Here is a 544,502-nt window from a genome sequence, read left to right on the forward strand (position 1 = left end):
ACTTCAAACACAAAACCTGCCGTCTAAAATATCAGAAGGTAACGCAGCAAGCAGGGAACCGTGTTTTAAACCGCCCCTGGAATCAGTCACGCCTGAGAACCTGGGCCTCCTCCAAGTGTCCCCAAGTGTGTGGGGGACAAAGGTGTTCCCAGTCCAGCCTCGAAGAGACCAACTGTCCCCTTGCCGATCCCGCACAGAGCTCGGGATCCCTACAGTCGGCAGAGCCATCGCTGGGAGGAAAATGCCGACGCGCGGGGATGCGGGGCCACTTACATAATTATCGAAATTTATTACAGTAAACAGCCTGCAAATCTGAAGGGGCCGAACTTCCCGTCGGACTGCGACACCTTCCAGCGCGGCGAGGCTGCCACGCGAGGAGGGAGACCGAGCGCCGCGGCGCCTGGAAACGAAATATTTTATGCTCCATCGCGAGTCTCATTTCAATATATTTCTCTGAATAATGTTAAATCTCTTACGGTGGAAATACGGTGTCACGTTGCTATTTGCTATAAACCTAGGAGGCCTGTTTCTTTCTGATCCATCACCTGAGGTTCAAGGACAAATAATAATAATAATTAATAATAGTAATAAATAGACACAGTCTGGTTGGCGTGGGACCAAGGAGCACTTTTTACGTTAGTGCATCTAGGCTGTAGACCCACTGCGCTTTTATTAACGTGCCCGCGCGCGGGTTGTTAGCGTGAGAGTGGGCCGAGCGCACAGTAAACTCCCCCACGCACGGCCGGGCTCCCTTGTTTCACGAAACCGCCGACGCTCGGCAGGAGCCCAGCCAACAGGGTGCCTGCGTGGCTCTGAGTGGCTTTTCTGTCGGAAACTTCCAGAAAGAGCTGCCTCGTTCTGAATAAGCTTTTGGGAGCAAGGTGAAAGCCCCCATTGTGCTGAACCGAGGGGAGACGCCAGCTTCGGGAGGGGCGGCTCGGTGTTGCCAAGTGGTGGAAGGGAAAAGGCTCGGGGCGATTTTACAGCCCAGCTGCATCTTTCTCATCTCAGTATGCAGATAGATGGAGAAAGGTTCCCGTTTCAGCTTCAAGTAAAATCACACCTCCACTAAGGGAACAAGCAGGCTTTTTAAGACTTTAAAAAACACGCCGTCATCTGGGTCAGACACCATCACCCCGGCCACCCTTCTGCCAAAATTTAAAATGGGACAAGCCTTTCAACAGGTAGAACCAGGACCTTTGTGACGATCCCCTGATGAGACCCAGCAACGGCTCCCATTGTCTGCTCATCCCCATTTGCCCCCTGTTCTCTCACCCAGTTTTGCTCCGACTGCACCCCAAACCCCGACCTCTGCCTCCGTGGGGAGAGCCCTGGGCCGTCCGTGGACATGTCACACTCAGCCTTGGGGGGAAGCTCAGGCAGACGTGACCCGGTTAGAATACCCCCTCCAGCGGCTCCGCTCCTCCCACCCCGCACCCCCCTGCGGGTTCAGGCGCAGACTCACTTTACAAGGCCCTTGTTTCCAGCCACCTGAGAGCACAGCCCCTCGGCCGCACCTTGCTGAGTCCCGCGGCTGGGTCTTCCCATGTGCTGCTTTGGACGTGGCTCTCAGGGCCTCCGTGTTGTGCAATTCTTGGGGGGGTGGGTATCATTCACATGGCACTCAAGCCCCTACTCTGCCGTTTACTGGTGAGTGCATCTCGGAAACTCAGCTTCTCAGTGCCTGTAAGGAGGAGCTCACAGAACTTCATTTAAACCGCCTTGTAAGAGTTTATGAGCCTCTTATGTGGTTGGAGTTATTTGTAAACTATCAAATTCTATACCCTGTGACTTATGGTAATTAAAACTGCCTTATGTGTGTTTGGTTTGTCTCTTCCACTAATTAAAACTCACTGATGAGGAGAAACCACACTTCGTACTTCATCGACTAAATAGAAGTTTGCTGGACACACAGAGCACTGCAGATCGTGGGCGCTCAACAGATATCGTCCAATTGGTTGCCGGTTCCAACATTACCAACTGATGAAGCCCTCGTTCAGTCAACCAGATCTTCCTCAACCACACACTGTGGGAAGAACTAACTAATCCTGTTGCCTGGATACCTGGGACATAACTAGTCACTTCCGGAAAATCCTGACCCCTTCCCTGGCTCCAGCCACAGGCCCTGTCCCCAAGAAGCACATAAAGGCCTTGAGGAGGCAGCCTCCCCTGATTCGGACGGTTGTAGAGACGTACAGGGAGCTCCGTGCAAGGTTAAATCCACCATCAACGTGATCGCACTGGTTGTTCACATCTTTTATTAAGACGTCTTGCAGTGAGAACACACACAGATGAGGCACAGGAACGGAGGCAGCCCGGTGAGCGAGGGTGAAGGCCCCGTGCTGTAAGCCTTCAGGATGGAAGGGTGACCCTGCTAGAATAAACGCTCACAGACGCTGCACAGAGGCTGGGTGCAGGGTGCAGTTGGAACTGCTCTTAAATATATTTTAAAGTAAACAAACCAGCCCCATGAATAATGCAGGACCGCTTGGCTGAATGCCTGGTGGCTGCAGATGTCCTCTGGGGACAGTAGGCTGAGAGTCTGCATTTATTAAAACATGCAACAATAATAACAATAATAACAATAATGAATCCTAAGGCTTGTTTTTCCGTCTTATCTTTCCTTTAGAGATGCAGAATCCTCAGAGCCTCTAATTACATAAAACAAAGTAATAACAATCTCCCCGAACTGCACCGAAGAGCTGAGGGTTTGAAACTCCCTTCCTGGTGCGCGAGGGGCTCTCTGGCTCGGCCCTTCGGGAAGCACCCGCCTCCCTCCCTCCTCCTGGAGACGGGAATGGGCCCGAGACCCAGACCCAGGCGCTTCCGATGCTCCCGGAGGCTTCCCTGGCTCTCCCAGGCCGGCTGCAGGAGCGCAGGCCTTTCCCCCTCCCGCCTCCCCGCCTTGTCTTTTATCATCATTATGATGACCTGTACCTTGGTATTTTTATGACACTTGGCAGCTTTTAAAGACACTTGGTAGCTGTTGTTTCTTAAGGGCCTGCAGCCACCCTGCAAGGCGGGCTCGGTAAGTAACGGTGAGCCTTGCCTGGCAGCCCCGGCCCTTTTCTGTGACGTGGGCTTTCCGGCTTCTGAGGGTTACCTTATGCTTCTGTGCCAGCCCTCTGCCCTCACCCTCTGCCAGCAGGGCTCCCTGCCCTCGCTCCCTTTACCCAGATGCTCGGGAGACGCGTCTGATCTCCAGCCAGGCAGCCGGCGGGGCCTTCTCCGCTTCTCGGGCGCCTCCTTCTCGCGGACGGAGGGCCCCCCGCCCGTCCCACCGCTCAAAATTGCACCTATTTTTTGTTTTGTTTGTCAGACTGGCAAAAAATATATTTTTGTGTGTGCCACGGGGTTTTAGCAATTAGTTTCTGTGCCACGAGATGAAAAAGGGTGAACACCGCTGCTCTAAAGACAGTTTATACTTTCAGGAGGCTGATATCGGTAAAGCAGTCTTTCCCCCCTTTTGACACATTTTACAATGTCTGCTATTAATTACTGTGAGTGTTTCAGAATCATTTATTAACAAACATGGCATTTCTCTGGCACGAAAATTCACATTAGTGCCTGGCTGTAAAAGCCCCACAAGTGCAGCTCTAAGTACTTCATCAGCTTCCTGTCCTCGCCTTGAACGACAGCCTGGATCATTAAGAACAGTCAGCGCTAAGATGATTTATTTCCACCTAAATAGAGATTACTTAATGTAATTAATTATGCTTTCTGCGTCGCGATCGCCACAAAGTGGTTCCTGCAAGCGTCCAGCTCACTGCTCAGTGCAGCCCTGGCCTCGGCGGAGCACTGAGAGGACACAGGCTGTAGTCCTTTTAGTTGTACTTTGTAAACATCTTTAAAAATTCAAGAACTCTCCGGAAATTCTGTGTTGGCCCATAAAACTCACAGAGCTCCTGATCCTTTTTAGCTAAGGTTCTTATACTTTTTTCTGTACTTCTGTGATTCTGATTTGCTTTTTCTGCCTATATTTACAACCTGAAGGCTGGGGATGACCCCCCCAGCCAAGCATTAAGAATTGCACTACATTTTTTATGGCTTGACTTAATTCACCCTAATTTTTTTCATCTCTATACAGAGGGACAATTTTCCTCTGCCAGAGCTTCATTTTCCAAGTTGGAAATTTTAAAATGAATCAGTTTTACAATTTAAAATAAAATTTGCTGTTTTCAAACTATGATTATACCGCATCTCGTCGAATTCTCATTACCCTGGCTGTTGTTTCTCCTGGGGGTAAACATAAGTTCCCCTCACGTTTTTCTCACTGGCTTAGATGGCAGCGATTGGAGGCCAAGGTGGGCATGGTTGGTAGAGGTCCGGGGGGCGCCACCACCAAGCGCTGTGAGTAGTTCTCAAGGATTCCGAAGTCAGAGGGACCGACTGACTTTGAAAACCAATTTTCTACCCCTGACTGTGTTGATACAGAGAGGTCACATTTTCTCTCTTAATTTCAATTCCTTTATTTTGTAAAATGACAATTATAATAGTACCCATGGGAGTGGGTTATTGTGAGAAATAAATGCATTAATATACATAAATTATTTAGCACAGTATGTGCCGGGTGAGAAGCACTCAATAAATGACACCTTTTATCAGCTACCTTTTATTTAGCCCAGTTTTCACGCTGGATTTCTCTACTTTATGTGCCTCAGTCTTTACCTTTACATTATCTCTGCAGGGTAAATTCCGTGTAACCATTTTATAGGCAAAGAACTTGACGATTACTGACGTGCCCCAGGCCGTAGAAGAGAGGACTGCTGGAGCAGATGTCACCCAGGTCTAGGCCACACAGCATCAGCTTCTCTACGCAATGTCGTCCCTCCAGAATAGGGACATCGAGAAACAAACCAAGACACAACAATAAAAATCTTGCTCTGGACGCTCCAAATAGAAGACGCCTCCCCGCACTACTCCTTGTATTTGCCTGAAGGTAGGACACAGAGCCGCACACCTGTGTCCGGATTGGATTAGACCCTCCCGGGCAGGGTCCCATAGACACCGGTGAGGTTGGGGTCTGTAAGTCACGCATGTCACAACCTCACAGCTGCCTCCAGCCGGCCATCGGGAGCTGCCAGCGTGACAACCGGAGCCTCAGCCTCCGCCTCGCGAGCACACACAGCGTGAGGGAGGAAGAGCCTTCTACCTACCTCAGGGTCAAGGGCACATGGCCTGCGCTTCAATTTCTGAACCTCAGTGCGCCACGTGGAGATGTAACTGCACAGAGAAAATCTTGATTTTCCACTTTGCGGCCTTTCCCCGCACTCCCGGTCTCGGCGGATGGTGGGGGTTCCTATTTCTCCGAGAAACAGGAGCTCTCGGAAGAGACTTCCCCCAATCTGTGCCCACCACCTCCACCCACCTGAACAGAGTGCCCCTCACAGGCCTGCTTCCCAGACGGGGTGCAAAGATGCCCTCCAGGAGCCACGGCTGCCCGGACACAACCCCCAGGGCTCCCTGACCCCGGGCTCTCCACGGGCGACCAGCCCTTCCAGCTCCCTGGGCTACGGGACAGCCTCTGACGACCCCTTAGCCACAGGGCCCCGGGACGTGCCTGGTTTATTTTAGGACAGGGGTTTCCACGTGGGGACTCGTGATGATCTGAGCAGAGCCAAGCTCCCCCCGCTCCCCAGTTGCTAACGCGTGGCCTCCGTTGCTGACCCTCAGGAGGGCCTTTCCGACATTCACACATATTTCTGCACAAAAACTAATGATCCAGTGAGCCAGGAGCTCGCCTGTGACAGTGGCTCGTGCCAGCTGTTCGGGGGAAAGCAGAGGGCCCCCGAGACGACGCTAACCGGGAAACTGACGCCAGCGAGGACCCCCGTCTGGCCAAGGTGGGCCGCCGTCACGGGGCCCCAGGCGAGGTGTCACTGCTGGCGACGTCTCATCGCAAGTGCTGCCTCACAGGCCATTGTTTATACAAATTACACCGCGCGCGTTATGAACAGTTGGTAACTATTAACAGTTACCGCACTTTTCAGCAGCCGCTGACAATTTCCTTCAACTCGTACGATGTTAATAGATGTGTTAATCACGGCATTAAACAAGGCATTTAACGAGATAACTTCATTGCCACTATCTGTGGATGGAGAAAAGGGAATGTGGAAGGTGACTTGATGAAACAGCGCACGCTGAGGTGTTTTCTTAGATATCGCAGTGATGACAACCCTAGGTGGCTCGGGGGGAGTTTTAATAGTAAATTTAGAATATAAGAGAAATATATGGGGCATGCGCCTCTGTTCCCTCCAGTTACTTATGTTAGATGGGGAAAGGGAGATGCGTAAGCTAAATAAAAGAGGTTATACTCACAGGGTTAACCTCTGGCCAGCCATTGAAATTGATTTTATAAAATATATTCATGAAGTAACGGTCACAGAAATGTGCACTACATGACTCATATGTTACCAGTCTACTCACCTGTTTACATAAATGAGTACCCACAGGATTTGGGGAGAAAATATACATATATGTCACAATATTAAAAATGGTTTTTCTGATTGGAAGGATTATATATATAACCTTTATCAATTTTTTTTTTTGTTTGCAAAAAAACATGCATTACATTGTAGTATAGAAAATGAGTTCTTTTAAAAAGAAAATTCAATGCTACAGTTGCTCAAAACAAAAAAGATCCTCCCTAGATACAGGCAGACACCCTCTCTCACAGTTCCCTCTAGAATAGTTGAGACAGGTTAGAACTTTCCGGAAGGTCTTTAGTAAACTGCAAGACACAGAATAAAGGCAAATCAGCAAAGAAAAGAGAAAACAAAAGCAGCCAAGCTCCTAAGCCTGGGTTTCGATGCCGTCTCACTGCTTCCCGCTCGCAGGCCGGGCTCCTGCCCCGTCACGCCCGGTCCCGGCGCCTGAGGATCAGGGCCCGGCTCGGACCCGCGCCGCGCACCCGCCCTCTCAGCTCCCGCAGAGCCTTAGCAACCCCGCGGGGCTAATAGCTCGGTCCTGAACGTCAAAAACTGGTAATAATCACTCCTTTCCAGGTGCAACACTAAATAGTCCAGCATCATATGGATGTATCATGTAGGAAGGGAAAATAAAGTAAAAGTAAAGCGATTTTATTCTATTTTTGGCTGTTACTGCAATAGGATTATATAAACTCCTGGAGGCAGGAAATGTTTTACAACCTTTCTCTATCCCTCTGTGGACACCCCTGCTGTGCGTCTGCACCGTCAGGCTGGCTGGCTGTCATCACTTCCTTGGGGACATCCTAAGACACCCAAGGGTGACAGGACCTGGTGGGAGCCAGCAGAGTTACAGGGGAGTTGGTCCCTGACCCCAGCAGCCTGACCATCTCTCCGCCCCTAGGTGTCCATTTGTCTCATTCCCATCACGAGGACAGATGCCTGGTCAGAAGGAAGGGGTTTTAAATTTAAGCAAACTCTGACTTGTCTATCTTCCCAGATTCTGAGCTTCTTGAAACAGTCAATCACGTTTCCTACTCATGCAAAATTTCTGAGGCCTTTCCCACCACCGCTCACTCAAGGGGTGGACTGTTCACAATTAATGTGAAGAAGAAAATTCTGTTATAAATACAACATCACTGACACCTTTTAAAGCAATGCTTTCTGCCCCTGATATCAACTAATAAATATCAAGGGCAGCTTATTAAAAAAAAACCATCACATTTAGTTAATTCCCTCCACCGTAGAGTACTTATATATATTATTTATTACTAGTAAATATATTACATATTTTATATATAGCATTAAGTATTTATACTATTATATCATAATATAAATATTATTATTATTATTAGATAGCCACACATTTATTTATATGTACACACACACCTAGAAAATGTAGACCAATCTACCTATATCTATATGAATACTGTTACATTCTTTTTAATAAGTCATAATCAGTTTTATATGTAACTAAATGATCTTTGAAAATATAATTTTGGATATTAATAATATTCATCATTGGATACTTTTGTTATGAAGTAAACATTTGATCATTTGATAACTTGACTGTCCAGGGGTATTTTACTGTTTCTAAACTCTAAGTATTATACGTAATGTTCGATGACTATCCTTAATAAAAACCTTTGCCTGCATCAAATTTTCCTTGGATTACTTTGTAGGAGTATGAATAGTTTATGAATGAGAGAGAGCTAAGTTACCATCTCTCAAAATGTCCAATTCTTAAAAAGTATATGAGAAAGCTCATTTTTTCCCAACTTTTCTACAATTGGATATTACCATTCAAAGAATTTCACTCATCTCTCAAGCAAAAGTGTTATATTTTTGTGTTAATTTGACTTTCTTTGATTATAAAGCTCAACAATTTTAAAAGTTTTATTAATCGCCTAATTCTTCTCTAATAGTCCTGTTTATCTTTCCATTAAATTTAAGCATTTTTATTACCTATCTTTATAGACTTTTTCTACAATAATTTATTGTTTCTTCTCAGTTATATTTGTTGTAATTATTTTTATTATTTACATTTAAAAAATTAAGTTTGTGAATATTTTAACATCTTCAAATTCAAATTCATATTAACTATATTTTCTTCTTTTGTATTTCTTACTGATTGGGGTTTGGGAAGTGACTGGTTTCAAAATCAGATATAAGTTCTATAATTTTGTTTTTATTCTCTGTTTTTTTATTTTTAATGTAAATAATGTATTAGAATTTTAGTGTTTCTTATGAAGTGAATCTCTAAGGATCATTTTTTATTTCCACAATATCAAAATTTAAAAAATTATACTTACAATCCTTGCATGACTTTCTTTAAACACAGCTCCACTCTTCCTATTTTTTTTTAAGTAGGCGATCTTTTAAATAATAGCGTCATTTTGAAAATGGAAGGAATGCGTGAAAAAGATAAAATTCACCTGGAGAAACAAGACGAAAGATAAACTGCGACTCAGCGTTGCTGGTAAGCACCCTCCGTGTGCATCAGGTGAGCGAGGAGGTCAGAGAGCGCATCCGGTTACACTGATCAAAAAGACGGGGACAGTGAAGGAGCCTGAGTGAGGGACAGTGGGGGAGACTAACCCCTGCCGGCCCCGCTCGGCCCTCCGCGGTCACGCCGCTCCCGTGAGGCGGCCGCCCTGACGCAGAGTTGGCGACAGTGACAGACGGGCCACGCTGATGACGGGAACCACCGAGGCCCTTCCCTGTGTGCGTTTCTGAATATCCCGGCTCTGCCTTTTCCCTGCTGTCTCCTTAGATGACGACAGCGGGAGCCTGGAGACAGGTGCAGAAGGCAGCTGAGAGCCACGCGGGCCTGAAACCCGGGAGAGGCTCCGTCCGCAGCCCCGGCCCCCGAGGGTGCAGCACAGGACAGGGAAGTTACTGTCCCTTGCCCGGTGTCCCGAGGCTGGAAATGCCCACTTTTCTAAAGGAAATATTCGGGGGAGCTTTTTGAGATAAAGAGAATTAGCGAGTCAGGGCTCCCCTGACGTGAACATGGCCTGGGGTCTCTTTGTATCCACACTTCCCTGGGCCAGGCCCCGGGGGACACAGAACGGAGCCTGGGGTCCCCAACCCGGCCCTGGGCTCCCCCGGATTTGCATCAGGGAGACAAACGGCTGATTCACTGGAGCCGAACGGTGCCCGTTTCATGATTAACGGGAAGCCTCTCTGGACCGGGCTTCATTTATTTCCCCGGCCGTGAAATATGGGTGGATTTATATTTTTTCATTACTACACAAATACGAGCAGTTTACAAAGCGCTGGAGGAATTGTCCAAGTTCGATCTCCGGTTCCGAGGCTGCGGGGGGGTGTCCCCGCTGTTCCCTTCTTCGCGAAGGCACAAGCCCAGTGGAAGGATTTAAAGAAGAAAATCTATTTAATTACATTGTTTAAAAGGGGGAATAAATAGATTCCGATACTCCCGCTCGTTAATCCAGCTGGAGTCAAACCTTTGGTTTCTGGAAATGAAAGGCCGCTGCGGAGACGTGGACCACTGACCTTCCCAAGGTATCGACTATGAATAACGACGGCATTTGAATCACAGTGTCGAGGCTGTTGTTTTAGTAACGTAATTATACCGTCAGTTCCGGGGTGTCAGAGCCTTGGGTGTTCAGCCACCCCAGGGACGCGTCAGTGTCCGCCCTGTGCCGGGGGCCGTCTGGGAGCTGGGAGCCAGGAGGAGCCGAGAGGAGGGATTAGCCGCAGGGAGCCGGCTGTGATGCGGGCTCTAAGGTGTCCCGGCGGCACCTGCCCACGGTGCCAGTCCTGTGTTTCTCCTCCTTGGGTGTACCTTAGACCATTGATGCTGATCGACAAAGAGAAGCTGGGGAAAGTGATGGGATTTTGCTTCCAAGACGGTTCGAGGAGACCGGGTGCCCTTCTGACTCTTGCTCTCACCTGCTCTGCGAGGAGACGCCAGCCTCGCTGCAGGCTGCCAGGGGAAAGCCCACGGGACGAGGGCCTGAGGTCCCTGCGAGGCGTCACCGAGGACAGGAGCCAGTGAGTGGCTGTGGGGCAGGACGCCCCCCCCCCACGCACGAGGCGGCCGCAGGCTTTGCTGTCCCCTGTGAGAGACCCGGGGACAGGCCTCCAGCTCAGCGGCTCCCAGGGGCCTGACCCTCAGTAACTGCGAGATGACAAAGGCTTCGCTCAAGGCCGCAGCTCTGGGCAGCGACATAACTCACAGGCGCACGTGCTGGTGGCAGCGGCAGGTAATAAGTGAAAAATGACGCCTAAGCTGAGGCCAGGTTGCCCTGGCTGGTGCTGAGCCGCCAGGCCGCGATGTTCGCAGGGTGCTTCTCTGTGTTTCTTGTGTTTAAGGAAAAAAAAATTTTTTTTTTAGCTTCTTGGAATTGTGGGTGTATAAGTTTTATTAAATTTGGAAACAAAGTAGTCAAAAAATTAAATTAAGAAAAATTGATTTTGAAAATTTAAACCTGGAAAGTTTTTCCAGTATTTTTTCTGCCCCCTGACGCCTCCGGAAGCCTGGTCCGTTTACTGGGCTGTTGGGAGTTGCCCCACAGCTCAGACCTGCCTGGTGCATTTTTTTAAATTTGGTTTTCTCTCTGTGTCATTTTGTGTGGCGTCCGTCCTTAGTGTTCATCTTCACCGGTCTCTGTGTTGTTGTTGTTAAGGCGAATCAACTTTTAATTCTCTTCAGGGAACTTGGCGTCCCATCCACTGAAACTTTCTCCTCTAGATTGAGGTCTTCTATGTCTTCCACGTCTTCTCTTAACTTTTTGAACATATAGGATTACAGTTCCAACAACTGTTTTAATGTATTTTCTACTAATTCTCACATCTATATCAGTGTTGGGCCAGTTTTCGTCGAATGATGGATTGATTTGTCGATGGATTGATAGATCTGACTCCTTATTAGGAGTCATTTTCTTAGAGGTTTTTTTTTTGCATGTACAATAGTTTTTTAATGAATATCAGAGTTTGTGAATTTTAACTTGTGTGTGTAATTTTTTATTGCTATAAATATTCTTGTGCTTCATCCTAGGATGGGGTTCGGCTGCTTGGAAACAGTCTGATTTTGGGGGTCCTTTAAGGCTTCGTCGGGCACAGCCCAGCGGCGCTCGGCCCCGCATCGGGCTCCCCAGGCCGCGCCGGGCCCCTGCTCAGCGCGGGACGCGCGGCGATGCGGTCTCCAGCCTGGCCCCCGAGCGCAGGCGGCACCCTCAGGTGCGTGACGCTGATCCTTCTAGGGGGGGCTTTCCCGGGCCCGGCAGCTGCCTCGAAGGCGCACGCCGGGGGCTCCGCGGGCGCCCGGGCCCTGGGAGACGGCCCTGCCGCCGTTCCTTCTCTTGGGCTCTCCGTGTCCTCGACGGTGTCTCAGCATCGACGGGGACTTGCTTCCTGCTCAGCAGAATCCCGAGGAGCTTCTCCCACGCGGCTGCGGGCACCAGGGGCTCTGGGTTCCTTCCCGAGGGGCAGCCGTGGGACGACTCTGTCGGTCTGATCGACACCCACCTGAAGGGCACCTGGCTCCTTCCAGCTCTGGGCCGCTGTGAGGAAAACGTCCTTTCCTTGTAACACGGACAAGGAAAGAAAGACTGACCCCAGCCAGGGCCGCGGTCTGGGCAGAGACTGAAAGCTCCCCCGGTCCCCGTGGACTTTCTCTGGGTTCCCCAGTTTCGTCCACCCCAACGTGCACACGAGGTGCACCGTGTGTATACTGTCCTGGGCGAGTGGGGGGTGAGTGTGCCCTGCGACGAACGCCGTCCTGTCCTGGTGGGTCCCGCCACGTGCCCCGAGCTGCAGGGAGAGGCTCCGGCACCCCAGACCCCGAAATGGAATAAGTGGGTTGGAAATTCTTTTTTTTTTTTTATTCATCTTTCTCAAAGTACCTATAGCTCACATTTATTTCACTGTTAATAACAGAAGTGTTTGGGGTCTTCACTTAGAACTTTGTTGATAGTTTTGTGCCATAAGAAATATTCCATAGAAACTTAACTCTTGTTTGTGTCAATTCACCTGGGGTAAAAAATGGGTTTTTTATGTGTCATTTTGCTTAGAGCTGTATTTTCCAAGAACCTCTCACCGACATTAAGTGAGGAATTCCTGTGCAGATTTCTGCGCGAACGTGTCTTCAGGGCGCCCAGGGGTGCCGTGCTGGGGTGCGTGGTGCACAGCTGTGCCGCCTGGATGCACCGTTTTACGCCCACCAGCAAGGTACGGGACCCGCTGCCTCACGTCCAGGCCAGCACCCGGTGGCGTCACTGTGCTTTATGTCAGTCGCTCCAAGAGCCGGCAGTGCTATCCCTGTGGTTTTCACTTGTGCTTCCTCGGTGGAAAATGGCATCGAACATTTTTATGTGTGTGTTTGCCTCTGTACGTCCTCTTAGCTAAAACGACTGCTGGCCTTGGCCACTCTCCCATTGGACTGTTGCATTGAGGTTTACAATCTATTTTTTTTTTTGGTGTTTTTATTAATTTCAGAGAGAGACAGGGAGAGGGAGAGAGAAACATGCACCAGCCGCCTCCTGCGTGCCCCTTGGTGGGGATCAAGCCCACACCCAGGCCTGTGCCCTCACCCGGAATAGACGCCGTGGCCTCCTGGTGCGTGGACAGCACTCAACCGGCTGAACCACGCCGGCCGGGCTTCGCGATCTACGTGTGTTTGAGTTAAAATTTTGTATGTTCTTCGGCTTCGTGTCTGTTTTGTTTTTTCTGTCCCACTCATAGGTGTCTGTCATCGTCTACTGAAGGTTTACTTCCCTCCATTGAAATGGTTTTGCACTTTGTGAAAAGTCAGGGGAGCCTATTTATGTGGTTCTAGTTTCAAGTCCTTTATTTGGTGACGGGTCTCTAAGGAAGTGATTCAGGTTACATGAGGCCATATGGGTGGGGCCTGATCCAAAGGGATTAGTGTCCTTATAAGAAGTGATAGGGACAGTTCTCTCTCCCTCCCTCTCCCTCTCCCCGTCTCCCCCGCCCCTGAGCTTAGTCACCGTGACAGGCCCTGCGGGAACTTAGGAGGAAGCAGCTGTGTGCAAGGCAGGTGGAGGCGCCTCAGCAGACACTAAGTCACCTTAAATCTGGATTTGGGGCTCCTGACCTCCGGAGCAGTGAGAAGCAAGTCTGCGTTACGTCGGCTGCCGGGGCTGAGGTCTTGTTCGGAGGCAGCGGGAGCAGACGGACTCCCCCACGCCGCCGCTGAGGCTTACCGAGCGGCTTGTCTTAGCTGCGGGCACTGGCCTGGCTTCGCTGCAGAGCCAGCGCCCGCCGAGGTGGCACAGCAAGACCGGCTCACAGGCGGTGCAGGCCCAAGGTGGGGCGGCAACGGGCGGCGCAGTCACGGGACAAGCCCAGGGCGCAGGTGCTTGCGTCTGGGGGTGTTTGAAAGCCGTGTGCCCGTTAACGGCTGGGGTGCAACTGTGATGTATTAGCCCGCCTTCCGTCTGAAGAGCCATCCTTGTTATTCATCATTATTTGCTTTTCTTTCAACAACTGACTGGATTATCTGCATGTAGCCAATCAATAAATATTTGCGTGTCTCTCGTTTGCCCAGCACTACTGGTAGGATAAAGGTTGCAGGCCAGTCAGTGTGGCGCAGCGGCTGAGCGTCGACCCAGGAACCAGGCCGCGGTTTGATTCCCGGTCAGGGCACGTGCCCGGGTTGTGACCAGTGACTCTCTTTCGTCATTAATGTTTCTCTCTCTCTCTCTTTCCTGCTCTCTTAAATCAATGAAAGCATTAAAATATTTTTTTTAATTTAAAAAAAGATTACAGAAAAACATATAGCGCACTTAGCCCCCTTTTTGACGAAGTTGCCTTTTTAGCCTTATAATAACCGTTCCTGCGTTACGCCCAGGGAGAGAGAAGTCCTCTGTATTTAGGGCAGGTGCTGTGGGCACTGGCCTGTTGCCTGATTTTCTTTAACAGCCCTCTTCTCCACTCCCGGCAGGAGCTGACGGAGGAGGGAAGAAAGAGCGTTAAGTGAATGCAGGAGGAAGCTCCTCTTTATCTCCAGCTCTGCATCGAATTTATCCCGAAAAACGACAGACTCAGAGGGCTTCCCGCTCCCCACGGCTGGGCTGAAGCTTCAGGGGAGCAGCTGGTAAGACCCGCCCACCGCTGTGGGGCAGCAGGGGACCCGCGGGAAAGAGCCAGTTAAGAGGACTTATTTTCTGTGTCTTCCCCCCTTAAATCAGCCAAAAAACCCTGTAATACTTAGACTGAGAAGCAGAAAAAGGGAAATGGCAGGCTTAAATTATTGCCTCATAAAGTAAGGCGGCTGGCAATTCCGCTTTATCACATGGCAAGGACCGGGGGTAGTGTGGCAGGGGTGGCGGGCTGTGCAGGGGGATCCTGCCGCCAAAGGAAAGGACAGTGCTTGGGGGCCACTGCTCCCACCGGAGTTATTTCGAAGCCGTTCTCTGCTCTCTTCACGGACGATCCCTAAGCAGAGTGCAGCACCAGCTCCGCCCTTTCGTTGCACAAGCTTGTTTTTTTTTTCTGTAGACAAATATATTGAAGCAAAAGTTTAAAGGAGAGGGTTACTCTGTTCTCTGCATTTATGGGTTTGTAGCAACACCGGGAAATCAGGCCTGTTGGTAGTTTAATATCCAACTGAAATGCATTATGGTTTGGTAAAGAAATGAACCCAAGAAGTGGTTAACGTACTGTGAAACCCCTGAATCTCTAAGGCCCTCTAAATTTTGACAAAATGTATATAAATGCATTGTAATAGGAATACAGGAAAACTGGCCGCGGGGGCTCTGGCCACATCCTGCGCCTCCGAGGCAGGCTGACTTCAGCACCCGCCCAAGCCGGAGCCTGTTCTGCGAGGTCACTTACTGATTTATTTTTATTGACAACTTACAGTGCGTCAGGGACTGTTTCGGCGCTGGGATTTTAGGGCTAAATCCGCAGTAACTGGTAATTAAAAACATTGCCCCCGAGGAACAACGGAAATACGAGAGACCGGTGAGCGGGAGGCCCGGGCCCTGGGCCCGGCCCACTGAGCCCTGCCCTCCGCCTTCCCGCGCTGCTCTGCGGCCACGTGCCAGCATTCACTCCGGTGGGTGTCCTAAAGCTTGCGATGTCGCCAGGCCAGGCCAACACGCTCTTTCTCCAGCTGAGGGTTGTGAGGAAGGGTGTTCGTAAGAGGCAACCGATGGGGTTGTCAGCGGCTCACGGGGGAGTGTGGAGTGTAAAGGGGTCAAAGGAAACATGGCCAGAGAGGAGACAAGCGACACGTGGCCGGCCAGGCAGCCCCGGCGCCCGCGTCTCCCGCTGCGTGAAACTCCGCCCGACCTGACTGGCTCAGAACGAGGACCCCCGGCCGGCCTTGCTGGAGCCACCCCTCCGGCTGCACCAGCTGGCGGTTCGGGCGGGGACAGGCCCTGAGGCGGTCGGGACGGCTCAGGTACGTGCTTCTGGAGTTGCTCGGGGGCTGACTATGCTGCCGGGGTTATTGCAGGCGATCCCAGGTTATTAGTGCTTTTAAGTCGAAGGTAATTGGCTGTGGTGGTGGCTGAATACAACTGTTGGAGTTGAGTAGGAGAAAGCACCCCTCTTGGTACATGGAGCGTCTCCCTTGGGGCACCTGACGGGGGCCCAGGGCCATCACCACTCACTCTCCTGCCTCTCCGGCCCCGCTGACGTCACCACAGGACCCTCGCACGTCACAGGTAAACTGCCTACACGACAGGGAGGCAGAAGCAGCAGCGGATGGAAAACCGGCGCTAAGTCCCAGCACTTGATGTGCAAAGGGTGACAGGAAACTAACGGCTGCAGGCCCGGGAGCAGGCGGGGTGGATCGGATGCCCGTTGGCAGTGCCCGTGGTGCCGTCACCTTGTTGGCGCATTTTCCTCCCTTCCCCACTGATGCTGACACACAGGCTGACACAGTCTCAGGGAGCCAGTGAGTATTTAGGAACAGACGCCAGAACCGACGCCGCGAGGGCTGGTGCTGGGCCCGGATGGGCGCCCCAAAGTGAAGGCCGCGCCGGGCTCTGTCCAGGACGGGTCTCCCCGGGCTCCTGGCCTGTTAGCCAACGGGCCCGATTTATCAGGCATCTCGTCTCCATGTTACTTGGTGAGTCTCTGAAAACCGGAAACCGAGGGTCCGGCCCCCCCAGACCCCCGAGCAGGGAGTGCCGTGGTGGGCAGAGCAGACAGGCACAGAGCAGAACAGCTTTTCTTTGGCTTTATCTTCGTTTTTGTTTGTTTATTTTATTTTATCTTTTACTCCCACAGTTCCTTAGCCCTGTTGCCTTGCTCTCCCAAGCCATATGATTTAAATTTCACAACACTGTGTTTTATCGCCTGTATTTACAGAAGCTGTAGCAGGCCCTCGTGAAGCAGGTTGTGGTATCAGTGATTTTAATTCATTTAGAAATCAGGAAATAGTATTGTAATGACAGCGCAAAAGTGGAATAAAAATTACACACACTACGCACGTCTGCAAATGTGCCAACGCACACTTCTTCAGCTCTGTATCTATACCAGTATTTGTCTATTTTCAGTCTATGATCTCTATCTAAAACGTGTGTGTGCCATTTAAGAATTTGTAAATTAAATCATTGCTAAAATCATAAAACCATCAATACATAAATTTTACCCAACTTAGGTAAGTACCAGGATTTTCCAGTTCAAAATCTAACACAATATCTTATCAGACACCCTGAAAAAAATTCTACCTTAATGGAGCATATATTGGGGCGGATATGAACAATGTGGCCCCTGAATTATAACAAAAGCACCCTCCTGATTGTCCAGGCAAGCATGCGGGTGAGTAAAGGCTTATTTCCTTCATTTTTTCCTTCCCATGGAGACAGGGAGAAATCCTAATGAGATGGAAAGAAGCAGTGCTCAGAGAAATAAGACTTGGTTTAATTTAGCACGTGGAATATCTATGGCAATTTAATTAAAGCTTCTGCCTGTTTCCTCATGTGCAAAAGTTCTTGTCCAAAGTTCTTCCCAGGACTGCTAAGAAGTTCAAAGCAGGGAGGTAAATTGTCATAACCTGTAAGTACTACACTAACATAACCCACCAAATTAATAAGAATATATTTAAATTATTTATTGGGACCCTCTTTCCAGAACACATTCATATTCTCTCTCTCTCTCTCTCTCTCCATCTCTCCATTGCTCTCTCTCCTTTTTTAAAATTTTTACCATGGATGATTGTCTATATTTTAGGTCTGTCATTTTTTCAGGATGTTTCCTATACAAACTACCTTTAACGATACTATTGAGTCAACCTGTTTCAAAGAATATTACACAGAGCATATCAAAGGAATCCCAATTCCAGCTCAATTTTGATAACATGTTTGCTTTATTATAATTATAATTATAAAATAAGTTCAAAGTCAGTTTTAAAACTAAGTGAAACATTGTATACGGCATCTCAGAAGCCATTAAAAACTAACCCTGACTGAGTAGGTGAGGTTACGAAAGCTAAGATGTCAAAAGAGTTTTGTTAAAAAAATATGTATATAGGATGTCCCCCCAAAAATGTATACACACTTTAACAGCTGACAGCTCAGTTATTTTGAACAGAGATTTTGATCAGCGTTTTCCAAAAACAGCTAAAAGGAATCCCGCCAGGCCTGCCGATGGCCTTTTGCAAATAGGCCTTACTGAGTCCCCCGGACCTGTAATTCTTACCAAACCCACTGTCAGCTCTTTCCCTCGGTATAACCTGACGACATAAACGACCCTCCAACGCGAAGGACGTCCTCACCGAGTTCTGAGTCCTATTAGAGCCGTGGGGTTTTAAATTAGTGAAATCTCACTGCATCAAGTGGCTAACGACTGAAAACAGCAGGAACGGCCTCTTCTGCCTTCCACGCATCTCCACGCAAAAGACAAACAGGAGTGTCCCGTAAACCGACCCAGAATATAGCCACTGTCTACCAAGAGCAGCCACCGGGCCCAGCTCAGGGGCTGTGACGGTGAGTGCGCGTGCGGGGCAGGTTAAGGGAACAGCGCCTCTGCGCTCCAGGAGGAACCCCACTAAGACGAGCCCGCAGCGACCCGCAGCGAGCCCGCTGCTCGCATCTGCCCGCAGAGCCGGTCGGCTCCGTCCACTGCGGGCGCTGTCCCCCCCCCGCCCGGCGCCCCACAGCAAATCGGGCCCATTACAGACCCTGGCGGCGGGTCTGCGGAGCCGGAGTCCTCAGAACCCAAGTCCTTTCTGCACCGAGCTGCTAACCGCCAGCACTTTCCTTCTGGGGGGACGCGGGAGGGGGTGCTCTGCACGTCCTGCGTCCTGCGGTGGCACTTCCCAGGAGTCGCCCTCAGCTTGCGGTGCCCGTCTCGGCTTTCAGTCCATTTCAGGGGGTGTTTCAACGTCTCAGAAGGCAAACAGCTCTGTCAATGACTGAGATCTTTATTTTTCCAATATTAGGGTATTTTCTGGAAATTAAGAATGAAAACATCAGTGAGTTGTCAACTGCTCTTCATGCCATTTGACTACATATAATATCTAGACAATCCTGAGGTTACTTTTCCTTAAATATTTGAAATTACTTCTGGAATAAATTGCCATCTCTGAGTAATATTTATTGTAACTCTGGAGGGAGGCATGAGAACTGTATTAATAACTCAAATCATGATTCATGAGGAGGAGTCATTATTCTATCTTTAGGAACCAAAAAATATAAATCAGGGATATTTATAATTAATGTTTCAGTCCCCTAGGGCCAGATAGAAAAATGAGAAATGAAATATAGAACATTCTGGCTGAAAGGGTTTTACCCATCAATACTTCTGTTCCTCAACTTTCTCCAGGACCAGAAGCAAATAAATAGGTTCCCAACCACCCTCGTGAGGCAGGTAAGGGCAAACTACAATGAGCGATCATTTATTTATACTTTCCCCGGGTATTATGAGAGGATTCTCAGCACAGTTCCAGAATAACAGATAAGTCTGCAACGTAATTAATAGATTTCTGTGGCAACTCTTCCACTTACTGTATGAACTGGGTTTAGGCCATTAATCTAAGCCTCAGTTTACTGGACCAAATAACACAATCCTAATAGAGTTTCCACAAGAAGTGTGTGTGTGTGTGTGTGTGTGTGTGTAAAACACAGAGCCCAAAATATAACAGGTACATAATTATATAGGCAATCATATGGATGTATCTGTGCATTTTGGTCAGGATCCTATTACAAACTTTAATTTCTATGAGCACTTTATAATCACCCAAGTGTAAAGTCATGTTGGATTTAACAGCATTGTCCTTGACCTATTTTACATTCTTATGTGATGGAAATATTGTTTAAAGGTTATTATCAATTCATTATTTATTATGATCACACTTATAGAAAATTCATTTATATTAAATTTATACAATTTTCTCTTTTATGCATTCTTTCTGTCCCTCACATACATACCACTTATCTAATTTAATGCATTAGATTGATAATTAGCATTTGCGTTTACTACGATATTTATTAAATTTTACATTTCAGTCTTGTTGACCACACACATACATTCTGTTAATATTTAAATAAACAAAACACAGCACGTTTGCTATGTAAGGACGCTGCTCTGCCTTGTGTAGAAATTCTATGGGACACAAAGAAAGCAACAAATTCAAGTCCAGGTGAAGGAACTCATCATTCCTGTGGGATTTTTTTCCCAGCATATCAATAGCTACCAAGGGAGTAAAAGCTAAAAGCATTAAAAGTGTGTAATATTTTGAGTAGTTACATTTGTAACTTTGAGAAAATATTCAACATTAAATAGTGTTGGATAGTATACAAGACTCCTCCATGGAGAAAATCTCATTTTTTCCCCAAACACTTGCCCAAATTAAGCTAAGTTTATGAAGAAAAATGTTCAACCTTTATTTTAAATATTACTGTTACTATTGTTATTAGCTACATTTCATTGTATAAATTATTCTTGGAAGTTGCTTTACACATAATACCTAATTAGTAAGAATGGCTTTGAGGACGTATTAAATTTCACTAAAATTCTAAGATCATTAGAATATTTAATAACTTAATAATTTTACAAATAATAAAAGCCCATTGCAGAGAGCTTGGAAATACTTTTTTCCTATAGGTGCATATTATTAATATTTCCTATATCATATTTTTCTGTAACATTTTTAGTAGCTTTCTAATATTTTCAAAAATATTATGATTGAACATATACATTGTTTTTATTTCTTCACTATTTTAAATAATGCTGCAGTAAGCGTCCCTGGTCTGGGCATCTTTGCACACATCACTTATATTTTCCTAAGGAAATATTTTTTGAAGGGTAGAATTTATTTGGTGCATCCCCACACTATGCAAGCTCTTTACACGTCTCTGTCGTAAAGTCTCTCCCAATACTAACATACGAATAATCTCATTATTTGTAGATGACACATCTCTGATTATCCTGGTGATGGAGAATCCCTCTACTCTCATTGGCCAGCTATATTTCTTCTTTTATTAGCTACCTGTTCAAGTTTCCTTGTGGTTTTCTTTATTAATTACTTTACAAGCAACCTTTATAAATAAGGACTACCAATATTTATCACATATATTACACACATATTCCCCAGTAAATAATACTATGTGACCACTTGTTACATTCTCAAAATAAAAAGGGAGCAGTACTTGAAATTATCTTGCCTATATTTGAAATGTTATTTAGCTAAAACCTCCCTAAAATATCTAAATTTTGAGAATTAAGAAAAACCCTATATTGCATATGTTGTTTAATTGTAGCTATCACGTTGTCTAGCGTAATTTTTATATGCTTTGTGCATATATTTTCAATGCTGACACTTGTCCTAATATTGACATGTATCATTTTATACTCTACTTAGAAATAGTATTTTAAGCTGTAATAAATATTCATGTGTTTGTTATTGTCATTGTACAGTGTATCAAGCATGTTCCATCATTGTCGCCATGTCCTCAACAATGTAACGAGTGACTAAAGCACTGTTACATAGTTTCTATGGGCAGGAAATTGGCCTCAGCTGCTACTGTAGCATCGCTGTTCTCACCTGTGTGGTGAGGGGACCCCCTCTTGGGGAGCAGCAGCCCCAGAGAACGGGGAGGAGGGAGCGATGGAAAAAGGCGGAGAGGAACAGGAGCAGGGGAGAAAACTGGCCGGGGGAAAGGAGACCTCGGGGGGCGGCAGGCAAGGACGCTGGAAAGGGGGGGTCCACAGGCCCCGCGGCAGAGAGCTAAGGACCAGAAAATGCTTGAAACTGGCAGGAAGAAGTTCATAAACCAAGGGGGTGAATCACAGGGGAAAAGCTAAAGATCCGGGAGAGGCCGTACTCCGGAGCATCATCCCAGCGGAAAGGAGGCGGTGCAGGGTCCCGGAGCCCCGGGGGAGGCCAGGAGGGTCCTGCCCGGGGCGGAGGGGGAGTGACGCGGGCGATGCCCTGTGAGTTTTAGGCCCTGGGCCCTGGGCACTGAAGCGTTCACGAGGGGCGGCCGTGACTTTCTCAACAAGGCAGCTCAGCGGCTGCAGGTGGCTTCAGAGGAAGGGGCCGGCTTCCTGCCGCTGAAGGCAGGCGGAGGCCCTTCGGCAGGCGGGATAAGGGGCAGGGTGGACACCGAGCCGCGAGCGGGGCCCATCCCCGTGCCCGTGGGGTTTTACCCAGCATTCCTGCCTGCCCGACACGGGGACAGACTATCAGTGGCACTGCGGCCGCTAGGCCGGACGGATTAGGGTAGTCGCTGCAGCGACACAAGACAGCAGAGGTTCGGTGAGTGGTCCTCCGGATGGCTCACTGCAGCGTCGGGACGGATGGGCTGTACAAGGCCGAGGAAACAGGGCCTGGGGGACAGTGAGGGCGGCCAGGGAGCAGCGTTCTGACGACAGTGTGGGTACCGAGCACCTGGCACAACCGTGGATCAAATGCTGTGATTAGGGCGCTGGGCTCTGGGCTCTGATGATGAAGTTCAGGGCCTTTGGCAGGGGTAACAAGAGAAGCAGAGCTGCTGTCGGGAAACCCTGGGCAGGCACCGACGGGACCAATGGCAACGCATCAGCAGCTACGGCAGAGGGCTCTAGGCCGAGTGCACTAACCCTCCCCAAAGCCCTCGGGCCTCCGCCGGCAGCTATTGGCTGGCTTTACCTCTCACGTCCTCGACGTTTGTCTCAGCATCTACCTGGTCAGTCCCGTGTTCTCAAATGTCTATTGGCCTAAAGCATTGAAGAATCTTAATACAGGAGCAGGATGAAAGTTCACAGAATACTAAATGGATGCCTCAGTCTCTTTGGCTGCTGTAACAAAATCATTAGGGACTGAGCGCTGTGTAACAACAGAATTTTATTTCTCACAGTCCTAGGGGTGAAGATTCTGCGTCTGGTGAGAGCCCCTTTCTGGTTCTCACACGGCCTCCTTTGCTCCGCGTCCTCAGGCGGCAGAAGGGGAGACGGAGGCCTCTGGGATCTCCTGTAAGAGCACGAATCCCCTTCGTGAGGCCTCCCCAGGGTCCCGCCTCCTGATATGGCCGCGTCGCGGATCAGGGTTTCAAACTATGAGTTTGGGGGAGCACCGACATTCGGTCCCTAGTATCCAAGGACATTGAAAGGAAAACAATCTAGAGGAAGCTGCAAATTGCACCGGGGAGCTGGCAGAGAGTATGTGAAATCTTAAGCAACGTCACTGTAAAACTATAACAACTCAAAATTTCTCTCCGCAATGGCCAGTCCTCTTAAGGCAATCTTGGTCAGACCGTCCAGATATTGGGTGGATTGTGTCTGGGCCCAGCAGCCAGGACCTGCGCGTTAAGAATCTCCCCTGAAACCTGCATGGTGAGCCCCTGGCCCACCATGGCCCCCACCCTCTCGGCTTAGCTGTCCATCCCTGACCCCCAACTGGAAGTGCCTGTATCCGCACGATCGTCCTGGTCAAAGAAGCCCGGAGAGGTGACAACGGGCCACGCTCTCCGGGCACTAGCCGGTCTGTGAGTACACACGGCCTCCCCTTTCCTCCCGCCGCCCAGTCCTCTTTGACACAGACCGAGGGCCATTTTCCCTCAGTGTGGAGGCTGCAGGAAAGCAGGACATGAGCTGGAGCCTGGAAAACGGTATTTTCTTAAGATCTATACGTCGGGAGGGCACTCAAGCCGCGTCTGATTGAGCTGGTAACGCGGCCCCTCGCGGGTGAAGCCCCAGCCCAGCAGCAGCGAGGGCCCAACTCATTGTCCATCAAGTCGCCTCCGAGGCCTGTTCCGCTAGCCGGGGGCAGCCCATGCTGCTTCTTTTTTTAAAAAAATATATCTTTATTGATTTCAGAGAGAGGAAAGGAGAAGAAGAGAGAGAAACATCCATGATGAGAGAGTCACTGATCGGCTGCCTCCTGCACGCCCCCGACTGGGGATGGAGCCCACAACCCGGGCCTGTGCCCTGACTGGGAATCGAACCCCGATCGCCTGGATCCTAGGTCGACCCTCAACCGCTGAGCCACGCCGGCCGGGCCAGCCCATGCTTCTTAGGGCACAGGGGCTGAGCTTGCCACGCACGACACCCTCCCTCTCGCTCAGAGGCCGCACGTGGACTGTCAGCACCGGGAGACGTGGCCGGGAAACCGTCAGGAACCCGGCCCGCGCCAGGGCCTCTCCAAGGGCCCTTTTGTCCCCCATGTCCCCATCTCTGTCTCGTCTGCGCTGCCTCCTGTCGGGGCTGTTGAACGTTCACTCCGCTGCGCCGACCCGCGGACGGGAGACGGGCCATTCCGTCCGCTCCGTGTGCTTTTCCTCTTCGCCGACACTAGAAATGGACAGAAATTTGGGACCTGGCCCGAGGCTGGCGGGACAGAGCGGGACTCACCGTATTTCGTTGTTATTTGTGCTTAATATTTCGTTGGCAGCCTTGCCCGTTTCGCTGCTTGGCGTCTCTCCTCCCTCGGCACCGGTCCCTCGCTTTTGCGCGCCCAGGTGAGTGTGCGTGGAGGGCTCTTGGATCGTCCGATTTTAGACCAGCGGCTGGAAACATCACCAGCTGACCCTGTCCCATCCGCAGCCAAGAAAGGCTGTCGTCGGAATCAATACTCACCGGCTGCAGACAGATTTTGAGTCTGGGTCTGTAATGCCCGTGACACACCAGTGAAAACCTCCAGAAGGTATTCGGTGGGTGTTAGAATCTCACTGTGCGAGAACTCCTGAGAGCCCCGGAACAAAAACTCGCTAAGAGAATGCAAAATGCGTTGAAATGCAGATCTTAGCGACCCACCGCAACGACAGTGAACCCTATTAGCGTTAGCTCGGGCATAGCTCTGGAAAAGGGCCGGAAGAGGCTGCTCCCTGGTGACCAGTGGCCGGCTGCTTCCCGGGACCGTGTGACGTCCATTCCGGCTGACACAGCACAGTCTGCGGCGTCCCGCCCCGGGGAGGTTCAGTTAACCAGGGCTGTTGCTTTGCATAAAGAGAGATTCCCCTGGACACTGGTATCTGCTCAGTCGTTTGTCTTGGCCACCTCTCATTTTTTTAAAAAAGATTTTTTATCAATTTTTAGAGAGAGAGGAAAGGAGAGGGAGAGAGAGAGAAACATGGATGTGAGAGGGGAACATCGACCGGCCGCCCCCTGCACGGCCCCTACTGGGGATCAAGCCTGCAACCCGGGCATGTGCCCCGACCAGGAATCGAACCAGCGACCTTTCAGTGCACAGGACGACGCCCGACCAACTGAGCCACGCCGAGCAGGGCTTGGCCACCTCTCGTGAAAGTAACAGAAGTTTAGAGAACAAATAAAAACATGAAAAGAAGTCCATTAAAATAGGAAGTCAATCGCCAGTGTATTTTACCGCATATTTTTTATTTTTATTTTTTATTTTTATTTTATTTTTTTAATATCTTTTTATTGATTTCAGAGAGAGGAAAGGAGAGGGAGAGAGAGAGACAGAAACATCAATGATGAGAGAGTCATCGATCGAGCCCACAGCCCGGGCATGTGCCCTGACCGGGAATCGAACCCCGATCGCCTGGATCCTAGGTCGACGCTCAACTGCTGAGCCACGCCCGGCTGGGCTAAAACATATTTTTTATAAAAAAAAAAGATTAAGTGCCGTATTGTATCTGGTGTGTCAGTACTTGCTTTTGCAGAGTAATTTTCCAGCACAGTGTGCCGCCTGCGCTGAGTCCGCAGCTCAGAATTCATATTGACAGATGCCAGCTTCCTTCCTGTCCTGACGAGTGGGACGCCTGTCAAGGTGCTGTCCTCTGAAACCGATTCTGCGAGAAGGAAAGAGCCAGCGGAGGGAACGTCGATGATCCGGGCCTTTCAGTTCTTGGTAAGCAGAGATCGATACCGTTTATTTAAATGACCATGCATTACACCTGCTGTAATTCTTTCCACATTCATGTCAACTTGTCATTTCCCTAGAAAACTTTCTACCAAAAGCAGCAGCAACAATGACGTGAGCTTTTTGGGTTTTCTTTCCATCCTGTGAATCTATATGAATGATTTTTCTATAGAAAGGCTCCAATGGCCAGTGATAAAAATTAAATTTTGAATAAAAGAGAAAGTACTTGCTAGTGAATGGTCTCGGGTCATTTCAATGTCTCACACGGGATATAATAAACAATTTTTTTTTTTTTTCTGTTCAGTTGAAAGTATAATTACCTGGCAGAGGCTGTAGAGTTCTTGGTAAGAAATGCTGGGTGATTCTTTGTATTATTTAGATATATTTCATCAATCCTAAAACCAAATCTATGCATTAAATTTCCTTTCAATACATTTATCCGTGGTTCTTACTAAACTCACCACTTGGCAGGCCTGGCCCTGTCACCAGCACCGTCTCAGAGCTGCCCTGGCATTTAGCCTTGGGGACAGCACAGCTGTGTTTCTGGGTGCAATGAGGTGCCCAACCTCCTGTAATAACTGCCACGATTTCTTCACGTTTTGCGTTTTACCACAATGTGAATTATGCTTCATGGCCTTTCTAAGGCTCTTCCACTGCTCCTTCCTTCATTCTACCCGCTTCAGATCCTGAAAAGCAGGCTGTTCCTTCCCATGTGTCCTCTGCAGCGTTACAGGCTCCAAGGACGTCCTATAGCACATGTGCTGGGGTCACCCCTCACCGTCCTGAAGCTTCCACAAAACTGCCTCACCCTCAGCTTTAAGACAACCAGAAGGGCCAGGAGAAAAGAGATTTATTTAGATGGTGGCCCAGGAGCACGTCCTTTAGAGAAACAGCTCTTCTGGGGACACGGGGACACGGAGCTGCTGGGCGGCCTGATGGGAGTGAGCTGGGTGAGGTCAGGGGGTCCTTGCAGACAACACGTACCTCCTGGGGTTTCCTCCCTTGGACAAACACTGGATGACAGCGAGGCTGAGGAAGGGACTTGGAAACTACCTGCAGACACGGCTGAGAACGCATCACCCTCCATATGTGACCGTCATGGGTTCCATCACATCCCCCAAAGCCAAAAGCCAGCTGGCAAGTGGGGATGAGCCTTCAGTGCCCCAGAGGTTGTGGCCAGACACCAGGCCCCTGACTGTCTCTCAGGCCCTGTGTGCCACGGTCACAGCCAGTGGGGGGGGTGGTAGGGCCTTCCAGGGGCCCACGAACAAACAAATGAACAAACAAACAATCACGCCATCTCGGGAGGCTGAGCAGCTACTAGCTGCAGAGAGGGAGGCCTGGTGGGCACAGGACACGGGCCAGCCCGAGGGCCCAGATGAGTCCTGCAAAACTGGGAGAAGAGAGAGGGAACTTTAGTGGTTTGAAATGTGACACACACACAATTCTTTCTGGGGTGAAAAGGAAACACATGGTTTTCTTATTACAACATGTAACAGGCACACTGAAGATACGCATGGTCACTACTGAGACTGGTCGGCAAAACCAAGTTCAAGAAACGTCAAAGCTTAGCCCAGCTGGCGTGGCTCAGCGGTTGAGCGTTGACCTAGGATCCAGGAGATCGGGGTTCGAGTCCCGGTCAGGGCACATGCCCGGGTTGCGGGCTCGATCCCCAGTGGGGGGTGTGCAGGAGGCAGCCGATCAATGACTCTCATCATTGATGTTTCTCTCTCTCTCCCTTCCTCTCTCTGAGATCAATAAAGGCATATTTAAAAGAAAAGAAAAGAAAAGAAAAGTCAAAGTTTAATGCAAAATATGTGAAAGTGGCACCCCGAGGGAAATATGAGAAAATCAGAGAGTGGATTTCTCGCAGGAGCTTCAGAAGGAAAATATAGACACACTGAGAACGTTTTCTCAATAATCATTAACTGACTCTTAGTGATAACTATAAAGATGAGAAGAAGGGGAAACGTCATAGGAAGAGCAACCCCAGGCTGCAGGTGGCGCGGCTCGCCCGGCCCCGAGAAGGCTGATGGGGGACATCAGGGCACCGGAAAAGCCTTGGTTCTGGGGACGCAGGGCAAAGCTTAAAGGTTTTTAAGTGAGGGCCCAGTTTTCTACAAAATAAAAAAAACGTTCCCTTTGTAACACTGGGAGCAAAGAGAGAAAAGCACACGTGACTCATATGCAACTGTCAGCTTGAAAAAGAAAAAACTTGACGGTGTGGACGCGAAGGTTTAGAGCCCACGGCCCGCAGGCTGCCCGGGGGGGGGGGCGGAGGACACGGCAAACATCGGGGCGGAATGAACCCGAGGACGGCTGACCACGGAAGACGACGCCCTGGGGGGACGGTAGTTATACACACACACACACACACACACACACACACACGTGTGCACACACACATGCACACACATGTGCACACGTGCACACACATGTGCGCACACACACTGATAGGGTTTCCTACGGCGCTGAAAGAGTCCGTGGGCTGCTGTTGCGTCGGCCGCCACGGGAACGTGAATTAGGGTAACGTGCTTCATTGTATCTGCTCTGTTCTGGATTGTTTTTATTTAATTGCCCCCTAAGTGGACGGAGGACACTGTCGTGCAGAAGTATGCAGTGACTTTACTGTTGCATGTAGTGTTTTGCATTTAATTTTGTTTTCAAAGTTTTCATAATTAGAAGCAATGTGGTACATTCTTGTAGCTAATCTGGGCACATATCCCGTGTTATTTCCTGGATTTAAATTTCTGCGCATGAGATTGGTGGGGCAAAGGGCAGGCTTATTTTAAGTATTTTCAGATACTTTGCCAGATTGAGGTTTATAACCGATTTTCCCTTCTATTGGCTTCACATGAGACAATTTTGAGCTCTGCCAACGTTGTGTATTAACATTTACTGCTGCCAGTTCGAAAGATGAAAAATGGCTTCTCGTTTTATTTATATTTGCATTTCTTAGATAATTAACAAGTTTGGATGTTATCATCGTAATTTATGAATTACTTTTCCACATCTTTTGCCATTTGTAATGGAGTCCTCTTTTTCTTCCTGAGTTTTGGGGGGGGTTTCAAATAATAAAATCATTCATCATTTGCCTGTCACATTATAAATATCCTTCCCAGTTTGTAATCTGGCTTTTATTCACACTAATAATTTTCTAATAATATTCAAACTTAGTTTTTTTCATTTCTAGCACCCCGGTTATCAGATCATGCCAAGAAATCTCAAGTAAGTTTTTTTTTTTTTTAAATTCCTTTTATTACCTAATTATTTGGTGTGTTTCTCCCATTTTCTTTTGAATTTACTTTTTTCTGTAAATGCATTTAAATTCTGTGGATTTGAAAAAAATCACTCATGACACATAATTGTGAACGTGACAGAGAGGTGTCGGCTGAACGCTGCGGTTAGGTAGCACCACAGTTTAAAGACACGTGACAAGTGTTGACGTATCGCTCGTGCCAACCGGGAAGCAGGTGCCCACCCACCTATCGGGTGGACTGCGTTTCTGATCATGACCTTTCCTTCCAACGGTTAATTAAAGTGTTAATGACACAGGAGGAGATCTGCACATAAAATCTAAGGGTGGCACCAGGCGGAAGGGGGTATTAATTTTACGTGGACAGCCAGGTTTTAAAAAGATCCCCGTAGACGGTGACAAAATGAGACCAGGACGCCTCTGTGGCTCAGCCCCAGGGCACAGTCTCCTCCCCTGCGGCCCCAGCAGGGCGCCCATCCCGCCGGCGGGTACGCGGGAGGTGGTCCGGGGAGGCGCCGGAGGCTGCCGGGCGGCCGCGGGTGCTGACTCCTCCTGAGGGGGGAGGGAGAGCTCCAGGGGGTCCGCCAGCTCTGGAGATGGAGCTGGTGGGTGTCCCCAAGCCTAGTGGGGTGATGAATGCGTCCTGTTCACACGAATGAGCTGATGAGAGGGACATTTCCTGGGATTAACCTTAGGCCTTGCCCAGTTCATGCTCCGAGTAGGATGACCTCAGCCGGTGGGTGGGCCACAAAGGCCGAGGGACACAGCCAGAGACACAAGTGGGTTGGTCAAGAAGGGCCCAGGTGAGAGTTTTGTAGCCGAAAGTCCCTGAAAAACTCAAACGTTCCTGCGTCAGGGGTAGACAGAGGCACCTTTGAATGGCAGCCAGTGCTGGGGGGTCTCGGGGCAGCGCCAGTAACAGTCAGTGTTTCCAGCCTGTTTCCCCCTGTGCTTCACGGCCCACCCCTGACCGTAGGGACGTCAGGAACCATCTTCCACGAGGCGGACAGGACCCCCCCCCGCTCCCCGCAGGAGCGCCTCCCAGCCAGTCCCGAGAGCAGATTCAGTCTCCAATTCATTTGGAAGGTTTTTTTCTTTTTCTTACTAGATTTAGATATTTTAATGGAGATTATGGAACTGAGACCATTTGCAGAAGGGAGAAGTTTTCTGGAAAGCTTCCACCACCGAGCGGGAACTGAGAAAGCGCTGCCACCTGGCCCACCTGCTCCTCGCGGGCCGGAGGAAACTTGTCCCACAGCGCGGGCTCCAGTGCTCGGCGTGGGGAAAAGAACGATTGTTTCCGACCCCGTGGAGGCCCTGTTTCTTCAACACGATGGATGGAATTCAGTAAAAACACAAGGAGCTGGAATGATGACCGAGACCCACCCACGATGCAAACGCGCAGCTGGGAACGCCTCCCTCTCACCAGCAAGTCACCGCTGCTCAGTGGGCCCCCCAGCCTGCTATGCAAACGCTCGAAGTCACCAGCAGCGACGCGACCCTGTATTATTTATCTGCTGTCAAAAATGATCACAAACATATTAGCTTGTAAAAACATCGTGCTATTTACACGCAGTTCTAGAGGTCAGATGTCCAAAATGGCCTCGCTGGGCTAAAATCAAGGCCTCGGCCGGGCTGCGTGCCGCTCTGGAGGCCGGAGGCTGGAGGCCGGAGGCTGGCGGCTGGCCGAGTGAGTCCATTCTCTTACTTTCCAGCTCCACAGGCGTCAGCGTCCTGTGGCCAGTGGCCGGCTTCCGCCTTCGCAGCCACGGGTGCTGGTGGGTCTTTCTCAGGCTCCGTCACTCCCACGGGCCTCTGGCTCCTCCTCACGGACGAGGCCCCGCGAGGTTGTGACCAGCCCTCCTGGTGACCCAGCACCGTCTCCATCTCCAAATTAGCCGCTTAGCAAATTCCATCTGCAAATGTAACTCCCAGTTGTGGAAGGACATGGCATTCTCACGGGTTCTAGGGGTTCAGATGTGGACACGGGGGCCCTATTTTGCCCACCACCCCCCACCCCTGCTGTGAGAGCCTGTCCGGGTGCCCCTGGTGCATACATTCCCACCGGCCCCACCGCCAGGCTGTGGAAAAGCCAAGAACACAGGAGTCCTTAGTGTTTGCCTAACAGGAGGGAGCGTCTAATCAGAGTTTAAAATTGTGTTTTTATCCCAGAACGGTCTGCTACGAAAGGCAGGATGGGTTTGCAAACGCCTGCAGGGCTCCCCCAGGCTGACTCACGCTCCCCCCTCCCAGGGGAGCTGCGGAGAAGTTGCTCGCCGGTCCCCTGGCTGGAGCCTTGGCGTTGCAACTGGGTCCCCGCACGAGGGTGCTTCGGGTGGTCCCCCTCGGTCCCCAGAGAATCTTCCATCTCCACAGGGTCCTCCCGGGGCTCCCGGGCTGTCAGCTGCTCCCGGTCCTCGGCACCCCACGGCTGCTCTGTTCGTGTGTCCCCAGGGCTGCTCCCGGGACGAATGCGTCAGCGCCCTAACAGGTGGCCGCCTTCAACGCGGAGCACAGCCCCCGATACATCCCCCAGGCTCCCAGGAAGGCGGGCTGGGGACACGGCGACGCCCACGGGAGTCACAGCCAGCGCCACGGGAGAGGCGTGGGAGCCAGGCCACTGCCCCACTGAACTCGGCCCGGGGAGGGCACACGGAGCGACCGCTGGAGATGGCCCCTCCGCAAGGGCTCGGCCGCTCTAATGGCGGGGTAGGCCCCCTCCTCCCACCCTGCTGCTCCACCCGGAGCCCGTCGCTGCCCTTTTTAAGCTAAATTCGCCTGGAGAGTGGAGACGGCCGCCTTTCGGTGTTTGAGGGGGTTACAGAGAAGGCGTTTTGAGCGTGGAGGAGCGACGCGCAGACGCAGCCGGAGCAACTGTCCCGCGGTCGTTTCTGGGAGATGCAGCGTCAGGCGCAGTTAAATTAATGGAGAGTCGGCACGAATGGCCAGTGGCTCTCAACAAGGCCCTCAGGGTTTGGGAATGTGTCCGTGATTTTGCATCGTCAGAAAGCGTAGCAGTGCTCTGAGTTTTGGGGGGCGGGCCCGTGTGAGTTAGATGGAAATCCACAGGGCAGCCCCCCAACACAAAGCTGCTCTAGGTCCCCCCACTTGACCACCAGTCGTCCCGTAATGTTCCTGTAGGTGGGTGACTAGCTGCGTCTAGAACTTAATACTCTTTGAAACATAAGTAATTTTTTCCTGGGCTTTAATATCCATGGAATTACCCAGAAACACAATTACTGGGCGAGCTGAGCGAGTGTAGACTTTGTTTTGCTCAGACATTTCCCAAGAGGTGTTCCCAGTGTCAGAAAATCAAAATCCCCGTTGCCACGCCGCTCTCGTATGAATCACCAACCCAAGGCGCGTTTCAGCGTTTGTAACTGTACTGGGCACAATGACATTTATATGTAAGAATATCCTCAATTGCCCCTCATTTCAAAAATTCAAAACTGCAGAACAAGTGTGAATTCTAACTAATTGAGGTGTCGCCTCTTGAATATATACTTCAGCGGACGCAGGCATCCGATTACGTCGCCATCCAGTACGTTTGTTCCCGGTCCTTTACGTGTTAAAATGCATGTAACTTTATTACGAGTTCCTTTCCTTTCGTATTTTTGTTCATTTGAAGACGGAATGTTTGATTTGGGGTTTACTTCTGCGTGACTGTGGGTTCTACTATCCACGCACTTTTCTCAAATCGGGGGTTGATGACATTATTGTTTAACGTATCATTTTAGGGAAAGAACAGAGAATCACCCAGAATGCAGCCATTTGAATCTGGCAGGCGGGAGGTGAAATTTCAGGGACGGTGTGGTGTCAGCTGGCGCTGGCCTCTTGACACTGTTCCTGAGAACTACTGTGGCAGCTGCCGCAACGAAATAAAAACGATAATGTACAGAGATCCCTGCTTTTAAGGCGCTGGGATCTATTAATACATTTATTTACGGTTTGCATGTATTATCTTATTTAAGAAAGTCCTTCTTACCTCAAAGAGTTAAAAATATCCTGATCTATTGTTTTCAAAAAGATTAAGCTTTCGTCTCCACATTTAAATTCACGATTCATAAGAGATCCAGTGTTTTTGGCCACGTATTAGTTGCATTGCCTTTTTAAAAAACATGCTCTGGAAGAACCGAGTTCTTCCAGAACAGCGACAAAAACTAGGGAAAACCCACCCCGTTCCCCGGCTCCCTGGACGCCGGCGTCCGGCGCGTCTGCAGCCCAGGGGCGGGCCATCGACGCCACCAACCCCAACAACTCGAGTAGCTGCTGAGCGCAAACGTCACTAGTCAGATGGAATGAGTTTTAGTTTATTACTGAAGATAAATACCTGTTTCTTTTTTCTCACTTGAATAACAGATTATTTGGTGGTGATTTTCCCCACTATGGAAAAACAGCTGTGACGTATTTCAGGATCTATGTAGCGTGGGCCCATTTATTGACCCCTAAACACGTACCACCGTTAGATTTAATATAGCTTTACAGCAAGTATCTAGAATACGCCTACTTGTGTTTACACACACGCGCGGTGTTTTTATTCACCGGTAATGACCCTCGGAGAGAAGCAGAGGGAGACGCGCCCGTGGCGCCCGGCTCAGGAAGGGGGGGCCCAGGGAGGCTGCGCCCTGCACAGTGACACGCAAGGGAAGTCTCCGCAGACATAATGAAGGAGAGAACCGTGACGCCAAAAACAGTCTAAACGAGGCCCGTTTCTATGGACAGTGACTCCCACAGCCCCGCCCGTGTGTCCGGCAGCTCACGTCGGCCAGAGCCGGGGCAGGGTTTGGGTAAACTTAGTTTCTGCGGGAGGCGATGCCCCAGGAGCGAGAAGACGACAGAGGCGGCGCAGGGCCGGCGCGGGCTGTCACAGCGAGAGCCGCCGCCCCAGGCGACACTCCGCGTACCCGCCGAGGCCGCTGGAATCGCGCAGGGCCCCAGAGTCGCCACGCCGAAGAACTGCCCAGCCCCTCACTCGGACCGGACACACGGGAGAGTCTACAAAGCGAGGGGAGAAACACCCCTTCCAGCTGTGCTACATGCGCGGCTTTATCGCATGTGTTTTGCTCACCCACGTATGTTTGTCCCAATGGCTCTGCCAGCACCAGATGTGGGAATGTTTAAATAGGACAGAAGCATGTCCTCCTGGGGCAGCAACTTCCAATGCCCTGGGTCCACGGCGCAGGTGGGACGTCGTGCCAGTCACTCGCGGGGACGCGGCCTTCCCGGGAATCACCATCCCGAGTGCGTCCCCAGTGCCCCTGGATCCTGGGCACAGCTACAGCCTCCGGCTCCCCGAGGCCTCCGCAGCGTCGGCCGTGTCTGCTGGACCTACAGTCAGGAGACGCGAGGGGACAGGCCCGTCTGTCAGGCGGCTCCGGTGACATCAAATGTCCCTCCTATGGGTGCAGCGTTGTCGATGGCGTCACTCTAGATTAGAGTCCAAAGCTTGCGCTTCTCAAGCCAAATGAAACAGGATGAAAACAGAGAGCCACGCCGTGAACCGGCCCCAGCAGCTGACGGGCGGGTGTTTGAGGTTTCAGCTGTAACAGGACTACACTTGCAGATCACCAACGGATTAGGGGCGACGCGGACACGGGCGCCGTAAACCTCAGGCGACAAGACGTATCAGAGCTCAGGTCCTGTCCCATCCATCGGGAATCATAAATCAAGTAGACAATGGGAGGCTTGTGTATTTACGGCAATGCTGCTGCTGTTGCTACGCGGATTTTAAATGTTCTTCAGAAAGCATTTTAGCAGACGCTGAAGACATCATCCCTGTGCCCACGTCGCTCCGCCGTGTTGGGACACTAAATTCTACGAGGACCTTTTACCTTATTCCATTGTCAAGACTGACGTTTGGATAAGTTACAAATGTTTTCAAAAATCATAGACATCGCAGCCCCGCCGGGCCTGGCTCAGCGGTTGAGCGTCAACCTAGGATCCAGGCGATCGGGGTTCGGTTCCCGGTCGGGGCACATGCCCAGGTTGCGGGCTCGATCAATGGCTCTCTCATCATTGATGTTTCTATCTGTCTCTCCCTCTCCTTTCCTCTCTCTGAAATCAATAAAGATATATTAAAAAAAAAAAAAGTTTAAAAAAAAACAAAAAAAATAAAATCATAGACACCACTTGTTATGGGTTCAAGTGTGACTCCCCCAAATATCCTGGGACGCAAGAAGGAAACCAAATTATTTGGAAAGAGGGTCTTCGAAGATGTTACTGTCACAGGATGAGGTCATTAGGGTGGGCACTGATCTAACGGGACTGGTGACCTTATAAGAAAAAGAATCAAGACAGTCGTGTGACAGCAGAAGCCGAGGTTAGAGTGAAGCACCTGCAAGTCAGGGGAGGCCTGGGGCCACTCGACATGGGGAAAGGGAAGAGAGGACCCTCCCTGCTGGGCACACGGCTTGTCGACACATCGATTTTGGGTTTCCGGGATCCAGAATGATGAAAAAATGACTTTCTGTTGTTTAAGCACCCCAGTTTGCATTAGGGCACCCCTGTGACATTAACTCTCCACCAAGGAGGCCATCGTCAAACAGAGCACACGAGTGTCTGCAAAATTTGGGAAATTAAATTGTAGCACAAACACATGATCAAAGACAGCCACCACGGGCCCACTGACTGTCCACCCCCGGGCTCCGGCTGCTTCCCAGAAATTAAATTGATAAAAATAATAGAAGATTAAGAGAGAAAATCAGTCCGGCGCTGAAAACTCGGAATACACATGCCATCATCTCTGACCAATTGTTTTTGCTGAATGACATGACAAATGACACTGAGTGATGTCATGTCGAAAAAAAGGGATCATGAAAGGGTCCCACTAACTTCCCTGCAGGGGCCAAGGCTGTGAGGACAGTAGAGAGCATTGCTTTCGGAGTTCACTCTGTCAGATAAACCGCTTTCATAATCACGTCTCAGGAGGCCTGAGGGTGTCACCCAGAAACCCTCGAGGCGGAAGTGTCCCCATGGGCACCCTCCCTGACCCTGGTCTGGGGAGAAGAGCACATCTGGCCACATCTTTAACGCAAAGTCTGTGCAACGTATCTGCTCCATTCCGGACTCTGTACACGCGTGAGAACGTCGATGCGCCTGTTTCGAAGCCCCAGCGAGGGAGGCTGTGGGTATTATCAAGAACACAAAACAGAGTCCCGGTTTCCACTGGGTGTGAGGCTCTGGCCAGGAAGCACGTCCCTGAAGCCCTGACACTTAAGTGGAGGGAGACCCGCTGGTTGCGGAGTCGCTCAGTGGGCTCAGGGAGTAAGTCACCCCGCAAATGGACCGGAAGGCTCCAGCGCCATGCTGGGAACGTGCAGAAGCCGAGGCATGGCGGGGGCCCGACCCTAGAGAGGACAGAGCGAGTGACATGAAGGGGCTTCAGGAACAGGGTCCGGGGTGAGACACATCGTGTGGCAATGCTTTGAATTTTGTATTTTAAAGAGAGTCGCGTATACATGCCTTGGAATACTTTAAGGGAAGGGCTGCGTAAGTAAATCCGGGCTGAGAAATGACCTGGGTATAGGCCAGTGCTCCAGAGAGGGGCAGGAATCAAGGTCAGGAGATCGGCTCGTTCTGTCGTCTTGTAGACACCGTGGCGACTTTAACAAGAGTATTGGCAAGGAAGAAGCAGCGGGATGGACATTTCTTGCAAATATCCTTAAAGTTGCATGACCGGGGTTTTCAGCGGTCAAGGAGGAGTTGATGTCTTCCCAGATTTGACTTGAGAAATTGGTTGGACGTAGATGCTGCTCCTTGAGATGAGTAAGACTAAGCGCTGGACAGTGAGGTGAGGGAAGCGGCTCTCGGACCAGAGCCTGTACCGACGAAGAGAAGACTCGCGGCTCAGACACGCCACCAAAATACAGCTCCCTCAACTCATCACTCATTTCACCTCCCAAGTTAATATTCAAGAAAATAATGCAATAGCCTCAAATGAACCATGAGAGGATATATCATCTCACTCGAATCCAGCAACATTACGGGCAAAGTTAGCAGGATTTTTTATAGAACCTAACAAAATGGTCCTAAAATGTACACACTACAGCACATGCGCGAGAAAATCCAAGGCCACTGTGGAAAATAACAAAAGAAAACCTTTATCTTCAATATATGAAAATATATTTTACATGCCAAGTTAATAAAAAAAAATGTAGGATTTGTATTAACTGAGTAAAATGGAAAATAACTGAAGGCATAGAAATGACGATATATGTTCATTCATGGGGTTGGATGGTAAAGTTTAAAATTTTATACCCAGTTGGCACGTGGGAGGGAGCACACACGCTTGCGCACGCGTGGTTGACTCTCACGTCATCTAGTCCTTCCTCGAAAGAAAGAAAGAAAGAAAGAAAGAAAGAAAGAAAGAAAGAAAGAAAGAAAGAAAGAAAGAAAGAAAGAAAGAAAGAAAGAAAGAAAGAAAGAAAGAAAGAAAGAAAAAGAAAGAAAGAACCTGTCGATGTAGAATCTGCACCCTGAGCCTTTGTTAAGCTCATGAGGTCTCCTCAGATGTGCTACCAAAAAAATGTAAAAGGTAAGAACTGAAAAATCTTAGAGTGTTAGCACAGATTATATTCGGTGCAATTTATTTGAATTATCTAAACACAAGTTGAAAGTATCCAATTCAAGTTGAAGTTAATTCTTTTTGGCCTTAAGTGCGCTGAGTTGCCATGGGAACTGTTTTCCTAAGAAAGCCTTTGGAAGCACACCTGCGGGGGGCGCCTCTGCCGCGAGGAGCCCCAACCAGGCGCGGTCATTCCCGCCCTGCTGGCCCCTCCGGTCCGCCCAAGGAACAAACATGAGTAACTCACCTCCTCGCTGTATCGCTTCGGGCCAAAACGTTTCCAATTCACGCAACGAAACTTTTAATCATTTCTTGGGAAAGCAAAACGAAACTTCAGTGCAAATGCTTTTCGGAACGATCGTTTTTTCCCTCTGAGTAGAAGGAAGGAAAAGGCAGGAGGCCGTAGGCTCCTGAGGGGGAGGGAGACGGGACCGGGACCCTGGTCGGTGAAACATCGTGAAGAAGCTCCCCCTCCGCCCAGCACCCGGGCAAGAGGCGATGGGGCCGGGCGGGGCGCTGACGTCTCCTGGGCGCCGAGGCGGGAACGACTTCGTCGCCGCCCGGCCGGTCTCCCGTCCCCGCACAGGGCGCCATCAAGGTTGAAACACATGGAAGAGAAAACGCAAGGCCGGCGCCAGCCTCACTGCCCTGTCTCAGTGACATAAGCCCCAGTGCGCCCGCCAGAAACCCAGGGCGTCTAATGATGGGGGCTCTAGGGAGAATCTATGTAGACATGACACTGGGGGTCTCCCTCATGCCCCCGACAGCGTGCAAACTGCCCCGCACGGGCTTTAACGGGACACCAAGGGTGCTGAGCAGCCGGGCAGGGAAACACACCCATGATTGGCAGAGGAAGGGGCTTTAAGGGAGAGAATAAAAATGTGTGCGGAGACAGGAGCCGTCTCTTCCATCCAGTTTTCTACTAACAGTGGTTGTGTGTGTGTTAAATGAAAGCGTGGGCAGGTCCTGGATTGAGCCTTCATAGAAGAGCAGCGGGATTAAATAGGAAATGATCATAAAACAGTATTCGTGTGCCCTTTAAGGTGAATTTTTCGCATCTGAAAAGTTATCAGGCTGGAAGTCAAGATTTACCCTGAGGGCTGGAGTAGACGGAGGCTCGTGGGCAGTAAATTCCTAATTCCGTCATGTGTTCATAATACTCTATTTCCTGTGGAAGGGATGGTGTGTCGCGTGCATGTGTGTGTTCATGTATGTGTTTGTATGTTCATCCGTGTGCATGTGTGTTCATGCGTGTGCATGTGTGCGCGTGTGTGCACATACACGAGCATATGCACCAACAGGGAAAGCACAGAGAAACAAGGAATAAAATCCCACATTCTGCATTTAACACACTGCTCATGCGTGTGGCCTGTGCTTCTCCGTAAAGGGAACCTGGGGAGCAGGTCCTACTGGTAGAACTTTCCTGGAAGCCGCGTATCACGTTGCTCCTCAGACTGTGTGTTTCCTTAGGGTGTCTGGGAGTCAGCTGGGACATCGAGGGAGCCGAAGCTTCCCTTTGCCTCCTCTCTGCTGCTGCTGTTCTGGACTCCTCGGGACTCAATCCCAATGTGATGTAAATGACCCCGAGGTCATGCTGACCATGGCCTCACGATTCTCATCTTTTCATTTCAGAATCTCACATCCCTAGATTTTCCCACCCCGGAGAGAAAACAGCGAGCCTGACAGCCAGCCTCAGGGGCGCCGCGCGCTTGGGTGCAAGGGCTCAACCAGAAAGGTGACCGCGGCCAGATCACCTGGCACGAAGGAGTCAGGAGGGGGAAACGCTACTTTCTTTGCAGGATTTTGTGAGTTTTGATTTTCTCCAGAAAGGTACCTAGTAAGTGTTATGCGCTGTGTAAACACTGTGCCAAGAATGGACAACAGTCACCGGTTCCACTACGGGCCGCTTTCAGGCTCCCAGACAATGTTTAGCATCATTGCACCTCCATTTTCCCATCTGTAAGTCAAGACACTAGTCAGATCTTTTCTGTAGGATTATTATAAACATTAATTGGGAGTATAAAGATCATGTATGTAAACAGTACCTGATAAAAATAGAAGCACTCAGTAAATGCCAGCTATTGTTATTATTATTACAGGACCATGGCTTAAACATTTGCTGAGGTTACGCATACAAATGGCCATGCTGGTTGCTCAGGCAACACCCGGAGGCCACAAGCGAATCCGGGGGGATGCTTTCCCGCATTCCTAGGAGACGTCGCTAAAGCACTTTGAATCCATCATCTTGAGCAGCTTTCAAAACCTACACAGTTTGATTTGAACATTTGAATTACTCCAACTCAGAGACATCAGTTCTGATTTCATTTCTATGCCCCCAAACCGCCAGACGGAGCATACTCAGAAGCAGAAGCAGCGGGGGTGCTTGTGGATGAGAAATCCCCAGCCTGCCCTCATGGAGATTGTAATGGAAAGTCCAAACTGATGCACACAACAGTTAACTATGCATCCATTTTCTGATCAAAATTAAAGGGATAATTACTTGCATTATGACCCACGTAAAGCCAGTAATGCACCTCTAAAGAAGGGTTTTAAAAGCTTGTTAATTCTGAAAATATAGTCAATTAGAAGAATGAAATCTGTTGTCTATTATTAAAATTGAATAATCATGGATTTACACAAACGTCATTTATTGCTAAGTGAACTTGGCAACCAGAATGTTCCGGTCGCTGTGTTACCTGCTTCTGTTTGTGCAGAGTGGGGTCCACAGCCTCCCAGAAGCCCTCATGTGAATTTGTTTTTGTTTCTTTGATGGAAGCAGCTTCCTGTGACTCTTGAAGAGTCCTTTTGTCATCCATCAGTGCCTGTCGCTCTCTCCCATAACCACTCTGCCTCGGTGAGTCTATGATCCTACTTCATTGTCTCTCACCCTTTAGAGCAAGGACGGTGTCCTGCTGGCTATTATTGACACAAACTCAGCAAAGTATTGGAGGGAAAGGCATACAGAGCTTGTCAGTCAACAGCTTAGAGGAGTGCACGCCCGGAACCAAAATGCCAGGGAGATGGGGTTGCAGTAGAATCAGGTGAAGGTGATGCTGGTATCATGTGAGATGGGAGGTGCCGTAGACAGGATTGGTCTTCAGTTGGATCTATCAGGAAAGGAAAGGGGCAAGCCCCAGGTCACACCCAGTTTTCTGACTTGGGTGCCTGGGGGTTTCCCCACCACCTTTTAAGGGAAGAAGTGGATTTATAGGAGAAAAGGCTGAGATGTATTCATCTTATACCATGGATCCAGTAGGAAACACAACCCTTGGCACACAGAAAGCAAAGAACTGACTATAACTAGGACACTTAAACAAACCTGAAAGTAAGGCTAGAAGAGAATTCGAGAATGGATGGAGAAAGAAGAACTGGAGAGCTGGCTTCAAGGGAGACTAGAAACCCAATGACCAAATAAATGTGCTGAAATATCCTTCCCAAAAGCCTTCTCATCATAGAGATTCACAGAGGCCAGGTAAGGACGTGGAAGAAAATTCAGCTATCTAGACATTCTGTTACAATAAAATAAAATAAAAAAGGTGTTTTCTTTACATTTAGGTTTTGAGGTATAATTTACATAGAGTAAATTTTACACTTTCCAGGTATATATTTCATGAAAATTGACACATAGACACAATTATGTAACCTCCACCACATTCAAGACTCAAAACAATTCTATATCCACAAAATATTCTCTTGTGCCCCTATGTTATCAATCCCCTTCTCCAACCACAATCCCTGGCAACCACTAATATTTCTGTTCTTGAGAACTGAATATTCTAGAGCATCATTTATAAGTGGAATTATCCAGTCTGTAGCCTTTTGAGTCTGGCCTATTTCCTTTACCTTCATGCATTTTTGTCATCAATGGTATTTCATGCATTGGTAGCCCACTCTTGCTCTCTGACTTTTTAAAATTAAACATTTGAAAAGACTGTGGATTCCCAACCTGAGAAGACCTTCAGTTTACACCTCAGGGTAACCCCTTGCACAGACAGTGTACAACAATCAAAAAGTAAAAGTGAAAACAGCAAAGAGCAACCATACTAAGGGGTAGAATCTGATTTCCAGAGTTACCACGTTACAAGATTCAAATGTCCAATTTTCAACAGCAATACAAAAATTAAAAGAAAAACAAAGACGCCAAAGAGCATGGCTCACTAAAAGGGAGAAAAATAAGAAATCAGCAGAAATGTTTCCTAAGACTAGGCAGACTTACTAGACAAAGACTTTAAAACAACTATCTTAAAAATATTCAAAGAATTAAAGAAAGGCAAAATAATCAAGAAAACAATGTATTAAAATGGAAAATTAAATAAAGAGACAGAAAACATAAAAGAAATTCTGGAACTAAGAAGTATAATAACCACATTAAAAATTTACTAGAGTTTTTCCAAAACAATATGACCAGGCAGAAGAAAGAACTAGCAACCTTGAAGATAGGATATTGGAAATTATAGAATCTGAAGAATAGCAAGGAAAAAGACTTAAGAACAGTTAACAGAACCTAAGAGACCTGCAGGGTATCATCAAATGAACCAACATATGCATTGTGGGCATCCCTTACTGTGAAGACAGAAAGGGGCAGAGAGATTATTTGAAGAAATAATGGCACAAAGTTTCTCAAATGCGATGCAATACAGGAATATAAACATCAAAGAAGCTCAATAACTTCCAAGTAGGATGAATTTAAAGAGACCCACACCATGCCACATTTTAATCAAACTGTCAAAAGACAAAGAAAGAATCTTGAAAGCAACAAGAGAGAAGCAACTCATCACATACAAGGGATTTTTCAATGAAGATAATTAATAGATATCTCATCAGAAACCATGAACGCCAGAAAACAATGGGCTGATTTTTTCAACTGTTAAAAGAAAACCAAAAGTCAAACAAGAATACCATATTTGGCAAAACTCTCTCTAAAAGTGAGGAAGAAATGAAGACATTTCCAGATGAACAGAAGCTACTGAGCCTGACCTGGAAGAAATGCTAAAGGAAGTTCTAGAGGTTGAAATGAAAGAACACTGAACAGTAAATCGAATCTATATGAAGAAACAAAGATCTTATTTAAGGTAAATACACGGGCATTTATAACATCTAGTATTATAACTTTGGTTTGGAATTTCACACTTTGTTTTACATATGATTTAAAAACTAATGCAGAAAAATTATTAGTCTATGTTTCCTGACGCAAAATGTATAAAGATGTAATTCTGTGATGTCAACAACCAAAAAGGCTCAGACAGAGCTATTTATTTAAGGAGCAGAGCTTTGGCATGTTATTGAAGTTAAGCTGGCATAAGTTTCCCATCTTCTTATGCCTGCTGGCCACCTTTTCTCTCAAACCCACCCACATATCAATTATAGCTATTTAAAAACCCGTGTAGGGAGGTGGTAGTGGTGGTGGTGGGAAGTAGTCTACCTTCATTCTCTTATTTGGTGTTGGTCTCAGGCCCTTTGTGCCTGGGCTTTTGATGTGGGTCTTTCTCGGCATTCCTGCTTTTACTATTTATGCATCTCTGTGTGTCATAGGTTTATGAGCTGCCTTGGCGATATTGTTGTCTCGGCCAATGATGTAGCAATGAAAAACAGGGGTGAACTGACCAGCAAAGGTAATGCAACAACAACAACAACAAATATGTTGGAAATGAATTATTTTCAGCAAAAACTGCACCAAAGTTCCTATATTGTCAGACTCTTTAAGGTAGGATCTTGTCATTTGCCTTTAGAGATTTCTCAATGCTTCGTGTTGCGTATTGTGAGGTAGTCGATTTGTTTAAGTCTTGCAAAGATATGGCATCCCTTATAGACCAGGAGGGTGAGTGTTTGCTGTGTAGAGTAAGTAAGGACAGATCCAAGAGTTTGTGTTTTCAGACACAGTGGGGCCAGAGCGGTGTTTCTACCTCACTCCGCGTGGGGCTCCTTTAACCACAGCAGCAACATCAACAACAGAACAGCATCCCCTACCTCCCCTCCAGAACTAATTTGAAGGGAGAGATCTTCCCAAAATATCTTTGAGAAATTAAGAATTAAGAACCAAGTTCCCAATATATTGCTGTATCTTCCTATTGCGTACTCTGCTGGGATTTATCTGTCACTTCTAATAATTTTAGGTATTCAGATTGGGTTGGTCAAAGCCAAAAAACCATGAGTGATAAAATCAAATTGATTCCCTTTCCTAGTAAGTCCCGTTTCCCTTGACAGTCCTCTAATAACCTGTGGCCGCTGTGAAAGCGCAGACGGGTGATGGGGGGTAATGAACCCCACAGTAACAGGACCGTCCCGCCTTGTGCCTAATGAGGCTTATGCTGAAGTCCCCCAGGTTCTGCGGAGGCTAACGCTGGCGGAGTCGTTCAATCAGGACGCTGATGCCTAACTGCTGTTTCCCCCTGGTAACTGCCAGCCACGGGTTTACCTTGATGGACGTCGATGCCTCTAAACAAGGAATGAGAGGCACCAGGCGCCGGGTAAGTGGCGCCCTGAGTGTTCTCTACGGGCTGGTTTGCTGTCGTTACCAGGATGCGTCGATGCTGAATCGCAGCCGCCCGCCGCCCTGCGGTGTTTCATCTTTCCGGGCCGTTCTCTCTGCTGCCGGGGGCTGCTCTTCACTGAGGGCTCGAAATCATTTTCATCCGTCTCACTGAAGAGTGATTCAGAACAAGTCGTTTGTTTTGCTGGTTTTTATTTTCTCCCCCGAGACGAGTGTGGTCAGGACACTTATTTAATGCACATGCGTTGCTTGCACGCAGTTTGTTAAAAACGTTTGCCATCGCATCGTCGCACGGATACCCTCGAACCCAAGAGTCGTGAGTGCTCATGTGCGCAGAGCCTGGAAGGTCTCCTGTCCACAGGAGCTGGTTCTTCGTGCCTCACGCAATGCGAAATAAAAGAGCCCGAATGACGCAACTCAGCTCCAAGCTCATCTCCTAACCCCACCGATAAGACTTGCTCTCTGCACGTTCTTTCTAATCTTGCACTTTACACACTTTTAATTGAATTAAAAGTCACCCTCCATGTCCGATGCCTTCTTCCAAACCTATCAGCATCAGTTACACGGCGAATAAATAAAGTAAAATCAACACCATTTCTGCTTTTCCTGTGTTTTCCTGGCTCTTTCCGTGCGAAATCTTCCCAATCTGCTCATATTGTTCAGGAGAGAACGTCTCCCATACATCACACCTGTTGGTATTTTCTATTTTAGTATCAAGTGGGGGTGTTGGTGGGACGAAAGCCAGGATACTAACCAGGATGAAGTTTATACTTTTCCAGAAGTTTTAGAACAAAATAATACTGGCATGTAAAGCTCGCTTTTAAGGCCTCCTCGTCACGCGTGTCCGCGGGCTGGGGCGGGTGGACACGAGCACGCACGGTCCCACCTGCACGCCCACTGCATTAGGGTCTCCATGTAAATCAGACATTTCATGGTATCAGATTCTGGGTCTTGTTTACATATATGGAGAAAATCGATATTTTTGTGAGTTCAGCATTACCACCGAGGGGCTGAAAAATCATCCCTGGGGGACAAAAATCGTATTATTTTCATGCCTAAAGCATAAAAGCGTATGCGCAGGGGTGGGCAAAAGTGGGTGAAATCGCCAACCAGTGTCACCTAAACGATCAATCACAAGTAAGGATATGAAATAACAACAGCAATAATAAAAAGACAAATAACATAAACAATACAACAACTAATAAATAAGTAATAATACAATAATAAACTGTTTCGCCGGCACACAACAGTAAACCTACTTTTGCCCGCCCTCGTATCCTGCGTTCCACCGGCAGATACAATGTATACGTTGTGTTAAAATAATAGAAACAGCTGGAAGGTTTCTTAACTAAAGGGCCGAGAAACTGCTCACAGGGGCATGAAGACGCTCCTTCCTTGGTAACGGGAGTGAAAGCGGAGGCTCGGCGCAGGCACGCGGGGGGTGCGGGGGGTGCGGGAGAGGGCCCCAGGGGGCGCAGCCTGCTCGCCTCTGTGTCCCTCGGGGGGAAGGAAAGGGTCTCCCCTTCTGGGGGGGCTGGCCTGGAGGGGATGCTGGGTGGGGCCTAGGAGGAGGTGGCGTCGGAATCATCCCACAGCAGCAACTTGCTGGCGGGACGGGGCCCCCAGGCTGCCCGAGGTCGTGGCCCCCGAGGCCCTTCTCCCACCACTGTCCCTTCCACGGGACGCAGACTGTGAGCAACCCGCGCGTTTCCTGGAGCGCTCATTCCTCTAAGAGCGCTTGCCGAGCTCGGTCCCCTACGAGGAAATTGCCCCAAATGAGTAAACTCGGTTGCCAGGTGTGAGCACCCGAGTTCTCGCGGACGGCAGGTAATGGCTCTAATGAAAGGCGCCTCCTCTTAGCAGCACATGCCTTCGTCGAGACGGAGTTAAAGGAACCCCAGGCCGCGATTTCATTTTTGTGATCTGGCACATAGGCCTCTCTGTGTATAGTACGTGTTAACATAGAGACGCACGTGTCAAACGAAATGCAGTGAAAAATACCAGGTGATTTTTTTCCGTTGCACATGGTTGTGCACAAACACATGCTTTGAAAAGTGTGTCTTTTTTATGTTAAATTGTATTTATATACATATTTCTCATCATATCGTTGTACGGAGATGAAGCTGCATGTAAATCCCCGCTTTATTTTTTTAAATTTGTAATTGAAGTTATTGGGGTGAGTTGGTTAATAACATTGTGCAGGTTCCGAGCGCACAGCGCCGGACCGTGTCCTCTGTGCACTGCGTAGCACGTTCGCAGCCCAGCCTCGTCTCCCCCCATCCCCGTGACCCCCCCCTTTGCTCTCTTCTGCAGTCTTCTGACCCCTCCGGCAACTGTCAGTCTGCTCTCCGTCTCTATGAGCCTGTTTCTACTTTGTCAGCTTATTTCGTTCCTTAGATTCCACGTGTAAGCGAGATCATATGGTGTCTGTCTTTCTCTGACTGGCTCATCTCACTCAGCATCACCCTCTCGGGTCCATCTGTGCTGTCAGGAAAGGTGAGATTCCCCTTTTTATGGCCGAGTAGTAGTCCCCTGTGTGACGGTCCCACAGCTGTTTCACCCCCTCACCTACCGACGGGCACTGGGCTGCTTCCAGATCTTAGCTGTTGTAAATAATGCCGCTATGAGCACAGGGGGGCATATATTCCTGATTAGTGTTTCAGGCTCTTTAGGATATATTCCTAAGAGTGGCATCCCTGGGTCAAACGGCGGTCAATTTTTAATTTTTTGAGGACCCTCCACGCTGCCTCCCACAGTGGCTGCCCCAGTCTGCACTCCCGCCAGAGGGCACAGGCCCCCCTTTCCCCACCCTCGCCAGCACCTGTCGTTTGTTGACGTGTTGATGGAGCCATTCTGACAGTGTGAGGCGACAGCTCATTGGGGTTTTAATTTGCATCTCTGATGATTAACAACGCTGAGCATCTTTTCATATGAGCCTTGGCATCTATCTGTCCACTTTGGAGAAGTTTCTATTCAGGCCCTTGGCCCATTCTTCAATTGGATTGTTTGTCTTCTTGGTGTGGAGTTGTATGAGTTCTTTATAAATTTTGGATATTAACCCTTTGTCAGAAGTTTATTTATTTATTGGTTGGTTTGTTTATTTGAAGTTTATTGTCCTAGCGCCTGTACATTGTGAACAAATATCCCTGAAAATAGCCACGTGTATTTGAAAAGTTGCCTCACGTATGGTCTCTGTCTGCCACGGACAAATGGGCTGACCATCTAATTTGTGCCTGTGTTACATAGATATATTTTTAAATTTTTCCTTTTAGGAGAACAAAGTTTTGAGAATTTTTTCTTTTACTCTCATGAAAAAGCAGGATGTAAAACAAACAAAAAGTAAAGTTCCAAAATCAATTACAAAAGAAGAGCTTTGCAAGGATTTAAAGCGGACGCATGTTCTCTTATTTCAGAACTAAACTTTAAAGCAAAACTCTTAATAAGCTCAATGTAATAGTTAAACATTCCAATGTCTAGAAACCCACACAAATAAGCATATTACCTTTTTTTCCTGCAACTAATTGAAGATAGAGCTGTAACCACTCGGAGAGGCGACTTGCTGACTCTCCTTTCCCCGGGATTCATGCATCAGTGGCCCCATCTCAGCAAATTTGTCTTTACTGCTGGGCCTCGGGAACCTCGCGCTAGGTGAAATAATTCGGTCAGAAAGAGCTAAGAACCGTATGATTTCACTCGTGTCTTGGATATAAAATGGAAACTCACAGACACAGACCGCAGGATGGTGGTGACAGGGGCAGGGGGCAGGGGGAGTAAACGGCGGCGGGGGCCAAACCCGTGGTGGCCGAAGGTGGTCTGACTGGGAGCTGGGCGCTCAGTGAGCATACGGGCCGCGTGCCATAGCCTTGTACTCTTGAAACCTATAAAATCCCAGTAACCAATGTTGCCCCGATAGGTTTAATTTAAAAAAGATATTAAAAGAGAGAAAGCACTATTATTATTGGCAGTAAAACTTTGCTTTTCTAAAATAAAATTTTGTTTCATAAAGAAAAAAGACACATTGAACCAAACTCTAAGACACCTCACAGCCGACAGCACTTAGAATGGGGACGAGCGCGGAGCCTTCCCGCAGAGAAGCCGCTCGTTGCCAGCGACGGGAGCCTGGTGGGGGCGTCACCGAGCTGCCCCGGCTCCCTCCTGGGTGCCGGCGGAGAGCATGGCCACAGTCACTGCCCGGTCCTCCCCGGCCAGGGCCGGACCCAGCGGTCAAGCCTGACGGAACGTTTCCCCTCCTCTGATGAAAGGTATGGAGCTGGATTTGTACCCGAGGCCCCGTTATAAATACCCCGGTTGCCATGGTGCTGGCTGAAGCCGGAGGAATCAGACGCTGGAACGGGCGTCGGAAGGGCAACCACAGGCCGGGCGAGTGGCGGCCCTCGGTGGGCGGCGCAGGGCAGAGGTGCCGGGAGACCCGCGGGCGGGCACCCCGGCGGGAGCGGCGGGACCGGCGGGACCCTCCCTCGCGCCGCACTCACCTTCCTGAGAACGAAGCACTTGGGAGCCTGTCGCGACTTCCCAAACTGTGGTTCAGGTGAGAACTGCGGGTGATACCCACAGAGGGCGGGGCATTGTCCTCCTGCAAAGGGGTATGTGCTGTCTTCCAGGAGGCCCCCGAATTCCAGGGTGACTGCACCTGCGGGTAGAGCGGGGGGCCCGGAGCACAGCGGAGCCCCCCCCGCCTCTTCCAGACGCTCCCCCCACTCACCTCCTTCCGGGGTTCAGCGTGCTCGTCTGATGTTTTCAGTGGTATATAAACCATTTGAATGAGAGCCTTGAACACCCCGCCCCAAACGTTAGGGCGACGCCTGGTTAATTTTCAGCATCGGGGCCCGGAGGTGTCAAAGCGCCAGACCAGGGTCGGGGCACGCAGGTCTCAGGTCCCTTCGTCACTGGTAGTTATACGAAGGCTTTGGGGGAATAAGGGCTCTTCTGTGTCAGGTTGTGTTAAAAAGGAGAGAAATGGAAAAGCAGTGGCTCTGAATACAAAGTGGCCGCAGGACAAAGCCACCACCAACGAAGCCCTGGGACCCGGGGCGTCCTCCGGCTCAGGACACGCTGTCCATAGGCATTTGCTCCATCGGACCCCAGGGCCTCATTGAAGCAGGTGTCTAATCCCAAGGAGCAAAAGCAAACGGAGCCACTAAACCCCAGCCCTGGAAAATCAGGCCGGATGCAGAGCCCTGCTGATGATTCCCGCCACACAGGTGCCCTCAGGCGTGGCCACAGTGCCCGTCTGACGGGGCGGGTGTGGGGAGCCCGGGGCCTAGGCCTCTGCATTTCTAACCGTCCTCCCGGGGATGCCGGGGATGCCGGGCATGGGCCACACTGAGCGGCGAGGCTGTGGAGGGCTGGAAGCCGCCTCAGAACCGAAGCCACTCTGGTTGGCAGCTCTATGGGGTAAATTGATTTTTTAAAGAAAAACCTTCAGGCTGATCATTAAATCTAGAGGCAAATGGCTCTTTTCAACAATCTATTTAATGACAATCCAATGGCAATGCTGAAGCGCCTCTTTCAGGCTCCTAGAAATCCCCGATTTCAGGGCCACCACCCTTTGCATCTTTGAACACAAAGGCAGATACACACGTAAGGCATCCAGGATGCTAATGTCCAGTTTGAGTGCAATTCAGTTTCAAGGGAAAGGAGCACCACTTGGTGAGAACGTCATTCCTGCAGGAGAGCGTCGAGAGACCGACCCCTAGAGATGCAGGAACAGCTAATGCTGGTGGGTCGGTTCTACGTGCAGACGTTGAGGGAAACAACCCTCTTGCTGGTGGCATTCAGAAAAGTAAGGGAAAGATCCCCCCAATCCGAAACTCAGACGCAAAAAGGTGTTTGTGATGAATTACAGGTGACAAAGTCGCCCGTAACAGGGGCGGAAGGCCAAGCTTTCTCTAGAAAGGTGCTGGGCTTGATTTGAGATGAGTTATGCTGAGCTCACGCCCTTAAGAAGTTTGTAACCAAAGACCAAAAAGGGCAGAGCCGCTGACTTTCTTGTCCGAAGAAATGAGGTGAGAGGCTCTGTCACAGGGAACACCTGCGACGCGCCTAAGGGGGTCACAGGAAGCAAAGCAAGGTCTCACCACTGTAGAGATCACCGAGGACAAATGTATTCATGGCCCTTTTAACTTCATCACCGCTTCTAACCAGCAAAACTGCGACACCCCGAAGGCCAGTGCTCTGTGCCCGCTGAGGAAACCGGAGGTGCTTTTGGAGTCGTGGGGGGTCCTTACGGAGCACATCTGGGCCCCATCGCCTCCGATCGTTTTAAAGATGACCTTGGGTGCAAACGCCAGGCAGCCTGCACAGGTTCCGGACCGCGGTTCAGATGACGATAAATCCGCCCCGTGCACCTGCGGCTCTGCAGGGGGTGGGGGCCCGGTCCCCGGGTGCAAAGCGCTCATGCCGCGGGCGAAACAGAGCTAGTTCGCTGAGGAGGCTGAGGCCGGAGGGCCTCACAAGAGCAATGGTTTAAACACTGTCCGTGAGGTTCTGCTACGGAGGGAAAAAATTATTCCCAACCTCAAGACATTTTAAACCATATTTAATAGAAACAAATTTATAGTACAAGAGAAAACACATTTTATTTTGCTTAATATGTAGGTTTTAAGCCCATGTATACTTCATTGACTCTATTTTTACGGAGAGAAACGTGATGGTCACGTGTCTTTATGAAAGAGTGTTTGTGCCCCTGGAAACTGTCGGCTGTAACAAGTGGGCAAGTTATTCACTGAAAAATGTAAAAGGAAATCTCTTAAGGAAATAAAGTGAATGGATTGCATCTGTCTGCGGACATTTCTCTCTCCCTGCCCGTCCTGTGCAGGTGTTATTACCCAATTACATCTCCTGGATTTCTCCCCCGACTCTCATAGAAGAATTTTAGTTTAGATGAAGACAACTTAATTCTATATGTGTCTATGTATTTATCTCATATCCTAAGATAATTTAGGTTTATGTTACAAATAATGCTTATAGAAGACCTTACATGCAAGTGTCTAATAACCTTTACACGCCAAGTAAATAGGAACCAGAAAACCATTCGTGTGAACAACGGTCCCCACCCTCTCCCCAAACCCACGACTGTCATCATCACTTGTCCTGGACCCGGATGGAAAGACGCTGGACCGAACTCCTGCTGCAGCTTGACTTTTAATCTCCCCTTTAAGCAAACGAAACTAGAGTAGGATGACATAGGATACGACGGGGGTAATCTTTCGTTCACTAACCTCACCATGTATCTGACCACCTTGAAATGATATAACTTGCCTGGACTTTATTAAATTTCCTGCTTTGTGTCGTCTCAGGTTCCTTCACCTTCGGACCCAATTTAATGCTCAGGTGGCTCATTTCTTCCCTGAGTAACCACCGGTTTTGATGACTCTTATTTTCTGGGTTTTGGCCCCATTGCTTGAGCTACGTTTCACTGAGCCTTGTCGGTCTGCCTTCCTCTGCCTCATTGCTTTCCTTGACCTTGACTTCCGAGCTCAAGGACTCCCAGATCCCCAGGCCCGGACTGGACCCTCAGTTCTGCCCCGTTGTCTCCACCGTGAGCTCTGTCCCCAGGTCAAGCGCCCCGTCTTCCTAACCCACCTTTACCCGTGGCACCGACGCACGGAGGGCCTCGGACGCCTCTCAGCGAGGAGGCCCCGTCTCGAAGGCCTTGTAACTCAGGACCCTGGCGGGCGATGTGCGCACTGCGTTGGAGCCGCCAAGAGCGGGAGCAGCAAGGTCGCTGCTCACGTCATTTCTACTCCTAAGAACCCAGTTCGCCTGCTTCTAAAATCCGCCTCTTCTGCTCACTCGGATGACAAATAACTTGCTCCTCCCGCCGTGAAAACAGCGATGCTGGAAACGCGGGCCTCAGGCTGGTTCAGAACCCGATCCCACCAGGTTGAGACAGTGGATTTCTGATTATTAAACCCGCCGAGTGAGCGTGAGTATAACTTGCTGGGCCTTTGGATAAAGCCCAGCAGGTCCGCGGGATTGTCTCCCGCGCAGGGGACAGCAGGACTGGCGCGTCTCTCTGCCGCGGGAACATGTTCCTCCCGCCGCAAATGACTCCCCTTCTGCAGGGACCGAACCCCTGGGGCAGCTCGGGAAGCCTTTCCAGTCCTACGCGCACTAAATTTTTATTATAGAAAAGATAAGGGGAGTTTTTTATCTTCCTTCAGAAAAGTCTATCACAGCACTCGGTGCAGTGATTAGAGAGCTGGCGACTCCGTCTTTTGAATATAAAAGGAGAGGAAGGCAGCCTGGGGCCATAATCGCTGCTCAGCCGCTTTGGTTAAACAGAGGCTCAGAGAGAGTCCCCCTCACTTTAGCTCTTGGCTTAGGAAAGAAAAAAAGTCTTTGATCTTTCAGACCTGCATCGGCTCTGGGGCCCTTACGGACATTTTCGCCTCGGTGTGTCACCCAGAGAGGAGGCCTGCCGAGGCGCGGGAAGATAACAGGGAATCTTATATTTATATTTCACGTCCAGGAAGCAGAGTGGAAATTTAATTCCGTGTTTCCACCAATGCGTCACGCACGCCCTGCCTCCCGCGTCTTACCCAGGCCGTGAATTCTGTCTCCTGAGACCCGCTTGTAAATAACGTGACCGCTTCCACTTGAAAAGCACAGCCTCAAGATCATGCCTTCAATAGCAATTATTTTTGTTATTCTATAATTTTTGAAAATGTGCTCTGGCTCCACCATTTATTTATAAATAAGCCTCGGAAATGTGAAGCCCGTTGAACGCAGCAGAGGGAACCATTCAGGCCGTGGAGGAGCCCTGCGGGTTCCCTCTTCACGGGGTAGGAAGACCTGTAAGAGCTTAATTATCGTGGGTGCCGTTCATCAATGGCCTTTTAGAAGATGCTCGCTAAAGATATTTTATCCACGGTGAGGCAGGGTACACTGGATGCAGTAATGCAGCTAATTATTAGGACTCTTTGGAGGTTAACCTGCTAACTTAGTCTCACTTTAAAACATCATTGTACTAGTCAGTCCCGATGTGCGCAGACGACCTGCCGTGACAGCCACACGCCGGGCGCTCGGAGGGCGGGCGGGCGGCCAGGCACGTGGGTCCCATGTGCCCCAATGCCTACCCCAGCCTCAGAATCCCAGGGGGTCCTAGTTACACGCCGACGGATGAGCTAGTTAATTAGTAATTATTTACGTTCGGATTGAGATGGGCGACCTATTCCCCGGAACCGGGACCGCTCGCGCGGTTACCCAAGCTCGACGGCGCCGAGCTCAGCCGTCCCAGTGGAGCCGCCGAGTCCCGAAAGCCCTCTGGCTTTCAGCCCGTGTGGTCCGGACGCCGCAGCCCCCGATGGCAGTGCTGCCCTTTCGGTGGGAGGGGAAACCACGGTCACAGAAAAATGCTCTATTTGGGTCCCGTGTTTGCTTATCGGTCTTTACTTGTGATCCTTTCATGAATGCAAAATTAATCCATTTGCACTGTACAAATGAGGACCTACGGAAAAGCAAGAGTAAGAAAATAAAAATCACCCACAAACCCGTCAGCGAGACCCTCTCTTTGCAATTTATTATTCTATCCAAGCCCTTTCTCTATTTATTACCATTTGATTTTTTCAGAAAGAGATCATGTAGTGCACAGTTTTCTTAAATGTGCCTTTTATATAGCAAATGGCCATGTTATGAACTATGGCTCTACAGCATAATCTTAATTCACTGTATAATAGTCCAGGGGTAAGTGGGCCGTTATTTTTAAAAATTCCTTTTGATAGACACTAAGATTATATCGGTTTTCAGATTTAATAAATAAAGTTGAAAATCTGCAAGTAGCCCTGTTTCTTTGGCTGTCTTTACACAGAGCTGTTAGTTGGCGAAAGCCCGTGTCCCGTGAGGGCTCAGCTTGCGTCAGGCCCCACCCACTAGCCGGGGTCAGGAACCTCCAGCCCTCAGGCCACATAGGTCTGGCCCTGCCACGGCAGCCTCAGGCGGGACTGGAAATTCAATGACTCTAGGAGCTTTTTCCATAGCTAATTTTTAACTTGATAATTTCGTATGGCCCTCAGAAGGTGTTATAAATAGCCAAATGGCCCTTGGCAGAAAGAAGGTTCCCCACCGCTGACAGGGGAAGGAGAATCCTCCACAGAGTGAGGGCCCTGCCTCTGTGTTATTTATTGTTTTCACATATTGTAATGACGGCCATCGTGGCGGGTCCCACTCTCCGTGAAATCCCAAAACACCTTCCACCGACAGGCTTTCACAGTGTGGCCTGGGCGCCTACCACCAGGAGTTTGCTCAGTTTACATCTGAGTAGGCTTGTGGCCCCGAGAAGGTGACCCTACGTGGCATTCGGGGGCATGCAACAGGTCGCCTGCAGGGCCCCCTGGAGAGGCTCGTTCCTGAGTTCGCCACGTGCTGAGGAGCAGAGAGGCCCCTCGGGCGGTTGTGTCCGACACTCTGCCCCCGCCCCAGTGAAGCCGATGATAGCCAGCGTCGACCAGCAGGCATGTGAGTGACCCTCAGAGTGACCTGGGTCTTCCTGCTGTTGGCCACTGCGCCAGATGCACCAGCGACACCACCTACCGGAGCCCAGGCAGGGTCCAGAACCACCGGTGCCAGGGATGAAGCGACGGGGGCTTTTCAGAGCCACTGATTTTGAAAACAGTTCTGACGCAGACGTAGATGGAGCCCCACAGAAGACTAAGCGCAGGCATCTCAGGATGAAATTCCTCGCTCCCTTTCCAGCTCCAGCAGGCAGGCTCTGCAGCCCACCGAGAAATTAAAGAAGATACGTTTCCCTAGTCACCAGCGGCTGCGTTCTGACGGGAGTTAGGAGATTCCAAAGGAAATGTATGTCCAACAGTCGTATCAACTGTTAGAATCAATGCATGTTGATAAAAACAAACAAACAAACAAAAAAACACCAATGGAAGGGATGCAAGATCTTCCATAATTTTCAAATAAATCAAGGTAACACATTCTACGTGATTGTAGAGTTTGAAATTTAACTCTAACAGCCCTTTTCTTCCCTGACCAAGATGGACTCGCAGGGACGAGATGGCGCCTCCCACCTGACACATCCAGAAAGGAAATAAGGAACAAAATACACGAAACATTGATTCGAAGACGTGGTTTCAGGCCACAAGAGAGCAAAAGGCCCCCGGAATGTCTGCAGGAAGACACTCTGTCAAGGGAGTGGATTCGGGTAACGGAGCCGCCGTCTTTCTTCCCTCCTCCCCCCAAAAAGTGTTTCTTTTTTCCAGTTTTGACCATCAAGCTAATCTACTGGAATTTCACGTGTTCTATGTTTCAACTATAGAAAAATGACCTTTTCCAGTTGTTCCCAGCTGCAGCTGTGAGAAGCTGAAATTAATATCGCTGCTAAATGTGGCCGGAGCTGGAGAAATGCCAGGGCGTCCACTTGGGCGCACGCGTCCTGCCCAGGACCCGAAAGGGCAGCTGCTCAGGCCGTTCGCTAGAGGGACAAGTGCGTCGGGGAGCTGCCCCCCAAAGTCTGAGCCCCTGCATCCTCCACTGGGTTTTCATTCCTGTCAGTATCTGTCTGTTCACCTTTCCCGTCCTCACTGTGTTTCCTGAGCGTTGACTTGTCGGCCAAGACTCCGCCTGAGTGAGAAGCTGTGCAACGGGGAACCTGCACGCACCCCGTGGCAAACCCGGGGTGCTGACACCACCCACGCCTGGAACCTGCACACACAGCGCATCTGGAACCTGCACACACGGCACACCGGGGGCCTGGACACTATAGCGCGCCCGGGAACCTGCGGCCACAGCACGTGTGATGCTCTAGGCCCTGGTCTCTTTCCAGACTATGCCATCTGCTTTGGCAGAACGCAGACAAGACTCAGCGCAACAGATGCCTTACCTATGACACCGTCCTCGTTCTACACTAAAAAACAGAAAATGGCATAGGTCCCGCCTGGCCGGGCGTGGCTCAGCGGTTGAGCATCGACCTAGGATCCAGGAGATCGCAGTTCGATTCCTGGTCAGGGCGCAGGCCCGGGTTGCGGGCTGGATCCCCAGTGGGGGGCGTGCAGGAGGCAGCCGATCAATGACTCTCATCACTGATGTTTCTCTCTCTCTCCCTCTCTCTTCCTCTCTCTGAAATCAATAAAGACATTTTTTTTTTTTAAATGCCATAGGTCCCAGAGATGTCCACTGGGGGAGCTGTGAGACTTTTCTGTTTACCTGTCTATCCCCCCACTAGATGGTGACTTTTTCAGTGAAGGGCCAGGTGATCCACCTTTATCCACAGCCCAGGCCTGTGATTGTCTGTGCCCTGCCTCTGTGTGTGTGTGTGTGTGTGTGTGTGTGTGTATCATGCCTGTGTGTGTGTGTATGTATGTACCATGTCTGTGTGTGTGTGTGTGAGAGAGAGAGCGAGCGAGCTCCGGGAGGTGTGGGCTGAGGAGTGGAAAAGAGCGCAGCGTGATTTTCTTTGATTTGGAAGCATCTAGAGAGAATGTGTGTGTGCGTAGGGTACGGAAGGAGGGTAATTAAATGTCTGATGCAATCTAGCGCCATCCCCTTCCTGCTCCTTTTCCGTGTTTGCTCTGAATCACAGCCTGCGTTCGGCCTGCACCCTGTGCTAAGCATTTCTGATGGTTTTGGCAGGTTTTCTGATGAAGTACCAGGTGTGCAGGAACCAGAATAAGGCCTGCCAGGTCCTATCCACTCACACCTTTACACTGACAAAAATTGGCATTTATTCCTTATGGGAGAGCCCTCACTGCCTGTGTGCTTTTCTATTCACAAGGGGACAGCAAAGAACAGAACAGCCCACGTGTGGAACAATTAATGAGCGGTTGCCACATACTGATACATAGTATCTCCGACTGGCTACAGACTCAGTTTGTAACTGTATCAACGCCACGTACGCCACGTCCTCCTCACGCATGCATTTTTTAACACACACCCCTCCCATCACAAACACAGATACTGCTGCCCAGCGAACAGTCAGCGTAACATGTACACGAAGCAGGGGGCCCCCATCTCCACCGCCCCCGCTCCCCTAAGCACCCTGGGCCTCTCTCCTGGATGGCTCTCTCAGGAATTCTGATTGTAGGAGAGGAGAGCAGCAGCAGGAAGGACATACTTTATTTTCGTGCCCACTGCCTGTAGATCGCTACTCACGTTGCTCTAGGAAAGAAGTGTTTACAAACGCATCACGATCCAGCAGGCCTTCAATTGCAGGACTATTAGCCGTTCTTATTGGCGGTTGTCAGCCAGGCCCCTGCCTGGCAAAGGTCAGGGCTTTGCATTTGTAGTTTCTCACATGATGAATAATAACAAATAACGGACTGTGGGATTTACAGGGCTGCCGAGATTTCTTTCTCGTATCTGCAGACTGGTTGCCGGTTTTATACTTTCTTTGCTGGCACCTGACAAATCAGTTCATATTTATTTCACTTTTTTTTTTTTTAATCCCAGAAAGGAAATCTGATTGGGGAAATCACTGTGCAGAAGAACAACTCCAAGCAAATTGTATTCCGTGTAGAAGTCGCCACGTGATATTTCGTGCCCTTAGCCACAAGCTGGAAGACACTGGGCTCTGCTCACAGGAGTCAGGAGATCAATGGGCCCGAGGTGTCCAATGGTCCCTCCTCCGTTTCCACACGAGCCTGTGGATCTGAGTCCGAAAGCAGAGAGGCTGGGCTTTCTCTGCTTAGCAGTCCACTGACTGAAGCAGTCACCTTACCCAGAGAAGAGACAGAGCCATCTCCACGCCCTGCCATGGACTCTGCCCCTCCCAGGAAGCATCCGGACCCCGCGGCAGGTCCCATTGGAAACATCCCAGGCAGGTGACCACCTAGTCACTGGGCAAGTGCATGGGAGTCATACCGACCACTTCTGGGAGCTGCCCCAGAAGACACTGGGCTCTTATGGGCCCTGCTCTCTAGCTCATGGATTTGGGGTGTGTAGGTGACAGGCTCTGAAGCTCCCCACGGGCAAGGGCTTCCAGACGTAACAAAACACACCACCCTAGGGTTTAGCAGAGAAGATGTCTGAAAAGGGAAACATAGATGAATGTAAAAAGGTCTTGGGGTCGTTGCAAGAATTAAGCACAAAAGCCTTGCATGCTACATGCTCAGCGCTTTCCTTGCTGTCATTACTGTCAGGAAGAGCATGATGTGTGAGGAGTAGGACTCAGCACACGTGTTCCCGTCTGCTCCGCAGCCAGCCCCCCACTCACCGCACACAGCCGGACACCGCTACAGGACCGGGCTGTAGGAGACAATTTGCAAAATGGGTTTACTCAGTCCTCAGAACCAGCCTATGAGACCCATGATCACCCTCACATGTAGGCACAGAGACACCCCACATGTCACCAAGAATCCCAGGGCCCCCGAGACAGGGTCTGGGACCCCCCAGCGTGGCTGCCTTCTGAGCAAACCCCGCCCAACTGCTCCCCAAACTCTGCCTACAAAGCAGGACGAGAGCCATAGAGAGGTCAAGGGGGCATGTAGAGAACACAGCATAAAATAGCAGAATCAATCTAAACTAACCACTAATCACCACAAAAGAGGGACTCGAGTTAGGAAACAACGTATGTGATTGAAGTGTACAATTCCGAAATCCTCAGCTATTTATAAGATATAGAAATGAAACACAAGAAAACACTATGAAAGTAAAAGATAAAACAATACTAATCAGACAAGATCTTTACATAAAATTAATAAAAACTTCAGGGAATAACGTCCAACTCTACAAGAAAGGAAAATTATATAATGATAAAAATACTTAATTCAATAGGAACAGCAAGAAATTCTAAACATGGATGCACTCATTAACATGCCTCAAATTATATAATGAAAAAAGAAACAGAGCTCCAAGGAGAAAGTGAGTCTTCCATTACATAAGAGAATTTAGCATTTATCTCTAAAATAGGTAGATAAAGGTTAAAAAGAAGACTAAAATAATAATAAAAAAAAAGCTTGAACTAAAAGCAGCAGGAGCTATATTTTTAAATAGCCACACACTGAGAATTTTAGAAAATTAACATATAAAGATCTGAAATAAGTGACATTTCAAAGAATGACAGACTGAAAATCAGGTCTCGGACCTGAGTACAATTAATTAAATTAGATCATGATCCAGAAAGGAAGCAAATATCTAATAATTATGGAATAAGCAATTTTCATAACTCAGGGATGAAAGATGTCCATTAGGTTAAAATACATACATATTTACAGACATGCATATTTAAGGCTATAAATTTACCCCAAATCGCTTCCATAGCTGCACTGATGGCTGAAAATCAATCTGCTTAAGAAGTAGAGATGGGAAGTAACCAAAAAATAAACTAATTAAAAACAAAAGGAAGAAAATAATATTCAAAACAGAAATCTTCAACAGGAAATTAAGTAGTGAGTAGGAGTAATTAACAAAGATAAAAAAATGCAATTTTGATCAATATGTCCCTAAAATATGCAAACTGCTCTTTGACTGTTAAGAATATTTAAAAAGAGCAAGACAACGAGAGCTGTTGTAGATATTAAAATGATGGTAAAGAATATTATTAATAATGCTACATCAATGAATTTATTTTTTATTATTTTATTTTAAAAATCTTTATTGTTGAGAGTATTATAGATGTCCCCCCATTTTCCTCCCCTTTGCCTCCCTCCACCCGGCTCCTGCCCCTCCCCAGGCCTTCCCCACACCGTGTCCGTGTCCGTGGGCTGTGCGTACATGCACGTGAGCTCTCTGGTTGATCTCTGCCTGCCCCCTTCCCTCTGAGATCCCCCTTCCCTCATGAAGCAAGGCTGCTCCATGCTTCCAGGCCTCTGACCCTATTTTGTTCATAATTTATGGCAAGAACCTTCTCTGCCTGGACGTCTCTGCACGGCGTCTCCTGTACGCAGCGTGCCTTCCTGTCCCTGGGTTGCACGGCTTTCCTTTCCCTCGCCTCGCACTACCGGACAGAAGGAAGGTGTTTGAAAAACCGTTTCGTCTGTTAAAGGCAACAGCTTGCTTTTAGAACAGTGCGCGAGGCCCTGCGTGTCTGCAGACACCGGTGCGGGGGGCGTAGGCGTGGACGTGTGCGCCTGGGCTGGAGCCCGCAGGCGGCACGGGCGCAAGGAGCCGCTTCCTGGCTAGAAGGGGCCGAATCCACCTGACACACAACCCACACGGCCCCTGCGCAGAAAGGGAACCCAGGGGGAAGGCGCGTGGCTCTGGAGGGGCCCCGTTTCCACCCTGCAGTTGCTTTTGGGGACACTGATTTTAAGCTGGTTATTCAGAAACGAGACTCAGGGAGAACCTCTGCCCTCCCGTCTCTCCTGCCCGAGAGTCAGATGGAGAAACCTGCCTGGGGAAGGGAACCTCAGGAGCAGCCTCCGCCTCCCGAGTCAGTGCGGGAGACAGTGGGCTGCGGACAGGGACCTGCTGGCTGGGTCCCCCGTGTCCCATGGTTTCTGAGCGGCCCAGGCTTTCCCTGCCCTGTGTGCTCAGCTCTTCCTGAGCTACCTGGAGGTCGCCCCCCTCACTTCTGAAACCTAAGACCCTGTCCCCCCTTTTCTCCTGTGTCCAAATGTCTCCCAGTGTCCAGATATGTACCCCAGTGTTGCCTCGCTGTCATTGCAATTTTCGTGCTTCTGTGAATCCCCCACGTATTAAAATTTTATTTTCTCCTGTGAATCTGTCTCTTAATTTGATTATTAGACCAGCTAGAAGAACTTGGAAGGTGGGAAAAGGAATATTAATTCTTTTAGCCCCCACAGCACTTGCTTCATGACAAATTATGCCTCCTTTTATTTGCTAGTAAGTTTCATAAAAATCTCATTTCAATTTAGCATAACTCATTAAGGCTGCAGCGTAATACCATTAAGTACTTCTAGAACATTCTGGCTGGTACTCAGTCGAAAATTATCCTAAATATGGGGACTAAAATTAAGCCCACGGATGCACACCCAGCTGGCCACGCTCAGGCACTGGGGAGTTCCCATTGACGACATTGCCTTTTTTACTTTAGATCTGCTCTTTTCAGTGTCGGAAGCACCACAGACGGCCTGGTCGGTGGGGAAAGAGGCTTGTAAGAAACGCGGGTGCGGAAAACACCGGCGACTCCGCGGTACCACCTAGAGCCTCAGAGGATGGTTACAATCATCCCAATAGACAAACACTCCTTTACTCTCCCGGGAGTTCAGAGGGCTTGGCGGAGGGGAAATGTCTTCTCTTCTCCTTACATCTCATCAGTATAACCCTGGATTCATTAAACCTGCGCTGTGCCCAGGGCCCGCGCCTTTACCCCGGCACATTTCCCAGAAACGCCCCTGCCTTCCAATTGCGGGACCACTAAGACCGCACTGGGAGAGCTGGAGGATGACAGTCCTGCTGTTGACACTGTGGAACTCAGCCCTAGGCCTGTCAATATCTTTTTTTTTTAATTAAAAAAAATATTTTGTATTGATTTTTAGAGAGAGAGGAAGGGAGAGGGAGAGAGAGAGAAATATCAATGATGAGAGTCACTGATCGGCTGCCTCCTGCACGCCCCCGACTGGGGATTGAGCTCAAAACCCCGGCCTGTGCCCTGACCAGGAATCGAACCGTGATCGCCTGGATCCTAGGTCGATGCTCAACAGCTGAGCCACGCTGGCCGGGTAGCCATCAATTTCTGATTACACATCCTGGGGAAAGGTATTTAAATACATTACATCAGATAAGATTTTATTAAATATAGGGAAATATTCAACTGGACATTTAAGCAAATGCATCTTAAATACAAATTTTAAAAAATCTATGTTTTCAATGCCAAGTAAAACGCACTAAGGATGAGCAAAGGAAGAAACACAAAGCACCCGTTATTTTCCCCCTGGGGTTCCTTTCCCTGAAAACCCGCTTCTCCACCTCAGGCAGGCTGGCCGTCCCTGGGGGTCTGCCTTTTAAGAAAATCTCCCTTTCGCCTGGGGTTGCCCAGAGCTATCAGTGGTCCCTGTCTGCTCTGAATTAATGCCATTGATAAGCAGTAAAAGGGAGAGATGTTGGCAATATATGATTATGGATTAAATGATGCAGTTTCAGGGTCAGTTCTACAGAAAGCACTTAGGCGGAATCTGACACGTGAAGACGAATGGAAATGAGCCCGAGCCGGCGTCCTCACAGCCCCGCCGGCCGATCCCAAGGCTCTGCTGCCCCCTGCTGGCGGCGCGGAGACGGAGCCCGGGCGCCGCTCCTGGTCCGCCGGGGCTCGCTCCCTAAGAGGACACCTCCCGTTCTGGTCACGGGTGCGAGAGCCTCGCAGGCCTGCCAGGTAGGCCTCTTTGGTGCCCGCTCCCCTCCAGCAGCAGACACGCAGAAACGCGGGGAAGCGTATCCCGGACTCGAGTGGTGTGTTGTGTGTCGCAGGCACACGGGTGCTTGGTTTAAACTAATGGATACGGTTCAACAGCACGCCCGCGGGAGCCGGGCGCCGGGAGAGGCAACCGGCCGCATGCGAGGCTGTTCTTTACCTTGTGCCTTTGTGGCTTAGCCTCTGCCTCCCCTGCAGTGAGTAAGCGCTCACTTTGCATTTGACACCTGCCTGCGGTTAAAATCCGAGGGGTTCACACGCGTGGCCGGGCCGAGGCTGCTCTTCCAGCTCCCCCTTTCCAGTCTCGGAGGCGCTGAAAATACATTTGAGCAGGGTTTCTAACCACCCCACCCCCAGCTGACTTGGAGGGTGATTCCTCCCTAGAGGCTGGCTGCTACCTTTAGGTCCAGGTGAAATTTCTGTTGTGCCTTCAGCTAATTTGGGCTGTGAAAAGTACACGGTTCTGACACCAGAGCCCCGAGAGGTGAGTGCGGCGAAGGGGGGGAGACCCCCTGGAGACAGAGCCTCAGATCAGAGCTCTGGGCGCTGCGCCCTGGGCACTGTGGTCTCGGCCCCTCTTGGGGTGTCCCTCCCTGCCCCTTTTGGGGTGTGTGGCTTGCTCTCACCGCATCAGACAGAAGGCGCGCCTCCGGGCAGAGCTTGGGCTCCTGGGGTGGAGCGCAGTGGACTCGTGACGGCGTGGGGGCTGCCGTCCCAGGGCCCCCAGCTGCATCCCAGCCGCAGGGGGAGGAGAGGAGGGATCAGGGGTCTTTCCCTGGCCACAGAGACTCATTCGGATGTTGTGATAACACCCAGCGGGTGAGCAGAGAGAACCACCCCGAGGGGCTCACAGAGACAACACTGTTTTCTCCATGGAAAAGAGGAGCTGGAGGCAAGGGCTCCTCTGGGAAATAAGCTTTAAGAGTTTATAAATATCTGGAGGTTACACCGTCCTCGATTGCAGCGCTGCTCTGCCTCTCCCTCGGTGCACTCGGAGAGCTCAGCTTCTTTATTTGGGTCTGTAATTCCCTGGGTCCTTGGCCAATGAATATGTATATTAGAAGGTAATAAATATATTCTTTCCCTGCTATCCTAATAAAATGAATTAGATGAAGCATAGCCCCCCAAGATCAGATATTTCTGAAACAAATGTCATAGAGAGAAGGGATGAACGTCCCACTGGTCTGAGCTGACGAGGCGCAGGGACACCCTGAGCAAAGGGAAAAGCAGTGTATCCGATGTACCAGGGAGCGTGGGGCCCGGTGAGAGCCTCGCAGGTGAACCGCCGGCCCGGAGAGTACCGGGCGCCGTGGGCCCGCGCCCAGGAGCTCGGCGAGGGGGTCTCATGGTCCCTGTTGCGGCCCAGGGCCCAGTTTTCCCTTTCCCACCGGAGGCGAAGCCTGGACGGTTACTCCTCTGTGTGATATACGGGTTACACCCAATCACCACTGAAACAAAACATCCTGCGCGTCCCGGGGCCCCTGCCGGCCCTTTCCATCTGACCTGGGCGAGGTGGGGTTTCAGAAGCTCGGGGGGGAAACGACAGCCGGCCACACCCTCGGTTCCAGGCGTCACGTAACCAGTGAGGGCTTTTCCCTTCGGTTCTTTTTTCCTCGTGAGTATGTGTGTTTATTACGAGACACTAATGCAGATAGATTGTGTTCACTATTTTTTACTTAATACTATGGAGCTGGGGTTTCCTACGTTATAAATGTATGTGAAACCCAATAACTGGACCTATGGATTCTTTCCATTTTCTCTCAGAGGCCTAACAAATAAAAGTTTACGTTAGCATTTGTCCATATTTCTGGTTATTTTCCTGGGCTACATTCCCGACAGTAGAGATCCCGGCGTAAACGGTAAGATGGTGCAAATGACTTTGACATGCAGCCAAAATCCTTCCATAAATGAGCGTGGACCCTTGAAAACGTATATAAAAGTACTAACTCGTTTATCATCTTTCGTTGTATTTTTAATCTTTGTACTTTAATTTGGCTAAAACTGGTTAGCGGGTAAGGCGAGCTATTGGGTTTGGTTTCCCTGGTCTCCCCAGTAGAGAAGATCCCCGGGGAGTTGGGGTACAGTCCAGGGCCCGGGAGCAGGCTCCGTGCAGGGGAAGCTGGCCTTCGGGGCCCGGGGAGCGCGGTGCCGGAGCCGGGGCGGCTGGGCGGGTCCATTGTCGCCGTCGGCTCCCTTGAAGCTGGACAGGAAGCGACAGAAAATATCTAGAAGCCCAAAAACCATGTAACCGGTCTGACCAGGATGCCACGGCCCCGGCATCGACGCTCTGATTTGACATCGTTTTTCACTGTAATTTTTCACCAAGCGACCAAACTAAGCGAATCATAACCTGGAACGATCCACCAGCCCCGCAGAACTAGGGTCTCTGTTCAGCATTTGCAAAGACCCAAGGTAACAACGGTCACCAGCTGAAAGCGCCGTGGTCCCTGGGCTCTGCTTTCTAGAGGCCTCGCGTGTGGGAAGACGGCCTGTGATCGCGGGCACACGCGTCCGTAGGGGGCGACCGCGTCTCCCCAGAGCGGCGCCGGGAGGGCGGAAACGGCAGCTCCCGCGGAATCGGGCAGGTGGCGAGCTGGCCCCGGGAGGCCGACGCCCGTTCCCAACGCCCCTTCCCTTTAGGGGCAGAACCCGAAGCTACTTACTTATTAAATTTTATTTTTGACTAGACAGGCTTTCCCTAAGATTGTTTAGGAAACCTTTTTTTTCAGATTAAAGTTACGTCACCGATTTAAAGGCGAACAATTCGGATGTAACGTGATTATCGGGAACTCGGCCTCTCGGTCAATCAGCAGGTCTTTCCTGGGAGGGTGTTTGCCGCAGTGAAGACGGGACGATCCGTCCCCGCGCCGCGGGGGGCTGCGGGCTGGGAGAGCGGGGGTCCGTGGGCTCTGCCGGCACCCGCGTTCCCTGCAAACCCTCGGGAAACGGGGTTCCGACGCCGTGCCCTGTGACCCCGGCCGGGGAAGCTGTTCTGTGCGCCGGGCTCCCTGCTGAGCACACGGAGACCCGATGACAAATTGCCAGGATTACGTTCCTTTAACGTACCCTGCAAGGACCGGCGACGGCGACAGCGATTATCCTGCAAGGATGGAAACGGAAGGTCGTTTGGATCTAAAAGACCAGGCGTCGTCCGGCGTGTCCTCCGGGTGAGTTGATTTTTGGCGGCGGGGGGCCGACAGGGAGAAGGGCCGAGGGAGGCGCTGGCCTGCTGTCCCCGGGGACGCAGACGGGACCGTGGCCGTCCCTGCTCCCTGCAGACAGCGGGCCGTGGGCTCTGCCTGAGGCTTCTCTCAGGTGTCGAAACCGAGGAGGGAAGCTCTGCGTCGGCCGCCGGCTTCCAGGGTTCCCGGCCACCTGGCGACTTTGGGCAAATGGACCCCGCAGACCAGCCTCGTGGACCCAGGACTCCCCTTCTGACGAATCTCAGGCTTGGTTATTAAAAACTATGATTTGTGGGTCAGCAGCAAAATTATCAGCGATGGTGACGTCTTCCCACGAGGGAGTGTCGGCGTGAGGAGGACGGTCGGCCACGTCACCGCCAGGCGCCAGCCCCGGGGGAAACGCTGCCCTTGGGAACAGGGGGCAGCCCTGGCCGCGTGGCTCTGTTGGCTGGAGCGTCACCCCGTCACCCCGTCACCCCGTCATCCCGTCACCCCGTCACCCCGTCACCCCATCACCCCGTCACCCCGTCACCCCATAATCCCGTCATCCCGTCACCCCGTCATCCCGTCACCCCGTCACCCCATCACCCCGTCACCCTGTCACCCTGTGACCCCATCACCCCGTCACCCCATCAACCTGTCACCCCATCACCCCGTCACCCCGTCATCCCGTCACCCTGTCACCCCATCACCCCGTCACCCCATCACCCCGTCACCCTGTCACCCCATCATCCCGTCACCCCATCACCCCGTCACCCCGTCACCCCATCATCCCGTCACCCCATCACCCTGTGACCCCATCGCCCCGTCCACCAAAGGGCTGCGGGCTCTGTCCCTTGCCGGGGCACATGCGGGGGCAGCCGACCGATGTCTCCCTCTCTCTCGAATCAATAATAAAAAATAACAAGCGGAGGACTGAAGAGCGGCCCCGCTGTGCCCGTCACTGCCGCGGGGGCCCCTTCTCCTCTCACTCCTGGGTCGGCCCCGCCAGGCGGCTCCTGACGGAGTCGCTGTTGGTACCGAGAGGATGGGGGAGGACCCGGCCCCACAGCGGGACAGGGACGTGCCCCTGCCCGGCCCCCCGCAGGCCCTCGGTGAGCCCTGGGTGCGAGATGAAGACTCAGGGCCGACGGTCCAAGGGAGGCTGTTCCCAGGGCCCTTCTCTCTTTTCCAAGAAGCTCCGGGAGGAGCGGCCTCCGAGCATCCGACGCCCCCCACGGGACCTGCCTCGGGACCCCCCCCCCACACCGGCCCTGCGGCTCCCGTCGTCCTGGGGGGGCCTGCGGCCTCTGCGATGATTAACCCGGGGGCGGAGCAGGTGCAGACATCTCTCCGCGTCTGTCCTGCGCCTTCGGCGACGCCGCGTAGACGGGCAGGAACCAAGAACCCGAGACAGCGCGTCCTGGAAACTCGCGGCGGCGACGCCGGGGAGCCGGGGCTGGCATTGGGCGGCAGAGAGGACGGCTTGGGGCTAGTTCCCAGCCCTGTTAGGAGGCCTTCAGCGCGATTTCCCCCGAGCCCGGAGTGAAGGGGCCGGGGCTGCGACGGCAGGGACGCGTCACACAGAAAGCGCTGGCGTCCGCGGGCCACTCGCCTGCCCGTGAGCGCGTCGCTTCGCTCTCCGAAAGGCCGGCGATTCCGTCCACAAGGCAGAGAATGGCGTCTCCCTAAGAACTTCTGGAGGGATTCGGTAGGACACTTACACAAAGAGCATTTAATAAATACCGGTTCCCACTCGAACCACAAGTTACGTTCCTCCTTGGAAACCCCTTCAACTGGCCGGTGAACCCCGATCGTCCCCGGGCCACGCGAGCCTGACGAGTGACCCGGCCCGGGGGACTCGGGGGGAGAAACCTGAAGAGGCTCTGCCCGGCCCCACGGGCAAAACCGAAACATCGAGGCGCGTAAACCACGGTGGATTTAACACAGCAAACGCTGGCGTGATGTCTCCTCATTCCAAAAACACTAAAATAAATGAATAAATGAGCTTTCTGTTCACCTTGTCAGGAAACTACAAAAGCGACTCATTAGTTTGAAAACTAGTAAAAAACAAACAAGCAAAAATGCTAAAGAAAATCAGTCCTTTATCTCGCCTTTCCTCTACGAGCCCGGTCACAGCATAACCCAACGTGACGCGTTCTCTTGCCAGAAGTGCTCCAGCTAATTAAAGAAGGATGCATAAATGAATAATAATGAGATTGTCACCATCTTGTGAAACTGTGGTCCGAGGTTACAAACACCCTCATGAACACTTCTCATCACAAAGGGAGGACAGCCCCTCGCCTTCCCGGCGCAGCGACGCTCCCTGGGAAGCCATCCTCCCGAAGTCTGGCTTCAAATTAAGCCGTTAGGTCTCGCTGCCGACTCCCGGGAGAGTCAGGGCGAGATGACATCTGAAAGGGCACCGCAGGGACGCAATTAACAGCTTCCCCACGACAGTCCCCACGGAAGGACAGGGGACCCAGATCCATCAGCAAGCAAAACCGCAAGGAAAAGAAACGAGCCGGGCGTTCGCGTGGATTCAGAGAGACTTACGGGCCGGGCCCACTAACGGCGATGCCTGAGTGTTACTGGGATACGGACGCCAAGCCTAAAATTCAAAATTATGGGACCATTGAACACGGGCCAGCTGGTTGTTAATGTTGAAATTTATTTTTATTTTTTAGGTAGATAGTGGTATTCTTACATTGCTTCAGGATCCTTACCTTCTAGAGGGATGTGCCGAGAGAGTTACGGAGGAAAGAACATGATGCTTTGCCTTGGCTTCAAAGTAAACCCGGATGGAGGGACCGTGCGCGAGAGGGGGCGTGTGCCGCTCTGCGCAGATAAAACAAGATTAATCATGAGTTGGTAACTTTTGAAGTTCGGGGATAAGCATGCAGTACCTTCCTCTCCTCTTTTATGTGTTTGAAATTTCCATCATTAAAACACCACAGACGGATGTGAAGACCTTTGAAAAATGAGAGACTCCTCGGCACACTACCTCCCCTTTGTAACTTGGCTCTAAGCTGCAAAAGCCGCTTTTCCCGGGTGGCTCTCACGTTTCTTTGTACTCACCTGAGGATTTGTTTATTGGTTTTAGAGAGAGAGGCGGGGGGGGGGGAGAGACATCGATCAGCGGCCCCCATACTCGCCTGGGCTGGGGATCTAACCCGCAGCCAGACACCTACCATGCGCCCGACTGGGAATCGAACCTTCAGCCTCTCAGCGCGCAGGGCGAGGCCCCAACCAACCGAGCCCCTGGCCAGGGCGCCCGCACATTGACCTCGTCTTACAGCCGCGTCTTTGCCTGGCTGTCCCCAAAAGAGACTGTCCTTCTGTCCGTGTCCACTCCTGTGTGGAGCTCACATCCAATAGCATTTCTTCTTCCAAGGTCTCTCCCCAGACCCAGCAAGTACGAACTGTGACGCCTTTCATCTGTCCATGTCGTCCGTCCACGGCCCCCGGTTACGGCATTGGCCTCCCGCTCCCTGTTTGCGTGGCCATCGGCGCGCCCGCCCCACCCTGAGCCCCCGACAGCAGGCCCCAGGGGCCACGGATTTTACATTTCAGGTCCCGAGGGGACAGAGCTGCTGGGGGGGGGGTCTCCGAACCCAGCATCAGCGTCTCCCCGCACTAAGGTCCTCGCGGCCTCCCGAGAACGCCGGGCTATCCCGCTCGGCCACCGGCGGCGTGTCTGGGGCTGGTCTGAAAATACTGGGACTCGGAAACCTCTCTGCCTGAAACTTTGTTTCCCTCTTTACCTGCAACTTTGTTTCCCCTCTTTACCTGCAACTTTGTTTCCCTCTTTACCTGAGGAAAGTATCCTTGAAGCTTTTCATGACAGAAACACAGCCTTCTCCCATTTGATACATTAGCACTTAGCTAATGGATGTGTTTTTCACATTTAACTGCTCAAGTAGCGAAAACAAATTGTATACAACAGTAATAACTTTCCTCTTCTCCGTTTTTACCTATCCTCAAAACATTAAACAGTGTCTGGAATAAAGTATGTAAATAACATGAAAGGCCAAAAAAAATGAACTCGATGACATTACAAAACGACAAATGCACTTTTCTATTTTATATGCAGCAGAGTACATATTTCAAAATCTTAGAGGAAAATGAAATAATTTCATTTATACAAAGAACGTAATGCTGATTAGGTTTAAGTGTCTTTCATACATTATTATTACAAATATGAAGAAAATGATGTATATCTGAAGCATTCAATGTAATTTCACTCTATAACACAAGTACGAACGCTGCAAAAACTGGCCCAGCGGCCCCCGAAAGCTTCCCCTTGCTTCACTGGCCGGCAAGGCCACCTTTCCTCTTTTATCTCTACGATTCCTTCCTCTGCAGCCCCTCAGCGCAACTTCATGAGACGCTGGGTCGAATAGTTTCGTAAAATAAGAAATTAGGAAGTAAGTGGCATCACATCACTTTCCAACGGAAAGAGAAATAGTCACCAGCCCAGCGATTTTCCTAAGACGGCATATGCTCCGGGAATCAAGCTGAATGTACAGTATGGAAAAACTAATGGACACTTATCATCACTTATATGGTGATGGATTCTCCAAGTATCAACCTATATTCTACCATCAGGTGGAAAGGCAAGAAAACGTTGATTACTGGAGAAATAAAGGCTCAAAAGGGTGAAAGCTTTAGGATGAATACATGAGAATATAAGGATATCCTGTGGATTTCAACTAACTTAACAATAATGAAAAAATTAGACTATTTAAATCACAAATCCTGCTGAGAAAATATCTAGACATTGAACTGTGCTTAAGTAGGTAAGTAGAGTTTTCCTGATATTAATAATAATAATAATGCAGAGGAGGCTGCCCCTTATCTGTAGATTTTCTACAGGGCATGGTAATGAGAGGAAATCATAGAATTTAATACAAATATGAATTTGAATCTGCATATTTCTTTACTGCTTCTAATAAAACTAGTTTTTAAAGTAACTTTTTCGTACCAACTTTCATATGTAAATTCCTATATTGGTTGCTGTGCTGTAATGGGGAAAAATTCTTTAGCAATATAAGCCAAAGAACTTGGCTTCAAGTGCGCTGATTTGTAAGCGCTTTGGCGGTTCTTCCTAAGCCAGTATCCGTTCCTGTTATTAAGTTCCTAGCGATCTTGCTTTGAGGGAACAGGTGAGTGTCCTGCACCAACCTGGGCCTGGGGGCGGGGCCCCAATGCCCCCTGGGGGTGGAGACTGTGGCGCAGGTTTAGCTGAGGACACGTTGCACTTGCCTCACCCAGGTGACTTGGTGATAGATCCGTGGCCTGGGATCTGTCAAATAGTGTGTTTCCACCCCCTGGGTCCAATTTGACCCAGCAGGAGTGGGTCTCGGGAGTTTTCTGAAGTAGCCAGGTAGAGGCAAACTCCTGCGGTCAGACTTGAACTTCTGATTGTGGGACTTAAAAAGAGCCAGAGACCAAAGTCGATATAGTTGAAGGCAGGCCAGGAGAGGTGGAGTCCAGAGCAGCTGAATTTCAGTCCCTGGGCCCAGCCATGCCGGGAGCCAGCCCTTGGGTCATTTGATCAAACAGATTGTTTTCACTCAGCCGACCCGAACTGAAGCTCTGCCGTGTACACCTGCACTTACGTGTACATTGTACAAGGCGATGCACTTGCTGTAATGAAGCTCCACTGTTCAACTTGCAAATCGACTTAGGGAACAGGGTATAAGACCAGACGAAATAAATGCCATTGTTTTGTTAGCACATCTCATTTCTGATCCCAAATATTATTATACGGGTTGACCTCCAAGCACATTTTCTCTGGGCAGTAACAGAGTCAACACACACGCGCACACACACACGCACATACACACACACACACGCACACATGCACACACATGCACATACACACACACACATGCACACACACAAGATAAAAGTTTTCCACCAGGCAGAATATTCAGACAAATGCGTCCCAGGCTCCAAAGGTAATTTTGGGGGTGATCTACATGTGCCCCGAATGTCTGCAGCAGGTGGGCGGTGCACACGGCATCCTCACATGGCCGTTTTGCATGTGCAGGGTAACAATTATCTGAATAAATAATTCCTCCTGTTTATTTAATTTTTTTTTCACTAAGCTGAGGAAACAGACTATCAGTTCACCTGGGAATTCATTAGTTCTTTCTGGATTAGGAAATGTGGCCTTTTAAAGAAATGTTCAGGTTTTCCTAACTTATTATGAAAAATTGGCTGCAAATAAAGGTCAGAAGTCAGATTCTTATGAGGAGAAATGTAGGTAAAGACCAGATAAAAATGTTGCTGTCGCATAGTCCATAGCTGGCAAATACAATTATCCTTTATTGTTTTATTTGCTCAATATTTATGGAGAATCACTGGGAAACAAAATAAGTAGCTCCTCATGGCTAAAAACCAGCTCACAGAAGGTAGCCGTGATACAATTGGCGTTACGTAATTGTCACTGTTACAACTCAATTAAAAATATCCCAAAAATGTAACAGAGAAATAATGAGAGAAAATAAAATAATCTCAGGATTAACACATATGCGAGGTTTGCAGTTATTCACAGGAATGAATTTTCCACGGACATGGTTAAAATTAATGACATTTTCAGAAAATTTCATTCCAAATGTGAAACATTTTTTCCCTTCAAATCACCACATCCACTAATGAAACAGAGACTTTCCCGCATCCACGGGTGGTGGCATCAGTGACCACGCTCAACTCCTGGATCCTTCGGTTACTGGGCTCCTGCTTCCTACGGTGCCCCCTTTATTTGAATTTTAAAATATGTTTAATGCCACATTTAGTATTATGTATATTTTAGCAATTTATAATTTCGTGTTTGTTAAATGTCTAATGTAAAAAGGGGGTGAATCTCTATTCGCACAGGTTACAAACACCAGCTGTGGAGCCCCCGCTGTTCCGCAGGGCGGGAGGTTCCGCAGGGCGGGAGCCAGCCCGAGGCGGGAGGAGCCGCGCGAAGGGCCAGGCCTGGGAGGAAGGGCCGCCCGCAGTCCCTCCTCCGCACAGAGCCCCTGTCGCCTCCGAGATTCAACAGGACACCGGCGCCAGGGAGCATGACCACGTGCAATGCGTGAACATAGCCTCCGGTTCCGCAAATCTAACCCAGAGCGAAGGCCCATAAAATTGAAAGCAAGTCCTAATCCTTTAAGAATAAAAGTAAAAATTGGACCTGAACGCAGCAGTAAATTAGGTGGAGGGTTTGAGCAAAAGAGAAAAGAAAGAGAGAAAGAGGGAGAGAGAGAGAGAGAGAGAGAGAACTCAGGGACACGGACCACAGCCTGGCGACTGCGGGGCGAGGGGGTGGGTGCAGCTGGAAGAGGGCAGAGGGATAAATGGCGATGGAAAAAAGAAAATAAAATGAAATTTTGAAAAAGCCTTGCCTTCTGTCCACACTTAACTATTTACAAATGAAAACGGGCATTATTACCTCAACGCTAACTATACTCATTTCTATAAAAACACACACAACCCCACGAGTTTCATACATCACCAGGAACCTCCAACGGTAGCCCGGGCGTGACATTACCAGGCAGGCGGCTGGGAAACAGGCCGCCGTCGAGAGCGGCCACCGCATGATGCTCGGAAACGCTCCCCGGAGCGGGCGAGGCCTGAAGCAACGCAGCAGCCCTGGCGAGGCTCCGCGGGGGTCCGCCCCCCAAGGTGCTCTGGGTTTCCGTGAAGTTACGTGAAGAACTGAAGTCTCGCCTGCCGGTGTGGCCGGTGGTTGGGCATGTTCCGCGCACCAAGCGGCCGCTGGTTCGATTCCCGTCGGGGCACAGGCCCGGGTTTCGGGCTCGATCCCCAGGAGAGGGCGTGCAGGAGGCAGCCGACCGATGTTTCTCATCGGTGTTTCCCTCTCTCCCTCCCTTCCTCTCTCTCTAAAAAACCAGGCCGGCGGGGGGTGATGGCCGGGAGCAGGCGGTGGGGACGCGGGGGCCGCCTCAGCGCAGCCTGTGGTTTCCCGAACAGGTTCCCTGCTCAGCCTCGCTCCCTGTTCATTGACATTCACAGATGAGCTACCCAGCGAAACACAAGCTATTTAGGAAACTTTAATTACCTAACCAAGGTAGTAAAATATTTATGAGAATAGAAAGAACATCCAGCAAGTCCATAAAGCAAACTAGCTGACAAATTAATTAGTGCTCAATTTTGAGAGATTTCTATCAATTGCCGAAAGCACCACAAATTACTCACGGAATAAGCGGACCTTTTTTAATTTTTCATTTCTGCTGTGACTCTCGGGTACTGATTTTGGGGGCATTCCTCATCATTTTTCCTTTGGAGTTTATTGCGTGATGAGTAGCACATAATATTAATAACTTTGGCCGTGGATTTCAGAACCTCAAAGTCCACTTTCAACATAGGCCGAGCAACCTGTGCTATGGAGAACGATTGGCTCAGTACCTCCACCGATCTCTTCTTCTTCCAAAATGTTAAATTTAATGGACAAGAATCTAATACTGAAAACAAACAAACCAGGCCGTGCTTATTTTAAAAGGCCAGGACGACACACATTCTGGGGGGTTGAGCTATTGCTTCTTGTGTGCCCAGCCTACTGGGTCAGTAACACTGGGATTACTCCGGGGAAGCCCAGAATCAGTTCTCCAAATGCTACTGCTAATGTTCTAATTCTGCAGGACCTAGTTATCATCACAAAGGACATTTTAAAATAGTTGTGTGTATTTTATAGAAATTAATTTGAAATTCATATGAAATGAATAATTGATGGGAAATATTTTATCAAAACTGCTCCAAGAGATACTAGAAATCCAAAGCAAAACAAAAATACTGTAAGGCATTAAAAAAGTGTTCAGTTATCCATCTCCCTCCCACGTATAAGATCCAAGTGGTTTCACACAGAAACATTTTCAAAGGTCCACCAGGAAAGTCACTTCAGTACTGACCTGACTATTTCATAACAGAGAAAAAAGGAACATTCTGGGTTGTTCTTTAAAAGAAGCCAGCTACCCCTGATCCCCAAAAGCTGCGGATCAATAGGATACTGCAACCAATCCCATCTAGAATTACTTAGGAAAAAATACAAATAAGCTGACGAAATTTAGCATTATTTCAAAATTCATTTACCATGAACAAACGAGCTAGACTGTTGAAATTAAAGGATGCTCTATTTTTTAGAAAATTGATTGATATGATACTATTCTCATTACATCAAAAAGACATGCACTATGATAAAAATAAATTTTGTAAAGGTATTTGTGAAAATTTTCACACATCAATGACAGTAAGAGAAAAAACAATCAAGATTAAAATAGATTGAAGGTTTCATAATCTTTCTGTCTCACACATTTGCACACACATTCAGATATATTTATATTTACCAATATATAAAATTTAATAATATATTTTAATAAATATGTTAATAGTACATATAAACTGCTAGGATAGATAGATAGATAGATAGATAGATAGATAGATAGATAGATAGATAGATAGATAGATGATAGATAGATAGATAGATAGATATGATAGATAGATAGATGATAGATAGATATAGATAGATGATAGATAGATATAGATAGATGATAGATGATAGAGAGAGAGAGAGAGAGAGATGGATGATAGATAGGTAGATGATAGATATAGATAGATAGATTAGATAGATAGATGATAGATAGATAGATAGATAGATAGATAGATAGATAGATAGATAGATGATAGATAGATAGATGATATAGATAGATAGACGATAGATAGATGATGATGATAGATAGATAGATAGATAGATAGATAGATAGATAGATGATAGATAGATAGATGATAGATAGATAGATAGATAGATAGATAGATAGATAGATATAGATGATAGATAGATAGATAGATATAGATAGATAGATGATAGATATAGATAGATAGATAGATGATAGATAGATAGATAGATAGATAGATAGATAGATAGATAGATAGATGATAGATAGATAGATAGATATAGATGATAGATAGATAGATAGATAGATAGATAGATAGATAGATAGATAGATAGATATAGATAGATAGATGATAGATATAGATAGATAGATGATAGATAGATAGATATAGATAGATAGATAGATAGATAGATAGATAGATAGATAGATAGATGATAGATATAGATAGATAGATGATAGATATAGATAGATAGATAGATGATAGATAGATAGATAGATAGATAGATAGATAGATAGATAGATAGATGATAGATAGATAGATAGATAGATGATAGATAGATGATATAGATAGATAGACGATAGATAGATGATGATAGATAGATGATAGATAGATAGATAGATAGATAGATAGATAGATAGATAGATAGATAGATAGATAGATAGATAGATGATATAGATAGATAGATAGATGATAGATAGATAGATGATAGAGATATAGATAGATAGATGATAGATAGATAGATAGATAGATAGATGATAGATAGATAGATAGATAGATAGATAGATAGATAGATAGATAGATAGATAGATAGATGATAGATAGATATAGATAGATAGATAGATAGATAGATAGATAGATAGATAGATAGATAGATAGATAGATAGATAGATAGATAGATAGATATAGATGATAGATAGATAGATATACATGATAGATAGATAGATATAGATAGATAGATGATAGATATAGATAGATAGATAGATAGATAGATAGATAGATAGATAGATAGATAGATAGATAGATAGATAGATAGATGATAGATAGATAGATGATAGATAGATATAGATAGATAGATAGATGACAGAGATCGACCAGGAGCAGTGTGTGGCAGGAACCGTGGATTTGCGGTTGTGGGTCCCTGTCGGAGTCGCGTTAGTTCTGTAACAGAGAGGGACGGACGCCCTTTTCCTGGCCGACTGTTGTCATTTCCTGTGTCTTCGGCTGTTTGTGCTCATGTTGTGCATTAATCAATAAGCTACTTTAGTGGAAAGGCAACTGCCTCTTCTTTTCTGGAGAAACCGGGGCTCAGAAACCCACTTCTGTATATAATAAACAACTTCTTTTTCTAAGAAACATATTTTATGAACAAACTCTAAAATTATAAAACTTAAAATTTAACAGGATGAAACATTTTACAATTTTAGGTGTTCTTTGGCTCATTTGTAGGAAAAGGGCAAATTGTCTAAATGTATTAAACAGTTTAAGTTAGGAATTATTAACCTAAGGAAAAGACTGTATTTCTGTTCATTTAAGAATCACCAAATTAAAAGTAATATCTAATCAATAACACTAAGTCCAAGTCCAAAGGCAGAATGTAATATTCAACAAAAGTGGGAGGAGGCGTCAACGCAAGTCCATGATAAATGGATGGTATATTAAAATCATTTTTGAGCCAATTACTCAACTAAAAATGTATAAAATTTTAGGTTATCCTGTTAATTTCAATAAGATAATGTTATGTGTTTAAAGAATAAATTGTATACAAAAAACAACAGTGTAGATTAGAGAACTGTGGAGCTGCTTACTACCCTGCAACGGAGGTACATTTTTATATAATAAAGAAATGATTAAAGTTTAATTGTGTATAAAATCTTGAACTATAGAACAAAAGTGGAGGAATCAGAGTCCCTGGGAGTCTCGGGCCCCCGGAAATCCAGCCGAGCATTTGGTGAACTCGCCAGTTTGGGAAGATCCGAGCTCTCAGGTCACGAGTGGGTTTCAATGAGCTTCCCCAACATGTGGTTGGCAAGCGAAGGGGAAAAATAGACTCTCGGTTTTTTGTGTTTTTTTTAAATATATATACATATCTGTATTGATTTCAGAGAGAGGAAGGGAGAGGGAGAGAGAGAGAAACATCAATGATGAGAGAGTCATTGATCAGCTGCAGACCGCAACCCGGGCCTGTGTCCTGACCGGGAATCGAACCCCGATCTCCTTGATCCTAGGATGAGGCTCAACCGCTGAGCCACGCCCGGCCGGGCTAGCCTCTCAGTTTTTAATGTTTCTTTCTAGTAATCCTTCCAAAGTTAAATATCTCTCCAGTTATCTTTAAAAAAATTTTTTTTAATTACAGTTGATATTCAATGTTATTTTGCATTAGTTTCAGGTGCACAGCACAGCGCTTGGACAATCATACACTTAACAGTGCGGTCCCCCGGTGTTCCCAGTGCCCGCCCGGCGCCTTACACAGTGATCGCAGTGTCACTGACTGTGCCCCTGTGCTGGACTGTCCATCCCGGGGCTACTTTGTAACCAGCAGTCTGTACTTGGTAACCCCTCACCTTTTTCCCCTGCCCCCAACCCACTGCCCTCTGGCAGCCCCCAGTCTGTTCTCCGTGCCTAGGAGTCCGTTTCTGTTTCGTTTGCTCGTTTATATCGCGGGTGATGGACTTGCCGGGGAACCCGCCGGCCGGCTCAGGGCCCGGAGGAAACCACGGGCCCCCGAGGTGACTCGCGGCCGGGCCGCACGGCCTCGAGGGGTCCAGCCGCTGCGGCTCATGAAAGATAGAGCGGCTTTGGAACTGTCTGTTCCCCTCAACTTTCAGGGCAGAAAAGAACACGTTCCCCGCTCAGACACCCACAGCTGTCTCGGCCACAAGCCCCAAACAGGCAGGACGCCACCGCCGAGGCCCAGGACTGAGGGAGGGGCTGAGCGCGCCGAGTGCGCTCGGCCGTGAAGGAACAGTGGCTTGATCTGCGTGGCGCTTTCGGGCTTGTGGATCATTTTCCGCAGACCTGTGAGGCTGATGTCACCACCCCTGTCTACACACAAAGTCCCCAGTCAGCCAGTCAGGACACAAGGGAGATTTAAACTCAGCCCCGGTCCCTCCACTGCAGCCTCTGTGTCTCTCCCCCCCTTTCCCCCCCCGGCTGGAAGCACGCGGCAGGCAGGCTCCGGCCTCGGAGGGCGTGAGGCAGGCGGGGGAGGCGGGCGCTTGAACTAAGGCTCCCTCCCTTCCTCCCTCCTCCTGCCGTTTGAAGCAGCCGACCCTGTTTTAGAAACCAGCTGACCGTGTTAATATCGACAAGGAAACAAACTGATGTGAGGTCAAGTCGCTGAATTAATTATAAAGTGGATCCCACTAGATAGGACCGAGCGGGGCTCCTACGCTGTGAATTAGGTTGGAACGGAAAGGTCGGTAAGTTAGGATTTCAGAATAAATAATTCTGCATCTCTCCCGGAGTCGCTGTGCCCAGGAGCCCCGCTCAGGCTTCTCTCGAACAAATTAACTAAAACGGGCGCTTCCCATCCTCACGCCTCGTGCTGAAAACCGGCCGTCGGTGAGGCCGACGCGAGCGCCACCCCAGCGGCCGGCGGGAAACAGTGGCCGTGACCGTGTGAATGTACAACCGAGTGGGAGGCACCAGATGAGGTTAGAAACACCTAAGAATGAAGGCCTCCCCTTAGTAAACGACGCCATCGCGTGCTCCAACCCGGCAACGCCAACTGAAAGACAGCGAAGAGGGCGGAACTTCAGAGCTGTATTTCCAGAGTGTTTTTAAATAAAATTTATATTTAAGAAGAGCTTTAGATTCACATAAAATCGAGGAAATACACGGACATCTTCCAAACGCCCCGCGCCCAGCTTCCACTATTTGTAGCGTCTCCCACTAATGCGGCGCATTCGTCACGAGTGATGAACCGACGCTGACGCGTTACTACTGACTAACTTTCAGGCTGTATTCTTAGTGTCATCGAATGCTCTCGCCCCCCTCGGGGACCCCGCCCGGGGAGCACGGTGCACTCAGTCATCGCGCCTCCTTGGCTAGTCTTGCTTGTGCCAGTCTCTCAGATTGCCCTTGTTTTTGAGGATCTTGACAGTTTTGAGGAATACCGGTTGAATATTTTATAGAAGGTCCCTCAGATGGCATTTCCGTGATGTTTTTCTCACCCTTCGACTGGGGTTACGGGTTTGGAGGGGCCAGACCACAGAGACGAAGGCCATTCTCACACATTGCATCAAGCGTGCGTCCCGTCAGCGTGGCCTGGCGCTGCTGGCGTTGGCCTTGACGCCCGGCGGGGCTGCTGGGCAGCTTCCCCAGGTCAGGTCGTGCTCGTTTCCCCTCTGGAAGGAGACGACCGCGCACAGCGCGTTTAAGGGCGCACCCACCTCGGGCGGCTGTGTTCCCAGAGGCTTAGCTCGAGACCATCGCAGTTTTTAGTGAGATGATTCTCTGAGCTCTCTAATGGGTGTTATTTTCTACTGCTGACGTTAAAGTGCCTCATCTCGTTGGTAAAATGAACCCGGTCCTCGCGTCCTATTACCTTTTCAAGAAGCGATACATGATCCATTGATTTTTAAAGGAGAAATGAGAGCTGTGTGCATAGGGAATTTTATGGCCAGTTAAGAGGCTCTGTGAGAGGGGGAACCTGAAATTTTAGTCCAGCCGGAGGAGCTGAGTGTGTGGTCTGCTAATGATGATAAAGACAGAGTCCATTTCGATCTCCAAAAGTGAAATGACTCCTCGGAGTCATTCCCAAAGCTGTTTCGATGGGCTTTCTGACCACAGTGACCATTCGTGTTCCGAAATGAAAGCACAGTGTCTGGTCAGGACCGCTCGCGACAGCCTGGCCTGGGCCCGGCCGCGCCCCAGCAAACGGAACTCCTTCCCCGTGTTCTCAGATTGTGATCCGGGCGTTTGATATAAGCTAAGGCACGTACACTCAGCTTATAGACCTTGGGGCCTTATAGTAACGTCAGGAACAAAATGAATCCACATTAACATCTGAGACAAAAAAAGACACATCCCACAGGGAACGGGTCTGGAAAGACCAAACCCCCGTGCATGCAGCTACGTGTTCTCGGGTCGACCTGTTCCCCGGGAGGTGCATTAATTCAGAGCACAGTTGAAACTTCTCATATGTGGCGTTTCATTCTTGAATCACTACCTCCTTTCCTCGTGTCTCAAATGCTATAAATTATAAATATCACTGATTTGATTACAGCTTTATGGGGAAGCCAGGAATTAGCACATTAAAGTAAATATCTAGATGTCCCCACTGTCTAGGGCATGAGCTGCCAGTCTGCGGTCCCCTCAGGAACAGTCCACATTTGCAGATAGTGGGACTAACGGGTGGACACTAGTGCTGGACGCAGGATGCTGAGCCTCCTTGTGACGGATACGGGAGCCCAGGCCCAGCGTGAGCGTATTTGCAGGGGGTGACTTTGGCTTTGGGAGTTAGTCAGGGTTAGATGAGGCCACAGGGTTAGATGAGGATGGGCCCCCATGATGCACCAGTGCCCCGTCTCCGTGTGTGTGTCTGTGTGTGTTCCTGTCTGTGTCTGTGTCTGGTGTGTGTCTATGTGTGTGTCTGTGTGTGTGTGTGTGTGTGTTCCTGTCTGTGTCTGGTGTGTGTGTGTGTCTGTGTGTGTTTCTGTCTGTGTGTGTGTCTGTGAGTGTGTGTGTGTGTCTGTGTGTGTTCCTGTCTGTGTCTGTGTCTGTGTGTGTGTCTGTGTGTGTGTGTATGTCTGTGTATGTCTGTGTGTGTGCATGTCTATGTGTGTGTGTGTCTGTGAGTGTGTGTGTGTGTATGTCTGTGTGTGTGTGTCTGTGTGTGTGTGTCTGTGAGTGTGTGTCTGTGTGTGTGTGTCTGTGAGTGTGTGTGTGTGTATGTGTGTGTATGTCTGTATGTGTGTGTCTGTGTGTATGTCTGTGAGTATGTGTCTGTGAGTGTGTGTGTGTCTGTGTGTGTGTGTCTGTGTGTGTGTCTGTGTGTATGTCTGTGAGTATGTGTCTGTGTGTGTGTATGTGTGTGTATGTCTGTGTGTGTGCCTGTGTCTGTGTGTCTGTGTGTGTGTGTGTATGTCTGTGTCTGTATGTGTGTGTCTGTGTGTATGTCTGTGTGTGTGTGTCTGTGAGTGTGTGTGTGTCTGTGTGTGTGTGTCTGTGAATATATGTGTGTGAAGACAGTGGGAAGGTGCCGTCTGTACCAGGAAGAGACCTCTCGTGAGAACTGACTTGTGTGGCACCTTGATCTTTGAGCTCCAGCCTCCAGAACTGTGAGAAATCAAGTCCCATTGTTTAAGCAGCCAGCCTGTGGTAGTTTGTTACGGCAGCCCAAGCAGACTAGGATGGATGGATAGATTGAGACAGACAGACAGTCCATGATGACACATATGCACCCAAAACAAGAAAATTCTTTCCAAACAAGAAAGGTCTTTTTGTGTCACTATAAATTGCCTCCTGGCCCTTCTTGCCTTAAATTCCTCTAGAGCCTCCTTTGTCTCCAAGAAAAAGTGCCATCATGTCTCAAGATCGAACTCTAAAGTAAAGCGCCTTAGGCTTCTCTGCAAGACTGTTCCTGTCCGCAGAGGCGCACACACACACACACACACACCTGGTACTGAATCCTTAGGAAAGTGAATTGCTTCTCTCGGGACTCACTGTGAAGTTAGCATAAACTCCTCCCTCAAATGCTAAAAGGCAAACCTCAAGTTAGAAATTCGATTGAAGAAATGATGGTAAATTTTCTTGATTTTTGAACATTTCTCTCTCAAAGAGCTGAAATGTTTCCATTCCCACGCAAACTGGTATTTTAAGGAGAAATGTCTGTTTTCACACAGAGCCAGTGACTCATTTTCTTCAGGTGGGAGTTTATTTCCAGCAAGAAACTTTCAGGAGGCAGCTGGGCTGCGTGAATTTGTCTGTTTCTCAACAGGATCATCTATGAGAAAATGTTAGCGTTCGTTAGTGATTAAATTTAAATGTCAGCATTTGTTCGTGATTAAAGTGAACTGTACAATCAACACCATTTTAAAGTAGTCTTTGTATTAACTCTGAAGATAAATTCCTATTGATACCATTGTAATTAGCTAGTTATTAATAAAAGGAAGAACCAAAGGGAGGCCAGACATTATAAGCATGGCCATTTGGGCAGCTTCACCAGGAAGCTGCAACTTTGCACTCCCCAGGGAACCACCGTCCCATTCCTTGCAGATCACTGGGGGAAGGAACTGGGCAAAGGGGAGATGGGAGCATGCACAGTGAAGTTGGGGTGATGTAGGGAAGGTACTTGCCTGTCAATCTAGCCTGGGAAACTATGGATGGGCTATAGGGGGCAGGGCCACTATAAGCCCATGAAAATTTGGGAATACATAACCCCCCAGACAAAGGAGCTCACTCTCTTGGCTCTTGGCTTTTGGCTATTGTGGCTCTCTTGCATTTGCCCACGTTCCCTCCACAGCCATGTGACCTTAGAAGCTGCATGGCCCATGGCCATGCAGACCCCACACACAATGGACTGATGGACTATAGCTGGGAGCACACACTAAGCTGGCCTGATGCTGGACTGGACTATGCAGACATGGAACGGAAACTCTGGACAACGATGTGATCCTGGCTCTGCTGAAAGCAAAATGGGGCTACTTCCTTGGCAGGGCCAAGGGAAACGGGACCTTGGAAACTCAGGATTTAACTTCATGCAAATAAATGCCATTCATTCCCCCATGAGTCTCAGAAAATCCCTTTTCTTGTCACATCACAAGAAGCCCACTTCCCCTGGCAACAGGGAAATGCTCAAAAAGCCTAGTGTCTATAGAACCTTCCGGAAGTACCCTTACACGTTGTTAGAGATGCATGTTGTGGGACCTCCAGCCTCTCTGTATAAAGTTAGCAGCATCGGGCCCAGAGGCATAGCTGGTCCACACAGAGCTTTAGGCAAATCAGGAAAAGCCCCCTTCCCTCTAGACCAGGGTTCCCACCTCAGCACCTCTGACATTTGGGGTCATAAGTTCTCTGTTGTGGGGGTGGGGGGTGGAGCCCCATGTGCTATAGGTTGTTATAGAATCTTTGGTCTCTGTCCCCTATAGGCAAGTAGCAGTCCTCTGCATTATAAAAAGCAAAAGTTGTCTCCAGATACCTCCTTTCTTAAATAGACTTATTATTTTTTTCCTCTTGGTGTAATTAAAATAAACACATTTTCAGAAAGAGACAAAGTGTGGTTACCACAAACAGGACTCTCTTATGATTCTAGACTAAACATCAAATGCATTCCTTTTTTCCCCATCACTCCCAGTACTTTTTCAAAATGATTTGTAATTATTTTCATATCCTATAGGTACTGCAAACTGTATGTCCTTTATTTGTTTAGCCTTGAGGGACTAAACTGGTAAACATGGTAGCAGAGAGTAGTACTGTGTCTTTTCTGTTTATAACTAGGTTGTATTGCCCACAACCTTTGAGCAATCTTAATTTCCCACTCAAAGGATATAAAATACAAAAGCAAGTCTTATTTTAGCAACCAGATCCAAGGCTTTGCCATAAAATGCATATTTCTAACAATAAATCCTTTCATACTTTCCAGTGTCCGAGGCCACTGACGACTGTGATGTGATTTATTTTTGTCAGAATTGACCAGTGAGTGATTATTTCCCGGTTTCCTCAGGAGACCTCTAACACCGGCTGAAAAATCAGAAGTCTCTGGCTGCAGGTCTGACGTCAGTTCTATTTGAGCTTCCAGGGGATCGATCACACAAATGTGGTTAAGTAAATGATACCGCGTTCATTACATTGGAACCACTGAAAACTAGGTTTATGAGTAAGTGACGCGGGAACATGTAAAGGAAACCCACAGATGTATTTAGTGATCTCTGTCTGTCTACATCAGTGTGATTTTTATCTCTATCTGTCTCTAGTTTTATGTTGTTCATATGCTTAGGAAAACCTTGGATACAAATAAAGCCAAGTATTAGCCTTGACACCCACCTCTCCCTGCCGCGCCCCCGCCTCCCTCCGTCTCCGTTTCCAGCATCTCGCTAACCACGGGCTGGTCAGACTCTCCCTGGTCTCGATGGTGGGGCGGTCAGGCCCCGTCCCCCTCACTCCCCAACCCCGTCCCACCGCGCACTCTAAGGACAGACCCACTCATAGGTCACAGCTATTGAAACAGAAAAATACAAAACCAAGTCACAGAACGTTTCTGTAATATTTGCAGTGACAACCCGGAGTTTATCGATCAGCGATACTTTCATATGCGTATAGCTCACTCCCATATTTCATACACGTAAATTATAATATCAGCAGGGAGGTGTATATGATTCAGAGATCCCAGCGCAGTCCTGTTTGGCCACAGGATCTAACACTCTTTAGACACACACAGAGAAATAAGTCCGTGAGAGATTTCTTTTTAATTAATTTTGATTAAACATTCAGTGAAACCAATTTATATTTCCCAGCGTACAACTTTTAATGACTCTGTTTAATGCTCATATGATTTCCTCTGTTAAATTGTTTCCCTGTAGCATTTTCTCTTCTCAGTATGTTAGAAAAAAAAAAAATGTTACAGAGAAGAGGTTTTTGTGTCTTGAATTTATGTTCGCTGCTGAGGAGATGCCCAGAGGGCGTCGGGCAAGTGCCTTTCATAAATCAGAAAGAAAGTAGGTGGGCACAGCTCTCCCAGGAGCCCCTCGGCCTCACGTGGCCGCCAGCGCTCTCCCCGCTCCCCGCCCACAGTCTGCGCAGCTCGCCCCTGACACTGACTCGGAGCCGAAGGACCCAGGTGCTTCTTAGAGCACAGAACCTGCTCCATTAATTACTTGGCCGTGTCCAAGGACTGGTACCAGGAATATCTGAAGCGGAGGCATGTTGAGATCTGCTGGGGGGTTGTAGCTACCTGAATATCATCTATTAGTTGGTGTGATAGACGATCCTTCTGTTTTCTCTGTTTTTACCAACGAGATAGATGTCAGCAAATATGCGTGTGACACACATAACTTAGGAAAGTAGCTCTGACGACAAATGGCAGGTTCTGTATTCATAGCGGTGCCAAAGCACAGTGGCTTTGAAATCAGAAAGAGCTGGGTCCAGGTCCCAGCTCAGAAGCTTCGTATCCATGCAGCACCTAAATAAAATAACTTAGGCAAAGATGTCACAGTTCCCAGCTCCTAGGACAACCAGGCATATCGTTCACAATAATCATCTTTGTTTTTGTTTTTGTTTTGTTTTTGTTTTTTAATATATCTTTATTGACTTCAGGGAGAGTAAAGGAGAGGGAGAAAAAGATAGAAACATCAATGATGAGAGAGTCATTGATCAGCTCCAGCCCGCAACCCGGGCCTGTGCCCTGACCGGGAATCGAACCCTGATCGCCTGGATCCTAGGTCGACGCTCAACCGCTGAGCCACGCCCGGCCGGGCAATAATCATCTTTGGCTAAACGAGTAAGTGGATGAAATGAATGAGCGATAACTACACTTTGAACTCTAAGTGTCTCTGACTCTAAAATTTTTGTGTCTTTTAATGTTGTGAACGTTTTAGAAATCATTCAAGAATCAGGATTGAAACCAGCTCTGACACTGGGCCAGTCGAAGGTCGGTGTGTGCCAGGGAAACACGCAGTCGGGGGTGATGTATCTATACTATCTTGTCGCTCTGGGAAAACACCGACAGGTAGATCGGTTTAATTCATTTCTACCCTTATCTATGAGAATATGGATACGAGAGGCCGAGAGAGGGAGACAATTTATCACAAGGCGCTAGCTCACACGACTGTGGAGCCGGGCAAGTCGGCTCCAGCCGGAAGGCTGTGAGCTTGGCGCCCGGAGAGCAAGCGCTGCGAGGAGGCCTGAAGGGTCTGCAGGGGACCCCTCTTGCTCGGGAAGGCCGGTCTTTCTGTTTCAGTCGGACCTTCACCTGATCAGGTGTGGCCCACCCACAGCAGGCAGGGAATCTGCTTACTCAGGATTCGCCTATTTATCTGTCAGACTCATCCAAACACACTTGGCAAGTTGATACATAAAACTGGTCATTACAAAGAAATGTTGGCTCGTCACGTTAACACTTACGTTTTCTCAAATCCCGATGTTAAAAAGCCCTTGCTGAGTCCGATTTCTGCTTCTCACTCAGGTTTCCCCCCTTCTGACCCACACCCTGCTCCTTCTACCTCCGTTCCCCCTTTATCTCTCCCCCCAGCACATCCCCTTCGCTTTTGGTAGAAGTAACTACTCTTCTTAATTTTCTGAAGAAATGTAGTATTTGGAAACTAGTCCATTTCAAATAGGACATGAAATTACCAAAAACTGGAATTCTTATACGTTGGGCGTAAACAGTGCAATGGTAAATGGGGGGCAGAGTATCAGTGGGGTTGTTTTGCACAGGATTTCATATAATGTTATTTAAATTGTTCTCCGTCTTGGTTTAATTATGGCTTTTTAAGTTGGTAGAATAACTCAGCTGAAGAAAGTCTCCTGCCTCCGAAAGTCCTGTCCCGTGGAGACTTTCCCCATCCCCGAGGGAAGGAGCAAGGCTGCCGGGCGCCAGTGCGCCCTCGGCGGCTCCTGGCAGCACCGCGCTCGGGCCCCGGCCGCTGCTCCGCTTCTCTCGTCACGGGTGCCCGTTGCCTCTCTGCCGGGTGAGGCCTCCGTGCGGGGCTAACACGGCAAACCCTGGTCCCTGGCCATTCAAGAAGCGGCGTGGTCGGTGTGCAGGACCCGCCGCCCTGGAGGGCAGCGAGGGGCGGGACAGACGCGCCGAGAGCAGGTCCCGCAGCCGGGCGCGGAGGGGAGGCGGGAGAGCACCGCTGGGGACCCCGCGCCGGGCTCTAGCAGAACAGTGGCGGGTCCCACGCGCATGCCCCTTTCCCTCCGAAGCATTGCAAGTATCACGGGGAAAAAGGTATTAACCCAAACGACAACAGGAGATCCGCAGGGAAGCCAGGGCTCGCGTGGCCGCTCGGTCTGTGAACGGGGTCGGCAGGGGAAGGGCTGCCGAGAGCCTGGCGCTCCAGAAACGCCTCCAAAGGAGCCCAGAGGCCCTGGGCCGGAGGGAGCGGTGTGCAGGGGCTACTGTCCGGAGGGGGCAAAGGCCTCCACAGGGGACAGGCGCCTGCCCCGCCTCCTACGCACACCAGCACCACCCACCCCAACCCACAGGGCTGGAGGTTCATTTTCTGGACAAACTGACCTGGGGGGCAGGGATTTGGGAAGCAGACACCAAGAGGCCTGGGGTGAGGCGAGGGGTTGAACACAGGAGATTAAATTCTGTAACTGCCGACAGAGACCTCAAAACCTGTTCCCGGCACTCCCAAACGCCAGCTGCCGGGTCCCCCCTCTCGGTGGCCACAGAGGCCCCTCCACAGGCTGCCGCTCCCCCCACCCCCACTCTGCCCCCCCCAGCCGTCCCCCCTACACACTCAGGGCTTGAAGAGGCTTTTTAGGGACTTACTCTTCAACATGACACCGAAAGAAAGACACCAAAGCAAGCGAAACCCCGCAATCGATGGGATTGTTAAGGCACCGTTAGACGTGTCCCTTCACGCCTTCAGAGAGGTGGGAGGAAAACAGTCGTGAATCATCACCGCGAGGTCGCGTAGCAAACGTGTCATTGCCGGTGTCGGAGAGGCTGGCGGCGGGGGAGCCCTGGGGAAGCCGGGCGATGGGCGAAGGGAGGGGGCCGCGCCCGGGGCCCGCCGGGGGGCACAGGCAGGGCTTCGGGGGGACCGGGAGGAGGAGCGGGTGCGGGAGGAGGCGAGGAAGCTGGGGAATCCCCGCCGGGCCGGAGGGCCCGCAGGGCGCCGGGCACTGGAGGGGCCCCACACTGGGCCGCGGCGTTTGGGCTCCAGCGCCCTCAGCCCCGCATTGGGTATAGGAAACTACCGATTCTACTAAAATCAATACAGGTTCTTCAAGTCAGTACCAGAGCCGCCCCAAACGCCTTCCCGGCAGAGAGCTTACGAGCCGCAGAGCAATCAGCACCGGGACCCGAGAGCGTGACCAAACCAGAACGCAGCGAGTTTTCGCCCCTGGACACAGCCTCCCTGGGAAAGCGTTGACGAGCTTCGGAACCGTGTGTTGCATCACTTTGCGGGCAAAGGGAGGAAGACCCGGAGCTGCGAGGACGTGCAGCCAGCGCAGGGCCGTCCCGGGCCTCTGGCCGTCCCACAGCCCGAGGACGCTGCACCGCGGCCCGGGCGGCTCCGGCCGCCTCCCGTTAGAAGGCGTGTGCTTCCGTCCTTTTCTCACAAGAAAGCAAAGAGCCCAAGGCCAGCAATGGCTTTCCCTTCTCCGGGTTCCTCTCTGCCAACAAAATGTCGTGTGAGCATCAGGAAAGCGTTGCAGTTTCGGGTCATCTCAAAAGCAGTAAACGCGGCCTTAAAGCGCAAGTTGGGGAGGAAACCGGGCGAATCAACCGAGGTAGGTGTCGGCGACTCAGCTCAAGGAACAGGACCGTAAGGGGTTCGAGTCGGCAGCCCTGAAAACCCCACTCACGCCTTCCCCTGGATGTCCTCAGGCACCAGAGAAACGACGTTTCCTCTCACCCGCTGCTCCCCGCGAGCCTGAGCCAGCGGCGGGCACGGAGACCGCGCCTTCCCCGGAGGCATCTATTACTCTCTTAGGCCAAATCACGGTTTCGTAACATCTTCTCAAGGGATGCTTATTTCAAATTAAATAATCATAATTTCCCCAGAGAGGTTCAAATTTCCAATAAAAAAGCCAAAACCCCTCCCTCTGTATTTAGGATTTCCTCGTGATTGGCAGTGACCAGCATCGGCATAGAGCCCATGTGACGCCTCCAAGGGCCCGTCAGGATGTACAGGACGTAGAGACACCGGCAGAGGTCGGCGCCTGCTCTTCCATTCCCACCTTGTTCCTAGGGGCTGTCCCTGCGGTCACCGGGGACCCCAGGCTTATGTGCTCCCCAGCCTCAACGCCGGAGCTGGCCAGCTGACCACAGCAGCCCCCTGGCGTGCGGACAGTGTCAAAGGGCTGAAAATTCTTCCGGGGCTTGAGGAATTGAGGACACCAGGGCTCCACAGACTAGAGGCGGGGGACCCCCATCCCCCCGGGCTCTCTCCAGCCCTCATCGGCGCTGCTTCCGCTCCAGTTGATTGGACTTGGTACGTTTCCTAAAATCAAGGGCCAGGTGTCCAGCACTGCCAAGCCAAAAGCCATTTCCATTTCGGATGGAAATTAGCAATTCCAATTTCATTCTAAATCTTTCAGAATCATTTATAAATATCACCTGATTTATAGCAAAGCTAGAGGATTCTGACAATAGTTCTCTGCTTCTAGTAAAAATTCAATAAATGTTGATTGATTTTTTTAAAGATATATCATCAATTCTTCTACTAATGATGGTTGGATGATCAATTTTAAATCTAACTGGAGAATACACCAGTTTTATGAGGCTGGGTAAAATATTACCGAGATGATTCAAGTGAAAGAGTCCATTACCATAAGGCCCCATTTCTCAAGACCCAAATGATATCAAGGTAGACACACTCATTCCACAGAACTGGCGTCGATAAGCTTCTATATGTGTGCTTAGAAAGCACATGCCCGGATTGATCTCCTAACATTATCTTCGTAACTCCATGAAGGGGAGGCTCAGGGTTTTTGAAATTGCTTAGCCTCTGTAATCTTTAATTCAAAAGCCCAACCTCGGTCCCCACTATCTCCAGGAATTTTTGAATCTAAATGAGCTAAAGTACCAAACCAGTGTATTGACCTTTCTTGTTCCAAGACTTCAGATCAATAAACTCTCTAAATCTAATAGTTTCAGTAATAGAACTGCTCAATCATTCACTCACAGAAATAAGGATGCATGTAGTTATCGTCGAGAGCAGCTTAAAAGATAATTAAAGCAACACCATTCGTCTTCCTGAGGATGGCCTGGGAAAGATGAGAGAAATGAAGGAGAGACTGAAGACAGACTCCAGACTGGGTGACACCGCGTGAGCTTCTGTGGGTCCCGGGGCACGCGATGGGGCACAACCCACAGAGGCCTTCCAAAGGGCCCCCGGGCACTGGCTGTGGGTAAGCGGAAGACAGCGTTCATTCAACACCTTTTCGGTGCGAGCCCACATCTTTTTTCCCGAAGCAAGACGTCCAGATTGCGTAAATCCGGGAGATGCCGCAAGCCCCGAGTCTTCTCGAACGCCATCCCTAAAGTTGGACGGCACGCGACCCACTTACTGGAGGTAAAAAGGAAGGAAATCACCCTAAAACCAAATTTCTCCTATTTTCAACTTATCGACTCAAGATTTGCCTGAATTCCCGGAAATTTTATTTAGAAAACTAATGGGTCTCCTAAGAACTTTTAGTAAATGAAACCATTTCGGTGAAATTCAAGGTAAAACCTCAATGAGCCTGCATTTGCGTTTACTGTGCCTCGTCACTAAGAATATTTAACAAAAGAATTTTCAGAATTATTGCTCACTAGCAACTCTCGGTCTAGGGGAATATACATTTTTTAATTATAACCCACAACTTATTTCTTTTAGTCTAGATGTAAAATATCTAAGAATGAAATAAGGGCTGCCCGGCCAGCGTGGCTCAGCTGCTTGGAGGGCAGCCCCAAGCTGCCTGCGCACATATGTGTCCTTTGTTTATTAATTCCGACGACGATGTTTTAAACGACGTGCCTGGAACCCTGTTAGGTCATCATACAGAATGATTGGCACTGCACAGGGATCTCTGTAAAGGGCTTTGTGAAGAGACCCAAGGGAAACCGAAAGCTTGACAGTGGTTGACAAGACGTCTGGAAGGAACAGACGCAGGAATTAGAAGGCAAGGTCTCCACGTGCCTGAATAAAGGGTTTGGGTTCGATATTAAGCCCACGTGCATTTACGTGTTTAAGATTTTCCCTCTGTAAATGTCACCCGCTGGGAGAATCCACCCCTGACCACCAGGTCGCGGGGACCTCTGTCCCTCAAGCACACACATGGTTCCCCATCACGCACTCACCCCCGTTCCCCCCGTTTTCTCCTCCAGGGCCACTTACTTCTATGACCAAGCCGATTAGACGGCCCAGGGTGGGCGCTCAGTAAGTAACTGTTGAATGAATAAAATGTGAGGCGTTTGTTACAAGTCTGTGTCCCCCCGTCCATGTGACTAGAGTGTCCCAGAATGGCAAAGCAGCTCATCTACCTTAAAGCAGGAAACTGACACCCACACATTTTGCCAAGTGGCCCTACAAGCGCCGTGTTCTGCATTGTTGACCAGTTAATTTTCTCTGCGGAGGAGCAGCTACGGGCTGTCAATGCCGGAGCCCTGCTAAAGCCAGCAGGCCGAGCTCGCCTTCCTCCCGCTCGGAGGGCTCGGCAGCTATCAGTAGGGTGAAGACGCATCTTCAATCCGTCCCAGGGAGAGCTCATTACCGAGCACACTAATTAATAAGGTTTTTAAAATTCCGCGTGCCTACACTCATTAGGTCCGCTTATAACCTCCAAAGTACTTCCACGCTGCCAACACACATTGGCATGGAAAACTCTTATTTTTGGAATGGAAAAAAGTACTTCTGTTTCTATAATGCCATCTGAACACGAAATGAGCACATTAGCCTAAAAATTCTGCATCGCTCTCCAAGTCCCTTTCCTGAGCCAAGGTGCCTGCGTAGCCGGGGGGGGGTTGCTTAAGGAAGCAGAGGCGAGGCAGCCCCAGCAACGGTGAGGGAGAGAGGGGCTCCGCGCAATGGGGCTTGCTCTCAAGAGCATCTGGTTGAGTGTTAAACCCGAGTCTCTTAGCACAGGTAAAGCGTACATCTAGTTCTTATGGATATAAATAAAGCCCTTTGGGGGACAACCTGATGTATGTCAGGCACAAAGGGGGAGTCTCCATCGAGAGGCGCTCGCGTGGGCCTCTGCAGCCAGAGCCCCGCATGTCCGTGGAGAGTGCGACTCCACCATGACCTTGGCGGCAGCAGGTCCCCCAGGGGGGTCCAGGCGATGACCACTGCAATGCAGATTCACTGCCCAGAAGCCCTGCTCATTGGCGCCACTGGCAGCATCTCAAGGCTATAACGGATGTTCATCTGTTCATTCCGAGGTGACCAAGTTCAGGCAAAACGATTCATTACGATCAACACCCTAGAGGCTGATTTATCAGCGAGGATGCCGATATTATCAGCTGATACCGCGGGCGAGAGCTGAAGACGAGTGGTACCAACAGAACCCCTTTCTAGCATCCAGGTCTCCCCACAAAATTATCTCTGGGCCACATTCTTTATTTTGCTTAGTTCATCTGTTATAATAGTCTCTTAGGTAACTTTCCCAGGAATTGAAGGAACTGGAATTGCCTGGCATATTTCTGTGATATGGAGCTGCTGGTAGCGAGACCAAATACAGTGTTAATTAAGCCTAGGGTTTGCTAATCTCCGCCGTTACTAGACCACTGGCTGAAACTGCAGCCTAGTCCCGTCTGTAGAGTAAAAAACAAATAAAAATCCGTTTATAGTTGCTCTACGTTCCCAACCAAGGCTGCGGTCAACGTAAATGTTTGTTCTTTCCCATGACAGAGCGCCCCGCTGTCTGGCTCATGAATATATTTTCACAGTAATGATTTCTTCTTAAACAGATGACGCTCCTGTGAATTATGGACCACACTGCCTTTCACCCTGAGCGGATGCGATTCTGCCAACCATGCCCCGCGGAACAAGAAATTACTCAAGAAAACGGGACACATTTATTTGAAAAGCTGAGGCTCATTGGCTCGGGATGCCATTATCAATTAAAGGATGAACATTGATAGGCAAGGATTTCCTGATCTTAGCACTAAGTGGATCTACCCCATGACAAGAGACCTGGTTCTGCTTAACTCTAAGCATGGAGGCATTGATCTGTCTTCATGAGTTATATTTCCCCGTGAGGTCTAAAGTTGAATGTTCAATGTGGAACAAATTAAGATGTTACCAGCACCAAGCAGGTTTGATGGGCCAGAAACCATGAAAAGGGATTGTTTCAGAGGAGGCTCCGAGAGCAGCTGTGATATATCTGAGTACTACTTTCTCCTGTGGACTGCTTATTGAACTACTTGGAGATTTTTCAAAACACAAAATATTGGAGTTGTAATAAAATAAAAATGCTGAAAATAATTAATATTAATTGAAATTCTTAATGTTCGATATATGCCACTGATCTATGCTAACTGTCTTGCATATATAATATATTAGGGTGGAGCAGTATATTAGACAGAAGTAGATGTTAAGTATATTGTTACTGTCCCTACTTTTTACACCCTGAGGCTCGGGGATAACAGAGCTCACTTTGTCTACAATGTCGGTGAGAGGCAGAGGCGGGATTTTCTCTTTTCCCTTGTGTGTTAACTGAAAATGTACAGGAATTAAAAGGTGAGATATTGGTACGAGCAGGTGGGGTTATCGGACGGCGTTTCCCAGGACTGTTCCAATAGCGTCCAGGTCAATTGTGAGAGCGAGAGGAGGGGTGTCCAGTCCCTAAGAGAAGAGAGCTGAGTCCGGACCGATGGTCTTCCCCAAACGTCTTGGTCCAAGTAAGCAGGCCGGAATCGAACGGTTTTCTTTCAGGATTCTCACGGCTCCAGCCTCCAAAGGCACGGCCCTGGCCTCCCTCCGTGCAGGTGCAAAGGGCGATGCTTCCCTCGCCTTCCTGCCGACCAGGATTATTCCTACGTCCCCTCTGAGAACGGGCTCTTACTCAGCAACGCCCCTGCCAGCACGTCAGCTCACCAGGATGGGTCACACGGCGCGGTCAAGGTGTTTGACACGGCTGAACGGCACACTTCAAAATAATGAACATACAGATGTTGTTACGTGTGTCTCACCGCGATCATAAATTTAATGAAGAGGGAAAAAGTAGGTGAGAAAAGAGCAGTGATGAGAGAGCCCCAATAGCCAAATGTGAAATAACCTGCCCTGTGGTGAGCCAGCTATGAGTCGGAGGGGACAGGAAAGAACAAAGTCTCTTTTAAGAAGGGTGGTTGGTCTGGAGGATTAGATAGATGATCTGTTCACTGGAAGTAAGAGCCAAGGGATGGGAGGGACAAAGACAGAAAATCAACCCGCGCAGCCCTTGAGAGCCGACGGCAGGCAGAGAACCTACAGGTGACCACGGCGCTCGGTTCCCCGTTTCCACTTTCCAGCGTCTACTCCGGCGCCAGCCCTCCGTGGCCTTCCTTCCATCTGTCATTTATCTAGTCTCTATTTCTTCCTTTTAAAAACAAGCTATTTGTTTCACAGGCTTAAAAAGAGTGGAAAAATTTCAGAGATCATTTAACAAAACGTCACATATTATAGATGAGAAAACTGGCTTCAGGGGAGATTGCGCAGGTCGCCAATGTCACAGAGCCAAAGTCAAACCAAACCCCGTGCGTGCTAACTGCCAACACAGCGTAGACGCTGCTCCTTCCAAATGCAGTGCGAATGCTCCCTCAGCTGCACAATCTTGGGCATGTTTATATGGTAATTCAAAAGTACCGCTTATCTGTAACTTTTAAAAGTAGAATGCGAAGTCCATTAAATGCTAAGATAAGCAGTCAATTAATTTTCCCAAAGTCTTCGGTCAGTAACCGAGTCTCGAGAGGTCATGTGTGTGTATGTGGGTGTGTGTATGTGAGTGTGTGAGGGCGGCCGGGGGGGGGGTGTTGAGGAGAAAGGGCAGAAGGAAATATAGGGTGTTCCCCCAAAATGTACACACACGTTACAGCTGATAGCTCAACTGATGTTTCTTTCTTTTCAGATTTAACCCATGGAAAGTGCGTGTACGTCTTTTGGGGACACCCTGTATGTTTGGCGAAGGGAAACATAGGTTATAAATACAAAAACAGGATAACGTCCCTGACCCCAGAGAACTTAAAATATTTTCAGGGAGACAGGACGTGAAATGACAACCATTGCAGAACAATTGATCTTGTCTCCCTGAAAATAATTTAAGTTCCAAAACGCGGGATACACTCCACTTGTGTTTTCACTCCGGGAAGTAGAAACATACCCACGTCTGAATCGTGTTAACCGGGGAAGAGATACCATTGGCGCGAGGGAGACACTTTCGCGCCGACAGCGCGTCGCGGGCGAACTTCACCCCGCGTCCGTGTGCGCCTGCCCCTCGCGTCTTTCCCAGGCCTCCGCTCGCACACACTCAGCCTGTTCACACCTCGGCGTGATGAACGCGGGCGTGTAGGGATCTCAGTGCCCCTTTCCTGCTTCCTTCGGGCAGCTGCCGGGGGCCAGGCCGCGCCAGCGCGTGGAAGCCCAGCTTTACTGGGCGGAGGCGCCCCGCTGTTCCCGCAGCAGCTGCACCGGTTTAGGTTCCCACGGGCCGAGCACAGCCCTTCCCGCGCCCTCCCAGCCCTCCCAGCCCTCGCTCACGGCGGCCATGCTAACGGGCGTCAGGTGGCAGCTCCTGTCGTCTTGATTTGCATTTTCCTGATGACCAGGGATGCTGAGCACCAGGCTCAACACGTGGAAATAAGTCATTGCACATGGAAAATCTGGCTTTACCCTTTTTCTTAGAAAAGCAGGAGGCTTGGAAACTCCATGTTCACGCCCCTCTCACTGACCTCAGCCAGGGCTGCGACGACCGGTAAGCAGTGACCGTCCTTTCCATGTGGGTCATCAGAATATTGTCACAAATGCCACATCCTGGGCTGTGGGCTCCGCCGTCCCGCAATCCCCATTTTCTTGCCTGTGCGGCAATGACCTTGAGATGGACAGTCCCCAGAGGCTACAGGAGTCCACAAAGCTTTAGACTATTCGCTCGGCCGGTAGCATTAGCAACGGAGAGACCTGGTCTCCATGCCCTGGGGACTTCTGTGGACGCTCCTCCCGCAGAGCCAGGTTTATGGGGGCAGCTGAGGGCACCTCGGCCGCCGGCACCCTCTGCGTGGTTTGCTGGAGCCCAGCCTACTCCCTGTGGGCATCCCCAGGTTCCTGCACGAAACGGCCTCCTACCCGAGCCCCGTGGGTCTCCCAGCCCCGGGCTCAGGTGACAGCAGCGGTGTCCCCAGGGACAGGCCCGAAACTGCAGCACAGCTCCGGCCGCGCCCGGCTCCCCGGTGCTCAGGGCGCCTCCTGCGAGGATCATCGGGGAGCAGGGTCCGGCCCGGGGCGGGAGGCCTTGCAGCGGAGGCTGGGCTCAGCGTCCTGTGCCGAGAGCCGTGACACTGAGAGAGACGCACCGTCCCTGCAACACCAGAGCCTCTCCCCGGGTGAACTGGGGCTGAAAGTGTTGAGATTGAAAGGCTACCCCACGTCGGCTGAAAAAGAAAAGCCCGTGTAGGCGCTCAGCTGGGACCTCCGGCTGAAAGCAGCTCTCCCACACGCTCCGTGCTCCCGAGGGCTCCCGAGGGCTGAGCTTTTTCACGGCAAATGAGGCGGGAGCCGGTACCGCAGGTTTCCCACGCCGTCTGCGCCGAGGAGGCCGCTCGCTGGGACAGCGCCCGCAGCCAGTGAGGCGTCTGAAGAACTCCCCGCGTCACTGTGCGCAGCAGGCCTGGGCCCCTGCGGCTTCCCCGGTGTTCAGCCACCGGAGACGTGGGTAAAGAATTTCGCCACAGTGACAAGGCCTTTCTCCCGGGTGGATTTTCTAGACCTCAGTAAATCTGGATTCGCAGATGAACGCTCTCCCGCATTCCCTGCAAAAACACGGCCTTTTTCTCGTGTGAACTCTCCTGGGTTGAGTGGCTGGGACTGCGGCTGAGAAGCTCATGGGCAGCCGGCGTGGCTCAGTGGTTGGGCACCGCCCTGTGCACCAGGGCCGCTGGCTGATTCCCGGTCAGGGCACAGGCCCGGGCTGCAGGCTCGATCCCCAGTAGGAGGCCTGCAGGAGGCAGCCGACGGACGTTTCTCTCTCATGGGTGTTTCTACCTCTCTCTCCCTTTCTCTTCCTCACTCTGAAATTAATTTTTTAAAGAAAGAATTTCTTCACACTCGCCACTTGTGAGGTCGTTCTCCGGTGGGTTCTCCTGCGTGAAGGGCGTGGGCTGGCAGCTGCGGGCGTCCGCACACTCACCGCCCCCGGGAGGCGCCGTGCAGCCTGGGAGGCCGGCACCCGCGGGGCGCACCCTGACTCCCTCCGCTGCCGGGGCCTGGTGCTGGAGAAGACGTCCGTGCCTCTCTGACGTGCAGCCTCCAGCAGCTGGTCCCAAAGGAGGCCCTGTCCTTGTCACTCCTGATGGTTTCCCCTCACTCCGCTGCACCTGCTGCGGGGGAAGTTTTGGCTGAATCGGGACCCTCTCCCTCGTGCCTCCCAGGTGCATGATTCTTCCCGGGCGTGCTGCCAGGTGTGCCCACGGGTGCAAAACGCCATTCAGGCGCAGGCCACACCTGTCACGGGGCAGGCCACCTGGGGGCACAGACCCGCCCGGGATTCGTGGGGCCTGAATCTCCTTCTCTGTGCATCTTCGCACATTATAACCTCCAGGATAGCAACCGTCACGTGGCATTTAAACTGTTCCTGTACACCTCTGACTCGCTCGGAAGGTTTCTAAGACCTGGGACTGGGTTTGGTTTAAATTTTTATCCCCAGCGACGAGCCCATTGCCAGCCCATCATAGGCATGAAATAAAAGGCCAAAGATCAGATGAGCACGTGGGTGAAGGGCTGCTTAGTGAAAGCTGAAAGTGTCCCCTAAAGTCTTAGATGCAAGAACCGCAGGCCAACAGGTGCTCAGGCCGCCCGACAGAGGATCACCGCGTCCCCAGGAGCGCGGCCGGCCCCGGTGCAAGCAGCGTGCTCAGCCCCTCGGAGGTTACGTCTCACGGTAGAATTGCTCACTGTGGTCTGTGGAGCCCTGGGAAGCTGACTCTAAAATTAACTTTTTGGCTGACTCAACTCTGTGCAGTGAGAGGAAGGACAGCCTCTGGCATCAATTCCTTTAACACTAATTACCCAGCCTGCTGCAGATTAAATTCAGACTAGAGTGGCCAGGTCAGGCAATCTCCTTAAACTTTAATAGAAGTTAATTGTTCATTTATCAAACTCATTTACACCTAATTAAAGTTTTCCTCAAGTAGGAAATACAAGGTAATGCGGGTTATGATCTCCTCCTGGGGGACGTATTTGACGTAAAAACAGTTGGGAAAATTGTGACACTTGTGTTTCGAGAATGTTCATGTGACAACCGCATTGTCGACATGAGGCATCACTCTTTTCGGTGAACTCGCCATGTGAACGTAGCTTCCACAATGCTCCACATTCTGGTAATTGTACAAGAAGAATGGACCGACCCTAGCCCAGCAGTGCCCCTGTACACTTGAACCAAATCACAGAGACTGGATTTTCTGCGGGTAACATGGCTGTTTTATGAGGCAGAATCCACGGTGGGTGCCTCACCACAAATACTTAGAACAAAAAACACAAGACGCGAGGCTCGGCGTGGCACTGCCGTTTCACAACCAATTTTTGTCTCCTTCCCCAAAGCCTCAGAAATGGCAGGACTGTCTACAAAGCAGTGAGGTTGGATGCTTGGCCCTGGAAAAACAACATACGTTTAGACTAAAAAAAATGTTCTGTACATTTCACTGCTAACAGTCGTCAGTTACAATATGCTGCTTGAAATATGTCGCTTTCTTTTCTAGAGTGTTTTCTAATATTGAACATATTTCAAAGTTGTAAATTTTTGCTCTGGGAATATATTTTTTTGGAAGGCATAGCTTCGAATGTGTTGCTGTCTGTGAGAGCAAGGTTGACCCCGTGCATCCTCAGTGGCTGTCAGTGTCTGGAAAGGCAGGTCGCCATAAAGAAGCTGCTATCAATAGAGTGTATATAAGGTCTGAGTTTCTAAGGCTAAATGTTAAATCTATTTCTAAATCCATAGGTGCTTTACCACTTTGTTATTATCTTCATTTATAATAATAGTGGTCATCTGAAATTTGAATTAAAGCCCTCCAGTCACTGCAGTCTTCACGGTTGGGGTACACGATGTCCCAGACCCCCAGATCTACAAATATAGTAACTGAGTGTGTCCTACAGGCATACTTAATTTTTCCTTGGGGGAACTAAAGATTATTTCTTTCTATCAGTTTTTTTGGTTTGTTTTTTTTTTTAAGGCAGAGTCTGTGAGGCCTACTTTTATTCACACGGAATTGATTTGGGCACATCTCATAATTTTCTAAATTTAAACTGCATTACAATGGTTTGTTTCTATGTTTGTTTCCCCAGTGAACTATGACTAAGACATGTGTTTTCTTTCTCTCTGCATCCAGAAACTAACAAAAAATTCTGGGCATAGAAAACTTTTAATAAATACTTGTCGGATAGGTAAAATAATGGATGGATGGATGGATGGATGGATGGATGGATGGATGGATGGAAGGAAGGAAGGATGGATGGATGGATGGATGGATGGATGGATGGATGGGTGGGTGGATGGATGGAAGGAAGGATGGATGGATGGATGGATGGATGGATGGATGGATGGATGGATGGAAGGAAGGATGGATGGAAGGATGGATGGATGGATGGATGGAAGGGTGGGTGGGTGGGTGGATGGATGGTTGGATGGAACCACCACGATATGCTGCCTGACCAATTACAATATTGATTGTCACAGATGTTGGGTAATCCAGCCCTATTTCCTTTTTGAAAATAAGTAATGGCTTGAAATAAACTTCTGAAGGATGTGGCTGTCTATGCTCATTAGATTCTGAGAGACCTGCAGGAATCTTCAGAGTCACACAAACATTTTCACTGCAGAAGACAAAGAGCCATTTCTCTTTTTCCTAATAAACTTTTATAACTTTGAAGATTTTTAAATTCCTTGTATATGAGCACAATTTTCAAGGCCAGAGAAGCATGAGCATTTTTTTTATATTGGTATCTAAATACTAACTGAACTGGCTTAATGAGGTAAGAAAATACTTTAGGTTAAGAAAATAGCAGGCAGGGGTCTTTCAAAGACATACGATCCACACAAGAAACCCGCTCCCAGGAGCACCCGACGGGAAACGCACGTCAAATTAAACAGTCTTCAGGCCTGAAATAGCTCTGCTTGCGGAGACAGACTGCGCTATCTTAATGCATTTCCTAGGCAATTATTTTTTCTCCACTGGCCTCCAGATAAAAAAGGTTTTCCAAATTGATATCAATGAGTCACAGCCCTGCCTTATTGTATCCTGAGCTCATTTTAAATCCCTTTTTACAAGGAAACTCAGAAAACAACACAACTTACAACCCAGTCTAAGCCAAGCAGAAACGGGGGATTTTTCTCCTTCTAAAAGATAATAAACTTTATTTTGAAATAGCTGCAGCTTTATATGGGCAGAATTAGAGAACATATTTTGTTCTCAGGCCTTTTAAAAATAATAATGGCATTAATTCTTATTGCTCAGGTGAGAAGATGGGCGGGCTTGTCTTTGCTAGAAAAAGATGCGATGCTGGGGTTTTAAGGATAAGCCTTGGTGGACAATGGTGCTAAACGACCGCGCTCCTCCGAGAATTGGCAATCAGTGCCCAGTTTCGGGAGAAGTAAAGGCGCAATACTCAGGAGCTCTGGGCAGGGTTTTTCTCGCCGGCCGCCTCTCCTGCAGCGCCTGTTAATTGCGCTAAAGGCGGCTGCTGCGCCCCCAACACAGCCTTGGGCGCAGGGAGCCCCTGGGACCGGGATGTTTACCCAACAGGAGGAGGAGCGACACCCACAGGCAGGAAATGGCCTTCGCTGCTCCTTAAGTCAACTGAGTTACTCTCGGGAATTTCCAAGTAATGGAAATATAAGCCGAAACACTCCAATATGAGGTCCCACTTTTGACAGCTGTGGGAGGTGCCAAGTGTTGCATCAAGTCGAGCGCGGCCAAGGGAGGGAGGTGCAGGGGATGAGCCTCCCGTCGGTCCACAGGCTGCATCCCAGCAGAGAATGAATGGAGGGCGCGGCCACTTTCCCCTCCCCTGCCCCCTAGGTGTCTCTGAAAGCATTTCTGGATCTTGTTAGACGTTCAGTTTATCCCTAAAACATGAACATCTCCAGCTTAGAGGGTGTGAGAGTTGAGATTACATTATCACTAATCCTGAACACTTTTCTGGGGCTGTTTTTTGTGGGGTTTTTAAAAAATAAATTCTCTTAAATAAGCTTGTTTTCTGGTTTTAATTTAAGTACAATGTACATTCTCTACGATTCCCCACTCCCTCCAATACAGCCCCAAGCCCAGAACGTGCTCCTCGTGAAACCCTTGAAGCGGGTGTGCATTTTGAAATAGATTTCTAAGGGGACAAGTCCATGGCCTCGTGGATTCTACGAGCTGAGGCAAAATCGCTATGTATTTCGCTGGCACAGGCCTGAGAGCCATTGGAACAGCCAGAGCCCATTGTCACGGAAATGCTCCGGCTCCGCCGTTTCAGGTCAGCTCACACCGTGAAGGAGACAGAACCAAAGCAGAAAATAGCCCCCCACGTCCATGCTTAACTGTGTCCTTTCAAAAAGCAAACCAGGTGAGGAGAGGGGGCTCTCCGCGCTGGGAGCAGGCGCAGGCTGGCGTGGAGCAGAGACGGGGAGCTGTGGAAGGCAGAGGCGGGCCACGCGGTCCCGTCAGGCATGGTCCCCAGCCTGGAGCCGCCGCCGCGGGGACTCCCCATGTGTCTGAGGAATTGCTTCCCGGGGTCAGGAAGCCGGGATTCGCATTTGGAGGGTAGTGAGCAGAGCAAAGCGAGCGGCAGGGAGAGAAGATCGTAGGCTGGGAAGGGGGGGACCGATGCGGAATCGGGGACCAAGGGACAGGTGAGCACCTGTCTCGCTTAAGCCCTGATGGTCATCCTGCCGCACGTCAGTGAATGATTTTGCAGAAGCAGCAGGACAGGGGTCAGGAAAGGGGAGGAAGCCCTGTGGACGCAAGAGTCAGACACGGGGAAGCCACGGGTGAGGCAGAGGGGACCGAGGTGGAAAGGACTCACTCTCCGGAGAGGAAAGGGAAACCAAAGATTCATCACCGGCCTTTCGAAACTGAGGAATCTTGTTATTAATAGTGTCGGTCGACTCCGATTCCTGAGCTATTTAATCTCATTATTTCCTAAACAAATGAATGAGAATTGAACACTTAGATCATCAGCATGTGATTCCGTCTCCTGTGAAAGGATGTCACCTGGCTGCCACCTCCCAGGTCTCTGTTTTCCTGCTCTGAGGATAGTCTTTCGTGGTCCAGTGTGTTGCTTCATTAACTCAGCTGCGGCACAGCATCCAGTGCCAGCTGGAACCACTAATTTTTTGTTTGTTTGAATTATCCGAGTGTGCACGTCACCTGAATTTCGACAGCAGCTATTTTTATAAAGTCTTCATTATTTTCTAATTTTCCAGAATGTGTTTCTTCCTCTCTGCAGCATTTTCAGAGGAATGATTAAAGATACGAAAGGAACTGAAGCTCTGTGACTGTATTACTCTGAGATGTCTCCATTTTAACAACAAATGTCAATAACGTTTTGTTGAAACAATAGATTTTCGCTTATTAATTCTCTTTCACATGCTTAATTAAAAGACTCTTTGAGGTTTATTTTAAAAACCGTCATTTTCAAATCAGCAGGATATTGATTTAATGTGCTTGCAGTGATATATAATAAAACCGAGTCACACACAATTATCTCAACAACTCATGCAGCGCAGGTGAGCTTATGGAGCTGGGGGGGGGAGGTAATGAGCGACCGTTAGCAAAGGAGTAGGTGCTTTTAAAACAACCTGTACTGGTCAGTGCAGCCCGATGCTCTCGGGTGCTGCCTCCTACAGGCTCTATTTGAGTCTAGACCCCGGACCCCGCCCCGTGGAAGGATCCGCCCAGCTCAGCCTCCACTCCATTCCAGACTCGAAAACGTAAGAAGCTTAGCCCCCCAGAACCCAACGCCAAACCACGCTCGGCCCTAAGTCCTGCAGCCGTATTGCCACCCGGGCCTCTGCCTGTCTCCTTATGTCTAAATCCTCACGTCAGCCAGTCTCCTGGGACACCGGCCCTCCGAGGCCTTGAACACCTGCACCCGCAGCTCATCCTACAGCTACCTGGTAGCCTGGCCCCTGGCCCCTCCCCTGACATGCAGCTCCAGTCACCGAGGACATACCTTGCTAATGTCACCTGCCTGCCCACTTAAACCTCCACCTGCCACTGCGCTGAGATTCCCGCTGCCTCATGCTGCCTGCAGGTGGGACCTCCCCCAGCTCAGCTCAGGCCACCACACCGGCCTTGGCTGCATTTCCACCGGATTTCCACCAGTGGCCTGTCAGTGACGTGCTCTGGAGGAGTGGATCTCCACGGTCCCTCCAACTGGTCATGCCAGAGATCAAATTCCTTTTGGCCTTGACCTCTCTCAGTCTAGTTTGTCTTAATAACCACCAGACCAGGTTTGACGAAATCTAAACTCAATATTTTTTATGCTATCTGAATAAAATTCAGCTGTCAGAAAACAGTATATTACAGCAAGTATGTAATTATTCAAATTGCAATTGCTTTTTAAAATTAATAATATGAGTAATGGGTGTGTGCAGAGAAGTGTGTACAAGGTAACTGAGAAGATATTCCAGGCGAGACAATGACAGATCAGAGAACCCGGAGGCATCAGGGCTCAGGATGGCCTTGGTGACATGGACAGTGCGGATGGAGATGACACAGAACTTGGTCGAGGGCTCTTGGCCTTGTTGGGCAGCATAAATTTCCTCCTGAGAAATTTTCTCTATAAAAAAGACTGAGGGCTGGAGTAACCGGATCCAATTGCCCCATGAAGACCATTCTTGCCATTGCGTGGAAGAGATGAGACTAGAGGCAGGGAGGCCAGTGAGGGGCTTTGCCCTTGTCAAGGGACATGGAAATACGTGCACGAGTCAGGAGTGTGGCTCAGACCATCGGAACGGGAGTGGGAGATGATTCAGACAGGTCGCGAGTGGTAGGGAGTGGCCGCTTATTTGGGGAAGACCTGAGAGGGAAAATGACAGTCCAGATTTTCAGTTGGGCAGATTGGTGGAGAAGTTGATGAGCCCATGGCACAGGAATCCACACGTTCATTCAGTCACACGTCCATCCATCCATCCATCCATCCGTCCATCCGTCCATCCACTCGCTCACTCATTCGCACATTCACTCACTCATCCGCTCACCCATCCGACTTTCACCACCCATGTAGCAACCCTGTGTGTCTACGCCATGAGGGGGACATTTGGAGCGTGCGGTTGAATATTTGACTCTGGAGGCAGGGAGAGATGGAGGGCTGAGACTCATCAGCACCTAGGCAGGACGTGAATGCCATGGAAGGCAACGGAAGAAGCAAAGGAGAGTTTGTAAAATTAGGAGAGAAAAGAGCTGGAGAAGGCAAGTCGGGGGAGTGAGCGCCAGGGCCTCAGGTCCCGGGCTCCGGGCGAGTCTCGTCAGCCAGTGTCGGGCGAGGGATCCTTGATTCAGCTCCCACAGGGCCGGCTCCGGAGGCTCAGGCAGGGTGCAGAAGGGACAGGGGGCCTCTCAGGGGAGCAAACAACAGTGTGTGTCACATAGTAGGACAGCTTCTCGTGAACGGCCCCGAGGCCTCCTGCCGGGCTCTGCCACGCTGGACTGCCCACTGCTCCGTCATCGCCTCCCACGCGCGGCCCTGCTCCCCCAGCATGATGCTCGAGCTCACATCTCTGCAGCTGAGCGAACCCAAGGTCGAGGCCCTGGGCCTGCTCATTCCTCCCCCGTAAGAGCCACTGGGAGCTCCTGGGGTGACTGGCTCCTCCCCGAACTCCTTACCATATTATCTGGTGACTGTTACAGTCAAAAAGCGCTTATTGAGTCACTAACTGAGTGGGTGAGTGCGTGGTCTGCTCTCCCGCTGCGCCTATGTGTCCCACAGTTTGCGGAGCGTCCTCGCTTCGCACGCTCTCACGCCGCGTTCCCAAGGGCACTGCATCTGACGACCGCGTGCCGACTTTCAGCTCCAAAACCCTCACGCAGCTCCTGAGGCCTGGCCTCAGTGTCGCAAGTGTAAGCACCGAGGGAGAAGCAGCCGGGGACACGAGCTGCGCCCCAGCGTCCCCGCTCACTGGCCCACCGCAGCGCCGGCCCCGGAACCGGCTTTCTGCTTCCGAGGGGGCACAAAAAGCGGTTCCCGGGGAGGGACGGCTGCTGTATTGCAGCCTCTTGCCTTCCCGAGTGGTTCTGAAATCACTGGGGACCCCCACGCTCACGGAAACACGCCCCCCCCGTGGGTCACCCCCTACAGAGGGAACACGGCAGCCTGCCCTTCGGAAGGTAAGGGGGGCCTTTGTTTTACTGTGATTTCAGCTCCAACCTGCAGTGCTTCTCGATTTCAGTCTTTACAAACTAAGTTGTCAAATTTAGTCCGTTTCAGAGATGAGTTAGGAGAGCCCGGATCCTCGCGCGGCCTGCTCTTAGGCCATTTCTCTGTTTTACTGGTGGCATTAGCTTTCCGTTGCCCTTTAAATGCCACAAGTTCAGGAGCACAGCTGTGCGCGTCCTGGAAGCCGCTCTCCTCCTCGTGATGAACATGAGACCACAGTTTCCCAGGACGTGGGTAAGATGACAGAGAAACAACACACGGGGGCCGAGAGCGTCAGAGAGCAGCCGGCGGGCCTCCGAGCTTTGCCGTCGCTCTAGGCCGAGCCAGGCGAGAAGCCCTTTAATTTGTTCACGGGCATAAGCCGCTGCTGTTTCCTCCGACCGTCTAAACCATCATTAGGAAAATGGAATTGCGCGCTCTCAGGGGTGCAGGAGCACAGGAACCCGCCGCCGGCCGGGAAGCGGGTGTCGCACCTGTCACGGTGCTGGAGCGACGGGCGAGCACGTGGCTGCCGCCTCCTGGGACCGCGGGGCCTCTGAGAGCAGAAGCACAAGGGATGAACGAATCCTGGTCTTTTCCTCCCAGTGTCTCAATTCCACGTACAGACCACGTAACAGTGGGGTGGAACGTGGCTTTTCACCCATATTTTCAATGACTCATCCCCTGGAAAACACAACAGAATTCCCCCTTTGTTCTACTCTTGGCGTTGTCGTGAAATTTTGAATTCTGTTTTCATTTCTCTTTTTGCATCTATATTCGGGTCCTTTCAGCTCTCCTTCCAAAACATTTATTTAACGCGTGTTCTTTAATTTTTTTTCGTATCTTGCACAACTTCCCGGGTAGATTATTCACCTAATTTATCATGAGCTTTTCAATATCTTTCTCTGACTTCCGATTCCTTCCTTTGCATTTCATCTACTGCACTGTAATCAAAGTTGGGTTTCCGAGACATCCAGGGCTGTGTTTCTCCTGGTAGGTGCTCTATTTCCCTCTCTTGCTTATGTCAGCGATTCACCAACTGTGGCGAGAAAAGCAATATACATATAAATTTTCTAAATCAATATGTAAAAGCACCACTGCAATCACCGAGCGGTCCACAGATCAAGGTCTCATTTCTTAGGACAAAGCGTGCTCAGGAACGAGCTTCCACAATGAGATAAACTTATTGGTGCGAGTCTGCAGGAAAGGGCGTCACCAGGGAGTGTCAGGGACCAGAGGCTTCCACGACTGAAGGACCGTCTTTCATTCTTGGTGCAGCCACTTCATTGCTTCCTTTTACAAGTTGCCTTTCTGCAGAGGCTGGGCCAGGGCGCTCCGGGTGCTCCCGAGCTCCCAATTTTTGTTTGTTTTTGTTCGCGTGTGTGGTTTTTTGCTGTTGATAATGTTCACCCAGGGATATTTTTTCCATTGACTTTTAGAGAGAGCGGAAGAGAGAGAGGGAGTGAGAGAGAGAGAAACAATGATGTGAGAGAGGCTGCCTCCCACACATGCCCGGAGCAGGGCCAGGGATCGAACCCGCAGCCCTTCAGTGCGCGGGCGGACGCCCCGTCCACTGAGCCGCAGGGCCCAGGGCCGAGCTCCTGCTCCGAAAGAGCGGCTCAGGAGAGGGGGGGCTTCCGGCCTCGGAGGGATCCTGGTCGGCTGGCGTGGGGGTGCAGTTCCATGAGCGGCGGCTCCCCCCAGCTCACGTGGTAGGGGTGGGAGCCCCCGAAGGTCCTGAGCAAGGGGGACAGACAGTGTGCTTCTTGTCAAAACAAAGCCGCCCACCGTCGGGGTCTCTGTGCTAGAAGCAGTCATTATGTGGGGCCCTCAGTTTCCACCACAGAGCATCGGTGGGCTCCTGTCCTTCGGAAGGAAAACAGATGAGATCTGAAAAATTACAGAAAACAAGGCTTCTTAAAACATTGGCGAGTGACCAATACAGGCAAGAATGGGGCCGCTCGGACCCTCAAAGAAGGGAAGCACAGCGGGCTGGGGGTTGCCTCCTCTTTCACCCCGGCGCCTTGGCTGAGAACATTTGCTTGTGAGAAATAAAGTTCTGTTCTTTAAAGCTCCCCTGTCGATGGGAATTTTGTGACAGAAGCCTAAACTAAGACAAATTTTTATCTCTTTGTTGATATTCTGTTGGTTTGCCATTGTTATCACTTTTTCCTTTAATTCTTTAGACATTCTTTCCTTACTAAGTATAAATACGAGCCCCCTTAGGGACACCTTCTACTGACTGCTATTTTTACCATGAATGCGGCACGCCTGCTTACTTCTTTGTGTGCCTGGTACTATTTTGTTGAAGCCTGACCATTTATTTTTATTATGATTTATTAATCCCCACCTGAGGATATATGTTTATTGATTTTAGAGAGAGAGAGAGAGAAACATCAATGTGAGAGAGAAATATTAATTGGTTGCCTCTCATACGAGTCCTAAGCGGGGACCAAACCCTCACCCTAGGTGGATGCCCTGACTGGGAAACGGGCCTGCGGCCTTCCAGGGTACAGGACGACGCTCTGACCAGCCGAGCCACACCGACCAGGGCAAACCTGACCATTTTAGATAAGATATTTTAACATCTCTAGTATTAAATTCCTTCTCCCACTCCCCCTCCAAAGTGTGTTTATGTTGCTGGTTTTATTTTTCTTGCCCCAGCTCACTTGTTTAGCTACTTTCCTGAACTAAACCTGTAGATTCTAGACGGTGAAATTAGTGCCAGCTCAGTTCTCGGCAAACTTTTTTTAATCCTTTCTTTTATTTTTAAAATTGGCTCCCTGCGGGTCACACCTGCATCAGCATAATTCAGGGGCCGACCAATGGTTGGTTGGAAGATTTTTTTATGTGCTTTTCCTGTATGTCTTTCCCCTTGGTCAGACGGATCCGCGTGAGAACGGTCGTCTTCAGCCTTCAGGCGGCCTTGGGTTTTGGGGTCGCCTCCCTGCTGCTCGCAGCCCCAAGGTCAGTCAGAGGTGAGTGACGGCACTTGCTCCTTCCGGCGTCTTCGCTGGTCACACACGCGGCTTTGCATATGGGCGCAGCCTTGCAGGTCACAAAAATTACATCAGAGTTTTTCAAATTCTTTCTCGTTTTCTAAGTTTTCTTTTAAAGCCCACCTAAACTCTTGTTTGCCTCAACTGAAATTACAGCCTTGATTACAACCGAGATGTTGCCGGTAGTTTACTATTATTTTAACGGTGACCAACAATTCCGAAAATGTAGACGACATTAGCAAATGCCTAAAAGCGCAAAAAGTTTAGCACATTTCCAGTAAAAATAAAAAATCTGAATTGCACTATTTTGATCACAGTGAGTTAAATCTCCCAGAATGGAAACTCCGGTCAGTATCATATAGCTTTATTACTGAATTTTTCAAATCTTTAAGGAAGAAACCATGACAATTGTAGACAAACTCACCAGGGAAATGGTAAAAAGGGCCGGAAACGTCACAGCAAAAAGTAAGAACAACGCAAGAAAGGCAGCGCAGGCCAGTCTCTCAAACACACAGATACAAAAACCCTGAACCACGAGGAGATTGAACCGGGCAGTGCATGAAAGGGCAAGTGTGCCGAGGGGTATTGAGCTGGTTTCAGAAGCAAGGCGTTTGTAATAGCAGGAGGCGATGTAATTCCCCAAATCAATAGAATGAGTGAAAAATCATATAATTAAATCAATAAATACAGAAAACATTGTTATAATAAATCTATTAATGATAGAAATCTTCCAGCAAACTAGAAATGGGAGATAATAAATCAGTCTGATAAAGTATATCTATAAACTACAAAAGCAAACACATCTCCAGTGAGATGCCGAAATGCTTCCTCTGGGACGGGGCGAGTTGGAAGGGTGCCTGCCACGACCCTGTGCACAGGCCTGCAGCAACGCAGTCGGACGTGTACGGATGGGGAGGGGGAATTAAATCTGAAATTATTTATGGGAGTCATAACTATGTACTAAACACTTTAATAGAATCTATAAATAATTTATTAGAATTAATAGGCGTGTTTAAATGGTTGCTCTATCTAGTAACCTTGCTACAAATACAAAATAGAAAAAAATGAAAATGCCCAATTCAAGCATTTTTTATATCAGCAGCAGAGAACAAATTACAGAGAAGAGGGGCTCCCCTCCCCTCCCCTCCCCTCCCCGAAGCCGCCCTGCTGGGGGCCGGGCCAGGTGCGCAGTTGGGGAACCAGGCAGCAGGAGGGAGGCGTCCCCCCCGTGAACAGCGCCTCAGGGTGTCCCAGGCCCGAGCGGGCGCAGGCCCCGGCGCAGCATCACACCCCGGCCGGGCGAGGAGGGCGTCGGGGAATTGGGGTGACACAGGCCCGAAGCCCAGAGCCCCAGGGAGGCGAGCGGCCACCAGGAGGGCCCGGCGGGTGCGGGGTCTGGGCCGCGGCCTGAGCCTAGCGGGGTGAGGAGAGCCCACGCGACGGGCAGGCCGGGGACGGCAACCAGGGCACGCGCTGGACTCACAGGCGGCCAAGCAGGTGAATGAGTGCAGGAGGTCGGACAGCCCCCGTCAGAGGGCTGGCAGGCTCCAGAGGGGGAGAAGCGCCGGGCGAGCCCGTGCGGGGCTGTCGTGGGGTCGGTGTGAGCTAACTACTTCAGTGCGCACAGAAGGACGCAGAAGGAAATGGAGGTGTGTACACGCGCACTCGTGTGCACACACACGCACACGTTTCATTCCTCCCCCCCTGCGAGGCCGGAGGGCCATGCCCAGTGCTGAGTCCACGAACGACGCACAGATGGCTCGGCCTTCGCCACGCTGTCCCAGAGGAACCACGGCTGCCTGGGACCGAGGACACAGAAACGTGCCTGGAACGTCTTGCTGGGCATTTTTTTTTAAAGATTTTTTATTGACTCTTAGAGAGAGAGGGGGAGAGAGAAAGAGACTTTGATGCGAGAGAGAAACATCAGCCTGCTCCCTCCTACACGCCCCCTGCCAGGAACCGAGCCCACAGCCCAGGCAGGTGCCCCGACCGGGCATCGAACCAGCAACCTCTGGGCGCACGGGACGACACCCAGCCAGCTGAGCCACACTGCCCAGGGTGCCATCTTGTTATTCTTGAAAGCGAAAAGTGCTCAAGACATAATAGACCCGTCAAAGGACACGGAGATCGTCTTGAAAGCACTCTCGGTGGCCAGACCTGGGACACTTTGAGCAGCAAAGTAAAATAAACAAATAAACAGAATTTTAATTCTTTGGATAAAATAAGAAACCATGAGTCCTTAATGACATACGTACACACTACAAACATAAGAGACTGGCTTGCCCGGGCAGGCGTGGCTCAGCGGTTGAGTGTCGACCTAGGATCCAGGCGATCAGGGTTCAATTCCCGGTGGGGGCACATGCCCGGGTTGCGGGCTGCAGCCAATCAATGACTCTCTCATCATTGATGTCTCTATCTCTCTCTCTCCCTCTCCTTTCCTCTCTCTGAAATCAATAAAGATATATTTTAAAAAAACAAAAACAAAAAAAACATAAGAGACTGGCTATTTACAGAGTCTGAAAATACCTCCCTGTAAAAAACACAGTAATTAATTACAAGGAGTAAGAACAGCACCTAGAAGACACGACAAATCAGTGACCAAAGCAACTGTTTTCAGTAATGAGGCAGAGCCCACGCTAGGCTCCTTCCAGGGTGCAGGAGGCAGGGAATTGCCACTGTGCTGTCCCTGATCGTCGTGGTCAGGGGGCCCCCAGAAACTGAACCGATAGGATGTGTACAGACAGGAGAGGAGATTTATAACAAGGATTGGCTCCCGTGGTCATGGAGGCCAGAAGCTTTATTATCTGTGAGGTGGAGAAGCTGGCGGTGAGGTTCAGCTCAAGGCCAAAGGCCTGAGAACCAGGGAAGGGACCCCTGGGGCTGGGGCTGGGGCTGGGGCTGGGGCACCGAGGACCAGGAGCTCCCATGTCCAAGGGCAGGAGAAGACGGACGCCCCAGCTTAAGCAGAGGGGAACTTGCCCCTCCTTCACTTTCTGTTCCATTCGGGCCCCCACAGGTTGGAGGGGGCCCACCCGAGTTTGAGGACAGCTCTCGGCACTCAGTCTCCCGAGTCACATGCTCCTCTCTTCCAGAAACACCCTCAGCCACGCCTGGAAACAGTGCTGACCGACCGTCTGGGCTCCCTCAGCCTCATCAGGTTCAGGCATAAAATGAACCATCGCACGGAAAACCCAGACTCGAGCCTGGCCCTGAGGAAACATGAGACAAATCTGAGTGAGGAGCAGTCTATAACATAACTCATCTATAATCTTCAAAGGCGCCAAGTTCATATAAACCAAATATCGAGACAGGTGACAAGCACATACAATATCTAATCCTGAGTTGTATTTTCTTGCTATTTGAAAAAAGTCTGAGTTCTAAACGTCATTACCATACCAACGTTGATTTCCTGCTTTTCATGGCTGTTGGGTAGAGGAGTGTCACCATTCATACGAAATTCTCACTAAAACACCCACGTGGGCAACCGGCCCTCCAATCACTCAGGGAGCAAAGGTCTCGTGCGGTTCCACAACTTTTCTATAACCGTACGATTGTTTTATTTGAAAAAAAAATTGAATGAAAGTATTATACTTCTTGATATAACATCTTTAAAATCTATGTGCATTTCTATTAAAAATGTGCATCATAGTGATGCACATTTTTAATAGAAATGCACATAGATTTTAAAGATCACTATGATGCACATTTTTAATAGAAATGCACATAGACTTTACAACTTCAGAGAAAAATATACAACTTCAGAGAAAGACCCAGGAGTGGAAAGACATACCACCTGTGTTGGCCTCCATCGCATCGTCACACAGACCTCATGAAACCACAATGAAGTCCTCATACAATTAATATTTTGGTAGGAATTCATAAGATGTTTCTAAAATCGACACAGAGGCAGAGAGCCAAGATTATTTTAGACAGTTCACTGGATATCGAGACGTACGTAAAGCTACAGCGATGGAGCGTGTTGGTGACACAGGACACGCAATAGAAAGAAAACACTAAGCATCTGGCGCAGACGCTCCCGCAGCAGACACTCTATCGTGACCACGCCTGACCCGCGGGGCAGCGATGAATCAGTGCTATTTTCACAAGATCGCACTGGGTCAACTGAATATCAACAGGGGGAGAGTAAAATGACCTCAATCTCACACCAGACCAACACAATCTACGCGTCCCGGACAGCAGCTCTGACCGTGAGAGGCCACAGGATAGAGCCCCGCAGGCCGCACAGAGCGCTCCAGGCGACGGAGGTGCTTCCTGTCTGCACTTCAAACCTGGGAGCCGCGGGCCACGTACTGATTCTGAGCACTCGAAAGGTGACTCGTGGAACCAAACTACTTAATTTTTATTTTTACTTAATTTTACATAATTTAAATTTAAATGTCCTCCTGTGGCCTGTGGCTACCGTGTCGGACCTCGCAATCCTAGACGACAAGGTAAGAGAGTAACTGTATGGCCCTGGGGTGGGGAGAGCACAAAAGATGTTTTCCGTGAAGGGAGAGACAGGTAAGGAGGCTGAACTTTAATGAAGAACTTACATTCATCAAATGACACCACTGAGAGGGTAAAAGGTGAGCCAAAGAGTTGGAGATGGTATTGTACCCATGTAGCTACCAAATCCTCAAATCCAGAATCTGCAAACACCTCCCACAAATCAATGAGAAAATCACACACACCCCAAAAGAAATAATAGACAAATGACTCGAATAAGTACTTCACAAAGAAAGTTCCCAAGGGAATAACTCTTTATGTCCTGAGTCATAAAGGATCTTATAGTAACAATCACAAGATATCACTACACGCCCACTGAAACGATTAAAATTAAAAAGACTAACACACAGGACAAGTGGAGCGGCAGGAACATTCCCGCTCTGCAGGGAGCAAATCTAAACTCACTCTGGAAAACAGGCATTTTGTTTTCTCTTTTAAATTTATTTATTTATTTATTTATTTATTTATTTATTTATTTATTAAAAATATATCTTTATTGATTTCAGAGAGAGGAAAGGAGAGGGAGAGAGAGAGAGAAACATCAATGAGGAGAGAGTCATTGATCGAGCCCACAACCCAGGCATGTGCCCTGACCGGGAATCGAACCCCGATCGCCAGGATCCTAGGTCGATGCTCAACGGCTGAGCCATGCCCGGCCGGGCAATAAAGATATATTTTTAAAAAATAAAAAATAGAAATCAATCAATCAGTGATTCCACTCTAACAGACATACCCAACCTAAAAGCACGCACTTGTGCACCAAAACTCTTGGACAAGACATGCAGAACATTCCTCAAGTTGGATTTTCCTGACATTTTTCTCATGATAAAAAAAAAAAATTGTGGTATTTGGTAACAAATTGTGGGATGCAACGGAGCAGTACAAAGTAATGAGAGTGAACCAACTCCCATTAAATACCACTTGGATGCAACCTGTAGAGTGAGAGAAAGAAGACACAGAAAACACACATATATGGTTAATTTTGTGTCAGATTCAAAACAGTGGCACCGACCCGTCGTGCTAGATGTCGACGTCGTGGTTATTTATTTATCTGCGTAGAGGGAGGACGGGAGCAGAGGCTCCTAGAAACATCAGGGGCTGAGGTGTGGGTGCCGCTCAGTTTCAAGGCCTGGACAACGAATCCACTCGCTTGTCCCCGTGTGACCGGGCACCCAGCTGCAGGCTTATGATCTGTCACTGTGTAAACATATTATATGACAACCCACAATTATACCATTGTCGCTCGGTGCGTTTCACAGTCTTAGAGATTTATAAAGTTAACTGGTGCGATCCCAGCCTGGCCTCGTGACGTGGCTCCTCCTGCCGATTCTTGCAGCCGCCTGCTTGGGCGTCCCAGGGACCCTCAACGCTAAATTAATATCTTGGAAATTGGAAAAATAAATGATATTGCGGTTTTAAGAGACAAGGAGAAGATCGCAAGGTTCCACAGAGTTTTGTTTTCCACGCCCCCGAGCAGCGGCGGGCCCTGCTGGGAGCTGATGGAATTCCTGCCCCGGCGAGTTTTTTAGAGCCTCACGTTCCAAGGTGAGTTTTATCGCACTAACAGCGTCTGTAAGTGATTCCTGGGCTCAAATGTTGAATTACTGTTATTATCCTGCCGAGTGTCATTAGAGGTTGTTGAATGGATGTTTTCGACACAGATAAGGAGCGTTGTTACCCGGGCAGCATATAAAGCCGGCCATTATCTCCCACATTAATATCTTTTGTTTAGTTCCCCTGAAGTCCTTGCAGAAGGAACACGCGTGTACTTCTGCTCCCTCTCTGTGCCTCTCTGGGGCTCCCGTTAGTTGCTAATTGCATGATCCTGTTTTATCTACTTCGGTCCACGGAGACCGAAGACCTTTCTGTGACTTCCTCTCCGCGACACCAGGCACCGATTGCTATTTATTATCCACCTACGCTGAGGCCCAGCACTGTCCGGGGGAAATTCCGGGCAGAGAGGAGAATCTGCATAAAAATAGATGCTTGCATTTTAATTGTGGGTATACGGCTGCTCTTATGGGCATCAGCCTTAAAAATTAAACCAGCAAAGGGAGGGAGTGAGGGGAGAAAGGCTAACCTGCCGGCTAATGCACACCCTCCCCTGGCCCCAGGAAATGACCACATCGGACGTCAGCAGTTACGTGAAAACGGTATTGTTCTGATGTTAACAGGTCAGAGCGGCCCCTCGTGTAAAACCCAAAGACTTGGGGGTTTTTTAAATGACAATAAATTGCCTTAAATTTCATTCTGTGACATTTTGAAATATATCCCAATAAGACCTGGGAAGATATATATTTTCCACGTGTGTCTGTAGCTCCCCAGTTACTCTCACCCCCTCTCCCAATACAAACCCTTTTTTATTATAAAATGGAATCGTCTCTAAGAAAGTGAGGCCTCTCTGGTCTGTCAGGACAGTTGACAGAACAGCTGAAGGTGTTCCCGCCACGCAGGGGTGACAGGCTCGGCTGGCGACGTGGGGCCACTTCCTTACCGCTCAGCGGCCCTGCGGAAGGGCCGCCCGTTCCTCTTACAGAAACAAACCACCTTCATCTAGTTCCCACGCGCGGGAAGCGCGACAAAACCCACGACCCCTCCCTGCAGAGCCGCCTCTCGCCACGCGGTGCCGCGGACACTGACGCCGTTATAACCACCTGGTTATTAACCGGGAAGGAGCGGAGGGGAGCGAGATGCCACAGGCACCCCATTTACACGCTTTGCTGACGTAAGACTCTCCCAGCCTGTCCCCTGCTCGTCGCGGGGGCGGGGCCTAGACGCGGGCCCAGTAAGGTCTGAGTGATGCGGGAAGGTGCTTGCCCGCCGGTCAGCCCACCTGGGAGCCAGTCGGTGGCCAGAATACGCGTGGCCACCGCAAGGGCAAGAGACCCGAATATTTAAGCTTCTCAACAAGGAGACTTGCTCTCTCTGGCACACGGGCTCCTGGCTCTCCTGCGGCAGGGGACACGCTCCCCTGCGCCCGTGGCCGAGGGCCCGTGGACTCCGCGCAGTGGACTGACACGCCTTAACTGGATGCGGAGCTGGACCCGCTGCGGCACGGACGGGGGCTCTGGGCACTGGCTCTGCTTTCGGCTCGGCTCTGCCGGGCCCCGCTGCACCCCTTCCAGGACCCGGGGAAGGGGCAGGGGACTCTGCAACGCGAGGAGTGTAACCCCAGGCACTCGGAGCCCTTCCCCACATCTCGCTCCCCCGTGGGGGCTCCTGAGAATGCTCATTTCAGCAGTGCCTCGGGAACCCCACTCCCACTCGTGCCTGGGAAATCTGGCCCCTAATTCCCACCCCCCCAATACAATCCATAAATGCCACCTGAGGGGTGTCCCCGCCAGCACTATGGTGGCGGCTGTGTGTGTGCATTGCTGCGTGTGCATGTGTGTGTGCACGTGTGTTCTTTTCATAATTTAGAGGAGAGCGAGAAATCTCCCCTCACCCGGAGAAAGCGAAATGCACGCACCCTGCTTCTTTCTCGGTCCCTGGCTCCGCCTCCGGGACCCAAGCGAAAGGAGCGGCGCCTGGGGCCTCGGTCCTGCAGCCCCGGCCCAGCGGCACGCTCCCCTCCGCAGCTGGGTGCTCTCTCTCTCCCTCCGCCGGCCCTTCCCCTGTGAACCGTCCAACCTGGTAAAAGTTAGAAAAGGAAAGAAAACTGTGCCTGGAAACAGTTCGCCTCTTTGCCGAGCGGCTTTAGTTGCTGCTCGGCCGTGTGTGTCCTGAGGGGACCGTCCCGGCCGCGGGAACGGCTTCTCTGTCGCCTGAGCTGCGGCCAGGGCCAGTGCCCCCCGCCCCGGTCCCTGTCCCGACGCCCCTGCGGGTCTGGGCTCGGCGAGCGCGAGGCTGGGGAACAGGGGGCCTCTCTCCTCTCGTCTGCTGTTGCTGTTTTGGAGCAATTGGATCCAAATAGAAAACGGGACAAAAAAGGAACTGCGAGTCGGAGAAAGGCGGCTGGAGGTTTGCTTTCTGTGAGGACGTGTTTTTAAGCCCTGTTCCCGGCTGCGGGTGTTACGGAGAGTTTGCCCGTCTGACTCGTTAGAAGACCCACGAGCAGTTGAAACGACAAGAACACGACGGCGCTGATTTAAGTTCTGAGCCCCCAGTGGGAACTTCAGAGAGAGTCCCCAGGACTATTTATTTACTGAAAGTTTTAAAAATCCAATATGTTGCCTATGAATACAGGTTATTTATGAATTAATCTTCCTAGAAAATAGCACTTCTTAGCCATGCCAGATTAAGGCTACCACTAAATAAATAAAGTGGGGGCGCAGAACAGAGCGCGGAGACCCTGAAAATAATAAACCTCGACGCACCGCAATAAAGACGCGCGAGCTCCCAGGCCCGTCTCCGCTGGGGCTCGGCTCCGCCACCTCAGCTTCAACAGCACGTCCCTGTCTCAGGCCGCCAGGCTGCTCCGAAGCAGAAGGAAACCAAAGTCTTCAAGGGAGGAACCCCAACTCCAAAGCGAACCCCGCCGCTATGTCGAGACACCGTCGGCTCGGGGTTTGTCCTCTTGGCTCTGAGAAGGGGTCAAACTTAAGGCTGGCACCCCCTTACGTGGGTGTGATGGCCGCTGCCGACCGCGGCCCAGGGCCACCGCGCCCTGTGCCCGACGGCTGTGTGCGCCAGGCGAGCGGCTGCTTGCCGCCATCGGGGAGGCGCCTGGCATTGTGACAGCGGGCAATGGGCCCCCCCCACCATCCTTTTCGCATTGCTCCTGTAAGTGCCGACTCTGACCAACATGCAGCCTGGACATGAACGTGCCTGTGCGGGAATCCTAGGAACAAACACTGAAGGTGCCGACTCCGCCTTCACTTCCCCCAGGTCCGGGGGATCGGCTGACCTTCAGCCACAGAACCAGGGTGACAAAGACCGATCCATATTTTGAAGCTCTAATTCCCCAGCCTCAGAATGTGACTGTAGCCCGGCCGGGCGTGGCTCGGTGGTTGAGCCTCGACCCAGGATCCAGGAGATCGGGGTTCGATTTCAGGTCAGGGCACACGCCCGGGTTTTGGGCTCGATCCCCAGTCTGGGGTGTGCAGGAGGCAGCCAGCCAATGACTCTCATCATTGATGTTTCTTTCTCTGAATGTGACTGTATTTGCAGACAGGCTCTTCAGCTTAAAGACGGGGCCTCTCGGGGCAGGTTCTAACCCAGCCTGGCCGGTGCTCTCGTGCTCAGGCCACCGCTGTGTGAACTGGAACAGGGTGAACTGGCTCTCACAATAGCTCAGACTTTGGGGGGAAAAACCATGGGGAAAGTGGGAATTGTAAGGACTGTAGACTTGGGGGGATGTTTCTAAGTGTCATAGTCACCGCGAAGAGGGAAATGACAGGCTCAGGTCCATTCATCGCAATTTAGAGCATAGAGTGAAGGTCAGTCAACGTCTTTGATATATTTAAGGGGGTGCCCATATCCTGCCGCCAGAGGCAGAGCTAAAGGCCACACACAGAATCTAATTTTGACCATGGAAAAACTTCAGCGGAGGCTCCCCTAGCCGTCCTCGATAGCTTTCTTGTTTTCTGCACATCAAAATGTCCAAAGCTTGTACGGCCCCGGACCTAAAATGAGCTATTTCTTACTTTGTTGGGAAATGGTGTTTAAATTCCTTAATCTGAATGTAAGAGTGCCCTGCGTATGGTTGGAAGGGCCAAAGGCAATAAAGTCAGACTAAAATCAGTGTTTCTGTTTCCATTTGTACCAATGTAGAATTAAAGCGACAGATCAAGTTTGAGGATTTGCAGTTTTAATATTTCACTTTTTCCAAGACACAGTTTGCAGAGCCAAGTAGTTTTTAATAGGATGTGAAATGGCTTCCAGTAACCAGGTAAATTTAAAGGCCTAACTAAAATGGAAAATCCAAAGAAATCTAAACCTTTTTAATCCTTAAAACTGTATGTACCCATGGAAAATAAACTTCAAAAGGTAAAGGCAGTGATGTAAACTAAAGTAACAGAGCTGAAAACACAGGCCATCCTGTGTTTGCCACGTGGTAGCATGTAATTCTTAATTCACGTTTCTTCATGAACCAATTGCTGTACCTAGTATTTCCTTTAGAAGCGTGTGCAGAAGCACCCGTGACGTTCAATGCATCTGGAGCCAACATCACCGGGAAAGAGAGAGATTAAACGTAAATCATGAAAATCTCCTTGTTGGAGGAAAGCTTGTTGTGCTGACCGTGGTCCTGAATCTATACGGCCTGGAGCAGGAGGGAAACAGCCAGGACAGGTCAGTAAACCCCCCTACCCCCAACTTAAAATACAAATACATAGGCTTAAACTACAAATGCATAGAAAAATTGTGTGTAGTCATTAAAAATGTGACCGAACGTAAAAAATGATAGTGCATGAAGTCAGTTCTGTAAGTTGTAAAAGGCAAGTAACTATTGCATTTGTTCTGCAAAAGTGTAAGAACCAAAAATCAAGATAGAAAAAAACAATAAAGATAAATGAAAAGTGCAAAACCAGACTAAGGTGCCACCACCACCTCAGGTCATGTCCCCAGTAAATCCGCTATCTAGTCAAGAGTGTATCCCATAGAGCAACGCTTTTCTGTGTGTGTGTTTTTGTTTTGTTTTGCTTTTTCTTTTTTTCCCCCTCACATTCAGATGCTCCTTTTGGGTAAATCTAGGAACATTTTCTTTGATTACAGCAAAAAAGATATTTGGCTACTCGTATTACCAAAACCCCGTGTTTTACCTCCCACTTTCAACATGCTGCCTCTAACAATTTAAGGCAAAGTCTAGACAGAATTGGTTATTTCTTCTTGGTTTTTAGACCATGCTCCCTTGTTTAGAAAATCTTATAAACAAGAAACAGTCCTTTATGCCACTCAAGAGCAGTAAAATCTTGAGAGTAATGCTTTTTATAGTTTATCTCCCAATTGTCCCCCAGCCTCAGCTCCAATATTTGTGGAACGATTTACTCTTGAGCTCGGTTGGTGTTTTCCTCTCCAACACAGGCCCAGCACAACTCCTCTCGCCTCACCCGTCCCCACGGCCACCTGCCAACACTGTGGATTTAACAATGAGCCGTTTTAAGGAACGGGAGTTGTTTATTGTAACAAAATTTATCTCTAGTCAAACATTCAAAGTTTGCTCAGGTTTTAATCTGTCCCTTTTTATGATAAAATAGATCGATTAAGTTATGTGACTTGTCTGTAATAAGTGGATTATTTCTTGGGCCGAGCTCCATGTATCACTGCTTTCCTTTTTGTTTTAACTATAAATTACTCACGTCTCTCAATGTGCCCATGGGCCATGGGAAGTCAAGATAATTCATAACTTCTTAACTAACTTATGAAAGCCAAGAGACCCTCAGCAACATATAAGCCCAGGTTAGAGTCCAGTAACATAGAGTGTGGGGATAAACCTTGAGAAACTAACTCCAATTAAAGTTTAACAACAAAAAACCTCAATGTCTTAAACTGAAAGAAATGACTCTCAACTTAAAGGCACAATTTTAATCCATTGCGGGAATTGGCTGTGTGTGTGTGTATGTGTGTGTGTAGCCATAAGAGCAAAATATTCTAAATGTAGACAAATATTTACTTATACAACTAAATTTCTGTTACATATAATGATAAAATATTATGCAGAAAAAATCTATTAATTTTTTTTTTTTACTTTTATGATTAACTTTATAGTTTTTGTGTGTATTTTAAGGGGCATGTCCTTAAGATTCCTTTCCTAATGTGAGGCATTGGCACATTCAGACAGCGCTTGCGAAGCTTTACACATAACATGAAGCGTAATGTGTCTCTGATGCATGTAGAAACGCGTCACCTCTGCCGCTAGAGCCGAGAGGGATCCAGATGAGGCCCATTGTTTCCACGCATAATTTACATTATTAGACAAGGACCCTGCTCGAACCATCTACACTGAGTGGATGGCTGAAAACAGTAACAGGAAAATTCCCGATTGTTATTACTTTTGGCTTCACTGCTCTATGTTGAAGCCTTACTGCTTTCTTTATTTTCGCTGGTTCATCAAAGACTTGGTAAGGACCTGGGGTGCGTTTTAGTGTAGTAGGTGCTTTGAGGCAAAGTCCTGTAAAAACTAGGCCTCTGTCCTCAGGGGGACTTTTACAAATTTCTATAGTGCCGGACAAACGGAGCGTGTGCCACCCCGAGGTGCGCACCGGGGCGGAGTGTGGCCACAGTGAGCGCTGTGCCCTGGGGGGGGGGGTTCGCAGGCAGAGTTCCCGGGGCAGGGCAACTTAGGAAGCTCCGGGACTCCACCTGCGAGCCAGGCCTTCGAGCTCAGGTGGGACTGCAGAAAACGATTTTACCGGTAAAAAGCCAGAAAGAGCAAAATTGCAGGTCATCGGCAGGGAATTGAAAATGTCCTAGTATTACAGGATTGCTCTATTTTATCTACTTTCTCTCTATTTTGTCATAAAATATTCCACTTTCTGAAAGTGTTCAGAAACTAGGAGGAGTGTTTTTATAAGAAATGAAATTCAAATGCCGGATCATAAAAAACAGTCAAGGAAACCCAGGCAGGAGAGTCTGATGGCCCCACGGGAGAAGACGGCACGGGAGGTTTAGCGCAGGGGCGTTTGCTCAAGGCGCCCCCGGCCCGGAGGACCCGGAGCGGGGCAAGGAGTCAGGCCCCGTCACAGAGCAGCCGCACCGCTAACGCCGTGGACACCGCGCCCCCTGCGTGCTCCCCAACCCCCTGCAACCTTCCCCGCAGCCCTGGGGTGCTGCCGTCTCCAGCCGAGGAAGCCGAGGCGCCGGGCAGATGCGGAGATGGGAGCACAAGCAGCTGGGCCAGCCCGGCGCTCGGGAGGCGGGACACGAAGCGTGTGCTCCAAACACTAAGCCACGGAGCTTCTGAGGGAGAAGGCCAAACGTGGCCAAGCCCCGTCACTGGCATTATTCGCCCCGCTAATGCTTAGATGTCCAGGAATGAGGGGGACAAGCCCGGGGCTTTGGCTTATTACCTGGGGGCCCTTTAACTCCCCTTGCACCAGATTCCCCTCGGCAGCTTCCCCGACCTCCAGTGAGTCAGTTAGAACAAAGATGACGGCCCGCTCAGCACCGCCGCTCTCCCGCCACACCCGCGGGAGGCGGTGCCCGTCACAGCCCCGCTTCCCCCGTGGGTGCACCTGCACCCAGCCTCCTCACGCCAGCCAGCCGAGTTATTTCCTTTCCCACCTCTGAACACGAGCCTCAATGTCCCCCAGGCACCACTCAGTCGAGTTATTTACTCAGCGCCGACTGACTGCTCAAAACTGTGCCTAAATGTTTAAAATCAAAGGTTAAGGCCCAGGGCCCCACCTTTCAATAGTCTTGATCTAGCTCGAAAGGTGAGATTGATGCCCTGGTTCAAGGGCCGCAAGGAGAGAGGCAAATAAGCGTCAGAGGGTGCATTGCCGCCCGAGTCTGAGTCATAAATGACTGAGCTCGGCCCTGACATCTAAATGTTACTTAGGGGCAAGTGCCTGCCTCGAGAGTCCCTGGGTGGAGGCCTGTCAATGGCTGGAGTGAACTCTGGGTAGTAGATTCTACCAAATCCTAGGGCCAGAATTACTAGGTGTGATGAAATGCGGGCCGGGGGTAGATTCTGACTGCGTCAGCACCAGATTGGACATAGTGAATAGCCTCCTGTTAGAGAGGCCGAGAGAGGTGCCTCCTGAGCTTTCCTGACAACAAGGCCCTGAGCGCAGTCAGAGCACGTTTCCTCGGCAAGCCCACCGGGATTTCCTGCCCGCTTTTAACTAGTCAGTTTTAGCCTAAATTTTAATCTCTCCCAAAAGAGTTACTGAAAGCTTTCTAAGGCTTTAACGAAATTAAGGATGTGAACGACTCTAAAGGTTATTTCTCTAAGCTCCGTGCGGGTTTAACTGGCTTAACAACGTGAAGCCCGCGGCGGAGGGCGGGTGCCCAAGGCCAGCTGACCCGGCGGCGTTTCCTCAGCGCCTGCAGGTGGAGGGAGGGACAAGGGCTCACCCGGCTCTGGGAACCTCCGCCCGCAGCCTCCCCTCCGCTGGAAACAAAAGTTAAGTCCTCATGGAGCTAAATGCAATAGCTAAGTCTATATTTCGAAATGAAAATACTTAACACTGTGGGATTAGAGCAGATTGCTAGACTAGCACACAAGAAAACGCAAACCATAAAACAAAAATTGAACATTAAACTTCCTCAGAATTAAAAATTTTGCTCCTTAAAGGCCCTGAAGTGAAGGTGGCAGTCCGCATACCGGGAGCAAATAATCTGTGTTTCACCTGCTTAGATGCTTTTGCTGCTGCTGCCGTGAGAGTGTTACAGGTGCTTCCCACTTTCTCCCTTTTGCCCCCTCCACCCAGCCCCGCCCCCCCAGGCCTTCCCCATACTATTGTCTGTAAATATTTCTAAGAGTGTACTCAATTTTTAAAAATTTTATCCAGAATATAAAGAGAACTCTAATGACTTAGTGAAAAGAAGACCAAAAAACAAACCAAAAAACACGCAGCTGAAAAAATGGGAACAAGATTCAAATGGACCTTTTACCAGAGAAGATACACCAATGGCTAATAAGTACAAGAAAAGCTGTCCCACATCAGTAGTAATGATGAAAATACAAACTAAAACTACAATGAACTACCACTTAAATGGTTAAAAATAAGAAGACTGGCTGTGTTACATTTTCACAAAAATATGGAACAACTGGACTCCCATGCTTACCAGACGGGCGGCTAAACACACACATGCTTTGGGAAACAGTTTGGCAGATACATTTGCCGTACAACCCAGTCGCCTTGCTCCAACCTACCCAAAATAAATTTTAAAAATTGTTTTCAGGTGTCATTCATAATAGCAAAAAAAGGCAAACAATCCAAATATCCACCAACAGGTGAAAGAGCAAACAAAATGCGGCAAATCTATACGATAGGACATTATCCAGCAATAAGGAGAAAATGGGACTGAGACACACAACGACATGGGTAAATCTCAGAAACGCCCCAGTGAGATGCAATCTGTCAAAAACATGCGCAAAGTCAGGACAATAGGAAGAGCATCGGTACTGGTCTCGGGCAGGGGCGAGGGACATGGGTGGCCGTGGGTGAGGTGTACAAGGGAGCTCCCTGGAATGATGGAAACGCTCTGTCACTATTGAGGGAGTGGTGATTACACGATTGTAAACACTTATCAAAATGTATTGAATTGAAACCAAAAATCGGTGCATTTTATTATATGAAAATTAGCTGTCACTAAAGCTTAGTTTATTTTTTTTTTAATTTGTTTGTTGTTGTTGTTAATCCTCACACCAGGATATTTTTGCCATTGATTTTTTAAGTAGAGTGGAGGGGAGGGAGTGAGGGAGGGAGAGAGGGAGAAAAGAGACATCGATGGGTTGCCTCCTGCACGCACCCAGATCAGGGCCAGCTATGGAACCTGCAACCCAGGTAAGTGCCATTGACCTGGGAATCAAACCCCCGACCCTTCGGTCTGCGGCTAACACTCTAACCACTGAGCCAAACTGGCCAAAGCAAGCTACATGACACTCTCCCAGGACCAAACTGGGATTACAACTAAAATATAGGAAAACCATCCTGAATAACCAACTGAAGACAGTCTGGAGAGCACCCTCATAACCAAGGAGGAAAAGGGGAGGCCACATAGAGACAGGTAGGAAGGGCAGAGGCATGAGAGGGCCGTCTGGGCTCCCACAGGCAGCAGCTAAAGTTTCAGAGGGAGATCTCAGCTGTGGGGGGGAACTATGGGGTCTAAACACCAAGCTGGGATTCCCAGCCCAGAGCAGCAGAACTGAGAAGGTGCCCACATAGCATCTGGCTGTGAAAAGCAGCAGGGTTTCTGTCTACCAGAGAGAAATGGCTGGAAACGCAGGCACCCTCTTAAAAAGCCAACACACAAAGTTTTGAGCGCAGCCACTTACCTTGGGCTCCGGCAGAGGGAGGGCAGAGTGGACTGGAGCTGTGTGAGGAGAATCTAGGGATGCTGGCTCTGGGGATAGAGCCCAGAGGGCAGCCATCTGGATTCCTGTGCTGAGTCATTCCCCCATAGAGCAGAGGACATCTTTCTCAGGCAAAGATTTACCCTCCAAGTAGCTTTTGCCTGGGGAGGAAGCAATTGCCCCACCCTGTGGAATTTCTACAGCCTGAGGCTCATTAAGAGAATCAGAGTAATCAGCCTGCAGGCAGAGCTCAGAGTGCTTTGAGTCTTTGCCTGATCTGCTTCTGGATCTGGGCCTTGCAAAAGCAGACTTTGGTGCGCATCTTGGTCCTGTCCAAACACACTCAGCCCCGACAGAAGGGACCTCAAGCTGTGGGTTGTTGAGAGCTCCAAACAGGGTGCTCAAGGCCACTCACAAACAGCATCTGGCATTGGCCAGCATTAGAGACCCTCCACAAGGACAGCTTGTTCCTAGCAGGCCAACTTAAGCAAGGGTTAGAGAACCTGTTTGAGGAAATAATGGCAGAAAACTTCCCTAACCTGGTGAAGAAAAAAGTCACACAAAAAACACAGAGAGTCCAAAGCAAGAAGAACCCAAAGAGGCCCACACCCAGACACATCAAAATCAAAATGCCAAAAATTCAAGACAAAGAGAGAATCTTAAAGGCAGCAAGAGAAAAGCAATCTGGTACCTACAAAGGAGCTCCCATAAGGCTGTCAGCTGACTTCTCATCAGAAACTCTACAGGCCAGAAGGGAATGGCATGAAGTATTCAAGGTAATGCAAAGCAAGGATCTGAAACCAAGACTACTCTATCCAGCAAGGCTATCATTCAAAATAGATGGTGAAATAAAGAGCTTCCCAGACAAAAAAGTCTAAAGGAGTTTATCACCACCAAACCAGCAGTGCAGGGAATGTTAAAGGGATGCTGTAATTAGAAGCTGAAATAGAGAGGGAGAGAAACATAGGCATAAAGAAAAAAAAATGGCAATAAATAAGTACCTAGCAATAATAACCTTAAATGTAAATGGATTAAATGCTCCAATCAAAAGACATAGGGTAGCTGAATAAATAAGAAAACAAGACCCAAATATATGCTGTCTACAAGAGACCCACCTCAGAACAAAAGACTCACTCAGGCAGAAAAACAAAAAAACTTCTAGAGGACTTTAAGGGAGAGATCAAGAGCAGTACAGTCACATTAGGGGACTTTAACACCCCACTGACTTCACTGGATAGATCTTCCAGACAAAAAAATCAATAAGGAAACAGTGACTAAATGACACACTAGATCACATGGATTTAATTGACATTTACAGAACATTTCACTCCAAAGCTGCAGAATATACATTCTCCTCAAGTGCACATGGGACATTCTCAAAGACAGACCACATGTTAGGGCACAAAACAAGTCTCTACAAATTCAAGAAGATTGAGACCATATCAAGCATCTTCTCGGACATCTACACCATGGAATACCATGCAGCTGTAAAAACAAGGATCCCTTATCCTCTGAGACAGCACGGTGGGGCCTGGAGAGTATTATGCAGAGCGAAATAAGCCAGTCAGAGAAAGACAAGTATCACATGATCTCACTCATATGTGGAATCTAATGAACAAAATAAACTGATAAACAAAATAGATCAAGAGATAGAAGCATGGAGCAGACTGAGGGATCTCAGAGGGAAGGCAGGGTGATGGGCAGGTGGGGAGAGATTAACCTAAGAATTTACATGCATATATGAATAACCCATGGGCACAGACAATAGTGAGGTAAAGGCCTAGGGGGAGGGGGCAGGGGAGAGGGGATCAATGGGGGGAAAGGGGGCATTTGTAATACTTTCAACAATAAAAATAAATTAAAAAGAAAAAAGAAAAAAAGAGCTTAGTTTACAAAGACACACACACACACTAGCTCCATGATTTGAAAGCCATTTACCTACACATTTTCCCAGAGGATCTTTACCTAAAGTTCAAAAAGAAGTATGTATCCAAACATAAATTAAATAAGGTTTTTCTCAGCACACTAAGAAGAGTTAATGCGATGTGACCCACACACTCAGTTGACTTAGAATCACACCATCCAGTAGAGCAGCCAACGATACCTTGGCTCCATCTGGATTTAAATTAATTAACGGGGAAACCGCACAAGTTCCTCAGCCGCACCGACCACATGTCAGGAGTCGGTGGTCACTGAGGACACTGCTACTGAACAGCACTAACCTAGAGTCACAAGAAAAGCACATGTTTTCAGATTCAAATAGACAAAGGTATTAATTCTCCTTTTCGTCTAGACCTATACTGACTGCAGCAGAACTGCTCAGAAGTAGCGTTTGTGGGGCCGAGGTGATGGAAACCACACGCTGTCATCATTTTATGTTTTTCCTGAGTGAGTATTTTAGAAGGTTCTAAGTTAGAACACAAAGCAGGGGCTCAGTAACCATTTCGGTCATGCCCTCTGCCCGGGCCGGGGGACAAAGGTCTGACGTCGCAAGCTGGTTAAACAGGAGGGAGCCCTGTGAACGCAGGAGGGAGGGCCGCTTTTGATGGAAGCTTGCTCTGCCCCCGAACATCAACCTCACTGTCCACAGAGCCGAGAAATCAATTCCTAGCAACCTTTTTTTCTTTCTCTTTTTTAAATAAATACTAAGAGGTAAGATGTGCTCCCACCTGAAAAAAAGGGTCTTTGCTGATTCTCAATTTCAGTAAGTTTGTAGATAGGAATATTAACATGAAAATAACATACTTTATAAGGACCTTCTATGTATTACACATAAAATTTAACTCCAATTAATTAGCAATTCTTGTTTTGGGAGCTTTGAGTAGCTGCTGCCATATACGTCATGAGTGATGGTTTACGCATTAATGCCATCTCTTTATAAGATCTGTTTTCCAAATTTCTCATGACAGAAAGATGAGCCATTCCCATATTTTCCATTTCTCTGTGTTAGAGCTTTTAGCAAAAAAAAAAAAAAAAAAAAAAAGCGTTAAGCAATTGTAATGTGGTTGTTTTGCTTTAAAGAAACACGTAAGGTTATTATTGCGGAGAAGTTCTGCGAAACAATAGCACGCAGTTGGGAAGAATTTAAAAGAAACCTTTTATGCACTGCACTCCCCATCCGCTCAGACTCGTGGAGTGGCCCTGCTCATTAGGCCTCCAGTCGCTTATGAGGCGAGGCTGCCCCAGGAACGCTGGCATTTCCTAAGAGGTATTTATCGGGCCATGGGGTGAGTTTCTCATTTTTATTGCTGTTCATGCTCTAATGTGTTTGGAGAGGCGATAGTGGAATTGAAATTGGACCGGCCCTATCTCTCCAGGCCAGCTGAGGGCTGGCCACCTGGAGATACCGGGCATGCGGCTCTCATTCTATAAAGCAAATACTGAAGGTGTATTTAAAGAAATTTTTCTTAACGTCTGGGAAAAGATGGACCCCACCAGCTCTTTGCATTTGCTAGAAGGACTGAATCCTCCGACATCATCAAAGGCCCTTTGACATCGGACTTCACATAACTTGTCAGTTCAGTTCCCCTGTGTAACCTGCTTTTCCCTGACACCCCTTCTGTAAGCTCGCCCTTGGCTGTCTCTTCCCCACGCCAGGCGGCACCCCCACCCTTCCCCATCCAGCCCTGCCCTTCCCACCGAACTCCTTCAGGATAAATCTCCAAATGGCTTTATCGCCAATGAATCTATTCAGCAAATATTATCATAGCCCGATGACAGTCAAACCCCTCTTCAGACGTTCAGATACAGGCCAGCTGGTGGGCCCCGTTTCTATCCCACTTCCTGGGGCTTAGTAGACGGTCATCCAGTTGGGCCCTGCTGGACCAGAGGGACCCCTCACGCGTCCGGTGGATGCAAAAGCAGGCCGGCTGTGAGCCCCGCATGCCTGCTGAGATCCCCTGATTACCCAACTCCCGCCCCTCCCGTGGCCCCGGGCTCTGAAGCCCACAGGCCCCCCCCCCCCCCCGCTCCTCCTCTCCACCGGCTGCTTTACGCCCTGTCCTTGCCTACGAGTGAGAGTTTCTAAAGCAAACGATAGAGGTCAAAGCGCAGGGAGTGGGAAAGGCGCTTTAACCGCATCGACCCTCAGCAATGGAAATACGGGGGGCAGCCTCTGTTCCCGATGCTCCCATCCAGCGTCGCCAAGGCCGGAGGTAGGGAGTGGGCGGAGGTCACAAAAAGGCAGTTCACGAAAGACACGCAAACATCCCATCGAAATAGGGAAAAACCCCATCTTACTAGTAACTGCAGAAATACAACTGGAAACTGACACATTGTGGTCATCTCCAATATTAGAAAAGTTCTAAAAGTGAAAATACTTATAAAAATGCATTATTGGTGAGAGTAAATCATCTTAGGTTTTTAAAAGACATTGTCCCCTTAAAATCAGTCATTAGACATCCGGGAACCTATTCTAAAGAAACTGTGATGACGTATATCGTTAGCAGCATGATTTATAACAGAAAACGAAAGACCAATAACAAGAAAATGGTTAAAATGAAAATCTATACTGAAATTTTATGCAGTTCTCTTAGGTAATTAAAAAAAAATTAATAACATTTAAGAATGCTTATTATATCATGTTAATTTTAAATGATTTGTAGCTCTGCCATACACAATATGTCATGTACAGGGTTATCCCAATTTTGTTCTCTATGTATATACTTGTATGAGCAATTTTTTTATTCTATAAACATAAATCTATGTGTATCTGCACAGAAACTAATAGAAATAAATACGAAAATGTATTAGTAATTGTTTCCATATAACAATTTATAATTGTTTCCTTAATTATTTTTATTTCTAATAGACTCTACTATGAGATTAAGCTTTTCAAATTAGAATAGAAAAGAGTAACGCACAAATGTATTTTTATTACTGAGAAAGAAGCTAATGAGTTAATACCCTGATGCAAATTGGTGTTTTCAGCTTGCTTTTAATTGCTGCCGAGACCTCAAAATCTAATTGAGTGCATAGCACAGAATTAGACATAACCATGTTAGCACATTAACATAATGGCCACCAAATAATGGTAGGAAAAGGGACAGAACAGTTGATTTACTGCAACAGAGAATTATATTTAGAAACTGCCCTAAGCCGACACACTCAGGATGATATGGATAAACTTAAAAGATACTCTGCAACCACGGACAACACGGAAGGAAGTTCTTTATGGAGCAGTGTCCGAAGTGTAGATTAGAAACACACAGTGCTTCCCAACAGTTACTGCAGTAAAAGATAGATGGTAGCTGGGTGGGTGGGTAGGTAGGTAGATGATGGATGGATGGATAGATAGATATAGATAGACAGATAGATAGATAGAGATAGATAGATGATAGATTAGATAGATAGATGATAGATAGATGATGATGATAGATATAGATAGATAGATAGATAGATAGATAGATAGATAGATAGATGATAGATAGATAGATGATAGATAGATAGATAGATAGATGATAGATAGATAGATAAAGATGGATAGATAGATGATAGAAGATAGATAGATAGATAGATGATAGATAGATAGGGATAGATAGATAGATAGATAGATAGATAGATAGATAGATAGATAGATAGATAGATAGATAGATAGAGATAGATGATATAGATAGATAGATAGATAGATAGATAGATAGATAGATAGATAGAGATAGATAGATGATAGATAGATAGATAGATAGATAGATAGATAGATAGATAGATAGATAGATAGATAGATAGATAGAGATAGATAGATAGATAGATATAGATAGATATAGATAGATAAAGATGGATAGATGATAGATGATAGATAGATATAGATGATATAGATAGGTAGATATAGATAGATGATAGATAGATAGATAGATAGATAGATAGATAGATAGATAGAGATATAGATAGATTAGATAGATGATAGATATAGATAGATTAGATAGATGATAGATAGATAGATAGATAGATAGATATAGATAGATTAGATAGATAGATGATAGATAGATAGATAGATAGATAGATAGATATAGATAGATAGATAGATAGATGATAGATTAGATAGATGATAGATAGATAGATAGATGATAGATTAGATAGATTAGATAGATAGATAGATAGATAGATAGATAGATAGATAGATGATAGATAGATAGATAGATAGATAGATAGATAGATAGATAGATAGATGATAGATAGATATAGAGATAGACGATAGCTATAGATAGATGATAGATAGATATAGAGACAGTCCCTTCTGGAGAGAGCTCTGCCGGAGGGAAGGTTGGGCCGGGCGACAGGCGAGCCGAAGCCGCCGGCAGCTATCGTTTACTGAGACCATTGTCATTTCATTTATTTTACAAAAGGAAAGCTGAGAACCTAAGTCATGCAAGTTCCGCATGGTTCTCCCCCTTCAGTTCATCACCTTTCACATCCTTACGCCCGAGCCCGGGCGCCAAGATCGGCAAACACGAGGGGACGCGAGACTCTTAGAACCTCGCGCCGTCCCTCCCGCTCGCCCGGCACGTTCCCCCAGAGGCGGCCAGACGGCGACAGAAAACGCCAACGCCGCGCCCAGACCTGCCCACTTCCTTCCGCGGCGCTTCCCCATCATTCACACTGAGTTTCATCACCCAGGCTCGGAACAAGCGCCCCCCCGAAGACCTGGTTTCCTGAAGCAAGTTCCCTGTGGTTGCTGCATGTTAAAGATCACGTCGTTCTCCATTCCCAGTTGTCCTCTCTTGCTTCGTGAAATTAATGTAGGAAACACCTATACATGCCTGATTTATTTAATCAGATATACAGAACAAGCCTATATATGTATTTCTATCCTATACATGTTCACACACAGAGTTAAGGAGCCTCACTCCCGTTAGCAATAGGTTCTTATAGAATTAGCTTCAAGCAAGGAGGGAAGCCAACAGCTGTCCATTAACATTCAAGATCAAATATATATATGTATATATGTCTGCGTGTGTATATATGTGTGTGTGTGAATATGTGTGTGTGTATATATATTTTTTTATTTTTTTATTATTACATAAAACTCGGGGTTGCTGCCAAACTCAGAGTTTACCCTGAAACATTCTGTAAGCGTCGCAGGTGCCGCTGGCATCCTCAGGACGGACTGTGACTTCGACGCGGGATTACCCCGAGTAGCGGATGCCCCCCGCCAGCGCCCTCGAAGTTGCCCCGTTACCCCCCTCATTTCGGAACCTCTCTCGCAGTCCTCGCTCGTCCCCAAACGGACACATTTCAAATGGAAAACGAGGGGGCAGCTGCTGAGCGCTTGGCAATTACGGGACGTCTGGTGGTAAGACCGGGAGCCCGTCGTTCGGAGCCGTCGCCGGCGAGGCCTCCCGACCCACGCGGGGCAGGGAAGGGGGACGCGTGCCGACGGGCATCGTCTCGGCCCGTCTGCTGTTTGCACCACGACACTTTTTCCGTCGCGAATGGGTCTTGACTGTTAAAATAGAGGCAACTGCGTTGGGCTGAGAATTAGCCGTTCGTACAGGACTGGAGCACAGAGGAAGGAAACGTTCCAATATCGTGATATAACTGACGTCGCGAACGACGCTTTGTGACTCGCAGGTGTTCCTGACGGGGCGGCCCGCCGAGCCGCGCGCTTCCGCCTCCCTGCGCACGCGGCCGGACTCCTTCGTGGGGGCCCCTGCTTCGGACCTCGGCTGTGAAGTGTTGCTTTTATTCTCAATTCGAGAGGATTTAACAGAAACTCCCGGAGACTGACCTAAACGGCCTCGGCCTTCCCGAGGCCCGGTCGGCAGGTTGCAACACAGAACGTCAACGTTTTAGTTCATAATGACGATAAAGGAGACGGTTTTCCAACGGTGAGCGGGACCTGCTGGTGTCCATGACCCTCCTGGAGGCGGGCCCGGGGGAGAGCACACGGCTCAGCAAACACGGACGATAACAAATACTGTTGAAGGTGATAAACATGTTCATATCTTTATAGGGAAATTTTAAGCTTGTCTATGAAAACTTCGCTGCATAAAGAGAAAATGTGAGAAATACCATGTTCGCATACATGGTTAGACAGGCACCTGGCTTGTATTTAAAAAGAAAATACTAAAAACTCAGCTAAAGAAAGATTCCTTAGAAAACGCCGCGGACTCCCAGTAAACATTGAAATAAAACAAGAAATATGGGCTTTTTGGGTCCTACGTTTCCATCATCACCACCAAAGCCACGTCGGATATTCCAGTTTTGAGAATTTCCACGAGAACCGGGACAATGTGCCTCCCTTGAACCTGCGCATCCTCGGGTCTCACTGCAAAATTACCGTCAGCGGAGTCCCTGGGCTACCGAGACGTAAGACTAAAGGTCGCTCATGTCATAAACCAGACATGATTGCTCCCCAAACAGCAAATGCCCACGTCATTCTGAGTGTAGTTATTGAGTAATTAATCCTTTCCTCGCTGATCTGCAGTAAAAAATTTAATGCGTGTTTCATTCTCACGCCGGCCGAGAGCCTCGCCAGCCCGTGGGGCTCTGAACCCTGCAGCTGTGGCGCCACCTCGGGAAGGACGGGCGCCCAGGAGCTGGGCCGGGCAGCTCTGGCTTCCCTCCGGGCGCCTCGCGCGAGGTCTGCGCCCCTGCCCAGCGTCGGGATGCGGGGGCTCAGCTCGCGGCTGATAACGGGCAGTGTGGGTTTGACCCCCGGGCCCTGTGTGAGTCGCCTCCGTGCTCAGGGCTATGTCCCCTGATGCTGTGCACCTGCCCTAACGGGTCCACGCGCCAGCTCCAGCTGCGGCCCGCAGGACCCAGGAGATGCCCCTGCGGGTGCTGCGTGGTCTCCTCCGAGACCGAGACCCGGCCCTCAGCGCTGGTGACGCCCAGCCCGCGACAGCGACCAAGGGCCACGGCGGTGGGGGGAAGTGGCTGTGCCCGGGCACCTTCTCCCTCGGGTGCATCCTTCGTCTTTACTTTCTGCGTGTACGTCCTGGAGAGCCGCTCCCTTCGGCCGTCCCGCCGTGGGCAATCAGTGCCCCGTCGCACACGGCACAGGGCGGGTTGTTCATTTATAAAAAACCTTTGTTCTCATGCACGTCTGAGGCGTGAGCATCAGAGAAAGCCTCATCCAGTTCCAAAAAAAAAAAGCATTAAAATGTGGGTTGACATTTTGCTAAATAAATAGGCTTTTCTCCTTATTGGGTCAGAATCATAACTTTACAACATTTCCAACCTCTTTTCAGTGCAAGAGGGATGAACACACACACACAGCAGCTAGAGACAAACACGAGACAACAGGACACGCGCCGGTAAGGAAATGTGGAGGAAGAACACAGGCTGTGTAAAGAGGGGTGTTTTTTTCTTGTTTTGTTTTTTGTTTTCATAAATCTATCTTTATTGATTTCAGAGAGAGGAAAGGAGAGGGAGAGAGAGATAGGAACATCAATGATGAGAGAGCCATTGATCGAGCCCGCAACCGGGCATGTGCCCTGACCGGGAATCGAACCCCGATCGCCTGGATCCCAGGTCGATGCTCAACCGCTGAGCCACGCCCAGCCGGGCAAGAGGGGTGTTTTTAAGGTGCCACGAGACGATTTTAAAAGCTGACACTTATGAAATATTTACTGTGCGCCAGGCACCGTGACGCTAAGCATACAGCAGCTTGTTCAGTCCTCACGACCCATGTGGCACCGGTGGGTAGGTGGACAGGCCGATAGACAGACAGACACCCACTTTCAGATGAGGACGCCGTTCAAGGTCAAAGCCGAGCATCAGAAGAAGTGTGAGTGTGCTCGTGACCTGTGACCTGGGAACATGCGCCCTCAGGCTTCGGGTAAAGCCCAGGATGGCAGCGGCCACCTTCCCGGGACCTGAGGGCCACCGGACAGGGCGAGAAAAGGCGATTCCCCGATGCTGGTCGAGCGTCGGCCTCGGGCCGGGTGGAACCTGAAGGGAAGCGGGACCCTCACCCCCGCTCAGGAGCCGGCGCCGGGGGCCCCTCGTCCTAGAGAGAAGCCGCTCTGCCTTCTGCTCCGCAAACAGCACCACATTCCACACATGCTTTTCTTTCCTCCGACTTCTCAGGAAAGAGGCCTTAACACAGTTTCAAAACGTCCTGGATGGGCACCGCCCTAACAATCCCCGTCCAGTAGTCGAAATCCCGGCGACCCCGGTGGGGAAGTGGAGTCTCCTGTAGACGGCTGCTCTACCCGGGCTGCACCGAATCTCCGAGCTAAACCCCTTCCACCTGAGGATTTAAACCAGCGCCGGCCACGGGCCGACGGAAGCGGCTTTGTAATTCCGTAAACCGGCCCAAGAGTTCTCATCGCTGCCTCTGGAACCCAGATTCCTCGGGTCTGGAGGGGCCCTAATTAGCTGAAGTTAATAACATTTGCACAAATCTCCCTGCTGGGTAAGCCTCTGACAGCCCGAGGACGGAGCGTAATCTCACACGGCTGCTAATCTCATCCCGCCGTGGCCTCCATCCATCTCGTTCGACACAATGGCCCGGTCCTGGGGAACCGGCAGGGCCTGCATGGCGCCGGGATGCCAGCCAGGCGCAAATTATTTAAACCAGAGAAAAGGCGGTTGGGGGGAAAACACAGAAAAACAGCTCCCACGCTCTCCACCCAGACTCACCCGCGGGAGGACAAGCGGATTTGTTGAGGGGCAGGGTTTGGATGTTTTCTCCTTGACTCACTTGTAAACTCTCTAGACTCTCCCACCCAAGGCTCTTCCTGCTTGTCTGCTCCACCGTCTGCACCGTCCACGGCTCACGGCCTCGACGCCACGCAGGGAGCGCGGGCCGGCCGTTACGAGGATCCTGACTCCCGCGGGGTCTCCGCGGGCGCTCGGCCCCGGCCTCCACGCCGAGGGGAACCCCGCAGCTCCCCGAGCTCCGGCGCAGCGCAGGCCGCAGGCTCGGAGGCCGCAGAGCAGGGGTCCCAGCGCACAGAAGTGCATTTTATCGCATGCAGATATTACAAGGCATGTGTTACGAGAGAGAAGACTGTGGGAACCTTTCTTACTTTCAGTTAATGGGGCCCAACAGGGCAGCAGGACGGGTCTCATTTTCCAAATAAATGTGCACGTGAGTGAGCCGGAGGCGTAAAGGATCCTCAGTCCCGTTCGGTCCACTCACCGGCGGGTAGCTCTGGGATGGCCCCAGGGGCCCGCATGAATGACACCTTGCGGCCGCCTTGCATCGGGGTTGGTTTGTCCGCTTTCTTTGGTGGTTGCTGCCCGACGGTCCCGTACGAAAGGCCTAATTATGAAACCTGTCTGGGTCAGCGTCTCTTAAGGCCCTGCCCTCCAGGCCACCATCTTCATCTGTGACAGAGCGACCGGTTCATGTCTCAAGGCTTCGTGTTCACAAAAGCCGGAAGATTTTTTTTTTTTTTAGAGCCTTGTCAACCTAATAGCGATGTTTAGAGACACAGAGTTTCACCAATTTTTTAACATTATGAATATATAAAATCTAAGATAACAAGGATGGTGCTTAAGTGGAGCTCACGGAGTGACCACATGACTTTAAGGGATGTTCCATTTTATGCCTGGACTAGAAGCAAGAGTTAATATTCCAAGGCACGGTTATCTCCTCAATGTAGGACATACCCCAGAATTCTGTTGTTCAGCATACAAGAGTATTGTTTGGGGCGCGGGGGGACAATCCTCATTTTCCTAAGTTCTGCAGCTGCCAAATTTGGAAGCCAATATTTTATGAGGTGACCCCATGGTGTGATGGAAGAAAACACATTTTTCTGCATATTCTGACATTATCTAAATGTTTTAATACAGTGTGTGGAGAAAGTACCAGGAGACCACTATTTCATATTTTCAGACCACCTGGAAAGAAATTATTGGGACCTCACCCTGTTCTTGGGTGGAGAGCCCACCCTGTTCTTGGGTGGAGAGCCCACCCTGTTCTTGGGTATAGAGCCCACCCTGTTCTTGGGTATAGAGCCCACCCTGTTCTTGGGTATAGAGCCCACCCTGTTCTTGGGTATAGAGTCCACCCTGTTCTTGGGTGGAGAGCCCACCCTGTTCTTGGGTGGAGAGCCCCCCCTGTTCTTGGGTGGAGAGCCCCACCCTGTTCTTGGGTAGAGAGCCCACCCTGTTCTTGGGTATAGAGCCCACCCTGTTCTTGGGTGGAGAGCCCACCCTGTTCTTGGGTGGAGAGCCCCCCCTGTTCTTGGGTGGAGAGCCCCCCCTGTTCTTAGGTGGAGAGCCCACCCTGTTCTTGGGTGGAGAGCCCACCCTGTTCTTGGGTGGAGAGCCCACCCTGTTCTTGGGTGGAAAGCCCATCCACACCTTACTCACCTGGGCACCCCCATGGTCCTCACAGGGCATCCTGTCCACGGCCGTGTCCACGGTCCCTGCAATGAGCGAGGACATGAGTCCACGCATTTGAGGGTGATGGACTCTCCTCTCCGCCCTCTCTGTTACTCTCAAGAACATCATGACACTGACTACAGAGGGGAGTGTGAAGACTCTGTGGGGGACAAAGGGTCTCCTCAGGGAACATCACCAAGGTCTGCCCTCCCACCCGCCCCTTGGGGAGGCGGCTCCTACATCCCACCTCGTCTCAGGCCCAGCACAGTCATCACCTGACCCGACACCGTGACATAACCACCCCCTTCCCTCTGATTTATAATCGAGACCAACGCTGAGTGTTTGATGACGTCAACTCTACTCAAACTCCGTCCCAAACCCAGCACCCTGTTTGTTCTTCCGTCGATGAAAACCCATGAAACGAAACGTGAACTAGAAGATGGTGACAGGATCCGTTTCACTGTAGCCTGTTTCAACCCGTTTAACCTCGTTAAGAGAGAAAAAACAGCAGGAACATGTATTTTGGGCCCCTCTGTTTTCTGTAGTGACTACTGATTGGGTCTTCAGACCGCCACCTTTACTTAGTCAGGTCCGTCTAATACGATGGGAGCTCAGCCCTGTTAACTGCTTTAAACCAACTAACCTCCGTGCTGTCTGGTGAGCCACGCGGTGCTCCGGACGCAACCTCCGTCTGCCTCTCGCAGCCCGTTTCCTCTAATGCTCCCTGTTCAACGCTGGCAAGTCCCCGTGTCCGCAGAAATGCGTGTCTGAATGGACTAGGGGCGGTTTCTTCATATGTTAGGGCTTTTCTTGTCTTTGAACGTCTGGTGGCTCCACGTCAACCACATTTTGGAGGGCGCGTGTCGCCAACCTGCATTTCGGAAACCCGCCGAGTCACAGGCATGATGCCACGTTGGATGAGCCGTGGGAGAAGGTGCTGAAGAAGGGAAGCATTTCCTGCCTGATCAGAAGCCACCTGATAGGACACTCCTGTGACGGCCAGTGAAAAAGCAGCCCTTTCACGGACAGGAGGGTAATGACAGGAAGACCGCGCCTCATTGCTGTTTTCACAATGGGAATGATCCTGTGTTTTCCTGCCCTGTTAACAAGCAGCTGTGTTATCCTGGAATATCACTTCACAGCTCTGAAAACCATCTTTCCCATTTTTGCAGCCAGCAGATGCGACTAGACAAACCGTCCGGCCCATCTTCTCTCTACACTGTGTGCGGTTTGAACGCGACCTCATGAGCGGGCCTGACAGCTGACCACAGAGACTGGCAATCTAGCTCATGTCCTTTCATAGACAAAAAACAGAGGCAGTGACCCCTTTGTCTTTTCACTTTCCGGTGCTCCCCGCCTCCTACCCCACCGCGGCCCTGAGCTCTGCCTCGGGGACCAGCCTGGCCCACGGTGACATTAACACCAGACCGTCCTCCGCAGACCCGCTCAGCACACTGACAATGCAGACGTGGGGCTGCTCCAAGGCGTTGCATCAAAAACCCTATTTATGCAAATTTGCTAACTGCAGATTGACAAGACACTTTGTCTAAAAGACTCCTAACTGGCGCTGGGAGCAGCCGGCTGACAGGACGCATTGTCAGGGCGCCCCGCGCGGCCCGGGCTGCCAGGTGTGGGCAGCCCCTGTTCCTTCCTGAAGCGTCACGCACGGATGAGTAATGAGCGATCTGAGGAGAGCCAAGTGGGGTCATGTTAGCGGTGGCCTGGATCTGTCAACTAGCAGCTGAGACCGTGGACGGCGTGTCATTCCCAGCACCAAGCAACACGGACGGGTCTCCTGGCCCCGCTTCATCGGGAGCCTTCCAGTTAGGGGTGACTGGAAGAGCGCAGTGTCTTGCTCTGCCGTGTGCAGGCTCCTCCAGGGGCAATGTCGCCGATCGGTTTGGAAAATTTTCTACATAGAACATGCACGGGAAGAAGATGTCGGCAGTGGTGGGGTTGGCGACCTACAAAGGATGAGACAGGAACTGAAACCCATCAGCTGGAAAGTTCAGGGAGTTATGGACTCTCAGAGTGGAAAAGACCTTCACATATGAGCTGCTGATCAAATTCAGGTCCGAGCTCTGCTCACGAGACTTCCTGGCCCAGAGTCTTTGGGGCACCACACAGGACAAGCTCCTGAGTCGGGGGGAGGGTCTGCAGGGAGAGGAAGCAGAGCCTCAGGGAAGAGGAAATGTGAGTTCCCAAGGTGTTATTTGACTTGCCCCATATTATTAACCAAGACGCAGAGGTAAAACCATAATAAAGGTCTCCTGATTCCCAAACAAGTGTCTCTTCTTAGTATTTTTTAGCAAACAAGGAACTCAAGGTCATGCAGACCATCCTCTCTGTTCTAGATACTCTAAAATATATTCCTAGATCTAGAACATCCAGCAAAATGTGATACTAGGCCCTGGCCAGTGTTGTTCAGTGGTTAGAGCATCAGCCCACGGACTAAAGGGTCCAGGGTTCGATTCTGGCCAAGCGCACGTACCTGAGTTGCAGGCTCGATCCCGGCCTTGGTCGGGGCTCATGTGGGAGGCAACCAATCAATGTGTCTCTTTCACACGGATGCTTATCTCTCTCTCTTTCTCACCCTCCCTTCCACTCTCTGAAAAGTAATGGAAAAAATATCCTCAGGTAAAGATTAAAACGACGTATACATAATTCCAACATAAAATCCGTGCACTGTAGAATTACTTATACTAAATTACGTTTTCTTTTTACGACAACAGCTTACTTCAATTATCTTGAAAATAAAAAACTCTGTGAAAAGTATTGCATTCTTGGAGGCCCAGCAAGCAAACCTCTCTTCCCCAGTTAAGAGCTGAGACAACTGAGAAATAAGCAAACGTGCAAATATGGTGAAAGCAAACGAGATAACAGGGTGGAAAGCCAACAGGATATCTTAGAATGACAAACTCATAGTGAGGAATTTTCAGGCAACGAACGGGATGACATAGGTTATCCACAGAATCAGCAGATGCCTCTGACCAGCAATAGGCAATAATGCACTGGCATCCTTCCCATTACGGTTACGGCAATAGAGGTCCCCATATAAGAGCTGGTAGTAACTTCGGGGAGCAAAGAATATCTTGTAGCCCAGCAGGTGCCTCCCCCCCGGCAGAGGGAGACAGCAGCTGTGCGACTCATGCCCAGTCCTGGTCCCCACTGGCTCACACAAGAAGTGAGGACATGGGGAGGGGCCGGGAGTCGTTCTGTAGGGGAGCAGAGTCCACTTGGAAGGAAACTTCAGGGTGGGGAGAAAAGCCTTTCCTTATAGAAACTACGAATAGTTGCTCCCGTAGAGCTGTTATTGAGGATCCCACTGGCGCATTACAAAGAATGTGGTTCTCTATGAGACTCTCTGAATGAAGCCTTGCCTGATACTAGCCCCAGATCAGCTCCAAATATGTAATATATTTGGCCTTGATAGCGCGTCTGCTGTTCTCCTTGTTGCAACTGATTTCCACCTCCCCCTCCCCTGCTTCCCCCCCCCCGCCCCCTGCCCTTTCTTCCTAGTCAGTCGTTGCCGTCATCAAATCCCTGAGAAGTCTCACGTCTTACGCACCCTTGAAAGCCTCCTGAAATGCTTTAATAACAAGGCGAAATGCTAAACAAATACATACTGGATTTACCTCATAAAGCAAACATCCCCTGACAAGCACTATGTCAAGGAGGCATTTTCCACACGCCACAGTGCATTTCATCTTAAGGGTTCTGATTTTTTGTCAGAATCAAAACAAAATGCTGAGCTTTTCTCTCCACACTGGAACCATTATTTGACAAAATCGATTGCTCTTCTTTCTCCACTCGCAAGGTGCATGAGTCACAAATACAATTCCCCAGCTCAGATATCTTTTGGGCATTTGCACCTGAGTGTCTACAGGAATCTCAAAGGTAACATATTTCAACTGAAGTGATGGCCTCCCTTTGAAATCTCTCCCCATAAAATTCCCTTTTCATGGGAATATCCTTGCCATGCAACCTCCAAAAAGTGTAGGCATCGCCAGTTTGTCAAGCACAACAAAATATACACTGAAACGAGTGCTTTTATTGTAAATAAAGTTGGTGTTTAAAATTATACACGGAGATAATTTCTGTAATAGTATCATTAGCAGTGACCCACTGTCCAGTGAAACAAGCATGATTGGTGGGAATTCTCTTAATTATTTAAAAATCTCTAGAAATTGTCCTGAGTGCATATAGCAAATGAACACACATGTAATCAAGAAAATCGATGAAATCTCGGTAAAAACAGGAGGAGTGTGTAACATTGGAGCATGACAAACTCCTCTGCTCTCATCCCAGAGGGACAGAAGCTCCCCATCAGGTGGATATAGAAAAAAAACACATGGCTTCCCCTCCTCCAACTCCTGTGATGGCCGCAAACACTATGGAAACAATACAAAGATGAGTGGTTGCCAGGGGTTGGGGAGAAGGTGAGAGGATAAATAAGTGGATAAAAAAGAATTTTTACATATGGTACTACAATGATACATACATGTCATTGCACATTTGTCTAAATCCATAGAATGCACAACATTAGGAATGAACCATAACATAAACTACGGACTTTGGTTCATGACGTGTCAATGCAGGTTCATCAGTTATAACAAATGTACCTCTCCTGAGTGGATATTGATAACTGGGGAGTCTATGCATGTGGGGCGGGTGGATATGTGGACAATCTCTATACCTTCCCTTCAATTTTGCTTTGAACCAACACTGCTTTAAAAAAATGGATTTTTAAATAATATATATTAAAGTCACAGCCAAGTGATTTTTGACATTTGCCAACACAACTCAGTATGAAAAAAAACAGTTTTCTTCAAAAATGGTGCCAAGACATCTGAATATCCATATGCAGAAGTATGAAGCCAGACCCCTACCTCACACCATACACATAAATTAACTCAACAAGGGTCACAGACCTCAATGTAACCCTCATACACTTTGGGATGGGAAAATGGGGCAGCCACTTTGGAAAACAGTTTGGAAGACCCACAAAATGTTAAACATACAGTTACCATATCAGCCAGCAATTCACCCCCACATATATTCCCCAGGGAAATAAGCATCTATCCACAGAAAAAAAGATTGTACATGGCTCCAGGCTTCTTTTCACAGCATACTAATCCTGTCACACTTTTCTGGGACCTTCTAGGACCACTTTGCTTTCCAAAGTGAAGGTTAACTTACTGTTTGTGCTAAGATGCTTTTAGAGAAAGATGGTTCACATGTTATAACATGTTCTGTGCTGAATGCATTGACTAGCGGGAGTCCTCTGACCAAATCCACAGCGGGAACAGTTTTCGGGAGCGCCAGTGCGGCCTCGTGCTGTCCAAAATCCCATTTATCTCCTTCCTTTGGGACTGGTCCAATGGCAAAAGGAAAAAGACTAGAAATAGGAAAAGACAAAGAAATGATCTTAAAAGGATTGTCTGATATTCTCTTTTTAAATTTTATTTTTCAAGTACAGTTTACATTCAACACTATTTTGTGTTAGTTTTAGGTGTTCAGCATTGTGGTTAGACAAGCATATACTTTACATAGCGATCACCCGATATTTCCAGTTCCCACCTGGCACCGTACATAGTTATATAATATTATTGAAAGGATTAAAAAGTACTAATTGGCTCAGCCAGTGTGGCTCAGTGGTTGAGTGTCAACCCATGAACCAGGAGGTCACGGTTTGATTCCCGGTCAGGGCACATGCCCAGGTTGCAGGCTCGATCCCCAGTAGGGGGCGTGCAGGAGGCAGCCAATCAATGACCCTCATCATTGATGTTTCTCTCTCTCCCCCCTCCTTTCCTCTCTCTAAAAATCAATAAATAAAAATTAAGTTTTAAATTAAAAGAAGTACTAATTGTTAGTTACCAAATAGTCACGGGGACATTAAGTGATGTGCTTCTCTTTAATCCTAGTTTAACCCATCCATTGTTGAATTCTTTTCTCTTGCTTACATTTGCTTCATATGGGTGGTGGCTGTAAGAAACTTTTTAATATGTGTCTCGGACAATAGCTATAAAGAGATTGAGTCAGAATTAGTACCTGCAATAAAAACAGCTCGGGGCGAGGAGGGCTCTGCGGCCAGCGATCGCCGAGGCGGCCCGAGGGCGCTCCCAGGATGGAAATTCCGAGACCTCCTGCAACACTTCTGCGAGACACGGAGCATTGGTTCTTGCGACCAGGTCGGTCTGCAGTTCAAGTAATTATATTTTGTGGGCCTAATATTCTTGATGCCATTTCAGTGTTAGGATGCACTCTTGGCATCTTCGCCTTCATAACAATCACGACAGACGGCGCGTCCGTCACACTGGCCGACCTTCGCGCCCGCAGCCGCCAGCCGGCAGCGTTCAGCCAGCGCTCGCCAGGGCTCCTCTGGAAGGCATACGCGTGGGGCGGACGCGTCACCGCCCGTCAGCGCTCAGGGCAGGCTCATTCCCAAGCCAAAGGCGTCTGTACCTTAATCGCTCAGGGCTCCCGTATTTGTGTGCATGTAGCTGCTGCATTAAAGCAGATTAGACCATAGTAGGGGAAACCCATAAACTAATCGACAGAGGTTTTGACTTGGCTCCTACTGGCCTGAAATCTTAACTCACGCCGACGTTTCATTTGTCTAAACCGGACACTCTGCGGAGATAAATGAAGACAGATGGCGTCACCCAGAAGGTAGTCACCCCGATGAAGGATCTCGGGGAATCACAGCTGTAAGCCACGGCGACCTTTGGCATCTCGCGTGTAGGCAGGTTTGGGGGGAGGGTGCCGCCCGTGAGCACAGCCGCTGCTCTGAGAGGAAAGCTGACAGCGGCCGGGATCATCTTTTGTTTAAATTCCGCGTCCCACTGGTTCTGACAGCAAGGCCTGGCCATGTGGCTGACGCATTCACATTCCTCCCATCAGGAGAGGGCACAGCCGGGTCCGGCCGCACTCGGATCCAGCACCATCCGTCCAAGGTATGTAAAAGCCTAAGCCCTTATCAGGCCATGTCATGTATTTTAACTTTGCTATGTCAAGTAATATGTCATCAGCGGGCAGTGAAAGTAATGAAAATTAGGATATCTTAAAAAACAAGAGTCGTTTGGATCTGAGTGTCAGCCAGGGGATGAGAGCAGAAATTGAATGCCCGGGTTGTGTTCCTGGCCCTGGATAAACACGCCAGTGGGCAGTGATAAATTAGAAGGTGGGGAAGGCGTCTCTTATCTCTAAGGAGACTAAAAGGTACCTGACAACTATTCTCACAAGCTCAGGATGCGCTCGGATAAGGGGCGTGGCTGGTTTCCCGGGGAATCTCACCCGGGTGTTTTTGCCTCCCTCGGAATGAATGAAGATTGGTTCGGAGTCCGGATGCCACAGGTCAACACTGACGCACGTGCGCAGAGGAGATGGTAGTGCCCACGAGGGTGGGTCATTTTAGAAGGATCGAGAGGACCGGGAGAAACGGGGCACATTGGACGTTCTCGTGAACTATTATTGTAAATGGCCCAGACTAGCAAAAAAAATAAATAAATAACATCAGAATGGGAGTGAACTACAGTGGTCAATTCCCATCCATACAGGAAAAGTGTGTCCATCACATGGCTGATGAGATTTTAATGTGAAACAAAACATGAAAGTTAAAGGAACACATGGGATGTTAACGCTGATTAGCATTCCATCCATCAGAGCGTAGATAATGAAAACAGCAATGAAATTAAAATAATTTATCAAACTGAACACAGACAATTAAATACATAGTCGCTGGGTGACATTTCCATCAATGTGACCCATCAAAATATTTGCTCTCTCCTTTGCCTAGAAAACAGAAAATGTAACTGAACCGATGTAACGTCTGCTCCCCCATCTGTAAAATGAGGGTGGCACTGTCACAGGTCACCGCTGTGAGAGTTACGCGGGTTATATTTATTCTGCACACACGCGTGGCGCCCTGGTTTGAGTTTTATTTGCCTTGCCCAACTGAAAACACAACAAACTTAAGAAGTCCTTGCGCGTATTAAATCGGGCTTTTCATTCAGCGTCTCTGCTGAGGACCACGGGTGGTAAGTGCCCCCGTGTCCTAAGGAAAAGTTCCAGCCAATACAAACAGGTGACGTATAATATTGTAGAGCTCCGAGGAGCTGTCCCCAGCTGTGGAAGGACACTGGGCGGGAAGGGACGGCACTGGGGGGAGGATTTTCTTGGGGGTGTTTTCTCAAGGGTGCCACGTGCCCTCGGCCCCCATCCAGGCCGAGGGAGCAGGGACAGCCACGCAGGTGAGGGAGCTGGTTCTGCCTGTTCGAGGAACAGAAAGAGTCCACCGCTGCTGTGTATCAAACCGCCCCCAAATTTCAATGTTTTTAACACAGCAGCTCCCCTCTCCATGAGCCAGAGATTTGCCCTCGGCCGGACTCGCGCCTGCGTCCGAGGCCGCGGCTGGGCCCGCCGGGCTTCTTGGTGCCGGGCCGCCTCCGCCACGACAGCGCGTCTCTGCGCCACGTCCAGCAGGCAGCCATCTCGGCGGCCGGGCAGCCACCCAGGGCGCTGGCAGAAGCACACGGGGCCCCCGGGGCCCGCACCCGGGACAGACGAGCTCAGTTCTGCTGCATTTCCTTAGACACGCCGGTCGCAGGGCCAACCCAGATTCATGACGTAGAGAAATAAAACATCTTTGATGAGAGAAGCTTCAAAGCCTATTGCAGAGAGTCCCGGATCCAGGGGAGGTAATATTTGGGGTTATTCTTGCCATTTGAACCACGTGGGTGATGCAGCGAGAGAGCTGGGCAGGGCCAGGAGGCTCGGGGCGTGGAGGTCACGGCGAAGAGACGGAGCCTTTTCACTCGGAGCAGCGTGTGCCACTGGAAGCCAGCGTGGTTGGCGTCCTTTGAAACAGTACTCGGGTATCCTATATAGGTAACAGGCTGCAAAGGGAAAGCGCAGAAGCAGAGTGATCGTTTAGGAGTAATTGCAGTAATACAGGCACTATCTGATGCTGTCTTGGATGAGCAGCTGGGGAGCGGGAGGAAATTCAATTAAATCAGGAAATATAAATAGAGCTGATAGGACCGGGGGCTATGGAGAGAGAGGGCTCGGGGTGATGCCCAGAGCTTTACGAGGTGGCTGAGGTCGGGCGTCCTCCCTGAAAAGCGGAAGAGACCAGGCTTGGTGAAGGAGCTCAGATTCCGCTTGGTACGTATGAGGCCTGGGCTGCCTGTCGTCCGCTCGGGCGGCCGTGTCCACAGGCCATTGGACAAGGAGCCTGGAGGCCGTGGGTGTTCAGGGCCACGGCAATCAGCAGGCAAACGGTTATTTTAAAACATGGAAACGTCACCCAGTACACAGCGAGGTCCGGGAGCAAATCTTGTAAACACCGAATCTTTAGAGGTTTGCAGAAGGCGAGACAGCAAATGAGACAAGAGTGTCCGGGACCCTCTCAGGCGGGTGCTAATCAAAGGTGACCCCCCGACACCGTGGGGCTTCACAGCGACGTGTTGGGCTGCGTGATGCTTCGTTGTGGGGAGTCCCTGGCCTCTCGCTGGGTGTCCATAGCACTCCTTCATTCGTGACAATAAAAAATGTCTCTAGACATTTCTCAGTAACATCTGGGGGGCAAAACTCACCCCCATCTGAGCAGCCGGCTCTAGAAAAGGAGAGCTGCCGACGCTAAGCAGTCAAAGGCGTGCGAAGGGGGAGACCCCAGGGCTCGTCAGTACTGAGGTCCCACCAACCCTGGCGCGTCCGCGAGTCCAGACGCTGGTGGGTTCGAGTCCCAGGGGAGCCCGTTGACAGCTGCGCCCAGAACGGTGTCTCAGAGATAGAAACGTCTAGAAGTGCAGCATCCGGGGTAAGTCAGGGAAGGCTGCAGGCCCCCTTTCGGGTCCGCTGCGCCCGCGGGGGAGTAACTGTGCCCTCGCAGCCCGAGCGTGCGCGCACCTGGCCACGGCCTGACCCCCTCCTGTCCCCGATTCTTTCGCCGTCAACGTGCCTGTGGGAGGCCTTGGCCCTCCACACGCCACGCTCACTGACCACGCTCAGACTTGACCATCTGCTTGGAAACAGTCCCCGAGTGATTAGTGTCAGCCCACAATAAGCTTAACTCAAAGTCAACGTCCCTCTGGGTCACAGATACAAGTCTGAGGGTCAAAGACGTTCTTCCTCCCCATGCGGGTCCTCTGAGAGCTGTACCCACCGATCAGCTCATCAGGCTTCCCGCCGGGGATGGGGGCCTCAGAAAATCAATACTATGCTTGCCTCCGGCTGAAGATGGCTGTTGCTGCTTAATCCACACTTTTCCTCAGTTCCTTTTGTAATGAACTCGCGGTTTTATTGGACAGATTCAGGATACGGGCTTTTTTCTCTATGAGAAGCAAGCTGTCCCGTCTTAGACTCAGGCCGCCCGCCCTGGTTACCCCACGTCCTAGCCCCACATAGCTGAAACCCCGACACGGGAACACAAGGAGAAAAGCATATTAGTTTCACGTGGGCGTTTTACTGAACTGTTCAAGACGAAAACCCTAGTGACCCCGGCTCCGCTGCTTTCCCGCACCCTGTCTGCTTTCTGTGTATCTCCCCTCAGAGCCCTCGGCACCGCAAGGAGCCGGGGTGTAAATCCATCAGGCTGTTATCACGTCCGCCTCAGGCCTCCGCCAGCGCACTGGACCAGAAACTCCAGAGGGCACGCACCTTTGTCTGTTCTGTTCCCCGATGACTCACAAGTGCCAAGTCCGCGCCTGGAACACAATTGGTGCACCATCCACCGCTTGTCAGGCCCGTGAATGGGATTCCTCCCCGCAGGCAAACGGCCCGGGGAGGGGAGAGCGGAGCAGCCGACCAACCAGGCGCCCCTGTCCTTTCCGCCGACGCCCGAGACGAGGAGGGCTGGTCCCTACATCCCCGGCCTTGCCCCCTCCTCTCACCTCGCCTTTGCTTCGGCTCTGGCTTTAACTCAGCCGTCTCCCAAGAACCTGTCTGCTGTTCACTCACACTGAGCGACAATCGATGCTGTTGCTTGTGGAAAACTACAGTTTCTATTCTCACGCCTCACCTCCTAACTCGCCCCGAATGCCTCTTTCTCTATCACCGTTAAATCCTCAGCTTAGGACGCCGGCCTTTGCCACCTCTTTCCAGGACGTCTTGGTTAGAAGTCCCACAGCCTCCTGAGCTCTGGAGTGGTGACAGGTGGCTTGTGTCACTCAGGACAAGCCACACAATTGTTCTGATCAATTTCAGAACCGTTTTCTCCAACCGTAGGTGGCACTGAGCTGATTTGAATCACACCTTCCCCGTGACCGCGTCGTCGAGTGACAGCCATCTCCACACAAACAAGCACCCCCAGCACTGTGTGTGGACAGTGCTGCACTTTGAGGCCTGAATACTCATTGGAGAAGCTCTTCTGATCCAAAACTGACAACAGCCTGGTTCCCTACCTGGTTTTCTTGGGTAAGTGGCTCCCAACACTACCTGAGTGGTTAAAAGGAAAGGGAAGACATTTCTCCCGAAAAGACGGAGGGCTCAGGATTAATGACACTGCATTCGATCTGCCAGGTTCCCCTATTTGTCATGACCACGGAAGTGCATTGCATATCATTTACTATTTTAAAATATTCTGCTTTTTTCATCACAGTGCAAGAAAATCTTGGAGCAAAGTATATAGAGGTAGAAAAATCACAGAGACCCTTGTATGACTTATTTCATCTTGATAAAAGTTTAATATTAGTAAGTCGCTTTCAAGGTCTTTCTTTTCAAATCTACCTATCAGTCATCATAGTGCTAAAGAGCTACAGGAAGTTGAAAAGGTATTAAACATAGTTTTTGTCATCAGGGCCCATGATCCAATTAAAAGAATAATGCATGTTTTTGCAAAAAGTTAACTTTTGTAAACAGTCCAAGGCAATATACTATGATTCAGAAGAAAGGGAGAGATGAACATAGTCTAAAATGATTAGGACTTGGGTGATTTGAATCGATGAGAAGGGGCCTGTGTCTAAAAATAGCTCTAGTTGAATCGATGTCACAGAGGGGGGCGGATACTCTCAGAATAACAGCAGAGGGAACAGGGCTCACTGGACGTACATCTACACAGCAGATGACTAGTTGAGGTCATAGGACTAATTAATTTATCCGTTTATGTATTAATCCACTAGTTCAATAATTTTTTACTGAATGTGTTAAATATATGAGACACCTTGTTGAGTTGCAGGGGATGTTTCCCAACCTCATGGAGCTTATATTTTACTGGAGAAAGAAACTAAACAGGTAATTATATGTTGTATTACCTGCTGGAAAGGAAAGAAGCAGGGTTCTATAGGACTGAGTGGTGGGGAAGAGCATTCCAGGAGAGGGAACAGCAGATGCGAAGGCTCTGTGATGCTAAGACCCCAGCGGGACCTGGTAATAAGAGTAGATGGTGTGACTACAGGCAGACAAAGACCCCAGTGGGATCTGGTAATAAGAGTAGACGGTGTGACTACAGGCGGACACAAGGATAAAAGCACAAAGTGAGTCTGCTAAGCAGAGCCAGGACCATCTATGGTGATGGGTTTTGCACAACATGGTAAGAAGCTTGGTGTTTATTCGAAGAGTAATTGGAACATATTAGAGTATTTTAAGCCAGAAATTGACTTATGAACTTATGTTTTAAAAAAATCATTCTTGCTGATGCACGAGGAATGAATAGAATGGGGGGGACATGAATGGACATCAGGAAACCAATACGGGACCACCCCCAAATTCCAGAGGAAGGTACCAACATTTTTAAGGGGATGTTCAGAAAAAAGGCCCTTATTCTGGGGTAGGAGGGATCCTTGGCAACATGCCAGGCAGTGCTGAGCTGTTGTTACCCTGCCGGGAAACAGCTGGGTCCGAAGGCGCACAGAAGGCAGAGGGAGGGAGGCCGAGGTAAAAGGGAGACAAAAAAATTAACAGAGAGTCTTGGGGGACACAAAGATGCGGTTGGAGGGTCGGCCTTGGGGGGAAACGAGGCTCCTCTGCTCCGCCGCGGGTGGAAAGGAAGCCGGGCGGGCTGAGGGGGGAAGGCCTGAGCGGGCCGCACGTCCGGGAGGCCGATGTTCCAGGGCCGCCCCCCTCCCCACCCCACCCCGGCCGGCCCTGCGCGGGCAGAGGGTGCCCGCAGCCTCCCAGGGAGGTGTCCAAGGCGCCGCAGGTCAGCGGACCAGCACCACTGGGCATTTCAAGAAGGTGATAGAATCGGGTTGAAAAGAATAGGGATTGTTAAGGAATCGTGGTGGGGTAACTTCTAGGAGCACACGGGGTGCAGGGAGCCTGAGAATTCCTCTCCTTTCCCAGTGCACCCAAAATACGGAGCCGCCCCATGAGAGAGACGCCCCAGAAAGGGAAGCCAGCGCCTCGGGGCCAGTGGACTCGCGAGGGGCCCAGAGCCGGCACATGACAGGCCTGAGCCTCCGACCCCATCCGGGCGCTTTCCAGGAGGAAGGCCGGGTAGGAGTTTGCGTCCGGAGCGGGGCTCGCACGCAGTGGGGCCGAGTGAACGCAGAATCTGCAGATAAACGTAGCGCTCCCTCGAGGGGCCCTAGGGGCACGGTGGGAATTTAGCTGCTGGAGGTTGTGGGGTTGACCGAACCTAAATTCCCTCCGAAAATTGCCGCGGTTGCCTCCCTAGGACTCTCGCTTGGGTGGTAGTTAGTACCTCTGGCTGGAAAAATACCCCAAACAAAATAGGGGGTTTCCGAAACTGTGCTCGCAGGCCGAGCTGTTTGTCTGCCGCACACTTGGGTCCGTCTCAGCTCCCTCCCTCTCTCAGCAGTTTCCCGAGTCCATTTCTCACCTCTCTGCCCCCACCTCACTTTCCCCTAACAGACTAGAACCAGCAGGTCTCTCTGGGAAGAAGACAGATGCCCACGTCTCACCGCTGGACCCCTGCTCTAGAAAAATGGCACATCTGTCACCCAGTTACATTTCATTGCCCTGAAACCACAGTGATTTGGGCGGGAGGGGTTTCCCTACGGCTTGAGCTGATGATCACGCTCAGCAAGGGGGGAAATAAATTGGCTCAGTAAAGGTATTTGAGCAAAAAACCTTGCAGGGATAGTCTGAACTTGACATTAAGAAAATAGCAGCTTAGCCCTTGCCGGGCGGCTCGGTTGGTTGGAGCGTCACCCCCCGCCCAAGGCTGCAGGGCCATCTCCCGGCCGGGACACACACCGGGGTTGTGGGTTCGATCTCCAGTCAGGGAGAGTAAGGGAGACAACTGACCAATGTTTCTCTCTCTCTCTCTTCCTCTCTCTCTAAAAATCAATAAACACACATCCTCAGGCGAGGGTTTCAAAAAAGAAAATAGCAGCAGCTTGGGTCCACAAGTCTCCCATCGGCCAGGACACCCTCCCTCCCCCCAGTACAGGCCTTAGGGGTCAGGGCTGCGTTTCAGTGGAGCTTTTGTTTCGCTGCGTGAATCTCCTGCAATCTCTTCGGGACGTAGTCATTCTTATAATAGCGCTATGTCATCTTCATTCAATCTAAAAATGCGGCTTTTCCGAAATGTCACAAGATTAGGACGACTCAGAATGCTGGCCAGGCTGCGTGGAGGCTTTGGCAGCGTGCGGCGCTATTAAGCAGAGTCCATTTGGAACTGGATAAAGGCTAGCACTAAATCAGAATCCTGTTGGCAGAAACAGTCCCCATCTGGCACTGTAATTACACACCACCTTGACCTGCGACGGTCCCCGCGCTCCCGGCCCTGGCATGCCTCTGGGCCGGGAGGGGGCGGCGGACGGACGCAAGGTCTAGGAAATGCGTCGTTCAGACGGCCTTAGCCTTTGTGAGAAAGAAGCTGTACCAATTTTATTTTAAAACAGCTCCCTCTCTTTGACAGTGAAATGAAACCTCCAGTCGCCTAACGAATGCGACCAGTTTTAGGGCCGCGATAAGCGCGGAGCCTGCTCGCCTGTCTCCTCCCCGACGCCACGCGTGGATCCAGCCGGGACACCGGCAGAACCCTCGCTCGCGACCTCACGCCTGAGCCGGTTCGTGGAAGGGCCGGCCCTGCTTGCTGCTGACGTGCGGCATTTCCAGACTCCGAGTGGTCTTCATTACAACCCTTGACTTCACCTTCTGTGCGGCAGGAAATTTTAGACAGCTCCCCCCTCCCCTCCCCTCCGAGTCCAGGCCAGCTGCTGTGCCCTGCGCGGTTTCACACCGCCACCTACTGGCGAAATATATGCTGTTCCACGGCTAGGTTTTTTTGTTTTTTCCTGTTCTAACACTTAGCATTTTCTCTAATCCATAAAGATTTAGCTTTTATCTTTCTACTTAAAACCACAACAAATAGGCTTATAATCAAATAAAATCACCCTTTTGTCTCTGCCAGTGAAAATCTGGAAGGTCTGGCCACTTGGGGTGAACTCACCAAGGCAAGGCCGAGCCGCATTTCCCTGTCACATGCATGACTGTGGCCATGACCCAGGTTTTCTCAGGCCCTGCCCTTCACCCAGACCGTCTAATCGCCAGGCCTTCTCGCTGCCCTCTCGTCTCGGGCTCCGTATTGTCTCAACCGGAACGAGACCCCGAATTAAGCCTTTAATTCGCCTCCAAAGGCTGCTGCACCCAGGCAACCAAATAAATGGACTGCCTCTAAACAGAAAATTACACCGATTGTCACTAACCATAACAAGTGCCTGATGCACATTTCATCGGAACCACAAGCTCAAATTAGCCTGTCAGAGCTCCGGTTCCCGACGTCAGCGTGTCAAGTGACACAATTAGCTCACGAGGCTGAAGAAAGGCCTGTCAGAGCCTCACTCAGCCCCTGATCCTACCCCGGTCCATCCCCCTGCCTGTGCCAAGTTCATTCATATTCTTCCCCTGCCTGGGGCGGGGGGGGGGGGGTTACTTTTCAAACTTTAAAATGATCCCACAGCAAAGAATTAGGGTAAAATCGATGTGTATTTTTAAAGGCCAATGTGCTATTTTCCCAGGGTTTTTTTTTTTTCCTTCTGCAAATGAGACTGTATCAAAGGCTGAGTTTCAGCCCTTTGTAAGAAAAACAAAATATGCTGAAAAAAGGAATGCAAACTTCATGTTGAACTGGAAACATCAGGGTTGGGGTCACATTGACCCTCCGGCCGGGCACCCACACCCCAAGGGCTCCGGGTAGACAAACTCCCAAACCCGAGGGCTCCAGGCAGACAAACGCCCAAACCCGAGGGCTCCAGGCAGACAAACGCCCAAATCCGAGGGCTCCAGGCAGACAAATGCCCAAATCCGAGGGCTCCAGGCAGACAAATGCCCAAATCCGAGGGCTCCAGGTAGACAAACGCCCAAATCCGAGGGCTCCAGGCAGACAAACTCCCAAACCCGAGGGCTCCAGGCAGACAAACGCCCAAACCCGAGGGCTCCAGGCAGACAAATGCCCAAATCCGAGGGCTCCAGGTAGACAAACGCCCAAATCCGAGGGCTCCAGGCAGACAAATGCCCAAATCCGAGGGCTCCAGGAAGAAAACGCCCAAATCCGAGGGCTCCAGGCAGACAAACGCCCAAACCCGAGGGCTCCAGGAAGACAAACACCCAAACCCGAGGGCTCCAGGAAGACAAACACCCAAACCCAAGGGCTCCAAGCAGACAAACGCCCAAACCCGAGGGCTCCAGGCAGACAAATGCCCACAATCCGAGGGCTCCAGGCAGACAAACGCCCAAACCCGAGGGCTCCAGGCAGACAAATGCCCACAATCCGAGGGCTCCAGGCAGACAAACGCTCAAACCCGAGGGCTCCAGGTAGACAAACATTCACAACCCAAGGCCCCATCTAGTTGAAGAAATAAAACGCGCTTTTTTGCCATCAGGTTAAGCAGTTAAAAGATATACTCAGTATTTTGATAAAAAAATACAAAATCCTTCAAAACACTAATAGTTTATGAAGCTCATCAAATAAGTCGATCTCTTGTCTTCAGCTCTTATTTTTAAATACTTCAAACCAATTCCTTGGCCATATTTCATTTAATCTCGTTTTGTCTTTTGGATTCAACTCAGAAATACAAAATGCTCACATCTCGACTTCTTAACCTTGTAAGATAAAGATGCAATTTTGTCTAATTCTGGTTGAGATTTTTGCCAAAGTCCTGTGTTAAAATGGCAGCAATTGCAAAATAAAAAAAAAAAAGAAAAGAAAAGAAAAAGGTTAACAGAAAAGCCATCACTCAGAGATGGAAGTGTTACTTTCCCAATTATTACATATTCTTCTGAAACATGATTTTAATTGCTTCCTAATATTCCACTGTATAAAAAAAAAAAAAAAAAAAAAAAGATCTATTTTGTACATATCTCTTAAAAAGCAACATCTGTGGATTTTTAAAGCAATTTGTAGGGGTTTTTTTTTAATTTTTAAAATGTGTTTTTATTGATTTCAGAGAGCAGAGGGGAGCGGGAGAGAGAGGAACATCAGTGATGAGAGTCACTGATCGGCTGCCTCCTGCACGCCCCCGACTGGGGATCGAGCCCGCAACCTGGGCACGTGCTGTGACCAGGAATCAAACCGTGACCTCCTGGTTCACGGGTCAGCACTCAACCACCGAGCCACACCGGCCTGGCAACATCTGCACTATTTTAATATCATCCTAAGCAGGTTTTCCCATCTCTGATCATTTTCCTCCGAGAAATCCTCAAGAGCGAGCTCGCAGAGCGGAAACCGCGCCCGCCGTCTGAGCCTTGACGTCCACGCAAACTGCTCTCCGGGCGTCTGTGCCACTTCGCCGTGACCAGCCGCACCCGGGCGCGCTCTTTCCAAGCACCGCCCTCGGCTGCTGAACATAGTACCTTTTAAACTTGCACCTGCTGTCGCTCGGAGCTGATATATTTATATCCGTCCTTGGAACGGCACGTTCAGGGGAGCGGCTCCCCATCTCCCTCCGGGAGCGAGGGGGCATTTCCAGTCCCGCACACACAGCGCCGGCTGCGGGAGCCGGGCTCGCCTGCAGATCCCTCCTGAAGCCGGCTGTTTCAGCAGAGGACGCCGAGAACCAGAAACCTGCCGAGCGGCCGGTTGTCCAGCCCCTTCCTGCGCGGGCGCCACGCTGGGCCGGGCCAGGCCACGGGGCCGGGGCCTAGGCACCCGCGGGTCTGACTAGGGGCCACCCCACGGGCCTCCTGTGCGCCCGGCCCGCCCCCGCTGGAGCTCTCGGCTGGTCTCCGTTGCAGGCTCCTCTCCTGGGCGGCTGTCCCGCTCCCGTTGTTCTTGGTTTGTCCTGCTGCTGTTTAAACGCCTCACCCCCCACGCGGGGGCTGGAGGGGACTGACCTTCTGCCAAGCGGAACAGTCTGTGGCGTCAGCAGGAGCTGGTAGGAGAGGAGACAGAGTCTGCTCCGGTGCCGGACCAGGAACAGGGCCCTGCCATGGCCCCTCCCCTCCCAGCCTTCCCCCCTCACTAGGTGGCCGCAGGGGAAGGACAGAGCCAGGGACACCCAGCAGCCGTGGAGGCGTTGGCACAGAGCCGGGGACACCCAGCTGCGGTGGAGGCGTTGGGACAGAGCTGGGGGACACCCAGCCGCGGTGGAGGCGTTGGCACAGAGCCGGGGACACCCAGCTGCGGTGGAGGCATTGGGACAGAGCCGGGGGACACCCAGCCGCGGTGGAGGCATTGGGACAGAGCTGGGGGACACCCAGCCGCGGTGGAGGCGTTGGCACAGAGCCGGGGACACCCAGCCGCGGTGGAGGCGTTGGCACAGAGCCGGGGACACCCAGCCGCGGTGGAGGCGCTCATTCCTCAACAGCTCCCATCAAGATGCAGCCCCTCGACCTGCTGCGGGAGGCCTTGTAGACGCAGCAGCTCCGTGCGAACCGAATCAGGTTACTGTCACCCGCGTCTCAAAGGTGTTGGCTCGTCAACAAGCCAAGCGCCTGCTAAGAGCCTCCTGCCCGACGGGTCTGTCTCCACGGGGACGCCCCCCGAGTGATGTGCTCGGCACTGGGGGCGGATCCAGGTGGGAGGGCAGCCGGTCCCGGGCTCAGCCCTCCGGACGGCACGGTGGCCGCGGGCCCCTGGCTGAGGGGACAGCCGCCTCCGCAGCCTGCAGCCCTCAGAGGCCTTTGCCACCCAGAGCGTCGCGCGGTCGGGTGAGAAGCTGCAGCGCCCTGTAGGGACCGCGCCGGGGAGCGCGAGACGCTGCGCAGCAGGCTGGCCCGCCACCTGGCTCACACGCAGGACACGCCCTGCTCAAAACTCGCACGAGGCCAGGCCTTTGGTTTGAGCTGACAGTGTCCCTGTCTCCAATGTCCCGTCTCTTGTCCCTGTTTTGTCCATGCTTTCTCTTGGATTCGCACTTTTGCCCTCATGTTTTACGTTTTTAGTGGTTGCTCTAGAGTTTATAATATGCATCTTTATATGATCACGGTCTGCCTCCAACACGACCGTACCTTTCACTCGGTGTAAAAACCTTGCAGCCACACACTTCCATTTCCCCCTCTATTCTTTGTGCTCTTGTTTCTTTGAACTTTGCATATCCTTTAGACTGCACAGTACATTGTCTTTAGTTACGCTTTTAAAATTAATAATTTCTTAAATAAATGAAAAAATTAAAAAACAAAGCTTTTTCTATTTACACAAACCTTTACCATTTCCAGTGTTCTTCATTCTTCTGTGTAGATCCAACTTCTAATTTAGTGTCACTTTCTTTGGCCTAAAAAATTTCCTTCAACATTTCTTGTAGTTCAGCTCATCAGAGAACTAGTACTCTCAGCTTTTTTTTTCTGTATGAAAATTATTTTTCTAAAAATTTTTTACTTTATGTAGATACTATATTGGCAGGGTTTTCCCCCAGCACTATCTGCATTTTAAGAGTCTCCATTGTCTTTGGGCTTGCATAGTTTCTATTGATGTCTGTAATAATTCTTGTTTTGGTGGCCATACATGTCTTTTGTTCTTACCGCGTATTAGATTTTCTTTTTACAACTTATTTTAAGCAATTTGATTATGGTGTGCATTTTTAATCCTTCTTGAGATTTTTTTTTTACCATCTTAAATATGTGTATTTTTAGTTTTCATAAAATTTGGTAATTTTTTACCATTCCATCCTTAATAAATGTTCTTACTTCCCTTATTTCTTCTGGTCCTTCAATTCCATGTATGTTAGATTACTTGAATTTTCTTATATCATTGAGGTCTATTAAGTTTTTCAACCTTTTTTCTCTCTGTGCTTCAGTTTGAATATTTCTATTTCTCTGTCTTTAAGTTCACTAGTGCTTTCTTTTCTCTGCTATGCTGTCATTCCATCCAGAGAGATGGTATTTTTTTTTTTTTAATTTAGAAGTAACACTGGGTCCTTTATGTGTTTTATATTCTTCCTCAAGGCATATGTGTTTTCTCTAATTTTATGAGCATATTTACAATATTTATTATAGCTGTTTAGGATCCTTATTGTTTATCAATCTATTTGTATTGCTTGAATTCATACTAAGATGGATCCCTTCTTCTCTAAAGCATGACCTCTAGCGAGCTGGTCATCATGGAAAGCCGGTGGCCAGGCTGGAGGTTCTTCGCACTTATAAATTCCCCAGGGAATAACGTAACCCTAGAATCCAAGTTCTCTAGGACTCTCCTAGTGTAAAGTTCCATCTTCAGGCTGAAAATTTTTTCCTAAAAATAAACATGTTCCTACATTCCTTACTGATGACAATTATGATGTTGCCCCCAAAGCATATCCTGACCAGGGACTTCACAGCAAACATTTTCAGATAGTCTAGTGGCTTTAACGACGGGATGCAAATGATACGTACAATGTATTTAATTTCATAACTTCTTGAATTCATTTCAGTATTTCATGGATCAATAAGAAATATTTAAAAAAATTACTATGATGGCAGACTTTACAGCAGGAGGAAGCAGAGGGCGGCTGTGTAGACTTGAGCCTTCTGTGTCCTTTGGCACATCTCGTTGAAGTTCATTTTTTAAAAGAAATCAGTAAGCCATGGTTGGAGGGTGACCTCATCCAAGGGGCAATGTTATCTTGTCCATGTTGTCACAGTGTTGTCGGGAAAATGTCAATCAGCTTAGACATGTGCAGTGCAAAGCTCCAAGCTGGTGGTCTCACGTTTGTGGAGCATGGGATCACGTACAAACAGCAAAGATTATTTAACTAAACGGACATTAGGTGACGACGTTTTATTAAATGGCTATATATAAGCTTGCATTGGCAAATAAGGAACAAGTTTGATCTGTACTGCAGCAGGGCTGAATTTCTTATTCCCATCAAATGACTGAACATATTTTTCCCTGGAGAAAGCTATTGAATGAAATTAAAAAAAAACAACAGACTATTGTTATAAATATAGATACAAAAGTAAAATTAATCCCATGAATACATGTATTTATTTCAAAATCTTGAGTAAGATACATATACCACATTCATTTTATTGGAAATTGAAAGTGACAGAATGAGATGTATCCCCATTAATTTATACATCTGCAAACATCCTCACTATGCACACGGTGCTTCTGAATTTTCATGGGTCACTTGTCCAGTCACTTCAGAGTTATTTTCTGTTTCTTTTGGTTTTACATAGTCATTAATAAATTCCCAAAGGTTCCTTAAAATGCATAACAAACAAATGTAATGGTTTAGAAAAAGGACAATAAGCATAAAAGAAAATTTCTACATAAACATCTACTTTAGGACACACGTCCTCAAAAACACAAAGTGAGTCTTTGCAAACCTCCACTTTCACTTAGAGAATATTTTCAGTAGAACTTTGGCTTTGGACCCAGCAAAGATCCTCTCTATAGAGTGGCAAGTCCCCTGCAGCATTTTCCAGACGAGGGACAGTGTGGCAGCCGAGGCAGATGCACCTTGAAGGTGGTATTTTTAAATTTTAGGTCCATGTATTCTCTTTGCCAAGGCTACGAAAGGAGCCTTCCCAACTTTGTATTTGTAATTCTACATGGTTTTCCTTTAAGGACACCGAACACGTTGTCAGGTCCCAGGAAACCAGCATCCACCTGTATGGCTTACTCGGCACCCGTTCTAACCTCTTTTCCCCGTGACTTTCTCTGTGTAAGCTGGTGTTGAAATGTTCTATTTTCTGGACCCCTTTGCAGCCAAGGGAGGCCTTGGGACGTGGTGCTGGCCAATGAGATACGAGTGGGAGACCCTGGGAAGGGCTTTTCTCCCTAATGAAACAGAAAAGCCTCGTGAGGAGAAGCTTTTGCCACTGTTCTTCTCTTTCCCTTTCCTGCTCCGTGGGACACGGACCCAACGCCTGAACACAGCCTTGGAGGCTCTGAGGGAAGCTACGCTCACGGAAAACAGGGAAGGGGGTGGAAGAGCCCTGGTTGTTTGACGATGTCGCTGAACCTAGACCACTTACTAAATGTCTTTTGACTGTTGATACCGACAGCCCTTTCCATATTTAAATCGTAAGTGGTTTTCTGTTGCTCCCAGCCTTACCAACTTGTAAGATTTGAACCATATTACAAACTCTAAGAAATTTAACTATAGAAAGTCTAAACTTAGGTACAGGAAATATAAACCAGCCATTTTATTTTTAAATTAAAAGTTTTACAGTAATATGTGTATAGGGCTTTTCAAAGATTTAATATCAATAAACGCCATACAATTTGAGGGGGGAAAAGCCACCCACCCCCAGCCACGAGCTTCCCCACCTTCCTGATTTCTGCCCATGAGAAGTAACCCTTGTCTCTTCAGCTTTTTCTAGAGAGTTTATTTCTATATTGCTGAGGTTTAAATCTTGGGCTAAGCATTCTTAAGCACAGGGAGGGTGTAACATTTATATTTAAAGTTAAGACTCATAGCCCGGCCAGTGTGACTCAATGGTTGAGTGTCGACTTGTGAACCTGGAGGTTACAGGTCGATTCCTGGTCAGGGCACAGGCCCGGGTTGCGGGCTCGATCCCCAGTCGGGGGCGTGCAGGAGGCAGCCGATCAGTGACTCTCACCATAGATGTTTCTCTCTCTCCCTCTCCCTTCCTCTCTCTGAAATCAATAAAAACATAATAAATAAATAAATAAATAAATAAATAAATAAATAAATAAATAAGTAAATAAGTAAATAGAGTTAAGACTCATGAATGTAAACACTTCCAAAGCACTGTCTAGTCCAATCTAATTTTAAACGTGCAGTTTTGAGAATGGCCCGAGGTCACGCCAGTTCTTTTTCGTGTACTTACCGCAACTCCTCCCCACTCATCTTACTCTTTGCCATTAAGTTCTTCAGCTGGTTTTCAATAATCTACCGAGAATTAAAAATCACATGGTCACGTATAATGGCAGTAATATTGAACCCAAGCAGAGTACGCTTCTAGAATCAGGCAAAACATTCTAATTCACATTTCATGTATAATATAGAGAGGGACACACATAAAAGGAACAGAATTATAGCCAACTGCGCAGCAAATTGTTAGCAGGAATGTTGGAGGGGTATCCTGGGAGTTGATCGAGGAGCCAGTCCATTATATTTACTGTAACCAAATCAACTCATTAAAATTAATTGTTAAGTGTGGAAGGGTTAGAGGAATGATAAATTCTGATAGGTAGATTCAACTATTTAGAAAGCTTTTCTCATGCATTAGCTTACAGCCCTGGCCAGCGTGGCTCAGTGTTTAGAGCACCCGCCCATGCACCAAAGGGTCCTGGGTTCAATTCCAGGTCCAGGGCACATACCTGGGTTGCAGGTTCAATCCCCAGCCCCAGCCGGGGTGCATGCAGGAGGCAACCGATTGGTGCGTGTCTCTCCCACATCAATGTTTCTCCCTCCACCCCTCCCTTGCAGTCTATCTAAAATCAATGGGAAAATACCCTCAGGTGAGGATTGGCAAAAAAATTAAATCAAAAAATTACATTAGCTTACAGCTCCAGTTTTGAGCTAACATCCAGGTAGCCGGCTATTCCTGGCATTACAGAAAGTTATCATTTAGAAAGCTAATGCATATATTCTTATTAGATTTACGGCACAGTACAAGAAGGCACCAGAGAAAATATTTCTATTGAAAAGCATTGATTCACAAAAACTTACATTTATTTTCCCCTTCAAAATAGTATTTGCTCTTTCCAATTTTATAGTTTCAGTCTGGAAGAAAAATGATTTTAGGAGAAAAACACTTGGTTAAGAATATTTGTTAAATAGTTTCCCCATTTATGGAACAATACGTGAAAGCTGTTATTCTGATTTCGAAAGTACCCAACTGCACACCATTTAAAACAGATGAATGAACAAAGCATGACTTGTAGGACATGATGTAAGACAGACAGATATAGGCCCCTGGGGTCAAAAACCAGAGGGGGGGGAGTGATGTTGTAAAAGACTAGAGAGATTTAGGGAAATTTCAGAATAGATTTCCTCACTTCAGAACTAACAGTAGAATTTGTTAAGGTGACTGGATATAACATAAAAATACAAATATCAACAAGTCACACACATACCAGCAACCAATGATTATAAACTGTAATGTACCATTTTTTTTTTTTTTAGTTTTCATGCACAATAGTAACAGATGCCATAAAGTCGCAAGACTAAACATAACAAAAATATTTAAAAGCAACGCACAGAAGTAAATTAAATAAACATAAAACAATCCTTGATGGGAATGGTAATATTGTAAAACTGTCCCCTTCTTTCCAAATGAATCTATAAATTCATTGGAAGCCCAATAAAAATGCGAAGAGTATTATTACTGAGACTTAAAAAATTAATTAACACTATGAATAAAAATGTCCAAAGTGACTGTGAGCAAATAGTAATGAGCAGGGGTTGTAAAGACTTGCTCTTCCAGGAACCCAACAAATTGGAAAGGACTGGCCATTACGTCCGTGAGCCGTGCAGTAAATATACGTAACTGAGAACCTCGGCTGCGCTCAAATTCTCGTTCTACTCTGTGCTTCACTGTCCCCTCAATCGGGTGACAGCGTGTTCGTGCCTTGGTTTCCGTACCTGAAAAAGGAAGCTCATAGTAGCAGGTGTCTCTGACTCTAAGGGTTGCTGAGAGTTAATGAAATAGTACTTTTAAAATGTTCGCAGCAGTATCTGGTGCCTTGTTAATCGCTGACACATTTAGTTATTTTTCGTTGGGTTAGAAATAATATATTTCATGTTCAGAACCAGAAATCAACTACTTAATAGGGTAATAAATGCAATTTTATTGTACCTGCCATGATTTGAACTAATAATAACATATAGAAAGTAGGCACCATAGCATTTCAAAACAGATTATAATTTACAATATATTGTCCATCAGGGAAATTGTTACAATAATTGTAAAAAACTACTGTTAACACAGTAGACTCTCCTTTCGATGGCCGTAACTCACTCCTATCTGCATAGTTGTACATTGAGCTCAAAGTCTAACTATGAAGTCAATGTGCACAACAGAAATGACAGGGGCAGTGGAGCCCCTGAAATTAAGCTTGAGGCCGGCTTTGCCACCTCTGAACCGTTTCATATCAGGCAGGTAACTGAATTCCCCTGAGCTTCAGCTTAAACTGCTTAGTGTTTATTAGGCACTAAATGATGGCAGCCATTCTTTTTATAACAAGGATTTTCCACACACAATATTAAATTTTGAGAGACATCGATTGACCTGAAAAATTGACCTGAAAAATATTTGACCCCCTTAACCAAACTCTACAGCGTTTCTATGTCAGCTTCATTTTTGTTTTGTTTTTTAGCCAGATCTCTCAATTATTCTCTACACATATTTTGAAATAAAAATACATTTGGACTGAATTTTATGTAATTCTTTACCCTATTGCAAATCAAATTGCGTTGGCAAAAGTCGTCAAAGGAAAGAGCAATGAGCCTCCACGTAAGTGAGCGGCGCACCTCTATGCTTTTGACCCTGCTCTCGGTGACGCGCAGGATTCCCGTGTGGACCAAAGTGGTTTTCGCTTCTCTCTCAAGAGCCTGAATTCCGTCCAGCTTCTCAAGTACCGCGCACCTTGCCCTTTGCACCTGGTCGCTGAGAGTAAGGCTCCCCTCCTCCTCGGCCACAGCTTTCTCAGGCGATTCTGGAGATAGTGTTAAAAGCAAAGCATTACCGTGCGTAATTTCGCAGCCCTTAGGAATAATGTTATGTGTTATCAGCCACGTCGCGTTCTACAGAGCTATGCCTTTCGTATAGCTGTCAAATACAGTGCATCTCAAACCCCAAGCACATCAAGAAAAATTACGTGGCTGGAGAGTGGGTTTCCGCCTTTAGCTCCCTCGGGCGGTCAATGAGTGTTTGCCGGGGGCCGATGGGAGCGGCCGGCACCGCGCGGGGAACGCGAGGACGGCTGAGCCGGAGTGAGACTCGGAAGGTAACTAGGAGTTAAACAGGCGAAAGGGGTGGGGGAGCAGAATTTGGCACGTTCACCAAGAAAAGGTTATCGGGTGGGTGGGCGCACTGAGCGCCGGGTGGGTAACGTCAAGAGGATGCTGGAGGAGCGGCGGCCGACCTGGAACGGGCTCGGAGCCGGGTGAGGAATCAGCCCGAGCTGCTGAGGGCTTTCAGCCGGGCAGGAACCGCCTCTGTGCACAGCCCCAAACGCGCAGGACAAGAGGCAGGACCAGAACCAGGGAGACCAGCACGAGAGCCGCTGTGGCCATTCAAACGACATCGGGCGGGAGAGCGCCCGCGCCCTCAAGGGCAGTGGCGAGACCCCAGAGGGACCCGGCAAACGGGAAAACGGCAGGACCTGGCCACTGGCTGGGTCTGGGTGTAGTGAAGAGCTAGGTGCCCAAGTAGCCTCTAGGCTTCAGCTTGGTCGTAGCTAGGAACAGACTTGGTGGGAGGGGGTAACGGGTTCAATGCAGCAGGGAGGTAACAGAGATCCGGGTTCGAGTCCAACTTGGCCACTTACTACGAGCCGTGTTGAAGTGGTGTGGGGAGGAAAGCGAAGGGTGCTTGGTGATGTCATTCACTGAGATGCGCAGGGAGGCGCAGAGGGCGGGAGGGAGGAGAGGAGAGGGAGGTATTAATTGATCTTGGACCTGTTGAGCTGAGACTCAAGCGACCAGGTCCACTAGGCAGTTGGATGTACTGATCCTAAGGCTGAAAAAGAGATTTCAGCAAGAGGAGAGATTTTAAATCCGAGACATGTGAATTGAACCAAAGACATGCTGGGCTCCGCGAATATCAGTATTTACAGGGTACAGAAAGGAGCAGGAGTTGTTGAGAGTGACTCCCTGCTAAGGGTATTTTGTTATTAAGCAGCTCAGGTGGGTTCTGATTGGGTTGGTAAGACTTGATTTTTTTGAGAAAGGACGACGACTCCTTTTTGATGGGAAAAAGGCGGTTAGAAAGACCTAACGCTTACCGACGCATCGTAAATAACGCCGTTCAACCTCGCCAGATTTGAAGGAAGGGGAAGCTTTGACGTTAAGCTCTGAAAGGCGGGGAGATGGGTTAAGCAGATACACGGTGAACTGAGAGTCAGCCTTCCAAACAAACCGCGAGAAAAACGACCAGATTAAGTCTCTGATCTCGGCCTTAACCTTCGCCGGAGGCCTCCACCTGGAACCTTTAACTGGCGGCAAAGCAGCCAAAGGAGGGCGAGGCCGCCGCAGGGCCCACTGCGACTCCTCTGCCTGCGGGCGCCGCCCTCGGGACTCGCTCAGCCCACATTTATGTCATCAGCCAATTTCCTCAGGACCTGTTCCCAACGTCTTGGTCGCAGCTCGACATGACTCTCTACACAAGATCCCGACTCACGTCAACGTTCTCCTAGAACCGCACAGAGCTTAGAGAACACGAAACAGGGAGCGCGTGGCACCCGCTGCCAGAGCCACGAGCCACCAAGGCCGCCCAGACCCACGGAGCCCGCAGAGCTCTTAGGTCAGCTGCTGCCTGTGTCACTTTGTAAAACTCGGTGTTTCTAAAGAACTTGACGGGAAAATGAACAAAATGTAACAGCCTTTCTGAAAAAAAACCAAAACACCTTTGAGCTAACTAAGGGCCGGAGACCACGGCCCGTGGACCGGACCCAAAGGTGCCACTCCCCGAGCCACAGCGAAGGCGGGCGGACGTGGCCCGCGGCCAGGGCGCACCTGCGCTGTCCCGAGCCCACCTGCGCTGTCCCGAGCGCACCTGCGCTGTCCCGAGCCCACCTGCGCTGTCCCGAGCGCACCTGCGCTGTCCCGAGCCCACCTGCGCTGTCCCGAGCCCACCTGCGCTGTCCCGAGCGCACCTGCGCTGTCCCGAGCCCACCTGCGCTGTCCCGAGCGCACCTGCGCTGTCCCGAGCCCACCTGCGCTGTCCCGAGCCCACCTGCGCTGTCCCGAGCGCGCTGCAGCGACCTCTGCTCCTCCTCGAGTGCGCGCCTGAGCCTGCGGGGCGGGGGCAGAAACAGAGATGTTAGAGGCCCGTTCCTGTCTCTCCTTCTGTTTACTTCTTATGTATTTTAGGTCTTTTCTTAACATTGAGAAATTAAAACTAATCTCAGTTTCTAACAAAAAGGTAATTATTAGAAGATGTACATAAAGTGAGAGCCCGAGTCAGTCGAGTTCAATAAGCCGAAGTCGACGTTCTAGCGGCCGCCGCAGAAGCCGCTGTCGAAAGGAGCCTGTGGCGCGTAAAATGAACGACGCCCACAGGGTTTGCTGACGTCCCCGTGCCCTGAGCCCCGAGAAGCAAGGAGGCGGAGCCCTCGCGTCTCACATTCTGGCGCCAGGGAGAAGGCGGGCGGGGCTGCGTCTCCCTCTGCGGGATGGCGCCCCACAGACACGGCCGACAAATGCCACTGTATCTAAATGGAAAGCGAAACACGAGAGATTCTACAATTAAGAAAATAAAAGCCCTTGTAACCGCTTAGTTTCCTCTTCCTGGCTCGAAATAAGCTCAGTCGACTCTCATTTCTAACGGATTTAGAGGGAGGGAAGGAAGGAATCCAGCAGGTGCTGCGAGCACGGGGGAAGCGCTGTGATTCGCTCAGAAGCATCCACACCACCGGTGGCCCATGTCTAGGGAGGCCCCACGTCTAGGGGGCCCATCGTCTAGGGGGGCCCATCGTCTAGGGGGCCCATCGTCTAGGGGGGCCCATCGTCTAGGGGGCCCATCGTCTAGGGGGCCCATCGTCTGGCTTCTGCGCGTTCGCTGCTCTCTGACTTCTCCCCGTGTCATCGGGATGCCTATGCTCCGGTTTCAGTGCCGGCTCAGGGCTGTGCTCGTATCCTGAAGTGCCTGTTGGGAATATTCGGTTTCGTGCGACTTCCGTGGCAGCTCCGTGGCCGGGTCCCGTTCTCTGTTTTCTCTGGAGAGCAGCAGACTCTGCAGACAAGACGTTTTCACCCCCGCGCGCCGCGGGCAGGCAGGTGGCCTGGGCCCCGGGTGCGGCTCCTAACGCGAGAGGACAGGCTCTGAGAGTGGCGACTGTCCATGCGAGGTTGCTCGGGGTCCTCTCCTGTTTCGACCTTGATCTGGGCGGCATTTTGGGGAAGGGAGAAGGGGAGGTCGTATCCAGGGGGTGCCCTTCGACTTCCTTCTGTTACAAGACTCTGATTCCCTTCCCTGCCGCCTTCAGGCGCATCCTGTCCCCCGTCTTCGCAGCCCCCAGGCCGCCGCGGGCCCTGCCCTCCCCCGCGAGGTCTGCAGAGAGGGCGGCCACGCCGCGGGCTCCACGGCTCGTCTCTATTTTCAGGTATTTTGAACTTTCAAGGTTTTCTGTCTTCTAGTTAACACTGAAGTTACAGGTTTGTTGGAGATTTTTCTTTGTTTTTGTCTCTTGTTCTGTTTTCTTGAGGATTTTTGGGTGCGTTGGATTTCCTTTAACTTTTTTTTAGTCCTTTACAAATCATTTCCTTCTGAAAGGCTAGCGTACAGCGAGGTGAAATGGATTTTGTAGCTTAAAAAACAATAAGGGCTGTCTGGCCGGCGTGGCTCAGCGGTTGAGCATTGAGCTGGGATCCAGATGATCGGGGTTCGGTTCCTGGTCAGGGCACATGCCCGGGTTGCGGGTTTGATCCCCAGTCAGGGGCGTGCAGGAGGCAGCCGATCAATGACTCTCTCTCATCGATGTTTCTCCCTCTCTCCCTCTCCCTTCCTCTCTCTGAAATCAATTAAAAAAAAACCCAAAACGCAATAAGGTCCTTTATAGAAGGTGTCTTGACTTTGCGGCTCTCTCGCCTATTAAAGTGTGTCCTCAGGGACCACCAGAGAAGACGTGAGCAATACCAGCAACCCCCCCCCCATAGACGCACCAGCCTTACAGGCCCTGGCCACACGTGTCGGCTTGTGGAAGGGGCCGGAGGACGGGCCTGGTTGGGGACGGCAGTGCCCCCCCGTGACACAGGGAGAACGTAAACGTGGGCCTGTCACGTGGCTCTAATGTCGTGAGATAGTACGAGCCTGACACAGACAATCAGATGGTCACTCCTCACCCGTCATTGTGCTCCAGGGCTGCCTTGGTGGCCGCCACGAGCGCCCTCAGCTCCTCCTTGGCCTGGTGGACGTCCACCGTCCTCGCGGAGCTCGTCTCCAGCCCCTTGGCCTGAGCCAGCAGCGTCTGGGGGGGACAAACACGGGGGAGGGAGTGACAGGGGCAGGGGGAGAATTTCCGCTCCCTGGTGAGCACTGTCAGTCAAACTGTCCTGAGTCCAAATATAAACTCAAGGGAAACAGGCAAAGGGGAGACTGCGGGATGGGCAGAAAGACCAGGCCGCGGGCAGCTCGTCACGGGAAGATCTGGGTGACAGATGCTTCAGTGTTTTAAGGTTTTATTTCCTAAGAAATGTTTTGAACGCTGGGGGTGTCACTGTTGGCCTGTCACGTGCTCCAGGTACTTTCCCGTGGGAACACAGTTATTTCTTCTGAATTACCGAGCGACCGTTCAGTTCAGCCGCTGCGCTGGGCGTAAGGCAACGCCGCCCACGAACGAGGGGAGCAGAGCGAGTGCGCGGCCTCCTCGGGGAGACGCGGCTGAGGGCGCAGGGCCGAGAGCGGGTGCCCCGGGCCGGGCTTCTTTCCTTCCGGTGGCCGTGGGGCTGTGGCACCGGGTCCCCTTGTGACCCCACCTCAGCAAGCAGGGGCAGGGGGGCCCCGCCGGAGCCTCCGGGTGATCCTCTCCACAGCAGCTCATTTCTCTGCAGCGTAAAGTCCCTCGGCCCCCCCATCTCAGAGCCCCAGCAGGCACGGGATCCTCCTCAGGCCTGAATCTCGCCGGTGTCCCTCTGCCACGCTCCCTTCGGCCTCCAGCCGGAGACGCTGTGCTCTTAGGGGAGCACGTGACTAGGTTTCCTGGGCCCCCCCGCCCAGGGAACCCAGAAAACCTCCCGACATTCAGGCCTGTGACCTGCGTACCCCGGACGCCCAAGTGCCGACATCCACTGGGATGCGGGATACGGGGACAATCGGGACTCGCAAGAAAGAGCCGGTGACACGTGCAGAGCCGGTGACACATGCAGAGCCGGTGACACAAACGTCAGGGTCAGTTACACAACCTCTCTCATCAACCAGACGGCGGGGAGGGGGCAGAGGCCGATTCGGAGCAAACCTGGGGGCCGGGCCCCAGAGGGACAGGCCAGCAGGAAAGGTCGCTAAGAATCGGCGGCCAGAGATATTGGGGGAAAAACCAAGAACTGTGTGTGGGCCCCCCCCCCCCCCCCCGCCGTCAGCAGGAGATAAAAGTAAATTCCTTCTCCACACTGTCGGGCAGCCCTTCAGCGGGAGCCGCAGCGACTCTGAATGACGCCCGCGGCACAGAAGGGCCTGCCCGGCCCGCGTCCGGCCGCTCGTGCGTGGAGGCGGCGGCTGAGTGTGGGCGCCGCGGGAGGCGGGTACCTCGTACTGCTCCGTGGGCTGCGCGCTCAGGAGGATGGCCGTGTACAGCTCGTACTCGTCCTGCGGGGAGAGGGGCCGGAGGTGAGCTCTGCGCTCTCGCCGCGACGCCGGGGCCGCTGATCCGGACGACACGGAGGTCACGGCCATCGGGTCGGGTCATTTTAAAAAACACAAAGGACGTCAGCAACGTATCAAGCAGCGTCCACACTAAAGGCGCGGACGCCAACCGCGCTGGCAGGTACCCGAGTGTGAACTATCGCTCGCCTGGGGACAGCGCCCTAAGCGCCCCGACGCGAGTCCACACGTGACCGCCTGCCACGCAGCAGCCCCGTGGGTTTGGGTCCTGCTGACCTGCAGACACGCTCCCAGGGCTGGGGACAGTCCCCGCAGCTCTGGCCGCCTGCGGCTGCTTTCAGGTTCCCTTGTCACTGGGAACATGGAGACGAGGGGGCTGGGTGGGCGGCCGAACCCCACGCGGCGTCGGCCCCTGAAACCACAGCAGATGTGGTTTCCTAGGAGCCCCAGGAGCCCCCTGTGCGTCACCACAGGTGGTTCACGACGCACTGTGCAGGTGTTCCCCTTCGTGGGCGCCGGGGGAGCGTCGGCGGCCACACAGGCTCCGCCGAGCTGGCTGGGAGTTTCCCGCGGGCCCGTCCCGCCGCGCTGGGTGGTGCTTCCCTCCGAGGCCCTGGGAGAGGGTGTCCTCGCCCGAGGGACCAGACCCTGACCTCTGGCGGACTCTCGGGGAGGCTGAAGGTCACGTGCTCTCAGCGGTCAGGTGGGAACCGTGCGTTTCTTACCTTCACTTCTTTCAGGAGGTCGCCAAATACCAGGGAGCTGCGGCAGATGTCCTCGAACACCCGGCTGAGGACCTGCAGCCTGCCGAGCTCCTGGGGGTCACAGAGGCACACTCTCCGGAGCTCCTGCCGGAGAAGCAGAGCCAGCCCGTCTCGGGACACCCAGGTCCTCCCCCTGACCCTTCTCGGCCGAGGGACCGCAGCCCTGGGGGCTTCCCTCCGAGGACACAGCTCCCCCCGCCCAAGGCCCAGCCCGGTGAGGCCCCAGGTGTGCCCGGCGCCCTGACGGCGCCCAGCGCCTTCACCGGCTCCCCCGCCGCCCGCCCTGGGTCTCCCTTTTCTTTATTCGTTCCCTGGCCTCCCGCCCCCAAGGATTCACTCTCGGCCTCCACGTGTCCCCAGGGCCTTTCTCTCCCCCTCGGTCCTCGGGCCGGACGTCTCACCGAGGGTAGCTCGGCTGGCACCAGCCCCCCGCTGCCCTGTCTCCCGCACCCTCACCTCCCACCCGTCACTGCGTCCTGCTGCAGCCCTGGGCCGTTCGGGGCCCCCCACGACACTGTCCACCTTCTGCCGACGTGGCAGGTCCTCGGGGGACATCGCCTGCGCCTCCGTGACGTGGCCGTCACCTCTCTGCTCACCCCCTCGCTTTCCTCCCGCCGCCCGGGGCCTTGCGCTCACCACGGCGCCACGCGGGCCTAACCCCCTAACGGCGGCGCTGCCTCCATCGCAGCCTCCGGGCCCGGCCCTCCTGCGCGCCACCCTGACCGTCACCACGCACATCACACACGTCAGGGTGCTCAGGGCCGGCTGCCCGGCCCGCAAGCCAGGCGTCGAGACCCCGGGGCTGCAGCAGTGCGCCCCCCGTGCCACGCGGGCGCCCTCCTTACCCGCTCCAGCCTCTCCTCGTGGCCGGCCGCCACCCCGCGCCCCGTGAAGTCCCGCTGCAGCCGGTCCCGCGTGGCCAGCACGTCTCTTTGGAAGCTCAAGAACCTCCTGTACTTGTCGGCTCTGGTCACGCCGGCCAGGTAGGAGCTGACGTAGCAGACCTCGTCCCCGCCCGGGGCGGCCAGCGGGCACCCCCGGCTGGACCGCGGCGGCCGGAACCGCAGCACCTTCAGCTCCGGCCACCTGAGCTCTTCCCTCCTTCGCCGCAGGGGCCCCCGCCCCGCCCCCGGCTGCGCGGCCACGTCTCCCTCTGAAGCGGGCGGCCCGGGGGCCGGAGGGTGCAGGTACCCGAACAGCCGCGTGCCCTGCGCCTCGCTGGGGCTCACGGCCGTGTGGACGGTGAAATAGGCCAGCGCGTCCCTCATGGCGGCGACCCTCTTATCCGAGGCCTTCTGCGCCCCCGGGGTGGGCCCCGGCGCCGGCCTGTTGGCATTGCGCCAGTGATGCAAGACCACCTCGGGGGGCCGGTAGAGGTTGTTGGGGTTCAGGTGCCCCGAGGTGTAGAGGGCGACCTCGTGCCTGTGCGCTCGCTGCAGCTTGTCCAGGAGCGTCCTGAGGTTGCACAGGGTGTGAACGCCCGGGGGCTCGCAGTGTCTCCGCCGGAGGTGGGCTGCAGAGGGACAGGGGCCACTGAGCGCCTCCCGGCTCCCCGGGGGCGACACCCGCCCTGCGCGCCTGCCGAGGGGCCAACCCGGTCCCGGGGGCCGGACAGACGCGGACGGGAAACGTTAAAGCCCTTTCATAGGAAGCATCTGCGCCCAAAGCAAGGGCGGTGAGCCGGGCACGTGCTTTTCTCCTAAGCGCAGAAACGGGGGTGCAGAGAACCAAGGAGGGGGCATCGCCCCTGCTGCCATCGAACAGCTTACCCCACGCGCAGCAGCTCCAAGCCCGCGCCCAGCTCATGGGCCCCGGGTCAGAGCGCAGCCGGGAGGCGCTGGGGTCCCTCTCTGGCAGCACCTCGGGCCTGAGGACGTGGGCCTGGGGGAGCCCCTGGGAGCCTTGTGGGTTAGCCGCTTCCAGGCTCTTTCCTGTTGCTGACATCACCCAGTTTCTTGCTGTTGCAGGACTGAGGTCTCCCCACTTCCTTGTCGGCTGTTGGTGGGGGTGACGGGGCTCCTGGGAGCCACCACATCCCTGGACACACGGCCCCTCCGTCTCGGACCCAGCAGGGGCACTGCACACGTTTCCCAAGCCCGACCCCTGCCCCCTTCTAGGACCTGCCTCGTGTGGTTGGTCGCTGTCCCTGTCTCGAGGTCACCAGTGCCAGGGCCACGGCCCAACCGTGGAACACTCTCCCCTCATGTCCACAGGCCTGGGGACTACACCAGGTGGCCCAGCAAGGGGGCAGGGAACCTCGGGCCATCCCAGAGCTGGGCCACCTCAGGGACCTCACCCAGCCTAGAGCCCAGTCTCCCCGGCACTGTCCTATGTGGTGTGAGAGCCGTGGCCTCAGGGTCAGAGCCCCGGGGTGATGTCACCCTGCCTCCCATTCGTAAGATCACAACAGCAGCCCAGACGAAACAAACAGACTAAAGAGAAAATGGTACTCCAGGGGCCTGTGGTTGCTCAGCAAGGTCTGTGGAACGGCCGTGGGCCACGGAACGTGTCCTGTAGAGTGGCTTTTTACAAATAATAAGGGAACAGCATCCAGAGACCTCCCCCTTCACCCCCTTCCTCCCGAAGACACACACACAGCCCTGATCGGTCTCCTCTGCGTGTTGTTTCTAGGTTTTCTGCGTTGGCAACTCGTCCGCAAACCCAGTCCTGAACCCGGGGATGCAGCAGCTGAGCGCAGCCTCCAGGAAGGTCTTCCTTTTCTGCGTGGGGCTCAGAGACGCCGGGTTCCCAGGGGACCCAACATCAGACAAACAACACACTCGGTGTCCACTTACAGTCAGGCTCCGAGTCCTCAGACATCCCGCCTCCCCCAGCTCCCGGCTGGGCTGCGAGTTGCTGCGGAGACGGACAAACATTCCGAGTCCCTCCCCACCGAGCTCCCCGCTGCCTGGCAACCAGGACGCGCACCCCCAGGAGTCACCCCTTGGCCCTCCTTCCCTTATGCCTCTTGCCATCTTTGGCAGGGAGCACTAGGTGCGCTCGCTTGTTTTACCTTTTAAAATAAAACACTTTTTGTAATCGGAAAAAACACCCAAATATCCCCGCACTCTCACAATCCCTCCCCAAAGCCTGGTAGGCCGGCCTTGGTTGGGCGTCTTGTATAGGGCGGTAAAGACTGCACAGTGCGCAGCCCAGACACCTGTACTGAGATCCAGCACACAGTAGGTGCGGTCACCACAGTGAGCTCTAGCACACAGTAGGTGCATTCACGGCACTGAGCTCTAGCACACAGTAGGTGCAGTCACCACACTGAGCTCTAGCACGCAGTAGGTGCATTCACGGCACTGAGCTCTAGCACACAGTAGGTGCAGTCACCGCACTGAGCTCTAGCACACAGTAGGTGCAGTCACCACACTGAGCTCTAGCACGCAGTAGGTGCATTCACAGCGCTGAGCTCTAGCACGCAGTAGGTGCATTCACAGCACTGAGCTCTAGCACGCAGTAGATGTGGTCACCACACTGAGCTCTAGCACGCGGTAGGTGCATTCACGACACTGAGCTCTAGCACGCAGTAGGTGCATTCACGGCGCTGAGCTCTAGCACGCAGTAGGTGCATTCACGGCACTGAGCTCTCGCACGCAGTAGGTGTAGTCACCACGCTGAGCTCTAGCACGCAGTAGGTGCATTCACGGCGCTGAGCTCTACCATGCAGTAGGTGCATTCACGGCGCTGAGCTCTAGCACGCAGTAGGTGCATTCACGGCACTGAGCTCTCGCACGCAGTAGGTGTAGTCACCACGCTGAGCTCTAGCACGCAGGTGCATTCACGGCGCTGAGCTCTCGCACACAGTAGGTGTAGTCACCACGCTGAGCTCTCGCACGCAGTGGGTGCTGTCACCGGACTATGGTGCAGTGGGCTCAGTGCTGACCCAGGGATTCCCTGGTAGGAAGCGCGGGGGTCGGAAGGGGAGCAGCCCACCAAGACCAGTCAGGGGGAAGGAGAGAAACGTACAAGCTCGCGGCTTTAAGGTTTTACTTTCCTAAGAAATGTTTTAAACGCTGAGGGTTTCACTGTTGGTTTGTGTACGGGAAGGACGTGCCTGTCACGTGCTCCGGGTATGTTCTCCTGGGCAACACAGTTATTTCTTCTGAATTACTGAGCAGCCATTGAGTTCAGCCGCTGCGCTGGGCGTAAGGCGACAGGCCCGCGAACGAGGGGAGCAGAGCGAGCGCGCCGCCTCCTCGGGGAGACGCGGCTGAGGTGCAGAGTGTACGCCTGTGCTCCCTCCTCGGGCTGCCCAGTCTCGGGGGAACCTTAAAGTCTCTCGTTTCCGCTCTGGAAACCAACTCTGTCTAAATTTCCTTCAGCCAGAAGCACGAGAGGGCAGGGCCGACCCAGCTGCTCCCGGGAGACCAGCTCTGAGCAGCCCTCGCCGCTCGGCTCAAACTCCCACTCCCAGAGCTGCGCGATGACACCGGCGGGCCTGGGAGGCTCCGGGCAGGCACGTTGTTTTATTTCCGGATGGTCACTGTCAACGCGGGTGCTCAGAGGTGCCGGATGGTCACTGTCAACGCGGGTGCTCAGAGGTGCCGGATGGTCACTGTCAATGCGGGTGCTCAGAGGTGCCGGATGGTCACTGTCAACGCGGGTGCTCAGAGGTGCCGGATGGTCACTGTCAACGTGGGTGCTCAGAGGTGCCGGATGGTCACTGTCAACGCGGGTGCTCAGAGGTGCCGGATGGTCACTGTCAACGCGGGTGCTCAGAGGCCATGCGGTGGCCACGACCCCCGCGAGCTCGGACGGCTCCGTGAGGAGGTGTCCCCGAGTGTCACCTGGAGGCAGACACACAAGTGTTCACCGATGTCCTCTCTCCAGGGCTGAGTGTGCAGGGGTCTGGCCACAACCAGGAGAGTTGACCTGAGAACGCCCGCATTGCGAGGGATCTAAGTCCTGACCCAGGACGGGACATGCCTTGTCTCTGACCTCCGTCAATTTTACACTAGCATCCAACGTGGGGCACCCAGGTTTTCCCGGGACCGAGTACTGAAGATGAAGCAATGAGCCTTTCTGCTCAGAACTGCTCAGCGGCTCAGCAGAGCGGCTGGCGATGCCTCCAGACTGTGGAATAACCGCAGCCTCCGCCCTGCGCAGGCAGGCGACAGGCGTTCTCCCCTTCCTTCCACGGACGGGCTAGGGGCCAGGCTCCCTGACCTCGGCACAGGCAGCCCTGGGAGGTGCGGCCCTGGGGCCACTGGGTCGCCTCCCGGGTCCAGCCCACACTGCCCTCACTCCGCTCATTGGCACAAGAATGAATTTGGCTCATTTCACATAAAATTGTCGAGTCTTCGTTTAGATCAGGAAGAAAATAATTTGTTTGTTCCCAACACCTGCTTCTCCCGAGTCAGCCCTCAGGGTGGGGCACAGACACGGTGAGACTTCCCCTGCTCAGGTGCTAAAGGCCAGCACGTCGGCGGTCACGTTGGCCTCGAGCCTTAAAAACTCACCTGCGACTCTCCCGTTTCTAAATGTTTCCACAAAGTGTTTGAGGCAGGAACGTGTTGACTTACTATGTTATTGGTGCAAAGAATGTATCTGCCAAAAACAGACGGGACCTCCCGAGGCCAGGCGTCTACGTGGGAACGGCCGGAGCTGCTCCCCACGCCGTGGCCTCGGCAGGGGCTGATATTTTGCCTCTAGGCTCTAGGTGGCGCTGAAAGACACGTGGAAACACCTGGCAACTGCTGATAATCCTTCCTGCCGCGCCCCCCGCCCATTCTCCCCTCCTTCACCCTGAAAACCACGCCGGCTGCTCCGCGGCTCCGCGAGGAATGCAGACACTCTCCCCGGCTGCGGGATGCTCGCGGCACCGGCGCAGGGGCTGGGAGGCGAAGGCACTGCTAGAGACGAACGCAGACCCGTCCCCGGGCTCCTCTCCCACCCGCGTGAGCCGAGTGGGAGAGTCTAACCGTGTCTGTGCCCCACCCTGAGGGCTGACTCGGGAGGTCAGGCAGGGGCCGAGCCCTGGACTGTGGAGCCTGCTGGTTTGGAGCTTGTTGGGCTTTTTTTGGTTTATTTTTTACGACTGGACAGATGCGAGCACGTTCAAGGAACGGGGCTGTGGAAGTGGTAGAAGCTGAAAATCTACGAATTGGGGACATTCATTTCCAGATCTGGCACCCACCTAAAAGACACAGGTAATCCGCCCAAGGGGAGCTGGGCAGGCAGGGAGAGACCAACACAAATCGGACATCTACTGGGCCTTGTTCACCAGACATCCCGTGATCTCGCCGTGAACACGGTTCCCAGGAAGAGCAGAGGACAGCGGGTGCTTAACGCAGGTGCAGGAGCAGGTGCAGGAGCAAGGCGTGCGAGGGCCCCTGCTGCCTGGCTCTGGACCCCTGCCGCTGGTCCTCTGCCACGTCCCCTCAACCATCTCTCAAGCCGTCTGTGCTTCTCTGGGTTGGGGTTCACAGAGGAAGTGTGACCCCACGTCCCCCAGCCACCTGTGCTGCCTCTGAAGCTGCCTCCCCACGTCACCCCTGAGAGTCCCCGTGGGGTGGCTGGCTCCCTGGCTCAGGCTCACCTGTAGGGCTGTCACCCCGCACAGGGCAGGTGTGGGCCCGGCCACCTGGTCACCTCAGGCAGCTCTGGCTCCGGCTCCTTGCGTGACGGGCTGGGTTGGAGATGCACTCTGGTTTGTTCGTGGTTAGTGCAGGTCTGGGGAGGCAGCTGAACTTTTACTGTGGTCCTAACTCTACCACGTGCCTGCCCTCAGGGCAGAGATGTGAAGATAAAGCCCCGAGGTGCCCACTGCCGTGCACAGCAAGGTGTGGCCTGGAACGTTCTCTACAGCAGAAGGAACCCCGACGCTCCATGACCAAGCACTGCCACGACTCCTTCCCTGAGCCCCGGGATATGAACTGCTGCGGACCCGACGGCAGGGAAGCTGCTTCCGGAGCCTGGGGCTCCACACTGGGGTTCCTCAGCTCTGCGCCCTGAAGCAGTCCTTCTGAAGACCCCATGCCCCAAACAGTCCCAGCTCTCCTGGCTGAAGCCAACATGGACATCACCTGCCCGGGAACTTGGTGTCTCCTAGCAACCAGACCTGGAGCCTGCAGCCAAACAGCCAAACCTGCCCGGCCGGCCGCTGCACCTCCTCAGTGCACAACGCCTCGCACCTTCCCCACAAATGACACTCAGGATAAACACGAAAGGAGGTGTTTAAAAACTCTGTATTCAATTATTCACACTGAGGGGCATCCATTAAAATTATGAACATCTCTGAATATATTTCAGGTATCATACATATATATACTTTATATGTATAATTACATATCGACAAAGGACTCCTCGCCGCTCCGAAGCACGTAAAACACAGGGAGGCCTCGCAGCGGGACACCCAGATATGCATATACGCTGGCCGCTCGCGTTACGGATTTATTTACAGCTCGCCTTAGGTTATAATAAAAGGTTACCGTCTTACTGTACAAATGTGACAGGAAAGGTTTCTTTTAAATACAAAGACTGCAAATGAACCCATGGAAAATTACACACATGTACAGTATGTATAGTTTACAAATGCAGAGCTGAGACCTCTCCAGGTCACTGCACTCACGCATTTTACAAAGATTTGTGTTATACATATAAAATAATTTTTTGAAGTTTACTCGCTTGTCAGCTACAATGCAGTTGGATATTGTTCACTTGAAATTCCTTCTCCTTCCAAAAGAGAGCCCGTGGGCATCAGGCACAGATCCACGGGCTGGAAACCCGTGGGGGCGAGCTGCAGTTCTGAGCCTGCCACCGTACATCCCTGCAGCTTGGAGCTGTGTAACCAAGTTAGACCCCAGCAGGTTTGAACGTGTCACCGCCTTAAGTTCCAGCAGTTGTGGGTCATCAGGGGGATGGCTGCCAGCAGACCCTCGGTGCCTGAGCTCGGCGGGGATCTAGGGTCCCTTGTTCATAGGAACTTGTAAAGAAAGTCACCTTTCCTTTCCAGAAAGATTCAAAATGCTGCATTTCTTCAAATTTTGGTAACTGTTTCACAGTGTTTGGGGCCAGCACGTTATTTCAATGGGTCACTGGGCTTGGTATGGTGGCAGGTGGGGCGTTGTGTAGTGATGCCTCCTACAGGTAAATCCATTGCACCTCCGATCTGCACACTAAGTGAACACACAGAATACACACTGTACAAGGGGTCATATGAAAGGTAACATCCCGTGTGTCACTCTCGCAGGCTGCCTGAGATGTGGCAGAGGACAGCCATGCCCGTCCCATAGGGCATTTCAGATGGGCTAGCATAAGGATAAGACACCTCTGAGTTTACAGTAGCAATACAAGCTGTCCACTTACACTCCTGCAAACACAGCCCTCGCAAACACCAGCTGAAAACCGACCGTGCGAACCAACTTCTATACTCAGCAGTCTGGGTCCGGCTGTGAGTTTCTGAGTCCCTGTGTCCCACAGAGCAGCCGGCCTGAGGGCTGCCAGTCACCCCCACTTGAGGTCAGGCACGGTCAGGACAGGACACGCAAGGCGAGCAGCACCGCTTCACACTGCTCCCCAGGAGGAAGCACTGAGCGTCAGTGGAGGAGCAATGCTTCTTCGAATTTCAAACGTGTTTTCTGGGAAACATGTGTGTCTTTCTCTTTGTTCCATTTCTAATAATTTAGAACCGGACACCACTGAAACTTTTTCTTTTCTGCTCTTTATCATCACAGAAATGCATCTCATGCTTCCCGCAACCAAATGTCCAGGTAAAAAAAGACAAAAGGAAAGCTGTGCTGGATTGAGCATCACTGATCCAAACTGAGGATGAGTCTCTAAAGAAATCAGTAAAGTGTGTATCAGGATACTTATGCAAATGTGAAAATACAGCAGCCACGTGCCACCGTCAAGCACGGGGGAATGTGACCGGGAACAGCCGTGGCTGGTTTACCACTAGTTTACATTTTACAGTGATTTAACAGTCAGACTAGTACTTGCAATGGAAGGAATACACCTATGGGACTAAATCAGTGTCTTGAAAGAATTAAGCCCTAAATCAGCGGAGTGTAGAAAGCGTGTTGGAAATACATAAAGATAGAAGTGATTTTCAAAATCTAAATCATGCGTGTGTACCGGAAATCCGCAAAAATCACATCCTAGTCAGGGCCACAGTTCTTGGAAGCTGCAAAACAGGCTGACCGGGCAGGTTGTGGGTGGGAGCCATCAGGGTATATGCCAATAAAATCAAGTAAAGGTCCTACCCATTCAACTTGGTAACATTAGCCATGGGTGTGTCCCTTTAAATGTCTTTAATTATAGTGAAGAAAAGCAGAGAAGGAACATACAATGAAAGAGAGAAATTTCAGCACTGAAAATAAAGGCGCGGCCCAAGGAGAGGTGAGTAATTTAGTCCTATTTAAAGCTCAGATCTTAATTCTGAGTTCAACGACTAGAACCTAATATGTAAAACTAAATGTACTTAAAATATCCAGGTAGCTAAGGATTTATATAATCCCATGTATCATGTATATACATGTGCCTGAACATTCCAATAAAGCAAAATCCACTGAGGCCGACTGTACAAATTAAATAAAAACAACTGAAAAGCATGCTGGAGAGAGGAAACCTACACTGGACGCTCTCACTTCATACACGTTCCCGTGTTGCTGTGGACAGTCACTTCAAGGGGCACTGTGGGCGTCTGCACAGGGGCTCTGGCCTCTGTGGCGAGTGACAGAGAACAAGGTTCTCACTTGCTCCTTAGGAACAGCCATCACTTTTGGAAACGGGTCCTTATCCTGCCTACCCCAGGAAAAGAGCCATTTCTGAGGACTACTTTCCAAACCCAATACATTTCTTTAAAGTTTTCCCAATTAATTAAGGCACAGCGGACCACTAATGAATAAGGAGCTTGCATTTTTAGAACTGATTCCACTGCCCAGTCCCATACTCCAGGCTGCTGGCATGCATTTCCAAGGAAATCTCTAGTTAACAAATACATTCACGATCTCTGGGAAGATACTGGAATAATGGCGTTTGATAATAAAACTGGTCTATTATAAACCGCACAACCAATAATAATGTCTGCAAACTGAGCATCCTGCCTCTGCTCACAGCCAGTTACCAAGTTCACACTGACCATGAAAATTTGGACTGACATAAAATACCACCCTAATGAGAAAATCATCAAAACCTTTGGCAATGAAAACCATCTGCCCTTTTAAGGAAAGGTTTGGGGAAAGGATGACAACAGAACTCTAAAGTTTGTCTGCTAAATATACCTGCCAAAACAGAAAAATACTCCTAACTGTATTTCTTTTTCAAAAACCAGATTATTAACTAAATATCACTTCACCCCAAGACCTTTGATTTTAGGCAAATCTATGATTCCTACATAAATCTTACATGTGGGAAAAGCAGGGTGAATAGTTTACATCAGAATATAGCCCTTTGCTCACACTTCATTTCTACTGTGACAATATTTCACAATGAATTAACCAACCAATAAACCCATTCGCATTTTTTTTCTTTTTGGAAACTGTTTAGATATCACATGATACACCTGCTCTGTAGAAATAAGAGAACATCCTATAACAATCTATCAGACAGCAACCTTCAAATGCAGAAAAGCCACTGGACCCCGTGAACTGTTTTCTGTATTGGGAAGAATTTGTACATAATTTTATATCGTATTCAATCAGACAACAATCTTAAGTGATATTCAACCCCCCTTGCAATTCAGTCTCCAACTTAACCTACATTCACGTTTGTGATTGAAGTTGAATTTGGTGGGGTAGTTTCATAAAGTAACTTCCATGACATAACACTAATATGAGAAAGGACATATTCTAGTCAGCTCTTTATCAAACAAAACACATTTTTCAACAGAGAAAAAAATTCACTGTTTTTGAAGAATGCGGCTAATTTTTATTTTTCATAGATGGGTCTGCTTCTCTCGCTCATACATATGTATACCTACATGCATACATGTGTGTACAGTTACATACATGTGTATATCTAGCCAGAGTGGCATTTTTCTCTCTCTGGCTGTTTCATTTTATTTCCTATTGTATAATTACAATAGCAAAGGGGCCCTATGGAGGTAAAGTGGCAACTTTCAGAAGCCCAGAAGGAAGTTGAACACATAGTGTTAATTTTAAAATAAGAACAATGTTTACGTATAGCTCTCTTCGCTACAATGTAAATAAACCATGTTGTAGAAACAATTGATTTATTTTTTGAAAAACCAAGCTCATATGAACAACAATGTGTACAGTATTGAGGATGTAGAAGAATATTTTAAAAATTCATTTTATTAAAAGTACTATTCCAACTTACTGCCACATGAATAGTGGATTAGCAATTTGCTACGGACCAGCCTGTCACATTGTGAGCCTCTAGCTAATTCCTCCATGTCAGAACTAACCACAGGTTACAAGTTCAATGTTACTGTGTCATTGTGCTAAAAACCATTACAGCATTAATGTGCCCTAGAATTATACTCCTGGCTTATCCTCATAGGAAGGGGTACAGACTATTACCTTAGTATATTCTCTCAAAACATTTACATCGTGGAGTAACACTAGTTCACCATAAATATACAGAAGAAACTCCCCAAACCACAGTCTCCATGTAGACAGTGCATGGTGAGCAGAGTAGACAGAAATCAGCTCCGGTCCACTGCTGTGGGTTCCTCTTCTTCCCTGTCGTGGACACGCAGCTCATGCAGGACTGGGTAGCAGGAAGAAGGGGTACATGGGAGACGGAGCAGCAGGTGAAAGAAAACTTACAGAAGACTTCAAGTTTATGGTTTAATTTGATTTTAGGAGAAATAAATGGTAATGAAATAATTTGTAGAATAAACCTTTCATTTGGAATGTGAATCTAAAATTTGCAATGACACAAAGTGAAAATATAAAGAAATCATTATTCAAAATTTGTATTTTACACCCATAACACTTGCCTATTAAAAATATTTTTTATGCCTTGTTTTCATTTTGTTCTTTATGCAAAATGGTTAGTGATTTTGCCAAGACTGACATGAAAATTTTTGTTAATATTCTCTGACATCTTCTGAGGTGAATCTGGGACTTCTGAGACTTATCATGACGCTACTTTTCTCAGGGACAGAAAGTCTACTTCCTTCCTTCAGTGTTAAGGTTACTCACCTAAGCCCTTGGCACACATGAAGGGAGCACACTTAGACCCCTGGCTTCTGATTCATGAGGCTGAGACCAGAACCCATCTCCACTACTAACTGCAGAAAGACACTTCCTCACTGTACCCTCAGTGACATTGGCCTGCGGCTGCCTGCTACAAGTCACGCTAATTACAAGTAGGTCACACACAGACATTCACAATTGTAATGTGTAAAAATTCCTATTTATAACCAACAACATCAAAGCAACACTAGTGTTAAAGCCAAAGTATAATATCATAAATAGTACCATTTCAAACCCTCACTAGAAAGACAATGGAAAGTACCCCTTGTGAACAGTGTCTGTCATTCCAGTGAGGCCTCAGCAACATAAGCCTGTAGGACAAGGCCGGCTTGCAGGCCAGTGGAGCCTTGAACAGCGGGTTCTGGCCCTGCATCCTGGAAGGCCACTGTCTGTGATGCATTACCGATGAGCCGGGCAGGCAGTCATCTGTGGGATGGCTCTACTTGATGGTACCTTCTGGGAGAGGCTGGCATCCCGTCACCAGGTGTAGGTTCCCCCATGAAAATAAAAGGAAGAAAAGTCAAAGAAGCAAGACGAGCGTCTACAGGTGGGACAGCTCACCAGGGCCATCAGTCGTCAATCTTCACAGGCAGCTTCTCTGAGGTCCCTGGGGCCACCGGCTGGGATGAGAACCACATTGCACTCTCCTCCCCTTGGATTACCTTCTCCCACTGGTTGAGGTTATTCCTAGGATAAAATATGCATGACAGGAGCTGTTTAAAAGAGGATTTCTGGACTGTTTCTCAAAAATGAGTGCCACCCTGTGGCACCGCTCAGCACCAGGGCTTATGGTGCCATTCTGACTCTGATAATACTTAGCTTGCTCGGTCAGGCAGGTTCCCATTCTCCTACCTGACTAGACACCACAGCTTAGTGTCTCCAGGAGAGCTTCAAACCACCTACGCCGGGGGGGAGGGGGGGGTTCCTGGTCCCAGACGGCAAGGGCAGAAAGTGAGCTAGGCTCAGGACAGATCATTCTCAACCATTTAGAAGCGTAACAAAGTGGGGATGTGCCATCAGGTTAATGCTGGGGAAGCTGTGGGTCAGTGGAGAGGAAATGGGAACATCCAGGGACATTAGGAATAGCCACAGAGAGACAGCCAAAATGGGGAGACAAAGAAACAGGCCCCGAATGGAAGAACAATAGGAATCTCCAGAAAAAGAGCTAAATGAAGTAGAGGCAATCAACTTATCAGAATTAGAGTTCAGAGTAATGGTTATAAGGATGCGCAAGAAACTTGGGAAGAACTGCAACAGCATGAAATCCGATATAGAAACCATGAAAAATAGCCAGTCAGAAATGAAGAATGCAGTATCTGACATCGAAAATACACTGAGAATAAAAAGTAGGTGGAACAAAGAAGAGAACCAAATCAGCGATTTGGAAAACAGTAGGAAAAAACACCCAATCAGAGAAGCATGAGGAAAAAAGAATTAAAGAGAATGAGGATAGTTTAAGGGAACTTTGGGACAACATGAAATGTATAACCACCACATCATAGAGGTTACAGAAGGAGAAGAAAGTGAGCAAGGGATTGATAATCTACTTGAACAAATAATGGGAGAAAAACTTCTCTAACCTGGTGAAAAAAGTCACACAAGTTCAGGAAGCATAGAGAGTCCCAGTCAAGATGAACCCAAAGAGACCCAGACCAAGACACATCATAATTAAAATGGCTAAAAGTTAAAGACAAAGAAAGGATCTTAAAGGCAGTAAGAGAGAGACGGTTACATACAAATGAGCTCCCAGAAGGCTGTCAGGTGATTCTCAACAGAAACACTTCAGGCCAGAAGGGATTGGCATGACATATTCAAAGTCATCTAAAGCAAGGGCCTGCAACCAAGACTACTCTACCCAGCAAGGCTATCATTTAAAATTGAAGCAAAATAGTTTCCTAGACACACACACACAAAAAAAAAAGCTAAAGGAGTTCATTACCACCAATCCACTGCTTTAAGAAGAAGAAATAGAGAAAGGAACATAGATATAAAGGGGGGAAAAATGGCAATAAATAAGTACCTATCAATAATAAACTTAAATGGATTAAATACTCTAATCAAAAGACATAGTGTGGATGAATGGATAAGGAATGTCTGCTTTTACCACTCTGATTCAACATAGTACTAGAAGTCTCAGCCACAGCAATCAGACAAGAAAAAGAAATAAAAGGCATCCAAATTAGAAAGGAGTAAATAAAACCATCATTATTTGCAGATGACATGATACTGTACATAGAAAACCCTAAAAACTCCACCAAAAAACTACTAGGTCTAAATGAATTTGGCAAAGTAGCAAGACACAAAATTAATATTCAGAAATTGGTGGCATTTTTATGCACCAATAATGAACTCTCAGAAAGAGAAATTAAGAAAAAATCCCATTTATTATTGTAACAAAAATAATAAGGTAGCTAGGAATAAATTTAACTAAGGAGGTAAAAGACCCATACATGGAAAACTATATGACACTGAAGAAAGAAATTGAGGAAGATACAAATTAGTGGAAGCACATGCCATGTTCACAGACTGGAAGAATTAACAAAATTAAAATGTCCATACTACCCAAAGCAACCTATAGATTCACTGCAATCCCTATTGAAATACCAATGGCACAGTTCACAGATCTAGAACAAATATTCCAAAAATTTATATGGAACCAAAAAAGACCCTGAAGAGCCTTAGCAATCTTAAGAAAGAACAACAAAGTTGGAGGTATCACAATACCGGATATCAAGTTATACTACAAAGAAATTGTAATCAAAACAGCCTGGTACTAGCATAAGAGGACGCATATAGATCAGTGGAACAGAATAGAGAGCTCAGAAACCAACCCATTTCTTTATGGTTAATTAATAGTTGACAACAGAGGTAATAATGGGAGTAAAGACAGTCTCTTCAATAAATGGTGTTGGGAAAATTGGACAGGTACATGCAACGAAATGAAACTAGATCACCAACTTATACCATACACAAGAACAAACTCAAAATCAATAAAAGACTTAAATATAAGTCACAAAACCATTAAAAATCCTAGGATAAAACAGGTATTAAAATCTCAAACATCTATCAGAGCAGTATTTTTGCCAATACATCTCCTAGGGTAAGGGAAATAAAGGGAAAAATAAACAAATGGGACTACATCAAATTAAAAAGCTTCTGCACAGCAAAAGAAACCATCAACAAAATGAAAAGGGAACCCACTGTATGGGAGAACATATTTTCCAATGATACATGAGTAGGAGTTAATTTCCAAAATATATTAAGAACTTATACAACTCAACACCAGGAAGACAGACAACCCTACTAAAAAATGGGCAAAGGACCTGAATAGACACTTCTCCAAAAAGGACATACAAATGGCCAAGAGATATGAAAAAATGCTCAATGTCACTAATCATTAGAGAGATGCAAATTAAAACCACAATGAGGTGTCATCTCACACCTGTAAGAATGGCTGCCATCAACAAATCAACAAACAACAAGTGCTGGGGAGATGTGGAGAAAAGGGGAACCTAGTATACTGCTGGTGGGAATGCAGACTGGTGCAGCCACTGTGGGAGGCAGTATGGAGGTTCCTTAAAAAATTAAAAATGAAACTGCCATTTGTCACAATGATCCCACTTCTAGGAATATATCCTAAGGAACCTGAAACACTTATCAGAAAGAATATATGAACCCCTATGTTCACAGCGGCATTATTTACAATAGCTAAGATCTGGACACAGCCCAAGTACCCATCAGTAGATGAGTGGTTAAAAAAGCTGTGGTACATTTACACAATGGTATATTATGAGGCTGTTAAAAAAAAAAAAAAAGGAAATCTTACCCTTTGCCACAGCATGTATTGACCTGGAGATTATTATGCTAAGTGAAATAAGCCAGTCAGGGAAAGACAAACACCATATGATATCACTTATGTGTGAAATCTAATGAGCAAAATAAACTGATAAACAAAATAATACCAGAGGCATGGAAGCATGGTACAGACTGACAGCTGTTGGGGGGTAGGTACAGGATGAAAGAAGGTGAATTCATTAGCCAAAGAACATATATGCACATCCCTTGGACACAGACAAAAGTGTAGTGATGGCCAGAGGGTGGGAGGAGGCGGGGGTGGAGTTTCGCAAAGGGGGCCATCTATAATAGTGTCAACAATAAGTGGGGTACTACATCTGTAACAGTGTTGCAATATGGAAAAATCCTTCAGAGTCTTAGTCTCTCCCCCAACACTGAACATACCTGCAGGCTTTGAGGAGTGGCTCTGTGGGCGGGAAGATCTGGGTGAGGGTGGTGTAGCAGGGGATGGCCACCGCGTTGTAGAATCCAAGCTGCGCACAGAACCACCGGCAAGAAACACACTGTACATTAGCCACTGCAGCATAGTATTCCTCACAGGAATTTCCTGTGCCTGAAGCCTGACTATTGCGTTAATGTCTAGGTTTGCTATGTGGTATCGGGCTCGATGAACACTGCCACAAAATAAGTTTACAAATGCATCCAACACACTCTAGAAATGAAATGCAGACAAACTTTAAACATATACAAAGAATTATTATAAAACCCCAAGTACAACACTCCATGAGATCTACTTTAGATGACGTGAGTTGTATTCCAGGTGCTCTTCTCATCTCTGGTCAGATTTGGTGTCCACCGTAGACATGTCAGTCAAGCACCTGCCTCTACATAGGGATGACCCTTCTCCAACTTCACATTCAGGAACCACGGCAGGATGTTTCGTTTGCTTGTGAACCTGCTGACTTTTGGTACCTTGTTTGCTCTCCATGAGACTGTGTTGATCCCCCGCACTACCTTTTTCTGACCTACAACAAATCCCACTGACTTTGTCACAATTCTCTCAATATGTCAAATTCTACTGTTTTTCATCTGTGGCACTTTAAAAAACAGATCAAAGAATACTTTATTAGGTATTTGATATTTTATCTGGGCTACTATGCAAATAAACAGTGCCAGCTCAGACTGGCCGACTAGAAGACCTGCAGGCTAGTAGCCATCACGGACTAATGAGCTGTAGACAGCAGCCTGAGTGGGGGACAACATGGACAAGATAACACTGGCCCTTGGCTGAGCTGACTCCAAACCATGGCTTCCCAGTTCCTTTGAAAAATGACCTTCAATGAATTGTGAAAACATATAGAAAGCTCAAATCTGCTTCGTTCCCTTCCACTTTCTCCTGCTGCAAAGCCTACCATCACAGCAACCTTACTAGGACCATGCCCATGCATCTCCATCTTTATGGCTCATGCAGAGATGTGCTCATTTTAATACTGGGCAGACCTCATGGAGCCAAGATCTCCATGAGGCACTAGATTAGGCACTAGAAAGTAGAGTATTGTATGATCGTAGCAGAGAATAATTTCATGGCAATCACAATTTAGAAGCAATGTAGTTGGTAATATACTAGTTGACCACAGAAGTATTTTATCTAAAACTCTCTCATACTGTAAATGAGTCTGTAATTTTGTAAAAACACAAAATATTCCCTTAAGTCACACTAGAACACAGCCCCATCTCCAGGGATATTTTCAGCTATCCTGTGTGTTCTGCTGGGTCTGTGCTTAACTATGCAGAGAGAAAACACTGTTAGGTCCCTAACTCAAATTATATAACAAGACAAACTCCAAATAAATTAACAAACAAATATGAAGTGATGAAACAGTATGCATAAAGGTGTTACGGACAGTGTGATGTAATCCCTGTAGGACGCGCAGAGCAGACACCAGACCAGAGACTGAATGCTATGACCACACACGGGGAAAGGGCCATAAACAACAGCGAAAAGCAGATAAGCTCAAAGCATCTGAGCAACGTGCATGCCAGGTGTGCTGGGTGCACAGAGAAGCAGCAGCGAGCATCCCATCAGAACACCTGGCTAAGGACACGGGGAAGCTGCTCACTGAAGGCCGTGGTGAAGAGAGAACATGCAGCCTCTCACTGTGCCCGCCCCCTCGATGCACAGATGTTTGCGTTAATAGTCAATAAACTGACTTTAAAGAAAGTAGGAACACTGGAGAACTCATTCAAAATCATCGTCCTGTGAATTTCCTAGAATTATTTCTATCCTGAACTCCATATTACAATTATTTGTCCATATCTAACTTCCTTATTGTGATATTAGAAGACTAGGAGTTTAAAAAGACTACAATCTTGAGAAATTCATTACACCATATGTGTACACATGGAAAATTAACAGGGCGCAAGAACTCTCAAAACATAAAAATTAGCACAAGTTACGTAATTTTCTGTGCATTCCCTGGAAAGGGAATAATTAATGTGAATTTACAGTGAGACAAAACTCAGAATGTACTAAAATACTTTCATTATTTGTTAGGAAAAGTGGACCTAATTAAAATCTCCAAAAAAGTGTTACACTCCAAAAAAGTATCTTTGTATATTCAGTGACAACATACCTTCTGCTTATTAAAAAAGTATTAACAATTCACACTCATCTACCCCATCTCAAGTGAAAAGAAAACACCTGTTACTGCAATTACACCTGCACGAAGAACTGCTGACATGGTGGGTTGTGAATTAGGGTTTCCCAGTCTTGGTCTTACTATCCCCAAACTCCATCTAAGTGGAGAGGGTTTCACATGGCTCTGGGTTCCATCCTCTGACCACTAGTCTTTTTAAACTCCCAATCTTCTAATATCACAATAAGGAAGTTAGTTATGAACAAATAATTGTAACATGGAATTCAGGGTAGAAATAATTTCAGAAAATCCCCAGAGAATGACGGTTTTGAATGAATTCTCCAGTTTTCCTACTTCAAGTCCACATCACAGCTTTACCCTCAAGCCTCCAAGGTCAGCTGGCAGCCTTGGGAACAGAATCAGAGGCTAGAAATACCAGCTTAGAAATACAGAATCTGCCAGCATCCACTTTCCTGTCACTGGTCACTGTTAGTGGGATGCCTGAGAGCATCTGAGCACAGGCAGGCTTGTTTCAGCGCCTGGTGGTTTTTCCTAGTCCTAAGCCCCTCCCAGGTAAAGCACTATAAAGCGTCTGAGCCGTCACTGCATGTAAAACACAGGTAGCGTGTGCTTTTACTCACGTATGAGTGCATGATCCCCTTAACCACTGGACAGTTCCTACCTGGCCTTGTGGGACCTCATCCCGTTTGTCCCGGTCCATCATAGGAATGGGCTGTATCCCCAGCTTCTTCATCTCGTCACCCTGAGAGAAGAGGGAAATCATGCCTTCTCAATTTGTAAACAGTTATACTCATGAGTTCTTCCCTTTTAAATTTTCTTCTAAAGGAATCATGTTTTTGGAGATCAACATTAACAAGAAGTCAGAACAATGAAAACCTGAATGTATCAGTTGGATTTTATCCTGAGGTCCCTCTGCCGTTGCCTGCCCAGGAACCCAGCTGTCTCTGGGCCTCACTTGCAAAAGTTACAAGTTATCCTAAGAGGAGATGCAGTAAATAGTGAAGAGAAAGGAGAATAAAACATGGAACAGCTTCAAGGCCTTTTCCCGACTGGCTTTTCCCACGATTTCTCACTTGTTGAGCGGGATGAGGCCGGGCCTAAGAGGGGAGTGCACATCAAGACTGCATCAGTGAAGACGCACCATCTTAAAGGGCGTAACTGCAGACGTTCACCATGGATTGACTGTGCTGCAGGCCCTGGGCTAAGTAACTTGTAAATCACATCATTCCCTTCTCATGAAATACCATGAGTTACAGTAACGTTCGAATACTTACGGACCTGGGCGTTTGTGGAACAGCGTGAACCAGAGAATCCTATTCTACTTACTCATGGAAAATCAGGAAGAAAGTTAAGGAGTAAAACACATTTCTGACCATTTAGGTAACTCAGTCAAAAAAAAGTGTTCAGAAAACAAGTGATTTACAGTTTGTCTTCCATGTTGGGAGTGTCCTGAATTTGCTGCTAGACTGGCTGGTGCACTGACTCAGGCTCCCAGGGCCGTGGTACAGAAAGGCAACTCCTTCTCATGTCTAACTGCCGGCACAGCCCTGACTGCGGGCCCTCCTGAGGCCTGGACAGCACCTATGCTAAGCAGGTGAGCAGTGATCATTCTTGAGTGAATAAACCAAAGACCAACTATTAAGTGAGGAAAACTGCTGCATGGCTGTTTGGTGAAGCCGGCCCTGGGCTGTTCCAGGTGAGATCAGAGAATTGACACACATTCAAGTCAGAGGCCACAACTGTCCTCATTTTCCAGCTGTGTAAATGCTAAATTCATCCTTGTGTGATCAACTGCAGTCTTTTGAAATAACTTGCAACACAAACAACTAGCATGCTATTACTTAAATCATCCATATATTTACTCTTCATTTGCCCCATTTCTTGACATTATCTATAATCATATAAAAATCAAGAACATACCTCAGCCCAGAATTCTGCATAGATGTCATTTGCCGTCAGTCTTGTAACTGGCCACAGCTTTGTCACGGAGCAGAGGTCACAGGCAGTCATCATCAAGCCAATGACACGGTCCCTAGAACACCGGAACACAAATCCAGTCAGCTCTGCTCATCTATAACAAGACAGGGTCCCTTGAACACAGGGACACAGAATCAGCCAGCTCTGCTCATCTATAATACAGTGTGGTCTCTACAACACATGGAGACAGAACTGGTCAGCTCTGCTCATCTATAGTAAGACACGGTCTCTAGACCACAGGGACACAGAGCCGGTCAGCACCTGCACATTATAATAGGGACTAACAGGGTTCTGCATTTCAGGAGTGAGGCTTTAAAGCAGGTGGTACTCTTGAAGGGGCAGGTGCAGCTGGCAGACAGGAAAGAGTGGGTTAAAGAGTGGCATGGCTATAGTTGTGAGAACGTCAGGCACTGTCCCCTATTGCCACAATGACCAGAGCACATGTCCCCGCCACTGCAGGGTTAGGGCTTCCCTCTGCCGTGTCTGTGTCTGAATGTCTTCTTCTAAGGGCAACAGTTGTATTGGATGAGGGCCCACCTATATGGCCTCATTTTACATTAATTTCCTCTTAAAGGTCCTATCTCCAAATACTGTTAACATTCTGGGAATTAGGACTTCTCAGAATGGGGTAGGGGGTGGAGGGTGGGGGCATAAGTCAGCCCATATCAGCTTTCTAGAACAAAAGTTTATCTGAAGGACACTCATGGCCCGGAGCTGAACTGGGTGAGTGTGGGTTCCTTTTTCAAACCCTCCAAGACCTTCCCAGGCGCTCTGATGATGGCTATCGCCCTCAGTATCCTTTACAGAACTGCCGCCACGGTAATTCAATAACATGTCATGAAGGACCATCTCCACTAGACTAGAAGCCCTGGGGCAGCAGGGCTGGTGGTCATCCTGGTCTTTGCTGCATAGCCAGCCCTTGGCCCAGGCCTGGGACATGAAGGTACTAAGTCTGTCTTGCGGAACTGAAGGTCTCTCACCAGCTAGTCCCTCAGCAGCCTCTGATCCAGGATGCCCACATTCCAGTCACACTCCACATCCTATGTTGAGAATATGTCACTTTTTATCCCATATACTATATATATGTAGTATAATTCACTGTATGTCATTTGTACTACTATTTGTTTAATCTCCCGTAACATAATTCACTGTTTTACTTAAATTTTAAAAGAACTTTTCATGCAATTTTTACTTTGGTTGTTTGTCTTATTACTAAGTTGTAACAGTTGTATAATATCTTCATTAAATATAAATATTACAAATATTTGTTGTGCTTTGTCTTTTCATTTCCTTAAAAGGCTGTTCTGAAGAGCATAAGGTTTTAATTATGATGAAATCCAACCTTAACATTTGTTTGCTTGAAGGTTAGTGCCCGTTTTGTTTTGTTTTCTCCAACATTAATGAGGCAAGACTGACAAATAACAGTTGTACGTGTTTAGGCTGTATAATGTGACATCCGATACGTGTACACTGTGAAATGATTACCACCATCAGCCTAATTCATTAGCACACCCACTGCCTCAGTTTTTCTTGTGTGTGATGAGAAGACTTACGATCTTAGCAAATTTCAAGTATAAAATACATCTTATTAACTATAACCACCTTGCTATACATCAGTTACCCATATTTACTCAACTGACAACTGAGAGTCCGTGTCCCCGACCACTGCCTCAGAACATGAGTGTCCTGTGCTAAAGGAAATGTTCACCTACTCCAATGTCGTGAAGACCCCTTTCCTAGGTTTTCCTCTGAAATGTTGTTATTGCACCTTTTACATTTTGGTCTATCATCCAACTGAAGCCTCAGTCATTCAAGCCATTTGTTTTAAAGACTTGTCCATGCCCCCGAAAAATCACCTGGCACCCTGGGTGGAATCAATAGGCTGCCTAAGTGTGAGTCTCCTGCAGTCTGTTCGCCGCTTGTCTATGCAAACACCGACACACCTGTCTGACTACTGTTATTTTACAGTAAGCCTCAAGTCAGGTAGGGCATGCAAATCTGGCTTCTGCTTTGTCAGAACTGACTTGACTGTCCCAGGTCTCTGTACAAGCAGACCTCATAGATACTGCAGGTTCCATTCATAGACTAGGACTTTTACATAACTGATAAACATGTTAAAGGAATCTTCAGGAACATATATATTTGGCTGCAATGGGTGGATAGGAAATTTTAGAAGAGATATAGAAGCTATAAAAATGAACCAGCCTGACCAGTGTCGCTCAGTGGCTGAGCATCCACCCATGAACCTGGAGGTCACCATTTGATTCCTAGCCTGGATTTCAGGCTGGATCCCCAGTAGGGGGTGTGCAGGAGGCAATCAATGTTTCTCATAGATGTCTCTATCTCTCTCTCCCTCTCTCTGAAATCAATTAAAAAAAATATTTTTAAATGAACCAAAAAGTAATCTCAGAACTGAAAAAATAAAATATATAAAATAAAACATTGAATGGACTCAACAACAATGTTCTCTTAGAGAGAACATTTGAGAAGATCAGTGAGAGTTCAGTCGGGTCCCACCATAGTGCCCAAATGAAGCACAGAGAGGGAAACACTGAAAATGACAGAGCCCCATAACTGTGAGACAGTTAAGTGGTCTACACGGTGTGTGATTAGAGGTGCAGGAGAAAACTGACAAATGGGCAAGAAAAAAAGTAATAATCAAAACTTTTCCAAATTTCATTAAAATTAGCAGCCTGCAGACCCCAGCATCTCAAGACCTAAAGCAAGAAAAACATAGAGAAGAGCACACGGAGGCCGACTGTGGACAAAGCAAAAAGCAAAGACAGAGAGAAAACCTTAAGAGCAGCCAGAGTAAAGACACATTCTACATTCGGAAGAATAACAGAAAGCGTGGCTGCTGGCTGCTGGCTTCTCAGCAGGAAAAAGACGGAGGCCGGGAGGCAACTGCACCACGTTTTTAAAATGCTCTTTGCCTGTCAACTTAGAATCCTCAATTCAGCAAAAGTATCTCTGAAAGAGAAGCCAAAGTAAAGGCATTTTCAGATAAACAAAGGAGGAGAGAGTTTGTTGCCGAAAACTTTAACAAAAGTTTAAGGGAGTTCTCTGTAAGGGAGTAGAATGGTATTAGGTGGAAATCTGGATCTACCGGAATGAATGCAAAATACTGGAAATGGTACATATGTGAGGAAATATGACTTACTCTTCCTACTTCCGAAAAACTTCAATACTCAACTGACTACTTAATTGAAAATAGTAGCAATCTGTGGGGTATAGAACATGTAGCAGTGCAATATTTAATAACAGCACAAAAAACAAAAAGGAGTATAAAGAACTGTTTTTTTAAGGTTTTTACATTGTACAGAAATGGAATATTAATTACTTCAAAGTGGGCTAATAAAAATGTACACCGTAAGCTAAAGCGCAACCACCTGAAAATACAAATAGGTGTAACAGTACATAAAACATAAAATAGACACTAAAGAAACATTCCATTAACACAAGAGGAGACAGGAGGGGGGAAAGGAACAAGATAACAGACAAACGTAAATATGATGACATTAAGGTAAAGCTGACTAGACAGTCCTTGAAGATGCAGTGACCGCAGGTCTCAACTGCTGCTGGTCACCAGGGACACATTAGATATAAAGATGAAGACAGGATGACAGGGAACCGGAAAGGAGGGCGAGAAGCCAATACTCGGCCTGGGAAAGCAGGTGTGAATGGCTATCAGACACAGAGGACGTTAAGACAAGAAGTATGACCAAGAACAAGACAAGCCGTTTCATACTCAGAAGGGGGCAAATCATGGGGAAGACATAACAAACGTAACCCGGAGAGCACCAAGTAGCACGTTCTTAAACACGAAGCAAAACTGACAAATACTGACAGAGAAAACTTCGCAACTTTATTCATACTGGAAATCCTTATTTCCAGTTAAATGGGAAAAATACATTTACAAGTGATAAAACCTATACGAGGAACCATCATAACTTTACCAGGAAAGCGACAGGACTTGTATAAACAAAATGTAAGTGTTCCTCAGCACCAGAGTCATGCCCCTGCTTTTGGATGAGGAGACAGGTGCTTCCATCTTCAAGGGAGGAAATAAAACATAATGCAGCTGCATCAAAATGTCAACGTGCGTGTGACAAACCTGAGAGCAGAACAGCCGCCTTCTTTCTGAGAATCATGATGAGGGGAAAGGGCTGTGATGCCTATGATTTACACTGAAGTAAAAAGTGGAAAAAACAGCAAAGAACTTATGATGAAATTTTAACAATTCTTGAATGTAGGTATGAGTGTACATTTGAGCATAATTTCTACTTCTTCTGTAACTCTGAAAACTTTCCTATAAAAACATAAAACATACATTTACTAAGTCACAATTTCCATGAAATATTTGGAAAGTAAATGAAAGATGAAGATTATTTTGCAGATAGGGATGATAAATTTCAATAGTTACAGTAATTAAGCAGTATGATTACAGTTAAGAATTAGATAATGAGCATTTAGATGGCTTAAGGAGTCCCAAGAAATGATCAAGTTTACATGAAAAATAAATTCAATACAGCGGGAAAATGAATTATTAAGTGGTATTGATTCAACACATCAAGAAGAAATAGTTATATTTACAAAACTGTAACTCCCGGAGAATTAAGATCTAACAATAAAAACTAAAACTATATAAATACACAAGGAAAATTTTAAGCACCACTTATATAACCTTAAAGAGATCCTCTAAGCAAGATAGGAAACAGATTTGATAAAAACAAATGACTTGGCCTCATGAAATTGAATTTATTTGTATTCAAAAGAAAATCTGAATAAAATTTTTGAAAATCACCTAAAGAAAGTATTTGTAACATATAACAGAGAAAATTTTAATATCCTTAACAAAAGTACAGATTGCCAACTGATTTATAAAAAAGTAAACAATTCAACAAAAACCAGCCAGAGCTAGACAGACAAACACATAGACGCAGACACAAGGAAAGGTCAGCAGACATGAAAGGATCTTCAGTGTAGGGAGCTGTCAGAGAACCGAGTATTTAATGGAAACAGTCTCCACCCACATGTCAGGAAGCATGTGACTCTCCACTGTCTTTCTAGAGAATGTAACAGGTATACATCTCTAGCACCATAGGTATATGCTGTATATTCTGTAAAGGACCAGTAGGTGAGACTATATAGGCAAGAGTTTATTGCAGCATTATTTATAATGCAAAATTATAGAAAAATCTAAGTATCTGTATGTGAGAGGTTTAATAAGTCTTTATAAATACTCCATACCAAATGTTATATATAACTCTGAAAAAATAAATGCATCTGGCAAAGTCACATTTTTGTTTTAAAATAGGTAAGAGGTGTGTCCGTTTATATACTGCACACACACAGAGCTTTGAACAAACAGAAACGTGCACGGGATCTGATTACACTAAACAGGCCGTTGATACTGGAGCAGAAAACCAGATGATGTTCTCTTTCCTGCGTACACCTCTGCACTTAGAAGTGCTAGAATAGGCATTACCCTTAGTTACTGACTGTGAAAAATGACTTAATCATACATAACTAGACTGTGTACACCACTCACACATGTATGCATTAATCACCAAATACTATTTGCAATTATATTTTTAAATTTTCTTATAATAATAGTTATTATATAATCACTTTACAAAAAGCATATGCAAAAGACTTGATACCGGTCACATGACTCTTATTTACAATCTAAGTATAAATGCATCCAAATGGCCTCAGCAGGCAAAGGACACTCACGGGAACCCTTTCCCCACCTTACGGTTGCCTGAGGAAGGAACTATGAGCCAACACTTCCTTGTACAGGTGCTAATGCAAGAACCTGTACAAGGTACAGACCTGAGATTGCACCTCACACATCCGGGGGACCAGGGACAGACCTTCAGGGCCCTTGAGGACAGGGACCCCTTCTGTGACCCTGCAAGGCCCCAGCACTGTGCTTGGACTGCCCTTTGTGAAAATAGCTATATTTGTCGTGACTCCCTTGAAGAAGGTTCCCCTGTGTAAGTTTTAAGGCAAATCACAAACAGCTGCTGCTTCATCAGAGGCGCAGACATCATTCCATTCCACGAGTGCCTTATTCCTGAAGAGGTGAACTTTATCACATGTCCGTAGTCAGTTGTAACCCTAATTTTGTGTGTTGGGGGGCACCTGACTAAATTGTTTCTCAGAACTTGAAAGCAGCCTCCTCTAGAAGGAATGTTATGATTTGCACTTAATGGATCACAGAGGAGGTAGGCAAAGCACCTGAACAAAGAGGAGAGACCCAAGTTCAGCAAGACTAGAATGTTCACAAGCCTACCTAAAGGTAAAGATGGCGTCACTGAGGAAGGACATGGTCAGACATGGAAATGGCCGAAGGGAGGTCCTAACAAAGGGAGCTGGCAGTAACCACCTGCGATCTGCCATGGATGAGAGCCCACGTCCTGATGGGGGGACAGGCCACAGGAACACACCTGGTGCGTATGTGATCTACTAGGTGAGGTGCCTTCTCAGAAGGAAGGGATCACCCACTTGGACTGATGCATTAGGACAGTGAAGGGATCAAAATCTCCTCATTCTGACTATGCGCACGAAACCTTGATGGCCACTTGTTTCCTGACCACACAGAATGCCAATATCCCGATGCGCGTGAGTGTACCTGGAATATGTATTTCTAGATCAATAAAATGAAATCCCAGTTTCACGCATTGATCATTTCAGCTTGGTTAACACAGTTTGGATCCTGAAAAAGGAACCTATTTCATTGGCTTTTGAGCCTCTGAGGCCCGTGACCAACTCAAGAAGCTTCCTGTAGAATGGCTTCCCTTTAAAAGTACCGACTCCTGGAAGAGAGCTAACTCCAGCGCATTAACTTTTTGTTGATGTCACAGGTAAACCTCAAGACCTGTATAAAGTAGAGCTGCATTTGGAGAAGATACATTTTATATTCACTTCTGTCTGCATTCTGTAGTCTACATCTTTTACTCAAAATGTATAAGGAAATGGTCAGGAACTGTTTGTTCGGGGTTAGCATTTTCACTGCTGCCTGCCTGCAGAATTAATGCCCTCTTCCTTGTCTGATACGTTACTGTGTTAAGCTTCCGGTTAATTATAAATACTTCAACATGAACATACTGTGAAGTTGAAATTTACTTATGTAAAAAGGTGAGGAGATTCTTTCCATTTGAAAAGTTTTATAAAAATAAAAAAAGTTACAACTGAAAAAAATTTTTAAAAATTTAAAAAGTACCCACTCTGTGTGACCAACTAAAATTCCAGTTCCCATTTTAATACTCTCACAGTACACTGTCAGAAACTGCGTCAAATAAAAAAATCCAGAGTCAATAAAAAGTGCACGTATGACAATATATCTGCATGTTTACATTTCTACTGTCAAGTATAAACCTATGCCAAATTACATTTCTGTTTTTAAATATAAATTTACCACAAATAACACTTCCTGGGCTTGTCAACATTTGAAAATTCTGTTTACCTATGTGACTGGTTGTTGAGGTTCAGCGATCCTGTCTGGTACATCTCCTCCAGCTGCTTCCTGTTCCCAAAGTAGAGGGCAAGGTCTGTGGCGATGATGGCTTTGCGGATGATCTCAAGCACCTGCTCGTACTCACTGGAGCTCAGGGTGGAGAAGATATTGTGCCCTTCCAACTGCAGAGAAATACAGACACATGCCACCAATACAGCACAGCTCGAACCTGTGGCATTTTCAGTTACTTGAAACAATACAGTCAGTCGATGCACTGGCACAAAAATGACAGGTTTGGGGGGAACAAAAGGACAGTTTGAAACAACTAATGGAATTAAGGTTTTGGTTCCTCTTTAAGCTACAACAATGAAGCTACTACTTAAAAAAACTATAGTAACATTCTTTGTTATCACCAAATCCCAGTGACTTAACTAGTTTTTGGATATTTCTAATAAGTAATTAAAGGACTGGAAAATGTGAAATATTTAAGTAAAAAACTTTTCTTCTTAAATTAAGCACAGTAGTAATGTTTATATTATACTGAAAATTAATGGGCTTAGAAGTCATCTATATGCTTGTCCACGTCAGCAAGCCGAATGAACACTAATATCCTGTGTCTTTATCCCAGAAGAAAACATCCCACAACCTCAAAATAAAGTGAACTTCATCACATTAAAAACTCCCCCCACAGGTGAGAACTTTCATGCAAACACACACCGAGGTGCGAAACCACAGGGCCGCCCTCTCTTCTGTCCTCAAGGAAGCTGGGCGCAGCAGAGCCTCTCCCACCAAGGCCCAAACAGTTGTCATCTGGATGCTAGTCCCAGAATTCTTCTGTATGGGAATCATTTTATAACTTTCCACAGTAATTTCTCCCTCTGAGAATTTTAAGATTTTATTTGTAATTGAGATAAAAATGGGTTGTTTTTGTTTAAACAGAAAAGGTTGAGATAATTAAGATGCATTAAATCTGTGGGCTCATCAATTATTTTTTAATGATTTCAGTATCAGTCACACAGTCCTACCACAAATTGATTTTTTTAAATCTTCACCCGAGGATATTTTTTCATTGCTTTTCGGGGGGGAGTAAAACATCCATGCGAGAGAGACACATCAACTGGTTGCCTCCCACACTCACCCTGACCAGAGCTGGGGATCAAGCTTGCAGTCGAGGTACATGCCCTTGGCCAGAATTGAACCCAGGACCCTTCAGTCCCCAGGCCAATGCTCTAACCACTGAGGAAAATTGGCTAGGGCCACAAATTGATTTTTAAGTGTTTTTGTTTGTCATAAAGCTACAGTCACTGGCTGATAAAATACATTAAAACTTAAAATTATCAAAGTGTATTTCTTACAAAATCAGACATCTCAGTAGCACACTGTCTGCTCCCTCTCACTCTGAAGTCAAGCTGTCTGTGCATCGTCTGTTGTCATCCATCAGAGTCTTCCTGTATCACTGACTCTAAGGTTTCATAAATATTTAAATCATCCTACGATGGATGCAGAAGATAGAGTTAGTTCTAGCTGGCTGTGTTCCTAACAGTAAGTCTGGAAAACACTTTCAAATCCATGATTTCACTTTCAAATTACAAAATGTAGATGTCTTTGATATTTATCTGAAGTATTTGCTGAAACATTAATGGGATGTTTCTTTGACAACGCTTCTAATCCTGGTCACCTGTGATTTCTAGGGAAGCCATCGCACTGAAACAGCTTTCATGAGCAGCTTTCAGGAGGCGGGCGGGGAGGAAGTGGTAAGGAGGGACTGCAGCCCGGCACAGGGAGGAACAGTCGGAGTGTTCAGATGCAAAGATGCCTAATGCTTATTCTGATATTTAGTCACCTGCTGCATGGAACCACTCACTAAAAAGCATGACAGACCGTAATTCAGAACACAAGCTCTGGATCAAGTAATTCTAATGTTTAATCCCGTTCTGCCACTTCTAACTCCATGACAACGGACAAGTTCCTTACCTGCCGTGAAGCTCATTGTTCTTATTTGTGAAATGGAAATAAGTAATTCCTACCTCACAGGACACTACAGAAATGAAAACCATGAATATGTACAAAATCTTAAGTTTCTGGTTTATAGTGAGTACTCAGTAAGTGATGAAAGGATGATGATGGTGACAGTGACAGTGGTGATGCAATCTACCAGTATAATTTTTGGAGTCAAATTAAGGGGGAGAGAAAGAGAAACAAACACACAGATATGCCCAGAAATGAATCTGGTAGCCAGAGACCGTTTCTGTTCTGAACACATCTGCAGGGAAGGACAGATTCTAGCCAGCCTCTGTGTCATACATGTCAGGCTGTTAGTAAAGGCAGTGTCGGGTGTAGTGCAACAATTTCGTTATAAATGCAACAGACAACAGTAACTCTCCCTAGTACAGACAACTGGAAGAACACTTGACTGTGTCACAGGAATAAAAATGTCCTGGGATCCCAAAATGCTGGGCATAAAGATAACTCTCTTCAAATCTGAACATATTTCAAAAGTCCTGGATGATTCAAGATTAATGGAATACTGAGAAATTTTTCTTAATAATGAGAATAATCATTCCTAATTGGTCTGTTTTCTAAAATTCTGACTTAACATGGGATATTTACAGAAGGCAAGTAACAAAAAAGGGGTAGCTTCAGTTTTGAAAAGAATCACTAACATCTCACAAGAGAATAATGTGTTTAATACCCCAACACTAATGGTTCTATTGCGATTATTGAAAATAAGTGAGTACAGAGTTTAGATAGAAAATGAAGCTTAGCTATTTTCTTGGCTGTCACTGTCCACACAAAATCATCTCCTTATCTGAAGGCATTCTACTTACATACTCCCACTGAGCCACCTAAACCCTCTGCCCCAGGGAGACTCATCTACTCACTTTCCCCTAAATAAAATTTGCGATTCCCAGTTCCGAACTTGGCATACATTGTTTTGCCAAATCTGAGGTCTCTGACACTCCCCATTTCTGCTTTCACGTGACCATGTGCCCACATCAACAGACTCAGGCCCAGCAGCCTGCAGTTATGGAGACCAGTAAAATGCAGGGACTGTCCCCTAGGCCATGACTCAGAGCAGAGGGGAGCTCACTCAACTAGAAAACCTTAGTACAAAGTGAAACAACTGAGATATGTGTAGGTTACAGGGGCTCTGGGGCCATGCCAAAGGGGCACACTGCTGCCTAGCTGTGTCACAGAGCACTGTTCCTGGAGGAGTGAACATCCGAGCTGAGCCTTAAGGACAAGGAGAAGCTGCCCACAGAAAGGCAGGATTACAAACAGAGGGAACTGAGACAATGGCATGGCATTAAGAAACAGTCTGGAACTAGAAAGTGTAGGGTACCATGTACTTAAGCATCAAATGTGATTGCAAAAATATGTTCAACATCTTCATGAAGGATTCTTGACCCAAATCCACAGTTACTAATGCTGACTGTGATTACGAGGTTCTGGAAAGAAAGCACCCTCTATTCTTAGAGATGCTCTGAGAAGAGCATCCCACAGCTGGCGCATGTGGCCCGGCTGTCCCACCTGCAGGATGGACACAGTCTGGGAGAAGTGATGCTGCTCCATGGTGGACGTGCTATAGAGGGCGGCCAGTGGGTGGTCGAACTTCTGCAGGTAGCTGTTACTGAAGCCCCTGTGGTCCAGGTCGTGACACAGACACGCGATCAGCAGCCCTTTGCGCTTTAAAAACAACACAGTGCACAGGTGTTCAGAACCAAGGACAGGCAACGAGACCCACAGCTTATCATTCCTGCCACACTGCCTCTGCATTAGCACAGCAGCATCCTATGAAGCTCTGAAATTCTAAATAATCTAACTTATTTAAACCTCTCTGCTCTGCTGCTTGTGAACTCGAGAGTCAAGTTATTCCTGAGTTTTTCTCCTCAGCTCTGGGAAGAATGTAGGTGGTATCAAGTGAGAGCAGATGTTCCCAATTATAGAGCAAGCAAATTGCACAAGGAGAGGATAGTCTCAGTCCTTCACTAACATCTATTTGGTGTTAAATTCTAACAATGTCATGGTCATTATAAATCATGAATGTAGCAACTAAAGCATACGACATGTGCAAAATGGCAAGTCACATAAAAGGGGAACCTACAGAGCAGGCTGGAAGGGACAGTGGGAGGCAGGCTAAGGGCAGGGACCTGAAGACAAGGATGAGGCAGGAGGCTCTGGGAGGAGTGGGTGGGAAGTGGTTAAACCACATGGTTGTAGGTGGGCCTCCCGAGTCAGAGGGTCAGGAAGGTAGCCCGGGGACGGAGAAAGACAGGAGGGGAGGTTGAAGACCTTACAGGCCTTATACCCTGCATGAACCAGAGAATGACAAGGCACTTTATCACAGAGATGATGGCTCCCTTCTCTCCATGGTTAGATGTCCCCTGAAGCAGGACACCAGTTACAGAGGAGTAGAGAGGGGATTTGAGTGAGAGCTTGCTCAGGTCTCACTGGGACCAGGTAGACAAGATGACTTGGTGGTCAGGCTGCTCCAGACCTGGGATGTGTGTGTGTGTGGGGAGGGGGGCGCAAGGCACTCTGATCGTCCAGTGAAGAGCAGGGCATGAACACAGCCAAGGCTGTCCTGGAACCTTCCCGCTCTGAGACTGGATCCACCTCTGGGTATGGGAAGGCAGGTAAAGCAGTGAAACACCTCGGAGCCTCTGCTTCCCTCTGTGAGAGATCACATGCACGCATAGGTCTGAGCTGTACTTCCTGCTCGGGTGGCCCATCAGTGGGGTGTGCCTACATACCCAGGGCATGGGGCCATGGGAAAATCACTGTGTTATGTCCCTTTAGAAGACTAGCTAAGAAGGAAAGGCTACAAAAATGACTTTTTCCTAGGGGATATTTTAGTGAAGTTGGAATTTGTGCATTATACTTCTTAATACAAAACAGTATGATACATGCCTGGGAATAGCCCTCTATAAAATGTGCTTCCATTAATTTACAGAACCAGGATTTGTCCTGGAACATGTCACATATTCACATCTTTGCTCCAGCCAGAGCATGAAATCCACTCAGGCTACTCGCATGAGAACCCAGGCGCAAGCGCACGCACCTCCAGGTCAGTGAAGAGCCCGCGGTTGTTCTGCAGGATGGCGTACATGCAGTGCGCCACGGTCACCGCATGCTTCCAGTTGTGGTATGGGACCCGCCGGTAGTTCTTCTTCACGGACATGATAAAACGACACAACTTTTCAAGCTCAAAGCTGTGTGGAAAGAAATTGTGACAGAAACCGGCAGTCAATACACACTAAGAGGCCTCTGGTTTGGGCACACATGTCCGCACAGCATGTACCACAGCCTGGCACCCACATGACCTCCAGGGGCACTGGAGCCTCACTCGCTGCTTCCCTCTGACTCTCTGGCCAGTTCAGGGAGGAGGCTCTCTAATAGCTTCTGTTCCAATTACCAACTGGCCCACCAGGGAGCAGGGACCAGGAGGGCCTGCGGTTCCCCATCACTCACTCCCATCCTCCTCCTCACCTGGCGGGCATTTCCTACATCCCACAGAGCTCACAGACAACATAATACCATCTGATGCAGAGTATTCTGAACTATTAGTTCCCAAAAAGCATGTTCAGATTCGCAAACTACAAACGTGTACCACATGTTTCTAGACGAGTGATTATCTTTTCAAATGAATCCAAATGATATGGTACTCAAATTACTAGTGCAAATGACTCTATCCCAACACAGTACGTGACAGAAATGACATTTTCGTTATACAATATGGTTATCATATTTTATATTATTTTATATTAGTATCATGTATTTATACTTATTTAAGGGCTTATCAACTTTCTCAATGGATTTTAAGGCAGCTGAAAACAAAAGCACATCAACACTAAACAGGGCTCTTTCAAATATCAAAGAAATGAGAGTTCAAAAAAATGTCTAGAAATATGTAACCTGTATTTTCTCCACTGAAAATGTTCACATCCTTAAAGTATAAGGTATGTCATTTTAAGAGTTCCAAATGGTCAAACCTTCAGTTGATATCTAAAAATTAGCTAGAGTTAGTCACCCTGTGTGCATCCTTTTAAAAGAGTAGTAGGTATAAGAGAAAATGCAGGCTTCAGTAGTTCTGGGGAAACTGAGAGCCTCCACCAGCCACCAGGGACTAAGGGAGAAGACAGGAGAAGAAAATTGTTCCTCTAGGACAGGCCACAGTGAGAAGGAAAGATGGGCAATGAAAGCAGGGTCACCACTACATTACTGATGAAATTCTAGACTGTGGATTATAAGACTTGTTTCTTTCACACCTACTCTGACTGATCTATAATGTAAGTTGAAAGCTGATGCAAAATGTATGCATATATTCCCAAACACACTTCAAAATAGTATGCAATTATGTGGAGTGATAACCTCTATCTCTTTCAGTTAAACAGTCACCAAGTTCATTCGGCCTACCCTTTAATGATCACCTGGTCAGGTGCGTGGTTGTGAGTGGGGAACAGCCATACAGCCAGAGAGCTCACAGCCGCTCAGGTAAACACGAAAGGTCTGTAGCTTTGTCCAACAAGGGTATTAGCCTTCTTAACTTTAAATACTTAGAAAAAATCATTTACATATGGCATATTTTATTTATTTATTTTAAAATATCTTTATTGATTTCAGAGAGAGGAAAGGAGAGGGGGAGAGAGAGAGAGAGAGAAAAACATCAATGGGAGAGTCATTGATCGGCTGCAGCCTGCAATCCAGGCATGCGCCCTGACCGGGAATCGAACCCCAGTCGCCTGGATCCTAGGTTGACGCTCAACCTCTGAGCCACGCCCGGCCGGGCAACATATGGCATATTTTAATACCCAAACAAGAAAGTGGCAGGCCATATGGGGAAGGGGAGGAAGAGGCCATTTCACTCAATAGTTTGAAAAGGAAGTTTTAGGTCATTCATACCAGGATGTCCCACAGGAACGATGAATCATATAGACAAAAATCCCAGGCCACATGTTTTCGAAAGGACCAATGTCAAAGTGGAATCTGAAATGAAATGAAATGAAAGGAAGGCTCAGTTTATTCCTAAATATAATCAATATACACATAACAAGTAAAGAAAGCAATGTAACTTTTCGTCTATTGAGAAACTGAAAAACGGGGAGTTCAGCCATCTCTCTCCCTGACTTTTCAGTCACATCTCTGTTGTATTTAAAGGTTCCCAGAGGAAATTCCTCACATTCCTTTAGGAACTTAAATCACTATTTGCTTAATTTTCTGTTAAACAATATGTAAAAAAAAAAAAAGATGTGGTGGTTAAACTATATTATGAATAATACACACATCACACAGCTCATAGGTAAAGGGGGAAATTGTAAAAAATTACCACAATTTTACAGAGTTGAAAATCATTTTCTCCTATTTAAATCCAGAGAAAAACTTCACAAATATAAGCATCCAAAATTATAACCCATTTTTCACTTGCTAATTTAGTTACTAACATGTAACCTGAATAAAAGAGTGGTAATGGTATAATATTAAAAGAAACCACTGTCCTCTAGTCACAGTATTTCTGACACCAAAGGTGTGAGTTTCCACATAGCAGTTCTCCAGTCCTCTGCAGACACCACTTGATGCTCTACAATCCAGGTCAATCCTGACACCACCTGGAATTGGCACAGACCCCACAGGCTAAGTGCTCAGCCCTAAAGCCTGACCTCACTTTAGATCACAACTGCAGTCCAGCCACCCAGATTTCTGGCCCACCAGCTACACAGCAGAGGTTTGATGATGCACTACAGCAGCTCACAGAACTCGGAAAAGCTTCACTCACCATTTCGGGTTTATTATACAGGATACAAGTCAGAAAGAGCCAAGTGGAAGAGGTGTGTGGGCAGGTTCTGTGGGCAGGGGCACAAAGCTTCATGTTGCTCTAGGCTCCCCAGGGCCTTCCCAGGACTTTGATGCTACACCACTGGACAGCTCTCCGACCCTGTTCAGGGTTTCCGGAGGCTTCACTCCCCAGGCACGGCTGACTAAGTCACTGGGCTTTGATGATTACACCTCAGCCCTACTTCCTGTTGCCCCCCAGAAGTTCTATCACATGGCTTGTTCCTGAAAACCAGACTCCTTCCCCTAAGAGTCTTTCATCGACACAAACCCTTGTAGAGTTGAAAGAGTTTTATTACAAATAAGGAAAGGCACCCTGTCTCCCATATCACAAGGGTTTTAAGAACTCCTGCCAGGAAATAGCTAAAAGACCAAATATATGTATTTCTTATTATAATACAATTTATACTATACATACCACTGAAAGATAGACTAAGGCATATTTAACATTTTAAGAATTGATTTGAGTGAACATTAATTCAATCTGGCAGCGCCAACCCGACGTGGTTAGGAAGGCTGCACCCAGGAGCCCGGAGACACACAGAGAAGGGGCAGCCGAGAGAGGAGCTCGCTGATTGGCTGCAGGCGAAGCCGAGAGCTCTTTGGGACGGGCTGTCCTCAGTGTTTCCATTTCCCACGTAGGCCACCAGGGCAGTGAGGTGACCTCAGACTTATGGCCTCCTTGTTTAATTAATTTAACACCACTATCTTCCTTATTATACGGCAATTATCAGCTCTGGGTCACTTCTGAAAATTGTCTATGTAGTTAAATAGTGTTAGCTTGTATTGATAATGGGTATACAAATTATCAGTGGTTCTACCACCAGTAATTACATATATTAGCATATATTAGCATGTACAGCATAGGACTGGAAAACAGTGTGAAAGTTGAATTATTATTAACTTCTCAAACTTAATTTGTAAATTTAAATTTATACAGAAGACTTTTAGATATTTGATATTAAATGCTATTTAAATATTATATAGTGTAAAGTGTACAAAAAATAATTAGGATGCTAACATTTAGGTTAACTCATTTCAAAACTGTGTTCATTTTTTTAAAAGATAATGAGATCTGGACAAGTTGTAGCATAAGACGTGGAATCACCTGGGGAGGGAAAATGGCAGCGTGAAACCGCATATGATTGGTATTTGCAACTATAATTCTATAACCCATTTCCCTTCAAGTTCGATCAAGTCTGTCCCTGAGGAAACGGCGCAGGTGAGCACTCACAGCTCGATCTCCTTGCAGAGGCGCCCGGGCAGGCTGAAGCGCATGAGGCCCTGCCACTCCTCGGCCGTGCAGATGCTGTGGTAGGACAGCTTCTCCATGGTCACCCGGTAGATGCACTCTGAGTGCCGAATCCTGTGGTACATCTGGGAGCAGACCCCATAAAGAAAACGGTATGTCATTAAAGTTCAGGATCTGGTATAAATGAATCAGAAATGCAATGGAAACTACCTTTACCACCCATTAACTGCTATTCCTATCTCTACCACTTCCACCAGCACTGGAGATGCCTACACAGGTGACACTGAAGATAAAAGTGAGATTGCTAACTGTTTTAAAAGACTGAGCAATCCTGTAATGTGTCTTTTCACCACTCTCTCCAGGCCGGGAGAATGCTGGGTATTCCTTCCATACCTCATTCTTGGACTCCCAGCTATAGGAAATGAAAATCTGTTTGTGGTTTATCAGCCACTCAGTCTGTTTTGGTAGTCTGTCATAGCAGCCTGAATGGATGTAGACAGAGACTAAGTGAGCCTAGAGTTAAGATATTTTCTCTCTGTCTCCTTTTAAAATATTGAGCTTAATTCTTGGTAATCTCAAAGTCCGCCAGTTCAGGGAGTCTCTACAATCAATGACTATGAAGTCCTTGGTTAGTGAAGAATTTTGGAGAAGCATAAATGTACACTCCTTTAGCAATTAGGTGCACACGCACCGTGCTAGTATATAGTTTATGTTATAAAACACAAACTAAAAGAGAAATTTTTAAAAGTATATGTTTTTGTATCTTACTGAACAAGACCTTTTGTTCTTATTAAACAATTATATATGTTAAAATAAAAACATGTAATTAATGTATGTTATCAGTTGTCAAGCTTTTTCTTTAATACTCTGTGAGATGGTGACATCAATGTCTGGCTCAGTTTAATTTATTTCAATAGTCTGACTTTCAGTTATAGCATTCGAGAAGGTAGTGCCAGAAAGTGGGTAGATCCAAATGGAACAGTAGTCCTGCTTGTTCTTAGACATCCACTTATAACTTTGTTCCCTAACTACTAATTGTTTGGTTGAAATTCAGAAACATTTCTATTTTTACTAATGTCAATCGGTTAATCCTGAAAACAGATCAGCTGAATCTTTACATAAAGGGGTGGGCAAATGTAGGTTTATAGTTGTGGGTACGTGAAAGAGAGTCTATTCTTGTATTATTAGTGATTAATTTTTGTATTATTTTCAGTATGAACAACTGCACACCTACTTTTGCCCACCCTGTATTATCTAACAGGCTCGACACAATGAAACAACGTGCAAACATCTATCTTCAGAGTGCTCTCTTCCTGACATTAGTTTATTTGGAAAAGCAGTTATTTTGTTCAAGGTTAATGTTATTTGCTGTGTGACCTTGGGCAAGTTACTTGAGCTTCATGTGTCCATATTTTCTTATATCAATGGAAATCATAAGAACCTCACTCAGGACTTCTGTGAGGCTAAATGAGTTTTTAGATGTGAAATGTCCAGGACCACACCTATCCTGGAGCGAGTGTCAGATCAATGAGGGCAGTGTTCAGAATGGTCACCTTGTACTCACCACCTGGCCCTGAAAAGGTACTCGATACTTGGGTGATGAATTCAGGAATGATTAAAGTTGAACCATTTATTAAATCTGTCCGTAGCCAATTAGTTTCACCCTAACAATGATTTTGTCCACACTCTATTGAGGTTCAATGTCTTCTGACCCACAGTGTATAGGGCTAACCTGCTCTTAAGGACTTTTCTTTCAGGCACAAACCACAGCAGGTATTACTGTCCTGCTGGCTCTTGCACTCACACCTAAGTTGTTCCTTAAGACTGTAATACGCAGGAGTAAGTTAATGGGTTGTTTTAGTTTTAAAAGACTTTCAGTCTTTTTTAATAGTTATCCTTCCATTGATAGTGCCAACAATTATGTATTAAAAGTAAAATAGAGATGTCGTTCAGAAAGCTGGCCCTTTAATCCAATAAAAGGGGTAAAACCTAATAGAACTACAGATAAACAAAAGAGAATAGACTCAGTGAGTGCTGATCTAGCCCACGTGCCTGGCCTTTTGGACAGGCCTCTTAATCAGACCAGACCATGGTGCGAGCAATAATAAAGTGACATGATCCTAATCAGGACCAGAAACAATTTCCATGGAGGAAACATGCTCTTATCAAGGACATGATGCTGTGTTAAGGAGCAGGAATATTTGAGTTTCCCAGGACCAACACTTACTCTGACTGGAAGACAGCCAGCAGTTAAAAGGCTTTTCACACTTACGATCTTCATAAATACTGATGTACATTCTCCACAAAGAAGAAGAATTTGAAGGAAAGGCAATAGTCTGCAGATGGGACTAACTGCTTGGGACGATGCTCATTAAAGGAGGTCTTCCTCATCGTCACAGGATGCTGGGGGGAAAGTACTCAAACCAAGCAAAGCGAACTTGTTCAGGAGAAAACTTCACGTAAGCTGCAACGAGGATGGGAGCTCAGGTCCTGAACTCCACCCCAGTGCTCTCTGAACCATGTTTCACCCAGGAAGGCTCTGGGGATCCTGCAGTAAGGACCAGCTGCCATCTTACTGAGACAGATGTAAAGCAGGGAGCTGCGTCTTTGTATTTAGGAGGATGCTGACTCATCAACAAAGCAAGGACTACTCTAAAGAAGATGGGATGTGGTCTTTTTCTGAATTGGAGTAGCCTTGACAAACCCAGGACCCAGTCTTCCTCAGACTGAAGCCAGGGAAGGGAGGTGGGGAAGGCAGGACGAGAAGGCAGTTACTCCGTTTTTCAGTGGGAGAAACTCTTGAAAACAATGTGATTTCTAAGCATTAAGGAGAAGAAATACTGTAGTAAAAATGAAATGGTAAGGAACTCTGAGAGCTGAGGCTGCATTGTGTGGATTTCAACATGCACCTTCAAGGTAACGGCCCCTGGGTCTACAAAAACCAGGTCAGGAGAGCGTCCCATCCAGAGCCAGCTAGCCTGGGGACAACCTGGCTTGACAGGTGGCACATACACCACCTGTCCCTGTTGGAGGGTGGAAATAGTTTCCTAGTGTTCAGAAAAACTCAAGTTGTTTCCAGTATGTTTATAAAAATTCCAGTAATTTTACCCTAAAATAACTTACCTAAAATAATCAATGTAAAAAGAGAACGCCTATTAACTATGTCATGACTTCGCAGAAGCAGTGCTGTTTTTGTTTAGTTTAGGATTTACTTTGGTGTAATCACTCAATCATGATCGAACCCGGCTTTCATGCTGCAACAACCAGTGGATCAGAAGGGCTCTAAAGCCCTGGGCCATCCCCTCTGAGAATGGCCAGATTAACTCAGCAGTGTTTAAATGGCATTTTCTTGAAAATGCACAATCAATCATTCTTCAAGGGATATGTCGGAACAGGGTACATTTTAGGAGCTTCCATTTCTACCTCCTGAACTTTCACACATACTCTTAACTAAAAATGAGTCTTCTCCACCTCCCATTTCAAAATAACCCCTTTCTAAAACTGCCCTAATATAACACAAAGGGGCAATTTAAAATATTGGTGTTGATGAGGTCTAGTCATGTTTTCTGAAGCTTTGTGAACCAACCTAAATAAGTTTTCAGCTAACAGATGACTAAAAATAATTTTGGTGATGTGACTATCAGCACTTTTAGGCATCTTAGCTTACTGGATGTCAATTTCAGAGAAACTACCACAATACAGCTCTCCCTGCTTCCACCTCCTCATGAGGAAGCAATTCTCATGGCCCTTTAAACGTAAGAGGGACAACGAGGAACACAAGTGGTGCTAATCCTGGGACCCAGGCTTCTCCGTGTCAAAGAGCAAGGTTTCCTGGGAATGAGTCGCTGGGAGGGGTCTGTGGTTAGACTGGAGCTGCCAACATGCAGAGAAACAGAGAGAGAGAGAGACACAGAGGCTTCTGTGTAAAGGCTCCAGTGCAGAGACCTCAACCAATGGGTGTTGCCATCACCAGGAATGGGAGGTGCCTGCCTGCAGGGGTTCAGAGAACATACCATCTGTGATAGTCCTGTCAAAATCATAAGCTCAAAGCAAGCAAGAGGACACACCAGACAAACCAAATTAAGTACCCTCCTCAGATAACTGGCCTATGTGCTTCAAAAACACCCAGCCACGCAAGACAGAGTAGGAACCGCTCCAGATGCATGGAGGCTAGGGAGGCCTGCAGATCAAGTAAAGTACCTAGTACCTGTGGGGGGCTGAAGGTGTTCCCAAAATTCAGATGTTGAATAGACAGAGTCTTTAAAGAGGTAAGAAAGGTAAAACGAGGTTGACGGGGGGCCCTCATCCGATGTAACTAGTTCTTATAAGGAGAAGAGAGTAGAAAGCAGACAGGAACCGAGGAAAGACCATGTGTATTAGAATAAACTGTTAAGGGGCAACAGTAACACATGTTCAGAGAAAGAAAGAATGATGGACAGATTTTCCAGTCATAGAGCTGGTCACTGTTTTGGGTTTTTTGCTTTTTTTATTAATCCTCACCTGAGGATATTTTTTCCATTGCTTCTCAGAGAGAGTGGGAGGGGGGGAGGGAGGGGGAGAGGGGGAGAGAGAAAGGGAGGGAGAGGGGAGGGGGAGAGAGGGAGAAAGGAAGGGAGAGGGAGGGGGAAGGGAGGAGGAGGGAGAGAAAGGGAGGGAGGGAGAGGGGGGAGGGAGAGAGAGGGAGGGAGAGAAGGAGGGGGACGGAGAGAGGGAGGGAGGGAGGGCGAGAGAGGGGGAGGGGGAGAGGAGAGAGGGAGAGAGAGAAGGGGAACGGGAGAGGGGGAGGGGGAGAGGAGGAAGGAGGAAGGGAGAGGGAGGGAGAGAGGAGGAGGGAGAGGGGGAGGGAGAGAAGGAGGGGGATGGAGAAAGGGAGGGAAAAAGGGGGATGGAGAGAGGGAGGGAGGGAGGGAGGGAGAAAGAGGGGGAGGGAGAGAGGAGGAGAGAGGGAGAGAGAGAGGGGGAAGGGGAGAGGGGGAGGGGAGGAGGGAGAAAGGGAGGGAGAGGGGAGGGGGAGAGAGGGAGAAAGGAAGGGGGAGGGAGGAGGAGGGAGGGAGAGGAAAGGAGAGAAACATCGATCTGAGAGAGACACATCGACTGGCTGCCTCCCACAGGCACCCTGACCTGGGCCGGGGATTGAGCCTGCAACCAAGGTATGTGCCCTTGGCCGGAATCGAACCCAGAGCCCTTCAGTCCACAGCCCAATGATGCTCTACCCACTGAGAAGCCGGCCAGGCCATTATTTTTAATGGGCTGTATGGGTATCCAGCTGCCACAGCACTTAGAGTCCACTGACTTCATTTATAAATGATGAAATAAATGTTCAGGACACACTGGGAATGACACCCACTGTAGCCTGTAAGCTACACAAATACAAGCTGTCAGTATTTTCTTATGAGAGATACAGACTCTTTCTAATGAGCCCAGTAACCACCAGTGTCCCCAGGAGAGGGTGCCTGGTGCTACAGAGGAAGCCGGGTGCTCTCGGGAACAGCACTAATGGAGCTGCAGAGTTTTCTCCAGGCCCTGAAATGTTCCTTTTTGCCATTTTGTTCCTAGTTCTAACGTTAGCTGTTCCTGTGAGTTCTGTGGTTAATCCTGAGGAACTTGGTTCTGTTTCCAAAAAAGCAACTTCTTAAGGCAGTAACTCCCACTTCTACTGATTGAGCTTTATAAAAAGGTTAATAAAATGTTCCCTAACTTCGAAATCCCAGTAATGTCAGGAAAGGCATCACAGAGCTCAGAGCATAGTAAATGTCCAACTCATTTAGAATATGAAAAAGTTTAGGAAGATGGTCAGTTCAACTATCCTGAACTGAGACTCCACAGGGTAAATGGACGCTCCTTCCAGTGCTGGTGAGCAAGCAGGGCTGCGTGAGGGCTCCGAGGGAAGCTCCGAAGGACAGCTGGGAGCCCAGCGGAGAGCTCCCCGGCTTCCTCAGGAAGAGCCTCTTCTGGCTGCTGTTCCCCACGAGCCCTCGCTCCTACCACATAAGACTCGCAGACGCGGGCGGCACAGGTGACACACAGTGAGGGTTCCTAAAACGCTTCCTGTGCCTGTCAGCAGACATTGTGAAACAGGAACCTGATGCCTGAACATTTTACCTTTATTTAACTTCGTTTTTTAAAAACAAATTCACACCTTTAAATAAATAAAAAATATTAGATTTTTTTTCTTCCAAAGCATTTTAAGGCTTTCTCTAAAATATGAGCCACCAGGAATCACTGTTTTTAGTTTATGAATCAAACTGAAATGGAAAAAACACCCTTACGCTACGTTACTTGAAAGGTTTAAAGCTGCTGCTGAGAGTAAGGAAGGAGCTTAGAAGTACCACTTACATTGGCGCAGTGCAAGGCCAGCGCGCAGAAGACTGCGAACATCTTGAAGTTGTTCTCATCTGTCTTGGAGAAGGCACTGCCGCTGATCTTGTTGACCATTTGTACCACGCCGATCACGCTGCCCCGGCTCACGATGGGCATGCACAGGATGTTCCGGGTGGTGTAGCCCGTGTATAGGTCCACTTCCCTGCGGAGCGGAGGAGCCAGCAACAACACAAGGAAACAAAGATCAACAGAAGATAAACTACTTACTCTATCATAAACCTCAGCTCAGCTTTGCAATTTACATGTTTCTATTACAAACACCTATAACAGAACTGTTAGCTTCTGAATTCGAGGACCATGTGGCATTTGAAAGTGTTTTTAAAACCTTTTCAAAAATATTCTAACCAGTTTGTTCTTTTGTTTTCAACAGCTTTTCAGAGCAGTATCCAGGGGGCCTTCAGCTTCTGTACAGGTAAGTACCCAGCATTACTGTACAGGTAAGTGCCCAGCATTACTAAGAAAACACAAACTGTCGATTCAGGGGAAAACAGAATAAATGTGGTAAGAGGGCATGTTCCTTTGAACTCAGTTACATTCATAAAAGATGTAACTTGCTCAGCAAGCAGAAGTGGGAGTTCAGAGCAGGGTCCGAACCACCCCTCCTGTGTGTAAACAGAGCTCTCGTGGAATAAACCGCACCACCCTTAACAAACCGCCAGCAGCCTACAACAGAGACACTGTGGCCTATTCAGCCAAAAGTACTACTACCTGATTCTCAGTAGAAAAGCTTTGCCGACTCTGACTTAGAGGAAATACGTTTTGAAAGTAAGGCTCTGCTCCACAGAGGCAGCGTGTAACTAAAGGCAGCTAGTGGATGGGAGTCTGTGTGCCTGCTTCTCCCACAGAGGCCAATGTTCCTGAGACACATCACGCTGCTGTGGTGTATCGGGGCCCAGCCCTTTGACTCTGAATGGGACTCTGTGGTATGGATGTCACCTATTACTTGTCAATTCACATTAATGGACACTACTGCTGGGTAACAGTCAGCTTGTGGCAACTGTGAAAATGCTGCTCTGAAGACCTGCACACACATCTTTGTGCTGACAGATGTTAACATTTTTCCTGGAGAGACACCTAGGAGTGGCAGCTGACTGAGCAATCAGTGTTTACTTAACTTTACAAGAAACTACAAAACTGCTTTCCCAAGTGGTGGTACCATTACACAGCCCATCAGCAAAGCATGGGATTCCCAGTTCCCCATATCCCTGCCAACCCTTGCTAATGTCAGTCTTCAAAAATCTTAACTATTCAAGCTGGTGTATAGTGGGTCTCACTGTCATTTAAGTTCACATCCCTCACGTCACGCATCTCATCCTGTGTTTAACGGCCATTCACATATCTTCTGTTGTGAAATGTCTGTTAAAATCTGTGCTCTATTTATTAAACTGAGTTAACTTATTATGTTGGAAGAGTTGTTTATATATTCTGGATACAAGTATTTTGTCAGACATGTTTCATAAATACTTTCTTACAATCTGTCACTCATCTTTTCATGTTCTTAATACTTGACCTACATATTTTTATATGAAGGTTTTATAAAAGGATATATAAGTACTTTCAGTATTTAAGCACTAAAATAGCATTTGTTTTTTTAAAAAACAACAGGTTTTCTGCATATTCTCTATTATTTTTCAGCATACACTATTATTTTCAGCACACTATTGATAAAACATGTTACTAGGGTGTATCTGTGCTTATATACGAGTTGTGCATATTTGACATTAATCAAATATCTGGTAGAACTTCCTATTATTATTTTATTTAAGTGTCTCTTAAAATAAACTGAAAGTTTGATTTAACTGAACACTCTGGTCAAAATATCTGAACTATTACTCCCTAACATTCATAGCATCAATCTTAAGACTCAATTTCTACACATATATTAAAATTATATTTATATAATTTGGTTTCTCATTCTCCAAAGAAACACAAATCAAAATCTTTTTAAGCTCTCCTAATCCAACTTCAAATCTGATAAAAGCATGCTTTCAGTTCCTACTCTATATGTCAGGAAAAGATGACAGATGTCCATAAGTATTTTCTCTAATCTTAAAAACAAAACTACAAAATAAGCATTATTGTATCCAATTTAAAGATGAGGGAACTGAGGCTCAGACATTAAGTAACTTACTCCAGGTCACCCTCAAGCTAATAAATGACAGAACAGTGATTCACAAGTGGGCACTTTCATCACTGTGTGTTATAAGCCCTTTAGACTGTGCTCAGGACAAAATGATGGCACTATAATGAAAAAAAAAAAAGTAGCTTCATAAATTTAAACTTTAGCTTTTCAGTTGCTTTCATAATATCTTAAACTCCTCTAGCTGGGTATCACTAATGATTTGGTGTCCATTATTGTGTAAATGTCTGAAAACACTGACTCCTGATAACAGAGTCGCTGCAAAGACAGCTCCCAGAGCACGGAGGGGAAGGGCACTGAGCTAGGACAGGAGGACTGGGCTGCACGGTGGTCTCAGCCGAGTGGGACAGGAAGGCAGCAGCTAAGGGAGCCATGAACTACCTGTACCTGTTAAAGCGTGGGTCTGCGTAGGCATCTGGAATGTTCAGTACCTCCCCCGTTCTTGCTACTTGGCCAGCAATTCCTTTCTCAATGGAAAATCTGCACAGATAAAAGAGAGTCACATGCTCATTAAAATACAGGTGCCGTAACATACTTTGAAACAGTTTACTACCACCAAATATTGAATGGAAACGCACTGCTGTATTTTAAATGCTTGAATTAACTTCATATTTACATACCCTAAATCATCTTATTATTATAAAATATGCAAAGGCAAAGCAGAAAAACACTGCGCAGTAATCACTTGAGACCTCAATTTAAGATACAGTTCAAAATACATGAACTTACACTGAATCACAAATTGAAATTGAAAAATCAATTAGCACTCTCCTCACTGACCAATGACAATCCTTTATGTTGGCAAAGTACCTTATAATTTACAACATGCTTCAACATACATTTTTTGAGTCATTCTCACTGTGGTGTGAACTGAGGCTCATATGAGTCCAATAATTTGCTAAAATTTCTAAAATATTAATGGTACAAGTAAAACAAGAACACAATCTACAGCAATGTACTTTCTACCACACATACAGCCAAAATCGCAAGTTAGGTCCGATCTTGAGATATGACACACGACTGGAATTTTAAGGCATTTACAACACAGCACTGTATAAAAATAATAATTTAAAATTTCTACTAATTTTACTTCCCTAATTTGTTAAATTTAAAATAGTCAAAACATAGGCATTATATAAATACACTTAAATATTTTTTATATTTAACATCCACATTTCCTATTATAAATACATTCTCTCATGCATAGTCTTCTGACTGCAATATTATCATCAGCCATACACTCATTTTGAAATTTAGTTAACATAGATGTCTGCAATCCACAGTATTGTCATCTTTCCATAGCTGAAAGATAACTTTCATATCATTACATTTTCAATATTATAGAAGATGATCATTATTGAAATAAAGCTCCACCCCAGGGATCTGCACTAAACAAAATGCAAAAGAGAATGGACACCAACACTAAAAACACTAGAAAGTGAGCCCAGCGCTGCATAAAACACACGGTCATTTCTACCCTAGCTTTCCTGGGCTGTGAACAGCGCGACCATGACAGATCTGACACTGTGAGCAGAGTCAGGATCCACTGCAGGATTTGTGCTGGATGCCTTGGTCTGGGGGTGGTCTGTCACTTTATTCCTATTCCAGGTGGCTACCCCACATAAACAGCTGGATCCCCAGTCGGCTGGCAGAGCTACAGGCAACCACGTGCCCCTCACAGTTACCAGTGTTGTGAACATGGGCTCCAGATGAGACCTCTCAGCACTGTGAGGGACACCAGAGCCTTCCACAAGAGAAAGGACTTCACCTAAGTGACTATATCCAGGCTCACTGACTGACTGACAGATCTAAAAACCACCAAATATAACAATTAAAAAAACTGAACAGTGCCTGCAAGCCAGACTCCTGCAATTGTAGATACAGAACCTATCGCCCTAGGACCTGGAACAGCACTGCCGGTGGGGGGACAGTGGTGAGGTGCATGCTGTCCCCTTCCCACCTGGTTAGGTCCCTCGTTGGGGAGACGGCGCAAAGGAACAGAAGTTCTTGGTGGATAAGGACACTGCCTCACTGGGCTGTGACAACCGAAGCACCTCAGAGTATCATGTGGAAAGTGGTTCAACAAGGCATACAAAGCGAAGTTCTTAAAAATGCAAATGTATAAAAAAATTCATGTTTTTAATGTTAAGCTTGATTCTTAAAAGTTTGTGACAGTGCTCCTTGCAGGTGTTCTGACTGTGACAGGGTGGAAACACCACCGGCCACACAAATCCTATTCTATTAATTTAAGTGACAAAAGCTGCCACTTACAGAACAAATGTAGCTCTAGTTTCAAGACCCAGCAGAAGTGTGTTAACTGATTGATTAGATGACTGCCCAGTTATAGAATAATGTGCTGAAGTCACAAAATATAGCAGGTGAATTCCCACCCTGGTCTGGACGTTGAGACACCCCACTGGCTGGGGCAGAGTGGGCACCTGATTGTTTAAGTATGCCCTGCTCCTAGACATAGGAAAACCTGCAGACTCCATCCAGGTTGGTGCACCTTTACCTACCTGGGAGCACTAGTAAGTTTTTCCAACATGATTTCCAAAAGGACCGCCTCCGGAAGACGGCATTTCCAGGAGTGACGCTAAAGCTTCCTAGGCGGTTTCACGGGCACTGCAATGTCATTCCCAGAAGTACTACCTTCAGGAGGCGGGTCCTGGTGGGAATGATATCACAGTATGACAAGCACTGTCAGCGCACCTGCAGAAGGCACAGAACAGTGGGTAACAGCACAGCTGCACAGCTGCATGCACAGTGCACGACAGGCCACCTCCTGCTGTACCTGATTTCTTTGGTCTTCTTGAAGATAGGTTTTCCTTCCTTTTCCTCTCCAATATCAAAAAGGTCTGAATACAACTCCTTGTTCTTATGGTCCACCTGGAAGAGTGCACAGCGATCTGCATTCACCAGGTTTTTTGCATATATCTAAAGACAATAAAACAAAAGTAAGCCGATAAGAAATTCAAAGAATTTACAGGTAAACTTCATCAGAAATAAGTATGAATTTCAGCTAATCTATACTCTAACTGGGTGGGAAATGAGCATTTTACACCAGGTGGTAAAATACCTGAACCACCCCATTGAGGTTAAGATATTAAAGTTAAAACAAGATGTATTATCATATAAGCACAGGAAAAGGTGTTCATTGTCACTGTCACCAGAGAAATGCCAATCAAAACCACAATGAGAGGCATTTCACACCCACTATGATGGCAGAATCAAAAGTTGGACAATAACCAGTGCTGGTGGGAATGTGGGGAACCTGGAGCCCATGGGCCCTGCTGGTGGGGATGTGGGGAACCTGGAGCCCATGGGCATTGCTGGTGGGGATGTGGGTAACCTGGAGCCCATGGGCACTGCTGGTGCGGAACCTGGAGCCCATGGGCACTGCTGGTGGGGATGTGGGGAACCTGGAGCCCATGGGCACTGCTGGTGCGGAACCTGGAGCCCATGGGCACTGCTGGTGCGGAACCTGGAGCCCATGGGCACTGCTGGTGGGGATGCGGGGAACCTGGAGCCCATGGGCACTGCTGGTGGGGATGCGGGGAACCTGGAGCCCATGGGCACTGCTGGTGGGGATGCGGGGAACCTGGAGCCCATGGGCACTGCTGGTAAGAATGTAAAACGGCGCCACTGCCATGGAAGACACTTTGGCTGCTCCTCAGAAAATTGAACACAGAATTACCACGTGACTCAGCAGTTCCTAAGTTTATACTGAAAACAGGTATTCAAACAAAAAACTGTATACCAACATTCAAAGCATCACTCTACACATTAGCCAAAATGTGGAAACCACCCACATGCCTATCAGTGCTGATGGATAAAAACGTGGCCTGTGGCTCTTCCCAGCAGCACACTGCTCGGCTATGAAAAATGAAAAGGTACTGACCCACACTACAACCGGCAGACTCCGCAACACCCACTAAGCGCAAGGCACCAGCACCACAGAGGCCGCGCGCTACACGGTCCCTCCCAGGTGGGATGTCTAATAGAAAAAGAAAGCGGTGGTTTCTAGGGCCGGGAGGTGGAGGGGGGTGGGACATAAGGAGGTAAAGGGTAAAACACAGTGTGTTTCTGAGGTAATAAAAATGTTCAAAAAGTAACTGGTGATGTTGCTCATCTCTGGATTTACTAAAAACCACTGAATTGAACATGTGAAATTGACGAGTAGTATGGTCTGTGAATTATCTCAGTGAGGATGTTTTTAAAAACATGAAAAACATAAGGACTAGTCAGTGTTTCTTGTACTCCTAGTACAAGCTCTGTCAGTCTATATTATACATTTATATTTTTATATTTTCTTACTACTTTTCACTTCTTTACAAATTCCTTGAATTTTGTCATAACCAAGTTACTTTTTACCTTGCAATGAAGAATTCTTTTCATGTCCAAATGACACCATCACTATAACAAATTACATAAAGAAATGTGCTGAAAGCAAGAAGCCCTAAAGCTACTCTAACCACCCAGTCAACTTCCTGTCTCACTAGACACTGACCATGTCACCCCATACTCTTCTGCCCTGAAATTAGAGAAGCAGGTCAGACAGCATGAGGAAATCTGACACGAGGCAGCTCCTTATTCGACAGAGTGACTATATTTGGAGAAAGACCAGGAAAATGGGAAGGAGAAAGACCATTTATCAAAACATACCACAGGCATGAATGGCCTGGCTACCTATGGGGCCCAGACAAGTCACTTGGACTATTGGGAGCCACTTCGTCAGTGGAATCTCACCAAAGCATCAAACAAAGCAGCCACACAGGGAGATGTGGGTAAAACTCCACTTTGTGTGGCTTTTGGCTCCTGATGTCAATTAGCAGACAAGAGTCATTAGGACTGAAACTAAGTAGAATGAACCTCAGCATCAGGAGACTCTCCTGGGAATTCCCAATACAGCCTCTATGTAAAGGTATTTTGAAGACTATAAAAAGAAACTAAATGTTTTTAAAGTATGTTTTCCAAGCTCACTTCCTAAAACCTTATTAAAAACCCTCCAAAATACACAGAAGTAACAACATCAAGGCGACAACCCTAATCACTTCTCATCCATTTAAAAGTTTGTATGTCTAATACATTAAAATGTTCCACCATATACTAGACATGAATCTAAGGTTAAATAAAAGCATTTTCAAAACAAAAGGCAACCTACCATTATGTGTTCAAGTAGAGAATCTATTGCGACTATGTTATCAAAGTATGTTCTGGAAAACAGGAGAAAACTGTGAGCAATCCGAGAGAACTCAGAGCACGGTAAATTCTGACTATACTTCCCAGTTTTGTCTACGTTGTAATAGAAACATAAAGCTGTATGTCTGATTTTTGTCATCTTGAGGAATAGTCAATAATATTATTTTAAAGAGATAAATGAAACTTCATTACTAACTTTAGTATAAGGGACTCTAATTCAGAGGATGCATTAAGTCACTATTTCATTGATAAGTACTGATGTCAGAAGTTTGTAGCATTTAACTAAAACTATGAAGGAATAAAGCTGGGTTCACCGCATTTAGTATTATCAGCAATAATTTTGATCTGAAATAAAAACATTTAAATTTGCTAAAGCTCATTAATATGGTTAAAATGTAAATTACCACTGAAAAGTTCACATGTGATTTAAATGTACTGAGAAAGCAACACCATTCATTTGAGAAAAAACATCAGAACACAAATAATGATAAGGACTTAATGACTTTACACAGTAAACTATATATTCATTAATATGAACAGCAAGTAGATATTTGGAGGTAGCTGGTATACATGTGAAAAGGTAAGCCTGATAAATAGGTGAATCCGTGGGCAGGTAGTGTAGGGTGTAGTGTGTAAAGAAGTGTCCTCAATGTGGACTAGTGGCTAGTGTGTTTTCAGCACAGGTTTGTGTAAATTCAGCAATATGCTCATAATTAAGATCACTTAGTAAGTAAACAATGTCTTTCATTTAAAGACAAATTATTTAGCTTGAATGCTCTAAGGCATAGAACATGCTCACAGCCCTGCACCCTGAGGAATACACGGCGAGGAAGACAGCAAAGGAAGTGGATTTTCCCTGCAAAATGAACTGTAAGTGTCACATGAGGGACAGAACTGGACTTTGGAAAACTTACAAGAGGTTGAATTACATGAACACGGGAAGGTGAGCAGCTTCCCTTTCTATGTGTTTTGAAACATCATGTGTCCCACAGCTATTGTTTCATTTTATCTCAAAGAAGATAGTTGGATTAGGGGATCAAAAGAGATCTCCTTCAATTTCATAATTCTCTAAATTTTATATTTAAGAATTAAGTGGAACACAAAGCAGCAACTTCTGACTATGAGTCATGGATGCTGAGAGGGAGCAGGTCCGAGCAGACACGTTCCTCCTGTGTGAGCTCAGAGGATGTGACCCTGACACACCTGCAGCAGTCTTCAGGTTTCAAGGTAAGTACGTGGGTCAGATAACAGGTATTTCCCGGCCAAGCAGAACCACTGTGAACCCAGTGTTTCCCTCAGTACCTGGACCTGCTTTCACTACCAGCCCAGAGTTTCTCCGGTCAAGCTTTGGGGCGATAGGACATTTTCTCTAAAACTGTATCTGAGCTACTATACACAGGAAAATTAAAATAATAATATTAACAATAGGTTTTAATTGAGTGACATTTGTAGAAAATGCCAGAGAGGACTCTTGGAAAAAAGTAAACTAGAACATTTCCTCCCTACTGCTGTTAGTTTTCTGCCACAAACCCAGAAACACCTGGTATCTTTAATGGGTTCTAGTGGGTCTATTCAGAAAAACACAGCAAGCTGCAAATTAGAATCATCATATAAACACCTCCCATTCTTTACCTGCAGAGTGAGCACAGGTGAGAATGTACCTCTAGCTCTCACTGATGCCTGCAAGGTGAAGTCACCGGCTGTAGTGATGGCCCTGTCACTGGCAGTAACAGCTGCCATCTGTAAAGTGAACACTTACTTTGATACGTCGAGTAGAAAGTCATTCAGTTCAGTCTGTTTGGCAAGGCCTCTGCATACCTGCCACATAAAATAAAGGCTATTCATTATAAGATATTTGTGCTTATTTAAAAGCAAAAATTCCACAATAGTATTGACCATATTTTATTTTAAAAGGTACAGCACAATCACTTGGTCTACAATATAATAACAGTATCAATTACAATTCGTTTTTTCCTTGAATGCTCAAATGCGCTAAGTACTTCCTATTTATTACTGCATTTGATCACCACAAACACTACGGGTTTGGGATTTACTTCTGTAATTCAGGCACAAAGGAATTTAGAACCTCCTTCAGGTCCCAGAGCCAGCAGAGAGCTCCTCAAAACCACTTTGCACTTAAAACCTGACTTGGGCACATCTTCTGCCCACACTGTCGCCTGTCAGAGCCCAGAAGTCCTGCTCCTCAGACTGTTTTCCTACACTTAGGATTTTTCTGTTTCTATCACATGGTTCCTCCTTAACCCTAGCTGGCTGAAGTGGACTTAGAGAAACAAAACAGCAACAAAAAGAAGTGGAAGATACGAAGCAGAACTGTATCCCACTGTGTCCCTGAGCTTTAAAGTATAGTTCCCAGGAAAACTGTGCAGCTTGTAAATTAGAGCATATTTTCTAGAGCAATAGGGATGTGAGATTTAAGACTTATTTTTCATGCATCATTTGGTGTAGAGGATGCTTTTACTCAGGAAAGGGAGTCATAAAAACATCAGTGTTACTGCCAGTAGGATATTGTTCCCGGGCTTTCAGGAGAAAACAAAAATCATAATAGGACACATACCCTTTATTGCATAAATGATAGACAACTATATATAAATATGTCAAAATATTGGCAAGATATTTCAAGGAGAAAGTAAGTAAATATAAGTGAATAGATAAAGAATTTTAGAGCCCGGCCAGGTGTGGCTCAGCGGTTGAGCGTTGACCTAGGATCCAGGCAACTGGGGTTCGATTCCCAGTCAGGCAGGGCACATGCCCAGTTGCGGGCTTGATCAATGACTCTCTCATCATTGATGTTTCTATCTCTCTCTCTCCCTCTCCTTTCCTCTCTCTGAAATCAATAAAGATATTTTTTTTTAAAAAAAAATTTTAGAAATAAAATCTCTAAGACACAAACATAAAGCCTGAGGCTGCTTCTTCACCTGCCTCCATCCTGAGGCTGAGCTCTAGGCCCCTCTGCAGGAAGCCCCTGGAATACCCCCACTCACCTGCACCTGATGAATTGCGACTGAAGCCCAGGCAAGATTTGCTGTTGCCACCTAAAGCAGCAGCAAGAAAGACTGTTATTAACCACGTGCACCCCACCCCTCACAAAGGACTCTCGCATAAAAGTGTATAAAAAATTTTCTGAGGTCACTGCACTTTTGAATATTTTGCCAAAGAAAGCATCAACTATGGGCAAGATTTCTCTTTTACATTCCCCCTTCCTTTACAATTGAATTGAATGCTTCCTTGTTCCTCTTAATTTTGGATAAAAAGGAAAATAAATAGATTAAGAGAGCTAGAGTCCAATGATTTTAACATAAAATTATTTTTTAATTAAAAAATATTAAAAAGGCCTCCAATGACCTCTCAAATGATGAAATATTTCTAAAGCTTTGTTGAGAAGTTCTCAAGTTACAAACTATTCTACTCTTCTGTTATTTATTCCTTTAGCGAATATTAACTAGGTGCCCACTAGGTGCCAGGCACTGTTCTTGGTGCTGGAGACTGAGCACCAATGATCACAGAGCAGCTGACTGTGCGGACAGAGAAGGGGGAGGAGAGTGAGTACACCGTGTGTCAGCTGGTGACAAGCTTAGAGAAAAGCACCCTGCAGAGGAAGCGGGCCTGCACACAGGGCGCAGGGAGGCCTCGTGAGAGGGCCACATCGGTGGCCGCTGCAGAGGGGCTGGAGATGGGAAGGACAAGGACACACAGGGCTCACACGGGGGGCCAGGCAGCCCTGCTGAAGGGACCAGACGGCTGTAGGAAGGGAGGGTGGCAGAGCAGGGCTGTGTCATCCAGGGCAGGGGACGGCCACTGAGGGACTGGGGCATATACTGCGTGTGCCAGGCATCACTAGTATTGATTTCAGTATTAATCAGGCAATTTCAACTCAGGGAACAGTGGACAGAACTCATTGTTTTCCACATGGATTTGATGCTGGGACCTTTATTCCAGATGCACTCTAGGGAGATGACAATTTTAAGAAAACATAAAAACTACCAGACTGTGAAAACTCCCCAGAGTCATCTACTACTGTATTTGACTTACAATATGACATACTTTTATTTTTACTGTTAAAATGAATTCTTACTTAAAAAATGCCTATATTTCCAATTTAATCAGTCCCCTATCTAAATGACAGCAAAACAAAAAAAGTTTTAAAAATCATTATTAGTATAAAAACACTGTTAAGCAAATTGTGGTTTTAAGTATTCATTAATTTATTCACTGAACACTATTACTGAGCACCTTCAATGGGTCCAGTATAGCTACAGTCCGCCTAGCAGAGCAGCCTCACCTCCTGATGGCGCAGGCAGAAGGCTTCCTTGCCCCAGTGCCGGTACAGCTCAAGGATGCCCACCAGGTCGCCGATCGCAGTGACGATGGGCACACAGAGGACAGACTGGATCCGTGTCCCTGATTCCAGCCCAGTGCCTCTTGGAAATCGTTCATCCTGAAAAACAAAATGGGAAAAGATATCAATTCAGCAAAAGAAATGGAATAATGGACCTATGATTCTTACTTCTATAAGAAACTGCCTAATATTTGTAATCAACAATAAGCAGACCTTTTCAAGGAGAAACCAAATGAACATGGCCACTGTAAACATTAAGAAAATGCTTATCTTCAGCAATGCTGAACCTAAAGGCAAATCCCGCTTCAATATTTAACTGTTGAGCAGGATTTAATCAATATACATTAATTTCATGCAATAATAAAAATAATTATGGTGGCCAACATCTATTATTCATCACCTCCTATTGTGCCAGAACTTCTACAAGGGCCTTTTAAGCACAATGTGACAAGTGGAAACTGCTCCAAATGTAAATACCATATGAAGCAAATTATATATAAAAAGTTTCTCTTCTATTCTGAAAGTTAGGGTAACACAAAAGTGGATGTTAATGATAGTTATCTTAACTAAACCTCAAAACTGGTATTAAATATTCAAACCATACAATTGTCAATTTTTTATCACAAGAAATGGAATTGGTTCTTTGACTTCAATAATTTCCTAGCTTAGCAGAATCTCTCCTAAGAATATAGGGACCAAATGGATTAGTGTCAAACACCAATTCTATCTGCTCAATTTCCGCTGCCCGCGGGATGTTTTCCATAAACCTAGAAGAGCACTAATCTGTACTTAAAATTTACAGATCTTCTGAAAGTTTGCATACACAATAGAATATTTTCAAATGACAACTTATAGAGTATCTATTTTTAACACTTTCTAAGACTGAAACATTTGACATGTAACACTGTGCGGGTTCCAGGTTATATGCTGGTTTGGCACATGTATATACTGTGCTACGACTGCCACTGCCCCCTTTAGTCAGCACTTATTACATAAACCACCTTTTCTTGTGGTGGAATAATTAAGACCTAGTATGTTAACAAGTGTGATAATTATAACACAGTATCATTGTCTATATTCATACTAGACAACATTTACTTTTAACCACTTTCCTTTTTTTTTAATAAAACTAGTCACCTGATTTGTTCAAGTCATACAGGTAATCAGAGGCAGAACCACAATTAAAACCCAGACTTCATAAGTCTAATTCAGTAATTTTCCAGAGCAAATGCATTACACCTGGAAAATTGTTTATATAGTTGTCACTTTTAAAGGCTAGGCTCACACAGTGACACTTTACCAGGACACTCACGTGCTGTGGGAGACCAAGGCTGCTCTGAGGGCTCCGTGTGGTCATGCCCCCTGCACCCATGCCCTTCCTCAGTTCCCTCCAAAACTGAACTTGGGCCTGTTTGCTCTGGCTAATGGGAGGGTAGAAAATTTGATGCGAGCATAGGCCAGAAGACCCACTGGCATGTCTGACTTCTTCTCTAGGCCCCCTGCTGCCACCAGAAGAGCATGCAGGATCCCTACTGGGAGGTGGGGGAAACACATGTGGAAAGCTGAGGCCTTCTGAGACCGGCCAGCTCCTGGGTGGTGGTCAGCTGATGCCAGATGTGTAAGAAGCAACCAGCCAAACACACCCCAGATCAGCAGGAGGGCCCGGTGCACAGAATCATGGGACTAGCAGGCAGTTGCTGTGTAACACGGAAATTCGGGGTCGTCTGTCACACAGGAATGGCTATTCATTCATGTATATCCTGCTAGGATGTGAAGCACAGACAATTGCCATTTAGTCTGCATGAGGATAAACAGACATTTTTATGCTTCCCTTTACTGGCACATGTTCAAATAAAAACTATTCAAATCTAACTCTTAGCAGATACACTGAAATATGGTTTCTGAGTACAAAGAATTTGTTTACTTGCAAATTCATTTACTGGCCTGTGTCTTGCTTTAATAAAATGGCTTAAATTATAACACCAACATGATAAGTCATCTCTCTTAAACACTTCAGATGACAACGGCACAGAGAGTGAAAAGCCACATACCCCGAGGATGTCTTCCACAAGCAGAGTCTTCCTAGACTTGGCCACGTAGGCAGAGGTGGTAGTGCCCTGTGCAATGGGGCCTGCAGGGATGAGCCGGGGCTTTCCTTCCTTGATTCCAGGGGGAGTGAACACGCACAGGCTCTGGCAAGAAGAAAGAAATGCTTTGTAGACTTCCCTGCACAGTGGACCCCTGGGACAGAGACTCCTGAGTGTTACAGAAGAGTCCCGAAAGTCAGGGCACCAAGGAGGAGCAGACAGGAGAGGGGAAAGTGCTCAAGGGTCAGCCTGCAGTGAGGTGAAACTCTCACATCCTCATGCACACAGAATAATTGGATTGCTGTGACTTAAAAGCTGAAGACTTTCTGGAGCAATAAGCACTAGACCATCCTCTTAGGCATGTTCCTGTTAGTTCCTGCCATTCCTAAGTGAGCTCTGGTAAACACAGTGTGTATCTATTAACTTATTAGTTGAGTGGTTTTCAAGCTTTGTGATGTCAAAGAACCCTTTTTTCAAACAAAACCTTACTTATAATCACAAGAAAGTGAGCCTTATACACCTGAACTCCTTCAACCAACTGGGACCGGGCCCAGGAAAGCAGTGTGCGTGCTCCCCTGGGTGTTTAAACAAATCATCCTTTCAAGAGAAGCATCCTTTTCACTCACAAGAGTATCTACATCAGTTATAGGACAGTGGGTACGTAGTATTTGCTACTGAGTACACGCTAGTGAAAATATATGTGAAGTGTTTCTATAATTCTATTCTGCACCGATTTACACACAGCACAGATGAAGAAAGACCTCTGTTAGGATTAGCATCTCACTGTCCCAATACAATTCAGTGTGTACTAAGACTGGGAGGAAAGCAGAAAAATGAATCAAGAACAGGAAGAGAGATGATGTCAAGACAAAAATGTAAAGGATATGGTATATTTAGCTTGAAGATAAATTGGAATGAACGATGATTTTCTCAAACCATGAGGAGGTTAATCATGAGGAGGATGTTGGGCAGTGTTCCCTTCTCTACCAAAGACAGACTGCAGGAAATGAACTCCAAGTGAACTGAGCAGTGCAGATAGCTTTTGAAGAGCTTCCCGTGACAGAGGGAAGTAAACTCCAGAGCAAGCTCCCAGCAGCAGCTTTTCTATTTATTATTACAGTTGTTGACTTTGTTGCTGGAATATATACAACACATCTTTTTTGAATGACTTTGCTATATGCCCATTAAAATTGGATTTAATATCTCCAAGTTATACTTAGAATCAGAATTCAACGATAGGAGAGCTGATACAGTCCTATATTATTAGATCATTTAATTAGATCACTTATTTAATATTATAAAGCATTTATCATCTCTATATGGAGTTTCTATATGATGCACAAAATCAGGTGAGCAGGTACAGGACCCAGTGCATATGAAAAACTGTTCTACGCATCAGGCTGAAAATAAATGGCTTACAAGTCTTTCAATCACTTGACTGAATCTGAAAAACTTTCTCTTTGTTGATAATTATAAAAAAATTAAATAATTCTTTACAGTGGAAACTTCATACTTGTTTTACTAATTAACTCATGGTTTTTTATCTTAATTAGCAAACAGAAATATTTCCAGATGAGAACTGAGGGTAAGAGCTAACAAAATATGAAATAATGTCACACTGTAATATAAAGGCCAAATCAGGAAGGAGCAGAAACAAGGACCTGTAAGACAGGCACCTGCTTCTGATATGCCTCACATTTGCTCCTCTGTGTTAGTAGTTTCCTACACTATTTTAGGATTTTTGTTTTTACTCCATAAAATTCCCCTGTGTAAAACTCCCTTCAGGATGCCCACTGCTTGTAGAAGGTCAGTCCCTGGTTTGCACTGTGTGGTCTCTAAGTCACAATTTTATGATCTCTGTAGTTGAAGGGGATGGCAGGCAGCTATCATTGCAAACAGAAAACCTCAGTAACAAACCTCTGAACTCTATATGCATTCAGGGGTGGGGAAGCTCGTTAAATGCACCTTTACTTATCCCCTGGGAATAATCAAGTAGACAGTGTGTACTGAAGTCTTCTTTCCCCACTGCTTCACCTGCATCATACACTAAATGCCCCCATACACCAGAGTCTGTTTCTGAACTCTCTGGTTGATTTGCCAGCCACACTGTTTTCAATCCTGCAAGTTTATAGTACATTTAGTAATCTGGCAAGGTGAGTCTTGCTTTGGTTCTAAATGTTTGAACATAACCGTAATTCATTTTATAAGATATATCTTGCATTTGGACGGATGAAGGCCTGCATTGATGCATGAAGAAATGGGGGCAATGTAGCTCTGAAGAAACTTACAAAGAAAATAAGAACCTTATTTTTCAAAATCAATCATGATTTTTGACATAAGGATCTGACTGGGATGTCCAGATTAATAAGATAAAAAATATTATACTCACTATTTTCATAAAGGGTGAATGAAAACTGCTTTTATGAAAAAAACACTACCCAATATTTTAGAATGTACTGTGACTACTCTGTGCATATGCTTACAATATCTAATTTGCCACTAAAATCTAGCATTGAATTGAGTCTCTAAAACTGATGGCTGCTCTAATGTTGTATAAATCTATGAAATAAAAGTTTATTAGCATAAACATTTTTCAGAGGCTAGAGATAAAAACTAAAAGCAAGGAAGAGGTTCGAAGACTCGAACCTCAACACTCCACCCTCCAGGGGAGACATTTCCCCCTCACCACTCCAGTGTCCAGGGGAGACGTTTCCCCCTCACCACTCCAGTGTCCAGGGGAGACGTTTCCCCCTCACCACTCCAGTGTCCAGGGGAGACGTTTCCTCCTCGCCACTCCATTGTCCAGGGGAGACGTTTCCCCCTCGCCACTCCAGTGTCCGGGGGAGACGTTTCCCCCTCACCACTCCAGTGTCCGGGGGAGACGTTTCCCCCTCGCCACTCCACCCTGCCAGGGGTGACGTTTACTGCACTCGAGAGGTAAGCGACCTGACCAATGGTGCTGCAGTTCTCCTTCCTGCTGGAGGCTCTGCAGTGACGGACTGTTAGCCCCTCATCTCCAACAGTACCAAGGGACAGGCCACGCAGTGCAGCTGAATTAGCTTTTCAGTTTTTCAAAGAAACTCATGTGAACTAGTCAGCATTTTATAATAACAACAAATGTTCATTCGTATTTTTTAAGTTAGGTAACTTGAACTGGACAAGAGCGGTAACAGTGGTAACAACCAGTAGGTTGGCTCAGTGAAGAAATAAAAGAGCATTCAAATTATAAAAGAGCAAATTTGAAAAAAAAAGATTTGGTGGAAAACAGAATAGACTACCACAATTTGTTTTAAAAACCTAATTTTTTAATGAAATGGGAATGTGTGATTCATTAACATCAACTAAATAGACAACTGGGCTTCCCCTGGTGAACGCTTGTTGTCACCTTTCTTACCACACACAATTCAAAGATCAACTTAGTAATGAAACTTCACTTTTATGTTGAGGCTTTAACTCACAATCAGTTGAGTTTCAGAAATACTTTTTAGATGAAAATTATTTAGGTGCGCCATTATTTTTCCTACCAGACACTAGGTGGCGCTAGGTAGTAAGTGAACTCCGGTCCATGCAGCCGGCGTGAGCAGGCAGCCCCACATCTACCTGGAACTCGAAGGAGATGAGTAACTTTGTTTGCATAGTTCTTAAAAATAAATCTACTGAAATTCATTGTACAACTGAAAAAGTCACACAATTACTGTAAGCAACTGGTTCTAAACTGTCTTCTAAAACCAACATGTGAAAAGCTATCTATGAACTTTACATATTAAATTTTTTTAAGTATTATTAGAGTCTACAAGGTGTTCAGCTTTTACATACAGCTCATGGATAACACAAGAAAACTAATGATAACATCATAAAGTGTGTTGCAGACCAATCAGCTGGAGTATGTGAGTAAGTATGAAAGAGAAAAACTAAAAACAAAAGTTTAGGCAAGATCTTAATTGTGGAAACAGTTGTTTTCTGTTTGACAAGCATTTCCAGAGAACCTGTCACAGTTACATGTTAGATGCTACTCTGGGCCGGGACAGAGAGGTACCTGCTTCCTTTCCAAGCTCTCAATTCCTCACAAATTGCTTCTTCCTCCTAAAAGTCCTTCACTGTCCCATCTTATCTACTGAGAGGTCTTCCAAGCTCTGCTCAAACAGGGCTAATCTTCCCAGCTACTTTCAATGTGATCTGCCCCAGCACCCTCATCAAATGCAGGATCCCAGAGCACCTAGGGCTCCTCCCTGATTGCTCTGACTACCATAATTTAGTGTGGATTTCTCTATTTCCCCTACTGGTTGTACATTCTTTGGTGGCAGAAAGGATTTGTTATTTATCTTTGTACACTCTGCAATTTAGCACAGTTTTGGGTACATAGCAGGTGTTTAAAATGGTTGAATAACATTCATGATACAACATTTAAGCAATGGAGGTTAACTTCTAGAAAGTTTAAGACTCTTGTCAAAGTCACAAAGTAGTGAACTGCACTCACACAATCTGACTCGAGCATCAAACTCCTGTGAAAAGCTATTTAAACACAGTGTTGAATGAATGTCCTACTACTTTTTAGAAAAGCATTATTTTAACACTTCTCAATTTCTTTTCTTTACTGGTCAACTAGGATTTTTATCATTGTTTGCATTAAATGGAGCAACTTATACTTCCTTTGATAACTGTCCATTTTATTTAGATTTTCACTTTTATTAGTCCAAATATCCTCTCATAATTTGTCCTTTTCACTATATCTATTGTTTTACTATTTTTAAAATTATTAGGGATATATAATTGTGTTTTCTCTTTTTTGTTTGGTTAGCAATGGCTTATCTTTAAAGTACTTAGATCTCCTTGTATATATAGATTTTCTTTTTCTGCATCATCAGGTAAACTGGTCGATCCCAAGAGGCAGGGGTTTTCATTTCCAACCGTGTCTCTGGTACCCAGAACACTGTCATGTGATTGAGACAATAAAACTGTGTCCGACTAATAAACTCACTCATTTTTATTCTCTTATTTATTGATGTTCCAAAATGTATATAAAATGTTTAAGAATGTGAATCTTCCACTGCTAAGAACTTTGTACACGGCTTCAGCAACATTTAAGTCATTTTCATCAACACTGTTCTCTAAACATTCCATTAACTGTTATTTGATATTTTTCTTTGTTCAAAGAGCTACTTGACACATTGTTCATGTTTAAGTATCAAGGTTTAATTTCCTTGTTTTCAGCCACTATGGGGACCTGAGTTTGTTAAATGGGGGCTAAATGTATCAAAGTAGGACATGACCTCAAGAGAGGGAACCCCAGGCTGGTAAATCCTAAAATAATATACTGAGTTGAGCACTTAATTTTTTTGATCTGTCAGTAACTAAAAATACTACTGCATTTTCTGTCCATTTTCTTCTGTGTGACTGTATTGCTTTATAAATTTCAATGTACAAATATTTATTGTATAAACTTCAGGAGAACCCAACCTTCATTGCAGATTAAGCCCCTCAGGAATCAGGTAACCTCCTTTTCTAAGTTAGAGCTTTTCTTCCCTAAATTTGACTTTGTTATTGATCCTGTGGCATGAGCTCTCTTTAGTCTGCATCTTTCTGGAGTAGGTTTGCTCCAATTAAAATTTCCTTTTTAATTTAGTTCCCAGTGACTCTGTTTATATGTCCCTCTATAAAACAGAAGAAAGCTGTGGGGTTTTTTAACCTGATTTACAATTGTTTTTCTTTTAATAGGTGGACCTATTCTACTTGTAATTTTGTTGTGACATTTATTATGAGTTTCATAATCATACTTGATTTTTCTTAGTCTTAGTGCTTTAATACTATTTGGTTTGTTTTCTGTAACTTTCTGTGTTTTCTTTAAATTTTTCCTCTCTGATAATATTAATGCTCATTTTTAATTCTACTAGTGGAACTTTTGATATATTTAAATATTATTTAAAATTATGTTTCTCAACACATTAATCTCAGAAAATTAATTATTTCTACTCATTCTCATTCATGAAAAAAAGAAATGAATACTTTTATAAGTATAAGAATTTTATAATTCCTTCCATCTCTACCTTAATCCATGGCATTTATTGATCTAGACTAAAAATTGTATCTAGGTGTATTTAGGCTGCATATTGTAATTTTGTCACTAAAGCACATACATTTTGTTTTGAAAGTTATTTAAGAAAAGCTTTCCAACTAGGATTCAAAATCCATAGGTAATTTTTAAAAACGTTGATAAATATATATAATATGCTTTCAAGTACAAAAGGAAAAAATGTGAGGAAATATACATGCATCTGCTCATCTGTCCAGAACAGTGTTTTATTTTCTTTTAGGGGCTAGTTTACACAGAAGTATGTCAGCATCTGTTGCAAGCAATGTGGCAGATTAGATAATTTGACACTCCTGAAAAAAACTATTTTAAAGTTATTTAAAGGCCAGGTAAAGTGTCATTTACAAATCTTTTATAATAAATTGCTGGGCTGAGAGGATAGAAGAATCCACTAATATCTAAAAGGAAGCATAGACAGGAAGTCTGCAGTATGCAAACCCCAAACCTGAAAGTATCAACCAAAGCCTGGTACTCTGATGTCTCCTCAGGAAAGCGCATGGTGACTGGGAGACAACAGGCAAAACCTGGGGCCTCTCACCATGGGAAGCTAACAGGAGAGCCCTGCAGGGGGCCAGGACTAGCAAAGGGCGGTCCCCTGCCTGAGGCTGAAGGATGAACACACTCACAGCCACAAGGGCTCTACAAGGGGACCGGAGCATCTAGGATTCGCTGCTGGAGGGAGAATAAGTCTCCTCTGAGAAGCCACAACTGTGCATCACCTGGTTTGAGGCTGGAATGTAAACCACTCTGCAGTCCACAAAAACTCAATTAGATAATTTAATTAAAATAATCTTGGATTGGCCAAGCCTTCCTCAGGTGATTGGCAAAAACAAATACAGATCCTCTAGGAAAGGAACTTCAACACAGACTCAGAATATTCACTGTAAAAAGCCCAAGGAATAACGTGATTCAGTTAAAAAAGGGAAACATGAAACATGTGCGAAAATAAGCCACCATCTATGAACGAGGGAAGAAAAAAGCCAGGAACCTGTAAACTCAGAAAGAATATAAAACAATATAAAAAGATGTAGTTCATCTACTTCAAGAAATAAAAGATAAGCCCCAGGAATGAAAAACTGTAATGAACGACTGAGACAAAGTGAAAACCACCAAAGTAAACAAAGTATAGTCAATATACAGAAAAATAATATATATCAATCTCAACCCTTTACGTAGCAAAAGAATCTTAAAGAAAGTGGTGAAATAGAGACATATTCAGACATAGCCTGACTTTCCCATCACAGATTCTTGTTACGGGAAATCCTATAGGACCGAGGAGAAAGGATTCCAAATAGGCAAGCTGAGATGTACAAGGACATAAGCACGAAGTGGTAGTTATGGATACATCTAGAGAAACACTTCAGAGAACTTCAAACTGTCTACTTCCTGCCCACAGAAATGCCAGTCTGATGAACAGTAAGGGCCTCGCTACCCACATGTGAGTGTAAAAACACAGTCAACAAAATACAGTAACTATCCCCTGAAATTATCTTCCCAGGGAGATATGGTCTCTGCCTCCATGAAGCTTACCTTGCAGTGAAGCCAGATAAGCAAATTATCACACAAATCACAGATAAACGTGTAATGATGGACTGGGCAAATTCTGGGTACAGGTACGTGACATTAAGAAAGTATAACAGCGCAATCCGACTCAGGAAGGCCGGAGAAGCTACAGTTTGGCTGTGACCCCTGCTGCTATACCCAGGGTCACACTGTGGCACGCAGCAGCTGCTGTCCCTGGGGCATGGGGAAGAGAGGTGCGAGGCTCAGCGACCAAGAGAGAACATAGAGCACAACAGCTGACCTCAGGAGTTTAATGAAGAGGCCAGAGGAAGGAGGAGAGGACATGAGGTCATCCCCTGGGTTAAGTTACAAACGTGGATGACAAGTAACAGTGAGAGATTCTAACTGACATACATAGTATCACAGCTCAGCTATTACACAAAGCTTTTCCTAAATCATATACAGGAAGCTACTTCACCCACGTCAATGTATAAAAAAAGTCTACAAACAAAGTGGAAAGCACAGCCACGTGATCAAGAATGTGGAATCTGAATCTCAATCCGAGCTCTGAGAGCCCTGCCCTCCTGAGGCGCCCATCCCCTCTCTGCTCTGCTAACTAGGTCTCCCCGCTGCCCTTCACTATTACACTGAGATAATATACATGGCAGTAAATTATAAGAATAAATGCAAATTATGTAAGAATTTTCTTAAAGGAATTCTTATTTTTTAATTAAAAAATCCCAAAATTTTATAAATATTTAGAAAGAAGAGAAAATAGATCTATTTGTTACCGTGGTACCTTCGCCATCTTCAAGTACCACCAGTGTGGGAAATACAGAGCATTCAGAAGCAGCAGTAACATCTGAATAATTCAATTTAATAAACCCTCTGGTGTGACTGTTTATATAACCGGTACTAGAAGAGAAGCTGGGTGAACACAGAAACAAGTAAGGAAAGGTCCTGCCCTGAAGACCTCCAGTCCTGCAACAGTCACTGCAAAGCAGAGAAGGCAGGGCTGAGGGCATGCAAGGGACCACCTACAAGGTATGGAATCCAGCAGTGGACACTGTGTGCACCTCCCTTCCCTGCCTGCGCCACTCTACATCCACACAACTACGAAAACCTCAGAATACTGTGTCTCTGCTCCCATGAACATTTTATATAATATGAAGAGCATATAAACCTAAATATTGCACTGCAAAAATGCATCCCAAATCTCAAGTTACAAGGCCTGACAAGCAAGAAATACATAGTAAGAGTTTGCCAAATAAAGTTATAACTGAGTTTTATATATTTACACTATGAACATAAGTGTCATTGGCTCAGAATATCATTCTAAAGTATGTATGTGTGTTTAATGCCATAGCAACATTGAAAGATGGGTAACTGAACGTCCTGCACAGGCTGCACTGGACAGTGGGCTGCACTCTACACCAGGTAAACCAGCAACTCCAGCTGACCTGGACCACTGAAGGAAGGCAGGGCAGGCACACCTGAGGGGCCGCCATGCAAAGGTCTGACCCTCAGCCACCACAGCTCAGGGAGTTACTTCTTAGTAACTCTGTCCCAGAACTTTGAGTCCTCTTCAAAAATCTAAAAAAAAAAAATCCCAATTTATTTTACTTATTTTTAAAATATTTTTTAGTGATTTTTAAATTTTTATTATTATTATTTTTTTTAGAGAGAGAGGAAGGGAGGAGAGAGAGAAACACTGATATGAGAGAGAATCATTGATGGGTTGCCTCCTGCACACCCCCTACTGGGGATCAAGCCTGAAATCTGGGCATGTGTCCTGACCAGGAATTGAACCTGCAACTTTTCATTGCACAGGATGATGCCCAATCAACTAAGCCACACTGGCCAGGGCAAAATAAAATAAAAAATCACATTTTAGAACTGCTAAAATTTTGTTCTTATTTCATTCTACTACAGATTGTGTGTAGAAAGGGCAAAGACTGTCCACAGTGATGAAATAAACAAAACGGTAAATCTAGAAATGCCATTTGTAAGATAGAGTACCACAAACCAAAACAACCCATCAGTTATAAGATTTTATGCCTAAATGTTGCCATGTTGGTAAAATTCTTGGCTGGTAATAACCACATATAGAAGCAAATTACAAGATGAGTTTAAAGTACTTAATTACAATATGTCTATTAAGTTGTTAATGTAACAGTTTATCTTTTCTAAAAAGCTTATGACATTTTCTTAACTAGAACACCAAAATCTAAGTTTAGATACTTACATTATTGCACTCTCCAAGGAAATACAGTGCAAATCCGTCTGCTTTCGTGGCTGCCAAGGTAATAAAAGAGGAAGAAACTGATCTGAACAGAAGAACACAACACGCATGAGTTCTCCAAGGTGAGACCCAGAATTGTGACTTTTCAACGGATTTGCTGACATAATTAAAGGTCATGCAGTAAACTGAACAAAATTTATGGCTTTACTCAATTACATAATGTTCATTCATTTTCATCAGCTATTGCAAATTTTAAGGTGTAACATCCTCAAATCATATAGAGGTCAGTGTACTTACTACGTAGTAACATATTTGTCAAACTTTAAAATCAGAATTACTGAAAAACATTTTTAAAATGAGAATTGTATTTAATTTTTAAAGTATTAAAAACTATTAGAATTGATATTCATAATATTGAATAACCAATATAAGCATCAGCCAAAAAGAATTCTGCTTGCATCTACCTATCGCCCCAGAGGAGAACAGGATTTAGCTTCTCTAACATTGCTCCAGGGCTGGCTGAGGCAAATGCCTAGCAGTTAACAGATGTCTTAGAGGAATCACCTGAATTTAACCAGCTTAACTCCTTCCAGCCTATGTGGCCTTGGGGAAGGTATCTGCCTGTCTCTGCCACAGCTTTCTCATCAGTAAGATGAGGATAATAGTATATAAAGTTGTCATCTCCCCAAATAAAATAAAGTGCTTCTTCTTCCTTAAAATTAATGATTCCTTGTATAAATGTGATTTAGTTCAGTAAGACTATAAGAAGAAACCCAGGTTTTAATTAGAAGGTATAGTATATTCCACTTAAACTTCAGGCAGCTGCTTTTTTTGGAATTCTCATACTTTCGTATTAAAATATTTTCACTTCAAACTTAGCCCAAGAATAGAAGTAAATAAATGACTTTCATTTGCCTCTTAGAAAGTACATTATTTTTGCCATTTTCTGCAATGAAATAAAAGAATCTCTGGCTCAGTTTTCTCACCTATTTTAATGATGCTACTCAGTTCATACAGCAGCAGCTGGTTGTCTCCACCTGTGTCCAGTCGCTGTTCTATGTAGCTGTTCAGTTCATACACAACTCCCTGCATGTTCGTATCTTGGTACTTTGAATTAAAAAAAAGGGGGGGGCATAATTAAATATAATAAAAATTCCTTAGTTTGTAAAACATACCTCTCTCTCTGTGATTTTATATACTAGCTGTTCATTATCCTTTTATAGAGCATGACTTAACATATTCCACTATAAAATAGATTGCCAAGTAAAACTGCTATGACTTCCTTAGAAATATCCATAGACTCTATGCACACCTATTTATATTAAATATCAAATGCTACAAATTACAGCTGTGTTTCTAACGTTTTATATATAATGTAGCAGGCAACTTGATCAGTAAAAATAGTATAAAATTTCACTGAGTGAAACATCCTAAGATGCTAGAAAAGTCAACCTTATGTACTGCACTGGGGAAGACCAAGTGCATCCCTGTCCCGTCCTTTGCATCAATGTGGCTACCACCCTAGTCGCACCCCAACTCTGCCACCAGAACAGAGCCGGAGGCTCACACTGTCACAGCCACTGTGGTCACAGCAGTCCCACAGCAGGTCTAGCCACTGGGCTTCATCCAGATACCAGGGATGCTGCAGCAGGCGGATAGGGTCTGAGAAGGTGGCAGCTGAATCCCAGCACAAGCAACACTGGATCTTGTGTAAAATTACTGAAAAGCAGTCTTCTAACATTAGCTTCCCTGCACTTGAGCTCACCTTCCCAGGCCTCTTCTCCAAACACCAGCCATGGGGAACTTGAGAAATAAAATGAAATTGTCACTACTGGCTTCCAAAAGTGCCTGAGCTTCCCTCTGCACTTAAGAGTAACAGGCAAATTGCTCAGGATGGCCTCCTCCATACACAATGCAGGTAGTTTCTGCCTCAGAAACGGTCTCTCAAGCCACAAGCCACCTCTCTCTTTCTTGACCTCCCAGATACCTTTTGCTCCTGAAGGCCTGCCTGCTGTTTTTCTGAGTACCGTTCTCAATAAACATATGGGGAATGAATGCATAAACAAAAGAGTGGATGAACCGGTCACCAGGCCACAACTATGTACCGGCGATCCCGACAGCCGTTCCACGTGGGCGCTCTCACAGGCACACGAGCGAGTGAATGAGATGGAATCCCCGTCCTGAGGAAGCTGACACTGGCGGAGGAGGGGCAACTGCACGGTGTGGCAGGGGCCACAGGCACAATGCACAACGGGGTGCCGGACTCTTTACAGGCGACCAGGGAAGGCAGGCTCAGTGGCATGGGACATATGGACGGACACTACTGGAGCCTCATACCCAGTTGAGCCTCATACCTAGGAGGGGCCTGCTGGTCACCCCCCAGCTTTCTGTGCTTCTGACCTGTGAGGGACTCAAGTGCAGGCGCCTCAGAAAATTCCTGTAGAGCACGACTTGCAGGAATGGGACGTTCAACACATGCCACAGAGCAGCAGGGTGACATCTGAACAAACAATGAGGCTGGAGCTTCGGGGGCTGGTGCAGGGCAGAGCTAGGGTAACGTTGGACAAGGCATTCTGATGCGGCCGCACTAAGCAGAAACACTGGCTTCCGTGTGCCTGTTGTCCAGTGGGCTGAGAGCCGGTCCCCAAAGTGGCTGACACTATATGCAGCTGAAACACCAGAGCTCCCTAAGCATATTCCAGTCTCAGCCAGGTTGCAATGCACAGTGGATTTACTCAGTGAGACCTGTCTACCCAGCCCCCATCCACGTCCCACACAGGTCTGTAACCAAGGCGTGAGATGTGCATTCCTGAGGCCACTGGCCTATGTGCAGGGCTCCATGGAGAGGGCCAGGGAGGACTGTGGGAACTAGTGCCCCCAACAGGCTGCCCTGAATTCACCAAAGACGGGCCTGCCATCAGCACGGCCTGCAGCAGGGAGCGCCAGCACTGGCTTCCTGGTGCAGGATTCCCGCTGTCTTCTCATCCATCTAAGCAGGAGTCTGGGCTAAGTGAACATGGATCTCACAGCCATCACAGCAGCATCTCAAAGCACCTCCATGAGGTACTGATGGGCGACCCTGAATAAGGAAGGGGAGACCCTGTCCTCTGAGGAAGGATCTGAACGCATGGCCCAGTGTCTAGTGAGATCTTCCCCTCTCCCCGGAGGATGGCGACCTGCACTGGGCAAGTGCTCTGGGTGCAGGGAAATGGGCAGACACTGGGGGACCATTAGGCCTCAGCCTCACACAGACACGGTGTCAGAGACCCACACACCTCTACCAGGACCAGTCCCATGGGCTTGTGGACACCAGGTGAGCAGTAAGCTTTAATTCGGGTCTATCTCAACAGTGAGCCCCAGCAGGTTCTCAAGCTCCTGCTGTAATTACAGTTTTAGATACACATTTGGAACTCACAGTCTCAAAATCCGGCAGGATCCCACTGAAGGGCCCCTACCTTGGAAAGGGGTGAGGAAGGGAGGTTTACAGAAATCTGGGGAGTAGCTCTCCAAGCAGAAAGAACAGAAATTGGGCCTTTACTGAGACCTGTGTGCAGTGCGGTGGCTAGGTGTCCACCATCTCCTTTGGACGGAAATGTTTTCACACACAAGTGAGAACCAGAGACACCTGGGATATGGGCAGTTTATCATAAGGTTTCCTTAACCACATCTCTGGATTTTAGTTTTCTCATTTGTATAACAAGAAGGTTGGAATGCATGGTCTTTAAAATACCTTGCAACACTAGCGATGATAATCTATGGCCTATTTTTTTTTAATTTATCTTTATTGTTGAAAGTATTACCGATGTCCCCCTTTTTCCCCTATTGACCACCTCCACCCCAAATTCATCCCTCCGCTCCAGGCCTTCCCCACACTCTTGTCTGTGTCCTTGGATTATGCATATATGCATATAAGTTGTTTGATTAGTCTCTCCCTACCCACTCCCCCACCTCCACCTTCCCTCTGAGATTCCTCAGTCTGTTCCATGCTTCTATGGCTCTGGATTTATTTGTTCATCAGTTTATTTTAGGATTTTGTGTTGTTGCTTAAGATCAAATTCTAATCTTTAACCTAATGGTTGGGTTAGTGCACCCTGAATCCTGTGATTATTAATGACAACTGCATAAATATCATCAGAGCAATGTTTTATTAGAATTATTATTCATACTAATGTAATATTAACTCTCAACTACTAAAGGCCTATCTACACAGTGGATCATTTGAGCCATAATACACATACTGTAACACTCAGAATTATATATATAGATGTGAAATAATGAACCTCTGCTACTGCTGAGTACGGCTGTGAGAGGAGAGGCAGAGATAACAAATGGAGATAAATACAAACCATGCACTTCTAAGATGCTCTTATGAAAATAGCATAATTCAGTTCAGTTACATAAACTTTCAATTCTGTGGCATGAGTAACGGAAATTTACCACAGTATATTAATAAGGTTGTTGAGAACGTGTATTTTCAAAGCATTATTTAGTTTTTAATTAAATGTATTGGGTGGCGTTGTTTAATCAGATTATGTAGACGTCAAGTGCACATCTCTATGGTCTTTCTACTACACCGTGTGCACCACCACGTATTTAACCCTTTACCCTCAATACCCTCCACCCCCTTCCTCTGGGAGCCACCACACTATTGTCATGTCTATGAGCTTTTGTTTGTTTTTAACTTCACAAAGTCCTTTTGCTGCGTTTAACACATGTAAGAACCCATATAAAGTATGTACTGAGAACCACTCAACATGCCTAACTCAACATGAATGAACTAGCAACACACCACTCCTTAAGCCTTAGGATGGAACTAGACGCTGAGACCCTCACTTCTGTTCCACACTGACTCACGCAACCCTTGCGGTTCATCAGAACTACCACTGAGAACAGGGACTTGCAGATACGACTTCATCAAAAGGACTGGAGTAGTGTAACATTAATACTGTGAGCCCCAGTACACTGTCAATTCACCCCATGAGTTTGCTGTGGTGCCTCAGGGCATTTGGAAGTGTGAGCCAGGAAACAGCCTCTCTGTCACCCAGAAGGAAATCGCATTTTGTGAGGCACATGGCAGTCCAGGGTGTAGAAGGAAAGTGGGGAGCTGGTCTCACAGACCTGGTAAAGTGAACTAGGTATTTAATGTGGATTGTAAAGCACTCACCAGAAGAGCTTAGAGCAAAGCCAGAATGAGCAGCAGCTTGAATGAGACAGAGACCATTGTCTGTCAGCCCAGAGAACCCAGGCTCTGAGGCATCACTGACTCATCTTGAAGGCTATAGCAATAAACTAGCAAACCTAGTGAGATGGTGTTAAGGCAGATCAATACTTAACACACAAAATAGCCCTTGGTTGTTAGTAGAAACCTCAGTCTTTGAATAGGAGCTTCTCATCATTGTTTAAATTTTTCCTGTATTTGTCTTTTTCTATAACATTTTATGTTGACATTATTTCACACTTACAGAAAACTGCAAGAAAGGACAGGAAACTCCTGCATGCCATCAGTTATTTACATTTTGTCCTATCTGCTTTATCATTCTCTCAATAAGCCAGCCTTCCTTTCTTCCTTCCCTCCCTCCCTCTTTTCTTCCTTCCCCTCCCTTTCCCTCCCTCCTTCCCTCCCCCCTTCCTTCCCTCCCTCCTTTCTTCCTTCCCTCCCTTCTCCCCTCCCTCCCTCCTTTTTTTCTATTATGCCTTTTAAAGCAACACTCCACAGAACATTAGTCTGCAGTCTGCTGCCTACGATTTCCCTCATCTCACTCTCCAGCTCTTCCTCATTGTTCCAGTGACACAGCTCTTACTCAGGTCACCACCGACTTCCATGCTGCCAAACCCAAAAGCCAGTGCTCGTTCAGTCCCTGTCCTCTCCCTGGGCACACTGGCAGCATCTGACACAGCCAAGGACGCCCTTCCTGGAGTGTTTCTCCACCCTAGACTTGTGTCCCCTGCTTAGCCTCCCTCCCTGCTCAGACTTCTCACGTCACATCCCAAGACTGTCTCTGGACTTTTTCTCTTCTCTTCCAACCACTCACTTCCCAGGTGATCTCATTTGACCTCAGTACTTACATACCCGCTATATATTTATGACTCTTAAATCACCCACATTACTAAAATTTTTCAAATTTATGTCTCTAAATCACATAATTCCCCTAAGGTCAACTCGTAATCCAGCCAACTACTTAGCATCTCTATTTAAAAATCTGTGAAGTATCTCAAACTTAGCACATCCTACATCGAGTACCTGAGTGACCTGCTCCTCCTGCAAACACACTCATCCAAGTAATGGCCACCCATTCTTCCATCTGTCAGGCAAAACCCTGATGCCATCATTTCTCCTCTCTTTGTTTTGTTACACCACACATCCAATTAATCAGCAACTCCTATCAACTTCACCTCCCAGATACAAGTAGAATTCCATCTACAACAAGGACTTTCCCCACCTCCGGATCACCTTCCAGTCCCAGTCATCCTCATCACTAACAGGCTCACTGCATTGGCCAAATGCTCTAGTTTCTGTGTCAGGAATAAAACTTCTAAACACATAAAGACAATCAGCCTATGAACAATCAGAAACAATCTAAAGATCTAACAACAGAATGAGAAAGTAAAAAATTCTCACACAGATGGGTATTTGTACTCATTAAAGATAATATTAGACTGCATATATCATAAAATACTTACGGCACAGTACAAAGCAAAAAGCAAAACTAAAAACCAGTATATGCAGTATAATTACTATGTAAAGATGTTCATGTGAAAAAAAGACTAGGAGGAAGTATTCCTAGCTGACATCATTGACTGGATCACGGTGATGTTAATACTATTTCAGAAACAAAGCTCTGATGTTTTAAAGGTGCAAGTATAAATGATTTTGACTGAATGAAAGTAGCTCTGGACAAAATGAATGGGAGCAGGTGAAAATTCTGAAGTCTACACTCAGGGACTGTTAATCATGGAGCCCGGCCAGGCGACATCCTTCAGATGCTGCTCAAGTGTGACTTCAGTAAGGTGATGTGGCGAACAGACTATGCCTGTCCTCTTGTTTGGGGGAATGTCTCTTACAGAGTTTTCTCTTCCTTTCTGAGAGAAGATGGCTTTGAATTGTCCCTCCCTAGACCTCATGCAGCATATCAAGAGCACATGTGGATTAAGAAAATCCTACCATCCAACCCCTCAGGGTCCAGCACTCTTTACCAAAAATGTTGACCAAGAGAAATTTTAAGTTTCGAAGAAGAAAGTATAAAGGTAGTACAAATTAAATGCAAAACATCTGAATAGCAGGGAGAGAATTCCTTGTGTGAAATTATCAACATATCCCTCAAATACAGCAAATGCTCAATTTTATAGATTTCACCCTCCTATGTAAAACTGAGCATTGCTCTCTCAGGCTGAATGAGGTCCTAACCCCTCTGTTGTTAGTGTGTCAGAACTCAAACATGCATGCTACAACCTCAACTCTTGACTATTACAAAGCAGTATGACTTCATCCAGATAAAACTAGACTCTATAAAGAAAATATGTAATCTCTGACAGTGAGATAGAGAAACAAAGTGAGAGGCACAGAGAAGGAGAGAGACAGAGACAGACAGAAGGACAGAAATGCTCAGACTAATGTCCGTTAATGCTACCATCCCAGAAAGATGAAGTACTGCCAATGGACTGCCATCCCCAGGACCCTCACACACCAGCTGTGTATGTCTATCAGTCTGACCCGCCTCCCACTGCTCCCTTTCTCTCCCACATTGCAACATGTTTCCCTACTGACTTTATTCTTGGAGGGCACTCAGTTTTTGTCATTAGCCATCTGATACTCTAACATGCTAGAACATCGAGAAAATACACAAAAGGATGTATTTCTTATATGGTGGTAGAAGACATTCACAGTACTTACCCTGCTGACTTCCTTGGGGGTAGACTCATCTGGGGGAGGGGGAGGGAGGGGAGAAAACACAATTAGAACTCAGAGTGGGGTCTGGAACACGCAACACATCACTCTAATAAACTAGAAGGCTTCTCTGTAACACTTCCTCTTGTGAAATCTAGGAATTTGGTTATTAAAATTGTAAATAAAGGTTAAACATAATAGCTTTAGAGCTAGATGTACATATTAATTTTGGAGGAACATATAACAACACAACTTGCTGGTCATTTCAAGATCACCTATGAAACGGCTGTGCCTGCAAATATGGCTACACCGTGGTTTATTCAAATAGAGTTTCCCAAAAAAATGTACACTCACTTTGAATGATTATAACATCAGTATTTATTAACATACAGTTCATTTTCAAAATGTAGAGGGATCTACAGAAATGAATGTGTGGTTTTTTTTTTTGGTCAATGCCTATTTTCCAGATGATGACCATTCTGGTCCAGGAACTGCCTATAACAGGAAGCAATGGAATCACAAACATCAGGAATCGTTTTGTTCGGTATTTGTGCCCTCAATGGGTTGACTATTGCCGGTTTTGTACTGTAAACTTTTATGTATTTATTTTTTAAGTCCTCCCCCAAGGATATTTTTCCCATTGATTCTAGAGAGAGTGGAAGGGAGGGGGAGAGAGAGAAACCTTGACATGAGAGAGACACATCGACTGACTGATTGCCTCCCACGTGTTACTCTGACCAGGGCCAGGGATCAAACCTGCAACCCTTTGGTCCACAGGCCAATGCTCTAACCACTGTGAAACCCAACCCAGCCAGGGCAACCTTAATCTCTTCTGTGTCCCCCCACCCAAAAAATCTAGTGGCACTTTAAGATAAATTTTTTTTGTTCAAAGCTTAGTCTTGTTTCACCCATTATTTCAAATCAATTAAACCTGAAAAGGAGTGAAAATTGGTTATCGGCTGTTAAAGTATGTGTACATTTAGGGGGTCACCCTATATATGTATAGAAAAAGGTCTGTAACATTTGTAATACTCCAAGTAACACAACCTACATGACTGTCTCAAGTGCCCATGAACACTGTGCCATAGGGGCTGACTCCAGCGCTTCCCATTTGCTGAAATAGGACATGTACCCCAGTGGCACCCTGGTCAAGGCATGCAGGGCCCTCCCTGTGGAGCTGGCTGCATGGCAAGAATATACTTGCATGACTAACAGGGTACAAGAAACAAACTGGCCGAGACTCCACCTGAGGCCCACTGGTTCTGAGGGTACCACGCCCAGGTCACTGGTTCTGACCCAAAGAAAGTGTATTTGTGTGGCCTGTAGTCTTTAGAGTAATTTATGTATCGCTTACCACAGAAAATAAGTCATTTTTTAGTACCTAAGAATACACTGTCTAAAGGTAGCTGTAATTTTATTCTACTATGGCCTTGTTGCTGTTGAACACAGTAAAAGGATTAATTATGTATGTAATTTAAAGAGAAATATTATATTACCATGATTATTTTCAATTGTTAGAAGCTTCCCCTAATGATTTTATTTGGATAAATGAAAGAGATCAGGAGAAAGGCAAGGATGCCCACTTCCAACACCTCCATTTAACATACAGCAGAGGAAGGTCTAGCCAGAGTGGTTAGGCAAGAAAAACAAATATAAGACATCCAAGTATGAAAGTAGAAGTACAATGATCTGTTTATCGATGATATGATCTCATATGATCTCTAAAAACCCTGAAGATTTCACACACAAAAAACTGTTAGAATTCAACAAAGTGAATGTATTCAACAAAGTAGTAAGATAAAAAGCAAGCACACAAAAGTCAGTTGCATTTTTATACACTAACAATAAACAATTCAAAAAGAAAACTAAGAAAAAAAATTCCACTTACAATAGCTTAAAAGACAATAAAATACTTAGGAATTAGCCAAGGAGATGAAAGACTTATACAATAAAAACTGCAAAATATTAATGAAAGAGATTAAAGAAAACATAAATAATGAAAACACATCCCACATTCATGGATTGGAAGACAATATTGTAAAGAGTCACATGCATCTCTATCATTTATCCAAATAAAATCATTAGGGGAAACATCTAGCAATTGAAAGTAATATTTAAAATAATCATGATAATATAATAGTTCTCTTTAAATTACATACATAATTGGTCCCTTTACTGTGTTCAACAGCAACAAGGCCATAGTAGAATAAAATAACTACCTTTAGACAATGTATACTTAGTTACTAATAAATGACTCATATTCTATGGTAAGCAATAAATAACTCTAAAGACTAGTTTCCAATTAATATAAAGACCTATGTTTTTAACATAATGTGCTAAGAAATACAACCTTATACTGCTATCATACCATGAGTCAGAATTAATCTCATGATACACATGAATGCTTTTAAATTATTTATTCACTCATTCAATCTTTTATTCAGTAAGTATTTAATGTGGCCCGTATGTCAAACACTGCATAAGATATAAGAGGCTCAGTCAGTGCACAGAGAGCTCTAAATGCTTCCTTCTTAAAATTTAAAAACTAGTAAATAAAATATCTATGAAATGAAAGCAAAGTAGGATAAGCATGAGACAGAGGACATTTTCCATACGTATTAACACCAGTCTCAGGTGGATGCAGGCTCACAGACCTCAATCTATCAGAGGTGAGATTCAAATTTCACCAAAGAGCCTAGCCAGTGTGGCTCGGCGGCTGAGCATCAATTCATGAACCAGGTCACGGTTCGATTCCTGGTCACGGCACATGCCTGGGTTGTGGGCTCAGAACCCAGTAGGGGGCGTGCAGGAGGCAGCTGATCCATGGCTCTCTCATCATTGATGTTTCTATCTCTCTCTCCCTCTTCCTTCCTCTCTCTGAAATCAATAAAAACATTTTTTTTTTTTTTAAATCTCACCAAAGAGACAAAAACACAAGACAAGATTGGTCAACACAGAAAAATACTTCTGTAAAAGCAATTATAATCCAGAATTTCCCATGAAATTTCTTTCTAGGGTATTACTTAAAATAGCATTTATGTTATTCATAATTCCCCAAAGCTGAAAATAACTAAATGTGCTTTAGCAGAAAAATGGGATAAATATCACTCAGCAGCACCAAGGGACAAATAAGTGACACAGGCACCACATTCTGCTAAGTATTCAGTAGCTGGACCCACATTTAAACTTAGAGTTGTCTGATTCCAAAGTGTGCACTGAAATATTTTTACCAAACATTATAATATTGCTAGAAAACACTATCTAGCGATATTTTAAGGCTGAGAGAAGTATTATTAATAAGCCCATCTCAAATAATTCTCATACATATTTAATTAGGAAAGTAAATATGGTTGTTGATATATGTTTTAGATAAACTCTCTAAATGGAAAACATTATATAAATTCCAAAATGAAGAGTTTTGACTAGGATTGACCTAAGGACCCTGGACTTTTAAAACCCTTAGCCTAAGATCAATTTCAAAAACACTTATAATTACTCCAAGATGAATTGTTCCTTTCATCACTTTTATCATTTCCTGTCCGATGGTTTTGGACATGTGAAAACAGTCCTTACTTTGTTGTGTCTGTCTGCTGTCCTGGGCTTTTTGAGTCACCCTTGATGATGTTTCATGATGCGCACAGACTAGAGACCTGGACACTTTCCCTTTCCTGAGTCTTGTTCACTTAACGTGCACTTTTGCCAACATATATTCAATGTTTTACCGCTGGGTTTTAAACTGTGCCAAAACCAAAAGGGACAATTATTTATTCCACTTGAAAATACAGGTCAGACAGGTTCTATGAAAAGTTTCCGGCAAAACTTTATTCCTTGGTATTTCACAGACATTTGATGGAAACAGTTTTTGTTTCAATTTTAAGACTGAGCTACTGTGTTAAGACATCTGCAAGTATGTTACCAGTGATACTGACACACGACACCTCCAAACAAGTGTGTGATGAGCTCCAGGAGGCAACACTTGTACAGACTCACAGGCAACCTCACTCACTGATTTTTTTAATACTGAACTAGACACTAGAGATTATGAAAAAATCCATTCAAAATATGTCTTATCAAATCTCCTTCAAGTCTTTCAAAAACCTCACGTTGCCCTTAAGATAAAGTCAAGCCCTAACAGGACCTAAAAGGCCTGCGAGGGCCAGTCCCTGCCGACTTCTGCCTCCTCTTCCTCCAGAGCGCCCCACAAAGCCATCCCCCACAGGCCCTCCTGGCTCTTTCTTGATAACTTACACCTCGCATTTAACACCTGGTTACATACGCTGTCAATTTCTGTACTTTCACATCTTCATGTCTTCTTTCCTCACCACAAGTCCTTCAGTAAAGACAAGAAATTCGCTCCTGTGACTCACAAGGAGCCCAGAGCACGGCACAGCCAGGCTCAGGTGCTTAGTGCACAGGCCTAGTCTGACTGGCTGTGTACGGACGCAGTGCGCCTCCAAACCAGTGTGTCAAGCAAATTTAATTCCACTAACAATTTCTATTTGCTGGACGTTATGCTACATAGTTTCAAATATACCCAGTCAGCAAGTCTGAAATAACCTTATTTTTGATTGTTTATTATCTGTCTTCTCTATAAGAAAATGACCTTGACGGGAACAAGTTTATATATTGCTTGTTCAACAATTACATGTCCACGCAGGAAACACAAACACTCCCTGAAAATCCTCTCCACAAAACTGTCTTCCTCAGAGGTGTTCACTGAAAGGATGTAGAAGAAGAAAAGGGCTAGCTGAGGAGAACACAATATTTCAGCAATAAAAATAAAGTAAAATAAATGAATAAATAAGTGCCATAAAAAATAAAACAGAGGAGGAAGGGAGAGAAGAAAAACAAATACTTCAACTGACCACTTCCTAACCCATCACTCCACTAACAAAGACATTTAACTTGCATTTCTGCATGTCAGAGAACAGGCCATGCTTCCTTCACAATATAAACAATACTTTTAGAATCATTAATAATCATTAAATCAAACCAAGTCTAATACTGCATTTTTCAATGTGTTCATATCTAAATAAATTTTCAAGAATGATTTGCCAAGGTTTTTTTAGTCAATGATCTTTGTGTTCACTGTCCCTCTAACTTTATCTCTTTAGACAGAATAAAGCTACCACAAAATTAAAATTCTAATATGTCTATTCATTCTACTTTCCAGTCTGTATTAAATGCCTGCTTTCTGTCACTATAAAGTAGGAAACAGGAAACTGTCCATACTCAACCTGAGTAAGATCTTACCTTCCAGCTTGTTGTTCTTCCTCTTCAGCCATTTTTCTACCGTCTCCACACTAACACTTTCAGACACAAATTCATCTAATACCTGGGGGTGAAGAGAAAGATAGGCCTTCACTTTTTCATCTGTCAAACCTGCAAAAGAATAAGAAGGAATAAAATTAGCTCATATGATATCTTCATATACATAAAAGATAAAATTATACTGATTGATTTAAAACGTAGTAAGTATAAAAAGAATATAAAGTGTGTATACATACAATGGAATATTATTCGGCCATAAAACGGAATGATGTTCTGATATATGTACAACATGAAGGAGGCTTGAAAATGAGTCCAATAAGCCAGACACAAAGGGCAAATATTTACCATCAGATTCCACAAACATGGAATGTCTAGAATAGCAAATTCATAGAGACCAAGCAGATTAGGGTTTCCAGGGGCTCAGGAAGGGGAGAATGGGGAATTACTGCTTAATAGGCATACTTTTCACCTTGAGTGAAGGCATGTTTAGGAAGATGAACTGATGGTTGCACACACTGTGAAAATAACTAATAACCCTGAACTGTACACTTGAAATGGCTAAAATGGCAATTTTCTGTTATATATGTTACTGCTATTAAAAAACAGTAGAAAGAGAAGTTAGAACCTCAGTGATTTGAAACCACAGACATTACGTCATGAAGCAGCTGCTTCCCGACAGTAAATGTCAACGTTACACTTGAACTGGTGCTGCTCCAGCTGTGCAGCCACACCCTAGAAAGCACTTATCTGTTGTGTGTAAACAGCTATCATAGATTGAATACTCAAGGTAAATGAAACTGCAGCAATCGTACCAAACAGGAGAATGTACCACTGGTACATTTCAGGTCCTAAAAATGTTTAATGAATAAGTTCTTGTTACTTACTGTTTACAACACAAACTCTATTTTCCTCAGGGGTCCTAATTCCAATTATTTCAGCTCACAATAATGTTAAATTTGTTCACTGATATTCTATGTATGTAGTGTTTCACTGAAATAATTTTTGCAGTCTAATGATAACTGTGCTTTGATATACACAGGATTTTCAAAGTACCTTCACCTGTCTTCGCACTGACTATATAAAACTGCATTTTGCATTTGGTGCTTCGTGTTGCTGTGCCACTTCATAAACTCCCAATCACAACAAGCTGTCCACAATTATTACTCAGTAACAGCAACTGTTTCCATGACTGTATCCTCTCTCTAATTGATTCAATAAAATTGCCATCCTTGGGGATGGTTAGATGAAAAAGACAATAAACAAATTACACTTTGAGATGCATAAAGAAGGAAAGGAAGCAAATATCTGTGACTCTAGGAAACAGGCTGTGTGTTTCCCCACCAAACAAGGCACAGAAGTCATGGGTTTGATTGTACAAGGGACAAAAGTCACCGCGGTTATGACTGTACCACGGAATAGTGTAACTGAGAAGGCAAATGATTTCTTTCAATGAATTCAGTACTTACACAGTCAATTTAAACAATATATATATATACACATGGATAGAGATAAAGATAGAGATATAGAGATATAGATTTACTTAGTTGGATATTTGTAATAGATCTTTTAAAAGGAGACCCCTGTCTACGTTCACCCTGCAAAAGAGCTCCAATGATGTAAAATTCTATCTGAGAAATACTACAAGGTGTTAAACATAAGAGATTCAGTAAGTAAGAGAGAGCTCCCGAGAGAGCAGGTTACAGTCCCAGACGCCAAAGGCACAGGGTGCTGAAGGACACTGACAGCTGACGTGACCTTCAAGCAGACAGACAATGCACCGTTCATACTCTCTCTGATTATCTCCCCCATAATATAGCAGACATCTGAGAGCTGATTCCTTCTTTACATTTCCTCCCATTACTTTTGTGACCCAACGCTACACAGTTCTTACCCTAACTTCCCATTTGTGCGTTACTTCTGCTTTCTCTCCAATAACCAATGACGATGACAGGAAATCTAAATCAGGAATCTCAATATGTTTCTGATCTCTAGTCCTTGGATAGCCTTCCATCACCTCAAGCTCCATCTTGACTCAAAACTAAATGATCCATCTCCTTCCCACTTCTTCCCGAAGTGATTTTAACAACTTTCCTTTTTCTGTTATTCTCCATTTTCTCAGATACCCAGGCTGAAAGTAGAAAGTCGTATTTGACTCATCCCTCCTTGTCATCTCATTTCATCTTAGTGCACTGTTATACAAACCTTATTTGCCAAATTACAAAATTGCATTATCTGACAAAATATACAAAGAATGCTTAAAACTCAGCAAGGAGAAAAACAACCCAATTAAAAGTGAGTAAAAGACCTAAACAGATTCTTCCCCAAAGAAGACAGAGGTGTGGCAAAAAAGCATATGAAAAGATGCTCAATTTTCATCAATGAACTGAAGGTAAAATAAAACATGAAATTTCACTACATACCTATTAGAATGGCTATAATCAAAGAAATCGAGTACAACTGTTGGTAAGGATACAGAGTAGTAAGAAGTCATTCACTGCTAGTAAGAATGCAAAATAGTAGTCTTTTTGGAAGACTTTTTGGCAATCTCTTATAAAGGTAAATATAATCTTACCATATGATCCAGCAGTCATACTACTAGGTAATTACCTAACTGATATGAAGACTTATGTCCAAACATAAGCTGTTGATAGTAGCTCTATTCATAACCAATGACCCAAAACAGTAAGTACCAAGGTGTCCTGCAATAGGAAAGTAGATACGCAAGCTGTGGCACATCCATGATATTAAGTATGATTTAACAATAAAATGGAAGGAGCTAACAAGCCATGAAAAGACAGGAATTACTCTAAAATGCACACTGCTGAGTGCAAAGTCTGAAAAGGCTACATATTGTATAACCCTAATTATACAACATTATGGGAAAAGAGAAACTATAGAAAGAGATAGTAAGATCAGTAGTTGCCAGGTATTTGAGGGGGAAGGAAGAAAAACAAATGGGTGGAGCACAGGGCACCTGTTAGGGAGATGGAACTATTCTGCATGACACTATAATGGTGAGTCCATGACACTTTTGCATGTGAAATCTAAAAGAGCTGAAGTCAAAGTTATAGAGAGTAGAATAGTGGTTGCCAGGATGGGGTGCAGTGGGGTGGGGAGAAGTGGGAAGGTGTTGGTCACAGGGCGCAATCTTCCAGCTATAAGTTCTGAAGACCTAATGTCCAGAACGGCTACTGTAATCAACAATACTGCGTTATATACTTAAAAGCTGTTAACAGAGCAGGTCTTAAAAGTTATCACCCCCCAATAGAGGTAATTATGTGAGGGGATGGGGGTGTTAACTAACCTTATTGGGGTAATTATTTCTCAATATATATGTGTATCAAATCACCAAGTTATACATCTTAAACTTACATATGTTATATATGTCAATAATTTCAGTAAAGCTGAAAAAAATGCTTTTACCTTATAATTATCCTTGCCTTCTACTTTCCCATCTATCTCGCCTAAATAATTTCTTCCCATTCAAGCACATTCCCACTGAAACAAGATCTGTCTATGACCTAAAAAGCGGTCCCTTCACAAGCCCTGGCTGGACATGCTACCAGGACTCCGAGCCACATAACTGACTCCTTGTTCCCAGGGACTGCACAGCTCGGAGGGGCGTCGTGGCTGCAGAGAGGACAGTGCTCCCAACACTCACAGTTTGCATGTTTCAGACAGTGAACCCCACACTGCTGCCCTTCTACACCAACATGAAATTAATTATGTGCTTCCCCTTGGCTGAGAATGTCGATGAAAGTTTCTTGAACTGAGAAAGCCAAATAAAAAGTTACGCTCCTCAAAGTGACAGGATCAAGATGGAAACAATGCTTTCTGAGTAGAACTATAAGAGTCAGCTTAAGTATGCCAAATTTATCTTTTCATGACTCAGAAAATTATATCTCCAGAGTGGAGTCTAGACACAGGCTGTGCAGCGTAAAGGACTTAATCCTCTCGGCACTGCACTCACATCCAAGGTCCTGGTGGGAGACAGTCCGTCCTGGTCCTCCAGGTTCAAAGTCACCAGACGCATGCTCAAACACAGGCTGTGTTCCCTAAGAAAATCACTCACCCATCTCAGCCTCCTGTTCTCTCTCACACCAAAACCACAGGGCCAATAATTGTAGGGATAAGACACATGCAAAGACTATGGAGTCCAAGGGCACATACAAACCAGCGCCCTGCAGAGCACAGAGGGTGAACTGAGAGCAAGGAAAACCTGTAAGTGACTGAGGAGCTATCCTGGAGGAAGCAGTCAATAAATCAGAAGATGGGTAAAGACGGGAAAGGAGGAGGCAAAGGCAGAAGTAATCCAAGAAGGTTTGAGGCATTTGCCTTGAACACAGCGGGACAGACAAAGCTCTTTCTGGACAATGGTGCCATGGTTCAAAAGGTTCAAGAGCCAAAGTAACTGATTTGGATTTAAAGGCACAGGACTGAGTAGTCACTGACTTCGGAAAAAGCAGATAGAACCAATATGTTATTAATACAGCCCACATGGTAACTACAACCAAATGGCTAAAATCAAACTCTGCCACCTGAAAGTGAAAGTGATTTCTCAAATGTTGGACAATAGCACTAAAGGGAGACAAGCCGCACACTGAGTACATTCTGCACCTCAGCCCCAGCGCATACAGTGAATCTGTGGACAAACATCGCAGCTACCAAAGAACAAGGACCACCTACGCATTTAAAGTAACAATGACAAGGGGAATTCAAATCTCCCACTATATAAGGAGGTTTTCAGTAATGCATTTGATAAAATGTAAAATAAAAACCAAAAAGCTAATAATAGTGCCATAGAAATAAGCCTTATTGTAGCATACAACATATGCCTTACTTGTCCTAGTAGGTTTTTTGGAGATTCTTCAGGGTTTTCTACCTACAGTACTATGTATGGTGCTTATGAACAAAGACAGCTTTATTTTTTCCTTCATGTAGTTAAAAGGAAAAAAAATAAAACTCCATAAGAAATAAAAGCTCTGCTTTTGTCTTCCATACATACATCAAAGGAGCTCATCCAAGACCACAATTTTATTTCTTTATCCTTTGTCTCCAAATCTTAACTTTCTGTTGCTCGGCAAGTCCTTGTCCCTCTGCTCTGGAGCCTGCTCACACATTTCAACACCTCCCTATTGGCAAGGACTGAGCAAGGAGCCCAGGAGCCCTAACACAGTGATGTCTGAAAACGGAGTAGAAAATCCAAACAAAAACTGACAGGTCCATTCAGGATAATAAAGGTCAAAAGGTCTCTGACTTTCAATGCTGAAAGAGCTCTTAATACTTATGAATGACAAGTTCATAATTCTCCTCAAACATCATGTCAACAACTGATAAATGACACTAGGTCAATAATTAACCAACAGGAACTCATAAAAGATTAATCATATTAACTTCAAATCTATATTTAAACCCAGAAAAATCTCTCCCCAAAACATAAAGTTTTATGAAGCATTAAAATTAGTTTTTCTGGATCATGTGTGAAGTCATTTCCATTAATTTTTAGTGCCACTGTGTGTTGTTCCAAAATTCCAACATTACAAATGTAAACATATATGAAATGTAGTACTTACATGTTTATAAGCATAACCCATGGACACAGACACTGGTCTGGGGAAGGCCTAGGGGTGGGGTGGATGTGGGGTGGAGGGGATCAATGGGGGTAAAAAAGGGGATATCTGTAATATTTTCAACAATAAAGATAAAGAAACTTAAAAAAAAGTAAACAATTTAAATATAATAATGCAATTTAATTATATCAGAAAGACTGACAATAAGAAAATCTATTTCCTAATGTAATTGCATTAAAAGATAAAATAAAACAAAACTGACATGATCTCTCTGAGGCTGCTGTCAGGAACAACAGCTGATCTCCCGAAGCAGTGCCTGGCAACAGAACTAAGAAACTAACTCAGTGCGGTGGTCAGTTTATTAGACGCACTATTGCTGTTCTTCATTTTAATACGAAAAATTACAATGTTTAAGATAGTTCAAGAAACAGAAACCAAATGTCCATTCACAGGGTGTAGTTTCATTAATAAATAGAACATACTTTGTTATTGAACCTATGTGCCTGGGTAAAAGTAATGAATTTGACCTTCTTAAATCAATATGAAAGGTCTCAATGATTTTATATTAAAGCATTAACATTAGCTCTTCCTCAAGATAACTTTAAGGTAAATATTTAAGATATTTAATTGAACTACAATTTAAGATAAAGATTTCAAAAACTCTAGAGAATATTAAGGAAAAGTCCTAACGATTAAGGATGATGACTTTCTGTTCAGCCTCTGGATTCCCTGTGTCCCCCGTTTTTACCCACCTGAATCACCCTGTGTTTCCTTGACAAACTGCTCCTGCTGCCCTGCACAGCCCATGTTGTGTAACCAGTATAAGTGACCTAAGTCACTCGAGGACAGGAGTTTGTCACAGTCAAATCCTTGGATTACCCAGACCTGACCTGGCACATAGGAAGTTTAGATCAGTGACTATCCCCAGAAGAACATTTAACAATCTGGAGACATAGGTCACAGTGGGAGGACAGGAGAGGGGAGGCACTGCTGGCATCTAGGAACACTGCTCCCCATCCTGTGAAGCACAGAAGGCTCACAACACAAACTATGCACCCAGATGCCCACAGTACAGAGGCTGAGCAGTCCTGGTCCACTGAGTGTTTGCTGACAGAATCCACACTACAGCTTTTCCACAAGTGGAGGTTTGAGAACAAAAACAAACAAATGAGAAAAGGGGGGAGAGAGGGAGGGGAAAGAGAGAGAAATAAAGAAAATGAAGGAGAGACAGGTTTTAAAAGAGTAGCCCAGTTCCGTTTTTGGAGATGTGCTAAAAGAAATGTAGCTAGAGATGTTGATATGAAATTATGGGAACTAATAACCACTTAGGGGATATTATAGGTTGAACCGCATCCTCCCAAATCCATATATTTAAGTACTAACCCCAGTACCTGTGACCTTGCTTAAAAACAGGCCATGGCAGATGTGATTTGTGGAGATAAGCTGCTACTGGAGCTGAGTGGGCCCTGATCCAGTAATACTAGGTCCTTGTAAAAAGAATGCAATGTGGACAGACACACACAGAGAGAACACCACTGAATACCGAGCAGGGGTGGGGGTGGGGGTGTGCGCTATGAGCCAAGAATGCCGAAGTGTAGACCAAAGAGGAAAACACCTATAGAAAATAATCTCATGGGGTGATCTGATGAACTCCTAACTGGGCAGGTCGTGGTACGTAGTCACTCCCCAGACATATAACTTCTTTAGGCTTATCTTCAGCTAGAGCACAAGACATGGGGCAAAAGTAGGTTTACAGTTGTTCATATGGAAAATAATACAATAGTTAATAAATAATAATACGAGAATAAACTCTGTACTTCACATACTCAGAACTGTAAGCCTACTTTTGTCCCACCCTGTATAATGGGAAAAGACACCTCTTCAATAAATGCTGTCAGGAAAACTGGACAGATACATAGAAAAGAATAAAACTGGACTACTTCCTTACACCATATATATAAATAAACTGAAAATGGATTAAGGACTTAATGGTGAGACCTGAACCATTAAAACTCCTAGAAGAAAGCATAGGTAGTAATTCCTTTGACATTGGTCTTAGCAATACTTGTTTTCTGGATCTGTCTCCTAAGATAAGGGCCACAAAAGCAAAAATAAGCACATGAGATTACATCAAATAAAAAGGTTTTGCACAGCAAAAGAAACCATTAACAAAACACAGAGGAAACCCACTGAATGGGAGAAGATATTCACAAATGATTTATCTGATAAGAGGTTAATATCCAAAATATATAAAGAACTCCTACAACTCAACTTCAGGAAAACAATCCCATTAAAAAATAGGCAGAGGAGACGAACAGACTTCTTTTCAAAGATAACATACAGCCAGCCATCAGATACATGAAAAGATGCTCAACATCACTAATCATCAGGGAAATGCAAATCAAAACCACAATAAGGTATTACTTCCCACCTGTCAGAATGGCTATTATCACAAATACAAGAAAGAACAAGTGCTGGCGAGAATGAGGGTCAAAGGAAAGCTTTGTGCACTGCTCGTGGGAATGTAAAGGGAATACTAATTTGAAAAGACACATGCACCCCTATGTCCACTGCAGCATTGTTCACAGTGGCCAAGATGTGAGGTACACACTTCAGTCATAAAATTAGTAAGTCAGAGGGTGCAATGTATAGAATAGGAAAGAAACATAGTCGGTACTATTGTAACAACTTTGTGTAGTGACAGATGGTTACCAGACTTTATGTGGTAATCGTTCTAGAAAGTATTTAAATGTTGAATCACTGTGTTGTACGGCTGAAACTAATACTGTACATCAACTATACTTCAACAAAAAATTAAAAGATAAAATTACTTTTTAAATGCTTATTTTTAATATGCTCATTTACTGAGGACTTACGAAACACCAGGCATTTTATCATCCTTTGCACAGTAAGAACACAGGGGTTCAAATGTTAAATAAAAAGCACTAACACTAGGACCCAAACCCAACACTTCCTGCATCTAAATTGAAGCTCTACCTTCTGCTACTGTCCATCTTTCACTTTATTTTACTGTTACTGATCTTGTGATCTGTTTTGACCTTAAGATTCTAATTTCTCTGAAGGTCTAGTCTCTAGCTTATTTACCTTTGTATCATCTGCTCTAAACAGAGCGCCTTGCACATAACAGGCACACGACACAGATTTTTAAAAGAACTACATAATTAATAGGCATCATTTCCTCTGAAGATTAAAAAAAAGGGGAGGCTCAATTAGACTATATAGGCGCTTGTCAGATCACTCAACAAATATCCACCAAGTGCCTCCTATGCTCCAGAAACTCTGACATTTTTCTGGGGAAAGAATGAAAACCACACTATTTTGTTGCAAAGTTTATAGGGCTGTGCTTGCCCCTCAGAGTGGCTACTAGTGACACGTAGCTACTGAACACCTGAAAAGCTGCTACTCCCAAACGAGACTCGCTGTCAGTGTAAAACATGCACTGGGTTTCAAAGACAATAGAACACATGCAGGAGTGTAAAATATCTCATTAAGTAATTTTCATACTGATCACATGCTAAAATTCTAATATTTTTCTATTTGGGGTTAAATTAAATATATTAATAAAATTAATTTCAGCTTGTCTACTTTCTTAAGGTGGCCGCTGGAAAATGTTAACACATATGTGGTTTGCTTTATATTTCTATTGGACAGCACTGCTCTAAAGTCCACTTTTTTCCCCTGCCTATTCAAGATCTCTCTCTCCCTAACTTGGGCTATTAAAATGCACAGTGGAAACCAACAGCCCACTCAGCGGCCACCCTTTGTCCTGGGTTCCGCACAGAGAAGTGAATTTATTCTTTTTTCTTCTCCTGAAAGAGTGTTATTAGACTGTGTTAGTATTCAAAGGACATGTTCCAACTTTGCCAATCTACTTAAAAATTGATTTTGACTTTACTGTTTGTATGTCACTAAACATCACATGTAAAACAGATAATGCTCTCTTGACTTATATAAAGTAAGGTATATCACTATCTTGAAAACACTATAGTTCACCTAGTACATTATTCCATGTGATTATAATAGAAGCATTGAGGTAGTCAGGGCTGCTACCCCCTTCCATGATGAAACACCCAACACACAAAGATGAATGATTTGCCCAAGAATACATGGCTAGTCACTGGCCGAGCAGAGACTCAAGTCAGATTGCCAGACCCATCTCAGCAGTTTTCAGAATAAGCAGTGGCTCTTTGTATTAGTTTCCTGTGGTTGCCACGACAAATCACGACAAACTGGGGGCTTAACCCAGCATAAATTCACTGTGTGTTATGGAGGCTGAGGCCTGGAACCAGGCAGGGCTGCACTCCCTTCCTCTGGGGCCCTTATGGGAGAATCGCTGTCTTGGTTGGTAGCATCTCTGGACCTGTAGTCTCATTACTTTAATCTCTGGCTCCCAGGTCACACTGCCTCCTCCTCTTTGGGGTGTGTAATCTCTCCCTCTGCCTCTCTTACAAGGACTCTTGCTGTTGCATTTAGGGCCCAACCAAGTCATCCAGGATGAACTCATCTCAAGGTCCTTAACTTGCTATCTGCAAAGGCTTTCTCCAAATTAGGTAACATTCACAGATTCTGAGTTTAGGATGGGGGCACATAGCTGGAGGGGGGCAACACTTAATCCACTGCATTTGCCTGCCTTTAGTCCCCAGAGTCACTGCTCAGAACAGCAGCTTGGCTCTGTCCTCCAGTTCACAGGCCCTGGCTTTTGTTCCAGGGAATGTAAAAACTGTGCTGATTAGGGGAAAAGTAGGGATTTAGAGTCAAGCAGAACTGGACCCAAAAAGTGGCTCTTACAGTTGCCAATTGTGTGACTTTGGATAACTTATTTAATCTCCCTCGGTCTCAGTTTTATTCTATTTGATGAAAGTAATAACACTGTGTATCACCTTGGCTCCTGGGCCTACTTCTTTCTCAGATTTATGCCTTAGTGAAATGAAACAGGGGGTTACCTTAGAGAGAGTGGCCTGCAGAAAGCCAAGCACACGTCTATTACACATGGCCACAAGTAAATCTGGGGTTTAAACACCTGAAATTACTAACAGGGTGAGTTGTGATGTGCTTTACAAAAGAATTCACCATACAGGTTGACCTTAAGTACCAAATCTGCAAACCTCTGTTAAAGATTGGCTTGCTCTGCATGACTTCTGCCTAACAAATGCTTCATGAAAAGAGCACATCGCGTAAAGAGAGCAAAGTTGCACTCTTACTTATCAAAACCCTTTTCCTACTCTAACGCATGCCACAAGTACGAGAGAATACGGTTAGACTCGCCAAGCTGGACTCACACACAATGTAGATGTGCGTTGTTTTCTTCAAGTAGTGCTAAACCAGACCTCATTCACTCACTTGTGGGCAATCTTTACACAATGATGTTGACTAGTCTTTGGAGTGACTGTTGATCTTGAGATATCTTTTGGCTCACATTTCCTTAAAATATTAAACAGAGAAGAGTGCCATCAAGAGGACAGTCTTAGAGGCAATTTGGCTCAAGAAATAAATTGAGAAGTCACTGACTGGGGACTGCATTTTACATGCTGAAAAACACTAAAACGCAATAGATCATGTAAAATGATGTGTCATCCACCGTGACTGGTGTCCCGATAGCAGCCCTCGCAAGCGAATATCCACTCCTTTCTGAGAATCTTACCCTTATTCTGAAATACTTTAATTTTTTTTTTTTTTAATCCTCGCCCGAGGATATTTTCCCATCGCTTTTTCAGAGACTGGAAGGGAGAGAGAAACATCAGTGTGCGAGAGCCGCGTCGACTGGCTGCCTCCCACACAGGCCATGGCCAGGGCCAGGGACTGGGCCTGCAACGGAGGTACGTGCCCTTGGCCGGAATCAAACCTGGGACCCTTCAGTCCTTGGGCCGACGCTCTAACCCTGAGCCAGCAGGGCTCTAAAATACTTTTAAAGAACAGAATTCATGTTTTTAACAATTGCACAGTATCAAGAAACAATAAACATGCAAAAAAAACACAACCCTATTAATCTGATCTGATATCGATAACATGCAAATGTATGACTACGGTCTTTCTAATGCTTACATTTAGTTGCACCCACCAGGAAAAACAATCGAGATAAATGAGAGGGTCCTTGAGTAGGAATTAATGCCATGCGTATAATAATGTGTTTTACCAGCTGCTTTCAAAAATGCATTCAGGAAATTACAGCAATTCACATTCTTTTAGTATATTAATATCAAGAAAATAGCATATTTTGTTTATGATGTTTTCAGAATCAAAACCAATTTCCTCAAGTACTGCTTAATTTCTAAATAGGAACAACTCGGTTTTCTTTAATAAAGGAATAAACTGGCATCTCAACCCAAAAACATCTTCAAAGTATCTGCTGAAAGATTTATTCTGTGTCGCAAGTTTAGTAAACCAATTTTCAAAACATGAAGTCTCGCTCCACCACCAGCATGGTCTTTAAAGGCAGGAACTACATTTTACTCACTTTCTTACCCCCAGAGCCTGCAATTATTGTCAATCCTTGTCAGTAGCAATATTTATGTTCCACCAAGTCAACACGAGCACTAAGTCAATACTGAGCCACTGCCCCAGTCATGTTTTCATCAACTGATCACTACATAACCCTGTTGTACGTGTGCTCTTGTTTAAAGTCACCTTATTTGGTATATACCGTAGATTCATTAACATTGAACTCTAACTCGGGCCTAAACAAAGCTTATCTTACACATGTATTTTCTCCATGGGGCACACTTATTAGAACACTAGACAGAGCTTTGGCACTAGGCCTGGGGGCCACTTAAAACACAAAGATTACCCATAAAATGTACAGAAATGAGAAAAACATGGTAGTAACTACACCACAGAAAGGACTTTTGTTTGGAACGTGAGAGCTGGGACAAGAAGGCAGAGTGCTGCATTGTGTGGCCTCAGTGGGGAACATGCATATGGGATGACTGACATTCTCCACTGCTCCACACATGTACATGTGCACCCACGACAGCGAGAGCACCCCGGGTCCTGATTCCAGGGTTACACGTACATTTCGGAGAGTACAGAACCCACAGTAATAAGGACAGCCTATTTCACATAGTAGGCATTTGGAGAGTGCTTTCGGAGTAAAGAGAAAGTAAACAAAATCATCACAGAGATGCTCCCCTTACTTCCAGTAACTTCATCATTTTGATCCACTAAGACACACCCAAGTGGCACAGAACCCACCTGGACAAAAAGCAGCATTTGCTGTGGCCCAGGTCGAGTCTGTGGGAAAGAAGTCTCCTGCCCTGCCGAGGGAGCACACCAGTTATTTTGTTTATTCTACTAGCACTTTTGCTGATAAGTATGAAACATCTGAAACAGTGCAGGCCATCCAATCTGTTGGGAAACCTAAGGACTTTATTTAGTCCTTCCAACAGCTAGAATAAGAAATTACATACCGCTCAGGCATCGGCACTGAGGTATTAAAAACATTCCTAAGCTCACAAGTCAGTATCACTGCTGCGGATCATATTATCTCTGAGGGAAAGCGGCCAGAGGCTGACAGCCTGCAAGCACTGTCACACTGTGTTCTTGGAAAGACAGTTCTCTAATTTGTGACTCGAGCCATCTGAAAATGCATGATGCCCTTTGGAAGCATCACACCTTGCTCTTGGACAAGCTGATTCTGCTCTTTAAAAAGTTTCCATTCATCAGTGTTCAGTCCCAGCTGATCGGACTGCTATGTTTACTTCCTCACAATCGGCAGTCACTCTACACTGTTTCAAGTTGTGCAGCAAAAACGTACAACAGAAGTTTTCAAGCAAGTCCTTGCATTCCACCTTTTCCCGTTCAGATCATGTCCAGCCCTCAACCTGCTGCTGTGCTGTCAAACAGCCTGCCCCAACCCCACAACAGCTGCCAATTCTTTCTTCACAATTACTGAGCCAAACTCTCCCTGGCGACTAAGAAATGAGAGACTGGGAATATCTTCATCTCTTCTGCACACTATTAACACACACTCGCTGCACAGATATAATAAAAGCACGGAATCGTGTTCACTTATCTTTCTAGCAGAGAAATAGTTAAACAAAGCACATCTTTTCTTGAAAGTTTTGTGAATGTCCAATTTCCTTTCTCAGTACTTAATCACTTAATGATAAAAAGTTAGCAGCTAAAGAGAAGGGGCACTGTTTTTCTGGTCACAATGACATCACTTAATTACAGCATAAGATTCTACTTGTCGAAGACAGACTTCCAGGGCTTGTCTCTGAGCTCTACCACATACAGACTTACCAAGTAAGTTATCTAACCTTTCTGGGCCTCAATTTCCCATCTGTAAAATGGAGATAATAATAGTATCTGTACCTCATAGGATGGTTTTAAGGATAAATAATAATAATAGATAAAAATTGCTTAAAATAGTGCTCAGTAAATGTTATTTATTGCTAACACATAAATACATTAGTTTATGTAACAGTCAACAAAAGCCACAACTAACTTGTTAGAAAAGTGGCCTCGGTAGAATATCACAGCTTAAAAATGTGACTTTGGGAATCGAGAGGCATTTCTAAACTCCCAAAACACTCCTTTTCAGTTTCCCTGGTAACAAAAATTAGACATTAAACAAGTCATGCTCAGATTTTTCAATGTCGCCGTATGCATTTCACCATTCTTCATGGTTCTAATTGGTTATAGGAGCTTATTACTGCAATCTACAATTCTCGCTGCTAACTTCATTTAACTAGTGTGTATTTTGAGATGTAGAGTTTACATGATAATGCAAAACCTTAATTTCACTAACCTGAGCTGGTCTTAGAAATAGCAACTGATAATTGGGATCTATAACATGCAAGCTGTTTAGGTTTCCAGACCTTTCACTCTGATAGAGGCACCATGAAGTCCTCTTCAGCAAGGCGAGCGTCAGGCTGTAGGCGGAAGTCACCTTTACCCTTTAGGGTTTCATAAGGTGCCTTATACAGTGAAGCAGACACCGTACCAGACAATCTGCTGCTCATACTTTATCACTACGAGACAGCTTGGCTCTAGAGCAGGGGTGGGGAATGTCCGGACCACAGGCCATAATCATTTGGGCTGGCCCTGCCAAAGCAACAGCAGGCAAGACTTGGAAGGCAATAAATTCAATTAAACATTTGACCAAATATAGAAGGCTAATTTTTAAGCCAATAATATTGTATGGCCCGAGAATGATGTTATAAATATCCAAATGGCCCTTGGCAGAAAACAGGTCCCCCACCCCTGCTCTAGGGCATGTTCTATCGGATTTTTTCATCAGTAGAGAGACTATGTTGGGCATATGCACAGTTTATCACCAGCCTTGAAGAGTTCAATCTCATGAACCTAATATTTCTCCACATTTCCGGGTAAATGCCAATAAGTATGTCGAGACAAACAGCCTGTGGGATGTAAGTGTTGCTAATTGGATCCTGGTCCATACTGTTTTCCCTTCCTCCAGGTTTATTAAGATCAGAGTGAGCCCAGGCACTGGTGACAGACAGAGCAGGCATGTAAGAGTTTATGAAACCTACTACACTACTCCTTTCATCAAATGGGTCACACTTATTTTTTCACACACACACACACAAATGTGAAGACTTATAAGTGGTAACAAACATGTCACAGAATATCATACATAATGAATTAAACATATTTTTGACAGCAAACACTTATTTCCGCCAACAATTCAGAAATAATACTGAACCATTTAAACAGACAGGAATCTGGCCTGCAGTCAAGAAAAGCAATAACGTAGTTTAAAAAACACTTCAATAGAGCTGCTTTTTCAGACAAAGAGCCTTTTCCCACTCCGGCACAGAATGTGGGAAAGGAGCCAAGGTGCTACTTATCAGCTGTCTGACATCAGAGAGGGACTGCGTGCGTCAGCCGGCCCAGGAGGGACCCCTGGCTTATGGCAATGGACCATGTGTTCCTTATCTTATCAGTTATAGTGTCTGGCACTTCAACCATTACTGTGAACCTGAGAGGAAGGAAGGTGTGTAATTGTTTGGGTGTAGGTTAAAGTTGTGAGCTAAGCAGATTTTCGCCACTTATTAACAAAACAAACAGGCCAACACATTAATTGTAATGAAAGTTTCTGCCCTCAAACCCAACCTTAAAAGAGAGTTTAAAACAAAGTGCTTTAGCTCTATACGGCAACCACTTCTACTTACGCAAACGTGTGTCAAAATTATACTTCCAAAAGAGTGATTCCATTATATTCCATTTAGAAGAGTTAAAGAAAAAGCCATTTGTTAGAAAATGTACATGTAACTCTTACATTAGCTCCACTAAAACAATTCTTTGGGCGGGGGTTTGAGAGGTTGAGAGTAAGATGAAAACTGCTTTCAAATGTTTGCTAATGTTTGCGTCTCTAAACGTAAGATCTGCAGCAAGACGGGAGAGGGACACTCAATGACCAGGTGGGGCTCAGTCACATAACTCAAAACTGGACTGAGGGTTTCCTGAAGAGAGAAATGGCCTGATAAAAACTACCCAGAAATTAACTTTTTAAAATGATTTAAAGATCACTTTAAAAGAAAAATTTTTAACTGCCTTATAAAAGCTACTCAAAATTTATTTTTAAAAGTTGATTTAAAAGTCACTTTAAAAGAAATTTTATTATTTTTTTTTTAATCCTCACCCCAGGATATTTTTCCCATTGCTTTTTCAGACAGAGTGGAATGGGGAGAGAGAGAGAAACATCGATGTGAGAGAGACATATCAATTGGTTGCTACCTGCATGAGCCCCAACCAGGGCCAGGGATCAAGCCTGCAACCAGGCTAGGTGCCCTTGGCTGGAAACAAACCCAGAACCCTTCAGTCTGCAGGCTGACGCTCTAACCACTGAGCCAAACCGGCCAGGGCTAAAAGAAATTTTAAATATTTAGAGCAACATCACACTTGCTAATTAAAAATTAATTTTCTAATCTAATAAACTTCTATTTTTAATATCCAAAACTAAAGATTATTAATTACTAGTGTCAATTCAATGTATATGTTAAATAGTCCTCCATTAAAAAGGTAGGTATTTATACCATGTTTATAACTGTCTCACAAGACTACACTTCACAACTACACTGTCATCCTGGTTATATGGCCAACAAAATAAGAGACTCATGAAATTACATTTAAACCCACCACTTATTATTTCTTCCACTCACCTCTAAACTTAGAATAAAATACAGTTCATTTGAACCCAGATACACCTCTATACAGGTTGGCGGTCATGCTGTCATAACCATGAATAAGTAGAAAAATTGTTCTTGCTTTCCCATGACAAAATTCCCCTCTCTGCCCACACCTTTACTATGGACTGAAATATGTCTCCACAAAATTCTATATTGCAGCTCTACCCCTCACTGTGATGGCATTTGGAAATGGGGCCTTTGGTAGGTAATCAGGTAAAGGGAATGGGGCTGTCATGATGGGATTGGTGCCCTCCTAAGAAAAGGTGCCATGTCTCTCTACCAGGTGAGAAAACAGCAAGAAGAGAGCCATCTCTTCTGGTGAGAAGTCAGGAAAAGAATTCTCACCAGGAACAGAAGCAGCCAGCACCCTGATCTCAGACTTGTCAGTCCTCCGAACTGTGAGAAATAAACGCCTGCTGTTTAAGCCCACAGCCTAAGTATTTTATTAGAGCAACCGGAGCAGGCTAAGACACCTTTTCCTGCCCTCGTGCCTCACTCTTCCTTTCATTCCACTGACTTTGATCTTTGCCCTCAACTGTACACTCTGGTTCCTGTTCATCTGGTTTCCCTGACATCTGAATTAACTTTGCCTCCCTATTGGTTTTGAAAACCTTTGCCAATTATTGCAATAATGCCTTACTTAGCTACCACCACAGAATCCCCAACACTACGTAAACTCAACCGTTCAATTCCCTTCCCTGGCAATTCTCTGTTTAGAGAAAAGTGCACAGTCATGCCAATTCTTTACTTCCCCCCAGAAGACTCCTTATCCTGATCCCACAGCAGCTGAACCAAGGCTGTTCCATTACACTACACAGCAGGGGTGGGGAACCTTTCTTCTGCCTAGGGCCATTTGGATATTTATAACATCATCTGAGGGCCATACAAAATTATTAACTTAAAAATTAGCCTGCTGTATTTGGTCAAATATTTAATTAAGTCACCCCTAATGTGGCGGCTGGAACCGCTTCTCTTTGGAGAGGCCTTGGCACGGTCAGCCCTCGTGATCACGGCCATGGCCGGGCATTCCCCACCCCTGCTCTAGAGCACCCACACATCATCATCTCCAGCACAGGACTTGACCTCCTTTTTTTTTCTCAGAGGATCCTTCATTTTTCCTCTTTCACGTTTCTCTGAACTTTTACTCATTTTCTATCTTCTCTCCGAACTCAGCAAGCTCTCCCTCAAGGGAGGGAGATTCCTTCTCTGCCACACTCACTCAATTATTCCCCCTCTCCCTCTCACTAACTCTCTTTATCTTCACACTCCATCTCCTAACAGATTTCTACCATGCTCAGGCTTCCAGCAATCCTGAAACCATCACCACCACCACCACCTTCCTCAAGCCTGGTGAGCTCATCAGACATTCTATATTTATTTCTTTCACCATCAAAGTCAAAATAGCAGTCCGGTGCGTACTTCAATGTCTTTAATCCCGATTTACGCCTTAATCATCCCACTATGAGATCAGCCACCAGCACTGCAGTGAAACTGCTTTTCCAAATATAAGCCAACTTCCCTGAGTAGTTAAACACCATAATCTCGGTTTAATGATTATCTCAGTCATCTTCTTCAGTCTCAGCAATATCAGATATTGTTAACCAATTCCTTGCTTTCTTGAGACTTTCTCCCACGACACAGCAAAGGAAGTCAGATTACCCAACAATCAATTTGCCTAAAGCAAATACGTTATGAAACAGAGTAATCACTCTATAAAATCTAAGATGAGAAACAGCCAAGTAGAACTTCACAGGAATCATCAAAAGCTGTTAAAACTAACCCATCCAGTGTAAAACGCTGTACGCTTTTTAACACGATAAAACCCTTCCAGGGATGCTGTGAGGGTTTCATTAAGAGCTGATGTCCAAAGCTTTCAATGTACGAATGAAAGACACTTTAGTCGGTTGCTATTTCTAATAAATTGGCAGATTAAAACTCAGAGCTGCACTGTTCTCGTGTGCTGTGCGTCCCACCTTCCAAGCTCCTCTTGCTGACCTCGAGACTCCACCTGCTAAACACCGAGTCCCCCTCTTCCACCCAAGCCTTCTCCACCCCACGCCTTCCACCGCAACACCTCTGCGGGTGACTTCCACACCTATACCTTTAGCTTCCAAATGAAAAAGCCAAACGGCTATCAGACCACTGTCCCCTTAACCTCTCCCCACTGTACTCCTCCCTCTCCCGCACGCGCCTGCTCTGTGTCAGACCCGCCCCGCCCGGCGGCCTGCGCACCGCTGCCCCCAGCACTCCTGCGACGCGGAGAGGGGCCGAGTCCCGGTCACGCCGCGGCGTCTCCGCCTCCCTGCAGTCCCGTCCGCTCCCACAGTCACCACCTTTGCTCCGGACACGGGGGCCGTTTCCTCGCTTGATTTCAGGGAGGGCCACCCGCCTCCACCCCCACCCCCACCCCAGAGCAAAGCCTCACGGGGACGCGTCAACCTTGGAGATAACTTCCTACGTGATGACGTCAGGAAAGGCCACTCTCCTCCCGATGGCGTGTAAACACCAGGCCTGCAGCTACGGCGCCTGCGCAGCCACCACCCTGCGCAGGGCGGGGAGAGGCCGCGGGGCCTCCAGACGTCGTCAGAGGCGCGCAGCCCGCCCGGGGCTGTTCCCGACGACCAGCCTTCCTCCCGGCTCAGGCCCGTGGGAGCGGGATTCTCTCCTGCAGCAGCATGTACCCCACGCACACAGGCCCACGGGCCCGCCAGTCTCCCCAGCGGGGTCGCCCCGCCCGCTCCACTCGCAGGGGCGCATTTCTGGAGAGGGAGGAATCCCGGGCGCCTCGCATGCGCCGGGCCCTGCTGTGCGCGCCCTCGGGGCAGCCGCCCAGCCCCCTGCCCGCGCCATCCGGTCCACCGCACCCGCCACTCTCCGCCCCTCAGGCCTCGAGGCCTCAAGATGTGGCCACCAGCGGGCGAGCCCTGCGGGCACCCTCCTGCCCGCCCCTGACTGTCCCGCCCCGAGGGCCCAGCGAGACCCCGCACACCTGCCCCCACCCCCGGCGCGAGCCCCAGAGCGCCCCCCTCGCGGGCCTCGCACCCCAGCTCCGGGGCAGGCCCGCTAAGCCGCCGCGTCCACCGGGAGCCCGTCACCCACCGAGCGCCTCACCTCCCCGGGTCCCTGCCCAGGCCTCGCCCCCGGCGCCTGCCGCGGGCCTCGGGGGCGTATCGCAGCCCCGCGCACGTGGAGGCCGCCTTACACCCCTCAGGTGCCTTCCCGCCCTCTCTGCACGCATGCGGCGGAAGGCTCGAGGCACTTCCGGTTACGTCACGCGCACCCCGGAAACGGAAGCGCGGCCCAGCAGCCAGCCCCGGAAACCAGCCCGGCGGAAGGACAGGCCGCGTCGCCGTTTCTCAGCTGTGCCAGCGGCGTCCCCCAGCCCGGCGAACGCCCGGCCGCTCCCGAGCAGCACGGGGAGGACGCCGCTCCGAGGGACGCGCGGCCCCGGGACCCTCCCGCCGCGCCTCGGTGACCGTAAGTCGGGGCCTTGGGAGGCCGACCTCAGGCCCGCCTGCTGCCCGCCGCCGGCGCCGCGCGGTGCCCCTGCCCGCCACCGGGCTCATGGGGTGCTGAGGGCCTGAGCCACACAGCGCTGTTGCCAAGACAACAGAACAAAACCCGCAGCGCAGCCGGCGGCCGGGGGTCCAGCGCCCGCCTGCGGACCAGCGGGTCGCGGCTCCTCCGGTCCAGCCGGGGGGCGGCGGGCAGCCGGGCCGGCTCAGCGCCGGAGCTTCGCGCCCGCCCTCTCCCCGGAAAAAAATAGGTTCTTACCAAAGAACAAGTGCAAGATACGATTTCCACATCTTTCCAGGAGAGAAAACAGTCGTTTCTCCCTGTTCAGAGCTCAGGCGCACCCTGCAGAGGCCGGGCGGGGGCGGGCGGCTCCCCGAGGGGTCTGGGGGGGGGGGCGCCCCGAGACGCTGCCGGCGGCCCCCTGCCGGCCGGGGCTCAGCAGCCGCAGCTGAGCCGGGTGGGGGCGGGCGGCTCCCCGAGGGGTCTGCGGGGGGGGGGGGGCGCCCCGAGACGCCGCCGGCGGCCCCCTGCCGGCCGGGGCTCAGCAGCCGCAGCTGAGCCGGGTGGGGGCGGGCGGCTCCCCGAGGGGTCTGCGGGGGGGGGGGGGGCGGCGCCCCGAGACGCTGCTGGCGGCCCCCTGCCGGCCGGGGCTCCGCAGCCGGGCCGGGCGGGCCACGCTCCTGCTCCCGGGCGGCAGCGCCGCTACACTTCGCTTTTGCCGCCGCTCCAATAAGCTAGGTGGTTCGTCTCTTTTTTTAAACTAGTATTAATTAGCCTTTATATTTTTTTCTGATTACCAACCAGAAATTCATCTTCTGCTCCTAAGGGAATTTAAAAAGTTGCTAAATACTGCTCTAAAAATGCATTTTTTAAATCTTGGCCTGACGTCATTTCAAACTGTGTTACTAGGGGGAAATACCTCCCCACAGAAACCTGGCTTCGTACCAGAGCAACATCTTGGTGGCATTAAACTCCGGGGAGTGAGGGAAATAAAGTGAGCTTTACGATTTCACTGGTCCCTGCCCTCAGGTCAGTACTTTCAAGTATAGTCCAAGATGCGTATAAAGTAAATAGCCTTTATTTAGCTACCTGTTCTCCCCTGTTAGAAGGCATGAGAGGAAAAGGCACAGTCCTTTCATAAACAGGGAAATGAGTCTATAGCTTCTCTAGTTAAACCACAGCTTTTCTCACCTTTCTTTAAGGGAACTACAATGCCATACGTTCATGTTCCCAACCTCTATTCCATGAAAAATGTATAAAATGTGGGAAATTCAAAAATATAATGCTCTAGCATTCACCACAGCAATTCAGCAATTTCTAAAAATAACGCAAACCCATGAATCAAAATGAACAGTCTCACAGGGTATCTTCCTGAGGCTGGGGTGGTACATACAGGCGAAACGTACACAGGACACAGACGTCAGTGCTTATGAAACAGCCTCTAGTTTCTGGGTTCTGAAGTTTGTATCTATTACATTTGTCATTTTACCACCAACCTCAATAAAGTCCTTCCCTTACGGAGAAAATTTGGTCTGGGTGTTGAAGTCATACAGGATGTTCCCCTCAAAGTAATGAGTGTTCATAAAACCAAGTTTATTCCATCTGAAGGACTGTCCTTTACGCTAAGATGGTGTCTCATTACATTTGAGGCATTAAACTATTTTTTAACTAAATGATGATCTTATTTTCAATAAAAGGGCAAACCTATGTCATTTAGCCATTTTAAGAAAAATAATGTGATTACTTCACGAAATCTACAAGTCTCTGAATTACCAGTATAGTAGAGAAAACATGGCATCTAGGATCAGACAAATATGAGCTTGAATTTCAACTTAGCCACTAATACATAACTTCTCTATGAAAAATTTCCCCACCTACACTACAAAGCTTTTGTGAGTGCTAAGTGAGATAAGTTACGTAAAGGCTCTAGTGGAGCCTTCATACATAGGAAGTACTCAACAAATACTTAAAAATATTTTCACATAGCAAATATGTAAATACTTGTCATTTTAAAAAATATTCTAGTATGCAATGCAGTCATTAAGAAAGCATAGTTTACACAGTTCCTTTCAAATCAGCCATGGCCAGAAGACTCATATATTTAACACACATTAATACACTGCCAACATTTATGAACTCGTACATTTCTCTACAAACTGCTGAAGTCCAAAACGTAAAAAGATAGAAGTCTAATCAACTGCAAATACACAGAGCAGAGCTATTAAAACAGCACAGGTCTCACCCTGCCAGTGTGGCCAAGTGGGCTGAAGTGTCGTTCCGTACACCAAAGCTTGCAGGTTTGGTTCCTGGTTGGGACACATCCAGGAGGCAGCCAGTCGATGTTTCTCTCTCACATCAATGTTTCTCTCTCTCTCCCTCTCCCTCTCCTCTCCTCCCTCCCTAAAATCAGTTTTTTTAAAACGTACCCTGGGGTGAGGGTTAAGTAAAATACTGCAGGTCTGTGCACAGCTGCTGATTCTGTTTACAGGACAAGGCCCAGGGAAACAGTGTTTTGGGTAAAATTATTTGAAATAACAACTTCAGGTCAATAAGAGCTCTGTTTGCAGAGTTATTTCCCTTCAAATAACAAAGTGTTTAAATCAAAATAAATCCGAAAATGGGAAAGAGCTGCTTTGCCCAGATACTTTCTCATATCATATTGGTCACCTGGATTATTAAGGCAGTAAAGCAAGAGAGGCGGACTTTTTATTAGGAAGAGGAGGAGCAGAGGGTGGAATGAAAGGAAAATTAAAGTAAGCACGCGTCACTGTAAAGAGCATGGTCACAGAGGAATCGATCACCTTGCTGCCTTCCCGCGAGTCCCGCTGCCAGCGCAAAGGGAGCTGTTTCCATAGCCCTAAGATAGTGGGATGGACTTCAAGCCTTTTCCTTGACAAGGATTTTCAGTGTGTCTTTGTCTGCTACTGTTCATAAGGCATAATCTGGAATGAGGGTCAAGTTTTGCACTTGAAATAAAACCAGTGCGCTGCAGCGGGTGTCGATACAGAAATCACTGGTTTGCGGTTGTGTTTGCTCTGCTCTGTTGGAGTAAACCTGCCAATCCCAGCTCCTGCCCCTCACTCAAAGCCCAGGTTTCCCATCAAGAAGCACAGCTGGATGGAACGGCATGTCAGAGATGGGAGCTGCACCAGCATTACTCATCTGGCCCTGCCCTGCACTCAGCCAAAAGGCAATGTCAAGTTCACCTCAAACTTGAGACACACCAACAAGGCTCTTCAAAAGACATAAAACAGAAAGTTTAAGTGAATATATATTAACCTGACATAAATTAGGAATGTAAACCTATCTGAGATTGCCTCTAATGGATTTTATGCTGTTTGCCAGAAGAAAGGAACTTAACCCATAAAGCTGACCCATCCACTCACCAATGCTTCTTATTTAAAGGACAATGTTATGTGTTCATAACAGAAGGATCAAAAATATATTTTAAAATACCAGTAGACACGGATGTCATAGTAGGATTAAAAAACATTTCATCGCAGCTTAGTATGTTTCCATTCAAATCCTTAATACTTATATGATAAAGTTCAAAATGTCCAAGGTAGGAAATAAATCACGGGATTCAGAATTTACATCAGCAACATGCACAGCTAACGTATATGAAGGTCATTAGCCACATTTTAACTTCTTTAAATATTTAATAGTAAACATTTACGTTTCTATGAGGAGATTTTTATTATATAACCTAAGATATTTTAAAATGGTAAATGTACTCCTAGACTATCCATCTGGGAAGGACACTAATATTATCCCTGGTCACATACGTCTTTCTGAGTAAGTTAAGGATTCAAGGAGTATCAAGTTAAAATTCCAAGGATAACCAGGGCTTTCCCCAGAGTTCTCACTCTAGCGTACCCCACCCACCAAGGGAATTACTCTAAGTGAACCAAATCACCAATATTAACACTTTTACCCTAAGCTGAGACTCACCGAATCACAGAAGCCCATAATACACAAACTTTCTAATAATTGCTTCCTATGCTGATTACTTGCTGTAATTTTTTAATTCCACTTGCTAGTGAGAAAGGATCCTATGGTAGTGGGTTTCAGTTGGTGCTAGAATTAGGGACTTATGAATATACGTCCCCTAGCTTTATAAACTAAAAGGACCAGGAAAGAAAATCACCCAAGTTGCAATGAGCACACCAAGTGCTGAGGTCCGAATCACTAAAGACTGTTCCCAGGACCAGGGCTCCTTGGAGAAATGCCTCATTCCAGGTCTGAGGTAGGAAAGCTTACAGTAAATGTGGAAAATTTTGTTCCAGAAGAAGGGCAAGTGAGTGTCTCAGGCTAATGGAGACAATGTGAAAGGAGTAAGGAAAAGTTCTGAAAGAATTCACGCCAGCCAAATTGGGGCAGTTTGAGGACCAGAAATAATACGTACAGCAAAGAAGCGCATGTCACACATTAAATATCAAAGGGAAAAGAGTAAATATGGGAATGTATTTTTGTAACATTGGATACCAAAGGGACCCATGAGTCCATAATGATACCAAAGCAAAGTCAAACAAAAACAGATGGGAGGGGAAGGGGAGAGGAGCTCTTTATAAGATAAGGCAAGGTTTAAACGTGGAAGGAAGAGTAGAATTTTTCAAACACCATCATTCTGTAAGCCCCACCCTCCAAAATAATTCAAGCAAAGGTAATGAATGTCAAAACCAGAAATAGGATATTCACACCATCTCAAACTGCCATTCCACTGAGTCCTCATTACAAAGCAGAAAAGATGCCTTTACAGTAGGCATCTGGCAGGGACCGTCTGAACCTAGTGAGCAAATTTAGCATCATCCAAAATAGCACTGACGCTAAGTGACACAGTGAGGGTTTGTGCTAAACCAGAGAACCGTGCACCATCCTGCACAATTTGAAAGAGAAGTTGCACAGAAAGGGATGGCAGCAAATAAGGCTGGTGTTTACAGTAAACAAGACCCGGATCGTGAAGTTAGATCTGCCTCCAATCTGCGGATGAAGAAACTGAAGTTCGGGAAAGCTAGGTGACGTTCTCAACATCAAGTTCTCTAGTGATGAGCAAAGCTGGGATATGGACCAACTCTGTCTGATTCTCAAACCCAGAATCTTCAGCTGCAGGAGCTCGGAATCCCTAAACCACCATTGGGCCTAAAGTCTGGGTCTGGCCAAGTGTAGATCGCTCCCTTAAACCCTGGCCAACTCCTTCGGGGGCCAGCCCTACAGCTTTCCCCCCTCATCTCAGTCCTCCTGTTCCCTAAATTAGTTGACCTACATCAGTCCTTGTGAGAACCAACAACAATCCCTCAACAAGCCGTGCAAGGGCGCTGTGCTGTGCAGCGCAGGCTGGATGTCTCGGTGCATCAGTCGGGAAAAGGCTCAGTTACCATACGGATGGGTGCTGCAGGAGTAATAGAGACGCCTGTAGAACAACCAAAACTAAAAGATTACTATCGTTTAATTGTTCTGGTCAATTTAAATGACCGAATACAATCAACCATGAGACGTATTCATGAAATCCTGCCTGCGATCCATTATAACAGCCTCAAATGAAAATCAGTGCTTATTTTAATCAGTTTCAACACCAACACCCAGACCTCTATCATAATATAACCAAAGGCCAATTCAGTCCCTGAAGTTAACATGTCCAACAACAAACACCTGATTTTCCTACAAACCTGATCCTCCATTTTATAAACTTCATGGGGGAAAAACTTGCCAAAACTTTTTCTTCTTTATTAAATGCCATTGAGTAATACGATTATTTCTATGACACAGGACCTGTTTATTGCATTGTGGACCCATAGCCCAAAGTCAGATCATCTCCGTCACCCATGTCATCATCTCTCATCGCACATCCATCAGGAAATCCTGTTGGCTGTACCTTTAAAATACATCCACAACCCCACCCACCACTTATCCAGTCTGCCCCCTTCACCGTTGTCCTGGCCACCACCACCCTTGTCTGGATTGGTCCCTGGCCTCCCGACTGGTCTCCGTTTCTGCCCCTCCTCTCCCTCCTGTCTCGGCAGCCGGGGTGACTTCACTAAGCCGGATCAGGCCACTCCTCTGCTTAAAACCCTCAGTGGCTTCCTATGTTACTGAGAGAACAGACAAACTCCATAATGGGGTCCTGAGCCCCCATATACACCGGCCATGCTATAGGTGGGGGTTCTGCACCTGCTGTTTGTTCCTCTGCTTGAAAACCTTGTCACCAGCCAGTGGTCTGCGTGGCTCCCCTGCTTGAAATCTTTGCTCAGATTTTACCTTCTTGGTACAGCCTTCCCTGCCTTCACCAGGTAGCAGTGTAACTACACGGCACATCCCCTCCACTGCTGTATTAGCTCCATAGTAATTACCACCAGCCTGAGGCACCACGTATATTTCACTATTTGTTTCTTTCTGTTAACCCCCCCCCCGCCCCCCCCGCCCCCCCCCACCAGTGTAGCTCTCCAGGAAGGCAGAGATTTTCTTCTTAATCTGTTTGCTCGCTGCTGTACTCCCAATTTTAAAAACAGTAGGCACCTAATACCTGTTGCATAAATGAATAAATAAATATATGACAAACCCAGACATTCAGATGATGAATTAAGGAAAGTATCCTTGTGGGCCGCTTTCTTCTAATACAGAAGACTAAATCCAAGCCCGGTTTTAATATTGAACTAGTCCTGAAGTTATCTCAACTCCTAAAATAAACTGTCCGTAGAAAAGTAAGCCAACAAGGCTTTGGATGTATTTGTACCCAAGTATTTTCCTCTATAGAATCAGGTTTCTGGCACTAAAATGTTTCCTCTCCTTGGGTTATCTGAGTTGACTGCAAAACAGTGTTCAGGTAACTCATGTATGATATTAAATGTGACAAACTGATAAGAGGAAATAGTCCCTCAAATAAGTCCAAATGTAGCACATAAAGACCTGGGAAATTTTCTAGGACAGAAACAAATCGAGTTACAAACAGACGCTTACACGATGTGTCCCAGAGCTCAACAGCGGTGGACGAGACCTCAGCATCGGTGAGCTCGAGCAGACGTGGTAAATCATGAGTGGGACTAGGTTCACGTGCAGTCCTGACTGTGCCCTTCCTATGCCGGCAAACCCCACCTACGTATCATGGACTGTAATTAGAACCTAATGGAAGGACGACTGTGAGGCTAGTACAATGGAAGAGGGCAACAGAGGGCTGTGTGTGGCCTGCAGGTCACAGCAAAGGAGTAGGTGCCCACGCACAAGAAAAACACTGTGGCAGCAGGACTAAGCCAGCACAAGTAACATTCTGGTCCCTGGCTCCTGGCTCACTCAAGGTCATACGTCAGACCAACACACCACTCATAAGTCTCATTTAAAAAAATATTTTCCCCACTTATTTTTTGTTGAGGAGGAAACCCCCAAACCTGTCAATTTGCTGGCTAGATCCTAAAACACCAATATACATTTTAGCCATTACTTAACTGCATCTGAGAACGGTAAAATACATTGTTGCAAAAACTTGAAAGCAAACTTTACAACTCATGTTTAATTTCCATTTTCCTTACTTCCAGGTAGTGGGGAGAGAGAGCCCCAAAAGTCTAACAATATCACGGAAATCTGAAAAATGCAATTTTTAAGAGTTACATGGGAATGCACTGGCAACTCATTGTCAAAGTATCTTTTGAAACAGGAAAAATACATACTTTTTAGCAAAACTTTGCTTAAAATTTTACAAACTTAAGACACTGGTGCAGTATTATGAAAGGAAAGTTCTCCCCTTCGTTGATAATCTGGGTAAAAATGGCATGGTCCCCACCGTGTTGCCTTGGGAAATGGACTGTCCTAACGTTCAGATCTGTGAAATAGCAACAATAACCATGCAGTCTTATAAGGATTACTGTGAAGATAATGATGTAAAATTCTTTTTTTTATATGTTTTTATTGATTTCAGAGATAGGAAGGGGAGGGAGCAACCTCCAGGAATGTCTGCGAAATGCACCCTGTTTCCCACTCTCCACCTCACCTGGCTGTGCCTCTTCAACCCTTCCCAAGAGGCAAGAAACACCCCTGGCAGCAAGGGCTTCCAGCTTAGCCTTAACTCTGATCAACACGCCCATACAGTCTAATATCTACTTCACTCTGGTAACCTTAGAATTGCCAGGTCATAGGAAAATTATGGAGGCATTTTCAAGAATGCAAACAATCATAATGAATTTTATGCCAACTCCTCCCCGACTGGGGCTGCCAGCCTTTCTGGCAGGTAGTACAGGCTCCACTGGAAACAAAAGTGGATACACCAGGAAACACACAGTGGCGATCATGGAACCGGAGGCCCTCACCTTCCCAGGGCAAACAAATCTCTGTGTAGCCCTGCCCAGCTGCACTCGCTCCCTGGCACAGGGGTCAGTTTCTCTGTCCCAAAAATGCACCAGCCTCCACGGTTTCTCTCTTCCTCAGTCCCACCTCTTTCGCAGCTTCTCACCAATAAATCCCATGCCAATCAGCCTTTCTGTTTTCTTGTCAGTGCCTCCCTGACCTCTTGGAATAATGAAAGTCAGAGGAACCATGGGCGTCTCTGCTTCCATCACTTAACCCACGTTGACCAGTAACATATTGGTGTGCCTCTGTTACATTAGGACAGTATCAAACAGCCACTTAGGAATTCAGGGTCTTTAAACAGCCTCAGCAGAACCCGGGCCCACAGTAACAGCTTAACAAGCATTCATCCCTATGCCATTTGAACAGACACCCGCCTCACCATATAATCTTTCCATACAGTACGTCATCAGGGACAGGCTAGGGTCGAAGGTACCAGCAGGAGCGCTTGTCCAGCCCGCAGCAGGGAACCTCTAAGCAGAGACACCTGGCCTGTCGGGGAGCCCGAGTCCCAGGGCTGGCATCAGCATGCAAACCGGCCTGGCACAGGAACTGGACTGGGACCAGATCACCTCCTTTCTACCCGAGGCAGAGCTGACACACCAGTGGGGTCTTCTGCCCAACTCTCTCAGGGCCAGGACTGACCAACAGCCTCCAACAGATTCCAACTGCCAAGGCCGAGGACAGGCATGTCCCTGGAAGCCGCTTACATCACAGTGGACCACAGAATCTTCACATCTCCACACCTCACACAGCCCTCCCCAGCCAGAGGCTCTGTCTTTCAGTCACACTCCCTCCCAGTGAGAATGTGCCACCTTGCAATGGGTCACCTTCACTCCTCACAGGACCCCAGGGAAGTCTGGCTGGGTTTCCTTTGCGACCTGCCAGGGATGCATTGTTGAGGGGGCCACAGCCTCCCCCGGATGCTGGGGGACAGCATCTTCACAGCGACGGTGGCCAGATGGGGGCACAGTTCCAAGGAGCAACCGTCTAGGAAAATGGCCGTGGACGAGTCCTCTGTAAAGTGAGGCTTCAAGGTCAGGGTAAAACTTCATCCAGGGGAAAAGGGGGTCATCTTTTGAGGGTCTTTGCTTCTACTCAAGAAACCAAATTTTGTGTGTGTGCACATGCACATATACACACGGGTTCACATCAATGTTCTACGGTGTCCTTCGACTCACAGTATACAAACGCTTGTCCCAGGATCCTGACTATGGACTCAGAGGTCCCGTCTCCACTGGCGGCTGCTCCAGCACCATCCCGCCAGCCTCCCTGTATTCAATTCTGCACTCTTTTCCTCTCTACTTCCCACTGATCTTCCCACTGGCAGGTTCCTACCCATAGATTCCTCACCAGACCTTCTGCTCCCACGATGCGTGCTCCTTAAAGGTGTAAGGCTAGGTAATCAAGGACACAGAGAAGCCCTTGTCCACAGAAGTGCCTGCAGGCCCGCTGAACTGCCTCCTCGCCCTCTGCCAGGATTATATCAAGTACAGCCAGCCGGTGTTTCAAATGTTGCTCCCCTCTAGTCCTTGAACCAGAGCCTCACAGATGGGAATTAATCCTTTACACACAGTGATGCTGAGCATCCGCCGCCAAGCCTGGCTCACGGCTTACATCAGGTACGATTTCAGTGTGTTTTGTCTGGCTACCCAAACGTCGTAACACTGGCATTTTCTTCTGCTGTGTTACACAGGATTTGCTGACACCTAACAGGCGCATGCTGTGGACTCGGCAGCGTTCCAGGTGGCTTGGTATATAGGAGTATTTTTGTGAAATTTGCAAAGTGAGACTCTTTTGTGCTCTTCTCTTTTTATTTTTTTATTGGTTTTAGAGAGATAGGAAGGGGGACGGATAGCGATCGATCGGCTGCCTCCTGCATGCCCCCTACTGGAGATTGAGCCCTGACTGGGAATCAAACTTGGTGACCTCTTGGTGCTCAACCACTGAGCCACACCAGCCAGGGGAACACAAGACATCTTTTCCAACAGGAGTCTCATCTCCCAACATTTTTCTCAATAACTGTAACAGCAAAGTAACATCAAAAACTAACACATTGCCACTGTAACCAATAGCGAATAAATTCAAGCAGAGTGAAGTAAGACCTATCAGCCAAGTCCTTTACTACCTTTGCGGTCAGAAACAATGTTTAAGGTAAATAATATGCCCTGATCCAGCATATAAAACAGTGAAAAACAAAATGTTCTCTTTCCTTAGGAGATGTTCCTCCTTCATATTTACTGACTTCCCGTCATATACTCATACTTCACACTAAAGAACGGACCTCTCCCTGCATCATGTCCCTCGTAGCATGTGGTCAACCAGGTGATAATGACCATTCTCCCACAGAAGCAGCCTTCTGAGGAGCAAGGCTACAATTCTTTGCATGTGACTGGATTTTTTTATTGCATCACACCCCGTAGCCCAGTCGTCAATGAACCAAAGACTTATTTGATTACAGGCAGGAAATTGCCCCTGTGGACACCACGGAAGCCCACAGAACTGCAAAGCAGAGGTCATGCAACTTATGATTAGTCACGGCTAAGTGTGAAGTTACCTGAGTCAATGTGCAGCACTGAGTTCCTCTCCCGAACAGCAACATAAAAGCTAGAAAGACGGGCAGTACTTTGACAACTACACTCCCGTCCTATTTGTCGCCTCTTCAGCCCCAGACGCCTCCATTGACGACTATAACCAACTCCTTATCTCTCCTCCTCCGTCCAGTGTGTACTTCAGACTCAGTTGGCCCAAAACTGGACTTGACCTCTCCCTCCCCAAGCTGGGCCCTCATCCTGGGGCCCCTTCTCCTGGCCCACGCCCGATACCTGAGGGTCCTGGGCTCCGGGCTATGCGCCCATCTCCATCACTAGCACCCATAAGCCGCAGACCTCTCAACCATCTCCACCTGCCTCATACCTTCTGTCAGGTACTGGGTCCTACACTCTCTGCTGCATTCCCCCCCCCCCCCCCCGCCAATTACTCTCTGCCTTAAGTCGTGTCCCTCCAAACCACTGCTCAGATACACCAAATAATCTTGTAAATGCTCATTTCATGTTATTCCTCACACCCCCATCCTTAAAAACCTTTATTCCCCATCACCTGAAGATGAAGTTAAAACTATTAACGTGGTTCACAGAGCCTCCAAATCTCCGATCCCAAATCACCTCTTCAGCTCCACCTCCCACCACTGGCCTCCTGACCTTAATTAACTCCTTAACTGGACCCCGTGGACAGGCCACCGCAGGTCCCCCGCCTGGCCTCACACCAGCTGCTTCTCCCCTCTTCCCATCTCCCTCCCTCTCGCACCCCTCCACGCCAACCTGCTCAGCGCCTACTTATCTTTAAGCCTCACTTTGATGTGACTAATTCCAGTCCAGTTTTCCCCAATACACCGAGCCTGGAAGAGGTGCTCCCTAGATTCCCTTTCAAATGAAGACTTGTTTTTAATTTGTTCACTGCCGTATTTCCACAGCTAGCTGGGTTCTTGGCACATAGGGGTCATCTAGTAAATATCTGAAGGACTGATTAAATAAATTCAAACAGAGAAAAAGTTAAAATCCTCACTCAGGTTGAGTGAGCTTCCTAACGGAACAGGAGTGCGGAGCACTGAGGGGGCGTGGCCCACTATAAAGAACAGAAACGGGCATCTGTGCCGAGTGTGAAACTCCCTGGACAGAACTCACAACAGTGCACACAGAGAGTTTATTCCATTCATTGTGTTAAGATAAAACAAATTTGATACGGTAACCAATTAAGTGATAACAATTAGGTAAAACCTATCATTTTAAATGTCTCTTTTCTGAAATATTTTATTCAGATAGTCTCAGCAAACTGTGCCGAATGTTTCTGGTTCCACAGTGATGAAGACAGGTTTGGATTTTTTCCAGGTGAGACAGACAAAAGCAAAAGGCAATAATTACCTGGCTCCGATGAAACAAGGAGATATGGTCACTTGGTTATTTTTTTAAAGAAATTTTTTTTTTAATGAGGAAACATTAGATGTGTGAGTCTCAGAGCCTTTTAAAGACGATTGTTATCGAAATATTTAAAGAAAGTTTTATTTTAAAACTCCTCTTGCCAAGTGTTATTTCATGCCTAAGAACGTATCTGGTCAGTTTAGACTAACGTGATGAGGTTACTCCTCAGTTTGTTTTACTGAGATTCAAGTGCCTTTTCACGCACACACTGCCTCCTCCCGGGCAGCTCGTCCCTGGGCACCCACCCTGAGCCCACACCATTCCCCCTGCTGTGCTCACTTTTGTTTTCCGCTTCCTATGACCTCAGCGAGTCCTCCTGGGTTTGCAGCAGTCACTGCCCGGGAATGCGTGACCCACACCCTCCAGACCAAACCCGGGGAAAGCCAGCCAAATCCGTGTCCATTGATGCATAGTTTCAGACCCTGAGCTTTGCCCACAAGCTTGCATTTTCTTCGTGAAGTCTGACACCTGGTTTGCAGTTTGGAAATGCTGGCTTTCTAGTAAGTTCTTGGGCTTCATTTCCTCTGTTTTTCTTTCCAAATGCACCAAAGGCACTTTCCAGGTCAGATGGGTTCCTGTCCCCTAGCTGGCCCTGTGCACGTGACACAGTACATGAGTTAACAGGACTAAACGGGAGCAGTGGCTGTTGTGTGCTCTGTTTTCCCCGGAACCCTATCAGGAACTAATTTATAACATCATTCTGAAATTAACTGCGCTCTCCTATCGGGAACCGATGTATGACATTACTCTGAAATTAAATGCTCTCCTTAGTACAGAGCCGGCTCTTAAAGGGGAGAGCGTCCCTGCCTCTCGTCAGCAAGGAAACAGCAGAAGGTCCCCGGAGCACCGTCGTCGGCCGCGGCCCGAGTTCACGAAGAGGCCGCTCTGTGGCAGGCGGTAGCAAACTCATTTTAAAAAATAATTACGTGTTTCCCCAAGTAGCTTCCTCTCCTTTGGAGAAACACTGTCCTCAGGCAGACAGCCGAGAGGAAGCAGAGCTTCTGTGGACTTTTCTAAGTTGCTCTGTGTGGCTGAGAGAGGAACGCCGACGCCGTGCCCTCGGCCTGGATGTCCCGCCTGTCATTCCACAGCCTCTGCGTCCCAGCGACTCGCTCCTTCCAGCGCAGATTATTTTCTCAGGAGACAATGTACTACAATCAGTTTCTCCTGAGTCTCACTACAGTTTCTTACGCAGAAAGAGAAAACAGAGTTGATTTGGAAAGAAAGCAAAACGCATACGTGGTATCCTACCGGTATTTTCACAAAACCTTAAACCTCTCCACACCAACACTTGAGAACAGATCATTTTTTCGATGTATTTTACTGAAAATAAATAGCTTATTTTCAGTTATGCCGGCAGCCCGCTCCTGAGTGTGTGTAGAATGAATCGATGTGATCCCCATCAGATGCCTAGAATGGAAACTTCGGGCGCCACTTCAAGAAAACCTGTGTCACTAGTAGAGACGCTGGTGGTGAGCAAAGGTCCCGATCACATGCTAGGCTGCAGCCGGGAGCAGCTCCGCGGCAGCGAGCGCAGGAGTCCCCTCCTGCCATCCGACCGCGCTGGCAGCCGACCCCTAGCAAATGCCAAAGAAATGTCCGAGGGAGCAGGGCCCAGAAGTCAGCACGGGGCAGCTTTGGGAATGACGGGCCCTGCAGTCCACCCCTCAGTACGGGAACAGCTGAGAGGAGCATCTGCCTCTGGGCAGCCGGGGGGGGGGGGGGGCAGCGACCTTAGCTCCTCGGAAGGTCGGCACCAGGGAGACAACCCCCTTGGCCTGCAGGGACTGAGGGGTTCCCAGGATGTGGGGGTCCCTTCCCAAACCTGGGCAGTCCCAGGCCAGCTCCTGACGAGGTCAGCCTGCCCGGGACGGAGGTAGCTGCAGTGGAGATTTTACCAAAGATAAAGGTCAACCGAATGCAAAATCGCCGGACAAGCAGAGTAAACCGCCCCGACCTGCTGCTTTCGGGATCCCCGTATATTCGCTCAGTTCTCAGGAGTGAGGTCAACTGTCAGAGGTGGAATAATCTACCCAGAAATGAAGACTTCCCTATCCCCAAATAAATTACACGTTAGTCAAATGTGAGGAAAAGTAGCCAGTAAAATAAACAAGAATACAGTGACCTGCTTCCCTGACAGCAAAAATAATTGATATATATAATGTATAGTATATACGGGGGTGTGTGTGTGTACTGTGTGTTTTGTTAAAATGAGTATTTGTTACACTGATAAGACCAGTGCATTAAAACCCACCTAGACCAACATGTGTGTGCAGGAATTTGGACTTTTTCATGGTGTGTTAGCATAACATGTAACTAATGTTCAGGCGACACGGGCGAGAACAGGGCAGAATTCACTGTGCTCAAAGTTCTTGGGTCTAAAACCCTGAGGCTGGCCATGAGGAACACCCCCCCCAAATGAGGGCCCCACAGAGGTGGTCTCCGCAGCCTTCTGTGAGCCTTCATCCCACACCCAGGGGGAGACCTCAGCGTCGGGCAGGAAACCTGCTGCGACTCGGGCACACGGCCCACCACCGAGACAGTGGCCTGTGTGAGGGGACCAGGGGCAGAGAAATAGTCACTTGAGCCTGGGATCCAAGAATTACATGGTCCTTGACCACACGGAGACTCACCCCCCAATTTTTTCAAGCCTCCAGCAAGGACAGTCCTGCTGATACACAGCCAAGCCTGCTCTGCCCCGTCCCCTCCCCTGCCCCTCCCTGCGGCCAGACCCCGGCGCCGGCACTGGCCTCCCTCGTCTTTAACGGTCTTATTCACGGGACAATCGCAGTTAGTGCAAGGCCGAGGAAACATGAGAGGGAAAATGTGTCGAGTGAGCATTAAAAAAAGAAACAATGTAAAAAGCCATGTTAAGTAGGTGGCTAGAGGGGGTGGGCTGGTCCCCCAGGGAGAGGGGAGGCCGGACGCCCACCCCTCTCCGAACTCAGTTTATCCTGCTCTACACGTCACTCTACACCGAGCTTACCTGGGTCACAAACCAAGCCCCAGGCACATGAGCGTAACCAACAAAAATGGCTCTAAGTCACAAAGCTCCTAAACCATGAGAACAAAGAACCTAGTTGAGTAATAAACTCCAACTATCAGAAACTAAGAGCACAGCGTGAGCCCCACCGGGACCCGCTCGCAGGGTCCTGAAGCTGTCCCCCGACTCCCTTCCCCGCATTCAGTGCCAGTCTCCTCACCGGGAGGGCCGGGCTGGCACACAACCACCGGAAGCACCGCCTGCTGGCCGGCGAACAGGCTCACGTCCCTTCTACCAGGAAAGCTCCAGTGACACTAGTCGGAAGGCACAGTAGCGCCTAATTTTCTAAGCAACATTTGAAAGACTTTTCCCTCCAAAATGGTTGGTTTTAATTTTATTTTTTACATTTATTTATATATTTTAAATATGTCTTTACTGATTTCAGAGAGGAAGGGGGGGGAGAGAAACATCAATGATGAGACTCACTGATCGGCTGCCTCCTGCACGCCCCCCACTGGGGATCGAGCCCATAACCCGGGCGTGTGCCCCAAGTGGAATCAAACCACAATCGCCTGGGTCATAGGTCGATGCTCAACCACTGAGCCACACCAGCCCGTCAGGGTTTTTTTTGTTTTGTTTTTTTTTAATTTATCTTTATCCTTGAAAGTATTACAGATGTCCCCCTTTTTCCTCCCCATTGGTCGCCTCTACCCGCATCTGCCCCTGCCCCCAGGCCATCCCCATCCTATCGTCTGTCCACGGCTTGTGCATACATGCATGCAAGTTCTCTGGTTAATCTCTCCCTGCCCGCCCAGCACACCCGCCTTCTCTCTGAGATTCCTCAGTCTGTTCATGCTTCTTTGACACAAAATGGTTCGTTTTTTCAAGTTCGGTGCTTCTGTGGTGTGAAGCTCACCCACCCCTAATCTGCTCTGAACCCCGATGGCAGGTAATTGAGGTGTGGCTACCGCACTTTCCTCACGGTCAACAGGACCATGATGTTCCGAATATTCAAAGCGCTGGACGTAAAACCATCTAGACACTGAGGAAGCTCCTTACGCAGCGGATCTCGTGGTTAAGGAGCACAGGCTTTCATCACAGTTGTCAGGATCTCGGTGGCATGATTCTCAGGGGCTCTGTTGTTTTTTAACACAGAGATAAATGGCTTGACACTATTCCGGGATTTTTAATGTGCAAGTGGGCAGACGGTGTGGGAGGGCGGGATGACTAAGCCTTGAAGAAACTCTGAAGGGCTCTAAGGTGGGGGATTCAGCTGTGGGTGCGAGAAGCAAGGCAGCTTAGCCGCAGCTACTCTCAGACCGAGCCGACCAAAACTCAGAGGAAACGTATTTGTAAGCGGCCCAGCGCAGAGCACGGACTCCTCTCTCAGGTGCCGAGGTGACCACAGGACTGGGAAAGGAGGATCCCAGAAGGCGCTGTGCTGTGCTCTCGCATGAGGTACGACTTGAACAGCCCATCGTTAAGGCTCCACAGAAAACTGCTTTCCCGAACCCAGAGTGTTTAAACAGCATGATACCCACACTCAGAAAGCCAGAAAACAAGTCATTTAATGACATTTTCAAATCCAAACGTTTTATTTTTTAACTAGATATAAATCAGTGTACAAACTGCCCAACTAAAGCATGAAAAAAGTACTAAAAACAACTTTCAATTAGCCTAGTTTGAGTCACAAGGTGTTTTAAATTAAAAGCACACAAGAGAATTTTAATGAGCTGAGGAGTAGCAATCATTTTCAACGTAAACACCAACCAGAGTAAATTGTTATGGCACTGAATCATTTTTACTGTACAGGTTTCATTTTGGTTTCAATTAAGCACCATTGTCAATATAAAGATCCAGCCACAATTAGGAAAAATCTTAAGGGAAACACTGGCCACCGAGAACAGCACCCGCAGCTCCCTGGAAGCTCCCAGCGCGCGTACAGGCAGAGGAGCCACGCGTGGCCGGGCCAGCCCCGTCAGAGCGCGTTTCAAGGCTGCAATTATGCGGAAATGGGTTTCGGTGACTCTCCACAATTTCAATAAGACAGAGAAAGTCAAGAACCATGTGATTTCACTCATACGAGGGGTAAAGAACTGAAAGCGGCACACGGACAAACACACAAACACTCACAGACACGGACACAGCGTGGCGGGGACACGGACACAGCGTGGCGGGGACACGGACACAGCGTGGCGGTGACCAGGGCGGAGGGGTGGGCAGTGCCGGGCAGACGGTCCGCCCTGAGGCGTGGAGGGGACCTGACTTCGGGCGGTGGGCGCACAGTGCGATACACAGTTGGTGGGTCCTGGCACTGTCCACCCGAAACCTATATAATCTTATTAACCATGTGATCCCAACCCATTTAATTTAAAATAAACTGCAGGGACTTGAAGGAAGCACGCGGGCTCGCCCTCCCTCCCCCTCCCCTCCCCTCCCCTCCTCTCTGTTATTAAACGAGTTATTAAGGGAGGCAGGTTGGGATGAAACGGAAAGTTCTCCAGGCCCTGCGTGTGGATGAGCATCCGGCAAACGCTCCCAAGTGGGGCGGAGTGAGGGTGGGGTCAGCGGGCTCAAGCCTCCTTTCAGGGCGTGATGAGTTTTCTTCTACAGACAGATGAATGTTGTAAAGTCGGCTAAGTCCATTAAAATGTTCATATTATTTGTGTGGGGTTTAAGATTTTCTAAAATTGATTTTTAGAGAGAGAGGACGGGAGAGGGAGAGAGCGAGCAAAACACTGATGGGCTGCCTCCTGAATGCCCCCTCCCAGGGGTGGGCCTGGGCCTGGGCCTGGGCCTGGGCCCTGGCTGGGGATCGAATGGGCGAACTTCAGCACATGGGGCGAAGCCCAGCCAACCGGGCACCCTGGCCAGGGCTATGCTCATTTTTTCTAAAAAAACTATTGAAATATAATGCACATACCGTACAATTAATTCAGGTGAAGTGTACAATTCAATGGTTTTTGGTATACAAAATTTTTTATTGTGGTAAAAATATGTAACATCAAATTTGCCACTTTAACCATTTTTAAGTGTACAATTCAATGCAGTAAATGTGAAAAAACAATGCTGTTCAATCCTTCACCACTACTTAGTTCCAAAGCTTTTTCATCGCCCCAAACAGGAGCAGTCACCACTAAGGATTAACTCCCGCCCGACACTCCTTTCCACTCTGTCTGGGTAAACTTGCCCACACACCCCGTACGAGTGGCCTCAGTATTCGCCCTTCTCCATCGGGCTCAACATCCTCAAGGCCCACGCCCACTGTAGCACGGTTCAGAATATCCTTCTTTTCTCAGGTTGAACAGTATTCCAGTGCGTGTACAGGCCGTATTTTGTTTATCCGTTCACCTGATGGACCTTTGGGTGGTTTTTACCCTTTGTTGTGAATAAATGCTGCAGTAAACACTCGTCTGCAAGGATCTGTGCGAGTTCTGATTACAGTTCCTTTGGACACACACCCAGGAGTGGAACTCCCGGTAATTCCATGTTTAGCTTCCCCTCTGGCTGTACCATGGACCTAACGTCTCTGCATCCCACCAACACTAATTTTCCATTTTCTCCATTACAGCTATTGTAGTGGGTATGAAATGGTCTCTCGCTGTGGAATCCCTGGTGGCTAACGATGCTGAGCATCTTTTCATGTGCCTACTGGCCACCTGTATGTCTTTGGAGAAATGCCTATTCAAGTCCTTTGCCCATTTTTTAACTGAGTTGTTTGTCCTTTTGTTAACTGTAGTTCTTTATACAGTATGGATAGTAAATCCTTAGCAGGTGCATGATTTGCAAATATGTTCTCCCACCCTGTGGGCTGGTCTTTTCGCTTCCTGATGGTGTCCCCTGACACACGCAGGTGTTTAATTTTGATGAGTCCAGGTTATCCATTGTTTCTTTTGTCGCACTTCTGGTGTCATCTATAGAATCCATTGCCCATGTTACTGGTCTCCCCCACATTTTGCAAGTTTCTCTTTACACCACTTAGCTTTGGGGAAAGATCTGTATCAGTACTGTTTTCATGTAACAGATCCAAAGGGATTTTTTCTTCTGCAAAAAAAGAAAGTTGAAAACAGTTTTGCAAGGAGCCTCACAGAGACATCGGCACCCAGGCAGCAAGAGAGGCCCCGCCCAGCTTCTTCCTGGAGCCCCAGTTGGCCGGCCACTCAGCACCCGGTCAACAAGAAGCTGCAAGGAAAGGGTTGGTCGCTGTTTTTCAATACTAATCTTGTGATTTCAAATTAAGAACAAAAAAGATGGACTATGACTTAGAGCCAAGCATCTTGGTAAACACTGGTCAAAGAATTTCAACCCAGATTATGCGCCTTTGGGTGAAGAGGCCGTGGAGAGAGCTGTCCTGGTACACACGTCAGAGCAGGACAGATGGGTGTGTCCAAGAGCTGTAGTCACAAGCATGAGAGTCAGTGTCCCTTCGGGCCCATAAACCCAAAACAGAAAGAGACCGTACGGGCTGTGAAACACCAGCTCCAGGCCATCCAAATGCTTCTGTAAAACACGGTTTGCCCTTTGGTGCTTTACAGCCAAGAATCACCCAGTAATGTCAAGACAGGAACACGTCTCTGGCTTAAACGCACAGGGCAAAGAAACATCACCATCACTGTGTGTGCTTTTCTGTCAATCAAAAGGCTCCAAGAGATTATTTCATGACCGTGGTAAAGAGCACACCATGCTCGTTTGTGAGAATGAAGACAGTCACTCTGTAGAAAAAGTCTTGGTCGGGCGTTAACACTGCAGAGTAAAGCAAGTGCCTCTGGTTTATATGTCTGTGGGATGTTGACTCGCTTCTGGGCATCAAAGCAAAGCCACTGGCAAGACCGGGCACTTTTGCTGCCTCAAAGCATCGGGGAGATATTAAAGAATTACGAGTAAAGGCCGCACGTGGGCTCACTTCATTAGGTTGATGTTCCTCGGATGCAGCTGAGCAGCGGCCCCCGTGCTGAGGGCCCGCATGCGCCTAGAGGCGCGGAGGCTCCTAGAACACAGGAGCCGTCTCCTCTGTGCAGAAGTGGACCCGGAGTGAGGAGCAGGAGAGCCCGGCCCGGCCCTTCCCGCAGGAAAAGACGGGGCCCCCAGAGCAGAGCACACAGGATGTCGGCCCCCACTCCAGCCACAGGCCGCGCCCTGGCTCAGCACCTTCTGACGCGGGGCCTCCTACTGCGGATCTTCCCTCCCGGCTGACTCTACAGTCACAGAGGCGGGCTGAGAGAGCTGGAGAACTCGCCTCGGGGGAGAGGGCAGGAGATGAAACGGAGACCAGCCCACAAAGGAGCATCGGAAACCAGGCTTGTTTCTCCAAAGGAAGCGGGGAAAGGTAGTCTGGAGGAGAACTGGGGAATCTAAGTAACTTACATCACTTTTACTTTAAAAAAAAGTCCCCTTTTTCCCACAAAATTACGCATTTTCCTAAAGCTACACATACAATGAAATCCTCATCAACTGAATTCTAAGGCAGAGAGACCTGAAGGGATGCTATTTAAGGAAATCCCATCAGGAAAACAATTCCTGTTTCCTGAAATGAACCTCTAAGCGGCTCTCGCAGTGAAGGGGCGCCCCGGCCCGCACTGACCAGGGGTTCCGCGGCCCTGCGCTGTGAGAACCGCTCAGATGAGCTGCGTGCCCCGGGGGCCTGGGGGCCGAGGGTCTGCAGTGGGCGGTGAGGCTCAGGGCGTTTGTGGCGGATCCCGGGCGGCTGCTGGTCCCCTGCAGGGAGCCCGGGGGGGCTGCAGCTGCCACTCAGGCCACTTAGTTCATTCGCTGCCTGACCACAAAACGCTGCGTCTTCCACGTAAACAAGGGTCTGCTGACTCGGGCTTGCCCCGAATAACGAGTAAATGAAGATGGGGTGCCCTGCCTTGTCCCAGAGAGCACGCGTTCCAGTGCGCACACAGCCCAGCCAGCCAACGAGACAGTGTACGCTGAACAGCAACAAAGGGGGGAATAACAGGGAAAGGAAATCGCAGAAAAGGGTAAGACAAGGCACGTACAAGAAATGACAGGCACGCCACAGGTGTGCCGCGGGCGGGCCGCAGGCCGCCGGGCCGTCAGGGTGACAGCGGGAGCTGCTCACTCGCACGCAGGGCCCGGACGGTAAATGCTGACCCCTCGTTCTGGAGAAACACACGCTGTCCCTGGTGTTAAGGGAATGAGCACGCCCCCAACTGCCGGACGTTCACAGGAAACTTTCTGTAGGCACAGCCTCACTTAGAATGTCCCCAAAACAGTCATGCTTCCCGCCGACCGGCTCAACGTGATACGGTCCAGCTGGGTCCACGGGTCCCCGGCTGGTTTAACTCGGGCTTCCCTGTGGCGGTCAGCCCCGTCACCCCTCCTGGAAAGCGGTGACCGCACCCCTCCAGGGTGCCCGCTAGAGCCCTGCCTGCCCCGATCACAAGCTGAGAAGGAGGGAGAGGGGATGTTCCATTACGATGGCAGGGAAGCCGGGTCGAGCTCCTAGCAAAAGCCACCCCACCGTATGCAGAGGCACCTGTGGGCGCCCCGAGTCGGGCAGGGTCCTCTCACTCTAATGGAGGGGTGAACAGGCCAGCACGGCCCCCAAATGAACTAGTTTACGGTGCCTGCCTGGCACAGAGACTGGATTTAGGAAACGCATCAGAGGAGGGTAACAGCCCCAAAAGGATCCTACTTGTTCGTATCATTTGTGAGGAGCAATGGTGGTTATTTACCATTTCCTGGGGCTGAATGGAGGCAACGGTTTTACCGTCGCTGACTGTATGTGTCTTCATGCCACGAAGTCCAGTGTGTGGGGCTGGGCCGGGGGTAGGTTCCTCGTCGCTGGAAAGAAGGGGGCGTTCCGTAACGCACAGCTTCTTGCTGAATGTCCACTCAGGTGCCTGGCGTTTAAACTGGTTAGTGGGTAAGAGACTTGCAGCAGTTCTTGTGTCCACCCTTGTAGACAGTTAACCTGGCGCGGCTCAGGCCAGGTCCGCACCACGCGACGCAGCAAAGCAAGCGGACGTGCTGGCTAGAGCATATGCACACCTGTTTTAACGTATTCCAAAAGGGACTTGTGACAAGGCTGACATTTCCCTACCTATGCATTTTGTAAACTTTCTCCAGAGATTTGGATTTCCTGCTTAGAGAACAGTTTCATTTATGTCCAAACAAATGAATTGGTCTGTTCCAGTCAAAAATTTTAAAGACCATCGTGAACAAAGCATTATCTTTGTTTTGGGGGAGATGCATAATTCGGGGCATTCAAGAAAGAAGGTATCTTGCCCTGGCCGGTTTGGCTCAGTGGTCAGAGCGTCGGCCCTCGGACTGACGGGTCCTGGGTTCGATTCTGGTCAAGGGCACGTACGTACCTCAGTTGCAGGCTCGATCCCGAGCGCTGGTCGGGGCACGCGCGGGAGGCAACCGATCGATGTGTCTCTCTCACATCCATGTCTCTCTCTCCCCCTCCACTCTCTCTGAAAAGCAGTGGAAAAAATACCCTCAGGTGAGGACTGAAAAAAAGACATCTTTAATAACCACCTGCGCAAAAATTATGAACAAAAAATAAATAGGGGTATGTCATGTGTTCACTCAGTGAAAACCAAAGACTGTACTTCTACCAGGAAAATGTCCCCACAGTGAGCGGCCGACGCTTTGGTCAGGCGCCGCTCTGGCTGCTGACCCAGCGGCCTGGCCCCGCGGCCCCCGCGGCGAGGTAAAGCGTCCCTGCGGGGGGCGCAGCGAGTGGGCCTCAGCCGACGCCTCAAACCCGCCCGCCCAGCACGCTCACACGCTCACCACGGCCGCTCCTGGCGTGGTTCCTGGGAACTACTGCAGTGCGCTGTCCTGTGCGCCTACTACGCCATGTGCCTAATTTGCCATCCCACGGCCAAGGGGCTGTTACTGGCATTCCCTTTTACAGGCGAGGCCAGCGAGGCTAAGAGGAGCCCCTCGACTCAGCTCTCCCGAGCGGCAGTGACGGGCCGGGGTGGGAGCTGCGGCGGTGGCCTCTGGACTGAAGGGTCCCGGGTTCAATTCCGGCCAAGGGCATGTACCTCGCTCGGCTGCAGGCTCGATCCCCGGCCCTGGTCGATTGGTGGAAGGCAACCTATCAATGTGCCTCGCTATCCTCGAGTGAGGATTTTCAAAAAGAAATGAAAACTAACATCTCTTCTAAAAATGAGTCCCAGTTTCTTTACGCTGGTGAAAGGGTCCAACTCCAAGTGGACATCCAATCAGATTGTAAGATTAGGCCTTTTGTTAAATGCCTCAGTGTAAGGCTCCTACTTTAGCAAAAAAACCTATTTGAACCTCTCCTATTTGGAAATGATTTAATTGGCAGCACACCCACCCTTCCCTTTTACTTCTACTTCATAATTCTGATTACTTCAAGCTCAGCAGGAGTCAAAACTAGGTGCAAATAAAAGCTAAATGCTAACGGATTTTTAACAAAGAGGGAGGGAGGGAGGAAGGGAGGGAGGAAGGGAGGGAGGGAGGAAAGAAGGAAGGACTCACTCAGTCATTTTTATATCCAAAAAAATCTAGCTTTAAAGAAAAACGGAGTTTCCTTGTCCCTACCAGTCAGTGCCAGGGCTGAGCTGTCTTCTGCAAGGAGGCACGTGTTCCTATCCCCGTGCTCGGCACAACATAACTATACAGGTAAATGCAAAAAAAATAAAATTTTTAAAAAGTATGTACTATTAAATCTTAAAACTTGGTCATTTAACCACATACTAGTCAAAATTAGAAAAGTTAAGTTCGTCCTCCCAAGGTGAAGTCGCCCACAGGACGCCCACACTGTGGAGGGAGGTGCGCGGGGCGTTGGGCAGCCTCCCTAGGAGGGAGCGGCGATGCCAACTGACCACGCTGAGGGAGGAGGGAGGGCCGTGCCACTCGCACTACACGGCCGGGGGGGCCGTTACCCTCACACTGGGCCCCCAGACTTTGCAACAACGTCTCGGGTTTGTGCAGAGTTTTAAGGAGCACTTCCACATGCATAAAGTATTTCACCTTCATCTGGACCAAAAGGGGGGGGCAGGGCGGCGCTGCGGACAGAGCGCTCCACAGAAGCCAGGCGGCCACGTCAGGGATGGGGAGCCGGCGTCCTGCCCGCTCCTGCAACTCCGGTCCCCTGGGGGCGGTGCCGAGGTCCACACATTCCGCTCTGATGACCTTTGATTAACGTGCAGCTTGATGACTTTTCACCCATTACCTGAGTCAGAACAACTGAAAACTGAGGGAAATTCCAATTTTCAAAGGGTCTACAGGAACAGTGAGGACACGGAACTGACTTATATAAAATCACCTTTGCCCGAGCGCCCCCCTGAAAGCGGGCATCCCGCTACGGCAGATCATCAGGAGTTCCCAGTCCGAGCCGCCCGCAGGCCTGGGATCTGCCCGTCACCCTCGCCCGGCGAAGGCGCGTCCCTCGGTGCCAGCCTGGCTGTCCCTGCGTCACGCGCCTGGGAAGCTGCGTGCGCTTTTCCCCGGGCCTCTCCTTCGATGCGCCCGTCACCTCACTCACGCGTCATCCCACAGGCCTCGCCCCCCAGTGACCTACGGTCACAAGCCGCCTAACCGGATTCCAGTCACCCGCGGACAGCACGTGAGCAACGGTCCCGCAAGATTGCAACAGCGCTGGAAAACTCCTGTCACCTCCTGACATCATCCCGTCGTCAGTCCCGACGCCCCCCCGTGTCCCGTCTGCGGCGACGCTGGGGTGAGCACACCTGCGGCGCCCCAGGCCCACAGAAGCTCAGCACATGCACCTGCGGCAGCAGCTGTGCCCCCCAGGCCTGCGTGCGCCCCCTCCGCGGTGTTCGCACAAGGACATCGCCCGACGACTCGTTTCCCAGAACGTCCCCGTCGTCACGTGATGCACGGCTGTGTTCCGACAGGAACACGTCATGCACACAGTGCACTGTTCCACATCACACACACACACGCATTCATTACATAAACCTGCTGCGATTCTCCTAACATTTTCTAAGTAGCAAGGATGCGTTACTTGAACCCTCACAAGATGCAGTGATCGATATTCTAAGAACTAAAGGCAGCGATGAGCACGTCTGTGACGGGGGTGGCCGTGCTCCGGCCCACGTCATCGACCTCCGTACACTCGTCTCTCGTCCGCACGAAGCGCAGCGGCCTCCGTCCGAGTGGGTTCGGCCGCACCTCAAGAATTAAGGTGTCCTGCCAAAGGAGCCGCAGGACGTCGCCCCAGGCCGAGCTCACATTTACTGACGTGTCTCTTCACGTCTGTCTTACGCTTCGCGAAGGGGTTTAAGACTGAGATGCTAAAAAAGGAAGGAAAAACCATAAAAACATGAAAATCAATGATGCAAACTCTAGAGAGAAAAGCCAAAAGCTCCTTCTGTGTGAAAACCCTGCCCTTACAACCTCCCCCCGAAGGTGACTGACAGGAGCAGAGGGCCCTGCCCCGCACTCAGTGGGTCACGAGGGCAAAGAGCCGGCGAGCCACAGGGCTTGAGATGCTGTCCACGGTCCCCAACCGGGAACTATGGACTTGCAGTGGCTTTCTAAAGATCCAAAGGGAGAAATTTCTGTTCGCCGAAAATAATAATATATTCCTCTAACACAAGGAGCGCTCCACAAAGCAGGGACCCCTGCCAGTTCTCGTAAATAAAATTTCATTGAAGCACAACCAAAAAGCTCACTCTTATAGGCACGGTCTGAGTTTTCCCTCCACAAGGCACTTAAACTGTTGCCAAAGAAACCACGGCAAGGCCCACAAAGTCTAAAATATGTACTATCGAGCCCTTTGCAGAAAAATCTGTCCCTGTTCAAAGACAATAGCTTCATACAGATGTTTTTATAAAATGTGCTAATTTCAGCATTTATTTTAAAACAGTCTATGTCGTCTTATGTGGTCACCACGTTGACTGATAATAGTATTGATTAATAACTTAATCAATTACTTTATACTATTCCAATTCAGAAAAATACAATGATAAAAGTACTTTTTTACTGTGGTGATGGCCAGAGGGAAGGGGGGCTGGGAGCAGGGTGGAGAGAGATGAAGGGGGGAGGATGGGGCATCTGTAACAGTGTCAACAGTAAAAATAAAGAAAATTCTTAATTTAAAAAAGAATATTCATTAGTGCCTAATATATATATATGTATATTTTACTAAACTAAAATCCATCCGTGCCGAGTGTACCAGTAAAGCCACCTTCCCTGGGGGGTTTAAAAGCAGAAGACTAGAACCCCAGAACGGCGGAGACTCTCGGGAACGTGCGTGCTCTCTGGATAGAATGTTCTGGATTACTCAACATTCTCTTTAACGTGAGATAACCAGAAAACCCTTTCTGTTTCCAAGATTTCTGCTAAAATCCATTTCACAGTGTGTCCTGTCCAGGTTCCCGCCTTTCCACACAGCCCACAACACATGCGCTGGCCTCTCCGTGACAAGAAAACGCCTCTGGATACGCACAATTCCACCTTGAAATAAAATGTGGATGCAGAACGAGCCCTGCTGTTTGGGTTTAGGCCGATCTCAAGGAAAATCTCAGGACTTAAGAAATTAATTCTCTTTAAGAAGTCCTGTGCCTCAGACGCTCCGAGTGGAAGAGTCAGCAAGTGCTGTCTAGGCCGAGGGTCGTCAGCGGCCAGGCCTCCAGTGCCCGGCGGCACGTCCACCCAGCCCACTCCTGCCTCTGGCCCTGCCTGCTCCCAGCAGGTGACACTCGCCTGACGCGCGTCCCGCTCAGGTGCGCCCTGCGCCCCCCGCTTTCTCGAGAGCCCGCGAGGGCCCACAGCAGGAAGGCGGTGGAAAAGCGGAGCCAGTGGGGAAAGGACCAGGTGGGCGAATGTGCTGCCCTGGCCCTGCTGGGGGCCAGGTCCTCCGGGGGCAGGTCCTCTGGGGGCAGGTCCTCTGGGGGCAGGCCCTCCGGGGGCCAGGTCCTCCGGGGGGCAGGTCCTCCGGGGGCAGGTCCTCTGGGGGCAGGTCCTCCGGGGGCCAGGTCCTCCGGGGGCAGGTCCTCTGGGGGCAGGTCCTCCGGGGGCCAGGTCCTCCGGGGGCAGGTCCTCTGGGGGCAGGTCCTCTGGGGGCAGGTCCTCCGGGGGCCAGGTCCTCTGGGGGGCAGGTCCTCCGGAGGCCAGGTCCTCTGGGGGGCAGGTCCTCTGGGGGCAGGTCCTGCTGGAATCAAGCCCCACTGCCCACACTGCAAAGTCAACAACCCGCCCTCCACTGGCTGTAACTGCTGCCCACGAGCCTCACCTCACTGCCTGACTCCGCTCTGTTGGAATCTGCTTCCCAGGAAACCACCTGTCCTCGTACCAGGCTCTCCTCCAGGGAAACCCAAACTGAGAGCCTAGGGTTTGTGGAAAGCTTTCTTCAAGGGACACCGAGGAATCAGGAGAACACTGGAGCTGGAGGGCTGATCTAGGCTCGTTTCTCAGAAATGCAGCCACACTCAGATCTGGCAAAACCTACTCAAGTGGTGGGTGAGGTCTCCCCAACAGCCCGCTGACTTCAGCCGCTCACAGCTACTGAACACCACCGCACAGCTTCTCAGCCTCCCGCTGGAGGACACGTCCCTGTCCACGCCAGGAAGCAAGACTGAGGGGGGCAGAAGCAGCCAGCAAGCCAAGCGGCAGGTCAGATCCTAAAATAGGAGCCTGCGGAGTCTTCCCAGGAAACGGGCCAGACTGGGACAGGACAGGGACCCGGTGGCACCAGGACGGGAGGTGGCCAGCCTCGCTGTGTCTGCCCCACACAGCTGGGACCTCGAAGACATTCTCCACGGACCTCTCATGAGGTCATCACGGTTTCCTTTAAAAATCAGAAGCTCGCCCGGCCGGCGTGGCTCAGGGGTTGAGCATCAAACTATGAACCAGGAGGTCGCGGTTCAATCCCCATACTGAGCACATCCCTGGGTTGCGGGCTCGATCCCCAGCAGGGGCGTGCAGGAGGCAGCCGATCAACGACTCTCATCATTGATGTTTCTATCTCTCTCTCTCTCTCTCTCTCTCTCTCTCCTTTCCTCTCCCTGAAATCAATAAAGACATATTTAAAAAAACCAAAAGCTGTACATTAAGGATTTTTTGAAAACTGCTCTGCATTTTTTCTCCTTTCATATTAAAAAATAAGCTGAGCCTCTTATACTTAATATAAAAGCAAAACAAAAATACCACAGAAGTAAAATTTTTACAACTCGAGAAAATCCTGAAATTCTGTGACTTAAAACAGATGTGCTAATTCTAGTTCGAAGGAAAAGTATTAAGGGGAAATGAACATTTACACCCACTCTACAGATAAGGAAATTGGAATTCTCAGAAATTTGGCAGAGCTGATACCTGAGCGCAAATTTCACAGCAAAATTCATGCTTCCAGTGCACCCCTCAGCTTCTCGGGAATCTTTCCGTCAATGCACACTTAGGGAGAGAGCCCTGCTGGACACTGTTCACTGGCTGAGATATAAACTTAGCCAACCCCATGCTTACAACGTCAAGGAAAGACAGACGGACAGGCGATCGCTTCTGGCCTCCTCACATACTCTGCACCCAGGGGCGTCCTAGGAAGGGCAGAGGGAGGGGAAGAGCCGCGCAGTGGGCGCCCTCTGGAATTCCGTCTAATGCTGAGGAGCTTCGCCTCCTGAAAGGCAGAGGCCAGCTCCGTAACTTAAAAATACATACAGCCCTGGTTGGTTTTGCTCAGTGGTTAGAGCACTGGCCTGCGGACTGAAGGGTCCCGGGTTCGATTCCGGCCAAAGGCACGTATACCTCAGTTGCAGGCTCGATCCCCTAGATCCCCGGCCCGCGTCAGGGTGCGAGCAGGAACCAGCCAATCGATGTGTCTCTCTCACATCGATGTTTCTCTCTCTTTCCCCCCCACCCCCACCCCCACCCCTTCCACTCTCTCTAAAAAAGCAACGGAAAAAATATCCTCGGATAAAGATTAAAAAATAATAATAAAAATAAATAAAAATACATACATGTCCACTACATAGTATTAGATGACTCCAAAAATCATAACAGATAAAAGCATAATTCCTCAAACTACCTGTAGAGTTTTACATTAAAGTGATATGACACTGATAGTTTTCTTTCTGATAAATGCAAACCAGACGTAGAATGTATTTTAACGGGGTTTAAAATGTAACCTCGGAATTGACCTTTACAGAGAACTGCTGATGGGCACATTCTCTCCTTTCTTCTAGTTAAATTAAATTACAAATAAAAAAAAGTAATACACATCTGGAACTGAGGCCACTCCTGCAGATAATTAAGAAACAGGCCAACCATCTACAAAATTCTAAAGTAGATAAACAACCCATTACAAAGGGGAAAAATTACACCCAGAAACCAAATCCAAGTGACAGTGTCCCCTGGAAGCCCCAGTGGGAAGGTGCCTGTCTGCCGGGTGGGGGAGGGGGGTGCGCAATCCAGAGGCACAGAGACCAGCGGCCAAAGCTGCCGGGGCTGCAGAGGCTCCCGCCGTGGGGAGGGGGCCCTCAGCCGCTCAACAAACAGGTTCCCCCCGCTCAGCGATGCTCAACCCGTGGGCCACAGGAATGTTTAAAACATGCTCTACCTGTTCAGTCAGGGCACTGACCTCCTTTCCTTAGATCGTCAAATCAAAACATGACCACAGCCAACGCAGCAATAGCCGTCCGGTGCGACTGCGTCAACATTATACCTATTTTTTGTCAGATTGGCAAAAAATATTTCTTTGGTGTGCCACAGGATTTCAGTATTTTATGTGCCGTGAGAGGAAAAAGGTGGAAAATCGCTGCCCGAAATGGAAGAACTCTGCTGACAGCCACTTTTTCTTCAGTCTTTCTCTTTTCAAAAATTCTCCCCTTTTGTTTTCAACACAGTTTCCTTTCATTTCTTGCCAAAAAGAGGGACTGTTGTGAAACCCCAGCATTTCCTGGTATCAGCCTGTCCAGAACCTGGGCTCCCGGTACCTGCGGGGACACACACACCTTTCCCAGGAGGACACCTGAGGCCGCCCTGTGGCATTCCCACTACCACCGGCCACCTCCCGCCACGTGGGCCCCACAGGGCCTGCAGCCGCCCCTCCGTAAGGACCGTTTCGCAGGGCGCCTGGGTGTCCAGGACACAGCGACACAGGCGGCCTGGCCTGTGCCCTGTTCAGGGCACTGCTGTCAACACTGACACATGGCAACTCGTTCCACCTTCCCCGCGGCTCCCTCTCCAAGCCCATGTCCCCGCGCGTCTCACAGGGGCCCAGGCGCAACAAAGAGGGACCGAGGCCCCTTTCTCAGCACCTCAGGTCCTCTGTTTTCTGACCAAGAAGTCACCAGGCCTGAAACGCTAGGAAGTACGGACAAGGGACAGCCAGGGATCAACAAAGGGGAAAGGAACAGAGTAAACGGTTTGCATCTCTTCACACTCACACTCACACACATTCACACCCACAGTCACATACACACACTCACACTCACACCCACACACTCACACTCACACACACTCACACACCCTCACATACACTCACACACTCACGTTCACACACTCACACTCACATTCACACTCACATTCACACCCACACTCACACTCACACACACTCACACACCCTCACACACACTCACACACCCTCACACACACTCACACACCCACTCACGTTCACACACACTCACACACTCACACACCCTCACATACACACACTCACACTCACATACACTCACACACACTCACACACCCTCACATACACTCACACACAGTCTCCAAGGCAGATGACTGTCTAACAGTGGCATCTGTGCAAAGCTGGGGTCACCCCAGAGCCCCAGGCTGAATGCCTCCGTCTCCGCAGTAGGAGGTGCTTCCCACTGCAACCCAGAGACGAGACGCCATCGTAACGCTGACTCTCAAAAGCCTGCCCAGGACACACTGAAAACTGCACCGACACGAAACAAAAAGAATCCAAAACTCCCGCAGAGGACAAAGGGACAGACCGCCTCTCGACGGCCCGCCTGATGAAAAGGACAGTTACGGCCACAGACGCTGCGAAGCCCCACAGCGGCGTGGTCGCCTGCGAGGCGACGCTCTTGCTAAAAGAGCACTGGCACGAGGAACGGCCTCGCACATCAGCACGTTCCCAGGGGCCTAGGAGGCCGCCAACGGCACCTGCTGCTCCACGGAGTGAAAGGACCGCGGGCCCACGCTCCCGGCCCCGTCGCACGGCCCCCTCAGAAAGCCTGAGCAGGAGTCGCCAGGGCCTCCCGGAACCCAGGCTGCCACGAGGAAACAGCCTCGGGGACAGGCCGAGTCCACGCTCGCGACAGCGTCCTCGCCCGGCCTCGCGTGCGCGTGGCCCGCCTGCCCCGTGAGGCCCGGGAGCAGGGACGCAGGGTCGGACGTGCCTGCCGGGGCCTGGGGGCCGACGTGGAAGGCTAGGACAGGGTTTTCACGAAATCCAGTAACTGGGAAGGAAGCGGCAGCTAAAATAAAACCAATGGGTGGACTGGGAGGAAATAATAAGTGATAAGACAAAGAAAAATGTCAACATTATAAACAGAACACAGGAAAATAACCAGGGTTGATGTCCACACGGAGGGAAAAGGAAAGGAACCCACTTAGCCGCTGAGAGAAACACTGTGTCAACGTCAGGCCCAAAATAAAACCAGCGACGAGATCAAACATGAGGATCTGAAGAATCGGGTCCACCGCAAAGGCACAGCCAAGGAAGGGGCCGTCCCGGCTCACGGACGGCCTGGTCTCGAGGGGCCCGCGTCCCTCACCCGGTCTGCCCAGCAGGACGCCCACAGCGGCTGGGCCAGCGCCGGCCGGGGACGAATGAGCGCAGCAGCTCACACTGTCCCCGCTCCGGGTGGACGCCCCCATCGCCGTGACATTAGAACAGATTATCAAGAACGGCGTGGCCCGTGCGTGGTCTTAGGTGGCAAGACCACTTGAGGCTGCACTGCCACTCACTCGAGAAGCACGAGAATGTAAAGCCCACGTTTTCACAGGGAAGACACTCCGTTTCCTGCCAAAATGCAGTGATTTCCAGCCGACGAAGCCGGCTGGGCAGCTCTCCAGCAGTTTAAACAATCGCTCACACCTCCAGCGTGAAGCCACAGACCGTCAGCGTCAGAAATTACATTAAAGGAGACGTTTTCTCTTTCCATTTCTAGATCTGTGCGTGACGTAGAAAGGGGTTGGTAAGTATGAGGGGTATTGATGCGTGTCGGGTGGGGTTTTTCTGTAATATTCATGGTTTGACATTTGGGGCTGTTGTGTAGGAGCAGTAAGTGGGAGGCCAGAGGAAGCCAGAAACCAAGTGAACAAACTCCAGGGGCTGGAAAGTCAACTATGATCTCAATAGGCAGACGGTAAAAAACTCGGCAAGAAAGGTCGCATCAGCCACACGGCAGAGCAGCCGGTGACTAGCTCAGTGGCATCTCAGCAAATTCTTGTTTTTAAATCTAATTTTTGAATAGGTAATAAATTACATTATTCAAAAATCCCCAAATGTAGAAAGGTGTGCACTGAAGTCTCTCAACACTTGTCCCCCAGCCCTCCAACCCCCCCGGCTCCGTGGCTTCCGTGGCTACCCCACTGCCAGGTAAGTGCTCAGCGTGTCCGTGGTTTCTGCCCAGCTTCTTTAGGCCACGACAGGCAGACACAAGTACATACTTTCATGGCTCATTTCTGACACAAACGTGTGTGGTGTGCACTGCTTTATACTCTTTCACACGGGAATGTTTCTGGAGTAGCTTCAGTACGTTAGTTTCACAGCCGTGAACTTCCTTGGCCAGATCCCTGTGCACAGACCTCAGCGCAGCTCCCGGGGCTCTCTCCCAGCCAATGCCGCACAGGGGGTCCCAAAAAATGTACAGACGCTTTGAACGACTACAGTCAGTGTTTAGGAACATACAGTCCTTTCCGACATTTAAGAGAATCTACAGAAACAAATTTTTTGCCAACGCCTGTTTTCAAAGGGATGACCTTTCTGCTCCAGGCCCTGCCGATGACCCGAAGCAATGGAACCGCCAACATCAGGAGCCATCTCGTCGGTGTCCGTGCCCTCAATGCGTCACCTGCTGTCGGTTTTGCACCGTAAACTTTATCTTTTCTGTGTCCCCGCTTTGAAAGGTCTAGCGGCCCTTTAGGATACATTTTCCTTGCTCAAAGCCTAGTCTGGCTTCACCCACTATTTCAAATCAGTGAAACCTGCAGAGGAGTGAAACCCGAGTTATCAGCTGTTAAAGCGTGAGTCCATTTCGGGGGGACGCCCCATATGTTAATACCTCGTTAAGTCGCTCTGCCTCTGTGTGAGAAGATCTAAGGACAAAGCCCCAGAAGTGGAATTGCTGCACCGACGGGGACCTGCATTGTTAGATCGGCCGACACGGCCGGACCTCCGGAACGGACCCGAGGACCTGCCTCCTCTCAGAACTGCCAGCAGAGCATGTAGCTCAGTTACTCCTGCAAGCAGCGGGTGACAGTGGTGCCCGGGTACGTTAAATTGCATTTCTCTCATCACGCAGGAGGCTGGGCTCTTTTCTTTCTTTCTTCGCAGCCCTGAGCACTGTGTGTCCACACCCTTACACTACTTTTTACCGGGTCACTCTGGTCGTCACCGCTCCCGGCGCCCCCCTCGCGGGAGCTTAGCGCTGGGCTGGGACCTGAGCGTCCCGTTTCCTTTTCTAGGGCAGACTTTCAAGAACTCCCCTCAGTCTACGCAGCCCCGGCTTCAAAGTCACGGCAGGAAGTGGACGAGGGGGCAGGGGCGGGGCCACCGCGCAGCTTGTCACAGGGGCCGTGGCTCTTGGCTCCTGGTACTTAGGACCATAAAAGGCTGGGGTTTAACATGATGATTAACATCAATCTTTTCTTTGATTACCTCCGGACTCTGAGTTACATGTAAAGCCCCTTCCCACTCCAAGGCTACAAAGGGATTTCCTCACATTTTCAGGGCTTCTTTCTATATACAGTTGACCCTTAAACAGCCCGGGTTTGAACTGCGTGGGCCCACTTACATGCGGGTTTTTAGAAATAAATACACAGTCGGCCCACCCTCCCTATCCCTGGGTTTTGCATCTGCAAATTCAACCAACCGCGAATCCAAAACCACACTGCCCATCGCAGTTGGGAACCCGAGGACGCGGGGCCGGCTGTAGGCTCAGCTCCTCCCTTTATACAGGGGCTTCAGCACCCACAGGCTCGGGTGTCCGAGGGGCTCCTGGAACCCATCCCACGGATACCGAGGGGTGAAGAGATGACTGTAGTTAAGTTCTGGGGGAGTCAAAAGTTGGACACGGATTTTCAACTGCATGGGGATCAGTCCCCCTAACCCCCATGCCGTTCAGAGTCAAACGTATATATAAACACTGGATTCATTTGGAATTTACCCGGGATTTGTAGTTAAAGTAGGACCTAATTTTACTTTTTTCTAGGTGACTACACAGGTGTCCCCAAACATGTCTCCTGTGCTCTGCCTTCACTCCCCCTACGTGAGACGGCCCTATGCACACACCGAGCTCTTAGGTGTCTGCTCTAAGGCTCCTCTATTCCGTGCATCCGTCTGCCTGTCTACTCACGTGCCAGTGCCACGTGGTTTTTTAAATTGTTGAGGTTTTACAGCTAGGTCTTCAATGTGCCTCAAAACAGTTAGAGGATCTATTTAATCACGAGACACAACCAGCATTATTCTAAAAGGGCATGATGGCGATGAGATGAGAAAGCTGTTGGGAGTGGGCTTCTGATTTCGGGACAGAAAGGAGGTGTGAAGATGCACGAAGCCCCGACAGCAAGGACAGGGCGGGAACGTGAGGCCTGCTTTGGAAGCCGCTGGGGCTGTAACACAGAAACGCCTAAGGACGTCCCGGGCAAGGAAGGGCGCCCGGGCGGCGCAGGCAGCTCTGCAGGGCCCGCCCACAGCTCTGCAGGTTCCTTCTCGTCCTCGCTCCGGCACAGCGACCAGCTCCTCACGCAAAACTGCTCTTACACGGTACCTGCCGACTTCAAAAAGTCCGAAAAGGCTTGTGTTTTTATAAATAACTCATCACCTCCAAACACATGACGTTGCTTCCAGCCTCCGATCGCATCGCTCTCCCCTCTGGTGCAGGAAACGTTGTCGTCCAGGTGAAAAGCGTTTCGTTGGTGCCTCAGGAGGTAAAACCAAGGCGCCCAAACGCCCTGAGCACTCACCTCCTGCCCTCCCGTCGCCCGGCTCAGGCGCAGCAACGTGTTGTGTCCCTGAGACTCAGAGGCCCTGGTCACTGGCCCGAACAGCGTATTTGGATCCCACGACAAGTAAAGAGTGACGTGAAGCTGCAGGCTCTGCCGCCAGGATTCAGCGGGCGCTCGTTACCTCATTACCTCCTTCCTTTCCGGAGAATTCGTGGTTTCAAAGGGCACTATCACACTCTCCCAGCCAAACGCCTTCCCTCACTCACTCACTACAGGTATTGTGCTCAGCAGCGCTGGGCGCCAAGGTCAAGACAGTGAACTAAAGGGACTCGCCGCACGCTAGCGGGACACCCACAAACGAGCAGCGCCGGGCACTGGGGAGGCTCAGGGGAGGGCACCCCCAGCAAGCAGAAGGCGGGGCCTCAGGGGGCCCTCGGCTGGCAACTGGGAGGCAAGGCTCCCGGGCAGGAGTGGAGGGGACACGCGGCAGGACCCGAGGGGGCTGCGTGGACAGTTACACCAGCAGTTTGAGGAGCTGAGACTGTCCCATGGGCGGCGGGTGCCACGAGCGGTGCTCTGTCCCCCGCCCACGCGCTCCTCTACCACTGTCACCGTCAACAGCACGGTGGGTCTTGTCTCTGTCCCTCATCAGCCGGTGGCCCCCTGAAGGCAGGGACAGGTGTGTCTGGACACGCCGCTGGCCGGTAATTACGTCAGCAACCAACGCAGAGCAACGCAGAGCAACGCAGGGTGGCTTGTGACATCCCCTCGGAAGGAACGCGGCGCTCTCGCCCCTCCCGCCGGCCCCACACAAACGCCGACCTCTGTGAGGAAGACCGGCCCCTCCCCGACCCCAGCGGCTCCCCTTCCACTTCTCCGCGGGAGCCCTGGCCCCGGCTCTTCACCCGCTGGCCCTTCTGAGTCCCCACCGCAGGCTCCCACCCGGGGCTCCGCCAGGACCTCCTGGGGACTCGCTCCCTGCGCTCCCCACACCAGCTGTTCCTGCGGCAGTGCTGGGGTGCCTGAGGGCTCGGAGTCTCACTCCCTGGTCCCTGCACTTCGTGCAGAGAGTCCTGCGCTTACGCTGGGCCAGCTGCCCCGGCGGGCCCGCTGCACAGCACGGATACGCTGTCTCCTGAAACCACAGTCACAGCCCCCTGCCCCCAGGAGTCTGGGCCGCCATCGCTCACCGCACCGCCCACCCATCCATCCTGCCAGGCCTCCGTGGCTCACTCCCGCTCCCCGGCCTCGACTCCGGCCCCCTCGGCCGGCCCCCGGTTCCACTCACTCTCAGGCGGCCACGGCGGCCACCCAGACAGGATCCTGCGGGAACACCCCGGGTGTCTTACCTCCCCGTCCACCTGAACCCAGGTCCCCACAGTTCCCGAGGAAACGGCTCCGTGTCCACTCCCCTCTCCCCCTCCTGTCTCCTCCAGGGTTTCCTCCCCCCTTCTTGCTGTTTCTCCAAACTCCTGTCCCAGAACACACACACACCCTCGAGGTAACGCAACCGGGAGAAAAGCCCGCTCTTATCTCGCGGTGGCTGTGCGCCTGTCCCTCTGGTTCACTGAGTGAAACGGCCACGAAGCCTCTCCACGGCCCCGACCCACTAAAAGCAGGTTTCCGTCTCAGCCTCCGCGCTCAGCATCCCGGGACAGCGGCCACGCGGGGCATCCTGGCCGGTCACTCACTTGAGCTCGGGGGCACCTGGCTCCCTCCGTCCTCAGGTTCCTCCGAGCGCGATGACAGGCGCAGTCCCATCCCCTTCCTCTGGCCAGGCCACTCCGAGTGGTCCGCGGTCCTTTCCTCTCCTGTCACATCTGCCCTCTGCCCTCTCCTCACTCCCACTGTTCCCTGCAGGCCCCACCACCACCTGCAGAGCTGGGACACCCTCTCACACCACCGCTGTTGAGAAAGCGACTCCATCTACACCCCCAAATCCCAAGGTCCCGTGACGCCTACTTGCTCTCGATGGGGGTACACAACCCCATGGTTTTAATGCCGCGGTTACAGCCTTTATTCTGCCGTCTCGATCCATCAACCCTCTGATATTCAGACTGTATTCACCCAGCTGCCTTCCCGTGTCCGCTAAGCTCCACAGAGGGCACCCCAACTTCCCGGTCCAAGCAGAACGCCGCTCCTGGGGGGCCCGGCCACAGCCCCCTCCCGCTGAAAACCTGGGCACGGCCTTGATTCCTGTCCCGGCCGTCACTCCACAAACCGACCCACCTGCCGCTGATACACCTGCCTCCAAGCACCTCCTGAAGGCACGTTCACTTCTGTCACCGCCACCCTGACCCAAGTCACCTTTGCCTCTTACCCCGACTGCTGCGGTGGCCGCCAGGTGCTGTGTCCCAGATCCACTCCCCAAACCACAGCCAGAATGAGCTCCTGAGATTACCAGTCACTTATCACCCACCTGTGGAACACCCGCCAGCAGCTTCCCCTGGCTCGTGCAGGAAAACGCAATTGTCCTCTGACTTACGAAGCCCTGACCCGGCCGTGTGCACCCGCGGCTTCATCCCACACCCGTCCCGGTCAGCTCCCAGGCCCGAGCAACGCACCCTTCCCTCTGATCCCCCACCTGCGTCTCCGTTTGTCAGCGGTGCCCTTTTCCTGACGTCCGCTCGGCTGGCTGCCCTTGGTCATTCAGAGCCCAGCGTAACCGCCCTCCCCAGAGAGGCCTGCACAGTGCACCCCGACTAAAGGAGCCACACAGACAACTCTCAGTCTCGGCTCACCGCATGGCCTGTGGCATTCGATATTTCCATATTTGCAGTTTGGGGTTGGTGTGCATTTGGTTAGTGTTTACACCATAGGTGTGGGCATCGTACAGACAGAAATCCTGGTACCAACAACTGAGCTCGCCACACAGTAGGTGCTCAGTTCTGACACTTCGTGTTCTGATACTGCTGATCTCTGGACACAGAACCACCACACACACACACACACACACACACACACACACACCTTTCAACCCAGAAACTGACCAGCTATCTGTCCTGCACCTTCCTTATCCAGCCACCCAGACCCATCAGGATCACCCCCGCCTCTCCCTTTCTCCTGCACATCCACCACTTCTCACCTGGTGGGCTACTCCACACACATACCAGCCTCCGCCTCCAGCACCACGGAAGCCCGGCTCCACGGCAGAACGTGGTCTGCCTGCCTTTCTATCTTACCTGTCCGGGTCCTCCAAGGGTTCGCGGCACAGGATAACTGTAAGATCCTCAGCCTTAGCCTCAGAGCATCTTCCCTTGGTCCCACCACCCACCCTCCCCAAGCCTCTCCAGGCTGCTACCTGACGGCAGCCTCTGGACCTGCCCTCGCTGGTCTGGCCGGGAGGCTTCCCCAGGCGTCGCCCCCTCCAAGGCCCACTGGCTGGAAGAACCAGGGCAGTGATGCGTCTAAGCTCTGCCTGTGTCTCCGGAGAGAACCGGGGGTTCCCCGGGGACGAGCCCCGGCTCCCAGCGCGGAGGCACAGTGTCCAGTGCGTGGCCTTCCGTCTCCAAGTTCCGCGAAGACAAGCACCAGGTTGTTGATTGTTTCTTTTCATCTGTGAGTTTCCAACACAAATATCTGCTCACCTTCCATGTGTCAGCCGGTGCTGCAGGCTCAGGGCCCCACCCGACAGAGACGAGCCCAGCCGCAGGCCCTCCGCAGCCTGCCTTGCGCACGAGGGGGCAGGCAGGAGGCAAGCAGGTCAGCGAGTGAGCCAGATTCCAGAGCGGTCAGTGCTGCAATCAGACCAGACGGTGGGCGTCTCCCGTTTCCACCAAGACCCACGCCCTCGGCGATCACTGCGCCATCCCTTAGCCCACTTAACTTTTTTGTTAATCTTCACCTGAGCGTATTTTTTCCACTGACTTTTTAATTTTTTTAAGAGAGAGTAGAAGGAGAGAGAGAGAAAATATATCGGTATGAGAGAAATACATGGACTGGTTGCCTCCTGCACGTGCCCCAACCGGGGGGAGGCATCAAACCTGCAGCCCAGGTACGTGCCCCTGACCCAGAATCACGGGGGACGCGCTGACCACTGAGCAGCACCAGCGAGGGCCCCTTAACCCACCTCCAGGAGCTCCATTCACGTTTTGAAAGGAAATTAAAATGCTTTGAATTACAACTAAGAGAGTTTTCCTTTTAAGGGAGAAATATTCCTCCATACGAATTGCTTTTTTCTTTCCTTATCACACTTATGAGTTGTTTTTAAACAAACAAACATTAACAAGGTATTAATTGGAGATCGGCCATGTTCGTTCGGCTGCTGCATGGTAAACACAACCGTCACCTTCGTTTCATGACCCAGTAGGATGCATTTTTTTCCTGTGATGAGAACTTTTAAGACCTAGTCTCTTAGCAACTTCCAAATATGCAGTCCAGGGTTGTGAACTGTGGTCCCCACGCTGTGCGTTACCCCCCCAGGACTCATCCGTTTTACGGCACTGCATATTTTCCCCTTATGGGGTAGTAAAGGTTTTATGTGTAAAATCATCTAAGGTGAATATATCAGGTTGAGATGACAGGAGACATCATCTTGTACCGTTTCCACCGTTTCTCACTCAAACTTTCATGGGTTTTCTTTGTTCTTACAGGGTTGTTGTTGTTGTTTTTTAATTAAAAGAGAAATGTCATGAAATGTAAATTAATGAACCTAAATAGTTCCACCCAGTTCAAAAAGCTTGCCCTCTGGATGCCAGTCCTTTCTGATGACTCGAGTCACTGACATCTCCACTGGCACCTGGCCTGGCTCTGCTGGTTACCTGGGCAGGTGTCCATATCTGCATCTCAGGTCCTCTGAGGAGACAGTCATCGTTATTTCCATCTCCCTCAAACAATGTGCACTGAATAGGTCCTCACAATTGCCTGCCAGCTGACTGTTAATGGACTTATACCCATTTCTGTTGCTGCGTTGCTGGCCTCACACCCTTCGCACCCCTCGCAGCCCTGGCAACCTCAGTCCCGCCAGGCCCATAAAAAGAAGTTATATGTGAAGTCTAGTGTAGCGTCTATGCATTAGTCACATTGGCTCTTAGAAGAGATCAATCATATGTATCTCAGATTGCTCAAGGGTTGGCCACACAGTATCTTAAGTCTCAAGGAGCAGAGCAAGAGTGATGTGCACTGAGCAAATTTCAAATCCACAAATCCTGGAAACATACACTTCCTATTTTGAATATTTGAGACACAGACAAAAAACCGTAGTCTGGAGAAGCAACTGCAGCCTGCATTCACAAACCCGTCCCATCTCACTTTCCTGCGCTCTCCCCCTCCCTGACCACCGGGACTCCTTTTCTACAGCATCGCCTCACCCAGAGCAGCCAGCCGCTCTCCACACACCCCGGAGAGGAGAGAGATGCAGACTGGCCAGAGGGAGAGCAACGCTCAGAGTCCTGAAGGCGGACTCTCACCTCAACGCTGCAGGTGCTTTTTGCACGGGTGCATGCCCCACGCCTCCCAGCACCGAGGGGGACAGGTAGGCTGGTTTTCCAGAAGGCTGGACACAGCTCCTGCGGGCCTCACTGCACTATTCCTTGGCCTTCCCTTACACCCCACGCCTTACAAAGGGGATGCTCGGCTGGCACCCTCCCTCCCGGGGGACTGGTGCTGTCCCTGTGCAGAGATCTTCTATTCTAATCAACAACTTTCTGAAGAGTTCAGAGGGCAGCACTTCACAGCAGATGGAGAACTGAGATGAAGTCAGACATGGTAAGGGTGGAGGGTGACCACTGACCCTGGGAGCACTGGGCACCAGTGCTGGACCCACTGGTAGGAGGCTCTCCTCCTGGTTGGTCACCTCCTCCGGGACAGAGACCTGGTTAGGGCAGCGCCTAGAACGCGTCAGGGGCTTCTAATGAGTTTGTTCCACCCATGACCAAGTGGACCAGGGAATCGGTGTGAACCAAATGCAGGGCCAAGTGGACAGGAGGGTAACGAGGGCGTTGTAGCTTCCACACAGGACATGCATTCTGACGGTGATTAAATAAGACAGACATTCCTTTAAACAGCCACTGACCACAGGGCCTCTGCACGACCACGTGCCTGTCAGACCAAGAGATCACGATGAAAGGGAAACGGTTCCGGAATCAACGCGAGACATTTAGGGCGCACCTGTACGCATTCCGGCATCCGCACGTTCTTAGAGTATCTAGGTTTGTGTGTGTTTTCTCCAAAAAGTCTCATTTTTACTGCCAAATACCTAAAAAAGTCTGTCAAGCTTCAGAGACTCCAGCAATGCAGACAAACGCCGCCTGTCATGCAGCAACGGACAGGAACAAAGACCCCGAAGTGGAGAGGAAAGCGTCGCAGCAGAAACTGGCAGCTGTCCCCTGAGCACCCATCTGGCCACTGCTCACCTTCCCAGGGTGAGTCTAGTAACACGGGATTGCCCCTAGAAGTGCCTCTGTACTCGCTGCCTCAGCCACGTTCCAAGGAAGGTTTCCGTGGCTATGTTCCCACCCAAACACCAAGCCACCCTCTGCTGACTGGGTCCAGGGACAAAAGCAAACAGAACACCCCTCGAAGGTACCTCTCCCTGTCCATTACCTGGCCCTTCCAACGGCCCGTCTCCTCCAGGTCCTCTGTCCTTCCGAAGGCCCAGGCTGCTGGGGTTCCCTGGGACAACTTCACCCCACCTGCCCTGCCCCCCTTTCCTCTGCTCCACAACTCCCCTCGCCGCCTGCCCCAAACACACTCACAGGCGGCAGTGACAACCTGGGAACAGCAGTCCCGTGGTTTTAGGAAACAGGCTCCATCCAGATTCCTACACCCCGGTCTCCTCAGCACCAGCCTCTCCCCAAAGCTGCTGTCACAGGCAGGACGGGGCAGCTTCAGGCACCCCCACAGCTGACGACCCTAAAAAGTAGACGTCCACTTTTAAAGGGCTGGCACCTGTGGGAGGAAGGCCAGGTGTGCCGGGCGCCACCCTCCCAGCCTTCCACCCGCGGCCAGCTGGGCTGTCTCAGAGGCGCCGGTGCCGGCCCACACCTGAGGGCGGCGGCCAGCCCTGTCCAGACCACAGCATCCCTCCTCAGCCGCAGCATCTCCAAAAGCACCAACCCTGCAGTGGGGCGGGGGGCTGCAGATGCTGGGGCGCTGTGCCCATCAGACCAGGGGAGGCGCAGGATGGGGGGTCAGCTGCGAGGCCCGGGCCCATGCCCAGCAGACCAGGTCAAGCAGCCAGTAGGGGCAGAGACCGCGGGGCTGGAGCCGGCGAAGGAGGGTGCGAGAGGCCACCGGGGCCACGCCGTCCCCCAGAGCCCGGGCGGCAGGACCGCCGCGGTGAACGGGGGTGTGGGGGGACCGGGCGGCGATCCGGACATGCTCCCACGCCCCCGGCCGCGCCCCTAAGGCACCCGGACAAGTTCCAGCCGAGGAGGGGCCGGGTCCCCGGTGCCGGGAAGCCCGCAGATCAGGAAACCGAAACGGCAGCCGGCCCCGAGCAGCGGCCGCGAGAAGGCGCCGCGGAAACGCGGTTCCCCGCGAGGCGCAGACAAAGGCGCGGTGCGCACGCGGTGGACGGTGGCGCCCGAGCCGCGCCAGGGCCGCGCCCGACCCCACGGGCCCCAGTCGCCGGCGCCCCGCGCCCCGCCCCGCCCCCGGCCTCACCTCGCTCGCCCTCCATCCCCGACAAAGCCGGTCCCCGCCTCTGCGCGCGGGGCGCGTCTTCCCTCGACATCTCCCGCCTCTGCTTTCCAGCGAGCCTCGGCCTGAGGGTTCGGCTCGCCCCCCGCCCCCCCGCGACACGCCTTCTGCCCCCGGCCCCGCGCCTCTCAGCGTCCTGCCCGGCCGGGGCGGGGGGGCCGGGGGCCGGGGGCCGGGGGCCGGCTCGGCGGCGGCGCCTCTCCTCCCTGACGCCCATTGTCTCGCCGTCACCAACTCGAGCGCCAGCTACCCCCGTCCAGAAAGTGGAGTCCGCGTGGGGGTGCGTCCCCTGGGGGTGCAGCTGCTCCACCCGGCTCGTCCTCGCTCCGGAGCAGGGTCACGAGTGGGGGGGCCGGGGGCCGACACTGAACCCCGGGGACCACGAGCGCCTGCACCTCCGGGGGCGCGGGGCCCTGGCCGGCCCTCGCCCAGCCGGGGTCTCGGCGGCGGGAAGCAGCGCGTTCGCCCCGCCAGCCGGGGTCCCGGGCCAGGCGCGGAGCCGGGGTGAAGACGCGCCGGGCGCCGTGGCGGACGGCGGGTCCGTCCCCAACGCCCGAGCCCTCGGGTCGCCCTCGTCCCACGCGCGCGGAGCCCGGGTGACCCGCGCTGCGCCCCGCGGCCCCCAGCCCGCGCTGCCCGAGAAGCCCGCGCCCGCCCGCCCCGCGGGACCGGCACTTACTGGGGCTCAGGAAACACTCGGTCAGCCTTCGGAAGCAGCTCGCGCGGCTGGAAGGTCCATCGTCCATGTCGGCGCCGGAGAGCAGCGCGGCCGCGGCGAGCGCGAAGCCGGCGCCTCGGGGCCGCCGCGGGCTCTGTCCGCCGGGGCCGGGCCCGGGACGCTCCCCGCCGGCGCCCGGGAAGCCGGGGGAGCCCGCGCGGCGGGCGGGGCCGAGCGGGAGCCGGAGCGGCGGCGGCAGCGGGGGCCCGGCGCGCGCGGGGAGCAGCCAGCCCCGGAGCGCGGGGGGGACCAAGAGCCGCCGCCCGCCGCGGCCGCTGCTCACCGGAGCCGCCGGGGGCCCGCGGGCATCGCCGCCAGCCGCTGCGCCCTCCCTCGCTGGGCGCCGCGCGGGGACGGGAGCGGCAGACGAGGGGACCCGAGGAGGAGGGGGCAGCGGGGGCGGCGGCCAGAAGTGAAAGGAGGACGGGAAGGGGGAGGGGACAGGGCCGGGGGGGGCGGGCGCGGGGGGGGCCGGGGCCGGGACCCAGCCGCGCGCAGCCGGGGCGCCCAGGCCCCCCGCGGGGAGGGCGCGGCCTGCGCCGGAGGGGGCCGGGCGCGGGGGGGCGGCGCGCTCGGTCCCGCCGCCGCCGCGCTGCCCCGGGCCCCCCGCGCTCCCCCCGCCGGCCGCGCCGCGCGGGGGCTCCGGGCGGAGTTTGCCGGGGCCGGAGCCGAGCTGGTCGCGGGCCGCGGGCAGGGGGGCCTGGGGGCGGGGAGCGAGCGGCGGTGCGCTGGCCATGGCCCTCCTCCCGGCCGGCTGGGCGGGCTCCGCCCCGCAGGACCTGCCCTCCGTGGCCGGTTGGCCGAGCGTCCGTCCCGGCCTCTCTCGCGGCTTCCGCGCCCCTCGCGGCCCGGTCTTCACATCGTGATTCCACTTTGGGGGCGAGAGGACCCGCGTCGCGGCGGCGCCCACAATCCGCGTGTCCCCGGCGGGCGCGGGCTGCGCGCGCTCCGGAGGCTGAGCCGCGGCCCTGGCTCCAGAGCCGCGGGGAAGGCGCCGCAATGCCGCTGCCGGGGAGGCGGTGGCGGCGGCAGAAGACGCCCACGGGCGGAGCGAGCGCTTCCCACGCACCGCGCCGCGCAGGCTCCGGCACCTCCGCGCACAGCGCGCACCTGGGCCCGGCGGCCGCGCGGGGGGCGCCTGCGGCTGGGGGGCGGCTTCCCCTCCCCCCCCGCCGTGCCCGCTGTTCCCGACCCTAAACCCACAGCTGTGCGCTCGCCGCGCGTCCCCCGTGCCCGTCCCTCGTACGAGCCGGGGACCCTCCGGGAGGGGGGCCAGCACCGCCCGCTGAGCTGCGCCCTGAGGTCCCCGAGAGGAAATCCAACTCGGACGTTAGAACGGGGTTTAAATCAACGTGCAGAGCGTCCAATAAACCGGCTCAGACAGCCGGTCCACCCCGGCGCTGCCTCTCGGGCACCCACCGCAGAAGCAGCCCCGTGTGCACGGCCCCGTTTGCCCCGGGGGGTCAGAGAATGGGACGAACCAATGTGGGCTGACAAGAGAAAAGCTGAGATCCTGTCCCCAAGGCCCTGAGGCCCACCCTGCGAATCCCTCAGCAACCCCACCCCCTCCTTTCCCAGGGTTGCCTCCAGTCCGTAGCTAAAAGTGCCGCCCAAAGGGCGCTAAGTAGTAGCGGCCCGAGTTTGGAGGCTGCGACGCGAGAGCGCAGAGGCGCAGGTCTCCACGCGCCGGCCCGCAAGCGCGCTGCGGGGCCACCGCCGCTCGGGGGCTGGAGTGGGGCCGGGTGCCCGGACCCCCTGAACTAGGCCATCTTCTGAGGAATGGAGCGCGCGCCAAAGCCCAGCCCGGGCGAAGGGCGAGGCTGTGCCAGAGCCGAGGCGCTCGCCATGGAGGCAGGGCTGGGCCTGCGCTCCCCTCCGCGTTTCTCCTCGGACCAGGTCTCGGAGTTTTCACTGTGATGACTGCCCCAGGTTCGTCCCTGGTCCGTGGTTCCCCCTCCCATGCAAACGCCCACCGCGGACCGGAACCGGGCATATCTGTGTCCAGTCGCGCTGGGCAGGTGGGGCTTCCGGGGCGCAGCGAAGACCCAGGCGTTTCTGAGCGTCGGGGGTGAGGGGCGCCAGCCCCCCGCGCTCATGGACCGCAGTCCCTAAACTTAGGATGGAGAAAATACCCGATGCCCTCATCTTACTCGGGGGGGGGGGGGGGCGTTTTGCTTTGTGTTGGGGGGGGTCGCGCAGGAAAGAACGGGAACGACCGGCTGTACTCCGTGGGGTCTGCTGCGGCCTCCGGGCTGCCGCGCGTGGGCAGCGCACACCGGACGCTAGTAACTTCCCTGGAGGCAGCGGCTCCGCACCCGCTGCGCCCGGGCCCCTCGCGCCGTCTCGGCGGTGCCCACGGTGCCCACGGGGCTGCGGAGGGCGTTTCTCCTCCGCGTGTCCGCTGCTCCTTCCTCCACACGCCAAAAGTTTCTTCTTGCCGTTGACTGTTTCCTTAGCTGCCTTTCTGGAGTCATTCAAGTGCTTTTCAGCTACAAATAAACTTACAGTTAACTTGAGTAGGAGCCTCCGTAGCTGGGCGGGGAGAAAACATCTAATATTTGTCTTCGGAGTCTGATGAATCGGGATGCCAATCGTATAATCGTCACGAAACCTTTTCTGGAATCAAACTTATGTTTTCCGTCCTCGCATCCCCCCAGCGCCCGAGGGAAGGCACAGGCTTCCTGGACACGCGAGAAAGAAAAACCGTGACAACGGAAAAGGGGCGCGGGGAGCAGGTGCTTCCCGACCCTGGGTCCCGTCGGTTCAGCGCGCTCGCGCCGCGTCCTGGGGCGCGTTTCTGCTCAGGCGGGTGCAGCGGGCGCTCCGCCACCTTCCCTTCCGCGGGACTTCGCTCAGTCGGAGGTTTTCATCACAAACCGCCGGGCGCAAAGGCCGGCCTCGCAGCGGTGCCCAGGGGGAGCCCCACGGGGCGCTTCTTGGGGACCCCCTCCTGCTGTCTGATCTCCCCGGGAGGCGGCGGGAAGGCGGGAAGGCGGCCCGCACACTGGCTCCGCCAAGCCTGCGGGAAGCAGCCGTGCCCGTCACTGGTGAGCTCGGCGCTCCCGTCGCCTCGGAAAGTCCGGGTCCAGCCCAGGGACGGGCGTCGTCCCACGACGGCGAGATGCGCGGGGCGGGAATCCTGGGCTGTGGCTTCGGGGCTCGGTTCCCGCCGCGGGCCCCTCTTTGTGGGATAAAGGACGGTCCTGGGGGAGATGCCAGCGCCGCCTGCAAAGAAGGAAAACTCGAGGAACATGAGAGGCCAGTTAACACCAGAGAAAGTGCCAAGACTGTGATGATGACAGCGGCCGAACGTTTCCAAGAGCATAAAGCGTGCGCCCCTGCCCTCTACCAGGAGCCTGGCACAGGCAGGGGCACCTTGCTCTTAGCCCCTCTGTGCAGCCACGAGCTACTTAAATTCTCCAAACACTCTTTCATGCATTACTTTAAAATCGAGTTAATTCTATATTTTAGTATTTTATGCAGAGGAATTCATTTATACAGAAAACAATCCCTGATTATTACCTAATTTGAATTATATGTTCTTAAAAACATTTTAAAACAAGGGTCAAGGTAGATTCCCAAGGAATTTTAAAATGATTTTCCTCATCAAATTATGAAATTTCTTTACAGTTTAACCACACACCCCTTTTAAGAGCCTAAGAGGGAGATTTACAATAAATGCCATTCATTTTTATGAACCCTTTGGCCAACAAGCAGGTTTGTGTTTTAATTGATTTTACTTTACAACTTTCAATATTGGTGCTTTCAGCTGTAAATTCTACATTGCTAACTGATTCCTGAATAATCTGTTTTCTTTTAAAATGCTCATAAATGTTATAAAATATCAAACAAAGGTTGATTAAATGATAAACTCGTCTACTTACACAGATAAAATCTATACAAAAGCCACATTTTCTTTACATTGATTTTCATATTTGCGACTTATTTAAAATACAGTCGTCTGAGCAAAATAACTCATAAGCAAGTGGCTACTGTCCCCAAGCACAATGGAAACAGGTGGGGTTTACATGTGAGACTTTTTTATTTAATTGCTAGTAAGTTATCAACGCGCACGGCATTTGGGTGCGGTGTACCTACCGCACAAACTCTGCATTCTAACAAGACCACCGATTCACCCTGTGGCACCTGATGAACGGAGTTCAGCGGCCAGGCATTTACTCCCTTCCTCCCACAGCCACCGAGTCCCTCGCTGCAGGTTCCATGTTTGTCTTCCCAGGAAGCATCCTTCAATTTTTCTCAACTCCCATCGTCATAGCTTTGCTGTCTAGACTCCTGGAACTGATGTATTTTATCTGCACATGTGAACAAATTACATTAAACCTCTTTCTAAGAAATGTTCTGTACATCTAAATTTCACTGACTTACAAGTTCCATTTTAAACAGATAGGTCTCAGGGGGCATGCTTGTCTATCCACCTGTAACCATTCACAAAGGCCGGTAAGCAACAGGCACCCAGTGGTTGCTGCCCACCGGTCACCTTCGTGCCAACTGGTTACCCACTGCTATTTGTGTTGATGTTAACAGGTCTTGGGTAAACTGAGGGACACATTCTTACGGTATTGCTGTAGCCAAGCCTAAAGGGGGTGGGGCTATTATCATTTTAGTAAGAGAAATATTATAGTCAACCCACTAAGATACCCTTGAAAGTAGACCAAAGATGATTTTTCAAAACTCCTTCAGCTACCCCAAATATTTCTAGAGCTTTGATTTCACTTATTTTTATGAATTCAAATTAACTATAAAACAAACTACAATTTCATTACTGCTTTGTGTTCTAAAACCATTATAAATTATTCTGCATTTTAAAACATCAGAATAGTGTTCTATTTTTAATGAAAATACTGATAATAGGTACTTTGTTAAAACATTAATATTCCAAATAAATCTTCTTAAGTCTCCATACCTTCCAGAAAGGGGACTAGGTGTGTTTGACAAATAATAAGATCCAAGTATACGTTTTCATTAATCAAATGCACAACATTTAATTCCCTCCTGAAATAAGCTCTGCTTAATGGCTGTATCGAGCCTGAGGATACTGTTGTTAAAAGCCCTGCTGAGGTTACATAATCGATACTAAATTCTTGTGGTAACCAAGTGAGCATTGGCTCTCTTACATAACACTGCCCTGTTATGACACCAAACTAAATAATGGAGATGTTGCCATTGAAGAAATATTAAAGCCTTCTGGGAGCCCAGCTTGCGGAGTCCTGAAGCAGTTTTCATTTATCAAAAACATGCAAATCAGAACAGAGCCATGAGGTGTGGTCACTCTTTCACCAAACTTTTACTGGTCAGATGTTCCGATTTCACTTAAGACTGTGTTTTAGGAGTCAGCTAAAAGCAGTATGATAGAATTATATGCAAATCTATCGTATATTTAATAGGCCCAAAAGAGAGAAGTTTCCTTGAGAGAGCCAACGTCCAGTTAAAGCATTTGAGTAGAATGTGAACTCAGAGGAGCATTAGGGACAGAAAGCTGGGGTCTGGGAATGGCTTCGGTTACTGCAGGTGGTATGTCCTGATCCCTGGGAACGCCTTAGGCACAAACGAGTGCAGGGTTTCCTGAAAGGTTGCCTTCGAAATTCCTCCTGTCTGCCCAGCATGGTGAGTGCCTCGGTGGCCAAAGTATCCTGTGGTATTTGAATGGCGTACTGTTGACATTGTTTGGGATAAGCAGGTCTCCATTGGTGGCTTGGAGATCTTTTTCTTGCAAACAGTATTTTATTTTAAAAGCCATGTTTTTATAATGAGCCTTGGCATTTACACATGGGGTTGGATGCAGTTATGGGAAAAAGAAAAATTGTTGGGTCTTACAGGTTTGTCTCAAAGACAAGGATCGAAGTTAATCCGGAGAATGTATTCCTTTGTATTCATCTCAAAAAAAAAAAGCTAAGCCTGGCCTGGCCTGGCCTGGCACAGTGGGTCTCCATGTTGTCCGGTCTGGACCAGGACTGGGCGGGCATCGAAGGGTGGGCAGCAGAGGTCAGGTTCATTCACAGGGTTGAATTGTTCTGACGTCAGTCCATGACTTAGAAAGACAGGTTTCTTTCTGTGTCCAGAGGAGGAAAGAGAGCTCCATGCAGTCAGCCAGCGCCCCAGGCTGATGACGTCCACTGGGCAGTGTTGGACCCACGGGGCCTGGGCACATGTTTCGAGTCCCCTGTTTACACGGTGACAGTCTTCCTTGCTGGCCCACACGCCCTCCAGCACCTGTGAAAGCTATGTTGCATGTGAGTTACAACTAGAACTTTGTATATTAAATGTTTTTATATTTATCTTTACTGTTGAAAGTATTACAGATGTCCCTCTTTTCCCCCCCATTGTCCCCTCCACCTGCACCTGCCCCCCGGCCTTCACGACACTATTGTCTGTGTCCGTGGGTTATGCATATATGCATATCAGTTCTTTGGTTAATCGCACCCACCCACCCAAATGGACGCTTATGAGAAAAAATTACTCACAGAAGCCAAATGATAAGCAGCCTTGTGTTTTTCAGCCCGTTTGTTATCTGTGTGACTTGACTGAGAGCCAGAGAAACCTGCCCGCGTCGATCAGGCAGTTGAAGGAAGGAGACACTGGGACAATGTATCCCATGATCTCTGGACACATCCATTTCGTTGGTTCACACGCTGCGGTTTAATAAGTTCCTTTTCCTGTGTGGCAGGCGGTAACTGTAGTCACTAATAAAGGTACTGTCAGAAGAGCGGGACTTCCCCCCGGAGCTCATCTGCAGCCGCATTACGCTCCTGGTGTGAGAGCAGACACCTGATAGGGTTTCACGGTTTCAGACACTGCAGCCAGCGAGGGAGGCGCTGGCCACGCGCTGGGCAGCCTCCTGAGTGCCAGTCTGGTCTCTGCACTGGGCCAGGTCTCCAGTGAGAATCCTGTGACCACCAGCTTGTGAGAAAGTCTACTTTTCTCCTCTCCCTCCAGCGTTCCATTCTGGAAGACACTTTCCCGGAACGTTTCCAGAAATCTCCACCCAGGAGACTTGTGCTCCCCCCATTATCCTGCACTGTGCATCGGGGTGTCCAAATTCACCCTCCGTGAGGACCCAGCCCTGCTCAGGCAACCCCCCCACTGCTATCAGTAATAAAAAAAAGCTTAGTGTATCAGCCTGACTTGAAAAATATACTGAAAAGCCAGCCATGCTCTCCTGAGGGGAAATCTCCATCACACCTTCGTTGTCCATTCTGTTAGTCTGTCCAGCACTGGGAGCCTCAGGCCGAGGAGCTAATGCCACCTTCACAAACACACCAAAGCTAAGTGGCATCAATAATTGGTTGGTTCTGCTTACCATGTCATATTGCTCACTTTTTAAAGGACCCAGTTGGCCCCAGCCCAACTCTGTCCACTTGTGGTTGAACTGGGCAGGATGGGACCATCTGCACTTGCTCGAGCTGGGCCACCTGGCAGGGGACCAGGAAAATCATCTCACCGACACAGGGACGGTGGGGTGGCTCGTGGGAAACCGCGGGTGCGGGCTCGATGGCGAGTAATTTGCATTCTCATAGACCTGTCCGCCCTGCCCTCCTGGAGGGCCCCTGGTCCTGAAATGTGAGCCCAGGACCTGTGGTTTATGGTGACATTCTCCTAATACCACTCTTAACATGAGTCACCCAAATATGCATTTGAGTGACATACAGAGAACGCAGGGTGGCTTTAAGGCAATCACGTCACGGTTACCCTTTAGCAGCTGGTTTCTGTCCACAGTGTAAAGGCCGTGCCTCGGTCACTGGAAACAGAATGACGTTATCAACTCCCTGCAACCCATCTGATAACAGAAGCTGAGAAATGTTAGCCTGCGCACGCTGAAAGACTCTCCTACCTGATTAGAAGGAATGGAACCAAACAACTAAAACCCAGTTAAAAATGACCGTGACTTTGATGTAATTATTTTGTGTAATTGACATACAAGTTATGATATAATCACTGTAACTTAAATGTAAATATTTCCTATGGTCCGGTCAGAGGCGAAAGAGGGCTGACGATGTCTGGGGTCTCAGAACACCTGAACTCGGGGTATCACACATGCTTTAGGTGAGCACCAAGAATGGGATTAACATATAAAAACAAACTGAGAAATGACAGTGGAATGGGGACCCCTTAGATGGGTTATGGTACAGCCCCAATACACAGGGTGGGGCAAACACAGGTTTGCAGTTGTTTGCATGGAAAATAATGCAGTCGCTGATAAACAGGAACACAAGAATCAACTCTGTCGCACGTGCTCACGGCGGTAAGCCTACGACTGCCCCGCCCTGTACGGAGACACTGCTCACACTGACCACACAGCCCGGCGGCCCCACTCCGCTGCCTCCTCCACGACCGCCGGGCCCTTCCCAAGTGATGCCCCTGGTTGCCGCACCCGCCTCTCAGCAGAGGCTGCACGGTGGGGCGGGAAACCCCGCCGGTTCCCAGCGTGTCACCTCAGATGGCCCTTCGGCGGGGAGGAGTTCACTCTCTCTTGGAGAATGAAGAGTGAACCACCCGTTGCTGTTGTTCTTGTTGCTCAACCCCTCACCCACCACACCCAGCTCCCCAGCCCCCGGCAGCCGTGAGTCTGTCCTCCGTGCCGTTCTCTGTGAGTCTGTGGTGGGGCTAAGTGAAACAGGTGGGGGGACTAAGCAAAAACAAAAAACAAAAAACTCACAGACGCAGACAAGAGTGTGGTGGAGACCAGAGGGAGGGGTGGGAGGAGACTTGGGGTGGGGAGCACACAGTATACGGACGACGTGCATGGAATCGTACACCTGAAACCTATGTGACTTTATTAACCAGTGTAACTCCAATAAATTTAATTAAAAGAAAAGATATATATGTGTGTGTGTGTGTGTGTGTGTATATATATATATATATATATATATATATATATATAAAGAGTAAACCATCCTTGCTATAAATTCCCAGGTCTACTCGATTTTGTGACTCTCATACAGTGACAGTCCAGGGTAGAGCCGTCTTCTGTTTTTAACTATTTGGATGAAAATTTCCTAGCCTTCGCCCCCCGAGACTGGTAAGCCTGATAATTTTATCTTTCAGGGTACAATGACCGCAGGGACCAGGGCACTGCAGAGCACACGGAGCCGCCGCAGGGCGTGCGTGCAGCTCAGGCCCCTCTGCCCCTCCACGTGGAGCCCCCGGGGGTTAGGCCGACCAGGAGAGGGGAGGGTCGCTCGCTGGCCACCTCACGGGGACTCGTGTAGCTCCCTAGGAACGTGCTCGTTAGGACGGCGCCCAGAAGTCTCACTTTGCTTTCATAATGCTCGGAACAGCCCTCCCAGGCAGCCTCGATGGCTAGAATTTAGGTCCGTGGTGTAGATTTTGCACATGGATTATAAACCGGACAAAAAAGCAGCTACGAAGGCAAATTGGGGCTTTTGATTTCCCCTTGAGACGCCCTGTGCGTGATTCTCTACGGCTGGACGTTCACACTCAGCACTCCCGGAGCTCCGTTTACTGAGGTGAGGTCACTTTACAGGGCGCAGTTAAAAGCGCTCTCGCCACGCAGGAGCAGGAGCGAGCTCACACGCCACGCGGCCCGCTGCAGGGCCCGGCGGGCACGCAGGCTCTGAACACCTTCCACCCGTTTCCAGTCGCACTTTATGTCTTAAGTTACCGTAACAGACGGGTAGAGCATGCTTTTATTTCTTAAACTCTGATTTAAGGAAATCCAATATAAGTAAGTTTTTGGAAGAGAGATAACACAAGCAGGCTCACTAAAATATTCCCTTGAATCCTGCATTTAGAACCTGATTCCAGTTATTTAAAAAAAAATGATTTCCACAAAGCTTATCAGAAAGTTTCTACACTGGGGTGGGGGTGGGAGTGGGGTGGAGGGGGTCAATCGGGGGGGGGGGGATCTGTAATACTTTCAACAATAAAGATAAATTTAAAATAAAATAAAATATATCCCAACCAGTTGGAATCTTAGCAATTTGACATTGTATAATTAGAGTAATTTTTATTTAGGGACCTGTCTCTAAAAAAGAAAACAAAAAAAGAAAAAAGCTTCCACAAAGCTTATCATGGATCACATAAGGTGCCCGTGACTATCTGTATCTCTCTGGTCAATGGTGTGAGGCAATGTCTTCAGCCCGACCAAGCCTTTCACCCACTCCAGCAAGTCACAGGGGTCCACCGGGGTCACCCATCTTCGTTGTGTATGAGTATCACCCACCCTTTACAATGGACTAAAATAAGATAACAGCAGTGGCCACCACCTCTCCCAGCAACTAAGCCTGGGGCTCACCGCCCAAGGGGTCCCAGCACTGTCCTTTCCAGGGGAGCTCATCCAGAAATGAGTCACCAGGCACAAACTCAGAAGAAAATGTAATTAATGAAATTAAACATTTTTTTCAAATCTTTGGTTTATAAAATTCACATTTTAAAACATCTCGGAGTGAAGGAACTGCAGTCCTAGGTCCTCGGCCCCGTGACAGCATCATGCTGCCGGTGGGCCAGGTGAAGGAAGGGCAGGTGGAGGCGACTCCGTGGGGGTCAATCTGAAGCCAGAAGTAAAAGCACAGATTCACAATCAACAGTTGGGAACAATGGCCCTGACCTGGTTGGAGCATCATCCTGATAGGCCAAGGTTGTGGGTTCGATCCCTGGTCAGGGCACATACAGGAAGCAACCAATGATGCTTCAGTAAGCGGAACAGCAAACGGATGTTTCTGTGAGTGTGTGTCTGTGTGTCTGTGTCTGTGTGTGTCTGTGTCTGTGTGTGTGTCTGTGTGTGGGTCTGTGTCTGTGTGTGTGTCTCTGTGTGTCTGTGTGTCTGTGTCTGTGTGTGTGTCTGTGTGCGTCTGTGTGTGTGTGTCTGTGTGTGTCTGTGTCTGTGTGTCTGTGTGTGCGTCTGTGTGTCTGTGTGTCTGTATCTGTGTCTCTGTGTGTCTGTGTCTCTGTGTGTGTGTGTCTGTATGTATCTGTGTGTCTGTGTCTGTGTGTCTGTGTGTCTGTGTCTGTGTATGTCTCTGTGTCTGTCTCTGTGTGTGTGTCTGTGTGTCTGCGTCTGTGTGTCTGTGTGTGCATCTGTGTGTCTGTGTGTGCGTCTGTGTGTCTGTGTCTGTGTGTCTGTCTCTGTGTCTCTGTGTCTCTGTGTGTCTGTGTCTCTGTGTGTGTGTGTCTGTGTGTGCGTCTGTGTGTCTGTGTGTCTGTATCTGTCTCTGTATGTTTGTGTCTGTGTGTGTGTGTGCGCACACCCCTCCCTCCCGTCTCCCTCGCTCTCCCCCTCCCTCCCTCCCCCCCCCCCCCACTCCACTGATTCTGGTGGTCTCCCTGGAGAACCCTGACTAACAGACAGACGTCCCTAGGGTTCCTTCTATGTTGTCAAGCTACTGCCTTGGTATCCAGACCTTCCTGGGAGAGAAATACCCTCTATGACCCCTTAAGAATCAATCACACTCTGGGATTTCCTTTTCAAATCTAACTACAGTCATGAAAGCTCAGATCCTCACAGCCCTTTCACGTGGATTCCAAAATAAAGTTATTAAAAATTGCCCCCTCCATTTCCTCTTCTGCTGGCCTTTGGAAACCGTCTTCTCTCACGTGGTCGATTCCGTGCCAACCCGGCCCCCGCCCGTGTCGCTGTCGGCGAGGCTCTGCGGTCCTCTCAGCACCGGAGCGCAGCCCTCGCCGCCCACACTCCGCGTCTCCCTCTCCCTCTCCCTCTCTGTACTAACAGTTTTTGTACATTAGCTCTTACCAAAAAGGAAAAAAAATTCCCTGTGAATGATAAATTAGCAGGCACAGTGCTTTTCCCACGAGGCAGAAATTCTTTCCTAGCAACAGCCACCAAGTCAACTGTCATCCGCAAGGATCCGGTCTGTTTCCGCCCAGAGAGAGACTCGCAACAGTCGCCAGGCTGCTCCACGTCCTTTCGTGCACATCATGAGGTGAAAGACGACGAGAGGTTGCCGAGAAAAACATCCCGTTACATGACCTGTCTGGGGTCCTGAATTTCCCAAGGGTGTTTTGACACCAGGCATGAAAGGCCTTTGGAGCAGGCAGCCCGTGTTCGGTTCAGGCCACGGTGGCCTGGGGTGTCCAGGAAAAGGGACTGTGGTATCGATCACCTCACTTTATCGTCAGTGGTCCTTTTTTTAACCCTCGCCTGAGGATATTATTTTTCCCCATTGTTTTTCAGAGAGAATGGAGGGGAAAGAGAGAGAGAGAAACAGCAAAGTGAGAAAGACACACCGACTGGTTGCCTCCCACACGCGCCCCGACCAGGGCCGGGGTTGAGCCTGCAGCCAACCGTCTGTTTATCTTCATAGGTGGGCCCAAAAGAGGGGTGAGGGAGCTTGGCTCTATTTCAGCAGATCACCCTTGGTTTAAACCCAGATGACCTGAGCCTTACCTTGACGTCTTTACACTGCAGGTACCAGCCTTAGGTGTTGGCAGGAAAAAAATACGAGCATCGAAGTTGACACAGAAAAGTTGTGAAGAACCTTCCTACCAACCCCAGAGCGGAGCCGGGCTGGAAGACGCTATTTGGAAAAGGAAAGTCTGGGTTTTGATGAAGCTCTTACGTCTCCCAGCCCTTGCGGGGCTGGGGGTCCGCCTCCTCCTCTCCCGACAGAAACCTTTTCAAGTTGCTGTCGACCAAGCAAGGCTGGGCCCCCAAAGCTGTCCACGCTCGCCAGTGCCAAGGGAGTGCTCACAGTCTCTTGCGGATTCAGCTGTGCCATTCACAGTCAGCACAATTTGCACAGTAAAGGTGGACCCATGGAACTGCTGGTGTTCAGCTGTCTGACCTATAGAAATGGTATTTTTACATGGTTCAGCCTCATACACAGCTATGCCCTCTTTCCGTTTCCTTGTAAGACACAGGGCCACAAGGTTCCATGTGTCCAGTTTAGGGTGCAGAGAGGAAGGTGGGAACTGGCACTTCTGGAATAGCCTCTATCTTTTAATCACCATGGGTAATGCTGGGTACTGATGGCAGGTACTGCTGAGTACTTGGTGCCCAAAGTTGAGTACTGTTGGGTACCCATGGTGGCTACGGTTGGGTACTGTTGGGGGTTGGTTGGTACCCATGGTTGGTACTGTTGAGCCCTATTGGGGTACCCATCGTGGGTACTGTTTAGTCCGATTGGGTATCTATAGTGAGCACTGTTGGGTGCTGTCTGGTACCTACGATGGGCAGTATTGGGTGTTGTTAGGTACACCATTAAGCACTGGGATCGAAACGAAAACAATCATGGGTTTTGTTCTTTGGTTTTTCTCTCAAGGAATGTAACATCTAATTGGGAGATGTGAAATTTCTTCTCTAAGGTTTGGGGAGTAATATACTAAAAAGAGATGTCAGACCTAAGATAATATTTTGCAAGTTCTAAAGTTTGAGTTACTGCCCCAAAAAAAGCCAAAAAGGATCCCAGGTCAGTTGTAGCGACCTCCACTGAGCTCACAAATTGGAAAATCGTTCACTCTCCCCTTTACCAGAAGGCAGACTTCCAACCCCAACTCGAGGAGCTTTCCCTGGAGATGGGCCGCTTTCAGGTAAATAAGGGAAACAGGACATGGAGCCTTGATTACATAAATTGACCTTGAACTTGAGTCATAATCCGCCGATAATTTTTAGATAAAGGAACCTTGAAACTGTGCAACACATACATACGAAAATAATTCCTTTCAAAATACCACCTCCTGCCTGAGTGCATCTGCTTCCTGCTATGTGTTTCGGGGGGGGGGGGGGGTGACATGAAGAACATGCTCTTATGTGCTAATATATTTCTAAAAATGTTTTTATTGATTTCAGAGAGAGGAAGGGAAAGGGAGAGAGAGAAATATCAGTGATGAGAGAGAAGCATCTATCAGCTGCCACCTGCACATCCCCTACTGGGGATCAAGCCTGAAACACGAGCATGTGCCCGGATCGGGAATTGAACCAGCGACCTCTTGGTTCACCGGTCAACGTTCAACCACTGAGCAACACCGGCCCGGCCCGGCCCGGCTGTGCTAACATCTTTACATTACTATGAAACCTGTGATTCTGCAGACTCTCGAATTACTCTGTAAATTACTCATGAAAGCCCCTAGAGAGAATGCCCAGGGGACTCTCCATACGGGAGCCAGGCTAGTTTCCACATCTCTGCTCATTCGACGCCGGATTCACCAAGCACCACGGGAGGGAAAAGCTGGGCAGACACCAGGTCCACGTGCACCGTGTATCTGACGCTGAGCGCAGCCCCCAACACGCAGTATTCACAACAACACTGCCGAGTGAATGGATGACAGGAAGGAAGGGAGACTGCAGGTGGTGACAATGACTCACAAACGGATCGATTATCAGAGCATGACACAGATCTTAGAGGATAAGTGGAAGGAGCAGGGTGGACAGAAAGAACACGTTTCAGGACACGCTGAAGACCTTTGGGCTGGGCTTCACTAACACAGCCTCCTGGGAATCAGCCGTCAGTGGGATGGGAAGGGAGGGCAGAGGACCACAGGCATGTGCGTGCGCACACGCACACACATGCACACACGCGCACACACATGCACACGCGTGCGCACCCCTCCTCAGACCCCAGTAAACTCAGCAGTCACATCTGTCCACACGTGTTGTGAGCGTCCGTGGGAGGGTTCATCCGGGTGTCCTTAATTGAGATCCTGCTTGAACAAACTGAGGTGGTTTTTATTACAGATGACTGATACTGAGCACCATGCTGTCATCTAATTTTTAAAACATCACCTATCTTAAAATTTTAAGTTTTAAATTTTAAAACATCAGGCCTGCCTACTGACTGTGATTTGCAAGCCAAATAAGAAGCGCCTGCCTGTTGGTGGCACTGGTCAAAGACAGAACCATGCTTTTCTTTGGGAAGTTTATTGCGCTAAGTTCCTGGAACGCTCCGCCGGGCCTGTCCCATCCTTGTGCTACGCACCAGTGTTGCAGGCGCAGGTCCCACTGCGAGTGAACCAGCTCCCACAGAGGTGCACCCAAGACTCGGGACCTGGGGCAGGGCGGGTGGGGGGGAGAGCAGAGCCCAGCCCGCACCAGCCAACACGGGCCACCTCCGAGCGGCAGCGGGCAGAGCGTCTCCACGGTCAGGGGGAAAAGTGCCCGAAGGGCACACGGTGCTCTCTGTGGAGGCTCTGACATTTTGATACATAAAGTGTAATAGTAGAATCTAAATAGGACACACTTGCTTCAGTGTTAGACAGGTGGGGACAGAAGCCACTAAGAAGAAAAACAGTAAGAGGGTAAGGTTGAACCGAGGAAATCCACCCCACCAGCCTAACTGTTTCTGCGAACCCGGGACGTGCCCTCCTGCACCGGGGCCGGCGGGGTCTCCGCATTCAATGGGCTCCACCTGCGAAAGCACTTTCTGCTCACCGAGGTGTGAACACACCTTTCCCTCGGCTCTGCCGTGAGCCCTGGGGTCCTGAGACAGCCGGCGTTTGAGTCTCGGTCCTCCGCATGGTGCCTGCGCCTGGTGGATAATGGTGCCCACTGAGTAGATCCTGATGTGGTTCCGTGAGTCACTCTCCTTAAACGCCGCTGCAGCTGCAGTCTGAGGTCCGCTCCGGAGGCTCCAGCATCACCGCGAGGGTGCTCGGGGGGCGGCCTGGCAGCGGCCCCCAGGGTCTGGCTCCCTGGTTTTGTTGTGGACATTACAGTGAGTACTGAATTCCTGCAGTGACAACATTTTAAATCACATACTAAGAGGGCAAAAAACAAACATTTCTAACACAAAGGACTGGAATGTCATATGCTTGTGGGAGGAAGAGAGCGGGCCATTTTCCAATCAAGTCACAAATTGCATTTGTATTTGTTCTTCCGTTTCCTGCATTTTTGGTAAGAGCTTTTTGGGAAACCCTTAGAGAGTGCACTAGACGCTGGCCATTTGGGTAGAGCGCAGATGTGAGCGTCAGCAGGTGGGCCGCCTGCAGCTTTAATGGCCATTAGCGTTTTCACAGGCGGGACCTCAGCAGCCCATCCCGCATTAGCACCCCCTCTGCCTCTGCGCAGGATCCGAGCGAGGAACCACCTTTTCCAGTAAGCGCTGTTCCGTGCGCTTCAGGGAGGCTTTGGAAAATGTAAAATAGTTTGATGTGAAGGAGAGTGACAAGAATGACACGAGAAGTAAATCAACGGTTCTTTTAAATGTCATAAAATTCTCTCTATTCAAAGTTTTAGCACACCCAGAATAACTCAGAGCAGGGCTGGTTCCCAGGGCTCAGCTTCCCTTCTGCCGGCCCCAGGTACGCCCACGCCCGCCTGCGCCTTCCTGCACCTGTGTGCCCCCCCCCGCCCAGACGCCAGGGGCAGGGCTGCAGGGGCCATGCTCTGTGAGGAAGGCGTATGTCCAAGCTCCTTATGAAGATTTCTGAACTATGGAATCAAAAGCACCTCACTGAGCAGCCCTGATGTGGTTCTTTAAACAAAGACAAGGACCATGACCTCCTGCTTCACTCTGATAAGAGGCATCGCCCTGGCTGCAGTGGCTCAGCGGCTGGTGTGTCATCCTGTGCACGAAGGGTTGAGGGTTTGATTCATGGTCAGGGCACACACCCAGGCTTCGGGTTTGGCACCCAGTCAGGGCATCTGCGGAAGGCAGCTGATCCATGTTTCTCTCTCCCTCTCCCTCCCTCTCTCTACGGAATCAATGAAAAACATATCAAGTGAGCTTAAAAAGAAAAAAGAATTGGAGCACTACCAGATGGAGAAGCTCAGGAAATAAAAGGTTTCTGCTCGGAACAGCCGCCGCTACAGTGGGACAAACTCTAAATACGATGGGACCCTCCCCAAGGTCCATTAGCAAGACTCCATTTCCAACCTGATGTTCAGGTTTGGTAGCGGGACCAAGGGACCACCTTGAAAGGGTTCTTTCCACAGGCGTGAAATGCTAGGGACTCGGCCGGCTCACCCTCAGGGCCTCAGCCCCAGCGCCCCTGTGAGACCGGAGCCCTACGGAGGCCGGAAGGTGGCGGGCCAGGTGGCCATGTCACGAGTGTCCCTGTCGATGCTGTCCTTACCTAAATCCTGATCAGTTCAGATTTTTAAATGTCAAGTCATGTGTTAAAAGCAAGTCCCCCACCGGCACTGTTCATGCAGCATACAGATGGGACGCATGCAGAATTAAGGACATTTAAATGTGGCATTTACGTAGAATTCACACAGGTGGCACAGGCCTCAGACCTGGGTCTGATACTGGCTTTTCCACTTACTCCGTGTGGCCTGGAGGAGCCACGTGAGCTCTGTGACAGCTCAGGTCAGGGCCTTGACGGGGAAGGCGGCTAGAGCAGCACCGAGCGCGGGCTGCTGCCTGGTCCGCGAGGCGCTGTCTCCACGGCCTCAGCACACGGTGTGTCCTCAACAGGTGCTAATTCCGCAGAGAACGCTCACCCTGGTGGAATTTCAAGCTCCACCGACCGGTGAGGAAATTCCACAGGCGTCTGTCAGGCACCCACGAGGTGTGGAGTGCTGAGTGTCTGCTCCGTGAGGAGCCTGTCGTCTCCCGCGGGTCACAGCAGAATCAGCAGTGGTGGGATTTGAACCCAGGTCTGTGTCACACCAGAGCTCTCAATTCTTCCTCCACGAGCCACCCGCTCTTCCCTCCAGCGTCACACAGCATCACCTGAGCCCTGAGGCCGCCTGCAGGGTCCATGCCTAACATACCGTGGACTCACCGCATCGTACTCTCTCGCCCCAGGAGAAGATGCACAGACTCGGCCTCGGCTGCTCCGTCACCCCCTCCTGGCGGTGTCTCCACAGGCTCCCACAGCAGACGTTTGTACAGATGCGGCCCTTCTCACCACCTGCCTCCTGGTGTCCCCACCTCAGCCTTGCTCCTTTCCAGTCCATTTCCCTGATGAAGCCAGGTGAGCTCCGGAGGTGACAGGCTGGCCACCGCCTTGGCTCTCGATATCCCGGGCAAGGGCAGACTTGTTGGCCACCTGAAGGGTCTTCATGCCAAGTTCCTGCCTCTTCCCCTCTCACCTACGGACCCTGAAAGTACAGAACTGTGCCCAGCGCCCGGGCACCGCCGGGGATTTGCACAGACTCTTCCTGCCTCCTGCTTCCCTCCACGCCGGTTCTTCACTGGCCACGTCTCGCTCCTGTGTCAGCCCAGGACTCCCCAGAAAGCCTCTCCTGGGTCCCCCGCCCTAACCTCCCAGCTCCCTCCCAAAGGGGCCCTGAGGCAGCCTGGCCACCTGCCCTGCTGGCTGTGAACTCCCAGTCGTCTTGTTTACTATTTTATCCCGAGATTTTAAAACAAGCACTAGATAAGTGCCTACTGCATTAGTGGATTTTAATTACATCCTTACGCTCTCTGAATGCACAGGCAGCAAATGCGCTGATAAGCAGGCAGCTTACATCACCCCGAAGTCCTCAGGGTGAATCATCTCTTGAATGGATCCCCTTCTGCTCAGCGATTTTAGGTTAGCAGATGGGATCTTTAAAAGAGCCTAATTAGTAGCAAGACTCACCCTCCAATAGGGATCTGATTCCTGGGCCGTTCCCTGGAGTCCACTGATGCCAAAGCGCGGGAAGCAACAAAGGGAGACGCAAGGGCGCGTCAGATACAGGAAGGCGGGACGCACACCCAGCACCCCCGGATCTGCCCGCTCACAGGAGGGGGGACATAAACCCCAGCCTCACAGGGGGAGGTGGGACTGCAAAGGAGCCTGAGGCCAGGGACACCTGCTGTGTTCTCCCAGTATTCAGATCCAGGGTTCCCCTCCGGGAGTGGGGAAGACATTTCTCTTGGACTTTGGGGCATATCTTCTTAGCAGACTTTGCACCATGAAGAGGTAAAGGCCCCCGTGTCTGAGGGCGGGATTCACCATTAAGCCTCGGCACGCGGCCAAGTCACCATCACTGGCTATTACAGAGACCTCTGCCCTCTGGATCACGGGTCCGGGAATCGCATCCGTCCCCACGGGGCTCACACTATGACCGCAGCCACAGTCCAAGGAGCCCGTGGTCCTCTGGAACTGGGACGGAGCCGTGCTTGTTGGTAGTGAAATGCAAAGTCAGATCAGAGTCAGGCTCCGAAACAAAACAGGAACCTAGTCACTGAGAACACCCAGCCCTGGAAACACAGTTCTAACAAGCTGGCAGCTTCCCTGTGTTGTCACAGCCGTCAGCACAGCAGCTACGGAGCCCCCCACACCCCGCCCCCAAACAAATATCTTATTTGAAAATGAAATCAGTGGAAAACAACATTTGCTTTTGGGCCGCATTCCTGTAACACACTTTCCACTGAAGTGAAAAACATTTCTATACTGAAACATAAATGAGGGGTTCCCTCCAGACAAACACTGCATAATACAGAGGACGTCATTTAGAGGCCGGCTCCTCTCATGCAGTGAGGACCTTTCCCAGGGAAGCTGGGGAAAACTGTTTTTAAAGAACAAACTCTTAAAGCTCCTGGAAAAGGTCCTGAGGGCGACCAGCAAATGAAAAAGCTATTCAAGAAAATACAAAGAAATCTGTTAAGAATGGCAGTGCCTGTGGTACTGAGTTGAGAGGGAATCCTCGCTCCCTCCTCCCAGCTCAGCGGGGTGGGGACCCCACTCCAGGTGGCTGCAGTCGGGACCTTAGGGCTCACTGTCCCCAGCTCTTGGTTACAGGGCTGTCTTCCTGGGAGGAGCAGACTTTAGTATTTCTATTCTGTCCCCCTGCTACCTGTGTCCAGGTGAGTGCAGTAGGGAGGTGGAATGAGTAGCATTCTGGGAATACTGGGCCCTTATCACCCTCCCCCAGCTGTGAGGCGGTAGATCTATGGCAGGACAGGGAAGCCAAGAGGATACCGAACGTCTCTCTGCCTGTCCCTCCTGCCCCGCACATGCTCAGCCCCTAGAGCAGAGGTGTGAGAGAGAGAGGAGCCTGGGGTAGGGTGGGGGCAGGGAAGCAGGCTGTAAAACAAATAGCTCCAGGATCTTCCCACAGGAACTGGTTCCTTCACAACACAGCCTGGAGAAATGGACACCTGAGTGCACTCTCAAGAACGGTAGTTTTAAGGAAGAGACAGCCTAGAGCTAGCTCACAGAGAGAACACGGGATGACACACTGGCAGGGCCCCCCCTAGGGTCAGAATGTCCAGCTTGAAATCCAAGTAGCCAGGATCTGTTTGGATCTGTCTGGAAATCAATTCATGGCCCAGGGCATTGTTGAGAACAAATGAACTATCAGCCAGCAAGGCAATTAGTGGAGTTTAACAGCTGTGTGTCCTCAAGGAAAGCAGAAGAGCTCCACCCCACCCGTAGGTACCACTGTCACCCCAGGGTGACTGTGGGCACACCCAGAGCTGTGCTTTCCTGAGGAACAACAGCAGAGGCTTATGCTGTGTGTGTGTGTGTGTGAGAGAGACAGAGAGAGGGGGAGAAAGAGAAAAAAAGGGAGAGGGAGACAGAGAATAGGCTTCATTAACATAATCTAGCCAGTAACAGAACAAATAAATAAGCAAATACAACAACAAATTCTGGGTGGAGGAAGATCAGGTATCCAGAGTTGCTACAAGATATTATCTGAAACGTCTAGTTTCCAACAAAAAAAAAATTATGAGGTATGTAAAAAAACAGGAGCCCTAGCTGGGTGGTTCAGTTGGTTGGAGTGACATCCCATACACCAAAAGGCTGTGGGGTTGATTCCTGGTCAGGGCATGTGCCTAGGTTGTAATTTTGATCCCTGATCAGGGTGCATTATACGGGAAACAACTGATCATTGTTTCTCTCACATCAATGTTTCTCTCTCTCTCCTTCCCTCCCTTCCTCTCGCTTTAAAAGTCAATAAAAACATATCCTTGGGTGAAGATTAAAAAAAAAAAAAGAAAGAAACAGGAAAATATGACCTACACACCGGGTAGGGAGTGAGGAAAAGCTATAAATAAAAACGGAACAGAAGCAGCCTATGTGAGTGACCAGATGTGTGATTTAACAGGATATTTCAAAATAGTCATAAATATTTCAAACTAAAGGAAATCCTAATTAAAGAGTAAGGGAAGGTATGATGACAATATTGCATCACATAGGAAATATCAATAAAAAGAGAAAAGTTATGAAAAATAAAAAGGTGGAAACTATAGAGTTGAAAAGTACAATAAAATATTGACTATAGGGAGTCAACAGTAAATATTAACTAGTGGAAGAAAAAATTAGCAAACTTGAAGATACTGTAGAGATTAGGCAAGCTAATGAGAAAATTGAATTTTAAAAATGAACAAAACCCCATAGAAAAGTGCAATACCATTAAGCATACCAACATACATGCAATGGAAGAACCAGGAGAGACAGAAAAATGAAGAAAAAATATTCAAATAAGTAATGGCCGAACTTCCCCAATTTATTGAGAAACAGTAATCAATAATCTACACACCTAAGAAATTCAATGAACTCAAAATTTGATAAACCGTAAGAGACCCACAGACAGATACATCATAGTAAAAAATGCTGAAATCAAAGGAGAAAATCTTGAAAGCAGCAAGAGAACAGTGATGCACGTCGGAACCCCAGTAAGTGAACAGCTGACTTCTCGGCAGAAACACTGGGGGCCAGAAGGCAGTGGAATAAAATATTCAAAGTGCTTGAAGAAAACAATCTGTTAACAAGAATGCTATAGCCAGCAATACTTCAAAAACAGAAAGAAAATACACTTTTTCCTAAGCAAAAACTGAAATAATTTGGTGCTAGCAGATCTCCTATATAAGAAATACTGAATGAAGTTTTTCAGGCAGAAGACAAATTCTAACCCACATGAGCAAAGACCACCAGTAAAAATAATTATGTAATTATAAAGGACACTATGCATGCATATTTTTCTATTTCCTTTACTCACTTAAAAAGCAACTGTTAAAAGAATTATGTAAAATAATGTGTGTAATGTATTGTTGGGCCTATAACATATAGAAATGTAATACACGTGTAATATATTTGCCAATAACAGCACAAAGTAAGTGAATGTGGGCAAAGCTGTAATTGCTAAGGAAATGACAGAGAGTAAATTAATAATTAAAAGAATGTATTGTTAGGGTTATAATAAAGATGATGCAATATGTATGACAATAATACAATAAAAAGAGGAAAAGAGAGCTATAGAGGAGTAACATTTCTATATCTCACTTTACTTAAGCTAGTAAAAATTGGAAGCTACTCCTGATAAGCTGTATATCATCAAACAGTAATCACAGAAAAGTAACTAAAAAATGCAGTGACCATTTCACACCCACTAGAATGGCTACTATGAAAAAAAAAAAAATAGAAAATAACAAATATTGAAAAGGGTGTGGAGAAATTGGAACCTTTGTTCATTGTCTGCTGATGGATGAATGGATTTAAAAAATCAAGGTCTATACAGTCAATGGAATAGTATTCAGAATGGTCAACGTGGTATATTTTATGTTATGTATATTTTACCATAATAAGAGGGAATTCATTGTGACTGCAGGGGAAAATAGAGAAAACATCCCAGTGTTAGTCATTCTTCCTGCTGAGAGCAGTGAGTATAGGTTCCTATTAACCATAGAATAAGCACCTCAGGAAATTATTTTATTCTTCAGACTTGGTTCCATTAAGTTAACCTCATGAAGTGAATCCCTCCTTTCCCTTCAATGTCCCAACTTCTTATTGTCAAAAAACAAAAAACAAAAAAAGGCCACATTCCCTCAGTCCCTGAGTGCTAATTTAAGTGATATGAATGCCTCCCCCAAACATCAGGGAGATTACTCAGTAAGACCACTAGTTGCTCAAGGTACTCTTGGTTGAGCAGCCACAGAAAAAGCAGGGGACCTCTTGGTTTTATTTATCAATCTCTTCTGTCTCTGCAGAAACACTTAGGTTAAGCCTTAAATTCTAGTCAATTCTAGTCAATTGTTATAAAAAATGAAAACTGGGATAAACAATCCTAATAAAGGCTGCTACCGAAGAGAAGGCAAGACACCTGGACTGGGGACATACAGAGGGAACATTAATTGTAATCATGAATGTGAGAAGTGGCCTGATGTAGTAGAGAGGGGTTTGAAATCAGAAAGACAAAAAAAGAGTGAAAAAATCATTAATAAAATTAAAGCATCACATTAGAAAATATTCACTCAACATCAAAGAAAGCAGTAAAGGAGAGAAAAGTGGAAAAACAAGAGAGACATGAGATATACAAAAAATAAAAAGTAAAATGGTAGACATAAATCTAACTGTTAATAATAACATTAAATGTAAATGGATTAAACAATCCAATCAAAAGGCAGAGATTGCCAGACTTGGGGAGAAAAACATCCAACTACTTGTTGTCTATAGAAGACACACTTTGGATCCAAAGATACAAACAGGTGTAAAAAAATGGATGAAAAAGATATATTACACAAACAGCAACCACAAGAAAGCTGGAGTGACTAGACTAATATCAGACAAAGTTGATTTTTTTAAAAATGTTACTAGAGATGAAGAGGGACATTTTATAATGAGTTCGATTCATTAGGAAGATAAAACCATACAAATATATGCACCTAACAATAGAGCACCAAAACACATAATGCAAAAACTGAAAGAACTGAAGAAATGGACAATTCGACAATAGAGACTTAAATACGCAGTTTCAATAATAAACAGAACACTGAGACAGAAGATCAACAAGGAAATAGGACACTGGGATAACACTGTAAACCTACTTGATCTAACAAATATCTATAGAACACCACACCTAAGAGGAACAGAATACACATTTTTCTGAAGAGCTCATGGAAGGTTCTCTAGGGCAGACCATATTCTAGGCCATAAAACAACCTCAATAAATTCAATAGGACAAAAATAATAGAAAGTGTTTTATCTTGGCCACAATGGAATGAAATTAGAAATCAGTAACATGGAGAAGTTTGGAAAACTTACAAATAGGTGAAAATTAAACAGCACACTTAAACAACTGATGGGTCAAAGAAGAAATTTTTAAAAAATCAGAAAATACTTCCATACAAATGACAATAAAGATATGCCATGCCAAAATCTATGTAATGCAGATAAAGCAGCGTGTAGAGGGAAATTCATAGCTGTAAATGCCTATATTAAAAAAGCAGAAAGCTTTCAAATCAATAACCTACCCTTCCACTTTCAGACCCTAGGAGGAGAAGAGCACACCAAACCTAAAGTGCAGAAGAAAGGAAGCACTATTCACACCAGACAAAAGGTGGAAAAAAACCAAAAGGCCATCAGCTAATGATGGATGAGCAAGTGTGGCATATCCGTAAAATAGAACATTATTCATCCATAAAAAGGAATGAAGCATTGATACAGGCTACAGCATGGATGGATCTTGAAAACATCATTCTATGTGAATGACGCCAGTCACAGAAGACCACATACTGTGGGGTCCCTTTCATGTGAAAGTCCAGAATGGAAAATTCTACATGCAGACAGGAAGTAGCTTCATGGTTGCTTAGGGCTGGGGAGGAAAATGGGGAGGGGTGCAGAGAAAGATCGCTAAAGGGCATGAGGCTGTTCTCTGAAGTGATGAAAATGTTCTAAGATGGACTGTGGTGACCATCACACACATCTGTGACTATGCCCAAAATCATGAAATTTTATGCTTCAAATGGTAAATTATAGCTCAAAAAAGCTCTTTTTAAAAAATCATCGCCCCACTTGCAGGTGGTTCCTCACATTAGCAGTATGTCCTGTTCATTCACCTGTCTGCAGGTAACATCATACAGGATATAAGGGAATTTGGAGGAAAAAAACTTAAAATGCCATTTGTTACCCAATATATTGTGTAGATTCGGAACTGGAGAGAATTAATCAATCAGGTTTGAATTTAATGAACTTTGTAACTGGTTACCTGGTGCGTCCTGTGCCACTTTACGCCTGGTTTATTAGAATAAGGTTCGTGACTCATGGGACTTAGAATGAAACCCGTCTTCCAGGGGTCAGTGGTGAGAGTACTCACCAAGTGCCCATCATGAGCAGTCTTCCATCACCGGCTTATATCTGAATCCAAAACAACACTTAAATCATGCAACTAGGTTCTCTGTGCCCTAGCAGGACCTCTGAGAAAAGTCACTGCTTTTTACTAAATCACCTTCCTCTTAGGAGATGACCATGCAGATGATCTCACAGGTAGTAGGATGAGAGAAAGTAAAGCACTTGAACTGGATGCAAGCTGATGGGCAGTTCTGGTCTGGAAACTGTGGGATACTCAGCTGATTATTTCTGCAGGACAGAGGCAGAGCCCCTGTTTGTAATTTCGATTGTTTGTGTGCCTCGTAGCTGACAGTACACAGTGAAATGTGTTGCACTTTAGAATAAACAGCTCTGTCACAGAGCACTCGCCATCCTACAGGCAGACAGAAGGAGGGACACGTTCAGACCAAGGCCCTGACTCAGGTGCCCGAGTGTGGATTCCCGGGAACAGGCGTGCTTATCGCAGAGCCCGCCCCTCCATCCTGTCCAGGTGGTGGGTGCAGACCACCCACCTCCGTCATGGGTGGCTCTGCGCCTTCACAGGTGTGTCTCCTTTGTCCTCTGAGTTTTTGCAGAAGCAGGACCCCAACAGCACAATGGGTGGCCCCACTGTTGTTTGTACTTTCCCAGGAGAGCCCGAGAGTGCAAGCTGCTGGGCTGCTCTGCGCCCGTGCCATTTGCTCTGATTCCACAAACACTGCTTTGGTGAATTTCTAACCTGTTCCAGCACTGCCCGGTGCTGGGGACACGTTGGTAATAAGCTGGCTTCTGCCACCAGGAGAGTCACAGTCTGGAGAGGAGGGGGAGGAACAGATGCAGAATACAAGAGATACAAGAACTGCTGTGGTGTCGGCGGGGAGGACCACCCACCTCCTGTGTGGGAGGGGGCGGCTGGGGAAGACGTTCCTGCCTTGGCCTTGGGACCAGTCTCAAAGAGTGACTGTTAGAGAAACGAAGGGAAGAGAAATTCCCCAGGCGGGGGGCGACTCACGTGCTCTCAGAGGATGTGGGGGGGCAGGAAGCGGTGGGGCCGTGGGTACTGCAGCTCAGGTGCAGCAGGGAGGGCAGGAGGGTGAGGCTGGGAGGTGTGCAGGGCCCTACCAGCTATGTTACAGATACTTTCCTTCGAATACAAGCCATGCTTGAGCCCTGACTATGGAGTGTCCTCAGGGTTAGGGTTGGGGTTGGGGTCAGGGTCAGGGTAGGGTGAACCCAGAACACCCCCAAAACCATCTGCTTAAGGAAAAGTCTGTGTCCAGTGGGTGCAAAGCAGGCAGCAGGTACACTTTATAACTAATTTCTAAAACACCCTGCCCTTTCCCTACTTCCTCCTGACGGTGTCCACTTCTGTGTCACAATGAAGGCAGACCGTGTTCCCTGACGTCAATGGGCTTTTTGCCGGAGCCAGGACAGCACGGCCGCCCCTCAGGGCTTGATTATAATCTCTGGCACGTGGCTGGCAGCTCCCCCAGCCAGCACACGCTGCACTGCGACAGAACTGCCCTTCTGGGGACACCTGTACGTACCAGACCCCCCGCCAAGAGCAGAGAAATTTCCAACAACATTTTAGAACTCTATTTGAGTGCCGTGAAGTAGACTGTTAGGATCCACTAATTCTCTGTGGCAGAGTGAAAGACAGTGTGTGGACTCCTGAGCTGACAAGCACGCAAAATCCCGAGACCCAACAGCAGAACACGGCAGCCGCCCTCAGGTATGCCCGGAGTAACCTGAGCCCGCAGCGGGCCCTGGGCCCCCCAAGGAAGCCGGAGTCCCCACGTCATCGGAGGAATGAAGGCGGCCCGACATTAACGTGCCCTCTCCTTATCTAATCTGCACGAGAGCCAGGGAACCAGGGGCTCTGACAGTCTCACCAGGACCCGCTCTGGGAAACAGATGTCAAATACAGAAAATCTACCAGCAGACAGTCACCCTCTACAGGGACCTGTGGTCACCAAATGCCCACCACTCCCCGCCCTCCATGCAGGCCGAGAAAGCTTAGCGACAAGGAGACCATGTCTTTCAGAGGCAAAGGATACGCACTTCACTCACTCAGACTCGCTTTGGAGAAGTGGAGGCTGGGTTTGCTGTCAATGCCAGGCTCTCGGGTTGTTTGCAACCTTGCAGATCATTAATTCTAATGAGACAGAACTATAACCATCCCCAAGTCTAACAGTGTAGCTCATGCTTTGCAGTCACGGTGTCTTACACCGGGGTGGGGTCCAGGCCAGCAGAGGCGTGTTCCTCTTAAGAAAGCCACCGAAAGAGACTGGAGGGGAATGCTGGGCCATCAATGCTTCAGCCACCTCCAGGCACAGGCCGCGGGACGAGACGTGGGTCATCCCACTGGGTTTGGGAGCCGTGAAGGGTTCTGCGGGGAAACCCATACGAAGACCAGAAAGATGAGGCACAACTGGGCTGCCTCCTGTCTCTCACTCACGTTGATTCACCAAGTCTCCCCCGACCCACTCGCGAGTCCCAAAGAAAGACACCCAGATGCCTAGCGGAGAATTATCAGCTCAGAGCTCTCACAGGAAAGTTCACAAGTTGTTTGGATGTGAAGTCGAAGGAGCACGGACCTCGACTGGACGCTGTCTGCTGAGAACAGTTAGGAAGCATCACATGCTTGAAAGCTCTGAAACTCAGTCAATTTGCTGAATTACTCCAAAGACCACGCTGCACTCTGCTCTTTGCTCAGTAAAACTTGGTCTTAGGCCACAAGCAATAAAATGCGACCTGAGCTTCCATGGGACCTCGTCTTCCTGTCTCCATCTGGCCTCTTCAGTGCCCCCAAACCACCACTCCTTCCCAGCAGATGCCTGGCCCCCCTCTGGCCCCCTCCTCCCTGACCCTCACCCATGGCTACAGGATGGCAGGGGGGCCGAGAAGGCGACTGGGGCCCAGTCGGCCCAGGTCTCCTCATTTTCAAATCCCTTGAGATCCTCTAAGGAGTGTTGGTGGCCAGTCCATAGTAGTAAGGACGTCACTTCTCAAGTCACAAATCAGATCACCAAGGAAAAGGAATGGGACAGTCGGCAGTGGGAGTAGCCAAGTCACGGCAAACATGGCTTCTAGCATTTTCTCTCACACACACCCACACATGCTCACACAGGCTCCCCAAGGAGGGAGGGGGCGCGGCTGCAGCAGCCACACACAGTGCGTTGTCCCTGACGGAGAAGTTCTGTATACGTTTGGGAACCGGCTCGAGTTCACAGGCTCGGGGCCAGCAAACACCGTGGGTGTTGTTGGCTGTGGTCCTCGAATGATACCCGCTGCCAGACGGGCGATGCATACAGTGGCGACAGCTCTGGGGGGCCGCTCGTGCTCCTTCCAAGGAAGGGAGACAGCCTGAGAGAAGAACAGGAGGAAGAACAGGGGACCCACCGAACCTGTACCCCAGCCAACGTCACCGCTGCCCAGCCCACGGAGGGAGGGGTGTGCCTAAGACAAGCCCAGGAAAGCTGGCCCAGGGACAACAATGAGGGGCACTTCCCTGCAGCCTTGGCTTCTTTATGGGGTACTTTCCAAGAAGCGTCCTCAGGGAGTTTACCCACATCATCTTATTTGTCACCACTGAACCCCCCAGAGGCATTCCTGTCCTCACCGTGCATCACGCCTGCAAATTCACCAGCGTTGGCCACTACAGAGGGAAAGGAAGAATCTATGAGATTTAATCAACAGCAAAAAACCCCATTGATTAGCTCTTGTGAACAGGTTTCACTGACCAGGGAACGCCCCTTTCTGCAGATTTATATGAGATGAGAGATTAAAATAAACACACAAAGAGATGGAGAACCAAACAGATAAACAATAACATCTTTCCTGCTATGAATGTGACCATCTCATACTTTTGGTCAAGGAAAACAGAAAAGGCATACTATAAAGAAATACAGCCCGGCTGGCGAGGCTCAGCAGTTGAGCGTCGACCTGGGATCCAGGAGATCTCGGTTCGATTCCCGGTCAGGGCACAGGCCCGGGTTGGGGGCACAATCCCCAGAGAGGGGCGTGCAGGAGGCAGCCGGTCAATGACTCTCTCATTGATGTTTCTCTCTCTCTCCCTCTCCCTTCCTCTCTCTGAAATCAATAAAGATATATTTTCTTAAAACGAAAAGAAATACAACCAATTAACTCCATCATTAGTTGATAAAAGTCCAGAGCTAAACACACGGTTATGGTGTGTATCTGTGGCTTCCCATCACTCTCCAGTCAACTCGCTCCTGTCTGTACCCTTTAGGTCTCTTCTAAGAGCTCCTCCCCTCACTGCAAACCACACTGTCCTCATGTGCTCCTTCTCCAAGGGCAAAGCTCCATCCCGGAGCAGGGGTCTCGCCACATCCCCAGCACCCAGCACTGCGGTCTTCAGTGTGGTCCTTCCCAGCACAGAGAGCTCGAGCCGCCTGTCAACTCCCCCGATTCCAAACTCCCAAGAAGGTACCCATGGGGAAGACACGCGGGAGTTCTTGTAAAGCTTTCCAAGGCAAAACCTTCCCAGCCAGAGAGAGAGAGATGGTTTTGGATTTCATTATGTCTCCCAATAGCATGGCCCTCAATGAAGACCAGGTCTTCAAAAACTACCCTCGAGGTGGGAAGGCAGATTCCATGAATCCAAGGGATTGTTCGAATAATTTAATGTAACATGACTGGGTTACTTCCAATATGACTGACTATAAGTAGACTTTCAGTTGGAAAATTATTCAACTGAATAACTGGGGTGTAATTTTCTTTTAATGTATCTTTATTAATTTCAGAGAGAGGAAGGGAGAGGGAGAGAGAGAGAAACATCACTGATGAGAGAGTCATTGATCAGCTGCCTCCTGCACGCCCCTCACTGGGGATCGAGCCCACAACCCGGGCCTGTGCCCTGACCGGGAATTGAACCCAATCTCCTGGATCCTAGGTCAATGCTCAGCCGCTGAGCCACGCCGGCCGGGCGGGTGTAATTCTTTTGATATTTGAGACGACTGTTATAATGTAAGTAACAGATCATTTTGATGAAGGGTAAAATTCGGAGTCTATTTTTTAAAACGTCTCCATAACTTAAACACAACAACTGTCTGCACTATTTGGACAACAACTAAAGCAATCATTTGCTGATGGTGAAGCCTTCATTTCAATACTGCAAGTGTTGTTTATTTGCACTCAAAATTGCCCCCTCCTTCCAAAAACAGTCGTGATCGCCTAAATAACACAGGTACAATGAGAGGAGGAGTGGACAGGGCCGCGGTCCTCCAAGAACTTGGAGGGAAAGGGAGTGTTTGTCCTCTGAGTGGGGCAGCTGTCCTCCTGGTATAAAATCTAACCCTGTTGGTGCAGAAACACTCCCGGGAGAATGCAGGGGGAGGGCGACTCGGGCACATCTGTGCAGCGTCTGGCTCTGTAGAGCCGGGAAGAACAGTCTGAGAAGCAAAAGCATCCCTGTCACTAGAAAAATGTTCTTGACTCAGTAACAAGAGCCTCTCAGTGACGTTACCGTTTTCTGGATGAGACATCCTTCAAGGATCTATTTCTGTCCGCCTTCCTTCTCTGTTCCCTGAGCAGATCCTGATTATTGTTTCGAAGTCCTGGGTGTCTCAAGATCAGGGAAGAGGTTTCCATGATCACAGACAGGAAACATTCTGGTTACTAGAAAGGGATTATTGCCTTTATAAGCCAATAAATTAATGTTCTGACGAATACTTAAGGTGGCAGCCTAATATTTTGTTGGATAATTGATAAAGTTCAGGTTCTGATCCGACACTGGTAGAGTCAAAGTCACTGCCCCCCCCCCCCCGATCCTGCCCCCGGACCCCAGTGATTCCCTTTGGCCTCAGTGTTAACACTTCATTTCCATTAAAGCTCCAAAGACTAGGTTTAAATCAGTACATTTTGCTAGGAGCTTCCTGGCAGCCAAGACAAAAGGGGAAAGCTAAGTAATTAATTCTCATTATTGATAAAGGGATCCTTTGGGAACCAGTATTAAAAAATACTGAGATCTAGTTTTCATTTAACATCTGAATTTTAGGGACAAAGAGACTTGTAACAATTTCACATGGTTTCACTCAAGGAAGAGCAGCTTGGAGAAGAATTTTTAGAAGATGAAACACTCCTCTTAGCCTCAACCCCAGGGCTATTCCTATCAGAGTAAGGGGATTCGAGTTTACTGAAGTCTTTGAAACACGCCAACCCTGTAATCCTATCTAGGAGTGTTAGCATACAAAATTTTGCTTCAAATCAGTTGTTTAAAACATAGAAAATGTTTCCCCATGAAAAAGTGATCTTGAAATTACAGGAATTGCTGAGGGAAGCCCAGGCAATCCTATTGGACCCCAAATGTAGTTGAAATGGTGCTAACTGAAATTGTGATGAAATGTCCCATTTTGGTCCCGGGACCTGCAGCCAGCCTGTCGCAGAGGCTCCCCCAGCCCTGCCCCGTGGGGCTGGCACTGACCCCCCGTCTCTGCTGGACTGCAGTCCACACCCTGGTCACAGGTCCTGAGAGAGCGCTGGCCCAAGACTCGACGACCCAGCCCCAGGCCGCCCTCCCTCTTAGGAAGCAGCCTCTCCGAGCCTCAGAAGTCACATCTCCAGCCACGGGTCAAGAAGGCTGCGGGTGGGGGTGGAAAGCTCCTCTGTAAATCAGTCTCAGGGAATCCGTGCTCATTGCTAAGAATTAAATTACAGATTAGATTTTGAAAGATAACTGTTGGAGCTCTGCTACCACATGTTGACTGTTTTCTGGGTTCGCTATTTCCCTGATGGTAAGCTCTGGTTCGTAGCTGTTGACGTGGCCTTCGCCTCGGTTCTCACGGGCAGGCGACCTATGATTCAGTTTCCTAAATGCGTCAAATGCATGGTCTTGCTTTTGGCATGTTCCTCTTACATTTTTCCAGGATTTTACTGACGGTTTTTCTCTGTTTACTTTGTTACCGCTTCTGACAAGCATCTCTCTCCGCCCAGGCTGGTCTCTGAACCATCCCCTCCCCCTCGGGACCGAGAGCAGGGGCATCCGGCAGAGGTGGAAACAGCCGCGCCTGTGCCTTCCACGAGCAGCCACCCGCCACTCGCGGCCACCGAGCCCCGGAGATGCGGTGGTGTGACTGCGAAGCTGACCGAAATTCCACTGAGTTTTAATAAATTTCAATTATAACGGGCACACAGGGCAGGTGGCTACCCAGTAATGGGACATTTTGTTGGTTTCCACACGGGAACTGAATTTGACATTGGGGTTGAGTGTGCGTGTGCGCCTGTGTGTGTTCCTGCCTGTGTGTAACTCCTGGTGCCCCTTGAGGTTTGTGAGGAGGGACACGCGGCCTTCTCCCCAGGACATGGCTGAAACAGGCGCCCTCACTTTGCTCTCCACCCCCTTGCGGGAGAGACTCTCCACCTGCTGTGAGGCCACCACGGTTTGCTGCTGGTAGGCTCAGCCCCATGTTCAAAACAAAGAACAGACCCCCTGACGCCACCCCCCTGCCAGCCACCATCCCGCCTCTTCGTTCTACAAACTGACACTGGAGGTCACAGGGCATTCACCAAGCCACGTCCCATCACCATGTCCCCTGGGCTTGTCACACTTGCTCACTGTCTCCTTAAAACGCTTCCTCCCCTTAGTCTCTGGGCCACTGCACAGCTGGTCCCCTCCCTCTTTCACCTTCATGGGGACACCTCTGCTGCCTGAATCCTAGATGCTCCAGTGCAGCAGGCTGGGGCTCCGCTGCTCTGACATTGCTCGCTCTCGGTGTGGCAACCAGCACAGTGACGCCAAACACCCCACCTCTTAGGACTCCTCGGCTCCTGTCGGTCCCCTCAGCCCCCGAGTCTCACCTCTCACTGTCTACTCAACGTCTTCCAGGTGTCCATCTAAGGGGCTCCTCGCCCTAACACCTCAAGAGAACAGTTCTCAGATCTCCTGCTCTGCATATCTGCACCCTGCCTGCTCGTCCCATCAAGACAAACAGACCTGGGACAAAAAGACCACCAGACCAAACAGTCCACCAGGAACATGTCTTCTCTTTCTTTGCACGTCCCCTCCAACCTGTCAGCAAGATCCACCAACCTTGCCTTCAGAATGGTGCCCGGCCTAATGTGGGGGCTTCTGTATTTCCTACGCCCCACCTAGAAGGTGAGCCTGTGGAGACGGGGACCATATCTTGGCCCTAATTGGGTTCCCGGGGCCAAGAGTGAAACCAGCGCAGAGCAGGAGCTGCAAGACGTGTGCAGCGGGAGGACAGGAGGCGGCCACGCGAGCAGACCCAGCTACCCAGGTCCTCCGCCAGCCCTGGGCTCGGTCCCTCTGGTTTGTGTGAACATAACAGAAACAGACAGCTCGGAAGGTGCAAGTGTTTTCCTGTTGCAAACGTACCTCACCTACAGACTGACCACCTTTAAAGAGGGTCACCACCCTCTCTAGGTTAGAAACAGGGACAGGCACATTTGTTTCATATATTAGCAACTTTGTTGCCAACATATGAATAGTCTCATTTCATTAAAATAATTTAAAATAAAACAGGAACTTGTTTGCTGGCTACTCTGTTTAGCCATAGGAACTATCAGATAAAAGAAATATGAAACTGTTGGCATTTGAAGCACTCTTGCCTGGTGGGGACTCGGACACGACACTACATTGTGTTAAATGACTCACTTGGCATTGACGTTAATCCAGGTGCCTGACCTAACCTTACAAATAACAGAGATAAGAAGTAGATCCGTCAGAGAAGCCCTCAAAATACACAAAATTAAAGAAAAGCAGCCATACGGGTTTTCAAGAACTCACGCTCGGCCGCTTCTACGTTTCCAGGTGCTTTTCTAACCCAGAGAACCCACAGCCTTCCCACCGCGGACAGTGTCCTCCCCGCGGCCCAGGAGGCCCCTGCTCAGAGCGAGGACAAAGGTCACAGGAGGGCGAGAACAGCCGGGGACAGAGTCCCAGCCGACCCCTGGGTACCTGAGGCGTTGCGGGAGTCCAGGCTGCCTCCGGCGGGCTCATTGCTCATCTGCTCCCGGGCGTCTGTCCTGCTTCTCAGGGTCAGCAAGGCGGGTCCTTTGCTCCCACTTTTCAGTGTGAAGGGGAGGCAGCTGCCTGGAGAGAACAGGACGTGGTATTAATGTCACCTACTCCAGAAATGTCCCATTGTAATCAGGGGTCTCCCCGGAGTCTCCAACCACAGAGAGATCCTTTATGGACGTGAGACGGTGTGACCAAGGTGGCCGCTGACCCTTGATGTGGGGGTACACACACAAACCCACATAAACCCCCACACACACAGATTCGGAGCCGTGACAGCCAGGAACGTGCGTCAGCTAGGACACCTGCGCAGACCTTGCCCGTGGACGCTGAGAGCGGCTCCAATTTTTTCCATTAATTTTAGAGAGAGTACAAGGGACGGGGGAGAGAGAGAGAAACATCGATTGGTTGCCTCTCACGCAAGCCCCAGCCGGGGCTGGGGATCGAACCTGCAACCAGGCACCCGGGATGTGAGTTCACACGAGCGGTGCCGATCTGGTCGTGGGAAGGGCTGGGAGACCCTCCCTGTTATTTGTGTCCATCAAGACGGCACCGGTGCCCACAGGGAAACTCCGCAGGGCGCTGAGGTTTTAGAGTAGTGACCCAGGAGAAATAATCTTAGAGATGACACAGGGCTCGGTTCAGACGTATGTGGAGTTCCGGTCAAGCTGGCGGCGTAGGTAAACGCGGTACTAGAATCCCCCCTTGACTGTGCGAAAATTACAGCTAAACTACAGCACCACCGTCATTCGGAACCGCCTGAAATCTAGCGGAAAGGAAGTCCTACCACTAAGGATTTAGAGCAGCAGCCACATCGACACTGACGGGAGGGCCAGAGACTTGGAACAGGCTGGTCTCACACCCACGCGTGGCAGGTAAAAATCGAAGGGGATGTCTCGGCGGCGGAGGTTCCCTGAGGAGGGGCCCTAGCCTCACTGCTGGGACTAGGACTCTGCCCCTGCGGGTGGGACAGAGGGCAGGCCGGTGAGAGCTTTATGGCCCTGGCTTCCCGGGGTGAAGGGTTTATGATGAAGGCACTTTCCTCTTCCCCTGAACCTCGCCGAGGAGAGCACGCGCCAAAGATCTCACATCAGGTGCTTGGGACAGAACAGTTTCATCCCCGATCCAACGCGTTACCCCTTAAATTGAAAACACTGCATTGCTTCTTTTTTGCTCTGTGGTATGTGACACTCTGGGGTATGAATTAAGACCCAAGAACATTTCCTAAGAAGGAAGGTGGACCTGAACTCCTCGGCTGCTCTGAGAGCCCGCCTGTCATTCTCACTTCCTGTCCCAACGCTAACTGCCACTTAGGGACTCTGACGTCCTAAGTGGTTCCAGATTCCATCGGTGTCCACAGTGAAGAGAAAAGCAATGGGATCCAGATGCCTACTCTGGTAAACAGGTCCTTTGTCGGGAAAATACATGGAGCAGGACGGACTTTCATCAATGCTCCTGAGACCTCTACTTCCATACGGGGTCCCTGTGCCTTTGCACCCCGTGAGCTCGCAGCCCCTGTGCACACTGCCCCGCCTGCAGGTACCGCCCATCTCATATTCTTGGTCTCCTTTTTTATATTTTATTTTTTTTTGGGGGGGGGGGCGCTTTCAGAAATCATTTTGCTCTCCTTTTTAAGTAATTCGTTGACTGTAATGTTTTAAATGACTCATAGTGAGTACAGCTTATGAGATGATACTGATCTATAAACTAAGAGAAATTAAGGCTTTAATAAAATTCCCGCAGCTGCTGAAAATTCCCGAAGAACCACTTAACGATGATCTCGTCACATCTAGCTACGAACTGTCCATGTTGAAATTACGGATTTCATGGCATTCCACTGTCTTCCAAGCCTAGGGATGCCAAGGTGCTTCCTTAGATGGACGCAAATCACTAAAACCACAGGTTTGTATATTGAAGTGAATATATTCTTCCCCAAATTTTTGAGTGGAACAGAATAATTTACACGAGTATGTCAGCTAATTCTACGTAACGAATCTCATCTTGATATTAGATAAACTTTATGGGAACCTGCTTCCCAGGCCGGGCCAGTGCTGGGCTAGGCAGCAGCAATGAGGGCTCTGCCACCCCCCACCGTCCGCGGGAGCTGAGGCGCCTCCCTCCACCCTGACCCTGCTCTGCCTGCGTGCAGCCGGGACGCAGTGTCAGAGGTCAGGGTTAACTCACACTCACGCCAGAAGACCACCAGGTGGTGAGACCCTGGGGCGTCTGGAACGCACAAAGTCCCTAGTCTTTACCGGCACTGAGCACTCGGAAAATCAGGGTTAACACCCTGTCACACCTCTGCAGGTAAAACAACACAGCCTGCCGAACTTAGGAATTCTTTTTTTTTAACTTGTTATAGAAAGTACTCGTTTTGTATTGTTTTTAAATATGTCTTTACTGATTCCAGAGAGGAAGGGAGAGGGAGAGAGATGGAAACATCGATGATGAGAGTCATTGATCGGCAGCCTCCTGCACGCCCCCAACTGGGGATCGAGCCCGCAACCCGGGCCTGTGCCCTGACCAGGAATCGCACCCCGATCGCCTGGACCCTAGGTCAATGCTCAACCGCTGAGCCATGCAGGCCAGCCACGAACTCTGTTAACATTTGATCCAGAATAAGTAAGCATATATTTTGCCCCCAGAAGCTTAATTTGAACAGCACTTTTGTTTGAATTCAACATAACACTTCCTCTAAATTCAATATAAACCAAAATGTGAGCACACCCCCAGGTACCCTCAGCTCTGGGGAGTAAAGCTAAGGACTAGGCCTCACCCACAGGTCTCTGGTTGCAGCCGGGGCAAGAGATGAACACAGCTCATTCCTTCACAGGGGACAGGTGAGGGGCACAGTGATGTGTGCTGAGTGGGTCTGAGGAGGTGAGTGTCCCAGGCAGGCCGGGCTGTGGAACTCTGACCTGGATCGAAGTGACAGTTCTGAGATTTATTGTAGACAGTCCCCAATTCCCTTCGGTTCTCCTCTGCCCCCCGTCCCGTTGCATTCTCAGTAGAAGGGGAGAGGGCTTGTTACCTGGCATAAAAAGATCGCCAAGGCCTTTATGCTTATAACCGACATACCCTGCAGAAGCAGCGAGCGCTCGCTGCCCTGCCTCACCGGATGCAACCCCTGCTCATGCACAGCAGAGGCTGTGCTCACAACCCGCAGGCGGGAGTCGGAGCTGCAACTCCAAGTCGTGCCTGCCGGGCCCGAGCCACCGTGCTAGAATTGCTGGCAATTCCTTACCCAAAACTCTACATTTTCAAAGCAGCGGGGAAGGAACCACCCCCAGCCTTTTCCGGAGAAGAAAGGGAGGCCGGGAATTAAACCCCTCATCTTGGGCTCTGTTTACACCCAGGTGCTGGTTCTGATTTGCTGCCTCCGGTCAGTCCCTTAGTTTTAAGCCAACATCGAAGGTGTGCACACAAGCAAGGAAAATCAAGGTTTGATTATTTCTCTATCTTCCCTCGGAGGTTAGTCTGTGAATTTTATTCCAATAATAAAATCTCTCTCGGAGTTGCTGGGAAGTAGGGGGAGGAACTTCATTTCAGTGAGAAGCGCACCCCTTGAATTATGTGAACTATCCCGGAATCAGGGCTGCTGGGGTGTCTCATTGTGCGCTGCGGGTTTGGGTTTGCAGCATGTAGTCCATCAACATTGAGAGAAAGGGTTGAGCGGCGGTCACTGAACCACTGCCCAGAAATCAGCTTTGTTTGGGTGCACGCTCACGGCTTCGCCTGGGAAGATTTAACGCCAGGAGACTTTGCCAGATAGTCGCTGTGCAAAACCAGGGACTTTATGTAAACTCACAGACTTATGATGTTGCAGTTGGAAAAGACAGTAGAAGTCACCTAGTCTAACCTCCCAGGCGCTCAGATTTCTCATCTATAAAATGAGGCTACAAAATCTTTCCCGCTCTCCTCTGGGCCGTTTTGAGACAGAGTGTCACCGATGTGGAGCGTGGTGAGATAAGAAAAGCTCTGTAAACGCAGTTAAGTCATTACCCGCATTATCATCACTGTGGGAGGCTGGCAGGTAAATAGCTGGACGGTTAGGAAAAGATCAGCTAAAAGTCAGCTGGCAACCTTGTCTCTGCCAACCTGAAATGAGGACTGTTTCTCTTTGATGTCCTCGTGAGAGCCACTTAGCCTCTGAATGTCACGTGTAATTTCAGAGTTTCTTTCATCCTGCCGACCAGGTCCTCATAGCTCCTCTCAGGTCTGCTTACCAGGGTAATTAATGGAAGTTTGCTCCAACTTTCACGCTCACTGGAAATGGCTGTAATCCAAGGTGGTTTACTTATATTGCCAACAGGCGGTGGCAGGAAACACGCAGTGAAAATCTGAGGTGCGGTCAGCAGGTGACCACTGGGAAGTCAGCAGGCCGCCCATCATTCACCGGACAGCCTCGAGTCCAGGGTCACCTCTCACTGGAGCAGGGGCGGGTTCCCTCTCCAGGGACACAGGGGACCCCGACATCGCAGTTGTCCGTTAAAGCTCATCTCCCCATGGTGGGTCAAGCTCAGGGTTCCTGACACCTGGGCAGCCAGAGTGAGGGCCCTGTGACCGGGTAGCTAATAGCCCAGGGCTGTTTCTGGAAGTCAGAGCACCATCCTGCCAAGTCCGAGTGGCAAGGGTCCGTATGAGGGCCCAGGAGCCGGGAGCTTATGCCCTTCCCTTCCATCCGCCTTCTCGGGCCCAGAATCTGCGCGGAGGCCCGCGCCCACAGAGAGCACCTCCAGCCGTGATGACCACACACCAACCGCACTGTGGATCAGCTGATGTTTCTCCTCAGAATCACTAAACTTGCAGCCAAATTTTACCCCAGGTCATGATTCTTACTCAGGAGCCGGCCTCGAGGTCGACGAGATGAGCTTCGCAGAGAAGCCGACACCCACCCAGGGGACCGTGAGACCCGCCCTTGCCAAGCACGAGGGGCCTTCCAGGAGCCCAGGGGCTCTTTGCAAGGACAATCCTGGGCTCCTAATCTTCTCTCGTCCTCTCCCCAAAAATGTTTTGTCGTCTGCCTGGGTCCAGGGAGGGGTCACAGAAGGAAAGCTGATCCCTAAGTGACAGACGGCCCGGGGAGTGTCCCGTGCGTGGGTCGGCTCTCCGGCTGTTTTCCCCAAGGCCAGAGCCATGGTGGTGACTCAAGAACTCGATACGTCTGTGGAAATCTGGAGGAGCGGCGAGGGTGGCCAGCAGATCAGAAATCAGGAAAGAAATCAGCCGTGTCTTTTTCGTCCAGTCGCCTGCTTTATTACAAGGAACCATCCAGTGTGCTTGTTTACGCAGTGAAACCTGACTTTAATAATCGTTTCCAAAGAAAAATGAAGACATTTTATTTTGTCCAGCTGCTCTTCATCTCGGACTGTGGAAAGACCTACACTCAAAGCTGCTTCGTAAGTTTGCAAAACTGAGACTGGGGGAAGGAAAAAGGGAAAGAAATTACTTTTTTTCTTCTTAGACAACGAGGTCTTGGTGTTTAGCTGAAAAGTAGTGAAAAATCCAACTGTGCCAGCAATACCCACCCAGCCCACCGTGCACGTGGTCAAGAGGCCGTCGCTGTGCTGCAAGGACCGTGAGCAGGGATTCTGCTGCGTGACTTCTTCCCGCGTCCCGCCCGCCAGGCTAGTCTGTTCTCCGGGAGGGCGGTCAGCTCTGCCCCGGTGCTTCCCGTCCGAGCCAGTGCCATCGTCATCATCGAGCTCCTTTACTCTGCGGCGCACCTGCAGAGCCTCTCTGGATGCATCCTGACCGCGCAGAGGCGGGCGTGTGCGTGGCGGCTACAGCGCCGGCTCCATCCCAGAGGCAGGGACTTGGGGTGCAGGGTGCTGACCCAGGGAGACCATCAGTCTTCCTGCTCCACTTGGAGCTTGTCGGAAATAATACACATGTTGGAAAATGTGATGGTTTGAAGACAAAGAATCGTGCGTGACTCCCACTGCCCCCGGGATGGTGACGTGACAGGGATGGTTAGAGTCCTGGAAGAGCTGGGGTGGTAAGAGAGGGGGGTGTAATGAAGGTATTTTTAGGTGAAAGTGCATTTCTAAGCCGTCCATTGTGTGGGTAGATGGTTAAAGTGTAAAGTGGCCTGGAGAAAGGCAGCAGGGAGCAGTGGCCTCGGCCTCAGGGACACTACGGCCTCCAGGGGCACGGGTGTCCCCATATGAACTTGAAACCACTCCTGGGCCCAGGTCCTCAGTCTTTCTTTATTAGCTAGACTATGGAAGAGTTACAGAAAAAGAAAAGGAATTTTCATTTGAAATGAGGCTAATTAAAGAGAGGTTAGAAGAATGGATGCATTTAAACCTCTCCAGTTAAAATGCAGCTTCAGTGAAGCTGAGTGTCAACCACCTTCACGTGGAAAGTCCCAGACACACGCAGGGATTTTTTCACCCTGATTTTGTTCTCTAACTTACAGACATGAAGAGATGGAAAGAACATCAGGATATGGGGGTAAACTACTTACAGTGCCCTCAGATTCGGAAGGCGGGAAACCCATTTTCAGAAAAGGATTGTGTTGGGAGGCACTTAAAGGTAACAAAATAATCACCCCCACGTGCTCCCACCACTGGGGGGCGGTACCCCAAATGCTCAGCTCACTTGGGAGCCCAGATGGTAACCAGGGGTCCCCACCCCGTGGATCCAAGGTTCCCGGGGATCATTCAGAGTCTTAGCAAACCTTAGACTCAGATTTTTTTAAAACATCTGCTCGAGGAGGCCGACAGTAGTAATTACGTCAGAGCTGGCCCTTTGTAAAGGGCAGAATGAGCTTGAAAGTCCTCATATCTGTTCTCAAACAACCATACTGGCTGTGGATTATTAGGCAGGAAAAAGCCCAGGTTATTTGAAAAGGCAGACAGACTAGCTTCAGACACCTGGTAACCTACACGCCAGAGATAGTGGGACCATTTCTGTTGTTTGCAATAGAATGACCTATGCAGTTAGCTTTTATATATATACATAAAAGTCATATATGCATGTATGTTTTCAGTAAATATGCCACCTGTATATGTTTCTCAAAAAAAATCACTAGAAGACGCACTCCATTGTAAAGATGACCAAAAAACACACAAACCTGCCCCAAACTCAAGACAGGATACAAAAACCAGTAGGGCATCCTGAGACCCAGTAAACCGAGAGCTCAGTGAAAGTCACCTCATTCCAGCATTTCCAGTCCCCTCCTGTCATTTTTATAAGGCTGAACTCAAGAATCACTTTTTCTGAAGTCTTCCCAGAGGCCTGGGTCCCCGTGTCACATAAATCGCTCCCCCCAATCCCAGAGCATTTTCTGCATTATCCTGAGCTCCAGGATACATACGAAATGTGAGCACATGTGTGATTTGCAAAGATGACAGTAATGTAGAGCCCAGGAACCCAAGCCAGCTGCAGGACAAACACTCCACACCCTAAAGGCTGCCGGAGTCCCCTCGCGTGTCCCTTGGGGGAGCCACCGTCCTGGGTCCTGGGGATAGAGCACATGAGGGGCAAAGCCTGGCCCCCAGAGAGACGGGCGGTCAGGAGATACAGGAGTCAGCGTGAGGCACAGTGGTGAGCGCCGCACAGGACGGTCTGGAGAGGAGAGTTTTGAGGTGTCAGGGAAGTTCGGGAGCCCCCGTGACTAAGTGGGCATTTGAACAGAGGCATGGAGGGAACAAAGGAGGGAGCCCCGTGAACATCTGGGGAGGAGGGTTTGCAGAAGCACCAAGAGTAAATCCAGAAGTTGGGGTATGCCTGGTGTGGGGGAGTCAGAGCAAAGACTGCGTGGCTGGAGGACAATCTGCGGTGAGATGACGACGCCAAGGTGCCGCGTCAGTACCTGGAGAGCAGGAAAACGCCAACATGCATCACATTTACAGACAATACCGGAGCCACCGTACGACAGAAACAGCAAACCAATGTGACGTCCTGATGATCCGGGTGCGTCGGAGGGACAGCTCTCGAAGCTCTACCCTCGCCGCACTCATCCGGGAAACGCTAGAGGCCGCCCTCTGAAGCCCGAACTTCCCACGTGAGCCCCAACCCTGCCGCCTGCACAGTGCAGCTGTGGGCAAGTCCTCGGACCTTCCTGTGCCCTCTTCCTCACCTGCACTCTGAGGGCCTGGCGCGGTGCTGCTGAGGGGACCGCGTGCGCTCAGGCCTGGGAACGCCCAGCACTGCGCCTGGGGCGCAGCAAGAGCTCAGAGGGTCAGCCGGCGTCTCCACAGGAAGTTCGATCTGCAGAAAACTCAGTCTTTTAAGTGTCACCTGAAATCAAGGGTCGATGTAGGAAGCAGCCAAGCAGATATCCCCGTATCTCTGGTAGAACTGCTGTGGGAGACGCACGTGTCTGCGGTTTCCAGAATCTCTGTGTGAAACTCAGACTAGCTTTTCTGGGCTGCGCTGGGGCCGGGATCGCCAGTGCTCATGAGACAGTTACAGCCGCACCAGCCCCCGCGCGGGACGGGCCACGCGCCCAGCTCCCTGCCCTGCCCTGCCCAAGAGCCCGCCGTCCCGCTCGCCCCTGCTGTGGCTTCGGAAACGCGGAGGGAGGCAGCTGACAGCAGAAGCAGCGGGGCTCGGCTCCCTGGAAGGCCGCCTGGGCTGCTCGGCACCTCTGTGCTGCCCCCTGCCCGAAAGGTTTCCTAGGTTTGCGCCAACGCCAAATGACGCCCGGCGGTCGCTCACGTTTTGAAAGCCCCTTTACAGGAGTCGGTGGGCAGCTTTGCTCTCACGTCCCTGGTTCCCAGTGGCAGCTCGTTGGGATGCCAGCTGCCTGTCTGGATGACTAACTACCACCTGCTCCAAATTCCAAAGGTTCCCACCTCCACCCGGGCTGCATCGTTCAAGAAATGGCGCGCCTGTCTCGCCCTGCACCATGTCAGTCGGCACCGGAGATGCGCCAGCTTCCTTCCCGCTGCAGTCACCCCCAGAGGCCCCGTCCTCAGCCCGCTGCAAACCTCGCCAGCCGTGAGCATCCAGACCTAAAATATAGCCCTGGCCACATGCCCAGTGGTTAGAGCATCGGCCCGCGGCCTGAAGGGTCTTGGGTTCGGTTCCGATCAAGGGCATGCACCAGGGTTCCAGGTTCAATCTCCGGCCCCGACCGGGAGGCAACCAATCAATGCGTCTCTGTCACATCGATGTTTCTCTCTCACTCTCCCTTCTACTCTCTCTGAAAAGCCATGGGAAACATATCCTCCAGTGAGGACTGACAAAAACACCTAAAACATGAAACAGAATCAAGCAAGAGTGTACGACACGCATGTCGAACCTCTCCCTTGAACATCTGGGGCGGCGATTTATTTTCTTATACGTCACTTAGGTTAGAAGGCAGCTACCATGGGCTCGGAAAGGGCAGGCCCTCCCTAAGTGCTGGCTGCGCGCCTGCGAACACGCTTCCCGTGTTGTCAGAGTCAGGCTACCAGGTCCTCACTTTCCATCAAACAGGCTTCTCTCCTAACAAGCTGGTTTCCAGGGCGTGCAGAGGTGTTGTCAGGATAACTGGCAAAGTCTATAAAGTGCTCGGAGTTCTCTGAATAAAAAGCACGGCGCAGAATAGAACATTAGCGTGTTATTATCCTCACCAGGAGTGGGCGGAATTGCAAAGAGAAATCATGTCAGAGATGTAAGGGAACTTGAAAGTCTGAGACTTTAAAAGGCTGAGATGATTAAAACACCCAGTTGTTTGACAGGAGAAAATTAAACTGTTCTCTTGTCTCAGAAGGTATAATGCTCCCTTTTCACGTACTGTACCCCACGATCTCTCCTCCTGCACCAAACTTTCACGGAAGTCAAGAAAGTTCCAGGTATGAAAGGTTATTGTGCAGGTTCACCCAAAAAAGACAATCCAGGGGAAAAGGAAACTGGGGCTTGTTGTTCATAACCACACCTTAGCCCTGCTTAGATGCAGGATCCGAAATATAACACCCTGTGTGCAGGCAACTTTCCACTCCTGTTCATGTATGGAGCATGAAGCTTTGGGTTCACACAAGCTAACTGTCTAAGATGGGTATCAGCTTAGAACCAGGACTCTTCAAGGGCTACACCCCCAGGGAGAGAGGACTCTAGAAGGAGCCCTCTGCTAGGAAAGACAGACTGAAAGGCCCATAGATCTCTCTCTGTTCTCTTGGTAACAAGAAAGGTCTCAGAGATGTAAAACTGTGATACGTGACCCTAGCATGGATTTGGAATCTAAGCACACACTATTACCACCACCATCATCATCATAATCATCACCACCACCACCTTCATCACCATCGTCACCACCGTCACCACCATCACCGTCACCATCATCAGCACCATCAGCACTGTCACCACCATCACCATCACCACTGTCACCATCATCAGCACCATCAGCACTGTCACCACCATCACCATCACCACTGTCACCATCATCAGCACCATCAGCACTGTCACCACCATCACCATCACCACTGTCACCATCATCAGCACCATCAGCACTGTCACCACCATCAACACTGTCATCACCACTGTCACCACCATCACCATCAGCACTGTCATCACCATCACCACTGTCACCACCATCATCACCATCTGCACTGTCATCACCATCACCATCACCATCATCATCACTGTCACCACCATCATCACCATCATAATTATCATCACCATCACCATCACCACATCACCATCATCACCATCATCACCACCATCCTCATCTTCATCACCATCATCATCTTCATCATCGTAGTCATCACCAACACCATTGTAATCACCATCATCACTATCACCACCAACTGTCACTACCCCCACCCCCTCATCATCATCATCATCATATCTATGGACTATTTCTTCAAGTAAAGTTATTAAGAAACAATAATTCCAAAATAGGTAACAGTCAAAGCTCCTAAAATATCGTTCAGGCCTCTAATATTTCCTGTTGGCTGTACCTTTTTACACAGTTCCCTACTGGAACACTTATAAATTAATTCTGGTCACTTCTAAGCCTAGTTTCTTTACACTCTTATTAGTGTTTCAAAACATTTCTTTTCTAAATTATCGACTCCAATGTTTTTAAAGCACAGATCAGAAATATCTTCCCAGAAAACAAACAAGAACAAATCATTTTTCTGGTATGAAGGAATGAAGACCTAGTATTCCTAATACAACTGCTTATTAGTAATAAGATGAATACTAATGAGGATGCTATTAAACACAAACATTGCTTTAGAAGTAGTTTTTGAAAAAATATTTAAATTTTATTTTTTTCTTTGCTTAATCCCTTCACTCTTCTCAAAAGTCTCATGGACACAGACAATATATGGTGATTGCCAGAGGGAAAGGGAGGGGTAGGAGAGGGGAGGGGGTGGTAAATGGTGATGGAAGGAGACTTGACTTGGGGTGGGGAACACACATAACAGTATACAGATGATTTATTGTAGAATTGCACACCTGAAATTTATATATTTTATTAACCAACTTCACCCCAATGTTTCTTGCCCATACCTGTAGAACTGCTATGTTAACATTTTATATAAAATGTTAACATAAGAGTTCATACATTTTATATACACACACACACACACACACACACATAAATGTTAACATAGCAGTTCTACAGGTATGGGCAAGAAAAAGGTACTTCATACGTATGTAACTTTTGGTGGCTAAGCACATGGATTTCGATTTGGAGAGCTGCATCTCCACTCCGCCTACCAAGTGAGCTCGAGCAAGTCACTTAGCCCCAGTTTCCTCATCTGCATAAAGGCAACAATAACAGTCCCTGATTCAATATGCATGTTGTTCTTGTAATTAGATAAAACATGGAAAGCACCTAGCTGGTCACTTTTTATGGGGTCAAGAATAGATATTTCATTCCCATCTGAACACCTGCCTTACATCGAATCACGTAAATTTCTCTCAGATGTCCGTATCTTGAATTTTATTAAGAGATATTATAGAAAGTAGATTTTTGTTTCAATAATAAAACTTTGTTGTTAAAATTGAACAAAAGCTCCAAGGAGTAAACTACGGTTTTATAGAGACAAGCATGCATAGTTAATGCACAATATTTGAAGTTCTGTAAAGACTATGTCCTGATAAAACCATGGAGCAGCTTGTAAGGAGTATAATTGGCAATCAGAATTCACAGCAGTCTCAGAAGCCTTGTTTCCTTAGAGCTGTTATTAATGAGAATCCATTTCAGGAGGAAAATATTTTTTAAATGATGTGAATTACACGTTCGAGCCATATTATGATAGTGAAGCCACAACCGTCCACATCTTCGGTCTCTGAGAACAGGGGCATCTAATCATCGACGCCGATGTTTCTCAGTCAGTGAGGGGTGAGGGAGCTCTCCTAGAAGTCTCAACAAACAATATTCATTAATGGTCACTTAGAAAAAGCACCCTCTTTAATTTCTTACAAATTACTTAATATGAAATGTTATATAGGTATTGCTTCTAGGAATTAAAAAAATGTGCAAATTATGTGAATGAAAGAGCCGTAAAGGTCAAAATGTGAAAAACTATCTTTACAAATAGCAATTAAAGGAAAGTTATTTGGGGAATGTCTTCAAAGGCATATTCATAAGAAATAACCCTCAAAAGAGCATGTTCAAGCACAGAATGCTTCGGATGTTGCACAGGATTGGGGGTCACATGCACACTTTCCCCCGTAGGGAGCACTCTGTATGCTACTTTCTCTCTGAGGAGTTTTCTTTCAGTTCTACGTTCATACTGGGGGTTAGGGGCTGAGCAATGGCTGGACTGCCCGAGGCCATTGGCAAGAGCAAACTGGTCTTGAGGAGCCACGAAGACCATGCCCAGGAACAGGATGGCTTACTTGGATTTCATTCCTCATTTATTTTTCTTATAGCGGAAATAAAACATTAAGTTCCTGTGTCCCTGACACCATTAGACCAAATCTCCTTTAATTCAATCAAAGCCGCACACCCATGGGGGGGTCTCCACTGTCCAGTTAAAGTGCCAACACCAAGAGGGGTGAGTCGTTGGCACCACACACCTGGCTGGTGAGTGTTCAGAACTGTGATTCAAACCTGGATCTGTGAGCTCTGACGTCCAGGCCCTTCCTGCCCCTGCACATTAGTCCTGGACCCATCGTTTAGTAGCTTTGGGATCTTGGGAAGATTACTTAATCTTTTAAAAATTATTTTCTTATCTGTAAAGTAGGGATTAAACTTATTCATACAAGTAATGTACGTAAATATAAATATACACGGTGTCCCCAAAAATGTATACACACTTTTAACAACTGATCTCATTACATTTTGAAAATAAAATCTGTTTTAATAAACACCGACTTTATAATTATTCAAAGTGTAATGTATACATTTTTGGAGACACCCTGTGTATCTCTACCTACTGAAATAGTAATGTGAAGCACCCACTGAGAATACCTGTGTGATCTTCCCGGTGTTAATATGAACCCCTAGTTCGGGGTGGTAGGAGGAAAAGCCCAGACACTCATCTCAGATGTTCTTTCTTGAAGCAGAAAGAGGGAGCCCTCCCCCTGCCCACCCGCCGTCCACTCTGGATGGGATTCTGTCAGGGGCGGGGAAAGGAAAAATAAAGTCCCACAGATATTTTTCCTTTTCAGTTAAACTCCTCTTAAGAAGTGGCCATGTCCTCCATCCACAGAAAACCGGATGTAAATAAACAACAACAGAAAAGAGGAAACCAGGTGAGGCTGACCGTCCACTGGGCAGGTGTGGACCTGCTGCTGGGAGGCCCGGGCCCAAATCTCCCTGCGCTTTCTAAAGCCGCCTGCATTTTCGCAAGAAAGAGCACTTTTGATGAAATCGCATGGTAGCAATTATTACTTCATGCTAACAGGGCCCCGACTATCAACACACTGCAAATAATAATTACAAGTTTCAGCTCTAAAGTGGGTAATTAAACCGCTGATAAGACTTAAAGTAAACACTTGCTCTGAGGGGCCCGGGGGCATCTGAGGCGCACACTGCGGTGACACACTCGCAGAAGCCCTCCCTCCACACGTCACCCACCATCGCTCCTGAACGGCGCGACTGAAATCACTCCCTTCCTCAAAATCCAGCACGAGACGCAGGTGTCTCGTCTTCATTATGAAATAATCTTCCAAGCTGTTCTTTACCCGGTAATTTGGGAGAACAGCTGACAAACAGCGAGTTAAGCCGGGAATGATCGGGTTTGACGCTGGAAGACTGCGCGGGAAAAGGGTCGGCGGGGGGGCTGGTGGACGATGCGACAGGGAAGAGGAGAGGACAGCGCCATCCGGAGGAGGCTGGACACAGACACCGTGCCCCGGGCAGATGCATCTCTCGGGGCCACGACGGAGCCCCGGGGTTCCCTCACTTAGTCACAGGACCGGGGATGAGACCTGCACCCAACAGTTCTGAAAAGCCTGGGAGAGGAGTGGAGACGCGCGTGGATGGACGTGTCCGGAGCCCACTGGCCTCCAATTCTCTTTCTGCCACTGACTCGGCCACTGGGAAAGAAAAGGGGGGGAAAGGAAATCAAAAGACAAATCATCTCAACTCAGCCCCTGAAAACTGGCCCCAGAACAACACAAGTCTTGGTCCCAAACCTCGTGACTGCCTGACCCACATGTGCCCACGGCAGCTGGGGGCGACCCGGCCACCGATGCAGGGCTGCGTGCAGACAGGCTCCGCACTGGCCTTTCCACCGTTTGTCCATCCACCCTCGGCCGGGCCCTGGGCTTCCCCCATCTCCTCCTTCCCAAAGGGGCCGCCACAGTGCTTTTCCTGACAACCCCAGCATGACACCCCTTCTATGTTTGGGAGTCTGTTTACATTCTTCCTATCACTGGTCATTTCTCCTGCTTCTGTCCTATCGGTCCAGCTGAATAACGCGGTTTTAAGCAATAGCACTGGTCATGGGCGTGAGGCGCTGTGGTGAGCGGCACAGTTTCGATGTCTGTGCGTCCGGCTCCGTCTGCCTAGGCCTCGGGCATGGAGAACGTCTGCGTGTGGCAGCAGCTCCCTCGCCGAACGCTCCCTACGTCCCAGGTGCTGTTCTGAGCAAGACGCCTGCAGCAATTCACTTCCTGGTGACGACAGTCATACAGTAAAGGTCACCGTCATTTTTGTCCTATTATTTCCCACTTTACACACACAAAAACTGAGGCCCGAGATGCCTCAGGGGCACGTGGTGGAACAAGCAGCCTGCTCCGCTACCAGGCGCGGCGGCCTCTACCTGCTGAACTCAGCTCAGGGCAGACTGTGGGAGAAGAGCCGGGGGCACCTCGGGCTCAGCGGTGGCAGCGTTTGGGCTCCGCCCTGGGCAGACCTGGGCTCTGAGCTCTCTGATGCTGAGCTGTGGCCCGTGGGATTGTCAGTTATGTTTTTTAAAATCTTGTTCCACCATCTGGAGAGTGAAGATAACATTAGCACTCTCCTCATATGCACCCCAGAAATGAGAGATATTATTAAAACCAATTTAGAAAATCACACTGGTTTTAATAGATTCCAGTGTTAAAAATCTGTTTGCAAAAGGATCGGATGCAGATGGGATGATATTGCTCCGATTATTACCTCTTCTGGAAAAATCTACAAAGTTCAAATGCAGCCTTTGTCATAGTCTAGAGCAATTACATTAAACAACAGAGCAACTCACTGAAAACTTTGGTTTCTTTTTTTAAAAAAATACCTAACGCATTCTTCTAAAACATTTCCTCTAAAAGTGCAGGAAAATATTTTGATGGACCGAGTCAGTAGACTACCCATCAGTGAACGCAGCGAACTCCCTCATTCCCGACAGCCAGTGGCCACCTCCGTCACCTCCTGTCCCCTCAGCTGCTGTCCCACAGTGACGCGCCCTGTGAACGAAAAGGGACAGGTGTGGGAGAAAGCTGTGAGCAACCGTCATCGACAGGCCGTGGTGACCGGAACTGCGAGGGGGGTTATTTCCTTTATGCATCCTGCGTATGACGCTGATATTCACTCATATTTACTTGAAATAAAACATTTAGCCTAGAAAGAGCAAGCTATCCTTGATCAAGAAAGAGTGACCCGCGAGTGGCAGTATGTCTCGCTTCCCTACGCCTGAGCAGTGTTCCAGCGTATACACGTATGAATCACACCTCCTTTACCCATCCCACAGTCTATCAAAGGACACCTGGGCTGTCTCCATGTCTCGGCCACTGCGAGCAGAGCTGCCATGAACACAGGGGTGCACATACCTTTGGGAATAAGTGTTTTCAAGTTTGGGGGTTAAGATATCTAGAAAGGGGGTTGCTGGGTCATATGGTAACTTGATTCTTAATTGTTTTGGAGCCTCCGTACTGTTTCCACAGTGGCTGCAGCAGTTTCCACTCCCACCAGCTTGAGAACATCATGCTAAGCAAAATAAATTAGCCAGAGAAAGTCAGGAACCATGTGATTTCATGCATGTGAGGGATATAAAACTGAAAGCAACAAGTGGACAAACAAGGAAACACAGACACAGACAACAGTGTGGTGGTGACCAGAGGGGAGAGCGGAGGGACAGTAAAGGGGTCAAACGTACTGTGACGGACACAAGGCGATATTCAGATGATGTAGCATAGAAATCTACACTTGAAACCTATATAATCTTATTAACCAATGTCACCCCAATACATTTAATTTAAAAAGCCAAAAAACAAAAATTAAAAAAAAGCGATCCTTATATGTGATTTTCTTACCTAGTCACACATCGCTTGTAAGGCCTCACAGCAAGAATGCTGTTTTAAAGTTCTGTTGGTCTCTCCTCACTCCTGATTTGGCAGAGAAACCAAGGTTTAGCACCCAGATGAAAAGCTCGACAGACAGCTGAGAAGATGAACTGGAAACCCTAGCAGATAATCTCAAAGTGTCTACAAATTAAGTTCAATTCTCCGTGCAGCTGTACTGTTTTGCAGACTGGCTGACTTTTTACATTTTTGTGCCCACCCCCGCCCCCCCGCCTTTATTGTTTATTTGTTTTGTGGGACACGCTTCCTGCAGGCAGTTTGTCCAGGAAATGAAGTCGCCAGAGCTGCAGGCTCGGCCGGGCGCCGCCTCCCTTCCTGAGAGAAGCAGCCACTTCAGGGACACGTAAGGGCACACGCAAGACAGCGGCGGGTCGCAGGAACTAAACGTGGCCAACAGTCGGCCAGGGCTCTCAGAACTGTTCCGCTTACTCAAAACTTCAGAGACCTACGAAAACCCTGCGAGGCTCAGAGCTCTATTTATATAGCCACCGAAAGATTATATAACATGCAATTTCAACTAAAAAAGATGCTAACGATTCTCAGCTTTTCATTGTTTTATAATAGAATTTTCTGGCTCACAGATAACACACTCCACTTCTCATCTGTACTTTTAGCTGAAGTGAAAAGAGATGCCTTCTTATGTTACATAAAACATGCACTTGATTTTGCTAAATCATTTTACTCTGACACTTGGTCTTATCAGATTTTTTTTATTTTTTATTTTTGGCCTTGGGTTCCCAAAAGACTGGGTCAGATAGCACTGAAAAAAAACTATTTGTTGTAGATTAGGTGGTTAACAAGTAGAAACCAAGAATTATTATGTTCATAAAAATATACATTTATTTCAAAATGTTTTATTACGATATGATACATATACCATAAAATTTACTCTGGGAAAGTGAACAATTGATGGTTTTTAATATATTCACACGGCTGTGCCTCCACCACCAGGATCTAAGTCCACGACACGTCATAACCCCCCAGGGAAACTATGTGCCCACGGGAACCCACTCCCAGCCCAGGACACCTCCAGTCCCCTTTCTGTCTGTGCCTCTGGCTGGTCTGGACATTTTGAATAAACGGAATCCTGCACTATGCAGTCGGGACTGGCCTGTCGCTTAGCATGATGTTTTCAAGGTTCGTCCCTGCTGCAGCTTGTGCCAGTGCTTCATTCTTCTCACGGCTGAGTAACATCCATGGTACAAATACACCATCTTTTGTTTGTCTGCCCATCAGTCGATGGACGTTTGGGTTGATTCCACTTTGGGGCTAGTGTTATTCTGCTCCTATGAACACTGGAATACAAGTTTTTATGTGAATATTACCTTTCGGTTATCTCGGGTATGCATGTAGCAGTGGAACTGCTGGGTCACAGCGTGTCTCTATGTGTAACTTGCTGAGTAATGGCCACAGCAAACTGTCTAGTTTTCATGTGTATTTCATGTTCTTTCTGTGAAGACTACACATAAAACTGTACCCTTACCTTCACTACACTTTACAAACTACAGAAATTTTCCATTTAAACTCTCTGTGTAAAACATGCATTTTCGAGACCAATGCCGTTCCATAGAATTTTCTGTGGTGATTCGTGTCCCCTACTGTGGCCATCAGCCACATGTAGCTATTGAGTGGTGACATGTGGCTTGTCCAGCTGAGAGACTAAGTTTTTAATAGTATCTCATTTTAACTAAGTTAAATTTAAATTCCCACAGGTAACTGGTGGCTGCTAAGCTTTCTCAGCTGGTGTCTAGAACCTGCGTTAAAAATGCACATGTGGATTTTGGAGCAGACAAGAGTCTAGTGAAATCGTTACCTCTTTCAGAAAAGGAAAAGCTGAGCTATAGCTCCCGAGGTAATGTGTTGGCTAATTTAAACAGTGAGGCATATTGCTGGAAACACTGTCTCCCTCTCTGCCAAGGAAGAGCGTATATGCAGAGTTCTGGCTGAACAGGCCCCTTACGCTGCCAACCATGCAACTAAAATTAAGAAAAAATGTTAACTGCTAATAGTTTTTTTACATCCTGTGAAAATCTTGGAAAGCACAGAATCGTGGAAATCACGTTTAGATAGAAATGTAAACATGAGCCGGTGCGTGAGCAGAGACAGTATCTAATAAACAGAGATGATCGAGGATTCACAAGGCGGGCGAGAGAGGGGCAGGGGCCTCAGGGCCCTCGGCTGAGACCATCCTGCCCACTCCCTCAGCAGGGGCCTTGGGGCGTTTCTCCCTGTTGTATACAAATTAGGAAATGAGGGCTGCTACCCAAGAGCTGGGAGGGACCATGCAGACACAAATTCCTCGTTGATAAAAAGGCCACCCTTAATCTTTCATGCGATTTTGCTTTTTCCTTGTAATGCCATTTCCGAAAATATTAATGGGTGTACTAACACCTAAAGAAAACAGTTTCTTTACTCGGAAATGAGTCCTGGCAAGATCCCAGTTTCCACGTCTACTTCCCGCGTAACGCACAGAAATGCAAACAGCACGATGGAAATATCACCAAATGAAAGCAAACAGGAGCAGAGCTAAACACAGTAGAAAAATAAAATGCTAGTTTCTTCTTTCTCGGGACTAAATCAGGGTTTTTCAACCTAGTCCATCGGCAGCAAATCAATAGCATCCCCTTGAGTGACGTCACATTTCCCGGTGCCGGGACCTGGGGTTTGCTCTATTACAGAGATCAAACGTGCAGAAAGGTGTGAAATAAAACATGCCAGTCCCCCTACCAGCCCCCGTCTCCACATCCACTGCCTGGTTAAATCGCTTCCCCTTGTATCCATCCAGAAAGTTCTCTGTGCAGATATTTAGATGAAATAGTCAGCCTCCTATTTCAGGAAGGTATGTAGGCATCAGGAGCTTGAAGACCTTGCTCAGAATTTCTGCCCTGGAAACAATGAAGTCACCCTGGACTCCTACCCGCCACCCCTCCTGTTCTCACAACACACAGCCTCTCCTCCCAGGGGGTCCTTGTCCCAGCTGGGGGTCATCACCTCTGCTCTGAAAACGCGTATCAACCTTGAGGCCGGGCTCTACACCGTCCTCCGTGTCCCCGCACAGTGAAGACTCTGAAACACGGTGTGTCACTGCATCTCTAACCACCTGACGTCATGACTTCACCTACAGGAGAAAGTTATGGAGCAGTGCCCTGGACCCCAACTGTCCTGCCCGGGTGCCCCCAACAGGCCCCCGTCTAGAACCTCCCCCCCATCCATCCTGCTGATGGGCCCTCCTGCCCAGCCCACAGTCACCATTCCCTGCTGGGCGCGCCCTCTCTTTGCCCACAGTCTCATGCTCTTAACCTAACACTCACTGCAGTGGGCGGGGCCCAGGATATGTTCATACTTTTCTCTGTCGCTCCCAGTGCAGTCTATGGCCCCAAAGACAGACAGGGGCCCCAACCTGTCACGTCTGTGTTTACTAGATGGTAAGGACACCGGGAGGGCCTGTGATGAATTATAGGGTAACGGGCTGGAGAAAGCTCAACCGACCTCACTCTGTTCTTACCATTTTTCTGGGCCAAATCATTATTTTTAGAAGATGCGCAGAATGACCTGTGAAAGCAAGTCTTCCCCTGAATTTTCATGTTCTAATACTTCTGGTTCAAATTAATGAGCTTTTACTTATTTCTCCTCAAATAACGCAAGTGATTATTTTAAAATATGCACATGCATATCTGGTCTGTTCCATCTTCGGCAGAAAGAATAGTGTTTTTTTCCTGGAATTATCGTTTCCCTTGTTTCTCCTCTTGAGAAGGGCACGTGGACGCCACGAGTTATCTTAGGGAGTCACCACGTCCAAAATAACCTTCCGCAGAAAGTCTGCTTCACATTGCTGAGAGGCAGCATTCGAAAGCTGTTCTTGTATTTTGTGACGGCAACCTGATTCCTGCTGCTTCCTTGCTTATTTCAGAGCCTCGAGTAAGAATATAAACTTAAGCCCCGGCCGGTCTGGCTCCGTGGTTAGGGCGTCAGCCGTCGGACTGAAGGGTCTCGGGTTGAGGCTGCAGGCTCACCCCTGGCACCGGGTGAGGTGTGTGAGGGAGGCAACCAGTCGATGTGTCTCTCTCACATCCATGTTTCTCTCTCTGTGTCTCTGAAAAGCAATGAGAAAAAATATATCCTCGAGTGAAGATTAAAAAACTTTAAAATAAAAGAGAAACTTAAAAATAAAATTTAAAAAATTCTAATTTCCAAATATTTATTTATTTTATAAATCAAATGTCAGAAAAGTTCAGATCTTCACGTTTGACCAGGACACAACCAGGAACCATAACAAGGACACAAAGGAGCCCCTGACTCAAATTTATGCACCAGATGAGCAAGACCCTCCCCCCCTCCCCATCGGAAGAGAGTCTGGGTTAAGCAGTTTCTTCTCAGAATTCCCGGGTAACAGTCTATTGAGAAGCAGGACAGAGAGAGGAAAGGAGAGGGAGAGAGAGATGGAAACATCAATGATGAGAGAGTCATTGATAGGTGCCTCCTGCACGCCCCTGACTGGGGATCAAGCCCGCAACCCAGGCATGTGCCCTGACTGGAAATCGAACCCTAATTGCCCACAACCTGGGCACGTGCCCTGACCGGGAATCGAACCCTGATCGCCTGGATCCTAGGTCAACGCTCAACCACTGGGTGACACCTGGCTGGGCAAGGCTTGAGTTTTTGCAAGACGGGAAGGTTGATTTGACATCTAAAAAGCAATCAATGCAATATACTATATTGTTATAAAAAAAGACCAAAATATGTGGTCATCTAGATATATTTAGGAAAGGGGTTTGACACAACCCAAAACCCTTTCATGTTGAAAACATTCTCCGAACAGTAAGTGGGTGGGAGCTTTCTCAACCTGGCAAAAAGCTTCTACAAAAATTAACGTAATTCCCAGAGAGCCAGCAGCCTTCAGCACTGGCTGGGGCACACTGCAGGGTGAGCTGATTTTAAGGTCTCCCCAAGGCCAGAAGAAACTGCTTGGCATCTTCCTGTGTCATCACTTAGCAAAGACAGAAGACAGCACCTGTGGGTGCTGTCGGCTGAGGGACATGGAAGCCGACACTTCTCGTTGGTGATCTTTGAAAACGACCCACATTCTAGCAAACAGAAGTGTGAATACTTCCAGCTGGCCAACTAGGGAAATGTTTTCTCATTTCTCTCAGCAGCACCGTTAAGAATACCGTCCATGGGAGAGCGGGAGCCCCCATCAGGAACCTTTGCGAGAACTGCCTGTTGCTACAACACAGTCGTGGATGCAACCCTGGCCGTGAGCGACGCCAGGTGAGAACCCAGCTTTAGGACATGGGACATTTCCCTAACGTGGACACAACCTCTGCGGCCACACAATAGCACCCCCTACACTTCCTTAGCAACTCGCTCAGCTCTTTGAAATCATCTGTTATTTTGGCAACAGGATGAATATTTGCTGGTCGTGAACTTTGCAAAGGTCATCAGCTGGAAACAAGCCTGCTTCCTCCGACTGGACGGCCCAGTCCCGGTGGCTAGTTCTGAAAGCTGCCCATCGGGCTGAACAAAAAACTCAATGGATTGAGGAAAATATAACGAACACCCTTTTTTGGATTTTTCAAAAATGGGAAAATGAAATTTCATTTTGGGGATATTAGGAAAAAAGTTCCAGTGTGGATCGCCTACACTGTGTTGCTTTGCTACTAACAGAAAGAATGAAGCTCTTTGGACACAAATCATTTTTTTACATGGAACAGACTGACGGCTGTCAGAGCAGGGAGGGGGCCTGGATGAAAGATGCTGAAAAGATTAGGCAGAGAGCTGATGTGCATGACCCCTGGGCACCGACAGTGTGGTGATGGCCAGAGGGAAGGGGGATGGGGGGACATGGGCAAAGAGGGGGTGGGGACATCTGTAATAGTGTCAACAATAAAGTTAAAAAAATAAAATTAATTTGAGCTGGAAAAAAAAAAGAAAACAAACCATTCCCTCCTACCCAGTCTCATTCAGACGTGCCGGACATGCCCTGCGGTGGGCCTACCGGGCCCAGTGCCTTAGGCTCAAGGCCGCAGGTTTACTTCCCAAAGTACCCCCATGGCTCAGCTTCAGGAGGAAGCCACTGCAGCCTTAACAAATCCCACCTTACCAGCGCCTGTCCATCATTTGTTAAAATTCCCCCTATCGTCCTGCACTGGGGCCACTTATATTCCGAGAACACGTATTTGCAGTTTCTCTTTTTGTTCAGGGTGTTACCTTACATGGCAAAAGGGGCTTCAAGATGTGATCTAAGTTGCGGATCTTGAGGTGCAGAGCTCATTCTGGGTTATCCAGGGGGGTTCAACACAATCACAGGGGTCCTCAAAGCAGAGGAAGGCAGGAGGGATGTGACTGCGGAAGAGGCGGCCAGGGTGGCGCCGTGCGAAAGACGGGACCAGAGTGCTGGCTCTGACGGCCGGGCCGGGGACGAGGCCACGGGCGTGGGCCAGGAATGCAGGCCGTCTTCACAAGCTGGAGATGCCAAGGAATCAGACTCCCCGGAGCCTCCAGCCAGGACGCAGCTGCCAGCACCTTGATCTCAGCCCCAAGGGACCATCCTGGACTTGAAACTCACAGAACTGCAAGATGATCGATTCATGTCGTCTTAGGCCACTACATTTTTGGTCATTTGCCCAAACATTTGCCCAAATATTAAGGACAAAAAAATCCACAGAGGGGAGAAATCCTCAAGGCTGTGGGAGTGAAGTAGCAGGTTTGCAGCCTCAGCAAAGTGTCATCTGAAAGTTCTAATTAAAGTGGGTTCACCTCGAATTCCTTAAATCAAAAGTTTCTTAATAATTCAACATCTAATCACAAAGTTAGCATATAGCTCAGTAAAAGGACTCAGTCACGTGGATTCCTGACAAGTTAATTGTCCTCTGGGATCTCACTGTCATCCTCACGAATCTGATTTACCGTCTCAGAGACGTCACGCTGCTAATTGAAGGCTGCCCTGCCGGTGACACCCCACCTCACTCCAAGTTACAGGAATTCATCTGACCAGCCCAACTGGGAGACACCGGGAGCCGAGGCAGGGGTGGGGTGCAGCGGAGGTGGGGAGACGAGTAAGTGGGTACAAGCCGCCTAACGAGCAGGTGGAGCCCAGTGGCGGTTCTGACTCGCACGCACGTTACTCTCAGGGGTAGAGTGGACGCGGTTTCCCTGTTTTTCCGTTTGAACTTCAGAGATGAACACTGGACTCACTGCCCAACCCTCCCCTGACCTTTCCTGTGGAGCCCAGAACTCTGCTCACTCAGGTCATCAGACGTCCCCCGGGCCACACGTAACGGCGCATCCGTCACAAGCGGATTTGGAAACAGCCGCCCGCCCGTTGGAGCAGCATCGGAACAGCATCCGCCTCAAGCCCAGCGACGCCTCCCAGCCGCTGACCAGCTCCCCAGGCACAGCCCCACTGAACCGACACGCACTGCGTGGAGCAGGGAGTCATATTATCAGATTTCAAAAGCCAAGTTCAATTTCTGTGTCCGAATTACATACCATTTTTTAAATGACGCTGAATACAAAGAAAAGCACAGAATGCTCTACAGAAATACAGATTTTTGTAGGCTGTCTTCGTGGGACAGCAGTCCTTTCACTCGGACGTTGTGGTGTCCCCCCCACACTGCTCGCCTTACAAATAAATGTCCCCCCACACTGCTCACCTTACAAATAAATGAGCACAGACTTACATACTCAAAAAATCCTGTTGTCCTCAAAGGCACTGGCTATTTGATGGCTGCTTGGCAATCCAAAATCGTGTTTCCAATACTTGATTTGGTTAACAAGTGCTCGTGGAATAGATTCTACCCGAGACCCTTCCTTGGACATAGTGAAGTCATCAAGGAGAGGGTCTCATCACACCTGTCCAGTGCACAGACCCAGGCGGCCGTTACAGGATAGAGTGCAAGTTACCACCAGTCAGGATGTTAGTCTCGATCTTTTAATGTGCGTCTCACCGGTCATACCAGGACACGGTCTCTTTCAAGTTTAGGAGCAGGTCTTCCAGAGTTTTCTCTTCCACGGCATGCACGTGGCGCAGTATTTCTCATTCATGCCGTTTCTACAGAATGAGTGAATACAACTGAGAAACATACACGTGGCCTGGCCGGCGTGGCTCAGTGGTTGAGCATCGACCTATGAACCAGGAGGTCAAGCTTGGATTCCCGGTCAGGGCACATGCCCGGGTTGTGGGCTCGATCCCCAGTGGGGGCTGTGCAGGAGGCAGCTGATGGATGTTTATCTCCCTCTCCCTCCTTCTCTCGAAATCAATAAAAACATATTTTAAAAATATTAACATGCATGTGTACACTAAAAAGAAGGAAGTTTCTCCAGGCTGAGGCTTTTTAGTAGTTTGGTGATTGTTTGAACCAGGTGTCCAGAGTGGTCATAGGCACTGGGCAGAGAAGAGAGGACGATTCTTTTCCAGACAGGAGATGCTTTCCCCTCGAAAGCCCAGAAGGAAAGCCCAGGGTGGGGTGAGATGACTGGCTCAGGGAACTCTCACGCTGGGAACTAAAGTGTCATAGTATGGGTGCTTGATAAACCCTTGCTAGCTGTTGACAGGGCAGCTTAAGACTCTAAAAGACAACATTGGTTGAGATCAATGAGAGGAGAACCCATACAATTAAGTTCCAATTTAGAGCGGAAGAAGTTGGAACAAAAGAGGTTACGTGACTTGTCAAGTTCCAACTGTTTCTTAACTTGACCACCGAGAGCCAGCCAGGTCTGAGGATATGAAATGAGCGGACGGGTATCAGAGGAGAAAGTGGGGGTGGCAATGCAGGTCCTTCGTTCATCCGACTTCGACGCTCCACCTCAGAGTCCAATAAAACCCGCTGCATCGGCTGTCTGGGGTATTTACCCGCCAAACCACCCGCACAGCCACATTCACCTCCTGCTTATTTCTCACGGCACCAGTCTTTCTACATGACGAGTGAACCCCTTCTCCACTTTTTAATTTTTTAGCCCTTTCTACACACGGAAAGAAGTTCGGACAATTGAAGAAATGTGAGTAATTCCAACTTTCAATACAGTGGATTATAAAACAATAGACAGGACAGCTCACAAGAGCTAAATGTAAAAACGTAGCAAGCAGCACCCAATGGCCTACTTAAATGTACACCGGAAAAGTCATCATCCAAATAACCACCTTCTGATGGAGCTCAAATGTCTCCGATGATCTTGTTTTCATTTTGTTATTTTCCATGAAGGCCAAGCTAGCTGGTTAGAGGGGGGCAGCAATAGACATGGGGCAGCCAGAGGCACTGGGACCAGGTTGGTGCGTCGGAGGGGCCATCACCGGAAACAGGATTAGGTGGGAAACTGTGTGCAGACAAGAGGGTTTGAAGACAAGTAGAGGAAACTGTTGTGATACAATTGCTTTTGTCAGGTTCTATTAAGACAAGATCAAAAAAAAGGTCAATAATAAAATAAAATTTTTAAAAAAAAGAGATCAGGTAGAGTTGGGCTGGGGCTTTTCAGTATCGGGGAGAGTTCCTGGTGGATTGGTAACTGTTGGGGGGGGCCTGAAGCAGATGTCACCCGAAGTCTTATGAGAAGTCCAATTCCAAAATCCAAGACGGAAAACTCAGCAGGAGAATTCACCCTTCCTGTAACCACCAGACTCGCAATTTCTTCATCTCGGCTCTGTCACAAGTTAGGTGTCATTAGACATCTTATGCAAGTGTGGAAGCCCCGTCTCCTGATCTGTAAAATGGGTATAAGATACTTACCTCCTAGTTTTGTTGTGAAAGTTGAGGAAGGTTATTTACCTTAAATGCCTAACACAAAACACACCCCAGCTACTCTAAACAGTAATAGCTCCCCCCTCCCCCTACCTTTTTTTTCCCAGATTGGGAGCATAAATTCTGACAAAGCAGATACTTTGAACTCTGCTTTCTCTTTGAGTCCATAGTTATATCCAGTTGATCAAATACAGTTTAGAGTCTAACTCAAGAGAGTTCTTAATTAACATTACAGATATCCTCACAAAGACAACTAGACTCAATTTTTAAGTCTTAGTGATAAAAATTATTGTTGCTGTTGCTGTTACTTTATGTATTAAACCAAATTCTCATCCACTTGGTATTATCAAAATTTAACAGTCTCTAAATCTGCTGCCCTATGGAAAAAAATAACCTTTTATCAAATGTATGCACTTCGTAAAAGAGATTTCGTTCAAAATCAAAGTATCTCAAAGATCTTGATAACACAGTCGCATTGGTTAAAGGAAGGAAAACAGAATTAAGGCTGAAGCAAGGCCCTGGTCGGTGGTTCCCGCCACGGCTGCGCACGAGCGTCACGCTGGGGGCTCTCAGAACACAGGTTAGCGTCACGCGCTCACACACCCTCCAGCCCCTAACTGGTGTTTCAACAAGGAGGTTCTAGGGAGCAAAGAGGTTCGGGGGCCACTGACAGCTCAGGGCAAGCGCCTTTACGGTAACAGCTTCTCACCAAAATCTTTACACACCATCTTCCTAACTTGTTCCAAAACTGCTCAGTAACTTTAATTGGCGGCAGCCGCGCTCCTCATATGAATGGCATTCTTCAACGTTTAGAATGATTTTCAACTTCCTAAAATACAGGCTAGTGAGACACAGTCCAGAACAGTATTTCAAGCCGGATAATCAGTTTATTGAGAATCTGATATGCGGGGACTAGAGCAGTTATTTAAGGTTTAATCTCGGATTCTAAAACAGGGCACATCTGTGTGAGTGATCATTGCACACGTAATTACTTCTAAATCACAACTCTAAATCATGAGGTTTTGGGCAAAGACACATGGTTTCCCAAAACTGATTCACTGTGAACAGGAAGCAAACCCTGAACTGAGTATCAGTCATTTAAATTGATGTGTAGGAATAAAGATCCTTTTTTATTCGCATAAAGAAAACCTATTTTCCATTCAATTGTTGATAGAAAACAGCGACTTTTTTAACAACAGACTCTTACATTAGTGAGGCTGACGAATCTCAACAGGTGGCACCTCATTCTCTGTTCCTCGAGTTCAGTGACACCTGGTGCCACCAACATCAGATTTCTCCTCATCAGAAGAAACATACACGCGGGTTTTCTCGGCCTGACCGTGGGAGACTAAGGCAACTCTACATGGATACACCCAAGAGTCATAACAGCTTGAACATAAACTACACATTTACGGGTGGCTTCTGTTTTAAACGTATTTTACATCTACTAATACGACTTTTTTATTTCAAGCTGAGTCACTCATTTCAAATCTTCATATCCAGTAATAATGGCAACGATGTTAGTGATTTTTCTGAAGCTCAGTGTTTAGCAACACAGTCCTCTAGCTGCAACTTGTTCTCAATGGGTATTTTAAAACTCCACTTAATGAACAAGGCCCCGTAGCTGGTGACATAATAAACACAAACATGAATAAAATGGAAGCTTTCTCTTAGAGACGCAAGATAAGATGCAATAAATTCCCCCACAGGAGTGTAACAAAACACTATGGCCACTAAGTTACGAATAAGCAGTCGTTTAAACCCACATGAAAGATAATTTCTGAAGATAAAAGGCCCAGTTGTGAGTGGTAGTAAATACTGAATTTTTACAAGAAACGAAATGGAATGATGTTGTCTCCCAGTGTTAAGAACTGAAGATGGAGGCTACCAGCGATAAGTTCCCACCGCGAGCGCCTGCTGCTCTCACGCACACTCAGTCACACACACTCATGCACTCACAATGCTCACTCATGAACACTCACAATGCTCTCACACTTATGCACTCACAATGCTCACACTCATGCTCTCACACAAGCTCTCACAATGCTCATTCATGTACTCACAGTGCTCACACTCATGCACGCACATGCTCTCACAATGCTCACTCATGCACTCACAATGCTCACACTCATGCACCCTCACACATGCTCTCACACACGCACCAGCACACTCTCCAGCATGCTCAAGTGCCCATTTTCAAACACTCACACAGCCTTTTTCTCACTTAAGAAGAAGGCAGCGCGATGCTGAAACAGAGTCTCTGAGGCACGGTCCCCCGGCCACATCATATTTCAAAGGGCACATCTGAAGTGATGATCTGATCATTGACTTTTATAAAACTTGGGAGTAAGGGGAACTTTCTGGAAGGAGGAACTTACAGCCCGATGGGAAAGATCTACAGGATTCTTGATGAATAAACATGAGTGTGCCGACTGTGAGCTGCACACAGTCCCGTAATAGAAAAGCTAGAGCCACGCAGACGCTGTTATAAAAGAGAACCTTAGGTGACACGGTTTATTTTAGCTCTTCAAACAGAGCTGTCACTCCCTGTCAGGGGAGCTGATTCTCACCTCCCGGCCCACCGGGCCTGCCCACTATTGTTCCCTGTGCCCGCACCTGAGAGACTTCTCCGGAGGTGGTTCTGAAGAGGCTGCAGCAGGCACCTCTCTGGGGGGAACCTGCCAAAGCCGTTGTCTCCTTTCTCTGCTCTACTTTTCCCTTGTTCTGCTTCCTGGAAATTCTCTCCCACTTTTCCTGCCCTTTGCATGGGCTGTTTCTGTCTGAGCACATTTATCCCCAGTAGTGATTTTCCAGCTAATGACCCAGGGCCGTGCTGGCTCCTCCAGGGTCTGAGAAATGAGCTGGGGGTGAAAGCAGCCACTGCCCTCGGCTGAGGTGAGCGGCCTGCAGCTCTGACGCGAGTCACTCTCCTGCCCTGGAAATTGCTCGCAGTGAGCTGGGCACACAGACCAGGTCCGAGAACCCCATCTTGCACCCTCTCACCGCCCCCAGCCATTCCTCAGGTTAGGCCTGCCTCTGAATAGGCACTTGAGTGCTTTCGTTTTCTCAGTGTCCACCTGAAGGAAGTCTTCCCTCAGAAAGCTGCTGGATTGGCACAGACGGGCTGTCCTGCCCGGGGGAGTGCCTGCAACTAGGCCGAGTTTACACGCCTCTCCTGGACTTGCCTGAAACTTGGGGAAGAGAAATCCTCAGCACCCGTGGCCCATTTGCTGACCCATCTGGGCCAGTGGAGATTTTCCCCAAATAGCAGGACCCAGTCTCACCCAGCAGCCTGCCCAGTGCACAGTGTGGGTGGTGGGTATAAATCCACGTGATCACGGGTAAGAAGAGGGCGGGAACGGCCAGCTCAGGTCAACAATGCTCCTCCCTTTCCCATGTATTTCACAAAATAACAGTTCTCTATCGTCATCTAAAATGAAATCTCTCCAATTTTCCCTAATGTCTTCTATTATAGCTTTTATCTTTACTCCAAACAGGCTGGTTCTTTTGTAGAATGCCCCACGTTCTGGATTTTACTGGTTGTTTCCTCCTGGTGTCCTTTGGCTCATTCTATCCCCTGCATTTCCTGTACGAGATAGATTTAAACGGTAACCATAAAATCTGTCATCTAAACACGTGAGGGTGAAAGGGGCCTTATTAGCCATTGTTCCTGGAGAGGAGACAGGGCACAGAAAGCAGGTGCAAACAGCAAACGGGCACATAGAGCCCCGTGGTCCAGAGGCTCCACTGAGTCCAGGTGAGCCGCCCAGGTAAGGCCTCTCAGGTGGTGCTGTGCGCTCCACATCATCACGATGCCATGCTGACTACCTGGGTAAGTGGTGACCACTGGGTGGTTTTACCACTTGCAATTAACAAGTAATTTAGGGGTGATTATTTTGGGGAGAGGGGGTTACCTTGATAATATCTTGCTGTCCAGCACCTTTCATTTAATTTTTTAGAACCCGTCGGTGATCCTTGTCAAATCTGTTATTTCCCTGGGAGAAGAGTTTTAAAATGGTTCTTTCCTGAATCTACTGTTTATCCGACATTTATTAGAACTTGCATTTTTCCACAAAGAAGAGCTTCCCCTCATTGTCCAGGACAAACGACAGTCCCTGCTGCGGAGACAGGGTCACTTCTTTCCCTTTAATGGACAGTGCTCACGATGAGGGCTGGGGGCGAGAGTCGCCTTGGCTGGGGAGCAATGCATTGTCCTTCCACCGTCTTAGTGCACTATCTACAGTCATTTATAATTATTCTTTTCATGGCAAGCATGTTTTTAATGTGACCAGACGTTTTGGTGCATTGCAGTCTGAAAATTTTGCAAATGACTAAAGCATTTAGAATATTTCCTCAAGTGTGATCTTGAAATCGTGGAAGATAAACATGTTTACACACCTACTGCGTTGAGCAGAGCGCAGAACAATGGGCTCATCTGTCACGACTGTTGGTGAGTGTTGCTCCTTCTCTCCTACATTTAATAGTTTATAATCTAATTATTCTGAGGCCACAGCAGACCAGGTAGGCAAGGGTGTCGGTAAACCCAGGTCATGTTCTATTGCTGGGCAGAGCTTGATGTTAAAGGCTTAGGGAGTTGTCGGGAGTTGTATCCTCTGTTCTCTCAGTTGAAGAAACAATCACTAACATCCCTCAGTGTGGCAGAAACCACACCACCCTGCAGGACATGCTGAAATATACGTCACCAAAAATACACCTATGCCTAGACGGAAAAACAAGTAACTCTATTTTTTAAAAATTTGCTTTTATTGATTTGAGAGGAAGGGAAGGGGGGGAGAGAGAAACATCAGTGATGAGAGAGCCATCGATCAGCTGCCTCCTGCACTCCCCCGCCTGGGGATGGAGCCCGAAACCTGGGCATGTGCCCTGACTGGGAATCAAACCCAATCTCCTGGTTCATGGGGTGGATGCTCAACCACTGAGCGAGGCCGGCCCAGCAAAAACAGGTCACTCTTAAAGTTAAAACTGTTAATATTACATTTCACAAAATATCACAATCGTCAAGACGAGTTATAAATTCTCAGTGAAATTCCTGTGTTCTGCCCATTTGCCTCAATAACAAAATGAAGTGGATTTTGTGGAATTGGGTCTTTGTGGAGATAAGGCCAGGTCAGGACGGCAGCAGGGACGTGATGGGAACAGGTACACACGCCGCAGCCTGGGGATGTCTGTGCGCTGCTGTCCCCAGACCCAGCAGGTCCGAGCTGAGTCATTTTGTCCTGCGAGTGTCAGCACAGCCCTTCTGGTCACCTCTGGACCTCACAAGACGGCAGAAGGCAGAACCCACAACCATTGTCCAGAGCCTCAAAATAGCAGTGATCCCTCACAGGGTGGCCGGAGGAAGGGGCGTGGCTGCAGTGGGCAGCATCTGGAATTCTCCGCCACGCGTGGAGCGGCCCCACCACGGACAGGAAGATGCGCAGATCCTCACAGGAAACTACAACGTGTCACTGCCATCAGTCATCAAAGCTGATTTAACGGCAGCCTGTCCCAAGGTGCTGAATTAACTCGGTGAAGAGGCGATGATTAAAGATAAAAACCAATGACAGCAAATTCCATGGAAACGTGAGCCACTCCAATTTCAATTTCCACCCCAAAAACAAACAACCCTCCCCCCCAAACCCACAGTTGGAATTCCCCTGGCAACTGGCAGAGCCCACCTCCCATCGGGAGCTGCGACCCAGCCTCGCAGTGAATGAAAAACTGCGGGAAAGGCCGCAGCGAACGGAAAACCAGACAGAGGGCGGGTCTCCGCGCCCACTAATGTTCGCCTCCTCCGGCCAGTGGCCAGGCCTTTTTTTGGCTGTTTGGGTTTGCGGGGTGGTTTGAAATTTTATAAAAGGAATGACTATCTGGGTAGGGTTCCTAAGCCACACAGGGAAGCCAAAGTTAGAGCAACAGTTTGTTTTTAAAACTTTTTATTTTGTTTGTTTTCTGAATCCTTACCCAAGGATATCTTTTCCATTACCTTTTGGGGGGGGGGGGGCATTGATGGGAGAGAGACACGTCAGCTCGTTGCCTCCTGCAAGTGACCCGACCAAGGCCGGGGACCCAGCCTGCAACCCAGGAACGTACCCTTTGCTGGAATCGAACCCGAGATGCTTCAGTCCATGGGCTGACGCTCCAACCACTAAACCAAACTGGCCAGGGCCAAAACTTTTATAATCCACTGGTCCTGCTCCCTGCTGACAGTGTCCCCCATCTTATCACACCCCACACCCCCCGCCTCCACTTAAAAGGCAAATGACAGTTATGTCCATTCACTGTGGAGGGACTTCCCAAAAAGGGGCTTGAAAAAGCATTTTCTGTTTTGAATTGTCTATTATACAGAATTCATTGCATCGCAATTCACAAAGCAGTTTCCCTCAGCAGCTAGTTCATCCATTCAGCAAACAGGCGCCTCCGCACAGAAGTTAACAGTCCCCCTCAAACTCCTCCTCACGACGAGGTCACCCACCAACCTGGACCCACCTTCAGAAACCGAGGAACACTTTCTGTCATCTGTGAGGCAGATGAGACGACAGCTCGCCTGACTGGGGCGCCTCTCCCCTCTCCTGTAGGTATTATTACCTTTGACAGCCCCCGGCTCTGGGGACCATGAGCCCCTCCATGTGAGGACCCCACAAACCAGCAGCATTTGTTCCCGCTGCGCGACCCTCACTCCATAGTTAACTGGGTCTCTGTTTCTCGGTGCAACTGGCAGCCCCTCCGGGGTGTCGGGCAGGAGACTCCTGTTCCCTTTCTCTGTGCTAAAGACAGACGGCGAAGGTCCCAGGATTTCTCCTTTCCCAGGAATAGACGTCAGGCACTCCTTGCTCGAGAGGGAGATCCCTGGCTCTTTGTTCTGAGCAGATGGGCTCAGAATCCAGGATTCACACATGGTTCCATAAAACTAGGCTAAGGAACGTTTTAACAGCCAGTGTGCACACAATTCCCCAAGCAGGAGGAGTGCTCTGCGAGCCCGGAACTGGAGCAGAGAGAAGCCACCCCAGACTGTCCTTCTGGCATGTGTCCTGGGCTGAGATACACAGGCCAGGCTGTCTTCTCACAGACGAGATTATGTCACCAGAGCCTGGGGACCCGAGTTGTGTGGAAATTGGGAAATTGCACACTGTGAATTGGAAACACGACCATGGGAGGGGGACACATAGACGGGCAGTGGCTGGGGGACTGGGGACGTCTGCAGGAACCAGCCACACAGCCCGCCAGGTACTGGAGGAGTGGGAGCTCCTCTTGCCCCACACGGCAGATGGAGCCCCAAAGGGGACCCCACAGGCCACCCGCCTCCAGGTGCGATTCAGGTGTGAGGGACTCAGGGCAGGTGTCCTCACCACCACCCCTCATCTCTTTGATTTTGCTCAGAAGGGTTTGATCTGCATGCTCCACCTGCAAGCTGCTCTCCCTGCCCAAATTCTCCCACCCGGACCTGGCTCCATTCACCCCACTTTCTCCCTAAAGATATTCCTGGCTGTGTGGTTTTCACATAATTCAGTCCACACCACACTGCCCTAGAGCTTATGGTGATCCTGCACCACACACGGCATCTCAGAATCTGCCAACAGTTTCAGGTTACGTTTATTTCAGCAAGTAGGTCACAGGCTCCCAGAGGGCAGGCTTGTTTCGTGGTTCTGGCGCCGTGGTGCATGGCGCACGTTAAAGGTCACGGATGCTTCGCTCACAGCTGGAAGGAGGGACGGAACTTGATAATTCCACCCTTTGAAACCGATGCTCGGTCCTGCCAAGGACACACTTTTACAAGGTTTCCAATCTTACCAGATGAGTCACCTTGAATATGAACTGGTACCCTCCCAAATTTCATCTTTCTGACACCCTTGCTCCGTCCTCTCGTCTTCCTGGGTCAGTGACCTGTCAGGACCTCGATATGCATTTCCAGCTCCAAACCTTCCCGAGCCCCCGACTCATATATCTCACCACACCTCCTGTCCCTGTGTCTCTAGGGAAGCTGGACAACCAAATGCAGGTGTGCATCTGCGGGAAGGAAAAATTTAATATTGTAAAGACCGTGTTCATGCCAATTCCCCTGTGCTGGACAGGAAGCTCCTCCAAGGCAGAAATGAGCCTTGTTCATCTTTAGATGCTCAGCACACAACCTAATCAGAACAAAGTGGGGATTTCATGAGTCTCTGAGTGAGCGAGCAATGCGTAAAAGTATGAGGTGCTTCCTGTAGTAAATTGCTGAAAATAGACATTTTACTTGTAAAACTCACATCAAGTGTGTGGGGCCATATGTTCCATTGCCAAGATGTCTCTGGACAGAGAGTTTATCAACCCCCCAGCCCCGTGCATGCAGGATGTCACTAGAATTAGTGGGATTTTCTGCCTTCTCTCCAGGGAAGGACTTTGCTCAGGAGGCTGCCCTGCCCTCGCCCCTGCCAAGCTGGGCCTTCTCGGGACACACCCCACATGCCTCATGCAACAGACCCCAGGCCTCTGCTTGTCTTTCCTTTTCTAAGTGAAAGAACCATCATTTTTTTTACACCAAGAATGGAAAGGTAGATGCTTTTGAAAATGAAAGGGAGAAACTAACCTATGTTTAACCAAGAATCACTCTCGACTTAATTTCACTTTGTGAGCGAAAACATTGGTTTGAAAAGCTAACTACTAAGAAACCACAGAAACGGGTGTGCTTGGAGGGTGGGCGGTGGGGCAGATTGATAGGAAAGACTTCATGGGAAATATTTCATCAAAACAATGACCCACCCTGTACTCAGGGTCCTCCGATTGTAGCAGTGTCCTCCCCGTGCACGTTAAGATGCTGGCAGCTGCTGCAGGGACACGCTTCAGACTCCACCCTGATACTATCATTTCCCCACTCCATCCACCCATCGGCTTTCCTCTGTTTGAGCTCTGCTTGTATACTAAGAACGATCACGCTGTTTTCTCAAAGGAGTGGGGGGCAGTGACCCACCCATTAGAAGGGAACCAAACGACTGAGCCACCCCGGGAAGCAGCAGGGGAGAAGGGACCTTTGGCCAAGTGCTCAAAGGCTGGGTTTCGTCTGAATAGGCATGAACCTACCCGCACAGTGGGTCTTGAAAACCTGGGGTGCGCAGAGGAGGTGCGGGCAGTTGGAGGTGCGGGTGGGGGCGTGGGGAGGAGTGGAGCTGGGTCACAGGGGAGCGAAGGGCGGGAGGTGGTGGTGGGGTGGACGCAGTGTGTGGAGGGTGTAGGTGGGAGGGCCATTCAGGGAGCAGGGGTCAGGTGCACAAACCCTGACCCCCTTCTAAAGGGGGAGGGAGCTGTAAACCACAGAGCCCAGGACAAAGACACACCTGTCCGGGAAGAAAAGGCTCCTAAGGGAAGCGCTTGGTGCACGGACTGTGAGTGCCTGGGGCCTGGGCCAGCGTCCTCGTGGGCATCTCCTCCCACCTGCACTGGGCCCTTTGGCAGGCCCCGAGGCGGAGGGGAGTGGGAGAGGGTCACATGCCTGGACAAAATGACAGCGAAGCCCCCCGTGGAGAGGAAGAGGCTCCCCCAGCCGGGGCCCTGGGTCAGCCTCCACCTGGCTGCCTTCCTCCAAAGGGCTCCTCCCAGCTCCAGACCCAGCCCTTCCTCTCCATCCTTGCCACAAATGCTCCGCATCTCTCCTAACTTGAGTTACAGGCACATTTAAATTATTGCTGAGCCCAGCCGGGCGTGGCTCAGTGGTTGAGCATCGACCTAGGATCCAGGCGATCGGGGTTCCATTCCCGGTCAGGGCACATGCCCGGGTTGCGGGCTGCAGCTGATCAATGACTCTCTCATCTCTCTCTCCCTCTCCCTCTCCCTTCCTCTCTCTGAAATCAATAAAGATACATTAAAAAAAAAAAAAAAGTATTTCTGAAAGGCGACAGGACAGGAGAGAGGGATCCTGAATGGGCTGAAGGGGGAAGGCCCCGCCCTGCGCACCTGCCTCCACCCCTCCTCCACTCAGTTCAGGCAACAGAACAAGCAGCTCTGCGGCTCCTGTGGACTTGGGGCTGTCAGGCAAAGCTACTGCTGTCCTTTCTGGAAAGTTCCATCTTTATCACCCTGAAATGTTTTGACACTTTCTTTAAAGGAGAGTCTGTGAAGCAACAGGAACTCTCATCACCAAGGTGCTTCCACTGTCCCCTACAACCATTTCTCCGCAGCTACGGGGCCGGCCTGCCCACCCTGGGGTGTGTCACACACGGCAGCGAGGCCCACATCCCAGTGTCCAAAACAACACAGTTCATCATGCAGAGTGTTCCGGACCAGCGTCCACGCCCAGAGCCTGAGGCCTGTCCCCATCTCATGGAAGAGAGAACTTGAGGGGAAGACGTGGGAGGAACCTTCTGTCAGTTTCTACTAATTTTTTTTAACTTTGCATTTGATTCTCAAACATTAAAAACCCACAGTGTTCACCTTCAAAGCTACAGGAACAGGCTGGCATGCGTGTCGCCCTTCCGGATACTGGCAACCTGCCTGCGGACCCATCCACTGGACCTTCACTAAGTGACAGAGGCGATCGCTGCTCTGCCCCTGCCGCGCCCCACTTACAGGAAGCTGAACTGTCAGCTCTGTATCCACACTCTGGGCTCCACCGGCCCCCTTCCTGCCTCCCGCCCCGTCTGCACAGCCTGGGCTGCATTACAACCTGTTTTCTTGGCAGGGAAGCCGCAAGGACGAGCCGAATGGACGATCTGATGTCCAGGCAGGCAGGGAAGCTTGGAGAGGGGACTCAGGGCGGAGGCCTCAGGGAGACAGGGACCAGGGCGGGGTGAGGTCAAGAGGGCTCCGTCCGGCTCACGGAAACACTGACCACTAATCGGAAAGGAGAAATGGTAGGTTCAGAGTCCACCTCCCGTTTATTCGAAGCTTCTGACACCTTTGAAAAGACGATGCTTAACTCCCTCGAGTCCTCTGAGAAATTCAGACTCAGGCTGCAGATACGAGCACCTGCATCCCCGGCGGGGACGGATCCTCGAGCAGGAAGGTCCCTGCCTGGGGCGGTGGGAGTCGGGACAGTCACATTTTCCGCTTGGTCTGAGCTCAGCTGTGGGTGGAGGGAGGTGTGCCTGGTACCTGGCTCCACATGTCTGCAATGTACATTCACGTCTTTTCTGCCACCAAATCCAAGCACCAGTGTGAGGAGAAGGAGCATTTCCGCAGGACAGAGAGAGGAAGGGCTCACTACAAAGGAGACTCCTAGTTCAAAGCCATTTGTGAGGCCTTTGCGGGGAGGAGTCTGTGGGACCCCACTGTGCATGGCCACATTCCCCTCCCTCCTTCCACTGCCTTGTTCCTTTCCCCTCTCCCTGCGGAGCTGCACTGATGGGGGGTCCCAGGCTCCCCTCCGGCTCAGTTCTCTCGGGGGAAGCCTGCATCTCCCCCTGCCCCGGACAGTCTGCAGAGGGTCAGGGGTCGCTCCTGAGCTGGACGCTGTGAGCAGCAGTCTTTGCTGTGGGGAGTGAGGTCTTTCACAGCTACTGAGGCTGTGGCTTCTGTCCCCCCAGAAGCCCTGCACACTTACTGCAAGGGCACCCTGTTCCTCTGGGTCATCCGTGAGTCATGGACTGACAGATCTGTGATGAGAAGCTGCACTGGGAGAGCATGATGTCCAGGACGGAGGGGGCCAGGGGTAAGGTGGCCAGGCCAGCCTGGCTCTCCCACTACCCGGGCACCTTCCCGGGGTCTCTGAACTGTCCGAGGCCCTGCCTGCTCTCTCTGGAAAGCAGACAGTTAGATTAGATGACCCACCCTCTCCCGCTCGTGACTGCCGTCTTTCTCTCCTGCTCAGCGGGGCATAAGGAATTATTCAGGTTGCTCCCTCCAGTTACGTGCCGTTCAGGACTTGCTGTTAGGGACAGCTCTAGATAAACGCTGGTGCTCAGCTCTCCTGGCAGGGCAGAGACCCTGTCCTTATTTGCCCGCCCACGGCAATAGAACCACGAAGCTACCATCAGTCGGCTGATTTATACCACGGCCTCTGCACGGTCCACGTGGGAGAGGCTGTTTCAATCCACTGGAAAGCAGACCACTCCACTTACAACGACGAAGGCCGCGTCTTAAAATGCAGGCTGCCACCTTTCTATCATGTGCAGTAAAAGACAAGGCTGCTTGCTAATGTTCTTTGACACAATACCAGCAACGTGGACACCAGACAACAGTGGCCTGTTCCACCCCACACACACTACCCACGCTGGGCGCAGTTAGAGGCAAATAACTCCTGTCGTAAGCCCCGCTCAAGTCTCAGCATAGCGCAGACTCTGAGGCACATTCTCTCACCCTCAGCAGCATCTGCCACGGGACTGAAATGTGAGCACAGCTCATGGGGCAGAAAACCACAGCTCTGACCGGGAGGCCCTACGGAGATGAAAGAGCCCAGCCCTGCCTTCCATGCAAGATGATCATGATTATCAAATAAAATAACAGGTAAAATCCTATTGAAAGATTATAAATTTCTGAAAAGGTTTCACCCCAAAGTTAAATGATGGGTCCAATGGAGAGGGAAAAAAAGGAGTCATATTTATGTTGATAAGTTATTTCACAACCATTTCCTTCATGATTTCCAGTTTGTTCTTATTTGCTACAATCAAAAACAAAACAGAAACCTCAGAGCAGTGCCAAATCCATCTGGAAAATGACTATAGTGAGACGGACACTGAGCCAGCCCAGGACAAACAGAACGGAGACTGAGGTCCCACGTGCAAGGCATCAGGCTGTGTCTCTGCCTGTGACCAGTCACCTGCTCTGATGTGGGACCTGCCAAGTCAAATGTTGAGGCTCATTGTGCTGTTTCTGTCCCTGGTCCTTGGCTCCAAAAAGACGGCTAAACCACAGGGTGAAAATGGACATTCTGTGCACCTTTTATTCTGAAAGGAGATGAAAGGTTTAAAAAACGCCTGTTCAAACAACAATCAACACCGTCAGCATCACAGTCACATGGAGAAGTAGGTACCATAAGCAGGGGGTGGGGCTCTAAGTCACTGCCCCCCGGGGCCCGGCGCCCAGCTTGGTGGACAATGGGCATGCTCAGTAAGAACCTGGTGGCCCACTGAGTCAACCAGTTGACAAGAGCAAAGGGGGAAAAAATCTCTTCCCTGCTGTTCTGCCCCAAATCGCAGACTTTGGGATGTTTTAATTCTAAAGGGGACATCTGAACTGGCTGTGTCTGGAATCTTTTACGGAAATCTAGGTCTCGGATTTGACAGAGATCAAGCACAGCAGAAAAACTGCCCAGAAAGGGGAGGGTACAAGATGGATCACGGAGAGGAAAGGGGAAGGGTGGGAGGTGGGAAATCAGGAGCCCTGAGTCACCTGGCTTGGGATTTGAATGTCACCAAAGTATTCAACTCCAAGAAGAGGCAGACTGCATGGGAGAAAGGAAACCCCAAAAGAAGGCGCTGGGGTCCTGGCAGTGCGACATCACCAGAGACTGGTCTTGAGTATTGTATTTGCCTTTCCAACTTCAAGTTCAATTTCCTTAGATCACAGATTGATAGACGTACTGGACTTACAAAAATAAGGGTAGTTTCTAACTCTCCCATTCTGTTTTCTCTCACACTGTTTGGGGGCAGCTGTGGTCGCTGGGGTCTGAGGGATCGTTTGCCCTCCCATGGCTGGAGCTCATTATGACACAGGCCCCTTCCCGCCTCCCACCTCCCGCCTCCAGGTCCAGCCCTCTCAACACTGCCGCGCCCCAGAGCACAGCCAGCCCCTGATGAGGAAACTTGAATGACCGCTCAGTTTAACACTGACTGGTCATTCACTGCATCCCCACTCTGCTGTGCTCACGGGAGGTTTATGTAAAGGCCAATACAGGCTCTGGGCCTATGCAGCCTTCCATGTGGGGAGAGAAAAGCAGCATGATGTCACACATTTGCAAATCTGGCTGCCTACCCACACACCTGGCTTCCTGTGACATGGCTGGTTGGCGACAGCGATGAAATGAAATCCGAAAATCAGAGTCAAGGTCTGTAAGTTCAAGCATTTCTCAATCCCAGGGGAAGGCTGGGCGAACAAATACAAAATGTAAACAAAGCAAAATGTAGGCTAATTTACGTCGACAAAAAAACGCACAGTTCTGCTAGCTGTGGTTTGCTCTAGATTCGAGGTGGGAAGGAGGCCCATCCAATCAGTCCGCCTGTGGGAAATGCAAGGATGAAGTTCACATACCGAGAAGCACGCACCGTGACATTTTATGAGTGATCACTTCAGACTCGGAACTGCAGCAGATTTCATGTGAGCCTGTCCTTTAAAATCGGAAGTGCTTCCAAGGATGGCTGGTGAACGCTCTCCTGGATATATCTGGAGCAAATCTACAGCCAATGGTGGGAACGTCTCCAAAAGGTTGGGGACTCAACCCTGCTCCTGCTTCCGCTCTGTTGGCCCGTTTCCATTTGTTTTGTTCAGCAGATGTTGTTTCCAATCAACCTAAACTCCTGAGCAAGGGTGAATTTGATGATTTCTTTCCTTCCAGGTTTAAAGTGTCAGCCTGACAAGAAGCCCACGTGTGGCCGACAGTAGCACAGACGGTCCTGTGTGTGTTTATGAAGCTCCATCTCGGCTGGAGTCCCACGTTTCCACGGGCACCTCAAACTCAGCATCTCCAAAACCAGGCTCCTCTCCTCCTCTAAACGGCCCCCCTCACCTGTGCTTCCTATCAGCACCTGCCCACCCAATCGGCACACTTGGTGGGATTTTTCACTCCTCTCACAATCCACATTTCCTCTGCTGCCCGTCTCACTGCTTCTTCCCTGTATTTCTGGCTTCATTGAAAATGCCACGTGCACTGGGAAATCCAGACCCTCTCACTATCCGCGCCCACCCACGTTTCCCCTGCTTCTAGACTCCATCCCCTCCGTGCACCCTAACTGCCATTAGCACGGTTTCCCTCTCCGAGATCCCACAACTTGTGCACGTGCTCACACGCCCGCGGGACCACTCAGTCTGCTTACACCTCCCAGGGTGGTCATCTGCGTATCCCGCGGGACCCCCGCCCCAGCTGTCTGGAAACCCATCAGTCTTCTCTGTTTCCATAGGATTTGGCCCAAACCTTTCCTGACACTCCTACTAGGCTGCAGGTCAGTGGCTGTCCTTGCGTGCTGTCCGCCCTGGGCTGTGGGCCCATCCAGGTGGGGCTTGGAGACATGTCCCTCCCCCACCCTGGGGCCCATACAGAGCCTGCTACATGGGGGACGGGCGGGGGCTCCAGAAAGGTTTCTCGAGTGAAGAGGTGGATGAATGACAGGTTGAAATAATAGCATTAAAGACGCTGACCAGGTTATTCAATGTTATTTAGCTCTATTTGCATTTACTCTTCTGTGGTTAATACTGCATTTAGTAACACAGAGGCACTAATTCTTTTAAACTCCCCAAATACAAGTTGGTAATACAAAATTTGGGAGGCGATTTTTTTTAAAGGAAATTTCTTTTGAATTCTACAAATTATACTTGGCAAAAATGTATGCCTGTTATTATAAATGCAGCCATTAAAAATGATGCAATGTTTCTGATACTATGTTAATTAAAATATAAGAGCATATGTAGTTTTAATTGATTTTTGTTTGAAAAATATACTTATAAATGAACCACAAATATCTATAGAAAAGGTTCTAATAAGATTATTATCACTAATGTCAAATTAAGCATTTAATTTTTATTTTTACAAATTTTTATATCTCCAAAATCTCTTTGAGTGAACATGTACTAATTTTTATAGAAAGCACAGGAGTCTTTTGTAAACTTCTGCCACATATTAGCAGGATCACTTCACAAGTTCATCATAAATAACCCTCTGTCTCCTCTCCTTCCTCCTCAGACTTTCTGAGTTCTGTATTTCTCTCCATGCTTCCTACAAGTGAGTCTTACCAGCTCAGGAAAAAAGGGGACATCTGTAATACTATCAACAATAAAGATAATTTAAAAAAAAAAAAAAGGAAAAAAACCTTGAACCTGAGTCTCCCTGGTGCTTTTGGATGGAGTGTGGAAGCATGTGAGAGAGAACCAGCCCTGCAGGGGCTCAGAGCCTCGCACAGGGAAGAGGCACCCAGCAGGTGCAGGACCCAAGGGCCCCAGTATCTCTCCCTCTGCAGGCTGAACTCCATGCAAGGCCGCATTCGCACAAGAAGTTACTTTACCAAAAGCAAAACGTAAACCACTATTTAACAGGAAGGAAGCTGAATGATAGAGTCCTGAACCTCAGGGCTTCCCTCATTTATCTGCTCACCTTTTCAGATGAACTGCCTCTGAAAACAGGCTCTTAGAACTGGGCTACATTTTGTCCAAATCAATCCCTGTAACAGCCACAATAGTCATACTCACTAACATTCCATAGCCTTAAAATTCAGGTAAATATTAACATCCGACGAGTGGAGAGAATAAATTTGACAGCCCAGTCCATGATTTGAAATCAATACCCATTATAATATTGTTCCATTAGGCTTAAATCAAATTAATGGCACTGTCAGCATTTAACCTCAGAGGCTGCTCAGATGTGGCTAAAAGCTATTTATTAAGTGCTGATCAACTCAACCGATTAAAACCAAATATTGATCACATCTGGTACTGTAAATCTCTTCATGCTTTTGACAATTGAAACGTAGCTAAGAGTATGTAATGCCTGCAGATAGCAGTACACTCAAAATACAGAGCTTAAGAAAATATTGTGTGAGTGGATTTTGTACGGAACAGAATCTTAGAGCCAGCCTTTAATGGGGAAACATTATATTAGCGTGGAAGAGGAAACCCGTTTGATTTACAACTATGCCTATCAGAAATCAGCACCCAGAAACCAAATCTCAGTCCCACAGTAAGCAATTGCTAGAGCATTCACCCAACTTCCAGGAAATGTATTCAGTTATTAATTTCTACAATAAAGCCAGCTGCCCCAAAATGATTATAAACATACTCATAAGAAACACGAGTACTTAACCACATGGAGCGAAACTGCAATGAGATCCCTTGGAAGGGACTCCTTGTTCTGCTGATGCTACTTAAGTTTAATTAGTAACCCAGACGATACCAGGAGGCCCCAGTAACACTGCTCTTCATCATCAGTGCTTCTTTCCTTTCTAGCCTATAACCCCCACCCCCCAACACACACACACCCCGACAGGATGTCCCCTCAGGAAGCGCCTGGGTCTTACTCAGGTCATATCAGAAGCAGGTTCAAAGAGCAAGGCACACAGCAGATGCGCAATAAATGGCTGCATAAACGAACGTAGATGGGAGACTATTTTGAGAAGACCCGATGTCTCACTCAGGCACCCATGAATATGTGAACCACCCAGAGAATCTTTGAGCATCTTTTTGGTCCTCAGCTTCCCATCAGAGCAGACTTTTTAAATGTTTGAGGTTAAGTCTGTGCCAATAGAGAGGCAGAGGTGTACCTGGAATGGGGACAAGCGCTTCCTTCTCCCCCTGCAGAAACCACGAAACACACAAGCAAACGACCGTGCGATGCAGGGACAGCGACTGCCTCGCTCACTAATTAGGTCTCAGAAAACAAAGCGGGAGCTCAGAGTCCCAGGGCCTGGCAGAGGGCCAGCACTCAAATAATGCTGGTGAGGGACGGTGGGCACCGTGGGTTTAGACAGCGTGATCTGTGCTCTTTCTTCCAAACTCACAACAAAATTTCCCTTCCTTCTCTCTCTTCCCTAGAAGGGAAGCAACCGGCAGGGCTCTGGGCAGGGCCAGGGGAGGCAGTGGCTCAAGCGCCCGCTATCCAGGGAAGAAAGGCTGAGCAGCTGCGACAGGCTCCATCAGCTCTCAGAATTGAAACGAAGGGTGGAGGCAGAGCACCCACAGCTGATTTCCAACCAGAAGCTCAGATCCCAGAGTGGATCCCTAGCGGGGTCAAGACCCAGGCTAAGGGCATTGCGGCAGCCTGAACTCTCCTCTCTGGGCTCCGCCCTCACCTTTCAGCTTCTCCCCTGCCCTTTCTTGCCCTTTCCTGCCCTTTGCCCCTTCAGGACAAAAGCGAACAGCCATTATCTTGACAGCACAGAGAAGAAATGGAAACCGCTTTGACGATGAAGCATTTAATATTTTAATTACTGATAATTACTAGACGGCAGAGGAACATAGAGGTGAGAGAGAGCTGTGAGTTATGCTAATGCGCCCGCTATGATCGCTTTCTGACAGAGTATAAAATCTGGAGTCAGCTCACGGACTCGAGGAGCTGCTGGGTGTCTCTGCCTTGTGACAGGAGTGGTGACGCCCTCGTGCAGAAGGGTGGCAGGAGCAGCACACAGTCACTGGCCACGCAGCAAGATGACCTCAGAAAGGTCAGCTCTGACTCTGGACACACCTGACCGTGTTCTGAGCTTGTAGTTTCTGAACTTCGCAAAACCTTTCCCTGTTAATCCCACACCTCCAAACTTAGATTTCCATACTCAGTGACACGTGTTCATTGCAACATGCCCTCCTTCACGGAGGGCGATCCTTCTTACCCCTGCGTAGACACTGCTTGTCCCCTTGCCGGGTCCACAAGCTGCGGGGTTTGAATTCAGAACCGCCTGGGTGACATGTGTGGACCTGTGATCCTTAGAGAGTCCCTGCCTCTCCTGGTGGCTCGTGTCCCCCTTAGGACTGTGGGAGGCAGCGTGAGGAGACAGAGAGTGTGCCTGGCACATAGGAGGTCTACTCCCATGACTGATTCATTTCAGTAAAATTAAATGTTTAATAGTTACTGAATTTTCAAAAAGTTCCAAGTCTTTCCCCAGAGGGTCACAAATTTAAATTTGATAAAGGTGGAACCCACCCCCCTCAAAAAATGTCTTGCAACAAAAAATTCAACTTCAAAACTATCAGCATGATACAATTATGAAAGAGCTTTTGATTGGGGTAATATCTGAGAAGTATTTGCTTTGGGAAAAGTATGTAACTGGTCTATAGTCACATGCACAACCTCTCAAAATGCGCTCTCCTCACAACTGATGTTGTCTCACCCTCATCTTGTCTGGACCTTCCAGTGGCCCATTCATTTAATTTCCCAAACATGTATGACTCAGGCCTGGAGCAAGTCACCTGACCTCAGCCCTCACCTCAGAACAGAGTCCTGCTGTGCATGTCTCCAGACAGCACCCCGGTCAGAGACATGTTACCATGTCAACCTCACAGAGCACTGGGTGCCCTCTTGGTGTTTCCTGGGAAGAGTTTCATATTTTGATTTTTTTTTTTAGGACAACCTACTGTCCTTTATTTCTTGCAAAAAAGTAATTTTTATTTCACTCTCATGACTGAATTTTTGACACTGTTGCATTAGAGTCACAGGTGTTCTAAGTACCTGTCTCACACCTATGGAATCAGAGCTGTGTCCTGTGTTTAATGGGCCTCTGGGGACACTGTCAAAACCGTGAGCTCTCCTGGCCGGGCTGGGCTGTGAGTCTCACCGGAGGGGGAGCACCACAGAACATGACTCACATCTGAGTGACTGTCACCATGTCCTACCAGCCAGGTCTAGGCCGTCTCCACCTACCCAAGATGCTGCAGGGACAACCTCCTTGCCCTCCTTACCCCAGCCCTGCAGGCCCTTTGCTACCGGGCAGCCAGGACCTCCTGACCCCCTTGCTCACCACTGAGACACAGTGGGCCCCCTGCTCTTGGCTCAGAGCCTTTGCATTTGCTGTTCCTTCTGCCTGGGATGCTGGTCCTGCAGAGGGTCACGTGACTTGTGCAGTCACTTCTTCAGACCTCTGTTCAAATGTCACCTATCTGTCCTCCCATCACAAACACCATGCAAACAACCCAACACCTTCCCCCACCTCACCCTCACCCCAGTCTGTCCATGATACCTGTGAGCGCCGACAATGCATCGTACAGTACTAGCTCTGTGTTTTCCTCTGGTCTCTGATACTGCAAGCCTGGGGCACAGGGCCTTCACCCCACTTGCTCATGGCTGCACTCCTAAAATCACATGTGTCATGGAGCAGGGCTTGGCACCTGTGCATGGGCTACTCAGCCAGTGGCCCAGAGGCAGAACCTTCTCCTCAAGTAGCTCAGGGTACGGCCAAGGGGCTCTTTCTCATTTCTCAGGGGAAAGTAGATTTAGCGGCACAAGAAGGGACAAAGAGATGTGAGGGCCTCAAGCTGTGTGGTCTCCAAGCCCCGATTTAACCCCACTGAGCGTGGTCCAGCCGCACCGCGATTCCCTGGCATCTGAGGAAGGAAAACCGGATTCTGCCCTTGGAGCCCCTCCCTTCCACAGGGTCTGAGAAGATTCCAGCTCGGCTCCTCCGGCCATCGGGGCAGCCACAGTCAAGAGGAACAAACACAACCGCCCGAGAGGCTGGCCTGAGGCCCATTGGGCAAGCAGCAAGACCACGATTGCCAAGGTCCCTCCCGCTGGTGGCCCTGCTGGTAACTCGGCCACCAGGGACGTCAGCGAGTCCCTCCGGCCTGTGGTCCTGCCCCTGGGCCTTCTGCATGCAGGGGTCTGTCCTCCTGGGGACCCCAGGGTGGGATGCACCTGGGCAGCCGCCTTCTGCACCCACAGCCCCCACTAGGAAGACCCGCCCCCCACCTACCAAGACCTGAGTCAGACTCAAACCCAACTGGTAGGCACACTAGCCACTGCAGCCTATCTTTCTACCAGTCCTCCCTCTCCACAATTTTCTTTAAAATTAATATCAAGAAACTCCTTTTTTCCTAAGAAATCCTAAAAATATAACTGTTAATAGTCATAAATAATAATAAAGTTATGATTAATAGTAATGTAATAAAAATTATGGCCATTAATTATATAATCAGTTATTATATAAAATGTAATTAATAATCATAATTTTGATTACATAACTGTTGAGTCATAATTTTCATCAGTGATACAGTTTAAAAGAGAAACTTCTCAAGCTTCTTAGACACAACCCCACACCCTCAGCCCACCTCCCGCAAGGCCAGCATCGCACAGAATGGTTTCCATCGCCGGCCTTGGAAAAGTCTAGTTTCTTTCCTCATCTTGCTCAGGAGACTATTTCTTTAGTCACAGAGCTGACAGGTGCCCTGGTCTATTTTCCCTCAAAATGAAGCACATCACTGCAGACGGGGCACATTGCTGCTCCCAGGGTCGCAAGGGAGGCCTGGGCCCCCCGTCCCTGCATCCAGCCCACAATGCCCTCCGGGTACACCTGCCACCTGGCCACAGTCCTGCTGGAGCCCCTGGACCTAGGCTCTGAGTGCGCCCCACTGGTCGCACACGTGGCGGGGGGGGGCAAGGTCACCTGCTGTGTCTGATGTCAACTCAGAGGAAGGGCCTGGCTCTGAGTGGGCCCCACAGTGAGCCCAGAACCTGCAGTGAATGCACGTGCATCATGGTCAGGGAGGCAGGGAGGGATTGGGGGGCACAGAATACAGGTCTGAGGGTATATAGGGAGGCAGAAAGGGATAGGGGGGCAGGAAGAGGAGGAGGGAAGGGAAGGACACTGAGGGTGCAGGGAAGAACTGGCCAGTGACACAACCACCCCCTGTAGAAGTGGCCTTGCAAGCTGGGGCAGGGCAGGGGCGGCGCTCACGTCCCACCCAGGCTAGTCGAGGTCACAGCGCCAGGCTGGAGGAGATCCCCACCATCTGGGACAGGAGGAAGCAGTAATGAGATCAGGGCCCCGCCCAAATCACCCCCCACAGCATGGCCGCCAGAGCTGGGCAGGCCACACTGGGTCTCCACCCCGTGCCTCCCACACAAACCACGCAAACATTCCTTTCCAACCCACGAAAACGCACATCCCTGCCTCCTACGCCACCTCCCCCAAAACAAAGAGGACTACACCCAGCAACCTACAGAAAGATAGATTTAAACTGGGGACAGATCTGAAGTCACTCAGTGGATCCAAGTACCATCGAATTTCACTGGCTGCTAAAAACTGGGCTGCTGGTATTAAACACATATTACTTATTTTGATACTTGGCTTTATGTGTATTTTCTTTCTAATGCACTTTAAAGATCAATTAGAACGGTTGGTTGTCCATTAGCTCTCACAGGAAGGAATGTGATCCAGACAAGCATGGCCAGCACACAGACCTCACCCCACGCCAGGTGGCCAGGTGGCCAGGACGCTGGTCCGTGGCCCCAGCCCTTACCCACGGGCAGACCAGAAATGATCCAAATTAGGCTGCAGACAGGACCCTAAACCAGGCATGAACAGTTCTACCTGGAAAAAGCAGTTCATTCTTAGCACACTCCTTGGTTAGAAACAATCATCCTTTATTTAATTGAACACCTACTAGTGCGGGCTAGACCCTGCGGTCGACATGCGATATGAGCAGAAGAGTGGACCCCTTGCTGGGGGATTCCAATGTACAGTGCGTGAAAACCATTCAACACCAACTTGAGAGCAAGTTAAGTCTGTAAAATAAATATGCTCTCTGGGGTCCTGAGACAAAAGTTAAGGAAGGTTAAAGGTGGCAAGGCAGGGAGATGTAGGGTATATTATAAGTATATGCACCTGTTTAGAGCTGTCTATATGTCCACGCATCAACTCTGAGGTGACGTTCATGTTCCCACTTCACGACAAGATTAAAGCTCTAAATAAAACACTTTGCACAGCTACAGAAAACGCCCTTTGATCTGAACACAGCTTTGTCTATTCCTCACACCTGTCCCTTGTAACTAGACTTGCAAAGTCTGAGCTAAACCTTCAGCATACCCAGGGGAGCAGGCCAGCTGGGGGCAGGGGTACCCAGCACCCTCCTGAGAGCCGCAGCACCCTAAACACTGGGGCGGTTTTCCATTCAGGGCTGGGTGAGGAGTCCGGCCCTCCCTCCCCCCCCCCCCCCCAAACATCGCCCTACTCACCAACGCCTGACATTTCCTTAAAGAGAGAAAGCGCTCACTCTGCAGGAGACAAAAGGCTTATTTGAGGTAAGGCATCAATGCTAATGAGTTCAAGGTAGTCAGTCAAGGAGGTATTGTAAAAATAGCAGATACGTCAGACTTTAACTGGGTTAGTGCTGGTCAGGGCGGGGGTAGCAGAGATCAGGAGGGGAGGGGGGTGCCGTGGTGGGTCCCCACAGAAAGAGGAAAGCACAGAAGGAGAGTCCAAGGGCAAGAATGTGTCATAGGCTCCACCCCCAGGATGCTGGGGCACCCCCATGTCCTTGTAGCTGGGACAAGTCCAGCGGCCTTTCTCCAGAGCCCACTCCCAGGCCCTGATGTCACTGCTCCTCCATGAGCTGCCCAGACACTGCTGCCAGCTCTTCCCAGATCTGTCCCAGACTTCGTCCCCAGTTAGGGGTCAGCAATTCCATGGAGCAGCCACCGCATCGTGACAGCAAGCTCTGTGCCCGGCAGGGAAGGTGGGAACAGCCCTGTGTTAACAGCTCAGGGAAAAGAAATCCGCAGAACTCACTAACTGGGTTCACATCCTTCCTGCCCAAGACACTCACAGGCTCCCTTCTTGAGACTTTGCTAAGATGAGGTCCTGCTGTCCGAAGGGACAGGGAGTCTTCACTGTCAGGAAGTCGCTACGTGATACCTGAAATCAGACACAGCTCACAGAGCAGCTACGGCTTGTTTGCCCCGTGAGCGCCTAACATGGAATCTTCCCCAGGAGCACTGCAACCAAATCAGAGGTAAACTGAGTCTCGTCTTACTGCGAGAGCCTGTTCTCACGCTTCCCCGAACTCGGCCTCTGTTGGCAGACCTGGTCGCCTCTACCGTGAAGGGGACAGTTTCCTTGTTCTCCAGCAAAAGGATGGTCACCCTGATGGGACTTCTGTGGGTGCTGCACCCTCTCACCAGGAGCTGGTGGAAGGCCCACCCTTGGTTCCAGAGCTCAGGGCCACAGGCCAGAAGGCCACCCAAGCCACATAGCAGGTGGGCGCCCTTGTGGAAGGAAGTCCGCACAGGCAAGTAGTAAGCACGATGCTTTAGATGCTGGGCCTGCTTCCCTGGGAGTGGGGACAAAGGAACCTCCAGACCCCCACCCAGTTCTCCGGAAAACGTGCCGAACAGATGAACTGATGAGACGTGAGGTTCAGATGGTGCCTTTAGCTGGAAAGCTGGTGAGCATCTGGGGGCAGAAATGGTTTGTCAAACCTGGAGGTATGGCAGTAAGATTTACAGACAAGTTATAATGAAAATAGAATCGTCACACTGTCTCATAGCTCCTGTTGGGTTTGGTAGTAACTGTGAGACCAGTCGAGCCCTGGCTCTGAATCCAGGAGGCTCCCGAGGGACCCAACACTGAAACCAGACCCTAATGGGGTTTTTCTCTCAAATTGTTTTAATTTTTATTTTTTAAAATACGCTTTTGATTTCAGAGAAAGGAAGGGAGAGGAAGAGAGAGATGGAAACATCAATGATGAGAGTCATTGACTGGCTGCCTCCTGCACACCCCCTACTAGCGATCAGGCCGCAACCCAGGCATGTGCTCCAACCGGGAATCGAACCGGTGACCTCCTGGTTCATAGTCGACACTCAACCACTGAGCCACGCCGACTACGCTGTTTTTTGTGTGTGTCTTTCTGGAGTAGCCCCCGGCCTCCTCACAGCACTCCGGGGACCCCCAGACCAGCAGGTCAGACTGGTCCCAGAGGCTGGAGCAGAAGTTTTAGCAGCCCAAGCGCCCTGAGCTGACCTTGGGAGCATAGCAGGACTAAGATTTGCAAGACTCAAGCAACAGAAGGCCTGCCGTTTGCCATCGGAGCCCATTAAAAAGCCAGAGGCTGGTCAGTAAGGAAGATCCGGGGCCCCGACGGCACATGGGCTCAGAGGGGGCTGACCAAGCAAACTGCCCACTGGAATCACTTTGGCTCCGCCTGCCCCTTCAGTTCCTTGCCTTAGATGGTTTAGTTCCAGGACTGTCCAGTCCTACCTCCTGGGTTAAAATTAATACACACTGCCCTCCACACCTTGCTCAGATCTTGGCCTGTGGAAAAGGGTTTGGGTCTTCTCCGCTTCTCTCTCCCCAACTGGCCGCCTCACAGAAAAAAAACTCTTCTCTGCGAAAACCCTGCTGCCTCAGAATCGGGCTTTGCTGTGCTTGATAGACGAAGGACCCACCAGCTTTGGTCATTACCAGGTGCTCAGGAGAAATGTCTGCACGGCTCCTTCAGCTCTAACGGGGCCTCCACCTTGCACCCGTGCTACGTACAATCAGAGAAACAGCAGAAATAGCGCCAGTCCTCTACAGTATATATGAGGGACGCTCTCTGCTAGAATATGCTGCAGAGCCACTTACTCCTGTGGACGGCCATGCACAGGCCTCCACACGGGGTCAGGAAGCCACTCGGAGTCCTGCACCCTCGCACTGTGGGCCCTCCTATGCTCAGCAGTGGGGGGAGGCCCACCTCTGCCCCTGAGGAGAAATGTGAGCCCTGTACGTTGTCTGGCAAGCTGAGCACCTAAGAATGAAGAGCTGGCTAGACTTCAGGTCTCCTCCGTTCCTCATGCTGACGGTGGACACATTCCCAGAGGGTCACAACATACGTGGACGACTGTCACGAAATGCAGACACTGGTCTTCAGTGCAGCCTGGACTGGATCCCAACAAGAACCCTCTCCTAAGACAGTGTTGGATGCAGACTCAGGTCCCTCTCCCGAGTGCGAGGTGCCACGGAGAAGCCAGGGTTGGGGAGGGGAGTCAGGCCTAGCCAGAGCTCAGGGCACATGGGCTGAAGGAGCAGACAGAGGTGGCCAAGGCAGCACCAGGGCCAGAGGGGTGTGACATGGGAGTGAGCACGGGGGGGGGGGGCACAAATGTCTTCAGCATGGAAGATTCTGGGATGTGTCAGCAGCTGAGCACGTCATTACAGAGCTCATCCAGATGCCATGCCCATCCCACCGGCCCCAGGGACCTCAAGTCTATCTGAGCAATTATGAGATGGGAATTTGGTTTTTAACTCTTATTTTTCTTTGCATCTCCTCCCTGGCTGCCTCGAGATAGCCCTTTAGAAAAATGGGGCTTTGGCAAGTGTGGCTGGTCTAGGAGGCCCTGGTCCCTGCTCAGCTGGCCACAGGTCAGCAATTGTCCTTTACCTCTCGGAGGTCACCGTGCATTTCAGATGCACCCACTCCAGGGGCAAGGAGAGGATTAGCTGGGACTTTGCTGGGACAGTTCCTCTCGTCCAGCTGGTCTGAGCACTGGACCCCACAGAGCCCCAGGGAAGCCACGGGGCCGGCTCAGGCCACTCCTCACCACCTTCCCAGGGAGGGGCCCCTGGCTCGACCCGCACTGGGAAGTGATATTGCCACTGCCCAGTACTTCTCACTTGCTTGTAGCTACTTCAAAAAAACTCTGAAAGCAGAAAAAAATATATATGCACAATTTGGAAAAGATTTTATAGACGCCCTTAAAAAAGCGACCTTGTATAACGTAAGTAGGGTCCTTTCCCCCTCAAATTATATACACTTGGTAGTTTCATCTAAACAAAATTTTAAGGAGCTCAACTTTGGCATATTAAAACTTCAAAGATAACTTACACTTTTTTAAAAATGTTAAGATTGTCACAATCAATCAAGCAGACAAAAGCCAGGGAGCTCAGAGGCAGAGATGACAACCCTGATCTCTATTGTCACCGAGCCTGATGAGGTAACCACATGACTTCCATTAAATGAGCCACTTAGTGCCACGGATGCACCCATCAGAGTCCCTCATCGGTTCTGTAATTAGGAGTGTGAGGAGCTGGTGGTTAATCTTCGCATGTGCTGAAGCAGTGCAGGCATCCGTGTTCAAACCCAACGCCTTTGCCTGACGCCCAGGGAACACCCACCCACCTTCACTTTCCAGGTGGGTTAAAATGAATGACAGGCAGGATGCTCAGTGACTCGGGAGACTCATCTCAGGCCTCCTCCCAGAGCTGACGGTTTTAATGTTAATGTCAGCAAACTTCGTTCACATGTGCCTCAGGTTTTCTATGAGCCCAGGACGGCAGGATCATTTCTTTTTATCGCCATCACCGTCTCACACAGAGAGGTGGAGCAGCTTGCCCATGGCTTCCATGGGGCACAGTGCAGGAGGGAGACAAAAGCTGTTGGCTTGTGTGTGGCTGATTTCCTCAAACAGGTCATTCTGGGGGGAGAAGCCCACAGGCCTTTGTGGGGCTGAAAGACACTCATATCACGGTCACAGGCAAAGTCGAAGGGCCTCAGGTCACGGAAAGGAAGGCGAGCAGAAAGGGGTGGAGGAAAGTCCTGTGGCTGCGGTCCCGGGAGCCCTGGGCAGCCTGTCCCGTGAGCGCTCATGGCTGAGACTTGGGGAGTGTGCAGGCTGTTCACCGTGACTCTTGGGGGGCAGCTGAGGCACCTCCAGTCACTCTGTCCCATTCCCAAAAATGAACACACAGCCTCGAACACCCTCTTGATGAACAGGAGCATGGAAAGGTCATCAGCTACCACAAGGCTAACACCTGAAGTCCTTTACAGAAAAGTTAAAAGTTCCACGTGTTGTCCGGCCGGGCGTGGCTCAGTGGTTGAGCGTCGACCTAGGATCCAGGTGATCGGGGTTCCTTTCCCGGTCAGGGCACATGCCCGGGTTGCGGGCTCGATCCCCAGTTGGGGGCATGCAGGAGGCAGCCGATCAATGACTCTCATCATTGATTTTCTCTCTTTCTCCCCCCTCTCCTTTCCTCTCTCTCAAATCAATAAAGATATATTTTTAAAAAGTCCCACGTGTTTTAAAACCATAAGGCAGGACAGACATGGCTTTAACCCCTGTCCATTTTGACCTGTTAATTTCATTCCCTCCCACTATCCCCCCAATTCTGGTTTTCACTTCCTAATCCTAATTTAGGGGGGGTTGAAAAGAGCTGCAGTAAAGCGGTAACATGGTGATGATACCAGCATCGCCGGGCAGGGCAGGGAGCCTGCAGTCCAGCCTGAAAGTGGCCCGAGAGCTCCTTAAAAAGCTGGCTCATGGGTCCCACGCCCTGCAGGTTATGGCCGGTGCGGCTCCTTTGATGTTTATTAAACATCAGGATGGCTTATCCCAGAGTTATCCCATAAACATGAGACATCACCGCGAACCCAGCACTCCCGCAGGCTTCAGCATTCCTGGCTGTCTACGTGGGCTGTGCGCCCTGAGTCACCGCTGTGCTGCCAACAAGGCGGCCTCCTTCCTGAAACACGGCGAGGGACGGTGCGAGCACCACCGGGTCTGACCCACAGAGCTTCCCGTGGCCCGAGATGCAAAAGTGGGACCGTGTGATACAGAGTTAGCAACAAACTTTTACATTTAAAAAAGGTACCGGTCTAAACAGAAAGAAAAGAGAAAAACAGCGTTTACATGTTTTCTACAATGTACAACCCAAGGACAAAAGTGAAGGTTATTGGCTGTGTTAATGGATTTCTGAATGAGGCACCTCACCAGAGGGACTTAAGCCACATTCGGGGGGGGGGGGGGGGGGGGGGGGGGCAGGAGATGAAATTCAAGCGGATATGAGAAAAGATTGAGAAGAAATGAAATTAGGGTAATAAAAAACAAGACGAAAGGTCAGCCTTCAATACCGGGCAGCAGGAAAAGAAACCAATTAAAAAACCCAAAGCATTGTGCCCACACCCGTCGGGTTAACCCCACCCATCTGAAAGCAGAGAACCGCCAGTGCGACCCCTCCAGCTGGCTCCCCTCTCCGCTGCTGGGCAAACTGTCTTATCTGGAAGAGGTGCTGGAGCCAGCAGAGCTGTCGGGACCCAGGGACTGTTTCCAACAGCAGCGGCCGGTCCAGCAAGGGCTGTGCAGGTCTTTTAACCAGCAGGCTGCCTGTGGACGTTATTTATGTGCTGTTGAACCTCGTGAGGAAAACGTTCACGCTATCTGGACTCCACCGAACATACGGAAAACAAGCCCTAAATTGTATCGTTTGACATCCGACTTCCATGGCACGTAAATCAGCCGACGGCGCTCCCTGCGTTCCTGCGCTCTCCTCAGTGCTGGAGGACACTGCAGCTCTGGCCAGTGAGCGGGCAGGCGGCCTCCAGACCATTAATTAGTCAGACAGCTGTGTCTCCATGAGGAGACGCTCCCCACGGTGCTGGCTGCAGGTGAAAAACGCGAAAAGAGGTGTCTGGGTCTGGGGACTCGCTCTGGGGGAGGGGTGATCTTTCGGGGAGATTTCCAGACTGCACGACCACCCATCATTCATCTCTTGTCTTGGCTGAGGCTTGTGGGATCCAACAGAGAATGGGCTCTTTGTGTCTTGCTCCTCGAGCTGTTAATGTCCCTAAGCAGGTCAGACTGTCGGAGGTATGCTGAGATTTCACCCAGAGGTCGGGGAGCTGGGACCTGTGTGTGGGGCTAACACACCCCATTTATAGCTCTAGGAAGCACAGTCAGATTTTGAGAGAAGCCCATGGTTAGCATTTCATCCCCTCCATCAGAAGCACTGTGGAGTGATGTAGTTATAAGAAGTAAACAAAGTTGTCACCCCAGGAAATTGTCCTCAAAAGAGAAATGCTCCCACGCGGCACGTTATTCAGTTTGCAGACATGCCCACCCAGACAGCGCTGGCTGCCCATCGCCTGGCTGGCAGGTGGGAGTGGGTCGGGGACGAGAAGGATGCCCTGTTCCTCCGGGCAGGGGGGGCTCCTTTGCCTTCTGCCCCGCGCCCCCCGCCCTTCTCATTAGTGTTCACTGTCAGCCCATGGGGGTTGCTGAGCCTTGTTTCAATTCAAAAACAAAGGACAGGGACTCCAAAAAAGAGGGTTGTTTTTCCTTTCAGCGGTTTGTGGAAGGAGGAAATATGAGCAATTGAGATGAACAATTTGGAAAGCAGATGACAGCAAACATGGCTGAGAAATAAACGCCACAAACCCTGGGAGCACAGCGAAGCCACGCACTCCTCTGCTCCCTTCCCCAGGAGGAGCCGAGCTGGAAGCTTGTCCAGACAAGGTGACAAGGCCAGGGTTCGACAGCCCCTCATAAGGATCAAACCACGGCTTCTAGGTTTCAACAGTGTTTCTGCGTCTGAGTAACAGGTACAGGCTGGAGACACCGAACCACCCCTGAGCATAGCTATTTCCAAAAGACAGCAGGGCACTTGCCAATGTCAGTACTCCTCGTTTTGACAGCAGCTTCTCAAATAAGTATTTTCTTTTTCTCCCATATAAATCTAATCACTGCAGGTAGACCTGGTGTGTTTGCAGGCACTTCCTGCCCCTTGGGATTCACACAGAACCATGTTGACACTGAGCAAGGACCCTCAGGCAAGCTGTTCGGAGCTGCTCACACCAGGGCCATAGTCAGGGCTACTAGAGGACAGCGTGGAGACCCTTTAAACCAACACAGTATCTGTACTGAAGCTGACACGTGGCTACAAAGTATCAAAGGCTGGTGGCTAATGACCAATTAGCTACTTTGTTATCATCATTGAGAACTTTCCTCTCTCACTGTTATAGCACAATAATATAAACAACACTTCCGATAGCACAAAATCTGGCAACGTCCCTGCTTTTCATAAAAATGACTGATGGACAATTGGGAACAAGTAAGTGAACATAAAAAACAGCTGGGAAGATAAATTTAGGATCAAACAAGGAGCTGTAATCTTAAATAAGTTTGGAAACACATGCAAATTGGCTGACTTCTTCCATCACGCAGGCCTGCCTCTGACTTCACTGATACTAAGGGTCTTGCTTTAAAGGAAGCTGACGCGACTCCCCACACTGTAAGCCTGGGGGGTGTTTGTTTGGGGGGCCTTTTGGACAGCAGTTAGAAGAAAAAAAAATGTTGCTTTGATTGAAGTATATAAAGAAAACCTGCCTGAGAAGGACATGTACTTGGGAAAAGGGGATTTATAGCCTTTTCAGAAAATTGTGGGTCTTCTTCTCTGATACTCTGCCAGGACGCAGGACGTGGGAGCTTTTTAAAATTTGTGCAGTGTGGACTCTGAACCCATATCATGGCCTTCCCCCCCGCCCAGTACAGTAAAACCCAGAATCACCTCACCCCATTCCTGGCCTGTAACATTCCTTGGTCATTTGGAAAGTGTTGGTTCACTGACACGTGTTTATATGACATAAAAAGCTCCCATTCATTAATAGCACCACCACTCTTATCTGAGAAAGTTGTGAAGTACTGAGAAGGTCAAGCTCAGGCTGGCTGATAGAAGTTTCCAAAACTGTCATTGTCACTCAAAATCTTGAATTTGATCACTGACTACAAATACTGTGCTTTTTGAGAAACTATCCGCCAAATACCCAGGTTTGGATGACTAGAGTTTTTCAGTTGTTTTCAAGTAAAAATGGCAAGTTATGTAAAACAGCTAGTTCAACTGACACCTCCAACTCTGTCTCCCCCCCCCCCCCACAACTGAAGGGCTCCACATGGGGTCCCAGTTTCATCCCACAGAATTTAAAAAGATGTGCAAAATGTGGAGGTTAAACAAAGTGAATCATTTCGCTGCTTCCTCACGGGCACTGTTAAGTGAGATGTTCATCTGTGTTTTTATTTACACCAAGTGCAGGGGGTGGAGACCCTGAGTCATGGCAGACAGGGGGTTCCACCCAGTTTGCTTCTACACTATTGGTGCAAATGTCGAGCTACTGAGAGATCAAATAATGTCCTGGCATTTCCTGGAAGACTTCTGACCTCCCAACCCCCCCGAGAGTGTCCCAGGCTCCCCAGGCCACGGACCCCAGTATGGGGCAGAATTCAGTTTCTTATTAATAGCTGAGAAGTCTGTTATGCCCCTCACATCCCGTAAAACCACAGTAAAAGTGATTAACTTGACCTATATGAGCCTTCCTATAAATATGATGCGTTCTCAAAATGCAATTTATTCCCTGGGACCGATTTGCTTTTCTCCTTCCTGGGAAGTGCCAGCGTCTGGAGGACAGCGCCCTCTGCTGGTCAGCAGGGGGCTGGGCAGCACAATGAGAAGGACCCGCCCAGCTGTCCGCTCACAGTTCTGTCTATCAAGTGTATACCCCGCTAGGTCCAGATTCAAGGCTTTCAACTGTTTTTCCCCCCAACTAAATAATTTATTGAATTTCAATAATTAAAATGTTTTTAAAGAATCGAGATTATGTCGTCAGAATTAAACATGATTAAAAATACTTGGTGCCATTCAAGTTTCTGTAGCAGGTCTAGGCATCTGGTCAGGTTCCTACTGAGCGTGCATGCATGTGCATGTGTGTGTGCATGCGTGTGCATGTGCAAATGCAAGTGAGTGTGTGTGTGTGTGTGTGTGTGTGGAGAGAGAGGAAGAAAGTGAACAGGTAGATGCAAGTAAAAGAAAGATTACTGGAAGGAAACTTTCTATTCACATTAAAGAGGACTTCCTGCCTGTATCTCTACCCTGATACAGGTAATTATTATTGTCCTCACACACCAGGGAGAGTTATAGTCATGCAGGTACAATGTGAGTACGAAAGTTTTTTAAAGAGTTGTTCAGGTTTTGGATAAGCTTGCACTGATGATCTCCCACAAAAGAGAAAAGCAACTGAACTATCTCGAACTTAGCAAGACTCGACTTGGTTCCATCAGATGTCAGCTAATATTTGAACCGTTTTAAATGTTCCCCCAGTGGCTCCACCCACTTGAGAGAGGTGCACTGGCCACAGCTGGTCAGTTGTCCAATGTGGGCCTCTTATAAATGGGTGTTTCTCACTATGTGTGAGGCCCTGGGCAGGTGTTGGGAAGGGGCAGGGAGGGGTTCTGCCCTCCTGGAATGTTACAACCAAAATTTCCCTACCCAGCAAAGCTGTCATTTAGAATTGAAGGACAGAAAAAGAGCTTCCCAGACAAGAAAGAGCTACAGGAGTTCATCACCTCCAAACCAGTGTTACAAGAAACATTAAAAAGAAGCTACTAGCCCAGCTGGCGTGGCTCAGCAGTTGAGCATCGACCTAGGATCCAGGAGATCAAGGTTGGATTCCCAGTCAGGGCACAAGCCCGGGTAACGGGCTCCAACCCCAGCAGGGGGTGTGCGGGAGGCAGCCGATCAATGACTCTCATCATTGGTGTTTCTATCTCTCTCCCTTCCTCTCTCTGAAACCAATAACGACATATTTCTAAAAAAGAAAAAAGGGAAAAAAGATCCAAAATATGAATAATAAAATGGAAATAAATACATGTGTATCAACAATTACTTTAAATGCAAATGGATTAAATGCTTCAATCAAAAGACATATGGAGGCTGAATGGGTAAGAAAACAAGACCCTTACAGATGCTGCCTACAGGAGACTCACTTCAGATCGAAAGACAAACACAGACTGAAAGCAAAGGGATGGAAAAATGTATTTCATGAAAATGGAAACAAGCAAAGAAAAAGCTGGGCAGTCATATTTATACCAGACAAAATGGACTTTGAAACAAAGTCTATATAACAAGAGACAAAGAAAGACCCAGCAATTTCACTTCTGGGTATTTGTCCAAAGAAAACAAAACACTAAATCAAAAAGGCACATGCACCCCTATGCTCATCCCGGCTCTACTTACAATAGCCAGGATGTGGAAGCAACCTGTCTGTCAATAGGTGAGTGGATATAGAAGAAGCGGTGCACGAGGGGTGGAAAAGGCAGGTTTACAGCCGTGAGTACACAAAACACAGAGTCTATTTTTGTAGTATTGTGTTATTTTCCATGTGAACGACTGCAAGCCTACTTTCGCCAGCCCCTGTATGTACAACAGAACACGACTCGGCCATAAAAACGAGTAAGATCTCCCATCGGCCACAACAGGGCTAAACCTAGAGGGCACCGCGCTGAGCGAGGCCAGAGAAGGACAAGCACCACGCGATGCCACTTCCACGCGGAGTCTAAAAACCAAGCGAGCAGGTGGAACAGAAGCAGACGCCAAGGAGAACATCCTGAGGCTGCGGGTGGGACGGGGTGGGGGCCGGCGGAAGGGAAAGGGACTGGGAGGGACCGGCGGGTAGTCGGGAACCGTCGGGGCTGCAGGGCGCAGCGCGGCGCGCACGGTCGGCGACGTCTCCGCCCCACACGCGGCGTCAGACGGGCCCGGGTTTCCGGGGCGACGGCGCAGTTACGTGACGTCTGCTCCCGGGGCGCACGCCGGGAACTAATGCAACGCTGCGGCTCAACCGTGACTGAAAATGAAACTAAGTCCGAACAGAATAAAATTGAGAAAGACGTGGAAAAAGGGGACTTTCCTTATAACAAAACATCACCCCTATTTAGGATTAAGCTCGGTGCTTGAACGCGACACAAAATTCTTGCTGTAACGACATAGTATCTCGAAGACACGCGCTGTCAGAGGAGACATGAAGGGTGCATTTTAACACCTAGCAAAAGTATTCCTTAACTTGAACGACGGAGTTAAGGTGGGTGTTTCCCTGCTTACTTTGCTGACCAATTTATTAAAGCACATACGATGAAGGACAAGGAATACGTACCTAAAAATAAACTATTCTGAGGTGTTTTTTTAAAACCGGGCACGTAGGAATTCAAAGCGTGCATGCCTTAGAACTCTGCGGAGAACTACGGAAATTCCGCTTCTTCCATAAGCGGAAAACAGCGCCAAGGATCCCGTCATCGCCCTGCCCCCGAGGGCCTGGGCTGCGCTCTGACCCCGCCCGGGAGCAGCAGTTTGTGAGAAAGCGAAGGCGCCGGGTCCCGGCGGCAGCAACCACGGGGAGAGAACGTGCGGCGCCGGCTACTCACGGGCGGCGGGCGGCGGGCGGCGGGCAGCGGGCGCCTCACAGCTCCGGCGTCCTGCTCAGGTGCACGACCGACCTCCCGGCTCACGTGCTCACTGACGTCATCACGGCGCAGGTGCTCACCGTGGGAGTCACGCCTCACGTGCCCTGCGGACGTCACAGCTCACGTGCTCACGCAGCCGGAGCCACGCCCCACGTGCCCTGCACACATCACAGCTCACGTGCTCACGCAGCCGGAGCCGTGCCTCACGTGCCCTGCACACGTCACAGCTCACGTGCTCACGCAGCCGGAGCCGCGCCTCACGTGCCCTGCACACGTCACAGCTCACGTGCTCACGCAGCCGGAGCCGCGCCTCACGTGCCCTGCACACGTCACAGCTCACGTGCGCACGTGCGCAGGAGCCGGAGTCGGCGCAGGTGCGCGCCGAGGCCCAGCGCTCAGGTGCCCGCGTGTCCCCTTGACCTTCGCGAAACCCGGTGCCCCCGGGAGGAGCCGCGGTCCGAGCCCGCGGCTGGGCGCCGAGCCCTGCTGGCGCCTGGGGAGGTACCGTGTCTTCCTGGCGGCGCACTTGCCCCCCCCCCCCCCCGTTAAAAATAAAAATAAAAACAATTCCTCCGGAGCCGCGGGGCGCCCCAGCTCCACCCCCGGGGGGCGGGCGGTTCCTGAGGCCGGCTGGGCGGGAGCGTGTCCTACGGATGCACTTCTCCTTTCGCGCGAGATGGAAGAGGTGCTGGTGCCAGGTCCGGAAAGGTTACGGGGTGACTACGGATTAGTTCTAAAGTCAGCAAGTTCTGTGGACACGGCGGAGCTGCTGACGGATGTTCACACACTTTATGCGCCCTCCCAGCACTGCCTGCTAGTCTGCACAGCCCACAGCGTTCGAGATTGAAGTTGGGAAGTGGAGGAAAACGTCAAATGTCTCAAGCCCGCTGATAGATTCCGTCCAGCTCTCGGCGGTGCCTCTGCGATGCCCGGTGACGCCCGTGGCGCGCCCTGGGTGTCCGGGTTCCCCCCAGGGCAGGCCCCGAACTCCCAAAGGTGCTGCGACCCTGGGCCCTTCCTCTCCCACCCCGGGGTGCAAACCCAACCAGGTCCTTGGGTCCAGCCAAAGCCACTGGTCAGGGTCGGGAGGGACGTGAGCATTAGGCGGGTGGTCAGTTTTCTAGAAAACAACACAGCTCTTTGAAGCAAAGACACGGGCACAGCGTGTGAGCCCCACTGAGGGTAAGAGTGACCGAGACACCCTGGCGGTCGTTGGCACGGCTGGGCCAGCTGGGGAGCCCGACCTCCCCGGGACTTGCTGAGTACATTGGTGTTTTCTCAGCTGGAGAACACAGACGGGGGTAGCAGAGCCCACGAAGAGCTCGTTCCCAGACGATGCCGTTCGATACTTTCTCTCCCCAAAGTTAGAGCCAGCGCCGCACGAGATCTCCGTTATTTGGGGCCTTCAGTGGTTAAAATCCAGCAGCCTCCCAGGCCTCAGGGCCGCTGCCAAACCTCTGTGCGTCCTGGAGCAGAAGGGCCACGGCGGTCACGACATCCCGGGGAGAGTCCCGAGGCGGCACCCGGAGCTGCAGCCTGTGTGCCACCCCCGGGAGACGGGCTGGAGCTCGCTTTGCTGTCGGGTCCAGCTGCTGCCCCAGCCAGAAGGAAGTCAGTGATCCCCCAGACCACCCCCCGCACAATTTCTGACCAGGGCGCGCTGACCGTCCCCTAGGTGTACATAGTCGAACCCTGTGCACGTGGAATTGATCCTAGAAGTACCTGCGTTTAGGTGAACACCTGGGTTCTGTAACAACATGGAGTGGGTGGGCCACCGAGAGAAATTTGCAGGTGGTGCGTGGCATGTTCAGCATGCAAGAGGTTGACTGGCGTCACTTGGTGCTGTGTCCCCCTGCAGACTCAGGAGATGTAACTCCAGCTTTGAAAGCCCCAGGCCTAAAATGGCAGCCACCCCCACCCCCACCCCCCTGCTCTGACATCTCCCACCCTAAATCCCATGACAGGAGGGGACAGGCCAGGCAACCAGGAGGGCAGGCCACAGACAGAGAGCCAGCGGGGAGCCAGAGCATCTGTGTGCCCGGACGATCCCTCCCTCCACCCCAAACCCAGGGCATGAACAGGGAGTCACCCGAGTCCTGACCTCATGGTGATGGGGCCGATGGGGTGCGTGCAGACACTCCGAGGAGAGCCGGATTCCTGGGAAAGGGGAACGTCACTCACCCACATGTGGCATTCATTTCCGGCCTTGGGACGTGCACTTGAAAAATCCCGTTTCCTCCAAAAGGTTCATAAAACTTAGATTGAAAAAAAGGCCCTTTCATTAATTTCTGACTTCCAAATCTGACACCTATCTCGTTACTGCTTAGGGAACCAGAGAAATGCAGCTGTTGGGTCTGGATTCGGTCCCACACAGTTTGGGGGACACGGAGGGTAAGTGGCAGAGCTAGAGCCAGGAGCTAAGCGTCCTTCCTTCCCCCACCCGTCATGCATGCTTCCCTCTGAAATTCCCAAATATACTGTGTCTTGAACATGCACCAACACACAACTTCAGTCCATTTGAATCACATGGGCTTGCTGGAATCTCAGGAGGAAATCTTGAGACAGAACTTAGTCTTGATGTTACTACACTAAATTTTACATAAAATGTTTCTTCAAACAAAGAGAAACACGGGAATGAACCACATGGAGTGTCATTGATGTCCTGATAACAACCATGAGGATGGGTCAGATCCATCGAACCCTAGGCTTTGTTTGGGAAAATTATTGCAAATATTTTCATTTGTGGGGCTCAGGGGATAATTGGAAAGAATGCAGCAAAGAATGAGGGGAGGGAGACCGTCAGGGAGGGAAGCTGGTGGCAGGCAGGCGCTGTAATTGCAGGTTTAGACCCTGTCCTGTGGGGTGTAATTACTGAATTCGCAGGACGGTGCCGCAGGACAGAGTCCGCAAGCTAATGCCGCTGGGAACCACTAGAGGGAGCTATGCACCAAATAAAGAGCCAGGCCGGGGCCAGAACTTGGCATCTCAGGTGTGTGTGCTGTGATTCTCCAGGTGTATTAAGATTCTAAAATGCGCGTTAGTATCTCTGTTGATGAGCATTGGAAATGTAGGCGAGGATAAGTGGGGGCTGCAATAAAGAAACGTGGTCACCAGAAACGTGTTGTTGGGGGGCCTGTGCATACGGCCAGGTTGATGGTGGAGCTTTGGGGAGGGGGACCCCGAATCCCCTGGGAGTCCCCTGGAGGGAGTGAAGACTAGCTTTAAGTGAGAGGTAGCATCGTGGGTCTGAAGGGGCGGGTGGAGACGGCTACAGTTTTATTAAGCTTCCTGGGTTATTCCGATGGGCCCTCAGCTCTTATATCTCGTGCCGTTAGCAGATAGAAAATGCAAAATGAACATGTCCCATTCTTTTAGACCTGTGCACGTGTGAACTGTAGACCCAGGTGAGCACACGTGTGCCGAGAGGGAGGGACAGGAAGACAATGCAATGGCCATATGGAGGCTGCACACACACAGGCACACGCGTATTCATAGTGTGACATCTGTGCACTGTATCTGCATGTAGAGAGGGGAGCCACGCGGCCAAGTGTAAGCTTGGGAACTTATGTATTTTATATAACTGTGTGTATCCATCTCCTCTAATATTTACAGAATGCCTATAATAAGCCGCACGCTTTGCCAAGGAAAAGGGGCAGATAAATAAAACTGCAGCCATCCCTGGCAAGGACTGTAGTGTAAATAGCCTAAAAACTCACTTGCTGCAAACAAAACTGTTAGAGGGAATGTTTTTTAAGTCCTTTAAAGTGCACAGCTGAATATAAGTGACATGCTGGGGGTTGGGCATGCCGTCCCCAGCAGGCCCGGAGCCTGGATGAGCCCTCAGGGGGGCCTGTGGCTCCCGATGGAGACTGGATGAGCTGGGGGCCTGCCTCTGCAAAGTGGGTGGGGAACGGGGCCCCTCAGGTGAAGCCAGAACCCCGAGGGTGCTCAGTGAGGGTGCAGACAAGGCGAAAATCAGACCCACAGAGCGAGACGAGGGAAACGCAGCCTCTGGCCTCGGTTCTCTGAGGGGAGGAACAGCCTCTGCCAAGACCCTGTCGTCCCCGACTGGGCTGGTTGGGTTCCGGTCGACACCATGAGCACAAACTGGACACAAATATTGTTTCAAAGTGTTGCCCGATTGGTAGCACCAACAAGCGACGAGAAGTCAAATGAAGATCATTAAAGGCGAGGTAAGAGTTTTGGAGGGTGGCATGAACGGTCTAACGCGGTTAATCGGGTTCCAGAAGGAGAGGAAAGACTTGAAGACAAACTAGCTGAGCATTTGAGAGACATCGCGCCTGAGTGTTAGGACGTGTATACAACGCAAACACCCTCACTCACAAACACGGTGGAGACCGAGCGACAAACCAGTCCCCCAGCTCCAGACACCTCCTCGCAGTGTCGCAGCCCTGACCTGGCGCAAGCCGCTGTCCCTCCCAGGAATTCAAGGTCGGCGCTGCTATGCGACACCCAAGAAAACCCAGCAGGAGCATTAAATACCCAGGATGGCCGCGTAGTAACGTATATAGTAACACCTAGTCCGCTTGCCCCTGGGCTGCTATGGGCCTGCTGAGAACGCGCGATCTGTGGGGTTAACCGCCGCACCGCTTCCTGCTGAGGGGCTCAGGAAGGAGAGGAGCCTTAACTAGGTCACTTTGCACAGCTGTTTACGCCAAGGACACTCTCGTGGCTGTTTTCTGACGTGTCCCCTGTTGTGTGGCACGTGCCCAGCAATGATGTTCCACTTCTTGTAAAACCTTCCGGTCCCCAGAGAAGACAATGAAAGATGGTTCTGCCTCGGTGACACTGGGACGGGGGTGGGGGGAGCCACCCAGCCTGGGCGGAGCTGCCTCAGTTCACGAGATGTTTCCTGAGCCTCTGACCCCGTCAAGGCGCACAGTAGGACATGCAGCTAAAGCCGCAGTGCCCTGGACTTCTCTGTCCCTACCCCTCGTGAGTAACATCCTCGGACATGCTCTGTTAACCCCCCAGCTTCCCCGTATCAGGACCATGTCAGGTACTGAGAAGCACTCAGGACCCTCCAGACCCAAAGGCCCAGGAACGTTTCCTCACAAGGGGCCCAGGGGGCGTGGAGTTGTTTTGCTCGGTGCCCCCTCACCCGCCAGATGGGCTTGTCCTGAGCTCCGGCTCCATGCTGGGCACTGGGGTCAGTGGTGTGTCCTCAGAGATGGTGGCCACGGCTGCACAGGGCGAGGTCTCCTGCCCGCGTCCCCTGGGACCTGAGCTGCATGCAGTTTAAGGAATCGCTCCCAGGGACGCCAGGGCGGCTCTGTGCTGTGATGGTGCAGGTAAAAGTCGTGTCACAGCCTGGGACGGGCCACTGGGTCTTTCTTCCACTGGGTGGCAGCAGACACTGGCGCCAACAAGGCCAACACCAAGGCCAACGCCAAGGCCAACAAGGCCAACACCAAGGCCAACACCAAGGCCAAGGCCAACGCCAAGGCCAACAAGGCCAACACCAAGGCCAACGCCAAGGCCAACACCAAGGCCAACAAGGCCAACGCCAAGGCCAATGCCAAGGCCAACGCCAAGGCCAACAAAGCCAACGCCAAGGCCAGCGTTGACTAGGGCACCTCAGGAAAGGCAGCTGGAGGGTGCTTGGCGCTGGTGCTGGCTTTTGAGCAGGGAAACTTTAGATACATGGGGAGGGCAGGGGCACAACAAATAACAAACCCACGGGCCCCGGGATGGCGGCTCCAGCTCTTTAACTCAACTTCTAGATCGTCGAGTTTCGATTCTACAGGACTGTGTGTAGACCTCACAGGAAGTTTGAGAGTCTTGTCACCCGTCGCTGCCCTTCCCTCTGCTGATCCCAAAACCGTGAAAGCCGCCACCGCGATGTGCCGCCGGGGTCATGGACGGCGACGGTGACGGCCTGGTGCTGGTGGGGCCCGCGTGGGGCGGGGAGGGCTCCGGGGGAAATCTCTGTATTTTCTGCTCATTTTCGCCGTGACCCTAAAACTGCTCTAAAAACATAAAGTGTGTGAATTATTTGAACCACAAGCCCGGTGACGGGTCCCCGCTTCCCCGCAGGCGGGCGGGGCGGCCCCCGCTGCACTCACCCCAGTCGTGTCCGGTCGGCTCAGCTGATGGCTCGCGCGAGGCTCAGAGGCGTTAACCTGGCGGGCGGAGGTCACCCCGGGGCAGTGCCCCGCGTCCTGTCCGAGCCCCTGCATCCTGGGGTCTCTGGGCTGGAGCCATTCCACCCTCTCCCAGCTAATATGGGACAAATCTGACCTCCCTCCTGAACCGGGAGGTGCCTGAGGACAGGCTCCACGGCCCCCGTTTTAGCCAAACCGCCGGGCACAATGCTTTATACACAACACGCGTTCAGGGGACGCTCACTAACTGCCTGGAACAGCGTGAGAACGCAGGCGGGAACGGACAGAGATGCAGCAGTGACCCGAGACACTCAACCTTCACCTGGACGCGTATGCAGCCCTTTCTGTGGTCCCGGAACCCAGCCCAGAGAAGCAAACGCCTTCCTCACGGCCAGGGCGTCCGAGAGCGGCAAGGACTGCGGGGGAGAGCGAGGCCTCTGTCTGGGAGCTTCGGGCTGGGAGAGACGCCTCGGCTGGGGCGTCGGGCGGCTGGTTTCCGAGCCGGAGCTCACAGGAGCGCTGGGGGATCATAACACAGACTCGGGAGGCACGTGCGGGGTTGTGTTTAGAAACCTGAGACCTGGAGAGAGGGCGTGTGGCCAGCAGGGAGAGCACGTTGGGGCGTCAGCGGTGGGGAAGACAGGAGGGCCTGGGGCGGGGGGCGCAGACGGAGCGGGCGGGCGGCCCTGGGCCTGCGAGCACCGCCCCGCACCCTCCGCGTTCTCTCGGCCGTCTGGCCTGCAGGCCCTCCTGGCCGCACGGAGCCTGACCGGGCGCCCCGGCCCCGCCTGCTCCCCCGCCCTGCACCTGCAGCTCCTGCGTCCACGGTCACGTCCTCCTCCCCACACGAGCTCCAGGGGGACAAGGTCTCTGTGGGCCCGTGTCTGTCCCCCGCGCCTGGAAGACTGTCCGACACGGCGCCGTGGTCAGTGACGGCGTGGATGCGGTGTGGTGGCCAGTTGGGGGATGCGCTCGATCCGTGGCCGCCGGGATCTAGGTGTTTTTTTGTTTCGTGGCAACTTAGAAACAGTTGCCATCAGCGATGTGCCCTCCCCACCACGTTTTGACCTGACGTTTGGTAACAGACTCGGCACATTACCACCAGCCGCAGTTTTCACTGCTCATTAATTAGTTCCTTCTCCGGACCTCGGCCGAGGCCCGCTGGGGGCAGCTGGTGCCACACGTCCTGGGGCGTCCACGGGGGACACGCTCCTGCCCGCAGTGCGCTTCCCGCCCAGGGAGGAGTCGCAAGTGCCTTCATAGTGACACCTTCCGGCGTGTGCTCCGCGGCAAGAGGACAGGACGCTCTGAGGGGAGCCTAAGGCAGGGTCCCGGGCCGAGCCCCAGGGGACCCGAGGGTGCGCCCCGCGCCCGCCGTGGCCCGTTCCGAGGAGGTCGCCGCACCGGCTCGGGCAGGACGCGGCTCTCCGGGGAGTTTGTTGGAAAATCACCTCAGCCACCTACCCGGTGTAAAAATAGCATCCCCTCTGCCGGGAGCCGGGTTGCCCAGCAACCTGCCTTTTCCCTTTCTGTCGGCTTGCATCGCCTCCTGCGCCGGCTCCTCACTGGGCCTTCGGGTAATTAGCCTGGGGGGCTGACTGGTCGGGACAGTGCCATAGGTCACACGGGTAGGACTGGGACGTCGCCTGGGTGGCAGCCGGGCCTTCCTGCCCCAGGAGGACAGGTGGAGGGGACCACAGGGCGGTTTCCGGAGACGCCTGGGGCCACCCCAGTGTCACTCAAGAGTCAAGACGTCCGGCCGGGGGGCATAGGGCCGCTGCTGTCTCATGTGCAGACGCACCTACTGGACAGGACGCGAGGCCGACGCTGAAGACTTTCCGTCCAGACCCAGGGAGTACCGGCCAGTTATGAAAAGCGGCGAGGGTCACAGGACAAATCGGTGTCCTCGGCTCCACTCCAAGGCCAGGCGTCCCCGTCGCTTGCTCCCGCCCTACCTGGTTTGGAACACCTGCCCCCACCCCGTTTCTCTGCCCTGCTTTTCCTTAGCACACGTCACTGTGAGAAGAACGTCCCCTCTCTCCCGCCCACTAGACCGCAGGCCCCGGTCTGGTTTCCTCTGCGCCGTGGTCCTGGAGTCTGGCTGGAGCCCGACGCTCAGTAACCCACGGTGAGCGGATGGAGCGATGACATGAGGGAGACCGTCCTGTCCCGGAGAGACGAAGCCGCCGCCGGGGGGCAGGGCTCAGGAAAGGGCTGGAGTTTAAGGAGCGAGATGTTGGTCAGGAGCCGCCCGCCTGCCGGAGGACTCGGGTCATGGGGAAGGTGCAGTGGCTCCCAGCCCCTCCGTGAGGAACGGGTGGGCGCGTCTTCATTGCTCATCAGATGGCCGAACCGCGTCTAAATAAACCGCCGACGGATGTGCTCAGCACGGTGCTTTCTGTCGGAAGACACCAGGCGGCCCATACATAGCGTGTGTCCCAGCTTAGCGGCGATCCTGCCAGAAGAAAGCTGTATTTGAAAATCTCCTTTAATAACGTCCCGGGGTGTGCTTTTTTGGAAGTCTAATTTGGTTCTGCGGGAAAACGAAGCTCTTTAGGTCCTAGTAAAATGGATTTACTCCTCAATTTCTTACTGTCATCTACTGGGAGATCCGACAACTATTGGAGTTAAAAAATGGAAAAAAATTCCAACTTATGCGGATAAAAGCTAATATATATTTAGAGTGTCACAGCTGACAAAGCCAAAGAAAAAGCAAGCAGATTTAGGGAGCAGGTGCCGCTGGACTCGAGGTGCTGATCGGACGCATCCTCAGTGTCTGTTCTGAGCCTTGGGCTCGTCGCCCGAGAGCCGGGACCCTGCTCCGCACCCCGCAGGGCCGACGGGATTGGAGTCGCTGGGACCCGGTGGAGGGCCCCGCGCCGCCCAGGCTCCGACTCGCAGGCGCAGCTCCCCCAGTTACTAGAACACACAACGGCCTCGCTCATCTCCACGTGGTGAAAGGATTTTTAGGAATCATGATGTTTTCAAGAACTCGACGATTCTTACAACTTTAAAAAACCCAAAAAGCCAACACGAGCCTCAAACAATCCTTCTTATTAAAACGAGTCTTCAGCCTTAGCCCCTGCGGCTCGGTGGTTAGAGCGTCGGCCCCCGGACTGAAGGGTCCCGGGTTCAACGTTTCCCTCTCTCTCTCCCCCTTCCACTCTCTCTGAAAAGCAATGGAAAAAATATCCTCGGGTGAGGGTTAAAAAAATAAATAAATAAAACGAGTCCATGTTTAAACAGAAATAAAAATAATAAATCGTCTGTTCTCCCCTGGACTCTCACAGGCGCAGGGCTCCTAGGAGGCGTGTGAGCCCATCTGAGTTCCTCAGAGGGGCACAATAAAGAACTTTTATTTTCTCTGGAACATAGAATTCCCTTAAACAAATGACCTCATCCTATAAATGAGAACCTGGCACCCAGCTCCGGCCTGGTTATAGCAGCCAGACCTGGTCTCCAGGCTCTAACCAGGGCCGTGTCATCAGCTCCGGGGCGGGGGCAGCTGGTAAACCCGGCGAATGTGCGACACGGGCCTCTGAGCACCCTTCCCGCTGAGGCTCACCCGCCTTAGCGCGGGTCCTTGATGGGAACAGCCGTTCGCTGCCGCCGTGTGCCCCCAGGGCCGCCCTGTAGGGACATTTCACCCGCCCTCCATGTCCACACCGCCGGGGACTCGCGCCAGGAGACGGGTAACCCCAGCGTCCACGTGGCGAGGGCCCTGTGGGGAGGGGAGCAAGTGATGGAGCCGAGGAGAGGAGGGCTCGCGCCCGGGGCGCCCTCGGCGGGAGCTTCTGGGGACCAAGGGCATGCGAGAGGCGCTCGCTCCGGGAGGGGTCGGCCCCGGAGCCCCACAGGGCTCACCCGGTGCCCGGGCACGGACAGTTTCTGTACAAGCTCGCACGGTCGGCCCGCATCACCCGCAGGTCCCCGAGGTGTGACTTCAGCTCCGCACTAAGATTTGTTGGTGACCCGAACCAGCACTCTCGGTGCCCGGGCCCATTTGCAGACGCCCAGCGAGGACATCGGAGCCTCCTGGCCGAGCCCGCAGGGCAACGGTCACCTTCTGGGCCCAGCTCTCACACTGTCAGTGTGTCCCTTCTGTGGCCTGTTTAGCGCCACGTTGGCCACGTTTCTGTGCTTTCTAAGAATTTTTGCTGAAGTGCGGCCCAGTGCTTCACGGAGAAACCAAGTCAGATGTGCTCCGTTCAGGCTCGAGTCACGGTGCAGCCGGCCGTGTGCTGTGTTAACCAGCGAACAACAGTGAACAAGGCGTCTCTACACGAACACACGTGAGACAGTTACCCATTGGTCAGTGGACAGAAACGTGGGCCCAGAAGCCTGCAGGAAACTGACCCTGAGGCCCCCTAAGAGCCAGGGTTGGGTCTCACCAGTTCAGTATCTGCGGTGACTTGATAACGCAGAGCCGCATGAGTGACGAGACCGACTGCAGGTAGCACAGGTGTGTGTGTGTGCTCGCACGTGCCTGCATGACCAGGTACCAGGAATGGGGGTGCCCACCCCCCACCCCCACCCCCACCCACCCCCACACGGGGGCAAAAGTAGGTTTACAGTTGTGAGTGCGTGAAACAGTTTAATTTTGTTCTATTATTTATTAATGACTGTATTATTTGTTATTACTATTAACCTGCTTTTGCCCAGGCCCACAGTACATGGGCGTATAAATATAGAAACGCACATGGGCGGCCGTGGCCTGTGGCTAGGTCGCGGTTTCCTGAGAGGAGACGGCCCTGACTCCGGCCTCCACAGTGAGGCTGAGGACTCTCAGGGGACGGGGTGGGAAAGCGTGAAGGGCTGTGCCGCGTCCGTGCAGAACACTCGCCGGCCCCGGGTTCAGAGACGACGCGGGCGAGAGGCGCCATCCCACCTGCCTGTGGCTCCCAGCTTTGCGAAGAGAGTTTGTGTCTCTCGTGACGGCTCCGACCCCATCACTCAAGGGCTCCTCTTAGTGCAGCTGGGTGGCAACAGTTCTCCAAAAACTTCAATATTCTAAATATTTTAAGTGTCACAAATGACTCTTCTCCAAATAGTTTACATAACAAACTTTAAACGCAAATACTCCAAACAGAACACCCCCCCATATACACACCCGGCTGGTCTGCAGCACAGAGGCCTCCCCACTGTCGGCGTTCGGAAGCAGTGTTATCATACGGCTTTGAGGTTCCCATAGCAACGTGTTCCGTTGCCGAGGTGACAGCGATCTTATGACGTCAGCAATGAGCTAAAACTAACTTAGAACGCCAGCGGCCATTTCCTCCTGGGCCCCCGGGTCTCCAAGTCACTTCCAAGCCTCAGCGGGCGGAGGGGCCGAGCGCAGCCTCCTGGACAGTCCCGAGGACATTCCGCGAAGAGTCCCAGGGCGTCCCCGGGACACTGTCTTCCATCTTCACGGGGTTCACAGCACTAAGCGGGCAAGTCGCCCCTGTCGTCCGTGGAGATTTTCCCAGCTGCTGAGCAGATACACAAATGAAGACCCGGCACCTCGGGGAGGCGGGGAAAGTGTCCGGTGACACTGTCGCCAGCTCAGCCGGAGCCACTCCAGAAACAGCCAGTGAGACACATGAACCATCCAGGGCTCCAAGGCCAGCCTTGTTTTCTCAAACCTACTGATTGCTCAACTGCAGGAAGATACACCCACTGCTGTTTCATCCCGTCGATGTTCCCATAAGTGTCCGATCCCACGAGGAAAGGCGTCCCACGTGCACAGATGTGTGGAAGATGTAGTCAGGTGGGCCAGGGCATTTTAACACACATTTCAGACCAGACACTGGGACTTGGACAGGGGACTCCATGTGCCTTCCCCAGTCCTCTCACAGCTGCTCTGTTTGCACAGTAGGTGTGCTACAGGACAGGTGCACCACAGGACAGGTGTCCCACAGGACAGGTGTGCTACAGGACAGGTGTGTCACAGGACGGGTGTCCCGCAGGACAGGTGCCCCGCAGGACAGGTGTGCCACAGGACAGGTGCGCTCCAGGACAGGTGACCTACAGGACAGGTTGCTACAGGACAGGTGCCCCACAGGACAGGTGTGCCACAGGACAGGTGCGCTCCAGGACAGGTGCACCACAGGACAGGTGTGTCACAGGACAGGTGTCCCGCAGGACAGGTTGCTACAGGACAGGTGTGCTACAGGATGCTTCTGAGCAAGAGTGAAAACGAGAGAATGGAACACCATTCAGCTGGTTTCAAGACACAACACTGTCCCAAATGCCTATGTTGCTCCCAAAATAATCAAATATAATGAACCAAAAAAGAGCCCTGCACCAACAGCAGGGAGCTCTGACCTCAAAATGTACACGTACAACATGTGTCCACAACCTATTTTCTTTTGCAAAAAGAGAACACGTCCTCTATCTAAGGCCCTGTGTGCAGCTGGGAGCACGAGAGCCCGGCTTGTGCGGGGAGGTCTGGCTCATGGACACCCAGACGGGACTGAGCGCCGAGGCCCAGGATGAGAGAAGGCCAAGGCGGCGTCCCTTCTCTCAAACAGTAAGAATTTTAAAGCAGATTTTTAAAAATAATAATAATAATAAAATAAGAAATAATTTGAGAATAAGACAAGAAAACATAATGAAATCCTGCAACCTGTTCCGGTCCCTGTGAGGACTCGAATGAGAGGTTACAAATCCCAGGGCTGGGGCAGGAGGGCGGCCTTCCCACACCGGCCGCGACCTGCCTCCTTCAGCCACCGTTTCTCTACATGAGGGGTGTCCGGCCCCTGCCCTGACCACTGCGGGCGCCTCTGTCTCTCCCTCCGCTTCTGTTTCCAGGGGCCAGCCCAGCCCCAAAGCCTCCGACTCTGCAGCCCCCAGGGCACTGCCGTTAAATCAGACGACACAACTCTGGGAATTGGGCTCCAGGGTCCCGGGTCCTCTGCCCTCACTCTCCTGGAAGCCGGGTCGACAGCGATGGCCAAGCCTGGGCCACAGCCGTGAGCTCGCTCCAGAGGGTCCCCACCTCCCGTCCTCACTCAGCGCGCTCAGATCTAGAAGCATTTTGACCTTTTGGGGGGTCATTGTCTTTACTTTCTAATTCTGGTTGTAGTTCTAAAGCAATCCAAAGGCTGGGACGACCCTGGAGTTAAAATGTTCAGGTCCACCTGGGAAAGACATTTTTACATGAAAGGATTCCTGAAAACGCGTCACCCAGCCGCGTCACTGGGCGCAGGCGCTGGTCTTTAACTGAGGTGAGAACCAAAGCGGCCAGTGAGGGTCACTTTTGAACAGGGTGGCTGTGCGAGCATGGCTATGGGAACATCAGCTTGGGGATATAGAATGCTCCCACTTCAAATATGCTTTTAAAAAAGTCACCGGTGATGGTAGGAACTAACGCCGGCTCCTCATTTGCAATCTGTTGATCCAAACGTGTTTCTGCCAAACCTGCCCGTAACAAAAAGGTAAGATGTTCGTCAGCGTCGGGAGACTCCGCAGCCACCGGAATCCACGTTCGAGCCCCACGTGCTCGGTCCTGGGTCAGGACCGGCTCAGACTCAGACCCGGACGTGAGGCCCGGCCCCAGCTGGCCGCCTCTTCCACCACCACCCAGCTGCCAACGCCAAGGACAAAGAGGAAGCATCGCGACCGCTCCCTCCGCCTGCTGCCCCTCCGCCCTCTCCGAGCCCGATCCACGCGCATCCTCCACTCTCCTCTGTACCGCGTGCCGGGTCGCGTGGCTCTGGTTAAAAGGCTGTAAAAACAAAACAAAACAAAACAAAATACTGGTTGGTCCCTTCGCGTCTTCAGCAGTTACCAGCAATTCTGTCTCTTCTCTGTGGCTGTCACACACATTCCATGTTGACTTGCTCTGATATTTATTACATCGCCGTTATAATAAGTTAAAAACACCGCGTCCTGTTAGCCGACACTGTCCACTTCTGCCTCCACCACGTGGAGATGGGCAGTCGTCTCTCTTGTCCGAGTCCTGCGTTGGTGGGTGTCCTCAGCGCAGGCAGCGGGCTGTCCCGGGAAAAATGGTGTAGATCTTGGAATTATTATTTCACATAGAAGTTGTAGAGTCGGTGGTCCCCAGGTTGGCTAAGTCTGAAGCTCACCAAGGCCAGTCCCTCCCATCTTCTTGTCTCAGCACCATCGCCCTGCCCAGCTCGGCCCAGCCCTGCTCAGCTCCCACAAGCTTCCTCCCCAGGGGAGCTCACACTTGCGCTCTGCTGGGACGTGTGTCCTTCCAAATTGTGTTTTCCTGCTGGGCTCCTGACTGACCGCCCCGAGGGAGGGACCCGCAGCGGGTTCCTTCTCATCAACCCCCAGTAAATGCCCCATAAATGCAGAAAGTCCACGGAAACCCGTTCACTTTGTACTCCACAAAGGAGCAAGACTTTGTAAATTCAACAATATCGGGGCCGTGTAAGAAAACACAGAGTGAGCCCAGGAAATTCAAATGCCATATATTAGAAGCTACAGAAATGTGTAACCACGATGTATAGGCTTCTCCGGAAAGCTGGGTCAAACATGGGTGTATGGTTTTTTTAAAAATAAACTTTAATTTTAGCCCAGCCGGGTGTGGCTCAGCAGTTGAGCGTCGACCTGGGATCCAGGCGATCAGGGTTCGATTCCCGGTCAGGGCACATGCCTGGGTTGCGGGCTCAATCAATGACTCTCTCATCATTGATGTTTCTATCTCTCTCTCTCCCTTCCTCTCTCTGAAATCAATAAAGATATATTTAAAAAAATAAAATAAAATAAAATAAAATAAACTCTAATTTTAGAGCAGTTTTAGGTTCACAGCGAACTTGACTGGGAATATAGGCCTCATACATGCCCCATCCCCCCCGCCCCCCCGCCCCCCCGCCCCCCCGTCGTGTATTCTTCAATTACTAGTAGTCTTGAAAATATCTATATTAAAATCTAATATGCACTTTCAGGTTTAAAAAGTGAATCAGTGCTTTGGCTTATTTTCCATTCAGAATATACCTCCAGCCACCAACAACTTCCACCAAATTGAGATTTAATGTCATTGATTCTTAAAGGACTATAAATTCTGCTCCCCGCCTGCAGGAGGCGGGCCAGAGACCCTTTCCAAGACAGTTATTTCAGCAGCCAACAGCTCGATGAGATTTACAGCTTTTTCTCATAGAATTACCTGGATGACAAACCGATTTGGCACTCAAACCCTTTACATTTGAGAACAGATTTAAACATCCCGTCTTTGCACGTTTCCCTAGAGTGAGACGTAGAGCACGTTTCTCTACATTTTTAAACCAGGTTGCTCTGCCCTCTGACACCGGAAGGCGGCTTCCCTCGGGGAGCACCAGCCGGCCCCTGGGGACGCGGGCGCTGACGAGTGACACGGCCTCTCACCTCGTCTCGGTGGATGCGTTCGCAGCCTTGTGACAAGGGGAGCTGCCCTCAGCCGCAGGTGACGGGAACCTGCGCGTGACAAGTGGCAGGGCGTGAGTGTAGATCCCACCCGCCCGGGAAGCGCTTCCTGCCCACAGACACGGCCGGTTGTCGCAGTTCGGAGGCGGACTCCATTCTGGGGTAAACGTGGGCAGGCGGGAGCTCCGGGCCCTCCCACAGCAGCCCGCGTGCGTGTTAACGTCTTTCGCGTCCTTGCTTTCCCCGAACCAACCAGGCTCTTCAGACGGAGAGCCACAGCCAGCCCCGGTCACTGCCCAGGTCCCCTTGCAGAAGGGACGTCCCCTCGGCCAGGTGTGACCGCACCCACTCTTGAGCATCTGCCCAGAGAAAGGGAGACTTCCGTTCACGCAGAGTCCGCGCACACCTGCCTGAGCAGCTTTCTTCACGACCATAAACGCGCTAGAAAGATCCAGCGTCTTTCAGCAGGTGAGTGTCAAACTCCAGCCCATCCACACCCGGGACGCCGCTCACAGCCGCACACGCCTGGAGGGACCTCCTGAGAAACGTGCCGGGTGAGGGGGGCCGAGGTCAGCGGACTCCGACCACGAGGGTCCACTTAGGCAGCACCTGAAGTGACAAGGCCTGAGACGGGGAGCGGGGGAGCGGTCGTCAAGGGCGGAGAGCCAGCGGCAGCAGGGCTGTGGCTGTGGGAGGCCGCAGGGGGCTCTGTGCATTGGTGGGGAGGCCAGGTGATTGCACAGCTGTGGGAAGTGCACAGGACTGCCCGGCCCGTGCGGCTCAGTGGTTGAGCGTTGACGCATGAACCAAGAGGTCACTGGTTCGATTCCCAGTCAGGGCACGTGCCCGGGTTTCAGGCTCGATCCCCAGTGGGGGCCGTGCAGGAGGCACTCAATTGATATTTCTCTCTTATTGATGTTTCTATGTCTCTCTCTCTTCCTCTTTCTATAAAATCAATAAAAACATATTTAAAAATATATATATTTTAAAAACAGTGCATAGAACTAAATACACACACAGACGCACAAATGAGCACAGGGGAGCCCTGTGGTCTCTGGGGACGTTGTCACTGTCTGTCCTGGCTGTGACCCGCACGGTCGTCATGCAGGATGCTACCGCCCGGGAAACTGGGTGGACGCCACAGAAGACCTCTGTATTAATTTTTTTACAAGTGCATGAAAAATCTATATCTCAAAATAAAGGTTTTTTAAAAATCTCATCCAACGGCCCGTGTGCATGTGTTTTCCCAGGAGGGCTGGCTCCGGACACTGTTTTTCCAACACATTGTGCCCTGGGCTCCACCTGCCCCTCCCTGGCAGAGCCAAGCGCAGGGCCGGCTGGGCCCGGCTGGCGTGCAGCCCCTGACTTGATCTGCACACCAGGCTGGAAGAGGTTTGGGCCAACAGAGCCGCTTGTGCTAAGAAGTCACCCAGGACTTGTTTGGAGCTAAACCTGCCCCTTCTTATTGGGCAAAAGACACCGTTTAGCCCCATTAATCTGGAACTAAGTGTGCTTGTGTCCTTCAGTGCTGAGAAAACACTCCCGTGTCGGCTTTTTCCGTAGGACTCGTGTCAATGTCTAAATCCTTGCCCAATGCAAAAGCTTTATGTTAAATGGAAAATCCATCACAAAGGGTTCCGGTGGCCTTGACAAAATTTGGAAATCAGGCTGTGGGACGGGACACACCCGGTCCTCACACTCCCTCTGCAGGTCTCTGCCCCGGACAACAGCAGGGAGGAAGGAGCCCGGCTCCCCAGCCCTGGCGATGAGAACACAGCCTCCCGCCCAGCGAGCCTCAGACTTTCCACACCGCCCGGCCAGAGCCATGTCCACGGGCCAGACGGCCGCGCTCCCCACATCCCTGACCGACTTCCTGGGTCTCTGCGGACAGCCACTGAAAATAATGATTCCCTAATGCAGACGCCCTGCTTGACATCAGAAAGGACGTAACTTTCTATCAGCAGAGTGCTGCAGTCACACGACGGCCGGCGCAGGGCGGGGAAGGGCTGCTGGGTGCTCCCCACTACCAGGGATGGAGACGAACGTCCTGGAAAGACACCAAGACCCTTCCAGGAGGAGAAGCCGGGACTAAGCACCAGGAACTCAGCCTAAGACAATAATTAAGATCCGCAGAGAGATTCGGCCCTAAGGGTTTCGTGGGGCTGCTGTTAGAAACAGCCTGCGAGCCAACAACAGAAGACTGGCTACAGCGTTTCATTGGCGCGGAAACATAACCCTGATATAGTAACTCTTTTTAAAGGCAGTTTGTAGACAGTAACGTTAGAGACAAAACTTTATTTTGGAAACAATGTAAATGTATAAATGGCTCTCTGCGGGAGGCCTGGAGAACATCTGGGAAGTTCGTCTGTGGGTGGAACTGAAGCGTGGTCTGTGCATGTGGACGGCACATGTGGTCCATGCGTGTGGACGGCGTGCGTGGTCTGCGCAAGGCACCCTCCCAGACACCGTGGGGTCTCCATGGGTCAGAAGGGAGGGCGCAGGCGCTCTGCATGCAAATCGTGCTCAGTTGCACTCTGGTGGGTTTGCTGGAGCGTGAGACGAAAATGGGGTGCAAGGAACCCCACGGAGCACTTCTTGGCTCTTACAGCCCAGGCTTCACAGAATGCACAGGTCTTTCTGTGCAACCTTTTACGCATGAAAAATGTACATACAACGAAAATTTAATACAGCATTTCGGGATGAGGCTGCGCAGGGAGAAAGCTCGGTCGCCTCCCGAGGACGGTCGGCAGCAGCTCAGAACCACGGGGGAGCCGCACAGCACGAGGACGTCCCTGCACGAGGGTGGTGCAGAGCGAAGCTCCGCTCGACGGGTCTTCCTGCTGCAACACCAATGCCCCCCCCCCCGGATAACTGCCGTCACCTCACCACGCAGGGGTCCCCGGCTGCACCGAGATGGGGAAGGGGTCACACCCACGGCTTCGAGCGTGAACTTGATCTTGTGCCTGCAAAGTGTAGCTTCGCCCCCCAACTTGCCCACGCCATCAATTTGCACAGCTAATGGCAAAGAACAACTCTCGGTGCACCCTTCTCACTCACCTGCACTCCCCCGCCCCGCGTTTCTGACGAACTCCACATTCACCGCATCTTGCTTTTGTGTGGGCATCGCTGAAGCACCGTAGACGGGTAACCACTGAAGCCCACGCTTACTTGGAAGTGAAGCAAACACCCTGCCCAGGAATCGGGACGCCGAGCCGGTGCTCAGGGCCGCCAACCGGTGCTCAGGGCCGCCGACCGGTGCTCAGGGCCGCCGACCGGTGCTCAGGGCCGCGGAGCCGGTGCTCAGGGCCGCCGACCGGTGCTCAGGGCCGCGGAGCCGGTGCTCAGGGCCGCGGAGCCGGTGCTCAGGGCCGCCGACCGGTGCTCAGGGCCGCCGACCGGTGCTCAGGGCCGCGGAGCCGGTGCTCAGGGCCGCCGACCGGTGCTCAGGGCCGCCGACCGGTGCTCAGGGCCGTGGAGCCGGTGCTCAGGGCCGCCGACCGGTGCTCAGGGCCGCCGACGCACCTGCGAGGCTCAGCCCAGCCGCCCTTCTCCGCGATGCCGGGGCGGCCCCCGCACCAGGAGGGCGGCGAGACAAGGAAGTGATAACATCTGGCTTTTGGATACACACTTCAGTCTGGGAAAGTTTCACACACGTTCCCACGCTTCAGACGGCACAGGCAGCACTGTCTCCAGTAGTTACGGCGGGAAACACATGCAGGTGACGTCCCCGAGGTGACGCGCGGAAGACGGCGGCAGCTCTGGGGCTCAGGAAGGTCCAGGCGCTGCCGAACCTGGAAGCCACACACGGGTGGGACGCGGGCCCCCTGCCGCAGCTCGCCGCGCAGTGGGGTGCGGGCGTGTGAGCCAACGACCCAGAGCGCAAAGGGCACAGAGGCGCGTGGACGGCTGCCCGGGGCCAGGAGGAGCCAGCGGCCAGCGAGAGGACTGCGGGCGGGCGGCTCTGCCGGGGAGCCAGGCTGGGGCGTCTCTGAAGGACGCCAGGCCTTCGGTTGGCTCGGGAAGAGGGCAGGTGGGCGGACTTCGTTCCCCGGGAAGAAAGGGGGTGCGCAAGGGTCCAGGGGCACCAAAGCCCAGCAGGCGGGCGGGAGATGCGGGGACCGGCGGGTGAGATGACAGAGGGTGTTGGTACCAGTCGGAGGAGCTTAGAGTTTATCTCGTGGCCACGGACAGGTTTCACCCGGAGAAACGCGGGATCAAATCTGAATTTGGAAACAGTTTTACAGCAGAAAGGAGGCGGGTTTCCAAGGAAGGAGGCGTTGGCAGGACGCCCGCGAGGCAGGGACGGTGTGTGCGCCTGAGAGGTTTGTCCACAGTCGAAACTCCAGGGTCTGGTGGGTCCCGTGGGTGCCGCGGGATGAAGCCCAGGTTTTCAGCTCCGAGATGCTGAGGACGGTGATGACTTCACCACGGGAAGGAGAAGAGCTGGCGGCCTGGGAGCGGGAAGAGGGCCTGGCAGGCGGGGCTCCGAGCGAGTGCGTGGACGGGGCCCGTGGCGGGCAGCCCCGCGGAGCGGCGGGATCGGACTCCACACGGGCGATGGCCCACGGGGAGGGCGTGGAGCGCGAGGTAACAGGCGACAAAGGGCCCTGGGCAGCGCCTTCACTTCAGAGGCGGCGGAGGAAAGCAAGCTGGGGACACAGAGCGGGAGCAAGAACAGGGACAGCGACGTCCTGTCCAGGGGAGACCTGGGGGAGCTGGGGGTGAGGACCAGCACCACCCGCCTGCCCGACGGCCACACGTGGCCCGGGCTCGGCTGGCCCGTGTGTGGCGGGGCTGGCAGCTGGGCAGGGGCCAGCGCAGACCAGAGACTGGGGACCAGGAGACTCTTGGCCGTGAAAGGAAGGCGAGGCGGGTGCCCCCCAGGGGAACGGGCGTCTTAACTTCAGCTGCAGGGGTGAGATTTGACCAACGATGGGGACGGAGGGGCCAGGCCGATGGGCAAGGACCTCGTTTCAACCCAACTGCGCTCCGCGGCTGCTGTTCAGGTCGGGTCCCTCGGTCCTTTCCTGCCGGGCTGAGGAGGGACAGGCAGGTGCCACAGGACGTCTCCCGTCACCTGGCGGGTGCTGGGTTGGGGCTAAATATAGCCGATATTGTCGGGGCGTGGTTTGTACAAATTTAGGAAGATCACTCACTCGCACGGACAAACTTCTTCTGCACACTGAGGGGCGACTCGAGGGTCTCCTTCGCCCCGTAGGAGGCAGGGTGCCTGTGTCCCGGCAGCACCCCTGGGGCCTCAGGAGCCCCTTAGAGCTCGGGCACAGCCCGGCCTTTTACCCCCTGGGCTCATCCTCGGGCTCCCCAGCCCCACGTCCGTCCACTTCTCAAGATGGAAGTGTCCAGGGGGCACCTGCTTGAGGCCTAATAAGACCTAAAAATTTGCCTTTTTTTTTTTTTTTTTTGCCAAATTACAAGATAAGACGACATCAGCCAACATTCAGACTTTGTTAACCGTCTCTTTTTGTCGAGCTTCTGCTGACTCCCGGAGTAGCTTTCTCCTAAGTCACTCAAACAGCGAGATTCGCATATTCTCGTAAACCGGCTTTGGGTTGGAATCCGCTCTCACGTGACACCCAAAATAAACTTACATATTAAAAACAGAACCCTGTCAATAGGTCCCTCTTGTTTTTATGCCTCCGAATAATATTTTTTTACAACTTATAAAAGACGTATTTATGGAAGAGCGGTGCGGCTTACGCGTCCAGACGCTGCTACAGTCTCCACAGTGCTTGGCACACAGTAGGACTCCATAAATATTTGTTGGGCCCACGAAGAGCCAACAGTATTTATTCAATGAAAGAACAGCGAGCAGGCATTTTGGCGAACAGATAAAAACAGGCTCAGAGCGAGCGGCTGTCAGTTACACAAAGCTGGTTGTCAAGAGCAGGAAATCACAATTTTAAAGCAACATTAACCCAAGTTCTATAAACAGTATATACAAGGGTTTCCTTGCTCGAAGCCAAACTGGTTTTTTAATAAGTGCTAATCAAAATATTTTTGCTAATTTCAGAGATTCTTACCTGTCAATGCCTAAATTCAGGGCCCTGCACGCCAGCTCCTGCTGCCGGGAGCCTGATAATAAATATATAGACACAAGCCCAGGCATCTGCCCAGACCCCGCCCCCAGAAGGGGCACGTGTCCGTCGCTCCCTCCTCACCTCTCTCCATAAACACGTCAGGAGTCAACAGCTGGGCTGTAGTCTCGAAAGTCTAAACACAGGCCCGGACGGTGTGGCTCAGTGGTAGAGTGTCTGCCTGTGCACCGCAGGGTCAGGGGTTCGACTCCTGGTCAAGGGCAGGTACCTGGGGTGCAGGTTCGTTCCCCACCCCTGGTCTGGATGCGTGTGGGAGGCAACCCATCGATGCGTCCCTCTCACATCGATGTTTCTCTCTCTCTCCCCCCCATTCTCTCTAAAAATCAATGGAAAAAATATCCTCCGTGAGGATTAACAACAACAGAAAAGGTCTAAACGTATTACATGCCCCCTCCATGAACTGAGCAGCGAGCTTTGGGGCCCTGAGGCACAACTGCGCACACGCCGGTGACTCAGGTGAAGCGCCAGGTAGGAGGAGCCCCAAACCCCAGCACCGGGGACACGGCCGGAGCAGCTGTGCCATCGGACGCTGACTTCATGAAACCGCGGCGCAGAGCTGAATTCATCAACAGTCACGGGCAGCCCTGAGTAAACCGCAGAAATGTGGTTAAGTCTCCAACTCAAGTAAAGGCAACACCGGGCCGCGTCTCTCGACATTCTCATTAAAGTGGCTATTCCGCATGTAATTTACCTATTTTATTGGAAAACAGTGTTTTCTAATGAAATTATTCAGTAAAGCTGACTTTTGGCTAAACTGTTACTAAGCCTGGAAGAGTTTCAGGTGAGGACACCAGGGCCCTAGTGGTCACTGGGCCGGGGGGTCCGTCCCGGCTACGCTTGCAGGTGCCCAGAGAACCTACCTGGGCTTCTTCAGGAGGGGCCCTGATGATCCCCGAAACACTGGCCCCTAACCCCTTCATCAGGTACTTACTCAAGAAGTAGATATAGAGACGTCTGGAGGTATCCAAGGTGTGACAACAAAAACACTTAGTGTGAATAACTGGTGGGGGGGGCAGATTGGACAAAATGGGAAATGAAATTCGGTTAGAGGCTGGAAATGCGATTTCACTTAGAGACGTAAACCTTCAGTACAGTGCATGTATGTACAAGAACGATTCTGGCGGCATTGTTTGTATCAGAAAACTGGAAACAGTGTAAACGCTTAAACGCCACCAACAGACACAAAATTTAATTATAATGTATCAGCCGACCCAGCAAGAGTCCTAGGAAGGCTGTTGATTAAAACAAGATATAGAAAATATGTAGAACATCCCTCTTTTGTAAAACAATAGCACTAAAGCTATGTACACTATGCATATGTATAATATATACAGGGGGTCCCAAAAAACGTACAGACACTTCGAATGACTATAAAGTCAGTGTTTATGAACATACAGTTCATTTTCAACATTTAGAAGAATCTAGAGAAATGAATAATTATTTTTTGTCAACGCCTGTTTTCTAAGGGATGACCGTTCTGCTCCAGGCCCTGCCGATGACCCGAAGCAATGGAACCGCCAACATCAGGAGCCATCTCGTCGGTGTCCGTGCCCTCAATGCGTCACCTGCTGTCGGTTTTGCACCGTAAACTTTATCTTTTATGTGTCCCCATAAAAAATTCTAGTGGCCCGTTAGAATAAATTTTCTTTGTTCAAAGCTTAGTCTGGCTTCACCCATTATTTTAAAGCAGTTAAACCTGAAAAGGAGTGAAAAGTAAGTGAGTTATCAGCTGTCTGCGGATGTGTGCCGTTTCGGGACACCGTGTACATGTTTTTATGTATACTCTTCTCTCCAGCCTCTCGTCCTTGAGTTCAGGTAGCAAGTTCAGATAATGAGATTTCACATAGTGAAGGATGCCGTGTGTGTGTATACTTGTAAGTCAACAAACAGTATTATGAAATCCCACATCTTTGCATTTATAAAAATATACTTATAATAAATTTCTATACACAGTTTTTAAAAAGAAGCAATGAAACAGGAGAATTGTTTTCGTTTGTATCATTTGGCTCCTTCTGGTATTTTAAATCCTGTAAAATAAACAGTGTCTACGCTCCGTGCACTAGGTAACGTTTGCGATATGACAGGTACTGCGTGGTCCTCATCGAAGCCTCCAACAGGGGACGGAGGTGAGGAGACCGTGTCACTGGCTTAAGCTTGCGCAGCTCGTAGCCCCGGATCTGTAGCCCAGGTCGTCGTAACTGCACCCCCCTCGTTAGTGCTCACGGGGCCCTCCTGAAGTCTTGGTTTCCGCGCCCTAACTTCCACGGGGAAGCAGACGGAATGGGCCCCAGCGGCGGGCGCCTCCTGCGCCACTGAGCCGCGATTGCTCCGAGTGCCACCCACTGCCCAGCTCCTGGGCCCTGGGCTCGGGGCCAAATGATTCTCAGCTCTCAGCAGTCCTGGTTCTGTGCACTGGAGGCGCCTGGTAGACTCACCCAGCGACGGGGACGGAGCCCCGGGCTGGAGACCCCCAGGCTGAGCCCGCGAGCGCAGGTGTTCTGCTGTCCGGGCGCAGTCGCCGGGTGTGCCCTTTGCGCTCAGAACAGAGGCCCTCGGCGGCAGGCTGTGTGCTGTGAGGACGTTTCCAGCCTGCAGCGCCTGGGCTCAGATTTTTATCAGACTGGGCAGACGGGGTTGGCCCGAGTACATGCGGGAAAAGGCCGATTGTGTTAAAACTCACAAGTGGAAACTAATCGAGGGGGGCACACAGAGGGGCTGGCAGCTACCTGCCAACAACCAGGCATCGTCGGAGAAAATCAGTCCATGGCGTTTCGCAGTGGAGGGCGGGACCCGCTGGAAACAACAGCCCGAGTCCTACTCATCTGCTCTCCGAAAGTTCGCCTGAGGCTCTGGGGCCCTTGTCCACCGTGAGGACGCTGGTGCTCTGCTGCTACGTCCCCTCCTCGTCTGCAGACCTGACGCGTCAGGGTGCCCTTCCTGCAGACCGCCCAGTGCCCCCTGGAGCACCCCCCTTCCCCGGACCTGACCCTCTTCCGTCGGGAGGACCTGGCGGGTCCTCCCCAGGGCTCCAACCCCTTCCACCCTCAGCCCGTAGCCCCATTTTTTAAAATGAATAGAATGAAAGGAGATTAGCTATTTGGAATGAACTAACAATATGCACATTTCAGTGACCAGCATAGTTGATGAAATAAGAGAATAAAGGTAATTTTCTCCAAACTTTGATGCCATAGCCCATTTTTCTATGCAAAACACAGAACTTTATTTGATTTTTTATGTCTTTTCCAAAAACAGAATCCGCCATAAACTTGAGGATGGTCTGCAGACACATCCCAACCCTCCTCGGGTAGATCCGAGCGGGGGGGGCAGTGGATGGAGGTCAGGAGCCCAGACTCGAGAGTCGGTCTGAGGTTTGTACCTGAGTCTGAAACTCAGCAGCCATGTGACCTTAGGCGAGCCCCATACAAAAGGGGACTTGCCCTGTTACCTGCCCCTAGGGTGGCTGCAAGGGCTCAATGAGATGAAGCTCACTTAGAATGGCGGTGGGAGAACGAGAGCTATTCATAACTCACTAGGAGTCAACCTGCAGCCAGGAAATTGGCACACGCCTCTGAATCCAGCAGGGCCTCCCCGTTTCTACAGCCGTGGGCATGGCAGGAGGCAGAGATGCCCCTTCTCCCCTGTCTGCCCGGAACAGACGGGCTGTGGCCCCTCCCATGGCTCCGTGCCGTGCTGCTCTTCCGCCTGCAGGGGGCGCCGGCAGCGATGCCACCCCCACGTCCTCCCCTGCAGGGGCCCCTTCTCCAAGGCCAGGCTCAAATCCCACGTCCTCGCTGCCACCTTGTCCGAGGCCACGGGCAGTGGGGGGGGGGGGTCTCTTCCGAATCACGTGGTCTGTTCCCCCCCCACCCACACAGCCTTCCTCGTGCCTGGCTGTCTGCGCGGTGACTTACGCGTCAGATGTCACCCCTCCCTTCATGACGAGCACCCTAAGGACGTGCGCTTTTGGGCTTCCCTCCTAGGAACTTTGCTCGGCAAGTGTCCGCTGCCGCCCGGTTATTAACGACTGCGTTCAGGCTGCCAACCGGCACACCGTCTGCGCACCGGGGTTTAGCAGGGGAGTTAAGATCGCTAATTGATGATTCACAAAATACCTTCCCGAAATAAAGTCTCACGGGAGCCGACGATCATTCTGTTTTGTCTCCACCTTGGAGATAATTACAAAAGATGCTAAGAGTTTGTGACACATTCTCCCTAGTGTCCCGGCGCCCGCAGGGGTGGCGTCCGTGTGTTCCGGGAGTCACCATGCCCCTCGCCCTCTGGGGTGGCCCCACCCGTCGGCTCACCCGCTCGCCCGCCCCTGCCCGGCTGCTTCTCCCTTCGGCATCTCCCACACTCGCCTGAGGCCTCCTGCTGGACCACCGCCTGCGCCGCCTTCTTCCTCCCACCCCGGGAGCTGCAGCTGGGGGTGGGCAGCTTTACCCAAGTGGCCCCGTCCGGCCTGAGGTCCACTCCTCAGGAGCTTCCTGATCTCCGGGTGGAGCACCCAGCTCACCTCCTCAGGACCTCCTGGCTGGACAGCCTCCGTTTCCGTGGTTTCCAGCCGCCGTGTGGGCCCTTCCCACCGACCCCGGGAGCAGCTCTGGCCGTTCTTCCTGGACCTGGCCACATGTGCGCGATGTGGACCCTGACCCTGACCGGCACGCTCCAGGTCCCTTCACTGTCTCTCCCATATCCCTCTGGTTTGGTCCCTCCCGACACTGGGTCCCCCACGCGGATGGTCGGATCCCTGCTCCTCAGACCCGTCCCGTGCGCTGTTCCTCTAGATTAATTTTCATTCCGCTCCATGTGGTTCTGAATCTGTCAAACCCAGGTCCAGGCCTTCCCCATGCGGGAGGGAGCCTCGTTTTCTCTCGTGAAAGGTACACGTTCCATTTACTCATTCGACAAACGTTGCCTCTGGACGCGCAACGTGCCAAGCCCTGTCCTAGCCAGTCCGCGCTCCCCCATCGGCATCTTATCGCGCCCCGGCTCTAAGAATGTGTAGTAAACAGTTAAGTCCATCGGGGGGTCCCTGCAGCAGGCGACACTGTCCTTCCAGGTGGGTGTCATGTCATCCTCCCGACATCCGTCTCAAGTAGGGGCCCGTGTTATCCACAGTTTCTCCCAAACCACCTCTGGCGCCACCAGGCACAGAGAAATCTAGTGATTTCCCAGCAGAATCCCAAGTCGGCATTCTGGCTCCAGAACCCCCTCCTGGCCACGACGCTGCTCTGCCCCCACCATGTGCCCAAGCCACCTCTGCCGTGCACCGCTCGCCTGTCTCACCTGTCTCACCTGTCTCACCTGTGCACCGCTCGCCTGTCTCACCTGTCTCACCTGTCTCACCTGTGCACCACTCACCTGTCTCACCTGTCTCACCTGTCTCACCTGTGCACCGCTCGCCTGTCTCACCTGTCTCACCTGTCTCACCTGTGCACCACTCACCTGTCTCACCTGTCTCACCTGTCTCACCTGTACACCGCTCGCCTGTCTCACCTGTCTCACCTGTCTCACCTGTGCACCGCTCGCCTGTCTCGCCTGTCTCACCTGTGCACCGCTCGCCTGTCTCGCCTGTATCACCTGTGCACCGCTCGCCTGTCTCGCCTGTCTCACCTGTCTCACCTGTGCACCGCTCACCTGTCTCGCCTGTATCACCTGTGCACGGCTCGCCTGTCTCACCTGTCTCACCTGTCTCACCTGTGCACCGCTCGCCTGTCTCGCCTGTCTCACCTGTGCACCGCTCGCCTGTCTCGCCTGTATCACCTGTGCACCGCTCGCCTGTCTCGCCTGTCTCACCTGTCTCACCTGTGCACCGCTCACCTGTCTCGCCTGTATCACCTGTGCACGGCTCGCCTGTCTCACCTGTCTCACCTGTCTCACCTGTGCACCGCTCGCCTGTCTCGCCTGTCTCACCTGTGCACGGCTCGCCTGTCTCACCTGTCTCACCTGTCTCACCTGTGCACCGCTCACCTGTCTCGCCTGTCTCACCTGTCTCACCTGTCTCACCTGTGCACCACTCGCCTGTCTTACCTGTGCATAGTCTGTCTCCCACCTGGGACCGATCCCTCATCTCTCACTGAGCACAGCCTGCAGCTTCCAGTGCCACCAGCTTCACAAATCACTGCGAGACTTTTTGCCAAAATCGGATGTTGGAACCATGGTAATAAACTCACGGCGTGAACCTGCTGTGTGTTATCGTCGAATGTGGGGAAAGCTCTGGGAGTACAGCTCCTCAGGGCCACGCACACTCAGAGCCCAATTCCGACACTCGTGGCCTCGGCTGGGGCTGTGCTTCAGCGTTACTGCTGCCGTGAAGTTTCTGTCATTTTCCCCTTGAGTTTTATTGTCTCCTTAAGGAAACAGGGAGAACCCCCCAAGGGCCTAAGAAATCTGGGAGAGGCAGGAAACCGCGCCCCTCGGCCTCCTGGCTGCGCAGACCAGCCCCCATGGGGCGGGCCCCGCGCCTCAGCCCCCTGGCCTGCCGGCGCCCGCCAGGCCCCTCCAGCCAGGAGGCTCGTCCCGCCCCACTGTTCCCTTCCCACTTGGCTCCACGCCCCTTGCCGAGTAAATCTTTTATGTGTGTTTCCTCAGCCCTGTTTTATTTTTACAAGAGCGAAGAGTGGCCACGGCGCATTCCTACCCGGGGCCCGTGGGTTTTCCAGCCTCTCATCACTGTGAACAGCCCGCAGTCTCTCCCGTCAGCCCAACGTCATGTTTCAAACCCAGCTCCGGAGGACATTGTGACCCGAATCAGGGAGACCCCAAAAAACGAAAAGTCCGTCTTTCTAGCCGGCTAGAAACGATCACGTTTGCATGAATTGAAACTCGCTAATTAAAGTTTCTAGGTTAGACGTTGCCACGTGGCTTACTCTGCGACTTTGGGCCTTTACTCCCTCTGCTCTTACAAAAGTGCTTTTAAACCATTTAGTTAATGGCCCTCCCCACCCATCCCTTACAAAACTCAGAGACCAAATGTTAATTTCTATACCACTTACTGCTTCAAGGGATGAGAGGAGGAAATTTTTTTCTTTTTAGCTGTTCATTACTTTTTTTTTTTTTAAGATTAAGTAGGCTTTAGTTTTACAGCTGGTTGACTCTTTTTAAAAAAAAAATATGTTTTTGTTGATTTCAGAGAGAGGAAGAGGGAGGGAGAGAGAGATGGAAGCGTCAGTGATGAGAGAGACATGGCTCGGCTGCCTCTCACATGCCCCCTACTGGGCATCGAGCCCACAACCCAGCCTGCGCCCTGCCCCGCGATCGAGCCATGGCCTCCGAGTCCATCGGTTGACGTTCAGCCACTAAGCCATGCCGGCCGGGCGCTGTTCATTATACTTTATAAATTAATACACCTTATTTTTTAGAGCACTTTTAGGTTGACAGAAAATTGAGCAGAAAGCAAGGAGAGTGCCCACCTGCCCCTCCCCTGCCCTGGTTTCCCATTATTAACGTCCTGCGTTGATGTGGCCCACGTGTTATAACTGATGAATTAATACTGATAACGTATTACTAACCGAAGCCCACAGTTTACACTGGGGGTCACTCTTGTACCTTCTATGAGTTTTACCAAATGCATCTCGTATGTCCACCATGCAGAACAGTGTCACTGCCCTAAAAAGCCTCTGTGCTCCACCTGCTTGCCTCCCCCCTCTCGCGACCTCTGATGGTGTCTCCGTAGCTTTGCCTTCTCCAGGTGTCTCGTAGCTGGGACCATACAGTACGTAGCCTTCTCAGACTGGCTTCTTTCCCTGAGCGATATGGATTTGTTTCCTCCGTGCCTTTTTATGACTTGTCAGCTGATTTCTTTTTATTGTTTCATAAAAGCCCATGGTCTGGATGGACCCCTGTTTGTTCAGTCACCTACCGGAAGCCATCCTGGCTGCCTCCATGGTCTGGGCAATTATCAATAAAACTGCCCTGCCCGTCTACGTGCAGGGTTTTGTATGAACAGGAGAAAATCTTTAAGCCAAATTTTTAAAAATAAAAGCAGTGCAGTAAATGCCACTTTGGACATTATTCCTATTGTGAGTCCTGAGGTTATTAAGATTAGTTACCAAACCAGAAGGTAAAAGCAGTGGTGACCTGAGCATGAACCAAATGTTACAGAACGTCCACCCCACGGGGCACCTGCCCTGCTTCTCCACACTCAGGGCTTAACATCCACCTGCCAGGAGGCCCTCGGTCCCCGAGTGCAGCAGCTAAGGACACACTCTGGATGGTGACCAGCCTGAAACATAGAGCTTTGTTTCCCTAAGATGACAAGAGCGAACGCAGGCGATCACCAGACCCGGGGTCTCTCTGCCCTCCGCAGGGCTCGGGCCACCATCCCCACCTTGTCCCTCGTGGCTCACGGTGCAGAAGGTGAGGTGTTCAGAGGACAAGGTGGGCTCAGTCAGGTGTCAGATATGGAAGGGGCGGGGGATTATCTCGAACACCTTTACTCTAAACATGTTTCTCGGACTCATTCAAGGAGCAAATATTATTATTAATAACTACAACTAACGTCCACCAGGTGTCCTGTCGGTCGCTGTGCAAAGCTTTATTTAAGGCAGCTGGACCGAGAGCCCACCGGGTCCGAGTGTGTACACCACTTGGCCCTGCCACCTCCCTAGGGGAGTAACAGGAGTGTCCTGCAGGAGATGCAGCTCCAGCCTCTAGGAGCTTAGAATCTTTTCAGGTCCTGGTAGAAAACCACCAATGCAAGTATTGCTGATCCTTCCAAGAACCAGACGCACGTAGAGAGTTTCTCAAGTAGTGAGAGGAACAGAAAGGGGCCCGGGGCCCAGGAGCCGGATGAGTGGTCCCTGCCAGGCTCTCTGAGCTCAGCACCCGCACGGCCCCCACTTCACGGGACGAGCGGGACCTGCCGGACAGGAGGGCTGCACATTCACGTCACACATCAAAGGTCACACGGGCCCAGCGGGAACGAGAAAAGCCAAAGAGGCGGGTGTCCGGTGAAACCAGGAACTACAAACAGGGACCCCCTGGCCTACAGTTTAGAAGAAAGAGCCTCGCCCCCCGCGCGTATCGGCGGGGTTTTGTTCCTGACACTTCTCTCGTCACCTTCAGGATCCCAGCTGTGCTGAAAACCAGAGGCTCAGCACTCGTGGGCAGCGAAGAGGAAAGCTGGGCGCTCGGGTCCGCGGCGAGGGGGCCTGTGGGCCGGGCAGGGTCACGCGAGGCAGCAGCCAGGAGGGCCAGGTGCAGGGCTGACAGGTCACGTTTACATCTGAACGTGGCTCCGAGCTCCGGCTCCACACCTCGGCCTCAAGCTGCTCTTGGCAAACCTCGTGCTCTCGTAACAGAGTGAAAGTCTGCAGTGCGCTCGGTGGAGCTGGAAGCCAAGGTGAGGCCATTCCTCAAAAATGCTCGGCGCCCATTTCCACCCCGTTTCCATGCTGGCCCGAGGGCTCTCCTCTGGGGCTGGTGGGGTGGGGCCGGGGAAGCCAAGGAGACGGGACAGGTGGGAGGGAAGGAGACGGGTCATGTCAGGGTTCCTGGCTCGGCTCTCCATCACTAATGATCTCGTGGAGATAGAAGAATTACAGTGTTTTGCCATAAAAATATAACGAGCCATTTATCCGCCGCCCTCCCTCTGAGGGTGACTGCATGCCATTCCGCCTGGATTAAGTCAGAGGAGCACAGTAATCTACCGCTAATGTTTGCATTCATTTCGGGAGCTTGGCCATCTTTGAGGTATTTGTGGAAGTCAGCCTAGAAAATTGATCCCCCGGGTAATATTCCATCCAGACTCTCTGTTTTTTGAGAAAAGAACATAAAGAGGGTAGTGGACGCTGTGGGGGAGAAGCCGCGCTGCTCCACGGGGCCCGGGCATGGGGCACACACCCGTCCCCTCCCTGCTGCTTCCGCAGGTGTCTCCTCCAGGCAGCGAGGCCAGGCCCGGGGACGGCAACCCAGGTGAGCAGAGGCGGCTGGCCCCAAACGTCCAGCCACCAAGGTTCCCACAAGACAGAGCCCCCGCCCGTCCCCACCTCCACTGGAACCAGCGAGGGCACATGCCCGAGGTCACCCCTCCTGCCACCCGACCCCATGCCCCAGATGTCACCTGCACACAAAAATGCAAGGGACAGTCTAGCAAGGAAGCACGGCCTTCGAGATGACAGAGACAGACAAGCCCAACAGGTAGGGCGACACATTTAGAAGCTCCCGCGTGTCCAGGCTGCCAGCATCACCGCCTGGTCACACAGCCCACCAGTCCTCATCACGGGGTCGCGCCTTCAGCTCTGCCTGGCCCAGGATCCGGGTGGGAATGAACCTTCCAAAAATCATGGAGAAATATGTTTCCCATTGGGCCCTGGGGAGGCTGTGGTACAGTCCACGTTTCCATTTTTGTAGGTTAATCGCCTGCTGTGGCTGCAGCCGTGTGTGTGTGTGTGTGTGTGTGTGTGTGTGTGTAGAGCCTGAAGACATGTCAGACCCTGAGCTCGCGGGGGCCTGTGGCTGAGGTCGTGTCTGGTTCCCAACCAGCCAGCAAAGATCGAACATCAACTGCCCCCGGTGTTGTCTCATGAACTGAGACCCAAAGACCAACAAGACGCCCAAGCACCGATGTCGAGACCACGGGCGCTCACGCGGCTTGTGTGGATGGAACCCACCTGCTTCCAGCCACGCCTTGTGCCCTCACCACGGCACGCGTGTGACCCGCAAAGTAGCCGTCCCTGTGCCCACAGTGTGTGCTTGTTCTGCACATGGAACCTGATGCTTCATGAGTTAGATGCGAAACAAGCATGTACACGCTCACACACAGGCAGGCACGCTCACACACACCTGAGTCGTAACTACTGCTTAACGACCCAGTCGTAGAAACGCGGGGACGCACCAGGGATGGAAATGTTTCAGGTGTCAGCAAGAACGCAGCCAAACTTTTCCAGCCTTTGAGATGAAGGTTTTCAAGCAACCAATTCAGATTCGCGTTAGTGCCCCCCTCCCTCCCTCCCTCTCCCCCTCCCTCTCTCTCTCTCACACACACACACACACACACACACACACACACACACAGGAAAGAGCAAAAATATTCCGTTAGCACTACGCCAGGGCAGCTTGCCTCTCGGGCTGTAAATCAAGTCTGTCCCCTGCACTACTGCCCTGAATCTGAGCCGTGTTGCACGAGCCAAGATGGGATTTGAGCCTGGCTCATACATGCTTATACATGTGTGTAGGTTTCAGCCTTTCTACAGAGATGTAGATGCAGAGAGGGACCAAGGGTGAGCTGGAGACACATACGTCAACCACCTCGAAGGGGCTCCCACTGGCTAAATCTGGGACAGCCTGAGCTTCAAAATCAGTACTGGTGGGAATGTATCATAACCCACTGGACAAAATGTGAAACCAAGAGCCCGGACTCATGTAAACGAACAAGTGAATAAATTAGTGAGTGAATGTGTGAAGAGGAACAGAACGTTCACATGGCGTCAAAGCACCTCCCCACGAGTCCCTCGCTACTCCCGGGCGGAGCCTCGCAGTGGAGGAACTGGAGTCACGGCCTGCGGCCATCGGGGTGGTCCAGGCAGGCGTCCTCAGCGACGGGATAAATTCAAGCCGTGGGCCACCTGCTAAGAGGCCGCGGCAGAGCCAGCATCGCATCTGTGATGTTCCTCCCAGCAAGTCGGCCTGCGTCTCACCAAGAATACGCATCAGAATGAGCCCAAACTAAGGGGCAGCTTATGAAATCACGTGCTCGTGACCTTCAGAAACACCAAGGTCATGAAAGTCTGTGAGAGACTGAGGAGCTGCTCCTGAGTGAGGAAGACCCGAGGCCAGTGCCATGCGTGGTCCGGGACCAGGTGCTTTGCTATTTATTAAGGATGTTATTGGAGCAGCTGGCAGAAGATGGGGGGGTCTGGGCATTAGACGCAGGAGGGGTGTCGACAGTCACCCCTGATTTCAGTGGCTGTATCGTGTCCGTCACAGAGAGCCCTAGTTTGTAGAAAGTGCGCACTCGAATATCAGGGGATGACTCGGCGGTGGGGACTGTCATGTCTGCTGTAATTGCAACATTTTCTGTAAGTGTAACATTGTTTCAAATGTAACAGTCAGTTTATAAAAAATATTTACCACATTCACCACATACAGGAAATTACTCTAAAATTTTCAAGAAGAAATTATTCCATTGTAAGGGCAAAAAAAGGGATAAATGTACCTGAGAATAAGTTTAGAGGAAATGGCCAGTATCTATAGGAAGAAAAATTGAAGCAAGCTAACTAACACCAAATATACAAGGTTTCATTACATACCTTTTTATCTTTTGACTTTTTACCAATCGCAATTACTTTTTATTCAGGAATAAGTGAATAAAATTATAACAATGTAGACAGCGCACCGAAGTAGACATTATCAGAACATGAACTGGACCCCGCGAGAAGGAATGTTCTGTGGGCCTTGTTGAATCTCAAGAAAATTACTACAAAAAATCTATTTTAAATAGAGAAAAAAGTTACACAGAAATGGATTCTGGTTGTTAAATCCAACCTGCTTAAACCTGAGGAGGGGCCCCTCCCTGCCTAGTGAGCCCGTCCAGCTGAAGTTCAAGGCCGTTTGTGACTCAACCAAGCCTGGGGAAAGGGGGGCTCCCTTCTAGAAAGCTCCAGAACCCTTCAATGACGTCCACAAAGCCGCCCACTTAATGGGTCATGTCACTGTTATTTTCCTATAAAGACCGAAATTGAGCGCTGGCCCATCCCCCAGCGCAGGCCTGGCACTTTGAGACGTTTCCTGTCCTCTCTCGAGATCTGAACACAGACCCCAGTTGTTACTGGTGCCTCACTGAGTGAGAACCACGTTCTGCACAGACAAAGGTGTCCTCCAAAAAAGCACACACACATTACAGCTGGGAGCTCAATCAATGTTTCTTTCTTTTCGGATTTAAACTCTTGGAATTAATAATTATTCACAGTGTGTATACATTTTGGGGGACACCCTGAATGTTTCACAGTCATCACGGGCCCCCGTATGAAGCACCGGAACCAGCGACCATGGGCCCCGGCTGCAGCGTCCAGGAGCCTGGCGCTGCCAACGCTAAGTGGGCGCTCGCTTGGGCGAATGGGCACGCGGCTGCCGGGCCTTTATTTACTGAGCCCGCCCTTCACCTCCCGAGCCTCAGACCTGGACCTGAACGGGAGCGTGAAGAACATACCCCATGGAGCTGACTGCCTTCATTTAAAACATTTTAAAGCATAAAATCACAAGTGATACCTGACAAAGCGGCAATCACGGCACAAATAACCAGGCCGGAGTGGGCTTCCTGCAGCGTGAGGGGCGGGGGGAGAAGGTGCGCTTGGCAACCAGGGAGCCCAGGGGGCCCCACGTGCGGACCACAAGCCAATTCCTCCCCAGCACATGGGCACAGAGACTGCGGGTGAGCCCGGGAAGCGCCCGGGGACACAGACATGGCTGGGGTGGCAGGTGGGCGTGCTGGCCCACACACTGCAGCGGCCGCTGGGAAACAGGACTCGGGTACAGGTGGGGCCGTCACCCCCAAGGCGGGACGGCTCCGTGCGCTGGCCCCCCAGAGGCACCGCGTGTGGACCTTGCTGTTGTCCCCCGGGTCCCTCTCCTCTCTCCCTCCCCACACGTGTCAGGACCGTGCTGAGTGGGCTCCCGTGTCTCTCTCACTAACATGGAGCTATCTGTGGGTCACCTGCTCTGCTCAGTCCTGGAAGAATCTCTGAATGGAGACTCGATCGTGCCCTCACTCTGTCCTCCACCCACGCGGGAGCCAGGCTTCCGCAGACAGTGCTGGATGCCAGAGACCAGAGGTTTCTAGGAGCCGCCCCCACACACACCGTGCCCCCCCAGTGGCTCAGGGCTGCGGCCACAGGAGCAGGGAGGCGAGAAGCCAGCTGGGACTGGGGCCTTGAGGTGCCCCCGCCCTGCGTCCATGGCATCCACTTCCAGTCAACAGAGGCAAAGCCCTCTTGGAGACTATCCCTGATCCAGGGAGATTTGTTATAATTTAAGTAAATAAACTCATTTAATTAATTTATTTATTATTTTTTGCTGTGAAGCCGTGAAAATTCCGGCCTTGTGGGCCGTCCTGCCTGAACTCCCCTTGGGAAAGGAAGCTGTGGACCTTCCCAGGCAGAGACTCTGAAACCGGATACACTTTCCCCAAATGGAAGTGAAGGAAGCTTTCTATAAGCAAACGTCCCTCAGGAGCTTAGGCCTTCTGGCTTCCTGACACCCCCTCCTTCAGAGTCCTCGAGCCAGCACAATGGACCCCTTAAGTCGGTAAGGTTGGGAAAGAGTGGGGATCGTCAGGCACATTCATAAAAAATCAAACCTCTTCACTGACGGGCCCCGATGACTGATAAAGAACAGGTGAGTTTTAAATGGTGTGTAGGGCTTACATTGACAATAAACGAGAGTGTACATCCACCAAAGGCACCTACGAGAATGTTCCATAGCAGCTTTATTTGTAATGATCCCCAAACTGAATCAACCCAAATGTCCATCAATACTAAAGGACAAGTAAATTGTGGGATATTGAGACAATACTACTCAAAAAGAAACAACTTCTGCACCAACACAGATAAACCACAGACACAATGTTGAAGAAAAGATCCCCGACATAAGAGTCCATGTTGTTCAAGTCCATGGATGTGAGTCCGAAAGCAGGTAAAACAAATGCATAGCCACGGAGGTCAGAGGCGTGAGGAGCGGTGACCTCTGAGGAGGGATCTGACTGGGTGGAGCACAGGGAGCCTGTAGGGCACTGGACATGCCCTGAGTCTTCTGGGCAAGTACATATGTTAACATCAATTACACTGTCCACCTACGATTTACCTACACTGTTCACCTAGGAAGGTGAACTTTCTGGAAATGTTACAGCTCATTTAAAAAGAAAGATATTGGGCCCAGCTGGCGTGGCTCAGTGGTTGAGCATTGACCTCTGAACCAGGAGGTCACGGTTCGATTCCCGGTCAGGGCACATGCCTGGGTTGCAGGCTAGATCACCAGTAGGGGGTGTGCAGGAGGCAGTCAACTGATGACTCTCTCATCACTGATGTTTCTATCTTTCCCTCTCTCTGAAATCAATAAAAGCATATTTTTTTAAAAAAAGATATTGGCATGTAAGCAAAATCCAAATTTATATAGTTGTGAGTTGAGTTTTATTATAGATTTTCATGTTCAACATGTTACATTTTTAGGCAGAGATCTTACCCTGGCATCGCAGTGCAGTTTTGGAATGTGTTTCGACTTCTCTTTCCAATGGAGAAGTCAGGGAGGTATTACTATAACTGGTGGATCAAGCTCAACATCACTACTGAGGGGGCCCACTGATGTGCCTTCTGATGGGACATGTGGAGAGGACACGGTGTCACCCGGGTGGTATCCAGTCCAAAATGTTTAACCTGAATCTCATCATTAAGGAATACCCAATGAATCCAAATTGGGAATTTATGAATGTAATAATAAGCTGTTGGCATCATTTTACATCCAAAAAACGTCTTAAAAGCAATGAGAGTTAAAACTAGAAAACAAAACAGCCCAGCTGGCGTGCTCAGCGCTTCACTGTCAATCCATGAAACAGGAGATCGCGGTTCAATTCCCGTCAGGGCACATGCCCAGGCTGCCGATTCCCAGGCTGCCGATTCCCGGGTTGCCGCATCGATCCCCAGCAGGGGGCATGCAGGAGGCAGCCGATCAATGATTCTCTCTGGTCATCGATGTTTCTGACTCTCTCTCTCTCTCCCTCTCCCTTCCTTTCTCTGAAATCAATAAAAACATATTTTTAAAAAACAACACAACTACAAGACACAAAATGTACAACAATTAGGAAGAGTGGGGCAAGGGGGGAATGGAAATGAATTTTAGAACCCACAGGGGCTGAAGGAACAGGTTTCTATCCAGAGTGTAACTGGGAAAACAGGATTTGTTATATTTCGGTGCAGAATAGCTAATGCAATATCTTGGATTAAACCAAAGTTTCTAGGTGGACAATAATTCCCTTGACCTGGTTTAAGATCAATAACTATAATTCTTCAGTGTTTTCGTCAGAGGCCCTTCCCATCCTGTCTTCCTCACGCCCATCTCTTCACAGCTAACCCAACACTGTAGCGTAATCATATCTCAGTTCAGAGCAATGAGGAAAAGAGCAGGCAAAGCAAAGCAGAAATTGTCTGGCATTGTCCATATTTTCACACCAAATTTCCTTAAGTTGTAAGAACAAAATCTTATACGTTTAACATCTTATGCAAATACCTTCCATCGGTACAGCTCGGAACACGTGTAGGACACAGAGCCAGCTGGAGCCCACGGGAGGGCCACACTCAGGCCATGATTTTACACACACACGCACACGCACACATGTGAAATAACTCCAAAGGACGTCCAAAGAAACGTTGGTCAAAACTGGGACAGTCAGCTTCATTTTCCTCTTACCCAGCTAAACAAAACAGGACGGCGCCATCGTGGGCAGGGAGAACCCCGAACCCCTTTAGGACCTTGCCTCCATCCCCATAAGGAATCTCCAGAAGAGAAACTATTAACAAAGCAGGAGCCACCACAGCACCATAACCAGGAACCGTCCCCATGTCACCAGAAGGGAACACCTACCAGCGGTGACCGGGGACGCCGTGCGCCCTGCATAGCCTGGCTGTAGGCGAGGGCGGAGAAGAGGCAACGGGTTTGGGTTCCTGGGCTCAGTTTCCCCCACACTCTCCCCGGGCAGCCTGTATGCTGACCGGCTACTGAAAACGTTAGATCCGGCCAACCTGCCGACGGAGGGTCTCAAAACCGGTGACCACCAGTAGGACTTAATTTCCAGTTGCCCTAATTTAATACAGGCCACCGTGTGCTCTCGGTGGTTGACACGGACAAACACACCCGCCTTCCGAGTCTGGGAACGCAGAGAGGCCCCTGCCGACAGTCCCAGTCGGCAGCAAGACCGACGGAAAAACTCCCCTCTCTTCCTCGGGGCGCGTGTGCTGAAGTTTGGTTGAGGGGCCCCGAGGAGAAACAAGGGTAGCACTGAGTTGGGGCGGAGGCGCCCCTGTTCCTTAAGGGTGCGTGAGGCTCCCTTTACATTTCTGGGCACAGGCCCAACCTCCTGTCGCTCAAACACAGGGTTGCACCTGACCTCTGCCCCTCCCACTGCCAACGTGTGCACAGCCAGACACCAGCCCACGCGGAGACGCGTCCGCGCCACGTCAGGCGAGGGCCGCGGGCCACGCCGCCTTCCCAAAGAAACAGTCGCAGCAACGCGGCGTGGAGTGTTCACGCGCTTGACGGTTCCTCAGTTACACGTTCACGGGCGATTATTAAGTCGCATGTTTATTTGCCAAACGCAAAGGGTACAGTCAGATCACTGATGTTTCCGAGCTCTGAAAAAACCAATCTGTACAAGAAACCATTTCAAAATTGTGATCATCTCTGAACACGGACGGAGGTACCAACGGCTCCCTGGAAGTGGGAACGATTAGCCACCCTCAGGACAGGACCTCCCGGGCGTCGCTCTTTAAATTCAAATTCCTCACATTTCCACAAAAAGGATGAGAAATGTTTGTTCAGACACAATTTCTATAACCGGCAACCACTCATTCGTTAATTATTAAAATGGCATCAAATGTATCTGGGTTTTTATTTACCATGAGGAAGACGTCACTTCCCACGGACGTCACTAGTTGCTTCACCCAGAGAAGGTGGTACATGCCCGGAGAGTGACCCTCGGGTCAAAACCCAGTGCTGGGCACAGAGCTGGCGGGTGGTCAGGCACTCACGGTAAGCCCGAGTTACTCTCCCCAAGATGGAAACACCAGCCATTTGGATAAAGTCATCTGCAATACTTGAATTTCTTACCAAATGCCAATTTTCCAGGAAAATTAATTTAAAAAATGCACTGACTTTGGCTCTAAGATCATAACTGAGCAAAGAAAAGCCAAGCCCTGGGCAGTCCCTAAGAGGCAACCCCTTCCAGGTGGCAGCATCGCTCCCCCAATTTCTAGTAAAGCCCAGAGGACTGCCCAGGGATGGCCTAAACCGAACCTCTGCCTCCTGACGCACACAGCCACGCAAAGGGCCCGCGTGGACGCGGGGACCCGCGTACGTGCAGGGAGGACTCCTGTGGCTCTGTGCTCCTTGTGACGTCACGGGAGCAGGGCCGTGGACTCCATTTTGGAGACACACACCCATGTCTCCGGTCCCTGCTCGGACCGCACCTGCCACCGGCCACCGAGGCCACAGGCTCAGTTCTGCAGGGGAGCAAAACTGAGGCAAAACAGCCCTTCTACCCACCAGGCTCCAAATCAAGCCCCCACACCTGCTCTCACCACCTTTCCACAGTCCGACCAACAACAAAACGTCTGCCTCTGGTCCATTTTTCCTCTGGGTTTTAACCACAGCCCAGGAAAAGGCTTGCCTGGTTCATCCGGGCCTACTTCTCACCAAACCCAGAATGCTCTCAGCAAAATAAAAGGTGTCTGTTTGGGCTTCCTTTCTGTGGAAATCAGATAGCCAACCATGACTTTTGTTTCCATAGGAAATTTCCCATCTTCTCCGTGCACTGATATTATGTAGGGCGAGAGGCACCCCCGGCTCCCCCGGCCCTCCCTGCAATCCGACCTCACCTCCAACTTCAGGACCACGCACGGGGAAGCATTCACCATGACGCAGCCCTGAGCAGCCCCGACTGGAGAGCATGGGAGCAGGAGAGGCCCTCCCTGCCGTCCCTCGCGGGCCAGACGCGGGGGGCACAGCTCCAGCACCCCACCCTCCACACACAGGTGTCCCGCCCGCAGACGTCCGTGCAGGCTGTGCATCCCCAGGCCCGAGCCTCACCAAGGCACCAGACGACCCGGCAGGCAGGGGACGGGCGCTGCTCAGCCACCCCAGTGCCCACCTCCTGGCCTCCTCCTGCCTCCTCTCCACCCCACCCCACCCTCTCCTCCTCCCCACATTGCTTCCAGGGCACCCAAATTTGGGTCTCCGGCGCCAGCCTAATCAGCTCGTTCCCACCCCACCCCCAATTTCCCGAAGACACATGTAAAATCCCATTCTTGGGGAAGAAAGTCTGCCCAAGTTGCCTTGGCATGGGAGCTGTGACGAAGGTGGGCTGGAGCATTCCTGCAGAGGCTGTGGACTCCCAAACGCTCCCCTGCCCTCCTCTCCGCCTCCTCCCCTCCCCCTACCTTGCTCCTCGCTGCCGCTTCCCCCGGGCCAGGCAGTGGGCTGCTCCTCTGGGAGCGGGGACTCTCCACCTCCTCCACCCTCCAGGGCTTTGCGTTTCTTCGACATCTCTGCCCAGGGCTGGGGCTTGGGGGGGGTTCTTTCCCCACCCCCAGCCCTCCCCCCTCGGAGAGGAGCCTGAAGGTGGGGTCGGGTGCAGGGGAGAGACAGGAGGCCGAGCAGAGGGGTGGGGAGGAGAGACGGGGAGGGCGATGGATGGAAAGGGGCTGCTGCTTAAAGAGGGGAAGGCACTTTGAAGAGGCAGGCAGGCAGGAGGAGGCAGGACGGGCGGGCGGTGCGGGGAGCCTCGATCGGCTCCTCAGAGCCTCCGTCTAGGGGCCGCTGCCGGCTGGCTGGCTCTCCCTCCCTCTCTCCCTCTCTCTCCTTCCTCTTTTCCTTCCCACTGGAAGGGTGAGCGGAGAGGCGAGGGGGAACCAGACCGGAGAGGAGAGGCTCCTCGGGCCACTCAGCTGATTTCTTTCCAATTTGGGAGGGGGTGGGGAGGGGTACTATATATATCTCAGGACTCCTGGCCCTGTCTGTTTAGGAAGGAGTGGTGTCTGGGGGGGGGCAGTGTTTGTGGTGCTTGGGGGGGGTGCTCAATGACTAGCCAGGAACATTGGGTAGAATGAAGAAAATAAAACGCTGAAGAATGCGATACAGTGGTGCCTTCAGGTGCTGGGGACACTGGGCCCCCTCCTCCCTGATGACATCATATGACCTTTGCAGAAGGGGCTGGGGAGGTGGAGGTGGGGGCCACGAGGGGAGTAGCAGCAGAGGCCAGGGGTGGAAAAGGCGAGGGGAGGAGGGATGTGGTCCCCGTTCAGGACCCCGAGGGAAGCTGCGCCAGGGGCGAGGAAGGTGCACACCAGCCCTTCTCGCAGCCTCAAGAGGCACCTGCGGTGTAGCGTCACCGGGGCTGCGGTTTGCAGCTGGGGGACCAGAGGGCCGCCTGCGCAGGGCACCCGGAGCTGGGAAACTGGGCGCAAGCAGCAGCCCAGGAGCAATCTCCCAGGCGCCGGGGCTGCCTGCAGTCTCCCTCGCCTCCTCTGCAACCCTGTGCGCTTTCCTGCTGGATAAACTCGGGTCTCTCCTTTCTCGCTTCCACTCGCCACCCCTCCTCCCAAACAGTCCTGTCCCCAAGCCACGCGCACACACACATTTCCTCGCTGCCAAAACGCACGGAGGGAACCGATGGGAAGTTTTCTTTAAAAAGTAGGGTAACGGCTGGAACCAAGTTTCTGTGGACTCTCAAGGGTTAAGCAATAGGCGACTCTCCACTTACCGCCGAGGTGTGCGGAGGGGCACAGACCGCTCTGCTTCACCCAAGTTGGTACGTTTGGAAAAGAGAGAAGGGGGGGCAGGTCCGCCGGCCGGCGGCAGCGCGGTGGGTCCAGGGCTCCATCGAGAACTGCGCAAAACAAGTTGCCAAGAGAGGCCGAGGGCCCGAGCCGCGGACCTCGCCGGGATCGCTCCTTCCGCGCGCGGCGGGCACCTCCCACGGGCTGCGGGCGCTCTGGAGGCCGCGCGGATCCTCTCCGACTAGGGGCACACAACCCCGGGCGGCGGGGGGCACCCCTCTTTCCCTCCTCTCCGCCCGGGGGCCCCGGGACAGCGCGCCGCGCGCTCCTGGTGCCCAGGAAGACGGTCCATGTCAGCCGGCGCTCCCCGGGGCCGCAACTTTGGACCCGCACAGCTGGAGACCGGGAGTGCGCGCCGGGGCGCAGGGGCGCGCGCGCGTGTGCCAGACCCTGTGCCCGGCCGCGTGCCAGCCTGTGTGTCCCCGCGCGCCGGGCATCGGGTGCATGTGTGCTCAGGAACGACTCTCCCTGGCTGCCGGGAACTTGGAGAGTTTTCCTTTAAGCCGGAGCCGCTGCCCGGACACCCCCCGCGTCCAACAGGAGGCGATGACGTCTGTAGCCTCGTTGCCAGACAGTCCCCGGGCTGCCGCTGCTGTTCACTGACAGGAGCCGGCGCTCCGACGTCAGCAGCCGGACCTTTGGCGAGGCCGCCCCCGGGGAGCCGGCTGCCACCCCCGCACCTGCCAGCGCGTCCCCGGGGCGCAGGGAAAATGAAATCCAAGGCGCAGGCCGGGGCGGGGGTGGGCCGACCTGCCCTCTTTGTCCTGGAGCCGGGCGTATAAATAGTCCTGTCTCCGGCCAGACTTGCGGCCCCGCCCGCGCGCACGCCCCCAGCGCCCCTCCCCGCCGCAGGCCCTGTCGCCGGGTGTCGCCTCGCTGGGGGAGGCGGGGAGGGGACAGCCGAGCCTGTTCCCATTCACAGATTCAGTGGGAGTCTCAGGGCCCCGGCTCCCGTGTCGCTGTGAATGGATGGTGCGCGCGCGCGGGGGGACCACCGGGGCCGCGGGGATGCCGCCGCGCCGTGCGCGCCTCCCACGCGGAGACCTCGGCCTCGCCTCGCGGAGGGTGGCAGGGCCCTGAATAGCCACCCTAAGGGAAAGAGGCCTGCCCTCCACGGCCCCACCGACCCCAGGGGCTCTTCTGCCCCCGCCGCGCGAGAAAGCCGAAGGGAGCCTGGCGCTGCGCGCAGCCCCGGCCTCGGGGAGACCCGGTGAGGACCGGCCGGGCCTGCCCGCCGCCGATGGTCAACAGGAGCGGAGCAGCCACGTGCCGCACAGCAGGGGCTGGGCCCGGGTGCCACCGCCCTGGGACCCCGCGATCCCTCCGCTCCCGAGCCCCCAGGGGTGCGGCGCCCGGGAGAGGGTGCGGTGCGGAGGCTGAGGGGGGCCGCAGGGCGAGTTGTCCACCCGAGGGGCCCTGGATCCTGGGGAGCTGCTGCCTGCCTTGGCCGGTGGCCAGGCGCTGGGTAGGACCAGGTGCCCCCAGCTGGGCACGAGCACCCCCCCACTCCACCCCCCGCTTCTGGCCCAGGACCCCAAAGAGTTGGGCTCTGAGGTGCCCTACACGCCGCAGACTCTTCCTAAACACACCCAGGCTTCCCTGGGCACAGGACACAAACGCGCTGAGAGGAGCCTGAGCGCCTGGGCCGGGTCCCGCTGACAGCAGCTGCCTCCTAACAACTGACTGAGCCCCGAGCCCCTGGCCCAGCCTGTCAGCAGCTGTGAGAAGTGCCCACTCACCTGGCCCTGGTCCCCGGGCTCCTGCCCCATAAAAGGCCACCCTCCCACGAGGACACTGCACCCCAGCTCCTCTCTACCAGGGGAAATGTCTCCACAGGCCCTTCTGTCCCCTCCCAACACATCTACTGGGTCCTTCCCATCACACATGTGCTGTCATGTCTCCTTTGGGTCACAAGTGTTGAATTTGAATCTCCTCAGCTTCTTGATGTTGGAGTTCTGGGGCTCACAGCACCCTCTGTCTTCTCTCTGCACCTGCTCCGTGGGTGGCCTCCCTCGGCCTCCGGGTTGGAAGTCCCATCTGAACACGGGAGACTTTTGCATGGGTGTGTGCTAGGTCAGACCTCTGTCCTAACGCTGGACTTGAGTACCTAGCTAGCACCTCCACTTGGGTGCCTGGAGACATTGGGAACTCAATTGGCTTCTTTTTAAATTAAATTTGTTGGGGTGACATTGGTTAATAGGCTCAGATAGGTTTCAAGTGTACATTTCTATGATACATGATCTGTATGTTGCATTGTGTGCCCACCTCCCAAAGTCAAATCTCCTTCTGTCACCATATGTTTGACCCCCCTCTAATACTCTCTCCCCCTTCCCTCTGGTAACCCCCATATCTGCTGTCTTTGTCATAAACAAGACAAACAAGCAATCAGCTGGCCTCTTGATTTCCCCCCTCACCCCAAACCTGCTCTTTCCCAGTTTTCCTGCCCCCACCCCAGCCAATGAATATTTCATACTCTGTTGCCCTTAGTCCAAAACCTTGGAGGAATATCGACTCCTCTTGTCTTCATCCCCACATTCCACCTGTCAGCAAATTCTGTCCCCTCCACCTTTAAATGTCCAGGCTCCAAGTCCCCGCCACACCCTACCGACATGACCCTAATGCCTCTGCCTCCAGGCTCAGCCCGGGCCCCCTTCACACATCCAATCGCTGAGTCAAACATTTTATTCATTCAACAATCAAAAGTATTTAAAACTCATAAATTTTTGTATGTAGTTATTTTGTTCATGTTTGGTCCACGAGAAGGGCCGGTGAGTATCCCTTTAAGCTCACTCGCGTCCATATGGCATACCCCCACCATTTTCTGAACGCTTCCTTACTTTGGGCACAGCAAGGTGTTTCTGGAGCATCTTGCACCTAGCTGCCCCCAACCTGGGATCAGCCGTTTCCGAGGAACACTGTTCCTGGCGGTGGTTTTAGATACCAAGATCTGGGGAGCAGGGTGCTCGCTGCTGCTGCACTGTCTTTTCTTCTGGGCCTCGTGGCAGACAGGTGGAGGCAACGAGTGAGCCCACACACACACAGACAAGCATACATGTGCACAGGTGCCTAACTTCACACGTCTAGAAGTCAGGAGCCCTATACGTCTTATTGCTGAGCCACAACATGAATATAAACATAGTTTTGTTAGATATGGTCAAATTCTTCTTCAAAGGGTTTGTACCCGTTTATAAGTCACAAATCTCTTCTTTTTAAGAGAAAATAAATAAAAGTTCCCAAGTGTAAACAGATCTGAGTTAATGAAAAGTTACTTCCTGTGTTTTAAGGGAATGATTTGGCTCCTGAACTGGGACAGCTGGGGGCTGGGGCTGCTTCCTTCTCAGGCCAGGTGGGATGTGATGAACTTAGCAGGATGTACACACATGTGTTCCTTAACTCGTCTCCTAAACTGAACTTGTGAATTTTGAACACATTCTTCTGTGTTACACAATAAATATACTAGGAAAAAAATCCACTGGGATCAGGCTTGGTTTCTGTTCTCAATTCTGTCATGATCCTGTTTTGTGAATTTAGGAAAGTCATTTACATTACTAAGGCTCTGTTTCCTTGCCTGGAAAATGGGCATAAAAATAATATTTTCCCTGACTACCTAGTAGTTTGGTTTAGGGATCAAATGTGTGTGTCATTTATAGACATAATGATGAAATACTCTCTATTATCTATTTATCTATCAATTATCTGTAATCTATCTACCATCTATCAATCATTTATCAATCATCTATCTACCATCTACCAATCATCTGTCTGTCATCTATCCATCTATCCATCTATTGGTCCTGCATGTCCAAGTCTTCGTTCGAAACAGCTCTCTTCCCAGCAGGGGGGATAAAGAACATCTCACTGGCACTTAAGAGACCTGCATTTTTCCTCACTCCCCCCTGCCCCCTGGGGCTGACACCTGGTGTAACTCCAGAAGTGCATTTCATCTCCCCTCATCTGATCTCCCATCTTTATCAAATGAAAGTCTCGTACTCACGCCCTGTAAGATTCTTTTGGGTCCTAAATGCTCTGGTTCTTCGAGTCACTGATGTCAGGCAGGCGGGGAGAGCATCCTGCACTCTGAGCGCGCCCCATGCCCCCGCTTTAAAGACCTTCACTGAGAAAGATGGTGTAAAAAGGGAACTTTTAACAAGGCGCCGCTATGGTTCCCGACAGCCTCAGACCATTTTCCCTCCCGGAGTTGCAGGCCCACCACCTCCATCCAGTGCACGGTACTCAGTGGGGGTTTCCTGCTTTCCATGGATCTTGGGTCATTATTTTGAGCTGAGCCGGCTCACAGAGGAGCCTGTAAAGAAAGAGAGGGGAAGATCATCTGTACACCTGCTCCATCGTCACTCCAGGCCCAACTTAGGAGACCAGACATTACAGACACCTGGCAGGAAGAAGAAGCGAGAGAGGCTGGGAGCACAGCAGTAAGGCTGACTGTGCTGCGGGATGCACCTTCAGCAGAGGCTTGAAGCTCTGGGTCTAAGACAGGACTCACCTGGCCACACTGCCCCAGCCAGCACTTGCTGACTCACGGGGACAGAGGTGCAGCCAGCCCTGCACCATCCTGGCCCACGCAGCATCCACAGTGGGAAGCGTGAACAGCCATGTCCCTCTCCAGGTACAGCTGTGCAGGGGCAGAGAGAGCACAGAGGGCTCCGGGTGGTGGGCGGTGCTGGGATAGAAGGACCAGCAGCAGAGCCTCCCAGGCAGGCAGCGTATCCCATCAGCCACGACCTGCCACGTAATTTGAGCGGCAGGGCAAAATGGAAATGCAGGGACTCTTGTTCAAGACTATTAAGAATTTAAAGAGCCCTGGCTGGTTTGGCTCAGTGGTTAGAGCATCGGCCTGAGGACTGAAGGGTCCTGGGTTTGAGCCCAGCCAAAGGCATGTACCTCGGTTGCAGGCTCCATCCCCGGCCCTGGTCGGGGTGCATGCAGGAGGGAACCAATCGATGTGAGGACCTGTGTGACTGCAGAGTTGGCCTGGGCCCACTCCTTGCCTGGGCAGCTGTGTCTGTCTGCCCCATTCCCCAGCAGACTGCACGCAGGGGCTGGGGACTGTCCAGGTGTCTCAGCTGCAAAGATGATCCCAGTAAACACTCACATGCAGTCCCCTAGTGCCCCATGGTGACAGGAGAGGGCCCCAGCACTCTAAAGTAAGAGCCAGTCCACTAAAAAACAATCACACCAAGCACCTTAGTGAATTTCTTCCCTGAATTTGCAAGTGTGAGCAAGCTGGCTTCGTGCCTCTGAGTTCACGTACAGCAATATTTCCTAATTAAAGTCATGAGCCCTAACAGGTACCTTAGCGTCGTACAGAATTATGGCCCCAGAGATGATTAGTCTGAGTTGTCCGGGTGGGCAGAGCCCGGCTGAATCACAGGAACCCTTAAAGAGGAGTTTCCCAGCTGTAGTCAGAGGGAACTGGAGGGGAGCTGGCTGCGGAGACGCAGGAAAGGACCAGGAGTCAAGGAGTGCAGGTGCCTCTAAAGGGCAGGAAAGGCCAGGCGGGACTCTCTCTGGAGCCTCCAGAAGGAACAGAGACTGCAGACACTTTGGTCTTAGCCCAGTGGGACCCTGTTGGGCTTCTGACCTCCAGAACGGTAAGATGATAAACTCATATTGTCTTAAGCCACTAAATCTGTGGTCATCTTGCCCCAGTGACGACAGCAATATACTAGGTTAGCAGTAAACATAGATGTTGAAATTGTTTTTCATCAAAAAAAAAAAAAATCCACTAGATTAACATGTGTCTGAGGTAGTGCTGAGGCAGGGGTCTTGGGTGTTTCTGGGATGATGTTATCCAAACCACCGATCCAGAGGTTTAACATTCTCAAACAGACGGAACAATCGTTTTGGCAACATACAAGAGGCCAAGGGAGCCCTTAGTGACTGTCAGTGTCCTATCTCGTTTTGGTTTAAGGCGACAGAAGGTGCATTTAAAGCTGGGTGCTTGCAGCAGTGGGTGCCATGCCTGAGGGGTGCCACCCCCAGAGCTGGCAGCTGGAGGAGGAAACCTGGGCAGAGAATCATTTCTAAGAGAGATGCATGTTTGTTTGTCTGTTATTATGATATAATATTATATTATATGTCACTGAGCCATCTTTAAACAAACAATTTGATGGCATTGATTTGTGGAGCCACCATCATTATCGCCTCGTTTTTCCTTCTTTCCAAACAGAAACTCTACCCATTAAACAATTGCATATCCCCCCCCCCCCCCAGACCCCAGCAAGCAGCCTTCCTCGTATAAGATGAATCACACAGTGTCTGTCCTTTGTGTCCAGCTTATTTCACTTGGCATATTGTGCTCAGGGCTCACCCAGGCTGTACCCGGTGTTGGAAACACGCTCCTTTTTGTGGCTGAGTGATATTCCAGTGCGTGGGTAGACCACACTTGTCTCGTCTTCAGCTGATGGGCATTTGGGGGGCTGCCACCCTTTGGCTGGGGTGAGCAATGCTGCTGTGAACATGGGCCTTGTTCAAGTATCAGACCCTCGTGAGTTTAGCTCTAAGGTGTGGCTGGGGCTCAGCTGGAGGTGGGAAGGAAGTTCTAGCAGGAGGGCTTCTCAACATCTCTCTCCACCAGGAGGGCGCTGCTGGCCGCAGTCGGGTTGGAAATCTCCACATCACGGGGACACCGTGACTAGTAAACATACCCGCCACGCCACGTGGGAAGAGAGCAGCGATGTCAGAACTCAAGGCTGGAGGGGAAACCGTGGCCCCCCGGCTCAGGCCCAACCTGTCTGATGGGTTTTCTCACACATTTAGGACACAGGACGTCTGGCCAGGGGTTCCATTCTGGAGAGCGTGAGAAACCCCACGGGCCTGGAAGCTCAGACTTTCTCTGCCGTCAGTTCTCCACTTGCCTTGTTTTCACAAAGCAGCAGCATCTGTGCTTAGGCCACAGCAGCCACACTTGCCTGGACACCCCTGGTCTTCAGGGCTGTCCCCCAAAGAGGGGCAGGGCGGTGGGCAGACCCTGGGGGGCTTCTCCAGCAGAGAGCCCAGGATGGGCGGGCCCAGGGCTTTGCAGGAGAAGCAGGAGGATGCTGGCGGGTGTGGGGCCCTGGACCAGATGTGCCCCCTGAGGGCAGGACCACTACTCTTTATTTTCTGTGAAGACTTTTTTAACATAAAAATAACCCTGACTCTAGCAGGTTTCAGGCCTTGAACAAGAGGCACTTGCCCGGAAGGGGCCAGGGACCTGTCTGGGGACAGCAGGGAGTGGGGGGTCTGCAGAGGGCAACACTGCTCCCCCAGGCCCTCAGGGGTAGCCCCTGCATCTGGGTGCTGCAACCTGTGCCCCCCGGGCCCAGATGCCCCTCCCCCTCCATCCTGCACCTGCCCGCCCTCTGCTCTCTCCCCAAAGGGGGCCTGGGGGTGTTGGGGGTGGGCAGGTCCTGCAGGGCTGGCATGGCAGGGGGCACTGCCAGCCGGTGCGGGTGCGGGTGCGGGTGCGGGTGGGTGGGGAGGGCCATGTGCGACAGGGGACCTCAGGGAGCCGCAGGGGCGCTGGGCTCGGGAGATCAGAGGGGGGGGCGGGGAGCCGGGGATCCACAGAAGGGGTGCAGTGGCTCAGGGGGGTGCGGGGGGCGCGGCAGCGGGGGCGGCCGAGGGGGAGCGGGAAGCTGGCCGTCGCGAGCCCCTTGCGGGCCCCCTGCGCCCGGCGCCCGCGCCCCCGCCGGCCGCTGTCGTCAGAGCCGCCTGCGTCAATGCCGCCCGGTGACACACGCGCCTTTTTTTCTGCTCTCCTTTTTCTCAATGAGAGCCGCCTAATGGGATTTTTATTATCAGGCTCATAAATCAAACCGCCGGGGCGCACGTCCGCCGCGCGCGGCGCCCCTCCCCCGCTCCAGGGGCTGGGCTGCGCCCCCTTTGCAGCAAAGCTCTGCACGTTTGCCTGCGCGCTGGGCTGCAGCTCTGCAACCTCAGCCCTGCAGCCGCAGCCCTGCAACCTCAGCCCTGCAGCCGCAGCCCTGCAACCGCAGCCCTGCAGCCGCAGCCCTGCAGCCGCAGCCCTGCAGCCGCAGCCCTGCAACCGCAGCTCTGCAGCCACAGCTCTGCAACCGGCTGCAGCCAGGCAGCCAGGCAGCCAGGCAGCCAGGAGCCGGGCCCTGCAAAGGCCGCGCAAACGCTGCACGCAGGGGAACAGGGTGGAACCTGGGGTTGCAGGCGAATTAGGGTGGCCCGAGGGGACTGGCACAGTTCGAGCCCCTGCCGCACGAATCCACTGAGCCCGAGTTGGAGGGGGCTGCGGGTGCATCGTTAGCTTCTCCTGCCCCCGTTTTGTGTGTGTGTGTGGATGCTATTGACACAAAACAGAGCACCAGCTACGAATGCAAATCACGGAGCAAATACGTCAGCAGCAGAAGCAGCCTGGGCGCAGGAATCCTGCCCGCTCTGCATCCAGCCAATGCCCAGAGCACGCAGGCCTCTAACGAGGTAAACAGCACTGGTACCTCTCATTCGCGTCTGCCCTCCAGCAGTCGGTCGGGTAGCCCTTGCTGCTCTGGAGGCGGGAGGCCCCGGTTAACAGGTTAAGTTGGAGGGGGTGGGGGTCTCCCAGGAGCCCTCTTTATTTCCATCTGTTCCACCACAGGGGTTGGGGGGTGACCCTAGGGAGGGAGGCCCACCTTCCAGAAGTGGCCACAGGAACAAGCTCCACTCCCCGGAACCACACTAGGGAGCAGCCACGGGCATCCAGGCTGGGCCTCCACACAGAAACAAAGGGCTCTGCAAGCTGGCCACCTGACCCCTGGAGCTCACAGGGCTCCTCTCTCCAGACCTTCTCTGGGAAGCCTTCAACTAAAAGCAGGTGCCCAGAGGCCAGCAGCCTGGGAATGAACAGGCTACAGAGCACGTGGCCTGGTTTTCTGTACATTCATAGTGATTTTAATTCCCCTCTCCCCAACCTGTGGCCTCCATGACTCCAAATTCCTTTCACAGTCATGGCCACCAGGAAGAGCAGAGTGGCTGTGCCTGTTCTTTGGAGTTCTGCACCTTTCTAGGTTGGAGTCATGGTTCTCTCTGCTGCCAGTTAAAAGAGCAGAGGTCCCTGAAGTGGGAGACCCTGGCTGGGAACTGGGACAGGGGGCTCGTCCACTGTGTTGAAGTGGATGGCTTCAGACCCCCCCAACACACACACACCCCATCACCACCACCACCACCGAGTTCTCACTGCAGATTTACTGCAGGACGAGGTCTCTGCATGTGTATGAACTTCGTTCTATGTGTTAGTAAGTCAACTATTGCCAGCTGAGGGAGGCCGGTGTTGTATTTTAAGGAGTGATCCCGTCAGCTCCTAAATTGCCCACATTCTTTCACTGCAGCAGATGGAGAGGTGAGAACCCTGGAGAGGCCTGAGAGAGGGCTCCGGAGGGGCCCAAAGAGGGAGGTGGGAAAAACCGAATCCTTACACCTTCGTTTGCACCATTGGATGTAACCCACAGATGCCCAGCGTGACCTCTTTTATTTAAAAAGTGGCACCCAGCAATTTTAGGGTGCACAACGGAAAAAGAGATCAGCGTGAGGACATTATAGCCTTGGGACGCATTCAGATATAACCTCTGTCCCTTCCTGTCTAAGCCCCTATGAATGCTACCTGCTCAGTGAACAGAGGGTGCACTCAGCCTAGTCCCTGTGTTAACACGGTGATTGTAGACTTCAGGGGAAGACCCCCCTTTTAGGCAGCCCGTATACTGCATAAAATAAGTTTAAATTGGTCTTATTGCAAAACGATTTCTTATACAAAATTAGAGAGGCAGATACAACAAATGCTACCAGAAAATTGGCTCACTTTTTGCATCCAAAGAAGGGAAGAAAGGATACATTTTGCTAATATGTAAACATATGGATGTCAGTGGGGAGAACCGGGAGTCAGGCCTGCTTCGAAGGGAGGAAATGGGTCTGGGAAGGGCAGAGAGTGGGTTCTGCCCCCGACAGTCGCCCTGGGCGGGGTGAGAGGCCACTAGCCAGCCTCTGGCTCCACCCCTGCGGCTCCAGAGGCTCTGGAGCATCCCTGCTCCAGCGATGAAGCCCTGGCGGAGGAGGGGAGGCCCCGACACACTCTGCTCTTGAAGGAGCCTGGCTGGTGGGCAGAGGGCACCTGCTGTGCGGAGACCCACGAATCAGCTCCCAGCCCTGCAGAGACAGAGACGGAGGGCGTGCAGGGAGGGCGCTCTGGTGCTGACCGCGCCACCACGGCGTCCCGGGGACCCAGGTCCTTTGTAGCAGGGTTCCCAAGAGAGGGAAATCAGAAAGGACAGAGCTGTGAACCCTCACAGTGGAAAAGTTAAAGGCACCAGCTCCCTCCTTTCCCTTCAGATGGACTGTGCGCTGTGTGCGCTCATGTGTGCGTGTGTGTGCATATGTGCATGTGTGCACGGGTTTGCACACACGCACACAGAAACGCTGATCAGTTCTCTGGTAGGAGCCCAGAGAACATGTACTGCCTGTAACTTCTTAAACGCAGGTGTATCTTTTAGATCTTTCACTTCGCTACACATGGTCATGTTTATCACAGTGTGTGGAGAGGGGAGCTCGGGAGAGAAGGCGGATTTGTGCGCTAGCAAGTCTCCTGCGGCTGCACTGACGTCCGCACCACGCTGTGTGGGCTGCAGTCAATCAGCCGCTGCAGGAAGACATGCGCCCTGGCCAGGAAAACCTGCGCCTCTCCGTGGCTCCAGCTGCACGGGCTAGATATATTTTAATTTTATTAATTAAAAGAAAGAGCTGCGGGGGGAGCAAAGGAAACCTTAAGGGATTTTACAGTTTTTCAAATGCTTTTTCTATATGCAAGATTGGCACAGTGAGACTGGAGAGAGATTTCATGGCTGAGCATGTTGTTTTGCTGAACTAGAGTCACACTGAGCTCTGTGGGCTGTGTCAGCATTTCTTTCCTAGAAGACAGAGATCTCTTGATGGCACTGCGTCTCTTCTCTCTGTATATTATTGTTTAAATTTTGAGAAAAAATTTTTAAATGTAATGTCAATCTTTATATTTTATTCCCATCTATTATTTTTAGAGTCTCATCACTTATGTGTGTGATCACATTTCATTTCTAATGTATTTTGTCCTGTAAAGGTAACGAGAGGGATGAATTAAGCACAGTAGTCACGAGTGAACCGCAGTTAATATTTCCACATTTCCTGCAGGTTGTAACCAGCCCTGGAAGCTCTGACTGGCAGGACAAACTGCCTAGCTCCTCATGGCCTCCGGGAGTAATCGTGAATCCTACCCTGAGAGCTGCTCACTGGGCCTGGGTACCAGGATTAATGCTCTTGAGTAGGTAAGAGCAGCAGGTGCTCCCTGGAACCTCGGGGAAGTTTCCGGGGTGGAGATGGGAAAGTGGGACATCGCCGCAGAGAGAAAATCAAGGCCTTTGGTTCTTTCTCAGGAACCACTCACAGGGGCAGTGAATGAACGCTGCCCTGTCTCCCGGAGCTGCCTTAACAAAGTGCCATGAGCTGGGAGGCTAAAACCCCAGACATCCCTTCCCTCTCAGCTCCGGAGGCTGGACGTCCAAGATCAAGGTGTGGGCAGGGCTGTGCTCCCTCTGAGACACTGGGTGGGGTCCTCCTGCCCCTTGCAGCCTGGTGGCGGCTGTTGGCGTTCCACGGCATCCCTCTCATCTCTACATCTGTGTCACGTGGCCTTCTCTCTGCCTGTCTCTGCTCTTCTTATAGGGACACCCGTCATAAGGGACCCACCCGATTAACCTTATTGTGACTTGGTTACATCAGCCAAGATCCTATTTTCAAATAAGGCCCGGATCGCTGGTACCGAGGTTAGGATGGCAACATAGCTTTTCAGAGAACACAGACGCTTTGCAGCTGGACCAAGGGTGGCCTCTGACTCAGTCCAAGAGGAACAAGTCCTGAGTTTCTCAAAAACAATGACTAAGGGTGACAGAGGGAGAAAGTCCGGGGTTCCCCCACTGTCCAGCGTTACAGGGATGATGTTGCAGCCTCAAGAAAAACCAGGTCGGCATTAACAGCTATGGGGATGTGCTGACTCTGGGGCAGGTACTGAAGAGGTGGCCAAGTGCCACCTGTGGGCAGGGAGGCTGGCTTTTCAGATCACCCAGGACAGCAGAGACCCCCCTGGGGAAGAGAGAGAGAGCCAGGTCCTGGTGACCACCTGGGGCTCGGAGTTAATAGCTTTTACTGTCCTTGCCCTCCCTCCTCCAGTTGGTGAGGTCTGGGGAAGCAAGAATGGACATTCATATGCTGAGCCCCAAGTTAAGCAGAGGATCAGCTGGATCTCTTATTTCATCCTGATGCAGGCCACATGGTGTGGAGACTCCCGGTGTGTTTATAAAATGACTCACAGTTTCAGGCAGCCAGGATGTGATTTCCAGCTGTGTCCACAGAACCCAGAGTTGGGAAGAGGCACCCATGGAACATGGTGAGGAGGGGGAGGAGCGCTGGGCCTACGGACTCAGGTCAAACATCGTCACTTCACTGTCACCAGCTCTACGTACTGACAGCTCATGTGGATTTTGTGAAGGGTTTTATTTGGGCAAAGGGTTGAACAAATTAAATACGTAATCAATTTGTTTATTCATTGAACAATCACATAGGGTACCTGTGTCCCAGGCCCTGTTCTAGGTGCAGGAGATACACCCATAAACAAAGTAAGCAACAAGCCTGCACTTCTGGAACTACCATTCCATTGGATGAGAGCCACACAATTAAGAATAATAAATGAGAAAAACAAATACTGTGATAGAATGTAATCTATGATTTAGGGGGAAAAACAAATCCAGCAGGATAATGGGATTGCAGGGTAGTAAGAGTAGGCTTCACTGGGAAGACGGTAGTTGAGCCGAGCTGGAGCTGGTGAAGGACTTAGTAATGTGGGATCCATGCAAAGACTGTTTCAGGAAGAGCCAGAGACTAGGACACCAGGTGATCAGGAAACCCTGCAGGTCATTGCAAGGATTTAGTTTTTCCTCCGAGTGACAGGGATGGATTTCCTCTGTTGCCCAGAGGAGTGGCAGTGTCTGATATGCATCATTGGAGGGTCTCTCTGGCTACAGGGTTGAAAATAGACTGGAGGGGGCAGGAGGGGGCAATGGGGAGTCCTGTGAAGATGCTACTGCAGAAATCCAAGTGAGAGATGATGCTGCGTGAAGCAGGTGGTAGCAGTGAGGATGGTAAGATGCTCTCATGTTCCGAATGGATGGATGGAGCTAACAGGGCTTCCTGCGGGATTCCACATGTGACGTCCGTCAGGAAAGAGAGGAGTCAAAGATACCTCTAAAGAAAAAAAAATCTATGCTTGAACATGTTAGCAGGGAACTGAAACATATGAAAATGAGCACACCAAATCTACAAAGAACTGAAAACAGGTTCTAGAATTGAAACATGCAACAGTATAAAGTAAGAAGCCAATGGGTGAGTTTAAAGTTTAGTCTGCAGATCGACACAGCTGAAGAGAGGTTAAGAAATAAGAAGACACACCAGGAGAAATTATCCAGAATGTGACACGGAGTGACAAAGTAAGGGGAGAAATCACAAACGGGTAAGATCCTATAAAGACAGATAGGTGGGTGCATTTAAAAACCCAGTAGATAGAAATAATCCAATGGGGTGGAGGCAATAATTGAAGAGATAACGGCTGATAATTTCCCAGAACTGATCCAAGAAATGGATCCACAGATTCAGGAAGCCCACTAAGTCTCAAACAGACTTAAAAGATATTCTCACCTACACAGAATATAGGGAGAGAAATAGCCAAAGAAGAAATGGACTCTTCAAAGGGAGTAAAAGACTGAAAACCAAGTGCTTGAAAAATGAGAAAGGAAGCCTAGAGACAGAGGTATGGTGGCCTCTGCAAATGTGAAACAAAATAATGGCCAATCTTCAAGAATGAGTGAAATAAAGACATTTTCAGTCAAGCAGTAATGGGAGTGGTTTGTCATCACCGACCCACACTAAGGAAATGCTAAAAAGGGCACTTTAGGCAGAAGAAAACTGACCCTAGATGGAAAGGCAGGGGTCTGAAGGACTGAGGAGAAAATAAAGAGATAAATATATAAGAAAATTTCAGTTAACTCTGACTTTATAGGACTGAAAGAATAACGCATTATGGGGCTAAAATGTAGGGTGTCCCAAAAAAATGTATAGACATTTTGAATGATTATAAAGTAAGTGTTTATTAACATATAGTCCATTTTCAAAATTTAAAAGAATTTACAGAAATGAATAATTTATTTTTTTGGTCAATGCCTGCTTTCAAACGGACAACCGTTCTGGTCCAGGCCCAGCTGATAACATGAAGCAATGGAATCGCAAACATCAAGAATCATTTGGTTCGATATTTGGGCGCCCTCAATGCATCAACTGTTGCTGGTTTTATATAGTAAACTTTATCTTTTATGTATCCCCATAAAAAAAAAAAATCTAATAGCACTTTAGGATAAATTTTCTTTGTTCAAAGCTTAGCCTGGCTTCACCCATTATTTCAAATGAGTTAAACCTGAAAAGGAGTGAAAATTAAGTGAGTTATCAGCTGTGAAAGTGTGTATACATTTTCCTGTGTTCTCCAAAAATATATACACACTTTGAATAATTATTGAGGGAGTGTTTGTACTTCAACTGCGTTTTTAAACTTCCAGGAGCATTTTAGGATGAATTTCCTTTGTTCGAAGCTTAGTCTGGCTGAAAAGAAAGAAACATCCATTGAGCTATAAGCTGTTAAAGTGTGTGTACATGTTTTTGGGACACCCTGTATGGAATGAAAACACATGAAGAAAAGACCATGTAGGGTGAGAGCAGGATAAATGGAGTTAAAATATTCTGAGGTCCATTTTCTCTTCTGGGGAAGACTAAAGTTATTCATGTTAAACTGTGCTTAGATGCAGCTGTATTGGGTCATATCAGAGGGAACATTTCAGGATGGAAGCCTTAAAGTGGGAAATACGGACAATCACACTCTCACTCGAAAAGGTTTCTACCCAGAAGTATTATTTAAATATTACCCCATGTATCCTTAACCTGTCTCAGACTAATGTTACTAGAGCCCACAGATGTCTTTGCCATTGGTCACTACATCTACATAAAGATATGTAGGCTTAGAAGAGAACTTTCTATCTCAGACACGGAAATATAAATTGGAGGAAGTCTTGGAGGGACAGAACCCAATTAGAACGCAGCTTTGTGCCATGGTCAAATGAAAGGTATGGCTTATTTTTAAAATCTCTAACTGGATTAGATATCTCAGAATGTAGGTCCAACCGGATGCCCAATAAATGTCTTTAATTGGACAAAAGAGCGAAGAGCCGTAAGACTAAGGGTGTGTCTTTCCCACCAAGATGTGATAGGGTCAGAGTACCTATCAATAAGCTGAGAGAGAGAGAGAGACAGACAGACAGACAGACAGACATGGGGGTGAGCAAGCAAAGAACTACAGCGAGTGGGAATCGCGAGGGCTGTCAGCCTCTGCAAAGGCTGTGGCTTTAGGCTGTATCTCCTTAGAGACAAGCAGAGGGGGCTGGTGGAGTGTGTGGGTAGAGGAGTGACGTGATCTGATTCACAGTTTTAAAGGATCTCTCAGGCCACAGTATGAAACACAGCCCGCGGAGAAACACGGTTGTGGCAGCTCTGCCCACTCAGGCTGACGGAGCCTTGGTTGGGGAACTGGCCGACTCGGAGGGGGAGGCACTCCTTCACCCTGTCCCCACTCCAGCTGCCGTGCAGCTGTGCGCCCCTCACAGCGCCGAGGCTACGGTGCGCACCGACGATGCGTGAATTCTTCGCAGGATTGTATATCCAGAGCAGCGATGTTTGTCGGAGAGGAAACTAATACGTTCAAATCACGCCAGCCGGTGTGGCTCAGCGGTTGAGCACCAGGAGGTCACCGGTTCGATTCCCGGTCAGGGCCATGCCCGGGTTGCGGGCTCGACCCCCAGCAGGGGGCGCGCAGGAGGCGGCCGATCGATGTTTCCATCTCCTCAGCCTTTCTCCCTTCCTCTTTCTCTAAATCGATTTTTAAAAAATTAAAAAAACAAAAAGTGCTCAAATCACAACGTCCCAAAAGTTGCCACGTTGGCACTGGATGTGCAGACAGCAGGTGCAATGAAAACGGGTTTTGTTTGGGGTTAGCTCCTCGGCAGCTGGATTTCCGCACCACACGCGTCCCTGGATACGCGGGCTGCGTTGTCCTTGGAGGGTGGGCAAGAGCTACCTCGCTTGGCACAGGCTCACCCGACGTTGGCAAGCAAACATCTCTCGCCAGCATCTCAGCAGTCGTGTGCGGTATTTTGGTCTTATCTGCTTGAACCGCTTCTTCGTAAGAAGCCCCACAATACGATGATGTTTATTTGTAAAATATGGAACATCTGCTTCTGTTGGGTTTTCATTTCCATGCTCTTTCCTTCAAGGAATTCTTGGGGTTTTTTTAAACTTCTTGCAAGAGTGGAAACCAATTAATCCAAACAGGTTCTTTGAAAGATCATTGAAAACTGATAAATGTTTAAGTAGACCGATGAAAGAAAGGAGGAGGGTACCGATGTTGCCAATACCGAGACGGGAAGGGGCACCGCTCAACCCCCTTCCGAGACAGAAAGCACCAGCCCCACGTGAGTTCACTGGTGAATTCTACCCAATATTTATGGAAAAAAATTTTCCAATTCTCTATTATTTCTGCCAGAGGATAGAATCAGAGGCACTGCTTCTTATCTCATTGTATGAGGCCAGCATTACCCCGAGGCCCAAACCAGAAAAAGACAGACCTTACAAGAAAAGAAAACTCTAAAGCACTCTCTCTCACAGACACAGATGCAAAAATCCTTGACAAAGTTTTAGCAAACCAGATCCAACAACCTAAAAAAGAATTGCGCACCACACCCAAGTGGGACTCATCCAGGAATGCAAGGCCGGTTCAACATTCAAAAATAAATTAACGTAATCTACACCATCAAAGGAATGGACGGACAAATCACATGATCATATTGATAGATGCAGAAAAGGTGCTTGACAAAATCCAGCACTCACTCGTGATAAAAACTCTCTCAGCAAACTAGGGATCCCCTGAACTTCCTCCCCCTGACTAAGGACATTTACAACGCACCTACCACTAGGATCAGACTCAACGGTGAGAAGCTCCAAGCTTCCCTAAGATCAGAAATAAGGCAAAGCTGGCCCCCCTCATCACTGCTTTTCAACATGCCACTGATGCTGACTTTTGTCCGTGTATTTTTTCCAGTTTCGTAGAGACATGATTGACATCCGGCACGGTGTAAGCGTCGGGTGCGCAGGGTGTCGACTTCCATGCACTGTGAATGGGTCACCCAGCAAGTTCAGTCGACATCCATCATCTCATTCAGATACAAAACAAGATAAATAAAAATGCTTTTCTTGTGACGAGGACCCTTAGGATTTACTCTCTTCACAACCTTCACACGTACCATTCAACAGTGTTAACTACGGTCATCGTTCGGACGTCACTTCCTTAGCGTGTCTTTGTCTCGGAACTCGACACTTTTGTCATTTATCCAAAATTTTAGAGGAGTCCAACCACTGAAAGCAGACGGGTGCCTGCCTGGAAGTGGAGGTTTGGTTGACGGCAGAGAGGATTTTGGGGATAAGGTAACTAGGCTGCTGTGCGCGTCGGTCAGAACTAACCACAGGACCACTTCCACAGGGTGCGTTTCAGTGTATGCTCATTAAAGTCGCCTTAATAAACTAATTTTTAGCAAAGAAAAAAAAGTGAAGCTAAGCAGCCCCAGACACCAAGCCAGGCTCCAGGTAACATGAGGAGTGACCAGTGGTCCACCCCGAGGACCGTGACGCCCCTTCCTTCACCGGGGTGTGCGGGAGGAGGGCGGGCACTCTGGAGACACCAACCCAAACTCTTTCAGATTGAAATCCCTTTAAGTGGAATAGAAGAGGCAGCCTTCTGAAAGCAACAAAACCAGCCGGCAGCCCAGACCTGAGAGCCCTCCACCCGCTCCTGGGCTGCCCTTCGGTGGCCGGACAGCTGAGCCAGCCCCTCCAGCCCCAGGCAAGGCGGCCGGGCGACGCCTCTTTCCAGCGCACTTTCATTTCTCACGGCTTGGGGCCTTCTCGGTTCCCGAGGCCCAAGCTGCTACAGAGCAAACATATTAAAAATTCACCACATCCCACATTAAATGGAGTATATGGGTTTAGCAAAATTGCAGGAAACCAGTCGGTATAACGTTATATTTTGTGGACATTTAGCTAAACATTTACTTATTTCAAGTTTTCCATGTTTTTCCACCCACAAATTGCACCATTTTTTTTTTCCCTTTGTAGTTAAAAATCTGAAAGCCACTCGTAGAGAGGGGCCGCTGTGCCCACCGAGCCTCACGCACACAATGGCCCTTCCCTTCACACACGCTCGCTCTGCTGCCTGCTGAGACCTTTCTGGGGAAAACTTCTATTTCATTTAAGGAGAGCTCGCCCCCCACAGAGAACAGGGTGGGGAGGGCGGAGCAGGGTGTGCTTCTTCCGTCCCTGGCCACGTACGCCGAGGTGGCAACCTGAGCAGGGTCGGTTGGTCCGTCTGTCTCTGAGCCTGGCTCCTCCAGCCACCGGGAGGCGCAGATCCCTGGTCACCCTCCGTCCTGTTCCGGCGCCATCTCCTCGCAGGTCTGGGCTGGCCCGGCGGTTCCGCTTCTCTACCCAGCTCCTTCCAGGAAGAGCCTGACTCCTCAGGACTCCTATCTGAGAGGTCACTGAGCGGGCCTCCCGGGGGAGCCTGCGGGGAGAGGAGGGACCACACAGAGGCTCACTTCCCTTACCCTGGGAGCTGGCATGCGGGGCGGGGGGGGGCGCAAAGCAAGCCTCTCACCAGGACCTGCTCCTGCCCGAGGTGGGCAGATTGCTCCCCAATCTCCCCTGCAGTTCTCCCAGGGGCATGGCTTCCAATCATTGGAAGTCACCGTTTTCTGGAGCTGGGGTCCAGGGAAGGAGGCCTGGGCACCCACAGCTCCTGCCCTGGGCTACAGTTCTAAGGACCATGCTATATATTCAGCCTGTTGCATTAGCTACAAAATCATGGTATATGAAAACCTCTGCTTCAGGTAAGCTGTCCGAAGATATGAATTTATAGTTGACACCTTAAGTGAAATGTTGGGCATGATGGGAATTACTCGTGTATCACACGGCTGAGTGTCCTCCAAGCCACATGCTATTCTCCCGAATTCTTGGAGACAGGCCTGGAAAGGCCAGGATGGTGTCAGTTTCACGCGTTCTCCTAATCACTGTAAACTCCAGGCTGCGTTTGAGGCCGGCTGTCTCGGGCGCGGTAACTGCAGAGGCAGGTCTGCCTTTCACAGAGAGGTGACGTCAGCATGTCTGAGCAACACACGAAAAAGGGAGATTCAACTCTGGTCATATTTATCTCATCAGTATAGACACCAAATTGGATGTTTAAGATTAGAAAGATCTAGAATTTGCAGTTTATCTGTCTGCACTTATCTGATATCTGATGGTGACTGACACTGTCCACTCCTTGGTCGAGATAATAAACCCAGTGACTGTTGGTCTCGGGTAACAGGTTCCCTTCTGTTGACACATGGGAGAGGCAGTGGAGTAGCAGGAGCCGGGGCCTGGGCGGACCGTGGGCTCGCGAGTGGGGGAAACCCTGGAGCCCTCCACGCTCCTGGCCGGGGCGCTGAGTTTTCCCAGCCCCGGCCGGGAATCGCTGAAACTGACAGACAGGATGATAGACCCGCTCCCCCCGGCGGGTTTCCAGACGTCAGAGCCCCATGAGGCAAGGTGCCCACCTCGGATTCTCCATCGTTTATAAGATGTGAATGACGGTGTGACCCTCTCAGGAAGGCGGGGTGCGACGCCGCATGTCTGAATATTGAAGACACTCCAAGTTCATTCGCGGATTTTTAAATTTAAAATGTTATCAAAATTTGTTAAGATCACAGCAGGAGGAGGAGAGGCTAGGTTTATTCCTCGACCCGGGGAACTAAAATGAGGAACAAAACATGATTCTCGTGGAAGTAATGAATTTTAAAGATATGGGTGGTTTAAGGTAAAAATGATAGAGAAGTGTTCTGGGGCTTATAACTGACGCAAAGGTAAAATGCATCAGCACAAACGTAAAAGGACAGGAGCAGGGAGAGGCAGGAAACTGCCACAGGCTCCTTCACTACCCCTAACACTATGTGATGAGCAGCCTCATGTCAAGGTCCACAGCAGGCCCCAGGGCAACCGTACATGTGCAAAAAGGAGAACCGTCGATAAGCCAGTTAGGGCAATAAATTGAATTATTAAAAAATAGTCCACCTAGAAGAAGACAGGAAAAGAGGAGAACAGACAGCAGATGGGAAAATCCAAAACAGTAACAAGATAATAGATTTAAACACAAGCATATTGATAACCGCGGTAAATGATCTGATCCAGGGATTTCTGCCAAGGGCCAGAGAGGAATCATTTTATGCTCCGCATGCAACGTGATCTCTGCTCAGTTGTAGCAAGAAATCGGTCATAGGCATGCCACAAATAAACGGAAGCGGCTGCGTTCCAGCAAAGTTTATTTACAAAACCAGATGGTGGTTTTGGCCTAGGGGCCATAGTTGGCTGACTTCTAGTCTAAACAGTCCAATATAAAGACACTGAGATCGTAATAGTAAAATATTGAAAAACATAGTATTAGAACACCAGTCAAAAAATGCTGAAGTAGCAAGACTAACATTAAAGTAGATTTCAAGACAAAGAATTCACCAAGGAGCCCGGCTGGGCGTGGCTCAACAGTTGAGCGTCGACCTGCGATCCAGGCGATCAGGGTTCAATTCCCAGTCAGAGCACATGCCCAGGTTGCGGGCTCAATCAGTGACTTTCTCATCATTGATGTTTCTATCTCTCTCTCTCCCTCTCCTTTCCTCTCTCTGAAATCAATAAAGATATATTTAAAGAAAAAAAAAAAAAAAGAGAATTCACCAAGGAAAAAGAGGGACATTTTATAATTACAAGGGGGTTAATTCACCTTGGGGACAAACAATGCTAACTTGGGATGCACTCAACAGATCTTCAAAATACTTGAAGCAAAAACTGATAAAAGTGAAAGGAAAAATAGACAAATTTATAATTATAATTGGAGCTCGCAACACATCTCTCTCAATAATTGATGAAACAAGAAGACAACACATTAATGAAGATATAGAAGTCTTGACAAACACTAATATCAACTTGTTTTAATTGATACCTATAAAAAAAAACCCACCCTCCCCCAACTGCAAAACACATTTATTTCAAGTGCATATGGAACATTTACCAACATAGATCACATTCAGGGCCAAAAAACAAGTGTCCATAACTTAAAATAATTGAAATCATAAAAAGTATATTCTCTGAACAATATTAATTTAAATTAAAAGTCAATAACATAAATATATGTGGTAAATCTCCATATTGAACACTCTTCTAAATATGCAGTGTTTTTTTTAAAAAAAAAGGCAATGGGAAAACTAGAAAATATTTTGATTTGGATAAATATAAAAACAGTATATCAAAATTTGTGAGATGCAGCTAAAGCAATTCTTAGAGGAAAATTTATAGCATCAAATGCTTATATGCTGAAAGAAGACATGTTTCAGATCAATAAGCAGGACTTTAATATAGCAGAGTAAAAATCTCAGCAAATCTTCTCCCCTCCAAAAAAAAATTATTAAAAAAAAAAAAAAAAAAGACTTTTTCTTTTTTTTTTTTTTAAATAACAATTTCAGGGCTCTAATTGACCAAAAGCATACTGGGAATTTTTATTCATAAAAACCTCCTGGACTTCAGGTAAGAACGGTGAGAGACTGAAAGTTTCCTTCCTATGGTTGATCCCACCCCTTTCACCTTCATCAGTGAGGCAGTTGTAGTGATTTGGGACAAGCCACGGAAACACGCAACTTCCCTGCAGGTGGAGGCTCTGACTGGGAGTGGAGTGCAAACCACGCAGACAACAACAGCCCCACCCCCAGTAGCACTGTCAAGGTGGAGATCTCGGAGGCAAACACATGTGGAAGGGCACTAGTCAGCTAGCCTAGGGTCGCAGTCCTGACTGGGACAAGCAACAGGGCAGCGATGAGCCAGAAAATTAACAAAACGATCCAGAAAATGAGATGCTCAGATAACCTTGATCGTCAATCCACACAGCCCACGGAGAGACTGGATAGAGCCCACTGGTAAGTGGTCTAAAGCAGAGGTTTCTGGTTTACAGTGATTTCCAGTCTACCCCTGGCTGACCATGAGTCTGTACAAGGACACAGAGGAGACGTAGGAGGGCCCAGCTGAACATCAGAGTCAGGGCAGACTTCAGGGTGCCCCCAGGCCACCCACTCCCGTGGCAGAATGCTGGCTCCAGCTGTGGGAGCCCAGCCTCTGAGCAAGCAAGGTCTGGCCACTATTGTGGGTGGCTAATCACACAGACACCCCCAGGAAGCCATGTACAGAAACAAGAATAAAAAAACTGAGCAGACTGCGGCGGCCACATGCCATGAGGGGAATCAACTTCCCAGATTTAGTCTAGATGAGGCATTAAACAAGCACAGCAGCAGCAGCAGTGACAACCCTCCAGGGGAAAATCAGAATCCACAGTCACCAAACACAGATTATCCATCATATGCTACCTGAATATTATCTCACCTGCCCAGAAACAGCAACGTATGATCTATAGGAAGGGAAAAAGAAATACTCAGCCATTACATTTGTCAACACCAGAGTTTCTATTTGGTACTTTTTAATACTTTCTATCTCTTTATTGAAATTCTCTGTGTTGAGCCATTGTAATTATACTTAACTTCATCAAATTTCCATTAATAATTTAAACGTTTCCCTTCGTATTTTTGAGCATATTTATTTATAACGCTGCTTTGAAGCCCTGTCTGCTAAGTTCAGCATCTGGCCAAATTTGATTTATGAGCTAGCACCAAGATCCCGTCCTGGGTCAGGCTCCGGGTCTTTCTTTCTTGGGTGGGCATGTAGCTTGGGCTTACCCCTCACTCCTGCCTTAAAGCCACCTGGTGCAGGAGTCATGCGAGGAAACACCGGGCCTACGGCCGTCGTGATGAAAAGCAGGTCAGATTTTTCTAACATCTCTCAAACAATGACAAGGGCCTGCTGAAAGGTAAACTGAGGCAATTAAAATCTTCAAGCACTTATTTGAACATACGTTGACTCACATCAGGCAGCGCCAAACAGAAAGTGGTTAGGGGCCTCTACCCGCTGGTGCTGGGAGAGGTTTTTATGGAGAAGGCATGGAAGCAAAGCAAGAACAATATTTGTTTGGCTATTGGTGAAGCATTTGCCTTACTTGGGAGCCTCACTGGCTGTTTGTGACCTGCTGCTAAGGCTCATTTTCTCTGATTCCAATGCACAGACTCTGGCTCAGGCTTCGGTTGGCTCACGTAGGCACCGAGGAGCGAGAGCCACCCGATCCGCTAGCCTCCTTGTGTAAGTACCATTCCTGATGTGTGGGCACGTCTCTATTATCATCCGAAAATCTGTCTCCCACTCTTCAAGCACCCAGAGCCATCATGTCAAACTTAGACCTTTAAGATCATTCTGAAAATTCTAAAATTCTGCGAGGTTCCCAAAATTTACAGTACTTTAGAAAATAATCGTGGGAGTGAGAATAATTAAAGTAATAGTAATAACACCTTGCAATAGGAGCCTGTTTCCTCCAAGTAGTGTCACACAGTTTTGAGTCTTGTTTCAGGTTCATTAATAAAATTATTCATTCCGAATTTTCCACAGGGAATCAGACATCCCAAGGCCCAGAGGTACATATCTTCTAAATGATGCCGATGGAGGACAGATTTAAATCTCAGGCAGATCTCCATGTATATGCCAGACTCATCCTCAGGGGGAAAGGAAACGAGAAATTCCTGGCAATTAGAAAACGTGTGCAAAATGGCCGGTGGATTCTGTCAAGTGGCTATAAAGGGTCTCACGTGGTCTTGACTTGCATTTCCCTGCGAACCGGTGACACTGAACATCTCTTCGCTCATCTGTTAGCCTGTGTGTGCCTACCTACGGAAATGCCCGTCCACGTGTTTTTGTCCATTTGCAAGTTGGTTTTTTGCACTTTTCTTATTGATCAGTAAGAGGTACTAAATGCCCTTTGGATCAGTTCTTTCCTGGTCACACTTTACAAATACGTTCTCCCAGTCTTTAGCTGGTTGTCACTTTCTTCAAGGTCTTGTTTAATGAACAGAAGTCCTTAGTGTTAGCACCACAGAATAAAGATATTGTCCTATTGCTTCTTAGAGTTTGGGTCAGTCAGGCTGTGTCAATTACAAGGGTGCCTGAGAGGCGATTCCACGGGTGGGGGGGGGAGATGGGGACTCTGCACGAGGGGCTGGAGGAGCTGGGCAGGCTGGGAGGGCGGGGAGACAACTGGGGACCAGCATCGCCAACCTCGTCAGAGCTCCACCCACATCCCTGCCCTGGAGGAAGGGAAGAGAAGAGCATGGAACAGGAGGGACTTGGTCAGAGGACAAGCAAGAAAATCACAAGGACAGTTTTCAAGTTTGCTTTTGACATTTCAGGTCTTCATCCATCCGGAATGGATCTTTGCTTATGGTGTGAGGTGGGGATCAAATTCCTTTTTTCCCGTACCAACAACTTATTTTCTCAGTTAAATCCTTTGAAAGATAATGTGTTGACGCCTACCCTTCTTGCCTTTTAGGTAAATAATTAGTTAAATATAAAACAATGGTTTAAAATAAATTAAAATTCATAATTAAACGTATCTCAAAGTGCTTTAAATTTTGGTTGAGAACAGAATTTTAAGAATTAACCTTTGAGAAATTTAGCAGCTCTTGCGCGGCCGGTGTGGCTCAGTGGTTGAGCATCAACCCATGAACCCAGAGGTCACAGTTCGATTCCCGGTCAGGGCACATGCCCAGGTTCTGGGCTCCACCCCCAGTCGGGGGCGTGCAGGAGGCAGCCAATAGATGACTCTCTCTCATCATCGATGTTTCTCTCTCTCTCCCTCTCCCTTCCTCTCTCTGAAATCAGTAAAGACATTTTTAAAAACTCAAAAAAAGAAAAAGAAATTTAGCAGCTCTTGATTTCCAAAATCCTTTGATTGCCTTAGTATACATAGGGGGAAATTTTAGAGCAGAAAGTTAATAATATTTTTTAATACCAAAAAAGTTGCTGTATTTTATATCCCTATTGTCTTCACAGAGCGGCGCTAGTTTCACACTCATCCCTGCAACATGAGATGAGCCACTAACAAGCAACGCCCACTGGGTGAGATCCTTTCCATCTGAGTTTCTCAGCCCGGTGACACCGTCTCCTTGGGGTGTTTTACTGTCCTGAGGGTTTGCTCTGACTGAGACAAGCTCCTGTTGGACTAGTGGGTCCTCTAGAGTCACCCTCAGACCCGTTTTAAAACTTCTCATTGAGAAATAAGGCAGGAGAGGGACGGGGCAGGGGCCGCAGGGGCGGAGGTGGGGGCCCTGCTGCAGGGGCTCCCCCCAGCAGGTGGGGCCCTGGCTTCCCTGCTGGCCCCGGGCCTGCCCACGTTCTGTTCTCAGTACTTCAAAGTCCTTGTTCTAGAGCTGTTGCTGCTTATAGTTCTGTCCTGGGGTGAAACTCCCTCTGTCCCTCTTCTTTCGGCCCCTTATGGTCTGAGAGAAAGGAACATATTCGCTAACAATGAGAAAACAAACACCTGAACACTGAAAAGCCCCACAGTGTCCTTGGGAGATAAGGCATCTCACTCTTACATCTGAAAGTCATACGTTGTCAAAGTAATAACCAGAGCCCTTTAGAATGGAGCCAGAGCTACCGTCCCAGGGGGACCGCCGTGCACGTCGGATCCTCAGACCCCCAGAACTTAAAACAGGACAAAATGACCCCTGGATGGGGCCTGAGCAACCCTGTGTCTCATAGAACCGTTTGCAAAGGAAGCAGATATGACGACTCCCAGGCCCCTGACTACTGGACTGAGCATCAAAAACATTCCTCAGAATAAACATCACTGCGTTATCTGCTCGGAGAGCCAAGCCTCTCTTCCCCAGATGTCACCGGCCCCCTTCCCCTCCTCATAAATACCATTTTCCTCTGTCTTCTAATCGGAACACGATTTGGGCTTCTGCCTGAATCAATGATTCCCGCATAGCTCTTTTTATTGATCCCAAATGCTCACCGCCTCTCGCTTTGAAAGCCTTTTATTTTTAGGTTTAGCAGCATTGCTTGCACAACTTAGAAGTTTTCTGTCAAAGGCTTCCTGTGGCACAGGCTTCGGAAATCACCTTTGGAGGTGAGCGAGCATCTGGCAACGTATCTAATAATCACTTACAGGAACCTGTTAGGTGCCTGATCCTTGCCGAGTGCAGCAGTTTCCTCGGGCTGCCATCAGGAATTCCACAGCTGCACAGTGTAAAACGACAGGAATTTACCCCTGCACTGTTCGCTTGGGGAGCCAGAAGCCTGAGATGAAGGCATGGGCAGGGAGAACCCATCCTTGCTCTCAGCTCCTGGGGCTTGCTGGTGATCCGTGGCCTGTTGACAAATTGCTCCAATTGAGCCTCCACTGTGACAGTCACAGGGCTGTCCTCTCCATGGTCCCTGCCTTCCCAGGGCCCCTCCTATAGGCCCCAGGCCTGTAGGATTAAGGGCCCCACCGCTGCTCGTGTGACTTCATCTCAAGTCGTTGCACCCGCGATGACCCCATTTCCTGATGAGGCTGCCTTCAGAGGTCAGGACTCGAACATGTTTTGGGGACACAACTCAACCGATATCACCGAGGTTTAGCAGGATGAAATGAGTAAGATCTATGAGTTTATTTTAATACTATTTTATTTAGCTTCCTTGAAATTAACTTTTTTTCTTTTATCACCTGCAAAATATATTCACCCTATTTTCCTATTTCCCTCAGCGCTGCAAACTCTGAAAAGCTTTTTCTCTTTATTACCGGTTTTCAGGAATTTAATGATGGTGTACTGGGCATGGTTTTTTATATCCCTGTTTCTTTCTTCCTCCTGCTCATGACTTCTACTTTCATGATTATACTTTCATGGCCTCTACTTTCATGACTATATTGAATATATTTAACATCTTTTTAACCTCGTGCTCTGCCAGCTCCAGCAACCGTTCATCCCTAGTTCTGTTTCTGCTGATTGGTTTATCTCCTGGTTATGAGTCACATTTTTTCTGCATTTTTGCCTGCCGGGTAGTTTTACATTATATCCTGAGCACCATGAGTTTTACATTATTGTGTTCTGGGTTTTGTTGCATTCCTTTAAAAACTGTTTTATTTTTTTTATTTATGCAGTTACCATCAGCTGCATGCTTCAGAGGTTTTCTGCGGAGCGGCGTCTGGGTGAGCGCTGAGCAGTCTCCGGTCGAAGGCTGACATCACCCCACGGGTAAAGCCACGGCCAGCCGCCCCAGGTGGTGCGAGCTCTCTCACCCTCCCTAGTGGGTACAGGAACTGTTCCCAGTCCTGCGGGGCTACGAGGATTGTACCATCTGCTCTGGACCGTGGTGGCTTTGTTTTTCACCCCGACCAGGCAAACCCCTCATGGACGCACAGATCACCACTCGCTCCATGACTCCGGCTCTGCAGGTCTGTCCTCTCTGTAGTTCCCTCACCTCCCGTATTCTCAGCCTGCACATTCTGTCCACCCGCATCTCCATGAAGTCCAGCCTAAGCTGCCTTGGGTCTGTAAGCCTCCCTCCCCGTGGCCGTGGCCGTGGCCGTGGCTGGGACACGCCTGCAAGTCTTGTGCTGAGGCGAGCCTAGAGCCACTGCATCCGTCCCTTGGCCCAGAGGTCTCCTCTCTCCAGGAGCTCAGGCCCAAACTGTCCAGTGGTGCTGGACTCACTTTCTCTCTCACATCCCACATCCCTTCCTCCGCCTCTCCCGGCGGCTGCCCCCTCACCACGCCGTGGATCAGACGGAGCCCTCGGCCCCTTTCCCCTCTGCTGCCCTGGCTGAGCCTCCAGGCTTCTGCGGACAGGCCTTTAAAACTATAAATCAGATGATATCACTCTCCCTCCTCTCAAAACCCTCCAGGCTTCTCCATGTCACTCAGGGTCACAGGTAAGACCTGACACGGCGCCCCAAGTCCCCACAAGTCTCCCCACGCCCTCTCTGAGCATCCCCAAACCTCGCCCTGCCCTGGCAACGGTGCTGTTTCCTGGTGCCCCACGAACGTGAGAACATGAGCATGGGTCCAACTCAGAGCCCTCACCTGGACGGCTCTCCTCCCCGACAGACGCCTGCACCGCTCACTCCTCCACCTTCAGCTGCCGCCCGAGCAGCAGGAGAGGCCACGCCAGCTGCCCCTCCGTGAGAAATGGCAGCCTCCCCCGCCCTCCCCAGCTCCTGTCCCCAAACCCCTCTCCCTGCCCCACTTTTCATGGCGTTTCCATCTCACAGAACAGCAAACCATCCGCTTACTTAGGTTTTTATTTTCTGTGTCTCCCCCACTAGGCGTTTGGTCCCACGAGGGCAAGGAGCCGGTTTCACTCAGGGATGTTTCAGGCGCCTGGTCCGAGGGCGAGCCCATCAGTGGCGGCAACCCGGGCTGAGCTCCGTGGCCTCCCCTCCACGCCTTGCCCCACCCCAACCCCATTCACCTGCACACGCTGGAAGGTCTCATTCTCCAGCCTTAAAACATGAACTTACGAAATGATTGGCTGTCAGAGTTTTAACTCATCGATCTTATTACTCAATTAAAATCTGATTTTAAATTATGAATTTTTCTGACTTCCATAACTGACAAACATGAATTCAGAATAAAACCCTTTGTCGCAGGGACTTTATCTCCAAGGCTAGCTCTGGAAACACTCTGCATCGCTGAGTCTGTTCACTCTCCTTGGCCACAGCCGAGCTTTTTAGCAGCAATCCCACGGCCGGCCGCACAGTTGGCGGCCCAGCTGGTGGCATCCGGGGGAGGCTGGCGGCCGCTGACGTCAATTGGCAGAGCCCGGGCTGGAAGGAGCCCACGCGGCCCGCCGCCCGCGGCCCACGCGGTTCTCTTCCCACCCTGTGTGTCACTAACTTTTGCTTCTCAGCATTCAAACTCCTCTCTTCCAGTTTCTCCAGCGGGAAAGCTGTGACCTTTCTAGACTCTCGGGTCATGCTTTTCCCAGCCTATAGGAAAAATACAGGAGTTAGGGGTGGAGGGTCACAATTTATGACACTCTCGGTTTTACATTGATTTCTCAAGATCTTGCTGTTAATTTTTAAATATGTCTGAACCCATTCTTTTAAGGTTTTCCGTGTTTTATCTGAAAGGAGGCTGAAGATTTCTGCTGGGAAGCGCGGCCAAGCAGCGGACCTCAGCCCTGTGACAACGGGTCTACGGACTCCCTACCTGCAGGCCAAGGCCTGTGGGTTTACCTTTTGTTTTCCACTCCGGTGTGAAGACCAACGGTTGCCACGGGTGGTCCTAGTGAACAGGACCAGCTCTTTGTCGCCATGGTTGCAAAGAAACCAAACAGGGAAATCACATCACAAAACTCACGACCGTGTGGTGCCTCACTGGGTGGTAAAAACAAAACTAGCCCCACTCGTGATATAAATAGGAGGCGTCGTCTTAAAGAGTCTCAGTTATACTAACATTTGCTTTCATCCGAAACCGCTCCTGCCACGTTGGCAACCTAGCTGAACGATAGGAGGAGCGTCTGCGTCTCCAAAAATAGAAGCGCGCTCGGGCGGCTGCGGCCGTCACTCCCGGTGCTCGGCATCTGTCGCGCGGGCACAGTCCCGCCCGTGGGCACTGCCCACGCTCCAGGTGACCGGGTGCCCTCCCTCCTCAGTTCTCCTCACTTTCTCTCACGCTCCCTGTTCTAGGAAACACACAGGTGCTGGCTGACCAACGTTCAAGCTGGACAGTGAAGTAACACCTTCCCTGCCTCCTCCTGTCCTCTCCCCTCCTGAGCCGTGACCCGCCCTGAGACTCACGTCGCCTCGGCCCGAGGACCCTCACGCCAGCCTTCGTGCCTCTCAGGCCCCCGGCTTGACTCCGCCTGCCTCCTTTCCTGCCTTCTCCATTAAATAAAGGACCAGCCTCAATCTTCCCACGTCCATCCGTTCACACCTGGAGCGTTAACTGAACAATAGTTATCGGGCTTAATGGGCGCAGAGCGGCGGGCGCAGCCTCCCTGTTACTCCTTTGCAACCTGAGCAACGACCCCCTGCGCAGGCTCCTCCTGCTCACTCTGGGCTCCCTACAGCTGACTTTCTTTTAAAATATGGTTTTATTGATTTTAGAGAGGGAGAGAGAGAGAAACATCAATGATGAGAGTCATCGGTCAGCTGCCTCCTGCAGGCCCCCGACTGGGGATCGAGCCCGCAACCCGGGCATGTGACCTGACTGGGAATTGAACCCTGACCTCCTGGTTCATAGGTCGACGCTCAACTGCTGAGCCACGCCGGCCAGGCCAGCTGACTTTCTTTTAAACCTTGTCATAGAAATAACTCCCACAGCCCCGCCCCAATCATGACCGTACACCCTCTGATGGTTTTGTCAGGAAGCGTGTCCGTCGGTGAAAACTTACACACCCACCGCGTCACGTTTTCTCATCAGTGTCCACTCCTGTAGAGACAAAATCACACCAAGGGGTGATAAAAACCGTAGTAACAGTCACGAAAGTCACCTCCCCAGACACTTGCTATTTGAAACGCACCTTCCCTGTTGACTAACGGAAATAATTTCCTCGTCTGTTGGACCACAGTGAAGACTGAGGTCCCGGAACGAGCTCTGTGCGCTGGTTCTTGGAATAACCACAGGAAAGGGGCCCCCGGCGGGCGGCTGCGGAGCTTCTACTACAGTCTCAGGGACAAGGCCTGGAAACGGTCTGCTTGCCGCATCCATTCGGCGTAGAAACCTCTCATGAACAGTAAATGCATTGATTTGAAAAATAACTAGAAACCTCAGCAGTCTAAACCCCGGGTCTACATCCAAAACAGGGAGACGGCACCTATCATATCAGCCCTTGCATCGGAATTCGGCACCAGACTAGCAGTACCGAACGGCGGGTTATAATTCAGAAATTTTAGGATTGAAAAACTCTAACATGTCAAAGAAACCTGTGGCACAACTCACTGACCAAAAAACCCGAGTGAGTGTACTCGGGCCACGTTCACGGAGGCCTGAGGAGAAAGGGAGCAGCTGCCCCCATGTGGCCGCCGCACCCAGCGCCGTGGGGGGTCTGCACGCACTTTGTGAGGGGCCTGGGCGGACGTGTGTGGGTCCAGGGGGAGGGTGGGGACAATAGTCATTGTTTCCTCGAAGGCTGAAGTAACCAGTGAAAGTCGGCTCCCAGAAGAGGGGACGGGAGGGTTGTCTTCAAGCATTTAAAGGTCTCAATGCAGTAAACAGAATAGACTCCTGGCCCCCCCCCCATATGGCTCAGCGGTTGAGCATCGCCCTGTGCGCCTAAAGGTGGCCGGGTCCATTCCCGGTCGGGGCACAGGCCCGGGTTGCGGGCTTGATCCCCAGTGGGGGGCGTGCAGGAGGCGGCCAGTCAGTGTTTCTCTCTCCCTCTCCCTTTCTCTCTCTCTTAAAAAAAAATCAATAAAAACATAAAGAAAAAAGAATAGGCTTCTATCTCCAACGTCAGCGCCACCGGGTGCAGATGCCCCCTGTGACTGGTCTCCGGAAGACGCAGCCACGTTGGCGCATCTGCCCCCAAACCACAGACACGAGCTCCCAGGGCTCCGGGGAGCAGCTGAACATCGGGAGGAAGGTGGTCTTGCCTCAGGACCCACCGTTAGTCATGCCATATTCTCTTTAACGAGAAGGAAAGTTAGACGTAATACTGCCGAGTAACAATAGTGACACGCCCTTCAGGCTCCTCGTATTGAGGAAGGTAGTTTCATCTGACTCAAGCATTAAAAAATATGTATAAATGCTAATAAGCATATGAACTATTCTGCCCTGTATTTTATGGGCCATGGGGGACAGTGACAGGTCACTGAAAACCACATGCTTTTAAAATAACACACAGGGCCCGGCTGGGCTGTGGCTCAGCGGTTGAGCATCGACCTGGGATCCAGGAGATCGGGGTTCGATTCCCGGTCAGGGCACAGGCCCGGGTTGCGGGCTCCATGCCCAGTCGGGGGCGTGCAGGAGGCAGCCGATCAGTGACTCTCATCATTGATGTTTCTCTCTCTCTCTGAAATCAATAAAGATATATAAAAAAAAATTTTTTAAATAACACGTACGTACCCAGGTTTTACTGCTCACCAATTAGACAGGCGGACTTGCAGGGTTACTATAGGAATTAAAAACTGATAAATGCGAGCACAGTGTCCACATCCTCAGGGGATGTACACACAGGCAGAGTATTATGATGATGCCAGCTCAGGAGAGGGGTAACCACAGAGTGACATCACGTTTGTTCTGGGACCTGCACGACCCGGGGTCTCCCCCCACGTGCTGTCCTAAATTGAAGAGCCTCGGGTGCCACAGCTTCTCTAACCTTCTGTGCTTCCCTTTCCTTTCCCGTCTGCATCCATTTTTAACACAAGATAGAACCTTAAATGTCTTTAAAAATAATACCAGCTGCTTAGCAGGCTCCTCTGATCAATTTTGTTGACGGTAGAAACAGCTTAGGAAAAAAATCTGGGTTTTGGAACCAGCGTTACAGAGCCGACCCCCTCTCCGCAGCTTGGAGAGCGCGCCCACGGCCCTGGCGGTCGGCTCGGCGCTGACTCACGCCGTCCCCGTGGCAGGCAGGGCCGTCCGCTCTCAGACGTGGCTGCTCGGTTTCCCTGTGAGTGTGGGTGGAATATCCACTCGGAAAAGTAAACACCCCACCTCCCCCCAACCAGCCATGGCGCACTATCGGGCCTTTTGCCAGGCCTCCAGATAAAGGCCTTTTCAGGGCCGGTTCAGAGGCGGAAATCTGCTCCTGTTCGAACCCCTGACTCCTTTCTTTAAAAAGCACTAGGGAGAGAGAAGCCGCTTCTGTCCCACGCACAGGTGGGCGGCGGTGACTGGCTGGGGCTGGCTCTCCAGGAATGTCACACACCTGCTCTAACTGAACAGGGCGTGGTGCTGTGCCGACGCCAGGGTCAGGTCACCGATGGCCAGCTTCGCGTCTTCAGACCCTGAGCTCTCGCGGAAAGAGGCACAGGTCACCTCACTCCCGGCTCAAGGTGGGTCAGAGCCGGCTTCAGGGCCGGGGAAGAGGCGAGGCGGGCGAGGGACACAAGCAAAGGGGCCGCGGCAGCCCGAACGCTCGCGGACACACACGGGGTACAATATGGTGCTTGTGCCCACCGGGACCACACACGGGCTTCTCAAGCTGGGCGTGTCGGGGAGGAAACTCTGATTCCACCCCAAAATACACGCCCGACACCCAGTCCCCCAGGGTGGTTGATGGGGCCGCCGCTCACCCGGTTACTCAAGACAGACGCCACCGCGGTAGATCTCGGTCCCACTCTCTCAACACTCACCCCGTTTCCAGCAAACCCAGCAGAACCATGCCCAGGACAGCCATGCCCAGTGGAACCAGGGAGAATGCCAGGCATCCCCATAGTCTCCAGGCCCCTGCACCTGGTCCCTTATCTTTCCTGGGGACGAATGTCAAAGCCTAACCGCTCCTTCCGTTATCCCCGAACCCCGCCAGTCCCTCTCTCCTAAATTCCTCATCATGGCCTTTTACGCCCTGCGCCTGTCACAGGCTCCTGCCCAGCTCCCCTGCCCTCCCCTCCCCTCCCTCTGCCCCTCTCGGCCCTGTGGGTTCCCCGAATACACCACATTGTTTCCCACAGAAGGGCTGCCCGTCGTCTGGAATCCGGAATCCAAACGATTGGCCCCGGGCATCCCCCTCATGCCTCTGTCTCCACAACACACCACCCGCGGAGTGTTTCTGTCCCCCAGGCCCCCCGGCGACCCCCTGGCTGTTTGCTCCCCGCGGCTCCATGGGGGAGGGGCCAGGACTGTCCCATGCACCTTGCACCCCAGCACCTGGCGCAACACCCGCTGAACCTCAGGAACCTGACGGTGAATGGAAATCATATCGTTTTTTTGGCTTTTTAGATTTTATTAAACTTATCGAGGTGACATCGGTTAATAAAATGATGCAGGCTTCAAGTGCGTAATTCTTTAATACATCGTCTGCATGTTGGAAACTCTATCTTTCATAATAAACCTGTGCCCCGCACTGCGTGGGTAAGGGAGTCAACGACATAGCGTTACTGGAAAGGATCTGTAATTGTAAAACAATTCCAATGAAATATATTAGCATTTTACCTACTATGCGTGTATGCTGCTAAAATTTTAATGTATAAGATCCTAATCCCATAGTAATAAAAGTCATTGAATTTTTAAAAAAATACACCTGCATATTTTTTAAAACCCTCTTCAGTGAGTTCCCTTCAAGCGCCAATACAACTGTGTCACCCCAAATTATATTTACTAACCGCCTGCCCTGTGACCGGCTCTGTTTTATCAGTCAGGATGCCTTGTTTATAAGAGCAAAGAGACAACCAAAATAACAACAACAATAGTAACAAGATGACTCGCTGGCTTGAAATACGAAATTTATACTCTCGTGTGACAAGAACATCAGAGGTGAACCGCTCCCCAGGTCGGCCCACAGTCGCTCCGAGAGGTCGTCTGAGGCCCAGGCCCTGGACGGAAAGCCCTCCCTGCTCCGTGGTCCTTGGACAAGACCCTCTCCTTGCCCGGCTGTGGGCAGGCTGCTCGGAGCTCCGCCGGCCTCGGCCAACCGCCCTGTCCTTGGCCCACTGACCCCAATTTCAGCAAAGCAGCCGCCGCCTCAGTTCGCGGCGAATCCCCCATCCCCATGTCCACTCGAGCTTGTCTTTCCGCTGACTCCGCGCTCGGCCCCGGACCGTAAACCCCCAGCTGTCCGTGGGAGGGGGAGAGACGGGCCCCGTGTTGCACGGTCAGCACACGGACTCGGCCGCAACCCCACCGGGAAACCCCGAGTGCGCGCTCCCCGCCAAGGCCCCCGGACTCTGAGACGTGAGCTCACATCCCACACGTTCACAGAGCACAGACCAGCGAACCCCGTCCGCCTTCGCCCGCTCTGCCCTCAAGAAGTCACGTCCCACAACCGGGGACGACGAGACCATCCTATTCTGCGACGGAAAGTGCCGATGACGGATCCTTCGTGTGTTCCGTCCCCTGAGGACGTGGTCTCCACGGGGAGGGAAAACCTCCCTCTGAGCTGTCACCCCCGGCCTGGTCCTGCTGCGTCACTTGTGAAAGTGTGACATTGTGTTCGTGGCTTATCTGACCAACACCACCTGCCCCTCCGCACGGCCCGCTTCCTGAAGACGCGAACCCCTTTATTTCCGCTCACCTTTCACCGTCGCCACCTGCAAGCCACGCGCACGCATCGCGGGCTCCGGCCCCAGGCGTGAATCTGCGGGAAGTGCTGCAGCTTCGCTTTTTAATAACTGTTCCACTCACGGGAGTGAAGCACAGCCTGACTCGTCCGCCATCGGAAGCCCGAATTTTGTTCTCTGCGTATTTTAAAGCAGTAACTGTCTCCCCGGGTTTCTCCCGACGGTCATCCTGCGGACATTCTACACCCTCCGCAGGAAAGGCCGGAGCACGCGGGGACGCTTCCTAGAGGGAAAAGGTGCATGTACGTCCCCAGGTCGGGCAGCCTGAGACCCGGTGCTTTGGGGGCGAACTGCTCGCAGGATCTAGGGAATCAGCGTGGCTGCCCTGGTGAACCATTAATGAACACGGGACCTGTTCAAGGCCGTTCACGCAGACAACTGCAAACCCGCAAGAGGGAGACGGGGCCCCCGACACGGCCGTGTGTCCGGGCTCCGGTGTCTGAGGAGTATGCACCCTGTTCCGAGCCACAGAGGCTTCAGGAGACAGGGTCGGGGAGGTGACGCGCCTCCCTGCTTACAGCTCCGGGAGGAGCCGAGCTGGCCAGGTGGACGTGTTGTTTCTCCGAGACGGTGGCGACGGCTCGGGAAGGACCTCAGGAGACTGCGTTGCCCCAGGACTAGGGGAAAACAAAACAGATCTTTAAAGTTGGAGGAGTCGGAGGTGAGCGCCAGGTCAGCGGTGAGGCTTCTCTTCTCAACTGAAGCCACTTGGCCCCGTCAGCTTCAAGCTGGGACAGCATCAGACGCATTAACGGAGCAATTTCCTTGTCTGTCCTTTCGGAGCGCTGGGCAGTCCACTTGCAGCACAGATTTTTCAAATTGGTCAAGTGCCCCTGAGCTGAATTAATTATATGCTGACTGTGAAACTCAGTTACTAGGAACATCGGGCTATATTAATAGAGGTATATTTAGCAGACCATGGGAGGTCATGATCCCTCTATAATAATCACAACACTTTGAATATTTGTGGGGGTTTTTAACCCTTAGAACAACTGTAAAAGGCATGGCTAGGGAGGCCCTGAGTCCTGGCGACTAGAGGAATAGCTCCGGACCGGCCTGTGACCGTGGGAAGTCACCTCACCAGCTGTGCAGAGCGATACCTGGGAAGCACTTAGCAAGCACAGCCTGGGCTCGGCAAACACTGACACACAGTAGCCATCACTCGATTATTACCTGACAGGCGGGAACCCAGGATCCCCCAGATCACCTGACTCGCCCAAGATCCAACGATTGTAGGAGGTGGAGCCAGGGTTCAAATCTAGGTTTGGCTGTGGCATGAATTCCTAGCCCCTTCTTTCCCTGCTCCTCAGCTGCCTTTTTCACTCTGTCTTGCCGTGGAGACACCTTTCTTTTGCCAAGATGTACTGACGTAACACCCCATGACACAGACAGGTCTCCCCCCGAGGACTGAGTATTTCTACCACCGCTTACGTCCTCGGTGGTCCCTGTCAGTCCACTCTGCTGGTTAAGTTCCCTCTGCTCCCAAAATCCTTAAACAAACAAAGACACAAAACCACCGTTTCTCCTTCCTGCCTCCGGTCCGCTCAGGGCCCATCCTGACCCTCATGGTGCTCACAGGCGTGTTTACAGAGTGGTCCTCACCCCACGCCAGCCCCTCTCTCTTTGACCCTGCAGTCTGGCTGCAGCCCTCCTGTTATACTGAGACCCGGAGGTCCCGGTGACAGTTGTGCACACACTGTGCCCTGTCCCAGCCTTGCCGGCCCGAGTGCCCCTGCACAGCTGTCCACGTCGAGCTCCCTCTGCCCCTGACCCTGTTTTCTACTTTCTGGCTTTAATCCAACTTGTGCGGCTTGTTTTCCCGACTCCCCTTTCTACTCTCCTCTGACTTTCTCAATTTCTCTTAAAAATTAGAGAATTTCAGGAAAACAAGAGATCTCGAGCCCTGGCCCATGTGCTCACTCGGTCGGGGCGTCGTCCTGTACACGGAAAGGGGGTGGGTTCAGTTCTTGGTCAGGGCACAAACCCAGGTTGCAGATCCGATCCCTGGTCAGTCCGAGTGTGGGAGGCAACTGATCGATGTTTCTCTCTCTCTCCCTTCCTCTCTCTCTAAAAAAATCAATAAACCTATCCTTAGATGAGAATAACAAAAAGAGAGAGACCCCGAAAGTTATCTGGTTCAATCGCCATCTACCGTTTGACCTCCCGGCTCCCCACCCCCCAGTATTCCTCTCCAGACGCCCACGTGCAGGGCAGGACAAGGCCCATCACCACAATGTAGAAAGATCGGCCCTTTATCCCGTCAACACTGGCTGCCTACAGCCTTTTTTGATTCTGCCCCTAGAAGTCTCCAAGAGAGGGCGCCATCCCCAGTCCCCCACACAATCACTCCGGACACGGGGGGGGGGGGGGGGGGGGGGGGGGGGGGGGGGGGGGGGGCTCTCGCATCGCCCCGACTCTGTGCCAGAACCTTGAGGTTTCTTCCCTCCAGATAAGAGCCCACGTTTCTTCAAGTGGGACTCATAAAATATGTTCCTCTCCATGCTCCTGTCACTGAGCCACCAAGAACTCTGAGTCCAGAGGGACACTCACCTCCCTGGCTGTAGAGATGCAGGTCGGGGTCAGTTTCAGCTTGAACAAAGCCCTAGGTGGGTGGGTGGATGGATGGATGGATGGATGGATGGATGGATGGATGGATGGATGGAAGGACAAGTGGGTGGGTGGGGGTGGGTGGGTGGGATGGATGGATGGATGGATGGGTGGATGGACGGACAAGTGGGTGGGCGGGATGGATGGATGGATGGATGGATGGATGGATGGATGAGTGGATGGGTTGGTGGATGGGTGGATGGGTGGATGAAAGGAAGGATGGGTGATGAATGGATAGATGGATGGACAGACAGACAGATTGATAGATAAACTGGATTCCTACATCGAAAGGAAAGTCAAACCACAACCAGGCAAAATAAAGGCTGAAAGACACATGAGCAGTGAGTGCGAGTTTGAGCCCTGAAGGGACGTGTGGTGGAGCTTGTCCCGGGACAGCTGTGAGTGGGCGTGTGAATGGTGGACAGGGTGGGCGGTCACTCCTGTGGTCCTGCCCTCCGGTGACGTCCGAGTCTTGCCCGCGGCTCTGCTTCCCCACCAGCACCACCTTCCCTCCAGGGCTCCCAGTTCCCTTGTTCTCAAAGGGCCGCCACGCCCTGCGAGTCCCCTCCCGGCTCACTGACGCGGTTTTTCCCTGCCCCCCAGCCCCACACCTGGGGAGAAAGCCCCCTCGCTCGCGGTGGTGGTGCCGGCACCTGGCACAGAGCAGCGACTGCTTAAATACTTGCTGGACCGGTAAGCCACCTAGGAAGCGGAGGAGCATCTGCTCCACCGGGAGGAGAGTGGGCCAGCCCAGCGGCTTCAAGCCAGGAGGCCGGGAAGCGTCGCCGGTGCTGTCCCGCCATCGTGCGGCCGTTTGCGGGGCTGCAGCCAGGAGCTAACAGCTGCGCCGCCTTTTCACAGCTGTCGGAGCAGCTGGGGGTGAGTCAGAAGCTGATAGGACCTGCTCCCCCTTTCCTCTCCTACCCCCTTTCTGTCTGCTCGCACCCCAGAGCCCGTTGCCCTGAGGCCCCCGCGAGGCTTCTGATTTTCTCGTGGGTAAGTTTCGTTGGTCCATGACCCCTGTGCGCTGACTGCTGACCCCGCAGCTCGCAGACGGCCCGCGCCCAGACTCCCCGTTTAAGCATCTACGGCCACAAGCTGCTCCCGAAACACCGCCTTAGCCGCACCCCACAAATTCAGATTTGTTGTATTTTTGTCGTCTTGCAGATCAAAGTGTTTTCTAATTTCCCCTTGATTTCATCTTTGGCCCATGAATTATTTAGGAGTGTTGTTCAGATATTTGGGGGGTTTTCCCCCCTAGATATCTTATTGTATTGATTTCTAACTGAATTTCGTTGTGTTCAGAGAGCGCACTTTGCGAGGTTTGGGATTTATTGAGCCTCGCTGTGTGTGCAGGCCCACGGTCTGTGTGGGTGAGTGTGTTGTGTGCTCTGGTAAAGGAAGTGTGTCCCGCTGGAGCTGGACACGGTTTTCTATAGCTATCAATTAGACCAAGGCGCCGGGGAGCGTTCGGGCCATGCGGGTCGTTACCGGCCTTTGTGAGCGTTCTACCAGTTGTAGAAGAGGCATAGTACAGCTCAACCACACTGCCGGCGACGTGGCTCCGTGCTCGAGCGTCGACACAAACCAAGAGGTGACCGTTCGGTTCCGCCAGGGCCCACCCCGGGCTGCGGGCTCCGTCCCCAGTGGGGGGCACGCGGGAGGCAGCCCATCAATGCTTCTCTCTCATCGCTGTTTCCAGCTCTCTCTCCCACTCCCTCCTTCTCTCTGAAATCGATAAAAATATACTTTTTTTAAAAACACAAGAAAACAAACAGAACTCCACTCCGCTCGTGGAGCTGCTTTGCTCCCCGCGCTCCGTTTCTGCTGCGTGTGTCTGAGGCTGTATAATCCCAAGGGCATGTTCAATCTGGGCAACGTTACTCTACGATCATGACCGCGAATGCCCCTCATAACGCTCCGATGCTCCTGTCTGCTCGTGGCGGGTCTCCCGGGGTCCACGCCTGCCGCCTGACTGACGCGCTATTGTAAATAGCGCAGCGACCACGGGGGCGCAGGCGTCTTCTCAAGTTAGCGTTTCAGTTTTCTTCTTATAAATACCCCGCAGGGGAACTGCTGAGTATAAGGTGGTTCTGTTTTTAATTTTTTGTGGAACCTCCGTACTGTTTCCCACAGCGAACTGCACCGTTTTCCATGCCGGCCAACAGCGCCCAAGGGTCCCCTGTCCCCACATTCTCGCCAGCGTTTGCGACCTCTTGTCTTTTCGATACCAGCCTTTCTTTCAGGTGTGAGATGACATCTCACTGCGGTTTTGACTTTTGCACTTTCCTAATGATTAGCGGCGTTGAGCACATTTTTAGGTACCTGTTGGCCACCTATATGTCATCTTTGGGAAAATGTCTCGTCAGATCTTCTGCCCATTTTTAATTTAATTGTCCTTTCGCTATCAAGTTTTATGAGCTCTATACATTTTGAATGTCAGCCCCTTATTGGATATATAACTTGTATTTTCTCTCATCCCCTAGGTCCCTTTTTCATTTTGTTGGTGGTTTTCTTTGCCACGCAGAGCAGCTTCTTAGCTCTATGCCGTCCCACTTGTTTCTATTTGATTTTGCTGGTTTTTATTTTGGTGTCAAATTTTAAAAATCGTCACCGTGTTTTCTTCTAGGAGTTTCTTGGTTTCAGGCTTTGCGCTCAGGTCTTTAATGCATTTTCAGGGCGTCGCTGTGCGTGGGGTGAGTCAGTGGTCGGTTTCATTCTTGTTCACGGGGCCGTCCAGCTTCCCCAGCACCATTTATTGAAGAGACCGTCCTTTCCTATTGTATCCTAGGCTCTTTTGTCAGAAATTAATTGACCATATATGTGTTAGTTTATTTCTGGGCTCTCTACTCTGTTCCATTGATCTATGTCTATTTTTATGCCAACAAAACCATACCATTCTAATTATTTTAGCTTTGTAATATAGTCTGAAGTCAGGGCCTCCGTCTTTGTCCCTCTTTCCCGAGATTACTGTGCCTATTGGGTGTGGTTTTTTGTGTGGTTTCCTACAAATTTTAGAATTATTTGTTCTATTTCATTGAAAAATGCCATTGGAAATTTGATAGGGATGCACTGGAACTGTCGGTTGCTTCGAGTAGTATGGGCACGTTAACAATATTTATTCTTCCAATCCGCGAGCACGGAAAATCTTTCTACTTATTTTTGTTTATACTTTTCAACATCCAGGTCTTTCACATCGTGATTAAATTTATTCCAAGGTATTAGATTCTTTTTGATGCAACTGCAAGTGGGATTGTTTTCCTTAATTCTTTTTCTGACGGTTCATTGCTGGTGTATAAAAATGCAACGTATTTTTGCGTGTTGACTTTTTATCCCGCAATCTGACTGAATTTATTAGTTCTAACAGTGTTTAATGGAATCTTTAGGGTTTTCTACATACAGGGTGGGGCAAAAGTAGGTTTACAGTTATGAGTACACAAAACTGAGTTTATTCTTGTATTATTTTTTATTAATTATTGTGCTGTTTTCCATGTGAACAACTGTAAACCTACGTTTGCCCCACCCTGTATAATATTGTCTTCAAACAGGGACAGTTTTACTTTATTTTATTGTATTTTATTTTATTTATTTTTTGGCCTAGTTTCTCTGGTTGGACTTCCAGGACTCTGCTGAAGGAAAGTGCTGAGCGTGGGCTTCCTGGCCCTGACCCTGATCCTGGGGGGAATGCTTTCCGCTGATCCTGCCGAGTAGGATGTCAGCTGCGGGCTTGTCCTAAGTGGCCTTTCATATGATGAGGTACATGCCTTCTACACCCACTTTGTTGAGAGTTTTTATCATAAATGAATGTTGGATTTTGTCAAATGCTTTCTCTGCGTCTATTGAGAGGATTATATGATGTTTGTCCTTTGTTTTGTTGATGTGGTGCATCCCATTGACTGGTTTGTGGGGCTGAACTATCCTTGCATCCCTGGAATAAATCGCACTTGGTCTCTGTACTTTTTTTTAGTCTTCACCTGAGGATATTTTTTCCATCGCATTTCAGAGAAAATGGAAGGAAGAGACAGAGACAGAGACAGAGAGACCAATGTGAGAGAGACGCATCGATTGGTTGCCTCCCTCAAGTGCCCCGACCGGGACCAGGATCAAGCCTGCAACCAAGGTACATGCCCTTGGCTGGAATCGAACCCGGGACCCTTCAGTCCACTGGCCAACACTCTAACCACTGAGCCAAACCGGCCAGGGCTCCCTGTACTATTTTTGAAATATTTTTGTAAGTCTAAGATTATTGCACAATAAAACGTTTTAAATACTATATATTGTTTTGGAATAAACATATATGCTGTCAAAATATAGCTGTTTCTATAGAAATGAGCACCAAGTTCAAGAGCAGGTTCCTGCCATCAGGAGAACACAGTCAGGGAGGTGTTCAGAGCGGTGACTTCAATAGACCTGCCATGGTTTTCGCTATAAGCTGCATGGTGGATAGTAAGGTTGTCACTGCATTATTCTTTGAAATGCTGTATATATGTTCTTATAACAAATTATTAAAAGAAAGTGCTCAGAAAGAACGCAATACAGAAATCACCGCAATCAATCTGATGAGTCCATGGATGTCACCGAACCCACCCCACCCCACCCGCGACACAGTGGACACCGTGAAGGGCGTCCCGGCGTTAATAAATCCGCCTGTTTCTCAGAGTTACTTTTTACGCCACGGCCAGATGCGTCCAAAGAGGAAAATATTCACACTGGGATGTCCTTCTGTCCCGGGGAGGGGAGAGGGGGTGGGGTGGACCGGAGCAAGGGGGAAATCCGTCAGCAGGTCTTTGCCCGGGAGCAGAGCTGCCCCGTGTTCACAGGGAGACGCCAGCTGCCCACCGTGGAGGCCGAGCCCCTGCCCGACCCCGCACGCGGGTGTGAGCCGTTCCTGTTGTCACACAGGACCCGGCGCTTCAACTGAAAACGGCCGCCGGTCCGCAGCAACCGCGCCTTGTTTTCCCCCCAAACATTTCCAACTCCCCTGGAGACGGCTATTTTCCTGTCGCCTCGATCTTTGTGTGATGCAGAGCAAACTCTCTGCTGCTTTCCCTCTTTTCTAATCAGCGGGGGTGGGGGTGGGGGTGGGTTGAGCCAAAATAACAGCAAAGAAAGGGCTGTGGACCCAGCCCCCCGAGTAGCCAGGCTGCTTTCGTCTCATCCTTAGGGGCCGACGTCCCGGGAACCCCCGGCTTCCTCCAGCTCTTAGCTGCTTCCCGGCCTCCACAGGGCGGGTGGTCGCGGCTGCTGCGAGCACAGGGGGCAGAAGTTCTTTCTGACGGGTGTTTGGGGTTTCTCAGGATATAGTCCTAGAAGCGGGGTCACTGGGTAAATGGCAGATCCACTTTTAATTTTTTGAGGAACCTCCATATACAGTCGATTATTACACAGCACAAACCATGAGCAGTAAATGAGCCCCGGGAGGCGCCAGTGTAGCGAGCAGAGGCAACATTGTATCATCTCCACTCTCGCTGAGAGGCGAGCAGAGGCAACATTGTATCGTCGCCACGCTGGCTGAGAGGCTGGAGCGTGAGGATTCCAGCCACGGAACACGAGGGATCGCGACCTCCCGGGATAGAGGCCTGGTTACCGCCACAGCGCCAGCCACCTCGCCATATGTAGAGGGTGCGGCTAACGCGTGCGCACCTCACATTCGCACAGTGTTATGCGTCAGACATATTTCAATTAAACTATTCTTTAACAGGCCGTGGTGAGACCTGTCTGGACAAGGTGTTTCAATTCAAACGATCTTTAAAATGCTGTTTTACTGAACAAAATATTTCTGCAGGTTGAATACACAAGAGTTTCTGATCCTGATGTTTTTACTTAAAAGAAAAAGGGTTTTCCACAGGAGGGAAAGTCAGGACGCCCGATCACGGCTGTGGTCACGGGGGCGGGAGTGGGTTCTGAGCGAGGCCCCCGGGGTTTGTGGGGAACCGAGGTCGGTGCATGAAGAACAGGCCGGGGGTGGCCCTGCAGGGACAGTGAGGGAAGCCGCCTTCACTACAGCCGGTTACCTTCAGCCTGCGCCTGCCCTATCGCACCCGGGCTTCCCGCTACTAACTCTGCGTCTGCCCCGTGCTTTCCTTAGAAGAGGGACAGCGAGAGTCACAGAAAATCCTCAGCTTTGGGGTCGGCTCAGCAGGGACTCAGCCCCGGCCAGCGCCTGCAGCCCACACCCGTAACAGCCGCACTGCCTGCTTCTCCCGACACACTGAGGTGTGGGAAACTGGGGGGCGATACATACCCATCTTGACGTTTATCTTTAGGGCTTCACATGCATGGCTTGTACTTGCCAGTGAAAGCCAAGATCAGAGGACCTCGGGGGCGTCGGCCCCTGGGTGCGGGTGGGCACCTCTCTCCGTGCCGACCCCCTCGTCTCCCCCTCCCTGCGTCTCCCCTCCTCGCTCGTCCACTCAGGGTCGGACGGTTTCCCTTTCCCCTGGTAAAGCCTCCAGAACAAGGGGGCCAAACAACAGGCCCACTGTTAGCCGCACACAGCGAACCCTGCGGCCCTAAGCCAGCTGTTTGCCTGGGGAGCCCTCGGGTCAGACCTGTTTACCCTCACGACCAGCCAGACGTCCCGAGCACACAAGGACGCTGTCTGCCTCACCGGGAGGGAATGTCCTCACGTCGGGACTGCAATAAGCAGGAGCCGTACATCACCCTCCCTCCCGCGACACCTCTGATCCCCGGCCACCCTGCCCACCCCCAGTGTGAAGATGCTGAACGGCCGGTCACAACTAATTAAAAGTCATGGGACCTAAACAAACAAACCATCCGTCTTAAAGAACTCGAACTGGCTGTTTTCTCTCTAAAAATTCCATCATCACCGTAATAAGGGGTGAACTATTCACACCAGCGCCCCAGGTTCGCTCTGGGGGAGAATCCTAGGCCCCCCCGGCTTTCGATGAGCCGGATGGAGGGCAATGAGTGGACAGTGTGGGGTCCGTGGCCACCGACCCCAGGACTCATGGTGACCCTGTTGTGCTGGTCACCTGGGCCAGGAACACATATTGACACCATTAGTCAAAACCCTTGCAGCCTCCCCAATAGGAAGCTGGAAAAGCAGCTCAGAAAATAAGATTTCATCACATCGTCAGATATTTCAAACCTTTTCCGTGAAGTTCAATGTTACCCGCTGGATGTCGTTCTCAAATGTCTTGTTCACGACATGGTGTCGCCATGAGGAAGAAATGAGGTGGACATGGGTTTCTTTTCAGGACACTTTAGACTCAGAAATGTACGAAGCTGTGAGCGGTTGAGCCAGGTTGAAATATACAGTCAGACTTCACAGAGCGGTGCTGTTTAAGAGAAATGCAGGATGACTTTGACATAATCCAGACTAGCCCAAGGCCTGCATTTTAATTCAGTCACACCGGCCGAGAGGGACCTCGCTGTCCCCGTAAACATCCCGGGCCTGACGCATGGGAAAGATCGCGGACTGGACACACTGACACAGGCCTAGGCCTGAGCTTGGATGGGAGTTGAATGTTCACAAAATACTGTTCTTTGGGTATATTCTTGAGGATAGTCAAGTTCCTCAACATTTTGCCCTAAAATGAAAAGTAAATGTTCGGAACAGGTCACCTGAATGCCAGTTGTAGTTTTTATAAGAGACACCTTCTAAAGAAGTCAGCTGCAAGTCGTGTTTCCGCCAACGGTAATTATCTGTGTCAGAAGTAAATCCTTTAGAAACGGCCAAGATGTGCCACTTTCTTCAGAAACATGTGCCCTTTCGCGGGAACACACACCCTCCTGTTTTCTGGCTGCCCTGCAGCACTCACTCAGGCCCCAGGAATGTTCCTCCAGCCGCCCGACTGCTTCTCCTGATGAGAAAATTCTCCTACGTGGGTGAGGAATGGCACTTATTTCCCACCTGGCCTCTAAGTGCAGGGCCCACGGAAAATAACTCGGAGGGAGACGCAGCCGGCAGCCGGGGAGGGAGGCGACGCACCCCCTCGGGAGGAGCAAGGGCCCCCTAGTCCGAGAGCGAGCCCGGGCTCCCACCCAGGGGCGCTGTGCCTGGGGGTCGGGGGTGTAGGGGTGCTTTCTTGTCTCTGCCTGTGGATCAACAAGATGATTTTTAGGAAGCCTTGATCTTTGGTGGGAGAGCAGCATGTTGAAATATTGCCGCAGAAACGGGATGTCCTTGTCGCGAGGGACGGACGTAGCCTGGAAGACCCCGGTGTAGTCGGGGCTGGGGGTGGGGGTCACCGGAGAGCAAGGTCGTAAATCCGCCTCTTCACGTAATTGTCCACATCATTTTTGGTTTGTCTCCTATCATCAGGCAAAATATTGGGTTCCACAAGTGTAGGGGTAACTTCAAAGCAACGGGGAGGGGTGACTGAGGAGAGAGCCCCATATACGGTCCCATCTGAGGAGGGGCCGGGGTGGAGGTTCCCGGGTGATGATGTGACTCATGAGGGACCCAAAGATCCCTCCTTGGCCACCTCCAGAGTCTCAGCGTCCAAGAGGGTGGACGTTCCACTAGCTGGAGGCACCCCAGTAACCCGCATGGCGCCCGAGCCCAGCTCGCCCGCCCCGTCGCCTGGCCCGCCACTACCACGATGGTTAGAAAGACGATTCTAGTCGCTCTCGAGACAGCCTCCCGGGGACCTGGGAGCAGCACAGGGCACGGTTCATATCTATATGCCCCAGGAACATATTAACAAAAATCCTTATAAAATGTTAGGGAAATGAAGCCAATAAAATATGGAAAGTGTACTATACAATGACCAAGTGGTGTTTATCTGAGGAATGCAAGGCTAGTTTACTGACTGAAAACCAAACAAAGTACACACCACCTTCACGAAATATAAGAGAAATGACTCTACGTGGGTCTCAGGAGCTGTGCAATGAGCAGCCGACAACGTCCAAGGTGCCTTCATGATAGTAACTGTCAGAAAAATGCGGATACAAGGCAACGCCCTCAGCCTGCAAAAGCCACCAGCTAATATCACATTAAACTCTTTCCCCTTGAGACTGAGACAAGGGCAATGATATCCACTCTCAGCCTTTCCGTTCAACATTTTACCAGAGTCCCTAACAACCGACCTAACACAATGGGACATAAAAGGCACACAAACTGACAAAGAAGTAAAACTCTTATCGTTCACAAATAATGTAAATATTTATGTAGAAAACCCAAAAAATGCTGGGACAAATAAGTTATCAAGGGCACAGCATACCATGTCAATATATAAAGATGAATTCCATTTCTACATACTAAGTCACAACTGGAAAGTAAAGTTACAAAATTAAATATTTTTATAACAACATCAAGAGAATATCAAATTGCTGGGAACAAATCTAATAAAAACGATGTGAGGCCTCTCTGAAGATTGTAAAACCTGCTGAAAGAATTAAATGCTACCAAGATGAGCTGAAAAGTGCCCCATGTTCACGGATGGAAGGTTCAACACTGTCACCGCGGCCTGTCCCAGAAACGGTCTAGGATTCAGTGCGAGTCCCCGAGACACTGCAGAAGGCATTCTTGAAAACTTAGTCAAGCTGATCCTAAACATCAGCTTGTATCTGGAAATGCAAAAAAAATAAAAAATCTAGAAGAGCCATAAAAATTTTTAAAAACGAGAAAAAATTTTGGAGCTTTTACACTCCGTAAATTCAAGAATTATTATAAGGCTACGGTAAGTGAGATGGGGAAACGTCATGACAGGAAAATAGATGAATGGAACAGAACAGAAAGTCAAGAATAGACTTGGAGAAGGGAGTGGGGGTTGGCTGGTTGTTTAATAAAAACCACAGAAACCCCTGGGGGGGAAGGACAGACCTACACGCAGGGCCCATTGCTCTTCACCCCGGTGGAAAGAACCTCTTTCTAACAACTGGAGCTGGAGCAAGCAGACATCCGGATGGAGCAAAGAAACAGCGTCCGTCCCTCACCCGGTACTCGGAAAACGACGCCACGGAGCACAGATCAGCGGGACCCAAGGGGACGGCCTCTGGGTGCCGGGAAGGGAGCAGCTTCACCACGTGGATTCCTAACAGGATTTATTGGGGCGAGTTTGGGGACCTTTATGAGGCCCTGGAATGGGACAATTGTCTTCCGTTTGATGTCCAGAGGTTTTTACACCTGAGTCAATGAAGATCCTGGTGAGTCAGCAGTAAACTTCCCTTTTAAGTGGAAAGAGCAGCATGTGGGGGGAGGGGACCTCCGCCCGGGGACCTCCCCTCGCCGTCAGCTTTAGGGAAGCGTAGCCGTGGCAGTGAGGACCTGGACAGGGTCCCATCCCCGCTTCCGCCAGAGAGAGCCGGGCCCTGCGCCGGATCGGAGGCCTCGCTGCCGCCCTGCCCTGCGTCGCCCTGTTCCTGTGGCTTGTTTCTAAAGGACTTGCTGTCCACCTTGCTAAGTGTCTTGTGCTCATAAAGTTTTCTCCTTCCTGACTTTAGAACCAAGTTTTACCTTAGGAGGAATGATGTATATTGACGCAGGTTCTCCGTAACTCAGTGGTAGACGGTAATTACAGGTTAAAGACGGGAAAGGGTCAAAGAGGGAACAGACTGGAACAGATTTTTCTCCTGTGATGAGCTGACTTTCCCGGGTCCCACAGCAAGCGAGGCACACAAATGCTCAAACCCAGGTCTTTCGCGCCAAACTGCCTGCCCTTTGCACCATCTGGCCCCCAGGGCCCCACTGTGTAACCAGAAAGACACTGTTCAGTTTATTAAAATATTAATTACTCTGGGTCCCCTTTAGAAACTCAGCCTGTCAAGACCTGTCCAGAGTCCAAGGTCCCTGGGGGAAGGGCCTGTGACTCAGTCTCCCACAGCCTGCAGCACAATATGGGGGGCTCCTCTTATTCTGAGCCCCCTGAAGGGCTGGGGGTGGGGCTGGGGGAACCCTAGGAAGACAAAATCCTGGTCCAGCCTTTGCAGAGCAGCTGGTGACAGAGGACACTGGGTTTTCAGCGAGGGAGACCCCAGTGCTATGGGGTCACAGGGAGCACCATCCACCCCATCCCGCTCCTTCCCTAACGGCCCCTCACCCCTCAGCAGACCCCATGCTGGGCAGGAGCCGTGGTCCAGCCTGGGGCCAGCTTTATTTCCCAGTTCTGCTTGGGCAGTGGTTTATTAAAAAATATTCTTCCAGTATATTTGTGCCCACACGTCTTCTGTTTGGGATATTTCTACGGATGAAGAGCAGTCAGACCCAGTGGTCCTAACACCAAGCGGCAAGTCATTCACAAGCAGCACATCGCCTTGTAAAGCAGGGGCTGGGGAACCAAAAGTTCAGGTCCTGGCAGTGCCCTCGGGGGTCCCGGGTCTGCCTCTCTCTTCTACAGTGTGGGCGGCACAGACCCAGGGACGCCCCTGCTTCCAGCCTCCGACCACCCGCCAGCCTCTCTCACAGTCACCACCCCCTGAACCACCTCGGAACCACCTCGGCCTCCGAGACCAGCCAGCACTGGCTTTCGAGCTTAACTCCTTACGGCTGAGCAACCACGAGCTCCCAGATTCATCACAGTTATTCCACAAGGTGGAGGCCCTGTCCCCCACCAGGCCACCCTGCGTCTGCGGCCTCCACACCTACCTCTCCCTGGGCTTCTGTTTCCACCGCGAGGATGCGGCTCTGGGGTCGTGGCCACTTCTTCCTCGAGTTGGTGGCCAAGGGTGGCTCTTAAAGATGCAAAACCAGGGGGTGGCCGCACTCTCTTCCAGGACGTGCTGAAGCCGTCCCAGGGTGAGTGGGTGGCACTCAGGGCGCCATGGAAGCCGCCATGGTCCTGGAGAGGAACCTGCACCAGGCCCCGCGGACCTGCAGGCCTGGGCTCTGCCCGCAGACCCCCAGCTCTGCGGCTCCCTGGAGCACAGCTTCCGGGACAAGCAGGTGAAACTCATCAAGAAGATGGGCGACACCTGGCTCACCCCCTGGCTCACCCCCTGGCTCACCCCCTGGCTCACCCCCTGGCTCACCTCCTGGTTCACCCCCTGGCTCACCCCCGGCTCACCTCCTGGCTCACCCCCTGGCTCAACCCCTGGCTCACCTCCTGGTTCACCCCCTGGCTCAATCCCCTAGTTCATCCCCTGGCTCACCCCCCGGCTTCTCTTCGAAAGGCTCCCCCGCCACTGTGACTAGGAGCCTTTGGAGCCCCGAGGCCTTGAGGGCCCCTCTGCATTCCCCTGGTGTCTGGCTTCTGCCTGGGCCTCTCCCTGTGACCCCAGCCAGCCTGTTAACCACCGGGAGCCCTCTCCCATGCACTGGACCAAATGGAAACAATAAAGCTTTTTACAGCAGAAGGGAAAAAAATTCAGGTCTTCACGCTTCAATTCTGGCCAAACACCCGATAAGGCAAATGAATCACTGAACATCCTAGAAATAGTAGGTGGGGTCTAAGGCAGCTGGGGTGCTGGACTGAGCAGCTGGCGTCAGTCAGCGGAGGGAATTTAAACAGTGGCTTCTCCCGCTCCTTTGGGCAGTTTCTGCGCCCTGGTCACCGTGTTCATCCCCAGGGCCGCTGCCTCGCGCACCGAGCTCTCTGGACTGGACCACCTGTAACCCCCAGGAAGCCGAGGTCCGGTTAGAGCAAGGATCCTGCCACTAGGTGGAGGGGTCGCCCCCATCGGGCACAGGTGGGGCTCTGGCCGCTGCTGCGAACACCAGCGGGAAAGATCCTTTACAAGTCCCGTGTCGTTCAACTACTTTACTTTATGAACTAGCTCCGTCGGTTCCTCTTAGGCACTTTCACTTGACGGCGGAAGGCCCACGTTTGTCCTCACGGCGTGAGCACGTCCTTCAGGCTGCCACTCCCCGAGTTCGGCCTCGGCAGCGTTGGCCATTTCAGTCTCTTGAAAATCACTTAGCACCGTTTTCATTTTTGTGGCCATCAGCACGGAGTAAATATAGGCATGTTTCCCTCCCGGCTCTGCCACCGATCAGATGAAATACTAAATTTCACGGCAGACGGAAAGGTCTTTGGGACAAGGCCTTGACCACCAGCTACAACCACCAGCTACAACCAACAGCAGAATCTCGCAGGAAAGGGAGGGGCCTGAATAAGCAGGAGACCACCCGAATGTTGCATATTGCCTTTATTTTGCAGAAAATGCTTCCTGCTGATTGTCTTTGGCTACTTTGTCAAAACAAAAATATAAACAGTTGTAGGTTTAACAATACAAGGGTTCGCTACCTAGGCGCGGACAGGCCCGCTCCCCTGGGCGACCAGGCCGCCTGCGTTTCGGTGAGTCTGCCTTCAACTAGGACATCCCTGCTCCACGGCTCAGCTCCACCGTGACGCCTGCCACCCAAGGGGCCTGACAGCTACTCGAAAGCGAGGAGGAAGGGAATTAAAAGTGTGCCTTCTATCTCGTCAAGGTAGGGCCAGCGGGGTTCGCAAATTTTGAGGCACCAAAGTCACCCACGTGCTGTGACCTTTACGGTGCATCGCGGTGAGTGAGGCCGATCAGGTGGGATTCGCCTGCAGCACGCACATGACCCGGGACACTGGGCGAAGCGCGTGAGGGGGACGCTTGCCTGTGTCAGAGTGGGGACACCAAGGCCTGTTTCCTTCCCCTGACCCAGGAGGCCGCCAAGTGTACCTAGTAGATCAACTGATTCAACACCTGTTGCCACAAAGAAGTCACTGCGTCTTTAAGACACGGGTGTGGTCACATGGAGGGCGGCGACACCGGCGTCCAGGAGGCGATGAGGCAGGCCTGGGCCGCGGCGTCGTACTGGCTGTCGGGGACGTCTGCGGCCACGGTGGCCCCGTCGTACAGCGGGGATCCCGAGGAGGAGGCCGAGCCTGGGTGGGCGAGGGGCGCGGGGTGGGCAGAGGACCCCCGGAAGAATGGGGCCCCCAGCCCGCCGGACATCCCTGGCGACTGAGCGCCCGGCGTAACGGCGCCGTTGCTCACGGACCACAGGCTGGGGTACTGGCTGCAACGGAAAAACAGATGGTCAGAGACGGGAGCAGGCTCCAGGCCGGCTGCCGGACAGGAGCCCCCACCAACCCGGGTCCTGAGGACTGGGGGACCCGGCCTTTCAGACCTGCCGCTCCCGTCGGACCGCACTCTGTCAGCCTGAAGCAGGGTCCCCGGGAGGCTGACCACAGAGGGCCCCGGCGGGCACCGGGCTCCGGGACAGCACTGCTGGGCTTGCTACTCAAGGCTCCAGGACGGGAGCCTTTTGTTCTTGTTCAGAATAAAAAATTCCCCGATGGCCTGACTCAAACGTTCGCAGCAAAGAGGAGCCTAGCTTAGCATCTGTGTTGGCTCCCCCACCGCAGTGGCTTTCAGGATGGAGACAACACCCTCCGAAAACACTGGCCCTGGAAGACAATGGTCCCTCAGAGCAACCCCCACAGGCAGCGAGCCTGCACTCGGAGCTGCGACAGAGACAGGGGCCTGAGCAAATCCCAGCCCATTTTTGTTTTTTATCTTTGCCCGAGGGTATTTTCCCCACTGCTTTTCAGAGAGAGTGGAAGGGAGAGAGGGACACCGATTGGTTGCCTCCCACATGTGCCGACCAGGGCGCGGATGGAGGCCAGAATGGAGCCCAGAATCGAACCCAGGACCCTTTAATCCCCGGGCTGATGCTCTAACCACTGAGCAAAACTGGCTACTTTCGATGCTGTTTCCCAATCCACAAAAGGGGTTGGAGACAGATATTAAGCCCTCTAGCGAAAACCACAGATTTGAACAGCACCGAACTGTGCTCAGACTAAGTTAAGAGACGTCTTTCTCTTAGAGAGGGTCTGTCTAAGGGAAGGAGACCCTGCCCCGCATCGAGCCGTATTCTTCACCCCCGTCCTGTATCTCAGATGGATTTGCATCTGCAGACAAGCCCGCGCTACAGTGAAACGAAACGAGGCTCTGAGGTGCCCGGTTAGAACACGCTGGTACTGAAACGTCAGGGTCCCCGTGACCAGCAGTTGGCGACCTGCAGGTCACCCAGTTCACATGCAGGTGTCTAAGTGACCTCCAAGCCCTTGAGAGTTTGCTACTTTGTAGACAATTAGATTCTTATTATAAGGGAACTGTTTCCTAGGCAAAAAGAATGAAGACTTCGGGCACATTTTGGTATTTTGTTGCAATAAGTTGCATCGCTTTTGAGGTCGAGATAACTTGTCTACAGATTCTCTGAACTGTGAGTCACATGTCCGATCATCTGATGTCTCTGAACTGGTTTCCTCATTGGAAAATGGACTTGACTTCTTGCTGTGTTAGTTTCTTATTATAAGAATCCTATGAAGAAATGTAATACATTTACCAGTCCTCTTGGTTTTTTTAAGCCAGTCTCCTTCTGCATAATTTTCAAGCTAATAAAATGGTCATTATTCTTTAAAAATTACCCAGCATATATGTTAGTGACTTTGATTCTATGTCCACAGAAAAGCCAACAAATGTATAGCCTTCATTTAATAGCTCCTGTCAGAAAAGATTCTGGAAACGTTTCTTCAAAATTCACCTGCTATTAAGTGCAAATTGGCAGTTACAGAACAGTCCCGGGGATGTAAAGTACAGCACAGGGAATTTAGTCAATGATACTGTAATAACTATGTATGGTGCCAGGTGGGTACTAGACTTACCAGGGTGATCACTTCATAAATTATATACATGTCTAACCACAACACTGTACACCTGAAACTCATGTAACATTAAATATCAACTGTAATTGAAAAAATTAAATCTTTTTAAAAAAATTTACCTTCTGACCCTAACAACCCTATAAAGACAGGCTGAGGCTGGGGTTATTTAGTGTGTTTTTCTTTTTTTTATTTTTATTTAAGTGCCCCAGCTAGGAATTGAGCCTGCAACCTTTCAGTGCACAGGACGACACTCCACCAGCTGAGCCACTCCGGCCGGGCTAGTCTCTTTTTCTTAAAGAAATAAGGCTCAGAGTTTGAGACTGTCCATCACAGGCACTAGTAAATGGCAGCGCCAGCACCGGGCCCTGATTTCCTCTCGTTAAGGCCCAGCCCCCGTTCACCCTGTGGGAGGCCCGGTTCCTTCCAGAGCCCAGGACGGAGCAGGAACTCCCAGCCATCACAGGGCCTGGGACCCTGCACGTATCTGGCTAGTGGTCAAACTACACATAAAAACCCCACCACCCACAGGCACCAGAGGCCCCGGGCCCCGCTGCATCACTCCCCACGCACGTTACCTGGCGCCCGCGGGTGGGCCAGCGCCGGCGCCCACGGGAAGCATGCTGCTGTGGGCGGGCATCCCGAGGCCGGGCCAGTTGTCATGGGACTGGAGCATGGACAGACAGGCAGGTGAATTCTCAGAATAGGCTACGGGGTGCAAGAGAGGGTCACCGTCGGTAGGGTCCTCCAAGAGCAACAGGATGCATCGAATTTTACCGGTAACTGTAGCCACCCAACAACGGTGCAAACGCGATGTGTGCCCTTCAGTGTAGAAAATCGCCCACCAGCCTGCTTCATCGGCCAGCCAAGGCTGACTCATTGCCACGTGTGCATGCAGGGGGGCAGGAGTAGGTGCACAGTCGCGAGAGACATTCCCCTGAGTTAATAAAGCTACTGTGATAATCTAACCTGCTTGCCTTTTTCAAGTGAATGACTGTGAACCTACTTTTCCCCACCCTGTATTTGAAACAATATTCCATTAAACACAGGCGTTTTCTTTATTATTAGATCAATAGCTGCCCTGTAGAAACACAATCCTACAATCACTTGATTGAGAATTAATTATATTTTTAAAATAAAAACAAATACCACTTTAACTTGCCTGTCCCCAAAAAATTATTTCTTAAGAATTGAGAGGACTTTAGAAACCATGACTCCAGGCAAAATCTAAAGTAGATCTTTGGCCGCGGGGTTCAGCCTCTGGTTGAACAAGTCCCAGCGACTGTCTCCTTACCAAGTAAGCTCCTTTCATTCCAAGTCGGCTTTAATTGCTTAATTGTTTTATGGTGTTCGTTAGCTTTTCTTCCTTCTGGAGCCAGACAAGATTAAGTCTAGGCATACACGGGTGTCAGAATCAAGAAAGGGGACCTAATGGTCTAGCTTGGTGCTCAGGCACTTGGGCCTGCACCAGGATCAATCACCTGGGGGCTTGTTCAGCTACCTGATGCAAGGAGCCTGGGGTCGGGCCGGGAGGCAGAGATGGTGACCCGGGTCCACACGGGTCCACACTTGGAAAAACGTATGGGCTCGGAGCGAGCCAGGAATCGCTGTGCCTGGCTGGCCAGACCACCCCTTTGGGGAGGTTGGTAAACTATCCAAGCCTGGGCCTGGAGAGGGACCCACAGTGCTGGGGTGCGAAAGCTCGAGCATTGGCCGATGCCCTGGGCACTCGGGGCTCCTGGCTGGGATCTCCTGTGGTCGAGCCAGCCATGGCGTGGACCTGGAGTGAAGGCCCTGTCCTGCCCTCTGGACCCCTGCTGATGCCTCCCTAGGACTGGTTTTCTCACCACCCCCAAGCCCCCCAGGCCCCCGCTGTTTTGACCTAGACTTACTTGCAGAATTGTTCCGATGCGCGTAGGGGCTGGGGTAGGGGGACGGGCGGTGGCTCCTCAGGGCCGGGTACCTTTCGCAGCCGTGCGTGGAGGGAAGTGGCAGGGGACCTCCGAACTGAGGGTGGGGGGTGGCCGGGGGGCACAGTGTGCTGGTTCCGGGAATGAGCCACCCCCCTGCTGTGAGGAAAGAATGCTGAGTAACTGGCACTTGGTCACATCCGTTATTATAGGACAGGGGAGCTGAGCCCAGGGAATTGTGGGTCTTTTGCCTGGAGTCCCTGACGAACTGGGGTTCACGGTGTCACAGCAAGTGTCCAGCCCAAGTCTTAGGGCATCGTGGCAACAGCTCTGCGCTAGAGGCCACAGGGGGACCAAGGTTTCCAAACCCACTGGCACCTGAGAAAACCTGGGAGACCAATGCCTCAGCCAACCCCTGGGCATCTGCAACCACTCGAGCCCCCCCCCCCCCCACCTCTTACAGACTCTTCTCACTGGACCCTCTGCTCCCCCAGGCCGGCAGCCTCGGGCCCTAACGGCTGAGCATGAACAGAATGTACAAACACAAAATTCAGAGCCAGGCTTGCTCAACACACAGGGACGGCCATGCAGGGGGTGTCCCTGCGTCTCCCCATCTGCCGGCTGCCACCACCCCCAGTCACACGGAGGAGCCGCCGGCCTCGCCTTGGGGCACCGTTTCCTGTTCACTTTTTTGGGTTTCAGGCTCACAGAAAATCGCCCCAACATGCCCTCCTCTAAAACTACGGTGTCTTCTCCATTCTTTGGTTTTTTTAAAATAACTTTTTTGTATTTGCTTTTGTTCTAATTCAGAAAAGCCACCTCTAGGGGACAACTACTCTGACTCCAATTTCCAAACCACAAATGACTCTTCAGACAACAGGTAATGAGGGTGCAGACGCACCCACCAGCACGGGCCCATCGCCTGGCCCCTCAGGTGAGCCTTTCACCTGCCACCCCCCGGGACCCATGGGCCACCTTAGCAGAGCTGACTGTTCAACCGGCCAGAAGATAATTTTTAAGGAAGGAAACCAGCACAGAGCACACTGGGGAGAGTGTGCTGGTCCACGCAGCCTCCTGAGGACCCACGCACACTAACGTCTCTCCCTACAGGTGTCCATCATTCACACACCCGAGTCCCCTCCCGGTGTGAACAGAGCCGGACAAAGCTCTCTCTAGGCCGGGGCCCCTTCCTCGGGCTCGGGAGCCCCTCCAGGAAGCTGCCCTTAAGGCAGACTTTGTCCACCCAACCCCGGCGTGTGAACCTGCCCTTCCCACAACTGAAGTCACTAAGCGAAAAACCACATTTGTCCCTAAGCATCGCTCCAAAGATGCTCCTTCAGTTTTCAATCAATCACAAAGGTACAAACCATCCCCAAGTGGATATAAAGAGCTGGGCTCTCCTCCCGCCCAGCACAGCAGAATCCAAAGGCCCACCAAGGTCCCGGCGCCCTGTCCCAGCCCGGCTGGAGCTGCCTGGGAGCAAAACGGAAGCCCAGGCACACTCCGCCGAGGCGTCTCTGTGAAGGGTCCCACAGGCTGGGTGAAGGGTGCCTCGGGCTGGGTGAAGGGTGCCTCGGGCTGGGTGAAGGGTGCCTCGGGCTGGGTGAAGGGTGCCTCGGGCTGGGGGAGCACCCACAGGCCCCAGGTAGAGGTTGGAGACATTCAGCATCATAGGGCCCTGAGCCTCACACAGCAAAGGGTGAGTCTGCCCCCAACCCCACCCAGAATCCCGAGTGCGCCCCAGCCCCAGCCCCAGCTCCTCGCACTCAGCACCCTGGTCCCGAAACGAGGTGCATAGGGCAGAGAGCAGCCAACCGTACATTGGGAGAACCCAGACTGCTGGCCGTCTCCAGGGTCTTCCATCATATCCTTATGGTCGCTTCTGTCAAAAACGTGTGTTGAACGGTCAGAAAGGAGATTGTTCCGAAAATAGTATCTGCAACTATATATATTTCATCTCTCTGCCCAAAAGGGACACTTGGGATTCTCTCACCTCTCCTTCGCATCAAGGAACGCTTTCGCAAATGGGTTGTATTTAATTTTAAGAGCTGTGATCTGAAAAACAAAATATCACATTTACCAGTATATGGATGACTGATAGCCCGGGGATTTAATTTTGCACCAAGAAACCAGGAGGCACCCGTGTCCTGTTTAAATATTTGACTATAATCAGACTTCTTCCTGAGTATATTTTTCTATTTGGGCCGAAGTGGCTGAGGAATTGTACTATTTCATAAAGAACAGCACGTTTGTGGAAAGGTCTTAAATGCGGATTTCCTAAGTGGAATTCGAGAGGAACTGGGCTACTGCTGACAATGCCCTGTGTGCACGAACCAAACAGACAGAGCCCGAGCCGTCGGTCCTAACCCAGGTCTGCTCGGGAAATCGCGACCTGCCCGTCCAGCGCTGGCGGTCAACGCTGACAGCTTCCCCAGCTGCACCTGGACTGACGGGCGCGGGGCAGCACGGTGTCTAGTGAACAATTCCCGCTGCACAGGCGGGCGGCCCCCCCTTCAGGAAGCTTCCTAAATAAGAGCCGCCTCCCTCTCCCTCTCGCTCAAGCCGTTTAAGAAACTCTGTTCTTTCCCTAAATGTTTTACACATCTCTTCCTTTCCAGTGCTTAGTTTCTAGTTTTAAACATTTTTACAGAGAATTACAGGGAAACCGGCTGCACCAGGACTTGTTTTAAACTTTCCTCCCCTGTCCTGGTTATGGTAAATTATTTGAAAAGGCGTTAATTTTCAGTCCAAAGTACACTGATCACGCACACCGTCCCCAGTCCCAGGACCGGCAAGGGAGCAGGGGGGCTGCTAGTGCTGGCTCTGCCCCCTCACCTCCTGCCCCCCCACCTCCTGGGCCCCCTCACCTCCTGGGCCCCCACCTCCTGGGCCCCCACCTCCTGGGCCCCCCCACCTCCTGGGCCCCCACCTCCTGGCCCCCTCACCTCCTGGCCCCCCTCACCTCCTGGGCCCCCACCTCCTGGCCCCCTCACCTCCTGGCCCCCCTCACCTCCTGGGCCCCCACCTCCTGGCCCCCCTCACCTCCTGGGCCCCCCACCTCCTGGGCCCCCCCCACCCCTGGCCCCCTCACCTCCTCATTCTGATAAGCCGTCACCGCAATGAACTGGGTCTCTGGGAAGCAGTGGCTGGTGATCATGCGCTGGGGACCCCCCACCCTCACGATGTGGATTCGAGGCTCGTACTTGTGTAAGGAGTTCAGCATGATCTGAGGGAGACACATCCAGGAGCAGTGACACAGTCCCAGCGAAGATCACAAAACACCCATTTGCCCTGCTCTGCCCCAAGCGGAAAATGCACCCAGGACGCAGAAGCCACCGCAGCGGCTCCGGGAGCCTGCTCTCCCGCTCGCCTGGTGGGCTTCCCTCGGGTGCCGCCTCCCAGGACGGGTCTGGAGAAAGGACTGTGAGAGGCTCCCCCCATCCAGGGCAATGAGCGGCCTCCGTGAAGTCTCCGACCTGGAGAGTAGCCCTCAGGCTTCCCCAGGCGGCGGCCACAGACAACTCTAAACACCTGGGCCAGCCGGCGGCCACTGAAACACCCCGGCCCAGCGACAGTCCTGGGTGAAGACGTTTGCCGAGGACACATTCACAAGTGTGTTCGGAATTCACACAGTAGGCACTGCGGCACCTACTCGCTCTAAGGTGCGGTGTACCACCCAGGGCGATGTGTCCTCTAACCCTGGGAAAGTTGGGGGCTGGAACACCCCAGTTCCCCACCCTGGAGACCTGCCTGAGTCTTCAAGGTTAGGCCCGCGCCCCTCCCTTCCCCAGGTCTTGCTGTGGCCTCGCCCTAAGCAACACTGAAGGCTTATCTGCGTGGGGAGGGGGCCGATGTCCCCTCCCGCGCAAGCAGCCTCTCCCTTCAGACCCCCCCCCGTAGACCCGCGGCCCCTCTTTGCCCGCCGTCGGGCCCTCCCCGGCCCCTCACACCCACCTGGCCCCCTCCGTTGAGCTTGTTGGTGAGCTTGACTTTGCTGAAGGAGACGGGCGCCTTCATCCAGTGCGCCCCGAAGTTGGGCGAGTCGGGGTGGATGTAGACGCAGCTGGGCGCCTGCGGCTCGGGCTTGCCGCCCGGGACCCACTCCCCGTTCACGTACTTCCAGCGGTGGTTGTCGGCCGCCACGAAGTCCAGCAGGAAGGAGTACATGGCGTTGGGGTCCAGCCCGGACACGTTCACCTTCAGCACCGGGAACATCCTCCTGCGAGGGAAGGGGCGCAGCAGGAGGAACTCGGGTCCAACCCGTGGGACCGAAAGCAGAGACCGTGGACCGGAGGCACCCGTCCTGCGGGGCCCCTTTGGGGACTTAGAACTCCCCAGGTGCCCTCCACTCTCCAGGCCTCGGGAGGCAGGGGCGCGAGCACCGGGCGCGCCCCGCAGGGCGGGAGTGGCCGAGGCGCAGCTCGCGGTCCGCCGCCTCCTCCGAGGAGCCCTCCGCCCCAGCCTTCCTCGAATGAAGCCCAGAAGCATGACGTTCAGGGTCTGTTCCCAGCTCGAGTGGAAATGAGCAAAAAGACTTCCACCAGAATTTTAAAAAACAAAGTTGTACAGCGAGGAGCTTTCCCGGCCCGGCGCCCGAGCGCGTGGCGCAGGCCGCGCTCCCCGGCCGCGCACCCACCTGCCGTTCTTGGTCACGATCATCTCGTTGGTGAGCTCCTTGAAGCGCAGCCACAGCTCGCTCTCCTCCAGCCCCACGCGCAGCTCGCGCTCCGTGGGGTCGCCCTTCTCGCTGCCCGCCTGCAGCTCGCTCTCCACGGCGCTCAGCAGGTGGTCCACCCGGTACTGCAGGCTCTTCCCCGCGCTCTCCGCGCCCGGGGAGCTCATCTTCCCCCCGCCCGCCCCTCCCCACCGCCCCCCGAACCCCGAGTCGCTACCCGAGAGCCACCGTCACCCCAGCTGCGGGCCGCCCTTCAGAGAAGAGGGGCCGCGCGCGCCCAGACCCCGGACGGCACCCGGGTCCCCGCACAGACCCGGGAGGGGGAGCGAGCGGAGGCCTGGGGGGAGGGGTGGGGAAGGGGGGGTTGTTCCACTTGAACTCCCTCAAGGCGAGACTAGAGCAGGTCTCTGGGGAGAAAAAACCGGTCCCCTCTCCATAAATAGAGCCCCGGCGGCCGCCGAGGGGGGCGCGGCGGATTGGGCCGCGCGCCCTTTGAAGTGTGGGGACCGCTGCCCATTGGCCGGGGGCGGCCATATCAGACCCGCCGGGAGGGCAGGGAGGCCCCCGGCCAACAATGGATCCCCCGGCTCCCGTTTCAAGTGAGTCAGAGACCCACCCTCCGCGCCCGGCCCAGGCCCTACACCTCCGCCCTCCCCAAATGTTTGCACCTCCATCAAAGCGGCGGGGCGGACCCTGCGGGCCGGGGGAGGTCCGGGAGGTGGGAGGGGCCGGGGGCCCGAGCTCGCCCCGCCCGCGCGCCCGGGAGGGGCTGCGGGGCCGCCCACGACGCTCCGCACCCCCGCGCGCCGCGCCCCCCGGCTCCCCGGGCGCGCACGGACCCCGGAGGTGCGCCGGGCTGATGCCGCCCCGCGGAGCCGCCTGCGCGCGGGCCCGGTGCCTCCGCCCCCCCGGCGAGCAGTGGTGCCCGTCGTGCGCCCCGAAGGCCCGGTTCCCCACCGGACGGCGTCGCCCCAGGCACGGCCCTCGCCCCGCGGCGCTTCGGACGGTTCTACTGACACCTCCGGCCGCGCTGCCGCCTCCCGGAGTCGCGGGCGCCGCAGCCCTCACCTGCCTGGAAGGGGAGGTCCCACGCCCGGAGCCCGCCCACCTGTCGGAAATCAACCAAACGACCCCTTTGGGGAGGTTATTTCGCTCTCCCCGTAGGAGCGGGACTTGGATGCGAGTCCGCGCGGGCGCCGAGGGGGCCCCGAGTTTCCGCGGCTTCGTCGTCCGCTCTTTGCTTTTTCGGATGGGAGGGGGCGGGCTGGGGGGGCGGGCGAGCGGGGTCGGGTGGGTCGGGTGGTCTCCCCGCCGGCCGGCCGCTGCGCCCCGCGTTTATTGCCCCTGGTGAGAACCTCCGCGAGGAGAGCGCAGAAGGTGACAATGCGCGGGAAACGGCGCGACGGGCCCTGGAACAGCCACATTCCTCCTGGAACGGGAGCCGGGAAGGGGGCGGAAGCTGGAGGCGGGAGCGCGGGGCTGTGCGCCTCGGACCCCGCGCCCGCCGCCCGAACGGACGTGCGGCTCCAGCCTGTTTCCCGGTGCTCGCGCTCACGTCGCACCCACTCCCTCGGGACGGGCCGACGCGCCGGGCGGGGCGCCCCTTGCAGAACGGCCCGCGCCCCAGGAACGGGCTCTCCGGGCAGGACGCGGAGCCTGCACCCCGCGTGCGCCCCGCCCCGCCCGGCTCCGCTCCGCGCGCTCGGGGCTCGGGAACTACGGGCAGCGGCTGGCGGAGCAGCGCCCGGGACGCAGGGGGCCGACCCTCCCCGCGCTCCCGGGGCCGCCCCGGGGGCCCTGCTTCCCCCGCCCCCAAGTGGGAACCGAGGGGTCGCGAAGCCCTGCGCCCCTCGCCTGCTTGGAAATGCCCGCGGGGCCAACCCGGGAGGGGGCGTTTCCTCCTGGAAAGAGGCACCAAAACGACCTCATTTGCTCTGGGCACCGGGACCGGACCCCCCTGAGCCCCTTCGCTCGGCTCTTCGAACCCCGCGCTTTGGGGGGTTGTGCGTGAGTCTCTCCCGAGGAGATAAAACTGTCTCAAGTGTCACCTGGCGGCCGCGCACCTGGGATGGGGGGTCGGGGGAGATGGGGGCAACTGGGGGTCCCAAAGCCCGGGTCTGGAATGAAGCTTCCAGTGCTCGCTCTCTGGGCGCTGACGGCTTCGGGGGCGCCTCCCCCGAGCCCAGGGGAACCCACGCGCGGGAGGGTTTCCGCGGCCGCTCTGTGGTTCTGACTTCAGTTCGGCTCCACGCACAAGAGGGGACGCGGCCAAACAGGACGCCCTGGGAAGCGAAGGCTGCGCGTCTAGCCCGCGGGTGACAGTTCCCCCTCCTGCGTGGAAGTCGGGGCGCGAGGCCCAGGCCCCACGTCCGGGACGGGAGCGGCTCCCGGCGCCCCCCGTCTCCCCCAATCCTACTCTCTCCCTCTCCCCTCCTCGTTCTCTGCGCCTCTGTCGCTTGGTTCCCAGGGCAGCTTACAGCCAGGTCTCCCTGGGCGGCTGTGAAGGGTTCCCGGCTGATAGCGGGGCGCTTCCTTGGGGGGGGCAGGCTCCCCCAGCTGCTTTTCTCCCGGGGTCTCTCTCCTGGGGAAGCCCAGCCATCCCGGAAAGAAAGAGCCCTTACATTCCGCCGGGATGCAAGTGGTCCCTCCAGAATAGGGGGGACTTCCCCAAAATAGGGAGAAGAAATCCCCCCTTACCCTCACACACACCCCAGTTCCCAGAGAGGCAGTTTCCCCGCCCACCCCTTTCTCTAGCAGCAAACCCCTCTCCTGGGCGACCTGGTGTCCGGTGTGGCGACAGGCTCGTGGCCAGCTGAGCGACACAGCTCTCGGTCCCCTTCCTCTCTGGGGATGGGATTTGTGCTCAGTGTAGAATATTATATATAGTGTGAAAATAAAAGCCTCAGGCACCAATCTCTGTTCCCAGTTCCGTGCTTTCCTTGCCTTTTCTCATCTGTGCTCCCCGAGAGCAAGTCACTTCTGCCACCGGTCAATTCATCCGCCCCTCCCGCTGAAAGAAACCCGGTGAAGCTTATGGTGTTTTAAGTTGGACCATACGGTTCTCCAGGCTCCGTAGCACTGAACTGTTTCAAAGGCCGTGGCTGTTTGGGCGTCTCTGGTTTGTGGAAAGAAAGAAGACTTGCTTTTTTAAGTCTTTTTCTGGGGACAGTGGCCCAGCTTCACTGTGGCTGATCGATCGCTGTGGCCAGCGGCCGTGGCCTGGAGCCCCGGACGAGCCGTCCCCTGAACTGCAGGGGACACAGTGGACTTTGGGGGCTGGAAGGAAGGCTCAAGACCAAACCCACCCTCCCCAGGCTGTCGGGGCCCCCGAGCCACCGGCTTTATCACACAGGACAGTGTAAGTTTTCGTGACAGGTGTTCACACATTAAAAACAAACAAGCTAGTGACAGGCCCATGTTTGAGATAAGTGACATTTTTCCTGGAAACTCAGGGCCAGGGCTCCGGTCTCTGGGGCTAAAGGCTGCAAAGGAGAAATCTGGGTCCCTGACGTGTTTGGGGGGGGGGGTTTGAGCGTTTTCTGCCTGGATACCTGGCAGGCAGTTCAGTTTCCTCTTGTGTGCAGGTGGGGTCTGTGTCCTGGCGCCTCTTGGGACCAGGGGGGCCCGTAGCGGTCTCCTCAGCTATGGCTGCTGTGTGCCCGCCCAGCCGGCCGGCCTCCCTGGCCGTGGCCTCTGCTCCCCGGCCTGAGTGCCGCGCCCGCTCTGTCCCTCCAGCCTCCAGGGCTCCGTCCCCTGGACGAAGTGCCGTGAAGTGTTTTGTCCCTGCCACACTGTCCATTCGCCTCCGTGTCCCTTTGGGGTTTTTCTGCCTCCGGTGCAGATTTTATGTCCTTTCCAGCTTTGGTTTCCTGACCATCCTGTTTCCTCCGTGTCCCGAGTGGCCTCCTCCGGGTGCCCCTGGCGCCCCATCCTGCCCCCGAGGCTGCTCCGCTTCTCAGGGGCTGTGGTTTCCGCGTCCTGCCGGGAAGGCCCTGCCGCCTTCTGTTCGTCTTCCGGCTCCCGTGGTTTGTTCTCTCCCGGGGCTGCTTTCCCTCTGCCTCCTATCTACGACCCTCCGCCTGTACCCCGGGCACTTGGCTCCCCGCCACTCCCTTCTCCCACTCCTCTTAAAGGGGGGTCACCCATCCTGCCCCGGGGGCCGCTGCGGGGGCCGCCCTGTCACGAGGGGCAGGGTGTGAATGACGGACACAAGCCCCCAGCCAAGGTGGGGACTCGCAGGTCCCTGCAGTGGCCGGGCTGCAGCCAGCCTGAGACCTGAGGCGCCGCAGGAGGCACCTGGACACAGGGACAGAGCGGTTTCTCAACACGGGACTCGGCGCCCGCCCTGCTCATTGCTGACGACCAGGAGCCGCGGGAGCCGGCCTGGCCCCTCTCGGTCAGCACTCCCGGGTCACTCGTCAGTGTCCTGCAGGTAGGAAAGGAAGGGTCCCCTGTGGACACTACACAGAATGAGACCTAAAGAGTGAATGAGCCCAGGTTGCGGGCTCCATCCTTGGGGGGGCGTGCAGGAGGCAGCTGATCGATGACTCTCTCTCATCATGGATGTTTCCCTTTCCCTCTCCCTTCCTCTCTCTGAAACCAATAAAAACATATATATATATATATATTTTTTTTTAAACAAATTAATAGACGTGAGCTCTTCTGAGGCACACAATGAAGGTGAAGGGGGCAGGAATGTCATCGTCATTTGAGGCTTAAAATTACTCAAGAAATCAAAGCTGGGGCTCTACCCAGCCACTGAATTAAGGGCTCTATCTGTACCTTTCCTGAGCTTGTTCTCTCTACTTCTCTGCACCTTCTCCGTGCCCAGACCTGGGAAATCAAGCGGAACGTGGAATCTCAAGTCTGTAGAAAGAACGTGGAAGTCAGTGCCGGCAGGAGCACGCTTGTACATGCGTGTGCTGAGCAGCTCCAGCTTCCGCAATCACTGTGCAGCAGGCAAGGTCACAGTATATCCAAAACCACAAGGTTGTGACAGAGAGGGACTGGTACAGCCAGGTTGGAGCTCAGCGCTCCAGGGACCTGACATGTGCAGGGGAAGCCGAGAGCTTGGGGCTGGGGGCCCAGGGCAGAGGGCAGGGTCCCAGCCCGGGAGGGCGAGCCCACAGTGAGCAGCACGGCTGGACCGGACATGAGGACACGTGGAGACAATGGAACTAGGGAGGCAGCCTGCGGCGGGCGTTATGCACCCGACTCTGGAGCGAGATGAGAAGACAACTAGAGAGTCAACTTTTAATGACAGTGGGCACCCAGCGGACAAGCTGCTCACTCACTAAGATCAGGCGGGATGCTGGGACCCAAGGCCCCGCCTGGCAGGAAGCCTCGGGAGACGGATGGGCTGGGGTGGGGTAGGGGAGGAAGGGGGTGGGTCGGGGGCAGCAGGCAGGCGTGGGCCCAGCTCTGGGCAGGCGCCCCTGTAGAAACCCCCATGCACACCACAGAGGCAAAAACCAGCCAAGGAGACCGAGGGTGGGATCAAAGGTCAGGATATTCGGGGACAGCTGACCTGGGGCAGGGACAGGGGAAGGCAAAGGCAGAGCCCAGCAGAAACCTGCCCCTGGGCCTTGGAGGGGAGGAGGCTGCAGCTGGGGGGACGCGGGGAACGGGACAGTGACAGACAAGGGCCTAGGCTGGGCTCCGGGGCATCTGTTGGGAGGAAGGGAGGGAGGAGCTAAGATCGGACCAGACTGATAGTAAAATCCAGACAAAGGCGAGGGCTCGCACGTCGGTGAGAAAAGATTCCCATCAGAGGTTCCCACCCGCCTTTTCCAGCTGAAAACAAGCCCCGGGGAGGGGGCCCCTTTGGACTCAGGATTCGCACATCCTACTGCCTGACTCACGGCTGCAGGGTGCACGCAACTTGCCCCGGCCCAGGGCACAGGAAGGCGGCAGTGACTGTCCTGGGCCTATTCTCGGCAAGGGCCGGTGCCTGCCTTGTCCTCTGGACCAGGCCCCCTGCCGGCGGGGCCTCCCCTCTTCCCTGGGCAACCCAGGCTCCCAGAGCGGGTGGCAGCTGGATTTCTGATTTGTCTTATTTTACATGCAGTTCGTTTCCACTCGCCTGGAAGGGACATGCTGCAAAGTGGAAACGAACCAATTTCTACCTGCCGCCCATATTCGGACGTTTATGAAAGGGGTCTGGTGTGTCCCCCGCGCGCTGGGGAGGGGGACGGGTTGGCTTACCCCCTTCTGAAATCCGGAGAAGAGGTTTGTAACGTAAAGGGCGGCAATGTACTAGTAGCTGCCCAAGGAAAGTCCTCTAAGCAGCTTGCAGTCCAGTCGGAGATGCTGGTAACCAGCGGTCAGCAAAAGCCAAAGGGTGTTTACGCCTCAAAACATGATCCCAACCATGTCTCCAGGGGACCCTGTGGAAGTCAGTCTCAGGAACCTCTCCCTTTAAAATTTTCATAATCAAATCAAATGTCGATGAGAGAGGCAGAGAGGTGGCGACCGCAAGGGCACAAAATTGGAGATATTTAATCCCCTTAAACAAAGGAGTTCGCTCTCTTGTGCTCCTGCGCTTTCGGGACCGTGGGACTCTCGTTGCCGGGCTCGCTCTCCCGCATCCACCCACGCGGCCCACGGGCATGCGGACCCCTCAGTGGACTAATGGACTGTAACTGGCCTGATGCTGAACTGGCCCCGACTCCAACATGGGATGGAAACCTGGACACTGGCTCTGATTTTAGCTCCACCGGAACCCCAGCTACCTTCTTCTATGACTGGACTAAGGGAGATGGGACTTTGGAAACGCAGAGATGCAATTCCATGCAAATAAAGGTCACTCATGCTCCTGGTTGAGTCTCAGAAAATTCTTTTTCTCGAGATGTCATAAGGACCCCACCCCCAGAACCCAGTGGGGAAAGGGACACCCCAGTTTCTCTGATAAAACCCCTGCTCCTGCCATTATCCTGGGAATCACCATCTCTTCAGGCTGCTGACCCATCTAATTCTTCGGCCCCGAAATCCCCGTGACAGTCACCCCCCTCCATGGCAGCAGAGCTCACCCTCTCCCCTGGGCAGCGTCACCCAGAGCAGCTCTGGCCAGAAGCGGTCAGCCCGGCACCGGCTCTGAGCACAGCCTCCCAGCCTGGGCACCTGCTGCCTCCACTCCCACCTGGTTTGCGCTCCGACCTCCAGGGAGCCCGTCCTCTAACCCTCCCTGGAGGAAGGACAGGAGCCAGCACAGCAGGTGCGGCCCATCCCGGGGGGCGGGGCGGGCGGGGCACTGCAGGCTTGGGGGGGGCAGGCTCACCCTCAGGGTTCCAGAAGCTCAGCCCTAAAGAAAAGAAACAGGCTTCTCTTTAAAAATTGTATTTCAATTATTTTTTTCTATACATAAGCTCTGAAAATAGTGTTAATACCAACGTACATTTTTCTACACATATGATTTTTCCACTTTTATTGATCTTCCTGATAATTTTTTTTGGATCACAGACCTCCTTAAAAATTGAATGAAAAAACAACAACCCAATGAATCTTCTCTCCGGCAAAATCATATGTATATAATCATATACAACATATTGTAAAGGGCTTGCATGAAGTCCCTTGTATTATGAGTCTTGCATTAAGTGCCTCGTTTGTCAGTGAATTTCCCCATTCAGCGGCTCTCCCTAATGGTTTCACTTTTAAATGTTTTGTTGCATACGTGTCCACACTAACCAATATCCTTGCCTCCGTTCCTGATCAGATGAATCCACGAGGCTATTGTATCTCAAACTGGACATTTTGACCACCGGGGAAACCGTGGCAGTGTTCTTCAAAGTTCTGGAAATAAAGTATATAAATTTTAGATTACCGTCTCATATTCAATGATCCTGCTTTGGAGAGTCCTGAGAGCCACAGATATTGGCTAAATGAGACAGCGTCTGCTTCTAGCAAGACAAACGAATCTTCACCAAACCAATTATCTGAGAAATAAAAGCAAATCACTATGAACGAAAGCATGTGTGTGTGTGCATGGCTGTGTGCGTGCATGGCTGTGTGCATGGCTGTGCGCGTGCATGTGTGTGCACGGCTGTGTGTGTGTGTGTGTGTGTACACACACGTGTGTGTTTGCCTGCAAGCCTGTGCATGTATGTGTGTGCAGGAAAAACAATCTCACTGCAACTTGCATGAAAAGCCAAACAGACAAGGACTCATGATTGCACACCTGCTGTGTGTGTTGAAGTTAGTGTCTAAAAACATCTATAATTCAGTGGAATCTGACGGCCACCCCGGAACAGACTAGAGGAGAGTTGGGGTCAGATCAACTTGTCCTGTCTTCGGTAATGGGCCTACCCCAGGTGCCCAGAATGGCCTCCGTGATATTTTCCGGGAGCAGAAAGCAGGGCCAACTAGCAACGGGCAGGAACTCCGACTCCTTCCAGTCACCGGCAGGCAGGGGGTGTGCCCGGCTCACCCAGGCTCTCTGAGGACCACCTGCCCGTGCTAAGCTGCATTTATGGAAGAAGGTAGATGGTCACACTCTCTCCAAAATCAACACTGAACTCCGTCCTCTGGTCACCACATCAAGACCCAGAATGGAAACGCAGCTCAGCATGAATGCGACACTTGTCATCCTTAATCCTGATGGTGGGCACAGCTTACAGGCAGCCCTCCCACAGGCATCAGGACAGCCTTGTGCACTCTCAGCCAGCTCCCCCCGGCCCCTTGCCCACGCCCCCCAGATCTAAGACAGAGCCTCACTGTGCGGCCTCCAGGCCAGGACGACACCAACCAGACCTCCGGCCTGGCCCTCCGGTCCACATCTGGCACTGGCCGCTCCTCTCCAGCAGTCAGCTCGGGTAGCAGCAAACTGAGAAAAGCAAACAGAAGCGAGCTGTGAGGCTTGGCACCCCCTGAACACACAGGCTGCTGGTAGGATGCCCTCAACCCGTCCCTCGCTGGAAGCCCCGGGCTCGTGTTCATCGAGAAAGAGCCGATGGTGGCCTCGTGAAGAGAGCGTTTGCAGACCCCACCCTGTGGGCGCCCCTGCGTGGACGAATTCTGTGGGCTTCGCATGAAGCACATGGGACCCACCCATTAGGAAGACAGCCCATGAAACTATATATTTTTTTACTCTAAAATGGGCCTAAACCCTGAGAGTTTGGGGCTTAGGAGCCCCCGTGGCTGAAGGGCTGCCTCCTGAAACAGGTGACCATTCATCCCCCTGGCCACGGCTGGCTGGGGACACAGCGCTCACCTGCCCTCCGGGCCTGTTTTCTGACCTGCAGCCCTGAGCGATCATGTAAGTACTCAGAGGTCCCGCGCAGGACAGAGGGACAGGCACATCCGTGGAGAAGCTTGCGCAGGGTGGGAACACAGTCACACTCACAGCTGCTGCTTCTCCCTCAATGCTGCTCACCGTCAACATTTGTCACCGCGCTGTCTCCCCCTCCCGTCAGCTGCACCCTGGGCTGCTGGGGCACGATGGGGACAGAGGTGGGAGACTGTCTCTTGTGGGGAATTCCCTCCAGGAGGCCGGGGACCTGTGGGTTACCTTTGGGTCAAACGATGGACCCTACAGTGACAGTCACAAGGATGTCCCTCCACATACCTGCCGTGGAGATTGTAGACGGCTCCGTGAGAACATGGAGTGATGATTGTCGCCACTGGTTTATTTATTTTTATTTTTTGAGGACACAGAATCTAGAGCCCACAAAATACCTTCACGATGTCACAGCTCCCGAGGGTGGCCTGGGCTGGGCCCCGGGGATGCCATCCTTCCTTTCCCTTTGCTCCTCCTGGCGAAGCCAGAACAGCTGAAGCAAAGTCCAGGGAGCCCTGCGGGGAGCCCCGCCACAGCGCAGGGGGCTCAGAGCAGGCCGGAGGGGACAAGTGCGGCAGCCCCAGCGCAGGCGCCCCTTCCCGCCGGGAGGAGACAGGTGCCTAAAGCCCCTCCTGCCATTTGTCTCCATCCACGTGAAACAGCCAACAGCAAACACCAGGGCAGAAACAAACAGGGCCTTTATCGGCTCCTGCGGAACAGCTGTTTGACAAATTGCTTTCCTTGTAAAAGTGCTCGGGCCTTGGTAGGACACACAGTAATTCGGAGACCTGCCTTGGAGGCCCTTGCAGAGCTCAAGCAGCTGAAGAATGTAGCTCGAGGAAGGGCGGTCCCGGCCCCAGCTCAGGCAGGACCTAGTGAGGGAAGGTGATAAACCTGGAAGGCTTCCTGGAGGAGGGAGTGGGTTTGTGGACAAGAGGGGGAGGAAAAGGGAGCAGGTCAAACCCAGTCTCAGAGGATAGATTCTCCTGTTGTCAAGATCAGAGTGGAGAGGGGAAAGGAAGCCAGCAAATACCTGCATTTCATCAAAAAAAGTCAAAAAAATGTGGTTCACTGTGCGCAGGTGCTCTCTGAAGGTCATCTTAACACTGTGAGCAGTTCCACGTGTTGCTGAGCCTGGTCTTGGTTAGAGCAGGGGAGAGGTGCCTCCTGCAGGGCAGAGCAGGGCCCGCAGCGGGGTGGCTGCCAGGGCAGGGCCTCCCCAGCTGGAGCCCGAAGCCGGCCGCCCGATGGCCAGGGGTCCTGGGCCCCTCCCTGTGTTCAGGCCTTGGGCTCAGGCGACCCTGGTGTTGCCAGGCACCCTGGCCAATGCTCAGTGAGGATGCTGTCACCCCATCACCCTCCTCTGGCCCAGGAGCTGAGCCCCTGAGCACCGAAGGAGCGTCGACCGTGGCGAGGCCTCTGCCCGAGGTCAGTAGAAACGAACTTCATTGGAAGTTTGGCTGCACACAGGTCACCTTTTCCAAAGACATTCTCCCAGACCGGGTTCCTTAGGCACCTGGGTCTCTAAGCATCTAGCTCCGCAGGTCTCTACCCCAACCAAAGGAAAAACCAAGCAACTCAGGATTATTGAAATCATGTCCTTTTATCTTTTTAAACTTAAAATGTGGCATTTTCATCAGCTGCAAAAGTGATTATAAAGAGCTTTAAGCAACCAGGGGATATGGGCGTCACAGTGGTTTTGGACATCGCCCACAGCTGGGCCACGGAGCTCCCAGCTTCTGTCCCCCTGGGCAGGAAACGTGGGTCAGCGCTGGATGGGAGCCCTCTGACCGCCAGTGTTTCATCCAGCCGTGAGTTTCCACAATTACTGGGATTGGTTTAATACAAACGCAGAGAATTTTTGAAGACACCTGGCCAACTTCTGATCAGGACAGCTGGCCATGGGAGACCACGGTCCCCATGGAGCTGCCATAGGTGTCTGTGATCGGGGGAGCCAGCCCCCCACCCCTGGAATCAGGGGGACACAGGAGCGTCAGGACAGCGGCCACATCTGCGTTCCCTGGTCCAGACCACACTCCCCTACCTGTTGCCATTTCCCCAACTATTGGACCTGATTAAAGGGGGACAGAAAACTACTTAGGCCCCTAAATTGCAACAACAAAGGCAATGTCTCTCTCTTCAATAAAAACCTCATGGCTGCCTGATTCAGATGCTAATGGCCAGGAATTGGTCCCTAAAACAGGGAGACACTTCTCTGGGCAAATGACCAGGATGTCACTCCTTTGTGAGGGAGAGGGAGGTAGTCTGGGGTGCGGCCTGATCCAGTGTAGTTTCTGGAAAGGAAGAGAGGCCTTCCATTTGAAAAAGGCTCTATCTCAACGATTCTGGTCTCTTGGGAAACTGCCCCATCCCTGTCACACACGCGGGAAGACCCTGAACAGATCTGGTGCAGCTTTGAATTCTTTGCTGGGAGAGCCCCCAGGAGTAGCGGCTGTCCCACCTTAGTTCACCCCAGTTCCGAGGGAACCTTGCTCCCTGGGGCTCTAGAGAAAGGAAGCAGTGTCTCAGCCCTGACGGCCAGGACCCCCCAGTCCTCCCACAGCCTGTGCATCCTGAGGCAGATGGGTGCCTGATCTGGGGCCAGAAGATCCAAGTTCAAGTCCCACCACTCAGGGCACGACCTAGACCAGGCTCTGGGCTCTGTACCTGTGTACACTGGGTACCTGTTCAGTCTTAGGGCACGAGGGACGCCAATGCCTACCTCCCTGCACAGGTGAGGAGAGGCCTGCAAGGTTCAGCCCCTGGGGATCTAGAGTCAGCAACCAGAAACCCTGCCCAGGTGAGCATGGAGTGCACGGCTCAGTGATGGCACACACCCATGCACACGCATGCACACACATGCGCACGTGCACACACACATGCATGCACACACTGAGAGTTAGGTCCCTTCTGCCTGTAGGCGCAGGTTTGCTGGGAGCAAGGCTGGTCTTATGTTTCCATGAATAAGACACTTTAGTCACGTTCAGTATCTCTACCCAAACGTGGAGGCTTTTCTATGCCTCATACCAAAAGCACAGAAAGAAAGCAAAGCCACCCCTCAAAAGATAACTATCTCAAGAATGTAGACACAGAAATTCTCAACAAAATATTAACAAAATGGAATCTAGCAATCCACCACCACCAAGTAGGATGTCCAGATACGCAGGGCTGATCCAATATTCAAAATCAGTCCAGGGAAACCACCCTGTCAACAGGCTAAAAAGTCTATGGATATAGAAAGAGCATCTGACCAACTGCTGTACCCCATCCTATCCAGTCAGTCTCCCCGAAAAGTGGGAACAGAGGGGTTCAGCCTCCACCTCGTACAGAGCATTGACACAAAGCCCACGGCCGGCGTCACACTCAGCGGCGTCAGGCAGGATGCTGTTCCCTTTACCCCGGGAACAAGGCAGGGACGTCTGCTCCCAGCCCCCTCATTCCGCACAGGACTGGCTGGTCTAGTGCAATAAACGAAAGGGAAAAAAAGAATCTATGAGCCACAGAGACCTGAAGGAAAGGAATAAAACTCTCTTTATTGCAGATGACATGGTTGTCTATGTAGAAAATCTCAAGCAATCTACAAAAAAATCTAGATAGAGACCTCAAACTTTTCACAAAAAATTAACTCAAAGTGGATCACAGGCCTCAAACTATAAACCTTCTAGAAGATAAAACAGGAGAAAATCTGGGTGGCCTGGTCTGGCAATGAATTTTCAAGATACTACACTAAAAAAAAAAAACACGAGCCAAAGAAGGAAAACATGATGACTTGAACTGCATTAAAATTTAAAAGCATCTGCTCTGCAAAAGACACTGATGGACTAAGAGACAAGCCACAGACTGGGAGAAAGTATTTGCAAAAACATATCTGAGGACTTGTATTGAACACATACAAAGACCTTTAAAACTCAACAATAAGAAAACAATACAATTAAAATGGGCCGCCCTCCCCAGTCGGCTCAGCTGGTTGAGTGTCGTCCTGTGCACCCAAAGGCCACCGGTTGGATTCCCAGCCAGGGCACATGCCTGGGTTTGGGCTCCATCCCCCGTAGGGGGCCTGCAGGAGGCAGTTGATGGGTGTTTCTTTCTTGCTGATATCTCTCTCCATCTCCCTTCTTCTCTCTCTAAAAATCAATTAAAAATATATTTTTAAATTGGGCCAAAGACTGTAACAGACACCTCACCAAAGAAGACATACAGATGGCAAATAAGCATATGTCACCTGGGAAAGGTAAATTAAAGCAACAGCGGGGTGCCAGCCGCCTGTCGGAGTGGCCACGGTCTGGGACATGGCAACACCCCAGCCGGCCGGGGCCCATGTGCTGGGGGACGCACCACAGGGCAGCCCTGGGAAGACAGGTGGGCGCGTCTCACAGAACTAAACATACTCCCCCATACAACTCAGTGGCCGTGCTCCATGTTATTTACCCAAAGGAATCAAAAATTTATATCCACACAAAAGCCTGCATGTGGGTATTTGTAGCAGCTTTAGTCGTAATTGATAAACCTTGGAAGCAACCAACCTACCCTTCAGGAGGTGATGGACAGACGAACTGTGGTCCATCCAGACAGTGGAATATTATTTGTCACTGGAAATAAGCGAACTATCGAGATGTGGAAAGACATGGGGGAGCCCCAAATGCATATGACTAGTGAAAGAAGCCAGTCTCTAAGGGCCACAGACCGTAGAATTCCAACTGTTCGACATTCTGGAAAACGCAAAACTCCGGAGGCAGGAAAGAGATCGAGGCTCCCAGGGGTGGGAGGGGAGGGAGGGATGAGTAGGTGGATCCCAGAGGAGTTTTAGGGCAGTAAAAATACCGTCTGATACTAAAACGGTGCGTATATGACATTATGCATTAGTCGAAACGCATAGAATGTGCCCCACCGAGAGTGGACCCGATGTCAGCACGGACTTCAGTCAGCAGCGATGAAATGAGGTGGTTTTCTCTTCACCCTGATGGCCCCGGGCCAGGCTTTTCTTCCCACTCCCCGCAAGGCTGTGGCCTGGTGGTCACTGTTATCACAGGAAAGGTCAGCAGAAGCGGACGGAGAACAGCCCCCCGCTGACCACCGTCCTGTTCTGTCTTAGAGAGAACAGTGTGGGCGTGAGAACCACTCAGGGCTCTGACTTGGCCCAACAGGCTGCTGGGTGGGGGGACTATCACCTTAGAGAGGCTGGTCTCCTGTGTGGGAGAAAGAGGTGCTGGGTGGGGGTGGTCCTAGCAACCCCCAGGAGGAGGCCCCCCGGTCAGGACTGAGAGGGTCCAGAAAGCGGCGGGAAGACCTGCCCCGGCCCTGCCCCTGCCCAGCCCTTTGCAGAAGACACTTGCAGACCCTGGAAAGACAAAAGTCCCGAATCTTAACCAACTGTTGATTCAGATTAACCAGAGACTCGCTTAAACATTTTTTCCCTAATGGACACAGCTGATGCAAATATGACGGAGCCAGCCCCGGGCCCTTTCAAGTTGGCTCCTTCCTCAGGCAGGAGATGAATGCCCCGCATTAGCATACCCTCCGGGGGATCAAAGGGGCCACCCCCCTGCTCCAGGGAGGGAAAGTCTAATACAATTAAAAATACACTGCAATTTGGCATGATCGGTTTGTCACGACAGTTTGTCACCAAGGATTAAGGCTTTTGGGGAGAGCGCGTTTCTCGGGACAGTTTAGGGGCCCGGGGACTTCAACCTCTTCTCTAGAGAATTTCCAGCCTTGCGTGGGCTGAGGCCCTTCCCCAGACCCCTCGTTTCCAGGCCGTCGGCCCGACGCCGAAACATTTCACTGAATACGTAGTGACGTGGTCCTACTTCCTTTTAGTTAATCACATAGGATTAGAATTGAAGACGCCCGTAAAAACGCATCTTTGGTGTGAGACGCTGTTAGGGGGCTGTACACTCACGGCTCACCCCCTCATCCATCCGCAAGCGGCTCACTGGGAGTTTGTACAGACCTCGTGGCAGCCACGGGGGCCCCTGGCGAGGCCGATGGCAGGATCCTGTCCCCTGGCATTCCCAGTCGACCACGGGAGACAGGCGTTGGCCAGATGACCACAGGATTACACCTGCAGCTATATATGTAACTGGGTGAGTGTCCATACGTGTGCACGTGTGTGCTCCCACCACGCAAACAACGGGAAACGGCTGAGAGTGAGTGAGGCGCGAAACGTGGACCGATGAAGACGACGGTCTCCCTTCAGACCAGTTTTAAAAGAAACGCAAACTGACCTGCGTGTTGGTGCTGACGGTCAGCGGCGCTTTCGCTGCGGGTCCGCAGCGTCGGCCGAAGCTGAAGGCGGCGCGAGGACCTGCTTTCGGTGAGAAGGCAGCTCAGAGCATCAGCCTCGAAGGCGGGTCACCTCCCTAGCTCGGCGATCCCGCTTCTGACCCCCGCCTCCCGCGCCCCCAATGTGAGGGTTTCTGCACAGAGCAGCTACCCCCCGCCAGGGGTCAGCGTCACTGGGAAGCCGTCCCTGCTCCCCTTCTGGGTGCCCCCAGCACCCTCGCACAGCTCTCGGGGTCTCCGTGGCATCTGGGAATCGTCCGTGGGCTGCTCTTTCTCCATCGGCACAGGCGCCCGGCACCTGGCACCTGGCACCCGGCAGGACGTTTGGTTTCCCTTTATGTTCCCAGACTGTCACACCGCCTCTGGCCACAGCGAGGGCTCGTCGCGTGTTTCACTAGCCGATGGCTCTACGCAGGGCTGCTGTGACCAGTGACATCACGGTGAACATCACGATGGCTCAACAAAGACCCTACGGTAAGAGGGAGGGCGAGGGGGTCCGTGGAGCGCAGCAGGCGGGGGCCCTGTGTCTGCTTCTCTAACGAGTCCCAGGAAGTCCAGGGCTGGGTTTGAGGTCTCACAACGAAGCCCTGAGAGGGTGAGCGAGTCGGTGACAGCGTTGCGAGGGCCTCGTCAGCTTCTAGCCTCATTTCCAGCCGGTGAGAGAAGGCGCAGGTATGATTTTCCCTTCAATTCTCAAAGGAAAAGGGAATGCTGAAATTCCCTGCCCTCCCTGTTTTATGCTGGCCTTTTATAATGATCCTAATTCTCCAGAATTTAACATGGAAAATTCTACACGCGTCCATTTGCCTGCATTTCATTAACCAGCAAGGTAAGGACATTCTTAAAACGAAAGAACTTCCATCTGGACACCACAAAGCTGTCAAGTACGTGGTGTGTTCCGTTATCGGAAAAGGACCTTACGCTTTTCCCACGTGCGTGGTTCCACCCGGAGACGCAACGCCCTGACCCAGCAAAGCCTCCGGAAGATCAATGCCGTTGGAGTCATACCTGAGCGCGTGAGCACACATGCACACAGGTGCACATGCACACATACACATATGCACACACGTGCACACGCGCACACACATACATGCATACACGTATATGCACAAATGCACACACCCCTCCAGACAGTTCATGCTAAACTGTGCAAAAGTGACAGAACCACTAAAATCCTGGAGTTCTTTTCTAAACAACAAAAATACTAAAAGCGAAGTGCAAAGGAAACGTATTAATTAGAGATGAAAATCGAGGCATGAAAATAAGAGGAAACAGTAACTCGGAAGCTTCGGTTCATGTCCTCAGCGCTCCTCTGACAGAAGCTGGATGGCCCACAGCGAAGTGGGGGCGCTCAGGACGGCCTGCACCCCCTAACCTTCAACGTGGACCCCAGGCTCTCGCGCATACGAGGTGCATATTCCGTGCTCGGCTGGGTCCCCGTTCGCGGATCCCTCCAGCGGCGAGAACTCCCTCCTGCGCCTGTCACAGACGTCGCCCCGAAGGCGGGAGGCTCCGGCGGGTACAAAGCCCTGAGGAGCAGGCGCAGCCCCAGGTGCTGGGAGGAAGTGGGTCTTTCCTTGTAAAGTGCGCTGATAGCTGCTCCCCGCATACCTGGGACACCCATTTTAAAAGGAAAGGGAAGTGGTCAAAGTCATGCTTTTTGTAAACTTCAAAGGTTATCTCTCCCTCCCCTCTTTACATTTTACTGTCTGGTGAGCGGCCCGTCTGCAGCTGTTGGCAGAGACTGTGTTTCGTGGCGTCAAACCTGCCTCCTCGGGGCCCATAAAACTACAGCAGGGAACCAGGACCAGGTGTGGGAGGCGGCCGGGAGGCCCCTAATGATTCCCGACACCCATGCTGAGCTGCTGGGGCGCGGGGCGGATGCCAGCGGGCCGCCTGTTGGTCAGGGTGTGCAGCCGGCTCCCCGGGGAGGCCCACTGCTGCGTGTGGGGCTGGGCGAGGCCAGTCCCCTAACCTCCCAGGCCCTGACGTCCCCTAACCTCCCAGACCCTGATGTCCCCTAACCCCCAGACCCTGACGTCCCCTAACCCCCAGACCCTGACGTCCCCTAACCCCCAGACCCTGACGTCCCCTAACCCCCAGACCCTGACGTCCCCTAACCTCCCAGACCCTGATGTCCCCTAACCCCCAGGCCCTGATGTCCCCTAACCCCCAGGCCCTGATGTCCCCTAACCTCCCAGACCCTGATGTCCCCTAACCTCCCAGACCCTGATGTCTCCTAACCCCCAGGCCCTGATGTCCCCTAACCTCCCAGACCCTGATGTCCCCTAACCTCCCAGACCCTGATGTCCCCTAACCCCCAGGCCCTGATGTCCCCTAACCCCCAGGCCCTGATGTCCCCTAACCTCCCAGAACCTGATGTCCCCTAACCTCCCAGACCCTGATGTCCCCTAACCCCCAGGCCCTGATGTCCCCTAACCCCCAGGCCCTGATGTCCCCTAACCCCCAGGCCCTGATGTCCCCTAACCCCCAGGCCCTGATGTCCCCTAACCTCCCAGACCCTGATGTCCCCTAACCTCCCAGACCCTGATGTCTCCTAACCCCCAGGCCCTGATGTCCCCTAACCTCCCAGACCCTGATGTCCCCTAACCTCCCAGACCCTGATGTCCCCTAACCCCCAGGCCCTGATGTCCCCTAACCCCCAGGCCCTGATGTCCCCTAACCTCCCAGAACCTGATGTCCCCTAACCTCCCAGACCCTGATGTCCCCTAACCCCCAGGCCCTGATGTCCCCTAACCCCCAGGCCCTGATGTCCCCTAACCCCCAGGCCCTGATGTCCCCTAACCTCCCAGACCCTGATGTCTCCTAACCCCCAGGCCCTGACGTCCCCTAACCCCCAGACCCTGATGGCCCCTAACCCCCAGACCCTGATGTCCCCTAACCTCCCAGACCCTGATGTCCCCTAACCTCCCAGACCCTGATGTCTCCTAACCCCCAGGCCCTGATGTCCCCTAACCCCCAGACCCTGACGTCCCCTAACCTCCCAGACCCTGACGTCCCCTAACCTCCCAGACCCTGATGGCCCCTACCCCCAGAACCTGATGTCCCCTAAACTCCCAGACCCTGATGTCCCCTAAACTCCCAGACCCTGATGTCCCCTAACCTCCCAGACCCTGATGTCCCCTAACCCCCAGGCCCTGATGTCCCCTAACCCCCAGACCCTGATGTCCCCTAACCTCCCAGACCCTGATGTCCCCTAACCTCCCAGACCCTGATGTCTCCTAACCCCCAGGCCCTGATGTCCCCTAACCCCCAGACCCTGATGGCCCCTAACCTCCCAGACCCTGACGTCCCCTAACCTCCCAGACCCTGATGGCCCCTACCCCCAGAACCTGATGTCCCCTAAACTCCCAGACCCTGATGTCCCCTAAACTCCCAGACCCTGATGTCCCCTAACCTCCCAGACCCTGATGTCCCCTAACCCCCAGGCCCTGATGTCCCCTAACCCCCAGACCCTGATGTCCCCTAACCTCCCAGACCCTGATGTCCCCTAACCTCCCAGACCCTGATGTCTCCTAACCCCCAGGCCCTGATGTCCCCTAACCCCCAGACCCTGATGGCCCCTAACCTCCCAGACCCTGACGTCCCCTAACCTCCCAGACCCTGATGGCCCCTACCCCCAGAACCTGATGTCCCCTAAACTCCCAGACCCTGATGTCCCCTAAACTCCCAGACCCTGATGTCCCCTAACCCCCAGACCCTGATGTCCCCTAACCCCCAGACCCTGATGTCCCCTAAACCCCCAGGCCCTGATGTCCCCTAACCCCCAGACCCTGATGTCCCCTAACCTCCAGACCCTGATGTCCCCTAACCCCCAGACCCTGATGTCCCCTAACCTCCAGACCCTGATGTCCCCTAACCCCCAGACCCTGATGTCCCCTAACCCCCAGACCCTGATGTCCCCTAACCTCCAGACCCTGATGTCCCGGCGACTGCCCAGCACACATCCACCACCCCGTAAGTCCCCCAAGGGGGGAGAGGGGAGCCGTATTAACCCAGGCACTTGGAACCCAGGTTGAATAAGATGCCAGCAGCGTCAGGTACTGTGGAAAATGCCCCTAAAATCTACGTGACCAGGACCCTTTTCCTCCTCAAGCCAGGAGACGACGGAAACATCCCGTTTTCCGCAGCTGCTGCCCTCGGCTGGGGGTTAACAGTAAGACGGCGACACCCCGGCTCCTTCTTCAGCGACAGGAGAAGTTAAAGCTGTCGACTGCGTGTCCGTCGACTGCAACGAAACTGTGCCGACCAGCAGCTCGTCACGCCTGATGGCTCTGTGACAATATTGTGAAAAGGTGAAAAAATCCGGTTTATTTAAAGCCATCTTAAATCGTTCATACTGTTTTTATTTGGCAGGTTTAGAAATACATGCATTTCTTCAAAGAAATGGAGAAGTAAGTGTGGCATTTTTGCAAAAGAAAGGAGACTGGAAAAGAGAAAGGACGTCTTAGAGCTAATCCAGAGGGCAAATGCCTGCGTGGGGACGGCCGCTTGTCTCCCCCACTGTGTCCAGCACTTCATCACACAGGGGTGGGGGGAGGAGTGAAGGGGAAACGCATGGAAAAAATATGCAAGAAAGGAAAAAACCCTGGTTGCGACCTCAAGGATGTTACTTTATAATGGGGGACACCGAACAAATAAGCACAAAATGGACTTAAAAGCACGTTTAAAAACCAGCGGCCAAGAATTTACCGTGTGCCCTTAAATTACCTTTACTCCTGAATGTTGTTTACATCATGCCTAACGCTGCTTGTCAAGTTAATCGTTTCGATAAGTCGTACCTGTTGGGTTCCATACTTTAAACTCTACAGAAAACTGGTGGGGTTGGGGGGGGTGACCCTCAGAAACGTTCCTATGAAGGCTGAAGGTCAAACACTCATCGCTCAGAACCGACGGCACCCTTTCAATAACGCTCTTCCTCGCAAACGCCTTCTGAGAACCTCCCACAGGTCAGGCGCTGCGCTAGGGTCTTGGGCTATAGGATGAAACGTGACGAAGCGCGTGGTTTAGGCAGAAGGACGCGAGGTCCCAAAGAAGGCGCCTGTGGCACTTCCCGGCTCCCTAAGGCGCGTGGCGTGTGCGGTTCCTCCGTGTGTAGTTTGAGTCCAGCGAGGAGAATCACCCGGGGAACGGCCGGGATCGGAGGTCTGCAAAGGCCGGCTGAGGGCCCCAGCTGTGCCTCTCACATTTTCCAAGGGTGGTTGAAAGGACGGGGTGGGGGGGGGGGGGGAGGAAGGTGCCCCAGAGACTGAGCGTGGCCTGCGGCCTGAAAGGACTGCTTCCTACCCCCTTCCAGAAGATGTTACCGTGGTTAGGAGAACAGCCAGAAAAAGCCACACTTACCCAGTACCTCATTCCCCTCCCGTCCTGAGGGTTTGCAGGGTTTCCGATATCTGAGGGCGCTGTGTATAATTTGGATGCATTTTAAACTTATTTCCGAGTTCCTGGTTTAGCATGGATCGTGTGATATTTTCCTTGATGGAGACCTCAGGGCCTTGAACATTCAAACTGTGCCCAGCATCACTGATTTCTGAGAGGTCCTTCTGGCCACCCCACTGGGCCACCTCGATTAACCCCGACTTCCAGGTGCTTAAAATACACATGTACATATATTGGATAATCTGCATTTTTAAGACCCGTGGTTTCTAATTGCAGTTAAACCACAAAGATCGTTTCATTTGGGAACAAAACTGCTTTTCAGGTGTAAGGCGAATCTTTATTTAATCACCAAATTATGTCTGTGCTTTCTAATAAAATATATGGTTTAAGCAAAATTTCAGACTATTGTCAGTGTCTATGGGGAGCAAGCCCTGAAGCCACCTTGGTTCCCACTGAGGAATTTACGAGCTGCCTTTCTCCACGATTATTCCTTCTGGGAAACTACTCAGATGCTGACGTCCGACTCCTGGAATTTGTACTTTATACGCAATTTATATTTCTTTTAAGTATATTTGGGAGTAAATGAAAGTGTACACATTTTGAGAAATTAAGGCAAAACAAATCGGCCCAGATTTTTATGCCTATCTAGAATATCTAAAAAAAAAAAAGAAAATTTATTTTGAATTTTCTGTATTTTATTGATTCCATGTTTGCTCAATAGAAACAGAGTGTGTTTTCCTGGAAAGAGGAAAAGTAAGAGTCTGATCCTTGATCTAAGAGGAGGGCACGGTTAGTGCCTAAAACCAATGACTCCATTTGGCTTGTGCCCGTCTGAGGCCATTCACGCCATTTGTGCCACACAGGCTCAGTCACGCTTCCCAGCCGCTGGGCCCAGTGGGGGCAGTGACAGCCCAGTGGACCTGCAGGCCGACAGGGTCCAGGGACCCTGATGCCGGCCACAATTAGGCAACTGACGCCGTAAACTGGGGGAAACGGCGTTTCTAACCCGCGTCACGGCGAGCAGCCCGGCGGCACGTGCTCCCGCGTGTCGCCCTGCCCCGCGCACGGCCGCGATCCCGCACGTCTCTGTGGCCCAGCGGGTTCCGTCAAGTTGCAAAGTTTGGGGGTACAAAGCAGACATAAGAAACGACAAAGATTATTGGAGTAAATTCGAGGGCAAAGGAGGCCTGCAGGCTGCCTGAAACGTTCCAAGAAATTTGGGGAAAAGGAATGTGGAGAAGTGTGAATTTTTTTTATAAAGTGTTCTTATTTTTTATTAATCCCCACCCGAGGACAGGGGACATGCTCATAGAGAGGAAAGGGGAAGGGGGGGAGGGAGAGAGAGAGGGAGGGAGGGAGGGAGGGAAACATCAGCCGGGTGCCTCCCACACCTGCAGCTGGACCCGGAATCGAACCGGTGACCCGGTGCCCAGGCTGCCGCTCCAACCAACCGAGCCACACCCACCGGGGCTGGAGACGCAGGAACTTAACTCTTATTTCAACAAAAACCACAGGATGAGAAAGATGCCTCTGGTATTTGATGGGCCACGCAGCTGACATCCCCAGCAAGAGCTTTCTGCCCACGGAACAGAGACGGTGGCCCAGTCACAGCGGGAAACGTGGAAATAGTGTCACGTTTGACCTGACAGCGCCCAGCGCCCCCGCTGCCCACCAACCAGCCTGTCCTCCCTGCCCTCCAGTAGAGGAATGAAATCGTGTACTGGACGCAGGTGATGTGCGACCACCTCTGAAAAACATAAAACAATTAGAGGAAGGGGCCGTGGCGTGGCCTGCATGCGGGATTTATTTATTTGAAAAGATGGGCAGAGAGACAGCACCGCCCAGTGCGCCCTCGCTGACTTTCAGCTCTTCACATTCCTACCCAGCAGCCTCGGCCAAACAAAGCCGATTAAAGAAAATAATTCAGCCCTGGACGGAGGTGCACCACGGCCGAAAATACTTATTGCTGTGTCATGTTAATATATTTTCATCTTAACACTAGTGCGTTCCGCTTACCAACCAGAAAAAGGGAAAAGCCCCACTTGGTAGGAATTCATAGTTACCACCACCAGGGAGGGAGCCCACAGTCATCTCTCCAAGGTCACAGCCAGTCTAACAGGTAGAGACGACTCTGAGGAGCCCAGGGACCGAGCAGGCCCAGCCAGGCACACAGGTGCGGCCCCGCTGTCCCTGTCACGCTGGCCAGACCGGCTCGGGGGCACTGTAGGCCCTGGTGTGAGTGAGGTCCCCTTCCGCCCTGCTGGCTATCACCTGCCTTAGTCATTTACTTCGAGTACGAACCTCAGCTCTGACACACTCGGGACGTATCTTCTGTCTCATGTACTCATGACAATGGCAGTCAGGTGGCCCTGTCCACACCATGTCCCACGGGGTGTGCTTATAAATTACAGTCTGGCAATTAGATAAAAACAATACAGGGCCCTGGCCAGGGTGGCTCAGCTGGGCACACATCTGGGCACACAGGCACCTGGCATCACCCTCTTGTCCAGGGAGTCCTCCCACTCTAGCCGGGGCTCATGGTGACACACGGATGCAGAGGAGCGGGCAAAGGGGCCATTTACAGCAAAATGACAACTCACCCGAGACCTTCCCAGTGGCTCCTGAACGGCAGAAAGAATGACCATTCTGTCTGGGAAAGGCCGGATCTATGCCTATAGTTATCGGTGATTCAGAAAAATCAATAAGGCGATGAATCGAGTATTTAGGGATCAACCAAAAGTGCCCCCAATGGACTTCGCCCGGCAGCCGGAGCTTGGCTGTAAATGGGGCCATTCCCAGAACTGACATTCATTTCCTTCCTGACCAGCCAAAGCCCATGTTCCCTGCTGAGAGCCACTAAGGTCAGTGTGACTGAGATTCTAGGAGGTGACGTGTGGCCACAGAATTGGGACCTGCAGCCGCGTGAGCCCGAGTTGCTCACAATCCACGTGGCCTGGCTTCGGTATTTCACGGGCTTTCTTCCCTGGGGTTTTGTAGTTTGAGTAATTAAACACATGCCGGGTTCTCGGGTAAAATTTCGCCCACACCTCACACCAGCGCCACCAGCATGCACCCACGTGCATCGCAAACCTGTGCGACACAGTTTTAGAAAGAAAGTGAGAAAGTATGCGGGCAAGAATTGTAAAAGTGACACACTGGGCGTCCACAGGTGTCCACAGACACGTGCGGGATCAGCGGCAGGCCGGCCGCGGTCCCCCGCATTCCCTATTTTTCTTCCGTGTTCTCCCGGGCCATTCATTCCCTGAAGCAGGGCCTGTCCGCATGTATTTGCCCTTTCTGTTGACAAATCGTTACAGAAATCTCCTTACATTCACTTGGACTTAATTTCAAGTGGCGCCTCCCCTTTCCATAAAAGGTCTTACCTCATTTGAGTTTTATTTTTTCTCGCCTTCCCGTGAACAATCTCCTCCCTGGGTCAGCCCTTGGGAAGCAAGGCTGAGTCAGAGATCTGTTTGCCTCCGAGCAGGCAAACCAAACAGGGGCTGAGACCCCAGCCCAGATAAAAGGCCCAGGGGCTTCCTCGCAGCTCAGTGCCAGCTGCACCCTCCAGGCTCCAAACCCACCTGAAGGTCCCACAGAAAGGTCCCTGGTGAAAACACTCACAGGTGGCAGAAAGCAATGATCAGTGACCGACTCAGGCTCTCACGCTTCCAGGTTACCCAAGGTCAGCCTGAACCGAGGATTCGCCTGTCATTTGAATAAAGACCCCTCACGCTGAACTGAGGAGACTTGTCATTACTTCCCACGGGTCCTAGTCTGTCTCTGAAGCTACGTAAGGTAAACAGGACCTACACATGAAGCGAGCTTGTTGGAAATGAAATAAATACGAAATCCGCATGAGAACCCAAGTGTTGGGGCCACATACACCCTTCAGCTGTGTCTTCCCAGGCTCAGGTACACCTGTTTGAGTCTCTCCTTTCTGGAAGTTTCCAGAGCCTAACCATTCAGCTTACCTTTCTTTTTAAAAATGAACCACATCTCACTCATATGTGGGATTTAAAGAACAAAATAAACTGAAAAACTAGACCCAGAGACATAGAAGCATGGAACAGACAGAGAGATCTCAGAGGGAAGGGACGGGGGGGGGGGGGAATTAACCAAAAACCCGTGGACATAGACAATAGTGTGGTGAAGGCCTTGGGGAGGGTACAGGGTGGAGGGGATCGATGGGGGGGAGGGGACATTTGTAATACTTTCAACAATAAAGATAATTTTTTTTAAAAAAAGGAACTACATTTTCATTTTCATCTTGAAACCTCCACAAAATCTTGTAAGTCGCCTATGGAGATCTTTCCCACTCTCGCCCGAGTGAACACTTCCACAGACGTGGCTGGGGGGGGGGGGTGACCGGGAATCACTAACGTGAAAAGCACTTCTGGTGCCCCACGTTCTGCCAGCCGATGAGGCTCAGCTTCAGGTGGGCCCTGACTTGTTTTCTCAGGAGCGCCGCATTTCTAACGTGATTTGAGAAAACCACTTTCCTAGTTCAAGATGGGAGATTTGTCTTGACGGACGTGTCGCACAGAACGTCTGAGTCCACAGCCACGGGACCATCTGTTCCTCTGTCCAGAGAACACAGCACACGAGACAAAGTAAACCCGCAGCCGCCTCCAGCTGGCTGACCCCGTGGCCCCCAAACATGCCCCATCTCGCAGGCTGGGGACAGTGCGCCCCTGGCACCTGGGTGCGAAGGCCCAGCCCTGCCCAGCCCGTCTGGAGGGCGCGTCAAACTGGACGCTGGCCCAGGACCCCTCGGGACAAGCGGAAAAACCAGAAAGCCAGCCGCCTCCAGGCTGCTGTGGTCCCGGATGTGCCCAAACCTGCAACACTCTGAGGGGACACTGGCCTCTGTCCCTTGTCATTACTTCCCACGGGTCCTAGTCTGTCTCTCCCAGCAGGACTCGCATGCTTGGCGTTCACTGAAACGGGCTTCTGCACTTTGGTGAGAGGGGCAGGGAATGGCCTCACCCTCAATGCAGTTCTTGACCATCCCTGATGGAGGACAGTGAAGGAAAAGAAACACGGCAGCCCTATTTTACAGAGCTTATTTTAGTTAAAAAGTGATATTAAAAATCGATATAGCTATTTTTTTAATCTTCACTGGAGGATGTTTTTCCCATTGCGTTTCAGAGAGAGAGAGAGAAACATCGAAGTGAGAGACACATCGAGTGGTTGCCTCCCGCAAGTGCCCTGACCAGGGCCAGGGCCCGAGCCTGCAACCGAGGTCCATGCCCTTGGCCGGAATCAAACCTGGGACCCCTCAGTCCGAGGGCGGACGCTCTCACCACTGAGCCAAGCCAGCCAGGGCAAAAAAAATCAATATAGTTTTAAAAATACAGTTTAAAAATCTTCACAAAACACCTCCCTTGTAATAGGAACCCACTGTAAGGCCGATTATGTTACCGCTCCCCAGAACCAATTGCTGAAAAGGGAAAGCATTTATCAGAATGGGGGGGGATAGGAAAGTGGAAGCTTTTAAAGCTTCCTTCCTGGGGCCTTGGTGTAGCTGCTGTTCCCCAAACTTCCTCCCGGACCAGCTTCCCAAGGTCCTCACAGTCGCTGGCGCTCGTCGAGGTTCCACACCTGGTCCATGCATTTGTACAAACCTGGTGTCTCACTTTCAAAAAGAACAGTACACGTGCTTCAGAGTGACGTTTTAGTGGCAGGCTGTCAGCAGGTAACTCGAACGAGAAGGCCCCGTGTCTGAGCATCGGAGTATCTCACCTGAATGACGAGCCCTGGGGAAGGGTTACCTTCAGCAGACACCGGCGTCAAAAAGGTCACACCTTTGGAAGTCTGTCCCCAAATTCCAGGGTTTCGTTTATACTTAAAAATTAAATATAAATTGAATAAGTTAAAGGCAACTCTTTGAAGGGCGGTGCCGTTCTTTTATTCCAGGAGTTAACACAAGTCTTTGGGGCAGGAGGGTGGGAAGGGGGCAGGTTCCAGGGCCAGAGGACTTGAAGGTACCTTTTCCTTCAGATTCAGTCCTAACTTGACCTTCTCCCTGTGACGTGGGGACTCGGAACTGCCACACACCACGGACCGACTGTCGCCGGGAACATGCTGCCTGTGACCACAAACTGCTGTTTGGCCAGTTTGGTAGAAAACAGGCCGAGGGGAGTCCCACCTCTTTTAACTGTCGCTTGGTCTCATAGGAACCCCCAGGACATGTCCAACTGATAGGACCTGTCCGGGGAAATATAACTAGAGCCCCGGAATAGCTCCTTCCAAACAGCGACCCCCCAACTCTCTCACTGGCCCAGGGTTTATAACATGGGGGGGCCCATGTTGGGGGGCGCCGGGCTCTGTTTGGGGCCATGCATGTGCTCACATCAGCCCCGGTCAGCAGCGTTCACAGCTCCCCACCGGCGCTGCCGTCCTGAGTGGGGACCGAGGGCCCCTCAGACGCCCAGGGCGCCCCCTCTCTCCGGGGGCCCTCCTTCCCCGGGGCCCCCCTGGCGCGCTCAGAAGAGAGAAGCACCGAAGGGAATGGAGACCTGGCCTGAGCCCGGGGCCGGGCCAGGGCGCAGAGGGCCCCGGGGTGCAGGGCGTGGGCGCCGGGCGCCCCTGGGTCCAGCTCCCGCCCCTCCAGCGCCCCGAGGGCAGGGGCTCCGGGAGCCGGCTGAGCGGGGAGCCCGAGGCACCCGAGTTGGAGTCGGACCCGGGTCCTAGGGCAGCGGGGTGCGCCCCAGGGACCCCGGGCCCCTCCCGCCCTGTCCCAGGCCGGGTCCCCCGGAGACGCGGGGCGCAGGCGGGGGCGCTCCCCCCACCCCCCAGGAAAGAAGAGCCGGGGGGGGGGGGGGGGGCCGGGCAGCAGCTGGGGAACGGAGGCGACAACAAATGACAAGTAAACAGCCAGCAGCGGGGGGCCACTGGGCCGAGCGCGCTAATGAGGGCGCAGCGGGGCCCCGCCGGCCACCCCCCAAGCCCCCGCGCCCCCGCCTCCAGGGGCGCCCGGGGGCCGCAGCTAGTGGCCCCAAAGGGAAGACGCCCGGGCCCCCAGAGCCGCGCCTGCTCCGTCTCCGGGCCGCGCTCGGGGCGCAGCCTGGGCGACTGGCCCGCGGGCCACGGCACCAGCCCCCGGGCCGAGCCGTCCCTGAGACAGCCCCTCGCGCAAACCGACCGCGGGAGCAGCCCAGGGTCCCCCGGCTCCCCCGGCTCCAGCCATCCCTTACGTTATGTTCTGGGCAGCGGCGGCGGTGGGTCCAGCAGGGGTAGAGGCCGCGCTTTAACCCTTCCGTCCATCTAGTAAGACCCCTGAGAGCCCGCGCGTCTGTCGGGGTGGCCCCGCTTTCCTGGGGGGGGGGGGACGGGGCCAGCGGCTGGGGCAGGAGCGCGTCCCGCGTCCCGTGCGCGCGGAGGTCCCGGCAGCAGCGCCCCCGGCGGTCAGCCCCGCGCACCGCGTCCTGGGGCCCGGGGCCGGGGGTGGGGGCCTGGGGGGGCCGGGGGGCTGGGGCCTGGGGCCGGGGGCCTGGGGGGGCCGGGGGTGGGGGCCTGGGGGGCCGGGGCCTGGGGCCGGGGGGCCGGGGGGCCGGGGGGCCGGGGGCCCGGGGGGCCGGGGAGCCGGGGGGGCCGAGGGGGCCCGGGGCCGGGGGGCTGGGGCCTGGGGCCGGGGGCCTGGGGGGGCCGGGGGTGGGGGCCTGGGGGGCCGGGGCCTGGGGCCGGGGGCCTGGGGGGGCCGGGGGTGGGGGCCTGGGGGGCTGGGGCCTGGGGCCGGGGGCCTGGGGGGGCCGGGGGTGGGGGCCTGGGGGGCCGGGGCCTGGGGCCGGGGGCCTGGGCCGCCCCGTCCCTCCCTCCGGCTGCACCCCGGACCTCACACGGGCCTGGCTTACGAGCCGGGCGTGCAGAGCCCAGCGGCGGCCCTTGGAGCCTGCTGACACACCCTTTCTGAAGTCGGCGGGAGGTGGCTCAGGGGATCTCCTCCTGGCCGCCAGGATGCTGGCGAGGACTCCCCGGCGCGGGCGAGGACGCAGCAGGGCCGCTGGGACGTCTTTGCATGGGGCACGTCCCCTCGCAAGGAGAAGGTTCCTGTCCCCCCAAGTGCATCTCTCTGAACAATGTGATCAAGTTTGAGGCCGGTGCCACCAGTCCCTCTGGTCCTAAAGGGCCCGGGGCCGCGGCTTCCCCCAGGGCGGCCCTGCACCCCCTGCTTTGCCCTTCGGGTTCCTGCGGGGTTTTCTTCATCCAGGTATATACTTTCATCCAGGTATATTTTCATCATTGTCGCCCATGCGTTGAGCCCGGAGTGTTGAGCTGGAAGAGCTCCATGAAGCTTTAATAGGGAAACGGCTGCATCTCATTGATTTTTGGCTGAACTAGAAACACGTGGATTCGTTATTTTTAGTTTTCAACCGTTTTTGGTCCTGACACTCACGCTCCTCTTTCTGAAAGGTTCCCTTTAGCAACGGGTGCGAAGCTGCTCAGCAAACACGAACAGTGGCCCCTCATACCCGCGATAAACACACCAGGCGGTGTCCTTGTGATGCAAACGCTTATGGAAACAGTAAAAAAAATATTCTGGCTACAACCTGCAGAATCAAAGCTAATAGCTTCACATTCAGATAATATTTTTTAAAGATACTAAAAGATTCCCTGAAAGAATTGTGTTTGCATTCCCACTATCACACATGTTCAACTAATTGTGAAAACTTAAAAACATCTAAAGACGGTCCTTTAAAAAACATATTGGTAAAAAGAAATAGGTGAATAACACTGGGGGTGGGGAGAACCCCCCGCCTCTCTAAAGTTTCACAACCTAACAGCAGAATGCGTGGAAGGGACGTAAGTTGGGGGTCAACCTAACTTGGGCGCAAATGCAAGCTCAGCCTTTGGGCAAGTTTCTCAGCCTCTCCAAGCCCCAGTTTTCTCAGCTGTAAACTCGACTTAGCAATAATACCTTCCTCCTGGGATTGTTTAAGGATGAGATCAAGCCTGGAGCCACCTGGCAAACAGTGGAGCTCACTGCATATTAAATAATCCTTTGTGCACCCTGAGTCTTTAAGTTTTATCTACTAACCTGTATCAACTAACACTTGAGGGCTAAAATATATAGAAAAATTACAACTATGTGCAAAAAAATCTTAACATCTATCTACTTCATAAATGAACTGCATTATAAATATTCTAAAGATGTGTTCGGATTAGTAAAAATGACAACGAAAAACAATAGCCACGTAGCCATTGGGATCTTTGCGGGGTACTGGCCTCACCCCACTCAGCTGCACGCGTTCGCTGTTTGCCGATGTGTCACAGTCGTAGCTGCAGCAGCTTATAATACACACTTGTGGTCTCGCAGCTCCTGCGGGTCAGGGCCTCGGGGGTAGGCAGGCCTGGGCTCAGGGCCCCCCGAGGTTGCGCTCCAGGGGTTAGCAGCCGCACTCTCATCTGGAGGTCCGATGGGGCAGCAGGCGAGGCCGGGCTCCCCAGGACGCTGGCAGCATCCGCTTTCTTTTCTCCGGGACCCTCAGCAGCCAGCTTCTCCGGGGCCGACCAGGGGAGAGGCTGGGCTGACTGGCAAGACGCAGCATCACATACGGTGCCACGGTTCCCGGGGTGACGGCCAACACTGGTTCCATGTGCTGCTGGTTAGAAGCGTGTCACGGGTCCTGCTCCGTGACTGAAGGGTGGGGATTACACCAAGGCACTGGTGTCAGGAGGCAAGAGTCCTGGGGCCACCTCAGCGTCTGCTGCCACAGCCACCCCTGCCCAGCTCGTGGCCCCACTGGGTGAGCTGGAAGGGGCAGGGTTTTCCCCACTCAGTGCTCCCAGCCCTTGTCCCTGGGTGCTCCTGGGGTGCCCTTGGGCTCCGGAGCCCTCTTCCCAGTTTTCCTCTGGAATCTTGGCCTCTGGCGTGCATTCCCCCTTGCCCCTGAGGCCCCCAGGCAGGCCCTGCCCAAGGCCTTGGGAGACTTCAAACAAGGTGAAACATTGCTCGACGCCCCTGCCCCTAGGACCGCGCAGAACTCTTCTGTGCTTTACTGTGGTGAGCTCTCCGGGTGCACACAGGGAGCCAGGTTGTCCTTCTCTCTGGCTTCCCGACCCTCAGACGGTCATTTCCACTGTTTTGTGGCACCACTGTTTCCATTTTAACTCACTATTCTGATCTGCGATGGGCTCAGAAAACAGACATGCATCCCTGACCCCTTCTCTGGACCTCAGTTTTTCACATCTGTAAAAGGGCCTTGAAGATCACAGTTCCTAGCTTTGACTTTAAAAGATGCACATGTCTACACGCACACATACATGTAGGCGTATGTGCTTACAGCTCACGCATCCACTTGTGAAAATAATAAATGCAGACTTAAGGCCACTTGGACTAGTGAAAAGCACTCCACTGTGAGCGATGGAAATATCGATGCCAACACACGGAAAGGGGTTGTCTTGATTTAATTCTGATCACTGTTTGGGGTACACTGTCATTTTTCATGGAGAAGTCTCTCCGTTGAGTTCAAGTTCACAGGAAATTGTATGCTAGATTCCTTGACACAAAGCACCATTTTGATGCAATAATACATTTTTTTGGTGTTTTGTAAGCAAAGCCCATGCAACCAATATTTGTTGTGGACCTAATGCATGCAAAGTGGCCACAGAAATAGAATTTTCTATTATTTTGCAAACCATTGAATTATTTCTGGTACCAGAAAAAATTACTTAATTATAATCATTTTTCCCATTACTGATATGTGTATATTTTTATTGATTATCTAAGTTGATAGAAATGTCTGAGTATAATTATTAGTAGAACAGTGACTCCTGGGAAATGTTTGCTGAAAATAATGAATGAGATGAGTTTTCAAACCCATCACAATCTGCTAAAGTCTAGCACTTCCCCCAAGTCTCAGCTCCTACTAAATTATTCACATTTAGGTTACTTTTATCTTGTAGTTATCACCACTTTCCAAGAGAGCAAGGTAACGGGGTTCTAATTCCATAACAAAGGTGAGTGATGGTTTCAGAAACGCGAAAGATTAGAATCTCTCCTCTTCAGACATAAACCAGGGGACCCTGAAACCCTAAGCCAGTGTTTCCTTTCTGGGGGTGGGGGCTCGAAACTGCTATTGTGTCGCCTGGGTTGGGCTGGGGCCGGTGTCTTCTATTCGGGCTTCAGAGTCCTGGCCTTGCCAAGTTCTGTATGGAACCACTGAGCCCATTGAAGGACCCCATACGCCACGGTCCTTCGGGAGCGACGCTGTCCCGTGGCCAGCTCTCCCTAAAACACCTCGGTCTGCTGGGCCCCAGCCCTTTCCCTAAACCCGAGACTCACGGCCCTTCACAACCAGCACCCATCAGCTGCCGTGGATGAGAAACATTGGTGGCACCCACACTAGCAGCTCCCTAGGAAGAAATATTAAAAAGGTCGGAGAACCGAGGCCCTGGACGTACGTTTGCAGGGCCTGGCTGGAGCAGGTGGTGATAAACCTACAGCCGGGCCCTGGGGAAGGCTCGGAGGCGGGTGAGGCGGGTGAGGGGGGTGCTGCCCTAGCTCCCACTCGGCCCCCAAATTCTGAGCTACACTTTTTTACTCTGCTGTGTCAACAGCTGGCTTGATGTTCATACCTATTAACTTAGTGAGTTAGTCTAGAGCCTTTATGAAGGGGACAATTCGACTTCTGGCAAGACGGTGGCACAGGTAAACGGGTCCTCACCTCCTCCCACAACCACATCAAAACTACAGCTAACCTACAAAACCACCCTCACTCAGAGCTGCCTGAAGTCCAGCCGAATGAAGTCCTACAAAGGGATTTAAAGCAGCAGCAACATGGGGCCGGGTAGGAGGGGCAGAGACACCGAAGGGCGGGTCCCACACCCCCGTGTAACGGATAAAATAAAATCAGGAGGGATGTCTCAGCTGTGAAAGTCCCCCCTGAGGAGCGATGGGCCCCAGCCCCACCCTGGGCACCCCAGCCCAGGGTTCCAGTGCCGGGAAGAGATGTCCCCACAACTTCTGGCTGTAAAAACCAGAAGAGATTGAGGCTGAGGGAGGCCGAGGCTGCTGGAGTCCCAGGCATTCTGCTTACAGGGCAGGCACATGGACTTACTCGGACTCACTGGCTCTGAGCTCCCGCCCTGGGGCACCGGGACATATGGGGAGGAACTGAATTGTCTGGCATCAGGGTGAGAGCTGGGGGCAGCCTTCTCCCAGACAGAAGCAGAGGCAGAGGCCACTGTTCCTTTGCTGAGCCCACCCCCACAGAGCCGGCAGGCAGGCACCCTATCTGAGTCTCCATCAGCCTGGCTGGAGCTGTTCACCCCACCCCATGACTCCCTGAGACACCGCCCCACCCAGCTTCCAGGCCCACCCAAGCTGTTTCCAATGGCTTTTCCATTTGAATGGCCTGTCTTAGCTCTTGCTTAAGGTTTTCCTAAAATCTCTCAAACAAGCAGCATCTGGCCTCAGCGTATCCTGTACCTCTCACTAAGTGCTCCCAAGCCCGGCACTAACGGCAGCCAGCCTTGGTCCACAGCTAGGCCTCTCCAGGGCACCTCCAAGCCCAGCACAAGTAGCAGCCATCCGCAGATCACTTTGTAGCTCATGCCGGTTGGCCCCGGACAGAACACAGGCCGCAGCTGACCTTGGCCTGCACCTCCCAGGGGGCCCCAGAGCCAGTGTACCCAGTGGACAGCCTCAGACCATGTCAAAGCACCACCCA

At 50.2% G+C, this 544,502-nt stretch overlaps 4 protein-coding genes across 9 annotated transcripts; all 4 read right to left on the bottom strand.

Annotated features, from left to right (window-relative positions):
• Window positions 1-158,259: 158,259 nt before the first annotated feature.
• On the bottom strand, window positions 158,260-165,968 carry LOC308559153 (uncharacterized protein; the record flags this gene model as incomplete). The annotated part of the gene is made up of 6 exons (XM_081141441.1): window positions 158,260-158,495; window positions 160,092-160,153; window positions 160,937-160,990; window positions 162,740-162,924; window positions 165,165-165,223; window positions 165,841-165,968. The coding sequence occupies 6 exons, from the start codon at window positions 165,966-165,968 to the stop codon at window positions 158,387-158,389; spliced, it is 597 nt and encodes a 198-aa protein (XP_080997567.1). The 3' UTR covers window positions 158,260-158,386.
• Window positions 165,969-167,268: 1,300 nt separating this feature from the next.
• LOC308559154 (uncharacterized protein C6orf118-like) lies at window positions 167,269-172,330 on the bottom strand (the record flags this gene model as incomplete). The annotated part of the gene is made up of 5 exons (XM_081141442.1): window positions 167,269-167,397; window positions 168,672-168,731; window positions 169,472-169,594; window positions 170,356-171,023; window positions 172,306-172,330. The coding sequence occupies 5 exons, from the start codon at window positions 172,328-172,330 to the stop codon at window positions 167,269-167,271; spliced, it is 1,005 nt and encodes a 334-aa protein (XP_080997568.1).
• Window positions 172,331-180,670: 8,340 nt separating this feature from the next.
• On the bottom strand, window positions 180,671-451,279 carry PDE10A (phosphodiesterase 10A). Of its 4 annotated transcripts, XM_081141071.1 has the most exons (23): window positions 450,734-451,279; window positions 347,634-347,768; window positions 249,789-249,917; window positions 244,542-244,570; window positions 237,637-237,757; window positions 236,654-236,703; window positions 226,782-226,922; window positions 224,674-224,829; window positions 223,376-223,426; window positions 222,133-222,191; window positions 220,336-220,387; window positions 217,966-218,108; window positions 215,562-215,654; window positions 212,990-213,176; window positions 206,636-206,778; window positions 204,475-204,558; window positions 202,634-202,784; window positions 201,103-201,258; window positions 197,581-197,753; window positions 190,053-190,164; window positions 188,794-188,874; window positions 185,920-186,008; window positions 180,671-182,367 (listed from the first exon to the last, which is right to left on the bottom strand). In XM_081141071.1, the coding sequence occupies exons 2-23, from the start codon at window positions 347,680-347,682 to the stop codon at window positions 182,250-182,252; spliced, it is 2,367 nt and encodes a 788-aa protein (XP_080997197.1). In that variant the 5' UTR covers window positions 347,683-347,768; window positions 450,734-451,279; the 3' UTR covers window positions 180,671-182,249. The 4 variants fall into 4 exon arrangements, with proteins under 4 accessions (XP_080997197.1, XP_080997200.1, XP_080997199.1 ...); XM_081141074.1 differs by lacking the exons at window positions 347,634-347,768; window positions 450,734-451,279 and adding an exon at window positions 313,763-313,951; XM_081141073.1 differs by lacking the exons at window positions 347,634-347,768; window positions 450,734-451,279 and adding an exon at window positions 313,048-313,129.
• Window positions 451,280-501,784: 50,505 nt separating this feature from the next.
• TBXT (T-box transcription factor T) lies at window positions 501,785-511,042 on the bottom strand (the record flags this gene model as incomplete). 3 transcript variants are annotated; one of them, XM_081140086.1, is made up of 8 exons in its annotated part: window positions 501,785-502,642; window positions 504,869-504,998; window positions 506,183-506,356; window positions 508,021-508,082; window positions 508,194-508,255; window positions 509,292-509,426; window positions 510,155-510,419; window positions 510,837-511,042. In XM_081140086.1, 8 exons carry the CDS (start codon window positions 511,040-511,042, stop codon window positions 502,372-502,374), a joined length of 1,305 nt encoding a protein of 434 aa, XP_080996212.1. In that variant the 3' UTR covers window positions 501,785-502,371. The 3 variants fall into 3 exon arrangements, with proteins under 3 accessions (XP_080996212.1, XP_080996211.1, XP_080996213.1); XM_081140085.1 differs by having other exon boundaries at window positions 506,183-506,359; XM_081140087.1 differs by lacking the exon at window positions 506,183-506,356.
• Window positions 511,043-544,502: the final 33,460 nt, after the last annotated feature.

This window comes from Miniopterus schreibersii (genome assembly GCF_964146895.1).
Source record: "Miniopterus schreibersii genome assembly, chromosome: 6".
NCBI lineage: Eukaryota > Metazoa > Chordata > Mammalia > Chiroptera > Miniopteridae > Miniopterus > Miniopterus schreibersii.

Excerpts from the sequence above, each read along its gene's own strand:
- PDE10A (XM_081141073.1), bottom strand. The coding sequence starts at position 313,117 with ATGTCGAGGGAAGACGCGCCCCGCGCGCAGAGGCGGGGACCGGCTTTG. Across the intron at positions 244,571-249,788 it reads GAAGAACAACAAGCTGGAAG|ATGAGTCTACCCCCAAGGAA; the intron begins GTAAGATCTTAC and ends CCCCTCCCCCAG. Across the intron at positions 188,875-190,052 it reads ATGCAGAATTCTGGGCTGAG|GGTGACGAGATGAAGAAGCT; the intron begins GTATGTTCTTGA and ends CTCTTCTCTCAG.